The sequence below is a fragment of the Muntiacus reevesi genome, chromosome 6, assembly GCF_963930625.1.
Source record: "Muntiacus reevesi chromosome 6, mMunRee1.1, whole genome shotgun sequence".
NCBI lineage: Eukaryota > Metazoa > Chordata > Mammalia > Artiodactyla > Cervidae > Muntiacus > Muntiacus reevesi.
This window is the reverse complement of record NC_089254.1, coordinates 98852612-99329805: the sequence shown is the minus strand read 5'-3', so window position 1 is coordinate 99329805 and position 477194 is coordinate 98852612. Positions and strand designations below refer to the sequence as shown.

At 45.1% G+C, this 477194-nt stretch overlaps 1 protein-coding gene and 1 pseudogene across 1 annotated transcript; one reads left to right on the top strand and one right to left on the bottom strand.

Annotated features, from left to right (window-relative positions):
- Positions 1-26725: 26725 nt before the first annotated feature.
- Positions 26726-33246, top strand: LOC136170346 (myc-associated zinc finger protein-like; annotated as a pseudogene).
- A 37675-nt stretch (positions 33247-70921) lies between these two features.
- Positions 70922-464179, bottom strand: TMEM178B (transmembrane protein 178B). Its single transcript, XM_065939814.1, has 4 exons — positions 463128-464179; positions 336903-337016; positions 104544-104681; positions 70922-71261 (listed from the first exon to the last, which is right to left on the bottom strand). Exons 1-4 carry the CDS (start codon positions 463507-463509, stop codon positions 71011-71013), a joined length of 885 nt encoding a protein of 294 aa, XP_065795886.1. The 5' UTR covers positions 463510-464179; the 3' UTR covers positions 70922-71010.
- Positions 464180-477194: the final 13015 nt, after the last annotated feature.

Genomic DNA, 477194 nt, shown 5'->3' with positions numbered 1-477194 from the left:
GATGCCATCCAACATCTCATCCTCTATTGTCCCCTTCTTCTCCTGCCTTCAATCTTTCCCAGCATCAGGGTCTTTTCCAATGAGTCAGCTCTTCGAATCAGGTAGCCAAAGTATTGGAGTTTCAGCTTCAGCATCAGTCCTTCCAATGAATATTCAGGACTGATCTCCTTTAGGATGAACTGGTTGGATCTCCTTGCAGACCATGGGACTCTCAAGAGTCTTCCCCAGCACCACAGTTCAAACCACAGTTCAGTGCTCAGCTTTCTTTACAGTCCAAATCTCACACCCACACATGACTACTGGAAAAACCATAGCTTTGACTAGATGGACTTTTGTTGGCAAAGTAATGTCTCTGCTTTTTAATAAGGTGTCTAGGTTGGTCACAACTTTTCTTCCAAGGAACAATCGTCTTTTAATTTCATGGCTGCACTCACCATCTGCAGTGATTTTGGAGCCCAAAAGAATAAAGTCTGTCACTGTTTCCATTGTTTCCCCAACTATTTGCCATGAAGTGATGGGACCGGGTGCCATGATCTTCATTTTCTGAATGTTGAGTTTTAAGCCAACATTTTCACTCTTCTCTTTCACTTTCATCAAGTGTTCTTTTTCATTTTCTGCCTTGAGGGTGGTGTCATCTGCATATTTGAGGTTATTGATATGTCTCCTGGAAATCTTGATTCTAGCTTGTGCTTCATCCACTTCAGCATTTCTCATGATGTACTCTGCATATAAGTTAAATAAGCACGGCAACAATATACAGCCTTGATTTGGAACCAGTCTGTTGTTCCATGTCCGGTTCTAACTGTTGCTTCCTGACCTGCATACAGACTCCTCAGGAGGCAGGTCAGGTGGTCTGGTATTCCTATCTCTTGAAGAATTTTCCACAGTTTGTTGTGATCCACACAGTCAAAGGCTTTGGCATAGTCAATAAAGCAGAAGTAGATGTTTTTCTGGAACTTTCTTGCTTTTTTGATGATCCAGCAGATGTTGGCAATTTGATCTCTGGTCAAATTCAACCCCAAATAAGAGGCCTCTGATGGTTATTCTAGCCTCAGGGCTCCTCGCAGGGTCAGCTGAGGCGGTCAGATTGTGTCACAGCTCAGCTACTCCCTCTGCCTTATCCTGCTTCTTTCTCCCCCCCCCCTTCCCCCCACCCCTTTTCTTTTCTTTTGCAGGTATTGATTCCATTAGTCAAGGACTGGAGACTGGTCCTCTCTCATAGGGAGAGTCCTGGAACATCTCCTCTGCTGGACCATGATGAGAATTTCAGGTTCCAGAGAGGGACGCTCAGGTCTGACACCACAGCCCTTAGATGTGGGGCCTGTGGTGTCCTGAGGTTCGATGGCACTTTCACGCCTTAGATGAGGCCAAAGAACTCCCCGGAGGTGCACAGTCAGAGACAAGGACATGGCTTATACTCTTCTGCTGCTGCCTTCTTTGTTCAGTATGGCTAAAGTTGAGTGAGGTTCCCAAAGAGCAGAAAATCAATTCCCAGTTGCCAGGTGGAGTTTTCCTGGGCCTCCAACTCATGCCTGGAGAACATTCTGCATGGCCAAAGATAGGGATTTGTGTCTTCTTCACACAACATGCTGCCATATTTGGTACTTGTTACAAATTGAAACTGGGCTTCCCTGGCAGCTCAGCGGTGAAGAATCTACCTGCCAATGCTGGAGACATAGGAGACATGAGTTTCGATCCCTGGGTTGGGAAGATTCCCTGGAGAAAGAAATGGCAACCCACTCCAGTATTCTTGCCTGGAGAATCCCATGGACAGAGGGTTCATGGGCTGCAGTCCGGGGTCGCAAAGGGTCAGACATGACTGAGCATATATTGAAATAAACTACACATTGAAAGTGTGAATTCAGTTGCCTATAAAATGAAGTTGTGTTTCCCTGAGAGCATTAGAAGTATGTACTGTCGTTTTTGTTCAGTCGCTCGGTTGTGTCTGACTCTTTGCCTGGAATTCAGCATGCCAGGCTTCCCCATCCTTCACTATCTCCCAAAGTTTGCTCAAACTCACGTTCACTGAATTGATTATGCCATCCAACCGTCTTATCCTCTGTTGCCCCCTTATCCTTCTGCCCTCAAACTTTCCCATCATCAGGGTGATTTCCAATGAGTCAGCACTTAGCATCTGGTGGCCAAAGTATTGGAGCTTCAGCTTCAGCATCAGTCCTTCCAGTGAATATTCACAGTTGATTTCCTTTAGGATTGACTGGTCTGACCTCCTTGCAGTCCAAGGGACTCTCAAGAGTCTTCTCCAATATCACAGTTTGAAAGCATCAGTTCTTCTGCACTCAGCCTTCTTTCTGGTCCAACTCTCACATCCACACATGACTAATGGAAAAACCATAAGTTTGACTATACGGACCTTTGTTGGCAAAGTGATGTCTCTGCTTTTTAGTACACTGTCTAGGTTTCTCATAGCCTTTTCTCCAAGAAGCAAGCATCTGTTAAATTCATGGCTGCAGCCACTATCCATAGTGATTTTGGAACCCAAGAAAATATAAAGTCTGTCACTGTTTCCATTTTTTCCCCATCTACCTGCCATGGTGTGATGGGACTGGATGCCATGATCTTTGTTTTTTCAATGTTGAGTTTTAAGTCAGCTTTTTCACTCTTCTCCTAGACCTTCATCAAAAGACTCTTCAGTTCCTCTTCACTTTCTGCCATTAGGGTGGTGTCACCTGCATATCTGAGGTTGTTGATATTTCTCCCAGAAATTTTAATTCTAGCTTGTGCTTCATCCAGCCAGGGAATTTCACATGTTGTACTCTGCATGTAAGTTACATAAGCAGCGTGTCAATATACAGCCTTGAAGTATTCCTTTCCCAATTTGAATCAGTCCAATGTTCCATGTCTGGTTCTACCTGTTGCTTCTTGACCTGAATACATGTTTCTCAGGAGGCAGGTAAGGTGGTCTGGTATTCCTATCTTTTCCCTGAGAGGATAGAAGTATGCACAGACTGATAGCCAACAGCCCTTAGTATTGGAAGAGTCTTACTCATGTTTCAGTATCTGTAGTATTTAAGAAACTAAAAACAGCTACCATATGATCTAGCAATCCCACTCTCGGGCATACATCCAGAGAAAAACATGGTTTGAAAGGATAATCCACCCCAATGTTCATTGCTGCGCTAGCCAATACATGGAAGCAATTTAAATGTCCACTGACAGAGGAATGAATAAAAAAGATGTGATACACATAGACAATAGAATATTACTCAGCCATAAAAAGAATGAAATAATGCCATTTGCAGCAACACGGATGCTAGGGATCATCATACTAAGTCAGACCAAGAAACATAAATATCTCTTACATGCAGAATCTAAAAGAATGACGCAAATGAACTTATTTGCAAAACACAAACTTAGAGAACAAAGTTGTGGTTACCAAGGGGAAGGGTGCATGGGGAGAGATAGTTAGGGAGTTTTGCCTGGACATGTACATGTGTGTACGTGTTTAAAATAGATAGCAAGAACCTACTATATAGCACAGGGAACTCTGCTCAGTATTCCCTAACAACCTAAACGGGAAAAGGATTTGGAAAAAGAATAGATACAAGTATGTGTATAACTGAAGCACTTTGCTGTACATCTGAACCTAACATTGTTAATCAACTAACAATAAGAAAAATACATTTAAAAAAAAAACAACTTGTTTTCCTAACACAATGACAGACCATTCGGAAACCCACTAGCTTCCCATTAGTCCAAAACCAAGCCTGAGATGACTTTCTCTTGGTGCAAAATCTGTTATTAAGAATGTTTGAGGGAGATGACCTCTGTTCAGATGTAGCGTTAAGAGGAAGCAGGAAAGCCTTGCTTACTCACAAATCCCCGGGGATTTAAGAAGTGCTTACGTGCCCAGTCGGATCGCTCCCTACAGTGGAAAAGAGTGAGAGAACATGAGACTCAATCAAGGGGGAGAGACTCACGGTTTAAGGTGGCTTCACGTTTTAACTCTCGCTGACAAGATATACAGATATACACGCATGTGCATATACAGAATGTTCTCATACTTTCAACCTCTTTCCCGGTTGTATACGTTAACCGCATAAAGCTGGAACAACAAGGGTGGGATGTTAAACTCTGTTGATGACCTAGAGAGGGGACTCTGTGGCCTCACCTCTCACTACCTCTGTGGCTTCCCTGTCCTTGGGTCAGCATGGCTAAACCTGATGGTAGGCCCTGTGGCAGGCGTGGTATGTGGAGTGGCACGGGCAGCGGCCATGGTAAGCCTACAGGAATAGGACGTTCGTGGTGTCCGAGCGTCTGAAACTTACAGATGCAGAAGAAACAACAGGAAGAAAAGAACACCAGTAGAATAAATATAGCCAAGATAAGTGCAGCCTTTTTCACCACTGATTCTTGGCTCCATTTGGAATTACGTTGTACTGTCTAATGCAGTGTAGACTTTCTTTCTTTATCTGTCATCCATTTCCCCGTTTGTCTTTCCTAAGAAGAACCAATTTTTGCTCAGGTACCCACCTCTCACACTCTCAGTCCCTGCCAGCCTATGACAACTTTGCAGGTGACTAGATAACTCCATCCCTGTTGCTGGGAGTTGCTTTACATCACTTCAAGGTACTCATCGTAATTCCTCTTCCATTGCTAGTGCTTCAGTTAGAAATCAATCATGTAACTCAATTTAGACCAGAGAGTCTAAGGAGTCTGCTGAGAGATCTCAGGAAAGGCTTCATTCTCCTTTAAAGGGGACATTCAAGAAAGCCATGGTGATGACCCTTAAAAATATTATGCTAAGTGAAATAAGCCAGTGGCAGAAGACCATGTATTGTATGGTTTTACTTCTATGAAACAAGCAGAATTGGCAAATACATAGAGATAGAAAGTGCATTAGAGGTTGCCTGAGGCTAGGGTTGGAGATGATTAGGGAGAAATAGAAAATGACTGTTAATGAGTATGAGATGCCTTTTGGGGGTAGGGATGAACTGTTCTAGAATTGGCTGTGGTGATAGTTGCACAATTTTATGCATATAACTAGAAACTTTAGATAAAAGAATGGCATGAGGTGCGAATTACAGCACAGTAATGCTGTTTCCAAAAATGAAAGGGACAGTCCGTCCCTCTTTTCCCCATAGACAGGGTCATGTGTGTGCATGCGCACTTAGTCACTTCAGTCGTGTCTGACCGCTTGCAACCCTATGGACCGTAGCCCACCAGGCTCCTCTGTGCAAGGGATTTTCCAGGCAAGAATACTAGAGTGGGTTGCCATGCCCTCCTTGAGGGCACCTTCCCAATCCAGGGATCAAACCCCCATCTCTTATGTCTCCTGCATTGGCAGGCAGGTTCTTTAACACCAGCACCACCTGGGAAACCCCAGATAGGGTCATATGTGTACATAATACCTGAAGTTGCTACAACTATTGTTCAGTCATGAAGGGAGCCAGCCCCAGGGCAAAGCCAACTCACAGAGGATGAACAGGAAGTGATGGAAAGAACTTGGATACTTGGTGACATCATTGAGGTAAATGGTTGAACTATGCCTGGAGTTTGCTCAAACCTGGATATTCTATAATGTGAAATAATAAATTCCATTATTGTCTAAGTCAGAGTCAGTGTTTTCTGTTCCTTGAAGCCAAGAGCACTGACCTGATAAAGTGCAAGTCATTGGATCTTGGTGAGTAGCAGACACAGTGAGGGCATTTTTAAAAAGATAATGTTGAAATTTTAAGGGGAAAGCAGATGAAAATAGATGGCAGAAAGGAGCTAGTTGACATCGGTTGGTGTGTTTAACCTTTTCGTGTTCCTAAAATAATTCTCCAGGGGACTTCCCTGGAGGTTCAGTGGCTAAAACTCCACGCTCCCAATGCAGGGGGCCCGGGTTCGATCCCTGGTCAGGGAACCAGATCCCACATGCCACAACTAAGAGTTTGAATGCTGCAACTAAAGATCCCTCGTATTGCAACCTGGTGCACCCAAAATAAACAAAGACTTAAAAAAAAATCAAATCATTCTCTAACTATTCTCCTGGATCTGAGTCATACTCATTGGCTACAGATTCATTAACATGAAAATAGAGTTAAAGGTTAGAAAATTGATCGCCATGAATAGTCTTATATGAAGCCTCTCAGATGGAATCTGCTTGTGGGAATAGATGCTCCTCCACCAGAATTTCTATTATAGAAAATTATGTACAGATTCTTTCAACATTCATTTGGGTTTATTTACATATTTTATGCACACAGATTCTTCTTTAGACTGCTTTGTTTCCACTAAGGAAAGTATGAGGTGGAGTTCTCCTGGTATTTAGGCTTAAAATCTCTTCCTTGTTGTGACCTTTAATATCCACTGTTAGTAGTAACTAACAGATTGGAAACATGTAAATGAGGCCTTTCAGGAAACCAGCAGGTTCCTAGGAGAGAGACTATTTTCCACATTTAACATGGGTTTTACAAGCACCCTCTGCCATGAGCATACTCACCCATGAGCTCTACGGGCCTTGTCTTTTCCTGAGTGTGACTTCTCTGGTGAATGTGTCTCCTTGTCCTTGGCCATGTCCTCCTCCTGCAACATCTGGGCCCTGGCTGGCACTTTCCAGTTGCTTGTTTAATATAGGAGTAACAGGGAGAAGGCAATAGCCACCCCCTCCAGTATTCTTGCCTGGAAAATCCCATGGACAGAGGGGCCCGGCGGGCTATAGTCTATGGAGTTGCAAAGAGTCAGACATGATTGAGCAACTAATACACACACACACACACACACACACACACACAATAGGGAATGAAGATAGGGTTCACATTGATTACATCAAGCAAGGCCTCCAATACTGTTTTGCAAACCCCAGTTTCCCAGAGGAACCCAATTCTAAGTGTTCTGGAACAAGAAATTTGGGATGTTCCTGGTGGTCCAGTGACTAAGACTCCAAGCTCCTGATGCAGGGAGCCCTGGTTCGATCCTGGGTCAGGGAACTAGACCTCATGTGCGGCAACTAAGAGTTTACATGCCACAGCTAAAGATCCCACATGCCACAACAAGGTCAGAAGATCCTGAGGGCCACAACTAAGAAAGGCCTGGTGCAGCCAAATAAATAAATAAACAAACCACAAAAAACCTCTTGTATGACATATAGTTGAATCTCAGTCATAGTCTTGAAAACCCTCTGTCAAATGGTCAGAAAATGACCTCTATTTATTTCCCAGGAATTTTCTGTGGTTTCATTTTTATGTTAATCTTTTAAAATTCACCCATAATCAAATAAATAAATTATTTTTCTCTATCAGAATGTGCCAAGATCTTTCCAACTTCAAGGTCTTACTGAGGCTGGCACATTCACTTATCATCTAATTCACTCATCTTTCTCCTCTTGACTAAGTGGTCACTTCACCCCAGACACCTTCCCTGGGTCATTCATTTAGGTTAGGTTCCTCCCATTACACTCACCCAGAGCTCCCTTGTCCTTCATGGAATTCATAGTAATCTGAGTGTTTTACAATTGTATCTGTAATACAATACAATTTTGTAATTGTATTAGTGCCAGGCCCCTCCCCCACCTGATATTCTAAATTCTATGAGAACAGTGACAATGTTACTATTTTTCCTACAGAATACCCATACCTTCCTCTTGGGCTACAAAATCACCGTGGATGGTGACTGCAGCCATGAAATTAAAAGACACTTGCTCCTCGGAAGAAAAGCTATGACAAAACTAGACAGCGTATTAAAAAGTAGAGGCATCACTTTACCAAAAAAGGTTCATATAGTCAAAGTTATAGCTTTTCCAGTAGTCATGTATAGATACGAAGTTGGACCATAAAGAAAGCTGAGCACCAAAGAATTGATAGTTTGGAACTCTGGTGCTGGAGAAAACTCTTGAGAGTCCCTTGGACAGCAAGGAGATCCAACCAGTCAATCCTAAAGGAAACCAATCCTGAATATTCATTGGAAGGACTGATGTCGAAGTTGAAGCTCCAATACTTTGACCACCTGATGTTACAAGCTGACTCATTGGAAAAGACCCTGATGCTGGGAAAGATTGAGGGCAAGAGGGGAAGGGGGCAATAGAGGATGAGATGGTTGGATGGCATCACTGACTCAATGGACATGAGTCTAAGCAAACTCAGGGAGATAGTGAAGGACAGGGAAGCCTGGTGTGCTGCTTCCATGGAGTCAGATGTCCATGGAGTCACAAAGAGTCTGACATGACTTAGCAACCAAATGACAGCAATTGTATACAATACTATACATGTCTTAGACACATTTTGTTAAATGTATCTTTATTTTTTCATGTTTTTAGTACTCTCGTAAATGATACTGTTTAAATTTCAATATCGAATTATTTTTTCTAATATATAGAATATATAGAAATACATTTTTTAAATATTCAGCTTAGATGCATCAACTCTTTTCTCCAAATCTCTTCAAAGCTAATTGAAACGTTCCAGTTACAGAATTATTTATTCCAGTTACAAATGCTCCTGAAGCACAAAGCCCTGATAATACAGTGAATATTAATTTGATCAGATTGTTTTGCTAACATCAAACTGATTAGCACTGAGGAAACCAGAATAGGTGTGAGTGGTAACTTTGAAACCCACTGTACGCTGAGATGGACGGGTTAAAATGGGCTACCAGACTATGAGTCAGTTGTTTCTCAATGAAACTGGGAAACAAAAAAGTGAAAGGTGAAAAAGAGAGTAAGAGAAAAGATGGGTAGCTAGAGTGGGAAAAGGAAACAGCACTTCCTCTGCCTGGGGGGAGGGGCTGGATCAGATTCTCTCTTCGGCTTCTGAGTTCTATACTTCTTTGCGCAATTTTAACTCTTGATCTCAGCCTCACTGTCCAAAATTGCTCAGTACCCCCAAGCTGCAGGGCGATAAGCATGAATACAAAACCCTGCTACTAATTGTGCATGTAATTGCTGAGATTAAGTTCTGGGACTTAAAATCCTCTGACGTTAAGTCCAAAGCTCTGAATTTATGCATGATTTCCGCATGGTCTCTTATCTTGAACCTTAAGAAGGATGCTTTAATCCTTCCAGCTTTAAGCCAGGGCGTGAAGTTTTTTTCCCTAGTCCGTTGCTTTGGTAGGGCAGTCAGCCTGAATGGTACACCACTAGGTGGCGCTGAAGATCTGGCTGTAGCAGGAGAATCGGGCTCCCCAAGGCACACAAGTTACTATTTTCCTCTGGGTGTACTGGCTGGCAGGAGGCTGCTATTTTCTTTATTGTCAGAGATCTTAGGGATGTCTTGACTTGAAGCTGACGCACACAGTGGCCCTGCAGTGCTCAGCAGTTTGTAAAGGGGATCTTGGTCTTGACGGTAGTATTTCCAGAACTTTATCACAGATCATAATGCCTGGATCTTTCTGCCTCTTCCTTGCACTTCCATTAGTTCCCAAGTCTGGGATCAATCCTGTGTTTCCTCTACCGTTCCTTCAAGCATTTATTGCATGCTCTTGTGTGTCATCCCTATAGCTAGGAGTGATGTGGTGTGAGATACAAGACTTGAGCTTTTTTTTTCCCCTTAGTCTGCTATCAGCACCAAGCCCAGGTACTGCGCTTGGGCTTACACTTTAGGTCCTACACTTACGGGACTGAGTTGCTAGGTGTGTTTCCAGGAGGCAGAAGAAGGGTAATATCGTGGTTCTTATATTTACATACAGCCCATAAATCCCTGCCTCCTCCAACACACACCATCTGCATGAAAACAAGGAAAGAAGACGTATCACTTCTCTGTCCACCCTGCCCCCCCACCCTGCCCCCACACCAAGCTGCCCTTTGCACCTTCTTTTTCTCTTTCCTGGAGCTCTTGATATTTAATTAACTCTCATACAATGCAGTCTTTGGGCTTTCAATTTTAAATAAAATGCCAGCTGGGAATACATCCATAATGGAATATTTTTCAACAATAAAAAAGAGCTATCAATGAAAAGCCAGTGGAGCAACTTTAAATACAATACTAAGTGAAAAAAGCCAATCTAAAAGGCTACACGCTGTATGAGTCCTACTCTGACATCTGGAAAGGCAAAGCTAGAGAGACACTGAAAAGATCAGTGGTTGCTGCAGCTGAGGGGAGATAGGAGATGAATGGGGGTGCGCAGGGGACTTGTAGGGCAGTGAAACCATTCTGTACAACACTGGATATATGTCACTAAGCGTTTGTCAAAGCCCATGCAATGCATAAAGAGTGAACCCTAACAAAAACTATGGGTTTAGCTCATAATAATCTACTAATATTGGCTCATCAATTGTAACAAATGACTGCAAGAATTTAATAATAGTGGAAACTGCAGAGGTGGTTGAGGGCTTCTAGGGGAACTCTGTACTTTCTGTTCAATTTTTCTATAAACCTGAAACTGCTTAAAAATAAAATCAGTTAATTAAAAAAAAAAAAAAAAAAAACTGTTGGGAAAGACTTCATATTTACATAGGGCTTTAAAGTTTCTGAATCAACCCATTTGATTTTCACAAGAGCATCACCCCAAGATGAAAGGGACTGGTACTGTCCTGAGTTTACAGATTTAGGTGTTGGGGTCAAAGAAACTGAGTGACTTCTCAAGTTCATACTACAGGACAAGGACTGGAATTCAGGTCCTCTTATCCATCCAGTACTCTTTATTCTAGACATTTGCAAATAAGGAATTTGGTGACAGTCCTCTGCACTCTCTAATGATTATTCTTTTTTCTCCCAAGGTTCTCACTGAGCCCTATTTTATAGATATACACTATAAATTATAACTCAAGCCTTCACCCTATGGCTATATGACACTATTTAATACATTTTCAGGTATAAAAGAGCATCTTTAATGCACTTTTTTTCTCCCAGCTCTACCATCAACTCTCTCCTCCAGAGTCTTAGAAACTGCTTCCTTTCCACTTTTAGGATAAGTCGTTAGAGCAAGAATGAAAGCAGAGAGACCAGCTAGAAAGGTCTGGTGTTTTTATAGAATATTGCACTGAGGGTGTGGGTTTGTCCTTCATACAGACACACAACAGCTTGGGACGGGATCTCAGCCTTTCTAGGAGGCTCAGTCTAGCATGAGATGGCTCAGAGCAAGTCCTCAACAGCGACACCTTGTGGTAAAGAGCGTCAACTGCAGCAGAAATCAGATGAGATGACTTCTCTCCTCCTGGGTATGGAGATCTTACTGGCTCTTCTTGAGTCTATATAAGCCTCCAGAATCCCTGAGAGGGGAGTGAAAATGCTCAAGAGTCACCCGCGTTCAGCTAAGTCATCCTTTAGACACTTGACCAATGAATTAGTAAAACAAGAGAGACGTGACCACGTTTGTACCCCCAAGGTTGCACAGCCATTGCACTAAGGAATGAAATCTGGAAGGACCCCTTTTCAAAATGACCGAACTAGACTAGGACTGTCCATAAAATGACCGGGGCAAAGACGATAAAACAGAGGCATCACATTCGTGATTCTTACGTGATGGCTGTCCCTGGCTCACTACGCACTGTCCGGCCTCAGGAACATGCATGAAACCTGAATAAATATAGATGTGGTCAGAAAGGAGAAAGACCAGATTGGAAAGTCAAGAGATCATTGGTGAAATGTCTCTGGAAATTTTTTATAATTTTCCTATAAGAAATGAAGACTGTGGTTTGGGAAACTACAGTAAAAACGATTTAGTTCCCCATTTTCTACCCACAGACAGTTGGTTGGTGGAGGACTGTAGTGAGCAAGAGAGGTGCAGCCCCTGTCTTTATGGGTCTCACATTCTGAAGGGAAAGACAGACGTGTTAACAGGAACACAGAGCCAGCGGAAAAGACAGGCATTGTGCTGCTAATTTTTTTCACGCTTGTCCAGCCTGTCTGACCCCTGATGTTGCTATTCCTCGGAGCTTATCCCGGGGCCCTCGTTATGGGTTGAGCTGTGTCCCCAGAAGTTGCATTGAAGTCCTGATCTCCAGCTCCTCTGAATGGAAGCAGGTTTTGCAGATAGAATTAGTTAAGACGAGGTCATATTGGAACAGCAATGGCCCCTAGTCTAATGGCACTCATGTCCTTCTAAGAAGAGGAGAGAAAGACACACAGGAACTGGAGGGCCCCCTGAAGACACACACACATGTGAGCGGAGGGTGTCTTGTGACCACAGAAGCAGATAGATATTGGAGAGATGTATCTTAATGCTGAGGATTTCCAGCGAACACCGGAAGCTGCTGCTGCTGCCAAGTCACTTCAGTCGTGTCTGACTCTCTGTGACCCCATAGCCAGCAGCCCACCAGGCTCCCCCGTCCCTGGGATTCTCCAGGCAAGAACACTGGAGTGGGCTGCCATTTCCTTCTCCAAGGCATGAAAGTGAAAAGTGAAAGTGAAGTCGCTCAGTCGCGACCCACTCTCAGCAACCCCATGGACTGCAGCCCACCAGGCTCCTCCATCCATGGGATTCTCCAGGCAAGGGTACTGGAGTGGGCTGCCATACGAGAGGCAAAGAAGGGCTCTGCCCTGCAGGTTTCAGAGGCAGGACCTCAGATCACATCTTGATTTCTGACTTCTAGTCCCTAGAATTGTGAAGGAATAACTTTGTTGCTTTAATCCTCCCAGTTTGTGGAACTTGAAAACTAACACAGCCCCCAGGGACTTCCCTGATGGTCTAGTGGCTAAGACTCCAAGCTCCAAAGGCAGGAGACAAGGGTTTGATCCTTGGTCAGGGAACTAGATCCCGCATGCTGCAATTAAAGATCTTGCATGCCATGAATAAGACCCAGTGCAGCCAAATAAATCATTTTTTTAAAAAAGAAACTAATACAGCTCCCATTTTGCTTCATCCTTACCGCGAGTGTCCTTATTCATTTCCATAGTTTTAAATTTTTTTCATTAATTTTTATTTTATTGTGTTAGTTTCTACTACTGTACAGCAAAGTGAATCAAGTATACTTATTCATATATCCCCTCTTTTTTGGATTTCCTTCCCATTTAGATCACCATGGAGCACTAAATACGGTTCCCTGGGCTATACAGGATGTTCTCATTAGTCATCTATTTTATACATAGTATCAATAGTGCATATATGTCAATCCCAATCTCCCAATTCATCCCACTTCCCTTTTCTGTATTTTAAAAACCATCAGTTGCTGATGATTCCCAAGTTTATACACGAAAGCTGTATCACGGGAACAGTGATTTCAGCTCCATCCCCATGGCAAAGAATAAAAGTCTTATTTCTTCCATTTCCTCCATTTCCACAAATCAGATTTTGTTTTTCGTTAACCCAGAGAAGATATTGTTGGGAGAAAAGGGAAGTGGGAACAGTCGCCACAAGGCAAAGACAAAAAGCAGCAGACCCTGGCTCTTGAGTGTCCAAAGGCATAGGTTTAAGAAATGGAGTTTTGCAAAGGCAACTTCTGTTTATGCTTTGGCTTTCCACACTGACTTAACAAGTTAACCCTGAGGTCAAAGGAGACTCTATATAACCCCAGCCTCCCCTTTTAACTCCCAGCCTGAATCACTGTCCTCTGGACACATCTGCTTGAGTGTCTCACAAACGTCTCAAACAAGCAAGTTCAAAATGGAACTTTCCCCTCTAACCGGTTTCTCCCCATCTCCATGGGCACCCTGCTAATCTAAGCTCTTATAGTCCCATCGTGGGCTTCACTGGAAGTAGTCTGATGGCAAACCCTGCTTTTACAGCGGCCTCCATAGATTCTAATTCTCACATAGTGGGAATTGTGTCGTAGCTATTCTGGTTAAAATTAAAAAAAAAAAAAAAAAAAAAAAAAAAAAAAAAAACTTCCTAATGTCCTTACAGTAATCTAAATCCTTATGAGGGCCACAAGGCCCTGTGAAATCTTGCCCCTGCTTACTTTTCTAATTTTGCCCATATTCCTCTCCACACTGCTCTGAGCACTTCAGTCATCCTGACCTTGTTCATTCTCAAACACACCGAACTCTGTCCCACATGACTGCGTGCCCCGGTGAAGGGGATGGTGTACGTGAAGACACGGATGCAGCTAGCTATTTCTTAGCCTTTAGCTCTTAACTTACACCCATCTTCTCAAACGGCAGAATTCAAGAAAAACCACAACCCTCTTAGGTTCAGGGCTTTTCTGATTCCCTTATATTTTAACAGACTCAAACTATGGAAACCTTATGCCTTAGGAAAGTACTCTGTAAAATGCTTTGCCTATGTTCTATAGAATATTCTGCAATTGCCTTTTCATAAGCAGCAGAATAAATTATAACCTCCAGCCTTCAGTTAACAAGAATATACTAGACCAGTATTTCCTAGTAATCCTATGTCCTTTGTGCATGCGTGCTCAACTGTGTCTCTCTGTGACCCCCCATGGACTGCAGCCCACCAGGCTCCTCTGTCCATGGGATTCACCAGGCAAGAATGCTGGAGTGGGTTGCCATTCCCTTCTCCATGGGATTTCCTCGACCCAGGGATCAAACCTACATCTCCTGTGTCTCCTGCATCAGAAGACAAATTCTTTACCACAGAGTCACCTATATTCAGGGGTAGTTGTTTGATTCAGTAATTGTATTATTATTATCTAGAAAGGGAAATATATCAAAATGGTTTATGGGTAAAAGTTCCCATTTTTACTTAATATTTATCAAGTTTAACTAACTGTACTTAGTTGTTATTCAAAGGTTTACATTTACAGTATTAACAATTTTAGTTTTTAAAGATCAAAATCTGAATGAATTGCATACAAAAATAAATAAAAACATCTTCTCAAAGAGGCCTTTCCTAGTCCCCGAAGTCTACAATAGGTACTCACCCTTCTCTCTCATTATATCCTATTTTTTCCTTTGAGTACTTCCTATAACCTGTTATTATCTGTCACTCATTAGTTTTCTTGTTTATTGTCTATTCTACCTGTTCACTTCCTGCCCAGACCATAGGCTCCTTGAGGACAGGGACCCTCTGTCTTGTTCATCAGACTGTGTTCAGTGTGGGCACCGTTACAAACTGAACTGTGTTCTTCCAATTTCATATGCTGAAACCCTACCCCTCAGAGGTAACTGCATTTGGAGACAGGGACTTGTCTTGGCTCAGGCTGCTATAATAAAATGCTGCTGCTGCTAAGTCACTTCAGTCGTGTCTGACTCTGTGTGACCCCAAGGACTGCAGCCTACCAGGCTCCTCCGTCCATGGGATTTTCCAGGCAAGAGTACCGGAGTGGGGTGCCATTGCCTTCTCCGTGCTACAGACTTTGTGGCTCATAAACAACAGAAATTCATTTCTCAGCTCAGGATGCCAGCACGGTTGGGTTCTGATGAGAGCCCTTGTCAGGGTTGCAGATGGGTGACTCCCTGTTGCATCCTCACATGGCACAGAGAGAATTCTCTGGTCTCTTCTTATAAGGGCACCAATCCCATGGGGGCTCTATCAGAATGAGCCAGTGACCTCCCAAATGTTCCACCTCTAAGTAGCATCACAATGGGAGTTAGATCTCAACACATGAATTTCGGAGGGAACACAAACATTCAGTCCCTAACAGGTCTTGAAGGAAGCAATTAAGGCTAAGTGAGGCCATAAGGATGGGCTCCTAATCCAATACAACTAGAGTCCTTATAAGAAGAGATCAGGAGATACATACACACACAGAGGAAAGGCCATGTGACCACAAAGCAAGAAGGTGACCATCTGCAAGCCAAGGAGAGAGGCCTTAAGTGAAACCAAATCTGCCAGCATCTTGACTTCTGATTTCCAGCCTCCAGAACTGTGAGAAGATGTTTTCTGGTTAAGCCACACTTTATGGTATTCTGTTATGACAGCTCTAGCAAACTAATATAGACACATACTAAACACTCAAAGTTATGGGATAAGTGAATTAATGAGTAAAATTTCACAATTGTGGTTAACTACTAGGAAGGACAAATAAAGGTTGCCGAGAACAAACAGTAACATCCCTGACCTAGTCTGGGATTACCTGGAGGGCTGGTCTGAGGAAGCGGTGCTGAGATGGGGACCTGAAGGACTGGTGGCTGTTAGCCAGGCAGATGGAAACAGCATGTGCAAAGGCCCTGGGGTCCAGAGGAGCACAAGGTGCTTTAGAATCTGAAAGGTGAAGCTTAGAGAGCAAGGAGAGCAGTTCTAGAAGAGGCTGGTAAAACAGGACAGAACCAGATAGGCAGAGCCTTTCAGGTGGCATGAAGGAGTTTGGAGTGAGGGTAAAAATCACGTTAAGGAGAGAAACGACAGGATCAGATTTGTGTAGCAACCAGATCAGTCTGGCTGCTCTGTGGAGACTTAGTAAGATGGGGTGGGGTGGGGTGGGGTCGGGGATGGATGCAGAGAGACCAGGAGTCCACAGGAGGCAAAGTGGAAACAGTGGCATGAACTAGGGTGATGGAAGCAGAGGTGAGCAGGCAATTCCAAAAGATACTGAGAAAGATGTGCAGAAAACAAAAAGACCAGGTGCTTGCTCTCAAAAACCTTACTTTTTCTGAGGACAGAAAGCCATGTAGAAGGTAGGAATGGTAGTAATAAAGGAGGGAATAAATAAGAGGAGGAAGGAATAGAACCTGGTCTAATGGGATCCTAAAAGTATTAAAAATGGAGTTCCGAGAGGAGATATTGTAAGAAGGGGGAAATCAAGATTGTCCTGCCTAACAATGCTGGTCTGATTATCTCACAAGATCCCCCTTGTAACACAGAAGCCCCAACATGCATCAGTTCATTACTGGAAATAATCATATTTTGCATTAATACTTTTGGCTTTTAGCCCATCTTCATGCCATTTTAGATCTGATTTTTTACACTTGGCAGATTGCACTCTTGGTTGCCTTTTAATTATTGGCTTCCTGTTCTTTATCTCCAGCCTCTGACTAGCAACCTTATTATAATAACTGCCCAAGACACAGAACTGAACAGGGCACAATAAAAATCTGCCATAATGAAAATGCTTAAATTAAATAAAAACCTCCTAACAAATAGCAGAGCATGCTGGAATGGATTGTATGAGTCACTAGCTGTATGAATGATTTATTTTAGAAGTTATATCAGCTGAAAAAGATCATATTTTGATCTCAACATTCAATACTTAGGCTTGTCCTAATACACCCATCACAGAGCCTCTGAATGAAATAGCCACATGCAGAGATTATTAATCTATAAATAACACTTTAATGGTCCATTGGTATTTATGACTACTGTTTTTAAAAATATTTGCTAGTGGCTTTCATGGTTGTTGCATATTTCTTTTCAGTGTCCCATATCTGTTTGTAACTCTGTGTGTGTGTGTGTGTGTGTGTTGTGTGTGTGTGTTGCAAACTCACAAAAATAGCCATATTGTGGTATAGATGCCAGAATCTGCTTCTCTTTCTTAAAGAAGAATAAGAAAAAATTCTTAGAAAACATTGAAGAAAATCCCGATTTTGTGACTTGAGAACGCAGAATGGTTTTATGAATAGAAAACTAGAGTGTTCAGTCATATCTGACTCTTTATGGCCCCATGGACTGGAGCACGCAAATCTCCCCTGTCCGTGGAACTTCCAAGGCAAGGATACTGGCCTGGGTTGCCACTTCCCCTCCTCCAGGGGCTCTTTTCAACTTAAAGATTGAACCCAGGAACCCACGTCTCTTGCATCTCCTGCATGGGCGGGTAGATTCTTTACCGCTAGTGCTACTTGGTAAGCTGTGTTTTAAATTCGATTCCTCCTTTACCACATAGTACAAAGCAATCACATATCATCAGGTGCTTCACAAAAGAGGAGATCTGAATGGCTAATAAAAACATTAAAGTCATATCCGACCTCCTCAGTAATCAGAGAAACGCAAATGGAAGTAAAAATGAGATGCCTTAACAAAATGGCTATAATTGATGGACTGATTGGCGAAGTGCTAACAAAGACCTGGAGCGATGGGAGCACTCATACATCCCTGGTGGGAGGACAATGCGCACAAGCATATTGGAAAACTGTTTGACCGTGTCTAGAAACGATGAACATGGACATACACCATGACTCTGCTTATACGAACGAACATCATCGTATTAATTTTCCATTGCTGCTGTAATGAATGGCCACAAGCATCATGGAACAAAACAACATTTTCTATCTTGTGGTTCTGCTGTTTAGAAGTTCAAAATGAAGGCTCCTAGGTTAAAATCAAGTTGTTGGCAAGGCTGTGTTCTTCCTGGGGATTCTAGGGAAGAATCCTTTTCCTTGATCATTTCAGAGGCCTTCAAGAGGCCACCCACAGGCTTTGGCTAATGGTCAAAGAGCCAGCAAGAGTGGGTGGGTCTCACAATGAATCACTCTGATCGCCTTTTCTGCCCCTGCCCATTTCCACATCTTAAGGACACTCGTGATTACACTGGACCCAGCCAAATCATCCAGGATAATCTTCCTATCTTAAGGTCAGTTGTACTTCCTAATTCCATTTGCTACCCTAACTCCACTTTGCCATAAGATGGAACATTTCCGTAGGTTCTGGGGATCAGGATGGATGACCGAGTCACTTGGCTGTAAGGCAGAGGTGGGTACGACACTGCACATCAACTACACTTCAGCCAAAAATAAGTGAAAATAAAGAGTATATCTTGGAGGTATTATTTTATAAAAGGACATAGATATCATTATAGACCATTAATCTGTCTACCACAAGGACTAACGTAAATGCATGCACACATGTATAAGAAGGCTTAGAGCAGTAGTGTCTTTATTGGTCAAAAGGTGGTAACAACCCAATGTCTATCAGTGGTAGACTAGATTGTTATATATTATATATTGTAGTATATTCATAAAACAGAATCCTTTACAGTAATGAACTACATGAGCTGCAGCTTCATACTACAGCTTAAATGGACCTCACACATATGTTGAGCCAGAAGCCAGACGCAAAGCACGTATGGCAGGATTTTATTTATACAAAGTTTAAAAACAGGCAAACGTGTCAATTATACCTCAGTAAAGCCGTGGTTGCAGAAAACTCAGGCAAATGTGGTGCTGGAATCTAGGTAATGGCTACTTTTAGGGAGGAAGAAGAGAGGTGATGGGGGCTTCCCAGGTGGCACTAGAGGGAAAGAACCTGCCTGCCAATGCAGGAGACTTAAGAGATGCGAGTTTGATCCCTGGGTCAGGAAGATCCCCTGGACGAGGAAATGGCAACCCACTCCAGTGTTCTTGTTGAAGAATCCCATGGACAGGGGAGCCTGGTGGGCTATGATCCATTGGGTTGCAAAGAGTCAGACAAGACTGAAGCAACTTACCACGCATGCACAAGAGAGGTGATGACAGGAGGAGAACTAGGGCTTCTGCATGCGTCTCGGTCATGTTCTATCTCTTGACCTGAGTGGTTACATGGATGTGTTCATTTTATGAAACTTCAGTGAGCTATGTGTGTTAGATTTGGACACTTTTCATATCTGTGACACGCTTCAATAAAGAGGATTTTACAATGACATGCCTATGTTACCCTTCCTTATTAAATCTTTTATACCTACTGGTCTCACGTCACTGTGGAGAAGCCCACACGGCTGAAGTTAGAGGCATAGCTTCCGAGGCCCATGAACAGCCACACAAGTGAGCTTTGAAGAGACCCTTTGAGCCTTCGGATGAGGCTGTAGCCCAGAATGACACCTTGAGCACAGCCTGTGAGACCCTGAGCCAGAGACACCAGCTAAACCACTCCCAGATGCCTGACCCACAGGAATCGTGAGACAACAGATGTTTGCTCTTTTAAATCACAAAGTATTGGGGGTGATTTGTTACCCAGCAATAGGTCACTAACATGGGAACCACCTACTGCTGCTTCGCATCAGCAGAGATTGGTAGGAGAGGCTTGGCCAGTGCAGGAAAGCATTGAGGGTAGCTCTGATTGGAAAGTCAGCTCGTAAAAGCAGTGCCTCCCCATGGAATACAGGGACAGGCACAGTGTTTTAACCCAGGTTAACAGGTTAACAGTTAACAGTTAACCCAGGTTAACTGAGTGGAGAGCATACAGAGGACAGAAAACAAAGATGGTGTGTCCTAATGGTTGAAACATCCATAACAAACACGTGGTAGAGAGACCGAACTTCTGTTAGCTGATATTCCTACATGCTCCAGATGTGTGGTCCAGGGCATAGATTCCCTTCCTGCAAGACTTCAGATGAGCCCTTCTTTTCCTCCAAGTATGGCAACCACTGGTTCCCAGATCCTTCTCAGCCCCTAGGATGGTTACCTGAGCAGTTGTGCTGAGAAATGCTTCCAGGCAATGGAAACAAGGGAGTCCTGTGAAGTCACATCTCCCTGACCTGCTCCAGGCCTGGCCACTCAGTCAAGTGACCCAGCTCTGCCACTGGCTGCCTGTCTTCTCAGCTGCCTCCTCCACGACCCAGCGCGCAGGAGCGTGCCTCCTCCTCCAGGCAGCCTTGCTGAGAGATTCTGTGGTCATCCTTCTCCAAGTGCGGTCACACGCTTTCCCAAGGGTGTCTCCAAACTCTCTACTACGTATCACAGCGCCCCAGCGAGCTCACGAACTTTCAAAGAAACAGAACTTGTCTCACACATCCTCTGTAGCATCACACACGAAGGCAGGTTGGTCATACATGCCCTTGAACTCGTGTGGGGAGCCACAGAGATACATGTGTGCAGAGATATGCATATTTCTACACTCACAGAGATGTGCCAAGAACATGTAGCATTCTTATTTCCTATAACTGATCTGCTCTTTATCATCAGCCTCCATCCCACTGGGTAACTATGAAGAGGAACAAAATTAAAACTTGATCCACCTACAGTTTCACAGTTTATTCTGCATACAATGGTCTGGGTTGTTTGTTTCTTTGATTCAATCACTCAGGCTGTTTGTAGAGTGAAGCTCTGTGGTTCAGAATTCCTTCAATCCTAGTTCCTTTCAGGGATGCGGTGTGGAAAGGTAGAGAGTCTTTTCAGGGCCATATGGTAGCAGAGATGGGGGAGGCTTCAATGCATTGTTTACTCAGAAATATTTATCAAGTGTCCTACTATGTCCCAAGACTATGTTCCAGGTGCTACATAGACAGTGCTGGACAAAGTCCCTGCCCCCTGGCCTCATGGACCTTACAATCTGTGGGATGTACAACAGACAATAAATAGACTCATGATACGTAATATGTCAGGGGCAATAGCTGATATGGAGGCTGGAGAGGCAGGTTAAGGGTTTCCCTTAACCTGAGAGTGATCGGCAGGCTCTTCTTTCCCATGGAGTGGCCAAGGGAGGCCCGACTAAGAGGAAGACATTTGAAGCTAAGTCCTAAAGAAGGTGCAGGACCGATTCCTGCAAGGAAGGGGTGGGGCCTTCCAGGTAGGCAGAATGACGAGGGCAAAGCCTGGAGGCATGAGCAGGCATGACATGGGGGAAGAAGAGGAGGGACTAGAGGAAGCGAGGGCCAGAGGCAGCCAGATTGTGGAGGACCTGGTAGACCGTGGGGAGTTTTGCTCTTACTGTGAGATGAGAAGCCTTTGGAGGATTTTGAGCAGAGAAGCAACATGCATTTTAAAAGTCCCATTACAGCTGCTGGTGGGGAAGACACTATAGGAGAGCAAGAATGGGCGAAGAGAGCTGGGTTGGGAGGCAACTGCAGAAATCCTGGTGAACGATGGCAGGCACCAATGGCATTAGAGATAAACAAGTCAAGAATGCTGTTGGGTGAGCAACTGGCAAACTGGCATTTCCATTGGAAGAAGAGAAGCCTGAAGGGGAGGTTTCCAGAGGGGAGAGGAAAGCATGGACTTCAATTTGGAGATCTTTATTGTTCCAGTCATCATGTATGGATGTGAGAGTTGGACTACAAAGAAAGCTGAGCACCCAAGAATTGATGCTTTTGAATTGTGGTGTTGGAGAAGACTCTTGAGAGTCCCTTGAACTGCAAGGAGATCCAACCAGTCCATCCTAAAGGAAATCAGTCCTGAATATTCATTGGAAGCACTGATGCTGAAGCTGAAGCTCCAATACTTTGGCTACCTCATGCAAAGAGTTGACTCATTGGGAAAGATCCTGATGCTGGGAAAGATTGAAGGCAGGAGGAGAAGGGGAAGACAGAGGATGAGATGGTTGGATGGCATCACCGACTCAATGGACATGAGTTTGGGTGGACTCCGGGAGTTGGTGATGCACAGGGAGGCCTGGCGTGCTGCAGTCCATGGGGACGCAAAGAGTGAGACACGACTGACTGAACTGAACTGACTGTTCAAGGGCAAGTGCTGAGGAAAGAGCTGGCTTTGAAGGTCTGAGTTCAGGGGAAAGCTAGGCCTGGAGACATATGACGGAGATTTGTGGTGCATGGATATGCTGTGACACTGGAAGATATCAGTAGGGGAGCTGAGTATGGAAAGGAATGTTAGAGCTTGAAGATAAGCAGGATCTGCAAAGGGGGCTGAGAATGAGGACAGGTCCCGGCTGCTTGCCCTGGTTTCAACGTCTCTGCCCAGGGCAGTGTCTTCTGGCCACCCCAAGCTTCCAGGTGCTCCCAGCACTGTCTGCATCCTGCCCCGCACCCCCCACCCCCACCCCCAGACAGGGAGGAACTTTCAGATCCTCCACTCTTACTGAGCTGGCCAAGGGGACCCAGAAGTGCTGCCTCAGGGTCCTTCATCACAGCCACTCCCTCGGCCAGGACCTTCTGACTGCTATTCTGTCATCTCGGACAGGTGGGCCTTCAACTGGGAACAGGTGATCTCCTCCAAGGTGTTTCCAGAGACTTGGTGGCGCAAGACCACCCTTCACTTTAATCTTCTCAGCTCGCCCATAACTACACATTTCCTTCCTCAGACACTTGGACACACACACCTTCTGCTCTTTCCACAAATCCTAGCTTTTAAGACCAAGCTCTTGACTAAGGAGCCAAGGTGGTGAGATTTGATACCCAAAGGTAATCACTGCCTCTGAGTTCCACCCACCTCCTCCTTTCCTGGGGCAGTACATCCCCTGACTCAGACTGGGAGGGAGACTGCTGCAAGTAATACGATTTAAAAGAAAAACAAAAACAAGTCATTTTAATATTTTAAAAAGAGGATTCTGTTCTCAACCCAACCGTCTACCTGCAGATAACAATTCTCCCTCTCCCTTTCACTCCCTACGCACCAGAAGGAGGAGGATCTATTTTTAAATTTCTCTTTTTTTCTTTTTACTTTTTGGCCATGCCATGCTGCATGTGGGATCCTAGTTCCCCAATCAGGGATCGAACCCATGCCCCTTGCATTGGAAGCACAGAGTCGTCATCACTGGACCTCCAGGGAAGTCCTGAGGGAGATCTAAATGTGAATGAAAGCTTTTGATGAGGCAGGGCTGAATCAGCGAGCAGAGACTCCGAGCTGGGAAGTCAGGGTGGTCCACCTCCCTGGTCCTCTCCAGGCTGGGAATGATTTGGGAGGGGGAGGGGCATGCTTTTAACAGGCAAGTTCCCTGCCCCTGGGGTCAAGTTCGGAGGCCTGCAGAGCTTAGTTCTGTGGCCAGTGAGGGAAGCTACAGGAGGAGTTGCTATTGAACCCAGGGAAGATTTAGCACATTGATTTCCCCCCCCCCTTTTATTTTTTTCTAGACACTATGGTTTGTGATTGAGTGGGGAGGTTGGGGAGGACAGCCAAGGCTTTTAAAGGTGCCAATACTCCAGCAGGAAATAAGGAATAGTGGCTGCTAAAAGAGCCTGGATTCTCCGTTCGGCAATCCTGTGCCTCATTTTTCTTCTCCTCTTTCTGCTTTCATGGGTGACCCTGCCTGTCAGCAAAGTGATTAAAAGCTTTGGTGAAGCGCAGAGCAGGCTGGGAGGAGGACGTAGAGGGGAAGTCAGGGGGCCGGTCCTGAGTCTGGCTGATGATCCCTCACTTAGCCCCCCACCATCCGGCCCCCGGGGCCTGTCTCCCTTCCTTCTGCTCTTTCTCGCTGACACCCGGCAAACATTAACGGAGCGTCTGTTGTATACCAGGCACTCTGCATGCAGTTGTGGCAGCACAGATACGGTCCTGCCCTCAGGAGGCTTACACACTAGGAAGGCAGATAACAGTAAAGAAATGGGAAGAAATAAATACTCGCCTACAGGTAATGATAAACACCAGCAGGGAAAACAATGGCACTCTATGGAAGAGAATCACCACACAGATGGCAGTCAGGGAAGGTTTCTCTGGGAGGTGACATTTAAGTGAGGACCGGGAAAAGGACATAGAATGGAGGTGAGCCGCAGGTCATGCCCACAAGGACAGTGTACCAGGGAAACCAAGAAGTGATGAGGAAAAGAGCTCAGGCTGACCCCTCAGGTCTGGGACAGATTTAGGAGCTGCTTTCTACATTTTTTGTTTAAGCTTATTCACTTAGTAGCATCAGCCTATAAGCTTTCTTCTATCGAAGAAAATACAGTGCCTGAATGTTTCCTGCCCTGGACAGAACCATGTGAAGCTGCATACTGGTACAAGTCCTCTATTTTTGGAAAAAAGAATAAATCTTTCTAAATTAAAAGAGAGACTTCCCCAGTGGTTAAGTGGCTCAGGTTCCATGTTCCCAACACAGACAGTCTGGGCTCAATCCCTGGTCAGAGAACTAGACCTCAAGTGCTGCAACTAAACGATCCCATGTACTGCAACTGAGACCTGGGACAGCCAAATAAATATATATTTTTGATTAATTAATTAAAAGAATTTGTGAATGATACTATAATTAGGATCTAAAATATTTCTTAAAAGAAGCAGAGATAGTTATGAAATTAACTCTCTACATTTTTACTCAGGGAAAGCCTCAGATCCTTTGATGGAAAATTGGAAATCAAGCATGCCTCCAAATCTTTCTTATACAGTAGTAATATTCCCACTGGTTACCAATGAAGATCATTAAAGGCAAGCTGTATGTTGGTGACTATGGTTACAAATACTCTTTCCTGTGTTTTCTCCCTATTATCCATCCTCCATGCCCATTTACTCGGCAAACATTTACTAAACACCTACTAAATGCTGGGGACCATTTTTGATGCCGCTTGGGAGAAGAGTACAAAACAAAGTCCCTCTTCTCATGAAGTTTATATTTTACTAGGGAAAGTGAAAATGTTAGTCACTCAGTCGTGTCCAACTCTTTGCTACCCCATGGACCGTAACCTGCCAGGCTCTTTTGTCCATGGGCTTCTCCAGGCAAGAATACTGGAGTGGGTAGCCATTCCCTTCTCCAGGGGATTTTCCTGACCCAGGGATCAAACCCAGGTGTCCTGCATTGCAGGCAGATTCTTTACCATCTGAGCCGGGGTAAGCCCCTTTTGCTGGGGGGAGACAATTAATACATAAACAAATTAACATGCAAGGAGCCTGTTAGCCGCTGATGATAAAAAGACAAAGCAAGCACACAAAGGTGATAGTGATTCCTGGGGGTCAGAGTTCCTACTTTGTTGTATGTTAGAGATGATATTTGAGCAGAAACGCGAAGGACTGGAGGGAGAGTATTTCAGGCAGAGGAAACAGAATATGCAAAGGTTCTGGGTGGTGGGACATCTGATGTGTTCTAAAGGCAAGAAGCTGGTGCAGCTGAAGTGGAGTAACAGATATCTTAGTTTGCATATTCCCTGAGACAAGGACTTGGGCGGAAGCAGTCTCTTCTGGAAATGGTCTGAGGAGGCACTAGAGAGTGCCAGGGAGAGAGAGAAGGAAGGAAAGCTAACACTGAGGCATTATAATGGTCCAGTGGCTAAGACTCTGAGCTCCCAATGCAGGGGGCCCAGGTTCCATCCCTAGTCAGGAAACTAGATCCCTCAAGAAAAGATCCTGCATATTGCAACGAAGATCAAAGATCCCACGTGCCTCAACTAAGACCTGGTGCAGCCAAATAGGTAAAAATAAATATTTTTTAAAAAATAAGTAGGTTACCATTGTGAGCTACTGAGGCTCAGTCCTGCTAGGGACCTCTGAGAGAAGACATGAAACATGCCTCAGAACTGCCCCAGTGACCAGTCCGGAAGCTGAGTATTCTCCAACTCCTGCCTCACTGCTGAAGATGGCTTCTGGAAACTTCCCTGGAGGCCACAGAATACATCCAGGTGGGTGCGCAAAGGCCACTGGGGTGCAGAGCAGGGTCTATGGGTGACCCTGGGGACAAACCAGGGGTGTGGGCAGGGTTCAGGCCCTGTCTGCTGGTGGGAGCGTGGGAGGAGGCGAGATCAGAGAGGAGGTGTGGCCCAGATTAGGTGGGCCAGTAAGGCCTTGCTAAGAACTTTGGACTTCATTTTCAGCAAGACGGCAAGCATTTGGAGAATTTAAGCAAGATGATCTGTTTCCATTTCTAAATAAAAATATGATGATGGCTGTGGGGAGAGCAGACAGTAGAGGAGTAAGGCTGGAAGCAAGGAGACCAATTAGGAGATCTTTGCAATAACATAGGCAAAGAATCATGGCAGTGTGACCCAGGCTGGTAGCAGTCAGATGGCAAGAGGCAGCTGACTTCTCGATGTATTTAGAAGGAAGAGCACACAGAATTTTCCAAACGATCAGATACGGGGCAGAAGAGGAAGAGACAAGTTAGGACTAACTCTAAAAACGGGAGAAGAGAGGAGAGGTTTGTTGAGATGGGGTGGGTTAGGGAGGAGCCCTCTGGGACCTGCTCTATTTGGAATGTCTCCAAGTGGAGAGGTGGGCCAGACAGCAGGATATGTACACCCAGAACTTAACTCCTGCCCACCTGACCCACAGTTCTGGCCACTGCCCCCTGGCCAGCCCAGTGTCTTCACTGTCTTGGCATGACACTGCCGGACGTCTTTACATCTGAGCATTGCCTTCCTTACTCCACACGTCTGAGTAAGTTCAATGTCTCCTTGGTTCTCGTTACTACTCCCCTCCCTACTCCTAAATCAAAGGATGATCAGGCGATTAGAATGTGTCCTGTGGACCAGGCGGCCGTCCTTCCCTCCCTCCCCACCGTGGCCAATGCCATGTTCTGCGTGTTCCCCGGGCATGCTGCTTGCGCCCCGCCCCCCCCCCGCCCCGGGCTGAGCCTGGACTCCCGAAGGGGAGGGGAGGGGTGGGGGGAAGGGGGGAGGGGGTAGGGGAGGGGGGGAGGGGGGGAGGGGGGGAGGGGTGGGGGGAGGGGGGACGGTGGGGGAGGGGTGGGGGGAGGGGGGGACGGTGGGGGAGGGGGAAGAGTGGGTGGCTTCAAGAACTCCTTCCCACCAGCTCAGGGGCACGCCCAGAACCCCCGCTGCAGGTCGGAGCTGAGCTCAAGTCCTGCTTCTTTGCCTCCCAGGGCTGCGCCCGGAGCCCAATCCAGGCCGCGCTGGTGCCCTCACCCAGGCCCCAGGCCCCAGGCCCCGGCGGCCGAGCCCCTCCAGGTGGACTTGCTCCCAGTCCTCGCCGCGGCCCAGCAGTCCGCCGCGGCCGCGCCCCCGGCGCCCCCCACCCCCCCACTGTGGACACAGCGGCTCTGAAGCAGCCCCCACGCCCTCCCTGGCGCCCCCTCCACCGCCCCCCAACGGTGTTGGCGCCTGTCTCTGCCGCCACCATCGCCACAGCCGCGGTCGCCACCGCCCTCCTTGCCCCAACCTCGACAGTCGCGGGTCACTGTGGCCCCGATCACATGTGCCAAGAAGACGACGACGACGAAAGAGCCAGGGGTCCTCCATCCGCGCCCTGGGCGCCAAGGACTTCAAGAATGGCTACACCCTCCGAATTCACAAGGCCACACACACCAGAGCCAAAGCCGGCCGGGTCCCCCTCGGGTGCTATGAAGAGGCCCATCACCGTGGTGCTTCTGGGGCTTCCCTGGTGCCTCAGAGGGTAAAGCGTCTGCCTGCAGTGCTGGAGACCCGGGTTCCATCCCTGGGTTGGGAAGATCCCCTGGAGAAGGGAATGGCTGCCCACTCCAGTACTCTTGCCTGGAAAATACCATGGTCGGAGGAGCCTGGTGGGCTGTACAGTTCATGGGGTTGCAAAGAGTTGGACGCGACTTTAGTTTCCCTTTTTTTCATGGTGGCCCTGAGCCTCTTGAGCGTGCCCCAACCGAGCAGAGCTGGTGGGAGAGCAGGGGGAGGCGGGTGCCGGCGGTGGCGCAGCAAAAAGGAGAAGCCCTCACCACTGCCCCGTGTGCCCGCAGCGCTCCAGGTGCCAAGGGCCACAGGAGCTACCACGCGCGCTCACATGACGACGCAGTGCACCAGCCCGCCAACTGCTGGCACTGTGGCAAGAGCTTCTCCCGGCCGGATCACCTCCACGGTCACATCAGATAAGTGCACTTGCTAGAACTGCCCTTCGAACGTGAGAAACATGAGACGGCTTTTGCTATGAAGGATCCTCTGCGGGCCCACACAGTAGGCCGTGAGCAGAAGGTCCCATGTCATGCGTGTGGCAAGATGTTGAGCTCGCCTTATATTTTGGACCACCTGAAGATGCACAGCCAGGGCCCTCACCCTGTCTGTGAGCTCTGCCACAAAGGCTTCCCCCACTGCAGCAAACCTGCACATCCATGCGGTGCAGGACCCTGGACTCTGGGCCCCGCGGGCTGACCGCATCCTGTGCAAGCTTGCAGCGTGCCCTGCAAGACCCCTGCCCAGCTGGCTGGCCACATGCAGACCCATCTTGGGGGTGGGGGGGGGTGGGGGCTGTCCTGGGAGATGCCCCTCCCAGCTACAGCCCATCTGTTGAGCGGGACCCCGGGCACCCACTAGGTACAGGTGAGGTCTGTCCAATGGCCACGGCAGCAGCAGTGGCAGCCCCACCCACAGCCGTGGGCTCCCTCTTGGGGGTCCTGGGGGTGCCTGTGAGCTCTCAGCCACTTCCCTCCCAGCCCTGGTGAGCTCCAAGTTGGTGGGGCGGGGAGTATGGTGAAAAGTCCCTCCATACCATCTCCTCCTCCCCTCTCTTTCTCCCCCAACTCCTCTCTACTTCCCCTACCAACCAAGGAGCCTCCCGAAGGAAAGGAGGAAGACATGTTTTCTTAGGGGAATTCTCTAGGTTTTCACCATTTGTTTCTTCTGCTCCTCTCTCCTCCCTATCAGATCTGACCCCACACACACCTGTTCCCTTGGTTGTGTTGAAGCCCCTGGATGGTGGGCAGGGGGGAACAGAGGACAGGAGTGGCCACTGCCCTCACCCCCTCTCCTCTCTGTGACCCCCTCCCCCTGTGATCCCCCTTCCAGGGATCTGTGAGCCTTCTCCCTTGATGGTCCTTCTTGCTCTCCCTCCCAGGGGAGTTGGTGCTGTTTTTTTTTTTTTTTTTTCTTCCAGGGGGAGGGAGGAGAGGAAGGGGGAAATCAATTCTGTCCCAGAGATGGGGAAAGGTGAGACTTGAGAAGGGGCAGAAGCAGGGAAGCAAAGGTTGTACCTTCATCGAGTGGGGTTGTTTGGGGTCAGGCCCTGAACATCATCCTGCTTAAGAATCTGTCGGGAAACAAGTCAAGGGGAGCAAAAGGAGGAGCCACTAGAGCCAGAGGCAGGACAAGAGACGGGATCCTAGGGGCCAGGGTAAATGGAGGTATCCAGGGACAAGAGGTGCTTTCTGGGGGTGGGGGAATGCAGCCAGTGTCTCCCCCTTCCCTCTTCCACCCCAGCTCCAGTCCTGGCCTTTTCTTTTCATCCCTCTCCCCCACAACAGAAGCTGTGGCCCTGGCCATGTCATCGTTTTCTGGTGTCCCCTGCATATTCCTCACCCTTCACCCCCTCCTTTTGTGTGGACCCCATTGCAATAAATTTTAAATAAAAACCTGGAGAAAAAAATGTGTTCTATGCTTGCAGAATGACCATTTGAATGCCTTCTCCATCTTTTGCTGTTGTTCAGTTGCTTAGTTGTGTCTGACTCTTTGTGACCCTATGGACAGTTACACACCAGCCTTCCCTGTCCTTCACCATCTCCTGGAGTTTGCTGAGACCTATGTACATTGAGTCAGTGATGCCATCCAACCATCTCATCCTCTGTCACCCCTTTCTCCTTATCAATTTCTTTCTAGCACCTCCTAATTGAAGGCAGAAATGCTTAAGCTGAAACACAGTGTAAAAAAAACCCACCCCTGGACTTCCTTGGTGTTCCAGAGGCTAAGACTCTGAGCTCCCAATGTAGGGGGCCCAGGTTCCATCCCTGCTCAGGGAGCTAGATCCTGAGACCCCCACATGCCACAATAAAAGACCCCACATGCCCCAGTAGAGACTGATGATCCTGTGTGCAGCAACTAAGACCTGGCACAGCCAAATGAATAAATAAAAATAACTATTAAAAAAAAAAAGAGTTGGTAAAAACTGATGTTGGAGAAAACTCTTGAGAGTCCCTTGGACTAAAGGAGATCAGTCCTGCCTGAGTGTTCATTGGAAGGACTGATGTTGAAGCTTGAACTCCAATACTTTGGCCACCTGATGCGAAGAGCTGACTCATCTGAAAAGACCCTGATGCTGGGAAAGGTTGGGGGCAGGAGGAGAAGGGCACAACAGAGGGTGAGATGGTTAGATGGCATCACCGACTCAGTGGACATGGGTTTGGGTGGACTCCAGGAGGCGGTGATGGACAGGGAGGCCTGGCGTGCTGCGGTCCATGGGGTCGCAAAGAGTTGGACATGACTGAGCGACTGAACTGAACTGATGTGCTCTTTAAAAAAAACCCAAAAACAACAACAGCAAAAAACCCTACCTCCAAGGCCTTTGTTTGCTCCTTGTCCTGCTCACCAAGCAAGCCCCTGAGGATTGAGTGTCTCACGTGCCCTGTGATGGGGAAGAGAGATTTGGGATCAGTGCAAACAAGTTACTTTCCCCCTAGAAAGACATACCAATGCTAGCTTGTGAAGTAAATCTCTAAATCTCAGTATCTCAACACACTGCAAGTTAACTTCTCACCCACATCGCAGTCCATGCTGAGTCTGGCATCTCTGCTGATGGCCCTATTCCACATGGTGACTTAGGCTCCCAGATCGTGTACTGCAGAGTCCCTCCCTTCCAGCACTTGGGACACTCTATAGCCAGGTCTGGAAGTGGCAGATGTCACTTATGTCCACAATCCATTGGCTGGAACTCAATCTCATGGTTCCACCTAAGAGCAAGTGAGGAGGCTGGGGCATCCAGTCTCCCACGTGCCCAGGAAGAAGCAACAGGATTGGCGAGCCTCTCTCCAGTCCCTGACACAAAAGGCTTATCCCTCCTAGTGATGAATACTGGTACTTTGGTTTTGTCCTTGCTTTTGTTTATTCACTGTCATGTCCGACTCTTTGCAACCCTATGAACTATAGCCTGTCAGGCTCCTTTGTTCTTGGGATTTCCCAGGTAAGAATACTGGAGTGGGTTGCCATTTCCTTCTCCAGGGGATCTTCCCAACCCAGGGATCGAACCCCCGTTGCAGGTGGATTCTTTACCACCAAGCCACTGGGGAAGCCCTATTCTCTCATGACGGTTACAGTGGGAGTCAACTCTGCCACACGTGATTGCTCCCAAAAGACTGAGTTTCTGAATCAGCAAAGTTGAGGACGCAAAGCACAGTCAACCCTGGAAGTGCCTTCAGCCACATCTCGTTTGGAACAACACTCTCCACCTGAGTCATCACAAAAGCCCAAGTATGTTACCTATGCTCTGTTTAACTTGTCAATGAAGTATGTCCTCAATTTACTTATTTCTAGGATCTCTGCCTTATTCCCTAATAGGCCCCGGAATGCTACCCATGGTGAGAGAAGGAGCTGAGAAAAGTGATTCAAAAGGAAAGAGGCAGGGACTTCCCTGGTGGTCCAGTGGTTAAGAATCCACCCGTCCATTCAGGCGACATGAGTTTGATCCTTAGTCTGGGAAGATTCCACATTCTGTGAGCAACTAAGCCCGAGCACCACAACTACTGAGCCCACATGCCATGAGTACTGAAGCAGGCATACCTAGAGGCTGTGCTCCGCAACAAGAGAAGCCTGAACACCCCAACTAGAGAGTAGCCCCGGCTCACCACAGCTAAAGGGCGGGGCACAGCAGTGAGGACCCAGCACAGCCAAAAATAAATAGTTAATTGGGAGGAAGAGGAAAGAGGCCTCAGAGAAAGGTCCATCTAGTCAAGGCTATGTTCTTTCCAGTAGTCATGTATGGATGTGAGAGTTGGACCATAAAGATAGCTTAGCGCAGAAGAATTGATGCTTTTGAACTGCGGTGTTGGAGAAGACTCTTGATAGTCCCTTGGACTGCAAGGAGATCCAACCAGTCCATCTGAAAGGAAATCAGTTCTGAGTGTTCATTGGAAGGACTGATGTTGAAGCTGAAGCTCCAGTACTTTGGCCACCTGATGCAAAGAGCTGACTCATTGGAAAAGACCCTGATGCTGGGAAAGATTGAAGGCAGAAGGAGAAGGGGATGACAGGGGATGAGATGGTTGGATGGCATCATTGACTCAATGGGCATGAGTCTGAGTAAACTCTGGGAGTTGGTGATGGACAGGGAGGTCTGGCTGCTGCAGTCCATGGGGTCACAAAGAGTTGGACACAACTAAGCAACTGAACTGGACTGAACTCAGAGAAAGGGTGGAAAGGTGAAGGCAGGAAGGAAACTAAACAGTGAAGATAAAAACCTGTACTGAGAAAGAGGAAGGGAAGTCAGAGGGGAAAGTCAGCTCTGGAGAAAAGGGGCGGCAGCAGGGACGGCGGAGGGGTGTTGTGAATCACTAAAAGGATGAGAACTCCACAGAGGGTAGAGGTGTGGGAGCTGGGAAATGCAGGCAGAAGGAGGGAAGGGCGCCTTTAAGAACCCCCAGAGGCCAGCAGTCAAGGAACAGAGCTGAGCTCTTACTACAGTGCAGTTTGGCTCATTGGGCTCCAGGGAGCCTGGGCACCCCCACTGGGAGCAGAAGCGGGAGCAGGAAGGTGGGGGGCAGGGGGTGGTGCAGGGACGGGAAGAAAGGACCAGAGGAAAGGCAGAGACACGCGCGAAAGAGGGAGGGGTAAAGCTGCCACTGCAGCAAAGAAGTCAGCCCCCTTTGTGCTTGGCCTGCTAGGTTTTTACCTCCTGCAGACACACTCAAAGTTCCCACCTCTCAGTTGCAGATTGAAATAAGCACACTTGCCCACCAAGAGGCCAAGGGAATGGGCGCCTTCCACCCATCCGAGCTGCCGCGCCGGGGGTGGGGGTGGGGGTGGGGGGGATGGGGGGCCCTTACCTGGAGCACGTGGTCGCACCTGGTCTCTTCTCGCCAGGAGTGCAGGCTGACCTCCTGGACTTCCTCCTGCTCTGCGGGAGAATTTCAGATCTGGGGCCTGAGGCCAAGAAGTGTGGAGCTGTGACGAGGGTGTGGGGTTGCAGGGGGCGGGTAATTAGGGTAGTCAAGGGGGCTACCACCCCAGGCGCAGCAACAGCCACGGAATCAGCCACAAAGGATCAAACTGGCCCCTCTTTCTGAGATTCTTTGAACGCTGGCCTCTGTCTTCTGATCTGTAATACCTTACAGACGGCTGACTTTTAGCTGCTAGAGCATGCACAGAAGAGGTGGGGATCAACGCCAGGTGCAGGTGGGCAGGGCAGGTCGTGGACACTCAGGACAATTTCTTACAGCTGGGCCTTCCCTCATCTGGCCAGTTCACTATCTCACTCCATCAGATCTGCTGCTGCTTTTTTTCCTCTCTTTCTCCTTTTGTTTTTTCTTTTATGTTTCCTCTCTCTTCCTTTTCTTCGTTCTAGGCCACACCTGAGATTTCTGGTGGATGTTACTGAATCTACAGGGCACATCCTTGGAGAGCACCCCAAGGCCACCTCAAATGAAGGTTTCTTTCCTCAGGCACCTTGGGGAACTTTCTTCCATTTCCACTAAGCTGCTTCACTGCCAAACTCCACCCAGGCCTGCCAGTTAAAACGCACCAGTGACTTTACGGCCATTTAAGTAATGGAAAGGAACAACTGAGATACACACCGTAGTCTTAAAGTAATAGAGTTGAGGCTACAAGCAGCATAGAAATCCCACCTCATCACTTCAGTTACATCTGAACAGTATTTGAAAGGGTGCCATCTTATTTCAATTACCTCCACACGGATTAATGCCCTTTCTAGGAATCCTTTATCATCTCTTGGGTCCTTTTGGTGAGATTCACTGGATCTGGGAGGGCTTCCCCCGTGGCTCAGTAGTAAAGGATCCACCTGCAATGCAGAAGATGCAGGAGACTCGGGTTCAATCCCTGGGTTGGGAAGATCCCCTGGAGGAGGGCGTGGCAACCCACTCCAGTATTCTTGCCTGGAGAATCCCATGGACAGAGGAGCCTGGCGGGCCATAGTCCATAGGATCGCAAAAGAGTCAGATTTGACTGAAGCGACTGAGCACACACCCATTGGCTCTGGGAAAGGAGATTACTGGTTGCTCTTTCTCCTGCCTGCCTCTCCAAGGCTTCAAAACCAAGGCCTGTATGTTCTCCAGGCTGCCTGGGACTACCAAACACGCTTGTGTCCCATTCTTACAGCTCTGTTCTGTTTAGTTCTCCCTCTCTTTCCTCGGGTCCTTGCTCCTAGCATCCCTAGTCCTCCCTTCGCTCTGATTCAGCTCACATAAGTGACTCTTTAGCCTGCACTCTGGAACACCTGCACTAGAAAATCCCCTCACTTTGCCAGAGCTCCAGCCCCAGTCTTGGCAATCATAGCCTACCCTGGATATTCCACTTTATCCTGACCGATACCGATCAGCAGGCTCCAGAGCTGACAAGTCTCAGCTGGATTCTGGCTTAGAAATAAACAATCTTTTTTCTTCCGTTTGAATTTTTTATTTTGTGTTGGGGTATAGCCGATTAGGGCCTCTCAGGTGGCGCTAGTGCTAAAGAACCTGCCTGCTAATGCAGGAGACATAAAGAGACCCGGGTTCAATCCCTGGGTTGGGAAGATCCTCTGGAGGAGGGCGTGGCAACCCACTCCAGTCTTCTTGCCTGGAGAATCCCATGGACAGAGGAGCCCGGTGGGCTACAATCCAGGGGGTCCCAAGAGTTGGCCACAACTTAACGACTTACACTACTATACCTTCGGTGCTTTTCTCCTCCGTCTTCACTCTATTTCCTAAGATCCCCTGCTTTCCTACCCACCAGTTTGTATCCCACACAAACACCACAGACACGCATGGATATTCTCATCACTTTATATTTACCACTTGCCTTCATATCTATTCCATATCATATTAGTTTCTCCTGAAGAAGACACCACCCTGATCAGTTCACCTTCCATCGTGTGTCTAGTTGGCAAACACAGACACGTACAAATATACACATAACAAGATGTTTAATCCTGCTCTTCCTGGGGCCTGCTTGTTCAATGGAATCCCCAAAGATGGGGAGCAATGAGAGAGGTGCCATGCCTCTTACATCCTCACAGGCATCAGATCACTTGCAAGACACCTTGTGAGATTAAGAAGCCAGTGCTGACTTAGTCCATTACCTGCCTCCATCCTATGAAAGAGAACTGAGGAGTGACCATTCCTTTGGAGAAATTTTTGATGTTTTGCTCTCTTTTCAAATCAGGCCTTGCTAGGGTTCCTCGGAGAGCCTGGCATATTTCGGGGACATATTGGGAATTAGTATGTAATGTGTGCCAAAAATACAAAGGCAGAACTTCCCTGGTGGTCCAGCAGTTAAGACTCTATGCTTCCACTGTAAAGGGTGCAGGTTGGATCTCTGGTCAGGAAACTAAGATCCCATGTGCTGCACAGTGCAGCCAAAAAATAATAAAAAATAAATACAAGGCAAAAGGCTTGAGGTGGTGAGGAAAGAGAAGTGCCTTAGAAGCAACGTGAAAAAGTGAAAGTTGCTCAGTCGTGTCCAACTCTTTGCAACTCCATGGATTGTAACCTGCAAGGCTCCTCTCTCCATGGGATTCTCCAGACAAGTATATTAGAGTGGGTAGCCATTCACTTCGGAGAAGGCAATGGCAACCCACTCCAGTGTTCTTGCCTGGAGAATCCAAGGGATGGGGGAGCCTGGTGGGCTGCCATCTATGGGGTCGCACAGAGTCGGACACGACTGAAGTGACTTAGCAGCAGCAGCAGCAGCAACCATTCATTTCTCCAGGGAATTTTCCTGACCCAGAGATTGAACCTGGGTCTCCCGCATTGCAGGCAGATTCTTTACCATCTGAGCCACCAGGGAAGCCCTAGAAGCAATGTGCATTTGCACAAGTAACTATGGAGCAGTGACTTTCCTGGCCTACCGAATGTGTCACAGGCTGGAAGGACGTGACCTGGTGCCATCTTCCTAGGGACCTGGCTCATGAGGTCTCTACCTGGGAGGAAGAACTGACCCAGCAGAGGGGCAGATCCTTGAAGTTGAGAGCCTGAGTGCTGGAGGATTAAGTGGCCATGGGGCAACCCATGGCCAGATTCATTGGAACGGCATTGAGAGGTTTTAGTGGGGGATGTCAGAGAAACCAGGAAACAAAACCTTGAGTACAGTCAGCTTTCTAATCCAGAAACTCATGTGTGCATAGGAACCATTTTAGGGCTTTGTTAAAATGCAGGTTCCCAGGCCTTGTCCTGCCAGGGCAGGACCAGAGATTCATTTAAAAAAGCCTTCCTAGCGACTCTGATGCCTATCAATATTTAAGACATTGTTTTAAATTATTAGCGATCATATTGCCACTCATTACTTAACCTCATCTTTTGTTTTACCCTAGACTTGAGTGGAACTAGTTTATCCTGAATCTTTTAAAGTTTTAACATTGGAAGGCCTTGGGTTTTAGCAACTTCACCAAATGTCAAACCTGCTAATATTTCTCTTGTATGGAAATTACCTGCCTCTAATTACTGGTCTCCTAGTTTACCTCCTAGAATACAAATTTGTCCTTTTTTGTGTGTGTGTGTGGCCCTTCTCTTTGGTGACAGAAACCAGCAACATGACCAGTTAGATTGTAGATTCCCAGTGATTTTTTCCCCCATCAGAACCACTGCCCCAGTCAATCTCAAACACCTCTGACATTTATTTGCTCAACTCTTTACAAGCCAAGATCATACTCTCAGAACTAGAGACAAGTCTGCTTCTGATACCTCTGCTTTAAGAGCTTGGGGCTTAAAAAGCTAAGCCAACCCAGCCCATTTAATTGGAATTTAACAAAATTTTTGAATAGATACAGTGATTTCTTCACACCTCCAGAGCTGATCAGGTAGAAACAGGTGTGACTAGAACAGTAGAAAACCAGGATGGAGGGAATTCAGGGAGACAAGGATTTAATCAGGGGCTCCGGTCAGTGACCTTTCAGATCGTTTTCCTCTTGAGATTCTGCCATTTGTTTTTCTCTATTAAATGCATTCTTGGTTTTGGCTTACTCTTTCAGCCTGTTGAGAATGTTGTGGAATCCAGAGTCACAAAACACACCTCGGAGGACCTTCAAGACAGTGGAGTATAGTTTATTATGCCAGCGGGTTCAAGGGGAATCATTTCCCAACAAGGACTCTGATGTTTCTGAGAGGCCCAGTTTTGTACCCCCGCTATGTGACTGGTTATATGTTAGCAACCTCTTTGTTGTATGTGACTGAGTTTTACAGCAAATAGGTGCTAGAAGGACAAACAATTAAGGTTAAAGTGGGGGTGGGGGGGGGCGGGACAATGATTATACATCAAGGAGAGATGTCTCCATGGTTAATCTAACAGGGGCAGCCTGACCTCAACTACAATCTCTGTCAGTCATCTGTAGGGAGGGAAGTCTCCAGGAGACCTGGTTTTCATTAGCAAAAATTTCCTCACTCTTGAGCAAGGTTCAGGCCCAGTTCACATCCTGTCTTTACGATGGATGACAGGCCTCAAGATGGAGTCTCTCTTGCTTTTCTCACACTGGCTCCAACAAGGACATTTAGGGGCTTGGTTTTGTCTTCTAGCATCTCGGTAATTCTCCCAGCGTTGATTCCTCCTCCAGTTTGCTTCACGTACCTGTCACGAGGTTCTTTCAAGCTGGTGAGAAAAACCTGGACCAGGGCAGACCGTAAGTTGGCGGTATTGCCATCAGACTCATTCCACAGACAACTTGTACACTGCCGCAGCTTACAATAGACACCTGTAACTGCACCAAAAAAAGAGGGCAGAAAGGGAGCAAGTACATTTGTTTGACATTGTCAGAGACCCATAGAGGATGTGAATTGGGGTCAGCATGGGATGGAGCAACAGGAGGGTAGCAGGGTGGGATCTAACTGAAAAGAGGAAAAGGGTCAACTTTTCTTAGTTTGAGGGTAGGAGGTGAGGACATATCCACGCCCAGAAAATTTCTTGGGTATACGAGTGGAAAGTTGGAGGATTTCATATCTGGGATGAGGTTATTTCAGGGGTCAAGAGGAAAAGTGAGCATAGGCTTGAACAACTGGTTCTCCAGTGCAAAGAGTGTGTTAGAGTTCTCCAGAGAACCAGAACCAACAAGATGTACATATATCCTAGAGTGAGAGTTATTTTAAAGAATTGACTCATGATTATAGAGGCAGGCAAGTCCAAACTCTTCAGGGCAAGCTGGTAGGCGAAAGACCTGGGGAAGGGTTGATGCTGCTGCTCAAGTCAAAAGGTGGTATAAGGAAGAATTCCCTCTTCTTTCTCTTAAAACCTTCAACTGATTGGACGAGGCCCACCTATATCAGAGAGGGTAATTTGCTTCACGCAGAGTCTACTGATTTCAGTGTTAATCTCATGTAAAAAAAAAAAAAAAATGCCTTCATAGCAACATCCAGACTGATGTTTGACCAAATATCTGGATCCTGTGACAGTTCTATCCAACTCGACACATAAAATGAACCATCACAAATAGTATTAATGATCTCATTTATAGCCATAGCAAAAACATGAGGAAATGTAGATAAAGAGAAGACTATCAAATGTGGAGGGAATCCTCTGGATTCTAGGAGGCTCCTATTTTTAGTAGGTGTTCTGTGGACCCTGGGGTTTCTGATGGAGCCAGAGCTGATGATGACAGCATGGAAGAGTTATGGGGGAAACATCCACCCACACCACCTTCAAGGAGAGCCACCATCAGCATAGAAACATAGATCCTGTGAAAGCAAACCTATATGCAAATTCTGATCTCAAAGCCCCAGTCAGTAACTGCTGGGGACCCACACTGGCCACAGGGCACAGATGCTTTCAAGATAATAAATTATAGGGCTTGCCTTTTCATTCTTTCTCCTTTCTCGATGGGTCAAAGGCATATATACTTATTTCACTGAGATCAGTGTGGTTATTTATTTTCAAGGCTGCCATTTCTCAACAGAATTTTCAGCTGAACTTCTTTTACCCACTCACAAGCGTGAGGTCTTTTCACATCCATCCTGTCTTTGGCAAGAATCCTTGGAAAGTAGCCTTGGAGATATACCTAGTGGTAAGCCACCTGCTCTGGATTGAGGGTAGAGCTATTCTGGTCATAGGCTTTGTGATCTGGACAAAGGAATTGAGTGCATGCCTGTCAGATTGTCAGGCGATACTAAATTTGGTGAACCAGCTGAATTCTAGCAGAAAATCATGCAAAATAAGGTCGAGCAATTGGAGAGAAACTGGCCCACAGGAAAGACAATTGGATGAAATTCCGAAGGACTACATGGGCCTAGAATTCTAACTCTAGGAATGTGACTGGCTATGGGACCTTGTAATACAGAGACCAAGCCTCAGATATAAGAGCTGTGCAACACTCAAGAGTTTCGGAGACAAAGGGACCTTTAGAATAAGCCATCCACCCCCTCTCCACCACCACTTTATATGCATCAGATAAAAAGGTTTCTTCCAACTCTAAAAGGTTATGGTCCTCCAAGTTGATATCCTCTGAGCTTCCAGATCCACTTTCTCATCCTCTCCATCAGAACTCCTTGCCCCTGCCACTCTAATTCGCAGGACCATGCTCAGCATCCTACTTCCTCCATATGCCTCCAGTTGCTTGTTGTTATTCGGTCACCAAGTCATGTCCAACTCCCTCAACCTCATGGACTGCAGGACTCTAGGCTTCTCTGTCCTTCACCATGTCCTGGAGTTTCCCAGGTTCATGTCCATTGCATCAGTGATGCCATCCAACAATCGCATCCTCTGCCGCCCTCTTCTCCTTCTGCCTCCAATCTTTCCCAGCATCAGGGTCTTTTCCAGTGAGTCAGCTGTTTGTATCAGAGGGCCAAAGTGTTGCTTACCTTCCTGATTCCCAGGATAGATTATCAGCACCTTGACAGTGGGATAATGTCTTGTGTATCTTTGCATTTCCAAGGTCTGTCATAGTGCCTGGCACTTAATTAATGATCAATAAATCTTGGCTGAATAATAATAAAAAGAAACTCCACATTTGCTCACGCATCATGGTCATCATATATTCTTACCCCCAATGTTCTTTATACAGCCAAATTCAGTGTCTCTCTTAATATTGCAAAGGTCAAAAATTGAATACAGTTCCCCACATTTTTGACCAGCAAAAAATATAGGGAGAAAAACATACCAATGTACCTGGAATTTTCCTTCTGATAAGAGAAATTGAAGAATGCACTGGCTTATTCTTAAAGCTACATCACATTAAGCTGAAATACCAAGACATTTTCACGTGGATTTCTGCCATGCTGAGGCTCTCACATTCTGCATATGTGCAATTGATCTTGAACCCCAAATGGAGGACTTTATGTTTTGCTGGTTTGGACTTAAGGTTAAATCTAACCAAAATCACTTTAAATTTGATGCTATCAGTGACTATATTAGCAGTCTTTCCTGACTTCAGGTCACTGGTAGATCTGACATGCAGATCTTTTCTGTTTTTATCTCCCAGTGTGACAAAAATGTTGAAAGGGTTGGGACTCGACAAAAGCTCCCATGGTAACCACCCCGTTCCATGCTAATCCAGAATCACTCATAAAATTCATGAGTAATCAACCATAAGCTGATAAATACACTCCAAAATACTGCAAGGCATCTCCTATTTCTCTGTCTTATCCACAAAGATCTTAAGGATAACATTTTAAGATTTTCTAAAGTACATACACACTTTATCAGCAGTAACTCCTGAAATTTGCCAGCCAAGTAATCCATTAAAATAAATATAACATGGCTTGTATGGTACAACTTCCGAGCATGGGCATGCTGGCTCTGGTGCTAAGTCTCCCCACCCCTGCCCCTTGTAAGTATATCTAATTTAGAGTGGCTCGGTGGTAAAGAATCTGCCTACCAATGCAGGAGATGCAGGTTTGTTCCCTGTGTCGAGAAGATCCCTTGGAGAAGGAAATGGCACCCCACTCCAGCATTCTTCCCTGGGAAATCCCATGGACAGAGGAGCCTGGTAGGCTACAGAACATGGGGTCACAAAAGAGTCGGACACGACTTGGTGACTAAACAACAACAATTTAGACTGTGGCCTGGCGTTAATATTGAGCGGACTTCCCATGGTTGGGCTCCCATCTCAAGGCACATCCAGGCTTCCATGATTCCTCACAAATTACCCACTGTGGCTACCAGATCAGAGGACAAGTTCTTTACACATCCTATGAAACAAATTTAGACTTGAAACCAAACTGTGGAGTGTGCAGCTTTAACAAGTGTGGGGAACTAGTCTTCACGTTTAAGAGGCAAAGGTCTTCAGACAAAGAGATTGATTTTTATTCCTTCTGATTGTCGCCTGAGTGGCAGGATGAGGCATTGGGACAGGTTTCTCTCACCCTGAACTCCTTCAACTATTACACCCACCCACCTGGTAAGAAGCAGCTCTTCCTCATCCTAGGACACATCTTATGTTTTCCCCAGTGAATATGAAGAATCTACACGTGTTGGTATTTTTCTGGTCTTTTCTTTTTAACTATAACTGATTTACAACACTGTGTTAGTTTTAGGCTTCTGATATCATGATGCTGAACATCTGAAGGCCATGAATGGTACCACAGTATCAAGAGTCCAGGAATTTAGAAGATCTTCCAGGAAAAACGATGTCAGAATTTGAGATGGAGGCCACAGGGCAGGCTCACTCCTCCCCCAGTGAGACCTCAGGCTGCTCTGTTACCTCTTGGTTCAAGATGCCCGAACCAAGAGGTAACAGGAAACCATCTTGATGGGAGAATGAGTTTTCCTCTTACCCCTACCATCCTTGTTCAGATTATAAGCTTTGAAATGAGGTGGGTGACGTCCATGTTTTTGTTTCCATAATATGTCAAAGAATGAGATCAATAAAATACCCTTAGCTTTAGGATAGGCCAGGCTTTTTTTTCCACCTGACTGGAACTCCAGAAAACTATAAACTTTCAAAAAGGGACCCAGTAACAAACTCTTATGGTACAATATTAAAGCTTAGGTTTTTAAAAGGTAGCTTAGAGATAGAGCAGTCAAATTGCCTTCTTTATAGATAAGGAAACTGAAGTCCAGAGAGGTTCAATGACTCGATGAAGGTCATGTGGTTACAAAGGATGGAGTTGGCCCTTGAACCCAGAGCTTTGCAGTTTAGGGCTCCCTTTAGGTTAACTGGCTATTGCCCTCATTGCCACACAAGTTGTGGTTTCTCTATTACTCTTTATTTGTGCTCTTTCAATTTGAGGATGTTTATCTTCCTAGACAAGAGTGGAAGAGACCAGAGTTTGAATAGTTCTGGCTTCTGTTAATATCATGCTGCATTTTCTGAGAATGGGAATGTGGAAGATGGTAAATTTAGAGACAGAGAAGCCAGTAATGGGAAAACAGGGTTGGCGAGGACTGGTTAGGTACAGGTGTAACACCCAGAGACCAGGGAGGTCGCAGCTGACCACAGATGGAGGGAGGCAGCAATGGAGCTGAAAAGCACACCAAAGTGATCCTGGGATCTATTTATAGAAGGGTGACATGCAACACCCAGGAAGCAATCATTAGGCTACAATCTATATTAGTCAGAGCTCTATTGAAAATGATGCCCATTTTGTCACGCTTTGAATGTGAGAGCCCTGGAGGAGGGGGGCATATAAAGGGACAGGAAATCATTACTTAGGGTAGAAGTGAAGGAATCCGGGCTGCTGAAAGCAACCACTGCTCCCATCCAACCTACCGCCTGATGGCTCTAGCAAGTAGGAGGAAAGAGAGGGAAGCGGGAGGGGAGTCATCCCAGCCAGAAATTTCCCTCCCAACTGCTGGCCTCTCAGCATGGAATTTTAGAGGCTGATTCTGTCTCCTCTCCTTCCAGTCAAGGTTAAGATCCCCTGCCGGAGGTCTCTCTCTGCACACTTGAAGGCCTAGCATCATCCGCTCTTATTGACTTCTTTATCCACACAGAGCTCGTACGGTGTTAAGTTACCATTTCCACATGCTGGTTGGAGGGACTTCGAGAGCAAAGTGGTTGAGGAGATTCAGGCTCATTACTGGAACCTCACACCGACCACAGCAGCCTGTGGCCTCTGCCTGATTTCTGACTTGTTCTCCACCGGCATGTAAAAGATTTTCTTTTTTAAAAAAATTTCTTTTAAAGTTTTTCTTTTTTAATAGAAGTAGAGTTGATCTACAATGGTGTGTTAGTTTGGTGTACAGCAAAGCAATTCAGTTACACACATACATTCTTTTTCAGTCTTTTCCATTATAGGTTATCAAAAGATGTTGAATATAACTCCCTGGGCTCTACAGTAGATCATTGTTGTTTATCTATTTTATATACAGTAGTGTGTATTCCTTCTCAGTCTTCAGCAAATCATTGTGGACATCTATATCACTACTAACTTTCCTGCCTACATGAACTGCTTTACATAACGGCACATTGAGTGTGATGATACAGACATCAACCTCAAAGCTTCAGCGTTAACTTCCTGAAGTTAATGACATAGGATTCATCTGATTTCAGACATACCTTATGCCGTAATCCCATATTTTAGAGAAAGGTGGTGATGTCTTTAAAACAATTCTCTGTCATGTCTTCTTTGCCCTTCTACGAAGATGTTAAGCTTCATTTAATCTCTCCTGAAAAATAAGGGAGAAAAGAAAAAGAAAGGCACACACAGGAGAAAGACCCTTGTCGGTATCATGAACTAGGTTCCTGCAGGCCAAAGACTGCAAGTAGAAAGTCCTTGTGCTGGCTTTCCTCATCTCTTCCCAAAAGAAATTTCCAGAAAAATAAATAAATAAAAGGAGAGTGTATCCCACCTGCGGCCGGAAAACTCGAGAAGCCAAGTCCCCAGAGGCTGATGCCGTGGGCCAGATGGTCCTTGCTTCCCCACAGGAGCATGGGCTCTGCTTGCTCTTTCTGGGCCCAGGGCTCAGGTGCCCTCTCTTTAAAAAAGTGACAGGGGCCAAGGAAGTGGGGAGTGTAGCAGAAAGCGGCCCAGTCCTCGGGCACACAGAGGACCCGGTGTGTCAACAGACAGAGGTCCTGAACGGTTGGGGACACCGGCCTTGTGGTCAGACTGACCTGGGATTGCATACCAACTCTGTCAATCCCTTCTCCCAGCACAGGGTGAGCCTCAACTGTTTCCAAGGACAAACCCACACACCTTCCAGAAACTGCTGCTCTCCTATAGGATTAAACCTCGTCTGGTGTTTTTCACTTAATGCTCGTACACCTTTCTATACCTACACGCTGAGATTGACCTTGATTGCTTTCCTGGCTATGTGGCATTCCACTCTATGGCCCTGTTCACGATTGCCACTTCCCAAGAATGAATGTCAATGTGTTTGTGATTTTTGCTATGGAAAAATAATAATGTAGTGAATATCCTTCTATGAATATCTATACATGAATACAGCTGGAGGAAAATTCCCAGAAAGTGAATAGCTGCAAACGCCTTTATAATTTTGATGTTGTCAAACTGGCCTTTAGAAGTGCTTCCACTTATGTACCCACCCACTGGGTGATGTGCCCACTCAATGATGCCCAAGGAGGCTTCTTTCTGAAGGTGGAACAATGGGCATGAGGGTGAAAGAACTAACAATGTCCTTTATTATTCTTTGACTCTCTAACAAAGCATCACTGGTACTATGTCTGGGGTCCTTGGGCGCTGACTCCACTGAAGACGGGAGCCCAGTTGTGCTTTTCCATCTGCCAGAATCCCGACTTATTTTTGGCAACTTGGTGACACTCTCCCTCCATGTCCAGGGGATTCTCAGCTTCCCTCCACAATGACCTATTTGTGGCTGAATATTTAGCTGTTCCTTCAGTTCTGATGTCTGGTCTACAACCTATTTTGAGATTTGATAGGTTGTTTTCCAGCAAAAACTGTGGGTGCAAACACCAAAATATAATCTTACACCCTGTTATCTGTCTGGGAAGTGTTTGTGGATAAAACATGTTTTTATTTTTATTATTTAACTTTCAAACTTTTACTATGGGAAATTGCAGTTATATACAAAGGTAGAGAAGTAGTGTGATGAGCCCCTATATACCTACCGCTCAGCTACAATGATTAATTCATGACCCATCTTGTTTATCCAAACCCCTACCAATTCCCCACCTCCTACATTATTTTGAAGCAAATCTCAGACATCTTATCATTTCATTCTTAATTGTTTAAGTGTCCACCCCTAAAATGTAAGAACTTTAAAAATATCCGTATAACCATTACACCTAAAATAATTAACAAGATACTTTTAAAATATACACAGATAACTCAGTCAGTGTTCAGATTTCCGAATGACTCATAAGAAGATTTAAACAGAAGTTTTCAATGTTAGAAAAGCAAATATTGAGGACCAGGAGATCTGAGTTCAAGTCTTAGCTCTGTCCCTGTCTCCTTGGGAGACTTTAGATAATTCTCCTGACTCCCTTTGCCTCTGTTTCTTGGACTTTGAAGAGCTGGAAAAGACCAATCTGAGCACTTTCAGATGATGCTAGTGATTTGAGGAAACAGAAAAAAATGACAATAATTAAAAGCAGAGTCAAGTTTGAATTTCCATGTAATAGTGACCAGATCAATAAATGTCTGCTAAATTCAATAAAATTTACAAAATCTGTCTCCTTTTATCCCTGTAAAAAAGATATGTTAGGGTCAGGGGAGCTCTATCTTTTCCTCTTGGCAGACAAGTGCTTTTCAAAATGAAGTAGATGTAAGAGGTTCCTTTCATTTTAAAGCACATAATCTTAATATAGTGTTTGTTTAAAACCCACAGATACCCTTTAAAATGTCATGTTCTTAGGAGCCTGGAAACAGGTCAAGAAGGAAAGGAAGAAAGAAGATAGACTTGTCATTGGTTCTGGGAGTCAAGCGATGCCTTTGGGAACTCTATTATCCAGTGAGATAATACATGCATGAATAAATTATAAAGTGCCATAAATCTGTGATTAGAAAAATGAGGGTCTCCAGATGGTCTTAAATCACTCCTAGCATTTTCCCCCTTGAATATCTACAACCAGCAATCAGGTTTCTCTTCTAGAGAAAAACTCTCTTTAAAACCCAAGGCGATAAAGGAGAAGGAAAGGCAAAGAGACAAAGACACATATTAACAGGGAACTGAAAATGGTGCTAAAAACTCCTGAAAATCTTTTTTTAAAAAAGACCATTGCACACACCTCTTCCTCACTCTGTGTATGTGCGGGGGCACAGGAGGTGATGGTGATCATGGTGTGAAAGGAGGGAAGGAGAAAGGAAGAATCTGCATTTCTCATCGTGGTTTGAAGGCAGAATGGAGAACTTCCTGAGCAGGTGGCATGCAGCTGTCAGGAAACCTGTGTGTCTCTATCTTCTCAACAAGAGGGATCCTTTAGCAGCAAAACAGCTTGGGAAGGCTGAGGGGCGGGCACCTTTTCTCTCTTTTGAAGACAGCAGTGCTTAGGGTTTGCAGAGGCTGGATTTCTGCTATTTGAACGTCTACAGGGCACGCACAGTCTCTGCCTTTCATCTGAACAGCCAGCGCCTACACCTGGAGTTGTGATACCTGTTTCCCCTAAGCGTAGAGAAGACCCTGACCAGCTATCCTGCTGTTGGAGGGTGAAGAGTCTGCCACTCCCTGTCGGGTCAGGGAGGGAGAGAGAGATTACATATGGGTGGGGTGGTGGTGGTGGGGAACTGGAGAGCTGAGCTTTGGAGAACCCAGCTGGATTCAGTGTCTAGCTGCAGGACCACCTTGGCTGCCCAGGACTGGTCAGAGCAACACGATGAAGATGCACAGTCACCTTGGCAACCAGCTCACAGGCAAAGCTGTTACTTGGCAATCCCCCTAAGCCTCCCCCCCTCCCCACCCTGCCAGCTACACTCTGTTTCTCCCACTGCAGCTCACACACCACTCTTTCTCCATTTTGTTATGCCTCAAACGTCACAGGACTCTTGGTGTGTGAGGAAGTGAGGGAAGAGATCCAAGACATAGGGAAAGAGAAATAATTTTCTAAGCATAGGTGGGAAGGACCCCTGTGGTTTGAATGACCTCCTCTTGCCAGTGACTGGAGATAGAGGGATGGAGATCGAGGTCAGGGAGAAGGGAGGGGGCAATGAGTAGAAAAGTGGGACGATCGGCAGTTTATTTGCTCATTGTTCCCAGAAACCATGAAAACTGAGCAAAGTTAGAGGCGAGAGTTTATTCCCACTTCTATTTTCCTTTCTTCCCCCGCCCTGCCTCTTTTCTAAGGGCCTATTTTGGAAACTAAGACTTCCCTGGTGATTCAGTGGTAAAGACTCTACCTGCCAATGCAAGAGATGTGGGTTCAGTTCCTATGTTGGGAAGATCCCCTGGAGAAGGAAATGGCAACGCACTCCAGGATTCTTGCCTGGGAAATCCCATGGACAGAGGAGCCTGGAGGGCTACAGTCCATGGGGTCGCAAAGAGTTGGACGGGACTTACCAGCTAAACAACAACATCGTGGACACTTGCAGTAAGGACTTGTGCCCATATGGCTCCTATCCAGTGGGCGCTGGCCTCTTCTCTTTCATTCATTCATTCAACACATATTAAGCACCTGACTATGGGCCAGCATCATGCTGGGCTCTGGGGCTGCAGAATTAAAGATAGATATTATCTCTGTTCTCTTAGAATTCACAGTGTTTAGCAGAGGGGGCTGACTGAGGAAAAAACAAACAGGCAGACTAATAAAAGAACTGAAAATTAGAATAAAAGTCTGGTGATGGAAAACAAGAACCAACATAAATCAAGGGCTTGTGGTTAAGGCTAAGAGGAAAGGGCTTACTTTTAGCTCCACTGTCTTTATTTTTCAAATATTTTATTTGAGCCTGGTATTTTTTTTTTTTTTTTTGGCCTGCTTCACATAGCCTGTGGGATCTTAGTTTCCTGACAAGGGATCAAACCCACAGCCCCTGCAGCAGAAGTGCGGAGTCTTAACCACTGGACTGCCAGAGAAGTCCCTTTCAAATATTTCATTTTTGAAATATTTTTAGGCAGAAGAGTTGAGCTCTTATACACACATACACACACTGGGCTTCCCTGATAGCTCAGTTGGTAAAGAATCTGCCTGCAGTGCAGGAGACCCCAGTTTGATTTCTGAGTCAGGAAGATCCACTGGAGAAGGGATAGGCTACACACTCCAGTATTCTGGCCTGGAGAATTCCATGGACTATATAGGCCATGGGATTGCAAAGAATTGGACACGACTGAGTGACTTTCACTTCACTTTGGACATCTACAAACACCTGATACCATCACCCCAAATAAGATAACAGATGTATTCACCACCTTCCAGAATTTCCTTGTGTCCCTTTTGTGTGTGTGGTAAGAATACTTATTGTGAACTCTGTCCTCTTAATAGCTGTATTTTGAAGTGCACAATTCTGCATCATTAACCACAGGTACTTTGTCCTAGAGCAGATCTCTAGAAGTGATTCATCCAGAAAAACTGAAACTTTGTACCCACTGAACAACTCATCTCCCCCACCCTCCAGGCCCCGGCAACCACTATGGTATCACCTCCTTCTATGGCTTGATTTTCAATAAAGTGGAATCATGCAACATTTGTCCTGTGATTGTGTAGATGTGTGCTCAGTCATGTCTGACTCTTTGTGACCCCATGGACTGTAGCCCGCCAGGCTCCTCTGCCCATGGAATTCTCCAGGCAAGAATACTGGAGTGGGTTGTCACTTCCTACTCCAGGGGATCTTCCCAACCCAGGGATTGAACCCATGTCTCTTGTGTCTCCTGCATTGGCAGTAGGATTCTTTACCACTAGTACCACTTGGGAAGCCCGTCCTGTGACTGCTTGTTCATTTAACACAGTATCCTCCAGGCCCATCCCTGCTATTGCAAATGGTAAGATTTCTTTTTCTTTCTTTTTTCTTTTTTTAAGACTGAATAATGTTCCTTAGTAAACACATATCACATTTACTTTAATCCATTCATCTGTCGATGGACTCTGAGTTGGTTTCCACATTGTGGCTGTTGTGAAGTGCTGCGGTGAACATGGGAGTATAGACATTAAATCTTTGCGGAAGCAGCAAAAGCAGTGCTAAGATTAGATGGTCAGGGAAGGCCTTTATGAAAAAGCGTCTTGTAAGCCAAGATCCTAAAGGTGATTGGGAGTGAGGGAAAGAGGTAGAGATCGTGCCCAGCAGGGGAACTCCATGGGGGGCTGGAGAGACAGGGCCGCCTGGGCATTGCTGGAGGAACAGGAATTAGATGGGCATGGCTTCAGATAAGTCTGTAACTTAGGCAGATGGGGATCAATTAGAAAGGTCAGATGAATCAGGGCCTCAGAGGCCATGGAAGGTGTTTGAATATTACATTCTTACCTCTACAGCAGGCCACTGAATGGGTTTCAGCTTGAGAGTGGTCTAATCAGATGTACATTTTCATTTCAGTAGGACTTCCAGGTACAGACCAGACAGATGGGCATCAGAGAGGAGGGACATGAACTCCTAGGTAGGTTATTGTGATCATCCAGGTGAGAGATGATGGGGGCCAGGTGAAAGAATACATGATGCATTCATGAAACAAGACTCAGGTTTTAAGTCCTTTTGAGCTTTGTTTGTTTATCCTTTTAGAAGGAAAAATACAGTACACGAGAAAACAAAGCAGTGAAGAGGCAGGCTCTGTAGTCATATGCTGACACCCACTTCCTGTGCAACCTTTGCAAGTTACCCAAACTCATGTACAGAAAAAAAGAGTGCTTATAAAGACTGCATGAGACAATTAATCTAAAGCAATTAGTATGATGCAAGATATACAGAGGGTTTCCTTTGTGGCTCAGCTGGTAAAGAATCTGCCTGCAATGTGGGAGACCTGGGTTCGATCCCTGGGTTGTTGGGAAGATCCCCCAGAGAAAGGAAAGTCTACCCACTTCAGTATTCTGGCCTGGAGAATTCCATGGACTATATAGTCCATGGACTCACAAAGAGCTGGACGTGACTGAACGACTTTCACTTTCAAAATATACAGAAAATGCTCAAAAATTGGAAGCTAATGTGATTGATCATTGAGAACGCCAAAGCAAGCAGCCTAGTTTCTGATCAGGTAAAATTATCAGGGGGTGAGCATAGGGAGTGCTTTCTTTTGACTCAATTAAAATTTGAATCTGCAATAAAATAGGAAGACAATCTGTACTTATGGGAAGAATCCAAAGGGAGTTAATAATGCAGGATGTTTTAGGAATTTGGAGATACAAGCCACATGGCAGAGAAAGTACATAATGGTCACCAAGAACATAAGTTTTGGCTGAGCAATATTCCACTGTGCATATATGTCACATCTTCTTTATTACTCAGCCATGAAAAGAATGAAATAATGCCATCTGCAGCAACATGAATGGACCTAGAGATGATCACATTAAGTGAAATAAGTCAGAGAAAGATAAATATCATATGATATCGCTTATATGTGGAATCTAAAGAAATGAAAAAAATGAATTTATTTACAAAATAGAAATGTATTTCTCACAGATACAGAAAATAAACATATGAAAAGGAGATAGTGATAGGGAAGGGGAAGGGAGAGGAGAGATAAATTTAGAGTTGGGGTTAACAGATACACACTGCTATATATAAAATAGATAAATAACAAGGACTTATTGCATAGCATAGGAAACTATATTCAATATCTTACATCTTATATCTATCTTATATCTTATATCTACAACGGGCTTTCCAGGTGGCACCAGTGGTAAAGAACCCACTTGCCAGTGCAGGAGACACAAGAGACTCAGGTTCAATCCCTGGGTTGGGAAGATCCCCTGGAGGAGGGCTTGACAACCCACTCTAGTGTTCTTGCCTGGAGACTCCCATGGGCAGAGGAGACTGGTGGGCTATAGTTCACAGGGTCACAATGAGTTGGAATTGGAAACAACTGAAGCGACTTAGCACGCAAAAAGAATCTGAGAAAGAAAGTTTATGTGTATGAGTGCATCTCTGTACTATACACCTAAAACTAACATAACATCATCAGTTAATGACACTTTATTTAAAAAATAGTTTGAAAGAAGAATTTAGATAGGGAGCCAATACCAGGAAGAGAGCATCACCACAGAAAATTTTATTTTATATAAGAAAGACTTCTCAGACTGGCAAGGCAAACATTCACCAAACATTTGCTCAGCCCATCTCCCTGTGAACCATCTTCCTCCCCTTTGAAATCCCAGACCACTACCACCTTCTCCTTAGCTCAGAAGAACATTAAAAGAGAGAGAGAGAGAAACAAGTTTTGAATCTGGATGTTGAGTCCCAGCTGTGTGAATCCATTGTCTCATCTACAGAAATGGTGAATGGCCATGCTGTCCCCCTAGGGTCATGGTGAGGCTGTGCAGGTCATGGTGAGGTCACATATTAAAGGCTTGCTTGGCATGATGCCTAGGACCTAACGAGGACTCGACCATCAGAAGCTGCTGCAGAAATGTATGCTGATGTGCTGGGGGTTAGAAGATCCATCTCCAAGGATGGTAATGCTTTGCTGCAGTGACAAGAATGTCACTGAAAAATAAGAGTCCATTTCCGCTGTGCTTCTCTGACCCTCAGTAGGACTATTACTTTGCTAGGGCTGTTGTAACAGAGTTTCACAAATTAGGTGGTTTAGGGAACAGACAGGTATCTTCTCATGGTTCTTGAGGCTAGGAGGCTGAGATCAGGTGTTGGTGGAGTTGGTTCTGTCCGAGGCTACGAGGGAGAAGCTGTCCTCGCCTCTCTCCTAGCTCTGATGGTCTGCTGGCCATCTTTGTTGGTCCTTGGCTTGTAGATGAATAACCTTCCTTGTTTTGCACCTTTATCTTCACATGTCGGTGTTTCTGCATCCAAATTTCTTCTTTTTATAAGGATATCTGTCAAACTGGATTAGGGGAGGGGACTTCCCTGGCGGTCCAGCGGTTAGGCCTTTGCACTTTCACTGGTAAGGGTGTGGGTTCAGTCCCTGGTTGGGGAACTAAAATCCTGGCATGTGGCACGGTCAAAAATATAAATGAACTGGATTAGGGGACCAGCCTAATGACCTCATCTTAACGTGATCATCTGAAAAGATTGTTTCCAAATAAGGTCACATTCCTGGGCGGTAAGGAATCTGCCTGCCAATGCAGGAGACTTGAGAGACATTGATTTGGTCCCTGGGTCAGGAAGATCCCCTGGAGAAGGAAATGGCAATCCACTCCAGTACTCTTGCCTGGAGAATCCTATGGACAGAGGAGCCTGGTTGGCTACAGGCCATAGGGTCACAGAATCAGGAGCACCCTGGGTCTTAGGACTACACTATCATTTTGTGGGGGACACAATTCAAATCGTAACAGTCATATACCAACACTGTTTTCTTGTCAGATTAAGAGACTAGTCTAAGCCTCCACAGCTAGTGGGAAGATTGGGAAGGCAGGAGGGGACCTGAGTTGATTTTTCAGAGACGAGCTCTACAAATCATGCTACCTGAGAGAGGCCCATCCTCACTAAATCAAATGCTTCCAAACAGGCAGCAGCAGTTTGCTTATAGGCAAACAACAGTCATATCCATGTCTCCACTATAACAATTGTAGCAGCCCCTATACCAACGAGCAAGCATCCACCTGCTTTCTATATGCTATGTCTCAACTTTTGTTGGGATTCAGTTTTGATGTTACGCCACTGGGCCGCTGTGAATGTTGCCCAGGTTGTGCACCGCACAACTCTGGAGGATGTCATTTACATGATAGTCATTTCTGGACAAAAATATGCAGCAACCCTGAGACCACATCCAGTCCCCACACTCTACTTCTCAACTGTGTTTCTCCATCTCGCAGCTTTGTATTCGGGCTTATTAGTGGGACTCAGCAATGTGTGTGTGTGCATATGTAAAGAAGGGGAGAAGAAGAAGAAGAGGGAGAGAAGAGGAGAAAGACAGACAGACTGGAGGGAGGAAGGGAAGAGAAACAAGTGATGTAACAGATCCCAATAGAATAGTCTGTATACAACCCTTGAAAAGGCTAACAACAGGAAAAATAACATTAAGTTCTGATAGTTCTTAGAAGAAAATCCATTAAATTATGGAGAAGAAGTCAACCAGCCGCTTAGCCTTGGGCAGAATGCCTGTGCTAATTATAAAGGGATAAAAGAGAGACACAGCGAAAAGCAAAGCTTCACTAACATGAACTTGAAGGCCATGTACAGGACATAAAACTGAGACAGACTTTCAGATCAAGTCTGGAGCTGATGCTTGGAGTCTGGCCTCATTTCAAGCTGAAACATTTCGATGTTGAAGCAGGAAGATGATGAAGGATTGAAGGATGAAGTTTCAGTGCAAGGAAGAGCATATTCTTGATTTTTACAAGCTGGTATGTCACTTGTAGGGCTTCCCAGGTGGCACAGTGGCAAAGAACTCACCTGCCAGTGCAGGAGACACAGGAGATGTGGGTTCGATCCCTGGGTCAGAAATGGCAACCCACTCCAGTATTCTTGCCTGGGAAATCCAATGGACAGAGGAACCTGGTGGGCTACAGGCCCTGGGGTTGCAAAGAGCTGGACACAACTGAGGGACTGAGAATGCATGCATGTTACTTATGCTATATAACCGGTATGCTTACAGTGATTTGAGCAAATCATAACTAGAGAGAAACTATGCCAATTGCAATTAATTGGTGTTTATCTTCTTTGGGTGGTAGGGTACAATAGATCCCCTCTTTATTTTTTCCTCCTCTTCCTCCTTCTTGTTTTCCTCTTTTTTCTCTTTTTTGCATTTTCCTCAATGAAAGTAATTTCTTAAAGCAAAGAATCCCTTTTTTTAATTGAAGTTCTTTATGTAGATAAGGCAGCCTACCAAATTTTTTTCCTCTAAAATGGCTAAAATCTATTGTGTGATTTAGTTTCAAAAAAGTGTTCAGCATCAGAGGAACTGGGTTATTCTAGAAGGAAATGTACATGCTGGAATATGTAATATTCAGGAAGATGAATCCACACTTGGCCCCCAAAACAGCTGAGGATAGATTTTATTTTTGCTTAGTCCTAATTTTAGTGTAGATGAAGCTCAGTCTTAGGGGCTAGAAACCAAATTCTCAAGCTTGGATAGCCAGAGTACATTCTGAAGGCCATTTTATTTTTATGACCATTTGGTTCAGAATTAATGAGAACTACTTTGCATAGATATCATTTTATATTCTAAACAGTACCTTTTGGGGATTCTTCCACTCACCTTGTAGATATAGATTATCAAAGTTGATTTTTTTGTGTGTTCCCAACTCATTACTGTTCTAGTCTGTGAACCTCAGAGATAATTATCTTTTAAGGTCCACAATTTTAGAACACTTATCAGGTTATTAAAGTCACCAATTATGGTATAAAACACCCAAGGAATTTCGAGACTGATGGAGGGATTAAGAAAACCAACTTCAAAGATTCCATTGGGGAGGAAGGAACACATGGGACAAGAAAAGCTTCTTTGTCCTGGTTGAATCCTCATAGTTTTACATCTTTTTAAATGTTCCTTTTTTCTTCTAAAAGAAGAGATAACTCTTCTTGTGAACAAGATCCTCAGAAGTCAACTGATGACTCTAAAATTTCAGAGAGATCTTCATGTCCCCAAAGTCTATTAAACCACTAAAATGACTTTTGATCCCTCCAGGTGATGCAGTGGTAAAGAATCTGCCTGCCGAGGCAGGAGACGCAGGAGATGAGGGTTCAATCCCGGGGTCGGGAAGATCCCCTGGAGATGGAAATGGCAACCCACTCCAGTATTCTTACCTGGGAAATCCCATGGACAGAGGAGCCTGATGGGCTACAGTCCATGGGATTGCAAAGAGTTGGATACAACTGAGTGAGCATACACACAAAAAGTACACAGTAGTGGAAATATATTGTCATAGATGGAGAACCTTATGCTGTAATACAGATGGTGAAGATCTTTATTGGTCTGGGAACCACAGCGCCAGATACATTAACTGCACTCAAAAATATCTCTGAACGGCCATCTCGGTGGTTGATTCTCAGGGCTGAAGGGAGCCAAAAGAATTTCCACTTCACTTGGTAGACTGAGTGACTTTCACCTTCAAACATGTTCTAAAAATACAGTGTCTATTTTAAAACAGAAAAAAACAGGTCTTATATGGCACACTGCCAAAATTCAAAGAGTAATTTAGGGAAATAAGGGAGGAAGAGCTAAGGAGGACCCTCCCCTCCCAAGGTAAACCCCCTGTTACAAACCTCAGTGATAAGAGTGTGTGTTAGTTGCTCAGTCGTGTCAGACTCTTTGCGACCCCATGGACTGTAGCCCTCCAGGCTCTTCCGTCCATGTGATTTTCCAGGCAAGAGTACTGGAGTGGGTTGCCATTTGCTCTTTTCACATTATTTCCACCTCATTTGCAGGAGGAATGAGGTTCCTGAGGCAGGACTTTGTTTCCGCCTCCTAGACAGTAAAGAGATGGAGGCACAGAAAAAATAGAGAGGGGTGGTTGCAATCCCAGCCATCGGGCAGGAGGCAGAACTGTGGGCATCACTGCTGTAGGGGCCGCAGCCCAGTCGGTGGTGCAACACCCTTGACGCAGGAAGTGTCAGCCTGCAGTCAGCGACGCCAACAGATGCTCATGGAGACAGGTCTTCTGCTGCCTCCAGACAGCTGGAACCACCATCAACGTCATGGTGACGCCCTGCAGAACATCCTTTTCCATGGCCATTCTTTATTTATATTTTGTTTCTTAAATTTTATTTATTTCTGGCTGCACAGGGTCTTCACTGTTGCTAGGGCTTTCTCTGGGTGAGACGAGCAGGGACTACTCTCTAGTTGCGGTGCTCAGGCTTCTCACTGTGGTGGCTCCTCTTGTTGCAGAGCATGGGTTCTAGGCGCACGGGCTTCAGTAGCAATGGTGCACAGGCTTAACTGCTCTGCAACTAAGCGGGTTTGATCCTTGGGTTGGGAAGGTCCCCCTGGAGAAGGAAATGGCAGCCTGCTCTACTGCTCTTGCCTAGGAAATCCCATGGACGGAGGAGCCCGGTGGGACACAGCAGGGCATGCACACGCGAACCAAGGCAGGTGGACTCTCATCCACTGCGCCATCAGGGAAGTCCTCCTCTGCCTTTCTCTTTGAAGGCTCTGTTCTGAGATATAGTCCCAGACTCACACCTTCTGACCACGTCTCTCTAGTCAGTGGGCCTTCACATAGGCCGCTGAATTCTTTTTTACAATTCAATGAATTGTAATATGTGTATAGCATCTAGTACATGCCAGGCACTGTTTTAAGTACGTATGGACAATATGAGCCCATTTTATCTTCACAGCAGCCCCACAAGGTGGATATTACTAGTAACATCCTTATTCGCTGAGGGGGAAAGTGAGGCTTAGAACGGATAAGTATCTTGCCCAAGGTTATACCCCTGGTAGATGGTGCCAAATTTGAGCTCAAGCCATCTCAATACAGAGTCCTTGCTTATAACCACTAAGTTATGCTGTCATCAAATAAAGCTTGGCATCTCGCTCACAAAAAAAGCATGAAAGGAGGGATAAGGGTGAAGGGCCTCCAAGTCCCCTCACTCCAGATGGACTCTGTCTTGCGGTCCAGACTTTTTCAGCAAGAGGTGAATTCCTCCCCCCAGAGTCACCCCACACCTGGTTTCCCTCCGGGGTCAAAACCTCAAAGTGTTACACACACCTGCTCCTGGGGCAGCTGCTGCAGAGTTCAAACCTGCTCACCGGGAGAAACAAAACCTACTTAACTTGGCTTTGTTCTCCAGTGGTGACCCTGAAACCCAGCCTTAGACACAGCAGAAGGTATTGTTCTTGGCACGTTAGTTAAAAAAATACCTGTTATGAGTCACACACAGAGAACAGACTTGTGGCTGCCGAGGGGGAGGCGGAGGGGTGGGTTGGGGGTTTGGGATTAGCAGGTGCAAACTATTATACATAGATTGGGTAAGCAGCAAGTCCTACTGTGTAGCACAGGGAACTATATTCAATATCCTGTAATAAACCACAATGGAAGAGAATATGAAAAAGGACATATATAGAGAGAGATGTATAATTGAATCACTTTGCTCTACAGCAGAAACTAGCATAGCCTTGTAAATCAGCGAGACTTCAATAAAATAAATTAAAAAAAAAAATGATACCTGTTCTGATTGGCGTTCAGACCTCAGACTGGGACAATGTTTTTCATTGTCCTTTGAAATCATCCTGTGATCTTGATCTAGATAAAAGACATCAGCAGAAGTGTTGAGACAGATGATCAAATCACATAGCTAGGTGAGTGAATCTTCAGATCAGGGCATACACATCACCTGGAGATCATGTTAAAATGCAGATTCTGATTCGGTGGCTCCTGAGAGATAATCTCTGAGCCCTTGGAACGTCTGTCTGGTCAGTGTCTTTGTTTACTGGTTTACCTTGGTCTGTGATGGATAATTTATGCCAACAGTGTGATGAATGGTGGAGACCTTCCCTGACCTCTGGAGGCTGGGTAACTCAGGTTAGCCATGCCCACTTGACTGACCTCTCTCAAGTCAAGTCCCTGGACACTAAGGCTCCAGTCAGCTCCCCTGGTTAGCAATACTTCTATTGTTACACAGATTTGCTGGGAGAATTAAGCACTGTTGGTATGAATCCACGAGAGGAGGACCACTGGAGACTATCTCATCTCTCCTGAACTCTGTCCTACCTGCCTTTTAGTTTTGTTGATTTTTGTTGTTGTTATAGTTCAGTTGCTAAGTCATGTCCAACTCTCTGCCACCCCATGGACTGCAGCATGGCTCCTCTGTCCTGCACTATCTCCTGGAGTTTTCTCAAATTCATGTCCATAGAGTCGGTGATGCTATCTAACCATCTCATCCTCTGCTGCCTCTTTCTCCTTTTGCCTTCAGTCTTTCCCAGCATCAGGGTCTTTTCTAGGTCAGAATACTGCAGCTCAAAGCAAACTCATAGGACCTTCCGGTCACATCCTCCCAGTCCTCCTCACCAGCTTTTCTCCTTGAAGGTAGCTGGACTGAAAGGCCCTGCTGTTTCTCTTCTCTCTTCCAGGTGGCATTACTAACAAGGAGGGCAGGGGACCCTTAGGATTCTGGTCTCCCATTTCTTCAAGTTAAACTTGCCCTCACTCATTCTGAAAGGCACTTACCTTTAACCCGTACTTACTTTTGAAACGTTTTAACTATTTATTTCCATTGTTTCTCTTCTCTCTTCCAGGTGGCATTACTAACAAGGAGGGCAGGGGACCCTTAGGATTCTGGTCTCCCATTTCTTCAAGTTAAACTTGCCCTCACTCATTCTGAAAGGCACTTACCTTTAACCCGTACTTACTTTTGAAACGTTTTAATTGTTTATTTCCATTACTTCCAGGATATGTCTCCTTTAAAAACAAATTACACTTGTGATATTGTTATTTATAGTAAGAAACATACATTAGGTCTCCATCCCTGTTGCTGGCACACAGCTACTAAAGCCCTGAGGATTTCCTAAGAAAAAAGAGTAACAGGAGCATCTTTGGTTCTACTATTTGCTCCTTTGTCATCAGTTTCTGAAATTCTGAAAGACCTCCAATTCCATAAAGGTGGAAGAAGTATCTTATTATTCATAACAAGCCCTTTTCAACCACACTAGACTTTATGTTAATGAGGTAGTTTTGGAAAGTCATTAAGGATGGGGGGCTGGTTGTTAAGGGAATCAGCCAGGTGATTGGAGGGTTGGAACTTTCAGTCTCATGCCCCAATCTTCTGCGGAGGGTGGAGGGAATGGCTAGTAATATAATCATATGTATGTAATGAAGCCTCCATAAAAACCCAAAAGGACATGGTTTGGAGACATTCAGGGTTGATGACTTCCCACGTGGTGCAGTGGTAAAGACCTGTCTGCCAGTGCAGGAGACCTGGGTTTCATCCCTGGGTTGGGAAGATCCCCTGGAGAAGGAAATGGCAACCTATTCCAGTATTATTGCCTGGAAAATCCCGTGAACAGTGGAGCCTGAGGGCAGGCTATAGTCTATGAGGTCGCAAAAGAGTCAGATCGAACTTAGTGACTAAACAACAAGGGTTGGTGAACACAGAGATTCTGGGAGGTTCTGCTGGCTGCAGAGGACACAGAAGCTCTGCACCTCGATCCCCATCCCGGGCCCTCTGTGTCTCTCCCACCTGTCTGTTCCTGAGTTAAATTCTTTCCTAATAAACCCTTCATCTAGTAAGTAAATTATTTTCCTGAGTCCCATGAGCTGCTCTAGCAAATTAATTGAACTCAAGGAGGAAACCTCCCATTTAAAGCCAGTCAATCAAAAGCACAGGTGACAACCTGGACTTCTGACTGGTGTCCAAAGCAGGGACAATCTTGTGGGACTGAGCCCTTAACCTGTGGGATGTGACACTGTCTCTAGGTAGATGGTGTCAGAACTGAGTCAAATCATAGGGCATCTGATCAGTACCCTCGGAGACGTGGAGAACTGCTTGGGAATGTTGGATGACACTCACCAGACACTGATTATATTAGTGCCTAAATCTAGGCAGGTCTTTTTGTACAATGCTTGTGCATATTTGCTTAGTCACTTGGTCATGTCTGATTCTGTGTGACCCCATGGACTGTAGCCTGCCAGCCTCCTCTGTCCATGGAATTCTCCAGGCAAGAATACTGGAGTGGATTGCTGTGCCCTCCTCTAGGGGATCTTACTGACCCAGGGATCCAACCCACCTCTCTTACATCTTCTGCATTGGGAGGCAGGTTCTTTACCACTAGCGCCACCTGGGACACCCCATGCCATGCCTAACACTGTGCATGTCTATCAGCAGAGGCTGCCAGCCATGGTGCTCATCACGTCATGAAGATTATACACAGAGTCACTGGACACTATTCAGACGCACCATACAGAGACACAGCAACATGCCTCTTATTCACGGATCCTTCCTCTTGCTCAGATATCCCTCCTTTAATGGACATTTCCCTTTTTGATGCTCAGCATCTACACCTCTTCCTGGGGCTGGGGAACTGTCTCCTCTATGACTCTTGCTGGAAGGCAGGGCTCATCAACCAAGAGGGAAGCTAAGGGCTCTAGAACCTGTTTTCCTGGTCCCCTCAGATGCTGCCTCCACCTGGGATTCTGACACTGAGGGTACCGACTGGAAGAAGCGGGTACCTGGGGATTCACCCCGGTGACAGAGGCAGCCCAGCCATTTCCAGTCTCCAGGGTAATAGCAGCAATCAGCCAGCTGTGGTGTTGAGTTCAGATTGGAATGGGTATGATTATGGCCAACCAGCTGCTCATCTCTTCCTGCCTGTGCTGTGGGCTTCCAGCTACTCATGTCTTTTCAGTAAATGGCTTTTCCACTTGTACCGGACAGAGCTAGTTACTCTGGCTTAAAACTCAAGATACTGACTGACATTATTCTTAAAAAGAGCCTGCCTCCCATCACCTTCGGCCGCCCAGCACCTAGGGAAGATTTCCTCCCCAGGAGTGAACTAGAAACATTTAAAAGGCACATGGGTGGAAAAGAACTGGAATTCTAAGGTGGGGATAGGGATGATGAAGACTGTTAAGAGAAATTTCTCTCCTTACTAAGCTAAGAAATAGGATGGCAAGTTAGAATGTAACCAGTAATTTAAGCATCTTATAAAGCCTTTAAAAAAAATGTTATGAATGTCAACACTAGGAGAAAAAGAACAATAGTTTCCTGGTTTTTCTCTGAATCCCTCCCCATGCCCCAAACCCCAATGTGAAAATCATGTGCCTTTGGCTTACACGTGCTTGAAATGTTCACTGTCTATTTCCTTCAGGATTACAGTTTTCAGTCTGTTACCTACATGAATCATTCAATTTTTTTTCCCCCGTACAATGCCTGAGGGAGAACCATCATATACCATCTAAGAGCACGGGGATCGACCCCTCTTCCCCAAGCAGACACAATCACTTAAAACACACAACATGATCTTCTTTATTTAATTGTTTAATCAGTTTACATTCCACAACTGACAGATTATTTATTTTTATTTTTTCCATGAACAAGTCATTTAATTAATTACCAGACACTTTTTTTTCTTCGACCGATGGAAATACAGTATTTCTGCCAAATTCGAAAAAGAAAATTGCAAGATGCAGTCAGTGTCAGAAGTCCCCAAATGCTCTCTGCTTCCTCAGTTCTTGCAAAGTCACAGGAACCTGGCAATTTCCCTTTTCATCCCGCCCCTCCCACGTCCCTGTTAAATTCACCTCTCAGAATAGCACAATAGTTTTGAGATCTGGTTTGGATCACCTTTCCTGTAATTAATTAACTATGAGAAGGAACAGACAGTACAATAGATCTGATAAGATGTAGCATTCTTGTTAAGATTAAACAACACGTATTCACATCGTATCAGAACAAATGAACATAATATTTAATCTTATTTTAGCACCAATAACCACAGGAATTGCTACCTCCAAGGGCAGAGGTGATGTTGGAATCCTGCAGACCACATCACACCTTGTCTAACCAATCAGAAAGCACTATGCAAATTAAAGGTAAATCAATGTCTATTGACTGAGCAATAATCTGGTGGACCATAAACACTCCAGGTGTTTTGAGAGTTTTGTCGGCTATGGTCCCTGTCTAATGACCATATATAAAACATACTCACCGAATCAGCTCATTCTCTTTTGCTCAGTAACACAGGGTTCAGAACATGGTATTTTAAATGAACCCAGCCATGTCATATTGACTCTTCAAAATGCTTTGAGAACGCCCAGGGGTTGTTTGCTTGCATTTTATTCTGTACTCAGCACAAAGATCTCACTTCTTGTCTCCACCCCCAAAGAGGTTTCTTCAAATCTAAGGAAGGCCTCCAGGCAGGGAAGAGAGGTGGGCAACAGTGGACCCCGAGTCCCAGTGTAAGGGACAGAGCCTGTCATTGCCACCTCATAGGAGACCCAGCCTGCTTGTGGCCACTGCTCTTTTCACTGCTTTTTTAGCATTTGAGGAAAGTTAAGGGTTGAGAAAACAGCTCTGAATGTTGGTGAGATGCTATTGGCAGGTGACTGGACCAGGTGACAAGAGGTTGTGGAGACCTCTGATCCCTGACAAAGACAAGGTCCATCTGGCCCTCTCTCCACCCTCAGATAAAGGGTGTCTAGATAAAGCATAAGCTAGAGTTCCTATAGCTGAAAAAAGTGACTTGCTTGGTGGCTTCTAGAACTCTGATGGGTCACCTGGGGCTGTGTCCAGGGGCAGCACCGACCCTCTGGGCCAGATGTGACGTGTTTGACAAGCAGTGGTCCTCTCCTCGGCCAGGATGGCAGCCTGGACATTGCTCCTGGGCTTTTTTTTTTTTTTTTTTTCCCATCCCGGTCCCCCATCCCACCTCCCTCTCCACCCGATTCCTCTGGGTCTTCCCAGGCTCCTGGGCTTTCTATTCAGGGCCAACACGGATCTCCAGCCTACTAGCCATGAGATCTGAGTGACTCACAGGTGAGGGGGGATTCCAACTCCTAACCAAGAGTCTAAATCTTTGCTGTCTTATATATGGTAGCCGGTGGCCTCGTAGGGTTACTGAGCCCTGGAAATGTAGCTGATCCGAACTGATGTGTTTTCTAACAGCAAAATTCACATTGAATTTTGAAGACTTCATTTGGGAAAAAATAAAAAATAAAGAACATCAAATAGCTCAGTAATTTTTATACTGAGTCCATGTTGAAATGATACTTTTTGATTCCATGCTGAAATGATACTTTTTTTTGATATGTTGGGTTAAAACAGGTACTAAAATTAATCGCACCTGTTTCTTCAGATTTAAAAATGGGGCCACTAGGATATTTAAGATGGCGTATGGTGCTTGCATTGTATTTTATCTGCTGGACAGCACTGCCCCCAGAGATGGTCACTGTGGACCATCAGAGAGCAGAAAGGTTTGGATTGATAGTATCACGGAGGAGGAAGGGTTAGGTCACTGGCCAAGCTTGGTGTGAATCCCACCCCTGGGGCAGCGAGTCTTCTCAGTCCTAGGGGAAGGCAGCTCTTTGTATTACAGGATTACCTGCCCATGTTCCTCTTTCCTACTTCTTCTTCGGGGTGCCCAGCCTTCTGGGGATCCTTCTCTGCAGCCATGCTGAGGATGCCCTGTGATTCTGCCATCTACTCCTCCAAAAGTTTTCTTTATCTTACCTCTACCGCCACGCCAACTCTGCTGCCCACCACCTCTCCCCTCCCCTCCCACCAAGGCTTTCATCATTCTGATTCGATCGCATCCTTAGCCAGACCCCCTGCTTCCAACAGTACCCGCTAGGTTGGTAGAGTAAGTCATAGATTACAAAGCAATTCACACACATCATCTCCTTTGAGACTCTTTCTCCTACTGACAGTGCTCTGTCAGTAATGATAGTAAAATGAGATCGTCAAAGTGGGCGGAAAGGCATCTGAGAATGAAAAGGTAGATAAAAGGCTTTGGACTCTGAGCACAAACTGGCTGTTAGCTTGAGGTTACTTTCCGAGGAGCGAAAGCGTGGGGTGAGAGCAGCAAGGAGGGACTCTCGAATGTACCTCCCACAGTAAGCGCGTTCCAGCACGGGTTCGAAGCCTCTCCCAAGATAGCAGCAGGACGGCCAAGGTGACTGAGCGCCCCAGGAGCCCTGGAAGCCCCCCTGTTTGGCTGAGAGGACGCAGAGACAACGGTGAGGTAACAAGATTCGCCCAAGGCCCCGAGCGAGCCAGTGACAAAGCGATTAATACCACCCCCGGATCGGGTCTCTGTGTTGACCTTCGCAATAACCTTCACCTTCACACTTGGATGACTTGCTTTTACTTTTCAGAAAATACATTTCACTTGAAAGGCCAAAACCTTTCAAACAGAGAGTTCCAAGCAGACACTTGTGACTGTCAGAGCAACAACCAGGAAACAAAAACAACCTCCTAGGCCAGTGGCTTCCCTGCCTTGGAACCCCACCCAGAGTCGGGGCTTCCGGCAGTCCACGGAAGTCCTCAGAAAACTGAGGGCTACAGCAACGCATCTGTCTGGTCTCAATTCCCTCCCCACTATTTTCAGTTTCCATTTTTATTTGTACATTTTTACAGATAGTCTGGAATAGAGAAACAGTCACACCATGGGTGGAGATGGGGAAAGAGGAGGAAGAGTTATGAAAGCTCTGTATGTGAAAGGCAGATTTATAGTCACAGCGATACAGACACACTGATACACTCAGGCCAGAAAAGGTCTACGGTGACCCAGAGAGGAAGGCAAACGTGTAGCCAGGAGAGGACAGAGGGACACAGGTCCCCGAGGCGTGAACACCCAGTCCTGGGAAGTGAAGGGCAGGGGTTGCAATTGCTGAGGTTGGTGTCTAGCAGAGGGAGGCCAGGTTTGAGTTACAGCTGTGGGACCCCCGTGCTGATACCCAGTTTTCTGTTTCTCAGTGGTGAACACACACCCCCTGTGGTTGGGTGGTTCCTCCATCCCTGGCTGGGCTCCAACCATACTGGGAGCAATGAACGACTCAGCTTTCCCTTAGAGCAGGTCTCATCGTAACACTGTAAACTGATCCCCTGCAAAGCAGAAAACATGCTGACCCTTTGGGAAATGCAATCTTTCCTTGTTTAGAACCTAGGATTGAGTTTTCCCCCAACAGGATCGCGCCCAGAACAACTTCCAGTAAATGCATCATAAGAACCTATAAGAACCCATGTGCTTCTGACAAAATCATCTTCTTCACCAACTGACCAGAGAAAGAAGATCCCAGTGGCTTAGCACTCATTCCCATCTTCAACTTAAAAGACCGTTAGAATGTTTCAGAAATCTGATGTGTTCCCAACCCCTTGGGAAAGAACAGTGAGAATTATTAATGCTAGGAGAATGGTAAAATAAAATAAAATAAATAAGGCATTGAATATGTGTCTTGGTTAACAGTTAGGTGTTTTAGCTCATTTATGCTATTTTCTACGTACGGTTTACTTATTTCATCTCCTCTGGGAATAACAAAGAGGGAGTAAGAGTGCTCTTGGCAAAATTGACTTTGGATAAAAGGAAGGAAGCCTGAGAGTGGGTAAATTAAGGAGCTGACTTCTCTGAGGAACCTGGATGACGGAATAAAATCCGCATGCTTAAGTGGGGTAGTACGGCCTGTTCAGCAGCGGGTCCTCTCATTCTAGGTTATCCTTTCTGCAGTGAAGCTCAGAAAACACATGGGAGAATCCCATTCAGTGGGGGCTTGACTGCTGCAGGAGAATCTGAACAGTGTATAATTTATATGACACTTCTGGTTTGCAAATCACTTTGCAGTTTCTTGGTTACCCTTAATATACCATGAGGTAAAGTGTTATCACTATCCTCATTTTGTGGATGAGGAAGTTCAAGTATGGAGAATACACAGTGCCCAGAATCACCAATCATTTCAGCACGGAACTGAAATGAGATGGACAGTAACTGCGTTATACAACTATAGCTGAATTAGCGAGTTACTCTGGCTTCAGTACTCTTAGATCTATCATTAGATTGAGATGGCACTCCAAAAGAAAAGAAATAGAAAAAAAAAAAAAAAGCAGCAGCAGAAGGAAATCACAAAGTAGGAATGTTTTAGCTCTGTTCTACAGTGCCCCTAAGCTCTGGCACTGAGCCACTTCTAAGGCCTATTTGCTACCTCTGAGGGCTCAGAGCCCTGTGCATTCACTGCCTTGAACACAGGCTCAACTCCACACGACCCCACGGACTGTATCCCACCAGGCTCTCTGTCCATGGAAGTCTCCAGGCAAGAATACTGGAGTGGGTTGCCATTCCCTTCTCCAGGGGAACTTCCAGACCCAGGGATCAAACCTGGGTCTCCTGCATTGTAGGCAGATTCCTGACCTTCTGAGCCACTAGGGAAGCCCTCAACTCCACACATACCAGTATGGTTCTGTACTCCCGGGCTGCACCCCAGGCCCCAGTTGCCAACCCAGAGACACCACCAATGAGGCGGGTATCGGGGCTACAGCCATTATGATGTCTCACAGACATAGAATTATGAACAACCTTCTAGGACTTTTTCTTTTGTATTTTATTTTTCTAATTTTCTACAATGGGTAAGTGTTATTCAGGAAGAAAAAAAAGTCAAAGAGCCAATAACAATGGAGTCTAAGGACTAACAATGTTTAAGAACATTTTGCCCCATGGAGACGTTGATGGAAAGAGGGCAAACCCAGCCCACCACGCTGGCTGTGCTGAGGGACACCCGGAGCTTCTGTGACCATCAGTTGAGGGGGGCTGGTTTAAAACTCTGTCCCCTTACTGTTACTGTGCTGGAAGACAGCACAGAAGCCAACCCAGCTGTTATGCACCAACTACTTCTGTCTGTGGTCAAATCACCCCATGACTCATCATTCCACCCTGGAAAGGGCTGGACGAGTCCCTGGGAAAGACTGGTCCCTGGAGCAGAGGGAACATACTTTGAAGAATGGCTTCTCTTTAGTTAGGAGAAGCAAGCACATATCCCTCACAAATCACACCAAAGATGACCAGAGTGTACCTCTTCCCACTCCTTCCCTCCCAGATACTTGATAATCAGTTCACTAATGCTCTCATCACCGACTTGATGGACATGAGTTTGAGCAAGCTCCGGGAGCTGGTGATGGACAGGGAAGCCTGGCGTGCTGCAGTTCATGGAGTCACAAAGAGTCAGACACTACCGAATGACTGAACTGAACTGAATGCTCTCATCCAGGTGAAGAGTCCATCTTAAACACCTCTGACTGATGTACTTGATTTCATGTCCCTGAATCTGACTCAGGTGGGCAGCTTTGGAGCCCTAAGCAGCCTATCCTCCCACTAAATCAGGACAACTACATGAAGTTCTTTCATCTTGGACCTCTCACCGTGATTGTGGATGAATACTAAGATGTACAGCCCAGACTCAGAGTCTCAGGGCACCTTCTTCCCTCATCAAAGGAAAGGCAGGCATTGCTAGGAGGAACTGCTCACTCCCAACCAGAGAATATACCCAAAAGGCACCAAGGCCCAGGGTGCCACATATGGACATGTGAAGCAGGAAGGCTTTGTCTTGATATGGTGGAGTCATTGAATCTTTGTGACTTTGTGATCCCTGAAATGAAAAAAGTCTGGTTCTTAAAAGGCTGGGGCTTGTAGGAGGATTGAAGCTGGAACAGGTACACTTGAAATTTTCTTACACTCTGATGCCAGGGAAACACAGAACTCATGAAACCTACAGCCCCAGCAAACAAGGAATGAGGGGGTGCTGTCTGGAGCATATGAGCCTGTCTGAAGACAAATTCCTTAATTATTTTAGTTGACTGAAGTTGATGTAGAGGGACAGTGGAAGTGAGTAGAGAGAAAGGAATAGCAAACAGAAGAAACCAAAACTCTCAAGATGGGGAGAGAAACAAATAGAACCTCTTTCCAGGCAGGCACCCCACTTTCCTGAATCCCAAGGGTCATAGGGCAAGGAATAAAAGCAGAAATAGGCCCTGGGCTCAAGGTCTACTTGCATGGAGCTCAGAACACATAAACAGTATAGGCTTTGTCTACGTATCTGTAGGGAATTTGACCTTGACCTGGGGTGTGGGCTGCTGGGTAAGGCTGCTGACCGTGAATCCCACCAGAGGATTGGGTCCTACTCTGACCTGGCGTGAGCAGGGTCTGAGCTAAAGAGGCTCACAGACTGAGCCTCCTCCTTCCTCTCTTCCTGGTCTTCTTCCTCAGCCCTCACAGCACGACAGCTTCAGTACGAGCTTGGGGTGGCACGTCTTTATCTGGGATCAAGTCCCAGTGCTGGAAGGATCGAGGTCACCAGAGCGGTTCTCCCACAGTCAGGACTGGCCATCTGCCCAGAGCTTCCATCCTGTCTGTGTGGCCAGGCCTTACCTGGCCCTGAGCAGACCCAGACCCAGAGTGTGTGCGTCTATACCTTTCTGACCAAAAAGGCAGGTCCAAGCTCCTGCTCTGCTAATGGTGAGCTGAGCCCAGGTGGTTTCCTTCTTTCCTAGGAGTTCTCCTAACATTTTAGGGACACTTCAAAGGGATGCAGAAGACTGTGTTAAAGGTCTGTTATAGAGATGACCTGATGCGAAGAACTGACTCTGGAAAAGACCCTGATGCTGGGAAAGATTGAGGGCAGGAGGAGAAGGGGACGACAGAGGCTGAGATGGTTGGATGGCATCACCGACTCAATGGACATGAGTTTGAGCAGGCTCTGGGAGATAGTGAAGGACGGGGAGCCTGGCGTGCTGCAGTCCATGGGGTCACAAAGAGTCAGACACCACTTAGCGATTCAACAGCAACAACAATAAAGATGAGCAGTTGGAGAGAGTGGATGATCTATTTATGACAAGCATGGGATTTTTTAAAAAAGGGTATAAATCACAGGTTGGTGAACAGTACTGGTTCCTTAAGAAAAGTTACTTAAGAAGAATTTAAGTGACTGATTACACATTGCCCTGTTTGGAATTTCTTTCTCCATTTTCCCACAACTAGAAACTAGCTGAAATTTGGATCTGATCACAGACAAGCCCTCTGCCCCAAACAGATGCTGGTGGACATCCACCTCTCCCTGCCAGGTGGAGCCCAGTCCAGATGCCTGGAAGCGAGGCACAGGTCTCTCAATCTGAGATACTTCCCCTTACTTTTCCTCAAGCCCAAGTATGCCTTTCCCCTGAAGCAGGAAATTGAACTTTTCAAAGAAAATTATTTTTAAAAAATTTCCTAAACAATTGAAACACTGGGTTCTCCTGAAAATTCTCTCCTTTCTCATAGAATAAATCCTCTGTTTTAAAAGTCATCCTTAGAAGTACAATTGGGAGCTAACAGCATTTCCTGCCTGGTCATCTCCCAGCACCCCACGCACAGGGCACTCACACGTGAGCCTTTGTGCAGAAGCTGACCCGTGTCGCTAGCAAGGAAGTCTTGAGTAGTACACCCAGATCTGCATCCAGGTGTGCATTGACACAAATGTACACAAAATGCACCAGAGATACAGACACACAGAGACCCACACTCACATCCATCCACGCACATCAGATGCCCTATTTGGACATGAATTGCACACACACACATACACACACAGTCAAAAAGAGCAGATGAGGAGAGAGGCAGGACTTGGAGCCTGGTGGGTGGAAGAGTGAGAAGGGCAATAGTTTCATAGGTGGGGAAAGGGGGTAGCCGGAAGGGAGATGGGGCAGAAGACAGGGAAATGAAACAGAGGGCATGGCTAGGGGAGAAGGCTGCTGAGTGGGAGGCAAAGTGCCCAGAGCACATTCAGTTATGAAGCAACTGAATCCTCGGCTACGTGGTGGACCCATGGCTGGACAGCTCGGGGAATTCACTCTGCCTCCCAGGGCTGCTCGGCCCCTGCGAGGTCACTGACATGACCTCTGGCCGCTGTTGCCCACTCCTGCCAGCAGATCCCGTCCCCACAGCTTTCACAACCCTCTGGCCGACATCACAGCTCGCCAACACCTGCAGTGCCAACATGCTCAACCGAGCCTGGGACACCGGGCTGGATCGAGGCCACCTCTGCTTGGATGCTAGCCACCACAATGGCGATTTTGGGATTCATGGCCTTGAATATCAAGAGGGAAAGGACGAAGATGGCAAGAGTCAAGAGTTCTCCGTGAATTTACACAATATCATACAAATTGGAGCCCATGGGACATGGTGGCTCTCTCTGCATGGGACCCATTTTCTCTCGTCTGTACAGAGGTCGCCCCTAGGAAAGGGGTGGATGTCCAGTGACAAAGGACAGCTTCCGTGACGGGAAGGGAAAGGTCTCGTTTGGTGTACGGACTTTATCCAGCGGTAACTGAGGCCACGCGCCTTCTCCCTCTTGATCCGCGCTCCCTTCTTCGCTCATGGCTTGTGTGCCCAGATGTGTCATGGACTCCCAAAGTTAGGGCACCGAGTCCCGTGGCATCCCAGGCCTGGGATGTGCAGCACCACGGTCCTCTGCCCAGGGCTTATGTTCTTGGTTCTGCCCTCAGGGAATTTCAGCCGCACTAAAAATAATAGAAAAATGCAACACAAATGACCAAAACCCCACACTCAGCAAACACAGACGCACACACACACAGCAGGGATGTCAAGCTGCAGAACTGGCACCCACAGAGGCCCACCCTCGTGATGCTTCCTAGTTCCTGAGGCCTCCATCCTGGGCCATGAAACTACCGCAAATGATAGACAACAGTCATGATCCAGTAGTATTTTTAAAAGGTGAAAAGAAAAAAAAGGAAACCATCCACAGTTGTTGCACACATACATGCACGCGCGCGTGCACACACACACACACACACACACACACACACACACACACACACACACACACCAGAGGGTTACTCCAAGACTCCGATCTGCCCAGGGAGTGCAGGTTGGGCTTGGGGCAGGGCGGCCTCTTGTTTAACTGGGTGTAAGGCAGCTGGAAGGTGAGACTGGGCTTTCTGAGCATCCACAGAAGTGTCCTTTCATTGACGTGGGTCTTGCGTCTCAGCACGGCATTCTCTCCCCCTTCCCACCTCTGGAACTTCATCCAAAAGTCTGGCAGCAGAGAGAAAACTTCCTTCTCGGTGGGTTTTCTCGTCCACTTTCTGGTGTGTCGCTGGTCGGCCAGGAAGGAAATCAGAACGGGAAGAGCAGGAGAAGAAAATGGTTCTGGAAATGGCCTCGAAGATCTGGTTACATTCTATGAACTAAGGGCGCTGTTTCTCTGCGATATGATCGGGGTTGGGGTGGTATCCCCTCCTGTCGGCTCAGGGGATGGCATTTTCTTGTCTACACCTGTGCCACCCTCGACCACAGGCACCGTCTCTTCCCAGCCCCCCCTCCATGCCCCCATCCTTGTGAGTGGTGGGAAGTGGGACCCTGTCTTTGAGGGGTGATGCTCACGCTGTCCTCAAGAAACCACGGAGTCAGAAGTTACAAATCGATGGAAGAGCCACGTGAGGGGAACGCCGTCCCCCATCTCGGTGATGAGGTGACACAGAGTCCGGCGAGATGTGGGTGCCTGAGCCGCCCCCCACTCTGCCTTGGCACTGGCATTGTCTTGATTGAGTTTTGTCATATATATGTATATTATATATATATTTATATATATATATGTGTGTGTGTGTGAGTATGGGCTTGTTGTTTTAGCACACTGTCCCGTTCTCGGGTCTGGATTTGGGGCAGTTGGTCCTCGGGACAGGTTGGACAGAAGGGGCCAAGGTACAGAAGAATCCCGAGATCAGTGTGAGGCCCAGGCCCCCCCATGCACAGAACATGGACCATCCGTAGCCATGGCTGATGTCGTCGGGGAGTCCGTACAGGTAGCGGGGGTAACGTGACAGCTCAAAGTTGATCCCGGCCACACAGGTGCACAGTGAGATGATGCAGAAAGTTCCTGGAGGGGGACGGGAGACACGGGGCGGGGTGGGGGGGGGGGGGAGCGGAGAAGGTGAGGGGAAGGAGAGGAAGAGAGAGAGAAGGGAGGTTTATTACACTTTTTTAGTTTCTTGAATAAGAAAAATGAAAAGATGCAGGTTAAGGGTAACCTGCCAATGAGATCAACATTTGGAAACATTCACAGAGAGGGGAATAGTATCAAGGCTGCCTCATGCTCCAATAACTGCCCAGTCTTGGACAAACTCAGGATGTTTCTCCTTTGGGAAAATCCTAACTATAAATCAAAGGCCAGTTTCTGTAGGGTGAAGCAGAGCAGAAAAGCATTCAGCTCATTTTTCGAAAGCATTTAAAATTCACTGTCTTTCTTTGGAGACGCAGAAAACACCCCCTTCGCTACCTCTTTAAAGAGAAAAACATCTTTATTCCTTTCTTTTCCACATACAACATCTTACACGATATTGGGTTTTCCTTTAATCCGTTTACCAACCAGTCGTCCAAATCCTGGAAGCCTTTTCCCATAAGACAACATTGACCAGAGTGTTTTCCGTGGAACACCAAGCTTAGGAGAAAACTTCTTTACGACAAAGCAGAGGCAGTAACTCTGGGAAACTTTGCACGTGACTTCTCACCCATGAAGATGCATAATCCAGAGTCAGGTAAGTTAACCTGTCTGGCCTAGGGGTATTTCAGAAACTTATTACACGGTGCTCCTTAAAACAAAAACAAAAATAAAAACAAAACATATTGCTTAGGAACCTTCCTGGTGGTCCAGTGGCTAAGACTCCACACTCCCAATGCAGGGGGCCTGGGTTCAATCTCTGGTCAGGGAACTAGATCCCACAAGCCCCAACTAAAGACCCCACATGCCGCAACTAAGACTCGACACAGCCAAACAGAAAACAAAACAAACAAACCAAAAAAACTCAAGAAAAACAAAAACAAACAAAGAAAACCACTGCTCATATTAAGCTCCAGCGAGAAAGCTGCTACAAGAGACAGAACGCTATCAAATAGAATCCTAAGCCCACTTTTAGCCAACAGAGATGTGATGTGCCTAAAATGAGTTTAAGAGCTTTTCTTGATTTTCCCTGCGTCTTGTTTGCTCTGTCGCCGCAGACGGGACAGTAACAGCCTGAAGAAATACACAACGTTTGGGAAGGCTGGGTGGGGTTGATAGTGCTGCAGGGGCCCAAGCACTGTGGGGGCTGTGATCTGTGTTTCCAAAGTCACCAAGTCAGGAGCAGAGCAGAGGGCCGTGTATAGGCAGCGGGTCTAGAGGGGACCCTGCAGTGTCAAGAGGAGAAGGGAGCAGGGGGCAGGGCTGGACTGAGGGACGGTTGGTAGAGGCAGCTGCAAGCAATGGTCGGAGGGACTGGGCATAAATGAAATCGTGTGTGTGGGAAGCATGTAGGTGTGTTTGTGTGTGTAGCGACAGCCATTGTGTACAAACACGTATGGAACCATCACTCCTTGGGAGAGCAGTGGTCCCAAACTTGGGGGGTTACAAAGCACCCAGGGTCCCTCCTGCTCTGCCCTGGGGTTCAGACAGAATTCTAAGTGGGTGCCCAGAGTGGATTACGTCTCACCCCAGACCCTGTGAATCGGAATCTTGGGGGACAGGATGGGGCGCTTTCCTTTTCAAAAGTCCCTTGGGTGATTTCTGTTGGTCAGCCTAGCGAGACCCTATGTGAGGGCAGAGGTTCTGTGTCTAACCTTGAGACAGGAATCCAGGTGAGGCAAGAAGCAGGGGGGATGAGGGAAGGAGACGGTGACGGGCTGGGAGAGCCAGAGCTGGAGAATGCTCCATTTTGACACCAGTTTTCAAGAATCCAAATTCCAACAAAACCTGGAGGCCTCCTTGGGTTTAGAAACCTGGTGTGCATGATATTGTTTACTAAAGTTTAGATTTAGGACAGGAAGCGGGGGAGAGAGAGAGACAGCGTGCGTGCATGTGTGTGCGTGCACGTGCATGCGGAGTTCAAATCTGAGCTGCCCTTGGGATGTTGAGGCACTTGGGACCACAGGTTTGGAGCCTGGTAGAAATTTCTGAGCTAGAGATGTGGACTGAGTCAACATCTTGTAAATCGAAGCTCTGGATGTGACTGAAGTCACCCAAGAGCTCTCTATGAACTGTACCTACACAGGATACTTTACAAAAGGGAGACAGTTCCTCTCATCAAACAGGGCACAGTCCTCCTGATTAAGTCCAGTGATCTGTTCTGGGAGAGAAGGTCGACCTCAAGAAAATTGATCTTGACCTTATAATCTTCGCAAGTTGCCAATAGCTGATAAAACTTGAGGGACACTATTTTAAGGGTGTTTTGCAAGCAGAAATGGGAATACCAGACCACCTTACCTGCCTCCTGAGAAATCTGTATGCAGATCAAGCAACAGTTAGAACTGGAAATGAAACAACAGACTGGTTCAAAATTGGGAAAGGAGTATGTCAATGCTATATATTGTCACCCTGGTTATTTAACATATATGCGGGGTACATCATTCAAAATGTTGGGCTGGATGTATCACAAGCTGGAATCAGGATTGCTGGGAGAAATATCAGCAACCTCAGAGTTGCAGATGATACCACTCTAATGGCAAAGAGGAACTAAAGAGTCTCTTGAAGAAGGTGAAAGGAGAGTGAACAGCTGGCTTAAAACTCAACATTCAAAAAGTTAAGATCATGACATCTAGTTCCATTACTTCATGGCAAATACATGGAGGGAAAAGTGGAAACTATGGCAGATTTTGTTTTCTTGGGCTCCAAAATCACTGTAGATTGTAACCACAGACATGAAATTAAAAGATGCCAGTTCCTTGGAAGAAAAGCTATGACAAACCTAGACAGCATATTAAAAAGCAGAGACATTACTTTGCCAACAAAGGTCTGTATAGTCAAAGCTATGGTTTTTCCAGTAGTCATGTATGGATGTGAGAGTTGGACTATAAAGAAAGCTGAGCACCAAAGAATTGATGCTTTTTAATTGTGGTGCTGAAAAAGACTCTTGAGAGTCCTTTGGCTTGCAAGGAGATCAAACCAGTCCATCCTAAAGGAAATCAGCCCTGAATATTCATTGGAAGGACCAATGCTGAAGCTCCAAAACTTTGCTCACCTCATGTGAAGAGCCAACTCATTGGAAAAGACCCTGATGCTGGGAAAGATTGAAGGCAGGAGGATAAGAGGATGACAGAGGATGAGATGGTTGGATGGCATCACCAACTCAATGGATATGAGTTTGAGCAAGCTCCAGGAGATACAGGAGAACAGAGAAGCCTGGCGTGTTGCAGTCCATAGAATTGCAAAGAGACAGACACGACTTAGCAACTTAACAACAACAACTGCAAGCAGAGTGGGCAGGACAGAAAGAATGTGGTTGATAAATCAAAACCTAATCACTTAATTACCACATGGACCTAATTACCTACCAATTGGACATGGCCCATCTTGTTGATAACATACATCTTACTGTTGTGTTAATAGTATTAGTTGGGGTATCTTCCTACCTTCACATCATTTCAGTTGTTCTGTGACTTGGCAACCTTTAAAAATTTCTGTGGTTTGCTAGCTCTTGTCAATATTCCCATAGGTGGGAAAAAATTCTGCGGGCTCTCACTCAAGATGGCCCATTATGCAGGTCATCTGTGCAACCTTTGGAGAAGTCCTGTGTGACAAAATGGGAAGAGGCAGGGAAGCATCTGTCAGTCCCCAGACATGGGTGAGGATTTCATTCTGGGTGAGGATTTATATTTTTATATGCTTCTGTACTTCTAAATTCAAGTTTTGAAAAATGTGCATTAGTAACTGGAAATACACCCATGTAAGCACCTGGTGGGTCCTCAGTTAACAAACTCAATGCAGGACATGTTGCCACTGCTATTCTGACAGCTGAGCTAATGATGTACTTTGATGGAGTTCCAGAGTGTGTGGGGGTTAACAGGCCCAGATGGGCAAGGACCTGCGTGACCCAGTGTCCTAAGGTGATGAGTCCAACTTTCAGACCTGTGGACTGGCAACCCACTGGGGAGGGTGGGGCACAGAATTCCCTCCTCCTCCTGCCGCCACCACCACCAACTCCCTGGGGTTCTCTGGGGAACTCACAGAGATTCTAAATGTCTCTGTTAGGAAACACCTCAAATAAAGGGCGAGTGCTTCCCTGGTGGCTCAGATGGTAAAGAATGTGCCTGCAATGCTGGAGACCCAGGTTTGATCACTGGGTGGGCAAGATCCCCTGGAGAAGAGAATGGCAACCCATGCCAGTGTTCTTGCCTGGAGAATATCATGGACAAAGGAGCCTGGCGGGCTGCAGTCTATGGGGTTGCAAAGAGCTGCACATGACTGAGCGATTCACACACACACACACACACACACACACACACACACACACACACACACACACAGATATTACAGCATTGGGGATCACAGCCTCTTTCCATTCACCCCAAGTACAGTGCTGCTTTGGGTAAGTAATGAGACCTTCCTTGCTTCACAAGAAGCAGACTATAGCCTGGGTTATCTTATTTCTCGGGAGCACTTACTGATGGATTAGTGAGGATCCAAGAAAGGCAAACGGTCTAATGCGTGGTCATATCTTCTCAATAATGTCCCCCATGTCTTGGGGTTTGAGCCTAATTCCAATCAGACTTTAAGACTAATTATAGTCACAGTTACCAATTAAGTGAAAAGAACTAGCCAAGTCCTTCCCTTGGGAGCAAGGCTCCACTGTGTGCCCAGAGCTGGCTGCGACACTGGCCAGGCAAGGAGGGACAGCAGAAACACGGCTGCCAGACCTCAGAGACGTCAAGCCCGGGCGAGGCAGGTTAGCTGCGATGGGGCAGAAGGAGGGGAACATTCCTGTGACTGCGGGCCCCACAGTGTGCCCGACAGCCGATCAGCAAACATCTGTTGAACTTCTCTGTTTGTACTAAGCATTATGCTAGATGTTAGAGGGATAAAAGGGAGAATAAGATAGGATCGCTGTTCTTGAGAATTTTTAATTAAATCTACAATAAAAAGATGGAAAAAAACACCTTATAATCTCATTGGGGATAGGAGGCAGACAAATGAAAAGCTGAGGATGAAGTGGAAATAGCGCCAGACGGGGGATTAAAGGGCCTGAGTTTAGCATCCGCTCTGAACAGTTGGTACCCTCATTGGTAAATCAGGGAGTTGGAGCAGATAGCTAGAAGGTCCCTCATATATCGAGTCATCTTTAGGAAAAGAAGGAATAATACCCAGAAGTAAATGGTAATAGACAACTATGTGGGGCCAGGAGAGGTTTCCCAGAGGAAGCAGGGTCTTGAAAAAGGAGCAGGGTGTCTGCAGGCAATAAACAGAAGGGGGTTCTCACCTGGCCTGGAGAGCATGCTTCCTTCAGTCCCAGCGCCCCAGGGACCTGGTCTCTAAGCCTGAGCTGAGAAGACATGTCTGCACCCCATTCCCATCATACCTCTGACTTCTGAAATGCTCACTGCCGTCACCCTGGACAGGCTTTCATCACTTCCCACAGAACCTCTGTAGCAGATCAGTGATGCCTCACCTTCTTCTTCCAGCTATATGTTAAAAAAATTTAAAGCCCACCTCTTTAACCTGCCTGTATGGCCTCACCTGGGTGGATGCTTCCTACCTACTTGACCTCATCTCTCAGCTTGACCCCCAGACACCATGTACGCCAGTCACACGAGAGAACATTCTGTGGCTCAAACAGGCTAACCTGTCGTCACCCCAGGGCCTTTGCACTTGCTGTTCTCTCACTAAAATGGCCTTCTTCTTGAGATCTTCTGGGATCTCAACTCCAGTGCCATCCTCTCAGAGACCCTCCCTGGTCCTCTCCTAAAGCAGTTCCTCCTCCAGGGATGTTCAAACCATGTGCCACGGTGGTACCACTGGAGCTGCCCCTGGGAAGGAAGAGGGAGTAAAGAAGACTCCTAGCCCTCTCTCCTCCCTTTGGCCAGGACAAGTCCTGCTCTGATCTGTTTCCATGTGACGTTTCATTTGATCTAAACATTTTTTAAAAGCACTAGCCTTGTCCACTCACAAGCGGCCCGTAAGTTCTGTCATTTTAGGAACTGTGCTTTGGACAGCAAAGTTCAATGGCCCTTCTATTAGTTTCAAGTCCTGCCTTTGGCAGAAATAGCTAATCAATCTCAACCCTCACTCCTGCTGGTTCTGGAAGGGGCCTCAGACTCCCACTCAGCCGTGCCCTCCGGGCAGCCGACCCTAACTGGCCAGTTGTAGCTACTCAGAAGAAGAAGTGAAATCTACTTACCCTTTTGGCAGCAAGACTCCCACTCGCTTGGACTCAGAGTTCAGGGAACCCAGTTAGATGAGAACACCACCACCCCAGATTCCCACAGCCTGGGAGTTGGTGCTAACAAGACCCACTGACAGATGGGTCCTCCAGACCCCTCTAGAGTCCCTCCTTGCAAACTCCACCTGCGAACGGGAAGGCAGGGCCAAGGGGTGTTAACGGTGACCTCTGTAAACATAAATGTTTGCTCGTGATTCACACACAGCATCTGCTTCCCTGGATGACCAGCTCTACCTGAAGTGTAGTCAGGAATCACACCCATGATGTCACCTGGCAACCTATGGCCCGGCCCCGGTCACTCTTGTCTGCCTGTCCCGGCAGTACTTGGCTGGAAGAGGAGAGGGTGGGATCACTGCATCACGCCTCCACTCCCCCTAGCATCCCGACTCTAGACACAGCTGATGCTTAGTGAGGGTGAGACAGAGGAAACAGCTTTCATGTCCAGACGGCCAACTCCTTGTTTCAACACCAAGTACAGCGTTCTCACCCACCCCCTTATCTGTGCAGCCATCTCTAATGGCTCTCTGGTTGTCAGATACCAGATTCTAGCTTTCTCCCTACTTTTAGTTTCCTGATTGTTTGACAGCTTTTTCCTGCTAGGCTGTCTCTTCTCTGAGTTTTCAAGCTGCCCCTCGATCCAGGCTTGGTCCCCTCTCCCTTGAGGTCCCTCTCTATTTCCTCCTTTGTTTTTTTATGCTTGGGGCTACCCCAGTTCTCTTTGGACCCCGCATCCTTTCCGACCACTTCACCCTCTCCTCCAGCTTGAACCACGACCAGAACATGACTGGGTCGTAGGATTATGTGACAGTCTGTGGTATCACATATTATGCAATAATGTGTCCTAACCCCCAGGGGACATGTATGTTCCAGGTCCTTGCTTGGCTATACATAGATTCCCAGCACTTCCTCCATAATCCTTAAGTTTCCGACTTTTTTTCTTTCAAAGTCCTTCTTCCTTACTGCTACTGCTGCTGCTGCTAAGTCACTTCAGTCGTATCCAACTCTGTGCGACCCCATAGATGGCAGCCCACTAAGCTCCCCCATCCCTGGGATTCTCCAGGCAAGAATACTGGAGTGGGTTGCCATTTCCTTCTCCAATGCATGAAAGCGAAAAATGAAAGTGAAGTCATTCAGTCATGTCCAACTCTTAGCGACCCCATGGACTGCAGCCTACCAGGCTCCTCCATCCATGGGATGTTCCAGACAAGAGTACTGGAGTGGGGTGCCATTGCCTTCTCTGCCTTCTTCTTTAGCAGGGTGATAAACCATCCCAGCTTGTCTGGGAGTTGGTGGGATAGAGAGTGTGTCCCTGGGAAGTGTGACTTCTGGTCCTAAAATGAGAAAGACCTGGGCTAAGTGGGACACACTGATCACCCTTCCGACAGGTTCCTGCCTGCCCTGCACCCTGGGGCCATCGGTGATACGGCACCGACTACAAACATGAATCCTCGCTTGTAAGTTGCATGTGTGTGCTAAGTCGCTTCAGACATGCCCAATTCCTTGGGACCCTATGGACTGTAGCCCACCAGGCTCCTCTGTCCATGGAATTCTCTAGGCAAGAACACTGGAGTGGGCATCTTCCTGACCCAGGGATTGAACCTGTGTCTCTTAAGTCTCCTACATTGGCAAGCGGGTTCTTTACCACTAGCGCCACCTGGGACTCCTCACTTGTAAGTTACAGAAAACCTAATGCCTGAAGCACAGAAACTTGGATCTCTGGATGAGTTGCCACGTTAAGAAATGCCAGACTGGCTAACAAACACATGAAAAGATGCTCAACATCACTCATTATCAGAGAAATGCAAATCAAAACCACAATGAGGTACCATTACACGCCAGTCAGGATGGCTGCTATCCAAAAGTCTACAAGCAATAAATGCTGGAGAGGGTGTGGAGAAAAGGGAACCCTTTTACACTGTTGGTGGGAATGCAAACTAGTACAGCCACTATGGAAAACAGTGTGGAGATTTCTTAAAAAACTGGAAATAGAACTACCATATGACCCAGCAATACCACTTCTGGGCATACACACCGAGGAAACCAGATCTGAAAGAGACACGTGCACCCCAATGTTCATCGCGGCACTGTTTATAATAGCCAGGACATGGAAGCAACCTAGATGCCCATCAGCAGATGAATGGATAAGGAAGCTGTGGTACATATACACCATGGAATATTACTCAGCCATTAAAAAGAATTCATTTGAATCAGTTCTAATGAGATGGATGAAACTGGAGCCCATTATACAGAGTGAAGTAAGCCAGAAAGATAAAGACCAGTACAGTATACTAACGCATATATATGGAATTTAAAAAGATGGTAATGATAGCCCTATATGCAAAATATTAAAAGAGACACAGATGTACAGAACAGACTTCTGAACTCTGTGGGAGAAGGTGAGGGTGGGATGTTTCGAAAGAACAGCATGTATATTATCTATGGTGAAACAGATCACCAGCCCAGGTGGGATGCATGAGGCAAGTGCTTGGGCCTGGTGCACTGGGAAGACCCAGAGGAATCGGGTGGAGAGGGAGGTGGGAGGGGGGATCGGGATGGGGAATACGTGTAACTCTATGGCTGATTCATATCAATGTATGACAAAACCCACTGAAAAAAAAATTAAAAAAAAAAAAAAAAGAAGAAATGCCAGACTGGGAGAGCATTATTTTGGGGCACTTAATTCTCTTGCAACTGTGGAATGTCACGAGGGAGCACTTGTTCTGCAGCCCCCAAATGGTTTGAACCCAGTACCAGCTGGAAGGTTGATTACTAGGGTATTTTTAAGCTGATATTCAGAGTTCTGGCATCAACCCCTGTTCAGAGCACTTCGGAGCAGTGGCTGCAGGTATGTAAGGCGGGTGGGATGGGGCCTCCTGTGCGTCTGCTGCTTTAGCATCCACAGGAGGAGACAGGAGAACACGTGTTTCCACTCCCTTCAGGGATTGTCAGAGAAGCCTCAGCAGGAACCCCAGAGCCACGAACCCTGTGGAGAAATAGCACTGAAATTGCAGTCTCGGGCCGGGCGGCGGAAGTGCTCTTACTAATTCAAGAAGCCATTGCCTAGGAAACCGAGGGCCTGGCGAAGGTTCTCGCAGGAATGCAGGGTGGTCTCATACTGTGTGCACAGGCATTTTTCCCGAATAGCTATTCCTTCTGTGACCAAGTTGCACCCAAAACTTCACTGGAGTGGAATTTCTGCAGCTTTCCAGGGCCAGAAATCCATCTGGGCGACATCTGCTCTTGGGAGTACGGAGTGACGTCTATCCCTGACTCCCGCGGGGCGCCTTGTTGCTATGGCAATCAGAGGGCCTCTGTCCTGACCCCGTCTGTGCCAATGTGCCCTCGTGGGCGTGTGTCAGGGAGGTCGGGGAGCAGCCGGAGCCCTCCCCAAGGCCCTCCCCCTTCCACCCTTCTCTGATCTGGAAATCCGTAAAGAAGCAAATCAGCAAACAGAAGAAGGCTCCCTCCTCCTCTCACAGTGCTCTGCATCCGGGGAAGCTGATGTACACAAACCCTTCCTCTGCTTAGATGAAACGCCTCAGCAGCATTTGGCTCTCGAGAGCGCTTTATAGCTTTGCTCAGATCTGCATGGAATATAAATCACTGCTGAATTATATACCATTGCGTCAGCAGCAGCCGGCAGGCAGGTCACATGGGGCTTTACAGCCAAGGTGCCTCAGGGGTTTGCTGGGATGAGGCAGGGGGTGGTGACAGGCTCCGAGGGAGAACAGGCTGCAGGGGATGGGGCCCCGAGTTAGGACAGAACCATCCATCATTCTCCACACTCTGCAGCTGCTCTGGGCAGAGTCGCTGCGTGAATGCCACCACACCCCCAGGGCAAGCAGTGCTTGTATCCCTGAGGCTGTGTCTGCACGCTGCAAGGCTGGTCTCTGTCCGGGCATGATGGTGCCACAGGCATGCCACATCCCCGACTCGAGGGACGAAAGGGCCTGGCTGGTTCAGCTGGGTTGCCATTGGCTGTAAAGAAAAGCTTCCACATTCCTATAATACTGCTTGGAGCTTCATCCTTGGTTTTTCCATATCCCCAGGGTGGCCACCAAATCTGGAAACACAGGAGTCATAGACTGAATTGTGTCCTCATAAATTACTGAAGGCTTAATCCCTCAATATTTCAGAATGTGACTGTATTTGGAGATAGGGCTGTTGAAGAGCTAATGAAGTTAAAATGAGGCTCTTAGGGTGGGCCCTAAGCCAATCTGAGGCTTCCCAGGCGGCACTAGTAGTAAAGAATCCTCATGCCAATGCAGGAGCTGCAGGAGACAGGGGTTCGATCCCTGGGTTGAAGGAAATGGCAACCCACTCCAGTCTTCTGGCCTGGGAAATCCCAGTCCATGGGGTCAAAAGAGTTGGACACAACTGAGCACCATCTCCAGGTGTAAGTCAGTGTGACTGGAAACTTCGTAAGAAGAGATTAGGACATACAAAGAGACACAAGACAGCCACATGCCCAAAGGGAAGGAAGACCATGGGAAGAGGTGGCAAGAGGGAGGCCATCCGCAGGCTAGGAGAGAGGCCTCAGAAACCTTGCTCTTGGACTTCCAGCTTGTGTGAAAATGAATTTCTCTTGTTTAAGCTACCCACTGTGTGGTTTTTTGTTTTGGCAGCACGTGTGATCTGATACAACATGCCTGCTAAGTCACTTCAGTTATGTCCCACTCTTTGCGACCCTATGGACTCTAGCCCACCAGGCTCCTCTGTCTCTGATACAACAGGTGAGTATATAATAATTGGCTTATTAACAGAACGTGTACCATATGCGATAAAATAAGGCTATGTTACCAGACTTGATGGCCAGCCGGTAGCTGAAACAGGCATCTAAAGCCAGCCATACAAAATGATAGCTGCTGGGCATCAGGTGGATTCTTCTCCATCTCATCTCCCTCATGTATGCATTGACATTTACTCCCACTCCATCCCATCAAAACACTTATTCTTCTGGGTGTATGTTAGATTTGATCACAAGTTCACTGGCCCTGGTGACCTCTACACCCAAGACCGAGCCCTTTCTTTCTTGGGAAAAGAGCGTCAGTGGGTTCAGCTGCCATGATGGGAACTGACTAAGGTCAGAGCACCACTGTCGCGTCTCCTAGACTGGACTCTGCCATTCCCACCCTCTGACCAGTCTGCACAGAGTCCTGGCAGCCGTCCTGGCCCTTTTCCTTCAGGGCCCAGTCTAAGTCCCGAATCTCCCAAGAAGTCTTCTCTGAGTATGCCCGGCATGAGACAGTCCACATTTGTTTCAGAATCCTTAAAACATTTTCCGTCTGGAACAGGCAGTCTGACAATTAGCTGTAGGAACCTTCTCTTATTCCCGGTTCTAGCCTCTGTCCAGTTACGTTATAACTGCCTCCAGAGCTGGCATGGCAGCGATGTCTCCGTTTGTATTACACACAGCTCTGTGCAGTAAATCCATATCACTGGAGGAGACGGATTTCTGGGCTCCGGAACTTTTAAGTGAAAATATGGACTTGGAAAGACAGAAGGGAATAAAAGAGATGCCACAGCTGGCCCTCCCACTCTCCTTTCTCCTAAATCATTTTGTGGCTGGTGAAGTGTGTGTGTGTGTGTGTGTGTGTGTGTGTGTGTGTGTGTGTGTGTGTGCATGTGTGTGTGTGTGTGTGTGTGTGTGTGTGTGTGTGTGTGCATGCCCACACATGTCCGTGCCTACCTACCTTGTGTTTCAATGGGTACCTTGGATTTCAGGAAGCATTTTTGTTTCTATAGAAATTCAGCATCAGAATAATACCCTCTTTGCAGGATTATTTTGCAGAGCTATAATAATAAATGTGGAAAAGCTTAGAGAAGTTAAAATTGCTTTCTATAGGTAAGGTATAATATTAGAAAGGGGAAGCTTTAAGTGAGGACGAAGAAAAATTGTTCTGGAGGACAAGAAAAATTGTGCTCGCCGCTTTTCATCTCCATCACCCACTCCATTCTCTCCCGGCCTCATCGAAGGGCAAGTGCCAAATTGGGAAGCACTTGTTCTCAGCAGAGACCAGACAAAGTGCTCACTCAGGACCCTCAGTTCTGTGTGCTTTGTTGGAACTCAAACCATGGGATCTGGAAGATCTCAGAAAACAGTCCTGAGACCCATCTTGGTAAAAGAACCTATCTTGGGGCTCAGGGCAGTTTCACCATCTACCAGGGGTTACATCCTGACATTGGTGGGTTTGCAACGAAGCTTGTGCTCAACCAGGAGGGGTAAAAGGAAGCAGCCCTCAGAGAAGGGTTGGAAATCGCTAGGTGACATGAGCTGGGGACCTTTTTTGAGTGCTATAGAAGCTCTGACCTTGGTTTTTCTGGAATGCAGAGGCCGCATTTACAGCTATCCCATTTACTAAATTATAAAATTCATTTATTAAATGCCTATTGCCTATGGGACTGAGAGAGCTATATTCTTACTGTTTTTAGTCTACACAGAACACTTTTCCTTCTTTCTTCTTTTTGTAAAAATAAATGTATTTATTTATTTGTCTGCGCCAGGTCTTAGTTGCACCATGTGGGATCTAGTTCCCTGACCAGGGATTGAACTCAGGCCCCCTGCACTGGGAGCATAGGGTCTTAGCCACTGGACCACCAGAGAAGTGCCCCCTTCTTTCTTCTTTTGTTTAAACATCACCACCATTCTTTCTCCCAAGGAAGCCATTCTGTGATCACAATGGTTAAATTCAGGCAGATGCACTTGACTCAAGCCAAGTCTCAGGTTTTGTATCCTCTGTATCTCTTGAAGTTGCTGTGAGGTTACATATATTTATGCAAATCATATATGTACATGCAAATCCCATAAATTATATAATTCGTATAATAATTCAAAATTAAATAATCTGCTGAAGGTTCCAAGGTATAAGGAACAGAGCAAATACCTGATTTTGTTGTAAAGCCTCAAACTATTTGATTGTGGAAATACCCGAGAGCTACTCATCACAATGGCTTCCATTGGCCCCATTAAGAAACAGCATCCTCCGGGAGACGCAACCACTGGCCCCCTTCACTCTTGCCCACTGGCCTTGGATATTCCACACCTCAAGGAGTGAAAAGCTGGGAAGATCTGAGTCTGGTGGTCTGTGGTGAGCTGTGAGCTTTCCAAACAGGACAGGAAAGAGAGTTCTAGAGGGCAAATGAAGCAACAGAACAGCATCACCTTTTTCTCAGTGTGAATCTTTGCAGCTTCCTATCCATCTGGGCCTTGGTTCAGAGCTGAGAGTTAGTGGATCCAACTGGCTTCTTAACTAGGCTGAGACTGGCGTCCACAGCTGTGCAGAAAGGAACATTCTCAAGCTGTGAATAGTGAGCTTCCAAGCGGAAGGCCACTTAGAACATGCCATCTTCCTGCTCCTGCTTCTCTTTCCTCTTCTTCTCTTTCTAAACCAATGCCTTCTGGTAAACAACAATGGTCCATAGAGCAAACTCTGAGAATCTCTAGAGCAGAGGGCAACCTTGCCCTGGATTTCTTTCTGGGGACAATGCTTGAAGGCATACGAAACCTCCTGCAGGCCATCTCTGACACTATATACTTCTCTGGTCACTGTACCAGTCATCTTCCTAAGTAGATACAAGAGAAAGCCTCATCTCCACACCCCCATCCCACCTCACCACCCCCTCCCACCCACCGAGCCAGCATGAAGCCCAGTACAAACTGATCTTTCATTATGTTTGAGTCACTGTCTTGGTCATCATGAGACTCTCCAGGGCCACCCAGAGGTCCCCCAGGGTCAGCCCGCACCAGCTTCCCGGGAGAAGACCTGCTACTGACCAGGATTTAGCTCCGTGGAAAGACAACTCCATCAAGAATTAGAAAACCCAGGTTCTGGTTCCATTCTTTCTGAAGAAGTGGATTAAATCACCTCATCTCTCTTGGCTATGATCTCCTTGAACACAGAATACAGGGGGTAGACCAAATCTCTAAGATTCTTCTGATTAAGTGATTCTATGACTCTAGGTATTGGGACAAAAAGGTACCATTCTCTTTAAATTGTTCTAGGACTTGCTGTCACTTATTTTGTCAGACATGAGTCACCTGGAGAGAAGATGCTGGTTCTCACATGCACAGAAGGGCTGGTGAATGACACCATTAGATGTCATTATTCGCCATCAGTGTGCATATGAGGCTCAGCTCGAAATGGCCTTGATTTGAAACGTAGAAGGATAGGGACCCAGCTGTTTAAGTGTCTGGAAGAAATTGGCTCTCTGGCTTCTGCCCTATCTGATCCAAGCCAATGGATCACTAGTAGAAGAGAGAGGCTTGGGGTGGTAGCCAGAAGATCAGGAGAGCCTGCCACCTAGTTTGGTTTATGTTTCCACATGCATGGCACATCTGTCGGCTTTGCTTGGCCCTCCCTTGAGATGAAAACCTGTACCCAAGTGATTTGGGCATGCTGTAACCCCACCACTGGGCCACTGAACACATATATAGCCTTATATGAATCCAACACTTATTTGTACTATTTATAATACGATGGGATTCCCTGGCAGCGCAACTGGTAAAGAATCTGCCTGCAATGTGGGAGACCTTGATCTGATCCCTGGGTTGGGAAGATACCCTGGAGAAGGGAAAGGCTACCCACTCCAGTATTCTGGCCTGGAGAATTCCATAGTCAATGAGGTTCGCAAAGAGTTGGACACGGCTGAGCAACTTTCACTGTTCACTTTCCACTTTCACATAATATGATAGGCCTTGTTCCAAAAGCTTTAGAAATGGTAGTTTTTGAATCCTCAAAGCAAAACCTTATGAGGTTTAGAAAAGGAAAGTAAGACACAGAGAGGTTAAGTAAATTGCCCAAGATCACACAGCTGCTAGGTACTGGAGCCAGGATTCAAATCCATGCTTTTGCCACTTGTTTTCTCTCATTCCAGCTCTTTCATGTCCTTGGGTATTGTCTCTGGCACTGGACTGTAAGCAGTGTAAGCAGAGAAGCTCTTCTCTTCCCCAACAAGATTCTATACATGGTGATTTTTAAGTAAGATTTATCTACTAGATGGTGAGATTGGGAGAAGAGGGCCTATCATTATCAATGGCCATAAGGAGTCTGAGGTGACCCTCAGACTCATGGCTTAGCTAATAAAAATCTCATGGCTGACTTCTCCAGATAGCTAGGAAAACCGATCACAGTCCACACATAACTTCACTCTGGTCTATGTTGGGTCGAAGGGTGACTTCCTCTAGAGGGACGTGAGTTTTCCATGAGGTTCAGGATGTTTTGGTTGAGAAAGGAAAGGAATCAAGATCTAGAACATCAACTCTCTTTCAATAAGACTTTTGGTAGCTTCCCAGGAAGCCAGAAACCAAACCCAATGGGCAGAGCGACCTGTGGTCAGAAGCCCCAGGGGAGCTCAGTGTGGACCCCCACGCATCAGCGGGCTCCTCCCCACAGAGCTGCTGGCTTGTGAGTGGGCATGTACCTCCACTCATGTCTGGGAGATTTAGGGAATAGTCCTTATTTACCCCTCTTCATTTCCTGAATTCAAACTTGGATGAGAAGAAAGTCCCAGAAAGAAGGCAGAGAGGACAGAAGGTATCAGCTTTTTCACTGTTACGGCAAGTATGGTGACTGTGGCTTGGCTCCTGGCCACCACCAAGCTCAGTAATCCTCTCCCCCACTAGGCTGACATTTTAGGACAGTTTCCCTAGGGAATGTTTGGTTCTGCAGAGAGATACACTCACCCAGAAGTGACTCACACTGGTGGGCCAGAAAAAGAAAGACAAATAGGCCTCCAATGTGGCCTCCTGATGCTGGCCTGGGTGGTGGGCCTTGATCCCGGGAATGCTGGCCACTAAAGAGGCCAAGCAAAAGCAGACAACCCAGATGCTGCTGGGCCCAGGAGCTCAGCCTCCTCTGGCAACCTCACTGACCGGCAATCAGTTACCTCTTCTCCTTTAGGAAGCAGGGCCTTAACAGGTAGAGTTGGGGAGATTTCCCTGGTGGTCCAGTGGTTAAAACTCTGTGCTCTCAATGCAGGGGGCCCAGGCTTGATCCCTGGTCAGGGAACTAGATCCCACATGTCAGAACTCAGAGTCTGCATGCCACAACTAAAGATTTCACATGCCATAACTAAGACCCAGCACAGCCAAATAGAAAAACCAATATATATATATATAGATTTTATATACATATATACACACACATATATGTGTATATATATACATAAACATATATATATTTTTTTTTCTTTAAAGGTAGAGTTGGTATCCTTCTAGAGAGAGGAGAGAAGTTTCCTACTTTACGGGCCCAGATGGGAATGCTGAGAAAAAGAGAGAATGCCATCTCACCGCCCTTGGCTGTACTAACTCAAAGACCCTAGGAATCTGTGACCCAGAGGCTTCTGGGAAATGTGATTTCAGTTGAAAACGTTAAGAGCTAAATGGGAGAGGATATTTTAATTTATTATTTAGAATAAATTGTAGCCCATGAGGGTGGTAGAATCTTTAAGGTATTCCTGGATTTTGTTGGCAGGGGTGGGGGGTAGTATAGTAGGAAGGACACAGCTACCAGATCCCTTCCTCCCCAGGGCCAAAATTATGGGTTCAAATAACATATTAAATTTACATTTAACTTGACACAAAGCTGCTTAAGCATTTTTTTTTTTAATGATGAAAGTTTTTTTCGTTTTTGCTTCATTCACAATAGAGTTTAGTTACATAGAGATATGGAAGAACGGAAATGTATTAATGACATGTGAAATCCTAAACCAGAATGAATAAATAAAGACTTGGTGGACTGCTTCTGAAGAGTGGCCAACTCCAAGCCTAGGAGCAGTTTCATTTGATAAATGGATATGAAAAGCCCTTGAAGGGGCGAGTTTACTGAAGTCCTCCCGCAGCCTCAATCCTGAGCCTCCTTGTGAGGCTGCCCCTGAATCCCCAGGAGAGAGAGGCTCCCTTTCTCCGGGCACCCACAGTCCCCACTGATCACTCTGCTTGGGTGGCCCTTAAGGTCTTCTCTACCCATTTTCCTCCTGTCCTACTGAAAGGGACATTTACCTGCCCCTTGCAAGTGGGGGAGAGGAGGACCCCTCTGGCCTTCATACACTAATGAAAGCTGGTGGGGGAGCCTGAGCCTGCCTTCTGCTTCACTTCTTAGGCCTCCTTCATCCCAGGTGGCCTTGTCTGGTACCCATTTCTTTTCTCCCACATGTTCCAGGAACAGATAAGAAAGAGGGGGTATCGATCTGAAGACTTAAATTAAGGCTCCACCATTACTTAATTGCATGACTCTAAGTTCGTTTCTTGGCTCTCTGGGTCAAGTTCATTATGTACAAAATCAGCATAGTAATGCTGACCTTAAGGACTGCCAGAAAGATGAAAGGTAAATAACGTTTGGACAGCATCTGCCATGGACACAGCATTGATGCGCCAACAAGTAAGCTCTTCCCTTCCTCACTGCCTCTTCCACCTGTTCTCTTGGGGTGGTGGTGTGGGGGATGTTGAAGGTCAAATGGGAACTTCCCCTCCCTCTGGAGCTCTGTGAACTAAAAGTTGTCACCTGACTCATAATGAACTGGTAATTCAGATAGTAAAGAATCTGCCTGCGATGCAGGAGACTGCAGTTTGATCCCTGGGTCGGGAAGATCCTCTGGAGGAAGAAACGTCTAATCACTCCAGTGTTCTTGCCTGGGGAAACCCAGACAGAGGAGCCTGGCAGGCTACAGTCCATGGGGTCTCAAAGAGTCAGACATGACTGAGCAACTTTCACTTTCATTCTGGGTGACCAGCACCTTCCTTCCCCAAGAACGGTAGACAGGTAGATCAAAGAGGTCCTCATCCTCCTTATTGCTGAAATGACACAGAATTCTATGGTTTTTAATATTTTGCATTGTAAAGTTGTCAGTCCTGAAAAGGGAAACAGCCCATTTATCAGACTAACTGGTCTAGATGTCTGACTCTCCTCTAAGATTGTGGGCAACTCTCAGGCAGGCAGGAGTTTTATTTTATTTTTTATCCTCAAGTACTCAGCAGGTACTTAAGGGGTTGTTTATTTAATGACTTATGAACATTTGGCAGATTCCAATGGTTCACTAAAGTGGGGAATGGGCTCTCCTCTCTCACAACCACATCTTGGACATTCTTGATGCTCTGATGGCTCCCATAGATGGGGTGAGGGTATTTTCCAAACCCCAAATCACAACACATGGTATGAGACATGATCTGATAAGACCAAAGCATATTTGAAATCAGGAGACTTCTAGAACATCAGGGAGAGAAACGCTCTACACTGGCCCTCATTCTCTAATTAATTTTCTGTTTGTTTGTTTAGTTGTTCAATCATGTCTGACTCTTTGCGACCCCATGGACTGTAGCCTGCCAGGCTCCTCTGTCCATGGGATTTCCCAGGCAAGGTTACTGGAGTGGGTTGCCATGTTCTTCTCCAGGGGATCTTTCTGAGCCAGGGATGGAACCCACATCTCCTATATCTTATGTACTGCCGGTGATTCCTTTACCCCTGAGCCACCAAATATTATATACCTGGAGACAAAAAGTGAGTCAGTCCCCATCTGTCCCAAAAGCCCTAGTTCTGTTGGATGAAGAAGCATGTCCAGGAGAGCAGAGTTGACTGACACCTCTGGGTCTGTCTTCACAAAGCTTCTCCAGTATCATGCTTTCAGGTCTCCTGAGAATCACTCCCCCACCATCACCTCCTAGACCTTCAAGGCCATCACCAGCAGATCGTGGGACAATGTAGACAGCAACTGGTTTGGGCTTCCTAAGCTCCTCCCCACCTATACCCACAGGGGTCATCATTCACAGTGAGGTGAAGGGTGGTGGAGGGGGTGCAGCCCTGGGCCCAAGGTGTGCCTGACTCTGCATTGTGGGGGCTGCCTGGCCCTGCCCCCAGCTCTCTGACCTGGGCTGCTTCTCCAGATCACCCCTCTGGTCCCCAGAGGGAGCTGGGGTCCTACTGTGCACGCACCCAAGCTCACCTGTTGGTGACATCCTCAGGGTGCCCCTGAGTCTGGTCTGGGATGTTTTCCCTATGTCTGGTACCCTGAGCAATTCTGCACATGTGTGTGTACATGCTAATTTGCCTCAGTCGTGTCCAACTCTTTGTGACCCCATGGGCTGTAGCCCGCCAGGCTCCTCTGTCCATGGGATTCTCCAGGCAAGAATACTGGAATGGGTTGCCATTCCCTTCTACAGGGGATCTTCCTGACTCAGGGATAGAACCCACTCTACTCTCTATCGAAGGTATAGAAAATAAGCTTCCTTAAAATAAGACCTATGTTTACTCAATTTTTAAAGCATTGTGTATGTTCACAGAAACATTTTTTGAACTGAGTTAGAATTTGTTACGGAAATATTTCAAATATGGCTTAATATGTCTGATTACATTATGATTCTTGGTATGGTGTGCATGCGTGCTCAGTCGTATCCAACTCTGCGACCCCAGGGACTGTATAGCCCACTGTATAGGCTCCTCTGTCCATGGGATTCTCCAGGCAAGTACACTGGAGTGGGTTGCCATAGCTTCCTCCAGGGGATTTTCCTGACCCAGGAAGATTGAACCCATGTCTCTTATGCCTCCTGCACTGGCAGGCAGGTTCTTTACCACTAGCACCACCTGGGAAGCCCTCCAACCCTGTACACATCATGCATCATAGACATCCAAGCAGTAGGGGCGAAGGAGCCTCTTGAGGGTGGAACCCCCTACCCCCTTCCCTGGGTGTGGCTATTTCTGATGCCACCTTTCCAGGTCCTCATTCTTCTCTCTGTACCCAGGACTGGAGAGAGGCCATTCGTCACTTCCACCAGCGCCTCCCTCGTCACTGTTTCTGGGGAGCAGCTTTTAAGGCCGACAGGAGGGGTCTGTGCATTTACTCCAGGAATGAGCATTTTTCTTTGATTGATGCCTAGTTTCAAGAGGCAGGAGCTTGGCAGCCACGTTCCCTTTCTCTGAAGTTTGCACAACTCTGTAAGAACATCCTAGAAGAACCACAGGGAGGAAGGCTTTTGAGGCTGCTTTAGAAATTACCTCAGTTTCCATGGCAATCAAGCTCTGTGGTGTTGCCACCACCTTCTGGGTCTTTCTGCTCCCACTGGAAAGGCTATTGGAGAAATCTCTTATTTCTTGACAATGATTCCAGGAAAGAGATGGTTTTCCAGCTTACCTGTGCCAACCCCCCACTCTTCTTGGTTGCACTTCCCCAACCCATTCATGCTGATGGCGCATTGTCTGGAAGCAAGAGACCCCAATTTGGGGCAGTCCTGTTAATATTTCTAATCCAGGAAAGACAGGCTGTCAGGGTCCCAGCCTGAGTCTGGGCTATATCTGTGCAAGTCTGTGTTGGTGAAGGCATGACAGCCAGGTAGGCACCAGGGTTGTGGAGAAATCACTCATCCTGAGTGGGACCCCAAATCATCCACCCAGACTCAGCCTAGACGCTGCACCACAACCACACTTTACCATCTGTAGTAACCAACCCTGTCATTCCCTTCCTTAGACCTTGACAATTCTGGGTCTGCCCTGCCCATGCAAGGGGTTGAACTGCATTATAGGAACTTCCCAAGAGATCCTTCAGTTGGATGGATCCATCCATCCTTGATGGCTCAGCAGGTAAAGAATCTGCCTGCAATGCAGGAGACACACAGGAGACATGGGTTTGATCCCTGGCTTGGGAAGATCCCCTGGAGGAGGGAAGGCATGACAACCCACTCCAGTATTCATGCCTGGAGAACCCCATGGACAGAGAAGCCTAGTGGGCTATAGCACATGGGGTTGCAAAGAATCAGACACAACTGAAGTGACTTAGCAAGCACACATGGGAGATCCATCGACTCTTTCATTTAAAGCATCAACAGACAGCATGAGTGCTAAGGCTTTTTCAATCCTGCTGTTTCCACCGATCTGGGATGTTATCAATATTCTCACCCAATCTTAATCAAAGGCCTCCACAGAAATGTAAAGGTCTTACACGAAGGTTCCAAGTCTCAATAAATTCCAACCTCACCTCCCCAGTCTGAGACCCTGTCAGTTTTGGAAGATGCTCCTCTCCCTGTTGGCAGTAGGCAAAACACTCCACTGTGTCTTATTAGCAGCTTGTGTCGGCAATGTTTGGAGAGCCAGCTTTTGATGTGAGGGAAGGGGGAACACTTGTTCTGCATGATTATCCAGTCATCAAAGGGCAAGGGGTGATTTTCAGCCCAGCAGACTTGGCCTCAGTTAGGGAGGAGGGCAGCTACATGCAGAACAGGGAGGTGACCTGTTCTGTTTTCAAGTTCTCTGGGAGCCTCTGTAGCAAAAGGCTGCGGTGTCTTGGGATCGGGGAGTCTGGGTGTGGGGCAATGCTGGAGGCGGAGATGGCTTGAGGGCCTGCAACATGAGCAGCTGTGTGCTGGCTTTAATATTCTGCTGTTGCCATCTTGAAATTCTTAATAATGTTTGAATAAGGGGACCACAAAGAAGGCTGAGCGCTGAAGAATTGATGCTTTTGAACTGTGGTGTTGGAGAAGACTCTTGAGAGTCCCTTGGACTGCAAGGAGACCAACCAGTCCATCCTAAAGGAAATAAGTCTTGAAAATTCATTGGAAGGACTGATGCTGAAGCTGAAACTCCAATACTTTGGCCACTGGAAAAGACCCTGATGCTGGGAAAGATTGAAGGCGGGAGGAGAAAGGGATGACAGAAGATGAGATGGTTGGATGGCATCACCGACTCGAGGGACATGAGTTTGAGCAGGCTCCAAGAGACGGTGAAGGACAGGAAAGCCTCGTGTGCTACAGTCCATGAGGTCATACAGAGTCAGCCACAACTGAACGACTGATCAATGAACAACAAAGGGGTCCAAGTTTTCATTTTACCCTGCTCCTCACAAATTATGGAGCTGGTCCCAGTTGGAGGGGAAAGATGTTACCAGGTGTGTGGCAATGCAGCACCTTTGGGGGGTACACGACAGTTGTCCTACCCTAACCTGGCCATCCCAGGTGTAGACATCATGCCCTCACTCACTGCAACTGGGCATGGCAGGCTGAAGAAGCCCCGGCTGCAGGGACCCCCAAAGGAGGCCAGACCACTGATAAATGTCACACCATATCCAATGATCGCCCAGGGGAGAAGTCCAGAGCAATCTATGAAACAGACAGAGGGTAAGGCAGAATCAATCAAGCCCAGACCATGGCCTCCAAGGCCCTACACCATCCACCCAGCTTTGGGAGTATGTCCATCTCATTCTGCTCCTGACACAACCCTCTCCTCTAGCTCAGCTTTTTCAGACCCAAGAAGCTCATCCCCATCCCAGGATGTCCTCTACACCTGCTGTTTGTTCTTGTAGGGACTAATCTTTCCCGAGTCTTCCCAGGGCTCAACATCCTCCCTTCACTCACATCCCTGTTCACCATAACCGTCCCTGAGGGGCCTCCATCCCCACCCACTGGCCCTTCACCTACAATGATGGCCCCCCAGAACTCTCTATCTCCCTCCCAGCTTAATTTTTCTCCATTGTTCTCACCCCCTGATATCAGATCATGTATTTACTTTATGGGATTTGCTTCTTGTCTGTTTCTCTAGCTAGAATGCAAGCTTCATGAAGACTTGATCCTATTTCCTACCACAGCCCGAGGGCTTAATCAGTGTCTGGCACATAGTACAGGCAATCAATATTGAATGAATGCATGAGTAGGGTGGTGATTAGCCAGAGAAATAATATCTGTTCAACAATTTCATCTTCACCACCCTGTGGTGTGTATGTCTTTGCATGCTGTTGGTGGTGCTGGTGACATGGGGCTGCTTAAAGCAAAGCGTCCCTGAAGGCAGTCATTTAAAAAAAAAAAAAAAAAAAGGAGCATCTCAGTAGTAAAAATAATAAGCTCTAGAAATTTATTGAGAACAATGGCAACTTTTTATATGAGTTAACTCTGTAATAGTCACAACTATGCCTCAAATGGGTACTATTATTAGCCTTGTGTTACAGGTGAGAAAATTGAAGCAATGCATGAATGAGCATCTGCCCTGGATGATGTGTAGTGGTGTGGCTGTGTTGAGTGCTTGATGGGCAGGTGACAGGCCATTCTGGCAAGGCCTCCACTGACCAGATTAGGGTTTATAGAGCCAGGGCTGCTTACTTACCATTCTCCTCCAAAATGCAAATCTGTAACAGAGGAGGTCCCACTGGGTGGTAAGGGTGCACGTGCTTTGGGGTCTATTTCAACTCTTAAGGCAAAAATGAAGCCCCAGCCACACTGGGGCACACAATGTTATTTCCTAATCTTCCTGACAATGTGCCTCCTCTCCCCAATGGTCTTGGTTTTGAATGCAATCATCAAATGCTAAAATATATTCAAATATGCACCTTCCAAAGGGCAAGATATATCCCAGGGTATGAAGTAGTCTGTGAATCTCTGCTGAGGACTGCGAGAGAAAGGCTGTAAGATAGAAAGTCAAGAGAAGAGTTGTGACGTTGTAGTGAAATCTCACCTGAAGTTATAGACGCTGTTCAGCAAGGGAGGTAGGTGGGCTTTACGCCCTTGTTGGTCATGACAGATTATAGACTCTCTTCTGCCGATTAGAAGGGAATTCACTTGGGGTACGTGTGTAATATTCACTACCACTTTAGTACCATTTACACAGAAGAGTAACAGCTATTGTTTGCTGAAGGTTTCTTATAAGATTGCATCATGTTAAGTCATTGGCTTATCGATTGTATCCTCCCTCCCCAGAATAGTATCTAACTTACGGGGTCACGCTTCTCTTAACCATGAGTCACAAATGTTGAGACACAGTTCCTACTGAACTTGTAGAAACTCAGTCCTAGCCACATTTCCGAGCAGTGCTGGTGGTTGGGAGGACAGTAGGGAGAGGCTGATGGGGAAGGTTGGATGTTGTCCTACTTAACAGCATCCCTAAAACCACTCCACTCACTGCCTGGAAGACACATTCACCCAGTCAAGACACCCATACCTTGGGTTCTGCATTTTAGGCTTGTGAGTATGCTTAGTCACTCAGTCATGTCTGACTGTTTGTGACCCCATGGACTGCAGTCTGCCAGGCTCCTCTGCCCATGGAGATTCTCCAGGCCAAGAATACTGGAGTGGGTTGCAATGCCCTCCTGCAGGGGATCTTTCCAACCCAGGGATTGAACCTGAGTCTCCCACATTGCAGGTGGATTCTTTACCATCTGAGTCACCAGGGAAGCCCAAGAACACTGGAGTGGGTAGCCTATTCCTTCTCCAGGGGATCATCCCGACCCAGGAATTGAATTGGGGTCTCCTACATTGCAGGCAGATTCTTCACCGGCTGAGCTACCAGGGACATTTTCAGAATTGCTGGACCTTTATCAAGGTACCACACAGCTGCTCTCTGGTGGGCTTGGTGGAGGGGTGTCATTGAGCATCACTGGCTTGCAGATGACTGCAGTCACTCAAAGTGGATAGCTGGAGCTTCTCTGGGAGCATCCTCTTTGCTCTTCTGACTGACCGCGGAGTTAGACAAGGTTATGCTGACCATAGGTGGGAGGAAAAGGACCTTTAAATTAGACTTCCTCTTCCCATGAGCACTTGTGCCCTCAATTCTGGCCACCTCCATGCACCCCGTTGTGCTTTGAGAAGGGAGGAACAGAAAGGGAATGGAGACAGATTCTGAGACTGGCATTTGCTTAGAAGTACAGAATCAGAACAATGTCACTGTGGGCAGACGTGTATGGCACAGGGGGTCATGGGGATCTCCCACACGGGGAACTGGAAGCAGAGACAGCAGGATGGGCCATAAGAAGCCAGGCTGGCATCCCCGACTGGGCCCTGGTTCCATTTCTGCCACCAGACACCCATGCCTCACCCTTTTCATTCTAGGCTTGTAAGTTTTCAGAACTGCTGGACCTTTATCAAGGTCCTTGTGACCTAGGACGGCCGACATAACTCCTCTTATCTGGAAATACAAGAAGGTCGAACTGGATGGTCTCTAAGGCCCCCTTCCATTTCTAACTTTCTAGGAGACCAAATTGAAGACAGAAAGTTCTTTCTGAGGTCATGTATAATTCATACCCTCCATCCAAAAGGAATTTGAGACAGACTCCAGGACTGTTCAAATAAAGATAAAAGGAGAATAAGAAACCCCATGGAAGAGGAGAAGGTCAGACCAGGAACAGAAGATAAGACAGGCTAATTTCTTGAAGGACTGCTGGCTCTAATCAAGAAAAAACAAAACACTTTCTCTGTTGTACATAATTCCCTCTTTTGATACATGCATTCAACAGATATTGGAGGCTCCAGACACTTTTCAGACTCAGGGGGTACCTTGGAGAACAAAGCAGATAAGCTTTTGGGGCTCATGGAACTGACGTCTATGTTGGTGGTGGGAAGGGGGGTCAGTTGGGGAATGTTAAAAAACACTGCAGACACCCATTATCCAGGTCTTGATTTCCAATAGCATTCTCCAACAGAAGGAACCAGGCTCCTTGGAGAAATGGCCAGTTCTAAGATGAGGGCAGGAAATAACACTAGATGAGCCTGGAGCACCTTGAAGTGCCCAAAACTAAGGAAACGCTCACAAAAAGCAAAATCAAAAGCCTACAGTGATGAGTATACCAAAGGGCATGGGGCCAACTGAACGTGCTCCCAGCGGCCAAAACTGGGACAGCTGGACAACAAAGTAAACAGTACTGAATTATGACTCAGACTATAAAGTCAACATTCATGAGTCCACATTAAAATGAATGAATAAAGAATCTGCCTGCAAAGAAGGAGATCCAGGTTCAATCCCTGGGTCAGGAAGATCCCCTGGAGAAGGGAATGGCAACCCACTCCAGTATTCTTGCCTGGAGAATCCCATGGACAGAGGAGCCTGGCAGGCTGCAGTCCATAGAGTGGCAAAGAGCTGGATACGACTGAATGACTAACGCTTTTACTTTCAATAAACAGGGAATAAGAGATGCATCTCCCATGCAGAAGAATTCCAAATAGTTTATGTAGCTATTCCACCTAAAGGCGGAGAAACAGCCCCCAACTCCTTAGGTGTGGGCTGTGCCTACTGACTTCCTTCCAAAGAGGGCAGCATGGAAACAGAGAAAACAGAAGGGTAACTTTACAGTGGAGAAGCCTGACACATACTCCTTTCTCCAGGGGATGAAGGGTAATCTCAACCATCATAAATCATGGGGATAGCACGTACCCTTGAAATGACGTGATGAAAATGGCACCTTACCTGTGTGATCTTCTTCCCCAAACCCATAACCCAGTCTAATCACTAGAAGAAAACTAGATAAGGTCCAACAGAGGAGCATCCCACACTATGCATGACCGGTACTCCTCAAGTACTCAACCAGCAAGGTCATTAAAAACAAGGGAAGTTTGAGAGACGGTCACAGTCAAGAGGAGCCCAAAGAGACATGACAACATAATGTGGATTTCTGGAAGGGACTTAGAAACAGAAAAAGGGCATCAGGTAACAACAGAAAAAGGAACCAAAACAACTAACTATGGACATTAATGAATAACAACATTTATTAAGTGTAATAAATGTACCGTACTAAAATAAGATGTTAATAACAGGGAAATCTGTGTTCTAGGGCAAAGGGGAATATGCGAGTTCTCTGTTCTATTTACTCAATTTTTCTGTAAACCTAAACTGTTCTAAAAACGAAAGTCTATTTAAAAAAAAGAATCTGAAAGTCAGAGATGGAAGGAGTCACAGACTCTCTCTGCTCCTGGCTTTGCACAAGCAAGCTTCCATGAGTCTTACAACTGTAGGAAATGAATTTTGCCAACAGCATCATGATCTTGGATGAAGATCCCAGTCTCAGATGAGACCCTGGGTTGGGTGGATACCTGAACTGTAGACTGGGGAGACCCTGAGCAGAAAATCCAGGCAGTTAAGCCTACCTGGAATTCTGATTCAGGGAAACTGTGCAAGAAAACAAGGGTTTCTGCTTAAAAAAAAAAAAGCAACCCAAACCAAAATGCAGTGACAATAAACATGTCATAGGGTAGTGGGCGTGCTGTAGAAAAATTAATTAAAATGTAGAGAGTGACTGGGCAGCTTTGTAAACCGGATGGTTGAGGCAGCCCTCTCTGAGGGGGTGGCTCTTCATTTGGGATCCCAATCCTAAGCGGAGCCGGTCACGAGGCACTGGTGGGGAAAGCACTGTGTGCAGAGATCGGGCTGCTCCAGGACCTTGCGGTGAAACTGTGAGATCCAGCAGAGAGGTGGGTGATGTGGCCAGAGTAATGTGAGCATGGTGGAAGGGACAGGATGGGAGTCGAGGGAGGGAGAAAGAGCCAGATTAAAGGGGGTCTCCACCATGGACTGAATGCTGTGTGCTCCCAAATTCACATGGTGAAACACTAACCCCTAAGATGATGCTGCTAAATGGAGGGGCCTTTGGGAAGTGATTCGGTCATGAGGATGGGACCCTCGTGAATGGCATTAGTGACCTTTCAAAAGAGGCCCCAGAGAGCTCTCTTGACCCTGCCATCACACGAGAAGACACAATGACGTACCACCTATGACGTTTATAAACCAGAAGGAAGGTTCTTCCCAGACACTGGATCTGCCAGTGCCTTGATCTTGGACTTCCTGGCCTCCAGAAGAGCAAGAAACAAATTTCTGCTCTTTTTTTTTTTTTTTTTTTTACCTTTCTGAATCATTTTATTTTATTTTATTTTTTTATTAGTTGGAGGCTAATTACTTCACAAGGAAACAAATTTCTGCTCTTTATAAGTCACCCATTCTCTGGTATTTTGTAATATGACCCCAAGCTAACTGAGATAGCCTCGGAAGAAGGGTAAGAAATTTGGATTTTAAATTCAAGAGTAAGTTTTTGGCACACTGGTAGTAGATGAGTGGACATCTGATTTATAGTTTCAAAAATATTATGCCAACCGCCCTGTGAAGGACTGATTGCCGGGTACCAGTCTACACAGGAGGCTCCAGCGTCAACCTCGATGAAACCTCACGGCAAATGATGGATGTCTTCCAGGAGTGTGGGAGGACGTGGGAGAGGAGTGCTGAGGGGGTGGAGCACAGGCTTTCGACATTCCCACCCGTTTGTAGACCCGTGTCCATGAGGCGGCTCTAGATGCACCCGGTGAGTCAATGACAAGTGGTCCTAGTAGTCATCTGCTTCCTCGCCAGGCTGTGCTTCCCCCGTGCCATCCTGTCGCTGCACATCTGAATCCCACTGGTGATTCAACCAGACACTCGTGTCTGGCAGTTGCGCCCAAATGCTGCCATGCCAGTCTGAGCTAGATTCTCCCCAGAGGCCTTGCCAAAGGGAAACTGGATCCCACCCACCACCCCCAGCCTCCTGGCCCGACAGAGCTGCCATACGTAACTAATTGCCTCCTCTAGGTTGAGCGTTAATGAAACAATCTGTTGCTAGTCATCTTCTGAGGCGCCCTCTCTTTAAGCCTGGAAATAGTTAAATCCTGGAAAAGAGAAGCACCCAGTGTGGGCCACCCCCATTCATGTGTGAACAGATAAGAAGTTGTGGATAGAACCTCTTATTTTGGCCCCAGCTGGGTCATCTAAAGTCAACTGCAATTCCATCTTTGGGCTCTTCACTTTCAATTTACCTTTTTTGCTCTTACTGACCCCTTCTTTCCACCTGCTCACCACACCACCCCCACACCCACACCTGGCCAGCTTGGGAGCCCTGTGGTGGTCGGTCGGGTCCCCAGTAGCTGTTCTCACTGACTGTCCAATCAAACCCCTTGGGCACTAGTCTGTGCTCAGCTATAGACTGAGCCAATCTGGGTGGTCTGTCTAGCCAAAGCTATGATTTTTCCAGTGGTCATGTATGGATGTGACAGTTGGACTATAAAGAAAGCTGAGCACTGAAGAATTGATGCTTTTGAACTGTGGTGTTGGGAAGACTCTTGAGAGTTCCTTGGATTGCAAGGAGATCCAAACAGGCCATCCTAAAGCAGATCAGTCCTGGGTGTTCATTGGAAGGACTGATGTTGAAGCTGAAACTCCAATCTTTGGCCACCTGATGCGAATAGCTGACTCATTTGAAAAGACCCTGATGCTGGGTAAGATTGAAGATGGGAGGAGAAGGGGATGACAGAGGATGAGATGGTTGGATGGCATCACTGACTCAACAGACATGAGTTTGAGTAAACTCTGGGAGTTGGTGATGGACAGGGAGGCCTGGCATGCTGTGGTCCATGGGGTCGCAAAGAGTTGGACATGACTGAGTGACTGAACTGAACTGAACTGAATCTGGATGAGAGCTAAAGCTGTGGGACATTTTGGTCACAAATATCTACAGTCTGAGGGACAGCTTTGCCATGTTTGTAAGCTAGCTGTCAGAGGGAGCTGACTCTCCAAGCCTTTCCATGGGTCACCCCTAGAAGAGGAACTCCTGGAGGACAGGCACCAGTCCAGTTCTGGCTCCGGGAGTAGTTGGTGCTGAGATGGCTCTTCATGACACACAGAGTCTTCATGACAAGGCTTTGTCTCTGGGTGGACACCTCCCCTCTCAGCAACTCTGTGCTGGGCAGGGACAGGGAAGCACAGCTTCTACTCTGAGTCTGCTCCCTGCCAGGCTCTGAACTGAACCAGACTCCTGGGGTCAGCAGGCAGCAGCTGCTCTGGGCATCAGGACCACCACCCTCCTCCCACTCCTCTCATCGTGACCGTGTCTGGCTTTCTTGGCATGCATGCCTACTAAGTCCCTCAGTCGTGTCCGACTCTTTTCGACCCTATGGACTGTAGCCTGCCAAGCTCCTCTGTCCATGGGGATTCTCCAGACAAGAATACTGGAGGGGGTTGCCGTGCCCTCCTTCAGGGGATCATTCCAACCCAGGGATCGAACTCATGTCTCTTACATCTCCTGTGTTGGCAGGCATGTTCTTTACCACCAGCGCCACCTGGGAAGGCCTCCTTGGATGGGGCACTCATTTGAAAAGGGAGAGGGTACCCTCCCCCACCTAGAGCTTCAATTTCCCCCAAAGACCAGGGATCAAGGGATCAGTTGTTAGTGGCTTTGTCCTTCTTTCTCACCTCTTTGGGCCCGACTGCTGGTCAACATGAGATGTGTGGACATCCCTCCCCTCCCCAGTGTCTTGGTACCTGTGGATACAGGTAACAAGGTGGACAAGATGGCTCCGCTCCAACAGGACAACCCTCCCGTCAGCGCTAAGCAGCTCTTGGGACAGCAGCTTCTGGATGTTGCCATTTTATCATAAGCTATGGTTTTTCCATTGAAAAGGCCAGCGGGGTGTCCATGTGTGGGGAAAGCTGGTTTAGCTGGGACCCTTGGTGACCAGGGCTCCAAGGTAATAACCCATGCCCTGTGACAGCGCTACCCTGTCTGATGCAGCCTAAGAGCTGGAGAAGCAGTCATAAAATGGGGCGGGGGAGCTGGGAAGGAAGACAAGTTCTGAGAGGCCTTCCCGACTGGTTCATCCCCAGACAGTTCAGAGATGGAGGACTCTTAAAGGTCACCGGTTCCCCCAGCTCTCCCCCCGCCCCAGTTACCGCACATTAGGGTCACCTCAACTGTTCAGCTTGGATGAGTCTGCCCCAGCATCAGTACTTTAAAAAGCCCTGCAGGCGATTTGACTGTGCAGTGATTCCAAACCACTAGCCAGGGCTTCCCTGGTGGCACGGTGGTAAAGAATCTGCCTGCCAATGCAGGGGACACAAGTTGGATCCCTGAGCCAGGAAGATACCACATGTCTCGGAGCAAGGGAGTCCCCGCACCACAGAGCTACTGCGCTCAGTAGCTGTGGCTCCTGGACCCGGGGGCCCTAGAGCCCGAGCTCCACCACAAGAGAGCCACCGCAAGGAGAAGCCTGAGAACTGCAACTAGAGAGTAGCCCATGCTCTCTGCAACTAGAGAAGAACCCAACCAGCGATGAAGACCCAGCAGAGCCAAAAGCAAAAAAAAAAAAAGAAATAGAACCACTAACCAGGAGGAAGGTGATCAACACCGTCACTCACTCTCCTGTGGGGAGGGGTCTCGGGTCCCTAGTCCAGCCTGAGGGCTTTCATCTGGCATCCCAGTGCCCTAGGCTTCTGGCGGTGCCCCAGCAAATGGGGGGTGGGAGGGGCAGGGCCCCAGGCACCCTCCTGTCCCCTACCCTCTTCTGGGAGAGAGTTCCCACCCAGGTCTCAGGTGAGTGGGGAGTGTCCTGGGGTGTGGTGTGTGGCCGGCCTGCAAAGATCAGCAGGGCCCTCACTGTCTCTGTCTGGAAGCTGTCAGAGCTGGAAGGCTCAGCACCTGGTGGGAGGTGAGGAGGGCTGGCCTGGAGGGATGGGGGAGGAGGCAGCGTGCGGGGAGGTGGGAGCACCTTGGAAGAGCAGAGATGAAAGAGTGTCAGCTCCCAGGGCTCCTGGATTCCTGCTATGCCTGAGGCCTGTTTGCTCAGCTTTTCTCAGATTCCTGGGAGGCCTCTCTAGAGCCTTAGAAAAGCCCCGTTTTACTGGAGCCTGTCTTTGTACAACCACAAGAGCCTTAAGAGAGAACACGCGCTACAAACAGAGCCACTCCGCTTTGATCTTTTCACGTTTCGGGGTCCATGGAAGATTTTTGACTGGAAGGTGGAAACGAAAAAGATTCCATGCGGCTAAAACCAAGCATGGCCATCCCAGGCTGAGTGTGACCCTTGCTTCAGTGAGGAGGACACCCGGGGCACAGAGAAGGTGGTAGGGCTGGTTTTGTGGGGGCCAGGGGGGGGGTCCTGTCCCAGCAGGGGATGGAAGGAAGAAGCAGGGAGCCGCCCATGCCTCTCTCTCCCCTGGCTTCTGCCTCACTCTGTTTGGGACCCACAGGGAAGGTGGTGCTGGGCAGGGATGGCTGACTCTGGTGACAGAGAATTTGAGATTTGGGACATCTGTCCTTCAGGGGGATAAGGATAAAAAGTCTAGCGCCAAGTTGAACCCAACAATTCTCCTTCTTCTCTCCCAACTCACAGTTCACTAGCCCCCAGATCTCTCTGTCCATCCAGGATAGCCACCTCCAATCTCCAGCAGGACACCACGCCCCTCCCCACCTCCAGGACCTGATCAGAGATCCCAAGTCAGGCGGTTCGTGTGGTGTCTGCCATCTAACTAACGCTGGCTTCCATGGATGGGACTCATTATTGCTGTTGTTCAGTCCCTCAGTCATGTCCGACTCTCTGAGACCCCATGGACTGCAGCACGCCAGGTTTCCCTGTCCTTCGCCAACTCCTGGAGCTTGCTCAAACTCACATCCATTGAGTTGGCGATGCCATCCAACCAGCTTATCCTCTGTCGTCCCCTTCTCCTCCTGCCCTTACACATTTCCCTGTATACATTTTCAATTGCTTCTGCATAAGCCCAATTCCCCTTCTTCCTAACTGCATGCAATTTGTCCATCCACCTCTCTCCAAGGAATGCCCTGTGAAGGGCACACTCACGGTTAGCTTTCACTTTGGACTGACGCTCAAACCAGGAGACCAAAAAGCACACTTGAACTCTTCAGGGAGAAAAGAGGCCGTACAGACTGTGAATGCACTTTTACTTCCCATGGACGAGAACCTGTTCCCTCACAGCTACACAGCTCTGCTCATCGACCACCTGTCAAAGGGCTGGACTGGTCCTATGGCCACGGCAGTGACAGAGGGTGAGAGAGACACATGACAGAAGGTTGAGTCTTGTCCCACCAGCTTAGAGCCTCGTTGGAAATGGGAGCAACAGCCGTAGGACCCAGGAATCAGGGTGGAGGTAGGCTTTTGAAGAGGAAACTGTCCAGACAGCAGTTGCCCCCCGCCCCACAGTATATGTCAGGTACACGCTACGTGCTCAAAATACCCAAGTACCTCCTGGGTTCACACTTGCTCCACATCTGACACCTGTTTCCATGCCATCACCACCGTCTCTCGCACACCAGGTGGGAGACCCCAGGGGGCAATGACCAGCAGTCACCAGGAACTCAAAACACAGTCAGAATGAGTGAAGGAAAGGGGCCCCCCCAACGGAGTCTGGGCCTCCATCCTCATGTCCACCAGCTGTTCTCTCAGAATGCCAGTAACCAGGACCTCCTGGCCTGCCGCCCCTGAGCCTTACCTCCCATGAGGAAGAGCAGCCCGGCCACATACTGCATAAGGCCTCGGTCCCAGCAGCAGCCCAGCACGCCGATGATCCAGCCGAAGAGGATGATGGCCACCGCCATGCCCATGAAGCCAGCTGTCATCCTGCGCAGGTCTGCAGGGAAGCAGGTGGGTACCAGTTAGCATCAGAGCCTAGAACGCAGGGTCCGGTGCACCCCAACCCTAGGCCGGGGGGAGGGGGCAGGGCACCACAGGGGCCCTTTGCAGACAGGCTGGTGCAACTGAGCTTTCTTTGCAGAGGACAGAGCCCCCGATGGCAACCATATTTGTTGTTTAGTTGCTCAGTCATGTCTGACTGTGCGACCCCATGGACTGTATAGCCCACGAGGCTCCTCTGTCCAGGGATTCTCCAGGCAAGAATACTGGAGTGGGTAGCCATTCCCTTCTCCAGGGGATCTTCTGGACCCAGGGACTGAACCTCAGTCTCCTGCATTGCAGGCAGATTCTTCACCCCTGAGCCAGCTGGGAAACACCAGTGACCATATCCTCAAGTGCAAACACAGCTAGGACAGCCTGGTCCATACGCTGAAGGAGAGATCACCACCATAATAGCTGCCATTTCCTCTGCATTCCCTTGTTTGTGCTGGGGGCAGTACTGTTCTTTGCAAGCATCTCTCCCAACCTCCTAGGACAGCTATTGTCTTTACCCCTATCTGGAAAATGGAGCAACCCACAGAAAGCCTACAGAGAGTGGAGAACATAGCATCAAGCCCAGATCTGTGTGGCTCCCAGGTCCTAACCCAGGATCACTCACCCTTCAGGGAGGTGAGACCCAGACAAATGGGCCTTTAGAGCTAGGTTGAGTCTTGATACTTGCCAAGGACTCTATCCCTCCTATGCAGGGTTTGCTGGTTTCTCAGGAGGTCAGGGGTGAAGAGGAAGCTGTATGACATTCCTCATCCTCCAGCCTGACTCCGGGGGGCTCAGCTTCCCCTGCACTTATGGTTGCAGGGTGGGAGCCATGCTTCCTGCTCTCAGGTTGAACCCTGAGGAGGCCCCCTCAGCCTTCCTGATCAGGCCCTTCTCTGTACATGCTCTGCCAACCCGCCAGACAAAGCCTGGCATGCAGGGGGATGAGGGCTGTCTGGAAAAGTGATTTTTTTTATTAGTTTTTATTGGAGCATTGCTGCTTTACAGGGCTTCCCTGATGGCTCAGTGGTAAAGAACCATCTGCCAAGGTAGAAGACATGAGGCGTGGGTTTGATCCCTGGCACGGGAAGATCACCTGGAGGAGGGCATGGCAACCCACTCCAATATTCTTGCCTGGAGAATCCTATGGACGGAGGAACCTGGAAGGTTCTAGTCCACAGGGTCGAAAAGAGTTGGACCTGAGTGAAGTGACTTAGCTGTGTTAGTTTCTGCTGTAGGCAAAGTGAATCAACTATATGTTTACATGTATCCACTCTTTTTTTGTACTTCCTTCCCATTTAGGTCTGGGAAGGTGGAATTTTTAGCAGAAGGGAGACGGCAGAGCTGCTGATATATCTGTCAGCCTCACTCAGCATCTTGCTAAGCTTCCTCCCAGCTCTGGCCCTACACCCCTGTGTATCCCCCCACCCCGCTGTACACTCCTTCCCTGGAATCTGGCTTTCTTCCTTCTGGGTAACACTCCCAATCAGGCTCCACAGAGGAGCCGTTTGTCTGGCCTCTGCCCTGGGCGATGGGGACTGCAGAGTAGCCTGGAGACCCCGTGGGCATTCCCTTCTCTTGAAGGAAGGGAAGGAGGATGAGGAGGTGGGGAGGGGGTGCTCCGGACAGCAAAGTACATGAGTCCCCCATCCAAGCGAGCACGGATGGTCTCCTCTCATGCCCGGGGAAACAAACACCCAGGTTTCTGTGGGGAGCACCTCTGTGCCTCTCTCGCACTCCAGGCCCCCGGTCGGCAGAGTAAAGCAGAGGATCCCAGGTACAGTCTGGCTTGAGACCTCCCGCCCCTCCCCCACCTCCAGAGCTGGCTGTGGTCCATGCCCCTTGGCCTGACACTGAAGATCAGACCCTGGCAGCTCCCTCCTCAACGCCTGGGGAGGAAGTTGGCTGGGGGGTGGGGAGGAGAACAGCAGGAGAGCCTCCCCATGATGAAGGGGGCCTAACAGGGCCCTGCCACAGAGGCGGACATTCCCAGAGAGCCAGGAGCAGGTTCCTGCTCTACTGAGTTCTCCTGGGTCCTTCCCACCCGCGCTGACCCCAGAGTGCCAGCCCAGCAAGAAAGCAGCCACACCTGTTACAGTCACTCCCATGCACACCAAGGAGGCCTAATTATCAGGCTGCACTGACCGCTCAGATCGCTAAACACGCCAGAGGGAACTTTGTTGAGAATGCGTTAGATCCCGGCACGCAGATGTGTGCCAGGCTTCCTGAGCGGCTCCATGCTCAGGCATCCACGGCTGGCTGGAAAGAAGGCAGGACCTCCCTGCAGTTGGGCTGCACCCCTTTCTCTTTCAACTGCCTGTGGTCACCCCGGCCCCTTCATCTCCCCACGGCCACGAGCCTTAGTCCCTTGGCCCCTTCTTCCTTTGTCATCGCAAAAGACTCTAGGCAGCCAGCTCTGGGCTGCCTCCTTGGTGGAAAAAGGTCCCCTCTTGACTCCACTGGGACTGATTCCTGGCCATGGGATACTCTGCCACGGGGGGCTCATCCACTCTCCACTGCAGTCAAGGGCAAGGAGGTGATGGGAATGGGAGACGAGAGGCCAGGGTATTTTTAGTCTAAAGGAGACTAAACAGCTCAGGAAATTTCTCTTCTATGCCCCTGTGAAACTACTGGCTTCCTTTTCAGTAACAGGGGGGTTTCTAGGAAGACGCCCCTAGAATTTCTAGGAAGAATCCCTAGTGGCACTAGAGAGGACAACCCTGCAGAAGCCACAGAGCCCCTTCCTGCCAGACCTGGTGGGTACTGGCCCCTGGGCTATGCAGACCCCAGGGAGCAAAGGTGCTGCCCGGGGGACTGAAAGGGTAATGGGTCCCTGTGAGCCATGTGTACTTGGGCTGGGGATGGAGAAGAGGGCTGGACAGGAAAGCAAATAATGCAAATCATTACAAGACAGAAAGGTATTGCTGTTGGAGGAGGAAAGCCAAGTGCTTCACTTAGGAGAAAACAGAGCAAAAGGCAGAAACAGAAATGGAGAGAGTAATTCCTCTTCCCAAAGCCCTGGGACAGACAACCTGTGTTCCCAGGTCAGGGAAGGCTGTGCCTCCAACACAGACTCTGTGCATTCTGCTGTCTCCCAAAGGCTTTGTCAACAAAAACTGAGGGTCAGGCTAAGTTGTTGTTCTAGAAAGATGATGAAAACCAGCGGTCAGGCCTGAGCATTTTCACTGACCCGAGAGGATATTCCCCATCACCCGGTGAACCATGTATGTACAGCTGTTTATTCTGTCCTCAGACCCACATGGTAACTCAGGGCAGCTGCAGCAACAACTTAAAGGTAGGCAGGACAAGTAACATTCCTATTTTACAGGGTTTAGAGAAGTTAAATAATTTATTGATCAACAGTCTCAAACCAGTGAACTAAAAAGGAATGAGCTGGGTTACCGAGTTGTGTAGGAAAATAAAATTAATAATCTAATTAAAGACCTACAGGATCATCATCACAGATGGAAAAAATATAACTAGCATTTTTCCTCCCAAATTAAGCCAGGATTAGAGTTCCAAGATTTTTTTAAAAGACAGAAATTCACATGGAAGGGGAAACCAGAAAAGAAGATGGCAACAACAGAAGACTGGAAGCTGCAAAACTGAGGGCAGTATAATTTATCAACAGACCTAACAAGCCAAGACCAGAGCCAGCGGAGGGGTGGGGGGAAGCTGAAAACCATCCTGCCAAACCCCCAAAGGCTCAGAAATTGGCATTAATCACTATGCATCAGGAAGTCAAGCAGAGGGGAGGGAGATAAAACAAGGATTTCAAACAAGTTGTTTAGGATGGAATGAGAACCTTAGCTCCCCTCAGCCACTCCACACCTCTGGGGAATAAGCCCTTTCCTCCACCCCCAGGGTGGAGAGGGAGTACTTAGGACTGGGAGTCAACAAGCTCAGGTGACGACTCGTCAGCACAACTGAGGGTCATTGCACACAGGGCAAGTAAGTGTCCGTGCACCTACAGAATGCTGAATGCTGAGACCCCAGACCTCTTCTGCCTGGTCCCCAGAAGCGGACCGCCGTGCCTTTGCCCTATAGCCTGGAAGCTGGGAGAGACCTTTCTGGTGATGACCAGCACACGAGAAAATATCTAGACACATTACTATTTGTGTGTGTGGCAGGAGGCAGGGAGGCATAAGCAGTCCTTCCAACTATCTACAGCAAAGCTTCCCATTGACAAGCCCACTGCCTACTCAGGGCTTTCAGGCAGCCCCAAATATTAAGAAAAATCTATAAGCTGGAAGAAAAAGAACTTGAGGAAACAAACTGCAGGGAGGAGAAATTAAAGATTATTATTGGAAATATAAATCAAAATCATAATGAGATATCACATCACATCTGTCAGAACGGCCATCATCAAAAGACCACAAATAACAAATGTTGGTGAGGATGAACAGAAAAGGGAATCCTTGTACACTGTTGGTGGGAATGTAAATTGGTGCAGCCACTGTAGAAAACAGCATGGAGTTTTCTTAAAAAAACCAAAAACAGAATTACCCTATGACCTAGCAATTCCACTCCTGGGTATATAGCTGAAAAAACCAAAACACTAAATTTGAAAAGATAAATGCACAAGGCTCATAGCAGCATCATTTACAATTGCCAAGATATGGAAGCAACCTAAGTATCCATCAACAGATGAAAGGATAAAGAAAATGTGATGTGTGTGTGTGTGTGTATACATACACACATATATATGCACACACACAATGAAATACTATTCAGTATTCCATAAAAAATAACAGAAGTTTGCCATTTGCAGCAACATGGATGGACTTGGAGGGCATTATGCTTCAAGTGAAACAAGTCAGAAAGAGAACAAGAAACACTGTATATCACTTATAAGTGGAATCTGAAAAATACAACAAACTAGTGAATATAACAAAAAGAAACAGATACATAGAATAAACTAGTGCCTATCAGTGGGGGGATAGGAGGGGGAATATAGGGTTGAGGGGTGGGGAAACAAACTACTGAGTGTAGATACAATGTATTTACAACAAGAAGAATGAAGTAGTCAATATTTCATAATAACTGTAAACGGAAAATAACCTTTAAAAATTGTATTAAAAGAGAAGAGACATAGTTTGCTTCCACGAAATAAGAACAAGAGACTATTGAAAAGGATTCTCTGAAGAACAAGAATAACACCTTATAATAATGGAATCAAAATCATTGAAATTTATATTATAAAATCAATTCTAACTTACGGAGTAAGAGTCCGATCTTGTTTCAAAATATTTAGGAGTCTTACAAAATGCACACAGTACAAGGAAATGAAGGAAAGAGAAAATAGAGAAATAAAAGAAGATGAAGCCAGATATCACATTCTCACACAAAATCTGGACCCTAATGTCCTTAGAAAGGTTATTATAGTCACCATATTTGTATTTAAGGCATTAGATATTATTTTCATTATTTTTAAATCTTTGTTGCCTTTTATTTGTATTTGAGAAAATCCCAAAGGTCACTCTGCCTATGGAATGACTTACACATAGATGGCCCCATTCTACCCATCTGTGTTATCCTATGTGTTAATTTTATTTCTTTAGGAGTGATAAATTGCCTTTTTAATTCTTTGTGATTGTGCACTGTGCTCACAGCGGTACTTTGTACCTGGGAATTTACACAGCTTGCACAGTTAACCATTGAATGATGAGGGGGTTAAGAGGTGCCAACCCTCCGCACAGTGGAAAATCCACTTATAACTTGTAGTCAGCCCTCTGTACACTTACAGAAGATAGAAGGTTCTACATCCAGGGATTCAGTCAACCACTCATCTTGTACTACTGTTGTATGTACTCTTGAAAGTGAAAGTGAAGTGAAAGTTGCTCAGTCGTGTCTGACTCTTTTCAATCCCATGGACTATACAGTCCATGGACTTCTCCAGGCCAGAATACTGGAGTGGGTAGCCTTTCAAAATACCTGCAAATAAGTGGATCCATAGAGTTCAAACCTGTGTTGTTCAAGGGTCAACTGTTATTTCTTTCCCCATCTCTTCCTGCTTTTTTGTAGAAAGAAGGGGAGAGGGAAGGGGAAGCGGAAAACCAAACTCATCCATCTGAAGCCTTGGAAAAATACTATGCAGGGTCGGACAAAGAATAATCCCGTTAGAAAGAATTTGGAATGTTGAGCTTGACTCTTTAGGGAAAAGTTGAAATAAAGAAAAATCTTCACATGAATCCTGTTGGGTTTGAGTCTAATATCTGTCTTCCATGATCCTAATGTTTGAGAGTCTAGTGTTCAAAATGACAAAGGTGCATTCTAATCTTTTTAGAAAAAGAACGCTGACAGCACAGTGAAAACGAGTGGGCGGGGGTGGGGGGATGGATGATGAGGGTGGTGGAGGAAGAATGGCCAGGAGAACCATCAAATACAACCAGAAAAAACAGTTGTCCCTTGTGGAAAAAATTTGATTTTGAAGTTTACACTCCTATTAACATTTAAATTGAAAGGTATTGCTTGCAACTCTACATGGGGAAACCAGGACATCTGCATTTAAATAAACACTACTCAGAGAAGGAAAATATATGTGGGCTATGAATCTCTTTCTATTTGCTCTTTAAAGACCTTGTACAAAAAAACTGATGAGGATTGGAATTTTTTTCTCATTCAAAAAACAGAAATGGTGAGGGTAGGTCTCAGTTAGAACTTGCTGTGTCAGTGAAGACAGGAGATGGGAGGGCGGACATTGTGTTTAATGGTCCAGGGTCAAGAGCCTGCGAAATCAACAAGGTCATGGTCCTCCTCTGCTGGCCACAAGGGGCACCTCTGGGTGACAGAGGTGCTGTCGTGGCTACAAAGGTGGAAGAGCATCAGCTGCCCTGGGAGCTAGACATTCATTTGCAAATCAATCAGTCCCTTTGGGGTTCAAGGCAACAACTGAAGGGCAGAGGATGGTGGTGAAGACAGAATTCGGTGTTCATGCCCCAGGGGGTCAATCTAGAAAGTAAGAAGTGGAGAGAAAGGGTGGGCAATGAGCATGTTAGCTGTGGTATCAACTCAGGACAAGCTGATTCACAGGGGAAGGAATGTTCCAAGAACCAATCACTGCAGAGCATCCATCTCTAAAGGAAGAGAGGGTGTTGGTGCTGGGTAATCACACAGAGAGCTTCCCTGGTGGCTCAGTGGTGAAGCATCCACCTGCCAATGCAGGAGACACGGATTTGATTCTTGGGTCAGGAAGATCCCCTGGAGAAGGAAATGGCAATCCACTCTAGTATTCTTGCCTGGGACATCCCATGGACAGGGGAGCCTGGAGGGCTATAGTCCGTGGGACCAAAAAAAAAAAAAAAAAAGAAAACAGAATTAGATACAACTTAGTGACTAGACAACAACAACAAAACCACACAGAGATTCAACAGATGGGGATGGAAGCATGGATTCTTGGAAACAGGCTGCCTCGGTTCAAATCCTGGCTCTGCCACATACTGGCTGTGCAAATGTGAGCAACTTGGTCCCTCTCTCTAGATCTCAATGTCTGCATCTTTAAGTGGAAGTTATGACACTACCTACTTCAAAGGGTTTTTCAGAGGATTAAACAAGATAATACGTATAAACTGCTTAGAATAGTACCTGACACAAAGCTAGAGTGATACAAGAAGTGGAATCACCTAAATTAAGGCAGTTTTCTCTTTTTCTTGCACTACATCTCTTGCACATGCTGTATACGAGCATACAAGAGTTGAGCAGCACGTTGGGGTGAGCCCCTAATTAAGGATTTGTACCCAGAGGGAACAGCCTTCTGAGATCTGTTCTTGTGCTTCTCAGGTACCAGGAGAGGCTGAGGTGCAGGCTTTATATTTCTGTTTTTTAATAATAAGAAGTATCAAATCTAGAGTGTGGATGCCTCTTATCCTCGGGGGACCAAAACAGCTAGAGGCCACAGCAGCTAATAGCAGAGGTGCCAGGGGCCAAAAAGACTGCTCAAAACCTGGGCTCTTGCAGTGAGCACTGAACTGATCTAGAAGGAAGAAGGATGCACAAGACCATCACTCTTGAGTGATCTAGTCAATTAACACTGAAGCAGAGAAGTGGTTCACAAATTTGGACCAGGAACCTATGTGGATGTCTTCTTGGTATTTATGATTGAAAGGTTTTGTCTATGGCTTTCTTCCAGGGTGTAAGTTGCTTTGGCATCGTAATGAAGTTATATTTAAGAAACCATTATTATGTGAAAACAAAATAGTTCTTAAGAAAGATAGCATTAAGATGTACCTGACTCTTGCAACACTATGGACTATAGCCTGCCAGGCTCCTCTGTCCATGGGATTCTCCAGGCAAGAATACTGGAGTGGGTTGCCATTTCCTACTCCAGGAGATCTTCCTGACCCAGGAATCAAACCCAGGTTTCCAGCATTGCAGACAGATTCTTTACTGACTGAGCTACGTGGGAAGCCCAAAATAGTTCTTGGGTTTCCATAATAAGTGCCCTCTGCCCATCTATGAGCTTCCATCTTTCTCCAAGCCCCCCACATGCTCCGGTCATGACAAATTGCAGTTTTCTGAAAGGCTTGGCACATTCTCCCCATTTCCTTGATGGCACTGAGCTCTCTGCCAACATGGCTGCCCACACATCTCACCTGGTGAGCTTCTCAGCATCCTTGAAATCTCCCAAGAAAGTGAAAGTCTGGGAGGCTTCCAGGGTGCTTCTTTAGCCGACACTGGCATCCAGTGCTTGAGGCTCCTATAACACTTGGTTGATAGTCACCATCTTACTGTGATTACTTATGTGTCCTTTCCTCCAACAGTGCGAGCTTATTCAGGGCTGTGGTTGTGCTTGGTTTATTTGTTTTTCCAGTTCCCAGCGCATTGCCTGGCATAAGCAAGTGCTCAAAAAATGTTTGCTAAATGAGATCACCAACCCCCAACCCTGTAAAAACCTCTAAAACTGGATGCACCATGGACTAAAGTAGGGTGAGGAGGATGTGACTCAAATGTCACTGTGACTTGAAGCCAACCTCTCCCTCCTCCAATCTTATTTTTAAAAGCCAGCATCAACTTTTGCTTAACAGTTCAACATAGTTTTTTTTTTTTAAATCACATACACAAAGAAAACATCAAAATAAGTTCAGATTCCAGATCGCAAAGAGCCATGTAACGTGGGGGATCCTTATGGACTGGGTTGCCATGTCCTCTTCCAGGAGATCTTCCCAACCCAAGGATCGAATTCAGGTCTCTTAAGTCTCCTGCATTGGCAGGTGGGTTCTTTACCACTAGCACCAACTGGGAAGCCTGATAAAGTTTAACAAGCCCATATGATACCTCACAGATTACAATCCCAACAGACCTTTCTTTCCTCCTCCACGACCCCAAGTCAGGAAGAGATCACGGGGGGAGGTAGATGCTATAGAAATGAGGAGTGGTTTCTGGGTCAGAGATGGGCTTGCAGCTTCCTGCTCTCCAACCCTACCTCCGGATTAGAGAGCTGCCATAAATAGGGACATTATGTGATGGTGCCATATACAAATCACATCCATTGTCAAGACAAGGGAAGGCAAATTGCAAAATGTGTACTTGTCTGATGAAGGAAAGCTTAGTCAGCAGCTAAAGCAAGTGCCTGGAGAGAAAAGAGGGAAAAAACCTAGAACTGAAAGAGGCAGAGTCCCAAACCAAAACCCCTCAAGAATGACTCCCTCCTTCCCACTGCCACACTGCTGAGCCAAAAGCAGAAACTGTAGACAGGAACGATGAGAAGGAAGCTCAGCCAACCAGATACACCTGCTTGCTGCCTAGGTCTCTGTCCTTGGGGTGGGGGTACAGGTGGGTCTTCTCACTGGGAGAGAGACCAGTACAATCACTGTGCCACCCCAGAGAAGCTCCCACCTCTCCTCTGTGGAGCCTTATATCGAGGTCACAGGACAAACATTTCTGGAGTAAACCAAGCCCCAGAACAACTGTTGCCGTAGGCCTCCTGATCTAAACAGGCCAGTTCCCTGACCCGTATTATGTAAAATACCCATCCTGTTACCGCCCCTATAGCATCCTAAGCAATCATCCTAATGCCACCCTTCCAGTAGGAATTTTCTGTCTTGAGGCTGTGAAAATTGGCTTCTAGCCTACAAAAGGAGTTGGACTTTCCCTCGAGCCTGCCCACTGTTCCAACAGCATCTCCTGCTCTTATAAACCTTATTCTCCTCTCATTCTGCCTCATGTCTGGAAATGCTTTTCCAACCAGCACACGGAACACATCTTCCTCTGGATCACATGTCACTGACAGCTGCTCTAAAGTGGAGGACAGAAATCAGGGTGGCAAGAACGTGCCCCTCGAGAGTTCCCACAATGCAATCAGGAGATGGGAGCTTAGACACAGGGGCAGGACTTCCCTGGTCGTCCAGTGGCTAGACTCCTCACTCCCAGTGCAGGGGGCAAGCGTTTGATCCCTGGTCAGGGAACTATGTCCTGCACTCAGCAACTAAGAGCTGGTGCAGCCAAATTAGTAAATAAATACAAATAAATATAAAGAAAAGACACATGCGCACCTTAGAGAGTGCTATGATTTCCAGAAACATGTTGCAGGCACCTGAGAGTTGGTTAATAGCAAAGAATCTGAAAGGCCTAGGAAAGGGGAAGATAAATAGGAATGAACATTTATTGTGCACGTTACTATGCACAGGCGCTGTGTTGGACAATTTACGTAGGACACACCCATTAGCCTCCCAGTGGCTCTACACAGGAGATCTTCTTTCATTTTGTAAACTTGGAAATGGAGACAGTGGAATTTCAGCAGATTAAGGTCACACAGCCAATCAGGCCTGGAAAAGGGCCCCCGTCTGCCCATACCCTTTCCATCCCTCAGTCATTTCCAGGTTCCACGCCGCTTCAAACCCCAGAAGGGAGCTTCACATTCAATAAAATATAATGGAATATGATTCAGCTATTAAAATTACTCTTCTGAAGAATGTCAGTGACATGGAGGAAAGTTCATAACAGACCATTAAATGAAAAATAATGCACAGGTGGAATATATGGAATATCAATTATCAATTCCATATGACCCCTAGGCTATGGGTATACAGGTGTACATCCCTGCATGTCCACCCATGCAGGAGAAGCAAGGGAGAAGGACCCCAAATGCTAACAGGGAGTCTTTCTGGGTTGTGGCATTTGGGGTTTTGTTTGTTCTTCTCTACAAGGAGAATGTGTTACTTTCACAAGCAAACTTCGAGTTCTATGGGAGATGTGAGCTTTACTGTTTCTCAAAGTCTTAAGCACAAACAATGAGGCAAACTGAACAGATAGAAGGTGCTGATCTCAGGCCTGGCCACAGATTCCTTTCATGAGTACCCTCTTCTTAAAGACACACTGCCGCTAACTAGTTTCTTTAGTCTTTTTAAACAATGAATCCAAAAGACTTGTCATGCTCTTCTTTGGCCAACAGCATGGACTGTGGAAATACCGGGTTGGCCAAAAAGTTCATTCTGGATTTGTCCATAGCATTGTATGGAAAAACCCAAAGGAACTTTTTGGCCGACCCAATACTTGCCATTGGAGGGCAGCGCTTCCTTCATCTGGCAGCTCCAGCTCAGACCAGCATGCGAATGGACCTCGAAGATGTCACTGCCCCGGCTGCTAATCTTTCTGTAAGTGATGCTTTCAGTGAGGTGTGCAGGCCCTCTCAGGACGCTCTGACTACGTCCCATGTTTTAGGGGCTAGGCACTTCGAGGACACCCGAGGACCTCAGGAGACTCGCATGAATGTCTCTGTAGGCATCTTCTCACCCCCACATGTCCCTTCAATGTGAGATTCTCAAGCTCAAGCACCACAATTTCTGTTTGAGCAGCATGATGCTGCAGAAACACATAAAACGCTGACTGTGGTGTCAGGTGACCTGCATTTATGAGTCCCAGTTTTCCACGTGTTGGCTGGGATGTATCACACAGGTCACACCAAACTCTCAGTTCTGCAGCCTCAGAACAATACGGAGAGCACAACAATGAAGCCGAGAACATTGGATGGTGAGCGCCCGCTCCTTCCATATTCCAAAGCTGTGTGGGGGCCGCTGGCCACACGTGCAGGCTGAGCACTTGAAATCACCATCAAGCACCTGAGCTGTGTACACGCAAAATACGTAGCCAGCTGTCAAAGACCTGGTATGAGTTTTCATCTAATATCACAATAATTTCTATACTGATTACATATTGATATGATAGTATTTTTAATATACTGGATTAGATAATTTTTAATTGAAATTAATTTTATTGTTTCTTTTTGCATAGTCAATGGGGCTAGTAAAACATTTTAAACCGGGTTATGGTTTGCATTATATTTCAATGGACAGCACTTTTAAAGAGAAGGGTAAGAACTTGCTGGGCTTCCCTGGTGTGTTAGATGGTAAAGAATCTGCCTGCAATGCAGAAGACCCAGGTTCGATCCCTGGGTTGGGAAGATCCCCTGGAGAAGGGAATGGTTACCCACTCCAGTATTCTTGCCTGGAGAATTCAATGGACAGAGAAGCCTGAAGGGGTCATAGAGTCAGGTACGGCTGAGCAACTAATACTTTAAGAGCTTTCTATGAGGGTTTTGCGACTTATTGTGTGTTCACCACTTTCAGTTTACACATAGAAGAAGATTAGGGGCAGAGACTGCTGAGGAAGGTTTCTTAGAAGAGAGTCAGCAGAGTGATCTGTGTGTGCCCTTCTTCGTATGGGGGCATTCCCGCTCTCACCACCAGCACCATCTCCTCAAACCAAGAGAAGAAACTTGAGAGGACCATTTGGAGAGGAGCACACAGGTACCCCAGAGTTTAGAAGATGCAGGGGTTGTTCCTACACGTGGACCCCAAAATGAGGTGAGAAGCTGGTTAGAGCTTCCTATGGAAGCGGAGACAAAGCTACACACCCAGAGCCTGGGTGGGAAAGGGTCCTGGGCTTTCTCCGTGGGCCACATGAATGCCAGCGAAGACTAGCGGTTCCTAGAAAAGATCTAAGAGCTTCGGCTGGTAGGGTGTGTTTACTACACCAGAGTCCCTATGGGGGCACCAAACCTGGGGGCTGAGGAGGGAGTGGGACCAGGTCGGCTGGAAGAGAGAGATGAGACAATGTTGCCCACATCAGGAGACAGTGATGGATGTCCGTCACTGAGAAGCTTTTCCAAAGGAATCACAAAGGTGCCCTGCAAGACAGAGCAGCTCTGGGGCTTTGCTACACACGGGGCGCCAACAGAAGCAACGCCACCAGGAAAACTAGAACCCAGGGCCCTAATTTTACTCATTCTTCTCGCGGCCACGCCCCCCAGCCCCGCACCCCCAACAGGAAGCGGAAGTGGTAGAGCTGAAGGGGAGCAGGTGGCCACACCCCGCCAACCCTAAGAGGAAGCAGAAGTAGTAGAGCTGAAGGGGAGCAGGTGGCCACGCCCCGCCAACCCTAAGAGGAAGCGGAAGTAGTAGAGCTGAAGGGGAGCAGGTGGCCACGCCCCCTCAACCCTAAGAGGAAGCGGAAGTAGTAGAGCTGAAGGGGAGCGGGTGGAACAACGCTGACGAAGCAGCGGAAGTGCACGTCTCTCTTCCTGTAGGCTTCCTGCAGGGGGTCAAGGCCACGCACTGGGGAAGCGAGGAGACTTAGACCAGATAGAAGGCTGACCTTCTGACACTAGATCCGACTCAAACGTTAATATCTACAAATGACACTTTACGGCCACCTGAAGGTTACCCGAGAAACCTTTAGGTCAGCTGCCAGAGATTAAACTGGGAACAGGAGACCAGAAAGACCAGGCTAAGAAGTTTGTATTGGGGGAAAAAATAAAGTTGTAGATACAAGTTGTTCAATAAATTGGTTAAAAATGATCTTATAAAAAGTCATATTGGAAACCAGAATGATAATAATGATGATGATAATACAGCTAGCATTTTTTATGTGCCAGGCGTGTCCTAAGCACTTCCTATATATTATCCCATGTAATCTTCTCAATAAATTGATGAGATTATAATGTTCCTTTTATGGATGAGATAATAAGTAACTTGCCCCAAGTCAGGCAGCTTGGAAGAAGGTGCCTTTGGAGATTCCAAAACCCAGGCTTTTCATCACTGTGATCCACAGTCTCCTTGAGTCATTGACCAAATAAGATCTGTGACACTAGCCCTTTGTAAATTGTAAAGCAGTACCACAAATGCCAGTGAGCATTTATGCTCACTGGCAGGCTACAAGGCAGAGAAACAAACACAATGGACCCAGTGGGCGTTATTGGTATCATCTAATGTGTATTTAGCAGTTTCAGGACACACCGGTCATTACATATAACATGAGAAATAAAAGATCAATAGCCTCTCCCCCTCCTTGACCCTTCTTTAATTTGCAATTCTGGTAGATTTTGTTTTCTCATTTAGAAGCGTGATGATGAAGGGCCTAAGAAGTATGTGTTTGCCTCGGTCTTAAGTGTGCTAAGTTGCTTCAGCTGTGTCTAACTCTTTGCAACCCTAGGGACTGTGGTCCACCAGGATCCTCTCCACATATCAGCAAACAGGTTTTCCAAAGCCATGTGCATGGGATGGCAGGAACAGGCAATATGGCAGAAATAAAAGGTGTTTTGGAGTCCTAAGGACCATGGAATAGTGGGCTACCACTACCCTGGGAAATAGGAGACCTGACCTCTGACCTTGGTCACTAATTCTATTACCTTAGGTAAGTCCTTTAATTTCAGGGTTCCTCTAGTTTCTGAAATGGGGATAAAAGTACCTTTCCTGCCTAGAGGTCTGAGGGTAGACCAGATGATTCTACTCTAGTAATTGTGATTCTCAGCCCTGTTTTTGCCATATGCCAGCCTGTCTTTAGCTCAAGAGATGGAGTACAATTTGAAAATAATGAGTGTGTTACTAAAACACTAACACTGCATCCTGGAGCTATTTTTGAGGAGTGCCGAACAATCATAAATCAAGCAGATAACATAAATCAAGGAGGTTGCCCGCCTTCCACAGGGCTGGGAGCCTCATGCATGAGACAGCAGAACCGCCTCCTCCCGGTGGTCAGCGCTTCCTTCTCCCACTCTGGATGTCTCCCCCAGTAAGGAGATGCTTAGGAATGACCAGCAGTGAACGACTGGACTTGGATGTCCTCTCCTTTCCCCTTGTGCCTTCCTCTGTGGCTCTCGTGGCTTGTTTTTTAGAGGCCATCAGTGACCCAGGCTTCTTTGGCAGAGAGGTAAAGCTTAATCAAATAAAGATCTTGCCAAGAAAAGGGCCCCTGTAAGGAAACTAAAATTATATTGTAGCCTCTACTTGAAAACAATTCATCAACAGAAATTCCCTCTTTGCAGTCAACTTATACTCATTTATTCATTCATTTCATGTTTAGCAAGCCACAGCTATGTCCAACAACAGAACTGGGCCCCTGGCTTCCTAAAATGTAATTTCCAAGGAAAGAGACAAATGGTTTCCATATATGCCTATCTATCACACCATGATGGGTGGTGGTGGTGCTATGAAGAAAAATAAGGTAGGTAAAAGGGATGAAATGTAATGGGGCAGAAGTGGGGGAGTTGCTAATTAATAGAGGGAGGTTAGAAATGCTCTTAATAAAGGGACATTTAAGCAGATACCTGAGGAAGAGAGGGAACAGACGGGTGGATATCTGAGGGAAAAGCATTCCAGGAAGAAGAAACAACAGAAGCAAAAGCACCGAAGCAGGAATCTGCTTAGCATGCTTGAGGAATAATAGGAAGACTGCAGAGTTTACCCAATCCTGTTAGCATATTTGAGGAATAACAGGAAGGCTGCAGAGTTTACCCAATCCTGTATGATGATAATCTTTTCTCTTGGGCTTCCCGGGAGGCTCAGTGGTAAAGGATCCACCTGCCAATGCCAGAGACACAGGTTTGATCCCTGGCCTGGGAAGATCCCATATGCCATGGAGCAACTAGGCCTGTGTGCCACAACAATTGAGTCTGTGCTCTAGAGCCCGGGAGCCCCAGCTACCGAGTCCATGTGCCTAGAGCCCATGCTTCACAATAAGAGCGCAATGAGAAGCCTGTGCGTCTCAAAAGAGTAGCCCCCACTTACAGTAACTAGAGAAAAGCCCAAGCGGCAGCAAAGACCCAGCACAACCATAACTAAATAAATAAATATATTTTTTAAAGGTAGCTCTCTCTTCACAATTATTAATGTAACATGTTGACTTAGAGCCACATGATAAATCTTAGTGATAAGGTTTGGAACCAAAGAAGTACTTGGTATAACCAGCTAAATTCTTTTAGAACTTAGTGGGGGGACAGGCAGTAGAATTGATAGGAATCCATGACTGATGGAATTCGAGAGAAGGAGGAGGACACCTCACTGCTGATTCCCAGGTCTCTGGCTTGGATAAGGGGAAATGTGGTGATGTCACTGACCCAGATACACAGTAGAAGAAGAGGCAGAGAATGTTGCTTCTCTGTTTGAATCTAGTTTTATTTTTATTTTTTTGGAGAGGGGAAAGGAGGGAGGATAGGAAGGGCAGATCTTGTAAGAGAAGGGAGGATGCTAAGTTGAGCTTGTTAAGTGTTTAACAGACATCTCATTGGAGATGTCCATTATGGCACTGGCTATATGGATCTCGTGGGAAAGAGATCAGTGCTTGACATATTGATATCACAACCACAGAGTTAAAACTGTAGGACTGAATGCCTACTCTCCCAGGGTAGGTGTATAAAAGAGAAGAAAAGAAGGCTGAAGACAGAACATGAACACCAATAATTAAGGGATGAGAGGAGGGAGAGAAGAAAAATGAGAATGGATAGCTAAGAAGGGCAGGGCAAAATCCAGTGTGAGGACCATCATGGGAGGGACAGGAAAAAGATTTCAGTGATGGCTGAGGATGCTGAGGTCAAATAAGACCTAACGTCATAAAAGAGTCAGCAAAGGCTTGCTGAGCACTGAATGTTTGCTTGGCATTGTGCCAGCCACAGGGAACACTGCAATTCATAGGCTAGGTATGGTCTCTTCCACACAGAGCTTACTAGATTCACAACTAGAGGGTCCCTCGTGACCTTATCACAGATTCCTTGCATGGAAGTCAACCTCACTGACTTACTAGGAATGAATGAGAGGTAAGGAAGTAAAACTTACTCTTCAATCCTCTGTTTGCAAGTAGCCTGACTCTAGTGAAGAGAAAGGAAACAGAGTCACTGAGGGAGACTTTTCTTTCTCCAAAGTTTGCAAGACTTGAGTGTATTTCTATGCAGAGGAGAAAGAATTAGCAGAGGAGATGAACCCAAAGATACCAGAGGTGACACCCTTTCTCATGCACTGACTCATATCCAAATCAAAAGAGTAGACCCGCACACGAACAAGGCAAGTCCCTGGTTCCCCTTGACAAACGAAGGGGGCAGAGCCTGGTGATGAAAAACAGAGTCTGGGGGTCAAACTACCTTGGCTTGAATTCCAGATCGACCACTTACTAGCCATGTGACCTTCCCACCTCTGTGCCTCAGTTTTCCCACCTGTGAGCAGGGATAATAATAATCCCTACATCAGAGATTATTATGAAGATTATATTTTTATATCTCTTCGAGTAGGGCTGGCATAGAGTAAGGGCCGAGGAAGTGCTGGGAGAGTAAGGCCTAGAAATAGACACGCATGTGCACACATGCCTACAAGTGCACACCCAGTGGATGGAGGGGTCTGAGAGGGAAGCAAGAGAGGACAGAGCCTGGCAGATGGGGGGAGGGTTAGGAAGTGGGTGAGCACACAGGTGAGTTTACACCATTCCTCTTTCAAAGCCATGCATGGTTCAGACTCCAGTCCTCTCTGAAACTCTCTTGAGCAGTTCTATCCAGAAGCACATTCCACAGGATGTAGGACGAACCCGGCATGGAGCATACCTGCCCGCCAATCTCTTATCTCAGGGCACGTTCGTCCATTCGCTGACTCATTCATATGTTCACCACCTGCAGGGCTCCATCCCTCACCCAGGTATTGTTCGGCAAAGACAGGTAAGGCACCAGCCCTCCCCTGGAGAAGGCTGCTGCTCCAGAAAGCCTTGGGTCTCCGAGCCTGCTGTCCACTGTGTCTGGTGTGCACATCCAATCACATAGAAACTGCGGCAGTGTCGTTTCTTCTCTGCATCTCTCACAGCATCTAATACTTAGCAGAAGTTCTAAAGTCTCACAGGATGAAGGAATGAATGAGTCTCTTCCATTCTGTAGGTACCCAAATGAGTAGGGGCCTACAGTGTCTCCCAGAAGATCAGTTATCGCGGAGAAAGATGCTGATGCTTATTCGTCACTTACTACGTGCCAGGCACTGTTGACAGTACACAGTTCACTTAGAGTCAGTCGATGAGAAAGCCTTTTCTACTCCTTTTGTTGAAAAGTGATGCCTAATGGCTTCATTTTTATGTTTTCAAATGTTTTCCATTATGTATGGTTTGCTTTCTATGCTTGAAGTGTCTCACGTGACTGGAAACCTTTTTCATGCTTCATGTGCAGTCATTCACTTTTAGATTTTGCCAGGGTTTGGCTGTTGGGTCTTTTGTTAAGTAAATGCTTGCTATGTACTTTGTGTCCGGCTCTGCGAGAGAAGAGCAAGCCCATCCCTCTGGCCCTGGGTATACCCCTCTCTCCCTCTGTCCTGGACGTTACCTTTGTTCTGTGGCAGCCCATCAAATCTGGTTCTATCAACGTGCATATGAATGAGGCCAAGGTCAGTACAGATTAGTAAAAACTCATTGGGCAACATTGGGCAAAAACTTTTTTTTCAGTTCTTCCAAGGGAACCAGTGTGTTTGATTTACTTCCGAGTTAGAAAAAAAGAAATAGATCATGGATTTTTTTAAGCATGATGGAGATAAAGGCAAGATGTTTATATATTCATAGCTGATCTTTTCTACCCCTCAAATGACTTCTAAAGAAACAGTACTCAAGCTGTGTAGCCACCAGCTCATCAGGTCTTTATACTTCCTGTGTCCTCCAGCCCAATATCACAGAGCAATTCTTAAGTTCAAGATTCACTTCTCCCATTTAGGGTCACTATCCTTGGTATTAGAAAAGGGGGGAAGAGCCAGAGCCTGCTGGATTTGAGGGACTTGGGTGCAGAAGTTTGGCAGGGGGCATTCCCCTGGACCCTGTACTGTAACTCAGGGATCTGTGGGTAGAATGAACTCTACTGGCAGAATCGTCTAAATGTTTTTGAATAGGTTATAAACAAAGAACTTATTGTCTTGCTGCTTAGAAGGTTCCAGAGAACGCAGGGCAAGAAAATTTAAGGTTTTAGAATCGAAAGGAGGTTGAAATCTGGCTCCTTCATGCTCTGGAACCTTGCTATTGTTGCTCAGTTGCTCAGTCGTGTCCAACTCTTTGTGACCGCATGGACTGCAGCACACCAGGTTTCCTGGTCTTTCACTTTCTCCTGGAGTTTGCTCAAATTCACGTCTATTGAGGCCATGATGCCATCCAACCATCTCATCCTCTGTCCCCTCCCCGCTTCTGGGAACTTATGATGCACAAAAGAATTTAAAGAGAGTATTCCTCTTTATTGTAGAGTTAGAGTTTATTTGAACTTATATTAAACTGTAGTCAGGCTGCATTGCAATATATTTGTTGCCTGCATAAATGAGAACGAAATGTCCCCTACTCCGATGTTTATTAATGCTACGTGGGGGCGCAGACCTTTCCCCTGGGTGTTCTGGACACCTCGGCAAGAGCAGTCTGCTTCCACTTCTAATTCTGAACCTCTAACACCCAATTTCTCATCTTCGCCATCAAAGGGCTCCTCCTCTACTTATGCTAATGGCATCACCATGGGCATGACTGTCGGCCACACCCCAGCGGCATTTTGAATCCTCCTTGTTTTTTAACACCTTCATTTCTGATCAGTCACCAAGTTCCCCCAATTTTGCTTCCATGATAATTAACCCACATATTCCCCTCTCTCCTGCCTCTGCCTGGCCCTCCTGCACTCGCCCCTGGGACAGTCAAATGAGCCTGAACTGTGTTATTAGGGTTAATATCTGGCTCCATAACTTCTAGCCCCACGACCTTCAGCAAGTCTCAAGTTCCTCATCTCTAAGGACACGTGATAAAATTAGAGAATTTACATGAAACGCACACACAGCATCCAGCCCCTAGTAGGAGCTCAGTGAGCACCAGTTCTTTTCCTACTTGCTGACCTGCTCCCCAGAGGCCTTCCTCTCAGGATTTCTCTGCTCCAACTCATTGCATGCTCTGCTGCTAGATTAACTCTCTTAAAGCAAATCTCACTCTCTCCCTCTGTGCTCAAAACCTTGAATTGCTCCACACTGACTCTTGGAGTAAGGTCCACACCGAGAGTCTAGTTTAAGGGTCTTCCCAGCTGACCCTCATTACCACCACAATCTCTTTTCTGTCTTCTCTCCTTCACAGGCTCTGTGCTGTGGCTGTCTGGATGGCTTATGCCTCTCTGAGATCACTCCCTGCCCTCCCTGCTTTCCTGATGCTGGAGAGACAGCCCCTGCTCTGTGTCTATGCATCCAGTTCCGACCCACTCGGCTCAGCTCCACTCTGAACCTTTCGCAAAGTCTTCCTGATACTTGACTGTAGCGAAAACCAAACTACGTAATAACACACACATGTAATTTACCCAACTTTTAGCACCCTGTAGGGATCATTTAATTGTCAAAGTTAAATAATGTTTATGTTAAGGAGATGCCATTACTAAGTACATAAACATAAATTTACGTAGCTTAGTGTGTTTGTGGGTGTGGGGGATAAATAGAGATAAAAGCCAGACACTAGTTTTTCTACATTGCAATTTCCATATTTCTAGATAGTAAATTAGTTTGAGAAATAAAAGTCATTTGCAGATATTCTCTAGTGAAGTATTAATTTCCAAATGTTATAAGCTAGCCAAATATGTCCTTCTATGTAAGAAGTGTATCACAGACATTAAAAACCCCACTGTGAAAAGTGAAAACAATGACCTAAACTATTCCAATAATTGGGAAACAGTTAAATAAATTATGATATACTCACATTAGGGGCTATTATACAGCCATAAAAATGATGTTTTTAAAGAAATTAAGTGATGTTGAAAAGAGCAAGATATGAAATTGTATATTCTGTCTGCTCCCAGACATATAATAACAATGATTATAATCACAAATGATAATAATAAGAAGCAAGAAGAAAAGACCATAAGAAAATATACTGAAAGGTTAATCATGCAGGAAGAAGCTTATGGTGGATTTTTACATTCTTCTTTATCCTTTTCTGTGGCTTCCAAATTCTCAATAATAAGCATGTATTGCATTTACAATGAAAGAGGAAAATATTCAAAGAGTGATTCAAAAACAAATACAGCAACAAACTGATAGTCCTCGGGCTTAGGTGAGGCATATAAGGATGGAGGAAGTTCAAGCAGCTCTTTGAGCATCCTCTGGCCTCTGCAGCCTGATCACAAAGGTTTCCTCATCAACAGGCTCTGAACAAAATCCTCTGAGCAGCTACACACTAAATACTCCTGATGACTTTCCCTATAGGCAGGATGACTGAGGATGCCCAGGCAAAGGAACCAAGATCTTACCAAAGAACAGACTTTTTTTTTTCCCTCTTGTAACATCTCTGCCCAGTGAACAATGCATATTAATAGAAGTCATTACATTTTTTGTGGAGTTTTCAAACTCTTAACACTATTATGTATCTGTGTACTAAGCAATCTGGGGCTTCTCAGGTGGCTCAATGGTAAAGAATCTTCCTGCCAATGCACAAAACTTGGATGTGGGTTCAATCCTTGGGCTGAGAAGATATCCCGGAGAAGGAAATGGCAACCCACTCCTGTATCATTGCCTGGGAAATCCCATAGTCAGAGGGGCCTAGTGGCTTACAGTCCATGGGGTCACAAAAGAGTTGGACACGATTTAGCGACTAAACAACAACTAAGCAATCTCGCTGTAGGTCACTTTCAAAATCAGAACATACACAAGAATCTATGAAAGAAGTGCCAGTGTGACTTGACATGATTACAGATTGAGGGACATGTGCTGTGACTGGGGTGGAAAAACACCATGAAATGAAATGAAATCAGCTTTCTACAGACAAATAGAAATAAGACATGTATATGTGCCCTGAAGATGTGTACGCATATGTATCAGCTGTAAAATCCTGAATGTTAGAGGATGCAGAACAGTAGAAAATTGCTTTACACTTGGCACCATTCTTGACACATAGAAAGTGCTCAAGAAATGTTCTTGGTTGACCCACTGACAATTTTTGTAATGTAAAAGACCATCATGACATGGCAACAGAGTGCTACTATCTGTGCTTCTTTGTGACATGGTGAAGCTGTGTTCTTCCAAAGGTCTAAAAAGAGCAAAAGAGTTCAGCAGTCATGGTGGTGTGTTTTCATCAATGTTGAATCTTGAGACTCAGAAAAGTCTGGGGTCAGACTGCCTGGGTTTAAGCATTGGCTCCTGCCAGCCGTGCAGTTTTGGTCATCTCTCAGCCTCAGTTTCTTCACCTGTAAAATGGGCTTAATAACAGGGTCTCCCTCAAAACATGAGTGTTAGAGGGGATCACACATGACATATTAGACATTCCATGAAAATGAGCTATTTGGGACACTGGCTGAGCTTGGTTCTGAGTTCTCCAGAACACTCCACATTTCTGGCAAAGTGGTTTCTTTTCACTTTCTTATCTGAATCTCTCCACATGCTCTTTTGCAAATGGCTGTGATCAAATAAAACCCAACATCTTCCAGAAGCTCAATGCAGAAGTTAAGTTAAAGTTTGTGGTTTTTTTTTGGTCAATAAACAGCATGAATCTTATTGTCAACCAACTCACGCTGCTGTAAATCTCTTGGGCCCCTGGTTCAAAAGCAGATATATAAGAGACGATCCAGCACTGGCCTCAATTTGAAAGCCCAGGGCACATTTAGAGCAGGTTGATGGACAATTTCTACCTGAATGAGGTTGATTCAGAGCATCCAAACATTGGTCAGATTTTATAGCTAGTCTGTGCCTTCCACACTTTCATCCATAGGGTCTGACACCGTGCCTTGCCTTATAATAAGGACAGCGTATTTCTGGCACTTGCCATGTGCTGAATACAGCCTTGTCCTAAAAACTCTGCATTTATTAAGTCATTATAATTGTCATAACAGTGATGCTTTGGAGATCACTCAGAGGGACACTCTGCCCAATGGGGGTCACTTTTCACTGAAAAAATAACAAGCTGGCTCAAGCAGATCCTCTTCGGTGATCCTGGGATGTGAGGGGCATACAGAAAGGACAGGTTACTCAAGTTCAGCCTGAAACCCCAAATTGTGAAGTCGTTGTTGCCACAGAGCTCAGTCTTGGAAGCGCTGGGACCCAGGGAAGGGGCTGGAGCCAAGGGCACGGCTCTCCTCCACCACTTCATTTCCTTGTTTCTTTGCAACAAAAGCCTGGCAGCAAAGACCACCTGGACTTGCCTCTTTGCAGCAGACCTGAAGAGAGTCACCAATAAAATCCACAAGAGCCAAGAGAGGCTAGATTCTGAAAGTTCAGCAGCTTGTTCAGCTATGTGTAAGAAAAACGTCGACCATTTTACACTAAATTCAATTACTGACTTTGCACTGATTGTTTTCTCCAGTGCTGAGACTGTGCCTCCCACATAGGCTCCATAAATACGCTGGATAAATGGGCGAGTTGTCTTAGTTAAACTTTTACATTGAATACACAAAACACGATAATTTTGTGAACAACCTAAATTACACATAATACAATTTTACATCCCAAAGCTAGGAAAGTGTCTTTGAATCAATAAGTGGGGTTTTCAAAAAAGTTACTTTTATCTTTTTGTTTTTCCACACATGTTCATTTGGTGCTTTGAAAGTGTTTTCATTTTCAAAACACCAAACTCTGGCCTGGGACCAGTCATCAGAGACCTAGAAATAGCCATCTCAGGAGGTGAAGTGAACTGTGAAGTTCTTGGCGGAATCAGGTTCTAATCCAGACCTCCAGACCTCTTTTTTTATATCAGTTCTGAAGGAAACTGATATCTGGTTTCCTTCTGGTGCCCCTTCGCAGCCTCTTAAAACTGTGCCTCTGCATAACATAGTATCCATGTTAAACTACTTTTAAGGGTAGAGTTTGCTGACATTAAATATATTCACTTTGTTGTACAACCTTCACCACTGTCCATCTCCAGAACTCATTCAATCCGCCTACAGTGCAGGAGACGCAAGAGACGAAGGTTTGATCCCTGGGTCGGGAAGATCCCCTGGAGGAGGACATGGCAACCTACTGCAGTATTCTTGCCTGAAGAATCCCATGGACAGAGGAGCCTGGCGAGCTAAGTACATGGGTCACAAAGAGAAAGAAACGACTGAAGTGCGTAAGCACACATGCACACGCACACATAATAAAACCTTTACCACTGTGGCCGATTTTAAGGACACAGTTCAGTGGCCATGGTGCTTCATTTTTAATATGACAGTGTGGCAATGGTGACAATACATTGCACAGTCTAGCCCTCCTCACTTTTCACACAAGCTCCTTCAGAACTGATATCAAAAAAGAGGTTGGGAGGTCTGGATTAGAACCTGATTCCGCGGAGAACTTCACAAGTCGCCTCACCTCCTGAGCCAGCCATTTCTAGGTCTCTGATGACCAGGCCCAGGCCAGAGGTGCGTGTAGGAGGGATTACAACCCATTACTAGCTCTGGTTTATATACTGAAAGTGAAAGGTTAGTCTCTAAGTCACCTCCGACTCTGGGACCCCATGGACTGTAGCCCTCCAGGCTCCTCTGTCCACAGGATTCTCCAGGCCACAATACTGGAGAGGGTAGCCTTTGCCTCCTCCAGGGGATCTTCCCCACCCAGGGATTGAACCCAGGTCTCCTGTATTGCAGGTAGATTCTTTACTGTCTGAGCCTGTATTGGGTGGACCAAATTTGGGTTTTTCCTGACCAAGCCAGTATATTAAACAAACAAACAAAAAATGCCTGAGGATACAGTCTCAAGGGAAGTAAGAGAGCGAGAACCACCAGAGCTGGAGAGCTGACTCTCGAGCGCATCTGTGAAGGGGTTTCATCTGGGGGAATTGGCTCCATCTGCATCCGCACAGCAGGGCTACATGGGGCTTCAGCTGCAGGGCAGAGAGAGGCTCATTATACAGCCCAGGCACCTTGCCGAAGACCAGGGAGGCACGCCAAGTCAAAGCAAAGTGCTCAGAATAGAAATGCAAGTCTCCTTTTACACCGGGGAGAAATCAGGAAATTTTCCAGAAAGCAGGGGATGGGGATATTGGGGTAAAAGGAAAAAAAAAAAAAAGAACAGGATGCACAGGACAGGTGAGTGTGTGGGAGGCACCTGGCCTTGTCCTGCCAGCCGCTGAGCCCAGGATGAGCAAGGACAAAGGGGGTGGCCCAGAGACACACGTGTCCCCAGAGATCAGACAAGGAGAGAGGCCACAGCGCAAACCCCAAGCGAGAAAAGGCAAGTTTGAGAGAAGCAGAGAGCTCCAATCCCACATTGTGTTAATTAACAAAGCTGTGTTTTGCCAATGAGTGCCCAGCAGGGGCGATCGTCTGCCTGATAGCGAAGGCCTCCTCTCCTGCTTTCCTGATGGATTCTCAAGTGCACGAGCCATGAAATTACTTCTTAAAAAAAAAAAAAGACAAAGACAGTCAAAGAGGACAAGCACTTACAATTGTGTACTGGGAGAGACTTTTGTTCTCTTTCTTAAAGAAAACAGGCTAATTACGGAGACCAGAGACAAAACAGAAATATCCAGCCTTATCATCTCCTAGGAAAGCAGAAAATACTAACTCAAATAAATTAATAAAGACACCAAACCCGTGGGGGGTACTTACAATGTGCCTGTGTACCTGAAGGCATTTTACTTAAACACTGTCCTAGATACTCCTCATAAAAACCCAACATCCTCATTTCACAGATGTGGAAACAGCCGCACAGAGAGGTTAAGTAAGTGGCCCAAGGTCACACAGCAAAACGGAATCAAAACATTTCATCTTCCTTCTCGAGACCCTCAATAGCTAGTTTATATATATATTTTTCCAATGGCCTAGAAAGGAGTTAGCAAGGGTCCCAAATATAAAGCAGCTGAGAGTAATTTCTCGCCCCTTTTCTCTGCAGTGATGTGCCCTCATCTCTCATGGGTTTTCGCTATTGCTCCTGGGAGGGTTATGTGGTGGACCAACTCCAGCCTGGGAGTGACTGCAACTTTCTCCAACGCACATCTGATCTTGCCGTTCCACAGCTGAAGATCCAGCAGTGGCTCCCCCACTGCCTTTAGGATGAAATCCCAGGCCTTGTGTGGTCTGGCTCCTGCTTCCCTCTGCAGCCTCATCTCCTCCATTCCCAAGCCCCAGCCCCAGCATCCCTAGCTCACAAGTGCACCTTTCATGCTGATGAACGAGAAACCCCCAATTCATCCTGACTTTCCGGCCTCTTGCTCTCCTAACTCTGGGCCTTTTCACCTGCGGCTCCTGGGGCGTAAACTCACTCCCTCCTTCTGCCTGAATGACGTGTCCTGCCCCTTCGATCCCCCCCAGGCCACCTCCTCCACGAAGCCTTCTCCAGATTGAGATGGCTTCTTTCCTCTGCTCCCGGCACCTCCCACCCTGACCCCAGCCATAGCTCTTCCCACACGACACTGAGATGGTATCTTTCCTCATTCCCCCTTCTCCCCCACAAGTCATTCATTCCTTCCTTCATTCATCCACCCACACGTGTAAGCTCCATGGAGGGAAGGAACTACAGCCGCCTCTGGTTCAATCGCTGCATCTCCAGACTTGAGTTCAGGGGTTCTCTAAGTGCGGTTGTAAGTGGGGCACTTACAACATAACCTCTGTACCTGGGGGCGTTTTACTTAAACACTGTCCTAGATGCTCCTCACAAAAACGCAACATCCTCCTCATTTCACGGATGTGGAAACAGCCGCACAGAGAGGTTAAGTAAGTGGTCCAAGGTCACACAGCAAAACAGAATCAAAAGGAACATTTCATCTTCCTTCTCGAGACCCTCAATAGCTGGCTTATAATTTTTTTTTTTTAATGGCCTAAAAAGGAGTTAGCAAGGGTCCCAGATAAAACACAGCTGAGAAGAGTTTCTTGCCCCTCTTCTCCGCAGTGCTTTACCCTCATCTCTCTCACAGCAAGCCTCGCCAGCCTGGGAACTTGTTAGAGATGCAAATTCTCAGGTCCCAACACAGACTTACTCATGGAGATTCTGTTCCAACAAGCCGTCTAGTTTGGGAAGCCCTGCTCTAATTCAATGCTTGGCACACCATATTCAATCAACATGATGTTCCCAAGTGTGTGACATGGAAACATTACTCTTTCTGTACTGAAGTTTCCTCATCTGTAAAATGGGTCACTGGTCCGCTCACCTCCCGGAGTTGTTTGAGTATATAAGTTGCTGAAAGTGTACTGTAATTGTTCAACAATGTTGGGGACTCTTGCCACTAAGGTACTACTTGCTGCTGTTAATGATGCCATTTTCATTCCTGAGAACAGCACAAAATAAGAGACCTGGCGGTACACAATCTACAAAGAACAGTCTTAATACAACCTTCTGATTATTTGACACTGAACTGTATTTGTGTGTGTGTGTGTGTGTGTGTGTGTGTGTGCGTGCACTCCAGACTAGAGAGTACTGATTCTTTGGCCTAGGTTTGCTTTGGTTTTATGTGGTTGGTTCAGACATCAAACAAGGCAGCCTTTCAAAGCCTTCCGATTGAATTTTTCAGGGACCATTCCTGCCAAGAAGTCCACCTATGGATGCTAAACCCACTCATGGAACCTAAACCCACCCATGGATGCTAAGCTCACCTGTGGATGCTAAACTCACCCATGGATGCTAAGCTCACCTGTGGATGCTGAACTCACCCATGGATACTAAACTGCACAGAGTGTACAACAGCTTAAGGCAAAGTTCAGCCAACTTTTTCTTTAAAGGGCCAGTCGGTAAATAGTTTAGGCTTTGCGGGCCATAGGGTCTTTGTTGCCACTGCCACTCAGCTCTGCCACTGAAGTCCAGCAGACAACATGCAAACCAATCGGGTGGGCTGAATTTGGCCCACAAGCCACAGTTTGCCAAACTCTGGCTTACAGAACCAAAAAACTGAACATGAGAGAATCGTGGTCCTTCCTTTCCTCAGCTCCATTCAAAACACTTCATTTTCTTTGTTAATTCATTGTAGAGAAATTGGTTATCCACTTCATTATATCTCTAGTTCTTGCAGCCAGGGGGTATGAATTCTAGAAGTGTATAGATTGGAGCAAAATCCCACTTCCACTTTAGAATTTGAGTGACATGGATTTTTATCTTATGACACTGAAGGTACAGAATTATTCAAACCAAAAACCTGTTGCCATGTATGCCCACACAAACTGCTTCTTTTTCATCCTAATTAGAATATGATGCATTTTATTAAGTGAAAACTTTAGCATCCTACATACACTGCAGCTAATCTGTTTTTCTAGGAGTTGATAAAAGTTATGGAAAAACAGTACATCATTTTGATTTAGGATATATGTACAATAATTGTGTAGGAACATGTCAAGATAAATAATCTTAATACACTCAGACATCACTCTATAAGTGATGTGGGGTTGAATTAGTAGTTGTTTTGCTTTGTTAAGAGTCCTTAGGATTCATGAGTGGTGGGGGAAGTTCTCATTTTCACATTCCACTCTGGTATAATGTGGGAGTAGGATTATGGACTGGGTCAAGTAGAGGGTCAAGACAGAAGGTGGGGGCAAGGCAATGAATAGAGAGTGGTAGAAACTTCCTGATGGTTTAGAGCAGGGGCCTCCCGGGGTACAAGATGGAGAAGAAGAGGCCAGAACGCAGAGAGATGGAAACCAGAGCCAGGGACCTTGCAGGAAAAGGAAGGAGTGGAAATAACCCCTATAAGTTGCCAGGAAGTAGACAAATGAAATTTCAGAGGGTACCGCTCGGGGCTTCTGACACCCTGGTAATGTAACATTTAACATACAATGTGCAGTGAAGAGATGTGAGCTGGAAAATGACAGGGTGGAGGTAAGTGGGTGGCAATTTTATCTGCTATTTGAACCCGAACAGCCCAGTTTTAGGAAAACAGATAAAAAAACAATAAATAATGCAGCATACCTCCTCTGTACCCAGTGGCAATGGGCTTCCATTTTAATGAGGATTGAATGCAACATAGACATTTTGACGCCCTGACACAGCCATTAAAATGGAAATCTATCTGTACAGCCTGTCACAGCTGCTTCACAACACCAGGCTCAACCCCCACTCCAAAGAGGCCCAGAGGTTTCCATGGCAGTGGGAGGCACATGCCTCCTCCTTTAAAGTAAGCTGGACCCCAGGCCCCAGGAGGGCAGGCCCTGAAAGGTCTGGGTTGCTGGCCCTACCTCGGGGCAGAGGGGTGGGTACGCATGCTCTGGAGTCTGGGTTTGAATTTGTGGATGGGGTAAGGGGGAGTGGAAGGGTAATATCATGGTTAATCCTCACCACTTGCATTAAAGCACTTTCATATACCTTAGCTCATTTCTTCTCAGCCTGCGAGGCTGACCAGGAGTGTATTTTTCTCATTCTACAGTTGGGGAAATGGGTCCCATGGTCAAGGTTAGGTAAAGTCAAGAAAGTTGTACAGAGAGACCGTGACCTTGTCTCTCAGCTTGAGGAAAGGCCTCCAGGATGAGGATGTCCCTCCTCTGTCCCAGGGACATGAGGTCATCGGCGCTAGCTGCGCCTGGCCTGCTGGGGACACCAGAGTCCAGTTGCCATGGTACACTGCACGGCACCCAAAGGCCCAGTTCCCACATGGCACCAGGCTATCCGACAAACTGCAATTCCTGTGTCCAAATTCCCTCCATGTGGTTAGGATTCCAGGCCTGCAGATCTGGCTGTGTTCAAGTGCCCCAGCAGGGCTGGGGAGGGTCACAGAAACATGTTAGCTTCCACTGTAAGGAGTTAGCAAGCAGCAGCTGCCCAGGGTGGCCTTAAAGAATCTGCCTCCCAAGCAGGAGAGCCAAGTTCAATCCCTGGGTTGGGAAGATCCCCTGGAGAGGTAATAGCAGTCCATTCCAGTAGTCTTGCCTGGGGAATCCCACCGAGAGAGGAGCCTGGCGGGCTACAGGCCATCGGGTCACAAAGAGTCAGGCAGACTAAGTGCAGCTGAGCACACACGCACACAGGTGCCCGGGACGGGCCATGTAGAAAAGCCTGTGCTGATGTGGGAGGAGAGAAGGGTGCCTGGCAAGGCCCAAAGCAGCATGTGCCCACATGCACAGCAGAGGCCGCGAAGGGGACGTCATCAGTAGCCTTGCCCGCGGGGTGCTGGCTGTGGTCGGAGGGCCACTCAGTGTAGTGGACAGGACCCCGGACCAGACACAGAAGGGTTAGGTCCTCGCCCCAGCTGTGTTGCTAAGCAGCCACATAACCCCGGAAGAGAAGGAGCCCCAACATCCTTATATGTATGATGGGTGTAATGGGGTGTATTGTGTCCCCCCAAAAGCCACAATGTCCAAGTCCTAACCCCTAGCACCTGTGAATATGACTTATTTTGAAACAGGGTCTCTGCAGATGAAATAACTTAAGGATCTCAAAGACAGATCATCCTGGATTTAGGTGGGGCCCAAAATTCAATGACAGGTGTCCTTAGAAGAGAAAGGACTGGAAGACTTGACACATGAGACACAGGGAGAAGGTCATGATCGAGGCAGAGGTCACAGGGGCCTGCCACGGTCAAAGGTCGCCTGAAGCCACCAGGGGCTGAAGAGGCAGAAGGCAATCTCTCGGAGAGACTGCGGACACCCTGATCTTGGACTTCCGGGCTGGAGAACTGAGACAAGAAGTTCCTGCTGTGTTAAGCAACCTAGCCCATGGTGTATTGTCACGGCAGCCCTGGAACTAACACAGCAGGGATAAACAGCTCAGCCGCTTACCACCTGTTACTGTTGTCAGTCACCCAGTCATGTCTAGCTCTTTGCAACCTCATGGACTGCAGCATGCCAGAGTTTGCTCAAACTCATGTCCCAGAGTGTGCTCAGACTGATGTCTATTGAGTCGGTGATGCTATCTAACCACTCATCTTCCATCACCCCCTTCTCCTCCTGCCCTTAATCTTTCCCAGCATCAGGGTCTTTTCCAATGAGTCTGCTCTTCGAATCAGGTGGCCAAAGTATTGGAGCTTCAGCTTCAGCATTAGTCCTTTCAATGAATAATAAGGACTGATTTCCTTTAGGATTGACCTAGGGCTCACCATAGAGACTAGCTGAACCACGGTCCTGATGTCACAGGATATAAGCTCCTGGTTGTCCTGCCCAGGAAAGTTGACATGAGCTCTGTGTGGTTACTGAGCACCAGAACTTGACTAGTCCAAGTGGACATGTGCCACAAAGTAGAAAGAAAAAAGTATAAATCATCACTAATATTTCTTATTTTGATTCCATGTTGAAATGGTATTTTGGACCTACTGAGCTAAATAATATCTATCTATCTATCTATCTCTCACCTGTTTGATTTTAGACTTTATTTTTAATGTGGCAACTAGAAGAGGAAGAACTATCTGTGCAGCTCCTACTCTATGTCTATTGGTCCAGGCTGGCCTAGACAATGCCCTGGGTGGCACCTGAATGAGGGTTCGGGCAGATCTTTCAAATGACCACAAGCCGAGGCAAAAGCAGTTCACACCAGCCACACTGCATAAAGGGAAGGACGCCTGTGCTCCGGTATGGGGCCTGCCCCTGTCTGATGGCAGAAAACGGCACTCGACAGAGCTCTGCCCAAGGTAGCAGGCTCCCGCTTGAAGTACAGAAGTGAAGTCTTTTTAGCCGTGTCTGACTCTTGGTGACCCCATGGACTGTAGCCCACCAGACTACTCTGACCATGGGATTCCCCAGGCGAGAATACTAGAGTGGGTTACCATTCTCTTCTCCAGGGGATCTTCCCAACCCAGGGCTCGAACCCAGGCCTCCTGCATTGCAGGTGAATTCTTTACTGTCTGAGCCACTAGGGAAGTCCTCCTCCTTAAGGGGGTAGGGGGTTCAGTGATGAACAATGAAAAGTAAGTATCTTTGTTTCGCAGTTCTACTCCTTCAGCTTCTAACCCAGAGTCCACCCCAGATCTGCATTCACTGTTAACACTCAGGCATCTGAGTGCCTGGCACCTCGGGCCTCTCCCAGGCTCAGCTAAGTGCCTATAATAATAGGCTGGTGGGAGCTCAGACAATTACAGCCACAAACCGGCCAAGCTTGTAACCTCTGTCTCCTTCAGTCTGTCCATCTTGCCCAGTCCACGTCTGTCCACCCATCTCCAGGCCACTGCTCAGACACTGACTCTGCCATGGCTCCTGCAATTCTCACTCCTGTCCTCCCCCACTCGGTTCTGTCTGAACACTGAGCATCCACTAGCTTGATCCTGGGCTGGCAGCGCGAGTAGACAAAAGGGAGCGTTTGATCCACCACGATGCAGCTCCAACGGGAGAAACACTGGCAGTAATGACAGGCACTGGTGGGAGGGAGGAGATGAATCGCTGGGGAGCCCCGAGTTCCCACCCTGCAGAACACACAAAGACAGGCACCCACACCCACCGGGGCAGACAGGCAGACTCCCACACTCCAGAGAGGGGAAGCCAGGTTAGCTCAACTCGCAGGCACTACGCGATTTCCTTCAGAAGCCCTCCTGCCCTTCCATGCCAGAAGGGAGCTGCTTCTTCCCAGAACTTTAATAATATCTATGGCCTGTGCTAGACCTTCCCTAGTGGTTCAGATGGTAAAGAATCTGCCCGCAATGCAGGAGACCCAGGTCCTAACCCTGGGTCAGGAAGATCTCCTGGAGAAGGGAATGGCTACCCACTCCAGTATTCTTGCCTGGAGAATCCCATGGATAGAGGAGACTGGTGGACTCAGCCCACAGGGTCACAAAGAGTGGGACCCAACTGAGCGACTAACGCTAATGGCCTGTGCTGCTTCTCTTTGTAACCCTTCTTTGTAGCAGCTGTGAGTGTAGAGAAGTTCTGAAGGGCAGGACTCACCTCCCTAAGCTTCACCATGATGACCATGACGTTTGTGAGGTAGTAGAATACCTAGCATATTGAAGATGTTCAATACGTGTTTGCTATTGCTATTAACAAAGAAAAAAAGAGAGCAAAGCTACTATGAGTTTATTTCTAAGGCCACATTTCCTGGGATTAGGAAAAATTGCCCAAGATTTGGAAATGGAACAAAGGGTTTACCGTAGGTTCCTTTACTGAGTGAGCAGGAGGTGTGCAACTGGCTGCCTGGGGCTGTCTGATTCTGCCTCAGCTTGATTTGCTATTTACTATTGATTAGGATATTTACAACTCTATCCAAGTAGATGTCAACTTTTAGAAAACTGATAGCAAACCAATGATTCCAACCAAGACTAATGCAAATGAATATTACGCCTCTACAGGACAAATGATTTCCAGCCTGAAGAAAAGATAAGTCTAGTCAGTGCTTACTGTTTATTGCCCTGTGGTTCATAACCAGTTTGGCATCTAACCTAACAATCTTATTTCCTTTTCTAGGATATCTTAACTGTCTTTCCCTTGGCCACCTGATGCAGAGAACTGACTCATTTGAAAAGATCTTGATACTCAGAATGATTGAAGGTGGAAGGAGAAGGGGAAGAGAGAGGATGAGATGGTTGGATGGCATCACTGACTCAATGGACATGAGCTTGAGTAAGCTCCTGGAGTTGGTGATGGATGGGGAAGCCTGGCGTGTTGCAGTCCATGGGGTCACAAAGAGTCAGACATGACTGAGCGATGGAACTGAACTGAACTGATGGAACACACAGGGCTTCCCAGGTGGCACAGTGGTAAAGAATTGACCTGCCAATGCAGGAGACAGAAGAGATGTGAGTTTGATCCCTGGGTCTGGAGGATCCCCTGGAGGAGGAAATGCAACTCACTCCAGTATTCTTGCCTGGGAAATCCCATGGACAGAGGAACCCGGTGGGCTACAGCCCACGGGGTCACAAAGAGTCGTACACAACTGAGCAACTGAACACACAACACTTCAAACACAAAAGCCACTGCTCTTCAATGATCTTCAAACCAGCTTTTCCATCTTACTGGTTCCCTCATCAGTGAATAAGTTGGATAAATTTTTGATCCCAGACCATTCTATTTGGCATGGGAGGCATGTCTTTAAGCTTCTGAACATGATTCCTCGGCACTGCGGAGATTCAGAAGCACTGGGCTATCAGGCTATACCTTCCCTAGCTAATCAGTTAGCTATCTCAGTCTTAGACTGTTTAATGGTCATGAGCTTACTCTCAGGCTGCCTAATAGTGCTTCTAGCAGGAAGCACTTTCAGGAGGAAGTGATCCTCAAGCCTTTGGAGATTTTAGAGAATAAATGTAGGACATTGGGACAACTGGTCACCATCTAATCTGGGGGCAGAGAAGACAGGCCAGAGCAAAGACACACCATGTCCTACCATAGATTTCATGCTATCCACCAGTGACTGTCTGTACAAAGAACACCTTCCCTGCTCTAGCCCCAGCTCAAAGGCTACTTTCTCCTGAAGCCCTCCTTGACCACCTCTCACCCTAGCACCCAGGAAGAGTAGGCTGCAGTCTTTTTCATGAGTGTTATGCAGGCCCTCACTTTACAACAGAACTTAAATATATTTTCTCAGAATTGCATGCAACTTAGCTCCCATGTAAAGTTGCCAGCTGCCTTAAACAAGAGTATGGGTAAAAGACACTATTCTGGGAATGGGGTGGGTGTATTCCCAGCTTGGAACAAAGAAGAGGAGAAAGGAGGTTCTAGGAAAGATGAAACAGACTTGCAAGAGGCAGGGCAAAAGTAATCCAAGCTAAAGTGACATGTACATCTCAGGGCCTGTGTCAAAGCTGTGGGATTAGGTAGAAAAATGCAGGTGTGTTTGAGAAGTCAGGAGTAAAGGTTTCTGGGAATTCAGGGCAGATAGAACTGGAAAAAGGAGAGGGAGGGGTCTGTGCTTCTGAAATTCGATCTGAGTTAATCTGCACAGATCTTGGTTCCTATCATCTGGTGACTAGATGCACAAATGATAAAAAATAAACAAAAAGCAGTGAACTCAATCAGTCTTGGCCCAAAACTATAGAATTCCCAGGGTGTCAGAGTGCCTGCTACCAGGATAACCCCTATAGTGGGTGTATGATGACCTATAGCACTTGGAGATAATGTTATAATTATTTCCTTCTACATCTGTAACTTCCACTTGACCATCAACTCCATGGGAAAAGACTCCAGCTTAAGTTCATCTTTGTGTTCCCAGATCCCAAAAGAATTTGCTGTATCGGAGATTGTTTTAAAAGTTCCTGAATATGTATTTTGTTGCCCATTGAACTTTTTTTACCTGTGCAGCTATTTTCAAAAATAGCGAGGCAAGAAGAGACAGTGAAAATCCCAAGACCCAAAGTAACACACCACTTTAAAAAATGAGAGTGAAACAGAAAATCTCTGGGACCAGCAGAAGAAAAGAATTCATAGCAATGTAGATCTGCCCCTGACGAGTTAGCAGTCTGGAAGTCATCTGATTCTCCCTTGAATGCCGGTAAATATGCAGGCAAAGAAAGCTAACAAATGACCTCCAGAAATCACCTTCTGAGAAACTGTAGACACGTACGCGGAAGGCAGGTGTGAAACTGATCTCTTGGGCAGAGACTCTGGGGTGTCCAGCATACCCAGATAAGTACCAGTTATCTTCCTAGGACATTTATGATTGTAGGGAACATTTTATTTTTTCCATTTATTTTTATCAGTTGGAGGCTAATTACTTTACAATATTGTAGTAGTTTTTGCCATACATTGACATGAATCAGCCATGGATTTACATGGGTTCCCCATCCCGATCCCCCCTCCCGCCTCCCTCTCCATCCCATCCCTCTAGGTCTTCCCAGTGCACCAGCCCTGAGCACTTGTCTCATGCATCCAACCTGGGCTGGTGATCTGTTTCACCCTTGATAGTATACTTGTTTCAATGCTGTTCTCTCTGAACACCCCACCCTCGCCTTTTCCCACAGTGTCTAAAAGTCTGTTCTGTACATCTGTGTCTCTTTTTCTGTTTTGCATAGAGGGTTATTGTTACCATCTTTCTAAATTCCATATATATGCGTTAGTATACTGTACTGGTCTTTATCTTTCTGGCTTACTTACTTCACTCTGTATAGTGGGCTCCAGTTTCATCCATCTCATTAGAACTAATTCAAATGAATTCTTTTTAATGTCTGAGTAATATTCCATTGTGTATATGTACCACAGCTTCCTTATCCATTCGTCTGCTGATGGGCATCTAGGTTGCTTCCATGTCCTGGCTATTATAAACAGTGCTGCGATGAACATTGGGGTGCACGTGTCTCTTTCAGATCTGGTTTCCTTGATGTGTATGCCCAGGAGTGGTATTGCTGGGTCATATGGCAGTTCTATTTCCAGTTTTTTAAGGAATTTCCACACTGTTTTCCATAGTGGCTGTACTAGTTTGCATTCCCACCAACAGTGTAAGAGGGTTCCCTTTTCTCCACACCCTCTCCAGCATTTATTGCTTGTAGACTTTTGGATAGCAGCCATTCTGACTGGCGTGTAATGGTACCTCATTGAGGTTTTATAGGGAACATTTTAAAAAGCTTTCTTAAAGAATATATATTTAAAATTTTTAATTTATTTATTTGGCTGCACTGGGTGAAATAGTTGCAGCATACAGGATCTTCAATCTTCAGTTACGGCATGTGGTTCCCAGACTAGGGATCAAACTAGGTCCCCCTGCATTGGGAGCTTAGAGTCTTAGCTCCTGAGCCACCAGGGAAATCCATAGTGGGAACATTTTATTACCGTAACCTGGAAAGAGGAATCAGAAGGCCTGAGTTCTTATGATTCTGCCTTGACCATCTATCAGCTAATATGCTAAAATGTGACCCACCACAACCCATGTTTCCCACGACCTTCCCCCAGTGCTCATCCTGTCAGTCCTGTGGGGTGCCTCCTGAATCAGGGACCAACTGAGGTCCAGGGATCCAGCGAGACGCCTGCAGTCAAAATCCAGGAGTAATTAGCAAACACTTCAACTGGCCAGGGCTGGCTGTGAGATAAAGGCAAAGCCCATGTGGTGCTGCTGGTAGGCCCCTGAAGATAAGAAGAAAATGGGAGGGGAGCCAGGATGGGGGAGATAAATCTGGTCTGAATTTGCATCGATAGGAAACCTTTCCAAAATTAAGAGAGAAAAGCAAAGACAGCACACAGGTGCGGAAGCTGGGCTGCCCGTGTCCTCACCCAACACTGATTGCAGCTTGATGCTTGCTAATTTGGGATGACTGGGGAGCTGCTGATGAAAACGCCCTTCAGAGCCTCTCTCCTTAATGCCCCTTCTCAGGGAAGGCAAGGAGGAGCTTCAACAATGAAATCGGTGGAGCCGTTCCCTGACTCTGTTGCCTCCTAGCTTTGTGATCTTGGAGAAGTCAGCTCACCTTTCTGGGGCTCAGATTCCACATCTGTACACAGAGGGCAGAGGGGGATGGACAAGAGCCTGCCTCAACTGCCAGCTCCGGGAGCCCCTGCCCAAGGCTATGAGTGAACAAGCTCGCTAGAGAACCTCTGCAGCCCCTCCTGCTGCTTCCAGAAAACACAGGATTCTCCATCAAACCATTCTAGCGAAGAATATCTTCTGCTCCCTGCCTAACAGTCTAATTTGCCTCCCATGTGCTCCTGCAGATGGCCCGGAGAAAAGCCCACACTGGTGTCTGAGGCGCCAAGCTCTGGGGAGAAAAGAAATCCCGCAGTGGTGGGGAAGAGGAGTTGTGGGGGGGGTGCATTTAGAGAAGGCAGGAGTCAAGCAGGAGGGGTGCCGGTCAGGCCAGCTCCCCATGGGTTAGCTCCCGCGCCTTCTTGGGGTGTTCCCAGGCTCCAAGACAAGAGGCTGGGTCACAGCATCAGTGTAGCAAAACCAGGGATCAAGCATCAGCCTCAGTGTACTGTATCTAGATGACAGAGACTTTCAGAAGAAACAGGCATAAAGCAGTCTCCTCCTTTTCAATCAGAGTCAAGAATTTAAATTTACCCTCTAGTTAGACTCCAAGAGGTGCTACAAAGTATTAGCAAAGGTCCTTAGACCAGAGTCAAGCAAAGGTCTCAATAGCCTACAGCTGGTCTTTGATACCCCCCTTCCTTAGTGGTGGTGGTGGTTTAGTTGCTAAGTCCAGTCTGACTCTTTGGGACACCACGGACTGTAGCCCATCAGGCTCCCTAGTCCATGGGATTTCCCAGGCAAGAATACTAGAATGGGTTGCTGTCTCCATCTCCAGGGGATCTTCCTGACGCAGGGATCGAACCCTCATCTCCTGTCTTGCAGGCAAATTCTTTACTGCTGAGCCAGCAGGGAAGCCCCCTTGATACCACCTTTAGTCCTAGTAAAGGCTCCTCACTGAGTTCTCAAAATGTTAGCCCATCTCTATATGCTGTGGCACCTCCCCTGCAGGCTTGCCTTAGTGACCTCCTACCTATCCACCACTGCTGACCTTGACTCAGCCCCCAGTACAACCAGAGCTGGGCCCCTTCCCATCAGAGTTCCACTTGCCCAGGAGCTGCTGAAAGGCTCAGCGGTAGGACAGCTCTGCTTCTGCCCCTCATTGAGCAGATTCATTCCCTGCATTGCAAATTAGAAACGAATCTAACTTCTCAGAGAAGGATTTATCATGGTGATTAAATTCTATATAAATCAATATAGAAAGATAAGCAGTATTCAGGACTTCATGGTGGTCTAGTGGTTAAGAATCAGCCTTCCAATGCAGGGGACGGGAGTTCAATCCCTGGTTGGGAAACTAAGATCCCTCAGGCTAAGCCTGTGCACTTCAACTAGAGAAGCGAGCGCACTGCAATGAAAGATTCTGCAATCCGCAATGAAGAGCCCGTGTACCTCAACTAAGACCCAACACAGTCAAATAAATAAGTATTTTTTAAAAAAAGAAAAGAAAGAAAGAAAAGCAGTATTCCAGTGCGAAAATGAGGAGCAGTGACTAAACGACTCACCCATGGTCACAGAGGCAGATAGGTGACAGAGCTGAACCCAGGGCTCCTAACTCCCAGCCCAGTTACAGATGGGCTTTTACTCACTGGCTTGGCAACCTGCCTACTTTCTACCAGAATCTGTGTTCTGAGTTCCCAATCACCATATTGCAGGGAAAAATTCGGAACAGGCTCTTTCTAAGTTGGAGACCAATAATTCCATGCAAAGTCTGTCTGTATTAGGGCTGGCAGGAGGGGCCGGATCCAAGGAAGTGACGATCTTCCTGAACTGAGCGGCCTCACAGAAGGATCCTCACGGTGCTAGGGCTCTCAGGACTCAATGTGAAAGGTCATCTAGGAACTACTGGGGAGAAGAAACTTTCCTAGTCTCATGCTTACTTAATTTCTTTCCTCACTGTGCTGTTTCTAAGTGAAAGAAATGAATGAAATAGTTAATTACTACTAATATGATTTGGGGGAGAAAAACTCCACGATCTCATTACTTCAAGCACCAATCAAAGTACATACTTTCTTACAACCATCAACCTTCACTAACGGGAAGCTGACACATGATCCCCTTCTGATGGTGCTGATACAATGCCCATGCTCAACGCTCAGTGATATTCGTGAGACAAAAAAAGTGTTCAGTCTGGATGATGTTTTGTCCTCTTGGGGCTCTCTTTTTCTCCCGTGAACGACAACAATCACAAACATCTTAGGGTGCTATTGTCCCCACACTGAATGCTAGAGGGCTTTCAACGCCCCCTAAGTATCAGGGATGATTGAAGTGCTTTTTCACCCTGTGACAGTGACCTTCTTTATGATATTTCTCTTAATATCATGTGGACTTCCAGGAGACTGCTAAGTGACTTCTAGGAGACATGCCAACCCTCACTGTTAAAGAGAGCCTGAAGATACCCTGAGCCTTGCCCATCATCTTTTTTTAAATTTTTTAATTAAATTTTTTAGCTGCACCAGGTCTCAGTTGCAGCACACAGGATTTTTGTTGCCGAGTGTGGGAGCTTAGTCACAGCATGTGGGAGCTAGTTCCCTGACCAGGGATTGAACCCAGGCCTCCTGCATCGGGAGCGGGGAGTCTTAACCACTGGACTATCAGGGAAGTCTCCCAGCTTCTCTTCTTTAAGGTCCCATCTGGCATGGCTTCTTGACTCCGAACAGATACAGGTAGAGGAAGAGGACAGGAAGGCAGTGATCAGCCTGAGCATTGGTGAAACCGTGAATGGCCACACCCTGTCGCTTCACCTTTCTGATACTCTTTTCTTCTCTGTCATGTGACAGGCCCAGGCTAGGCAAGCCCTGAAGATCCTTCCGGCTCCCAAGACCATTGAGTCCCCAAAGGGCAGCAGGACCAAGGTTTTCCAGGAAGGGAGGGCAACTGAATGGTCAAGGGATGACCTGGGAAACAGGCTGGAGGGTGGCGTGCGGGAGGGAGATGAGGTAGCGCATTTGCCTCTTTGGACCTTTGGAAAAAGACTCTGTTTTCTTCCTCTCGACCTTGGACATCACACTCTGGGGCAACAAGGCACCCAAGGCAACGATGAGCAGCTTGGGATGAGGAGCAGCTGAGGGGTGCTGGCAGAGCAGTTCCTCCCTGGTGTCATGACCCACCCCTCCTCCACCCTCACCACTGCCTAGTTCTCTGCACTCCCCCACCTCCTGGGGGGTGGGGAAGGGTATCAAGACCCCCGAGCCTCTTGCCTCATCCTCTTGCACAAGGAACAGCCAGACGCCTGGCTGGGAGGAGCCCTGGTCTCAGTGATGATTAGGAGGGTGAAGATAATTCCATTACCAGTAATAGGATGTTGTAAACATTTCGTCTCCACCTGTTAATTAGCACCGCCCCCTCTTTGCTCCCGAATATGAAGCAGTGCTGCGTAATCATGGCATTTTGTTGGTGATGCTGTTTCTCATATGTGGTATTTCAGTGGTTTGTGTGGGAGAAGGAATTAATTATAGCTCTCCGGTTCCAACCCATTCTCAACCCCACCCCCGTCCTCTTCTCCCATTCCCCTGATATAAAAAGCCATATGTGTATAAATAAGCAGAGTAAACACATCAGACTGTTTCCTGTTTACTGAGGCAGGGGGAGGGGAGAGCACTGTGGACCAAACACCCAACTAAGCCCCAGGTCTGCCTCTGGTACCACCACAAACCAACACAGAAGCCGTGGGGACCTCTGTCTCTGGGCCTCAGCTTCCTGGTCCTAAAACAGGGATAACAAAGCAGCCCTGCTCATGCTGAGCTCACTCTGAGGACCAGAACAATGAAACCCGGGAAGCTGTGTGATTTAGCTGTATACATTAAGAACTAAATTCTTAGCAACTGTTCCATGTGTCCATGGAACTCCTTCTATAGAGTCTTCTGCAGCTTATCTACAGCCAGGTTTCTTTGGAAACCTAACCAAACTAAAGAACTAGAATCAAAATTATTAGATACAAATAAGTCAATAGCTGATGCTGGGAAAGATTGAGGGCAGGAGGAGTAGGGGACGACAGAAGATGAAATGGTTGGATGGCATCACCGACTCAATGGACATGGGTTTGGGTGGACTCCGGGAGTTGGTGATGGACAGGGAGGCCTGGCGTGCTGCGGTTCATGGGGTCACAAAGAGTCAGACACGAAGTCGGAGCAACTGAATTGAACTGAACTGAAGTCAATAGAGGTGGGGGCGGCTTAGATGTCAGGAGGCTGGAGAGAGGGGGATGCAGTGGGTGTGAGAAGCAGCAAGGGATTGTGGGTAGTCAAAGAGATGATGATGAAAGGTTAGGGGATCGCAGATGAGTCCAGACTTTACATATGTGGGGAGCACATATTTAAAACATGGAATGAGAACCTTAAAACAGGCTGGCACACTGGGGGAAATTCAGAGTGGAGAGGTGGAGGAGGACTAGGGCTAAGAATACATATAAATATATATGCTATGCAATTTGCTTTATCTGTATCTTAGAATCTGAGAATCTATAAACGAACCAGGCATAGATGAAAAATGGAAAAGGATAGAATTTGCTCAAAATACCATAGATCTATATTAACAATGGTGGTGGGAAAAAATAGCAGCTGTATCATGGGTTGTACCCCTGGGGTGGAGGAGCTGTGGACACTATTATTCTATACAGGGGCCATGATTTGGCTTCTGTTGTCAGAAACTGTGAAGGGTGAGGCATTTTATAATTTATAATCCCCTGAACAACTCTTGAAGCAGGTATTATAACTGATCAGGAGGCAGAGGCTCAGAAAAACAGATGTCTTGCCCAACGCCACACAGCCAGTTAAGTCGCAGAACTGGGATTCAAACCATATCTGACTCCTGAGCTGCCTCTCTTGGTAGACAGGAGGGTCCCTACTTTGCTTTAAGCCCCCATAACTAGGACGAGAGGAGACCACATCTAAACCAACCAAACTCTCTTATGCTTAAAGCCTAAGTTCTTGTCATGGAAGATGGAGAAAAATGTACCAAAACCATGTCAGGCTGTGGGCCAATTACCATGGAGCTGCTTTTGGTCCAGTCTTTGCAGGGTCTTGTGCAAGCCACAGAGGCGCTTCTGTGGTCAGAGAGAGAAAACATTGACTAAACTGGATGGAATCTATCTTCAAACAAAATCCCCCAGAAATGCAACTGCAAGTCAAGGAGAGGTCAGGTAACACAGCATGCCCATGATTTACTGAGACAAGCAGAGGAGTTTCCTTCAACCTGTCCAGTCTTTAGAAAGGAAAAAAAGAAAATATAAATAAGTAATTCAGGGTAAACACCAAAGAAATGAAGCCATCCTTTTGTCTAAAGAATAAAAGAAAAAATTTTAGCCTAATAAATTCCTCCTAAATTAAGGTGAAAAGTATGTTTTGTTTTGTTTTGTTTTTTCACTAATTCCCCCAAATGGAGTGTTGCACAGCCAAAGAGTCACTTGTCTAGTTAGCCTTCTCCAAACCCACACACAGCGCCCACAAGAGAAGCACGTGTGTGGCCTGTGAGAACCACAAAACATGAAACGCAATGGAAAGAAAGAAGGTCTTGAGAGCGTGAGAGCATCTTTGCAGCAGATGATTGCCATTTTGGCCCAGGGACCCTGCTCCTGGGAGTACCAGCTACTGGCATACACAGGCTGAAGCAGGGCTACAGCTGAGCCCTGACCCCACAATTCTGATGGGATGAACCCTTTCCCCTTCTCCTGGCCTCTGAGCCACACCCCCAAATCCTCCAAGTCTCTTCAACTCCCATGTCTACTTGGAAGTCCTCCGATTCCTTCGTTCCTCCTTGATCCAAGCATCTACCACACTCTGGGCTGAAAGCACCGTTCCTGTACTTATTATGCCCCTATTAGTTCTCATTCTCCTGGTATCAAGTGGTTTCTATTTCCTTTGACTCTTCCTCACTGCTGAGTAAAGAACTGTCACTCAGTAAATATCGCACTGATTCAGTAACAGATGAAGGATTTAGGAATTCTTGGTTTCATAGTTACCTAAAGATGGAGGGAGGGACAGAAGGATAAAGACCATGGTACTCTGGGGAAGAGGAACCCCTTGGAGCACCCAGGACAGCATTCTTCCCTGGCTAACAAGCTCTCTTTACAAGGAGGAAAAAATGAATTATCACACTTTTTGTGAATTCCCAGAGTCTAAACATACCACAGAAGCACAGGCTCAAAGTGCTGGAACTGGCAAGTTATTTGCCTTAAATAACAGGGCTTGGAGATGGTAAATGCAGAACTTTGGGTAACTTGCTAATGACTCACTCTAAGTCTTTTTTTTTTTTTCAGAAGTGTTGAAAGTTTAGTGAGACTAAATGCCAGATGCAAGCCCCATTAGAACTTGTATCTGGTTTGCTCTGGAGCAGGGAATTCACACTTCAATCTCTTCGATCCATTCCCAAGAGTTAGATTATGGCCCAGAGGGGCGCCAGAAAAATGCTGCTGTCCACAACACCAGATTTCAGCTTTGATCTCCTCTCTCCCTGCTCAAAACCTTCAGGCTCTCCCTTCCATCTGCTGGACAGAGTCAACGACTGCTGCAGACGGCCCTTGCCTACTGGATTCTAGTTTGGATAAAAAGAAATCCAACCACAAAAGACATTTGAGGGACAACCGTGGACATGAGACTATGAACTAGGCAAGGGTAATATTAGGAAATTATTATTCATTTTGCTGAATGTGGTAATGACAATGTGGATATGTAAGTCCTCTGGGGTATTTACGACCATGAAGTCTGCAATTTACATTGGAGCAGTTCATTAGGAATCAAACACTTTTTGACAGGTAGAGAAGAGAGGAAGATGAAGTAAATATGGAAAAATGTCAGCATTTGTTAGACTTGGATGGTGGACCTATGAATGTCACCCATTCCTTTCAGAAGGACAAGAGTGTAAATTTTCTTTCAAAGAGATAAGTGTTAGAAGTTTATGTCTGGTATGGGATTGAGAACTAAAGGCTAGACTAGACAATTATCTTTGCCTCTTAGTCCCAAACTCTTAAGTGACATCTCTAATCAAATGGCATTTGAGGACCAGGTGGTTTGAGACTTCTGTTTTGAATCTGAGGGGTTAATACATGCCTTTTCTTTCAATTTTTGTTAATGCCTAAATTTTTTGTAATAAAAATGGTATGCTGGTTCCTTAAAACATTAAACAAGGGACTACCTTGTGATCCAGATTTCCCTTCTGGGTATATACCCAAAGGAAGTAAGAGTAGGGATCTGAATAGATATTTGCACACCCATGTTCACAGCAGTGTTATTCACAATAGCCAAAGGGTCGAAGCAACCCAGACGTGCATAGACAGATGAGCAGATAAACGGATGTGGTATGTTCACACAGTGGGACGTTCATTTATTCTGACACATGCTTCAACATAAATGAACCTTGAGGATGTCGCGCTGAAATAAGCTGGCCACAGAACAACAAATACTGCATGATTCCTCTTATCTGGGATACCTAGAGTAGACAATTCATAGCAATGGAAAGTAGCACAGTGGTTACCTGCTAGGGGAGGAGGAAACGGGGAAGTGTTTAATGGCTGGAGAGTTTCAGTTGGGGCTGATGTAAAAGTTCTGGAGATGGATGGGGGGGTGACAGTTGAATTAATAGAATGAGACAAAGCCTTCCATTTAAAAACAGTTAAATGCATGAGACAAGTGCTTGGGGCGGTGCCCTGGGATGACCCTGAGGGATGGGACGGGGAGGGAAGTGGGTGGGGGGTTCGGGAGGGGGAACACATGTATACCCATGGCTGATTCATTTCAATGTTTGGCAAAAACCACTACAATATTGTAAAGTAATTAGCAAAGTACTAGTCACCCAGTCATGTCCGACTCTTTGTGACCCCATGAACTGTAGCCCTCCAGGCTCCCCTGTCCATAGGATTGTCCAGGCAAGAATACTGGAGTAGCATTATCAGAGAAATGCAAATCAAAACCACAATGAGGTACCATTACACGCCAGTCAGGATGGCTGCTATCCAAAAGTCTACAAGCAATAAATGCTGGAGAGGGTGTGGAGAAAAGGGAACCCTCTTACACTGTTGGTGGGAATGCAAACTAGTACAGCCACTATGGAAAACAGTGTGGAGATTTCTTAAAAAACTGGAAATAGAACTACCATATGACCCAGCAATACCACTTCTGGGCATACACACCGAGGAAACCAGATCTGAAAGAGACACGTGCACCCCAATGTTCATCGCAGCACTGTTTATAATAGCCAGGACATGGAAGCAACCTAGATGCCCATCAGCAGACGAATGGATAAGGAAGCTGTGGTACATATACACCATGGAATATTACTCAGCCATTAAAAAGAATTCATTTGAATCAGTTCTAATGAGATGGATGAAACTGGAGCCCATTATACAGAGTGAAGTAAGCCAGAAAGATAACGAACATTACAGCATACTAACACATATATATGGAATTTAGAAAGATGGTAATGATAACCCTAAATGCAAAACAGAAAAAGAGACACAGAAGCACAGAACAGACTTTTGAACTCTGTGGGAGAAGGTGAGGGTGGGATGTTTTGAAAGAACAGCATGTATATTATCTGTGGTGAAACAGACCACCAGCCCAGGTGGGATGCATGAGTCAAGTGCTTGGGCCTGGTGGGCTGGGAAGACCCAGAGGAATCGGGTGGAGAGGGAGGTGGGATGGGGGACCGGGATGGGGAATACATGTAACTCTATGGCTGATTCATATCAATGTATGACAAAACCCACTGAAAAATAAAAAAAATAAAAAAGTGACGTAGTAGAAAAAAAAAAAAAAGAATACTGGAGTGGGTTGCCATTTCCTTCTCCAGGGGATCTTCTTGACCCAGGGATCAAACCTGGGTTTCCTGCAATGAAGGCAGATTGTTTACTATCTGAAACACCAGGGAAGCCCTCTAGTTTGGCCACAATTAGACAGCCTTCATAATAAAGAGTTGAAAGAAGAAGCTAAGCAGGCTGGCAGTAAGCCTCCCCAGCCTGGCCTTCGTGGCCCTCAGGTTTTGCTGAGCGCTTCCTGCTCCGCTGGGCCCTGCACACAGCCCACCATGCCCGGCCTCTTTGCGCCTTTCCTCCTGCTAGTCCTGCCATGTGAATTCTCTCTCTCCTTTTCCATCTGTCAAACCCCATCTAATCTGGAAGTCAAGTGCCCGTCCTTAGCAAAAAAGATATCCTCTTTTTAAAACTCTTCCCAAGTCTGACCACAATGATCCTGTCTTTCTCTCATTTCTGCTGCATCTTGTCAGTATTCTCCATAAACATCTGTTTACTCTTAATATACAAAATCTATGCTCAGAATCTGGCCAAGGCTGAATATGCTGTGTGTACAGTTCACTTGAGAGGCCCGGCAGAGGTACAAGAAGCATAAATTTTCTTTCAAGGGGATATGTGCGTTAGAAAGGTCATGGGTAACGGGATTGAGAGTTAAAGATCATAGCTGGGAAATTACGATCTCCACCCTTGATCTCCAGCTCAACATAAAATTTCCCACCAAATGGCATTTCGGGATGCGCCAGGCAGTTTGAGGAATTTCTGACTTTGCAAACCCCACTAGGAGATCCACCAGCCCCCATCAGAGATGGGGGTGAGGTGAGATCCCTCTGGAGGTGGAGAGAAAAGGCAGAAAGCTCTGATTTCCCCAAAGAGTAAAAATCACTTGATGCTGAGAGGAAGCTGAAGCTCCCACCCCAAGCCACAGTAAAGTATTTTTGTGGACTAGGATGCGGTACATAAAAACACACATAAACAAGCAAAAATTTGTCACTTGAGGACAGAAACCATCAAAGCTTGTTCATAACAGGAAAGTGGGCAGCTGGGGCTTAAAGCCCACGGTGCATGTGATAAAGAATAACATGTGACTGCTTCTTGACACCAAAGGAGGAGTGTTGCCCCAAAAGCCCGGAAAGAAAGGAGGAAGGTGGAGGAGACAGAAATGATTTACCCTTTCATTCTGTTTGGGTTTGTCCTCTCCCACTCTCTCCTCAAAGCCTAAACGATTCTCTCTTCTTTGTTTGAAGGGAATCTTAACTTGAAAAGAAATGGATCTGAGTGCTTGAAGTATTTCTCAGTGAGAAGCTGAAATGTCCCTTAGGAGTAATTGCCTGGGACCCGGACAAGACGTGTCCAGCCACTCGCTTGGTCCCTGAAGGCACCGCTCAGCTCCCAAAGCAGCTGTATTTTTAAAAGAAAAAAAAAAAGAGACTCGCAATTTTCTAAAGACCCCAGGCAGATCATCGAGGGGCTCATGCCAGGCATTCCACTGAGAGATGGAGATCTCTGGAAATGTCCTCGCTCCCCCAAGTCTCTGAACGACTCCTTGTTCAGGCCCAGAGGTTTCGTGTAAAACCGCAGACCCCACACAATCATTTCCATTCAGATTCATGCAGACAACTCTCAACAGTGAATGTCTTTGCCACCGATCAAGGACAGTCTCGGAAGTAAATAGGATTGTCACTCTATTGGTGACTTCGGCAGCGGTGCTGCAACCCACAGCCGATATAATCGCTGTTGTTGTTGTTTGGTCACTAAGCGATGTCCAACTCTTTGCGGTCCCATGGACTGTTGCCCACCAGGATCCTCTGTCTAAGGGATTTCCCAGGCATGAATACTGGAGTGGGTTGCCATTTCCTTCTCCAGGGGATCTTCCCAACTCAGGGATTGAACCCACATCTCCTGCATCGGCAGCTGGATTCTTTACCACTGAGCCACTTGTGTTGGTACGCTATTACTGGCTAATCAGAGATCTTAAGATGGATGGAGGCCCTCCCGAACTCACCAACCACCCTCTGAGTGGTGCATACGTTAACAGCTCTCACCACTGTTTTTTCTACTCCACCCTATGAAGCCGTGTACACACGCATCCTCTTTTCCCCATTAGGCTGTATATATGGAAGTCCAGGCCTGGATATGACCCAGTTTCAAAACCAAATTACTGGAGAGACCACTCCATGGATCCAGAAGGAGTTATTAGGAGAGCAGATATGACTTACTCGTTATGAGAAGTTGTAGAGAAAGAGACCCTTTCCCTTTTATGTTAGACATTATCCATGCAATTGACAGAGGAGAGCCCAGAAAAGTTACATATTTTTTACTACGAATTTTCTACTTATACCTCCTGGACCCAATAAGAGTAGTTGGTATCGTGAAAAAGTGATAAACTTGCTGGCAAGTTCCTGCTGACTGGAGTTCAGGGGAAAGAGTTGATTTCTGCCAGAGACTGTCATATGGAGTGAAGTAAATCAGAAAGAGAAAAATACTGTAATATTAACACATATATGTGGAACCTAGAAAAACACTACAGATGATCTGCTATGCAAAGCAGACAGAGACACAGATGTAGGGAACAAATGTATGGACACCCAAGTGGGGAAGGGGTGGTGGGATGAATTGGGAGATTAGAGTTGACGTATATACACTACCCGGTATAAAAAGATAACTAATAAGAACCTACTGCAGAGCACATGGAACTCTACTTGGCTCTGAGATGACCTAAACAGGAAGGAAGTCCAGACCCCATGGACTGTAGCCCGCCAGGCTCCTGTGTCCATGGGATTCAGCAGGCAAGAATCCTGGGGTGGGTGGCCATTCCCTTCTCCAGGGGATCTTCCCAACCCAGGGATCGAACCAGGGTCTCCTGCATTGTAGGCAGATTCTTTATCATCTGAGCCCCCAGGGAAGCCCACACAAGGAAGAGGGGATATATGTAAACATATAGCTGACTCATTTTGCTGTGCAGCAGAAACTGACAGCAGGGTAAAGCAACTGTATTCCAATAAAAAGATTAAAAAAGAAAAGCACAAGAAACCCAGACAGACCCAGTTTCTGGATCCTGCTGATCCAGGTATGATGATACTACCTAGAATCAAATGAACTTTGCCGCCCAGGGTGATCTATTAAATCCTTACTGCTGTCAGGAGTAAGGTACCACCAGGCAGTTTTAGGACTGCCCCAGGACAGTAAATTAATGTAGCTGCAACTGCAGAAATGGTATATTCAAAACATTTGCAAACCTGTTTATCTGTTTGTTTTGGAAAGGAAAGATTTCATGTATATAAAATATGCAATAATCAATATACGAATTAGAAACCAGCAAATTCATAGGCTGCTATGCTAATTACTATCTCAACTTTTAAAAAATCTTCCCAATTTTATTGAGTAATAGTTGACAAAGATTATAAACACTTAAAATGTGTGTATGTGCTAAGTCGCTTCAGTCATGTCCAGCTCTGTGTGACCCTATGAACTGTAGCCTGCCAGGCTCCTCAGTCCATGGGATTTTCCAGGCAAGAATACGAGAGTAGGTTGCCATGCCCTCCTCCAGGGGAATCTTCCCAACCCAGGGAACAAACCCACGTCTCTTATGTCTTTTGCATTGGCAGGTGAATTCTTTATCACTGGTGCCACCTGGGAAGCCCATACACTTAAGGTATACAATTTGATCATTTGTGCAATATTCACCACAATCAAGCTAAGGAGCATATCCATCACCTCACAGTTGTCACCCTTTTCATTTGTGGTAAGAACATTTAAGGTCAACCATTTCAGCAAATTTCAGGTCCACAATACAATAGTCATTAGAGTCACATGGTTGTACGTTAGGTTTCTAAAACCTATTTATCTTGCATACAAATAAAAGTTCATATCACTTGACCACCAGCTCCTCATGGTTCCCTTCCCCCAGGCCCCAGTAACTGCCATTATACTGTTTCTATTTTTAGATTCCACAAGTAAGTTGTCATGGAGTATTTGTTTTCCTGCCTCTAGCTTATTTCACTTAGCCTAATATCTTAACAGTTTATCCATGTTGTCACAAACATAGCAGAATTTCCTTCTTTTTTGAGGCTGAATAACAGCCCATTGAACACTTCCTTCATCCACTCATCTTTCAATGAAGGTTTAGGTTGTCTCTGTATCTTGGCTATCATAAATAATGCTGCAATGAACAGATATCTCTCTGAGAAAATGCTGATTTTATTTTCCTTGGGTATGTATACCCAGAAGTGAGATTGCCGGATCACAAGATAGTTCTCTTTTTAAGTTTTTTGAGGAACCTCCATACTGTTTTCCATAATAGCTGTACCAGTTAAGGGGCTTCCCAGGTGATGCTAATAGTAAAGAATCACCTGCCATTGCAGCAGGCACAAGAGATTCGGGTTCGATCCCTGGGTTGGGAAGATCCCCTGGAGGAGGAAATGGTAACCCACTCCAGTATTCTTCCCTGGAGAAGAATAAAGAATCCCATGGACAGAGGAGCCTGGTGGGCTACAGTCCATGGGGTCTCAAAGAGTCGGACACAACTGAGCAGAGAGTGAGGAAGGAAGGACCTCTTTAAAAGTCTGAGCAATCAAGCACCAGTTAAATGTTTGCAGTTCTTAATAGAACTTCCAAGAAACTGTAGAGTTTGACTTTTACCTACTGTTTTTTTTGTGTGTGTACATCCTTGGAAATGAGTGGAAGCCTTGCTGACTCCTACCTAAATCAGTCCCAAACTGTATATTAAATGTCCAGCATTGTGAAACTTCAGAATTGCAATGGAGTTAGACCCTTGAAAACTACTGTTCATTACTCAGGCTGCCACGACAGGAAAAGTTAATGCCAACTGGAAGGATTTACTATTCTAATCCTTTTAAACTAATTCCTTGGCTGTTCCTCGAATTAGGTTTTGGATACCACAGCAGGATCCTTCTGATGGGTAAGAAGAGGCTTAGTGGGGAGGAAGCATAATCACCTCAGGAGGAAGAAATAAAGAATTTGCTCCCTTGCTGGTTAGAAGAATTTAGACTGAATAAATTTAGGTGATAAGAATGTTTTTCACCTAAAAAATGTGGCTCCATCTTCAGTGAGTTCCCAGTTGCACTCATAGCAAACCAGGTGGTTGTAACACTGATACCTGCTTTAACATAGAAAGGCATGCCTGCCATTCATCTTAGAAAAGCATCTCCACCTGAAGCCTGATATGATGGAGGCAATTCAGGATGTTGTTCAGTCGCTCAGTCACGTCTGACTCTTTGCAACTCCGTGGACTGTAGCCCGCCAGGCTTCCCTGTCCATGGGATTTCCCAGGCAAGAATACTGGAATGGGTTGCCATTTCCTCCTCTAGGGATTTTCCCGACCCAGGGATCGAACCTGTGCCTCCTGCATTGGCAGGCATATTCTTTACTACTGAGCCAACAGGGAAGCCCGAGGCAATTCAGAGAAGTTCTTACCGAGTGCCTGCCATGAGCTTGGCATTGTACTGGGTCCAGAGGAGCCAGAGATACATCTGGGCTATTTCCTGCTGCTCTCCAGGAACTTCCATGATACCTGACAGATACTCAAGCTGTAATGAGACTCTGTGAGTAAAGCCAGCTGCTTCAGTAGCAGAAACGTCCTATCGAGTCCCCTAGAGATCCCCAAACACTTCAGTGGACACAGCCTTAGAGCCGTGAGAGCACAAACCTCAGAGTCGGTCAATGAAAAGCTAAAGGGGTGTGCGGCTTGGCACCTTCGGCAAGTGACTACAGGTGAGTGGAAGAAGGCAGGTGGGGATTGGGTGAGAAAACAGGCTTCTATAGCATGGAGTGGCCGGCATGATGGCCGTGGAGGGCTGGGTGGAGAATATGCATGAGTGTTGGGTTGTGTGACAGAATAACAGAGCAAGAGTGGGTGGTGAGAGGCCCAGAAACGGAATGGTTGTGGGTGAGCCATGTGGTGATGGGAGACCAGGGTCCAGCCACAGGGAAGCACAGCAGGTGGTGGTGGGTGGGCAGCGGGAGTCCATGCCACCGGGAGGCAGAAGTGGGTGAATACGTGCAGGCTTCACGTTTTCCCTTTATTAAAACGGGGTCTGCTAAATAGAGCTGCTCTCCATGAAAACCTTTGCTAAGTCCTAGCTGGTGGTGGGCCAAGATAAGACGGGCATGGCAAGGGAGTCATCAGCCGCCAAAGCCATTTTAGGCAGGGACCAACGTCATCCTGTGCTTTACCTCTGATCTACCTAGGTTGCCCAGAAATAAAATTTGGATCTTGAGGAACTCAGAACTAGGAGTAGAACTTCTTTCTCTGAAGGTAAGAAGTTATGAGGACCAGGGATGAGACGGGATTTCGAGCTATCTTTTTCTAGGTTGAGTGTCTCAGCCCCTTATCTGTAGGATAAAATGTAATATGTACTTGTCTAAAGGAGTTATGGTAGAAATAAAAGGAGACGGTGCATGTAAAGTATTTAGTGCAATGTCTGACACATGGATGAGTGCGTGCTCAGTCACGTCTGACTCTTTCTGACCCCATGGACTTGTAGCCCGCAGGTTCCTCTGTCCAGGAGATTTCCCAGACAAGAATATTGGAGTTGGTTGCCATTTCCTTCTTCAGGGGAATCTTCCTGACCCAGGGATGTGTCTCCTACATTGGTAGGTGGATTCTTTACCACTGAGCCACGTGGGAAGCCCAATCTTTGGCACATAGTAAATGCTCAATAAAAGGATATATTATCTAAAATTCCTTCCACTCTAATATTCTGAGGTTCTATGAATTCTTTCAAAACTGGTTTTATCTTCCTCCAAAGCGAGAGGTTCTGAATGCCTTGAAGTTGTGTGCAAAGTTAGTTCAGAGGAAAGATGCTTGCACAACTCATAGTGATTTCTCCAATCATTGGGAATACCCTCATGTTACATTAAAAAAAAAGTCGCTCAATCATGTCTGACTCTTTTGCGACCCCATGGACTGTATGTAGCCTGCCAGGCTCCTCTGTCCATGAAATTCTCCAGGCAAGAATACTGGAGAGGGTATCCATTCCCTTTTCCAGGGGATCTTCCTGACCCAGGGCTCAAATCCAGGACTCCTGCATTACAGGCAGATTCTTTACCATCTGAGCCATCAGTGAAGCCCCTCATGCTACATAAAGTGGATCCAAAGGAACATCCCACCCTCCTGGTACAGCTGGTTGATCTGACTCAAGTTAGGACAAATTACCTCTCCTGGGATTTTGAAATGTGGACAGATACAGACGTTAGGAGTTATTGGAACTGAGTCAGAAAGATCCCCAAACCCTGGGACAGCTCAGGTTCTTTTCCTCCTTTGATCTAGGCTGCTTCTCTCTTACTCAGCGCCATGAGCTAGCCTAGCATCCTTTATTATTTCCATTGGCCAGAGCTGATGTCCATTCATTGCAAACAAAGGACACGGTAATGATGCATACAGGTAGTGCATAATCAGATCACTTAGAAGATCCATAGTTTTCATAATAGTTTGAAAGTATTCTTGACTTTCCCCCTCAAAATGATTAAACTTCAAAATACAAGACCTTCATCTAATAAAGTGATAGAGAAGTAGCTCCACAGAGAACAAAAGTAGCATGTTATTTATTCATTGGAGAGCCAAGTTCCTGAGAGTGGATTTTAATATTTTTAACTTCTCCCATATTTCAGAGTCCATAGTGATGCTTCCTAAGGTCCACTTGACTTTACACTCCAGGATGTCTTGCTGTAGGTGAGTGATCACACCATCATGGTTATCTGGGTCATTAAGACTTTTTTGTACACTTTGCTGACAAAGGTCTATATAGTCAAAGCTATGGTTTTTCCAGTAGTTCATGTATGGATGTGAGAGTTGGACCATAAAGAAGGCTGAGCGCCAAAGAATTGACGGTTTCAAACTGTGGTGCTGGAGAAGACTCTTGAGAGTCGCTTGGGGAACCCAAGGAGATCAAACCAGTCAATCCTAAAAGAAATCAACCCTGAATATTCATTGGAAGGACTGATGCTGAAGCTCCAATACTCTGGCCACCTGAGGAAAGAGCCAACTGATCGGAAAAGACCCTGATACTGGGAAAGATTGAGGGCAGGAGGAGAAGGGGGTGACAGAGGATGAGATGGTTGGATGGCATCACTAATTCAATGGACTTGAGTTTGAGCAAACTCTGGGAGATAGTGAAGGACAGGGAATCCTGGTGTGTTGCAGTCCATGGGGTCGCAGAGTCAGACATGACTGAGCAACTGAACAAAAACAACAATACTTCAGAGTCCAGGGAATGGTGCTAAAGTTTCTGCAAAGTTCTCAAATGACCCTTTGTACTAGAATCCCACCAATAAGGAAATAAGATTTTTAATCAAGTCATCACCCAGGAGAAAAAGGAGTTGAAGACACAGACAGAACTGATTATATCCATGACAACTCAAAGCCTAGAAGAGGGGAACAAAATTTCAAAACCCCTTCAGCCCCTCAAAACCCCTGTCCAAGTCTTTTAGAGGCCACCTGCCCATGAGGCCCAAGGTGGTGCTTATGAGTATGACGAATGGATGCTGGAAGGGAGAGGAATGTAAGAAGTTCACAGACTCAAGTAAAATCTTGTCATCACCAGGTAATGAGTTCAGAAAGAATCCTAAGAGGAAGAGTCTGATCTCTTTGTAAAATAACAAAGCTCAGGAGTTGGAAGATTTTTTTTTTTTGCTTTTGTTTTGTGTTTGCCTTAAGCAGAGGATGGAGTAGAAGGAAGAGGCTAGCTTCTGTTTTGTCAGAGAGTTGTACTTGTGAAGACAGGAATGGGGCTGAGGAGCTGATAACATTTGTCCCTAGACTCACCTAGGTTGGGGATAATTAAGACCAATGGGTGGCCAGGGAATAAGATTAAAAGTTCTAATGATGTAAGTAGGATTTATGCCTTTATATATATGGCTGAAAATAAGCAAGACAGACAGGGCTGGATAACAATGTGGGGTTGATCTCATAACAGAAATGATTATTTGCACTATTCTCTAACAGGTAAGTCATCACTAATGGTAGGCTTTTGGAACTTAGATGTCTTTTTTCCCCTACTTACTATAAGGTGTGAGTTACATATAGAGTTCAAGATTCTATGTAATGTGTTTCTAATTTTTTAAATGTAAATCTTTATATTAAAAGTACAAATGACTGGGTTGAGTTGAATATCTCTGCTAATGCCAAAGTTTGATAATACAAATTCAGCCCACCTTCAAGGATGCTCCTAGAAAGAAAATCGGATGGTAGGGACCATAATGACGCATACAGAACTCCAGGGATCTTATATGGCACTAAGGGCTGGTCCTGTAACAGATTCTTCTTTTTCAGTGATGGACATGTTGCATGTGCTAAAAAAAAATGGAATAACTAATGACACTGAAATGTCAGAAAAAGGGTCATGAGATTTATATTGAAAAACACGAAAAGAATGGAAAGGAATCTCTTTTGCTGGGAAAAAAGCTGGGGGACATTTTTGAAGACTCACATAAATTTGTCAGGACAGTCAACCGGATTAAAGAAATGATTTGGGTTTAATTTTGAATTCAGGGATTCATAACAGAAAGAAGACTGGTTTATCTGAAAACAAAGAAATGGGGGAAAAAAATGTTAGCGTGTCAGCATGCTCCATAAGGGACAATAAGTAGACTAATTTCATAAGACGGATTTTCACACTACATAGATTATTAAAATACTAACATTACTGAGATCTCAAGTAAACCTGACCTACAGAAAGCGGTGAGAAGATATTTCAAAACATATAAGCATACAACTCAATAGAAAATAAATATAACCCAATTTAAAAATGGGCAAAGGACCTAAATAGACATTTTTCCAAAGAAGACATACAAATGCCTACCAGTTAACATGAAAGGATGCACAACATCACTAGTCATCAGAGAAATGCAAATCAGAGACACAATGAGATATCACCTCACAACTGTTAGGATGTCTGTTATCAAAGAGATAACGATAACAAATGCTGATGAGGATCTGTGGGTGGAAAGATAAATTCGTGCAGCCACTACGGAGAACAGTGTGGAGGGGCCTCAAGAAATTTAAAAAAGAACTATCATGTCATCTAGCAATTCCATTCCTGAAAATACATCCAAGGAAAATGGAATCATTATATCAAAGAAATGTCTATGTTCACCTAAGTGTCCGATGAGGGATAAATGAGTAAAGAAGTAATACATATACATCCCTGTAAAAAGAAGAAAACTTGCCATTTGCAATAACATGGATGAACCTGGAGGATATTGAGCTATGTGAAATAAGCCATGTACCACATGGCATCACTTACAGAAAACAAGATATTCACAAATTGGTGGGGGAAATTGTCAGAGGTTAGTAAAAGGGTACAAGCTTTCAGTTATAAGCTGAATGATGTCTGAGAATCTAATGAACATCATGACGACTCAAGTTGATGACACTATCATATAATTGAAATTTGCCAAGAGATTAGAACTTAAATGTTCACACATACAAAACAGCTAAATATGTGAGGTGACAGATACGTTAATTAACTCAATGGAGGGAACTCCTTTCACAACATATATGTATTACCATCTTGTACACTTTAAATATCTTACAATTTTATTTGTTAATTCTATCTCAGTAAAGCTGGGGGAAATTACCAAAAAACAAAACAAAACAACAGCAGAGAAACAACACACCACCCCACATATATAGGAAGATGAGTAATGCTACCAGTGAACAGTCTCCTCCACATATTAAAAATATAAGTCATTCCATTTGGGATGGACATGTACACACTCTATATTTAAAATGGATAAACAACAAATAGCACATGGCACTCTGCTCAATGTTACGTAACAACCTGGATGGGAAGGGAGTTTGGGGGAGAATGGATACGTGTGTATGTATAGCCAAGCCGCCGAGTCCCTTCGCTGTTCATCTGAAACTATCACAACATTCTTTGTTAATTGGCTATGCTGCTGCTTAATCGCTTCAGTCATGTCCAACTCTATGTGATCCTATGGACTGCGGCCTGCCCACCAGGCTCCTCTGTCCATGGAATTTTCCAGGCAAGAGCACTGGAGTGGGTTGCCATGCCCTCCTCCAGGGGATCTTCCCAACCCAAGGATCAAACCCACATCTCCTGAATTGCAGGCAGATTCTTTACCACTGAGCCACCAGGGAAGCCCTAATTAGCTATACCTCTATACCAAATAAAAGTTAAATAAAAATAAATAAAAGCCATTCCAAGAGCAATGGTTCAGTGCCAGTGTGAAGTCCGGCCAAGTGAGGGAATCAGCAGTAAGGAAGGAATCAAGGCGGGACTGCAGCCTCCTATCACAGCCAAGCAATGACATGAGCTTGGGGCAGAAAGATGAGGTTCCCAAGTTTCTAAAGGGAATGGGGCTGGGAAGACAGGACCATGATGATAAAGGTGCCAGAAATACAGGGAAGGTAAGTAAGGGTGTTTCTGTGGATTCCCACTGGGAGATCTTCTGCATATCCCAGGAGACTTTTCCTCTGAGACACAGAGGAGCTCACTACTTTGCTGAATTTTGGACTGTGTGCGTCATAAGGTTTGTTGGTGGGGCTGAGTCTGTTAGCTCAGTGAGAAAGGCTAGTCCACTACCTGGCATTCCCAAATCAATGTATTAGTGCTGTTTTCCCTTTGTGGTTACACAGGCATTAACACTCATAAAGTGTTTATTTTTTAAAAATGTCTTTTTTGTGAAAAAAATTTTAATAAAGTAAGCCATTGGCAAATGCTGGTAACAGGTGAGATCGATGAGGAGAGATCTCAGCAAGTGGTATTTTGTATAAAATAAAAAGTGGAATGTTAAATTTGGCAGATCAGGCACATGAAACAAATTCACTTACAGGGACCAGGGAAATCAGAAAACAGAATTTATGAGTGTTTCAGCCAGCACAAAAGCTATAATTTATGGGGGGGGGGGTTTGTAATAATGTAGTAATATTCATAAATTGGTAGTTTCTCAAATATCTTGAGACCCATCTCTTAAGAATCCCACCGGATTGTCAGTTTCAGGAGGGCAGACATTCTCTGGTTCTTCCTAGAATCCCAATGCCTAGGATGGTGCCTGGTGTACCGGAGTTTAAAAGGCAGCAATGAAGGCATGCAGTGTCTTGTGGTTCATAATGAAGGATTTGGATATGGATCTAAGTGAATAGGAAGACTTCAGACATTATTACATGAGGAAGTGACATGATTTCAGTTTTAAATGTCTCTCTGGCTGCTACGCAGAGAACAGATGATAGAAAAAGCATTGGTAGGAGGTAGACCAGGTGTCCCTATGGAGAGGGCTATTGGAATATATCAAACAAAGGATCATGGTGGCCTGAATTTGGGGGTTGACAATTGGTTCAAGATAAACTAGAGATTAGAGTCAATAGATTTCTGATGGACTGGGTATGGGATTGGGGAGAGAGGAATCAAGCACAATTTGAGCAAATTTAGTAGATGCTGGTGCCATTATTGAGATGGGCAAGACAGAGGAAGGGACTGGTTTAGGGGAGGAGAATTCAATTCTTTTGGGCCATGTGAAGTTTGAGAAAAGTCTTAGACATTGTGTGGAGATGCCAATTAGACATCAATTAGATAGCGGGAGGTATCTGATCCTCGAACTCAGGGAAAGAGGGCTGGAGATTTAAATCTAGGGTGAATAAACGAATGCTGGAGACCTACTCTCTGTATTAAAAATGTAAAAGGTTCTAGCCAAGACAGAATAGAAGAGTATAAATGCATTCAGTTCCTCTCAGTTACAAGAGAAAATGTATTATTTATGTGGACAAAAAGGAGGGGACTGAATTGTCAATGTCCTAAGACATGAAAGCCCCTCCCACACATTTTTTTCAATAGGGAATGTTTGCTACTAAGGCCCTCATTTTCTAGATTCATTTAAATATATTCGAGGCCTATATGTCTCTAATAAGGCAAGGTTTGAGGGATATATGGAAAGAAGTAAGGGAATATTTAGAAATAGCTTTTTAAAATAATAATTTATAGACAGAAATATTTGAAGCTCAGGAAAAAAAAGGAAGAAATACGAAAAAAGAAAGTTGCTCCTTCTTGGGAAGGAAAAATTTCACACAACACTTAGTTCTCTGACAAACCAAGTGTGGCCCAGGAAAATCAAATGGAAATTACGTCCCCAGCAACTTCAGGGAAAGAATCTACGTCTCTATTCAGAATTTATTGCTGTTTTTCAGTCGCTCAGTCATGTCCAGCTCTCTGTGACTTCATGAAGGTAGCCCTTCATGGGATACCTCTGTCCATGGGTATTTCCCAGGCAAGAATACTGGAATAGGTTGCCATTTCCTTCTTCTGTCCTCTGTCCATGGATTTCTGTCCTCTGTCCATGGGATTTCCCAGGCAAGAATACTGGAATAGGTTGCCATTTCCTTCTTCAGGGGATCTTCCTGACCCAGGGACTGAATCTGAATCTCCTGCATTGGCAGGTGGGTTCTTTAACACTGAGCCACCAGGGAAGCCCTCCTACTCAGAATGGAGGGCTGGAATTGTCTATTATGTGGATTAAGGATCTAGAAGAATTTAAGAGGTATGAACAAGGCCACAGAGGAAAATCAGGAGAAGCCACATACAAGACCCTGATGGGGTGCAGTGGGAGTGCCAGGGCACATCACTGAATTACATGAAAAGATCACAGTCACGTGGATGCTACCCTTGCCTTGACTTCTGGGGTCCAGAACACTTCCGTTCACCTTACCACACTCGCTGTACTATTATGAGACAGTGAAGCAAGCATATAAAAGAAGTATGCTGTGCACACAGATAAGGAGTGGACCATATTGTGCTACAGGGGATAAGAGTAAGGAGACAGTGATGCACCTGTCACTGGGGTCTCAGCATCCACAGTAGTATCCTCTAAAATATTCAGTTACAGGTCTGATTTCTTCTAGGTCCAAAACTTTTCAGACAGACAGGAAGGTATAAGTCTCTTTTCAGAGATGATATCCTGCCTCTAAAATGCAATGAGATTAGCACACTGAGACAACTTCACTTACAATGCAATGATTGAATATAGCTGTGGATGATTACAATTTATGTGAATAATTATCTGAGGGAGCGGGATGATAAATGCTATCAATTAATATTTGCTTGTAGAAGGGCATAGAATCCTTCCCTAAATAAACACACACATGTGCACACACGACAGCCACAACAAATAGCTGGATTTTTTACTAGAAGCGATGGGCGTATATGAATAGGACATTTGGTAAATGTGTATTCCAGATAGGAAGGTGAAAACACTAACAACCTACAAAATTTGATATGAAACCCACCAATTTTAGACACGACAAAGAAAAGAGTGTGGAGTATCATTTTCTAAAGGGGTAGAAAGGTTCCTACAATTGAGTATCAGGAAAGTGAAGTCTCTGCTTCAACTTCCTTAGAAAGGTCTTTACACACACACACACACACACACACACACACACACACAAAGAATATAATTGGGAAATTCAGTTATTCCAAGTGTTTTGCTATCAATCCAAAACATTCAGATACTTTGTATGTACAGATTTTTGTGCACAGCCAACAGATATTGACATCATTCACTTTCCGATGTCCAACCTCACTAACCATTACAGAACTATGATCAATTTTAGGCTGTGGAGGTGACCAACACAAATGTATGAAGACTTCAATCAGTTTCCAAAATATACATCTAGGCCTAAAAATTTTGTCACTGAAATATGCACTTTTTTAAATGCAACTAACTTTGTTTTCAAATTTACATCTATGGGCAGGGGGCAGAGTGCTAAGTAACTTCTTAGTCTATATCTAGAGTAGTAAGAATTCATGGGTAGAAGAAGATTGCTGCTGCTGTTGTCCAGTTGTTAAGTCATGTCCGACTCTTTGCAACCCTATGGACTGTAGCCCTCCAGGCTCCTCTGTCCATGGGATTCTCCAGGCAGGAATACTGGAGTGGGTTGCCATTTCCTTCTCTAGGGGATCTTCCCAGCCTAGGGATCGAACCCACATCTCCTGCATTGGCAGGCTCTTTACCACTGAGTCCCTAGGGAAGCCCCAGAAAAAGATAACCAATGTAAAATCCTGTAAATACACATCCTTTCCCAAATTCTCCAAAGGTAAAAGGATTTTCAGGTAGAAACATAATACACCTAGACAATCCCCCAATTTGATAAAACAAAAACCAAAAAACTCCCGAGAACATATTCACTGTTAGCCTGAACAGAAACCATCACTTCTTATAGTGACACTCATAATCAAGAAGGTGTACAAATTTCCAGCTATAAGAAATGTACAGCAGAATGTACATGATGGCTTAAAGCTCAATGTACAGTGGCTTAAACGTACAATGTACAATGACTTAAATGTACAATGGCTTAAAGCTCAACATTCAGAAAACAAAGATCATGGCATCCGATTCTATCACTTCATGGCAAATAGATGCGGAAACAGTGGAAACAGTGGCAGACTTTATTTTAGGGGGCTCCAAAATCACTGCAGACGGTGACTGCACCCATAAAATTAAAAGACGCTTGCTCCTTGGAAGAAAAGTTATGACCAACCTAGACAGCATATTAAAAAGCAGAGACAATACTTTGCCAAAAAAAGCTCCATCTAGTCAAGGCTATGGTTTTTCCATTGGTCATGTATGGACGTGAAGAGTTGGACTATAAAGAAAGCTGAGCACTGAAGAACTGATGCTTTTGCACTGTGGTGCTGGAGAAGATTCTTGAGAGTCCCTTGGACTGCAAGGAGATCCAACCACTCCATCCTAAAGGAAATCAGTCCTGAATGTTCATTGGAAGGACTGATGTTGAAGTTGAAACTCCAATACTTTGGCCACCTGATGTGAAGAGCTGACTCATTGGAAAAGACCCTGATCCTGGGAAAGATTGAAGGCAGGAGGGGAAGGGGACGACAGAGGATGAGATGGTTGGATGGCATCACTGACTCAATGGACATGAGTTTGAGTAAACTCCGGGAGTTGGTGATGGACAGGGAGGCCTGGTGTGCTGCAATTCATGGGGTCACAAAGAGTCGGACATGACTGTGCGACTGAACTGAACTGAACCCTCTGATCATTTGAAGCCCAGATTTTTTTCCAGTTGAGTGTGAGAAGAAGAGGTTGGCCAAATGTGGACCAAGGGACCCTATCTTTGCCCCTGAGGATCACTTTCCGTTAGCGTTCCCACATTTCATTACCAGTTCCACTCATGCCATGCCCCTAGTGTATGTTATTATCTGACAATGCTGTTTCAAAAGGGGACAACAATAGCACAGTTAAAGTTAATTAGTGCCCTCGGTTATTTGGCGGTGGGGGCGGGGTGGGGGTGAACGGAGGAAGGCGGGGGTCAATACAGAGCAGCATTTTGTGAAAATCAAAAACATGTGAGCTGAATTCAGTGATTCACTTCCGGAGGATAGAGTATTTACTTTTTAAATTTAGTTTTAAGAAAAGTAAGAAACAGTGGCAAGACCAAGTGATCAAAGTTAACTTCACCAGTGATTAAGTCATGTTGATGGCAGGCAGCCCCTCGTATTAACATAGACACTAAGGCAGGCACCTCATCTCTGTGGAATCCTTCCCCCAAAGCCCATGACCCTGGTCTAACTACTGGAAACACATCAGACAAAACCAGAATGAGGGACATGGTACAAAACACCTGAGCAATATTCTTCACAACTGTCAAAGTCATGAAAAGCAAGGAAAAACTGAAAAACTGGCCCAGACCAGAAGAGAGCAAATAGATACGATGACTAAATGCAATGTCACTCCTGGACCAAAAAAGTGCATTGGTGGAAGAAATGGTAAAATCCGAATCTAGTCTAGAGTTTAGTTAATACAATGTACCACTGCCCACTTTTTAGTTTTGACAAACAAACCACAGTCATATATGATGATGACGGTAGGGGAAACCAGAAAGGATATACAGGAATGCTCAGTACTATCTCTGTAATTCTTCTCTAAGTTGAAAACTACTCCAAAATAAAAAATTTAAAATATATTTGAGCTCCAAAAGAATCAACAGATCTTAACACAAAATGAAATCTTAATTTCTTTTTGATATGTTTTATTTATGGTGATCTCTTAAAATAGCAAAAACAGTTTCCAAGCATTATGGAAAATTACAAAGTATATACAAGTAAAAACTAAAAATCAAAATATCACACATGGAGTATTCTCTTTCTGAGTCTTGTTCTAATATATATGTGTACATCACATCTATAGTTGCCAGTGTGAGATTTTTTACAGTACTTGTTGTCCTGAAGCCTTTTTTTTTTTCAGCCAATAATTTCTTCTTTTTCATTTCAGTAAGTTTTTGTTATCAACTAATACTTTTTACCATATTCCAATTTCCTCCTAAATTTTCTTACAACTTCTTTCTTCAAACCAGACCAGATAATCCAATCTAGGATGACAACATCTGATTGCTGTGTCCTTTAACTATTTTTAAACTTGGTAAGTTTCCCTGATAGACTCATACTAGGCCAGTGGTCCTACAAAATGTCTCAGCCTCTGGATTTGTGTAATTACTTCCTTCTGCTGATGCTTAACTTGTTCCTCTATCCCCTGGATTTCCTAGAAACTGACATTTCCATCTCAGGCTTGATGGGTTAATGTTAAACTCATTTTTCTAGAAAACACTGTGAGTGGTATGTAATTGTGTTCAATTACATCAAAAGACACCAAACATCAGGCTGTTACACCATTAATGCTGTTATGATTGGTCACCAGATGAAGGTGGTGATCATCTTTTCCTTATATAATTATGCTTTCCTCTTGAGGTCAGAAAGTAATCCGTGAGTCAGTGTAATTTTGGTAGTATACAAAATATCCTTTTCCCTAATAGCTACCTATCCAGTGATTTTGGTACTAATTAATGACACTTGCCTAAATCAATAATTTCATTGGGATTCACGAAAATATTTTTAAGATTCTTTCTTCTTCTCATTGGCTGGCTTTCTATCCGAAAGGGTAACATTCCCTAATCATCTGGGTCTATATGGTTACCCTTAAATACACTTCCTATAGAAAAGAAAGGAGAAATACTGGCAGAAGCGTTTAAAAGGTTTTACCAAGCATTAAGGAAGTACAAGAGGAGATAAATGCTGAGAGTATTACAAATATAAAATAGAAAATGCTTCGGCTGACAAAGATTAAGATAGGTTTCCAGAGGACTGGCACAATTTCAAGGTGACCTTGCCTTTGTCCCTGGGCTGTCAGCTCCCGGCTACTTCCACATGGCTGCTCCCATCTGAACTCCTCCAGGCTCGAAGCCTAGAGGTATGTCTCCTTCTGTGGCTCACCTGAGGCTTGGCATCTCTGTTTTACGTCTAAGAGTCTGCTCTCTTCCCCAAGAACGATATCTCCCTGTAAGTGAGACCACCTCCTACCTCCTAATTAGTATGGCAGCCTATATTAAATTCTCCCAGACTCATCGCCATTTCTAAATAAACTACAATAACCATGGATTCCTAAATATACTCCAAGAACCACAGCCTCCAACAACCAAGACTTATACCGAGTAACAGGAGGTTCATTTCCTGTGGCTTCCTTAAGAGAAACTAGCAGACAGACCCCTGGAGTCAGATTCTTTCCCCCTGGAACAGAACTATTATCTACTGCAATAAGAAATAGGATGCAGTACAGTCTGCTTCTAACATAGAGGTTAGTCCTGTCGGCTAAAATCAGCATCACAAAAGGTTTCTACTGTATTTTTAACTCCTTGTCTTTTTCATTTAAAAATAAGGGTCTGACTTTGACAACCCCTATGCAGGTGCAATCAAGATGGATGTAATGGACGGATTTACTTTTTGCAATTCACATGACACATGACAATGACCCTGAAATGACGGGGCCGGGGTTTCCGGCTGCAAGCAGTTGCAAATATGGGCCACACCAAGACCTTGTCATCCTGTCAGAATCCATCAAGGTTATACACTCACAGGCATAATTTACTCATGTTAATTATTAAAATCACAAAGAGATGGAATAACATTTAAAGGGTAGAAAGGAGCAAATGAAAGCAAATAGTAATTCTCATCACCCAATAAAGTGGGGTGGTGACCTGTCCATCAAATATGCAGAATCCAGAAGGGAAAACATCTGCTGGTATCCAAGGAGACATTAAATTATGAAAAAGAAACATATGGAAATAGCAAGACAAATTCTCAAACCCCAGATCTGGGACGTGGGGACATGTATCTGAAGACACGTACAAAGCGAATACTGGGGAGGATGCAGAAGGTGTGAGGCACCCTGGGACTGTTTCAGGGCAGCCGGTACCCTATCCCGTTACACCGGGCATACGTGGAATCTTCGGCGTAGAAGGTCTCTGGTAATGATCTAGTCTATCAGATTAAATTTTCGCAAATTCAGTTCAAATTCCAGAGATGTACATACATAGTCACTCAGAGAAAATGGAAGAGTAAACACCAGCGTGAAATCAAGCGACAGGTTGCCAGGTAGGGCAAGGAGGTCCCAGGAATTGTCACGTGAGCTGACACATCCAAGAGCACTTTGGATGTGGAGGTTGCCCAAGTGGGAGGGACTCTTCCACTAGAGGCATGTGAGGGTTTCTGAGCTGCACCATGGGAGTCATTCTACGACCACCCGTCAGCCCACCCCCTCCCTGGAACACTTATTCTGTCTCACCCAGCTATATGCTCCTCTCTCCACTACGATGCAGACAGCAAAGAAGGTGCAAGGAGACTGCGCCGGGGAGACTTCAGGAGTACTGTCTGCACTGCAGACCTGCATCTTTGAGGCTGTAAAGGTAATAACTTAAATAGTGGTTAGCCACTCGGCTGTCTGGCACCCCAGGGCACCGGGGATGATGCTAAGAGATGTGATGGTGCTCTCCCCTTAGAGTCACGTGCATGCTAAGTCGCTTTAGTCGTATCCAACTCTTTGCGACTCCATGGACTGTAGCCCACCAGGCTCCTCTGTCCATGGGATTCTCCAGGATTGGAGGATTGCCATTTTCTCCTCCAGGGGATCTTCCCGACCCAGGGATCAAACCCACATCTCTTTCATCTTCTGCATTGGCAGGCAAGTTCTTTATCACTAGCACCACCTGGGAAGCCCCGTTAGAGCCACAGAAGTCCCATTTAAATGCTGCTTTTCAGTCAAGAATTGTGAATTAAGCATCATTTTCAATGCTGTGAGGCTGTGATGGAAGTACCGCTCCTGAGTGTTCACAGTCCTGGGCTTCCCTTCGAAAACACTAGAAAGGAGCGAAGCTCACCATGGGGACCCCACTCCAGGTTTCCCATGAGCTGCGGTGTGGACCTGAGCTGTCCCTCATAGCCACTCAATAAGGAATAAAATGGGAGGAGGGCGGGTCCTTTACACATCACAGCTGTTTTCTTCCCTGCGTGTTCAAGCCCCCCATAGAGGTGGGTTTATGCATAACTACATGTTGGCCCACGGGAGGAATTTGGTGGCACAGCTGGAGGTTCCCAGTCTCTCTGCTGAGCAGAGGGGTCAATCCCCCACCTCTGAAGTCAGGTGGAAAACAGGAAGCAGTCCTGTGATAGGCTGAGAGGTGTGCCGTCCAGCTCACCTTTAGGACCAAGCCTGCATTTCCCCAATTTGCAGGGGTGCTGGGTGCTGAGAGCTCCCAGCTGGGCACTCTCCTGGAGGTGACAGGAACAGCCATCTCGCTGGAGCTTCGCTCTCTTGCCCAGGGGCAGCCTGCATCCAATGACCTTGGTCCCCTGGATTTTAGCTGGGATTTCTCCAAAGGGTCACCTAAGTTCTAGAGCACCTCACAGGTGGTGAAAGCCAGATTAGAGTGAGTTGGAGAGACAGAGGAAGGAGAGGAAGAGGACAGCTCTTCCGAGTGTAGATGCTAGAGGGAGAAAAAATATGAAGGACCCATCGGCAGGAAGAAAATGGGGTCAAAAGGAGACATTTTTGTTTGTTTGGTTTTAACAACTGCCTTTGTTGCTATTCAGTCACTCAGTCATGCCTGACTCTTTGTGACCCCATGGACTGCAGCACACCGGGCTTCCCTGTCCTTCACTATCTCCGGGACAAGGGAATGGCCACTCGCTCCAGTGTTCTTGCCTAGAGAATTCCATGGACAGAGGAGACTGGCGGACTACAGCCTATGAGGTTGCAAAGAGTCAGATAAGACTGAGTGACTGACAATTTGCCTAGTCATTTATTTTACCTTGGCCACACCATGTGACAGGTGGGATCTGAGTTCCCTGACCAGGGATTGAACCTGCGCCCCCCCTGTCGTGAAAGCACAGAGTCTTAACCACTGGACTTCCAGGGAAGCTCCGAGGAGACAATTTGAAAACGAGGAGAGCAACAGATACTTGTAGGCTGCTGAGATGGATGGAAAAGAGAAGAAAAAAGATGAAAGAAGTGGCGATCTGGCAGGGAAATGTCATGAGGAGTCAAGAAGAGATGGGATCTGGTGGGTAGGGGGACCGGCTTTAGCAGGGAGGTGGGTGGGGGGACGTTGGTTGGGCGAATGGGCTGAGGTGGCTTCAGTCAGTGGACACTGGGTGTTCTGGTCCCATTGGCAAGACTACCTCTAATGTGGAGACGCGCGCCGGGGGCCGCCGCCTTCAGACCTGGAGAATTCTGGTCTCCTGCACCCTGGTAGTCCAGTGGTTAAGACTTTGCCTTCTAGTTCAGGGGTGCGGGTTTGATTCCTGGGTGGGGAGCTAAGTTCCCATATGCCTTGTAGCCAAAAAACCAAATATTAACCAGAAGCAATATTGTAACAAATTCCATAAAGGCTTTAAAAATGGTTTACAATCTTTTAAAAGCCTCTTTTATATTTTATATATATATATGGCTTCTCGAATGGCTCAGATGGTAAAGAATTCACCTGCAATGCAGGAGACCCGGGTTTGATTCCTGGGTCGGAAAGATCTCCTAGAGAAAGAAAAGGCAACCCACTCCAGTATTCTTGCCTGGAGAATTTCACGGACAGAGAAGCCTGGAGGGCTACAGTCCATGGGGATCACAAAGACTCAGACATGACTGAGCGACTATCACTTTCCCACAAATCAACTCCCTAGCAAATGTTGCTGAGTGCAATCTGAAACACCTTGCCCTTCCTTCGTCTCCAAATCTCATTCACCCTCCAAGACTCAGCATACATTCTCTTTCCAGGAAATCCTCTGCTATTTTAGCCTGAGCTAGTTTCTCCTTGTGCTGAGCACAAAAGGAACTTCCCGCCCATTACCCACCCCAGGAGACCTTATCACACGCTATTTTCCGTGAACACTTGTATTTACCAGTCTCCTTAGCTGGATTAAAAGTTCCTTGAGGGCAGAGGCCATGTGCTGTACCTTTCTGTCCCATTTCTCAAAGTTTCAGAGTCGCTCACCTGGAACACAAGCCCGGTTGAGTCACACCCAGTTTCCGGTGCCTCTCGAGCTGCCCCCACGGAGTTCGGGTGCATATCCGTCACTCTGTGGCATCACACTGTGGGCTGCCGGCCAGTGGAAGTCCTGGGTCCTCGCTCCCTCTTCTTGGGGTCTTTTTTTTAATTGAAATATAGTTGACTTACTGACTCAATATGGTGCTAATTTTGCAATCGATGGGACTGACAAGGGCTTAATCTCCATAATATACAAACGGCTCATACAACTCAAGAACAACCACAAAAAAACAAACAACCCAATCAAAAAATGGGCAGAAGAACTTAACAGACATACAGATGACATACAAATGGCCAGCATGCATGTGAAAAGATGCTCAGCAACACTAATTATTAGAGAAATGCAAATCAAAACTACCATGTGATAACCACCTCACAGGGGTCAGAACGGCCAACCTCAAAAAGTTTACAAATAACAAATACCAGACAGAGTGTATTTCTCTACAGATGGGCTTCCCTGGTGGCTCAGATGGTAAAGAATCTGCCTGCAATGTGGGGGACATGGGCTCAACCCCTGGGTTGGGAAGATCCCCTGGAGGAGGGTGTGGCAATCCACTCCAGTGTTCTGGCCTGGAGAATTCCATGGACAGAGGAGCCTGGCGGGCTACAGTCCATGGGGTCACGAAGAGTCGGACATGACTGAGCGACTGAGCACATACAGAGAGAGTATGGAGCAAAGGGAACCATCCTACGTTTTGGTGAGGATGTAAGGTGGTGCAGCTACCATGGAAAACCGCATGAGCAGAGGTAGAGAACCGGCTTGTGGACCCAGTGAGGGATGGACAGGGCAGAATGGATTGAGAGCGTAGCACTGAGACATACACGTTACCATACGTGAAACACAGCCGGCGGGCCACCCCTGTATAGCACAGGGGGCTCCACTCTGTGTTCCGTGATGACCTAGGGGGTGGGATGGGGGTGGGGGGTGGGGTGGTGTCTTGCGCCACCTCTTGGGAGGGGACATATGTCTACTTATGGCTGATACACATTGTCACTCGGCAGAAACCAACACAACACTGTAAAGCAATTATCCTCCAGTTAAAAATAAATTTTCAAGAAAGAAAACAGCACGGAAGCTCCGCAGAAAACTCAAAATAGTTACCATATGATCCAGCCATCCCACTCTTGGGCATATACCTGGACAAAACTATAATTCTTGGTCTTCCATGGCCACCACTCTTGATATCCTAAGACTGGATCTTCCCTCTGAATGAACCTCTCTGCAAGTTTCCTCTTCTTTCTGCGGCCACTCCTGTTGCTACTCCCTCTGTCTCTGAGGTTCAGTGATACACCGGGCGCTCCCTCAAAGCTCCATGTCGTCCCGGACCCCCCTCCCTGGGGCAGACCTCTGACTCATCCCTCAGGCCTGGGAGCAGAAATCCTACATAGAGTCCACTCTTATTCGGGATGACTGAGGTTTGGGCCTGCCTTGTGCTGGGAGAAAGAAGGAAATGTGGCGCTAGTGGTAAAGAACCCGCCTGCCAATGCAGGAGATTGAAGAGACACAGGTTCGATCCCTGGGTTGGGAAGATCCCCTGGAGGAAGGCATGGCAGCCCACTTCCATATTCTCGCCTGGAGGATCCCGTGGACAGAGGAGCCTAGCGGGCTACAGTCCATGAGGTCATAGAGTCGGACATGACTGAAGCGACCGAGCACAAGGATTGGTCTGCCTTGTGCTGGGAGAAAGAGACACAAAATAAATGGAAATTTGTTCTTTTTTTCTTTTTTTGGCTTTTATATTGTTTTCTTTGTTTTTCTCCAAGCTTTATGATTCCATGAGCCTGTTCAACCAGTAGTGTCCTTCTCCACTTGCTGGCATATTTTTATTTTATGGTTTATTTAAAAGTCCTGTGGAAAAAGCTGTAGTGGAATGAGGTAGGAAGTAATCCTGGCTCCGGGGGACAGATGGAGTGACCCACTGGGATTCTGCCATGTCTGTTCCCAAGAGAGAAAGTGGCAGAATGTATTTGTCTGAAGTGAATTTCCATAAACCTGGGCTTGGAGCCAGTCTGCAGAGGGCGAGCGCCATTAGTAAAGCGGGTGGAAGTGCTTCCCTGCTCAGCATTCTAGTTCAGGGAGAGAGCAAAACACCTCCCTTTGAATTTTCGCTTTTGCTCAGACACACAAATAAGGAAGTAAACAGGAGGTCAGCCATTTTAAACAGTTGGAGAAGCCCAGAAACCCTGCAAGGAGCTGCTGCTATGAGAGAAAGTCGGTGCAGAGAGGACAACAGTATTTCATCTTCTCTGTGGTGACCAAGTTATCCTCTGTCCCCTATACACACTCAGATGTGTGCACACACATTGCTAGACAGTACCACTTTAAGAAACATCTTTCTTCATTGATTCAAGAAACAAATCCTGAATAGCTATACCTTATGGGGAATGAGAAGATCCAATGGGGATGAAAAGCCAAGTTGAGGCTAATGGGAGGTTTACCCTTTCCTAGAGCTTAGAAACCTCTTAGAGGGACCAGGCAGAGGGGGTGGGGAGCAAGTGGGGTCTCCCCACATTATTCCTGGGATCAGTCTCATCTCCACGTGGGGCCCATGGCCTTGGGGGGTCAGGGTTTCCCACCTCAAAGGAAATGAGGGTCCTCTCTGTCACGTCAAACACGCCCCCGTGTTCCCTGACTTGAGGATTTTTCTTTGTTCAGACTCAGATGTAGGGGGAACAAAGCACGAGCAGCCGGATCCTCTTGTGAGAGATCGAGACGGGGGAGAAGATGGTCATGTGGAGGGGACTCAAGGATGCCACCCACTCTGCTGGGAATCCTGGGGTCAGAATTCAACTTTCTGCCATCTTGCACTATGTTTCAAGAGCTTCAGCTATGTTCATACCCTTTTTACCTGTAGCATCGTTATGAAGATAGCCAAATACATGCCACCAGTTACATACAGGAACGTTTGCTGCGTGGTCCACGAGGCAAACACTGCCGAGAGACACACAGACAAATGGAGGAAGTGCAAAGCAGCTGATGAGAGCGGGATTTCATCTTTAGCATCAAATTTTTGACACACTAGTAACAGTGTACAATGTTTGTGGTACGAGGTTTCATTCAAAATAGCATCACAAGTTTGTAAGCCCAGTCCATCCATGGAAAAATTCAATGAGATACACACTTAGGTACCCTTTATGCATCTCACTGTGTGTATATTCCAGCTCAAAAAAGTTTCAAATGTGTAAAGGTAGGATGGCGCGGATCACTTTGCCTTTCTTTATATTTTCCAACATTCCTCTTTTTCCAGAATGAAGATGGCCTCCGTCCCCACCTCTCGACTGATACAGGCCAGCTGGCCCTCGTGTGTGCCTGCTCCCTGGACCCCTGGTCTTCAGATCTTTGAAAGCTCCAAGGTCTACCTGCCCTAAAGGCCTTTTCATTGATGGTTTCCTCAGCCTGGAGCCCCGTGCCCTCTGCCCCTCACTCTATTTCTTCCATAGCTTCCAACAGCTAAGCCCTTCGAATATCCACTCAAGGAGGTGGCCTCACAGGAGAGCCTTCCGTCCACCTCCTACCATGGATGTCAGGTGAGAGTCCAGGCTGGTGCTCAGCACTAGCTGCGCTTCCCTGGCGGCTCAGAGGGTAAAGCATCTCCCTGCAATGCCAGAGATCTGGGTTCGATCCCTGGGGTGGGAAGATCCCCTGGAGAAGGAAATGGCAACCCACTCCGGCACTCTTGCCTGGAAAATCCCATGGATGGATGGAGAAGCCTGGGGGGCTACAGTCCATGGGGTCACAAAGAGTCAGACACGACAGAGCAATTTCACCTCACTTCAGTGCTCATCACAGCCTCTCATCACATACTGTTTCTCCACCTATCTGTGTCTTTTTTTAAAATGCTTTTTAAAATTTGTTTTTAATTTGATCATAGTTACTTTACAATACCGTATTGGTTTCTGCCATACAACATGAATCAACTATAGGTATACATATGTCCCTTCTCTCTTGAACCTCCCTCCCACTTCCTACCCCATCCGACCCCCCTAGGTTGTCACAGAGCACTGGGTTTGAGCTCCTTACATCATGCAGCAAATTCCCACTGGCTATCTGTTTTACATATGGTAATGTGTATGTTTCAGTGCTACGCTCTCAATTCGTCCCATTCTCCTTCACCCACTGTGTCCTGACCACTAAGATCTTCTGGTTTTAACAGATGGCTTTACCTAACACTAGACTCCTAGCACTCAACACAATGCCTGGCCCCTAAGGGGAGCTCAAAAATGAATTGTTGGATGAATGAATGGAGAACCTTCTCATCCTTTTATAAATAATTGGTTTGTAAAAGCAGTTCAAATTTTCAAAGACACCACATGACAGTGTCTTCTCCCTTCTCTCTCCTGTCCACAGGGCTGTGTTGGGGGCCCTGCGGTTGTCTAGGGGCTGGAAGCCTTTGCTCGGACCTCTTCTCCAGTGTGTGGCCCAGAATCACAGCAGCACAAACCAACTTACAAGCCAAAACCAAAAGGGGCATCAAGAAGCTGTTGTCCATGCAGGAGCAGCCCCACCTGTGAACTCCTGTGGATTCAATTCAGCATCAGCCAGCATCTTTCGGGAGTAAGAAAGTGGAACAGTTTTAAGGCTCATAAAACTGATTATAAACTGTCACGGGAGAGTGACAGAGTGTATTATGGGCAACTGGAGGGGTCTCTAGAAGGCAAATGAACTTCCCAGATGGCTCAGTGGGTAAAGAATCTGCCTGCAATGCAGGATCTGCCAGAGGTGCAGGTTCCAACCCTGGGTCAGGAAGATCCCCTGGAGAAGGAAATAGCAACCCACTCCAGTATTCTTGCCTGGAGAATCTTCCTGACAGAGGAGCCTGGTGCTCCATAGGGTTGCGAAGAGTTGGACACAGCTGACGAGACTGAGCTTCAGTCGTGTCTGACTCTGTGCGACCCCACACACGCCAGAAGGAAAATAAAGCCGAGGTTAGCCAAGGATCACATCCAACCTGATAAACACAAGGATTGAATGGGAGTAGGGAAGAGAATGCTTTGGAAAGGAAGTGGAAGCAAAGAAGGAAAAAAGAGAAATGGGGGAGAAATATGGAGATGGATGAGAGGGTTAAAGAAAAGCAGGGGAAACTGAATGAAATGGTGTTAGATAGAATAAACAAAAACCTAAGGGAGCTGAGGAGGGTGCAGTCAAGAGAGTGGGATAGTGGGGCTTGAAACACCAAGAAATCTGGGCTCTCTTGTGAATCAAACCATCTCTGAGTTCACATGGGTGTGTAGCTTGTTAAATCCTCAGCAACAAATAGGTCTTAAACACAAGGAAACAGATCCCTCTGGTATTTTTTTTGTGGGGGGGCCAGGGGAGGTCATGTAGCGGGGGAAGAAAGGGAAACTAAATAATCATTTGCCATTTAGGATGGAACTCGTGGGCATGCTTTCAGTATGGACAGGAACTGGAGCAGGTGGTCAGAAGTCAAAATGAGAAGCATGTCAAAGGATTCCAGCACACAGGTTATTAATAATAAATACTACAAGCTTTATTTTTATGATAGCTCCGGAGGAATGCACATGCTTGACAATCATCCTCTCTGACCTTATCACATCCCTTCCAGGCTGATGACAAAATACCGGGCAGTTATCAAGTGCCTCTGCTTTACAGAAGGGTCCCCCCAGCATGTACGTGACCTCCCAAACAGCCCTGAGAGACAGGTGAGGCGGACATGTCTCTGTTTGATAAAAGAAGGAAGAGACACCCCGAGGGTTAAAGGAATTGCTATGGGTCACTGCTGTGGGATAATTTGTGTCTGCAAAAAAGATATGAAATCCTAAAGCCTGGTTCCCATGAAAGTGTTAGTCGCTCAGTCGTGTCCTAGTCTTGGTGACCCCATGGACTGTAGCCCACCAGGCTCCTCTGCCCACAGAATTCTCCAGGCCAAAATACTGGTGTGGGGAGCTATCCCCTTCTCCAGGAAGATCCTCTGGAGAAGGTTCCTGTGAACGTGACCTTGTTTGGAAATAGGGTCTTTGCAGGTGTAATTAAGACGTAAGCTGAGGTTCTACTGGAGTAGAATGGCCCTTTCATCCAATATGATTGATAGCCTTATAAAAGGAGGAGACACAGAGACAGACACACCCAAAAGGGAGAATGCCATCTGAATACACAGACACAAGAAGACGGCCATGTGACAAGGGAAGCGGCGTGCAGCGGGGGTTGCAGCCGTGGCCCCAGGAGCCCCAGTCAACCACCAGAAGGTGGAGAAAGAACTCAGCCCTGCCAACACCTGGATTTCAGACTGCTACCCCCTAGAGCTGTTAGCAAGTCAACCCCTTGTCTTAGCCCACCTGTGTGGGACTCCTGCAGCCCTAGCAGACTCACCCAGTCACTCAGGCACGGCTGTGGGGTGTGGCAGTGCTCCAGGCCCCAGGCTGCATGTCTGGGTTTCCTAATGCTCTTCCCAGAGGCATACCTTCCAGCGGTCATCCTTCCCTGGCCATACTGGCTGGACCACTCCATGTTCCTCCCTGGCCACCAAGCTACCCCACCCAGCTCACTCATTCATCACACAGTGCTAGTATCATCCTCGGACCCAAACCGCTTCCCATCTCTCTTATCCTTTTCCTCAATAAATTCCACTTCATTGGTCAGTAATCTCCGTCATCAGTGAGGAAAAAAAAATCTGCCATTATATTTACCTTTGGAGTAAAACAGAAACATGGTGACATTTATTTAGCACTGTGTCCAGAACTCAAGGGCTTCCCAGGTGGCGCTTAGTGGTCAAGAATCTGCCCGCCAATGTAGGAGATATAAGAGACGAGGGTTCGATCCCTGGGTAGGGAAGATCCCCTGGAGGAGGGCATGGCAACCCATTCCAATCTTCTTGCCTGGAGAATCCAATGGACAGAAGAGTCCAGCAGGTTACAGACCAAAGGGTTGCAAAGAGTTGGACACAACTGAAGCAACTTTATCTATCCAGAACTTTATACACATTTCCTCTAACCCCAAACATCCTTACAAGTCCAAGGATGGTCATTATCCCCATTTAAAAGTAGAATTCATGAAGTTAAGGAAATCTGCCTGACTAATATGACTGTGAAGCAGGCAGTATCTGAATAAATTCAGGAGCCTTAATCCAAAAAGCCTCAATACCCTTCCACCAGCTCAGAGCTCCAATGGGGGCCTGCAAGTTTTACTGCCTCTGTTTACAGATGAAGAAACTGTCCTTCCTCTTTGCCAAGGTTAGAGGGCCAAGTGGAACCCAGAATGTCTATGGCAGGGATTTGAAGCCAACAATCTGGGGGGAAAGAGTGAGTGTTCTCAAAGCTGCACTGACGCAGGGTTTTACTGAGAAAATGCAGAATGTCCGTATCAAAGAAGGAAGCAGTGTTGGGCATTCTGAGAGGGGGGCTCTAGTCTCCCCAAGTTGGTTCTTAGCACCATCCCTGGGTCACAGATGTGTTTTGTTTAGTCCACAGGTGAAAAAAGATTTTTTAATGAGTTATGACATGCAAATGTCAGGAGACATTACCTTCAAATCTTTATTCCCAGCTTCTTTGGAAAAACCAGAACAACACATCTGGCAACACATATCCCACATCCTCGCATGGCATCATGGGGCTGAGGCTAAAGAGGGCAGAGTATATTACCCTCAGTCTCCCAGGATCACCACACAGGCACCAAATGCCAGCTGCCTGTTACATCTCTCTAGCGGTACCACGTTTCCTGCATCCCGCCCAGTTCCCTCTCTTAGGTTACCTGCCTGCTCTGTAAAGTAGACATTGTAGGATATGATCCCAGGCCCAATTATTTAGTTTTTAAGATTTTACGTGAGTAAAAATTGATTCAAAGTGAGCAGGATCCAGTCTAGCAGATAGGAAAGCGCTCTGAGGAGCTTCACAAAATGAAAATCTTGAATAGGCACAAGGGAAGAGGAGCAAGGAAGCTATAGTAGGCAAAAAAGCTGGTTAGCGATTGCTAAACTACTTTCTTTTAGATCTGGGCCCAGTTTCTTAATGGGTGCTTACACCGGAGAGGTATTTGCTTTTCAAGTGGGCACAGCCCAGAAATACAGCAAAAATGAATGACTCCCTAACTGTACAGAGGGGCTTGTCTCTTGAAAATTATTTTAGGAAAGGAAAGGGGGTTTGTTCACCCGGCAGAGTAAGATTTGAAAGAATTAGTTAGAAGACAAATCAAAGCAGTCACATTTGTTACATGCAGAAAGCATAAAATCCATTAACTCCTTAAGACATAAAGCTATAACTAGACCCAAAAATGGTTGGGATCTATTCACGGATGATGAAAACATAAATAGACATTCAGAGGGTGTGAAGGCAGTTCATGGAGCCTCTTTATCCTTTAAAGGCCACAGGGAAATTGACCACTGCTGAGACCGCTCCTTACCCTGGGCTTATCTTTATTCAGAAGAGCACAAAAGAAATCCAATTCCCACAGAAATCTCTTTTGCCCACCCCTGCACATAAAGGAAAGAGAGGAGAGAAAATTGACAGGTAAAGAAGCTCATCTTGGGAAAACATGCAACCTTGAACCGAGGAGGCAGTCCTGCCATCAGAGTTGGGTGCAAGTCCTGGACTCCTGCTTATCGGCCTGACCTCGGCTAATCACTCTGCTGGTCTTCAGTTTCCCTCCCTTCAAAATTGAAACCCTCCTGTCACCTCCCAGGGGTTGCTTGGCGGGTCATCTGAGGCCTTGCATGGAGGCTCTTTGTGGACTGGATCACTGTATCTTGAGTAACTGACCAGCCAAAAGAAGTCACAGCAGACATAGAGAGGAGAATCATGAGTGATGCACATTACTCTAAATAATCTGGTTCTTCATGTCAAGATGAAAGGAATTCCTAGCTGTTTACTAAGCCTGCAAAGGCAACCCCCGAGGGTGTCACAGTAGCCCCATTCATGAGTCACCCTAGTCTGAGCCACATTAAGACTTGCTCACTCTTCTAGCATTAATGAGCTACTCTGTTTTAGGCCCTGGAGACTTCTGCCATGGTTTTGCCTCCTCTACATGTTCTGCCCTGCCAGTTGCCCAGAGCCCACCAGCATGAGGCCTCACGGTCTGCTCTGTCCCCAGAGCACAGGCTGGGTTTTTGCCTTCCCGGGCCCTTGCTCTGTCTATCCAAAAAGCGTCTCTTTGTCTGCTATGGGTCTGACTTCACCAGGGTTTCTCCAGATGGCCAGCCAGCTAGCTGCCTGCTCTGATGGCAAGAGCTGTCCGCTGAGCATTTGCTGGTGGCTCAGGGAGGGAAGGGTACAGCGTGGGTGATTTCCTGCCCACCTCCTGTAACTTTCAAACTGCTCAAAGCGGCTCTGCCCAGCGGAGGTGGGGAACGCACAGATGCCGCCCCAATTACTCACTGAGGTCCAGAAGCCAGACCCTCAGCCAGTCCTTTAGCCAGAAAGTCAACAAAGCTATGAGACTGACCTCAAAGCACCAAACCTCCAGCGGAGCACTCCCTGATCCTGAGAGCCAACTGCCCGTGTGCAGGGTCCTGGTGGGTTCTTAGGTGGACACTTTGATCATAAAATAACCTAGACCTCCCTGTTCTGTGGAGCTCTTTTAGTGGACAAGTTAATAGTCTGGCAAATTAACAGGACTTTTAAAATACGGTACACGTGTTAAGCTTTCACATTTAGGAAACAATCAAAGAGGGAACCAGCAGTTTCACAGATGCCAAGGGGGCAGCATCTTATCCTGGAGCCCAAGAGACAATCAGCTACAGGCAACTTGCCTGTACATTTCAAAGCCAGAAAACGTCCGTTTTAGCATGACTACCATATCCTATGTTTATTACTTGCACCAGAGTTGAGATTTTTGTCCCAGCAAATGGCCCTAGTGGGAATGCCTCCCTCCATGGCAAAATAAAGGTCCCACCGCTGCCACCCAGGCTAAGGTTGCATGTTATGTCTTCATTTGCAGGGCCTATTGAAGAGCACTATTGTGATCGCCAGATAGCAGGTTCCCTCCTGCGACTGGGCACACTAATTAGCCATGGCATTTGTCAGACTAGCTGTCTTGAAGCAAAGGGGTCTAGAAAGCTGAATTAATTTAGCCATTGCCATGCACTAAAGATGCTTCGTCTTGTAAGAATAATCAACCTCCTCACCTCCCTTTTTCCAAGAAGGATGAGTGTGAAAGTGTCACAGAGACAAGTTTCCATTTGTGGTCTGCACTACAGTTATAGTCGGTTTGCAAATTCAAAGGCCTACAGGTGTTAGTAGGCTGCTAATTTTAATGATGAAGTAGGCTGGGTGTGAGAAACATGCAGCCTACTCCCTCTATTCTTTTGTTTCCCCACTCTTGAGAGAGACAGTCTCTATTATGAGAAAAGCGTTGGGAGGGGGATGAGTAAGTAACCCTCAGCCTCGGTGTCATGTAGACAATTAAGAGAAGGTGACAATCTCAAACGGGGAAACATGCAATGGGACAAAGGTACTCTGCTCCCACCTGAATGGCATGCAGAAATGGAGGCCTCATGTTGCCAAGATGTCTACTTGTTTCGAGATAAGAAACGTGAGTTCTTATGCAAAGTCTCTCGATTATTAAATGTTAACAACTATTTTTTTTTAAAACACCTGAAGTGGGTAGGTCAAATAACATACATCTAATCTAATCAAGACCTCTGAGACAGTCTTGAAAGATCAATTCCAACTGTTCTTGTTCACCTCTCCCCCAAATGTAGCATGGACATAGAGAAATGGAAGATTCTTTCATTTCAAATACAGAACTGGTTTTCCAGTACAGTTAGCCCTTGCTATCCATGGGTCCTGCATCTGCAGATCCAACCAACTATAGACTGGGTTGGTGGAACCCATGGACACAGAATCCACAGGTTCAGTGGGCAGACTAAGGGACATGAATGCCCATCAGTTTGTGATATCTGCAGGAGGTCCTGGAACCAGCCTCTGCAGATACCAAGGGAGGGTTGTGCCTTCTCTGAGTCACTTGGCGCTGTGATGGGTTGTTCCTCTGTTCCCTCCTTCCTTATCTTAAAACCTAGGCAGTTGGTGGAGACAAATGACCTCATGGTGCCAAACTCTGTCACAACCCAGGAAGAGCAGTGAGAGGCAGAGGGGATGCCAGGTCATGTGATCAGCCAGTGGCAGGGCAGTGCCGTGGACCTAGGTGGTGTCAAGACCCCTATTCTGTATTCTCTCCCTTCAAAGGGACTCCTATTTTGGCACACTACCTGGGAACGTGTCCACAGCAGGCATCACGTCCCTCCTGGTTTAATGCCTCTTTAACCCTGTCTTCTCTTCTCTCTGCCTAGAGAAGCTCCACTCATTGTTCCCCTTCTTTGACGTCTTTTTTTGGGGGGGCCAAATTGCCCACAGTGATTAATGTTTTCCTTGCTGTCTTTCCCTTGGAACTCAAGGCATTACCAAATTGTCCTTTTTTTTTCCTTTCACCAAGGAGGATTAGATGATGTTCTGCTTCCAAATGTCCTCTAAAATGTTTGACTCTTACTTATAACTACACCTAAAACCCAGAACCTAACCTACATCCTGGATGGAAAAAGCAGTCAAAATACTGTGTTTTCAGCCCAAATTAGTTAAGAATGCATTTGGCTGCAAGCAACAGATATATCTGAATGATTAGAAGTTAAAGTCGTTCAATTATTCTACACAACACTAGTTCTGGAAGTGAGCCATGACAGAGTTTAGTGCAAGGAGCTCAAAAATGTTAGGATGCTGGGTCAGCATTTTGTGTTTTTCTTGACTGTTCCATCATGCTTGCAAGACAGTTACAGCCACTGCAGACATTATGCCTGAGTGCTTGCGTGCCAAGCAAAAAGGAAGGGGCAGAGTAAAAAAGGCTTGCCTCTCACAAGGATCTTATGTTTTATCTGGACTCAAAATCCTTGCCAGAAGCCCCCAGAAGACTTCCCCTTTCCTCTTATTAGCTATAACGGTCCCATAGACACCCCTAGATACAGGAGAACCTGTCAAGGTAGCATCTGTCAGAGCAGAATGAGGCTGTCATGACTGGCTGTTATCAGTCAAGATCCACCCTCCAAGGCTGTCAGAGGAAATACCTTCCCCTCCTTATCCTTATGTGAACAGAGTCTGGGTTCTGTGAGCAGGTAAGAGATGGTCACAAGGCTCTTCTATGAGAAAAGGATGTCACAACCTAAATTTACAAGATAAATACGTTAACTGTATGAGGTGGCATGGACCTGAGAATTCTGAGGGAATTCAAGAATAAAATTGGCCACAATATGTAGCCCACTCATATAAATGGCCACCAGTTCTAAAGGCTGCTTTCCTAAAAACGCACCCCCCTCTTCATAAGAACTCCACCCTGGATCTGAAGAAACAGCTGATGGAGTCTATAATAAGAAGATGTGAGCCACTGGGAGCTAAATTGTTTTTGTAGCCCTCCTAAGAATAGGTTATCATCACAATTGTTTATAGTCATTACGGATAGAATAAGCTAACAATCGAGTTAATGATAATGGGTCAATTAGGAGAGACTGGAGTGCAGGTTGGAACAGAGAGAATCTTGAGAGGCTGGGTATGAGCATGGCAGTTACTACAAGAAAATGATAAACAGAAGCTCAATACAGAATTCTGCCAATACCAGCAAGTGTGTTAATTATGCCAGAGTCAGCTACAAGGACACCAAGCTGGTGGGCTGTACCCTGAGGCAGAACTGGTATGTACATCTCACTAAGACCAGATGTGCCTTGGAAAGGCAGAAAGAAAACAGAGCATCAATAAAAGCTGAGTGAGAAAGCTTTTTAAAAAGATACTAGTGCAAGATTCCTAGATTTTACATGAAAGAGTCCTCCAAATAGAATTTCTTGGGACCAATCCATTTAACGTCAAATGTAGCATCTATTTTATGAAAAACAGCTGGTCAGTCTGAGTCAGTTAAAGTAACTATTAAATATGAACTGTGTATGCAGGAGGACATAAAGAGGTGAGTCTGTGTGTGTGTGAAAGAGAGAGAAAGACTGAACCTCTGAGAAAGACTTAATGACTAATAGAGCTCTTGAAAATCACAGTTCCACATTCATAGATGATTCAACTCCATTTCCCAGATATCTAATATTTATTAAAATATTCATTTTTAATAGTTGACTAGAAAATCTAAGCATCCTTATTAATAAGAAAGCAACATGGTTCAAACAAGAGAAAACATGCCTGCCTACTTGTAGAATTTTTGAAATAGGAAGAAAGAATCTAAAGAGGAGCAGAATTTCTTGATAATCAATAAAAGTTTCTCCACTCAATGCCTTTCCAGGTTATTGAATGAATTGTGATGGAACTGAAAAGACAGGGTAGGGATGGGTTTCATAGATAAAGGGTTGTTTAGGAAACAAAGTATTTAAAAAATATCTGTGAGTAGAGAAGCAAAATATGAAGAGCCTGGTTTCTCAAAGATAAGCACCAGGCCAGTGCACTTTAACATCTTTAAAGACAATATTTAGCAGAAAGGACATAAGTATGTCTCAAAGATGACACCAAACTGGTATGGGGAGAAAAGATATAAGCTTACTGCAAAAAGATGCAGGAAACTCTTACAAACCTGTGCATAATATAAAAATATCTATGATAGTTATTAGTGGTATTTGTAATGGAATAAAATTCTGAATTTCAATTAGATGTTAGTAGAAATAAAGATGCAATTTTCCCCATACAAGTTCACAAACCCCTTGGATTTCTCCCAAACGCCCCTTGGGGCTTTGGAAACCCAAAGCTAAGGACCTTGTCATAACAGCAAGGGCTGAAATAATATGACCAAAGCTTACCATGAGATGAATAGTGGAGATAAACAAACTTACAACACATGTCTACATACATGAAGATGGGTGGGATGGAAGCAGAAGAAACATGAGTACAGTGAGTTTAGGACCAAAAAAGGCAAGTTTACAACAAGTCTTATAAAGATGTGTACCTCGTTATTTCAGTAGATTGTACTGACTGGAAATACGAAAGGATTCAAAAAGGGTTTGAATAAACTTGTCAATTTTAGCCATAAGCGGCTCCTAAGAGAGGAGAGCTGGAGGCACTTAACCTTTAAGGCTGACATTAGGGAAGACAATAGAACTTTCATTTGAAGACATCATTGGATGCAGAAGATAAAGCTGGAGACAGCTGGGTATGAGCCAATACTGTATTATTTCTCCCCTTCTTTAAGAATCCACCCTTGTTTTAATGAATCAGGTTTTTTGCTTTCCTCTGCGCACAATTAACACAAATTACAATATAATCCACAATGATTGCATATCTCTATTTCACTATAGATCCCAGTGTCAGAGACAGAGCCCTAAAAACTCCTGCTCTAGTTGTTGATTTAAGGTGTATTTTATGAATTACAAAATGTCATATTTGCAGGGAAGCAGGTAGAGGGTGATTTTAGGACCCAGAGACAAAGTTGAAAGGAGCAAAGGGGTACGGTCATAAGGCCATGAGTAGCAAAATTCAAAGTAGTTAAGTTCTTAGGCAGACTCTCTGGAAGGTGAGATCAAGGTCCAGCAGTTACCCAGCACAGAGGCAAGTCAGCACCTTGGACAGCTCAGTCCAGTGTGCGCCTCCCCCACAGCCTCGATTCTACGGTGACTGCAAGCCCAAGTAGAAAGTCTATCTAGCTCTGCTTGTCTCCACCGTGCCCTTCCTATCCAGTACATACTCACTCTGCCCCACTCAAGAATAAAAAGATCCTAAAATATTTACCATAGTTTCTTTCCCTCTTTAAGAGAATCAGTGGTCTTCATCTGCTCAATTCTCTCAATTCATGTCAGATGCATAACTGATGAAGAGAATGTCAGGGGTCCCTAGGGGTCCCAATCCTTAAGGCTCACCGTCTGTTTGGCAGTGGTTATGTTTTTGTCCTCAGACTGTCCATCTCTTTGACTCTCTTTATTTCCTGAGTTAGTCACTGAGTCTGAACAGCAGCCAAATCCCTGACAATAATTAGCAAGACCATTTGATTCCCTCCAATAAAACTGGAGATAGCCCTGAAAAATGATCAGTATTCACCCTGGTGCTCTCTCTGCCTTCCCAAGGGATGATCCTTCAACCCTCCCACCCTTTCATCACAGCAGCAGAGTTTCGTTGAGGAGGCTGTTTACTTGGTCTGGCTGCTTTTAATGAATTTATTTTCATTAACATGAATAAATTTGTTTTTCTCTAAGCAAAACAACAACTTAAACAGTAAAAAAAAATCATCTTAAATAGAGAGCAGCTAAAATCTCTTAAACTATTAAGGATATTAATGATCAGTTTACAGGAAGATTGAAGAAGGAAGAAGACCTGAAATCCCAAAGAGGTGAAAGAGGGAGAAACTCAGAGAAATGTTTCAGAAGGAGGTGGGGCAAATGGCAATGGCTCAGAAATAAATAAAGGATATAGAAATGTAATGGAAGGGGGTGCCCAAGTGAGAACCATAGAAACCATTTAAGTGAAACTAGGTGGAGAGAGTGGGACATACAGATGACTTGCCACAATAAGCCCCTTAAGGCTTAAAAAAAAATTGGTTTTGGAGGTCAATAATGGAGAGAAGTGGATGAATAGGTAGGTAGGGGATACAAAAAATATTTTTTAAAAACCCATAAATGAAAATAATTTAACTCTCAAGCACTTATGTAATGCACTTATGGATTCCCTCTCCCCTTATTTACACACACACACACACACACACACACACTCTCTCTCTCTCTCTCTCCCCTAAACATCTCATTTTCCTGGACTATATAGGGATTAGAAGTTTGTTTTGTTATTTTGCCAGAACTGAATGGCATAGCAAACCTGAGGTTCTAAGGTCATGGCAGAAAGTGGACAAGGACTGACTATATATAACATAAATATCATGGCTGATATTCCCACTGAACGTAGCCTACTTCTGTGATACCATGAACTCTTTAATGCTCTTTGAGGATAGCTTATTATAAAACAAGGAAACAAAAACTACAGTTTAGCATATAGTATTAAATCCAACGTATAAGATATATTAATACTCAAAGCATATGTACTGCTATTGCCTACTAGAGATTTACAAGTCATGGGTCATAAACTGTGGAGCAAAGCCATGGGGAAAGACTCCTCAAAACCGGCTTAAGGATTAGGGCTAGTTCTCAGTTTTGCTTGCTAACAACTCTATGTTCACATTTCATTCTCTCACTTGATGGTCTTAAGACCATGAGGTAAACGGTAGGTTTATTCTTACTTAGCTAATGAGGAAATGGAGACATCTGAGAAGGAATCAGACTTCTTCAAGGTCAACTGATTGTGAAGTAACATAGCAACAACTTCTGGCAGCAAGTCCAGGGAGTAGTATACAATACCATGCTGCCTGTCCATTGATAAAATTTAAATGAACTTAATATTTTCACCCCTTTCTGTCCTGACTTCATTTGTTTAATTAATATTTATTAATTGCTAATTGCTAGATTTTAAAAAGGTGAAAAGATGGGGTGAAAAATGGGGTGCTGCCTTAAATGTTTCAGATAGTAAACAAAACAGTAGTAATGAGAAGAGACGAAACCACACAGTATGATTCCAATGGGGAGGAGCAATGGAGCATACAGTTGAAGGAGGAATAGAAGTCTGAAGTCAGAGACAGCAGCAATAGCATACGCTTTGAATTTCTTACACAGCTTCTAAAAAATGTAGGTATCTTGCTAAGAATAACCTGCCTTCAAAGAAAGTCAAAATCTTTAGGCAGTCAAGCAGGAGAGAGGTTGTTCTTGTCATAGGAACAGCATATGTCAGGCAAAAGATTTGAGAAAGACTAGTATATTCACATGGAGAAGGCAATGGCACCCCACTCCAGTACTCTTGCCTGGAAAATCCCATGGACGGAGGAGCCTGGTAGGCTGTAGTCCATGGGGTCACGAAGAGTCGGACATGACTGAGTGTCTTCACTTTCACTTTTCACTTTCATGCATTGGAGAAGAAAATGGCAACCCACTCCAGTGTTCTTGCCTGGAGAATCCCAAGGATGGTGAAGCCTGGTGGGCTGCCATCTATGGTCACAGAGTTGGACACGACTGAAGCGACTTAGCAGCAGCAGCAGTGTATTCACAAAAGTAACGATAGTTTGGCTTTGCTCAAGAATAAAATGTGAGATGGTGGAGTGATGGAATGCCAGCTCAAAAAGGGTCTTGCATGGTAAAGAAGACTCTTTAACTGCAAGTCTTTAGGCTGGGGGCCATCCACAAAAGACTATTTACAGGGGAGTGACATGACCAAATGTACATGTTAGAAGACATTCTGGCAGTAGTGTAGACTTAGCCAAGACTGGCAGAGAAGGAGGAATTGAGGCAGGGAGACTAGTGAGAAGGTTGTGTTGTAGTCATGGCAACAGATGAAGAGAACTGAATTGAGGTGGTGGTGGAAGAGATGCCTCCAGGAGGCAAATCACAGTGAAATCCGCAGGACTTTGCATTTAAATCCACAGGAAGAGTGAGATACAGGAAACAATGCTAAGTGAGTTGGAAACAACTGTGCATGCCTTAAGAACAAGGTTGCATCATATTCATCCTTGGTTCTTTTTTCTCATATCCAGCCTGGTGCATGTCCATGAAATTGTGTTGTTCTCAAGTTTATTTGCCTCTGAAGTAGCACCTCAAAGGTGGGACATATCAGCTGAATGCCTAGTTCAGGGATCTAAAGGTAGGAGGTATTCAAAAAGGTCATGAAATCAGGAACATTTTCAGATTTTAAAAAAATGACATCTAGGAGAGAAGTTTGTTTCCACATCCACCTTTCAATCTAGACTGGATCTTTGTGACTTATTTTGAGCAAGAGAATCCAGCAGAAGTGACCTTGTACTTGTACACTGCTGCTTTCTCTCAGAACCCTGCATGGCCACCACTTGAACAAGCATAGGCTGGCCTGTTGGAGGGTGGGAAATCAACAGGAACAGAGACCAGCTACTCCATTTGAGGCCATGCTGGAGCAGCCATTCAAGTGGAGGTCATCAGTCAACCTCAGCCACCGCAGATACCTGAGTGAGCTCCTGGAGACCAGAAGAACTGGCCAGCTGAGCCCAGCCCACATTGCCAACTCAAAAACTTGTGAGTTAAATAAATAACTGTTGCTTTAAGCCACTTGAGTTTGGGAATTACTTATAGCAAAAGGTATGGATAGACTATTTTTGTAAAAGGAAAGAGACAATCTTCCTTGGCTCACTACTTTGAAGGAAACTGGTGCTCCGACTGCTCCGGAGACCACTTCCAGAGATGCAGAGTCATGGCTGTTAGTCAGCCACTAACATCAACTGCAGTGCATACCACACCATCCATTGTCCATGTCTTATAACATGTTTATAAGATTTGCTCAAAAGGACTCCAGAGGGTACACAGCTCATATGTTGTAGGGGTACCTGGGGATGGTTTCACCACTGTTGGAGGTAAAGAAAGTTCTTTGAGGGATGGACAAGACCTTTATAGTTCTCAAGTGACCAGCGGTATTTGTTACCAACCAATGCTATTTTGAATCTTAGACCTGAAGCATTATAAAACCTTCAAGGACATATAAGGGTGTATGCATGTGCATGTGTGTGTGTCAGAAAATAAAACAAAACCCCATGGAAATGATGTATATGGATATTTTATGCACTTTTCTGTTTGTCTGAAATATTTCATAATTTAAAATTTTTTAACCTGGTAAGAAATATCTTACATTTTCTTACTATAATAACATCATTCCTTATACTGTTTCCAGGGGATCTTATGTTAATATTGCTTTTTCTACTCACTACTTTATTAGGAGATACAGGGTCAGCAACTCCATACTTAATGTATCCCTCTTCAATAGGACTTTATTTATTTATTCATTCATTCAACAAATCTTATTAAGCATCTTCTATCAGGAATTAAGTTGGGCAAAGACTGACACTGAAGCTAAAGCTACAATACTTTGGCCACCTGATGCAAAGAGCCGACTCATTGGAAAAGACCCTAATGCTGAGAAAGACTGAGGGCAAGAGGATAAGGGGACAAAAGAGGATGAGATGGTTGGATGGCATCACCGACTCAATGGACATGAGTTTGAGCAAACTCTGGGAGATGGTGAAGGACAGGTAAGCCTGGCGTGCCTTAGTTCATGGGGTCACAAAGAATCAGACATGACTTAGTGATCGAACAACAACAACAATAAGGATACAGCAATGAACAAACCAACATGTCTCCTTTCAGAGCCTGCATTCTAGTGGGGAGAGACTAAAACACAAATAATAACAATGCCAGGAGTTAAATGCACCATAAAGTAAAATAATGCACAGTCAGGGAATAGAAAGGCATTTTAGGTGAGATGACCAAAAAAGGCCTCACTAATGAAGGATCCCAACAGAGCCTGAATGAAGGTACTCAGAGGCAGAGCATAGTTGTGTAATCACCGGTCTTCCGGTCTTAGTTGTTTTTTCACTGTGACATCTTGAAGTAGTAACCATGTCTTATTCATCTCTGTATCTTCATGCCCAAAACAGTGCCAGGTATCCAATTAGTCTTACTGCATGGATGGACAAATGGATGGGCGGATGGTAGATTAATTCTTTCTCATGGATCGGAGAATAGAGGCTACTGACTCAGGCCATGAGCAAGGCTGCACACCACTTTCTGCCCCACCCCGACGCCCAGCACTCCTAACTCTCACCCTGCTATATTTTACCTCTGCTTCACAGCAATGTACACCTTCTGGCACAGCAGATAATTGACCTACTTGTTTTGTTTATTGCTTGCCTGTCTCTCATCACTGGGATTTAAGCCCCACAAGGGCAGGACCTTTGCCTGTTTTGTTCATTATCATAACCCAATGCCTCATGCAATGCCGAGAACACAGTAAGAGTTTGAAACATGTATGTTCCATGTTTGAATGTGACCTTGCCCATCTCAGTTTTTCTGGAGCCTGATCTGATGTGTGTCTCGGTCCCTTTCCTGTTCAGCTTCTCCTGTGAGAGGTCTGCTTTTAGGAAAATCCATCCCTCATGGCTCAGACAGCAAAGAATCCACCAGCAATGCAGGAGACCCGAGTTCGATCCCTGGATCTGGAAGATCCTCTGGAGAAGGCAATGGCAACCCACTCCAGCTTTCTTGCCTGAAGAATTCCACAGACAGAGGAGACTGGTGGGCTACAGTCCACGGGATCACCAAGAGTTAGACACAACTGAGCAACTAACACTATCAGTTATTTGTTCTAGCCAGAGATAGGTGGGTTCATCAAACAGAAGGTGAGACACGCCCCATGAATATTCTTAAGAATATGTATTTTTGGCAATCTAAAAATTTGAGCAAGATAGATAAAGAGAAAATACAAATCAGACATACTTAAAAAATACAAAACACTTCCAGTTTATAAATAAAAACTAAATTGCCTATTATCTATGAACCAATAACAACATTAACTATGAAATAAAGTGAAGAAGAATCTGATGGGAAAATACACAAAGTATATTCAAATAAACCATCTGTAGACCTTTCTCCTTTGCCCACGTGTCAGTCGTGTGGGAACGAGGCGTGGTCCATCCGTCAGCGGTACCCTGTCCCAGTCCCCTGTCGTGAACTCCGCCTGTCACTCTTTTAACAGGATTCTGACAAGTCCCTAGGTGTCAGTTCTGCTCATGCATGCTCTGATGGCTTTGTAACCCAGTTAATGTTTCATTCTCTTAACTAGGCTAAAGCTATTCTTTTCCAGACAAAAATCAGTCTTCCATCCAGAGTAAGACACTTTATCTGAAATTGCTCCTTTTCTTCCCAGGTCCATTTCAAACTCTCATCTTCTGATTTCATTGTAACCTAGTTAAGGTTTCATTAGCTTAACTAGGCTGGAGATATTCTTGTCAGTTAAAATTTGCTTTCAGCCTGAAATTATCCACACTTTCTCTGAAATGGCTGCATTTTTCTCAGAGTCTAAATTAGATTAACTAATTTCAGGCTGCTCCCTCCCGAAATGACAGTTTGCTAAGATGGCCCAGGGACCCTTTCCGAAGTTCCAGAAATCTGTCTTTCTTCTAATACCTGACTCCCCAGTCAGAAAGCCATTCCTTTACAACCTCCTCACCGTCCTGCCTGTCCCCAGAAAAGACAACACCCATTTGACAGACACGACAAATGTAATGTACACCCGCCCTTCAGATGTGCTTTTAGAAAACCCTTACATAATTTGGGTTTATTTCAGAAGTTTTGATTCTGTGATCTTATTCTTTTTTTTTTCCCATCCTTTTTTTTTCCATTTATTTTTATTAGTTGGAGGCAAATTACTTTACAATATTGTAGTGGGTTTTGTCATACACTGACATGACACAGACGTACAGAACAGACTGTGATCTTATTCTTATGTGAAACAAAACAACTTCAAAATCTAGAGGGCTTCCCTGGTGGCTCACCCAGGGATCGAACCCAGGTCTCCCACATTGCAGGCAGATTTTTTACCAGCTGAGCCACAAGGGAAGCTGGTGGCTCAGTGGGAAAGAATCCTCCTAAGGAAGGAGACACGGGTTTGAGTCCTGATCCGGGAAAGGTCCCACATGCTTTGGAGCAACTAAGCCTGTGTGCTACAACTGCTGAGGCTGTGCTCTCGAGCCCGGGAACTGCAACAACTAAAGCCCATTAAGACAGGTTTCTATCCTAGAGCCCGTGCTCCGCAACTAGAGAGAAGCCCCTGCCCTCTGCAACTAGAGAAAAGCCCTCGCAGCAACGAAGACCCGGCATAGCCCAAAATAAACAAATAAAAGTCTTAGACGTTTAGAAACAAATTTCAAAACTAAAAAAATAAAACAACTCACTAGAGCAAAAGCCAAAACTTTAGCAAAGACTGAGAGCAAAACAAAACAAAATGAAAAGACCTGGTTAGTATAATAAAAATTTCAGAGCATGCAACAGAATATGTGGCTTATTGCTAAATGTGGCTAGGTCTCTTAAAAAATCCTTTTCTCTTCCAACTCGTGTAAATATTGTTTTTGAACCTTCTGCGGTTAATTAGATGGGGACCTTTGGAAATTACATTTTGAAAGGTTTTATGACAGAGGCTGTTTGTGAAATCGTCTTTCCTGGGTAACAACAGTGACAAAGCAAGACTGTCAGGGCATTCTGCCTTGGGGTTATACACACACTTCGCTGCTGGCGGGGGTGGGTGATGGAGTAGGGGAGGGGACGGGAACAAGAAACGGGGAGAGGAGAAGGCAGAGGAGTGATGGAGAGTGAGAAAGAGCTGGTGCATGTGCCAAGACTCCACGCAAAGGGCAGGAGGGGTGAGCTGGACCAGAGCGGGAAGCCTGCTGGCCCCAGAGCCGCATCCCGTCACCACGGCTCTCTCAGACAAGAGCATCTCGCTGCGCGGACTGTGTGATGCTGGTCCTTAATGAGGAGTGTTTTTGCGCAGTGTGGCTTCTCAACACAAACCAACTGTGGCATCTGATGTTCGGCTGAGCAAACAGCTGTCTCTTTCTGGGCTAAAGGGAATCCAGGCTCTGCTGGACACCTGGGAGACTGCGTGCTGACCTGCCACATGGCATCACCCAAAGTAGTTTCCACGGAGGGGTTTTTACTTGACATCCTAACTTTAGAATTTACTCAGAAGAGCATGATTCTCTGCCACCCTATATTTAAATTTCATGGAAAACCTAGGCAGACCTGGTCTAGAAGATTCCTAATGGAGCAAGAAACACCTCCCTTTTCCTTCTGAGGAATCTACTTTCTAATGGAAATCTATTTTCTAACTTTAAAAATGTGATTCTATCCGTGTATGTGTACACAGAGACATTCACAGCCTATGTCTGGGGTGGTTGGAGTGAGGACAGGGAGGAGATGCAGAGAGTCACAAGGGATTTCCACTCATAAGGTGCTAATTAACAAGCAGACTTACATAAAGCTGGTATGAAGTCCTGGAGATGGGTACTGTCCCAAGAAGAATTGCTCTTCCAGGTGACATTCTAGATAAATTAGGAAAGGAGAAACTATGGTGATAATTCCAGGGCTGAAGGATAACACCCAAGAATTGTTTTTGGTTTTTTTTAATCTGTACATTATTTTCGTTTTTAATTTTTACAACATTGCATTGGTTTTCACCGTATGGTTGGAATCAGCCATAATTATACACATACCCTACATCCTGAGACTCCCTCCTCTCCCCCATTCCACCCTCTGGGTCATCACAGGGCACCAGACTGTGATGTTGCCTGTGTTATAAGCAACCTCTCACCAGCCATCCACTTTACACACGCCAGGGTATATATGCTGATGCTACTTTCTCCATTCGTCCCACTCTCTCCCTCCCTCACTGGGTCCACAAGTGCATCTCCATTCTTACCCTGCAAATAGGTTCATCAGTACCATTTTTCTAGATTCCATATATATGCATTAATATATGATATTTGTTTTTATTTTTTCTGACTTATTTCACTCTGTTTAATTGGCTCTAGGTTCATCCACTCACTAGAACTGACTCAAATCCCTCCTTTTTATGACTGAGTAATATTCCATTGTATATATATGTACCACATCTTCTTTACCCATTCATCTGTCGATGGACATCGAGGTTGCTTCCATGTCCTATCTATTGTAAATAGTGCTACAGTGAACACCAGGGTGCATGTGCCTTTTAGAATTATAACCAAAGAATTGTTCAAAAGGATGTTCAAAATTATCCTAAGCCTATATATTTTAGTATTTTTCTACCTGATTTTCTACAGCATGATTTACTGTTTTGTATATCACCTATTAACTCTTCACCTATTCTGAAGAGTTACTTTTGACTAAACTAAAGAAGTGGGTAAGATCTGGACCACATGTAACAAACCAAAGTGAGCTTACCATCACCCACCACCTGGTGATAAGATGCCCAAATTCCAAGCCTCATTTGGCTAACAGTCCTCTTAAGGTTTCAAAAGGCCTATTCTCATGGTAAAAGTGGTAGTAACTATAAAATAATCAATAAAGGTATTTTAAATAATCCTTTATAATTTGATTTAATATTTAATTAAATCAATCTCTTCAGCTTTTTTCTTTACAAGATAAATATTAATTTCCTGGCCACACTGGGTCACCATTTTCTATGCAACACTAACCGTCTGTACCAAACCATTACCTAGTATGGATTTGGACAAGATCTCCTAAAACTTAACTATACAAGGCTGACAGGACCCTTATGCCTGCACCATAGCTTGCACTGAGACAACTCTATCATTCACTGTAACAGTGCCATCTCGTAGTTTGTCAAAGAAAGAGGCCACGCACTGCAAAAGTAAGGACAGGAAACAGAATTAAGGTGAAAGGCAATATCCTACTTCTCCATAATCTCTGAAAAATCTTTACTACTCAAACCATTGACATTCAGGTTCAAAGATTTTTATCGTGGAATTATCAACCTCTGCTGTAAATGTATTTATAAAAGTGGGGGCTTTTAATAAGTAACTTGCTATTCATTCAGGTACTACTGATAATGAATTTGTGCCAATTTGACCATGGTTAGGTTAAAATATAGCCGTCTTCTATCTATAAATGAGAAAAGCATGGGGAAAGGGGACCCTAAAATAGTACTAATATCAGTCAGTGTGTTTGAGACCTTTTACTTTAGGACATAATTTCTCCCCAAACTCTTTTTCATAACACAGTTGTATGGAACATACTAGCTCCCTCATGGCTCAGCTGGTAAAGAATCCGCCTGCAACATGGGAGACCTGAGTTCGATCCCTGGATTGGGAAGATCCCCTGGAGAAGGAAACGCTACCCACTCTAGTATCCTGGCCTGGAGAATTCCATGGACTGTATAGTCCATGGGGTCGCAAAGAGTTGGACACGACTAAGCGACTTTCACACTAGATCACTTCATAAAACTGATATCTATTTTTAATTATTTTTAGCCATTAGCTCAAGTTTGTTAATCAAGATCACAGTCACAGACGTGGGAGGGCTCTTGTCCATTGCTGTGATTTTATAACCAAGGCAACTGAGTCCTGTCCTGAAGACCTTGCTACCTTGCACCAGGTCTCACAGCAGGTGGCAGAGCCACTGGCTAAAACCAGGCCTTCTCTTGTCCCACGTTTGGCCATTTTCATTCTGTCCAGTGGTTTTCAAACTCATCTGTGAATCTCTAGAGAACTGAGAGGATGGAGTTCTGGGCATTCCAAGTATTGGGTTGGCCAAAAAGTTCATTTGGTTAATAAACGTTATTCAATACAGTTCTTGGTGAAAATGAAAAAAAAGAAAAAAGGATTTTATATTTTTGTTTAAAGCCAGATGAGCATTTTAGTCAACCCAATACATCTTGGCTGGTTTTATACTTCAGCCTACCTTCTAAGGCTAAGACTTAAAAATCCAGGACTTAAAAAAGTTTTAAAATCACATTAAATTTTTTTTTCAAAATCAAAAACAATTTCTAAAATGAAACTTCATAACTCTTCATTACAGAGTGGAATTCGATAGAAGCTGGATCCCTTAAAACGCCATCTGAAGCTTGGTGGCCAAGCTCTGCACTGGGTCGTGAAGTCAAAGACACCTGAGACCAGTGAGTGCCTCCAACTCTGTGACCACAGAGAAGTGACTCAACCACCCTGGCCTCAGTGTCCTGGTCTGTGAAATGGGATTTATAGGACTTTACAGCACAGAAGATCAGCGAGATAATCCAACTGCGGTAGCTGTTGATATGTTCATTATTAGGCAATGTCACCTACACATTAACATCAGAGAACAGAACTTTAGATCAGCACACAGTGAGGGGCAAATTTACACAGTAGTTTCAGACTTGGTGTGGTGGTGGTAGGGGTTTAAATGCTAACTCTACTTTTTCCTACTGCTGAGGATGAGACAGTCTGAATTGTAGTAAGTTGGGAAGATCCCCCTGGAGAAGGAAATGATGACCTACTCCAGCCTGAAGAATTCCATGGGCAGAGGAGCCTGGCAGGCTACAGTCCATGGGATCGCAAAGAATCAGACTAACACTTTCACTTTCATTGATTGACTTCCAGAGAGGTTTAGGAGTCCCAGGCCCAGACCACAGACACTCAGAGGATGAGACAGGAGTCCAGAGCTTGGGCAGCTGACCCCACAGTTGTCTCTGAAGGACAAGCTGGAGCACAAAAGCTTAAGGAAGTCTTCCCATCGCAGCTGCGAACTGTAACAAACCTGCGTCTGAGCCGGGCAGCTGCGGGAAGGTCAGCAGCCCTGGCACCAATCTGGCCCTAGATTCTGTGGCTGCCAATGAGTCCAACAATAGGCCCCAGCTGGATGTGGGGAATGCCAGCTAGGACTCTCTGGGGGGCCATCTGGCTTTGGAAGCTCACAGTCAGAATCCAAGGACTAGTCTGAGGTCAGAGAGGTGTCTCGTTTCATTTGTCCAATTCACCATCACACACATTTATCGTGTGTGGCCTGGTCAGAGGCAATGCATGGGACAGAGATGGATCAGACTCCTTAAGGGGCCTACATGGTCCAACCATGAAGTGTAAAACACTGGACAGCAGTTCTCAAAGTGAGGTCCCTGGACCAGCAGTAGCAGCATCAGCAAGCATCACTCTTAGAGATGCACGTTCTCAGGCCTCATCTCAATCAGAAACCCTCTGATTCAGAAGCCCCTGGGGGCAGGCCCAGCAGCCCATGTTTTAACAAGACTCCAGGTGATTCTGATGCAGCTAAAGTTTGCAAACCAATAATACAGAATGTCTAAGAGGGACAGCCACATGTGATGGACAGCCACATGTGATCACTGACAGACAGATGGTAGGAAGCTGGCCTTCCATCAGGATAGAGTGTGTATAACAGACCCCACGGTGTGAAGAACCTACCAGGCTGGGCATAAGAGTCAATCAAGCTGAGAGAAACTGGAGACGGACACAACATGAGGTAGGTAGGGGCATTTTCACACATCACTGCCCACAGAAATTCAAATGGAAAAAAACGGGAATGATTGAGTTGTCCATCTGTGAGAAGAGTCTTGTTTAAAGTGGACTCTGCGCTTGCTCTTCTCTCTGCCCAAGAGACAGAATTGCTTCAGCTTACCCAAAAGAGATTCCTTATCAGCCAACGGACCAGCTTAATGAGTACCATCTCAGACTCTGGCCGACCTGAAGGTTGCCAGGAAGACCTAGGTTGGTAGGTGGAACTTGATCAGAAGGATAAAATGGGAGTCAAATGAGCAGATTCCTTAGGCCCATCCCAAGAGATTCCTCACTTCAGGAGGTCTGAGAAGGGGCTCCAGGAAAATGAATTTTCTGAACTATAATTTTAACATGGGGCTACACTTGTTCTGATTTAGGGCAACAGAGAAATACTTCATGGTTCATTCATCCAGCAACAAAAAGCCTGGAACCAATGACATCTCTAGATCCATTATTCCTCTTTTCTTCAACTATTGTTAACTTTTTGGTTGTATTTTTTTTAAAATGTAAGTTGTAAGTTTTTCCTAAAAGACACTGGAGAAGTCAAGACTAATTTCCAAAAGTGGGGAAAAGTCACTGAACCCCAAAGTGAAGGAAATTCCCCAGATCAAGTAGAATGGGGCTAGCGAAAAGGCAGAGGGAATGTTAGGGCTTCCCAGGATAGGAGCCTTACAATCAAGTTTCAGGGTTTTTTTTTTCCTAGATAAAAAGAGATGCATTTGAAACTCAGTCCCATTTTCCCTAAATCAAATGACTGAAATGACTAATTCCTGAATCACTAGACAGGAGAAGTGCCTGGGACCTTTGGGTCATTCTGTCATGCCTTGACCTCTAGAGATGAAAATATCCCAGAGAGAAGGCAGACAGGCAGTCCACTGGTTAAAAAAAGCATCTTCATACTGAGCTGAAATAGTCACACGTCCCTCCCTAGAGAGAAAGGAAAGCTTTGCCTTCCAACATATGGGTAGATTCTTTGCGTTTGTAGGAGAGGAAAGTGATGGGCAACAAAAGAGAAAAATCCTGAACTGGATTATGCAGTTGAATCAAGTGACAAGAGAGAAGGCAAACCCTTGACCGTTGTCCATCTTCCTGTTTTCCTTCCTACATTCCTCGCTGCTCTAATCATAGCATTTAGTACATTCATGTAGCAAAATGGGGAGAAAAGAAGAAAGAAAACCCCATTTTGTTTTGTTTTTTAGTCCTTAGATGTCATCATCTTCCTTCATTTGCCTGGCCTTTTGTCTCTGCCAGTTTCCATAGCAACAACAACCAGCAAGCCGTGTGCACCTCTCTTTCCAGCTTGCGTACAGATAACTCCAAACAGGGTCAAAACCTGCTCTGGGTTGAGAAAGAAAGTGGATTCATTTCCTTCTCATCGATGTTTACATGTGGATTTGTTGCGATGGCTGCTTGTATGTGTTTCTCTGCTTTGATCTCACACAGTACTTTTGACTGACTGATTTTTTGAGAGCTTGTCTTTGTTTCTGATCTGGAGAGAGCAATGAATTTCATATTTAGCCACATATTTGTGAATATATAGTACATAATCATATAATATTTGTGGGGACAGGAGTATTCAATGACTGTGCAGAAAAAATAGCCTACGGTATGCTATATGCACTGAGGAAAGAAACTATTTTTCTCAAAGTGCTCCAGATTCATGCAATACTTACAAAACCCATCAATGATCTACCAATCTGTTAGGTACAGTTTCGTGTCAAGGCAGGATATTTCTTGTGTTTTCCTTAGATAGTTCTCCTGAAGGGAACACTGTACTGCCAACAGGTGGTGGTATGGCTACAATTAGGGCCCTGAAAAGCACACATCTTTTGATGTTTTAACTAAGATTGAAATAAGCTTGATTTTACTCCTTTTGCAAACACAAATCCATATTGCAATGTTATCAACACAGCTATACACGCCAAATTATAATAACAGAAATTACAGATGAAGATTCTAGAGCAAACTTTGGCAAGAAATATCTCAAAAGAAATTGGTAGGTGTATTAATTTCCAACTGCTATTATAACAAGTTGCCACAAATTCAGAGGCATAAAATAAATCAATTATCACTGTGTAGGTCGGAAGTCCAAAATGGTTTTCACCAGACCAAATTCAAAGTGTCAACAGGACTGTGCTGTCTCTCGAGGCTCTAGGGGAAAACTGTTACCTTCTTTTCCAGCTTCTAGAAGTCACCTGCATTCCTTGGTTCATGGCCTTTTCCTCTAGCTTCAAAGCCAAGAGTGTAGCACCTTCAAATCTCTGACTCCAGTCCCCCTGCCTCCCTTTACTAAGGATCCATGTGTTTATATTGGGCCCACCTGAATAATCTAGTCTAGCCCCTGTCTCAAGATCCTGAACTAAATCACAGCGGCCAAGTCCCTTTGCCATGGAAGGGAACACAGGTTTCAGAAATGAAGATGTAGACATCTCACAGGCAATTATTCTGTCTAGCACAGCACCGTTCTTAACAAACCATGCCTACCCATCACCACATTTTCATCTGATCCTGGTCTGACTCCAAGACTTTGACAAAATGACCTTTTCCAACTTGCCCTAAATCCTCTTGTGCAGTCACTTGTCTGACTGTTTGACTTCAAGCCAGGATGCCACAAATGTTTGCAGAGCAGACCATCCACTCAAGGCCAGGCTGGCTGCAGCAGGTTCTACCTGTTCCTATCTTTCTGATCCATCTTTCCCCACCTTCAGACAGGTGCTTTCTAGCAGGTGCCTGACCTCCCATTTACAGTATCGAGGACTAGTTTCTGCTCCCAAGGGTGAGATGTGGCAAGATGGGAAAAGAACCTGCTTTCATGTTCAGATTTTCCTGTATGATGCACGTGAATGGCCTCACTTTTCTATTTGACTTTATATTTGACCTTCAACTTTACAAACTATTTATTTTAAAAAATCACCTTTGCGAATTTGAACCCCTTTTTATAGATCTCTTGCTGAAGTGCCGTCTTGGTTTTCTAATCTCCTACTTGGCCTGACTTTTTTTTAATTAATTTTTATTGGAGTACAGTTACTTTACAATGTTATATTAGTTTCTACTGAAACTAATACAAAATACTGCAAAATGGATCAGCCAAATATATATATATATTTTGTATATGTCTATATCTATTTTAGTATGTATCTATATCTATACCTATACCCATATCTATATCTATATCTCCCCTCTCTTTTGAATTTCCTTTCCCTTCAGGCCACCCTAGAGCATTAATAGAGTTCCCTGGGCTGAACAGTATGTCCTCATTAGTTATCTATTTTATTGTTGTCTCAGTCGCTCAGTCATGTCCAACTCTTTGCGCCCCATGCAGCACTGCAGCACACCAGGCTACCCTGTCTTTCACTATCTCCTGAAGTTTGCTTAAACTCATGTCCATTGAGTCAGTGATGACATCCAACCGTCTCATCCTCTATTGCCACCTTTTCCTCTTGCCCTCAGTCTTTCCCAGCACCATAGCATCAATAGTGTATATGTGTCGATCTCCATCTCCCATCCATACTTCCCCTGTGGCTGGTTCCTGAGCCATCACTGACTCCCACCCCACCTGCCCGCATGGCTCTGGGGGCCCCACTGCAGCCTGGCTCTCTGCAGCATGTAGCTTATTCTCCAGGTCTGTCTACTGAGCTTTACCAAAGACTGATAACTTACCCATCCTGACAGTGTGAGGCTGTTTGATGCTGAAATGGTTCCTCACTGGTTTCAGACCCCTTCCCTTGGTAGGGCAATAGAACCATCTGTCCACTCTCCAGGGCAAAGAGCCAGAGAAAAGGAAGGTGGCCCCAAGGGAGTTGCTAGAGCCTTCCCCAACCTGGGTCTGAAGAAACTAGCCCTCTTAGGGATTTGCAATGTGTGTCTACGTGTTAAAGTCACAACCCATGCCCCTACTCCAACACACGCACACACACCTTCTTTCCCTGACACCTGCCAAGTCCCTGTATTTTTCTGAAGTAACTATTTCCATTTTAATAGACGGCTCCAGCCTCCTACCAGTAAGATAAATCCCCCAAGACATAACTGTCTGTGACGGGAACAAAGTGTACCCAAAGCAAACATCCTTCCAAGCACCTGCTTCTAAAACAGAAAATAAAGTGACTTCTTATGCAGAGGTGTCATGCGGACCAGCCAGGACAGGAGGGGATTGGACAGCTGTGAGAGGTGGAGGGGGTCCCCTCACCCTCAGCAGACCGAAGCCACCAGGCTAGCAGCGGCCAGGGTGACAGCTCGGCCACTGCTCCCCTGACAACTCCAGGCCACATCAAATGTCACAAACCCGCTCACAAGGCTGAGTGGTCCAGACCTCAGGGGCAACATGGTGCTGGCGCCTAGAATCACTAACAAGGGGGAGTTCTACTTTTTGTTTGTTCTAAACTATGTAAGAAAGCAGACATTACCCTTGCCTTCCTCCCATCACCACTCAAGGTCAAATAGAGGGCAGGTGCACTAGGGTTCCAGGTATTCCATTATTGATTGTCTTAATGAGATGTTTCATGTCTTAATGAGATGTTTCTGGCCAGAATAAGAGTGCCCTCCAATCTGAACCCCAAATACTATTTTTACATGCTTCTTTGATTTCCAGGGAAGAAAACAAAGTTGAGAGATAATAAAAGGAAGGGCTGAGAGAAAGCTCAATTATATAATTGACTAATTTACAGCATTTCTCCACTGATTATAATCAGTTTCAAATAAAGTTATTATTGAAGATTTTAACTGCATTATGATAGAAATTCTGTTTTCCTTCCCCTTCCTTACACCTTTATTACTCTAATTTCTGTCACAGAACTTCAAAAATCACGCTGCATTATTTTATCTGTGCGATATCTTGCGAATATTTTCTACCTCTGTTATTTGTAATGGACTTAGAGTCTTTAATAAGGCCACCATGGCCTCCTCAATGTCAAAACAACAAAGTATGTACCGACCTGTGTAGAAACACGTATGCCATGGACACACAGACAGACACAAAAGCACATGTGTAAATAACCTGAACAATGTAGCCAAAAGTGTAGACAGAGGCTCCATCACCACTTACTAACTCTATGACCTTGGGCAAATTACTGAACATCTCTGAGACAGATTTGTCATCTATCAGGAAGGTAATAATACTGAAAATGAGGCTAATGATATTTGAAAACCTCTTCTGAGTTTTCATAGGAATTGAGTGAGTAGATACATGCAAAACACTTACAACAATGCTTGGCAAGTGAGTCCAGCGGGAGTTCCCTACTGCTGATTTTAGTCACGGTGGTGACAGTGATGACGGAGGTAACAGCAGGTGGTGGTGGGGTGATGGTGGGGCAGCAGTGACGGCAGTGATGGTAGAGGCAATGGCTGTTGTTGTTTGATCACTAAATCATGTCTTACTCTGCAACCCCATGGTCAGTAGTCTGCCAGGCTCCTCTGTTCATGGGATTTCGGTTGCCATTTTCTTCTCCAGGGGATCTTCCCAACCCAGGGATGGAACCCACATCTCTTGCATTGGCAGGCAGATTCTTTACTGCTGAGCCACCTGGGAAACCCCAGAAGCAGTGGTAGTACACTTTTTATAATATCCAGTTTATTGAGCCAGGGAACATGAATAGTAAAACCACACATTTACACAATTTACGTTACTTTTGAAACACACTGTCCTACAGATATCATCCTCATGATAAAACTGAGCCAATCCCTGTGTCAGGACCTTTCTAACATTGGCTCTAAGACTCACAAGAGTCTAAACAGGGAGGCATTACTAGTCTCATGTGACACATGAAAAAACAGAGATCTACAACAGGTAAACAAGTGCTGCCCAAGGTCACAGAGTGGATAGTGGTGGACTCAGCATTCTGTCATTCAAGACACATCCTCCTCCCCACCAGTCTCTCTGCAAAGCTCAGCTCTTCCCACTGCCTGTTTCTTCCACTGAAACCTGTGGCCCAGGATTCCGAGCCCCAGTTTTTAATAGACGAGGAGATGGAGGCAGACATGGGGATCTAGGAACAGAAGGCAAGTTGTGTATGGGTGGTGGTGATGGTGATGGTGATGATGATGGTGGTGGTGATGGTGACAGCAGTGAGACTCGGAGGCAGAGAGCAGCTGAGGCGATGGAAAGACAGTGAGGGTGAGGAAGAGGAGCAAATGAAGAAGTGCAAGCCCCAGGGAGGACTAGATTCATCCAGAAGGAGTCAGCAAGACACTCCCAATTGGCTCGGAAATGGCGACTCTCCAAGTCTGCCCATGGCGAGTGATGATCACTCTTTTTCAGTTGAAAAGACCGTCAAACATTGTAAATTACAATTGTCAGTAGTGAGATGGTTTCATCATGTGAAATGATCTAAAGCCGCAAAGCATAAAGCCTTCTTTAAACAGCAAAGTAACGGCTCCCTGCAGAGCACAAAACTTCAATCACAGAGTGGGGGCTCGCTGCACCCGGAGACACGGGAAGGAAAATTAGCACATTTCCTCGAATGCAAGAAAAAGAACATGGTCTCAGAACCATCGAGCACACACATGCACACAGGCATCATCCTTTCAGATCTAATGCACTGCTCAGCCTGTCACCTGACATGCTGAACCAATCTGACGGAACCACCGTGTGTCTCTGCGCCAAACCCACCCACAAGGTGGACAAGTCCCCACCACCTTGTTCGGATGGAGAGAGGTGAAGCGATGGGAAGTTCAAAGGAAGAAAAAGTAGCAATCCCAAATCACACGTGGTATTACTACGTAGTTCGGCTTTTCTCATCTGACAGAAGTTACCAACAAACAGCAAAACTGTCTATTTGTGGGTTCCGTTCTACCCTTCCTCCATAACCACTAAAGGTGCAAATAAGCCTGCAAAATGCCAGGCAGTGGGAAGAAAGAGAGTCAAAGCAGCCCCCAGATCCGCATCAGCCCTGGAGACATGACAAGATCCCTGGAGAGAGGAACCCAGAGGAGAGGGGAAGGCGGAGGTAGGAGCTGCTGGACACACAGGGCCCAAAGCTGGGGCAGGAGAGACGGAAAGTGTCAATTGCAAACACCAAGTATGATGTGTTCCCACTGTCTCACCTTTCCTTGACTACCTGTCTCTTGGCTTCTAGTCACTCCTCTGCCCAGCGGCCCAGCTGCCAGGAGTTCCCTGGGGACAGAAAGCCCTGGACTCAGTCCCTGGAATGGTCCCCACCACAAGGCTCAGCATACGGGGTCAAGAGGACTTCCCCAAACCTCCCAGCCCTAGAAGAGCCCTTGCTCCTCCCCACCCTCTGCTCCAGCCCTGGGAACCTTCACAGGAGAACTAAATCAAGACAAAGAAGGAACCATCATGCACTGACTCATTCAATAAACATTTACTGATCACCTACTATGTGCTGGAAAGTGTTCTAAGCACTGGACATATTGACATGGGGAAGACAAGGAAGGAGAAAGACACCATAAAACAGGAAACTAGTAGTTCAAGTTTAGCTAGCAGGAGTTCTAGAAGTGCTGGACATTTGGGCAGCCCTCTCAGCTGTCAGCCTTGGCTCCTCCTCAGGGTGCTTGCCCAACTCACACAGGACCAAAACCACGAGGAAAGAGCTCCTGGCCATGCCAGGCATTCCCTTCCCATCTCTGCATCTCTGTTCTCAAGACCCAGCTGACTACACATGTCAGTTGGCTAACACCATTTCCAGCATCCTCAGGGCAGAGCCAAGGGCTGGGGTAGGAAAGAGGAGGAAGGCAGACATGGACCTCAGTGGGTGGGGTCAGTGGTGCTGAGGAGCTCTTGGAGGACAGGACTGAGCCGAGGATCTGGGCAGCATCGTCCCCTCCAGCCACCTCCCATCGGTGCCCCCTGTCCCCTCCAGCTGGATCAGACTCCCATCCCCTGACATCGATTTCCCCTCCCTTATCCAGGCCGCCCCTCTGGGCAGCCAAGCCAATACGGCTCATATGAGACTCCCTGAGGCTGCACTAACCAAGCAGTTCATGTCATTGTCTGCTATTGATTCATCCGCCCTGGGAGAACCTGCAGGCTCCTCGCGGGAGGCGAAGATAAAGGTGAAACAAAAGAGTCTCCAGACTGTTTGCGTTCCCACCCCTCCTAGGGCCTGCCTTGGATTGAGAACAACTTTCCCAATCTTTACCAGCTGCCTGGCAGCTTGCCACAGATCAATAAGTCTTCTTCAGAGTTCCAACTTGCAAAAATATTTACATAATTTAATAGAACCCTCTCCTGGATAAGGAGCTGACACTTTTAATTACCTGGATCAAGTGCTCACCTTCTATAGGACATGGCACACACGTGGCTGGAATGCCAACTACACGCATTTCCCAGGGCTTCTCCCCCTTGATCTGTAAAGAGGAGGGTCCTGAGATGGTGACCTCCCCATGGGGCAGCAGGAGAGAAGGGGGAACCTCAGGTGCAACTAGTGGCCTTTTCCTAATGGAAATTTCACAACACTCTTCCCATTGTCCATTGCTTTCTTCTCTACTCCCATCAACAGATGTTTACATGTTCAAATACAACAAATCTTTCTCCCATTTCTAAGGAATTAGGTTGTGTATCTTCCTTAGGATTCTGCCTAGGGTAGGTGGCTCCCAGGTTTTCATCTTCAGGTCCCAAGGACACACAACAAAGCATACAGTCTAGAGCTGACCATGGTAACAACCACGAGGATCATAGTAACTCACATGAGCAAAACACCGTCGTCACGGGACAAGCTCGACACCAACCTCTTAATGTACTTTACTTTTAAAGCATAAGAATCAACCTGCATGGAGGCATTATTATGTCCATTTTTCAGATCAGAAAAGAGAGGCTCAGAGATTTCATACAACTTACCCCCAGTCACCTACCAATAAGTTGCCTTTGATGCTGTTGTTTAGTCACTACGTCATATCCCACTCTTTGCAACCCATGGACTGTAGCCCACCAGACTCCTCTGTCCATGAGATTTCCCTGGCAAGAACACTGGAGTGGGTTGCCATTTCCTTCTCCAGGGGATCTTCCCCACCCCAGGATCAAACCCATGTCTTCTGTATTGGCGGATTCTTTATCCCTGAGCCACCATGGAAGTCCAATGAGTTGCTGAGCCAGAACTCAAACGCCCATCAGTCTGAGTCAAATCCTGTGTTGCATGTCAAGCCAGGACTGAGGAAGACCCCCACATTCCCAGAAGAACTCCAGAAATCTGTCCTCGATTCTGTCCTAGGGCTGTGTGGAGTTAAGATGAATAACTGCCATACAGTTTTGGAGATTGGCCTCCCTGCCTCTGGGCCTCCTCTGCCTGGGCCTGGATCCTCCCCCAGCTCACCTCTTTCCAGGTCCTCGGAGGTGCCCACCCCCACCAAGGACAGCCGCCGAGGTTTAGGCCCAGCTCCATCCAGCCCTGGCCCAGTGTGGTCAAGAAGCCCGTCTGTATTGCATGCATTTCTCTCAATGCTAATGAATTTCCGTTTGGCATCTCAGACAAAAGCCATCCCCTGCCAATCGTATTCTGCACAGCACCTAAAAATCGGTGGGTGTGCAGCAAATATGCAGCTCCTAACAACAATTTCCACACTTGCTAATGATTGTGTGGGCACATTTGGTTTCCCAGGCAGGAAAGCCAAATAAGAAATTGCTGAGAAAGAATCTGCCTGCAATGCAGGAGACCCAGGTTAGATCCCTGGGTTGGGAAGATCCCCTGGAGAAGGAAATGGCAACCCACTCCAGTATTCTTGCCTGAAGAATTCCATGGACAGAGGAACCTCGTGGGCTACAGTCCATGGGGTTGCAAAGAATCAGATAGAACTGAGCAACTAACACTTTTCAGAGACCAGAAAGGGAATGATGAACCCAAAGTAGCTGTACCTGACTGTGACCAGGGGCTGGGATAGGGAAGCAGAGTGTAGAAAATGGACACCCCACATCTACACGAATCATAAGGGGTCTCAGCCTGGCTAAGGTCCACCCATCAACATGTGATGGAGACACACAAATGTCTGTGTTCAGTGGTGTTTTCAAGACCACAGAATTTTGGAGCTGAGTGTTTAGTGAGATGCCACTGGGCCTTGTAAAAGGTAGATGTTGCTTCTGGGCCACCCTAGGGACTGCTGACCCTCTAGGAGAGGTGGAGGGGCAGGGAAGAGTGGATACAATAAAGAAATAGGCTTTTCAGCAGTTGTTAAGTCAGGGTGATCCCTGCATAGGCCAAGGACATCAAATCTCATTATTCTCCAGGCCCTTCAACCTTCCCCTGCAAGTCCCTCAATAAAGTGGTTTGATCCATGGGGGAAAAAAAATAAAGACACTTGCAATCTAAAATGGTAGATTCAAAATGGGTAGGGACACTTTTCAGCCACATGCTCTATGGTGCTCACCAAGGAAAACCCCTGAAACCTACAAAAGCTTGGAGGAAGTAAGCAAGAAAACACCAAAATATACCCGTTCTCAAAACGGTCACTGAAGCACTTGGGGTGGGTAGTGTGGAATTTAATCTGCAACACACATGACAAGCTAAGGAAGCACTAGAGAAGGCTCACATGTTTTACATGTTCCAGGTGAGATGGATGGTGGCATAGATGGATAGATAGATACAGCAGTGGAGAGCTTCCCCTGCGGGAAGGACAGCATTGCAGGCAGGAGACAAACTCATCTGGATTTCATGCTTCCATTTCTCTGGGCAAACTCAACCATCACCCTCCTGTCCCACATGCACACACTGTTGGCTTCTGTAATTTGAAAAGTATGTCCAGAGATGCTTGAAAACTTCATGGACAATCACGTGACAGGCACGTGCATCTCTAAACTGATGATTCTGTCCTGAGAGGAGATCCAACCAGTCCATCCTAAAGGATATCAACCCTGAATATTCACTGGAAGGACTGAGGCTGAAGCTGAAGCTTCAATACTTTGACCACCTGATGCAAAGAGCCGACTCAATGGAAAAGACCCTGATGCTAGCAAAGACTGAAGGCAGGAGAAGGGGACAACAGAGGACAAGATGGTTGGATGGAATCACTGAATCAACAGACATGAGTCTGAGCAAACTCTGGGAGATGGTGAAGGACAGGGAAGCCCGGCGTGCTGCAGTCCATGGGGTCACAAAGAGTCAGACATGACTGAGCGACTGAACAATAACCCTGAGAGGAGCGAGGGGTGGAGGAGGCAGGAATTGTGTGAAGAGAAGAAAATCAAATCCAGGGAGGGGAAGGACCACCATTCCCACAGCTCCTGGGGGTCATGCCAATCGCTGGTCTGAGTGAAGAGATCACGCTAATGGAATGTGTGTGTTTATAAGTGTATCAGTCTGTGCGTAACCCATATGAGGGGAACAGGAACCAGATGAGGGTGGTAGGCCTATGAGGGATTTTTTTTTCTTTTTGTTCATGGGTATTTTCTAGTTTTTTCAGTCCATCTTCTCTTTGCTGTGCAGTGGTGGTCCTGGTGTATTTCCTGGCCACGTGCCTGGATGAGCCCACTTGGCTACCACTGATGCTCTGTACACTGTACTAGCAACCTGTCATTAGAATACTTTCTAAAGACTTGCTGTCTTTGTGTGAGCTTTGATTTCCCTGACCAGATTGGTTTTTAACTCGTTGTGAGCTAGGGTGGCATCTCCTGTTTTATTTTCTGTCCCTTCATTGGCTTCCTGATGATAGCAGGTCCCTTGATACTTGTTTAATTAATGGGGAAGAACAGACAGTGTAACTTGTATAAAGGGGTGCTTGTTAAGGGTTTCTGGGCCATGGGTTCATTTCCTTCCCCTAACACAACTGCAGTAGCTATCATAGAATGTTCTGTAGAACGGTCGATGTACTAGCAGCTCGGTACAACTCGTTTTTCAGCTCCTTAGAACGAAAACACCAAGAACAAATGTCTTTACCTGAATATGTTGCAATGACAGAAAAGCTTTATCCCCAGGGACAAGAAATAAAAGGCGGCTCTGCTGACCTGATAAGGATCAGGACAAAAGGATGATGATTTGAGACAGTGGTTCCACAGGCTGTCTGCCAGCTGGTAGAATCTGCTCCCCAGTCTCGGGAGGAAATTGGCAGTGAGGACAGGCCAGCCAGAGCCCCAGCTTTCTTCCTCCTGCCTTACACGGGGTGGGTGTCTGAGACTGCCCACACAAACACTGTTCCATGTCCCAGCCCCTGGTGGAAGATGGAGTGACAGCTTGAGGGGTGCAGTTATTTCTTTCCGTTTACCACGGCAAGTTCCAACAGAACTCCATACAGTCTCTTGGTGGACATCGGGGTTAACTGGTGGGAGGGCAGTAACAGAAGCTGCACAGTTTTAGGACATCCAGTATCAATCAAGTGTCCAACCTTCCCATTCTAAGACTCGGGGGTTGACTCCAAGGACTTGAAAGCAGTAATACCTGGGAGGGTATACTATGCAAAAGCTTCCCCAGTGACTCAGCAGTAAAAATCTTTTCGCAGTGCAGGAGAAATAGGAGACGTGAGTTCGATCCCTAGGTCGGAAAGATCCCCTGGAGGAGGGCATGACAACCCACTCCAGTATTCTTGCCAGGAAAATCCCATGGACAGAGGAGCCTGGCAGGCTACAGCCCATAGGATCACAAAGACTGGGACATGACTGAAGTGACAGCAATGCATGCACACATCATATATAAACAGGATCAACCAGGGAAGAAGCACAACTTATCAAAATGAACTGAGAGTCCTGAGACCTGATTCTAACCACTAATTTTCTAGGTCACCTTGAGCAGGGTCCTGAAACTTTCTGAGCCTCATCTGTAGGAAGGAGTTAGAAACAAAGCTGATCTGAGGCCAGCTGGTCTTCCAAGACCCTCTGGAGGTCAACGAGCCTAGGATACATTTCAGGAAGACAAAATGAAAAGCATCTTTGGCCTGGATCATTCAACCCTGGGGATGGTAAATGACCACGGCCAGGGTCCTTGGCCCACATCAGAGAAGATTCAAAGAACAGCTTCGACCTCTTTTTATACAGAATAAAAACTGTATGCTGGGTGTTGCAGTGGGACACAGGGAAGGGTGAAGACAGTGCAGTTTCTAAGCCAGAATGTGTCACAGGATGCAGGAACAGCTCTCCTCTCATAACTGGTCTAGACCCTGAGACCCCGAGTGACCAATTCCACGCTCAGTGGCCCATGGGTCGCATCTCCCAGGCCGGAGCTCTTCCCACAACATCATGGTGGCTTTTATGGGCTCGGAACTCCCGCAGCCCCCGCCTGCGCCAGGGGAAGAGGAGAGGTGGGAAGAACTCCATTTGCTTCTTTTCCTCTGAGCAGATGCTGTGTCTCACAGCCCCTTCTCAGATTCCTCCCATCAAAAAAGGTATGAGATACAAGATACCACTTGTGTGAAGTTTGGACAGAATCCCAAACGGGCATCTCTCTCCACCACTACGGTAACAGTGCCTCCAGAAGAAAAGCAATGACCAGAAAGGAAAATACAATACACACCTTCTCCCTCAGTCAGCCTCCCTCCTTCTTCCTCCACTTGTGGGACAGAAATGAGCGTGCAACCCAAGGTCTTATGACACACATGAATGATGTGAGTCCAAAGTTAGGATGCAAAGTTACCTGGTCATCCTTGAAGGTGTCAGCCTTCCACTTCCCAAGCTGTCTCAGCACCCTCAGTGGAGAACGCAGGGTCTGGGGCCCGGAGTGCATGAGGAAGCCAGACAGAGATGATGACTCAGTGTTTCTCTAAAGAGTCACTTACATTTACCCCATGGACTGTAGCCTACGAGGCTTCTCCGTCCATGAGATTTTCAAGGCAAGAGTGGGTTGCCAGTTCCTTCTCCAGGGGATCTTCCTGACCCAGGGAATGAACCTGGGTCTCCCGCATTATGGGTAGACGCTTTACCTTCTGCGCCACCAGGGAAGTAGTGGGAAAGGTGGGGAGGGATAAATTAGGAGTTTAGGATCAACAGACACACTCTACTATATATAAAATCAATAAACAACAAGGACCTACTGTACAGCACAGGGAACTATATTCAATATCTTGTAATAACCTATAATGGGAAAGAATCTGAAAAAGAAGTATATATGTACATATATATGTGTGTGTATGTATATATATGCTGAATCACTTTGCTTTGAAAATAACACAACATTGTAAATCAACTATACTTCAATAAAAAAATTTTAAATAAAAAAAAAAGCATTCACTTAGTGACCATTCTGAGTTACACAGACCCTAAACGGGTGTGGTGCAGGTTTAGAAACGGCAAAGAAGATACCCCTGAAATTACTAACAGTATGCCCCAGTTATGCCATAATTTAGGATATATAAACCTCATAAAACTCCACGATGTTCACTGCAGTTTAACATCCCCATTTTACAGACCACATCTTACATATCCCATGCCAGTCTCATCTTCTCTATTCCTCATTTCAACTGCAAAATGCATTAAAGACTGAGTAATAAACCGCCAGGATCCATAGTGGTGCTAAAATATAATTTAAGAGCACTCCCTGAAAGACACTGAGATTCTTAAAATGCCCTTCCAGCACGTGCATTAATAAAGTTAGACACCAGAGGCGGAGGAGGAGTTGGAAGTTCAGGGTATCAGATCATCACCCAAATCTGAGTCTTTGAATAAAATAAATATGACTTTCCTTGAAAGACCAAGATATCAAAGTGTGTTGCCTAAAAAAGCAATTTCATCCTGTAGCCACATTATACATTCATGGCAAAAGGCAGATCTTAATCTTGGGCTACACATGACTATCTGAAAGAGGCCAAGTTCAAAGAGCAAAGTTCACAGATCTTATAGCAAGCATGTTTTAGGGTCAGTTACATTGAGAGTTGTACTGTAAAGAAAGCTGAGCGCTGAAGAATTGATGCTTTTGAATTGTGGTGTTGGAGAAAACTCTTGAGAGTCCCTTGGACTGCAAGGAGATCCAACCAGTCCATCAAAAGGAGATCAGTCCCGGGTCTTCATTGGAAGGACTGATGTTGAAGCTGAAACTCCAATACTTTGGCCACTTGATGTGAAGAGCTGACTCATTTGAAAAGACCCTGATGCCGGGAAAGATTGAGGGCAGGAGGAGAAGGGGACGACAGAGGATGAGATGGTTGGATGGCATCACCAACTCAATGGACATGAGTTTGGGTATATTCAGGGAGTTGGTGATGGACAGGGAGGCCTGGTGTGCTGCAGTCCATGGGTCGCATAGAGTCGGACATGACTGAGCAACTGAACTGAACTGAACTGACATTGAACACTATCAGTATGGAAATAAGAGCGTTATAAGCTGCCATTAGACCATCCCTGGGAACACGTGTCTCCTGAGGAAAATTAGGCTGGCCGTCTGCACCAACAGCACTGCTCACCAGCAGGTCCAGGTGTTTCTGGGAATCACCTGAAATGAGCTGGAAACTGAGATCGCATCCTTTCTGATCATGGCTGGACATGATGGAGAGAGGATGCCTGGGTGTATGAATTCACATTCACATATGCCTACCTGCCCACCGCCACTTCCAGCAGGGAAAGAGAATGTGCCAAATGGTAAAGCAAACACAGTTTTCTTTATCCTCCTCCCTCTCCTTTCAGCACCTCTTCCACCATCCTCAACCTGCCTTTCCAGCTCCATCCCCAAAGCTGTGCTTTCATTTAGAATCTTATAGGTGCTCATGAGCTTCATCTAGAAATTAAAGGCTAACAGCTCGGTTAGACACCATGTCTTTCTTTTCTGCCCCCATAAGGGATTTGAACCTGTACAATATACATTGGTAAAAACCCATGGAATATACACCACCAACAGCAAACCCTCACCTAAAGTATGGACCTCACTGTTTGGACTAGAGTTGTGTTGCTCAATTCAGTAGTCCAGGGCATGTGTGACTACTTAAATTCAAATGTAAGTTCAATTCACTTCCTCAGTCACATTCACCACATCCCAAGGGCTCAGCAGACCCATGTGGCTAGTGGCTACTGTATTGGACAGGACCACACTGACACAGAACACTATTATTGCAGAAAGAACCAGTAAGTGTGGAGAAGGCAATGGCAACCCACTCCAGTATTCTTGCCTGGACAATCCCATGGATGGAGGAGCCTGGCGGGCTATGACTCGCTAGAGTCGGACACGACTGAGTGACTGAGCATGCTCGCATATATAAAAGAGGACACATCAGCAGCACTTAGATAGACAGAGAAATATTGAAAGAGCACTTCCAGCCCTCCTAGAAGATCTCTGTGCTCCTTTCCACTCACTGGCCCACAAAGGGAATCACTATCCTGACTTCTAAAACTATAGGTTGATTTTGCAAGTTCTAGAATGTCATATAATTGAAAGTACACAATATGTAATCTTTTATTTAGGACTTGATTCACTCCGTGTTTGCATCCATGTTGTTGCATGTATTTAGAAGTTCATTTATATTATTACTGAGTAGTATTCCATTATATGAATGAACCAGAGTTTGTCTATTCACCTGTTGATGGACATTTACTTGGACTATTTCTAGGTTTTCCAGGTTTTGATTGTTATGAATAAAGCTGCTGTGAGCAAAAAAAAAAAAAAAAAAAAAAAAAAGAACCACTAAGTGATGGTTAGCCTAAAGCAAGGACCCGCAACCTTTTTATGGAAAGGGCTATAAAGAGTTTTAGGTTTTGTAAGCCAACCAAATTACCCATTATAACTACTTAGCACTGCCTTACAGTGTGAGAACAACCATAGACAATATGCAAATGAATGGGCACCGTTGTGTTCCAACAAAACTTTATTTATAACAATGAAATTTGGTTCCTAGAGGAACCATTCCTGATCCAGGGACATTTGACTCCCAGGAGGTCTTAAATTACCACAAGGCATCTATCCACAGGCACCACAAGTAGTAGCTGTAGACTGACTAAATAAATAATATCTCTAGCATATACCTGGACCTTTATTTATCAGACTATCTCTATATTATCATGATGGATAAAATACAAATCTATTTAAAGCCATTACCGCTTTCAAGGAGCATATGTCATTGTATATTATTCTCAAGAAATGAACCATGAAGTTTATCTCTTTTATTATGTTTCCCTAATACAAGTAATGCATCTTTGGTTTAGAAAAATGAGAAAGCAGAGTTTAAAAAATAGGAAAGGAAAGGGGGATTATCTGAGTTCCTACTTAGGAGATTTTTAGCCACTGTTAATAAACACAAATATGATTCCTTTGTTTACAGCTATATCCTTCGTACCTAGAACAGTGCTGAATGCATGATAGGTGCTCAATAAATACTTGTCAAATAAAAAAAAAAAGACTGAATATTACAAAAATAGGAGTGTTCATAAACAGGTTTTAGGAATTCTACGACTTAACTACATTTGTAATGCTGGGTGGATGTAAGAGTTTCTGGCATGATCTATGGTTTTTTGATAGACTATCAAAGGGATCTGTGACCTAAGAAGGTAGAGAAACCCTGCAGTAATTCCCAGGCGTGAACCCACAGGCCTGTACATTTCTGACCATCGATGACTGAACTCCCTAGAGAAGCAGGCATTTTTCCCAGGGCAGTCTACTGTAACTAACTGAAGTCATCCGTCTGAGTTCAAACCATCCCAGGTGGAAGAGCTGCTGGGTTTAAACAGAATTCACTCGAGAAAAATGGGGAAGGAGGTTTTTATGTCTTTTTCTAAGTCTGGAGACAAGGATCCAGCATACAGAAAAACATTTTCTGTAGTCTTCCCAAGAAGTTCAAGCTTGTTTCACCTTCTTGGAGCCCTGTCAGTTCAGGAGGCTCAAGTGTGATCTTAATGAGGTCAGACCATAAGCCGATCCCTGTAAGGATGAGTGAAGACAGAGGCCCGTCTGAGGACCAGCAGTGAACATGGTTCTTTTATCTCTGGAAAACCTTCCTAGGGATGTTCTCCCAGTGGGTAGGCAGTGAGGACAAAGGCAGAGCATTGTGTTAGCTACTGTCAACAATGAAGAGTTAACACACAGAGAGAGGGAAAGTTACCTTCCTCAAAACACTTTGATAATCTGGGAAAATGACTTGAGATTTATAGAAACCCATTTAGAGTTCTCTCAGGCATTTTACCTGCATCTGTTTCATAAGGAAGCAAATTGAGGTTTCTTCTCTGAATCTTCACAATATAGCACCATCAAATCAGTGCCATTAATTGCTAAGAGTAAAGGGCTTTCCGATGCCTAATGAGACCTTTAGGAAAGCAGCCTCTTTAGAAGCAGTTCTATTTATAGACCATGCATTTTCCCGGCCTCCCTCTCTGATCACCGAGAGCCTGGGGAGGAGGTAGGAATTTTTTGCGTCTCAGAAAATGATCACCTGCCCCTCTCGCTTATTCCCCACCTGGAATCCTAAACCAATTATGATATCCTAATCATTTCTAAGAGCAACCACTATGCTGTCACAAAGAGAGGATTACGACTTCAAACCCAGATCCAGCTAAGAGCTAATCATCTGGTTCAGAAACAAAAGGCCCTGTTTGTATGCAAATGGACACAGTTATCAAGAATCTGCAGAAAAATGACAACTGAAATCTACGATAAACAGATTTACGGCTAAAACGAGATGTGTGCTTCCAAATTTGCACACCAAAAAGTGGTGGATGATTCTTTAAAGGGACATTATACCCTGACTCAAAACGACGATGACAAAACTCCCCTAAAATCTAACAGCTGCATTGATCAACAGTGTTAGGAAGCCAACCGCACCTTAAATGAGACACTGCTGTAAAAAGAATTGGTTCAAGGCAGACTGCTTCTCACACAACATTAAGTCTGCAACTCAGCTCCTGACCCACACCCTACCCACTGTCCTTGTGGACAGAGCATTTATCCTGATCATTCTCCGTTCACAGCAAGGCTGATCTTCATTACTCAGGACACAAACCCTGAAATCATCTCCTTCTCTTGCTCTCACATTTCACATCTGAGCTGTCAGTAAATGTGCCTGGGTCAGAGTACAAAGTCCTCCCCTTCCTGCTCCCCGCTATGCTGCTAACCCAAGCTATTACCATCTGCATCCTGGAATATTGAAATACCTACAGCTGCCTCTGATTTTGCTCTGCCTTCAGGCTGTATCCTATTAAATATAAGTCATATTATATCACTTTGATCAACTCTCCAATGGCTTCCCTTCCAGGAACCAATGGCCCCAAATAATCTGCCTCCTTCCTGCTTCTCTCATCATCTCCCATTAAGCTCTCCCTCACTCACTCTCCTCCAAGTTCATGACCTCCATGGAGTGTCTTGAACATGCCTGTGTGCAGACCTCAGGGCCTTTGCACTTGCCAGTCCTTCTGTCTGGAATGCCCTTCCTCTCATATTCCCATGACTGGCTCTCTCATGCCTCTATTTTCAAAAGCCCCTGCTCAACCAAGGCCTTTCCTCACAACCCTTCTCAAAAATCTCCATTTCTGCTCCCATCACAGTATTTCTTATCTCTTGCCACATTATTTTTTTCTACTTAGCACTTATAACCCAGCATACTTCATCATGTATTTATCTTGTTCATCATCTCTGTCTCACAACAAAATGTAAGCTCCAAAAGAGCAAGGATTTTTGTCCCTTCTGTTCATGAATGAATCACTGATCTAGTGCCTGGTACAGTGCATGGCACTCAATGAATACTTGTTGAATGTATTAACTCTGAAAATATAGTAATCAGCACTCCAAGTGTTAATTATAAGTTATAAACAAAACGGAAATGGAAAAAATTAGAAATAATCTAAATGCCTCTGAACATGAAATTGGTCAGATAGTGATGCAGCCATAAAACAATGCACTACGCAGCCCTTAAAATAATGATGTAGGGTTTACTCACTAATGTGAAAGGATTCCCCCAACAGATTAAGTCAAAACAGGAAGACTGCAAAACAGAAGTACAGTATTATCACAGTGTAAAGTATTATATAAGTATCATGTATATGCATCACCTCTATTTACTACAAAACTCCATTTGTGCATGTGTTTGTGTGGATAGATTGATGGTTGACAGAGATGAGAAAAGAGAGAGAAAGAGATCAAACAATAATGGTAGAAAAATTTAAGGAGATTTTTCTTGCTTTCTTTATTCTTTTTGCATTGGATTTTCTACACGGAGCAGCTTCTAAACAGAATTTGGTAAGGAGTTTTCTCTTTTAACATTTACCAAGGGTTACCTACCTGTGAAGAGCTGACTAGACTTAATACCTCACAATGGCCTTCAAACCATTTCAGTCCAATCTTCCAGAAGCAGATAGCAGACTCTTCAGAATTCCAAAGGAAAACCTATGCCCTTCCCTGACAGTGAAATCACATGTAAGGAAATGATAAAAGATAAATAGTCAAGCTCATTACTGTTTTGTGAGGAAAGGGGGTCCTCAGAACAAAAATCTCTTGCCTATCCGGCCATGCAATCTCCCCTGCCGGTCTCACTCCTGCAAGATCAGGTAACTGAGTTTGCTGACCGCCCCAGGCACACCCCACCACCATGCCTCGTTGCTAGTTATGGCCATGCCTTAAATGCCCTGTCCTTCTGCACTTGCTAGAGTCCCCTTCCTCCTTGAAGCTTTTTGACCCTCTCAAATACCACCAACTCATGCTTCCAGTATTTCTAATTGACACCGAGGACATATTCTTTGATCTTATTGGTTGTCATGATGATGATTATTATTAATAATAATATAAACAGCAATGTGTATCATGCGCCCAGGACAGGGCGGATAGGGAGGATACAGAAGATGAATGGCACAGGCTGGTCCTGGGCCTTGGATCACTTTCAGATTTCCAGCCAGTCTGCATGCTTTGAATTTGATTTCAACCTCGCTGTTTCCCAGCACAAAGCAGAGGGTGTCTGCACAATTTAGGAACTCCACAAATAGATGCCAGCAATAATAATGATGAACCCAGGCTGCCTCCAGTCAGTGGGAAACAGCTTTTGCATCTGTTTAAATCCAAGCCCCTTGGATTCTGGGGCGAGGGTTAAGACTGGGGCCCAAGCTTCTCCATTCCTGTTTGCACATGAGACCCACCTGGGGAGCAATCTTTTTAATGCTGACAATTAGGGCCCAGACAAGTACATCAGAAACCCCACTGGGACCTGGGCATCAGTCCTCTTTGAAGCTCTCCAGATGACCCAGTGGCCAGCAGGGCTGAGAACTATAACTCTGGCCTGAAGGCTATTCAGCCACACATTCCTCCTTTGTGTCCTACTCAGGCCTGGAGCAAAATCACAAGGAGCAGAACCACCCATTGAGTACTTAAAGCCATTTTCAAGGAATCATGGCCCACTGAGGAGGAAAGGAAGCCTGAGCAGACCACAAGTGATGACCAGTGACTGTCTGTGCTCCCCTCTCTGGTGTGGCTTCCTATTGAAGCCTGATCTTGGTCCTCAGGGCCTCTGACCAGTGCAGTGGAGGTGTGCATGCCACCCAATAAATGTCACTTGCTACGGGGGTTAGTGAGGCTTCACTGTTCACACAGGTGGCAACTTCAACACACGAGGGCAGAGATGCTCAAGATCATGGGGCCACCTGCTTCAGGACAGGCGTCATGAAGTGTCTGACCTCCTGGACAGGATGGACGAGAACCACCAGCCCCATACCAGAGGTGACTCTGTAGCTGGTCTGGAGATGCTCAGGGCTATAGATCTGGTCTTGGCCTGCCCCCTGGATACTGAGCCTCACACAGCCAAGGGGACAGGCTTTCAGCATGTCCTTAGTAGCCAGAAATTCCTTCCTCTGGAGAGACGAGTCATATTCCAACAGACTTCACTTTCTCAAGAATTATGTGCATGGGATGATGTTTCACCACCGACTTTGATGAGGCTTATTCTCAACCAAGGACTCTGAAGGAATCCAAGTGAGCTAAAATGGGAAGCAAATTTAAAGAAGCTTCTTAGACTCTGGAAGCCTTCCCCTGCAGGAAAGGCTAGTAGTTCTTCAGCCAACTCATGGACAGGGTGCTGCAACTCAGAGATTAACAGCAGGAGCTGGACTCAGACCTCCCAGGTCCAAATCCCTTGCTACTTACTAGCTGTGTGACCTCGAGCAAGTTACTTAACCTCTCTGTCCCTTAGTTTCTTTTTCGGCAAAATGGGATGATCCTGGGAATATCTCCATTGTAGATTTGTTTGTGGATTAAATTCAGGGTAAGAGTCGAAGTATTTAACAAATGTAAGAGCAATGACATGCTGAATGAGTGAATGAATGCATACATACATGGCTGGATGACTGAATAAGGAAAGGATTCCAGGACTCACTCAAGGTGGAGAAGGGTCTGAGGCTCCAGGTATGCGGGCTGCGGGAGACAGGAGTTCAAGGAACCAGAGTGGGATCAGCTGGCTTCCAAGAACTGAGGAGAGGGATCACCTTTTGGGCTCTCACAAGGCTCAGAAACTGTAAGTCACGCTACTTCTCTTCCAGAGCCCACTCCAGCCACAGAAGTCATCTGAACTTCTCCAGCTCAAACGCACATGCCTGATAGAGGTCCCTTAACCAACGTAAGAGCCAACGTGTGGTAAACGCATATGCTGTACTGAGCCCCTAATTCCTTCAGTCCTCATATCATTCTTCTAAGTCAGGTTTGCTAGATCCCCAGTGGATGGGTGGGGGGAAAACTGAGGCACTAGGATGCTAAGAAACTTGCCTAAGATCTCATAGCTAGTGAATGGAAAAGCATAGAACTCATTCCAAGTGGACTTTTTTTTTTTTTAAGTTTTTTATTTTAGTATGGATCATTTTGAAAGTCTCTATTGAATTTGTTGCAACATTGCTTCTGTTTTACATTTTGGTTTTTTGGCCTCAATACATGTGCAATATTAGCTCCCTAACCAGGGATCGAGCCCACACCCCCCTCATTGGAAGGCGAAGTCTTAACCATGGACCACCAGGGAAGTCCCCCAAGTGGTCTTTCAATGGGCGTTAAACTCCATTGTTGTCAACCCTGATGGTCAGAAGAGAAACACATGGACACAATCAGAAAGACAGTTCTTCCATCCCATTCTTTAGAAGATGGCCCCTCTATGAGATCTTTTCACCATCAAAAAAAAAAAAAAAAATGTCTAGTTCTCCCTTTTCTTGACAAGATACTAAGCTAAAGTTCAAACTACTTTGGGGACCAAAGGCTAACCAAATGGGCATGAATACTGCCATTGCCTAGTCTTTAGAGGAACACGAGTCTTCAGTCTGTGGGATCAAGCTCAGAGCTACAAAAGACCAGAAGCTTCAGAGGAAAGGCTTTCAGTCTGTCAATGAGGGTCTCTGTTCCTAAAGAAAACCTTATGGGAACTACTGCACTGGTGGCCAAGTGCTCAAAAGTCAATTTATTTCTAGAGTGACTCTTCTGTGCTCTTGTTCTAAATACAGTAGTCCACTTGGGTCACCATCTCTCTTGATTTTATGCTATTCTTAAACTTTCTGCTTTGCATTTTATCTTCTGTAGATCAGAAAGAATCCCATTTTTCAGTCTTTGACAATTCTCTCTAACCATTACAGTCACCAATTTTTTTTTGCAGTTGCTTAAAACTTGGTAAAAATTGTTCATTTTTTTGGCACAGTATATCATATTCAAACTTGGATCCAAGGTAAGCATTTCTGGCACATATGGTTAAAAAAAAAAGATCTCCTTAACTGAATTAAGACAGCATGGGAAATACACATTCATTTAGCCCATTTTCAAACGTTGATTTCTAGCAGTTTAACAATATTTGACAGTATTATTCTTAGCACATGTGGTGGAGCTGGTGTGTTGCTCTCTATAAGGTAACAGATACTGCAAAATCAAGATGAGCTGTGAATCAGATAGACTTAAAGTAGCAAAGTTCCAGATGTCTTCTACAGGCTTCTGAAGGGTAGGCTCAGGTTTGGTTGTAAAACAGTCTGGCAACATGGAACAGGTCTGAAGAGAGGAGACACATTTTAGTCCCTAATACATTTCTATTTCCCCTTGAGGGACAATCAGTAGTGCCCTGCTACTACTTGTAATAATAGTGATGGAGTAGTGCCCTACTCCGAGTGAAAACATTTTAAGCTCAGACAAAGCATTTATTCAAATAAATGAAAGCAAGAGAAAGACTTGAATGGTTTAATGAATCGACACACTTGGGTTTTTCCCTCCACTAAATTAATTCAAGCCAACTTGGATATATGGAAACCCAAGCTTCTTAGTATTAAAATACCCAACTATTGATTTTTCAACCCCATTCCCATCCTCAAAATGGGTTGTAAGAAAGGATGACCAGCCATCATCGTATTTTGTTCATAGACTCAACATCCAGTACACTTGTATGTCACTCACATAGTGGATGCCGCATTGTAGGCTCAATGAATCGTCATTGTATGGATGAATGGACAGATCAAGAGACAGACAGACAGATGGACATCCTATACCATCAACAATCATATCACATACAATCTACTACATACTACATACAATCATACTACATACAATCAAACAAACATACAAACCTACATACTATGTAGGATCATAATACAATCCTGACCAGGTCTGATAAAGCTTATTCAATAAGAGATGCTTTAACTAAAATTAAAAATAAATCTACATCCCTCTCAAGTACATAACTTATTTTTAAAAGCCAAAATCTAATAAGAAAATCTTTTGAAAATATGGATGATAGATAAATGCTACTGACACCATGTACCTGCAGATACTAGCACTTTTGACTAGCAACTTTTGATGATCCTATGCAACCATCACAGTTACTGTTTTGTTAGTGGCTCAAAATATACCAAGTGAGAGTTAATACTTATTAACTGAAAACAAAGAAGCATAACCTCAAAGTTAAGAATTATATTCTATTCAGTGAACAAACTGAGGACTTAAGCCCAGAAAGTACGCTTTCAGATAGCTCGGAGGGAATGTTTAGAAGGGTTAAGGGAGAAGCCAGGATATAAAGGAGTTTTTGCAGAAAAATCTCCAGGTAGTTGGAACATCAAAAGATTACTGTTAAAGAAAACCAGATACTTCAGGTTAATGAAGTTAGCACTTTTCTAACTATAGGAAGATGCAAGAGTCTGGGCTCACTGAAATCATTCCTTTGATATGCACCTCAACTGTGTAGGGCCAGTATCCTCTTTTTCTCCATCCTGAATCCCCGGGGTGGGGGGGGCGAGGGGTACCATCAGAGGGTGGCTGCAGTGGCTGATGGCTGCAGCATCCTTTGATTGCTGACATGGAAGGCAACATTCTTTGTCCATATAGTTTGTCACCAATCCTTCACTGCTGGCACCCATGGACAACTTTTGACTGATCCCTAGACTCTGGTAAAATGCTCTTTTCTACCTCACTTCAAATCAGATCATGAAATGAAACCACTTCTGGGACTGGGTTATGACTCTGGATTTCCAATCCGTTTTGTGCCAAAAGTCTGATTAAAACACATCATCCAAAGACCACACTAGAGACTCTCGATCTTGGCATCTGACCATTCCTGCAGACATCCCGGGAATTTCTGCTCCAGGACTAAAGGTCATCTTGGCATTAAAAATTCCCCCATGTCTCACAGGTACCAGCAGTTTGTCTCCAGTTCCAGGGCTCTTGCCACCTGCTCTTAGTTGTTCACACTAATTAAAAGCACAGCCTCAGCCTGCCCTTCTTGCCTCCTCGTCGGCTGGAAAAGGTCTGCCATTCTCCCTAACATACCTGCAGCCAGGTGGGCAGAGTGGAAAAGGTACCATTACATCCATCCAGGGCTTCTCTCTACAATAGCAGGACAGCCTGTCATCTCTCATCCCCCATTCAGAAGAAGGCAACCTCCTACCACTCCTTAAGAGGAAAGAAAAGTCCCCTCCCTGTAGGCAGCTCCAGTAATAGCTGGGCTACTAGACACTGCTTTTAAATACAATGGCACTTTCCAAAGCAGCCAAGTCAGCAAGCTAAAACTTCCTCTGTGTGCCTTGGCCACCGACTGCTTTAACAAGAACTTCCGAAGACCAACTTCCACCAGGACATTTCAGTTAATCCTGAGAGAGGGGGTCTCCAGCACCAGGGAGAGAGGAGGAAAAGTGGCGAATGCCCACCCATAGCTCCCCGTTCCTGTTCCTGGGAGGTTTGGACATGCATGTGTCCACGCACCCCGAGAAGACTGTCAGCTAGAACTGGAGGAAACTTTAGAAGATGTCACTTCCAAAAATAAAGTGAAATTGATCGTATCAGCCAGTTTCATAAACACACCAACTTCAGAAATGAGTTTTAAGACCCAAAAGAAATGGTCATCCAGAGAGAGTTAGGGAAAAAGAGCTGATGAACGAGACTGATGCTATTTACACAGTACTGGCCAAAGGCTAGAGCCCTGTCTACGAACTTCAAATGTGTAGGATTAGCATTTTTGTCTTCAGCACAGGGCAGCAAGTACTAAGTAGGTGCTCAATAAATACTTGCAAGTAGCAAGTGTGAATATCCAGGATGCGGGGGAGGAAAGTGTATAAGTTCGGACACACACATACATGCACATGCAGCTGTCCAGAAGAAATTCTCCAGGTCTTCCCAGAGCTCAAGACTCCTCCAAAACCACCCTTCTGATTTTCTCACAATCATTAGTCAACTTTCTGATTTAGAATTAGGTGGCTTAAGTCTTCCTACCTTCCAAGTCACCCTAGAAAAATGATTAGATACCTCAGTCCTTTCAATGCTTAATTGAATGCTGACTTTATAACCAGTGTTTAAAGTCTGGTTAACACCAATTTCTTCCTCAGAGAATGCAGTGAGCCATTACATCAAATTTCTGGATTTGCCAAGCTGAGACCCAGGCTCAGTCTCACTTGCTAGCCAGCCAGTCTCTTTGCTTTAATATCCTTCAGTACAAAAGGCATCAAGGCCAAGTGGTGCCTGAATTAGGTCTGGCAGCCTCTGCAGTGTTGCTATTTCTTCCTCTCTCTGGAGTTCAACCACGTGACCACAGGCAAGATTCCACCCTGAGCATCACTCGCACAGCCTCATCAGGGACAATGAGCCAACAACCTGTCGTGGAAAACATGGAGCGTATTCATACGTCTCAGCTGTCAATCAGACATAATCAAGCTCACAAACAAGAAACAAGACACTTTTTTGATGAGTAAAATTTTCTTTTTACATACTGATGGCAAGATGGGAGGGAAGAACGGGTCAATAAATAATCTTGTAGAGGAAAAAAACTGTTATTTTTAAAATAGATTACCATGATTGAAATAAAGTAAAAGTCCCAGATGACCTTAAATCTCATTCTGCTTTCAAGTGCCACGCAACTCCTACCTGCCAAGCTCTGTATCAGTTAATAAGGGAAACACAAGGAAAAAATTGTATAGCTCAGGCCTTCAAGAAGCTTATAATTATGTTTGTGTCATAAAACAGGTGCACAAAAAGAAGCACATTAATCCACAAATAATAATATCAATAAAAGAAAACAATGTCAAAGATAGCAAAGAGCAATAAGTGATTAAATGTAAATGTTGGATATCATGGGCTTCCCAGGTGGTTCAGTGGGTGAAGAATCTGCCTGCCAATGCAGCAGATATAAGTGATGCAGGTTTGATCCCTGGGTTGGGAAGATGCCCTGGAGGAGGGCATGGCAGCCCACTCCAGTACTCTTGCCTGGAGAATCCCATGGACAGAGGAGCTTGGCAGTGCACAGGGTTGTGGAGTTCAACATGACTGAAGTGACTGAGCATGCGTGCTGGCTATCATCACTGAGATGTTTGAGGGTCAAGATCCTTAAAAAGGCTCAAATATATATAGGAAGTTTCATGAGAAAAGCAGATTCTAAACTAGACCTTGATGAAGGGGTAAGATATGCAAATGGGAGTGAAAGGCCTCCTGGATGAGGAAACCAGCACCAGCATGGGTGTGCAGCGGGGGGCCCTTGGCATGTTCTGGGTACACCTTTGGAGGTGTGGATTCACATTGGCCGGAGCCAGGAGTTCCTCAGTGACAACCTATGCGTTGCAGACTTTAAGCTGTTCATAAGATAAATTGTTTGCCAAAAGGATGTGGAAACAGTGGCTGACTTTATTTTCTGGGGCTCCAAAACCACTGCAGATGGTAACTGTAGCCATGAAAATTAAAAGACGCTTACTCCTTGGAAGAAAAGTTATGACCAACCTAGACAGCATATTAAAAAGCAGAGACATTACTTTGTCAACAAAGGTCCATCTAGTCAAGGCTATGGTTTTTCCAGTGGTCATGTATGGATGTGAGAGTTGGACTATAAAGAAAGCTGATCGTTGAAGAACTGATGCTTTTGAACTGTGGTGTTGGAGAAGACTCTTGAGAGTCCCTTGGACTGTGAGGAGATCCAACCAGTCCATCCTAAAGGAGATCAGTCCTAGGTGTTCATTGGAAGGACTGATGCTGAAGCTGAAACTCCAATACTTTGGTCACCTGATGCAAAAGGCTGACTCATTTGAAAAGACCTGATGCTGGGAAACGTTGAGGGCAGGAGGAGAAGGGGACGACAGAGGATGAGATGGTTGGATGGCATCACCAACTCAATGGACATGAGTTTGGGTAAACTCCGGGAGTTGGTGATGGACAGGGAGGCCTGGTGTGCTGCGGTTCACAGGGTCGCAAAGAGTCGGACACGACTGAGCGACTGAACTGAACTGAAAGGATGGGGTGCGGGAAAGCAGTATTTCCAGGAGATTCATCAGGTAGAGGTGTACAGAAGCAACTGGACAGTGATCAGGGTGGCAAGTAGATCAGCACCCAAGAAAAGCAACATTTCAGGAGTAACTGGACTGGAAGGGATTGATTAGAGGGACATTCCAAAAAAAAAACTCAGACCTTGGCAACTGACCGCATGCGTGTGTGTGTCTGTGCTAAGTCATTTCAGTCCTATCTGACTCTTTGCAACCCCATGAACTGTATAGCCCATAACTCTTTGCAACCCTATGGACTCTAGCCCACCAGCCTGCTCTGTCCATGGAATTCTCCAGACAAGAATACTGGAGTGGGTAGCCATGCCCACCTCCAGAGGATCTTCCTGACCCAGGGATCAAACCCATGTCTCTTACATCTCCTGCATTGGTAGGCAGGTTCTTTACCACTGAGCCACCTGGGAAGCCCCAGCTGACCGGATACGTGCCCCTAAAACAGAAACAACTATCAAGCATAGCCCTTGGCTTTCATGGATGAGGAATATCAGGAAGAAGACTCAAGTGTGGCTAGAGAATGACTCGATGAGCTTGCAGCAGGCTGAGTCTGAAATAATAACATGATAAGGGAATAGAAACAGCCAGTGAGCACCCGGTTCGCCTTCTGCTGCAACTCCACGAGACGACAGTGCAGCCTGGAAATGTCTGAATACAGCCGGCAGCTTGGCCATCAGGGTGACTGAGACCTCAGAGGGAGGACGGCGAGCACTAAGGATCAGAGGGAGTATGCGGGAAGAGTGGGGAGAGACGAGAGCCACTGATGCAGACAGTGCAGAAGCACCTGCCAAGGCAGAAGGGAAAGCAAGACCAGAGTGGGGCATGGAGGCCACAGGAGCAGCACCAACCATCGCTGAGAAGGAGAGGAGGAGGAGGATACCCAAGAAAAGGACACTGGACCTGCACCAACTGCTCCTCCGAGAGCATCATCTCAGTAGACTGCTGAGGACAGAAGCTAGGTCCCAAGGAGCCAGGGAGACACAAGATATGGGGACAGGTATGTAGTGGAAGCAGACAGCTCATACGAGTAAACACAGGGTTGCTCATATGATCACACACAGCAGTGAATGCAAGACAGTAGTGAAGGCAGACACAGCCCCCTGGGAGTCCCATGCCTGCCCCGTCAGAAGGAAAGCTGCTCCATCTTCAAGAGTAGGACATCCTGAGAGCCAGAGGCCAGCCTCCTCTCTGACAAGAAAACCAAGAAAACACAAAGAGAAATCCTGCAGGAGAAAACCACCCCACGAGGCCAACAGCGTGTAAGGCACAGCCCGGAAAGTTGTCAATCTGAGGACGGAAGCCACACGGCTGCTCTTTCTTCCCTATAAAATTGATTCCAGCTGGCAGGGGTTAAACATTTCCAAGAAGAGATGAGAGAAGAATCTCCTGGGTTTCCAGGGGAGAAGCTCCAGCTGTTGCTACTAAATGAGAGAAAAATCAGGTGGCGGTGATCCCGCACTGAAACGGCTGAACCACGGCAACCAAAACTTTTGGCGTGGTCTGTTTCCACCTCATTGCCCTCAGCTCTCGCTGGCATCATCGTTTGGTGGAAGCTCGAACTGCTTCCTGTCGGCTCCCTGTCAGGAACTGGATTTAAATCAGAGATTTCTGCACTTGCCGATTTCCTTGTCTCATTGGAGGGGCTCTGACACAACAGGTGCCTCTATGGCTTTCTGAAATTAGACCCTCTTTGCAAAGACACCGGGCTTTCCCAGTGGCGCTAGTGGTAAAGAATCCGCCTGCCAATGCAGGAGGTGTAAGTGATGTGGGTTTGATCCCTGGGTCAGGAAGATTCCCCTGGAGAAGGATACGGCAACCCACTCCAGTATTCTTGCCTAGAGAATCCCCTGGACAGAGGAGCCTGGTGGGCTAGAGTACACAGGGTCGCAAAGAGTTGGACACACCTGAAGCAATTTAGCATGCACACATCGGTACCCAAAGACTCATATCAATAATTCAGAAGATACACATGCAGACTTTTCTAAAGAAAAGTATAAAAATAAGTCCAGAAGGCCTGTACTTGGCCACCAAAAGCCACGCTGATATTCCTCTTTCAGACTGCCAACTTGCAAAGGGAACTTGTATAATAGCAACATTTTTATCTCTGGAAGGCAGCTGAAGACCCCAGAGGGAAGGCATTTCAGCAGAGGTCAAGGAGCAATGGGCACCCCAACCATTTGGGGGCATAGAACTTTTTCAAGCAATTGTGTGTGAAATAATCTACTAGTTCTACTAAAGATCCATACTAAAGTCTCCCTGAAAGAAAATGTCTGTGGTTCTTACGTTAGCAGGTGGTGTGGGGCATTTTCAGGAAAGCTGATAATGAAACTTCTAATGCCAATGCCCTGAGCAGGATTCCATTCTATCAGGTGGAAGGAGACATACAACTCCGGGGAAAGGCATGGGGCACATGGGCAAGAGGAAACCTGAGTTTCAAGGTGAGCCTGGAGCATGAATGACCTCAGCATCCAGTAGCCGGGAGAGCAGTGAAAAGGAAGCTTCTCTTTTTGGTGAGCTTGGTGGTTGCCAGAAAGAGCACCGTGAGGATAGGGAAAGAAGACATTGTGGTAAGGTCTTCTCTTATCCTCTTAGCAAACTGGAAACCTTTTCCACTCACTCAAATGCTTGCTGCTGCTTCACTTCTTCTGATGATTTTTCTAATGGCTCTGATGCCTCCAAATGGATGAAAAAATAATGCTTTACGTCTTCTCCTTCAAAGATTTAATTTGTTGCTGTTCAGTTGCCAAGTCATGTCTGACTCTTTGTGACCCCATGAACTACACTATGCCAGGCTTCCCTGTCCTTCACCAACTCCCAGAGTCTGTTCAGACTCATGTCCATTGAGTCGGTGATGCCATCCAACCATCTCATCTTCTGCCACCCCCTTCTTTTGCCCTCAATCTTTCCCAGGATCTCTTTCCCAATGAGTCAGCTCTTCAAATCAGGTGGCCAAAGTATTGGAGCTTCAGTTTCAGCATCAATCCTTCCAATGAATATTCGGTATTGATTTCCTTTAACATTTAATAACTAGCCCAAATTTGGATAGCTCTTGCTTGAAGCTTTATAAAGTTTATCTAAGAAGAACTGATACCGCCCCCGCCTTCTGATCAATCCGTTGTGTCTTTCATTAATAAAAACAAAAATATGATAAAGAATTAGCTCTTCCCAATTGAGATCTTTGGGAAGATTTTCTTTAAAAGGTTTCCACCTGCTTTAGGAACTGCGTCTGCCATCCTGTCTGGACCACCAGCGGAGGACTGAAACTCTACGACTTAGATGTGACTCTACAGGGTCTGCAGGTGCATCTTCTTACGAATGCAAATCGGAGAGGCAAATTTAGAAACTGTTTTGGAATATGTGACCTTTGGAGACTGAACCTGCAAGCCAAAGACTGGGGTGGTTTACTTTAAGAGTCTTTATACTGGAGAAATGTTTGGAAACTTTTGCCTCCCAAATGACTCCTCAGGGCCTGGAAAATATTGAGGGGTTAGGGCTTTATTTCCCAACTTGAAGGACAATGGATTGTCTCTCCTAATTTAGCTTCCCTTGGGAAACTAGTATCGACTCATTCTCAGCCACAGGAACATCTTCATGTTGACTCCAAGTTTCGTACAGAAATGTGAGTCCCTTTCTTCTGAAAGCAGAGCTCAGGAGGAGCTTGCTAACAGAAACCCCTTCACTAAGACAGGGAATTCTGGAAGAAAGTAAGTTGGGTTTGGGAAGGGAACAGAGTGAGAAAGGAAGATGAGTGAAGTTTTGATATTTCCAGATTTGCAATAAAGCATCGACCGTTGAGTAAATATACTCACCCTGATTCAAAAGAGAGGTCTAAGTTGGAAATACACAGTGAGGAGTAGGGTGGTTGGCACACGGATGGTAAGTGCAAGTGTGGGGGTTGATAAAGTCACTGAGGAAGAGTTTATCAAGCAAAGCAAGAAGAGCTCAACCTTAAGGCAGGGATGGCAGAAGAGCAGAGAAGCCCACAGTTCAGAAGGGAGAAAGAAAATCAGTAGAGGATGGTGACATGGAATCTAAGGGGATCTGGTGCTTTGAAAACCAGGAAAATCAAAAGCTGCAGAAGAGGTTAATAAAGGGAAAGTGATTTAACACCTGGAAAGTCCTTGGTGACCTTGGCTAGGGTAATGATAGCTTTTAAACTTACTAATTCCTAATCAAAGTCATGCTAGCCCCACCATCAAGAATAAGCATGTACTGGGGAATTTTCTGGTGATCCAGTGGTTAGAACTCTGTGCTTTCCCTGCTGAGGGCCCCAGTTTGATCCCTGGTCAGGGAACTAAGATCCCAGAAGCTGTGTGGCATAACCAAAATATAAATAAACAAACAACAAAAGATGTTTGCTCCGTGGAAGAAAAGCTATGACAAACCGAGACAGCGTGTTAAAAAGCAGAGACATTACTTTGCCTACAAAGGTCTGTCTAGTCAAGGCTATGGTTTTTCCAGTAGCTGTGTATATGAGAACTGAACCAAAAAAAAAAAAAAAAAAAAAAAGGCTGAGTGCCAAAGAATTGATGCCTTCAAACCGTGGTACTAGAGAAGACTCTTGAGAGTCCCCTGGACTGCAAGGAGATCAAACCAGTCAATACTAAAGGAAATCAACCCTGAATATTCATTAGAAGGACTGATGCTGAAGCTGAAGCTCCAATACTTTGGCCACCTGATGCGAAGAGCAGACTTGTTGGAAAAGACCCTGATGCCAGGAAAAATTGAAGGCAGGAGGAGAAGGGGACGCCAGAAGAGGAGATGGTTGGATGGCATCACCGACTCAGTGGACATGAGTATGAGCAGACTCTGGGAGATGGTGAAGGACACGGAAGCCTGGCATGCTGCAGTCCATGGGGTCACAAAGAGTCAGACACAACTGAGTGACTGCTGCTGCTAAGTCGCTTCAGTCGTGTCCGACTCTGTGCGACCCCATAGACGGCAGCCCACCAGGCTCCTCCATCCATGGGATTCTCCAGGCAAGAACACTGGAGTGGGTTGCCATTTCCTTCTCCAATGCATGAAAGTGAAAAGTGAAAGTAAAGTCACTCAGTCGTGTCCCACTCTTAGCGAGCCCATGGACTGCAGCCCACCAGGCTCCTCCATCCACGGGATTTTCCAGGCAAGAGTACTGGAGTGGGTTGCCATTGCCTTCTCCTGAACAACAACAAATAACAAAGAATAAGCGTATCTGCTCTTTGTGGTTCTCTTTCTCAACCTCAGCTGTGGGTTGTACTTCAACTGTAAGGACCTCTACATCTTTTGAGGACTTGTAACCTGAACTTGAAGGTCCAGCATCACAGGCTCTCTTCTTCCTCTGAAATTTTAGCTCCACATGCAGTCACCTGATGACTGCTCAAACCTGGTCCTCATTCTCCCTTAGAGTCTTGTCAAAACTGTCCCACCTCAGACAGTGACACATGAAAATATACTAATGATGGATGTTGAAGCTAAATGAACAAATCAAACCAGAAAAAAAAATCAGAAGACTTCGCTAAATGTAATACAAATGGTAAAAAATCACAAAGAAAAGCATGGAATAGATTTGACTATATAATCTAAAATAATCTAAAACATCAAATCAGTTATAAAAATAAAAATTTATGAAAAAAATTTATGGAACAAAGTGAGAAGCAAATTTGTAGCAAATAGCATAAGGTTAATGTCCTTAATTTGTATTTTTAAAAACATAAAAAAATCAGGAAACTAATAACAGCCCTACTGGGCAAAGAATAATAGCCAAGACACAGAGCATTCAGATACAAACAGGTAATAAAATATGAAGAAAAGACTTTCTAATAATTGAATAATTTAAAAATGAAAGTCTTTTTTTTTTTTTGCTTATTAAATTTGACAGCTCCTTAAAGATAAGTGAAAGTCACTCAGTCATGTCCAACTCTTTGCAACCCCATGGAATATAGCCTTCCAGGTTCTTCTGCTCATGGAATTCTCCAGGCCAGAATACTGGAGTGTGTAGCCGTTCCCTTCTCCAGCAGACCTTCCCAACCCAGGGATCGAACCCAGGTCTCCCGCACTGCTGGTGGATTCTTTACCATCTGAGCCACCAGGGAAGCCCAAGAATCCTGGAGTGGGTAGCCTGTCCCTTCTCCAGAAGATCTTCCTGACCCAAGAATTGAAACAGGGTCTCCTACATTGCAGGCGGATTCTTTACCAGCAGAGCTACCAGGGAAGAGTTTAGAGAAATAGATATTTGCCTATACTTCTTGTGGGCAGTGGCCCAATAATTCCATTTCTCTGAATCAGTCCCAAAGAAATGATACAAATAAGATCTATATGTAACTATATTAAGTGTATTATTATTTATAGTAGCTAAAACCTGTAAATTTCATATAACTTCATATATTGATACTTTAGAGGACTAATAAAACATAGATTTTTAATTACATACTCAATATTTTCACATATATGCAAAAAGAGGAAAGATAAATATCTTTAATCTATAAAGAGCATTTATAAATCAACAATAATTCCATTTTAAAAAGACAAGACATGGATAGGCAATTCACATAAAAATAATAATAAATATTTTAAGTTTACCACAAAGCAGTCCAAGAAGATAAAATTAATATCTATCCCTAATTTATCATATTGGAAAATACTTAAGTATTGTAATATAACCAGGAGTATATTAAGGATTATATATGTGTGTGTGTGTGTGTGTGTGTGTGTGTGTCTGTGTGTAAATGTAATAGAAAGACTAGAAAAATATACACCAAAATACTAAGAAATAGTCAGTTTGGGGTAATGAGATTATCAGTGATTTTTATATTCTTCTTAGTGCTTATCTATTTATTTCCAAACATCTACAATAAATATATATTATGTGTGTAACAAGAAAGATGTTTTAAATTGTTTTCAATAACATACTGGTGAGAATAGAAAATGTACATCCTATAATGTTAAAGAGCAAAAAGTGGAAATTAAATATATAAAAAATTTTATCTTCTTAGGTATAGATGTATTATATGCAGGAAAAACAGTGGGAGAAATATACTATGCAAACCTTTGAGTAGATATCTCAGTTGTAGGTATAAATTATAAGTGATTTTTATTTCATTTTTTCTGAATTTTTATTCTATAATTAAAACATATTATTGTTAAAATCATAAAAAATAAAATATGTGAGTTGAATTGTTTTACTCTTCCTGACAGTAAAAATAAGGCTTCTCCCATTTCAAGCTCGAATTCTGGGTGCCTCTCCCCTGTAGGATTAACTTCATCCACTTTCTCGGTCCTGCCCCAGAGCACTTGACAGTCAGGATGTCTTTGTACCATCTTGTTTTACTTTGGCACTTTGGGTTGATCTGTAATGCCACATCATGGGATGGATATATGACAGATGCAGCCAATTACAGTGGAGGCTGGGCATTTAGGAGCCACGGTCCTTACGCCTCTCTGCCCCTAGCTCATCACTGTGTTCTTGGGAGACTGCTGTGGGGCGATGGAGCTTCCCTATGGCTCAGAAGGAAAGAAACCACCTGCCAATGCAGGAGACATGAAAGCTTCAGGTTCGATCCCTGGAAAGGGAAGATGCCCTGGAGGAGGAAGTGGCAGCCCACCCCAGTATTCTTGCCTGAAAAAATCCCATGGACAGAGGAGCCTGGCAGGCTACAGTCCATGGGGCCTCAAAGAACTGAACACAACTGAGCAACTGAGCATGTAGGGTGATGGAGAGGCTAAGTGGTGGGGTGTGAGGCCCTGAGCCCCTCCTTCAACTAGAGCAGCTTCATATTCCTCTGTGTTTTTATCTTGGGGTTCACCACAAAATCACATTGAAAAACGGGCTCTGCTTGTTTAAAACAATGGTTTAAAAAATACATCCCGACTCTCTCCCGACCTCTCCCAAGCCCACCTGTTATCAGTCTGTCTCATCTGACAGTCTGGTCTGAAGTCTTGGAAGACAGAATGATTTTTTCAAGCTTGAGTTCTATTTCTTAATAAGTAGGTGGAAAAGAAGAGGATTTCAAAACCGGAGAATCTGAATTTGCATCTTGGTCCTGCCCTTGTCTTACATTTACCTGATGTGTGACCTGGAGAAAGTTATTCACCCTCTTGTTCCCAGTTTCTTCATCTTCAAACGAGGATAAAAACCATATTCCCACCACAGAACGTTATAAAGACTCAGATACCACAAGTGAAAAGTGCTTTATACAAAACATCTGCTCTAAAAGTAAGTTGTTCACAGCAAACATAATCATAGCCTCCACACTTGTATTCATCCATTCAACAAAGACTCATTGATCATCCATTATATGCAGGTCTCATGTTCTCATCAATATGCCCAAACCACAAGACCCTCCTAGGCTGACATTTAACATGTGGATTAAGTGAGGAAAGTGTGGAAAGCCATTAGTCATGTGCCCAGAATATAGGAAGTTCATTTCTCCCCCAACAACATGTACAGAAAATGAGGTGGCTTCCTGGATAATAAAGAAGGGGCTGACAGCACGTGTTTCTTAGTCCCTACTTATTCCATCTTCTAGAAAGGCTAATCTGTGTCCTCATGAGGAGGGTCAAGAAAGAACACCCCCAGCTGGTGCACTCCCCCACCCAATCACATTCATTAGCTCAGGGACCCTGTGACCAAGAACTGCCCTTGAAATGCTGGATTCTGGCACATGTGTGTGCTAATACCATCTGCCTGATGGGAACTTCTGTTGGGCTGGTGGCAGGGGCTACAGAGGGGGGTACCACTGAGGACTGAGGAGGAAGGGATCTGAGGGGTCCCAGGACTGACTGAGACCCCAGGGTCAGAACCCCCCTTCTAGGGTGCCTCTGCTACCTAGGATACCTGGGTTACATGCATGGATCAGCACCTTTGATAAACTGCCTACGGGATAAACCCTAACAAGAATTACTTATTACGTAAGTAGTACTTAATACTTGCTAAACCAATCCATCTTATCCTTTTAAAATTAAAAAAATGTTTTCCTCTTTAATGGAGGAAAATATTATTTCAATACTTAGCTAGGCTGCAGACCAATCATTATTTATAGAACCAAGTAAATATGAAATGGGCTTCCCTGGTGACTAAGATGGCAAAGAATCTACCTGCAAGGCAGGAGACCCAGGTTCTAACCCTGGGTCAGGAAGATTCCCTGGGGAAGGGAATGGCTACCCACTCCAGGATTCTTTCCTTGAGAATTCCAAGGACAGAGGAGCCTGGTGGGCTGCAGTCCATGGGATTGCAAAGAGCTGGACACGACTGAGTGAATACCACTACTAGATATAAAATGGTACCAACATCCTCAACCAATCAGTAACTAAAAGGAATGAGATCTGTATTTTGTATGTTTAACATGTTGTGAAGAGTTGCTGGGTCCAAGAAGCAAAATAAAATGAGGCCACTATGCTTAAGAAGATGCTAACTCATCTGGGAGATGACAAGCAATCAGCACCGACACTCAGGAATATAACTGAGTGAACAGTGTGGTACAGGCCATATATTCTGTAGAAGTTTGGGGAGAAAAACAACAACAACAGGAGGCATCAGTGTGAACTGAAGAAGTCAAGAAAAGCTTCCAGAAAGAAGTAGAAATTGATCTATGGCTTGAAGGCTAAACAGTAGGATGCAGGCATGAACGCAGTTTACTTTGGGAAGACCAGAACCTGGAGTCACTGGTTTTTTAAAGAGAGGGATGGCACGAAGATAGTAAGAAAAGATGAGGCTTGTGGAGGAAGACAAGGTGGACTGGGACAGGCTGAATTAAGGAGACCAGAAGGAGCAGAAATAAAACAAGCCCTCAGGGTTCTAAATACCCCATGAACTTCTGCCTCTAAGCTCTTCCTAGTTAAAGCTGGCCATGTTGATAAACTTGAAGGAATGAATTATATTAATAATATTTGATTTTTTTAAGCTAATTAAGAAAGATGTACTCATATCATATTGGGATACCTCTTCAAAATACAGAACTTCCTTCCTGCTGCTCATAGCAGGAACCTGGATTATTAACACAGCCTCAAAGGTGTATCCAACCTCTCCTTCCCCTCATGCAAAGGGCATTCCCTCCATAAAGTCCCTGCCATTGATCTCTTCTAAGGAGTGCAGATAATTACTAAATGTGACTCAGTGGTAAAGAATGCACCTGCCAATGCAGGAGACTCAAGTTCGATCCCTGGGTTGGGAAGATCTCCTGGAGAAGTGAATGACAACCCACTCCAGTATTCTTGCCTGGGAAATCCCATGGCCAGAGGAGTCTGGCAGGCTACAGTCCATGGGATCACAAGAGTCGGACGTGACGGAGCACACCCGCATGCACCCTTGACATCTTTATTCTTCCTAATTTGGTTGGGCTTATCTAGCCATTCAGCTAGAAGGGGTACACAACATGAAAGACATCAATCTTTCAATGAATCCAGAATGTGAATTCAAGTCCATTAACTTCTGCTCAATATACCAAATACAGCCAGCATCTACTATGTATAAGGTACTTGCTGGATGCTATAGAGGAGCAGCTGTGAACTGGCAAATAGATAGGAAAACAATGGAAACAGTGACAGACTTTACTTTCTTAGGCTCCAAAATCTCTGCAGATGGTGACTGCAGTCATGAAATTAAAAGATGTCTGCTCCTTGGAAGAAAAGCTATGAAAAACCTAGACAGCATATTAAAAAGCAGAGACTGCTTTTTACTTTACTGACAAACTTTACTTTACTGACAAACATCCATATAGTCAAAGCTATGGTTTTTCCAGTAGTCATGTACAGATGTGAGAGTTGGACCATAAAGAAAGCTGAGCGCCAAAGAATTGATGCTTTTGAACTGTGGTGTTGGAGAAGACTCTTTTTTTTTTTTTTTTAATTTTATTTTATTAGTTGGAGGCCAATTACTTCACAACATTTCAGTGGGTTTTGTCATACATTGACACGAATCAGCCATTGAGTTACACGTATTCCCCATCCCGATCCCCCCTCCCACCTCCCCCTCCACCCGACTCCTCTGGGTCCTCCCAGTGCACCAGGCCCGAGCACTCGTCTCATGCATCCCACCTGGGCTAGTGACCTGATTCACCATAGATAATATACATGCTGTTCTTTTGAAACATCTCACCCTCACCTTCTCCCACGGAGTTCAAAAGTCTGTTCTGTACTTCTGTGTTTCTTTTTCTGTTTTGCATATAGGGTTATCGTTACCATCTTTCTAAATTCCATATATATGTGTTAGTATGCTGTAATGTTCTTTATCTTTCTGGCTTACTTCACTCTGTATAATGGGTTCCAGTTTCGTCCATCTCATTAGAACTGATTCAAATGAATTCTTTTTAACAGCTGAGTAATATTCCATGGTGTATATGTACCACAGCTTCCTTATCCATTCATCTGCGGATGGGCATCTAGGCTGCTTCCATGTTCTGGCTATTATAAACAGTGCTTCGATGAACATTGGGGTGCACGTGTCTCTTTCAGATCTGGTTTCCTCGGTGTGTATGCCCAGAAGTGGTATTGCTGGGTCATATGGCAGTTCTATTTCCAGTTTTTTAAGAAATCTCCACACTGTTTTCCATAGTGGCTGTACTAGTTTGCATTCCCACCAACAGTGTAAGAGGGTTCCCTTTTCTCCACACCCTCTCCAGCATTTATTGCTTGTAGACTTTTGGATAGCAGCCATCCTGACTGGCGTGTAATGGTATCTCATTGTGGTTTTGATTTGCATTTCTCTGATAATGAGTGATGTTGAGCATCTTTTCATGTGTTTGTTAGCCATCTGTATGTCTTCTTTGGAGAAATGTCTGTTTAGTTCTTTGGCCCATTTTTTGATTGGGTCATTTATTTTTCTGGAATTGAGCTTCAGGAGTTGCTTGTATATTTTTGAGATTAATCCTTTGTCTGTTTCTTCATTTGCTATTATTTTCTCCCAATCTGAGGGCTGTCTTTTCACCTTACTTATAGTTTCCTTTGTAGTGCAAAAGCTTTTAAGTTTTATTAGGTCCCATTTGTTTAGTTTTGCTTTTATTTCCAGTATTCTGGGAGGTGGGTCATAGAGGATCCTGCTGAGATTTATGTCAGAGAGTGTTCTGCCTATGTTCTCCTCTAGGAGTTTTATAGTTTCTGGTCTTACATTTAGATCTTTAATCCATTTTGAGTTTATTTTTGTGTATGGTGTTAGAAAGTGTTCTAGTTTCATTCTTTTACAAGTGGTTGACCAGTTTTCCCAGCACCACTTGTTAAAGAGGTTGTCTTTTTTCCATTGTATATCCTTGCCTCCTTTGTCAAAGATAAGGTGTCCATACGTTCGTGGATTTATCTCTGGGCTTTCTATTCTGTTCCATTGATCTATATTTCTGTCTTTGTGCCAGTACCATACTGTCTTGATGACTGTGGCTTTGTGGTAGAGTCTGAAGTCAGGGAGGGTGATTCCTCCAGTTCCATTCTTCTTTCTCAAGATTACTTTGGCTATTCGTGGTTTTCTGTATTTCCATACAAATTGTGAAATTATTTGTTCTAGTTCTGTGAAAAATACCGTTGGTAGCTTGATAGGGATTGCATTGAATCTATAGATTGCTTTGGGTAGAATAGCCATTTTGACAATATTGATTCTTCCAATCCATGAACACGGTATGTTTCTCCATCTGTTTGTGTCCTCTTTGATTTCTTTCATCAGTGTTTTATAGTTTTCTATGTACAGGTCTTTTGTTTCTTTAGGTAGATATACTCCTAAGTATTTTATTCTTTTTGTTGCAATGGTGAATGGTATTGTTTCCTTAATTTCTCTTTCTGTTTTCTCATTGTTAGTGTATAGAAATGCAAGGGATTTCTGTGTATTAATTTTATATCCTGCAACTTTACTATATTCGTTGATTAGCTCTAGTAATTTTCTGGTAGAGTCTTTAGGGTTTGCTATGTAGAGGATCATGTCATCTGCAAACAGCGAGAGTTTCACTTCTTCTTTTCCTATCTGGATTCCTTTTACTTCTTTTCCTGCTCTGATTGCTGTGGCCAAAACTTCCAAGACTATGTTGAATAGTAGTGGTGAGAGTGGGCACCCTTGTCTTGTTCCTGATTTCAGGGGAAATGCTTTCAATTTTTCACCATTGAGGGTGATGCTTGCTGTGGGTTTGTCATATATAGCTTTTATTATGTTGAGGTATGTTCCTTCTATTCCTGCTTTCTGGAGAGTTTTAATCATAAATGGGTGTTGAATTTTGTCAAAGGCTGTCTCTGCATCTATTGAGATAATCATATGGTTTTTAGCTTTAAATTTGTTAATGTGGTGTATTACATTGATTGACTTGCGGATATTAAAGAATCCTTGCATTCCTGGGATAAAGCCCACTTGGTCATGGTGTATGATTTTTTTAATATGTTGTTGGATTCTGTTTGCTAGAATTTTGTTAAGGATTTTTGCATCTATGTTCATCAGTGATATTGGCCTGTAGTTTTCTTTTTTTGTGGCATCTTTGTCTGGTTTTGGAATTAGGGTGATGGTGGCCTCATAGAATGAGTTTGGAAGCTTAACTTCTTCTGCAATTTTCTGGAAGAGTTTGAGTAAGATAGGTGTTAGCTCTTCTCTAAATTTTTGGTAGAATTCAGCTGTGAAGCCATCTGGTCCTGGGCTTTTGTTTCCTGGAAGATTTTTGATTACAGTTTCGATTTCCTTGCTTGTGATCCTTCTGTTAAGATCTTCTATTTCTTCCTGGTTCAGTTTTGGAAAGTTATACTTTTCTAAGAATTTGTCCATTTCATCCAAGTTGTCCATTTTATTGGCATAGAGCTGCTGGTAGTAGTCTCTTATGATCCTTTGGATTTCAGCGTTGTCTGTTGTGATCTCACCCTTTTCATTTCTTATTTTGTTAATTTGGTTCTTCTCTCTTTGTTTCTTAATGAGTCTTGCTAATGGTTTGTCAATTTTGTTTATTTTTTCAAAAAACCAGCTTTTAGCTTTGTTGATTTTTGCTATGGTCTCTTTAGTTTCTTTTGCATTTATTTCTGCCCTAATTTTTAAGATTTCTTTCCTTCTGCTGACCCTGGGGTTCTTCATTTCTTCCTTCTCTAACTGCTTTAGGTGTAGAGTTAGGTTATTTATTTGGCTTTTTTCTTGTTTCTTGATGTAAGCCTGTAATGCTATGAACCTTCCCCTTAGCACTGCTTTTACAGTGTCCCATAGGTTTTGGGTTGTTGTGTTTTCATGTTCATTCATTTCTATACATATTTTGATTTCTTTTTTGATTTCTTCTATGATTTGTTGGTTATTCAGAAGCGTGTTATTTAGCCTCCATATGTTTGAATTTTTAACAATTTTTTTCCTGGAATTGAGATCTAATCTTACTGCACTGTGATCAGAAAAGATGACTGGAATGATTTCAATTTTTCTGAATTTTCCAAGACCAGATTTATGGCCCAGGATGTGATCTATTCTGGAGAAGGTTCCGTGTGCACTTGAGAAAAAGGTGAAGTTGATTGTTTTGGGGTGAAATGTCCTATAGATATCAATTAGGTCTAGCTGGTCCATTGTATCTTTTAAGGTTTGTGTTTCCTTGTTGATTTTCTGTTTAGTTGATCTATCCATAGTTGTGAGTGGGGTGTTAAAGTCTCCCACTATTATTGTGTTGCTATTAATTTCCTCTTTCATACTCATTAGCGTTTGCCGTACATATTGCGGTGCTCCTATGTTGGGTGCATATATGTTTATAATTGTTATATCTTCTTCTTGGATTGATCCTTTGATCATTATGTAGTGTCCTTCTTTGTCTCTCTTCACATCCTTTATTTGAAAGTCTATTTTATCTGATATGAGTATTGCGACTCCTGCTTTCTTTTGGTCTCCATTTGCGTGAAATATTTTTTTCCAGCCCTTCACTTTTAGTCTGTATGTGTCTCTGGTTTTGAGGTGGGTCTCTTGTAGGCAGCATATATAGGGGTCTTGTTTTTGTATCCATTCAGCCAATCTTTGTCTTTTGGTTGGGGCATTCAACCCATTTACATTTAAGGTAATTATTGATAGGTGTGGTCCCGTTGCCATTTACTTTGTTGTTTTGGGTTCACGTTTATACAACCTTTCTGCATTTCCTGTCTAGAGAAGATCTTTTAGCATTTGTTGAAGAGCTGGTTTGGTGGTGCTGAATTCTCTCAGCTTTTGCTTGTCTGTAAAGCTTTTGAATTCTCCTTCATATCTGAATGAGATCCTTGCTGGGTACAGTAATCTAGGTTGTAGATTATTCTCTTTCATTACTTTCATTAAGTCCTGCCATTCCCTTCTGGCCTGGAGGGTTTCTATTGATAGATCAGCTGTTATCCTTATGGGAATCCCTTTGTGTGTTATTTGTTGTTTCTCCCTTGCTGCTTTTAGTATTTGTTCTTTGTGTTTGATCTTTGTTAATTTGATTACTATGTGTCTTGGAGTGTTTCGCCTTGGGTTTATCCTGTTTGGGACTCTCTGGGTTTCTTGGACTTGGGTGGCTATTTCCTTCCCCATTTTAGGGAAGTTTTCAGCTATTATCTCCTCGAGTATTTTCTCGTGGCCTTTCTTTTTGTCTTCTTCTTCTGGGACTCCTATGATTCGAATGTTGGGGCGTTTCACATTGTCCCAGAGGTCCCTGAGGTTGTCCTCATTTCTTTTGATCCTTTTTTCTTTTTTCCTCTCTGCTTCATTTATTTCCACCATTCTATCTTCTACCTCACTTATCCTATCTTCTGTCTCCGTTATTCTACTCTTGGTTCCCTCCAAAGTGTTTTTGATCTCATTCATTGCATTATTCATTTTTAATTGACTCTCTTTTATTTATTCTAGGTCTTTATTAAACATTTCTTGCATCTTTTCAATCTTTGTCTCCAGGCTATTTATCTGTAACTCCATTTTGTTTTCAAGATTTTGGATCATTTTTATTATCATTATTCTAAATTCTTTTTCAGATAGATTCCCTATCTCCTCCTCTTTTGTTTGACTTGGTGGGCACTTGTCATGTTCCTTTACCTGTTGGGTATTTCTCTGCCTTTTCATCTTGTTTAGATTGCTGTGTCTGGAGTGGGTTTTCTGTATTCTGGAGGTCTGTGATTTCTTTTTATTGTGGAGTTTTTACCCAGTGGGTGGGGTTGGACGGTTGACTTGTCAAGGTTTCCTGGTTAGGGAAGCTTGTTTCAGTGTTCTGGAGCGTGGAACTTGATTTCTTCTCTTTGAAGAGCAATGGTGTGCCCAGTAATGAGTTTTGAGATGGGTCTATGTGTTAGGTGTGACTTTGGGCAGTCTGTATGTTGACTTTCAGGGCTATGTTCCTGTGTTGCTGGGGAATTTGTGTGATATGTCTTGCTCTAAAACTTGTTGGCTCCTGGGTGGTGGTTGGTTTCAGTGTAGGTATCAAGGCTTTTGGACGGTCTCTTATTACTTAAAGTTCCAAGTAGTCAGGAGTTTTCTGGTGTTCTCAGATTTTGGGCTTAAATCTCCTGCCTCTGGATTTCAGTTTTTTTCTTCCTGTAGTCTCAGGACTTCTCCAACTATACAGCACTGATAATAAAACTTCTAGGTTAATGGCAAAAAGATTCTCCCCCGTTAGGGACTCCCAGAGAGGTTCACAGAGTTACATGAAGAAGAGGACAGGGAAGAGGGAAATAGAGATGAGCAGGAGGAGAAAAAGGGGGACTCAAGAGGAGAGAGACAGATCTATGCAGTCGTCTGTTCCTAGAGTGTTCTCCGTAGCCCAGACACCAGCAAAGATTCACAGAATTGAATTGGGAAGAGAAGGGGAAAGGAGGAAATAGAGGTGTTCTGAGGTAGAAAACAGAGAGTCAAGATTGGGAGAGAATAATCACCACACTCCTGAATAAAAATGGAAACTGAATATTGGATTCTTAAATGTTTACAGTTTATATCATATACTGAAGAACAAAAATTAAAAATCTAGAGTATAGGTTAGACTCGTAAAAATACTATATTAAAAACAAAAACAAAAACACCTCCCAAAAAATTTTAGAAATATATATGAGGTTCGGTTTAAAAATAAGGCTTCTCTTCTTTTTTTTTCCTTTTTTCCTCTCCTCTTTGTAAGGTTATAGTGTATTGAAAATGAATAATTAAGGAGTAGTAGAGGAGTACTAGAGGACTTTAAAAGAAATAAGAGAAGAAGAAAAATAAAAAATAGAGGAGGAGAAGGGAAAAAAAAAAAAAGAAGAAGAAGAAGAGAAAAAAAAAAGAGGAAAAAAAAAAATTTTCCTAACTACAAAAATCGTAAGAATTTATGAAAATGAATGTTAAGGAGTAATGGGGGAGTAATAGGGAATTTTAAAGGAAAATAAAAGAGAAAAAATTAAAAAGAAAAAATAAAACTAAAAAAAAAAAAAATTTTCTTTCTTTTTTTTTTTTTTTTTCCCCTGCTTAAAAAAAAAAAGAAAGAAAGAAAAAAAAAAAAAAGTAAAAATATATGTAGGAAGTTCTCTGGAGCTGTTGCGGTCAGTGTGGGTTCGGCTCAGTTTCAGATATCTCCTCGTTCCAGCTTACACTTCTTGATATCTTACAGGACCCTTGTGGTGTGGTCAGTGTTTCCTACAGGGATTTTAATCTGTTGCACCAGTTCCTTCTGAAGCGGTTTGGCTTCTGTTTGCCAGGCTCTTCAGGGCCTCATTTCCGCCCTGACCCAAGCGGGCGGAGTGGACTCTTATTCAGGTAGCTAGTTCCGTCGCGCTGCAGGGAGGGGCTAGAGTTGCTCGGGCTCCAGAGCTGCTCAGGCTCCCAGCTGTTATATGGAGCGGCGCTGCGCGCAGTTCCAGCCCTCGGGTGTTCCGCCAAGGGTCGGAACTGAGATCTGCGCCTGCTCCCTGTGCCCTCCCCGTCAGAGCGGTCCAGGCAGCCAGGGGCTTGACGCTTGACGGGCGCACTCTCCCCGGGTGCGCGCGCCCACTCCTTTCCGCAGTCCCAGTCTCAGATTCCGCCGGCGCCAGTCCGGTGCGTGCGCCTTCTGCCCGCCGCGTCCCTAGCCCCAGTCCCCGCCTGCGCCGGTCGGGTGCCTGTGCCCTTTGTCTCGCCGCGACCCTCCCGGCGGATGTCGACCATCCAGAATCTCGGTCCCTTTGCTCTGCGAACCGCAGGCAGCGTGTTCTGGCCGGTTAATTTTCTCTCTCTTGCTCTCCCACAGTTCAAGCTGGGAACTCACAAAAGCTCCCTCCGATTGTCCACAGGGCGCTCAGGTCCGGATCCAGCCCCAAATAATGCCGCTCGCTCCTCTCCGTTCCGCTCCCACTTGCTGGTGGCGGATGCGGGTGTCTGGGGTACTTTCCTGCTCGGAGTTGCTTTTAGGCTCGTAATCTGTGGGTTTTATTATTGTTTCTCTCCCAGTCAGGTTGCCCTCTGAGATTCAAACACTTCCCCCAGGCCCGCCAGGTCGAGGGTTCCCCGGTGTCTGGGAACGTCCTCTATTAAGACCCTTCCCGGGACGGATCTCCGTCCTTAGCTGTTTTGTCTCACTTTTTATCTTTTATATTTTGTCCTACCTCCTTTCGAAGACAATGGGCTGCTTTTCTGGGCGCCTGGTGACCTCTGCAAGCGATCAGAAGTTGTTTTGTGAAGTTTGCTCTGCGTTCAGTTATTCTTTTGATGAATTTCTAGGAGAGAAAGTGGTCTCCCCGTCCTACTCCTCCGCCATCTTGGCTCCTCCGATGGAGAAGACTCTTGAGAGTCCCTTGGACTGCAAGGAGATCAAACCAGTCCATCCTAAAGGAAATCAGTCCTGAATATTCATTGGAAGGACTGATGTTGAAACTGAAGCTCCAATACTTTGGCCACCTGATGCAAAGAACTGACTAATTGGAAAAGACCTTGATGCTGGGAAAGATTGAAGTCAGGAAGAAAAGGGGACAACAGGGGATGAGATGGTTGGATGACATCATTGACTCAATGGACATGAGTTTGAGCAAGCTCTGGGAGTTCATGATTGACAGGGAAGCCTGGCATGCTGCATTCCATGGGGTTGCAAAGAGTCAGACACGACTGAGCAACTGAACTGAACAGAGGATATGGGCTTCCCCAGTGGCTCAGGGTAAAGAATCTACCTGCAATGCAGGAGTCACAGGAGACGAAGATTCGATCCCTGGGTTAGGAAGATTCCCCTGGAGGAGGGCATGGCAACCCACTCCAATATTCTTGCCTGGAGAATCCCATGAACAGAGGAGCCTGGTGAGCTACAATCCTTGGGGTCGAAAAGTGTCCGACTTGACTGAAGCAACTTGGCATGCACAGAGGATATAGACCTGGAGGAGACAGTCCATGGACTCAAGGTTCTTCCATGAAACCAGGGAGGATAACCCAAGCACACACACGTCTACAGTCCCTGGCAGAATATGAGGAGTGGGATGAGAGAGAAGCAGAAACAAAAGAACCCATTTAACGGGAGAGCACCCTGGAACACAGCAAGGAGGACAGGGCACCTATGATAAACCCCAGGATATGAGCAGAACTCAGACCTGGAGAGGTGGAAAGGGAGAAGAGTCTTGTCAGACATAAGAGAAGGAGAAAAGGCACAGAAGAGGGGAAGCCCAGGGCGTGACCTGCAATAGCAAGTGATGCATTTACTAGAATAAAGGAGCTACTCCCTGGGTGGTTATGAGAACTGAAGGACTTAATATATATAAAGAAAAGAAGGCACCTAGAACAGTGTTCTGTGGCCCCTGGCTGCTACTATATTGCTGCTGCTTTACTACTAAGAGTAGTATTAGGACTACTAGCAGTATTCCTACTATGGTTACTGCTCTCCCTGTTTTCGGTGTAGGGAAGGGATAGCAGAGCACAAGACCAGAAAGTGATTTGGGGTCATGCCACGGAAAGCTCCAAATGCCACAGACCATAAAATATTTTTGACCCAGCTGATGCGATCTGATTTTTACTTTGGGAATAGTAATCTGGCAGTAGTACAGGACTGAGTGAAGTGGAAAGAAACATTTTGCGAGAGGGGGGGACAAAAGGAGAGAGGAGGCATGGGGGTGGGGGAAGCACAGGAAGCCAGTGGAGCAAATTCACTGCTATTTTCTCAAAAGAACACAGGACTGGTTACAAAAGAAGGAGTCCTTCCATCCTGTGACAACTCTGCCTGCCCACCTCCAGTCGCCACTTTCCATTCTCCTCTACCTCCATCTTGAATCACCAATACACAAAGTATGAAAGATATGCAAAGGCGGGAAGAGAAAGAGGAGAAGCATGTGGCGCTCTTAGAAACTGAATCAATTAACAAACCCATAATGTTGCTCACTGGTATTCTGAACGTTGGTTACCTTAAACCCTGAACATTCACCTCCTGCAGTGAACACTAGTCCCTCAGCAGCTATGAGTTGCCAAAAGAATGTGGACATTTGAATCAAAAAACCTGATTGGAATCCTGCTTCTACTAACTTACTGGCTTTGTGATCAGAGACAAACCACCCAACCTCCCTGAGCCTCTCTTCTATAACCTGTAAACTGGAGACCATGATACCCATGACCTCTTAGGGTTACTGTAAAGATCAGATAAAGAAATACATTCAGCACGCTCAGTATGAAGCCTGGCATACGAAAAGCAATAGCCTTTGTCTATTATTATTAAAAGAGATCTTGTTAATAAACACTCGTTGCTTTTCTTCCTGCTGTTTTGGGAAGAACATCACATTTTTTCACTGTCACGCTTTCAGAGTCTTTGCCTGCTTTAGGTGATTCAGTTCAGTTGCTCAGCTGTATCCAACTCTTTGCAACCCCATGGACTGAAGCACAACACGCTTCTCTGTCCATCACCAACTCCCTGAGCTTTCTCAAACTCACATCCATCGAGTGGGTGATGCCATCCAACCATCTCATCCTCTGTTGTCTCCTTCTCCTCCCACCTTGAATCTTTCCCAGCATCAGGGTCTTTTCCAACGATTCAGCTCTTCACATCAGGTGGCCAAAGTATTGGAGCCTCAGCTTCAGCATCAGTCCTCCCAATGAACACCCAGGACTGATCTCCTTTAGGCTGGACTGGTTGGATCTCCTTGCAGTCCAAGGGTCTCTCAAGAGTCTTCTCCAACACCACAATTCAAAAGCCTCAATTCTTAGGCACTCAGCTTTCTTTATAGTCCAACTCTCACATCCATACATGACCACTGGAAAAACCACAGCTTTGACTATACGCATCTTTGTCAGTAAAGTAATGTCTCTGCTTTTTAATATGCTGTCTAGGTTTGTCATAGCTTTTCTTCCGAGGAGCAAGCGCCTTTTAATTTCATGGCTGTAGTTACCATCTGCATTGATTTTGGAGTCCAAGAAAATAAAGGCGGTAAGGATTGGTGGAAGCAAAAACCATAGTCATTGATCCAGAAGCTCTCTCTCCACCAAAGCCTGGAGGCATGTCTGGCATCCTGGGAGAAACATCAGCAAAGTCACTTGCAGCCTATCAATCAATCACGATTGAGGGTGATGTTCACGGCAAGGTCCAGATACTCAGCTCACTGGTTATAAGAAGGCCATCTCTGGAGGATGCGTCCTTGCTGGAGAACACGGCACTGGGTTTTCCTATGTACCAAGCTTCTCCAGCAGGCATCTCACCAGAACGGGACCTGGATGGGTTCTGAATCTCCCCTTAATTGAATGACAAAGCTGATCCTCACCCATCACAGCTATTCACGGAAGATGCTACAAACATGGTATCTGGCCCTGTATCTTCCGGAGGCTACAAGAATTCTGCTAACGTAGGTGATAACTCCAGCGAGACACATTTCCAATCGCACAGAAGAGCTACAAGGTCACATGATTGCAGAGGAGGTGGGGTAGCAATCAGCCAAGACAAGCTAACATCTCCACAACGTTGTATATATCAGAAGAGCAGCCTGGCCCCGGGTGGGAAGGGACAGTACTGAATAAAGATGTGATACCTCGAGGAGGAACCAAGCTGCAAATTGGTTAGCCATTTAAATGGCCAAATTACCCAAGACATAATTAGGGCAACATCTTCCCCCCTGGAACTCCTATATGTGAATTAATGGACCCTTCTCAGTGAGCCAAGCTAGCACTAATAGCATTTTCTTTCCCTCAGACCATTTACATCATTAATCCCTTTTCCAAGCTGGCATTTGTGTTTGCGTTTTCCACACCCAGAGGTCAAGTCTCTATCAGGCAGCCTTTTGCTCTCTGGCACATAGTAATGGTGGGCATGTGTCAGGACACAGAGGAACTTGTCTGGTTTTATTTACACGATGTTGCCAGAGAGATAGCAGGGACTAAGTGAAGGGATGCTGGGCTAGGACAGTAAGGGAGACTCCTTGGTGCATTGCAGCCTGCCAGGACTGTATGTGTGTCTCTGTGTTGTAAAATATACACAAACTGAACTATTTTAATCCTTTTTAAGTACACATATCACTTTGGCTACCTGAGGCAAAGAGCCAACTCATTGGAAAAGACCCTGATGCTAAGAAAGACTGAAGGCAAAAGGAGAAGGGGCGGCAGAGGCTGAAATGATTAGATTGCATCACCGACTCAATGGACGTGAGTTTGAGCAAACTCAGGGAGATAGTGAAGGACAGGGGAGCCTGGCGTGTGCTACAGTCCATGGAGTCACAAAGAGTCGGACACGACTTAGCGGCTGAAGAGCAGCAACAACAACAGTTCAGTGGCATTAGGTACACTCCCGTGGTTATGCAACCATCACCACCACCCATCTACAGAATTTTTGCATCTTTCCAAACTGAGACGCTACAACCATTAAATACTAACTCCCCATTCCCCACTCCCCTAGGCCCTGGCAACTGCAATTATCCTTTCTGTCTGTGAAATGTGATTCCTCTAAGTACCTCACATAAGTGGAATCACACAAGGCTTGACCTTTTGTGTCACTATGTTTTCAAGATTCATCCGTGCTATTGCATGTGTCAGAACTTCCTTCCTCTTGAAGGCTAAATATTTCATTGTCTGTATAGACCACATTCAAAAAATCTAGTCATCTGAATTTTTGCATCTTTAAACTACTGACTAACAATCATGAAACTTGGTTTTCATTATGATAAAATACATGTAAACATTCAACCATTTGAAAGTATACAGTTCACTGGCATTAAGTGCATTCACATTGGTGGGCGGCCGTCCCATCCATCCCCAGAACTTTCTCATCTTCCCAAATTGGAACTCCATACCCATTAAACAACAACTCCCCAAGTCCCCCTCCTCTCAGGGTCCAGCAAGCACACTGCTATGACTCTTGACCATACCCAGCTTTGGCTTCTTCTTCTGAAAAATGGGCACTGTGATCACAGCCTTGGACCTGCAAACTATTTCAGTGCCAACTGAGTATTTCCTATTTGGCACAGGCCCCTCCATCACCCCCTCAAGTCAGTTCTCTCTCTGGGCTGGTGCTTACAGCCAACTCTGGGGCAGCTGGATTGGGGAGACTTCTGGGAACACACACAGGTCCTGCCTGCGAAGGGAGAAGGGGGCCAACGCTTCCCACATGGCAAGGAGAGGAGCTGTTCTAACCTTAATCAGTCGATCAGCTCAGTCGCTCAGTCGTGTCCGACTCTTTGTGACCCCATGAACCGCAGCACGCCAGGCCTCCCTGTCCATCACCAACTCTCGGAGTTTACTCAAACTCATGTCCATTGAGTCGGTGATGCCATCCAGCCATCTCATCCTCTGTCCCCTTCTCCTCCTGCCCCCAATCCCCCCCAGCATCAGGGTCTTTTCCAATGAGTCAGCTCTTCGCATGAGGTGGCCAAAGTATTGGAGTTTCAGCTTCAGCATCAGTCCCTCCAATGAACACCCAGGACTGATCTTGAGGATGGACTGGTTGGATCTCCTTGCAGTCCAAGGGACTCTCAAGAGCCTTCTCCAACACCACAGTTCAAAACATTTCTCTTGGTATAATTAACCACATTGAGCTGGAGGTTGGAAAAGCAAGCACAATACTGACAATCTAAATGGAAGTGCCCGTTTGTTATTGTTTTTTTCTTTCATTGCAACCTTTCTGGGCATAAACAAAAGAAGAGAAAGTGTTGCTGATTCAGGTTACTCATTGCTATCGCCTATATGAGAAAAAGAATGACAATCATCACCCACCCATCTGTGAAACACGAATATGTGAAACTACCATCTCCTTGAAGAACAGAGAAATAAATCTCTATTCAAATGAAAAAAATCTCACTTTTGGCAACAGAGCCAGTTTCAACGTTATATATATTGTGCGTGTTTATTAGAATTTAACAAATAAGAGAAATTTCACGTAATTAGTCACCGGAGGATACCCACACAACCCCATAAATGTAACAGAGGCATATTGACAGTGGCATAAAAGGAAACGCTAATTAAATTCCAATTTCCTCCAAATACTGCCAGATCGTTCAGGTATAAGCTCACTTCCTGGGCTGTAGAGCACTTACTCCAATGAGCCCAGGTTCCAGATTCATGGTGCTGCGAAACACAGAGGAATCTGGAGCAAAGCCTCACGTGAGCTCAGTGAGGTGTCCTCCAGGCGGGCTGCGCTGTGCACAGCCTACGGGAGTACGATGGAGTCAAAGAGAGATGGGGAAGGAGGTTTAGTCAAGGGAAGTGATAGGAACTGCTGAGGAATCTTCTAGAAACACAGAAATGTAAGTCAGGTTAGGAGCTGTGGGTTGGGCAAGACATAAAATGACGGAGAAGGGTAAAAGGAGATGGAGAGAGGAAGAGAAAAGAAGAAAGAATGGCCATGGGGGCTGGTGGGGGTTGGACGGGGCAGGGGGAGTGGGGAATGCTCGCAGGGACAGAGCACTGGGCTCTGCCATCCCGGGATCAAAAACCCAGTCAATGTTGGGGATAATAGCTTCTCCCCACCATGCTCAGGTTGTCACTAAGCATCTGGCCTTGGAAGTGAAAGTGTTAGTCGTTCAGTCACGTCCAACTCTTTGTGACCCCATGAACTGAGTCAAAAATGGTGAGGGATCCAAGAAGCTAAGAGATAGTAGAAAAAAGAGAAGAAGGTGTCCAAGTTCCTGGAGAGAAGGAACACAAATTCTCACTCTCCTGATGTTTCAGAGGCGAGGTGCAGGTGGGGCATGAAGGCATCCGGACTGTTGCTTCCAGTGGACCAGGTGGGAGGCCCTTCCTCCCTCAGCGTTTCTCATCCATCACTCCCATGCTGAGCTCTGCCAAATGAAATGCCTTTCTTCCGGCAGCCCACCATCGCTGCATGAGGATATATGAAACCCCTGAGGATGTGCCCTGAGAGTAGCTGAACAGAACCAGAGGGGACCATGTGCCATTCCATGGGTTTACGACACGGGCAGCAGCCTCCCACTCTGCCAGGTGAGGCGGACGAGGGCAGAAACAGAAGCCCAGGTCCTGAGACCCTGATCAACAAGAGAAAGGACATCCGAGAGGGAGCGGCCACCATATGGATCCTCCTCCCCGAGGAATTACAGTCTGATCTTCATGTGATATCTGCCCAATAGTGACAGTGAATTTAAAAACAAACAAAAGAAACCACTATCTCAGACCACCCAGAACTGTCGCCAGGATCCCAGATTTTGGATCTCCAAGTGCGTGACCAGGAAAAGGGACAGAAGAGAGGACAACTCCACCTCCCACCATCAGCAGAGAATCAAAGGGAGACCAGGTGGGGTCTTCCAATCCTGCTTAGAACAGGGAGTCAGGGAGCTCAGAGGAGAGAGGACCCAGGGAGCTCAGAAGGAAGGACTCAGGCCTGGCCTGGCCTGGCCAGGGGAGCCTGGGAGAAGGGGAGCCTCGGAGAAGGGAACCCCTGAAGACCCCTGAGGGGAGCCTGGGCTCCTGGAAGGTATCACTTCAGCTCTGCCTCAGGAGCTGCCTTGGGTGCCAACAGGAACATTCTGGAAGATAGAGCAGGAAATGTCAAAGACCCAGTAAGGAAACCAACTTTCTCTCTCAGAGGAAAGAGCCATTGATGAGCCTTCTTCTCTCAAACACCATCCTCGCCTCTCTATCCCAAACAGGCAGCTCTCCTTTTCCCAAAACATGTCTGTTGTCTGTTCCAGTAATCTCTCTCTTACCCATTCCTCCCCTAAAGAGGTTCCTACTCCTGCAGACAAAACTCCACATATTCCTACAAGACTCAGGTAAGCATGCAAGCCAGGTGGCCTAGCAGGTGGGGGAAGGAACGGCAGAGGGGTCAGCATCCCAGCAGCACAGTGAGCTCTCTCTCCATTTCTTTCTCATCTGTACTCTTATAACCAACCAGAGTCACTGAGCCAGTAGTATTGACTTTTGGGGGAAAATGAGACTTCTAAAACTGGTACATGGGTTACACATCTGCAAATGGACACTGCCCAAGAGCTTCTAAGGACTTGATTCTCTTTTCACCGTATCTACTTCCTAGAACCTTTTCCTCCAATAGTACGAGAAAAGCATACTTCACCCCGGCTCCTAGTCTGAGGACATAACCCCAATGGATTTATGGAATAAATGGAATAAGAACTATTGTGGGAAGGGGTGGGGGTGGGGGGCCTTCCCCGAGGCTCAGTGGTAAAGAATCTGGCTGCCGATGCAGGAGGCACAGGTTCAATCCCGGATCTGACAAGATCCCACATGCAGCAGAGCAACTAAGTCCATGCACCACAATGCAGAGAAAAGCCCACACAGCAACAAAGACCCGCACACCCGAAAACAAATTAAAAAAATTATTTTAAAAAAGAACTACTGCAGGTTGGGCTTCCCTGGTGGCTGGGACAGTAGAGAATCTGCCTACAATGCAAGAGACCCAGGTTCGATCCCTGGGTTGGTCAGATCCCCTGGAGAAGGGAATGGCTACCCACTCCAGTATTCTTACCTGAAATTCAAGAAGCTTAAAAAACAAAATCCCAGAAAATTCTACCCAAATTTAGTCTGTATATATTATGACCCGGAATCTCTCTTTACTGCTTTGATGCTCTCTTAGTTTAGTATTAGTCGTTCAGTCGTGTCCAACTCTTTGCGACCTCATGGACTGTAGCCCACCAGGCTCCTCTGCCCATGGGGTTTTCCAAACAAGAAAACTGGAGTGGGTTGCATTCCCTTCTCCAGACAGAATGCTCTCTTAGAGTTCTTAGTAAAGTGACATTTCATAAAGACAGGCAGGCCCAACCTTGGTTTTCAAAGACATGAAGAGGAGGGTGCCATGTGCTATGGGGAGCATCACAGACTCCTTGTCCCCTGACCTCACTCCACATTCCCTGGCTCATCACAGTCCACCGGTGTGGACTCATTCCTTTATCAAGGGGAAGTTAAGAGTGGGGGGCTTCAGGAGTGGATCATCTGGGCTCTGCTTCTCAGCAGCTACCTCACTTAAACTCTCAACTTCTTGGGAAAGGTCCCGGGTCCTACTCCACAGTCTTGTTCTGCAGATAAGACACAACAATGTATGAAGCCCATGGCAAAGGTCATTGTAACAATGCCAATTACCATTCATTTTTTTAAGCCAGTAATTCTTGACTCCCCTAGTGATATACTGTGCTGGACATGTAGACGGTGAGAACTGGATCAGGCTGAGAACTGCCACTGTCTGCTTTCTCTCTCCAGAACAATGCAAGCCACCAGCACAATACGAATGCATCAACTAATGAAATGACTTTGCTTCATGACTGGAGAGACCCTGCAGCATCATGACAAGGTTGGAGGGGTGAGATAAGCAAAACCCACTTAGAAGAAAAAAAGAAAACAGAGGGTAGGAGGGAGCCCAGAGGAAACACACTTTTAAGTCTGCCAGATTGCCCTATATTGATACAAAATGTTACCACTCAGTGTAGGGCATCAGGATCTTTCTGTGAATTGAAAATTATCTCATAATAATAAGGTTTTTTTTTTAAAGAAGAAGAATAAGTCAGTCAGAAGCCCAGGTCCCCAAGACTCCATGGAAATGAATCTGGTGCCATCAGTAAGCTACTCCCACGCCATCCCCACTCTGGGCCAGGCTTCCCAACAAGCAGGAACCTTTTTTTTTTTCATCTCTGCATCCCCAGCAGATTAGGGCTTTGCCTGGCATGCCGCAGACTCACAGTAAATGTTACATCAACACATAAAAGGATTAATCCTCTTTCCCAAGCCCCTCACCCCTGAAGGCTAGCTGAAAGCACTCCTTCCCCTTTGGCTCCAGCACTAATGCTTAGGGTTTTGCTGCATTTCCTTTTTTTCTGTGTCTTTAGAAACCTCAACAAGAAGAGACACGTGTGCACTGTTGGCAGCTGCAGACGCCAGCCAGCAAAGATTAACGGGAATGCAAATCAGCTGCCATTAGCATCAGGAGGTTAATGGCAACAGGGCTGCAACTGGACCACCTCCAGGTCTCTAGAAATGTGGGACAAAGGTGAGCCACTCTTCCGGGCTGGTATTACCTCTCTGCTCTTCCACCCGCCTCCGGGTTGCCAGCCAAAATACCCACTCTAATTTCATTCCCTGCTCTTGGCCATGTGCTTTGTGAATTTCCTCTTTTGACAAAAGATAAAGTGAATGAGCAGAGGAATTGGCCCCCTGCAGAAACCAAAGGCGAGGCCAAGTCTGTTTGCTAAAACACTCCCCGCTCACCAACCTCAGCTTGACAGTCACCTCCTTCCTCTGCCTTATAATAATGGTACCGCGTAATCATCCTCAGGCATCTGGGACTTGCCAGACCCGGAGCTAAATGTAGTCACGAATAAAGAGACAAGAGATCCCCTCTGGGGGCATCCAGCAGGCCCAGCCACAGCGGCTGCCCAGACCAGCCTGCAGAAATGAAATCACGGATGGCACCTGCTAGATCCAAGGTTCTGGGCGGCACGTGCAGTCTGCTCACATTGCTGTTCTAGATGGCCTCTTTATCTCTGCACATTTCCAAGCTGCATGTGTGTGCGTGTATGCATGTGTGTCTGTGTGTGTATGTTCAGTCACTCAGTCATGTTGGACTCTTTGCAATCCCATGGACTGTAGCCCACTAGGCTCCTCTGTCCATGGCATTTCCCAGGCAAGAATACTGGACAGGGTTGCCATTTCCTGCTCCAAGGGATCTTCCCAACCCAGGGATCGAACCTACCTCTTCATTTGCAGGTGGATTTTTTTAACCACTGAGTCACCTGGGAAGCCCCCAGGCTGCATACCTACACTCTAATTCCCCTAACCATGCTAGGGGCTACCCGAGATTCACTCCGCAAAGCCCAAGATCTCCCCACCCCCATCTCCCTCTGGAATCTGGATGCTCTCATTCACATCCAATAGCAAAACAAGCATGCACGTGTAGACACCCATCATATCTGAAGCTGACTCCCAGGGAGGCAGCTCTCTCGGCCCTGGGTGGGACTCCACTAAAGGTAAGGACACTTCTCAGCACATCATCCCATCCTATGTCAGGGACAGCAGGCCCCAAACAATCCCTCTCTCTAGAGGGATGTGCATGCCAGCTAAGTCACTTCAGTCTAAGGGATAAAAACTGCCAAATTCTATGGGCAAGCAGAGTGCCACTGAGTTATATTTGATTGAAAAGGGCCCATGTCTGAGCGATGTCTGTTCACAGGTGGCTGGCCGGCAGCCCGGCAAAGGCAGGCTCACCAGGATTTTGCAGGAGATTCTAATTCTCTCCAGAAGAAAAATGAGGGTAAAATGCACAAAGTTCAGGACTTATTTTCTTTGTTTTCTTCTCCATATTCTGCAAAGGAATCTGCTTCCCCAGTGGGCAAGAGGTTTGAAAGTCTCTGTCCTCTCAGAAACCAAGCAAGTCCCTTCTGGGCCAGGCTGGGAGCCGAGAGTGCTGGGCCTACAGAGAAGGAATGCCCATCTCAGCTCCTCTCCCCACTTACAGGGTGTTTAACTGAAGGTCTTTATTGATGTTTTTTGAAAAATAACAGGAGAGAAGGGGATGCACATTCTGAATCTGAGTTGGTCTCTTTCTTTCTTTTTGTTTTAGCTTTATTTTTTATTGAGATAACATTGGTTTATAACAATATGTAAGTTTCACCATGACATTTCTACTTCTATATAGCGTACAGCCAGCTCACCACCAAAAATTTAGCTTCCATCCATCACCGAAACACTTCACCCTTCTTCTGTGGTAACTACCACTCTGTATCTCTGTGTTTGTTTTTGCTCAGTGCTTGTTTCATTTTTCAACTGCCTCTTCTCTTTCTCTCTGTTACACATATCTATGCACAAGGACGTGTAATTACGTGCCAGACAGGCCTGTGAGCACCAGAGGCTGATAGAGATGGGTTCCTGCTGCCTCTGGCCTTGGTGCTGAGATCCTGCACCTTGGAACAAGCCAAGGTCCCCTTCAGAAGGACCATGTTCCCTTTCATGGGTTCAAGTAACTGAGGTCAGCAGGTGTGGGAGGGGGCCTGAGGGACTGGAAACTATACCTGTATTACTATTAATCACTGCAATTAATTTTGTAAAGCACTCGAGCAGTTTCCCAATTATTCCCCTCTATAGCAACTTCTTTGATCTTTATAGCACCCTGGGGGTGGGCAAGAACCATCACTCACGGACAGAGAGAAACAAACTCTCTCAGGGCCACTCAACTATCAAGCGGCAAGCTTGGGACTCAGCCACAGGGTGTCTGATCCCAGTTTTCTGTCACATCACCACCCCAGCCTCCTTCTATTGACCTCAGAAGTTCAGAGGGCAGAAATGTCAAACAGAAGAACATGAGGTGCTTTCCTCTACTTCTTTCCAAATCAAAAAGATCAAGAAGGAAGTAACCACGTGATGACCTCATACCTTCTTGGATTTCTTACAGTCGTGATGGAAAAAAATGAGATCTATTATTGTCATTCATAAAGACTCTCTGTTCGCTCTCTGTATGCCAGGCATGGTGCCAGCTACAGGTAGGTAACCTTGACAAGTGTTATACAGGAAACCTCTCTGCTGTTAATAAATAAAGCTCCCCCTTCTCCTCTCCAAAGGCAAATTAAAGAGATGCAAAGAGAACCTTTGCTGTTCATTACACCAAACAACATCAAGCAGGTCACAGGAAATGTTTAGCAGGACTGAGTCCAGTAAAGGCAGCCTGCTGGTCTCTCCCACAGTCCCACCTTTTTCCCTTCCTTCCCATTTCCACCACTGGCACTCACCCTCTTTGCCACTTCACCCTCATAATTATGGGGTTGCAGATGCACTTGTGGTAGATAAGCTCATTAGTACTTCCATCTCCAAAGCTTAATTTTTTTGCGGGTGTGGGGGGTGGGGGTGGGAGGAATCCAAGATAGTCAGCAGTCTCAGAGGCAAAGGAGATTGTTCTGAATGTAAGGACTGACAGAGACCTTGACTCCTAGTGAGTTTTGGGCCTCCTGGGAGGGCAACAGGGAAACACCTGGCAAATGCTCACAGGCCATGCCTAAGGACTGCCCAGGAGTCCAGCCGGATCCCCAGTCAGATGGGTTGAGGTGTAGCCTGCTGAGGATTCAGACTCCAGTTTGGGATCTCTGAGGCCATTTCAAGTTTAAGTCTCCCCCAAATCCTATATGAGTCCTTCTCTCCAGATCAGAGTGATTTGGATTGTCCCCAGACCTGTCTCTAAAAATAGAATGATTTCCAGGACAGAGGTGGGTCCACAGACCCCAGTCGTGTTTTGATTTCACAGGACCCTTTTTGCCATGACCCTGACAAGCTCAGTGCTTCTGGCTCAGTTTTCCCCAGAGCAGTGGCCAGTGCACTCAATAAAAAGATCTGGAAGCAAACTTGAAGGGGCAGGGGAATATTTAAAGGCAGAATACAGAGAAGATGCCAGGAAGGATATTGGTTCATTAGTGATGCAAGAACATGGACACCCAGTCAGTGACTTGCAGGGTACGTGCGGGGATCCAAACTTGTTTTCCTGCCCGAGGATAAAAACTTGCAAGGGCAAGTTCCTTCCTCGGCTAACAAGATGAAAGGCGCTTGTGGAATGATACTTTACAGTCTGGTTTATTAGACAAGATAAAGGCCTCCTAGACAAGATGGCAAGATGACAGTGAAAAGATATTTCTGAGAAATTAGAATAAAACCAAAGATAAGAGGAAATAATGTCAAAGAAGATGACACAGGAGATCAAGAGGAGGAGGAGAAATCCAATCACTTTGCAACTACGATCCACATGAATGAATATTCTGAATCGTCCAAATAAGAACAGTGTTCTCTCTGCAGAACATTGAGGAAAATGTCTGCATAGGCGGAAGGAAACTCATTAGTGCCCCAGGGCGGGGTGGGGGAGGGACAGGTACAGCATGGCTCTTGGAGGCTTCCTACTGAGAGATACAGGGTGGTTCTTTGTACCTGACAAAACAAGCAGAGATGTGCTATCTTTCTAAAATGTGTATCCAAGATGAAATGACAAAGAGCCAATAATGGGAGAAAAATGAGCAGGCAGGGTTTTGATATTGAAATTTGATATTTGAAAAAACTGTACGTCTAGGACATAACACAAACCAGAGTGTAGAATTCCTAGGGAGGACATTTAGAGGAAGAGCTGGAATCAAGGAGAAATATCAATAACCTCAAATATGCAGATGGTACCATTTTAATGGCAGAAAGTGAAGAGGAACTAAAGAGCCTCTTGATGAGGGTAAAAGAGGAGAGTGAAAAAGCTGACTTAAAACTGAACATTCAAAAAACTATGGATCATGGCATCTAGTTCCATCCCTCCATGGCAAATAGATGGGGGGAAAAGTGGAAACAGTGGCAGATTTTATTTTCTTAGGCTCAAAAATCACTGTGAATGGTGACTGCAGCCACAAAATTAACAGATGCTTGCTCCTTGGAAGAAAAGTTATGACAAACCTAGACAGTATACTAAAAAGCAGAGACATTACTTTGCCAACAAAGGTCCAAATAGTCAAAGCTTTGGTTTTTCCAGTAGTCATGTATGGATGTGAGAGTTTGACCAGAAAGAAGGCTGAGCACCAAAGAGGTGATGCTTTCAAATTATGATACTGGAGAAGACTCTTGAGAGTCCTTTGGACTGCAAGGAAAACAAACCAGTCAATCCTAAAGGAAATCAACCCTGAATATTCATTAGAAGGACTGATGCTAAAGCTTCAATACTTTGGCCACCTGAAGCTAAGAGCTGACTCATTGGAAAAGACACTGATGCTGAGAAAGATTGAGGGCAGGAGGAAAAGGGGGCAACAGAGGATGAAATGGTTGAATGATATCACTGACTCAAAGGACATGAGTTTGAGCAAATTCCTGGAGACAGTGAAGGACAGGGAAGCCTGGTGGGCTGCATTCCATGGGGTCACAAAGAGTCGGACATGACTTAGTGACCAAAACAACAAAAGGAGGTGACGGGTGAGTTGCTAAGATGGCGACTTCGCCACTGTGGGTTGAACAAGACTGATGTTTCATCACTGTCATTAGTGGAAATTTTAGCACCCCGAAGAGGAAGCTTGGCCCCGAAGTAATACTGTCCCTAAATTTCCCACTACCTGAAGAATGAGATTCTTCAATTCACAATCCTGGGTTGCCATCTTGGGGGTGGGCAGCAAAGTGAATTAAGATGCTCTCACCTCTTATCACCTCCCTTGATGTCAATTTTCTTACCTCATTCTAGACAGTGAGTGGTACAATTTCTGTGTTCTCTAGCAGAAACAAAGAAAGGAAGTCACTGTGATTACTCAGCAGAGAGAGTTTTATAGGGACTCTGGCAGCCACTATGGATGCTTACTCCTGGGCCACTGCCCAGGTTCTCCTCCAGTAAAGGGAGCACCCATCCCAGTTTAACCTAGTTAAGAATGACAGGCAACAGGCACTGTTTGTTAATTCCAGCTGCTTCTTATAAGACAGAAAAGTCAGTCATAGGGTGATGTCAGAAGGCCTCAAGATCCTCAAAAGATTTCCCACAGGGTCTCCTAAAAGAGGAGGAATGACCAGAAGTCATTTTGGTGGAGGTAATTGGGTACAGAGCACTCCTCCAGCTGCAGGAGATAAATAACACATTCCCAATAGAGATGACGAGACTGTCTCAGAATCCTGACACAGCAGTGCTATCAAGGATGCCGGTATCTCTGGTAGCTCAACTCTATTACATACAGGACATCAAAAAGATTCCTCCCTTGTCCTGTTGACAATATTATCTCTACAAAGGTAGAGAAAGCAATTAAGAAAACTGCTCTTCGTGACACAATTCTGACCATCAGGGAAGAACCTCCTGACAATGCACGAGTGGTAGGGGTCTCCTGCTGCTGCTAAGTCGCTTCAGTCGTGTCCGACTCTGTGCAACCCCATAGACGGCAGCCCACCAGGCTCTGCCGTCCCTGGGGTTCTCCAGGCAAGAACACTGGAGTGGGTTGCCATTGCCTTCTCTAAGGGATCTCCTAGGTGACCGCTTTATCTCAGGATTTGGAGTAGCTATGGAAGGCACAGGTAGAAATGGTCATCACTCACACCCAGCATCTAAGAGCAGAAATTGGGTTTGGCTCCTGGCTTTTGAGAGCTTCCACTTTATACAGAATATAAATAACTTGCAGGGCATTTTGTCAGTGACAGAGGAGAAGCAGAAGGACCAAGTTCCTGGAAGGAAGAGTATCTGGCAGGGAGGACAAGGGGGTCAGGAAATGTCTGCTGCAGGAATCTGACTGGAGCTGACTTACGGAAGGTGATGGGATTAGATAAAGGGTGCAAGGTAGGTGTGTGAAGGAGGAACCTAGGATCCATGTCTGGGCAGTCAGTTGAGAACTAGAATGTGAACATAAATGTGTTTGGCCTTGAGTCTGGCCCAATGAATTCCTTTAATGATGTAGTGAGTGACGTGACGGATGACACAAGGTAGCCCGTGCCTTTTAGGCGTTCAATAAGCCACACCTATCGTCTTGGAGCACTGCCCCAGCCCTTAGGGTAGGCCCTCCCTCACCCCTGCACCACAAGCATCTTTGTTCCAAGTTACCATTCACACCATTGAGCCACAACTGTTTCGACTGGGGTGAACACATGACAAAAGCTGAGCCAAGCAGATGCTTTCTCCCAGGAATTTGGAACTTGGATTCTCTGCTGGTCGGCTGCTTTTTGGGTACAGAAATTCAGGAGCTCTGGGGAAACCATCTGCTCCTAAGAGCAAGAGAAAAAGAAAGATGGGAAGGCAGTCTGCAGAAGGAGAGTGAAGCAGACAAAGAGAGAAAAGCAGAGATGAGCCTTGCCGTGTTCAGTGCCATCCTGGTCCCTCCCAGGGCAGGCTGGCCTCCTTGTGTTGGGGTCCATGAAAGCTCTGTACTCTGATGCACTTGTTCAACTCAAACCAGATTGCTGAGTTCTGGGACTGCATCCCAGAAGAATTGATGCTTTCAAACTGTGGTGCTGGAGAGAGGACTCTTAAGAGTCCCTTGGACAGCAAAGAGATCAAACCAGTCCATCTTAAAGGAAGTCAATCCTGAATATTCACTGGAAGGACTGATGCTGAAGCTCCAATACTTTGGCCACATGATGTGAAGAGCCGACTCACTGGAAAAGATTCTGGTGCTGGGAAAGATTGAAGGCAAAAAGAGAAGAGGGCAGCAGAGGATGAGATGGTTGGATAGCATTACCAACTCAATGGACATGAATCTGAGCAAACTCCAGGAGATAGGGAAAGACGGGGAAGCCTGGCATGCTGCAGTCCATGGTGTGAATAGTGGGACACGGCTTAGCAACTGAACAACATTTTATGAGACCGCATCCCAAAGGCTGTGAGGATGACCATGGCTAACACTTTGCTATGTGCCAAGCACTGAGCTGATCACTTCTACACTTCCACAAACCTGCAGGTAGATACTATGGGCTCCAAGTAACCCGCACAGAGTCACTGGGCTCCTAGGATGATGGCAGGGCCAGGGCCAGCACCCACATGGTCTGTCTTGGGGCCTGTGCTCTCAGCCCCATTGCTCTTCTCCCCCATGCCTTGGAAAGGCATGTGAGTTGCGCATAGAGCTTATGATTGAAGACTCAGCTCAGTCCTTAAAACAAGTAATGGAAGAGTTTTGAGCACGGACAGGACGGTCATGGGGGAGAAGATCCGGAGGGTCAAGCCCAGCCAGAAGACAGTTTCGGAGTTGTCTGTAGATGCACGGAGCCTTACTGGGAAGGAGAGGAAAATAAAGAAGGACAGATGAGGTTGTTAGCCAGGAAAGACAAGAGCCTGGAGGTCAGTTGCGGGAGGAAGGGAGAGAAAGGATGGAGCACAGGAAAGTCAGTGGCCAGGTCGGAAGTGTGGGTGAGGTGGGAGGCAGGGTAAGGAATGGAGGAAGCAGAAGGCACCAAGGAAGCAGGTCGCCCAGTACACAGCTCGGGTCGGCGCTTTTATGTCTGCTGCCTGGATGGACGGAGCAGCTCTTGGCAGAATCGCCCTGGAGCGCACAGCTTCAAAGGCACCAGGGGGCCAGAAGTCAGTCTGCAAAGGACGGTGGAAGGAGTGGATGGGGAGCCCCGTGAGGCTGAGGTAAGACTGTCAAGGAACATGGGCATGAACTTGAAAGGAAGGAGAAAAGTATGACAGTTATTGGAGGGGGACAGTAAAATCAAAGATGGTTCCTCTCTTATCTTTTTCTTTTTGCTTTCATTTTTGGTCTTTTTTTTTTTTCTCCTTTTTTTCTGGATAAGGAAACCCTGCTTATCTTTGTAGGCGGGAGGTAAGGAGCCAGCAGGCAAAACTGAAGCTGCAACAGACAAAGAATAAAAGATGAGGCAGGGTCCAGGCCTAGAGAGGCACCTGGACTTCAGAAAAAAGTGAAATAGAAATAGTAGTGGTGAGAAAAATGGATAGAATTTCATGGCGAGGTGTCCAAGTCAAACCTTTGTGTCAGAAAGATTCTGAAAGGTGAAACTGCAGCTGAAAAATGACAAAAGATCCCAAAGATGAAAAGGAGTGAGACACATCTAAAGGAGGCCACAAGGGCACCCAGACCAGATGGCTGTCCATTGGAGCCCATGCATTGAAGAGGCAGGTACAAACATGCGGGGAGGCCTCCGATCCTGGGGTGCACACACTCCATGGCAGGGGTTTGGGGTGTCTGCTATTTCCAAAAGTGCAAGATAATTTTTAAAAGTACTTATGAGCTATGTCTGAGAACACAACCAGAAAAAGATGAACTCGCTGTTTGGGGAAGACAACTTAGTGCTCACAGATGGCAAAAAAGACTCCTATTATGTTTGCCTTTCCTTAAGGAAATGATCTGGGAAGTGAGGAAGGTAAACATCATAAAGAAATAAGTGAAGCGAGAAAGAGAGAGTGAAAAGATACCGAGAGAACAGTTGGTCTCCTTAAATGAGTTCAACTATTCAAGCCCAGAACTGAAGGTATGGCTCATGGGTCTGTATTTGGGAAAGTTTTCAGAGATGACAGTTGACGGGCAAGGAACAAATGCTGTCCATCTCAGCAAAAGGAAGAAGGCACTCTCTTAGGAGCCCCAAGCTGATCCCCAAAGTGGAACAAATTACTAAACTCGTGGCTTGTATTTAGAAGAGAATATGTTAATTACAAAAGCCAAGTGGGTCCATCAAGTGGGCGAGGTAATCTCAGTTTCATATTGTGAGAGAGAGGGGTGACTAGGTTTGAACTCATTTACTTATACCTAGTCCCATTCAAAAAAGAACTGAAGGCTGATTAAAGAGACACTAACTGAAAAATCTACTGAGACACTGCAAGTTACAGAGATATGAGAAAGAAAAACAGAAAAAAACAAAGGACAGAAGAGACCTAAAAATGGAGCCATGAGTAAACACTAATATTAAAATATGTGGTAGAGAGCGCTACTCATTTGTTAACGCGAACTCTATTCCCTTATTAAAGACTGACAGTCATTTGGCTTTCTGCGTTTTAACAGGAAACAGCAAAGGAGAAACCTGATGGATCATTCACTTCACACCAACTAGGAAATTGACAAAGAAGTAGGAAAAAGAGAGAAAGGAAGGCAGATGTGGAGGCAGGGAGCAAGATATAAAGACTGAAATCTAAGCACAATAAATAACATTTTAGCACTTATACACACTCGTGGATGGGGGAGGGAAAAGGCTGTGCAGGACATGGAAAAATATCTTAAGAACTGAGGCCAGGAGAATAACTCTCTTGAGATACTCAAAATGATAGCAAGAGAAATGCTAAAAGGCCAGATATTAGAGGTTATAGAAGCCACACCCTCATGGCTTGTATTTCTTCACTAAGGAGGTCAGAGTTTTGTAGTAGGAACTCTAAGTTTGAAGAGTTTTGAAGTTTCACAGACTTCAGTTAAACCTTACTTTTTCTACTTACAGATTTGTTTGCTTAGTCAAATCTATTAAACAATTTGAGTTTTTGTTCATTCAACTCTAAAACTAGTATAATTTTATCTACCTTAAAGAAAAATTTTGAAAAGTAAATGGGGTGGGGGTAGAAAAAGCAATATTATTCCTCAGACTAGACCCCAAGGAAACTTCACCTGAGAGTCCCCATGAAAGGGACAGTGAGTGATGATAAAAAATACTTCGAGGAATTTCCTGCAGTTAGATGTAAGATAATCTAACTTGCAATACCTCCAAGAATCCCTTTAATTCTATCTTCCATGATTATTTGTAACTCAAACTAAACTTTGTTTAAACACACTCCCAATACCATCAAAGTATTCTCAGTCCCCAAATATTGACCTGATTATTTTAAGCAACATTCAGTACAGGTGAATTTCAGAACAAGCTGAATACTAATTAAAGAAGGAGGGGGGGAAAAAAAACCTTTGAAGAACTTTCCACATTCTTCTGAATGGGTTCCCCCAACCTCTATGCTGGTCTGTCCAGAGTTTGGCTTTAAAAAGACTGAGGGTCTGTTCACTCATGGGACCAGCAACAAGCATGATTCTCCCTGAGATTGGGCAGGCCCAAGTGGATGACTAGTGACCCTCACTGGGGGAGGGGTTGGGAAGCGAAAGGTCCCTGTCTTCAGGTAAGACTCTACTGAGGCCATACCAACCCCATCAATGATTATCTTCAGCTGCCTCCTCTAAGTTACCATCTCTAAGGAAAGAGGTTTCACATGTACCTGGCCAATCTTGAAGAACTCATCATTTATTTCACAGCCAGTCCCCCCAAAATATGAGCCCTGTAACCTTGACCTCAGTTGTGATCCATTATCCTCAACTGATCCTAGACTCTACTCTCTCAACTACTCCAAACCCACTCGACTCCCAGCTGAATCCCCACGTGGGGTCACGGAATCCCTTTGATCCCACTGTTTCCAACTGCCTTTGACATCCTTGATATAAAACTGACCAGTTCAGGTCCTTAGGGCCAATGGCCCATCTGACTCACCCTTCATACTGTATCTGAGCAGACGGTGGGATGTGGTGGTCATTCCTATGTCTAATACACTTAGCAAAGTTGTTCATGATATGACCCCGTATTATGCCTTATATTGCTCTGTCCTCAGACAATTTGGAATAAGACCATGGCATTCTATGATAAATGTCACTTTCATTTTCAATTCTTGGTAAAGATCTAATGGAATCAGAAAAGGTCTGGAGGAGGGCAGCTAAAATCATCAAAAACAAAAAAGCCTCCTTCATAAGGATGAATTAAATAAATTAGGAGTCTGCAAGACAAATAAAAATGTTAGGAGAGGACAAATGTCAAAGTTTTCCAAATGTCTTAGAATAAAAATGCAGTCATAAACCAAATTCCACAATGCCACACTGAAGCATCATCCCTTGAATCTTAAAGCAGACAAATGTAGGCAGTTAGAAATTACGAATAACAACAACAAAACCGGTGACATCGAGAGGTGGTAAAGACTAAAATTATAAATTGAAGGAGGGTTTGGATAAAGTTATGGAAAAAATCTATGTAAGAGCAGTAGGAGAAAATTGAACATCTGTAACCTCCAGAGGAAAGCTCAACTCTCAAATCACATGGCATGTTGTCCACCAAAGTTGAATTTTACAAGCCACAGGCAGTAAGCCTTTGTGTTGTTCTTCTATTGTGATGATTAAATGGGACCATCCCTGATTAAGTATTGATATTCACACAGTGCCTCACACACCAAGACCCAATAAATAGCAACAGCAGCCATCGTATTACAGCAATTCATATACAATTCAGCTGAATGAAGTGGAGCCCAGCTCAATATAGCAGTTCTTCCACTGAGCTATTCTGTCTTCAACGGATCAACAACCACCATCTCTCCACCTCTCAGCTCAAATCCTTGGGATCACCCTTGGGCATTCCAGCCCTTCCACATTTAAAAAGAGGATCCAGCACTACAAATTTTCCAATACTAAGATCATCTGGTCTCAGAAAAAAACTTTTTATAAAAAATAAATACACATTATTCCATTACCAAATAATTCTTCACCCCAGCGATATTTGCCAAAAAAACCTTGTGTTCTGAGAAGTAACAAGGCAAAGAGCTGATGTGGTAGTGATCTCAGGAAGAACGTGGGGGATTTTAACAAATGCTTCAGACATTTGTCTCTGCAATAAGTGATGTCAAATGTGAAAGATAAAGAGTTAAAATGTGAATGGTAAGAAAAAGATTTCTAGACACATATGAAATTAATAGCAGCTCAGAGTCCATCAAGGGAAAATGGTACCCTTGACCACAGGAGACAGGATGGGAAATCTTTATGAAAAGGGAGACTGCAGCTGGGACGCCCACAGCCCTCTGGTGCATCTCATGGGGTCAGGCCGAAAGTTTCCAGGATGCCGACATTCCTGCTCTGAAATTCACCTGTTGCTTCTCCGAGGAATTACATCCTTTCCCATTGGTCCCTCTTACTTTGAGCACAGGCACATTTGCAACCTCAGGTGGAAGGAGTTGGATTTTTCAGGCAAAGAGCATTTTAGGGGTATTTCCACCTTCTGCTGATAAAGCAGCGGACCCCCAAAGCTTTATAATGGGGAGGAGCCGATACAGTTGGTCTGCCCATCATCAGAGATCACAACACCCACTTTGCCAGCCATGATCACTTGGCCTCCAAGTTCAAGGACAAAATGGGGGACAGTAAGAGTCCCTCCCTGATTACCTGTAGGAAATTCTATCGAATAAATGAGATCATCTAAAGACAATAGTGCATGAACTATACTCAGCACAGTATCTGGCACCACCTGAACATTTAATAAATTATCCCCATTATTAGAGTTCTTCATGACGCTTCCCTTTCCTCTTTTCTCATCCCCATGCAGTTGGGAAGAAAGAACGAGCAACAAGAACATTTTTGGATCACCTGCTGTCAGCCGTGCCTGGATCTTCAAGTGTTCGTTTATTTAATAGGATGTGCCGTGACTACCGTCCTGTATGGGTTTGAATTTACATTCCCAAGTATGTTTGAATTTCACTCGCATTCCTCTCCAGGGAGTCATGCTATGTCAATACCTCTTATCCAATAAGGCTTAAATTGGTGTCGTAAACTACCATTTGGACTCTGTAACAGAATTGTAAATAGAGTGATAATTAACGAATTTCCCGATTATTCTCCCCAATTCCACATTTAACAGGCATCTCATCTTCAGAACTGTCTTTCACCCTCAGAAATTTGGAACGAAAATAATGAGCAAATGGGACTTTTAAAAAAGGAAAGCTCTACGAATTACAAGCAGGTGGCTTAATTTTACGACTTATCCTGCACAGTTGAATACTATCTTTCTTCTCCCCTTCTAGCCTCTCTTCCCCCACTCCCTTCCTCCTCTCCCCTAGCTGACACTTTTAAACTGCAGTTTTAAGGTCAGGGTTACAGAAACCTCATGATGGCCAAACCCAAGGGCATTCTTTAAGCCTAACTACTATTTCCATCTCTAGATTGTCTCTATCTCTGACACCTGGCTTCACTCCTTTGGTCAGAGCATCTATTGCTCTGTTGTATCTTCTGATTTTTTTTTTTTTTTTTTTTTTGGTCAGTTCTTCATTGCAGTGCCCTGGCCTAACTCAAACCTTTCTCATTGCTCACCTGGATCACTGCCAAGGCTCCCAAATAGGTTTCTTTGTCTCCGGGATCAACTCCACACACCCTCCAACCCCATCTCTGGTCCGCTGGCAAAATGGTCATTCAAAAAAGCAAAGTCAATGGGGGAAAAGGATAGTTAGGGAGTTTGGGATCAACATGTACACACTGCTATATTTAAAACGGATAACCAACAAGGACCTACTGTATAGCAAGGAAACTCTGCTCAATGTTACGTGGCAGCCTGGATGGGAGGGGGGTCTGGGGGAGGATGGATGCATGTTTATGTATGGCTGAGTCCCTTCGGTGTTCCACCTGAAACTCCCACAATATTGTTACCAGCTATACCCCAAGACAAAATAAAAAGTTAAAAAATAAGAAGCAAACTCTACCACATCACTCTCCTACTTGATTTTTTTCATCTACAAAATCACATCCAGACAATTCCCTACAGCGCACAAGTCCCTTCTCGATCTGGCCCTGCCTGCCTCCCCTGCCACAACCTCCAGCATTTCTCTACGCTTCCCACTGGCCTCTCCCTCTGGGCCCATGCTGTTCCCTCGCTGCAAACACTGTTCACCCGTCTCCCCACACAGGAACCCGCACGTTAGCGGGGTGCATTTGCACTTCTGCCTTCACATCCTCTAGAAAGTTCCTTAAGGACCTCACCTTACTGGACTGTGGTCCCTGGTCCCTCTTGGGCAGATGGTACCACTGGTCAGCCACTTGGTACCCAAGCTGATAAACAACTAAAGAAGATAGAGAAGCCTTCCTTCAAAATGATATTTTTAAACCCCAAAGAAGAAAAGATGACAAAAGCCCTGTGTCTGCTCACGTGAGTGGCATTCTGGGAAGCTTTTGGAAAGGGAAAAAAAAAAAATCTTGTGGGTTTAACTGATGGTACCAGAAGAACAAGCCTATCCCTGGGGCGCTATTTAAATTCCACTCAGTGATTTTCTTTTTAATTCATTTTTATTCCAGGTGCAGGCCTGCAGCTATTTTAAAACTGAGACTTAAAGTAATACTAATAGCTGGAGTTATCACAGGCTCCTGCAGTAACAGGGCGCCTTGAATCCAGAAAAAAAAAGAAAAAGCCCTTCATGGAGCCTTGACAAACCTCAATATCCTGTGCCTGGGAGACGGAGGAGAAGGAATGAAACAGTGGGCTCCATCATCAAAAGATTATGCTTCCCTTTGCAAAAGCTTTCATTCCTCCAGGCTCTGAAAGAGTTCACGTTGTACAGTTAACCATCTGTTTGCAAAATACTAACAGTCTGAAGGGGAGACTAGGACGCTGGGCAGAGAAGCAGACAGACACCAAGGGTAGCTTCCTCCAAGTGCGGCCACCAGCCATCTGCATCAGCCACGTGAGACCCTGTATTCGGAGGACCAGTTCCAGACCCCACCCCAGACTGTGGGGTCAGCATCTCTGCTAGGAAACAAAACGAAGTATAATTTAAATGCATGTTTTCTGGACAGCAACACTCTAGGCGAGAGAAAGCTGCCCCAGGAAATAGGGTTTTGTGAGTGGTGCCCAGAGACTCAGCCCTGCCTTGACCTGCTTGTGTCAGCAAGAACCGGGGCTGTTTCCTCTCAACTCGTTAATGAACAAACTCAGGCTTTAATCACTGGCCTGAGCCAGCAGGGAGTCCACAGAATGACCGCAGCCCAGCCAGGGCACTCCCCCAGGCATCGACTCATGGACACTTCTCGGTCAGTCAGCCCAAGCCTTCCCTTGTTCTGAGATTGGCACTGACCCTCCAACATGGGAAAGTCCTATCTCTTCATCCCCCACCTGGATGTATGGCACAGATCTGAGAAGAGCTGGCACCACCTCCATCATCAGGGTTACAGGTGGAAGGACGGGCATCTGATACAGGCCAGGCCACCTGGAGTCCCTCATTGAGCACGAGCCCAGGAAGGTGGGCTCCTGGTACGGCCTGGCACCCCCAGCCCCCCTCCATCCCACGGGAAATGGACTGGTGACCAAGTTTACCCGGGGTGGGTTGTGTGACTCTTTTGGACAACCATAGAGCCCTGCGTGTGACCCAAGGTTATTAAATGGAAAATGAACTCTGAGGGTTTCGACTGCTAGAATCCCAGAAGGTATCAGATGAGAACTTGCAGTTCCGTGGAGCTTTGCAATGGGAAGCCTCCAACAGCCACAAAGAGGGTGATCTAAGAGGTACCCAAGCTATTTGCTCACAGACGGCTTCCCCAGGGGCACCCCGGTTTGGTTCAGTGTGTTGGGTCACATCAGTCAGACAGGATTCACGGGTGGGACCCGCCCTGGCCGTCACTGCATTCCTTTCCAGCCAGTCCCCTGTTCGAGGCCGCCCGCCCATCCACCCATCAACCTCAGAGACCCAGAGCATAGTCTTTCCCATCCAGGAGTGTGCGCTAGAGTCCAGCTCCTAAATTAGATATTTTCTTTTTTAAGGAAACGTCCCCTGCTGCCTGGGAGGAAAGTGGCCATCTCTGCCTTCTATCAATTTTCACAGCATCTGTGGTGCCTACCACGAATTTAGCACTTATTATTACAATTCATGACAGTCTTTGAGCCAGAAAGAGAATTGGACAGTGTTTCCCAATTTTTTTAATTTGGCAGACCTGTAAAATCTTCCCATAAAAAGAGTGCCAACTTACCAGTCACCCACTCCAATGGTTACCGAGCCTTTTTCTTACTTGGGGTTCAGTTCTGCCTCCCTCTCACGCCCATTCTTTGGCCCTTGTCTTACCCTTCAGAACCCTCCTTCTACATAGTGGTGTCTAAATATCACCACGAAGTCCTTTCTTCTCCAGAACAAGGAGGCCTCGTGTAGCATTTTCAAGGATGACGAGCTTCCGTCGGAATCCCTAGCACCTGTCATGGTTAGGTGGCAGACATTCCATAACTGTTTGTTGCAGAATGAAAGGATGAACTGTTCCTCATTTGATGTGTTTTCTAGCCCCTTCACTCTCTGGGCTATGTCCCACAAGAGGCAACGCCACATTTCCAAGTGCTTCTCGAAATGTCATGCCCAGAACTGTGTGCCATGCACCAGATGGGCTCATCTGTGGAGAGTGCCAAGGCCCCATGGCCCTCCTGCCCTGGGCACCAAGCCTTTATTCCCGAAGCTCGAGACTGTACTTCCTTTCTGGCAGCCACTTCGTACTGCTGACTCCTATGAAACTGGAGTTCACGAAAACCCTTAGATATTCCCAATTCTGAATTTAATATTCCTTTTTTTTTAATTTTTAAAAATTTTATTTTTAATTGAAGGGTAGTTACAATATTGTGTTGGTTTCTGCCATACATCAACATGAATCAGCCATAGGTATACATATGTCCCCTCCCTCTTAAGCCTACCTCCCACCCCCAACCCACCTCTCTAGGTTGTCACGGAGCCCCAGAATGGAGAGAGCAGCATGGGAACACGTATACTAACATATGTAAAATAGACGGTGGGAATTTGCTATATGACTCAGGGAATCCAATTCTGAATTTCTTAACTGGATTTTCAATCCAAGAACAGAGCTTTTCCACTTAGGCCAACTGTGTTTATTTTTTGTGGGTCAGCATCTTTGATTCTTATCTGACTCTTTGCATCTTCTCCCTCCAACTAGAGGTTAGGGTTCTGGAAATGGTATCTTACACACTTTGATGTAAGGAATAAGTATAAGTATTTAGCATGGTGGCACTCAGCAGATATTTGACAAGTATGTGTTGGTTCATTAGGCTCCACCCATATCCTAAATTCCCCCAGGACTCTCAGCTCCTGATGAATCACACGGAAGGCCCAAGGGCAGCACCTGAGGACTTCTTCCAGCGGCCCCTTCCTACATACATGCTTCCAGCTCTGAGTTGTGCTTGTCTCCATCGGACCCATTGGATGCACCCACAGGGGGCTGCTTGCACCCCAACACACTTCTCTCCATAAATGTCCAGCCCCCTCCCCAGTACTCATCACTGCCTTCTGCCTTCTCAAAACTCAATGCATCCACCAGCACCGATTCATTGCATTTCCCCCACGGTCCCTCAGCATTCCTGGTACAAGCCATCATGCAGGAAAAAGGTTTGGAGCAAATCTGGAATCATTCAAATGAACCAAAACAGAGAATCATCACCTACTTTAAAAATGAGATTCTCTCTACAAAGCAGCTTGTCATAGACACTTATAAAAGCCCCCTTTCAGTTCAGTCGCTCAGTCATGTCCGACTCTTTGTGACCCCATGGACTGCAGCATGCCAGGGTTCCCTGTCCATCACCAACTCCTAGAGTTTACTCAAACTCATGTCCATTGAGTTGGTGATGCCATCCAACCGTCTCATCCTCTGCCGTCCCCTTCTCCTCTGGCCCTCAATCTTTCCCAGCATCAGGGTCTTTTCCAATGAGTCAGCTCTTCGCATCGGGGGGCCAAAGTATTGGAGCCTCAGCTTCAACATCAGTCCTTCCAATGAACAACTAGGACTGATTTTCTTTAGGATGGACTGGTTGGATCAACTTGCAGTCCAAGGGACTCTCAAGAATCTCCTCCAACACCACAGTTCCAAAGCATCAATTCTTCAGTGCTCAGCTTTCTTTATAGTACAAGTCTCACATCCATACATGACTACTGGAAAAGCCATTGCTTTGACTAGATGGACCTTTGTTGGCAAAGTAATGTCTCCGTTTTTTAATATGCTGTCTCGGGAGTCATAACTTTTCTTTGAAGGAGGAAGTATCTTTTAATTTCATGTCTGCAGTCACCATCTGCAGTGATTTTGGAGTCCAAAAGAATAAAGTGTCACTGTTTCATTGTTTCCCCATCTATTTGCCATGAAATAATGGGACTGGATGCCATGAACATTGGAACAAGATGTTATTCTTGTTCCCATCATAACAAGACCCAGTTGCCCCCTCAGTCAGTCTCTCCCATCGGGAAGCTTCCATAAGCCTCTTATCCTTCTCCATCAGAGGGCAGACAGACTGAAAACCACAATCACAGAAAACTAACCAATCTGATCACATGGACCACAGCCTTGTGTCACTCAATGAAACTATGAGCCATGCCATATAGGGCCACCCAAGACAGATGGGTCATGATGGAGAATTCTGACAAAACGTGGTCCACTGGAGAAGGGAATGGCAAACTGCTTCAGTATTCTTGCCTTGAGAACCCCATGAACAGTATGAAAAGGCAAAAAGATAGGACACTGAAAGATGAACTCCCCAGGTTGGTAGGTACCCAACATGCTACTGGAGATCAATGGAGAAATACTCCAGATGGAATGAAGAGACGGAGCCAAAGCAAAAACAACACCCAGTTGTGGATGTGACTGGTGATGGAAGTAAAGTCTGATGCTGTAAGGAGCAATACTGCATAGGAACCTGGAATGTTAGGTCCATGAATCAAGGCAAATTGGAAGTGGTCAAACAGGAGATGGCAAGAGTGAACATCAACATTTTAGGAATCAGTGAACTAAAATGGACTGGAATGGGTGAATTTAACTCTGTGGGCAAGAATCCCTTAGAAGAAATGGAGTAGCTATCATAGTCAACAAAAGAGTCTGAAATGCAGTACCTGGGTGCAGTTTCAAAAACAACAGAATGATCTCTGTTAGTTTCCAAGGCAAACCATTCAATACCACAGTAATCCAAGTCTATGTCCTGACTAGTAATGCTGAAGAAGCTGAAGTTGAACAGTTCTATGAAGACCTACAAGACCTTCTAGAACCTACACCCAAAAAAGATGTCCTTTTCATTATAGAGGACTGGAATGCAAGGAAGTAGGAAGTCAAGAAATACCTGGAGTAACAGGTGAATTTGGCTTTGGAGTACAGAATGAGGCAGGGCAAAGGCTAATAACGCTTTGCCAAGAGAACACACTGGTAATAGCAAACCCCCTCTTCCAACAACACAAGAGAAGACTCTACACATGAACATCGCCAGATGGTCAATACTGAAAACAGACTGATTATATTCTTTGCAGCCAAAGATGAGAAGCTCTATACAGTCAGCAAAAACAAGACTGGGAGCTGACTGTGGCTCAGATCATGAACTCCTTATTGCCAAATTCAGACTTAAACTGAAGAAAGTAGGGAAATAGACCATTCAGGTATGACCTAAATCAAATGATTATACACTGGAAGTGAGAAATAGATTTAAGGGATTAGATCTGATAGACAGAGTACCTGAAGAACTATGGATAGAGGTTCATGACATTGTACAGGAGGCAGGGATCAAGACCATCCCCAAGAAAAAGAAGGCAAAAAGGGCAAAATGGTTGCTTGAGGAGGCCCTACAAATAGCTGTAAAGAGAAGAGAAGTGAAAGGCAAAGGAGAAGAGGAAAGATATATCCATTATATAAAGATATATATAAAGATATATCCATTAGAATGCAGAGTTCCAAAGAATAGCAAGGAGAGATAAGAAAGCCTTCCTCAGTGATCAATGCAAAGAAATAGAGGAAAACAATAGACTGGGAAAGACTAGAGATCTCTTCAAGAACATAAGAGATAACAAGGGAACATTTCATGCAAAGATGGGCACAGTAAAGGACAGAAATGGTATGGACCTAAAAGAAGCAGAAGATATTAAGAAGAGGTGGCAAGAATACACAGAACTATACAAAAAAAAAAAAGATCTTCATGACCCAGATGATCATGATGGTGTGATCACTTACCTAGAGCCAGACAACCTGGAATGTGAAGTCAAGTGGGCCTTAGGAAGCATCACTATGAACAAAGCTAGTGGAGGTGATGGAATTCCAGGTGTGCTATTTCAAATCCTAAAAGATGATGCTGTGAAAGTGCTGCACTCAATATGCCAGCAAATTTGGAAAACTCAACAGTGGCCACAGGACTGGAAAAGGTCAGTTTTCATTCCAATCCCAAAGAAAGGCAACGCCAAAGAATGCTCAAACTGTCACACAATTGCACTCATCTCACACGCTAGCAAAGAAATGCTCAAAATTCTCCAAGCTAGGCTTCAACAGTATGTGAACCGTGAACTTCCAGATGTTCAAGCTGGTTTTAGAAAAGGCAGAGGAACCAGAGATCAAATTGCCAACATCCGCTGGACCATCAAAAAAGAAAGTTCCAGAAAAACATCTACTTCTGCTTTATTGACTATGCCAAAGCCTTTGACTGTGTGGATCACAACAAACTGTGGAAAATTCTGAAAGAGATGGAAATACCAGACCCCTTGACCTGCCCCCTGAGAAATCTGTATGCAGGTCAGGAAGCAGCAGTTAGAACTGGACATGGCACAACAGACTGGTTCCAAATCAGGAAAGGAGTGCTTCAAGGCTGTATATTGTCACCCTGCTTACTTAACTTAAATGCAGAGTACATCATGAGAAAAGCTGGACTGGAGGAAGCACAAGCTGGAATCAAGATTGCCGGGAGAAATTATCAATAACTTCAGATACGCAGATGACACCACCCTTATGGCAGAAAGTGAAAAAGAACTAAAGAGGCTCTTGATGAAAGTGAAAGAGGAGAGTGAAAAGGTTGGCTTAAAACTCAACATTCAGAAAACTATGATCATGGCATCCGGTCCCATCACTTCAAAGGCCCCTTTAGTGTATTTAAATATGACTTGATGTGCCCATAGGTGGTTACCAGGCAACTTTCCATAAACACATCTATTGTACAGGGCAACGCCTCTGGACCTTCACAAAGAATTGTTCTCTGCATCAATGCTGTCTCCACACACCAAACAAAAGCCTAGACACACACTCGGTTCCTGCTGGAACAATAATGAATTCTTCTAAGTATGTATATAAGAAGGCCTTTCTCTATACTCTCTATACACCACAGTTTTTCTGGGCTTCCCTTGTGGCTCAGCTGGTAAAGAATCTGCCTGCAATGCAGGATATCTGGGTTCAATCCCCGGGTTGGGAAGATCCTCTGGAGAAGGGAAAGGCTACCCACTCCAGTATTCTGGCCTGGAGATATCTATGGACTGTATAGTCCATGGGGTCACAAAGAGTCAGACGCTACTGAGCAACTTTCACTTCACTTCACTTCCAATGGAATTAAAGAAACTGTAGAGTCTTATATGCGGAAAGGACTTTGGTGGAGCAACTCACATTGAGGGCAAGGAAATGAAGCTAAGCAGAAAGGTTTACAATTCCTTTACCCTGCTTTCGAGTACCAACAATCCTTCAGTGAAACCCACCTCCTCTGGGAGCTGAAGATGGGGCCCCCATCCTTCCTTTCCAGGGTCTCAAGGACCAGTGATCTCCAACTATTTTATTGGAGACACTGAACATCAGCCTCCTTTCATCTGAAGCTCCTAAAGACTAGTGGAGAGACTCATGACAAACTATTCAATCTTGTGTTACAACGGTCATCTGGATACCCCACGGCAGCTATGAGTAAAATGAAGCCATGTGTATCTTCACTTATTCAGATGCTGCTTTTGATTTGTCTGCTCTTGGGAGAGGCCTAACTTGGACAGGGACTTGCAGGGACCCTTCCCAGTTCCTGCGACAGCACTGGGCTCAGAAACCTTTGGCAGACCTGCTTGATGCTTATGCCCAGAGTACATAAGAGCATTATAGCAAAGGCACAGTCTCTCTCCAGCTGTAGCTAATGGTCACTGGGATACAATGGATGGGGCTTCTCTGGTGGCTCAGTCAGTAAAGAACCTGCCCGCAATGCGGGAGACCTGCGTTTGATGCCTGGGTCGGGAAGATCCCCTGGAGGAGCAAATGGTTCCCCCTTCCAGTATCCCTCCCTGGAGAATCCCATGGATACAGGAGCCTGGTGGGCTACAGTCCAGGGGGTCCAAAGAGTTGGACACGATTGAGCACTAACACCTTGTTGAAATAGTATCTGTGTAGATGGCTAATCATTATCAGTTTGTAGAATGCTGTGTTTGGTTGTGGTTTTTTAATCACGTCTTAGATCAGTCTTGTGCCCTAATGTACTCTACAAAAATGTCTCAATTTCTCGTTCACTATATCCCTTGTGCATTTGACTTGTGCTCAGTTGATCAATCATGCCCATGAAATTTCCCAGGCAAGAATGCTGGAGTGGGGTACCGTTTACTACCCCAGGGGATCTTCCTGACCTAGGGAACAAACCCGAGTCTCTTGTGCCTCCTGTATGGGCAGATGGATTCTTTACCACTGAGCCCCCAGGAAGCCCCATTCATTCTATCCCAGGGACTGTGCAAGTTGGAGAACGCTGTTTCTGCAGATTTTCTCTTTCAGCACAAGCCACTGCTGTGTCCACAAGTCACATCCCAGAAAAGGAGGTAAATATGCTGCTCTGGGTAACTTCTAAGAAAATTAAATGTGCATTAATTTTTTTAACACCATCCTTGTAGAGAAGGGGGACAAAGAGAAGCAAACGTAGAAAAATATGGGAAATCTATTGAAAATGTGTCCATTTCCCCAGTACCCCTCAACTCCCCCATCCCGCAACACAAAATAAGTGCAGCTCACATTTTCACCGAAATTCCACTGTAACTCAAAAAGCAATATGGCTGGAAGTCTCCTGGTCCCTACATGGGAGTGTAGTTTTTATAGATATTAAACAAAAATCTCTAAATTAAATTTGCCTTTACATATTCTTTTAAAATATAGAAGCCACGGGCCCCAGGCAGCTGCCCTCCAAGGCCTCCCAGTGAGGGAAACCTGCTGGCAGGTGACTGGAAGGGAGCTATCAGAACCCCTGACTTTTGGAGCAGAAAAGAGGTTGTGCCTGGTGACATAATCCCCAGCACAGGGGCCCTCAGGACTCTGGTGGAGTGACCCCAAATTAGGTTTCAAATGGGAATGCTGTTTTTTCTCCAGTGAGACAGCAGAGTTGATACTGAATGTTATTTATAGATTTGACTATAGCTGCCTAAATCATTTTTCTTGTTTGTAATAAATCATTTCAGAGAAATAGCTACGGATGATTCCTTCTTTGTTTTAGAAGTAAATGACATTAAATAAGTAAAACCCTCCAATTGTGCTACACAACGTCAATTCAGCAAAATGCATTCCTCCCTTCATAGGTAAATGAAAGTCGCTCAGTTGTGTCTGACTCTTTGCGACCCCATGAACTATACAGTCCATGGAATTCTCCAGGCCAGAATGCTGGAGTGGGTAGCTGTTCCCTTCCCCAGGGGACCTTCCCAACTCAGGGACTGAACCCAGATCTCCCACATTGCAGGCAGATTCTTTACCAGATGAGCCAGCAGGGAAGCTCACCTTCATAGGTAAGGGCTCAAATTTAAAGTAACATCAATGACCAGGATTTGTTGAACATGGACTATATGGGAACATATAACCATCACTTCAGAAGAAACGAAAGGCACTAGGATCTGCCTTCTGAAACATGTGCCACCCAATTAGAAATCAGAAGCATGAACAAGGTGGTGAATGGTAAGTAGTGGTAAGTAGGTGAGCTCCATGAACTACAGGAGGCCATAAAGAGCTCCCTCCTGTCTGGAGGGTCCACACAGGGGCCGGGTATTGAGCTGGACGCTGAAATACGGGATCAAGGAGACCTGAGAAAGGGGACAGTGTGTCCAAGGATATTGCAGTGAGTAGGGCTGTCCTGCCCGATGGGAGAGCAAGTAAATCCTGACACTTGCGAGCTGTGTGACCGTGAGCAAGTTGCTTGGCCTCTCTGAGCCTCCATTTTCTAACTGTGAAACAGGGGTACTAGAGGAACTTAGCTCTGAGGACTGTTATGAAGGATAAAGGAGATCATGCAAAGGATGCACTTAGCAGAACCACCCAGAACAAAGGCTAAACCCTCAGTACACTATCAAGTATACACTATTAACAGTACATGGTTAACTACTGTTATACTTTCAAGGTTATAGAAGAACACAGATGACCACTGGGTTGAGCTCTATGTTGGAGCCAAGATCAGCGATGAAGGGACCTTGTTTTGTGACAGCAACTTATGGGTCCCAACTTACGGAAATGGGTCATGGAGCTCCATGGTGAGTGTCATGAAAATGAACGTGAGGGAGTGACAGGAAGAGGGTCATGGCCCCTTCCAGTGTGGCTACTACAAGTGGAATCCACTCGCCCTTGCTCAGCTCCTAAACCACTTACCTCTTTAAAAGCCTCATAAAGAGAACTTTGGAAAGTAACTAGTGCAGGGAAGTACCTGAGGAAGGTGCCTTGTGACCCTCCCACTCAGGAAACCACAGGAAACCAGAAGCCCTAAAGGCAGAGACAACCAGCAGTCATTGCTGGAAGGCTGGAGAGCATGGAGAAATTTTGAAGCATACCTTCTTCCCAACCCCAGCTTCTCAGCAGACTGAGTGATGCAGAAACAATGCTTACTGGAAGGTGGATACAGCCATCTATGGAGCGGGTGGGATTTGCCTCATCCAGGAACCGATGTGGGAGTTAAAAAAATAAAATAAAACTCCTCTGTTACCAGGGCAACAGGCAAACTGAGGACAAAATCAACTGTCCCTTCAAAGTCCCAGGAGATAATTTGATAGTCCATGTCAGACAGACCTGGCTTAGAGCACTCAGGAACAAGCAAACCTTCAAAGTGGCTGGCGGTGGGCTATACTGAGACCCACTACAGTGGTGGTCTAGGAGAAACATATAGAAGCAGAACCAGGATGTTCTGGAAGGCATTGGAGGTGCTGGCAAGGATGATCATGGAAGCATTCCTTCTGAATATCTGGGCTGCCCGGCTGACCGAGTGGCCAAGAACAGTGGCATTTTCTTCTCGGTACTAGCGTCAGAACGGCATGGCACAAAGGACATGATTAACACTCAGCAGCAGAGGCCAGCATGAGCTGTGGCTTCGGTTTTTAGGAGGTTTAGAAAGAAAGTTTCTCTTTCTTTGCATCATTTTGATTAAGCTTCAGCTGGAATTAAACAGTGTTTTTTTAAACCCATATTTTACTTAGACATGGTGCTTTCAGGGAGAATGGTAAAAACAGCAACAATGAAAACAATGAAACTAACAAAAATACTTTTGGTGAACATATGTGACAGACAAGAACGATGTTAAATGGTGGTTGAATATGTATGTTGTTTAATTACAGGTGGCGCTAGTGGTAAAGAACCCACCGGCAATGCAGGAGACGTAAGAGATGCGGGTTCAATCCGTGGGTCGGGAAGATCCCCTGGAGAAGGGAATGGCAACCCACTCCAGTATTCTTGCCTGGAAAATCCCATGGACAGAGGAGCCTGGCCGGCTACTGTCCACAGGTTGCAGAGTCAGACACGACTGAAGCGACTTAGCACACAGCACACAAATGCATGAAATTTTAGTATCAAAAGACAATGCACTCAAAGAAATTTCCTGAATGTCAGTTTCTTATCATCCTGGGGTCTCCTCTTTCCAAGACTATAGACTGCCCACCTGAGCGACCCAGCTCAAACCAGGGACTCCCCCGGGCTGACTGGCCCACGTGAACTTCTGAGCCTAAAACAGACACTCTCCACCTGAGCATCTCAGCTTGAACCAGAGCTGAGATTGACCACACAAAAAATCAGAAGCTCAACCAGGTGTTTCCCCAAGAGTCCTTACTTCTGCTACCAGATTCTAAAGCTGCACAATTCTTAGAGTACTTCAGGGACCACAGCTCTTTAATCAAAAGACATAAATACACCCTATCTGGGGGAATCCATCCTATCGTGAATGTCTAGACAGTCACTGCATTTCTTATTGATGGCCAGTGAGAAATATGGGCCTCTGTGTAATTCTGTAGCGCTCCATAAACAGAGTGGCCCAGGACACAGTGCCCACCCAGCCCCCCTTGCCAAGCTGGGCAAAACAAGCTTCATACTCCCTTAAGAGCTCCAACGTCGACTTTCAGGAGAAGCTTTGAGAATATTTATTAAGTACATGCAAGTGCAGGCACCAGCCAGTTTCTACGGGTGAAATGGTTGTCCGCCCAGCTCCTCCCTCCCCCAGTTACAGGAGGAGGACTAGAGAATCAGGCCAGCACAGCCCTGAAGAGGCTGTTAAAGAAAAGCGTGACCCAGACAAGAACACAGTATGAATTAACTACAAGGCTCAGCCAGATGCTGGAGAAAGAAATGCAGCAAAGCCCAGAGAACAGTGTGGCTCCACGGTGGCTGAAGCCAGCTGAGCGGCAGCACAGAAGGCCTGCCTCGGGGCTCTGTAAGCACTCCAGTCTCTGCAGACGTGACCTGCCTTTCAGCCTGATGCTTGATGTCAGCACATTAACCAGGTTTGCCCACATCTACGCCTGTGCCTTGGAGGATGTCGGCTTGAAGCCAAGGCCAACCCATCATGGAAGAAGAGGAGGCCAAAGGTAGCTGAGTCCTGAACAAGTTATATCAGAAAAGAGGCTGCTCAAAGCTATAGCGCCATCTAGGGCTCCAAGTTTCAGTATTTTTCTCGAGAAACTCAAGACCGTCTTTAAGAGACATTATCTCCTTTAGTTCCTCAAACAGCTACTCTGGTTAAGGTCTCTGCCATCAGAACATCAGTTTCATCACTGAGGTCTTGAAACCCACCATCTTTGTTTTGAGCTATGTGAGACTGTCTCTTCTCAGTTAGAAAGGAAAGCCCATACTTTGGGTAGGAATAACTCCTCAAGCCCCTATTATGACAGTGTGAAGTAAATTAACAAATTATTGAGCTCCTCATTAGGAGGGACAGGAAAAAACTTTAAACAGAGAAATTTAAAGCAAGTAGGAGGACCAGACATCTGGGGAAAGGACCAAGGAAGGCTGGAGGGTTTCCCTCCTCCTCTACCTTGCCCGAGTCAACGATGCTTTTAGCTCAAGATCAGCTGCGGAGGAAGGAGCCTTCCTGATGTCACGTTCTTGTTCCCCTCTACCCACCTTCTTAGGCATCAAGAAGATACAGGCAGCACCCCTCAGGCCCTACTGCTCTCCACCTGGCCAAACACAAAGCCTCTGGGAGCATCGCCTGATTTCAGGGGAATGAGAGGCAGGTCACAGGGGCTCTTGAGCAGTTTTAGGAAAAGAATCTGGGCAAGTCACACCTTCGAAAAACTCTCAATTGCAGCAAAAACAATGAACATAAACCATAACTTGGGTCTCAGTCTTCTTTCTTATTTCAGTTTATAAACACATTTCTTCAAGTAACTGACACCTTCTCGATGAACTAGCGACAAAACTGCAGTGTTTGTGAACAATCTTCTAAAAACAACGACCACCTTTTGATGACTTGGTGCTGTACAGGTCTGAGACTAAAGGCAGCAATGACTTGTCATGAGCATAACAAGAGGTGTCAAGATTTGCTCAGAACCTTGAGGCAGCCCCCTGAGCCCACTAGGGGGTCTGCACAGCCTTCCTTAAGACAAAAGTCAGCAGGAATATCCACTCAGTTACCTTCCCTGAGATAGAAAGGATGGTGAGCTGAATCCACCAGGAACACTGTTGATACAAGGTTCTCAAGAACTAATAGTTCCATGTGTACACCATTTGCTGAGAAAGCAGCTGCAACTAGAATTCCGAGTTATTAACAGAAGATTGATGGACAGCAGAAACTAGGTTTATCTCTCTACTCAGGGTTCCAGGGTCATTAGGCTGAGGGCTTCACTCTCAGCCACACCTTCTGCCAACAAGGAGATCAGTTACTGATCATGGCTCCAGGCTGTCTCAGAAGGAAAATGAATGGCATGATTCTCCCTCAAAGTATTATCCCAGAATAAATCTTATCAGAAGAGTGGCTGTTCCACTACGAAGAACAGTGTTAAATGGGAATATGGGACAGTGTTAAAAAACTAAAAATAGAGCAATCATATGATTCTGCAATCCCACTCCTGGGCATATACCCATAGAAAAACATGATCTGAAAGGAAACATGCTCCCCAATGTTCACCGAAACACTGTTCACAATAGCCAAGACAGAGAAGCAACCTAAACGTCCAGCATCCATGAATGGATAAAGAAGATATAGTATATATACACAATGGAATACTACTCAGTCATTAAAAAGAATGAAATATTGCCATTTGCAGCAGCATGGATAAACCTAGAGATTACCATACTAAGTGAAGGAAGTCAGAGAAAGATAAATATGATGTCACTTATACGCAAAAATTTTAAAAAATGACACAAATGAACTTCTTTACAAAGCAGAAGTAGATTCGCAGACATAGAAAACAAACTTATGGTTTTCAAAGGGGAAAGGAAGGGAGGGATGGATAAACTAAAAGTTTGAGGCTAACAGATACATACTATTCTACATAAAACAGATAAACAATAAGGATTTCCTGTGTGGCACGGGGAACTATATTCACTATCTTGTAATAACCTGTAATGAAAAAGAATCTAAAAAAGAATACATATATATGTAAGTGAATCACCTGAAACTAATACAACCTTGTAACTCAACTATGCCTCCAAAAAAAGTTGCTTCTTTTGGGGAGAAAAAGGGAAAGAAGAGGGGCTGCTATAAGCTATAGCACCATTTGGGATTCCAAGTTTCAATATTTTTCTCAAGAAACCTAAGAGAAACATTATCTCATTTAGTCTCTAAGCAACCACTTTGGTTAAGGTCTCTGCCATGAGAAGCCCTGACCATGTTCCAAAATGGGCCAGTTCATGAAGCAGGAAGACATCAAAGAGGGGGAACCTCAGGCTCCCCAAGGTCATGGGGACCCCAGTCCCCCAGCTAAGTCATATCCAGGGCCAGTGCTAGAGAGCTTTAGTCCAGTAAGCAAAGAATCATCAGCTGGAGAAACCCGACCTGTTGTCACAATAATGCACTTAAAAATCAAACTCTGTCGGGAAGGCAGAGTTGTTAACCATCATGACCACATTATCAGTCAGGGGGCTGGAGGAACACCATTATAACCTGTGCCCGCCATCATCTCTGGGGTCCTAGAAAGAGTACTGGATTTGGGTGTCACAATTTCTTTGTCCTTTATGAACTATATAGCCTTCAGCAAGTCATTTAATCTCAGTGAACCTCAAGTGTCCCCTCCATTTATATCAAATGAACACTATAAAACTTAAGGATAAAAAAAAAAACAATTTAAGGATCTTGTAAGGATCGAGAAGACTCTTGAGAGTCCCTTGGACTGCAAGAAGATCCAACCAGTCCATCCTAAGGGAAATCAGTCCTGAATACTCATTGGAAGGATTGATGCTGAAGCTGAAACTCTAATACTTTGGCCACCTAATGCAAAGAACTGACTCGTTTGAAAAGACCCCGAAGCTGGGAAAGATTGAAGGCAGGAGGAAAAGGGGACAACAGAGGATGAGATGGTTGGATGGCATCACCAACTCAATGGACAGGAGTTTGAGTAAACTCCGGAGTTGGTGATGGACAGGGAGGCCTGGTGTACTGCAGTCCATGGGTTCGCAAAGAGTCAGACACAACTAAGTGACAGAAGGAACAAATGAAATAATGTACATAAAAATATCTTAAAACGACAAAGGGCCACATCAATATCAAGTATTATTTTGAAAGTACCTGGGAAACTTTTGGAGAACACATAAAATGGCAACAACAACAAAAAAAAGCTGATCATGCTCCTTCATCTGACCCCAATCCCAGAAGAGATACATCCCACCTAACCACTTCACAGATTACCCATTCATTCATTCATTCAAGATTCATCAAACTTCCCCAGGGTGCCCTTCACTGTGCTAGATGCTGGAGAAAGAACAATAAATGAGACACTCTTCTTGGTCTCGGGGAACATGAATCTAGAGAATTCCAACACTATTCCCACCTCTGTTTTATTATCTTAATCGGTGAATCCCATCCTAGCAAGATGCCTACACCTCCCTCCTGGTGTGGATTGAACCTGCCACCTCTGGCTGTGAGCTAAGTTTGAGATTAAGTGTGTATCACTGTCATGAAGCCATAAAAATCAGTTGTCTCCCAATCCCCCCTCCTATCTCATCACCTTGGCCCTTCCAAAGCCTTTTATGTAGAAACCTGAGTTTCTCGTAGACCTAGCCTCAGTGTTAGCAGATACAACATCTTTTTTCTTTCTTTCTTTTTTGGCTTTCAGGGTCTTAGTTCCCCAACCAGAGATCAAACCCGGGCCCCTGGCAGTGAGAACACCAAGTCTTAACCACTGAATGGCCAGGAAATTCCCACATAGTCTTTTGAAGTCATTATTAAAATAAGCACATTTAACACCAAAGCAGTAAACCAGAGGTTTACCTCTACCCTGTAGACCATGTTAATCATGTCCATCTAAGGACCTGTAGCAGGTTAAGTCTAGACAGCCAATGTCAGAAAGCCTTGGGTTTGAGTCTTAACTCTATCACTCATGAGCCTTTAAGCTATTATTGACTTAGCTTAAAGTACCACACTAAGTTCCAATTTTCACATTTATAAAATTCAGATAATAATACCTATCCCGTAGAGAGGTTCAAATAATTAAATGTTATAATGTTGCTAAATAATCTAACAGTACTTGGCACTTAGAAGCATCTATAAATGGTAGTCATTATTGTTTATAATTATGATAGTTATTACTATTGACATGCTTACAAAACACAGCCCATTTCATCCTATGCCCCTTGATTTCTCTACTGCCTGAATGGATATACAGAGAAAGCAATGCTTCTATTGACTCTAGAGCAAATTGTTTCTACCTATGGACCCCAATTCATCTTGCTTTTTTGCAAAAACTAGCTCTCAACCTTGAAGGTTAAGATATATTTATCCTTGGTTTAACACACACCTTGTGGACAAAATCAAAGAATAAATCACTACCTAAAACAGTATTTCACAAACCCTTTGGGTTTCATGTCTCCCGCTCTATTCATACATAATATTGCAGTTCATATTGTCAGAGCAGCCCCTCTTTCTTTCCAGTACAGTTTTTTTCTCTTCCCAGTCACTCACTTGGGGTTCTTTCACTTTCGTCTTCACAATGGCCAACTGTCTCATACAGATCAGGTACACTCAGCCTTAACTGAACAGATTTTGAAGCTGGTTCAGCAGTATAGACAGGCTGCATAGTAAGGAATCAACCTTGCCCAAAGAGAAGGCTGGCCTTTGTCATGGGCTTCTGGGAGGCAATTCTCTAAGCTCATGGAATATAACACCAAATACAGGCCTGTCTGTCTGGGGTCTATGGTCATGTAGTATAGTGTGATGAGGTGACTTAGACTTCAGGTTTTGGGCCATGTGGTATCAGCTCAGCGTCAGGAAGGGCTGGAGACTGAGGTCAACCATGAGGTCAGTCAACTCTGCCTAGATGACGGAGCCCGAATAAAAACTCCAGACACCAAGACTCAATGGGCGGCCGGGGTTGGCAGTACTCCATGCACATGATCATACATTGATGCCAAGAAAGTGGTGCTTCCCATGACTCCACATGGAGAAGACCACTGGAAGCCTCACATTTGGAACTCTCCTGGACTCTGGCCCTTGTGCTTTTTCCCTTGGCTGATTTTATTCTGTATCCTCTCACTGTAATAAACCATAACCATGAGTATAATGGTTTTCAGAACATCCTGTGAGACTTTCTAGTGAATTGCTGATGCTAAGAGAGACCTTGAAAAAAGTGTTTAATCACTCAGTAGTGTCTCCATGGACTGTAACCCACCAGGTTCCTCTGTCCATGGAATTCTCCAGGCAAGAATACTGGAATGGGAAGCCATTCCCTTCCCAACCCAGGGATCTAGAGGATCTTCCCGACCCAGGGATCAAACCTGGGTCTCCTGCATTGCAGGTGGATCCTTTACCATCTGAGCCGCCAGGGAGACTGTGGGTGTTCATAAACTTCCAACTAGTGTTGGAGGTGAGAATAGTTTTGGGAGCTGTTCCTCTAACATTGCAGAGACCACTGGGAAAATTCCTATGGAGGGGCAGCCAGGTTCTGTGTTCATCTCTAACAAACTGAAAACCCACATCCTTGGATCATTCCCTGTCATGAATAGGTAAGCCTCAAAGCCTAAAATTATTATTTTGTGTCCACTTGCAAGACTTCCTGGGGCTAGGGTCTCCATGATCTACACTCTCTGAGTCTGTATGCACAGAGGACTCCCTCCCTCCCATCCCTCCCACCATCCTCGGATCTGCATTCACAACATGGGTGGGGTCCTGCCTCTGGGGCATCTAGGACTTCTAAGTCTGGCATCAGTTATCACAGAGGTGGCAGACTGAGGGAGATTAGAAGGGGTATCAACTGGAAGACCGAACCTGGGAAACCACCACCTGCGTCCGTGTGTCTCATCTGCCTGGAAAATGTCAGACACCATTCCACGGAGCCTGATCCTCCACTCAAGGGAGGAAATTATACAGACAGAAGAAGAGAAAAGAGGAGCCAGAGGAATGCTGGGGAAGCCAGAGGTCAGTAAGAGTGCCATCCAGGACAACCTCTGAATTCTCAGGAATCACACCCATTGGGATGTCTTCCCCAGGCTCGCTGGGTTCTCCTGCAGAGAAACAAAACCCTTTTCAAGGTTGTGCTGCTATCGGCAGTGGCTTGGTGTCCAGATAATAGAAGAGCAAAGAGATACATTCTCGTGTCAAGGCTCACAGGGAAGATACAGGAAGGAAAATGTCAGCATTTGGATATCAATGGAAATGGAAAATCTCAAAAAAAAAAAAAATCAAGAAAGAAAATGTACTTTGGTGCTAACAGGGCTGGAGTGAGCTGAGGCTAGCTGAATGCTATATTGCATCTCAGCTGGCCACAGTATCTCTCTTTGTTAACCTTGAATTCCAGCCATTTGCCCCAAGAATGGGGAATCAAATGAGGAAACAAACTGGACCACATATGCTTAAAATGAAGAGGTTTCAGGGCTGTATCAGTCACTTAAGCCTAATATTTGGATTTCCTTTAAATTGCATTGTCAAAAAAAAAAAAAATAAAAAAAAAAAAAAAAAAAAAAATAAATTGCATTGTCGTCAACGGCTGTTCAGGCTGAGTTGCTTAGACAGTAAATTCTGGTTCTAGCTGCCATTTCACATTATGCTAATGTATGTGAGAAGCTGTCTCCCTGGATACCGTAGCAAATTGCCAGCTGAATCATAGAAATGCTGTCAACTTTGTTTTTTTTTTTTTTAAGTTTTCCATTTTTGCTTTGCCATTGTGTGCAGCCAAGAGAAACCAGGAGGTGGGGGGTGGGGAGTGGTGGAGGAGTTGGAAATATAATTTATATGTATGCATATATATATTTAAGCTTCCATTGGATTGGCTTTGCCTATTTGAGAAAAAAAAAATGTAGCTTTCTGCTTTGTTTCTAAAGCAACCCACATGCGTGCCTCCATTTTATTTTAAGTCATTTCATGGCCCAAGTGTCTATGTCAATTTCAGGGAATCAGCCTTGAGGGCCAGCAGAGGGAGCAAGAGAGCACCAAACCTGATTTTCTATAGATTCCAATCAGAGCCTGAACAAGTGGACATTTGCTGAACCCAAAAAGAAACGTGCAACTCAAAAGGATTCACCAGGTGAGGCTACTTCTTTTTTTTTTTTTTTTTTTTTTGAGGCTACTTCTTAAAAGACGCCTCAAGGTCCCTGGTGTGGTACAAATAACCTGGGCTTGCAATATGAGTGCATTCGTGTTCAGTCGTGTCTGACCCTGTGACCCCGTGGACTGCAGTTCGCCAGGCTCCTCTGTCCGTGGAATTCTCCAGGCAAGAATGCTGAAGTGGGTTACCATTTCCTCCTCCAGGGGAATCTTCCCAACCCAGAGATGGAATACACTTCTCCTGCATTGTAGGCAGATTCTTTACCTTCTGAGCCACCAGCAAACAGGTTCTAATTTTACCTTCTCTCCTTGAAGACCCTCCAGAAACAGTTCCTTTGTCTGAAAATTAGGAGTAGGAACTGAAAAACCTCTAAGGTCCTTTTCACCCTAACACTCTCAAGTGTCTAAGCCATTTTTCTGGCCTGAGCTACCTTGGTGGCCATGGATAATGACTCCCCAAAATTTCTTATTTTCTTGGAGTTGGGGGGCTGGACCTGACAACCTAGTAAGATTCTTCCAGGTCTAAGAGATAAGATTCCACGATGCTTGCAATACAAAATCGTAATTTCTCCTATTACCAGACAGTAGAAGAGACTGATACACGCAAGGTTGAAAGATGGCAGCAACAGAGATGGAATGGTGGCTGCCGGGGGCTGAGGCAGGGAAAATAGGGAGGTTTTTTTTTTTGTTTTTTTTAATTTTATTTTATTAGTTGGAGGCCAATTACTTCACAACATTTCAGTGGGTTTTGTCATACATTGACACGAATCAGCCATAGAGTTACACGTATTCCCCATCCCGATCCCCCCTCCCACCTCCCTCTCCACCCGACTCCTCTGGGTCCTCCCAATGCACCAGGCCCGAGCACTCGTCTCATGCATCCCACCTGGGCTGGTGATCTGTTTCACCACAGATAATATACATGCTGTTCTTTTGAAACATCCCACCCTCACCTTCTCCCACAGAGTTCAAAAGTCTGTTCTGTACTTCTGTGTCTCTTTTTCTGTTTTGCATATAGGGTTATCGTTACCATCTTTATAAATTCCATATATATGTGTTAGTATGCTGTAATGTTCTTTATCTTTCTGGCTTACTTCACTCTGTATAATGGGCTCCAGTTTCATCCATCTCATTAGAACTGATTCAAATGAATTCTTTTTAATGGCTGAGTAATATTCCATGGTGTATATGTACCACAGCTTCCTTATCCATTCGTCTGCTGATGGGCATCTAGGCTGCTTCCATGTCCTGGCTATTATAAACAGTGCTTCGATGAACATTGGGGTGCACGTGTCTCTTTCAGATCTGGTTTCTTTAGTGTGCATGCCCAGAAGTGATATTGCTGGGTCATATGGCAGTTCTATTTCCAGTTTTTTAAGAAATCTCCACACTGTTTTCCATAGTGGCTGTACTAGTTTGCATTCCCACCAACAGTGTAAGAGGGTTCCCTTTTCTCCACACCCTCTCCAGCATTTATTGCTTGTAGACTTTTGGATAGCAGTCATCCTGACTGGCGTGAGATGGTACCTCATTGTGGTTTTGATTTGCATTTCTCTAATAATGAGTGATGTTGAGCATCTTTTAATGTGTAAAAGATGCACAAACACAATAGGGAGGTATTAAAGACAGCAAAGTTTCAATTACACAAGTGAATATATCCTAGAGATCTACCGTACAGCACAGCTCCTACAGTTAACAGTAATGTACTATAATAAATAACCAACAAAGAGCTACTGTATAGCACAGGAAACTATACTTAATATCTTATAATAACCTATAATGGAAAAGAATGCAAAAAAGAATATATATATACACACGCAAAACTGAATCACTTTGCTTTACACCTGAAACTAACACAACTTTGTTAATCAACTATACTTCAATAAAAAAATTTCTAAAATCAAATGACAAAAAATGTATACTTACAAACGTGGTAAGAGACCACTTATACCAAGTGCCTTTATCAGAAGAAGATGATGATGATGATGATAAATAAGAAGGCGGGAAGAAACTGTTAGAGATGATGGATAGGTTTATGGCATGAATCATGGTAACAGTTTCACAGGTGTAAGCTGTGCTGTGCTGAGTCACTCAGTCGCGGCTGACTCTTTGTGACCCCATGGAGTGTAGCCCATGGAGTTCATGTAGGAGGGTAGGCTCCTCTGTCCATGGGGATTCTCCAGGCAAGAACAGTGGAGTGGGTTGCCATGCCCTCCTCCAGGGGATCTTCCCAACTCAGGGATCGAGCCCAGGTCTCCTGCATTGCAGGTGGATTCTTTACTGTCTGAGCCACCAGGGGACCCCAAGAATACTGGAGTGGGGAGTCTATCCCTTCTCCAAGGGAACTTCCCACCCCAGGAACTGAACTGGGGTCTCCTGCGTTGTGGGAGGATTCTTTACCAGCTGAGCTACCATGGAAGCCCTTCATAGTGTATACTTATCTCCAAATCCCTCAAATTGTAAGCATCAAAAATATACAGCTTTTTGCATGTCTATCATAACTCAATAAAGTGACTTTTAAAGAAAGAAAACAACAACCAAAAACACAGCTGTGACAGGTGGAGCACATGGTCCCTGTCTCTCCCACATTTTCACTTTGGGAACTCCAGCGCTGGACTCCACTTTCCCATCCCCTGGTCCTTGTTCCATCCCCTGGAATCGTGATAAGGGTGGAAACAGATAACTGAGGGCCTGGAGCACAGCAGGTGCTCTGACTCTGGGAGATGATGATCATGGTTACTCATCACTGCTCTCAACTACTTGCTGAGTTTAGATTTCCCACCCTCATGTCTGGTTAGCCTTGGACCACAGATGATTGACAGTGACTGTTCTTGAGCCCCTCCTCTACATCCACAATTTCTGTGCCTGCTCTGTCCCATTCCCCACTATCCAAAAGTTCCACCCATAGTCCAAGGCTCTCTTTTCTTGCAGACAAAGATTCTAACTCCGACCCCTGCTTCATCCTAGTCATCCAAGAGCATTAGTCATTCAGTCATCTCCTACTCTTTGTGACCACATGGGCTATAGCGCACCAGGCTCTTCTGTCCATGGAATTCTCCAGGTAAGAATCCTGGAGTGGGCAGCCATTTCCTTCTCCAGGGGATCTTCCCAATCCAGGGATGGAACCCAGATCTCCAGCATTGCAGGCAGATTCTTTACCATCTGAGCCACCAGGGAAGCCAGCTTTAGCTTAGAATTTGATCATTTCAAGGGTAGCCCAGGGGAATGCCTCTACAACATAAAGGCAAGGAGGAGGAGGAGACCACATCCACTCCCTCCCCCTCACAAACTGGCATGCAAATTGTATTTCAAAAACTCTGTACCCCAAACAAAACAATTATGCAGAAATCAGGCTGCACTCTACCAGTTTTTGACTGCAAGGAATGTGTTCATTAAGTTTGGGTTCCTTTTTAATTATAGAATTAAATTCTCAATTCTTTTCAATGACTAAGGCTGAACTTGGATTACCACTTACATTATGACAAATGATCTTCTTTTCAATTTAATAAATCTTAAAGCTTTCTTACCAGAAAGTCTATATTATCTTTCATTAAACATTTTAAGCCTCATCTCTATAGAATTTCACCCTGGAGAAGGCAATGGCTACCCACTCCAGTATTCTTGCCTGGAGAATCCCATGGAGAGGGGAACCTGGCAGGCTACAGTTCATGGGGTCACAGAGTTGGACACAACTGAGTGATTAAGCATGCTATAGCATTTCTGTAATTTTTTAATGAAAACACTCCCAAGAATGAAGACATACCTCTCGGGATACCCCAAAGTGGGCAGAGTAAGTGTAGGATTTCTCTGAGGTCTCATGGTTTTATCTAAACATATACAGGATTGCTTTCTGAATTTTGCACTCTACTTTATATCGTGTTTATTCATTTGAAAATAATGTTTTGTTTTGGTGGTTCTGAGTCTTTGCTGCTGTGTGGGCTTTCTGTCATTGCGGTAAGCGGGCGCTACTCTCTACTTGCAATGCATGGGCTGCTCATGTGGTCGTTTCCCCTGTTGCAGAGCTCAGCCTCTAGGGCATGTAGGCTCCGTAATTGCAGCTCAAGGGCTCTAGAGCACGGGCTTAGTGGCTCAAGGCACGTGGGATCTTTCCAGACCAAGGATGAAACCTGCGTCGCCTGTACTGGCAGGTGGATTCTTTACCATTGAGCCGCCAGGGAACCCCCCCAAATAAAGTTTTTTTTAATGACTTATCACCTACTTAACTCTTAATTCCAAATCTTCAAGTGAAAGGGACCCTTCTGCATGAGACAACACTTTTATTCCACCATACTGCAGGTGGCACCTGGGCTTCCCTGGGCCGCATAAATGATACGACTGGTTAGGGATCCAATGCTGCCCTTTTAAGGGGGAAGGATTTTGTTCATGAAACCAAAAGGTTTGAAAACCACTGTTTCTGGTCTCTGCTTTTCAGCCTTTTTCTTTCCTGTGACCCAACTCTTCAACAATCCCAAAGTCTTAGCAAAATCAACAACAAGCAAGGTACCCCAGTTTCTTCGAGGCTGGGTCTGACCTGGCACTAAGTAGCTTCTCACACACCCCCGCTCTTCTTCCAGGATGAAGAGGACTCAGCCACAGTACCCCAGCCCTGCCTCTGGGGCCCGGATCTCACTGGCAAGAGACCCTGCTAGGAGCAGAGAAAAATGAAAAAGACACAGGCAGAGGCTGACATTATGCTCCTGAAATCACAAGCAAAGTCAGCCTTCGTATATGAAACCCTCTCCGCCGGTTGACCCCACAGTTACTTCTCCACTTCAGTGGTAGCTTTTCTAGAGACAGTGGATGGGAACACATGAAGTTTCCCTGATGTCTATTGGGTAGAGTCAGTGATTTGAAATACTCATGGAATATAAATAATTTTTCATACTGTGAAGCAAAAAAGTGTGCGAAAGGTGTATGTCAAGGCTGTATACTGTCACCCTGCTTATTTAACTTCTATGCAGAATATATCATGCGAAGTGCAGGGCTGGCTGAAATCGCAAGTGAAATCAAGATTGCCAGGAGAAATATCAACAACCTCAGATATGCAGATGATACCACTCTAATGGCATGAAGTGAAGAGGAACTAAAGTACCTCTTGATGAGGGTGAAAGAGGAAGAGTGAAAAAGCTGGCTTAAAACTCAGCATTCAAAAAACTAAGATCATGGTTTCCACTCCCATCACTTCATAGCAAATAGAAGGGGAAGAAGTGAAAGCAGCGACAGATTTTATTTTCTTGGGCTCCAAAATCACTGTGAATGGTGACTGTAACCAAGAAATTAAAAGGTGCTTGCTCCTTGGTAGGAAAGCTATCACAAACCTAGAAAGCATATTAAAAAACAGAGACATCACTTTGCTGACAAAGGTCTATATAGTCAAAGATGGTTTTTCCAGCGGTCATGTAGGAATGTGAGAACTAGACCAGAAAGAGGGCTGAGTGCTGAAGAATTGATGCTTTAGAACTGTGGTGCTGGAGAAGGCTCTTGAGTGTCCCTTGGACAGCAAGGAGATCAAACCAGTCCATCCTAAAAGAAACCAACACTGAATATTCATTGGAAGGACTGATGCTGAAGCTAAAGCTCCAATACTTTGGTCACCTGATGTGAAGAGGCGACTCATTGGATAAGACCTTGGTTGAAGGCAAAAGTAGAAGAGGGCAGCAGAGAATGAGATGGTTGGATGGCATCACCAACTCAATGGACATGAGTCTGAGCAAATTCCAGGAGATAGCGAAGGACAGTGAAGCCTGTTGTGCTGCACTCCATAGGGTTGCAAGGAGTCAGACATGATATAATGACTAAACACCAACAACAATGGAGAAAGACTGCCCCTTGATTCATGTATTTTATAAGTCCAGATTTTGACTTTTCAGCTGCTGTTAAAATTGGGTCACCTTTATTTAGATACTGGAATCTAAGCACTGTGAAAATTAGGACTCGGTTCTCTCAATCATCCCTTTTGAATTCTACTTACAATAAGCAAGCTTCTAATTTCAAGTGAGAAAGAGAGCAGTGAAGAAGTCGAGGGGAGTGGAGCCATCTCTCGCAGGAAGCTCAAGTCAGCACTGGTGGGCACTTGGCCTCATGGGCATCACCTGTTAGGGTTCACCTCTGCACGCTCCTTCCCCACCCCCATTTCCTCTCCACTTTGCCTGAAATGCCCAAGCTCCCATGCTCAGATGCCACTCACACAAGAGAGGTCACTGCCCTCTTAAGAAAGAAAGCACTGCTACCTGTTTTTTTTTAACTGACTTGCTTGGTTTTTTGTCATTGAGTTGCATGAGTCCTTCAGATTTTTTGGATATTAACACTTTATCAGATGTATCATTTCTCCCATTTGGTTGTTTACTTTTCATTTTTCTAATGGTTTCCCTTTGCTGCACAGAAGCATTTTAGCTTAGTATATTCCCCCTCACTCACTTTTGTTTTTGTTTCACTTGCCTGAGACAGATCTATAAAGACATCATTAAGAACAGTGTGTGGATCACAACAAACTGTGGAAAATTCTTCAAGAGACTGGGATACCAGATCACTTTACCTGCTCCTGAGAAATCTGTATGCAGGTCAAGAAGCAACAGTTAGAACTGGACATGGTACAACAGACTGGTTCCAGATAGGAAAAGGAGTACGTCAAGGCTGTATATTGTCACCCTACTTATTTAACTTACATGCAGAGTACATCATGAGAAACGCTGGACTGGAGGAAGCACAAGCTGGAATCAAGATTGCCGGGAGAAATATCAATAACCTCAGATATGCAGATGACACCACCCTTATGGCAGAAAGCAAAGAAAAACTAAAGAGCCTCTTGATGAAAGTTAAAGAGAAGAGTGAAAAAGTTGGCTTAAAACTCAACGTTCAGAAAATTAAGGTTATGGCATCCAGTTCCATCACTTCATGGCAAATAGATGGGAAAACAATGAAAACAGTGACAGACTTTATTTTGGGGGGCTCCAAAATCACTGCAGATGGTGATTGCAGCCATGAAATTAAAAGACGCTTACTCCTTGGAAGGAAAGTTATGACCAATCTAGACAGCTATTAAAAAGCAGAGACATTACTTTGTCAACAAAGGTCTGTCTAGTCAAAGCTATGGTTTTTCCAGTAGTTATGTATGGATGTGAGAGTTGGACTATAAAGAAAACTGAGCACTGAAGAATTAACGCTTTTGAACTGTGGTGTTGGAGAAGACTCTTGAGAGTCCCTTGGACTGCAAGGAGATCCAACCACTCCATCCTAAAGGAGATCAGTCCTGAGTGTTCATTGGAAGGACTGATGCTGAAGGTGAAATTCCAGTACTTTGGCCACCTCATGCGAAGAACTGACTCACTAGAAAAGACCCTGATACTGAGAACGATTGAAGGCAGGAGGAGAAGGGGACGACAAAGGATGAGATGGTTGGATGGCATCACCGACTTGATGGATGTGAGACTGAGCAAACTCCAGAAGCTACTGATGGACAGTGAAGCCTGGCGTGCTGCGGTCCATGGGGTCGCAGAGTGGGACATGACTGAGCAACTGAACTGAACTGAAGACCAATGTCAAATATACTAGTGTGTGTGTGTGTGTGTGTGTGTGTACACACACATGCACATACATATATGTGTGTCTATGTATGTGCACACACAATGGAGTATTACTCAGCCATGAAAAGAATGAAATCTTGCCATTTGCAGCAACAGGGATGCACTTGGAGGGTATTGTGCTAAATGAAATGTTAGATTTACCACATGATTTCACTCATATGAAACATTTTAAAATGAACAGAAACAAACATGTAGATACAGAGAACATAATAGCGGTTATCAGAGAGGAAGGGGTGGTGGGGGAAGGAACATGGGTCAAGGGGACCAGCTAAACAGTGACAAATGGAAAATAAATTTTTGGTCGTGAGCACATTGTAGGTATACAGATATAGAAATACAATGTACACAAGAAACTTACATAACGTTATAAATCAATGTTGCCTCAATAAAAATAAGCAAAGTCAAAAAATACAACAAGATAATTATCCTTCCTCCCCATCAGGAATGTTCTTTTCTACTTTACTAGTAGAGTCCAGATGAGCCCCACTTTTGGAACCATTTTGAAAAGCAAAAAGTCAAACTCACCAATAAGCAAAAAGTTGGAAGGCAGAAAAGAATAAGGAGACAGGGTGATGGAAGTCCTTTTCCCAAGAGGCTTCTGTCTTTGCCTGGGACCCAAGTGCAGGCTTTAGTAAGACCCAAGTACTCCGTTTGTGGTGGGATTATAGGTCCCTAGTCTCAGGAGCTACTACTCATTATAAAAGCATTCAAAACTGAAGGGAAATGTATATCTGAAATGAAAAATAGTATAGAAAAATAGGAGCTCAACTTAATACATGTGTAAGTTAATGCATTTTCTAGAGCACAGCTATTGTGTAAAACAAGATACACCTACTACAGAGGATTAGAAAGAGCAGAAGCCTGAAGCTGGTGAGGCTGCTGACTTAAGATCCAACATCCCAGGGAGGAGGGAAGCACCTAGAACTGTAGGGACCTAGCAGGGTATGGAGAACATACTCAAAAGGACTTGACTGAAGGGAGTCTTAGGAAGGGCATTAACAGTTCTATGCAGAATTTAAGGGACAGTGAAGCACTGAGGGACTGGCAGTGAGGGGGACGCTATCACTGCCCCTGATGGGCAAGAGGAGGGAACTGTGAGGCTGGGAAGAGCCAGAGCAGCAGAAAAGGGCTCCCTGGCAGGACCCGCGCCTAGAAGAATCCAACAGCACTGCGCTGGAGGATGCAGAAGGTGGGGTGCAGTGTCGGTGGAGACCACCCCCTCTTTCCTCTGGCCTCCTCCATTTTTGGCCATGCTTCCCATTGGCCAAACCCAGATGGAAAGCTGAGAGTTAGTGAGTGGAGGTAATGCAGCCCATCAAGGTCAGCCTCCCAGGGCCTGGAGAATAAAGTTGGGCAGGTGGACACAACCAGCAAAGAGCCCTAGACGGAGGGTCAGGACGCTAGGTTCCATCTGTACCACTACTGACTCTGGACACCCTTTAACGTGGTCAGACTTCCAGGAAAGAGACCGAACTAAACAGTCTCCATGGTCTCTCAGTTTTTACATCCTGCATCTCTAATCCAAAAATTATACAGATGCAAAAGCTAAACAGCTCCAGGAGACGTGTAGACTTAGTAGATAACACATGAGCAACTAAGATGATCACAAAGCTTTAAACCTCTATCTTCAATCTATGGAACAGTCTACTTTCTACCTCCAAGGTCCAGATAGAGATCAAGTCCACGGGAACAGAAACACAGGCCCAAGGAATTCTCATCTCAATTCTCCACTTTACTGCTAGAGCTACTCTCACATCTTGACCGATTCTCCTTTGGATTATTGAAAAGATCACAGTTTCACAAAGCTGCCGTGTTCCTTTTGAGAACAGCAAACATGTTCAATATTAGAAGATGAAGCAGTTTGGGTTTCAGAGCTGCTATGCAGGAGAGAGGGCTCAGACACCCAGATGGGGAAGGAGATGGAAGTCCAGACTTCACATGGAAGTGCAGGCCAGCCGCTCCCACTGCAAAAGTCCCCATTCCTCAGCATCTTTCCCATCCTGACCTAGTGCCTGCCCCCAGGGCAGCCCAGCAGGGAGAGGGGCCTACAGACCAACAGGCTCACAGTGGAGCCCTCTTTTCGTCTCACCAGCTGCCTCTCATCAAGTCAGTTCTCTAGCTTAACAAAATCTGTCTCTTGTTATCTCACAGCAGCTTGAAAAAGAACACTAATAAAGAAGAGCATCCCATTTCTTAAGCCTTAAGCAAATAGAAACCGTGGAGAAATGTGTTTCTCCTAAGCGAAAAGTAAAAGAACTCAATGATAAAGAGAAGCATCAAGTTGATTGAAATTTCAAAGAGAAGTGACTTCCCTTGACCCCTGGGAGCAGTCAACTGTGCTGCCCCTCATGTGAGTTCCGGGGTGCAGCCGCTGACATCCTCAGGTGAAAAACCCAGAGGGAAGCAGCCTGAGAAAAAAAATGTCACTTTAAGGTCAATCTACTAATAAGTTAAAGAAATGAGGGTGTATTAACCTTGGCTGTGGGTTGGGACTCACTGTAACAAACAGTTAATTACAATTTGGGGTCGATAAATTAAATTAGACCTGGGGTAATAAATGCTCTAATTTTGTTTTATAAGTATGCTCTGGAGTTATTACTGTCATTATTTTACTTAATAATTATGGTTTCATGAGTTAATAATTTTTACTTATACAGGAATCTTGCAGGCTAAGTAGTTACCTGGGAACTCTACATCATGCACCTAGTAGGTCCTGTCAATAAATGTTCATTGAAATGTCTCCAGCTGTAGAACTTCAGGAGCCATGAGAACGTTGCACTTGCTTCACCCTCTCACGCTACCCTCATCCTGTCCAGTAACATTCTGCATCCCAGCCCATTCCCAGCTACACAGATCGTGTGTTTCCCTGAACATCTGTCCACATGCACTGGCCAGACCACTTTGTCATTTTTCTTAAGTCTTAATTGCATCTATTACAATACTGCTTCTATTTTATAAGTCTTAATTGCATCTATTACAATACTACTTCTATTTTATGTTTTGATTCTTTGGCAGCGAGGTATGAAGGATCTTTGTTCCCTGAGCAGGGATCAAACCCACACTCCCTGCATCGCATGACGAAGTCTTAACCACTGGACCACCAGGGAAGTTCCTGCCGGCTATATTTGCTGCAAATAGAGGAAAACAAAAGAATGGGAAAGACTAGAGATCTCTTCAAGAAAATTAGAGATACCAAGGGAACATTTCATGCAAAGATGGGCCAATAAAGGACAGAAATGGAATGGACCTAACAGAGGCAGACAATATTAAGAAGAGGTGGCAAGAATACACAGAGGAACTGTACAAAAGGGATCTTCATGACCCAGATAATCATGATGGTGTGATCACTCACCTAGAGCCAGACATCCTAGAATGTGAAGTCAAGTGGGCCTTAGGAAGCATCACTATGAACAAAGCCAGTGGAGGTGATGGAATTCCAGTTGAGCTATTTCAAATCCTAAAAGATGATGCTGTGAAAGTGCTGCACTCAATATGCCAGCAAATTTGGAAAACTCAGCAGTGGCCCCAGGACTGGAAAAGGTCAATTTTCATTACAATCCTGAAGAAAGGCAATGACAAAAATGCTCAAACTACTGCACAATTGCACTCATCTCACCTGCTAGTAAAGTAAAGCTCAAAATTCTCCAAGCCAGGCTTCAACAATACGTGAACTGTGAACTTCCAGATGTTCAAGCTGGATTTAGAAAAGGCAGAGAAACCAGAGATCAAATTTTCAACATCCACTGGATCATAAAAAAAAGCAAGAGAGTTCCAGAAAAACATCTATTTCTGTTTTCTTGACTATGCCAAAGCCTTTGACTGTGTGGATCACAATAAACTGTGGAAAATTCTTCAAGAGATGGGAATACCAGACCACCTGACCTGCCTCTTGAGAAATCTGTATGCAGGTCAGGAAACAACAGTTAGAACTGGACATGGAACAACAGACTGGTTCCAAATAGGAAAAGGAGTACGTCCAGGCTGTATATTGTCACCCTGCTTATTTAACTTATATGCAGAGTACATCATGAGAAACGCTGGGCTGGAGGAAGCACAAGCTGGAATCAAGATTGCCGGGAGAAATATCAATAACCTCAGATATGCAGCTGACACCACCCTTATGGCAGAAAGTGAAGAACTAAAGAGCCTCTTGATGAAAGTTAAAGAGGAGAGTGAAAAAGTTGGCTTAAAATTCAGCATTCAGGAAACTAAGGTCATGGCATCCGGTCCCATCACTCCATGGCAAATAGATGGGGAAACAGCAGAAACAGTGGCTGACTTTACTTTTGGGGGCTCCTAAATCACTGCAGATGGTGACTGCAGCCATGAAATTAAAAGATGCTTACTCTTTTGCAGGGAAGTTTGACCAGCCTAGACAGCATATTAAAAAGCAGAGACATTACTTTGTCAACAAAGGTCTGTCTGGTCAAGGCTATGGTTTTTCCAGTAGTCACATTTGGATGCGAGAGTTGGACTATAAAGAAACCTGAGCACCGAAGAATTGATGCTTTTGAACTGTGGTGTTGGAGAAGACTCTTGAGAGTCCCCTGGACTGCAAGGAGATCCAACCAGTCCATCCTAAAGGAGATCAGTCCTGAGTGTTCATTGGAAGGACTGATGCTGACGCTGAAACTCCAATACTTTGACCACCTGACGGGAAGAGCTGACTCATTTGAAAAGACCCTGATGCTGGGAAAGATTGAGGGCAGGAGAAGAAGGGGACAACAGAGGATAAGATGGTTGGATGGCATCACCGACTCTGTGGACATGAGTTTGGGTAAACGCCAGGAATAGGTGACAGACAGGAAGGCCTGGCGTGCTGCAATCCATGGGGTCACAAAGAGTCGGACACAACTGAGCAACTAAACTGAACTGAACTGAACTCTGATTCCTGTGTTTGTTTGTTTTTGTCTCTGGCATAGAATTTTCTGGCAAAGACAGTGCTCCCTCCTTGGGGATGGAGGGAGTCTCATCCCACTTAGACTAAGAGTCTCTTACCCATCACTGTATCTTCAGGGCCGAACTCGGCAGCATGGCCAGCAGAAGATACCTAAGGGAACCTGTTAAAGCTGACCCTTTAGGGAAATACCAAAAGTAAAGGTCTGTGAAGGTAGATCTTCCTTTCCCATGAACTGGAGTTTGGAGAAATGTCCCCCATAAATGGAGATCGTAGTGAGATTAGACCCACTGGGTCCTGTCCTGTGGGAAAAAGGTTTGTTGGAAACCCTGAGGTTCGCTGGTCACGGCTCCACTTGATGAAGACGGTTAAAGCACTGTAAGAGGCGTAAGAGACACAGGTTCGATCCCTGGGTTGGGAAGATCCCCTGGAGAGGGCATGGCAACCCACTCTGGTACTCTTGCCTGGAGAATCGCATGGACAGAGGAGCCCAGCGCGCTACAGTCCATAGGGTTGCAAGGAGTCAAACATGACTGAAGCAACTTAGCACACACACACTCAAAGGATTAGGATGAAGAGCCAATAAATTAATGCAGGAGTGCTGTAACAGTGGCCTGAACCTCTACTAATCTGCCTAACAGACGGGACTCAGGTGCAAGAGAAGAAGCAAGCAGGCCATAAAACTGTCCTCAAAGAAGGCAGGAGCCTGGGTCAGAGATACCGGGAATAACAAACAAAGAGACAGCATGCCCAGTTACAGTCAAATTTCAGATGAACAGTAAGTTTAGCATCAAGATGTCTTGGACACTGTAGGGGACATACTTAGACTAAAAACACATTTGTTGTTTATCCAAAACTCAGATGTAACCGAGCGTCCTGCATGTAACCTGGCAGCCTTAGCCTGGGCAGTGGGCGGTGATAAGGACCAGGAAGGCTGGCCCCGTAGGTTCGCTGTGCTCCTATTTCACACGGATGATGTACTGGGTTCCAGCAGAAGGCTGAGGTGGTGGTAGCCAGGCCCCTCCACCTGAGGCCTGGGAGTGGTTCCACGGGACCCTCAGACCTCTGAAGCACCTTCCAAACTCAGATTTCTTCTCCAATTATTCCACCACCCTGTGCCCTTATTCAAATCAGAATTCCTCCCTTGCTTGAGTGCTTCTGAACTCAACATTCACATTTCCTAGGACACAGTTTGCTCCTCCCAGGAGCATTCCCAGAACTGCACACGTGGGCACCCCTGCTGGTGAGGTGACCCCTGAAGGAGTGCCAGCTCTCAAGTCAGCAACAGCTGGGTTCAAACCCTGGGCACACCATTCACTGGCCGTGTGGTTCATCCAGTCCACCACTTGACCCCTCCAACCAGCTGTCTCTGGTGACCTGCATCACTTAATATTACTTAACTTACTTTTAATTCCTAAGCACACAGGCTATACTATAACATGTTTTATATATTTAGCCAGATTGTTTTTAAATCCTTTTATTTGAGTTATTCTCGTCTCTCCATATAGGCTAAAAGCTCCTGGAGAATGGACACCACCCCCAGATAGCCTTCTGTGGTCCCCACAACACTGTGCCTGATAAATTGGACCTGAAAGATACTTGCTGAAATCATGAATGAAAAACTCACCACTTCCATCAATGTAAGGAAAGGGGTCACTCACCTATAAGTATTTTTCAATTCCATTTTACTCAGGGAATAATAAATATTTGATGATATGATTTGAGTTGAACTAAAATAAGCATGGCTCCAGTAGAATGAGCATCAACAAAAACAGACAGAAGTTGCTGCCATTCTTTCACTGGTATCTAGGACCTGCAAGAATCTGATTCTTACTCAGAATCAACCCCTTCAGAAACATATTTGAATAAACTGTAGGCTGGGCTAAACCAAAGCTAGATGGACACTAGTTGAGTTGATAGAAATCTCCAGAAGTTACAGGTTTAATCAGATTTCAGGGAAAAAAAAAAAAAAAAACCCTAAAACATCATTTCCCAAAATGTATTATTTCCATCTCTACCTACTAACCCTTTTCCAGTCTGATGGTGGTTCTGGAATGACATCAAAATGGTGCTTGTTTACATAATGGAACTGGATTTACATCTAATTCCACGTGACATTTCAGTCATGCGCCATAATGAAATTCATTGGACACAGTGAATATGGATCTGGGGAAGGTGTGGAAGCAGATCGGCTCATAGCATACTGATTCTCTTGCCTCTATTTCAGCTGGCAAATCTAGACACTCCCAAACAATGCAGAGCTCTGTCGGGGCACTGGCTGATGAGCTCAGTGTGGCTGCATCTGAGCTTGGGAACAAGTGAAAACATATGTACATTATTTGCAGAAATGAGAGTATTTGCAGAAGAAGATGCTCAGAAGGCAAGGGGAAGAGTTCTGAGACCTCAGTGATTCTTCTCCATGCTGTAAACTCAATAGGCTCTCAGAGCCTTTTTTGTTGTGTTTTCCTATTTTATAAAATGTACTCGAAAGTTCAGCCCTTGGTAGCAATCATGTAACACCCAGGTCTCTGAGTGAAATTACCAGCAAGCATAACAAAGAACAGACCCCTTTCCACAAAGTCCTTTGTTCGTCCTCATCCAGAAGGACCGTGGGCTCTGCCTCTGGCTTTTCTGTGCACCTCTCGCCATCAGGAGGCACAGGTGGCGGCCACACCAGAAAACCTGACTCCTTGATCCCTCCACGTGATGCTTTTCTCTGCTTTCCTTCCACGTGTCCATTTATCCCTTCTCTGTGCCCTTTGCCAACTCCTTCTTCCCCCAAGCGCAAGCCCTGTGCACTTCGCATGATTCCAGGTATCACGCTCCTCTTTCATTTAGGAAACAAAATCCTATCTTATGACTTTATGATCACCTCTATTCCATGACTCTCAAGTCTGGATTCTTCCCTCAGTTTCTCAACTACACTGCAGTTCACGTGTCCACAAGCATCTCCAAGTAGCCATGTCATCATCACAAACACTACCTCCCCCAAAACAGAAACCACAATCACCATTCTTCTTGTGCCAACGGCCTGACTAGGTTCGGTCACCCAACCTGAAACCTGAAGTCATGGATCTGTTCATTCAACAACGTATCTATGTATCTTTTACTTGCCATATACCTACCAGTTAATCATAACGAAAACTTTAACCCATATTATTCCTACTCAAAAAACTATCTTCCTTCCTCTCCACGTGTGAGAAATACCTTCATGACTTGATTTTAGTCCTAAATAATCTCTCTCCTCCCTGAATGTCTGAAGCACTTACTGACTATATTATCATTTATGCACTTAAAAAAAAAATACCTTGAACTTTTAATTGTTTCCTGCAGACATATTATACAACGCAAAGTATTCTATGAGTTTCTGGATGATAAGAACTGTGTTTGTGACATTTTCTTAAAAGGATCTGTTTATCTTAACATATAAGTCAATGAGCTGATCTTTATAAAAGGCTTATTTTAAAAAAAAAAAAAGCTTATTTCAGGACCTGGCACAAAATATGAGCTTAAAAACATAGGTTTAAAGATAAGTAGGTAGATAACTCAATAAATACTTGGCAAACTGAGTAAGATGAACTATGCAAAATGCTCCCAAGACATCCATATCCCAAGAGGCCCCAGTCTGCCTCTCCTGCCAGTTGCAGAGGAAAGCTCAGAGTGCCAGGCCATAACTGGGCCAGACATCTGGATGATGTGGGTGTGCGGGTATCTGATGGTGAATACACGTTTAGGTCATGACAGGTCAAGCAAAAACGACTCACGCAGACGTGAATTATTTGGGGAGTGAAAATGGAACATGGAGATGCATTAGCTATTTTCTCCCTTCTCCTCATTGCGTTTAATAATGGAACTGCTTGATTTAACCTCTTCTCAGTCCTGTAACTGGGTGCCGCCCGGTGGTAGGAATGAGTGCTCTGAGAAGTGGATCTGGTCTCACAGGCCAATCTGGTAGAGGAAGCACACACAGTACAGCTCAATTTGATGATGAGGAAGGAAGCTGAGGCCCAAGGAGGAGACCGACTTGCTCAAGGTCACACATCTACTGGCCCAAGTTAACTTGAGGGCCCTGCCTCAGGTCCCTCTCCCCCAGGGTCTTGTCCAGTGACATCACCCAGTCCCAGCTGACCTGTCCCTCAGCCTCATAAACATCTCACATCCTTGGCTAGGATGCTGATTATCACTTTCCATGGCAACCATCACCCCACAAAGCAGAGCTGACCTCCCTCTGCCCTGTACCAGGACAGAAGATCTGAGAGATTTCTGTATTCTTTTTCATCTCAAAACAGAAGTCAATGGTTGGGGTCAGAGCGAAAAAACAAATGACCATCCCAGCAGTCTTCTCAGCAAAACCCAACACCGACTGCCCAGCAGATCTCAGATGGATTCAGTAGCAGGGATGTTTTCCCCCTTTGTTAGTCCATGACCTTCAAGAAAAGGAAATCAATCAAGGGCTCCAAGGGTTTAGTTGTTTAAGTTTGCTTACATTTTACTTTAGAGTGAGGGAAAAAATCTACACTACCTTTTTATTTTTATTTTTTTTACTACTGGGAATTCAAAATTATTCAATACAAAAAATAATTATTTAACAAGGTGAACACAAAAATGCTTTAGGACAGTGAAAATGCTCTGTATGATAACACAGTGACGGATACATTCATTAGACATTTGTCCAAAACCACTGAACGCACAACATCAAGAGTGAACTCTTAAGGTGAACTACAGACTTTGGGTGATAAGGATGTATCAGTGTAGGCTGACCAAGTAAGAACAAGTACACTGCTCTGGTGGGAGACGTTGATGATGGGGGTGGATACAAATGTGTGGGGGGAGGAAGGACATGGAAAATCTCCATACATGCTACTCAGTGTTGCTGTGATCCTAAAACTTGCCCTAAAAAAAATTCTATTCTCTTAAAATTACACTTTGTGACCCATTCATGATGGAAAGTCAGATAGGAAAGCAGGAGAGAGGGGAAATAAAAAAAGTTGGATGGAGCATGAGATGAAAAACGGTATCACAAAGGAAGGAAATAAAACCCACTGCGGTTAAAAGGTCGGAGAAGACAATGGCACCCCACTCCAGTCCTCTTGCCTGAAAAATCCCATGGACGGAGGAGCCTGGTGGGCTGCAGTCCATGGGGTCGCGAAGATTCGGACAGGACTGAGCAACTTCACTTTCACTTTTCACTTTCATGCATTGGAGAAGGAAATGGCAACCTGCTTCAGTGTTCTTGCCTGGAGAATCCCAGGGACGGGGGAGCCTGGTGGGCTGCCATCTATGGGGTCACATAGAGTCGGACACGACTGAAGTGATTTAGCAGCAGCAGTTAAAAGGTAGGGACACGGCAGTGATAATCCCAAAGAGTCAGAGATGGAGTTAATGAAGACATACACACATGCAGACATGCACACACAGACACACGTGTGCGCCTTTAAAACAAAACCCTTGAAAATAGCCACACAAAGAGGTATCGTGGAAAAAAATCACTATAATTTTGTTCTTTTCAACTTGACGGGGATTTAAATATTCTAAAGTGGCCCCACATGATTGAACTGAGCATCTGAATTGTGGTCACTGTGATTGAGAAGGCGAATTTTAAATTTGACACAATTTTTTTTTTTTAAGATTTAGTTAGCTTATTTTGGGTTTTTTGGCCATGCCATACAGCACATGGGCTCTTAGTTCCCCAAACAGGGATGGAACTCGTGTCCTCCACAGTGGAAGAGGGGAGCCTCAATCACTGGACCACCACGGAAGTCCTAATTTGATGTAACTTTCACCAAACCTAAGTTAAATTTGAAAATGAAAGTAACATGAAATCTTTTTTCATTAAACACAGCCTTATTTGGTAGGACTACTTTTCACTTTGCTCCAAAATCACATCAGTTCATTCTTCACTGATAAACCAGTTTTATTACTATGGATATACAAAGAAAATTGACTTGAGAAGGGTACTCAATTTAGTTCTTAAAAAGTTTTAAGTATGTTTCAAACAAGTTGGATATGTGAATCCACATTTTCCATTGTAAATTTTTTGAACTCTAAATAAGATCAAGTATTTCTGATGAAAATTTAGTACACAAATTCACATGTGTCCTAAGTGTCAAGTACCCAACAGATTTTGAAGACTTGGTATGAAAATCAAGAATGTAAAATACCTCACTAATATTTTTTTATGTTGGTAGGATATTAAAATGAGATTATTTGGGATATATCCGGTTAAACAAAATGCAGTATTAAATCTAATGTCACCTGTTTCATTTATTAAGGCAGTTACTGGTAAATTAAAAATTAAGTATATGGTTCACATCATGGTTCTATTGGATGGCACTACTCTGAAGGAAGCAAGGCAAAGCTATTTTAAAAGAGATCTGATGAAGAGGCTCACAGACTTAGGGAATGAACTCACGGGTGCCTGGGGGAAGGGATAGTTAGGGACTTCAGGGAGGTCACGTACACACTGCTATATTTAAAATGGATAACCAACAAGGGCCTATTGTATAGCACAAAGAACTCTGCCCAATGTTATGTGCCAGCCTGGATGGCAGGGGGGCTGGGGGGAGACAAATACAGGTACGTGTATAGCTGAGTCCCTTAGTGAAGGGACTCACCTGAAACTACCACAACATTGTTAACTGGCTCTACCCCAATACAAAATGGTTTTGGTGTCAAAAAGTTAAAATTTTTAAAAAGAGATCTGATGGAAACCAGCATCACCATGTGCACCCAAATCTTGCTGGAGCTTGATAGCCGAGAAGTCAAATAAATTCCAAATAGACTGCCATGTTGCTCTCCGGGGTGAGAAGACTCAGGGGAAGCAGGAACCCACTTTGTATCAAAAAGGAATCTGAGAAGAAGTGAAAATGTTCTGACCTCACAAAGAAGGTTTTCCACCCAGAGGAGATGCAGGGCAGGAAGTCCAAGAGCAACCTCGCCAGTCCCCGCCTCTCAGAGAACTTTTCAAAAGCTGGCAAAAAACCCAATCACCAGGAGGAAGAGAAAAACAGAGACATGAATAAACAAAAAGAACACAGCAACCCAGTGCAGTGGAGGGTAAGAAGGCAATCTGCTTGATATAATGATCACAGAAGGCGCTTACAGCTGGAAAACCCATGTGGTGCTTGCCAAAGACAGAGAAATGTACCTTGAACTCACTTCTGATGGTTATTCTCTTCGGGGTGAAAATGCAATTCAATCAATTTAAATGTTTTGCTCCCAAATATTCTTAAAAGTAAAACTTCTACTCACCAAAATTCTTGTCCTCCTTTGCTCAGAGAAAATCATTAACTTTCTACTTTGGGAAAGGAGAAGGTATCACAACCCACAGAAGACAGAAGGGTATCTTCTACTTTTATGGCTTAATATCCCAGCATCTTGGGACTTTTTAAGGTACTGCTGCTCATGTTACTAGCTTCACGTTGTTATTGGTTTATTGTTATTTTCAGTTCATCATAAATTATATCATCTCTTGAAACTTGTCCCAGAGTCTAGATGACCCTGAAGACGGGTTGTGTAGATTTAGAAGCTTAATCAGGAAACACTCTAACAGAAGCTTTAGAGGCTTCTAGAAGGAAGGTATACCTTCTTAGTACTGCACACACAAAGCAGATCCAATCCTATGCTTTGTGGATTTTAATATTAATGGTGATGAATTTGAATTACCGGCTTCCCCCCTCCCTCTCCCAAAATACTTCCATTTTATTAACTAGGGGGGTAGAATTCACAGCAGAAAAAAAAAAAGGCATTCTAAGCAATTTCTAATACAGTAGCCACTAGTCACATGTGCCTACTGAGCACTTGAAGTCTCACTGGTCCAAAAGGAGACTATAAAACTTACCCGGAATTTCAAAGACCTAGTACCAAAAAAAATTTTTTAGCTTATTAAAATGTTTTAAAAAATAGACTATATGGTGAAATAAAATTTGATTATTTTAGGTTAAATAAACTCTATTATTAAGGTTAACTTGACCTTTTTCTTTTTTTGAAAAATGGCTATTAAGTTTCAATCTATGGCTCATACTATATTTACTGGACAGTGCTGTTTCAAAGTGACCAACATCAGCTCCCTAAAAGCAGGAGGAGTGGCCTATACTCACTCACACAGGTGATGAGGTCGGTGATACACTGGAGTGGGACCATCAAGTCCTGTGGACCAGCCCTGACTTCCTACCTCCCTAAGCCCTCCCTGATGGAGTGGCTAGAACCATCAAGAAAGCTATTCTGCAGTTGGAAACCACCCAGGTGGGCCCAGAGTGGTGGACAGTGGTCAGGATGGAGGTGAGGTGCTCTGAGCCTCTCACTGTCCTGTGTAGTGGATGCTGTCATACACCACCAAGTCCCCTGCGGCACAGGGGCTCACGGCTGAGACTCTCCCTAGCCACTGCCCTTGGCCAAAGGGAGCTGCCTTGCCCAAGGCTAGACCCTTCCCAAGCAGCAGCCTGCACCCAGCGACAGGTCAATGTGGAGGTCAATTCCTTGCCTCATCTCAGAACTCTCTGAAGGGCCAGCCCAACTCCAGAGCCCTCTGTGCAATCGGCCAAAGCCTCTGTCATAGCTCCATCATTTCTTCTGCCCAATCCTGCTTCCCATTCTCCCTCTCTCCCTCCCTCACAGGTTATTTCCCAATAAATTCTCTGTATGCAAAGCTCAGTCTCAAGCTCTTTGCTATGGACTGAACAATTGCGTGCCCCCCAAACTCATAGCCTGAAACCCTCACCCCCAATGTCACAGGTTTTGGAGACAGGACTTCTGGGAGGTAATCATGCCATGTCATGAAGGTGGAACCTTCATGATGACCTTCGCACTTACAAGAAAAGAGAACCATTCCCTCTCTCTGCCCCCCACTATGTGAAGACGTTCGTAGCAAGAAGACAGCCATCTGCAAATCAGGATATGGGCCCTCACCAGACCACATCTGTAAGCAACTTGATCTTGGACTTCCAACCTCCAAAACTGAGAAAATAAACATCAGTTGTTTAAGCTTCCCAGTTATCATGTTTTTGTTATAGCAGCCTGAACTAAGACAGCCTTTTTTCCAGTGAACCCTCAGATGTGAAGAAAACATTAGAGAAAAAGGGGTATTGTGTGCACACACAAGCACAAGCATTTGGATCCAGAAATGAAGCCAGGATATTTAGGTCAGCTACACACACATATTAAAAAAAAAAAAAAAAATGAAGCTTCTATCAGCTCCCACTGGCTCTTCTCAGTTGTGATTATTGTGAAGCATCCATCCATCTCTGCTTTTTTAGGCGAAGAAAAGACATCCTGACACCCAAGAGCTAAGCTGCACATATAGCTGGTGATGTCACCTAGTTAAAGCCCTTTGTTAAGAAGTCCAGAGACAGGTGCAGCTATTCCCAGGGGACATATCAATTTCCTGCGTTCCCTGACCACCAGCGGCGCCCCTTGCCACCCAGACTCCTGGCAGCACGCACGCACTGTTGGTCTCGGGGAAGGGCGGGGAACACTGGCCTCTGTTGGTGCTAAGGGTGACCAGGTCAAGTCACGTGCAAAGGCACACGCAGGCCGGGGACTGCCCAGTCACCCTCTGCTGTGACCTGCCCGGGCTCGCCCACTACCGCCATCACAAAGAGGAGTGCCTTCTCCCACCGATGGCTCTTCACACACCTGGTCTGCACATTTTTTTTCTCTTGATACTTCAATAGTTCAGGTATTGTTCCCACAGTCCAGAGAATCTTGGGGTGCAGGTTTTACACAGTCGAGACACAGCAGGGGATGGCCTTTTTGCCATCCAAGCTGCCTGCAATCCAGGAGACCTGGGCTCAATCCCTGGGTCGGGAAGAGCCTCTGGAGAAGGGAATGGTTACCCACTCCAGTATTTTTGCCTGGAAAAGTCTATAGATTGAGGAGCCTGGAGGGCTACAGTCCATAGGGTGGCAGAGAGTCAGGCACGACTGAAAGGCTACCACCTTCACTTTCAAGTCAGACCAGGTGGGGACGGGCAGCAGTCTTCCATGGACAGCCTGGTGGCCTTTTTTCCCAAGTCTTGGAGGTTCTAACATGGATCACCCTGCACTGAGTCCTTTGCCTCCATAGAGAAGTAGGGCCTTTCCAATCTGGACTCAGATCTGTTCCTGGACTTCCAGACTTACTGCATCTACAACTTGCCCTACTGGGCTCCGACCCTGGGGACCAGCTACACGACTTGCTGACTCAGCTCTCCGGCTATGTGTCTCCACTGACATCACCCTGTCCCCAGCTTATGGTACTCTATTTACCCCTCCTCTTCTTACTTTCAAGTAAAGTATTTGGTTTTCTTGCTGTTATTACTATTTTAGTTTGCTGAATCATGCATGGTTATAGGAACAAATTTTTTTTTAAGTCTTTAAAAAGTCACTCATAATCTCACCATGTGGAAATAACCACTGTTAACATTTTTGGTTTAGCCCTTTGTAGCCTTTTCCTTGCATATGTGTATATAGTTCCTTGTAACATTCTAATTGGAAAGAATCTACTTATAATTTAGCATTTTGCTTTTTTCAATTAACATTCAATATATAAGCATTTCTTCACAGTTTTAAAAATTCTGCAGAACCATCCCACTTGCTGGTTACAGCATCATTTACCATATGACTAAGCCATAATTTAACTCTTACCCCATTTTTGAGCATTATGATCATTATTGGTTTTCAGTGATGAACAACTTGAATATAGAACTTTATGTGTATTTCAGACTATTCCCTTAAGATAGCAGCCCTTCAGTGAAATTACTTAGTCCAAGGATATGAACATGCTGTCTTTTGAAAAATACAGCCAAATATATTTTGAGTAATATTGCACGTGTGTGCCCAGTCACTCAGTCCTGTCAGATTCTTTTTGACGCCCTAGATGGTAGGCCGCCAGGCTCCTCTGTCCATGGGATTTCCCAGGCAAGAATACTGGCGTGATTGCCATTTCCTTCTCCAGAGGGTCTTCCCAACCCAGGGATCAAACCCATGCCTCCTGCATTGCAAGCGAGTTCTTTACCAGTGAGCCAACAGGGAAGCCCCTCAAGCAACCTTATATCAGTTTAATCTCCTTCTAACACACCAACAATGAATGAGCATCCTCTTAACCTTGTTAGGCCAAAAATAAAAAATACGATATTACTATATTAATTGACATTTCAGATTACGTGGTTAAATTGAACACTTTTCATGTATATTAGAATTTCGACTTCCCTTGGGCCACCTCGTCAAAGCCTTTATGCATTTATTTATTGGCCTCTGAATCTATATGCATGCCTTCTTACCATATTAAAAAAGCTAATGTTTTGTCTATTGTGTTTGTTGCAGGTATTTGCTCAGGTTTCTCTGCTTTTAATTTTTCATTAATTTGGGGACTGTGCAGTTTTTGATTTGAATGTAGACAAGCCTATCAATCTTTCCTTTGTGATTTCCCTTAAGCTTAGAAAATCTTTCCCCATCAGAGCATCAGATAAATATTTACCTGTTTTTCCTTTCTACTTTAATAGTTTTCTCATGGATTATTTCTGCTCTCAAGGTGTGTCTCACCAGCTTTTTTCCCAGGCCTTCCCTTACTCTGGGTTACTTTATTCTAGCTCCTCACCCATCCCATATGCTGCAGTTAGAGGAATAGAGACAACCCCTTTGAAATAACTTGTATTGTGGGGGAAAGGCAGGCCCCAGGCAGCTGGCTTGGCTCCGTTATGTTCTTCCAGCACGTGCGCAGGGCACTGATGTGATGGCCCAGTGCCTGCCTCCCCTCCGCAGGGAGTGTCTATTTGTGTCCAGGGGAGAGACACGCTCTGCTCAGGACTTCCGGAACTCCTCTCGGGGGCTCTGGGAACCCCACCACCACTCACACATCTGCGTCCCCTCGCTCTTACCCATCTCCCCCTTTGTCTAGCTCCCTTCACCTGACCTCTGCAACTTCTCAAACTTGGGAGAGGTTTAATCAGAGATGCTGGCGAGGGGGCTTCCCAGCTGGCCCTGGTGGTAAAGTACCCGCATGCCAAAGCAGGAGATGCTGGGGAACCTTCCGTTTCCTCTCCGCCTCATTACAAACCCTCCCTGAGCTCCCAGCTCCCTCCATCCAGCCCCTCCCAACCCTCGCGGGGGCCTGGGGGCGTTTGCTTGGCTGGCCTCCCAGAGAACATTTAGGAGCTGGAACTGGAGGCATCACTGCTCTGTTTCTCGCTCTCACCCAGCTCAGCTCTTGCTGGTGATTACACAGAGCGGGGAAAATCCCTCTTGTGCTCTTCGCTTTGCTCTCATTAAAAAACCAAACAGCAGGCAAGCTTAAGGAACATCACACACCCAGGATCTGGAAGGCTGAGCTGGGTCTAGGACAGGCCTGAAGCCAGCAGAAAGCGCCGTGTGTCTGGGGGAAATACGAAATGCAAGCGGCAAAGGACTAAGCCCACCTTGTCCATCAGTTATCCAAAGATCTTGAAGGGTGCCCGGCAATTTCTTGGGGCTCAATGGACAATTGTTAAGGAGCAAATAGGAGTACCCTCTCCATCATGGATCTGTGGGAAGTATAGTGACTAAAATATACATAGACGATCAACCTGGCATGATCCTCAGAGGGTTTTCAGGGTTCCAATCCACTTTTCTTTTTATCCTTGGCTAGCCGGTACCCCACAACACACATTTAGTACTACAGACTCCAGATTCTTAACTTTCTCTCGGCTTCATCACTAAAATGATAAAGTTTGATTAGCTGATCTCCAAACTTGCTTCTAGCTATAAAATTCCATGATGAGACTCATAAGTGAAAGATGAATGCTATTACTGATGGTTATAAATTCTGTCCTGTCTACATATGGGCTTAGAATACATCCCATCGTTCACATCTGACTGTACTTTATTGGAAACTAAAGTTCAAAAGGGAATTAGACCCACGAATGCCTTTCCCATGCTACTGTGTACGCTGCAACACAGAGAAATCTGCCTCTGAGCAAGAATTCTACACCAAACAGGAAACTATTATCAATGTAACAACACATCCCTTACCACAACAAATCAGAAGCCTTGATTCAATGATTCTAAGTGTGGTAGAGATTATTCCCAGCTTCATAAAAAAAAATCAATCACAAATGGAGATGTCCAGCTGGGAGCCCATTGGCCATACAAGCCAGGCTGATGGGAGATCTCTTAATGCTAATGCTCCAGAGTACTCTAACTAGTATGAACGTAAATAATTAATATTAACATGAAGATGGATATGGTTTCTTTGACAGGGCCTTGCAATTTGGTGGCATGCGTTCAGGGAGTGCCAACTCATTTGAATATCTGCCTAATTAGGAGGGTAAATTAGCTGCTCCTGCTGCCAGCAATCACCACGCACTGCAAAGCCAAGCATACGTGCCTCTGGTAACACACACTGTCGTGGATTTTTCACCTCCCACACCTATCCTCCAGGAGTGCAGTGGACAATGCAGAAATGACCAAACTGTTTCTCTTGTCGGTCCGTCCTTTCCTCTCTCACCGAGGCTTGGCTCTATCACATGAACTAGAGTACAGATGGTTTAGAATTCTCAGGGATTGAGGGGGTGGATGACACAAAGGGAATAAAGGACTTCATTAACTCTGTCGACTTAAAAGAATACACAACCTGAGAGCTATGAGTTAAGTTTTATTTGGGGCACAATGAGGACTGCAGCCCGGAAGACAGCACCTCAGATAGCTCTGAGAAACTGCTCCAAAGAGGCAGCGGGGGAGGACACTATATAGGTGATTCTGGTGAAGGGGGAATACATGCAATCAAGCACATGTTTTTCCAGAAGGTTTCTACTAGTCTTGTGAGGGTTTGCTAGGCACGAGGAACAGTTGTCACCATGAAGGATTTTAGTGCTTTTCTAGACGGGAGGAGATACAAGAATTAGGCTTTGAAAATCATCTCCTGAAAATACCTAGCTATCTGAAGACCTGTCCAACCAGTTCCCCCGCCCCCCGCCCCGGCCTGGAGCACAGTGCCTCATTTCTGCTCTCCACCCTGAACTCCTTACAGTGGTGCTGAAGATCAGCAGCTCATGATTTAATCCTTATTGCGGTAGATGGCAAATAGCCATGGCAAGTGCCAATTTTCAGGTGACCACTCAAATGTGGTGACCACCCCCATAGGTGGCTCAGACGGTAAAGAAAGAGCCTGCAGTGTGGGAGACCTGGGTTCAATCCCTGGGCCAGGAATATCCCCTGGAGAAGGGAATGGCTACCCACTCCAGTATTCTTGTCTGGAGAATTCCATGGACAGAGGAGCCTGGCGGGTTATAATCCAAAGCATCGCAAAGAGTCAGACATGATTGAGCGACTAACACTTTCACTCAAATGTGGGGAAATAGATGGTCGTGCAAACCCCTGGACCAGGTTTTGTTCCCAGAGGATGTGATCATATCTGATCCTACTAGAAAATGTTTCAAGTGCTCTCCTGGCCAACAGAGGAGAGTCCTAAAGTATGAGAGTTTTACTCCTCCTTCAGTCTCTTCTCCCATCATTCAGCCTTGCACATTCCAGCCACACGGGACTCCTTCCACTGCTCAGATATCCTAGTATTCTCCCTGCCTCCAGAAGTTTGCTCACACGACTCCATCAGTCTAGAAAGTTTTCATTTCCCACATGTCCCTGGGAAGTCCCAGCTACTCTTCAAGGGCCAGTTTGAATCCTACCTCCATTAAACTTTCACCAGGTCATCCTAACCTCCTAAAATGCTCCCTTCTTCTCCCTGTCTTTTATGGCATTTGAATTGTCCTAATGTATCATGTCTTAAAGTGACTCATGTATAATTACAGATATCTTATTTTAAACAACACAGGACAGAGGCATCATCTTATTCATACTTTAACCCCAACAATGCATATCACCAGCTTTATATATAACTAACTGTGGATCAGCAAGAAGCAGACTGTGGAAAGGAAGCAGTGACTATCCCTTGGCCCCACCTGGACCAGACATCTTTTAGGACCACTGCCCCCCAGGAGACCAGCTCCCCCACGCCCTAGGGCAGGAGTTAGCCAACTCTTAGCTGGCACTTAGGAATGATCATCAGAGTTTGCTAAAATGCAGATTCCTGGGCCCTGCTTACAACTTTGATTCAGCTGTTTGAACGGGCAGGACCAGAATCGGATATTTTGCAAGCCCAGCCAGGTGATTCTGGTGCTGGTGGTGCTGGGACCACAATTTGGAAATTCTGTGCGGGGGCCACTTCATGAGACAGGGACAGAGGAACAGTGAAGTCAAAGAAGTTGAACTAGGTGCTGCCTATTTTTCAAAAGAGAGAAGTCTATTTGGTGGAGAACCCAGGTGGCACTAAGTGGTAAAAAAAAACCAGCTTGTCAATGTGCAAGACGTAAGAGATGCAGGTTCTATCCCTGGGCTAAGAAGATCCCCTGGAGGAGGACATGGCAACCCACTCCAGTATTCTTGCCTGGAGAATCCCATGGACAGAGGAGCCTGGTGGGCTACGGCCCATAGGGTCTCAGAGTCAGATACAACTGACACACTCAGTACCCACGCACACACACACTTCAGGGACACACAGAATCCTCAACATCCTTTCAACCAGCAGAGGTACAAGTCAAAGTGCTCTGGACCTTCCAAACACCGAGTACCCTGGAAGCATCTGCGTGACCAGAGGCCCAGACTCCTCCCCAGCAGAACACATACCCCAGAGGGATGCAGAAGTTATAACACCCCACAGTCTAGCTCCCAGCGTCTGTCTGTGCTGAGATGCATAGGAACCCGCGAGAAGGATGAGCCCGAAATGGAGGAAGAGTTACAGTGCGGCCGTCTCTTGGAGAAACGTTTCCAGAATTAATATGGAAAATGGAGAAATTTCTTCCTCAAAACAGAGCTTGCCCAGTTGAGAGCAATATCAATTCTACTTTCAACAATTGAGTCAGCACCATGATGTTTTGCTCTATCCCTGCATCCAACAACTCCACCCTCACACTCTGCAACTTTTTTAAAGAAATGTTTTCATGCCTACTACGTGCCAAATATCATACTCGACTCTGGGACTAGAAGGTGTATAAGACATCTCCCTCGCCTTCGGGAAGACAAGCTCAACAGTCAGTGACTGTGATGTGAAGTGAACAGAGCGCTGAGAGCGACCTGCAGGCGGGGCTTCCTTGGAGAGAGGAGAATGGAGACCTAACCTCAGAATTGACAGGTTCCTCTGGGATCACCATGTGCAAATCACCACGCTCTCTCTCCATCTGCTCCAAGTCACTCACAAGAACTTTCCAATGCAGGAACTGACATCATCCACTTTCCCCTGGTTATTGGAGACGGCAGTCACAGCTGTGCTCAGATGACCTCCTCACGCTTTTCTCAACTGGGGAGGGTTGGGGGGAGGGTGATGTCTCCATCACTAACCTCTGGCTCCCGGGTTTAGGGCCCAACTGATATACCCCCACAAGTCTCCGAGGGGAGGCTCAGGGTCCCCGACGGGCCTGAGCCTGCCTGCAGTTAAAGGCAGGACAATTGGAGACCCAGGACACCCCAAGGCTTCCTGGCAGGAGAAGGAAGAAACAAGATGAAAGAAGAAGGAAGGAAGTGGCTCCCCTAAGTCTACACGAGTTTAACTGGTGCTGAATTCATACACACTTACATGTCTGTTAAAAAATAAAATAAAAGAGTTAAGTTGCATGGCAATAGCAGTGCTGGCTGGATCACATGGTCAGCCATGGGAAGCACCAGCTAGCCAACGCAGGAGAACTAGCTGATGGGAAGAGCCATGCAACCCCACGCCTCCCACCAGCAGCAACAGCCCTCCACTTCACAGGTGTGAGGACTGAGGGGCCCTTCCGGCCTCCAAGGGAGCAGGCCTAGCTGCTGTCTCTAAGTGGGCCTGCTGCAGAGGAGATACCATGTCTCATGCAAAAAGAAAACAGATCAATGGCTAATCCTGGGCAGAGAATTTTACTAGGCAAGTGTTTGTTTTTATGAGGCATCAGCAATTTTTTAAGGCTACATACTGAGTAACTACCATCATCGATTACATTAATGGATTACCTCTGGAGAAGGAATCTAATTATATTCTTGTACAAATTGCAAAATGTAGGTTAATTTCAAACTTGCTTGGCAGCCCCTCTTGTTCTTTTCCTGAGATCAGGCACAGAGCTGTGGGTCAGGAGAGTCAAATCACTGCGAAGAAGCTGGAAACGTGAAAAGGCTTTGCCCTTTCACTCAACAAATAGGCACCGAGCGTCTTGCCTTCTGCCTGTGTCGGCTCTGTTCTAGGCGCTGGTCATGCAGATGCGAGCAACACAAGGTCTCATTTCTCGTGGCAACTCCAAGACCACAAAATCCAAAGTGTTCTGAACCCATTTAAGTAACTACTGGGATTCATTTTCTGAACACTGCTTAGGGCTTGGTACCTGTAATCCAGGAGTTGTCAACCTCTTAGCCCCGAAAGCAGAAATCTTTAGAGGTGGCAAAGGATTAAGGGGGAGTTGATGGGGGGATTAGAGGAGGAGTCAAGTGACACATATCCTGAAGATGGGCTAATTCATCTGAGGTGGAGACGTAAGGCAATAGGAAAGTAAAGACAATTGAAGAGAGAATTTGAAAAAGGAGAAACACAATGGCTAATAACCATTTCTTTCAGCTCAAGCCTGTCTCATAGTAATGACAATTTCAAAAATGAGTTACTATTTCTCATCAATCAAATTAGTATAAGCTTGAGTGAAAAAAGAATTTTCAGTGTAGGTAAATTTAGGTAAGATGAAACTGGCCCAAGTTTTCTGAAAGAAAATTTGGCATTGTTCATGAAGAACCTAAAAAAAAATATGTATCTTCTGAGCCAATAATCCCTGTTCCAGGAATTAATCCTCGACACATTATCAAAAAGATGGTTAAAGATTTACATACAAGGGTTATCATTAGAACATTATCATAACAGCCTAAAACTAGAACTACATAAACATTTAATTTTAAAGGAAAGGTTAACCAAATTGTGACTATCCATATGGTTGAGTATTATGATGCCATTAAAATTGTAATTAAGAAGAGTTTTGATGCCAAGGGGAAATGCTTATGATGCAATTATAAATAAAACTTGGGGTAAAAAATTATATGAAAAGTATGATTTATACTATAGAAAGAAATGCAAGAGGATATATGCCATAAAGGTAACTTGCCTATTGGTAGTAGAATTTTAGATGATTTGATGTTCTTCTGATGTTTTACACTTTCCTATCAAGTTTTTTTTTTAATAATCATGCTTTATTTTGAGCATCAGGAGAAGCAAAATAAACTGATGGAAAAAAAGAGATAAGATAGGAGGAGGGGAAAACATCAATCTAGGAAGAACAGGAACCAGAGTTGGGATGAGTGGTAAAAGGGAAGGATTACAACCAGAGACTTAAAGAAGGATTCAGGTGGTGGGCAAAAGCTTGCTGCCCAGAATAGCACTCGGTGGCGATGTCTGTCTCAGATTCCCTCCCTCCTTTCAAGATTAATCAGATTTAACATTCAGTTTCAATCTTCCTGACAATGCTTAAATAAATCTGACCTGGCTCCATAGGATTTAAAAATCTCATTGGGTTCCCACTGCTTTCAGCCTCCAAGTTGAATCCTAGCTAGTTCAAGGAACTTATATATACTGACCCATAAAAAATGCTCCAAAAGAACCATAGCATTTTCAAAAACTCTTTTTGTCATCGGATTCCCCCTTACTCCAATAAACATAGCACTGACTGTAATCAATTGGCTCTTCAGTTTAGATGCTTTCTCTAGAGAGTTCACCTCACTCAAGGAGATGAATTAGATAGTCTTGGAAAGCTTCTAAAAGGGTGCCCTGACTGTTCATCACTTACCTAGAGCACAGTGAACTCTAAAGAATTCTAAATACTTAATGAGGCGGCCAGCAATGATGACTAAGTTAATCAATAGTGAACATGGAGATAGCATCCCACTTCCATGCACTACCAGGATGGCTGCCAAGAGAATGGATGAAAACCACGGCATGGAGGAGACGCCTGGCTCTTCCTCCCTCACTTTCTTCACTCACCCACGCGCCATCCCCAGATGATGGCAGCCCAGTGTCCCAGAGACAGCTGAGATTGCTATGAGACCAGGTTGGGGCCTCTGGCAGCCGAGATGGAGGGAGCCAGTCAATTCCTCACCAGTGTCCTTGGGCCATGCAATTTTAATAAGCTCAACCTCAAGAAAGGAAAAAGGAGCCCAGGATTGTGTTGAATTATTCACAGCTCCACTCGGGTAAAGCAGAAGAACCCCTCTTTGGAGAGTAAGTAATAGCTCCTCATTGATTTTTTTTCCCCCTTCGTGATCCCTAGATAAGAATCCAGTTTAAATACCCAAAGACAGATGAAAATCTAACTATCCCCTTAAATCTGAGTTCATGAGTAATAGGTGTATTTGCCAACTATGTTACAGTTGACAATTCCATTTGCAAGAACAGTTTCAGTGAGCTTGGTATATTTTAGTTTATTTAAATATAACATACATATAAAAACTAATTTTTACAGATTAATGACCATGATCAAATAGGTCTTATTTAATGACAGAATGAAAACTGTTGTTAGCCTTGAGACTTGAAGGCCAAAGAGATGTATGATTCATGCATTTATTGCATGCCAAGGTTGAATTATCTTTGGATGTAATGAATATACCTTATTTCTGCCCACAAAAAGAGAAATGAAAGTTCAACAAAAAATAGTTAATTCTTCCCTCCACTTCAAGGAAAGCTTACTTTTCATATTCTGAGTCCATAGTTAGTGCTAATAAAGTTGTTCTCAAGATAAAGACAGTTGCCATACCCCTGTAGGGAGTGAGTTAGAGACACACTCATTCAGACTTTGCCTACACATGTCAGAATCTCAACCCTCCTCCACAGAGCACTTATACAAGCACACCCATCTACACCTCCTTATTTCATCAAGTCTCACATAATCCGTTGCTGAGAGTCCAATCCAGATCACCATGATCTCAGGCCTGGGATATCACAGGAGGCCCCTCAGAGTTCAGACTCCACTCCCCTCCACCCCTCCCAGACAGAGTTGATGGATGCATTTCCTATGGCTTCCCTGGGGGCTCAGACAGTAAAGAATCTGCCTGCAGTGCAGGAGAGCCAGGTTCAACCCCTGGGTCGGGAAGACGCCCTGGAGAAGGGAATGGCAACCCACTCCAGTATTCTTGCCTGGAGAATTCCATGGACAGAGGAACCTGGTGGGCTACAGTCCATGGGGTCACAAAGAGCCTGACACAACTGAGCAACTAACACTTTTAAGACATCATAAAGTCATAACACTCAGGCCACATGGCTCTCAGGTTACCTATATTCTGTAAGCCTCAGTTTTGTCATCATTAAGCTACAATAACAATAATAATAACAACATGTTCCTCATAAGACAATTGAGGTTTAAGTGAAATGAGGCATATTGGGGATGTAATATAGCCACTGACCCAAGTTAAGCTTCATCAATAAATGGTAGTTATGATCCCACGAGAATGCAACTCCATGAGAGCAGGAATTGCTGGCTCTTTCATCTGATACTTACAGTTTCTGGTAAATGGTAGGAACTCAATAAACTTAACAAGCTAACTATTTTAAGCCTATTTCAATGCCACTATTCCTGCCCCTTTATCCTGGGCTGAGGTGGTCTTTTCCTCCCATGGACACTACTAATAGCATTTGGCTTGTCCACATCCTGGAGTGCCAGCCCCTGCTGTCTCAAGCTGAAATCACTGCCCTGTGTCCTCTGGGAAACTGTGGGCCCCCTGAAGACCCCTCTCTCACTGCCTGGTTCAGATCCTGTGCACACCACAGGCCCTCAACCCGGCATGAAGGAACTTAGGTCATTCCAAGGATGACCAAAGATGGATCTTCATTAACCAGAGCCGCAAAGCTCTGATGGGGAATTGCAAGCACTTAGGATCCCAGCCCCTTTCCTTCAATTGAAAGAGGAGATGGAGCTCAGTTAATCATTCTTTTAATGGCACATTCCTGCTAGTTCTGCCAAACTAAACAGCAGCTAGATTTCAAACCTTAACCACAAGCCAGAGATCCCTACTCTTGATGAAGTGGAGAAGTCATCTTGACTTCCAGGAAATGAAAAGATCGCTTGGGGCGGGAGCTGATGGCACTGTGAATAGGAGAGAGCGACCAGCAGAACACAATGCTCAGGTGACACATGATGACAATGACAACAACGCACGACAACAACAACGCAAGGAGAAAGCCAGCCCGGGGAAGGCGGGCGTACTGGCTCGGCGTCAGCACTGCCCAACTACCCATCCCAGCCAGGGAGAACTCCCTTCCTTCTCCCCTACTGCACCCTCAAGAGGGCATGCCTGGGAGCTTAGGGAGGAGATGGCTTTCCTACAGTTCCTTTCCCTGGTTTCCCTGGCAACTGTGCAGCATCTCGAGGCCTCATGAGTGAGTCAGTGGGATGTGGTGGTGTGAGGAATATGAACACTGTGTGGGTCCCACGTGGTGTCACCTCCACACCCATGTTTAGCAGCTTCTGTTTCAGGAGGACACACACACACACACACACACACACACACACATGCACACCACTCTGACTGCTCATTTCCAATTTGGTGCCGGGTACCCAAGCAAAGAGCCTCTAGGAAACAATACACAAATAGCCTCATTTTACCAGAATGAATTGAGCTGGGGGTTGGGGGCTGCTGAGACTGAGCAATACCTCACGCCAAGGATGCTCAGGGTCTCATGGTTGGTTTCTGTATTTCAGCCAAGCCTACATAGGACATATTACAGAGTGTGAATTAACATTAATTAAATGTATCAGTAGCTGGTTATGGGCTGAGAACAAGGGACAGAACAGTCTGAGCTCTCACCCCATTGAGGGTACCTAATTTGGGAGAATCCAACCTAAGAACAACAGATGTAGAAAGAGGGGAGACAGCAAGACCACTCAGAAGAAAACTGCCTAGAAAGTAGAAGACACAGTCTCCAGCTTTGAAATGAGCTCCATTCTAAAACCTAATTTGTAAGTCAGTTATTTGGAATTCAGAACCCATTTCCAGAGAAGTCATATCTGTTATAAATGATGATTGGGTTTCTAGGCTGGCCCACAAAAGCCTATTTAACTCATAATGTAGATGAAATACTATACATTTGCAATGAAAAGCAACAGGAAAAAAAAATCCTGTTGTGATACCAGTAATTAAATGAAAAAGACAAAGAGAGAAGGGGGAAATAAATAGCTTTCTTTCGTTTCTTTCGAATACCAGAACTCTTGGACGGAGTGGGTGGGGAGTCTGGTTGCTCAAGGGGTGAGGAGCCTCATTCACTTTGGATAACGGAGGGGAAGTAGCCGATCGTGGGGGTGGGGAGCTGGGGGATGAATTAGAGTTGTTCTTTGGGATAATGGCGGGGCGGGGGGGGGGGGGGGATAAAGCTTATTCGGGAAAACAGGCAGAGAGGGGAAAAGAGAAAGTGAGTCAGCTTATCTTGTAAGACATAGGGACCCTTGGAGCAAGGACAGAGCATGAATTTTGCATTAACAAAGACCGGGTTCTAGTTCTTCCTCCCAAAGGGACGTGGGCTGGGCAGGGCTGTAGCCCCCTCTCTTCCAACTGGCAAGTTACCAGCTAATCTCCAAGGTTAACCAATCTGCCTGCAATTCTTAGTCCTCCTTATCTGGTAACAAGGAATGACAGAGGCCATGACCAACCACAGCCAGTACCACCCCCTGGCCCACTGTGGGCACTGAGTTGAAAATAAGGAGTTCCCTGAGACTATTTCAGTATCTTTTTAAATCTTTTTTTTTTCTTAACAGGAGAAAATAAAATTTAATTTTGCATGTGTGGGGGCTCCCTAAGAATATGAGGCCCTAAATCTTTTTAATATGAACTTTTACCACAATTTTTGTCTTTGTTTTGGGAGTACATGCAATGATGCATCCAGACCACCATTCTTTAATTGGTTCTTATATTTAAAACATGTAGAAAAAGTCAATATAACAGCAAAATATAAAATATAAAAAGATATAGTTTCTGAGTACCTATCATAAGCAAGACTCTTAATAGGTGACTAAGAATTTGCTATTAAATTTTTAATAAATGTGTGTTGTACTACCAAAAAAAAAAAGAGAGAGAGAGAGAGAGAAGAAAAGGAGTTCCCTTTCCCCCAGGACAAGAATATTGCCTCCAGCATCACCTGTTCTCTTTCCGGACACTCTCTTGCCTCTACTTCCAACACACTCTCCGCATCCTCTTTGGGGAAGTGTCTTTTCACCTCAGGAATAAGAGAGGCTCTGATCATAGCACATACTGGAAACTACAGCGTCCCTTCAAGGCAAGGCTAGGCTCCAACAGTTAAGCAAGAATCATTTTCATATTCCCCTTGACAATTTCAACACAAATGTACTCACAGTATATTTATCTTCAAAGCTCTGAAGATGTTACTTTTTAGACACTTAGCATGTAAATCTTCTTTTAGAGGCTCCTGTTATTGTCTAAACTGCATTGCTATTGGACACAACTGATAAATTAGAGACTACTTCTGTTGTGCTATCCCACTGAGGATCCCAAACACTGAGGATTCTCTGCTTTTAAACTCCTTTCACAATATGCCACATTGTTGCCACTCGGCACATAATATACTAAACCACTTCCTACTCCCACAGGAGAAATACCAGATGCCAGCTCCCATCACTTACACACACACACACACACACACACACACACCCCTCTGTGCAGACGGCAAACCCAAAGCAGACCCAGCAACATCACTTACACACACACACACACACACACACACACCCTCTGTGCAGACGGCAAACCCAAAGCAGACCCAGCAACATTTACAGCCATATACGAGGCACGCTGACCCACACAAAGCCCTTGAGCCCACAAAGCACCATTTCAGAGCCTTTCCCCCATTTCCTCTGGGGGACCCAGAGCCAGGCACAGCTCTGTGTTCTGGCAATAACAGCACCTAATGCTGCCTGGCAGGGCTTCCCGGGTGGCTCAGTGGGAAAGAATCCACCTGCCAATGTAGGAGACATGGGTTTGATCGCTGGGTCGAGAAGATCCAGGGCAACCCACTGCAGCATTCTGGCCTGGGAAATCCCATGGACAGAGGAGCCTGGCGGGCTAGAGTCCATGGGGTTGCCAAAGAGTCGAACATAGCTTACGACTGAAACAACAGCAACACAGCTTGGGATCAGCCTTTACTGATTTCACATGAACCATCTTATTTAACTTAAATTTTATAATAACTGTCAAGACAGTATTATTACCGCCAGTTTACTGATGGCTGTACTGGGCTTAAAACACTCACACAGCTTGCCCAGGGTGGTATGCCTTGATAGCAACAGAGCATGAACTCAATGCAATGTCCCCTACCTTAAGCGAAACTTGCAGTCTGTTTCTGAAAGGAGAACACTGCAGATACAAGACAGAGATTTCAAGCTAGATAACAGGAGGATGCCCCATAATAGGGGGGAGAAAAGAAAATAAAGGGAAAAATGGAAACCTCACGTCTCCCATGCCATTTTGTACAATTAACAGAAAAGAAAGAAAGTGAAGTCATGTCCGACTTTTTGCGACCCCATGGACTGTAGCCTACTAGGCTCCACCATCCATGGAATATTCCAGGCAAGAGTACTGGAGTGGGTTACCATTTCCTTCTCCAGGGGATCTTCCCAACCTAGAGATCGAACTCAGGTCTCCCGCACTGCAGGCAGACGCTTTACCATCTGAGCCACCAGGGAAGCCCACTATTAACAGAAAGAGATATGGAAAATGTTAAATTGCCAAAGCTATAACCAAATAGAAACAGACAACACAAGTGTGCAAGTCCTGGTTTCACGTGGGAGGTACAAAACGCAGCATTCTGTCTCCCAGCTCTCATCCAAAGCCCACCCACACTCTTTCCTCCCAGGAGCCTCCTCTGACCACTGCAGCCCCCACAACACCCTCCAGGCCAAGAGTTCTCAAACGTGAATGTGTTAGGAGTCACGGATTCCTGGGCCCCACTCATAAAGGTTTAGACTCAGTAGGTTTGGGCTGAGGCCCAAAAATCTGCATTTCTAACAAGTTCCCAGATGCTGCTGATGCTGCTGATCCATGAACCACAATTGAGCAGAGCTGCTCTAGACTCTGATGGGACCTTTACCACACCAGGGAGAACCTGATTACCTTTTCTGTTAAGTGATATTGGTTCCCAGATGCCTCTGCCCTACCCTCTCCATAGTCCTACCATCTTCAGAAGCAGCCTCATCCCCAAATCCCAGGACCAATCCTGATCACAGGCTGAGATGGCTGCCCTGACTGAAGTGGTCTCCCATCATGTTCAAGGCGTAGTCGTTGTTCAGTCACTACAATGTCCGACTCTTTGCAACCCCATGAACTGTAGCCTGCCAGCTCCTCTGTCCATGGGATTTCCTAGGCAGAAATACTGAAGTCGGTTGGCATTTCCTTCTCCATCAAGGTAAGGGAACATTGACCTTAAAATTGGCTTTTCTCATCATCACTTTTCTCTGTTTCTTACTCTAATCCCCTAATGCTCCAGATTTCTTGACAATGGGTGCCTGCCTTCTGCTGGCCAAGCTTCTTCCCTATTGGATCATGTAGTCTTAAACCCCCAAAGTAGCACTTACTGTATTTGTACCTGCTGACCCATTGTCTTGATGACAAGTGTCTGCTGCCCAAACGTCCTTGTCTCATCCAACCCAGATTCCCTATCTCTGAGCTGTCCCTGCCTGCTAGAACATCAGCTCCTGGTCCCGTTTCTCCCCCTCACTGCTGCAGCTCACGTGGACAGAGAGCTCCGTTGTCTTAACTATTGGAAAGATGAGTCACCTGCCATGCTGAGCTTCCTTTTTAGCACCTAGAGCTGGGACAGCTCCCCTGGAGGGCCACGAAGCAGCAGATCCTAAACCATCCCCACTTTTCCCTGGCTTGGGAGAAACAGGCCAAGCCTCTGAGATACGGTAGTTTTGTCTTATGCTTTGCTTTTATTTCCCCTGCAATGAGTTCTTGCCCATTTAAGTGTGGAGGTCAGGACCCACGATGTGTGTGCGTGCCTGCTGCATTAGCCTGCACTCCGTGGGTAGTCAATAAACGTAAAGCAACAAGCAGTTTGATCCCTGGCCTAGCTGATACCTGGAAATACATCATCCAATTTGGAAAGCAGGATACCTTTTAATATCCCTCCCAGTACCCAACACAGGGCTTCTCACAGAACAGGCACTCCATGAATATTGAATGAGTGAAAGAACAAATGGATGAGGGAGGGCAGTGGGGTTGCACCCAGGTCTCCTTTGTGGTGTCTGGATCAGGATGCTCAGCCAAAAGAGAACACCTTCCAATCTGCAGAAGCTGAGGGAATGCCTCTAGGCCAGACTCCAGACTAATTCCCAGCACAAAACCGGACCTGCACATTCAGATGAATTGTGGCTTGAAGACTGCAATTACACCACCACAGTGGTTCTCAGGTTTGTTTCAGCACATGGCTATCCTTAACAGAAAAGGTCAGTCTAGTCCACACTCCTTCTCCTTACTCCAGGCCTTCTCCCTTTCCTATTCCTAGTTGTTGCTGTTTATTGCTTAGTTGTATCCGATTCTTTGCGACCCCATGGACTGTACCCCCACCCCCCCCGGGATCCTCTGTCCATGGGATTCTCCAGGCAAGAATACTGGAGTGGGTTGCCATTTCCTACTCCAGGGGATCTCCCAACCCAAGAATCAAACCCTCGTCTCTTGCGTTGGCAGGTGGATTCTTTACCAGTGAGCCACCAGGGAAGCCTTACTTGTAAAGCAAAAGTTAAAGTGCTAGTCGCTCAGCCATGTCTGACTCTTTTGCGATCCCCTGGACTGTAGCCCACCAGGCTCCTCTGTCCATGGAATTCTCCAGGCAATAATACTGGAGTGGGTTGCCATTCCCTTCTCCAGGGGATCTTCCCAACCCAGAGATCGAATTGGCGTCTCTTCTATTGACAGGTGGATTCTTTACCACTGAACCACCAGGGAAATCTTACTCCTCAGGCCACCTCAGAAATAAACTCTCCCTTTTGTCCACTCCATCTCCACCACTGGTCCCAGGTCAGGCCACCATCTAAGTAGGTGGGATCAATAGCTGCGCTTGTGTCATGATTTTAGAGCGTCTCCACACGACCTTTAAACACTTCCTAGTCATTTGGGTGAGGTCTCCTGAAAACACCACCACCATCAGGACAGGTAACCCAAGGCATTAACACCTTAACTCAAACAGGTTCACCCACTTAGTAAACCCGCTGTCTGGCAGAAGCCTGAGGGAGTGGGACAGAGGAGGGGAGGTTTTGAGGGGCAGGGAAAGCTGTGACAGAAAGGAGTCCTGGCCTGAGCTACAGCTGCCAGAGCAGGTGTAGGTGTGGTATCACATGAAGGGGTACACGTTCTCTGCCTAGCCTGTCACAAAAATGCCACGGGAGCTCTGGAAAGATAGGCATAGGGCAGCCTCTGGGCTGCAAGCTGTGGGTATCCTGAAAGGTTGCCAACGTTCCCTGCAAGATTGGGGGGGTGGGGGACAGAGAGATGTGTGATGGATTACAAAAGGCCAAGACTTCAGAACACCAAGCGACCTATGGGGATGCTCTGTTGGCTGAGTTCCTCTGCTACCAAGCTTCCAGAATTCTGGGGAGGGCGTCTGGCCAGAGATGACCCCCATGGATGCCAGGCTTGCAAGCAGGAGGCAGCTCACAACAGATTGCCCGTGCTGAGAACTCACACTGGCCGGGCGCAGATGCAGGAGGAGGGAAATGGCTGACACTGCAGGAGACGTAAGCTTCCCATGTCTGGGATGTTTACCTCATTAGGATGTTTTACGTAACATCAGCCAAAAACAGAAAGGGAAAACAGCTGGAGGGAGTCCGCTGGAGCTCAGACCTGGCTCATGAGTCTCGGATTCTTCCAAGGCCAAGAGGGAACCTCTACGCAGCCCCTTCCTCCCTGGCTTGGTTATTCCATCGGCAAAGAAGTCAGCACAACGTGGACTGGGTTCCTAGGAGGAAAACTCTTGAGCCACCCTCCAAAGAGCATTACAGCTGATATGAACAAAGAGGCAGTTATTGTTGTCATAATTACTGTTATCATCACCCCAATCTCTTGTGTCTACACATTCATTTTATCATGACCAGGGATGGCTGGAAATGAGGGGCCAGAAACCTAGGCAACTCCTGGGCTCTGAGTCCAGAGGTCTGAATAGGAGTAAAGTTCAGAGGGCTTGCAATGTGGGAGACCTGGGTTCGATCCCTGGGTTGGGAAGATCCCCTGGAGAAGGGAAAGGATACCCACTCCAATATTCTGACCTGGAGAATTCTGTAGACTGTATAGTCCATGGTATCACACAGAGTCGGACATGACTGAGCGACTTTCACTTTCGGAGGGCAGATGAGCAGGCTTGGGACCCAAGAGGTGGGCGATACCTGGGGGTGGCTGGAGCTGGAGTCTTAGCACCAGGGAGGGCTCAGGGGCAGAAGGGATTAATTCTGGAAAGAGGGGAGGGTGTGGAAGAGACTATGGAAGAGGCTGGAGGAGGAACCAGGTAGGGCTTGATCAAGCAGAGTAAGAGGAGAGTGAGGCACGGAGATCCACAGCAGGGCAGCAGACAGCCTGAGCTTCCTGCGGTACACAGCCTGGAAGGGGCTGGTCCCCCACCAGACTAAACTAAAAACTACAGGCCCCCAGCATAGACAGCCAGGGGCCTCGGGGTCAGGGATCCAAGTGTGCCATCCAAGGGGCACGCATGAGACAAGACACTTTTGGATTTCATTTCTCCTCCTTCTTTGCATCATGTTCACTGAAATGTCTTTGTTCCTCCACGAAGACTTCATCTCTGTCTGTTTCCCTCCCTCCCCCAATACCTTTTCCCTCCTCTTCCCCTCCCTCTTGAACCACATACATATTGCTTCTGATTCGACTTTGCAAGGCTACCATGTGAGTGTGTGTTTGTGTCACTGGGGGATGGCGGGGAGGGGGGTAGGAGGCGGTGGTGAGCCCTCAGGAGGACAGCAAGGGGTGAGGAAGGATGTCAGGGGGTGGAGATCCTCTCTCCTTCCTGGCCAGCTGGAAATGTGCTATGTGACCATCCAATTTAATTAGCTGAACTTCCTTGATACTCTTGATAGAAGGAAGCTTAGGAAAAAAAAAAACGCACTTTTTCGGCTCTCGGGCTCTTGAAAGATAATGGAGAGGATCTGATTGCATGAACGTGGAGCCCCGGCTCCATGATTTCCTACTGCCAGGGGCAATCAACTATGAGCCGAAACCTCCATCTTGAAAACGCCAAGCCGAATGAGAGGATGTGAGCTCACAGGCACAGGGCTCCAGAGTCTCAGGGCTCGAACCCCCGGGGGAGCCTCAGCGGCAGCTGCCCAGAGTCCCTGACAAGCAGAGTGGGGACCAGGGGGAGCAAGGGCTGACCTCCCCACACCCTCCAGCGGTCCCTGCTCCGCAGCCCTCAGGCAGGCCGCCTGCCACCGCCCCCCACCCCAGGGTCACTGGCGTTGCCCCAAGCACAGCTCCACTCCACGCCAGCTTCTCGTTGCAGAAGTACCCACATCTCAGCATCACCCCCTCCCCAGACCCAGCTTTCTCAGCCCCCCTTGGCTTCCCCAGGTCCTATCAGAGGCCCCCCCAGACCCCTCCTTCCCACCCACCCATCTTTGTCCTGCTACTGGCCGCCTCCAGGCCCCCCACCCCCATGCTGAAGGGGCATTCCAAAGCGACACCAGTGACAGAGAAAGCAAAGGCAGAGCCACTGGGGATGGCCTCGGGGGCTCCTGGAGGTGGCACGGGGACACAGAATCGTCCAAACCAGCACGCAACCCGAGCCTGAGCTGCAGAGCTGTGAAGCCCATAGGGATGCGTTCTAGCAAGAGGAGGAAGTGTCACCATTTAAGATGAAACTGTACTGCCAGCCTGGGTCCCCAGACCACTGCCAATTTTGCCCTGACACACATCTCCTGCAGCCACCCGCCCCTCCGGGCTGACCAGGCCACACGTGCCCATCCTGCTGCAGCCCTGGAGGTGGTGGGAGAATCCGGCAGGAGTGCAGTGCCCCCTCAGAGCCCACCAAGGCTGGACCAATGCCACTCAGGGTGGCAGACAGGCAGGAAGATAGGGTGGACTGCTCCCAGCAGACAGTCAGGTCTGGGCGGGTTGAGGGCACACTCTCTACTATTGAAGGAGTTCTACCTTCTCTGGGGGAGCTCTTGCCGGGGTGGGAAGGAGAAACGGGCACATCCATCTCTTCATCAGCAATTACCATCTCAGAGAGGTTCAGAACCTTCTCACCAAATCACTCAGGCAACTCAGCATTAAAACCTCCATTGCAGAGACCACCCTACACACACACACACACACACACACACACACACAGGTCTGACTCTGACCTTCACACACACACACACACACACACACACACACACACACACACACACACACACACACACGTCTGACTCTGACCTTTACTCCCCAGAGTGATGGTTATTATCTCCTTACACTTGGATTTGTAAACCTAGCAACCTACAAATTAATTTTATTCTTTCACCTGCTAGTCACGGTACCATAAGGTGAATGAGCTCTCAAACAGTTAAGCCTCTCATTGGTGGAATTAACTATTCAAAAATCACAGCATAGTTTTAAACCAAATAGTGCTTTTCTTACTTGAAAAAAAAAAAAATTCACAAGAGTGTTTGATGATCACATGCAAATTCTTTTGTTTAAATTTAAAATTTTTATTCACTATTGGGGTACAGCTGATTAATAACACTGTGATAGTTTCAGACAAACAGTGAAGGGACTCAGCCATACATATACATGCGTCCATCCTCCTCCAAACTCCCCTCCCATCCAGGCTCACGTGCAAATTCTTGAAGAAAATATATGTAATCAATATAACATAAGCTTCATCAAAGTCTGAAATATTTGCCCAGAATTATTTCAGCAGAAAAAAAAATCAAATTTTTTGCTTTAACAGAACATCATTTACTGAGAAAAACTATTGAATATAAAATATTATGGTAAAATTATAAAACAATAACCAACCTAGCATTAAATGAATTTATTTGATCCCACTAACAATCTTAAAGAATACAGGACTCTCAAGTAAAGAAATCAGAGTCTGATTTTCTTTTTTTAATTTCTAAAGCTCCATCATAGGGGTTTGCTAATCTTTGACCATTTCTATTTTATTTCAAAGGGGGTTTATACGCCCGCTTCCTATCTAACGTCATCAATATCTGACCTCTGAAAACTAAAATTGACATTTACTATGCTTCCCCATGGGCTTCCCTGGTGGCTCAGCTGGTCAAGAACCTGCCCACCATGCAGGAGCCCGCCTGCAATACAGGACACCTGGGTTTGATCCCTGGGTTAGGAAGATCCTCTGGAGAAGCAAACAGTAACCCACTCCAGTATTCTTGCTTGAAAACTCCATAGACAGAAGAGCCTCGCAGGCTACAGGCAAGGGGTCGCAGAGTTGGACACGACTGAGCACAATGCGCTTTCTTTTTTCTTTCTGTCTATGGTTCCCCATTGTGTCAACATTGCCAATTACACTTAGCAGCAGCTTCAGATACGACCGATGCTCACCTGCCCTCTGATAAAAATAGCTGCCGTGGATGTCGGGAACAGCAGACGCTCTCTGCTGGTTTCACAGCCCATCAGGCCGCTTTGTGCAACCGGCAGATGAATCCCACACTAAAGGAGAGCCTCGACTCCACCCAACATGGGGTGCCCAAACTTCTGCATGCATCAGTCACTGAGACGGCTTTTATCAGTTAAAAATAGATCTGTTCGCAACCCCATTCACCACAGCAGAGGCTCACGCTGGATTCTGCAGAAGTTAAGGGCACTCCAGTTTTAGAACAAGAACCCCGGAGACACAGGGCTCAGAGAAGGTCCATAAAGCTGAGCATCAGCCTCTTCCCGATCGTTGCTAACACCATGTAACACACTTTCAATGATGTCGCCACGGGTCGTCCATCTGAATTCCAGATTCTCTGCTGTGTGCACAGCCAAAAACGCTCTACCAGGTCTCCCATGAAGTGCATCTGTGCCATTTACACTAGAATAACTCTCCTTCTTGCTGAAAAACTTCCACAAGCTATCTTAATTGCTTGAAGCAATTACACTATATTGTAATTAGCGCATTGCCTTATAATTATTTGCTTTGAGAGTGTCTCTCTCCACTCCTCCCCGCCCTCCTCCACCTCCAGACGTGAGCTCTTTGAAAGCGTTCTCTGTGGCCTGGGTGTCCACCATGTGCCCTAATACACAGAAAAACTTGGTAACTGGAACTGAATTGAGTGGAATTGAATGGAAGCTGCAATACCAACAACTTCTTCAATTCAATGATGACTCCCCCTCCAGTTATATTTAAGCGGTTATTCAACCAAGCTTGCCACGTATCTTGAACATCCATTGTAAGTGTCTATTAAGTGACTATCCCAGACCAATGCAATGTGACAAATAAGCAGTCAGGGTCAAGGATTTATATACTTGGCTTCTGGTATGTCTACCTCCAAAAAGGAAATTAATAACCCTTACTGGTGTCCCTAAGGCAAACCTCACATTAAAGTTAAGTATGTGGGAAGCTTAGCTCAACATCTAGCACACGAGGATGCCCATTGGACATTCGCTCTTTGTTCTCGGGGTCTGGTTTGTGTCCACCAGTGATAAAGCTTGTAGGGGGAACCATTTGGTTGATGCCTTCCCATCTACTCACACCTGCCCCTACATTATTTGGGGCCAGTGGCTCTAAGTAATACTCATCCAGACACCTAGTCACAATATTTTTCCTGAAACCAACAGATCATTGCTCTGTTTGTTTAATTTTACTTGTTTCTCACCCCACCCATCAACAGCCAACCCAAAAAGTGGAACAGACCCAGTGGGCTCCATGCACACCAAAGATAACTAGGCAACAATAAAGAGAAGAAAGATGGTTTTGGCCTTCATCAAAGCTTACCCACAACAGGATCCTTGTTTTCAGTAAAGAGCCTCCTGCATGTATACATGGAAACTGAAACTTAACCTTGTGGCATTATGTGAAAAAAACTGGAATCGGGAAGAAATGATAAGTGCACCAGAGGTGGCGTGGAGCTTACTTACAGGAAGGATGTGTTCTCATGAACCATGCCTGCGACAAGGAGAGTTATCCTTACACAGACAAGCAGGTGGATCCCGTGGAGCAGAAAGGTAAAAATAGTCAACCAACTCTGTTTGCTCATTAAGTCATCATCTTATCATATTAACAATTTAAGTCTCTGAGAATCCCTGACCAAAATCTTCCTTAACCAATGAAGGCACATATTCTGATCTTCGCTGAGCCATCACAGGAGAACCCAGGTCCCAGAGCCTTTCATTCTCCCGGAGATAAACTTGTCAGTGGAGGACCAGGCCCTCCCGCTCAGGTGCCCTGCCCAACTGCAAATTTCCAGTGCGATACTGTCTGCAACCACCAGCAGGTCTTAACCTACACAGAGGATGACACAAGGGATTAGCAGGTTGCCACAATAATGCCCCAAGCAACTTGGAGACAAGCTAGACTTGAATCCCAGGAGCTGGTTCAGTCAGGTAGGTGAAATCTGAAATGCCTACCAGGGTAGCAAAGCAAGACCACAGATCATTGTCTAGCTGCTAATCGTTTTCTGTGTCAATTATAGAAGCAAACTCCTCAAAACTGCAATACAGTCAAAACCAACTGGGGCAGTTCTGACCCACAGATATTCAGACTTTAAGAATTGCCACCATGTTCTGAGACGGTCCACAGGTCTCTGATAGAGGTCCATCTCTCCGTCCAGACCGAGCTGCTGATGGGCATCCAACCTCCATGCCCTCCAAAGGAAACAGCCAAGGAAAGAGACTCAGGGGTACTTACGCAGAGCGTGCCACTCATCCTGGCGGATGGTCTTCGTGATGTTGAAGGTGAGGTTCCTGGGGATGGTGGCTGAGGAGTAGTGGTACTTGATGTATGTGCACCGCTCAATTTCTCCTGGAAGAGAGACAGGAGGCCAAATGTTAATGAGGCAGCAACCATGTCTGGGGCAATTTCCAGGATCTGTTTTTCTATCCTGGGGAGAGAGACTTGTTTCATATTGGGTGGGCCTGGTGACACTGACATTTTGTAAATACAAGGTAGTAACCTCAGCTCCAAAAGAACAAGAGAGTCGAACAAAATCAAACACCATCAATCTGGATGGCACTAGTGGTAAACAATCCACCTGTCAGTGCAGGATTTGCAAGAGACTTGGGTTCGATCCCTGGAGAAGGAAATGGCAACCCACTCCAGTATTCTTGCCTGGGAAATCTTATGGACAGAGGAGCCTGGTGGACTACACTTCATGGGGTCACAAACAGTCAGACATGACTGGGCATGCGCGTGCGCGCGCACACACACACACACACACACACACACACACACACACACACACACACACACACACACACACAGCCCCCCGCCTCTGGCATCATGCATATAGGAAGAGTCCAAGCTGAGGCTGATGGCAGCTTGTTAAGAAAGTAGTACCCATGTGTTTAACCTTAAGAAAATCAACTTATACGTCAAGGGAGGATGTTTGGTATCTAAAAACATTTACAGTCTGCACCCACGGAACAGCAGCAAGCAGGCTTTGGCCTTAATCACGTAGCACACGCTGTCTTGTGGAAAGGTGAGCTAGAGGGGCCTCTTCCCTCTTCTCTATCCCATGGCCCCCACCAGCCTCACCTCTAAACACAAAGCACTCAGTTCCATGTGTACCTCCTTGAATCAGTCTCCTCTCAGATTTCTTGGACAAAGTCGAAGTCCCTTGACATACTCAACTGCCTGGTCCAATTAGGACTTTTTCTGAGATGCTGTTATCAATCAACGCAAGCTTTGCTAGTCAGATTATCAAGAGTCCTGTATTTCAGAGCCAGAGGTTCTCAAATGGTAGCCCTGGGACCACAGCATCAGCATTCCCTGGGAACCTGCTAGAAATGCCACTTCCCAGGCCTAACCCCACACCTGCTGAATCAAAACCCCCGAGGAAGAGTCTGCAATATGAAGTTTACTAGGCCCTCCGGGTAATTCTGTTGCACACTTGAGTTTGAAAACTGCCGCCTTCGAGAATCTAATAGAATTGCCAATGAGTGAGTTGATAAATCCGCCGGGTTGGCCAAATTCAAAAGGTAAGCAAGATTAGGAGTTCTTGGTCTCCTGCAGGCTCTTCTATTGGCACTTACTTATCCAGGGGATATTAAAACTCAAGTGTCAGGGCATCATGAAGAATCAGGAAAGGAGTGATTTTTAAAGGTTAGGGGTTTTAAATTTTGGTATTGCACCTGAATGGACTTTGATGGTAATCCATTTTGCACCCCACTGATTTTCAATTTATAAGTAGTGGCACCTGATTGAATTGTCTGACCCCTGGCTCACTGTCAGCAGGGAACCTGGCAATAGGTGGAATGCAGTAATTTAGACAGTGCCTTATTGTAAATCACATCTGGACGACCGCCCACTGTTAGTTACTGGCAGACACTCCTGCAATGGGACAGACCCTGTCCAGAGGCAAAGTTTTGAGGAAAGCATTAGGTACTCTTTTTTTTTTTTTTTTTAATTTCTCAGCTCCTCTGCCTCTGACCTCTTAGCCCACAAACATCCTGAAGTCTCTCATGGGCTCCCCCCATGCCCCCCACGACATCCCCCCACCTCTGTCTTCCTTCTTCCCTCACCTGCTACACTTCTAGAAAAAATAGTCTTCCCTACAGTCTCTGCTTCCAGAACCCACATTCACACCTCATTTCTATAACAATTTCCATTGACAGCATCAGTTCCCATCCAGTCTACATCACAAAGCCCACGGCCATCGCCAAGGCTTTCCAGGGCTCTAATGGTGCCCCTCCTCCCTGGCATCCAACTGGTCACCGAATTCCAATCGTTTTATGTCAGAAATGTCCCTGGAATCCAGCCTTCCTGCCTTCTGTCCCCACTGCCTCCATCATAGCTGTGAGAACACAATGACCGATCTCAACAAACAGCCACACTGAGGACTTTCGAAGCAGGAGAGACTTGCCAAGTGCCTAGTGGACCAGTGGTTTCCAACTTAGGTCTTGGAGCACATAGAAAAGATGTGTGCAAGGCACCGGGTGGGCTGCTGGGCCTTGTCCAGCCTCGCCAAGGGCCAAAGGAGCCACATCCCCATAACCCATTTGTGGTTTCTATGCATGTCATCATCCCTGGGTCAGGAAGATCCCCTGGAGAAGAAAGTGGATATCCACTCCAGTATTCTTGCCTGGAGAATCCCATGGAAAGAGGAGTCTGGTGGGCTACAGTCCATGGGGTCACCAAGAGTCAGACACGACTGAGCGATTCACACTCACTCACACTTACACACGTGTCCCACTGGTGGCACACTCTATTACGAACAATGCCTTACTAATCTTTTTATGACCCAATTAAGTAGGTGCTATTATACTCCTCACCCCTATTTTACAAATAAAAAAAATGGAGGCTCAAAAAGATTAAGTGACTTGCCCAAGGGAGGAGCAGGGCCAGGCTCAGAACCCAGGATCGCCTTATTGGAGTATCTCTCCTGTCAGGCCACCCTTCATACTGCCGCTCAGACTGTACCATAGAAAGAAAATGCAGTCTATCATGCAGGGGATACACCCCACACTCCTGGCAGAAAGTCCCAGCCCCCATGTAGCCCCAACCAGGACACAACCGAGGCTCCAGCCAGGTGCCCTCCCCACCCTGCCCCATCGAGGTTGGATCCGCTCACAACTCTGTCCCTCCTCTCCTCCCCACCTTTCCTTCACCAGCTACACACCTCCAGCTCCTCAGGGAAGCCCCACTCACATCTAGGACAGCACCCAGGAGTAGGCATCCAACGGCCCCTCCCGCTCCCCCTCCTTGATCGGGTCGTCCTGCTGCAGCCAGCACGCCAATGGGCTGTGATTTATCTATTTACACGCCTCACTCCTCCACTGAATTACTAGTTTCTGGAGGGCAGGGACTTGTCTTATTCATTCATCTTTATGTCCCTGGCCCCCAGCACAGGGTGAGCACCAAGAACCTATGCTTTGAAGAAAGTGATGAATAATACAAGGCGCCCTTTATAAGATCACAGTGGGTAAGGAATCCAACTGCTTCTATTGTATGCAAGGGATTAAAATAATGGAGGCAAATTAGAATGTCATTAATAAACGGAGGCGACTGTTGCAGAACTCTGGGAGCCTATGGCAAATACCTCTTCCCTGTCTGGACCACGTAAGGAGAGGCTTGTCAGTCACATATGAACACAGAATAGCCTCTTACCACACTTCGTAAATGTAATCCAAGGGACAACTAGGTCAATGGTTTCAGGGTAGAAAAAAGACAGAGAAAAGAAAAAGAGGGAGATATTAGAGAGAAAGGATTTTTACATGAATATCATGAGCAACCATGTGGGACATACACAGTTGAGCAGGTTGTGCACTGCACAAGGATGCCTCTCTGGGGGTACCTGCGTGCTGAAGTACAGCCGCTGCTCTGCCTGCGAAGACCTGAACCATGGTGGGGTATGCAGGGGATGTCTCAGTCAGAGAGGCTGCCTTCATCTAATTTGCACAAAGATGGCATGAGAACTAGGAGCCACCCTACACTCCATAATTTCAAGATCAAACAAAATACTCCCTGGGCCCAGCTTGGAAGACACAAGATGGAATCCCACTGGTAACAGCTAGATGATGCCTGTCACGCACATCTGAGAGACGTACCTGATTTTCTGGCTGAGACCAGGTTCTCTCAGCCTCAAAACATATTCAACAAGTGGCCACAGGTTCCAGGCTTCCTGAACCTCCCTCAGCCCCAGCCTACCAGGCCAGCCAGGGAAGAGGCCACCTGACACTCAACAAGAGAAAGGAGCTGACGGACAGGCGCGGTGGGCAGCCGGCCAGGGAGCTTGGCTGGAGAACTTCCCAACAGCCCCGCTGGAGGCCCTCACTATTTGCTTTGCCTCAGGGATGCAAGCATCCTGCCTTGACAGCAATTAAATTTGAAAGACTCAAATATTGCCTAAGAAGAAAGGCAAAATATTTACCCATGTGTCTGCAGGTCCTGTCAGTGTGCTGGGCTTTTGTCAATACAGGCGCCATCTGGGCACCAAATTCGTGTGCCCAGAATGTGGGCTTCCCAACACAAACAGGTTTTCCTGCAAAGGACGGTGGAAGGTAACAGAGAAGCCTGTGACCTTCCCCGACTCCTGCATTCCAGCCCAGAGAGGCGAGCTTCCCCCTCCTGAAGCCTCAGCTGAGGGGCCAAAAGGGGTCAGTGAGGCATCAGGGACAGGAGGGAGTGCCTCCTGTGGGTACCTGGGACTTGATACCTTCAGCCATGCCTTGCCTTCTGAGCTGAGGACCCTCCAAGCTGCGTGTCAGAGTCCCAAAGTGTTAAGTTGCTCAGTCATGTCTGACTCTTTGCGACCCCATGAACTGTATAGCCAGCCAGGTTCCTCCATCCATGGAATTCTCTAGGCAAGAATACTGGAGTGGGTGGCCATTCCCTTCTCCAGGAGGATCTTCCTGACCCAGGGATTGAACCAGGGTCTCCCACATTGCAGGCAGATTCTTTACCATCTGAGCCACCATCAGAGTCCCAGGGAGACAGGATAGCCAAACAGGTAACTGAGGAGGGTTTCCAAAGCTGAGCATGGGGTGTGAAGGGGGCCAGGGCCCTGGGGCTGGCAACACGAGGAGGTGGGGCAACCCCAAGGCTGGGCAAGGCAGAGCAGGGACCATCACGGGAATCTGGAGAAGAGGGCCCTGGGAGGGAGGTGATGCAGGCTCAGGAGCGGGTACAGCCCATCTGAGCGAGGGGCAGGGTATAAACCTGCCAATCTCTCGCTCCTCCCACCCACACCTCCCGCCAAGTCCTCCCAGAGCTGAACCCACCGAGAAGTCAAAGCACAATGCAGCCTCTGAGTCCAGAGCAGGTAAAGACGGAACTGGACTCAAAGGACAAATGCAAGCATCCAGCCCTCTCCCCTTCTACATCATCACTCCAGCTCCCTCTAGTCCAACAGGAGCGCCACCCTCCTCCCTTCCACCTCTCAAAGTCCTCAGTGGCAAAGGGAGACCCAGGAACAAGGAACAGGGGGACACACGGTTCTCATCCTTTCTCTCCATTTCAAATGCTCTAAGACCCAAGGCATGAGTCTGGTAATTCACGTCAAGTCCTGATGTGGTCCCTGCAAACAGTAAGTGCTCAACAAATACTATTGGGTTGGTCAAGAAGTTCACTGGGGCTTTTTCTTAACGTCTTATGGAAAAACCCAAACTCTCTAGCCAATCCCACAGTCATGATGAAGAAAGACCACAGGAAATCAGAAATAATATCAGCAATGTTTGCATCACATTACATACACACAGAGGCAGGAGGTGGGGTATGGGGGTGGGAAGAGGAAGAGAGAGAAATTTCATATGCAGTAACCCTAGGAGACTTGTAGCTTGAGAGCCGACATATGCTAGGCATATGAGAAAACGTAGAAAACAGAGGGGAGCAGAAGAGACTGCCCACATGGTGAACTCTGGATTCTCACCCCACCCTACAAGGAAACCACAGGTGAGGCTCCTTTCACATGCATCTACTATCAGCAAGGTGTGGTTTCCAGGAGTCTACTGCTCCAGAGTTATGCATGGTAAGTGGAAATCTTAGGCAGGGAAATTTTAGAGGCAGTGCTAGGACTCCGCCCCATGCCATCTAGAATCACCTCCCATAAACAGGTGCCACTTAGGTTCATGCATTAGTAAGTCATTCCTTTGGGTCAGACACTATTTTCGTGGGCCCCTATTTTTAAAACTCTTTTAAGTCAGTCCAAATGGGATCGTCCCTAGTCACCAGTGCCTAGGTATGGATGAGATCCTGAAATCCCTCTCCTCTAGACTAGAGAGCTTCCCTCATAGCTCTGCTGGAAAAGAATCCACCTGCAATGCAGGAGACCTTGGTTTGATTCCTGGGTTGGGAAGATCCACTGGAGAAGGGATAGGCCACCCACTCCAGTTCTTGGGCTTCAATTGTGGCTCAGCTGGTAAAGAATCCACCTGTAATGCAGGAGACCTGGGTTCAATCCTTGGGTTGGGAAGATCCCCTGGAGAGAGGGAAATGCTACCACATTTCAGTATTCTGGCCTCGAGAATTCCATGGACTGTATAGTCCATGGGGTCACAAAGAGTCGGACACGACTAGGCAACTTTCACTAGACGAGAGGGACCCTCAGCAGCAGGGCACCCCTAGAGAAGACAGGCTAAGAAAGGCACAAGGATCCCGGCAGCTCATGGGGGTGGGGGAACGTGCTAGGAAGGCAAACCCACAACTTCACAACCATATCTGGCTCTGACCAGGGTGGGCCTGAGAAAGAACCAGAACATGGAAACCCCCTCTCCAGCCCCCAGTTAAAAAGTGGAGTGATGCATGCTGTGCATGGGATGGTCAAACGCATTGATGTTTAGGAAGACTTGGGTTTAACAATCTATAAAAGGTTTACTTACTGCGGGACTTTAATAAGAGTTTTTCACATACACCGTGATTCCCAAGAAGAGAAGGGATAGGTGTGGCATGCAGGCTTCCCCAGACTCCTTTGACCCCCAAAGCCTTTTTTTATTCAAAGAGTAGTTTCTACCACTCAACTGTTGAGTTCCTCAGAACCAGAACGCAGGTCTTTTGTTTGCATTTCTACCCCCAGGGCCAGGCAAGGGTTGACACAAAGCCCTCACTACATCTATGGATAAAAGAGGAATAGACACCAGGGTCTGTTCTTTGATCAAATGGTCTACATGATGAAGTAAGTAGTTGGCTTCAAGTTCATGCTGGCCTCCTCCCTGTAGGCACACCTGGGAGCCACCTACAAAGCAGCATCAGGGGCAAATGCCCGCTCAGGTGTGTGCATGAGGCCCTGAAGTTGGTCTGGGGTCTCTGTGGGCAGGACTAGAGCCTTGGCTGAGAATCAAGTGGTTCTCAGCCCACTCGGATTCCCAGGCACACGAACAGCACCCACACCAGGTCCATAGCAAGCTTTCCGCCTCATCACAGCTCATGGTCCACTTAGCCCTCCTGGGTGCAGGAGAGTCAATACTCATGAGAGACCCTCAACCAAGGATGTGAGAGCCAGAGAGCAAGCGCCCTGCCCCCTGCAGGATGACCACGAGGTGATCTCGGCACAGCTACCCTGAGGGCGGCCCCAGGATCCACGCTGAAACTCACAGCAGGAGCCAGTTCAGTGCTGCACCCTCCATTGGCTTCCCCTCTTTCCTCCCTTCTTGGGAACTTCCCCTAAAGTCCCTGACTTGAGTTCTGCTTTAGGGGCACCCAAACTCTGAATCCCAATCCCAAATAAATCCAGTCCCAAAGAAAGGCAATGCCAGAGAATGTTCAAACTACCCCACAATTGCACTCATCTCACACACTAGCAAAGTGAAGTCGCTCAGTCATGTCCGACTCTTTGTGACTTCATGGACTGTAGCCTACCAGGTTCCTCCATCCATGGGATTTTCCAGGCAAGAATACTGGAGTGGGTTGCCATTTCCTTCTCACACACTAGCAAAGTAATGCTCAAAATTCTCCAAGCCAGGCTTCAACAGTATGTGAACCGTGAACTTCTAGATGTTCAAGCTGGATTTAGAAAAGGCAGAGGAGCCAGAGGTCAAATTGCAAACATCTGCTGGATCATCAAAAAAGCAATAAAGATCCAGAAGAACATCTACTTTTGCTTTATTGACTACACCAAAGCCTTTGACTGTGTGGATCACAATAAACTATGGAAAATTCTTCAAGAGATGGGACTATCAGACCACTGGACCTGTCTCCTAAGAAATCTGTATGCAGGTCAGGAAGCAACAGTTAGAACTGGACATGGAACAAGAGACTGGTTCCAAATCAGGAAAGGAGTACGTCAAGACTGTATATTGTCACCCTGTTTATTTAACTTATATGCAGAGTACATCTGGAGAAGGCAATGGCACCCCACTCCAGTCCTCTTGCCTGGAAAATCCCATGGATGGAGGAGCCTGGTAGGCTGCAGTTCATGGGGTCATTAAGAGTCGGACACGACTGAGTGACTTCACTTTCATTTTTCACTTCCACGCATTGGAGAAGGAAATGGCAACCCACTCCAGTGTTCTTGCCTGGAGAATACCAGGGATGGGGGAGCCTGGTGGACTGACGTCTATGGGGTCGCACAGAGTTGGACACAACTGAAGTGACTTAGCAGCAGCAGAGTACATCATGAGAAATGCCAGGTTGGATGAAGCAAAAGCTGGAATCAAGATTCCCAGGAGAAATATCAATAACCTCAGATATGCAAATGACACCACCCTTATGGCAGAAAGGGAAAAAGAACTAAAGAACCTATTGATGAAAGTGAAAGAGGAGAGTGAAAAAGTTGACTTAAAACTCAACATTCAGAAAACTAAGATCATGGCATCTGGTCCCATCACTTCATGGCAAATAGATGGGGAAACAATGGAAACAGTGAGAGACTTTATTTTTGGGGGCTCCAAAATCACTGCAGATGGTGATTGAAGCCATGAAATAAAAAGAAGCTTGCTCCTTGGAAGAAAAGCTATGACCAACTTAGTTAGCATATTAAAAAGCAGAGACATTACTTTGCCAACAAAAGTCCGTCTAGTCAAAGCTATGGTTTTTCCAGTAGTCACATATGGATGTGAGAGTTGAACTATAAAGAAAGCTAAGCACCAAAGAATTGATGCTTTTGAACTATGGTTTTGGAGAAGACTCTTGAGAGTCCCTTGGACTGCAGGGAGATCCAATGAGTCCATCCTAAAGGAAATCAGTCCTGAATATTCATTGGAAGGACTGATGCTGAAGCTGAAATTCCAATACTTTGGCCACCTGATGCAAAGAGATGACTCACTGGAAAAGACCTTGATGCTGGGAAAGATTGAAGGCAGGAGGAGAAGGGGACAACAGAGGATGATATGGTTGAATGGCATCACCAACATAATGGACATGAGTTTGTAAACTCTGGGAGTTGGTGATGGACAGGGAGGCCTGGCGTGCTGCAGTCCACGGGGTCACAAACAGTTGGACACGACTGAGTGACTGAACTGAACTGAATTGAAACTCTGAAATGCTATTCTTGACATTCCAGCATCCCACTGGACTACTGGACCACTGCTGAGAGTCCACGGGCTTCCTTCATCCCAGAGCTCCTTCTTTAAAAAAATTAAATCTATTCAATGCCTTCCAGACAGTGAGGGCTTTGGACACTCACTTTACCCCCACATCATGGTCATAACAACCTTGAGAGGCAGATATTCTCTCTCTATGTGTTCTCAGCCCATGTTCAGTAGTATTCTCATATGGCTGGAGGAAGGGAGACTTTAAGGGAGATGACGGCCTTCCCTGGAGCCAGCCAGCCAGCCAGCCATGAGAACAGGCAGAGTCCAGGTGTCAGCACAGTGGTTTCAGACACCACAGCTATAACAATTCCATGGCCTGGCAGGAGGTTTATGGAGAACAAGGATTATCTTGCAGCCACCGAGCCTTGTATGTGCAAAAATTTTACATCCACTGATAAGGAAGAAGGGGGGACATCACTCATGTCTTGTCTGGTACTCTTCCTCCCTTGATGCCAGTGGCGAGCGCGCCCAGGACGCTGACCGGTCCTGGCTCCAGGCCGGTCATAGGTCCTACCCTGCTGACCGGTCCTGGCTCCAGGCCGCCACGGCAAGAGCCCTCACTCACTCTGACATCTGTCTCACCCATCGAGCTGGCGGTTCTCAATCATTGGTCAGCCCTAATAAATGGAAAGATTAAGTCAAAAGTAGAAAGAACACACTGGAAAAAAACTGAAAGCCAATGTTCAAAAAAAAAAAAAAGAAATTGGTTGAAGCTTTAAATCTTGGACTTCGTCCCTTCTATAAAGGGCATTTCCTCAAAAAAGAAAAAACGGGGCGGGGGGGGATAAAATTACACCTTAGAAGTGAGAGGAGACAGGGAGATTCTCCTTTGACCAATTAGGAAAGACATTATCAATTAATCAGCACTGTCAACGTCAAATTCTTTAGCCAGCTATAAGAGCAGAGATAGAGTTTAGGGGGTGAAAGGTTTGAGATTAGAAGCAAAACCATGTCCCTGATGAAAAAGGAGGGAAGAAACCAGGAAAGTTCCAGGGGTTCAAGGAGGGCAGACAGAGCTGGAGTTTGCACATCCCGCAAGACCACATCCCCAGGCGGGGCCGGAAGGGGAGAGTGCTGGGGAGGGCAGCGATATTTACAAGTGATTTCAGACAGCTCTTCACAAAACCTTCCTGCAACAAACCTCCCCACCCCACCTCCCCTGGCTCCTTTTCAGCACCTCCTGCTCCTCCCAGATGTTATGAGCTGAAGGATTTTCAAGGCTTAGAGCTGCTGCTGGCCCAGCAAGAAAGAATGTTTTATTTTCTTCCTACTGAGGGAAAGCGTTACCTACTTTTTTATTTTTAAAGCTGTCAAATGCATTCCACTTGGTGTATTTTGTTTTTTGTGTTTGTGGTATCGGCGTGGCCTTTTAATGTTGTTTTGTATGCAACTCATGGGCAGACTCCTAAATATTTAATTCCTTTCCATTCAGTGTTTCATAAATGTTTGTTAGGAGTCGTGTTCTGGGGGGCCTCTGGACTCACACGCATGGATTGCATTCTTAAAAATCCTACTTCCAAAGGGCAGCCCTCCACCCACCCCATTTCTGACTCTGTCTCCCAACACTTCTGCCAGCTACTGTTGTAACAGTTACTTGTATATTAACCATGTATTTCCCTATATATATAGTAAATGCTTCAGGGTAGGGGAGCTTGTAGTTTTCATCTTTGGCCAAGGGGGTGCTTTGAGTGTTGTACAGTTGACCCTTGAACAACGTGGGTTTGAGCTACACGGGTCCACTTGTTCAGATTTTCTTTTTCAGCAGGAAGACTACAGTACCACACAGTCCGCAGCTGGTTGAAATAATGATACAGAGGAGTTGCACATACGGATGCGCCGACTCTAAGTTATATTTGATTTTCAACTACACAGAGGGGCCATCCCAAACCCCTCATTGTTCAAGGGTCAAGAGTAATTCATTTTAACAATAGCTAATGTTCAACGAATGCATTCTCCATGTTAAGTACTGTACAGAGGATTTTATTCCACATTATCTCATTTAGTTGTAAAGTTAAGGCCTGCTGCTGTCCCCATTGCACAGATGAGAACACTGAGGCCCAGAGCGGTCTCCTGCCTGAGAACGCAGACCTATGACTGGCACAGGTGGCATGCAAACCCACCTACCACACTTCCTAAGCACCACACTATGCATGCTCACGAAGAGAAACTGGGAAAAGTCACTCTTCAACAAGAAAGAGACCCTCCAAGGTTTTCCATCAGAAATAAAGCAAAACTTTTCCACGTGCAGGATTCCCAACTTCTACAGACTTTGCCGCTCTTATCAGAACAAGACAGAAGGTTTGCTTCCAGTGCTCCTGTAACGAGCTGGCCAGAAGACAGCTTCTAGACACAGTGAAGGAGAACTAAGAATGCGTCTGGGGGCCCCTGCACTCGGCCACAGCCCTACCCCACTCCCAGGACAAGCCACCCACCAGCAGGGACTGGGGGCAACTCACTGAGCCTCTCAGAACCTCATTTCTTCATCTGCAAATGCATATAATGATAGCGCTCAGCTCCTAAGATGGATGAGGAAGAAATGAGATAACTTATATAAAACCTGTTCCGGAGTAAGCATATGAGAAATGTTCACTTATCAGTTCTACCTCTGGGACACACCTACTCCCATACAACAGCGCATCCATATCTGGTAGCTCAGCTGGTAAAGAATCGGCCCTGAGATGTAGGAGACTTCGGTTCAATTCCTGGGACTGGAGAAGCGATAGGTTACCCACTTTCGTATTCAGGCGCTTCCCTGGTGTGAGAGACCTGGGTTTGATCCCTGGGTTTGGAAGATCCCCTGGAGGAGGGCATGGCAACCCACTTCAGTATTCTTGCCTGGAGAATCCCATGGACAGAGGGGCCTGGCGGGCTACAGAACGTGGGGTTACAAAGAGTCAGACACGACTGAGCGATGAAGTACAGCGCAGCATCGTATCTCAAGGCGGCTCTCACGCCTCTCCCACCCACGGCTCCTTTTCTTCCAGCTGAGGCCATTCAGGTCCTGTGCCCACGGTCCCAGAACCCAGCACACGCTGGTCTTCCGCAAGGCCCGGGCACGTGTCAGAATCTCTCCCAGGGTGACGCTGACCTCGATCGCACCTGCAGGGGTGGAGCCCGCAGCCCGGCTCCCTGTGAGCGCTGCGGGCAGCCGTGACACAGGCTGGTCACGTGCAGGGGACGAGGCCCACGTGCTTCCTCCAGAGAAGCTGCTCAGCCAGCATGAGCTTGGGCAGCTGGTGGTTTTTCTCATCTGGGGCTGTTCTATGTCATTTGGTTTGTTACCTCTTGCGGGGTCTCCTGTTTGCTCCAGGCCCCTGAAGAATCGTTTGGGTGGTGAGCCTGTCCTTCCATACATTAGACATCAGTCCACAAGCTCCATCAGCAGGGCCACTCCTGGCCTCGTCCAAACCATCACTAAAATCTCTCAACAGGATGGGTGTTGAGGGCAGAACTGTGCACCCACACGCACACCACGAATTTCCTTGTAATCAGAAGTGAAAAAGTGAGGAAGTATTAGTTGCCCGGCGTATCTGACTCTTTGCGACCCCATGTAGTGTGTCTCGCCAGGCTCCTCTGTTTATGGAATTCACCAGGCAAGAATACTGGAGTGGGTTGCCACTTCCTTCTCCAAGGGATCTTCCTGACCCAAGGATCAAACTTGAGTCTCCTGTATTGCAGGTGGATTCTTTACCATCTGAGTCACCAGGGAAGTTTGCAATCAGAAATCAATCCGTTAAGAGCTCTTGGGTGGGACCCTACAGCCTGCCATGAATTCACATTCCCGATCTGCCCCCATCCCCTGGCCCCAGACCCACTTCTGCATTTAGTGCACCTGGATGTCATGAGACCCCGTCTGCACCATTCACCCCATTAACTCATCTAGGAACTATACCCACAAAGGGGATGAGGTCAGCTCAGCACCACATGCTGGTCCCTAGGCATCACCGCCTCCTGGCCAAGCGCTCTCCCTATGTCTGCTTTGTAGGCCCTTGGACAGTTGTCCAGGCCTCTCACTAGTCTGGCTGCTTATCTGTGTCCACAGAATCCCCAGGGTCTCCTTTACTGAAAAATTGACACAGCACCCCTACCTCTAGGTCACAGCTCCTCTGACCATCTGGTGCCCCTTCACAAACAGGGTGGCCCCACAGAAGAAATGATCTCCCACGCTGCCCACCATCCTTCTGCATCCTCTAGCAGCCAACACTCCCATCAAGGAATAGAAATGAGGCCTCCCTGCTGGGTGTCCACCACGCACCTGCCGAGTTTACAACCCGTGTCCACATCCCCCAGTTGCCCTGCAAAACACGGTCTCCACGCCCCTGACTCCTGCTCACCCACTCCATTCTTCTCATCACCTTACCATGTAACTCCCTTGACTCAACATCATAGCCTCTAACATTTCACCATCCTCTGCACTAAAGGTCACCTCATCTTCTGTGGGATCCACAACCTTTTTATCCTCACTTCCTCGTTCCTAGATTCAGGATGTCTTCCCCCACCCCCCGCCCCCGAGTCTTTTCACATGCTTTAAACAAGACATTCTTAAATGTCATTACATCGTAACGTCCTCACGAAAGGAAAATAAAAAACGAGGCGTCATCGTGCTGACCCCACATCACCCACCTTCCTGGTAAGGTATCAGCCGCCCTTTTTCCCAGTTTGCTCATGTATTTTTCCAGCATGAAACAGGCTGCTTAGGAAAGTATAAGCAGGTGAGGCATGGCTTTAAATCACCCTTTGGGGTGTAGTAAATAATCTGCTCCCTTAGTCCTATCACAGCCCTAACGGCCTTCTGGAGAGTTCAGAGCCCCAAGTTGTCACTGCCTTCCCCAAGGCCGCCTCCCACCCTGGTGTGCCGACACCCCGAGCACAAGCCTGTGGCTCCTCTGGGCACAGTTTCTGCGGGTGGAAGCACCATCCATCTCCAGGCCCTGACAAACGAGGCGAGAAGGAAGACCAAATCTGGTTTTTCACTGGAAAACAGTGAGCTCATGCTTTCTCTCCAGAGACCCAGGAAGTGGAGACAGATCTGGAGATGGGGAGATAGTGATGGAGACAGGCAGGGGTGATGAGGGATGAGCAGGAAAGAGGGAGGAAGCCAGTCTGGCACTTTTGTAATGTCACTTTTGATAAGAATCCCCAGCTCTCAGGCCAGAGGGAAACATCCATATTCTTTAAATCTAGGATCCAGCATGAGGCGGTTGTCCTAACGGGGAGGAACAGGGAGAAGATGAACACAGCTGGAAATTCTTCATTCCCGCTCCTTCAGAGAAAAGGGAGATAAGGGTTCCTGAGTTGCCAGCACTGCAGACGCCAGGGCAAGGCTGGCACTGCTGCTCCCGGTGGGCTCCAGATCGGATGGTGGACACTGCCAGCTTCTCTGATGGAGGGTTGTACCCTCAGACATGCATCTCCATGAGGCCAGCCATTCCCGACGGACACACCAGATAGAAGTCAGAGAATTCAGATGGCTGCCCAGGTATTTCCAAATAGCTGAATGTTTCAGTTAGGGGGAAAAAAAATCCAGATTACTGAGTTTTCTACTTTGTATTTGAAAAAAGGAGTTAGATAATGCTTTCCTTTTAACCAGTTAATTCAGGGAGGGGGGCAGAGACACTGTGTGTGTGCAGGTGTGGGGGGGGGGCAGACTGGGGGAAAAGCTGGCTGTCCTGTATGAGAAAGCAAACCCTGATAGCTGTTCATTATTTCATTCCTAAACTTGCCGTGTGCCTTTGCTAAAAACTGAATGCAAACCAAAGATCACAGAATTAAAGTAGAAAGCCCAAACAGATGAATTATGCTTTTCTTTACACGTTGCTGTTCAATCGCTAAGTCGTGTCCAATTCTTCGCAACCCCATGGACTGCAGCACGCCAGGCCTCCCTGTCGTTCACCGTCTCCCAGAGTTCACCCAAGTTCATGTCCACTGAACCAGTGATGCCATCCAACCATCTCACCTCTGACAACCTCTTATCCTTTTGCCTTCAATCTTTTCTACCATCATCTCTACTCACAAAATGGACTATTTTCTTAAGTTAAATGGCTTAGCTAGATGTTAATTAAAGTGTTAACTCAGCTTGACTCACTAGTTGAAGTAAAATTCAAAACCAGACATGAAAATACAAATAATGAATGATTCACTGTTTCCCACTGTGTCCAGCAGCACTGCTGTGGTTGAGAGCCCAGTCATCGGAACCAGCTTGCCTGGGGTCAAACTCCAGCTTTTGAGACTCTCTGGATCAGTGATCTGGGCCAAATGGATGAAGTCCTCTGTGCTTCCATGCCTTCACTTTAAAGGGACGTGATACAAATACCCACTCCCTCAGGGGTACAGTGAGAAATCAGTGAATTAGTTTCAGTAAAGTACTCAGCACCTGTATCTTGTAAGTGCTACATACTTATTACTGTTAATTATGTCATCACCATATAGGATGCAGATTTACTGTGTATGCCAGACATCACTTAAGTCCTTTAAGACATGCAGCAAGCACGTATCTGACAGGTTTCAGCAAAAGAAATGAATTTCCCACAAGACAGGTCTCTAGCATCCCATCCTTGCCTACCTCAGGCTTCCTCGGCTATGACTCTGGAGTCCCCTCAGCCCCAGCTCAGGGCATTTACCCTTAGTGGTGACTACATCCCACCAACCTGCTCCTGCCTCAAGGGCTGAGACCACCCCCCCAAATCCAAACCCCTCTAATAATGGTAATACCATCGAACTTCTGTTAATAGAATGTGACTCCATGCCCACCTATAAGACCCACAAAGACTCAACAGCACAGGCATCACTGCCACTACACAGCATTGAGGACGCTGACCACCGACACCCAGGAAAGCAACAATTTAGGGGAACATGTAACCTGTGAAGATGCGGGAAGGGTGTCCCCTAGCCCTCGCCTGGTAGATCACTCACTGGTCCATGCTAAGATGGAATTTCTCACTTTTCAACATTGTGGAAATGTGGCCCCACATTCCACCTCCCAGTCAAAATAGCAAAACCTAACAGTCAGATAACATCAAGGTTTAGTAAAGATGGGGAGAAGAAAGCTCGAGACACTATTCTTGAGAGTATAAATTGTTACAAACACTTGATAAATATCAAGTAAATTGGAAACGAATACACCTTATGACCCCCAAGTCATACCCTTAGACAAAATCCTACATATATATACAAGCAGAGAAGTACAAGAATGTTCTACATAGCATTACTTTTAAAAAAATAATAATAATAGTGAAGACCTAAAGGTCCATCGATTAGGAAAAAGAAAATATTAGGTGGTTATATTCACATATTATACAATACTTTAAATGAATGTACTGTACACATTAGTACAGAGATAAACCTCAAAATATTACATGGAGTGAAAACAGAACTGTAGATTTATACCTACAGTAGTTTTTCACTTTTCAGTATTCTAGATTTTTATCCTCCTACCAAACATAGTCCCTTGGGATCCAATGAGCAAGAACACCGTAACTTCTGGAGGAAAAGTAACCTTAACAAAATCAAAGCCACATTATCCGAGTTTTTATAGTGGGAGAACCTCCGGGGGCTCTGGCTCATCTCCCACTGATCTCCTCCTGGTAGCTTCCCTCTAACAATCTATGAGCCTCACCCTCACGTCCACCGAGTGCACGGGAGATGCTCAGAAGACCGCCTGATACAGAGAGGCAGAAAGCACCAGAGAACAGAGGGCGTGGTGACCGCGCGCTGTGCTGGGGGGCGGGGCGGGGCGGTCACAGATGAGGACATCGGGGAGGCTGCTGGAGGAAGGAGAAGGAATCACGCTGTTCAGTTTGGGGGATGTAGCATACAAGGGAAGGGGTAACCTAGGACCAGCCCACACCTGAGGCGTCCACAGTGAACTCAACAGGAAACAGACTATGCCTCAGCCAGAGTCTGGTGAATCCCGCAGGGAGGGGTGAGTCTGGGCGAGTAGCAGAGCGCTGAGGGGAGGACCTGAGCAGGGGGCTGCCGTGGTTGTCCAGACCTCAGAGCAGGGCCCAAGTACAGCTGGAGGTGCAGGCAAGGAAGATATCTGTGGAGACTTCTGGTCTACCCCAGCTTCCTGGCCCCTTGACTTTTGACCTGCTGCCTGCAGGGGTGGCCTAGCAGCATCCTCCTTGCTCACTGGACCAGCATCCCTGCTGCAGCCAAGTCAAACAGCTGCCTAACGTCCAGATCCCAGGGGCACAAAGGTGGTGAGTGTGTGCCCTCTGGGACCCCAGGCATCCAGACTGAATGAGTGGAAAGGTGCGGATAGCCTACTGGAGTAACCTGCTCCTTATAAGGCTGCCAACCTCTCCCTAAGGACCCTGACCATCACTCCCACGGAAATGAAATCATGGAAATCAGCAGCCAGCACACAGAAGTAGGACAAGATAAGTTGGACAGACAGCTGTCTTTAATCTAGTTTTGCAAGGACTCAGGGAGTCACTGCATTCACCACAGTAAAACAGAACTGGTGCAGACTCCGCCTGGCAAGACGACTTTCTGGACAGGATCCAGGAGGCAGAGCCAAGAGATGGAGCTCTCCAAAGTCAGGGCTGGAGACAGAGGACCCAGGCAAACGCCCACCAGTGGAGAGGCAGGGCGTATGGAGTCGGGTGGTTAAAGGAGGACGGGGCAGTTAGTATTAGAGAAATGTCCACTTGCTGATATTTTTCCTGCTTACAAAAGATGGAACACATTGAGATTCATTGAAATAAATATAAACATCAACTAGTGAGCTGCCACCCTCCCGAGCATTAGTACTCCAAGTGGCCACTGTGGAATGTCTTTGGAATTAAGAGAAACTAACCAGTCCATCCCGGTGTTCTTGCCTGGAGAATCCCAGGGATGGGGGAGACTGGTGGGCTGCCATCTACAGGGTCGCACAGAGTTGGATATGACTGAAGTGACTTAGCAGCAGCAGCAACCAGTCCATCCTAAAGGAGATCAGTCCTGGGTGTTCATTGGAAGGACTGATGCTGAAGCTGAAACTCCAATACATTGGCCACCTCATGCAAAGAGTTGACTCATTGGAAAATATGCTGATGCCAGGAGGGATTGGGGGCAGGAGGAGAAGGGGACGACAGAGGATGAGATGGCTGGATGGTATCACTGACTCGATGGACATGAGTTTGAGTAAACTCCAGGAGTTGGTGATGGACAGGGAGGCCTGGAGTGCTGCGATTCATGGGGTCGCAAAGAGTCGGACACAACTGAGCGACTGAACTGAACTGAACTGAAAGAGACTAGGGTTTGAGGGCAGGTATGAAGCCAGCAAAGCAACTGGAGTCTGAACTACTGAGATAGACACTGAAATAAACACCTGAGACAAAGAGTACCACTCAGACAGTCCCCATTCTCTCCTCCCTCACATACAAGTTGCAGCAGCTCCCAGCTGGCTCAGATGATATCTGCCCTGGTGCTTCCTTCTACTGGGCCAGCCACTCCCATCTCTCCCTTACACAATCGTGTGATCTGTTTCCCCTCCACGCTTGGTAGTCCTTCTCCAGCCTCTACTGTCTCTGCAGATCCCAGTCCCTCTTTGCATCCTCTTTCCACTCACCACTGGATGCTTCCCTTCCCCAGCATGTCCTTCTGTTCCCCCACCCCCAGTTTTGGGAGCCCTGACTCTCCCTGCTCCTAGGTAGTGGGCAATGTCATGCAATAAAAGGACTGGACCAGAATTCAGAAAACCTGAGGTCAACCCAAAAGACATGGTAATTTACTACATAGTATGTATTAGTCTGCTCGAGCTGTCACAACGCCAGAGACTGGGTGGATTAAATGATAGTCACTAATTTTCTCATAATATGGAGACTAGAAGTCCAAGATTAAGGTGCCAGGGTTGGTTTCTGATGAGACCCCTCATCCATGGCTTACAGGAGGCTGCCTCCTCACTATGTCCTCACATGGCATTTCCTCTGTGATGCAAGGGGAAAGGGCGCTCTGGGGTCGCTTTCTCTTCTTATAAGGACACCAGTTCTATCCAGTCTGGGCCCGATCCTTAGACGCTCATTCAACCTAACCATCTCCAAACACAATCACACTGGGGGCTAGTGCTTCAACATCTGAATTTTGATGGAACACAATTTAATCCTTAGCCTAGTAATTGTAGCATCTTAAGTCATAGGGGAAAGAGAGTTTATTCAATTAATTATATTAGGAAAACTGGGTAACCTTCTGGGGAAAAATTAAATTAAAGGTATACTTTGCATCTTAAGCCAGGATAAATTCCAAATAGATCAAATATTTGTTTGGAAAAAAGTTAAATCATAAAAGTACTAGAGGAAACCTTGGAAAACCTTTGGTAGTCTTAGGGGGGAAAGCCTTTATAACTATGACACAGAATCCATAAAAGAAAATACTGATAAATCTGACTACAAAAAAAATAAAAAAATTTCCACATAGCAAAACACACTGTAAAAAAAAAGCAAAAGACAAACTGAGGGAAATATTTGCAACTCGCATTACAAAGAACTAATTTCCGTCCCACATAAAATGCACCTAGACATAAAGAGCAACAATCCAATTTTAACATGAGCAAAAGATATGAACAGACAGTTGATGAAAATGCAATCTATCTTAAACATATGAAAAGATGCTCAAGAACACTCAACATGAGAGAATGACAGGACTTCCATGGTGGTCCAGCGGTTAAGAATCTCCCTACCAATGCAGGGGACATGGGTTCGATTGCCAGTCCAGGAAGATTCCACATGCTGCAAAGCAACTTAGCCCATGAGCTGCAACTACTGAGCCCATGCTCTAGCGCCCTCAAGCTGCACCAAAAGAAGTCACTGAAATGAGAAGCAAGTGTACTGCAGCTAGAGAGGAGCCTGTTCACAGCAATGAAGACCCAGCACAGCCAAAAAGAAATAATTTTCTTTAAAAAGAAGAGAGAGAGATAACTAAAAAGAGAGAGAGAATTACACTGAGGGGCCATTTTCATTCTGGCAGAGATCCGCAAGTTTGATGATGCCCCGTGGTGAGGTATGAGAAAGCAGACACCCTCACAGGCTGCTGTTGGAATGTAAATTTTATAAATTCGTACAACCTCTCTGGAGGGCAATTCATCAATATCTCTTAAAATTACAAAGACTCAATTTGACCCAGAAATTCTTCTTTTAGTAATTTATCTGAGAGACGCAGTATCACAAGTGTAAAAAGATGTACGTACAAGATTATTCATTGCCACTTTGCTTACAGGAGCAACCCAAATTTTCATCAATTGGAGCCTGGTTAGATAAAGTACAGTGTATTCACATAATAGAACACAATACAGCACTTTGAAAAAGACAAAACTGTTTAGAAACTGATGTGGAAAACCTTACAAGATGAATTAAGTGAAAGTAAGCAAGGTGCAGGACAGCAGGTAATATATATCACTTTTATGTAAGGCCAGGGACAGAGATGATAGACATAGATATAGATGTATTGGTACATGCTGGCAAATGCATAAAATAACTCTAGTGGGAAAATAGGCTTCCTCGGTGACTCAGCTGGTAAAGAATCTGCCTGCCAATGCAGGAGACATGAGACACACATCTCTCATGCTTCGATCCCTGGATTGGGAAGATCCCGTGGAAAAGGAAATGGCAACCCACTCTAGTATTCCTGCCAAGACAATCCCATGGGCAGAGGAGACTGGCCAGCTACAGTCCATGGGGTTGCAAAGAGTTGGAGAGGAACAAGCATGCAAGCACAGGAGGAAAACAGTACTATTTCCTTCTACAGAAAGAATTGGGAGGTTGGGAAAATGAAAGGGAAAGAGACATTCTCCATTTTATATTTTATATAACCCTTTTGTATTTTTAAAACAGTGAACCATGTCAATGTTTCACCTATACAAAAAAAGTAAATGATGATGCAAAAAACAAAACAAGGGTAGAGATCACAAAAAAGAAAATCCAGCTCTGCCCAGGATGGTTTTGAGGCAGTCACCTCCCCCATCTGAACCACAGATTCTGATCCCTGCCCTTCTGGCTTCCACTTCACTGTTGCATGGCACTCAGCATCTGTGATGGTCCTCAACAGACACTTTTCTGTTCTCCGCCCTCCAAGACTTCCTCTCCCCCACAATTTGAGTCACCCCTCTCTTAACCTCAAAAGCAGGGCTAAGCCTTTGCAGAGAGACTTAACCATGGCTGACACAGCCAGTGGGTGAGCTGGTGGCCACCAGGGCCAGTCCCAGGCTGGGACAAGGTTATAACCGCCACCTCACCACTCACTCTGCCCTCACCTATTCACCAGTTCTGCCTTGTCCTCTCAGGACCAGGGCTCACAGGCAGGCCACTTACATCACCAGTTCCTCCAGGCTGAGGACTCCACCTGCCCCATGCCAGGGTGGATGGCTGCATTCCTATCCCTGGATGAGCTGGAGGCAACCCAGCCACAGGCTGCCAGGCTCTTGTGCATCGACCCAACGCACACAGCCTGCCCCTAAGTTCCTACTGCTTTGCCTGTCTTCTGCCAGGATGCCCAAGGCGCTGGGCTTCCTCCACTCCTTGTGTTAGTGGCTGCCCCCGGGTACCCCTACCCACTGCCGGGAGAGCCCTGTTTTCACTCCCACACCCACCACAGCCAACTTGGTGAAGCTTTGCTCCCAGAAACAGCCCTTCAAGTCTTGCCCTTGGCTGTGTTCTAGTACATTCTAGTGAGGGAGTCTCTCTCATCATTTGATGTTCATTCTAGGCTACTTTAAAACAGCTCAGAAAACCTCTCATGATGTCCTCGGCCAGTTCGGGCATCACGGCTATCTGGAAGATGAACTGTCACTGCAGTGTGACCCTTCAGAGCTATGCTGGCTCCACTACCCTCTTCCCAAAGAATACAGTGACCTCCCTGGTTTGGACTTCAGTTGTTGTTTAGTCTCTCAGTTGTGTCCAACTCTGTGACCCTGTGGACTGCAGCACGCCAGGCTTCCCTGTCCTTCACTATCACCCTGAGTTTGCTCAAACTCATGTCCATTGAGTCGATGATACCATCCAACCATCTCATCCTCTGTCACCCCCTTCTCCTCCTGCCCTCAATCTTTCCCAGCATCAAGGCCTTTTCAAATGGACTTCAGATTCCTTGTCAATTCCATCACCACCAGTCCTGGACCTCCTCAGGCAGCAGGACTCAGGAATGCCCTCCAGCTTACTTTCTCCACCAAATATCTCACTGTTGGCAGGGTTCCCCGGGTTTGGGCAAGTACGTGACCTTGATTCTCTCCAGGCTTATCTTCAATCCACAGCACATCCCAGACTCTCAAAGCAGCCTGTAATTTCTGTGTGTCCTCTCATGCGAGTACTTCAAGGTCACAATCACCGGCAAAGAGCAATCAGCTCTCAAATGACTGTCTTAATGGATGTTGTTTGCAGCTTCTCTTTACTAGAAGGTAAGCTTATTTCTTTTTTATCTCCTCGTAACGCCTAGGGAAGTACAAGGCTCTGCATACAGATGTGTGACGTATGGAAAGAAAGAGGTACAAGGCTAGAAGTCACAAAGCTTAGTCCAAACTCTTCCACTTACTCATCGTGCAAGTCTCGCAAGTTCCCAGACTCAGTTTCCTCCCATGTAAAATGAAAGCCACAGCACCTGCTCCACAAGGCTGCTGTGAAGACTTGAGGAGTTCTGGTATATGATGGCACCATTCTGGACATTACCATGAGTGTACTGAGAGTCATTTTATAAACATTTTATCAAAGGCATACACGTAGACGATAATGGGCTCAAGACTATCCAAGTGGACTTGTGATGCCGCCACGTGTCAGATACTCAGGGACTCCTTAAAGATGTTGCAGAGGCAAGAGCCCTGACATCAGGGCAGCCCACGCTATTGGTAGGCCAGGTGACCTTACTCGCTCTCCGGAGGGGATCAAGAGAACCTCCTTTCTGGGAACCAGAGAAATCCTGCCCCACCCAAACTTCCTTCTAAGAGAGTATGCATCACCAGTTTTTCCTGATGTTTAAACAGCTGAACACTGAAACATGTGACTCTCAACCCAAAACTGGGCCAGGGGTTGGCGCCAGCCACCCACAGCAAGGGTCCAGCATAAGATCCAAAACTCAGCCAATCTTCCCGCGAGTGACATGAGGGCAGAAACACCGAGGGAAAGCAGCGGAAGTTACAGGAAAGCTGCGGAAGTTCAAGGGGTACCATCAAGTTAAACTGGTACCAAGAAAAGCAAACAGAATAATATACCAAATAAAATGCAGGTTAAAGTTACAAGGGAGGCAGGGAAGTAGGAAGCTGGGCAGAAAGAGGAGAAGTGGGAGAAGCAGAGGCCCAGAAAGAATCTTTCTTTCCGGTAGGATCCGAGGCTGCCTGGCTGGGTTCTTTATCTTCCCAGCTGTGGTCCATCCTCCCAATGGCCTTCCTCCACTTGAGTACCTGTGTTCCTTGAAGTCAAGCCAGTCAGACTAGAAAAAGTCCTGGTTCACTGAAAAGGCATCCAGTTTCAAAAATGCAGCTGGAAACTGCATTTTGGTCCCTTTTTGGACCACAGTTGTTGGCACCACCCTCTCAGTTCTTGGTATCTACCCGGACCCTGTAAGATCAGCTCTGATTTCCTACCCATGACCTTGACTCTTACCATGAACTCAATGAACTGTCAACTGTCACCCTGACTCAGTGATCATAGGTCACCCCCAACTTTTTTTTTTTCAGTAGTATCAAGTCACTGTGGACAGGAAAGAAGATCAAGTTATTAAGGATCTAAAAGGTTAAGAAGGTGAAGTTTCAAAAGGAAAGAATTCTCAGGAGAAGCTGATCTAGGACCAAAGTTCACATTTAATGACATAACTAAGACCATCTCTGGATGGGGCTCACGAATGAGGCACTAACTAAACATCAGCACCCCAGAAAAGCACTGAGAGTGTGGTAACAGCCTAAGCCGTCCGTGACTGCTTGGGGCGTTAGACATGTCTGGGCACGTCTGGAGGGTTGGTAAGACAGCTGCCCTGCAGAGCAGAAGTGCTAATTGGATTTCAGAATATGTGGTCTAGTCCCAGGATTACCCTCTCTGGACTTTCCAGAAGTTTATTTGCACCAGGGACCCAGGAGATCGCTGGAAAAATATTCATCCTAAGATAAGGGTCACTGAACACAACCCTGGTCCAAGGACCACAGCTCGGGGTAGGGGAGGGCAATTCCAAATGCGGCAGGATGTGTCATTCCAGAGTCCCCAGGCTCCTGGGACCTGCGCCAGAGCCCTAGGAAAGACAGATTTAACAAAATAGATGGACGAGCCAAGTGACGGAAGTCCCTGTAAAAAAGTCACAGCCACACACACACACAGGCAGCACGTGCTGGTGACCCACGGAACAGGGGTGGGGAGGGGGGAACGGAGTTTCTTCCTCTCCAGTGAAATGACAACCAAGAGGCAGGCTCCGGGCAGTCAGGACGGTAGAGCTGGGCCAGCCCGTGTCTGGGACAGACTAGGAGGGCGGAGGCTCCCGCTCGTCACGTGAGCAGCAGTGGGACAGCCTAGTAGTGGGAACGGAAGAGGCTGTAGGACAGGAGTCTCTGGGAGAGAGCAGAGATCTTGACTCCTATGAGTCAATCACGAGAACCCTCTGGGGAGCCAAGAACATGTGGACATAAACAGATACCTCTAGGATTTCCTGAATCTCCTGGGAGGAATCGGAGGGTCCCTAAAGAACAATATGGACATGAATCTGAGCAAACTCTGGGAAATAGTGAAGGACAGGGAAGCCTGGAGTGCTGCAGTCCATGGGGTTGCAAAGAGTTGGACACGACTGAGTGAACGACAACAACAAAGAACAATAGTGGGGGAAAGAGGACCTTGAAGATCAGGATGAGCTAACCCATGCCTAAAACATAAACCAAAGCAGTAAAGCAATTGTAGGTCTAGCACTCACTCCATTTAGGTACAAGTCCGTCAACAAATGCTCCCTACACAACTGTGGAAGACGATGGAGGAGACACGGCCTCCAAGATCTCACTCTATAACCTATGTCCCCACAAGTGATGCTCTCACTGGTCTGTGCTGTTCAGACCCTGTGAGGGAGCGGAACCGCCCAGAAGAAATCCATGAAGAATGTCTGTCCTTGGTTAAAAAAAAAAAAAAGAACTCTCCTGAAGGAAAGAGTTCCAAGGAAGCATGGATACCAAGAGCCCAGTGGGGAGAGCCACCCAGAAGGAGGCCAAGCCCAGAGGGCTCTGATTCCATCATTTCTGAAGATGATATTCCTTTGCTGAGGCCAAACAGAGCTTCTCTGTGCCCCAAGGAGGCCAGCATGTGGTGATTGAACTTGGCCACAGCCAGCACTCAGACAACCCCACGACCCTCTGCTCAAAACCTGCCCCTTCCAGGAAAGAACTGAAAGTGAAGGTCACTCAGTCATGTCCAGTTCTTTGCAACTTCATGGACTATACAGTCCATGTTATTCTCCAGGTCAGAATACTGGAGTGGGTAGCCTTTCCCTTCTCCAGGGGATCTTCCCAACCCAGGGATCGAACGCAGGTCTCTTGAATTGCAGGAGGATTCTTTACCAGCTGAGCCACAAGGGAAGCCCAGGAAACATACTTGCTTATCAAAGGTCAAAACCTTATTTTGTTGTTGTTTAGTCCCTCAGTCATGTCTGACCCTTTGCAACCCCATGGACTGTAGCCTACCAGGCTCCTCTGTCCATGGGGTTTTCCAGGCAAGAATACTGGAGTGGGTTGTCATTTCCTTCTCCAGGGGATCTTCCCAACCCAAGGATCGAACCTGAATCTTCTATGTCTCCAGCATTGGCAGGCAGGTTCTTTACCACTCAGCCGCCAGGGAAGCCCATACCCTTATACAGGTTCAAAATTATCCACGCTCCTGACATTAGGTATTGGGCACTGAACTAGGGGTTAGGGTAAGAAAATTAGCAAAATACTTCCTCATCTTCAACATTTTAAATCTAATTTGGACAGGGGAGCAGAAAGGAGGAAGAGGAGGAAGGAAGCTAGAAATAATGTCCAGGGAAACATCACATGAGTAGGCAGAAACAATTGTTTGGTGATTAACACATCAATGGTCAAGGTATAAAGAGGTACTTCTAAATTGTTTGAAATCAAACAATTATACTTACATGTCTAATATGCTCAATCAACTATTGTTTCCTAGGTAACACAAAGAAAAATGCCAACCCCAAACCTGTTTGAAGAATGCAAAGTTCTAATTTGAATGAAGCGCTAATTTTTACCTCTGACGTCCATGTGCATTTCTAACAATTAAGGGCAAAACAAAGGACCCGGAATTTGAGAGTGAACATGTGGATGACAGGCTGAGCTGTGAAGGCTGCCAAAGCTATGTCCTCCCTCCCTTGGTTCACTTAACCCCAGATTTCAGATCTGGGAAGGGATCAGCAAGGACACAGCCTTTATGCTGAGGCTCTCTGACTTACAATCTGTTATGACTTAGTGTCAATGTTGTTTTTATAATGAAGAATTTTAGCTAGTTAGGGTACTTTACACCTCATTCAAACACATGTTACTCTCCATTTTAAAACTCTGAAAAGGTGACAAGTTTCAGGACTTTGATATCATTTAGGACTCTTGTTTCACTAACTTATTGATGCTTCCACATCCTGATGAACATCATTCCTTCTATATGTTTCCCCCATTAACTCTTTCCAGCCAGGTAACCCAATTCTCTTCTCTTCTCTGGGTGATTCCAAATGAAACATGGCTTATAACTGTACCCAAACCCAGTAGGAAGATGCTAAAAAGGTTCTTGGCTACAAATGTGTTCTTCGTTACAACAGTTCTCAATCATGGTGTCCTGAGGCCAAGGTGCAGCAGGCATGCATGGGCCTCCCCTGGTGCCCAGGACACATGCCTGATATAAAGAAAGAAAGAAAGTGAAGTCGCTCAGTCCTGTCCAACTCTTTGCGACTCCATGGACTGTAACCCATCAGGCTCCTCCGTCCATGGGATTCTCCAAGCAACAATACTGGAGTGAGTTGCCATCTCCTTCTCCAGGGGATCTTCCCAACCCAGGGACTGAACCCAGGTCTCCCACATTGCAGGCAGATGCTTTTACCGTCTGAGCCACCAGGGATAAGCCAAGAGGGAAATGTGCAAAGGTGGGAATAAGCAGGCCTAGAAAACTACCCAATTCAAGGTCCAGCCCTGGATGTGAACCATCAACAATCCAAATACCCACACCTCTATTTAACAGCCAAGGGGTCCAAGATGGTGGTGGACTCTGGATGTGGGACACTTTGGGTTGAGATGAGTCTCCTAGTTGGGCAGCTGGTAGCACCATGATTCTAAGGAATGGGGTGACAAAAAGCCTTAACACCCAGGAAGGAAGACATGCCAAGAGTTTGAGAAAATGAAGGATGCTATATAGCACAATGACATTCAAGGATCAGACTCCAGGATCTGTATAGAAGAAGGGTACATGTGGCTGGTCCCAGCTCCTGGCTGTGAACCCGAACTCACTCTCACTACAGACTCAAAGTGGCAAAGGCACATCACATGCAAAGAAAAACCATGTTAATGGGTATCACCCTTCCAGAACTACAGCTCAGGCTACACTCACTCCACCCACTTGTTAAAAATCCTTCCTCCTCTTGGTAGCCAGTCTACACTGGGCTCCTCCTCACTCATCCAACCTACAGCAACCATCCCCCAGTCAGCCCCTCTACCTCAGTCACTTCTGTATTGTATATTTCCACTGTATATATCTCATCATGATATACACAACATGTATATATCAACAAACATGTATTAAAAATTTACCATGTGTTAAGGCTCAAAGGGCTTACAATCTAACTATACATTTAAGGGTGTATTTATGAATACACTGCTGTGGTGATAGAAACTGACAGTTTTTTCTGGTCTCTGGCTATTTCCTATACCCTAATTTTGTCCCTCAAACTAAAATGTAAATTCCCCAGAGAAAGGATCACATCTTATATGGCTTTTGAATTCTCATCATCCTACCGTATACAGCTCCCTATCAAACTTGGCACATGATGGATGCATGGATGACTGAAAGGATGTTGGAACTTTTCTTCATGTAGAGCCTTTTGGAATTGAGTTTAGAAGTAACAGAGGGCAAGGAATAATAAAACCTAGAATTTTATAGTTAGAAGTGATCTTGGAGGTATCTGGCCACATTTTCTAATTTCATAGATAAGGAAACTAAAGACCAGAGGAATGAAATGACAAGTTAAATAACTAGAAATTAGTAATTATGCAATTTGGGAACTAATGAAAATGTCACTGTCTTCTGTCAGGTGATCCTGAAAAGTAAAAGGATAGAATGGAACACATCAGTTGAATCTGGATATAACAAGGTGAAGTAACTCCTAAAAGAATGACCAACATTGACACAAGGTCCAAAGGGGTAAAAATATTGCTCTTGTGAATGTGACTAAGGAAAGAAGAAAGGGTGACCACCAGCGCAGGGTGGAGGGTACAGGACAGGGCTGGAACGAGTGCCATGTTTTTGGATATATTTGTATTTTATTTAAATTCTTAATGTGTTAAGCCACATCCACCAAATCTCTCCCTCTACCATTTTGACCCATTGATAAGCACAAAGGAGAAAAACCTGTCTGTATACTATTTCAAAGGCTTTATTTAGTTCTTGGGGAGTGCAGGACCACTAGCCAGGCACATCTTGTTAGTTTCATTAGATCGCTTTCCTCTTAAAAATGGGCAGAGATGGGACGACTCCTGGAGGTGGCATGGGCGCCCAGGGCATGGAGGGTGCGCAGGCCTGGGTTAGATGTACAGTGGAGGGCTTTGGACAACGCGCGTGAGACCAGAGACAGAGCAGATTACAGAAGGAAGAGTCAAGTGCATTAAAGAGTAAACGGGACAAAATTCAAACTTCATCTCCTTCACAACAAAGCCAAGGGTCAACCTGGCCCTGGGCCCTCTCGTGGTCCTAAGGACAGAGGACACTTATCCAGGATAGCCTGTCCTGACACCAGCATTAAAAAAGCATTCCCTTCTACCTCACCCTTAATACGGCCCTGTCCCTAACCACTTAAATCCCTCTCGGGCAGCCCTCTCTCTTTTAAGGGTCACTTTAGATTCTAAATATTGTCAAACAGAACCTGAACTGCAACTATTTCTCTAGACCTAATCTTTTGCTGTCAGCAAATTCAGAGGGAAAAAAAAAATCAATAAAGGGATTAGCTTGGAGTGACATCGCATATTACAGCAGCGGTACATCGTGTCCACAATGAAGGACTGTCGGCTAATATTATGCAACCATTTCAAATGATGACTTTTTATCAGAAAGTCTCTCCTCACCTTCTGCCTCTCAAAGGGAAAAGAAATTAATCAAAACACCTTTTTTCAGAATTTTTTCCATTGGGCAGATTCTGCCACTACTTTGACTAAATGACTATTAGCCCTTCAGAGCAAGTATTTACACTGATCTTGATGCAGCCCTTTATCCAAAAAACTAAATTCTTTAATTATTGGGCTTTAAGCTGAAGGAGAGCATTTTCTTCAAAATTTCAGAGAAGCTAAGCAAATTCTACCAAGTCAGTCTAGATCTTCAGCTATCCAGTCTGCAGTCTGAGTCTCTAGACCAGCAGTTTCAAGTCTGACCTTGAAGGCTCGTCCATAAAATCAGGAGAATTTCTTGCAGCATAGTTACACCTCAATTTACCCAAGGACCACTTACGCAGCAACTTTGACTAAGTAAAAGTAATGCCCAATTGCCTCCAATGAAGAGGTCCAGAATCATCACTGACAACGTGGCTGCTGCCTGTCATCAAAGAATAATCTTTATAGTAAAGGACTTCCAGAATGACAAAGGAGAAATTATACACTAAACAACTTTAACAAATATTCTGTAAAAAAAAAATTTTTTTTAAGTGAAATAAGTGAGTGAAAAAAAGTGAAAAGAGGTATCAATCCAAGCCCAAACACCACGCATGGGAAGTGTGTGGTCTTTTTCATTGGAACGTCCCTCAGGCCTTCATCAGAGTCCTGCTGTGGCTTCCTTTAGATAAAATTCTAACAGACTTAATTACATGATTTTAGAGAAAATCACAGAACAGTAACACAAAACGTCGCCCTGCTAAGAAAGCGGGCAAACTGACAGCAGCCAAGAGGTTGACAGCCAATGTCAAAGTAAGGCACAGAAAAAACAAATGAAGACAAAATCTCAAAAGCCAGGGCAACCTAGGACTGTTTAGTGCAGGAGCAAGCAGCCCAATAACCCTTGAGGATATAACTACATGACAGCAGAATGCTTGACCTGATGATGATGGCAATGTATTACCAAAATATCTTTAATAATAACCCTTGCAAGTGAGCCACTTAAGCAGTAAATTCGACAATCAATTCTATAGTTATTCCCATTTAAATTGTTCTAAGCTGTGTTTAAATTTGTAACACAAAACCTAAGTGATCTGGAAATTTAACCTCTGTGGTTCAATTCATACCTCAACAACTCAGAAGAAACAATTAGACATTATTAAAGTGAACAGTGCAAAAATGCCTATGCCTCTATGATGCATAATTCCTTTCTGATTATTAATGTTTTTCTAGAGAACACCTTTACTAGAATCTCTTCAAAGCCTAATCCATCCACTGAGCCTCAGAAGAAATTTTTTTTTTTGATGGAAGACTCGACTAATGAAAAAGCAGAGAACCACTTCTTGTTCCTGTATGGTCCCTTCCTCTGGCATGAGTTGTTACCAACGGCAATGCCAGGCCCTGTTACCCAGGGATCTGCTTTCCCCCTATGGAAGGGGCTGAGGCCAAAGAAAGGAGTAGGGGTATATTTTTAAATTGTAGGATAATTACAATATTGTGATAGATTTTGCCATACATCAACATAAATTGGCCATAAATATGCATATGTCGCCTCCTTCTTGTACCCACCTCCCATCTTCCTCCCCCCTCACCCCTCTAAGTTGTCACAGAGCACTGGGTTTGAGCTTCCTGCATCACACAGCAAACTCCCACTGGCTATTTTACATATGGTAATGTATATGTTTCAGTGTTATTCTCTCAAATCATCCCACCCTCTCCTTCCAGAGTGGGGTTGTTTTAAAAGCCCAGAGAATTAACATTGCACAAATACCACCAACACCTCTCCCACCCCATGGCAAACATGGCTAATCAATCCAGCCTCAGAAAGAGACTTCCAAATCCTTCCCTCAACACAAATGCAGGCCGCCGTTTGGATCGACTGGGTTGACATTTGGAAGGAAACAATTTCAGGCCTACATCATTGTTACACAGCCTCAAATTAGATCTAAAAATTGTCCAAGGTTGTACAATTTTTCATGTGGGATGGGTTATCTTCTTTGGTATCTTCACATCCTCACCATGACAACAGTCCAGTCTTAAAGATCTGACTCAAATACCCCTCCCTCAAGGAACATTCCTTAAACACCCAATGGAAAGGGATGGGGAAGAGGTGGTCAGGTAGTAAGTAATTGGTTCCATTCTTCCCTTAAAAATTTGTCTGTCATTCACTCAACTCAATCAGGAAATGTTTATTGAGTACCTCTGAGTTCCTTAAAGGGAAGGACTGTGCTGTATTCACAACAAAGGGTTGCACCTAGAATCCTCTGGATTCCAGAGCCAAGCGCAACATCTAGCAGACTTTGAGACACTTAGCTGGCCACCCATTCCAACTCAAAGCCTTACAGTCTGGACTTCAAGAGCTATTTTCAGGCACCCGCACATACTCGTAAGCTAATACGTTTGCATAGATCTCATCTATAACAATACCTCAAGGAGTATTTTAAGTAGGATTTAATGAGGAGAACAAAAGAATTAATTGCGAATGACTGTTTTTGCTTTGGGACAGAACGTACACATAATTATGTACAGCAATCTAGAAGTACTACACACCTTCAATGTCTAATAATCTAATAATGTCTAATTCCTCCTCCCCTGGCTGATGTGGCTGGAATTGTTTCCATTCATGTTCATTCCTGCCAGCCCTTCTCAGGTCCTCCTCTGTGGCATCAGGCACTGCTGGGAGGCCACGGAGTCCTGGTCAATTACTCCCGAGGCAGCGCTGCAGACAAGCTTGCATCTGTGCTGGGCACCTTCTCTGGTGAGAGCAAGGATCCGCCATCCACTCTTGCTCTCTGGACCAGGGCCCAAGTTCTCTGGCCAGACCTGCTCAGCCTGTACTCTCTGCTCCACTGCAGCATCTAAGAGGGGTTTGGTGGCTTCCTTTCTGGTGTGAAAAATACCTCTCAGCTTAAATTCAAGCTGAAAAAGATCCCAATCGAGGACAGAGACACGGAGTCTTGAACTTCCTATGGAACACTGTTCACATTCTCCCCAGCAGCAAATCTGAGACTTCACCCTTTAATCCAATACCTTACGCTGTGATTGGCACCTGGCAAGCTTTCAGTAAACATGTGCAAATGAATGGTTGAAATTAAATGAAATTAGGAAATAAACTGCTCACGCTCACAGTCCTGAGTCACAATCCTGGTTCCAACTTCATAACCGTATTGCAAATATTTAATCTCTATGTGCCTCCATTTCCTTGTGTGTTAAAGAATATAGAACATAGAGCATCATTGGGAGGAATGGAGAAAATAGATATAAAGTACCCGTCGCAGTGAGTGGAGCACAGTCAGCATGCAACAGATGGTTAGAACCATATGACACTAGCACATAGTAGGTGCTCAACAAATATTTGTTGAAAATCAACAGCAGAGACTCCAACAAGAATTGCAGGCATGTAACTCCCTTGCCCCTGCCCCTGGTCCACACTCATGTGTTCACACAGCCCTGTTCCACTTTCTTCGCTCCCCCAACCTCCACCCAAAGCACCGTCCCCATCACTGATCTCCCCTGTGACACCAGCCACCTCCCTCTGTATGGGATTTGTAGCATTCCTCAGAAGGCAGTGGGGCTTCCCAGGTGGCTCAATGGTAAAAATATGTCTGCAATGCAGGAGATGCAGGTTCAATCCCTGGGTTGGGAAGATCCCCTGGAGGAGGAAACAGCAACCCACTCCAATATTCTTGCCTGGGGAATCCCATGGACAAAGGAGCCTGGTTGGCTATAAAAAGGGTTGCAGAAGAGCTGGACATGACTTAGTGACTAAAAAACAATAGAGGAAGTATCATTAGGGACTCTGGTTGCCAAGTACATTGTGGGTACAGGTACGGCCAAGCCAGAGCCCCGAGACACCAGTAAGCAGAATATCTTTAAAGTCCTGAGTTCTAACCCGAGCTCTACCATTTAGTAACCAAGTGACTAAGGTCAAATTAAGTTCCCAGACAGTTTCCCAATCAGTAAACTGGATTTAACATTAGTACCTATAATGCAGCATCATTACCAGGATAAAATAAGATAATGACAGTAAAACACTCAGTTTCTATCATGTAGTAAAACCTCTAAAATATTTGTTATTTTTGAAATAGATGATAGATCTACATTAAGGCACTAAGAATAGTCTAGAAGACTAAAAAGTGAGGTGCTATACCTCAAGCATATTCTAAATATGGGGTGTTTATATATCTGTGTGAAATCAAATCTGCAGTAACTGATTTTTCTAAAACTTTTTATTTTGTATTGGGATGTAGCCAATTAACAATGTTGTGATAGTTTCAGGTGAACAGTGAAGGGACTCAGCCATATATAAGCATGTATCCATTCTCCCCCAAACTCCCTCCCCATCCAGGCTGCCACATAACACTGAGCGGAGTCCATGTGCTATACCATCGGTCCTTGTTGGTTACCTATTTTAAACATAGCAGTGTGTACATGTCCATCAACAGGGCCTATGCTTCTAGTTGACAGAGGAGCACCGATATTGCTTGGTAGTTTGGCATGTGTGGTCCACCAGGCTCACCACCCCCAGGAAGAACTGTTCCACAGCCTTTAGCATCTTCTCTGGTGTCAACCAATGTGTTGGGCCAGGCGAGAAGGATGCCTCGGGTGAGGGGCCCACACAGGGTCTATGAGAGCCCAGTTAGGAAGGAAGGGACCCCTGTTAACTGAAGGCCTGACAAACAGGGACTGGTTCTGCGATCATTAGTTCTATCTTAGCTCTTTCAGATCTTTCTCGATTAGCACATATGCTTGTCCCCCATCTCATCGTCTCCTCCCTGGTACAGCCATGCACTGAAAGAGTCCTTGCAGTTGGTGGGAAATTTGTCAGCCATCCTTCCTATTCAGGGGAGCCTCATTCAATGCAGAGAAAAGGGGTTTAAGAGGCAATCAGTTACATCATCAGTAACAACTTACTTGTGAATCATTTACAGAGAAATTCCATAAATTATACTGCTTGATCCTCACAACCACCAGAAATAATGGATGGTCCCCACTCTAGTGATGACCAAGCAGGAGGCTAGGTCACTCATCCGTGATCTTACCACTGGTCACATCACAATTGAGAAAGAAGTGAGAATAACTGCAATGAAAGAAATAAGATTCAATCACAAGATTATTACTCCAAGAGACCTCAAGGATTACTGTTACAGTGGAAAAGAACCCATCCAGAGACAATCTGAGCCAAGATCTCACACTTTGTCGATGATGGGATAAATTAATATAACCACCATTTAAATGATCAGTATGACAATACTCATCAAGAACCATGCAAATGTTCAATCTTCGACCAAGTAATCATACTTCAAAGGAAGTAACCCAAAATGATTGTAAAATTACAGGCAAAAGTTTACTAGAGCTCTATAATGGCAAAAACCCGGAAACCTAAATATCCAGTGGTAAACAAAAGACTAAGTACATAAAACACATACTTGAGTAGTAAATAAAGCAACATGGGAAAACACTTGTGCAATATTGAAGAAAAGTCATAATTCACATTCATGGAAGTGAAACACAGACGTTGAGACTAGCTTGATTTGGGGGGTATGGTGAAACTGTGGGTGAAATTTTTTAAATTTGGAGTTTTACAAATATTGTTAAACATTTTTGGTATACTACATACAAGTTTAAAAAAATAAAATGAAAGAAATAGTGCTGGAATCTCTGAGGTCTCTAATAGCTCCAGCCATCTCTGTGAGTTTGTTGAAACCAAGACCAGTGTCTTTTTCATCTTTGGGTCTCTAGAGTTTTCTGCAAGTAACCTGACCTCAATAAATATTGAAAGAAGATTACAAACAACGACGTGGATGATCCTCTGCTAAACCTAGGACCATTTGATCATTCAGAGTCATGTATCTAGGTATTAATTAGATGAATTAGAGGTTCAAGAAAATATCCAGGAGGAAACTTTTTATAAAAATAAGAGATGAGAGCAAGCTCTGAGAAAAAGAAAGAGTGTACTTGGTTGAAATTTTCTAAATTTCGCCCCTTTGATGTAATTCCACAAATTTCACTCCCCAAAAACATAAGCCCAGGAGAGCTCCAGTTCTCCAGAGTCTGGGGAGCTTCCCCAAGGCGGAGTTCATCTGTGGAAGGAGAAGCCATGAAGCATGCGTTAACTTCAACACAACCAGAAGACAGACTTGAATCCAGAAGTTAACCGAATGACACCGAGTCAAAATCACAAAAGACCAGAGATCCTGGATTAGCAGAGACAGAAGACCCAGCTAAGGACGCTGTTCATTTCACCAGCTTAAGCAAATCATTCACCCTTTCTGAGACTCAGACTTCTGGTCTCTGTCTTGGCTTCTCACGTGGATGTCATGAAAACTGAACATGTTATGAAAACATACATGAAATAGATGGAATAAATTGTAAAGGGCTACATAAGAACCTGGTCACAATCACAAGAAATGTTGGAGCACGTGAGTGCATAAAAGGGTGGAAAGGAGCCAAAGGATGGTGTGACTTTCAAATAAATGTAGAGGCAATTTTTTAATACTTGTTTGTTTATTTGGCTGTGTCGAGTCTTAATTGCAGCACACAGGATCTTTCGTTCTAGCGTGCAGACTCTTCACTATGGGCTCAGCAGTTGTGGTACGTGGGCTCACCCTACCGTACATGGGATCTCAGTTCCCCAACCAGGAAATATCCAACTTGCATCCCCTGCATTGGAAGGTGAACTCTTAACCCCTGAACCACCTGGGAAGTCCCGGGTCAAATTTAAGGTGGGGAGCAGACCTAGACCTACATTCCAAGTAGCAGGAAATCTGTTTCCCTGGACCTCATGGGAAGGAGCAAGCAAGCTGCAGGCAAACTGGCCCCTGGGGTCGACGGCCCTCCGTGGAGGGGCCTGCACACCGCACGGTCCGGCCAGGACTGAATTCTTTCACCAGCCCTTGAAGAGGCAGCAGGCTCGGAAACCATAATTACCTTCCTAATTATGCATTTGGGGGCAGTGTAGGAAGCAGCATTTTTGCAAAAATGTTTTCAGTTTAAGGGATTGGAAGGAAGCCCGGCGTGAGACAGCACATCAGGCACTGTCTCTGATCAAAAGGATGAAAAAGAGCGAGGGATGTCAGTGACACAGATCCAGGCCCGTGTACATGGCAAAGTGATGAAAGTCACGAATCTGCTGCAGAGTCGTCATTCCTAATAGAACCTGACCAGAGGGAGGAGTGGCGGGCTGGCAGAACAATGCGATTCCCACACACTCACAGTGCCACCTTGTGCAGGCCTGGGCTGCTGCCACGGGAGGATGGAGTGCTCTGTACCGGAGCTGCCTGGAGTCAGAGAAGCAAATGACACCAAGGGACACTCTGTATAACACGTGGACGAAGAGGTGAGTTCTTAAGCCTGCATCAAAGGATAAGATGTAGTCCTAGTGGGCAGCTCTGGACAGTGTGGCCTCTGATCAGGGCAGAGCCCAGAGCAGTTTTGCTGGAAGAGATCTTAGATCACATAGATTCAACATCTTCACTTTACAGAAAAGAAGACTAGAGCCCAGAGAGGTTAAAAGACTAGCTCTAGGCCACACAGCAAGCTCCGGCTATGACTTTGAACACTATCCTTCTCTGAACAAATTATGCGAAAAGCACAAATTCAGCAGGGCAAACATTAGACCAGAAGGAAAGTGTCTCCAGACACCTGACATCATAGGGCTTGGAGTGGATGCTTGTTAGGAACCACCTGTCAGGACCTGGCTTCAGGAGGTAGGCTGGCGGTCAGACGCAGCACACTGGGCTCCAGCTAGAATCAGTGTTTCGATCCCATTGGCAGAGCAGAGCCATTCCTGGTCCTTCCTCTTTGTGTTCTCCTTTCAAACCTGAAAACCCAAAGGCACAACTTGGCAATGACCCAGGCCTTGGTTCCTGCTGACCAGAAGGAATGCCTGGTTTGAAAGATGGGGCTGGGCAGGTTCTGGGTCATTCCGGATTTCAATCCTCCCATACCAGGGATGTTCCTTCTCACCCCTTTTGTTGACAGGAGAAGGTGGCTCTGATCTTCACCAAGACATCTAGACTAGCCCAGTCTCTTCCCTTTTTGAGGAATATATTTTCAAAACATATAAAAAATGTTTTCAAGAAAGCAAACACTTTCAGATGTACGCACCATTCCTTCCACTATGCTCATCCTGGGTGTCCTCAGTTGGGAATGTGATGCAGAGAGAGAACTGATTCTTCCCCAAAGATCAAGTGAACCCAACAGGACCTTGATTCCTAATGACCTCCTAGCTCCTTTCTGGTGACAACCTATATTTTTCAATGTCCTGGGGCCCCAAAATGACCACTTCAAGAGCACATGGGACCTTGTTCAAGGGAGACTTTGTAACAGGAAAGATGCCCAGTTTATCATTCCACCTACTTGCAGTCCAGATCTTGGTGACAATTACAGTAGACACTGCTGGCTGTCTCTGAATATCCTGCCCCCCTTTCCTTCCTTAGTAGGAGCATCCCAAGTTTTAGCTTAGGTATGTGGCTTCATGAGAAAAAGACTGTATTTCCCAGCCTCACTCATAGCTGGGTGTAGCTTTCTAATGTCAATAGCTAACAATGACGGCACCTCATTAGGTGCCAGGCACAATTCTAAGCAACTTTACAAGTAGAAACTCACTTAACCCTCACAATGACCGTATGAGCAGACACAGTTATTATTCCCTTTTTGACCAAGGAGACAGACAGAGAAGTTAAGCACTTGCCCAATTCATACTGTTAATGAGTGCCAGAGATACAATTTGAACTCCAGCAGCCTGACGTCAGTTAAAGCTCCTCACCACCCATTATACTCCACTAAATTCCAGCCAATAGAAGTCGAAGGTCTGTGTGGAACTTGCAAGAATGTGCCTTAAAGGAGGCAGACCCAAGAGGTAGAGCTCAATTCTCCTTTCCTTGTGTGTGAGCTGAAGTTAGAAACTGAGTTCTACCCAAGAGAGTCTGAAAGTGGAAACAGGATAACTTGACAGTGGAAAGGCCTGGCAGACACCAGTTTAACCAGGTGATCAAGGTTAACATCGCCAGTAATAAGCCATGCTGATATCATAAACCCTGATATAATGCAACAGGAAAGGGACATCACCTCTGAGAATTCCCCCAAATCCCATAACTGCTGTCTAATCATAAAAGAACAACCCACCCCAGGTTGAGGAACTTTCTACAAAATGCCTGACCAGTAATCTTTAAAATTGTCAAGGTCATGAAAAACAAGGAAAGACAGAGAAACTGTCACAGACTGAAAGGGCTACGACAACTAAATGCAATGTGGTATAGAGAATGGAGCCCTAGAAACCAAAAGAAACATTAGCTTAAAAACTGGTAAAATCTAAACACAGATTGTAGTTAGACTCACAGTATTGTACCAATGTTAATTTCTTGGTTTTCATAAATATATCATGACTATATATGATATGTAATTAGGAAAAGTTGAATAAAAGATATATGGTAATTATCTTTGCAACTTTTCAGTAAATCTAAAACAATTTCAAAATAAAACAATTTTCAAAAAAGCAAGAGCAAGTGCTCTTGCCCTTTCCTCCATTTCTTTCTACTGCTGACATGTTAAATGATGATGACTGCTGGAGCTCCAGCACCCATTTAGATCCATGAGGCAACCTTGAAGGTCAACTTTAGGATGGGAGTCCTGTCCTGAGGATGGCAGGGCAGCAAGATAGAATTGGGAATCTGGATTCCCAATGATGCTCAGTGCTATCTTACAAGCCCTGAACACCTAACTCCAAGCCTTTTTTTTTGGGGGGGGGGCAGTTATTAATAAGAAATAAGCCACTCATTGGGGGAATTTTTTGTCAAGTATGGGCTTCCCTTGTGGCTCAGCTGATAAAGAATCTGCCTGCAATGCAGGAGACCTGGGTTTGATCCTTGGGTTTGGAAGATTCCCTGGAGAAGAGAAAGGCTACCCACTCTAGTATTCTGCCCTGGAGAATTCCATGGACTATATAGGCCATGGGGTCGCAAAGAGTTAGACACGACTGAGCAACTTTCATTTTCACTTCACTTTCTGTCAAGTACAGCTGAACCTAATCCTTATTAACAGCAACATAGAGAAATCCTGCATAATTTCCAGCACTGATACAAAATTTAGAATTTTAGCCTTGGTATGGGCCTTAGATTTCATCTAATCCAACCTGTTATTTTTCACACGAATAAAAGAAGAACCAAAGAGGTGAGTCATGGGCCCAGGTCCTGTCACCAGCAACAAAGTAAATGCAAAGTAAATCCAGCCTGGTCCTGTCCCAGTCCCATTTCCTCCACCTGTATCACTGCTTGGTGACAATTCCAAACACCAGCACTGCAGTATTAACGCCATCATATACACGAGAGTCAGGGCGAAGTGCTGCAACACAGGCTTCTTCTGGTTGTCGCCCTGACTCGCCCACCTCTAATGAAAACATCCTTACATTTTTTCATTTAAGAATCAATTACTGAATACAGTAACACATCTGCAAATTAGAATTCCATGACTTTCCTATTAGGAGTTTTGTGAACAAAAAGCTCAAATATTAAAAATAATGCTGCTATTGTATCTACTTGGTTTTTATTCAAAAGAGCATGCAGAAAAAAAAAAAAAAAAGAGCATGCAGAAAGGAAATTGTGTACTATTATACCTACCAAACAGTGCTATATTCAGAAAATATATTTAGTTTCAATAGTTCGGGTCTCTGATGACTAAAAACCATAAGAAAAATCACCTCACCAATCCGGGTTAAAAATTTCTTAGTCCGTAAAATTAGAGGTTTAGTTGGGATTTAATTTCCTCTGAGTTTCCTTAATAATCCATAATTTCAGAATTCCAAAACACTAAACAATCATTCAGTTTTCAATACCTATGGATAAATGACCTATTCAAATATATATATATACATTATATATATACATACACACACACACCCCTTTGTTTTCTTCATCAAATCTGCTTAAAAACATTTTGTTTATTAGACAGAAAACACAATCTGTGGTAAACTGCATTTTGTCCCAATTCTTCAGTCCTCCCAGCACCCTCACCTTTCTCCATCTAACTGCAGTTCTTCCAATGAATCAAAGCCTATGCCCCCACCCCTAGAATCTGGGTTCAGCCGTGTGAATTGTTTTGGTCGCTATCTGGTGGTAGGCGTGACAGGATGCCAGCTCCATGGCTTCAATGCTTCCATGCACACTCATGTCACTTCCACCACTACAGTGAGAATGACATGCTGAAACTAGCCTGCTGGTCCTGAGAGAAGAATGAGAAGCCCAGAAAGAACTGGCCCAGCTAAGGTCCCCTAGACAAATCCCCGTCAACCTCCAGAGGCATGAAGGAGCCCCGACAACCAACAGAGCCCCACTGCAGAGACCAGAACAGATCACCATACCCAAAATATAAGCCACTGAGTTTGTGTGGTCGTTTGTTACACAGCAAAAGCTGGCTGATATACCACCTTAAAGCCTCAAGTTTGGAGGAAATCTATTTTTGACAAGAATGGGGTTTTTTAACTTGCTATAAAATATATTGCAAGAAATGGCTTTGGTTTGCTTGTGAACTGATGGATTCAGATGCCTTTAGCATCATACTCACAATCAACCCTTTGTGCACAGATGGTTAAAAAGTCTGCCTACCCCGCATGCACACACTTTTGAGTTTTATTCTCCACTCCCATAAAAATATATGCAAATGCTGATTTACCTACACAATACCACCTTTTGAAATCATGATTAAAAAACTATTTATATCAGTCCCCATGTTTCCCAGTGCCTGTATTCAACAAAACATTGCCCATTTTGATTAATGAAATGAAATGTTGGCATTGGTACCACGGGAATGATACGATTCTTTTTCTAACTATGCATTGGTAAGAAACGAAATTAGATGTCAACATCCTATAATGAGCTGAATATTCCTTTTGTCCCCTTAGGCAGTTGTGCTAAAAGGCAAATGTATTTAGTTGGGCCCATTTTGCTTATGTTTAAATCACTCCATGAACACTTATTAAGCATCAAGTTGCTCTATGCAAACTCTGCTCGGGAGTCCGCCCCAGGGTATGGGCAGCAGCCAGCAACAAGAAGAGCCCAGTGTGCATCTCATGCCAGCAACACAGCAGACACGGTGCCAAGAGGCCCGGCGGGGGTCAAAGGAGGACACTCGGCCACAGAGCCTGGGGACAGCAGCGGGATGTGAACATGAGCGGAACAAGGCGAGATGCAGTGGCTGCAGAGGAGGAGGCTGGGGGCTCCGGGGTTTGCAGAAGCCAAAGGGCGTCCAGCCCCACACCAGAGTCAGCTTCCTGCTTCTGAAATGGGCTTCTCCGTGGCTCCTGCGGGGAAAGGGAATCCTAAGGGAGCCAGCCAAGCCCCGCAGATGGCACCTGACCGAGGGCCGTCTGGAGGACGAGCTCAGCACAGGGAGGAACTCATCCCTTTCTGCCAACAAACGCACACACTCACAAATGCATGCTCACATATGCTCTCAGGCTGGCACACACAGAGTGGTCCACCTTGTAGTCACCTATTCTCAGACCTGCGCTGCCTTCTACCTGTTCAACAGGAAGAACCTCTAGTCTAACGGGCCCCTGCTGTCAACCTCTCAACCCATCCAGGCCAACCTGCCCGTGGTTATGAAATGATCTACATGACACTCAGCTCTGAGCTCCTCACTCTTGTGCTCAAGGAAGGCACTGATTCCCTCAGTTTTACAGAACAATACCCACACCGCAAACACGCACACAGACACCATGGCTGCCTGCCCTCACTCACCCACATCTCTGGTTCTGCTCCTGCATCGTGCCCCAGGCCTATTCTCCACTTAGAGTCCCCCTACCTTTCCAGACCTGCCCCCAACAGAACCTCTCCATGGAGGCTTTCTGGAGCCCTCTGGCTAAAAGTAACATCCCCCCACACACACCACTCGTATCCTCCTGACATTCACCATGGCCCTGATCATGCCCATCTTCTCTATCTCGTCAGACTGGGAGCTCTTCGAGACACATCCTGCATCTCATTCATCTCTACAGCTCTCCCTTCCCTAATGCCTTAATCATAAAAGAAATCCAATAAAAATGTGTTAACTTCGAGGTTAATAATTTAATTCTTATGAGGACCAATTAATTTTGTTAATCCTATATCTGGCCAGTTTCCATCACTGGACCCAAGTGGCCTGGCCCAGGGATCATGACTGATTCAGTGTAACTCAGGCCCATGATAAGGAAAATGGTTTAGAGCATATGACCTCTTAATAGCCAACCAGAAACATGCATCAGCAAATACCACTCAGCCAGCAGTTAACTGAGCATCCTTCCTGTGGCATGCACTCTGCTGGCCACGCGGGTAGACAAGTCAAACAACAGGTTAGCAAGGCCGCTGGACAAAATCCATCCTAGAGAACAATGAGCACCATAAGGGTCCAGAAAGGGTTATAAAGAGTAATTGGGAGAAGGTGAGGTAGGGCAGACATTAGAGGTGACATTAGAGTGACTCACCCAGGAGAAGGCACCAGCCATGCAAATTTCCTTCAAGGAGAAGAGAAGATGTAGAGAAGAGAAGCTGGTACCCAGATAGTGTGTATGAGGGGCCCAGCGCCATAAGGCTGGAGACTCAGAGGGAGGCAGATCAAGTGAAGACTCACAGGTCATGAGAAGCTTGGACTCCTTTTTTTTTTCTTAATTTCTTTTTAACTGATGGAAAATTACAATATTGTGTTGGTTTCTGCCACACATCAACATGGATCAGTCACAGGTATACACATGTACTCTACCTCTTGAGCCTCCCTCCCATCTCCCACTCCATCACACCCCTCTGGATGAGATCAAAACCAGATGTCACAGAGCTCCGGTTTGAGATTTCTGAGTCACAGGGCAGAGACCAGAAGGAAGAAGGAATACAACCTTAAAGCCCGGGAAAAGGAGACCTCAACCACAGAAAGTTAGAGAAAAATGAAAAGGCAGGGAAATATTGCATAAAAGAAGGAATAAGACCAAATAAACTCTTGTGTAGAAACTCACAAGACCAAATAAGCAAAGAGGAAACAGGCAAACCACCTGAAAAGGAATTCAGAGCAATGATAGTAAAGATGATCCAAAACCTCGAAAATAGAATGAACTCCTTTATAATTGGCAAGTCACATGTTTACCATCTTAACCATTTTTAAATGCACAATTCAGCAGTGTTACATTCACATTGTACAACCACAACTCCATCTCCAGAACATTTTTTATTTTGCAAACTTGAAATTCTATGCCCATTAAACAAGTCCCCTTTTCCCCTCCACCATGCCACCACCATTTTTTTCACATCTGTCTCTCTGAATTAGACTCCAAACTTCATATACGTGGAACCACAATGTATTTGTCTTTTTGTGACTGGTTGATTACACAGAGCATAATGTCTACAAGATTTATCCATATTGTAGCCAATTTCTTTCCTTTTTGAGGCTGAATAATATTCCATTGTCTGTATGTATCACATTTTGTTTATCCGTTCATCTGTGATGGACACTTGGATTGCTGCTACCTTTTGGCTACTGTGAATAACACTGCTATGCACATGGGTATGCAAATCTGTCCTTCAAACTTTACTTCAATTCTTTGAGGCTGTAAAATTAATGAAACAAGGAGGCCATTAGACTGAGGTGGCTTCAATGCCTTAGTAGCCTATGTAAGGAAACCCCAACCAAAGCCTTCAATGTCTCAGGGTTAAGGGATCAAAGTGGACAGGAACCCACCTGCCAGTGCAGGGGACACAGGTTCAATCCCTGGTCTGGGAAGATTCCACATGCGGTGGAGCAGCTAAACCCACAAAGCCCAGCTACTGAGCCTGCATGCTGCAACGGCTGAAGCCCATGTCCTGGAACCTGTCCCCCAAGAAAAGAAAAGTCATTGCAATGAACGAGAAAAGCTACCACAATGAGAAGTTCATGCACCACAATCAACAGTAGATCCCACTCACCCCAACTACAGAAAGCTCAAGCGCAGCAACGAAGACCCAGTGCAACCAAAATTAAATCTTTTAAAAAGAAATCAAAACCTAAGGACAACCAATCACAGACAGCAGCTTTCCTTCTCAAATTACATAACCACTTAAGCTACAGCCAATCACATAACTTCCTCACTTTCACTACTTCTCTATAAAAGTTCCTCCCCTCAACTCCTGACAGTCGAGTCCCCCTAACCATTCCTGATTTGGCACTGCCAGATCCAAGCCAATTTTGGCTCAGATAAAGTCCTAAAGTTTTTAATATGCTTATTCAGTTTATCTTTTAATAGTTCAAATACTCCAAGGTGGAATCGCTGGATTACATGGTGATACTATGTTTCATTTTTGAGGAAATTATGCTACATAGCAAAAAAAGTTGGAGTTTAATTTTAAGTGAAATTGGAGATCATAATTGGGTTTTGAACGGAAGAGTGTCACGATTTTATGGAGATCTTGAAGCCACCAATCTGGCTGTGATGGAAGGTAGGTTGTAAAAGGCAAGACTGGCTCCAGAAAGACAGTGAGAGGACCTCATGGGAGCCCGAGAGAGGTGATGAAGGGGCAGAGAGGTGAGCGATTGTCAGACGAGGGTTAGAACATGGGGGAAAGGTGGGACAGACCACAGGTGGGACAGATGGGGAAGGAAGTAAAGAACACTTGGGTTTCTGGCCTGAGCCCCTGAGTGTATGGTGACATCATTTCCTCGAGATGAAGAAGAGCAAGGGACACAGGAATCTAAATAGTTCACAAAAGGGACAAAAACACTGCCAAACTTTCCCTCCTTTCCCTTGCCCTCCCAAGCACCCCATCACCCCACCCCATTCCTTTCTTTAAACACTCATAAATCTCCATTTAACCTTCATTCTCTCTGGCCTCTCTGTCAAATTACCCAAGGACAGAAAATGACTCATCTAGAGGTCATGCCGAGAATCGAGTTCTATGTAGGCAGAAAGCAACTGGTACCCTCAGAAGACAGAAGCAGGCATCCCAGCGCCACACCCAGACACCAGGGGATGCTGAAGGCTTGTGCCTTGGGCATGCAAGCCAGCAGGGGGTCAGACCACATCTCCAAATGGCAACCGGAGAGTTGGCCAATCAGTAGCTCATCAGTGGGCCCCTCGCTCAAGAGGAGCTCCTGAGACCACGTGGTCCAGGGCCAGCTCCAGGCAGAATAGCCCTGTACACAGACCTGGCCTCATCTCAGAGGACCTCCTGAGTCCTGTTCTTCCTGCTGGTCTCCTTGTCCTGGTCACACCCCACAGATAAAGGTGACTGCTCTGGGGGCCTGAGATTTTTTTTTTTTTTTTTAATCATTCAACAAATATTTAGTAAGCACCTACCATGGTCTTTGCGATGTGCTGGTATAAGAGATACAGAGATGGATCAGACATGGATTTTTGCCCTTGAAGAGCTTTCGGCAGAGACATCAATTGGCAGCACGGGGCCACACAAGGTTAAATACCAATAGGAAAAAGAGAATCTGTTGTAAGCTGATGTCTGTCAGCAAAAAGAAAGTGGGGCTCGTGCTGGCCTTAAAAGAAAAAAGCTATTTTTATAGACAGGGGAAGAAAGGGTACACCAAGCAGGGCAAAGCGCTCCATCAAAGGCACCAACACAGGAAAAGGCAGAGCCATCAGGAGGGAAGCTGAAGGTGGGAAGGGACACAGAGGAGGATGAGATAACCATCCAGCCACCGTGAGATAAGGGTTCAGAGAGAAGGAGAAACGAAGGTCTTAACACCCACTATGTGCTAGGCATCGGCTTCACGGCCATTACTTAACTCAAATCTCAGAGCCATCCTATGCAGAGGGAGGCTGAAGTTATCATCCCCATTCCCTAGATGTGAGACTGAGGCTTAGTATTTACAAGCCTGAGTATTTCCTGACCTGGCTTCCAGCCACTCAGATAAGTAAGTGGCATTTACTACATGACTCCATAAACCTTCTCTCTGTGTCTAGCGGTCACTGCTGCTGTTTGTTGCTTGGTGTCTTGTGTTCCTGTCTCTGTGTGTGTGTGTATTGTGTAAGGGCAAGGAAGTGAAGATCTGCCTTGCTTTCCTTTGTTCCTGGTCTGCAAGCTTCTATAAAATGAAAAGGGCTCCTCTCCCAGGACTGCAGGAGGAAGAGTCCTTTCTGATGGGCTGCATACTGTTTCCACTCTTCACCCTTTCCTGTTTCCCGAGTCACCATTGGACTGTCCCATGAGACCAACTGAGCGAGCAGCACTGAAACATACACACTGCCACATGTAAAGTAGGTAGCCGGTGGGAAATGTGCTGTCTGGTGCAGGGAGCTCAACCCAGTGCTCTGTGACACCCAACAGGGGCAGGAGAGGGTGGGAGGGGGAAGGGAGCTCCAAGAGGGAGAGGATTTAACAGCTGATTCATGTTGACGTACACAGAGACCAACACTGCATTGTAAAGCAATTATCCTCCAAATAAAAATAGTTTAAAAAGTCTGTCCCATGAGACATGAAACGTACATCCCTGCACGAGGATGTTCAGCTTGGCCATGTGACTCGCCTTGGCCCGTGGGTTATAGGCAGAAGTGACCATGAGCCTCAACTCGGCCTAAACACAGAAGCATCCCAGATTTGCACTTGAACCACTGCTAAGAGAAGAACATGCTCCACTGGTCTCAGAACGCTGACAGCCAGGCCAAGCCGACCTGAACTCCACCTGCGGCTGGGAGCCAAAGCCATATCAGCAATATTCAGAAATAGCCCCTGGTTGCAAATCTCTGATCTATCCCAAATCCCTCATTTTTCAATAAACACATCTGAGACCCAGACTGGAAAAATAATCGGCTGGAGTCTTATCATTAGAAACAGTTAGAAATTGGGTCTCCTGATTGCTAATCCACCGTTTTCTGACTACACCATCCTATCTCATCAAAGGGATTCCCTGCAGGCTGCAAGAAAACAGAGGAAATCTGAGATGCCAACCAAGTAAGTAATTAAGCAGAATAGATGCAGTCAAAATGCATGAAAGCAAGATTGAACCTGGATAATCCCTCCATAATTTAGAGTTGATCTGTCTAAAAGAGTTCCTGTTGATTTCCCAGGGGGGTCTTTCTTTCCTGAACCGGAGCCACCGGGAGCATCACAGCTGAATCTATTAACCCCATCATCTTTCAAGGTGTCCGTCTTTTATACCTGAGAAATGTGGCCCGGTTTCTTTCATTTTTGAGTTTGTGTTTTATTACTAGGGTCTTACAGCACTCAAAAATAACTTTCTTCCCAAATGATTTTGCATGTTCTTCTCTGACTCACACAGACTATGAACCAGTCTAAACATTCTCTAGTCATATCATTTCTATAAATATTGCCATCATCCAAAGGTTCTTATAACCAGAGCACGTTAGAGTTGAAGAGAGATCTTAGAGGTCAATAGTTCCAGTCCCATCATTTTAGAGATAAGGATAGCAAGGCCCAATGAGGGTAAGTGATATTCCTGAGACCTGGGTTCAATCCCTGGGTTGGGAAGATCCCCTGGAGAAGGGCATGGGTGCCCATTTCAGTATTCTTGCCTGGAGAATCCCCATGGACAGAGGAGCCTGGTGGGTTACAGTCCATGGCATCACAAAGAGTTGGACACAACTGAGCGACGAAGCACAGCACACCACAGATCACAGTCCAAGGGGCACTGATCTTGGCGATGTGTCTTCCACTGAGGCAGAAAGCCATTCAAGTTCAAGCCTTAAGATTTTGACCTTAGCTAAAGCATTTTCCTCTTTACTTTTTCCTCCTAAGGAAGGCAGGGCCACCACAGAGGAGTTCAACCAAGCTCCAGTTGATCTCGTCAAGAAAGACCATATTCTTACAACCTGTTCTCCCACCATACTTAAAAATTAATTTCAGATGGATGGAAAAGGTCAAAGAAGTGGAAAACTTGCCTGTCTTGCTTATGTACCCTCAATGTCTAGAAAGGGTCAGGTATAACACAGGCAAGCAATAGATATTTGTGAAGTTGATGACTTAAAAATGAGTAACAGAATAACATTTTTAAGTGGAGACAGCTATATCTTCTTGCATAGGACCAAAAGTAAAAATACAAAAGGCAAAGATAGGTATATTTGATTCTGAGAAATTTAAAACTTCTTCCCATAAAAAAACTTCATATAAAATATAAAAATACATGACAAATAGAAAAAGTATCTATAACATATATGACAGAAGGTTCAAAATTCTCCAAGCCAGGCTTCAATAGTACGTGAACCAAGAATCTCCAGATATTCAAGCTGAATTTAGAAAATGCAGAGGAACCAGAGATCGAATTGCCAACATCCATTGGCTCACAAAAAAAGCAAGAGAATTCCAAAAAACATCTACTTCTGCACTTCACTGACTACACGAAAGCCTCTGACTGTGTGGGTTACAACAAATTTTGGAAAATTCTGAAAGAGATGGGAATATCAGACCATTTTACCAGTCTCCTGAGAAATCTGTATGCAGGTCAAGAAGCAACAGTTAGAACCGGTCATGGAACAACAGACAGGTTCCAAATTGGGAAAGGAGTACATGAAGGCTGTAGATTGTCACTCAGCTTATTTAACTTATATGCAGAGTACATCATGAGACACGCTGGGATGGAGGAAGCACAAGCTGGAATCAAGATTGCCAGGAGAAATATCAATAACCTCAGATATGCAGATGACACCACCTTTATGCCAGAAAGTTAAAAGGAACTATAGAGCCTCTTGATGTGGATGAAAGAGGAAAGTGAAAAAGCTGGCTTAAAAGTCAACATTCAGAAAACTAAGATCATGGCCTCCGGTCCTATCAGTTCATGGCAAATAGACGGGAAAACAACAGAAACAGTGAAAGACTATTTTCTTGGGCTCCAAAATCACTACAATGTGGTGACTGAAGCCATGAAATTAAAAGATGCTCCTTGAAAGGAAAGCTATGACAAACCTAGACAGCATATTAAAAAGCAGAGACATTATTTTGCTGACAAAGGTCCGTATAGTCAAAGCTATGGTTTTCCCAGTAGTCATGTATGGAAGTGAGAGTTGGACCATAAAGAAGGCTGAGCACTGAAGAACTGTGGTATTGGAGAAGACTCGAGAGTCCCTTGGACTTCAAGGAGATCGAATCAGTCTATCCTAAAGGAAATCATGTTCAGTCGCTTCAGTCATGTCTGACTTCTTGCAATCCCATGGACTGTAGCCCGCCAGGTGCCTCTGTCCATGGGATTCTCCAGGCAAGAATACTGGAGTGGGTTGCTATCTCCTTCTCCAGGGGATCTTCCCCACCCAGGGATCGAACTTGCATCTCTCACGTCTCCTGCATTGGTAGGCAGGTTCTTTACCACTAGGGCCACCTGGGAAGACCTTAAAGGAAATCAGTCCTGAATATTCATTGGAAGGACTGATGCTGATGCTCAAACTCCAATACTTTGACCACCTGGTGCAAAGAGCTGACTCACTGGAAAAGACCCTGATGCTGGGAAAGATTGAGGGCAGGAGGAGAAGGGGGTGACAAAGGATGAAACGGTCACTGACTCAATGAAACAGATCACTGACTCAATGGATATGATTTTGAGCAAGCTCCAGGAGATGGTGAAGGACAGGGAAGCCTGGTGTGTTGGAGTCCTTGGGATCGCAAATAGTCGGACACAACTGATGGACTGAACAACAATATATTTTGTAACATATAGAAATTTCAAATCACTATCCTGTGCATCAAAAACAAACATAGTTTTATAAGTAAATTATACTTCAAAAACAACCAAACAAAGAGAAAAAGATCAGATTTGTAGTTATCAGAGTGGGAGAAGAAATTGAAGGTGGTCAAAATGCACAAACTTCCAGTTATAAGATAAATAAGTTCTAGGGATGTAATGTATGACAAGATTTATACAACTAACACTGATATATGATACATGTGAAAGTTGCTAAAAGTCAATCCTAAGAATTCTCATTACAAGTAAAAAGTGTTTTTTTCTTTTTTTAATTTTGTACCTAATATGAAATGATGGATGTTCACCAAACTTACTGTAGTCATTACTTTGTATGGAAGTATGTTTGAAAATCCAATCATTATGCTGTGTACCATAAACTTATGCAGTGCTATATGTCAGTTTTATCTCAGTAACAATAGAAGAAAAAGTTAAAAAAAACAAAAAATAAAAGCAAGACACCTACATGTGGCTGATAAACATATAGTGTTCAATGTCATTAGTAATCGAAGAAAGGTATCGCTTTTCACTAGGCACTTTTACAAAGCTTAAAAGTAATGAAATATCCAGTGTTAGCAGTTGTTGTTGTTCAGTTGCTACATCATGTCCGATTCTTTGCGACCCCATGGACTGCAACACGCCAGGCTCCGTCTACGACTGTCTCCTGGAGTTTGCTCAAATTCATATCCATTGAGTCCATGATGCTGTCTAACCATCTCATCCTCTGTCACCCTCTTCTCCTTTTGCCTTCAAATCTTTTCCAGCATGAGGGTCTTTTCCAATGAATCGGCTCTTTGCATCAGGTGGCCAAAGTATTGGAGCTTCAGCATCAGTTCTTCCAATGAATATTCTGGGTTGACTTCCTTTAGGATTGACTAGTTTGATTTCTTTGTGGTCCAAGGAACTCTCAAGAGTCTTCTTCAGCACCACAATCCAAATGCATCAGTTCTTCAGCACTCAGCCTTTTTTATGGGCCAACACTCACAAGCGTACATGACTATTGGAAAAAACCGTAGCTTTGACTATAGGGACTTTGGTCAGCAAATTGACGTCTCTGCTTTTTAATATATTGTCTAGGTTTGTCATAGATTTTCTCCCAAGGAGCAAGTGTCTTTTAATTAGGAATAAGTAGGTACTTTGATAGTGAGAGTTGGACATGACTTAGCAAGTAAACAACAACAACAACCAATAGAAAGGAAATTAGTACAAACCTTCTGGAAAGTGTTTTTTCCATAATACCAGCAACCTCTAAAATGTACATGCCTCTTAGTGCAGAAACACCTCTAAGAATTTATTCTCAAGCAGACACTCTTCTGTGATATATGCAAAGATGCATAAACAAAGTTGCCAGCCATAGCATTATTTATACCAATAGAACTTATAAACAACCTGAAGTTCCAATAATAGGGAGATGTTTTAAAATTAAATTATAGGTTCCTATATAATAAAATGCTTTGTAGCTTGGGTTGGGAAGATCCCCTGGAGTAGAAAATGGCAACTCGCTCCTGTATTCTTACCTGGAAAATTGCATGGACAGAGGAGCCTAGTGGGTTACAGTCCATGGGGTCACAGAGAGTCAAACATAACTGAGTATACAGCACCCAGCCATTAAAAAATCAAGGTGCTGAAAATATTTAACATTGGAAAATGTTCAAAATATACTGTAGAATTTTTAAAAAGCAGACTAAAGTCAGTAACTATGGTAACTTTTTTTTAAATTACATGTTCATGGAAAAAGACATTAAGAGAGGTTATCTATGGAGAGGGAGCCTACAGATGATTTGTTTTTCTCTCATGTTTTGCAAATCTTCTACCTAAGATTGCTCTTTCTTTGCCTGTTGGAAGCAGCACAGGTAAGTGCTCAGGCTTTAGTTAATTCCTGGGTCCACAGCTTACTATCCACATGATTTAGAACAAATAATCTACTTTCTCTGCACTTCCATTCCATCTGTACAAAAGGGGTTCTGCTAGTCTCTGTCTCAGAGTGTTATGAGAATCAGTATAACATAATCTCTGTGAAGTACCTAGCACCATTCCTGGCACCTAATAAATGTCTGGTAAATATCACTACTGCTGTTATTATCTATGGTGAAACAGATCACCAGCCCAGGCGGGATGCATGAGACAAGTGCTCGGGCCTGGTGCACTGGGAAGACCCAGAGGAGTCGGGTGGAGAGGGAGGTGGGAGGGGGGATCGGGATGGGGAATACGTGTAACTCTATGGCTGATTCATGTATGACAAAACCCACTGAGATGTTGTGATTAGCCTCCAACTAATAAGAAATAAATAAATAAATAAATAAAACTGAAAAGAAAAAAAATAATAATAATAAATAAATAAAAAAGAGAGGGACCTCCCTGGTGGTCCAGTTGTTAAGACCCAATGCAGGTGGCCTGGGTTCAATCCCTAGTCAGGGAACTAAATCCCACATGCCTTCACATGCCACATGGCAGGGCCAAAAATAAATAAACAAATAGAAATTTTGCAAAAGATTCCAACAAAAATAAATAAATGAGCAATATTTTAAGAAAGAGGAAAGAACACATTCGGAGGCTCGGCTTCAGCCTTCACTGGGGTCTAACAGAATCTGCCTGTCCAGTTAAAAAGGCCAGCTCTGTCCAGGAAGAGACAGCCCCTCTGGTTGGTGGTCCTGCATAGAGCCTCTGGATGGGAGGGACTCCCATCACCGCTCACCCACTGCTGATGCCCTAGCTCCTATGGCCACAAAGCCCGCAGCCACCATGGAGCAAGGTTACTTCGAGATTTTTTTTCCCCAAACTCCAAAACCCTCCTAAGTGGCAGAATCAGGACAAAGGCTGGTCCGGTGACGTAGAAGTGACTCGTGGTCACACTCCGCCCTCAGGACTCGGAGACCCCAGAGTCGGTAAGTGCTCACCAAAAAGCAAAAGGACACCCCGGTCTTTGAGGCGACCCCCACTGTGAGATCTGCAAGCTGAGGCAGCTTGCCCTGCGACCCCCAAGGCCCTCCCAGAGGTGGGGCCTGAATGCAGTCCCAGCCCCCACGAGGGGTCTCACTGCAGAGTGGCCCACTCGAGCGCAGGGGCTCCAGGACAGGGAGTCAGGCCCTGCCTTGCAGGATGCGGCCTATCTCCCATATCCTATCCTGAGATGCTGACTTCTGCATCCCTGCGCGGAGCCCTTCTCTGCCTGTGACCTCTTATCACTCTGACTCTTGGGACACTAGCTGCCCTGGGCTCCCTCTGAGTCCACACAATGCCAGTCCTCTCAGCACGGGATCACACCCTAGCAATGATTCCCTCCGCCCCTGAGTCCAGTGATATGCAAGCCTTCCTTTGAACTTAGCACACACACGCCAAAGCACACTGTCCCACAACTGTGACACCACATGCCAGCTCTGCTGATGGAACCCAGCTGCCACACCCGAGCTGTGGAGCTCACAGAACTCTGCCCAAGCACCAGGAGGGACCTGCGCGGTGAGGGGTGTTGACTCCGACAGTGGTCCTCCCCTCCCGGCTAAGCCCCCGCCACCCACGTGGCTGTGCCATGCACGAACCCAGTACAATGAGAATATACCCTGGAGGGGCCACCCTCCTTGTTAAAGTCTACTTGGGGAGAGAGGGGGTGTCTCTCAAGATTTCACAGGTTGAATTTGTGATGGTATGGGTTCATTCTGCCTTCCCCTCCCACCAAGATCCTGATTTTTCTTGTGCAGAGACTGGAGGGCTATATCTCCAGTGGTTTTCACCATTCAGCATCTATCTCTCCTCCCAATGTCAGTTGCCAACCCAGAGAGGAACTGCATCTGATGGCAGGGCCCCCCCAAACTCAAACTAGAACCCTGTAACCTGCCTTCTTAGGAGTGGGATTAGTGGGAAATTAAGACAGTCTGACAGAAAAGAGTATATAATAAGTCTCCTACATATGAACCTTCAAGTTGCAAATTTTCAAAGATGCAAACGTGTGTGCACATGTCCAATCACGTGACTTAGCTCACATGTCTGGCATACATCATCATGTGTGTGCATTCTCTACAAATGATTGTCCCTTTGTGTAGTTTACTTACAGTAGTACAGTATCTTTATTGCAAACTCAGGATGTCCAGAAGTAAGTGTAAAAGCAGTGGTGACATAGCTATACTTTTCAAGGTACCGTATTGTGAGATTAAAAATGTTTTATTTTTTGCATTTGTTTTTTATGCATTACTTGTGTGAAAAGTATTATAAACCTACTGCAGCACTGTGCTGTGTAGTTGCTTGTGTCACTTGGGTACCTAGGGCTAACTTTGTTGGATTTAAGAACAAATTGGAGGTGAGAAAGTGCTCTTGGAATGAAACTCGTTCGTAGGTAGGGGATTAACTCTATAAACTTGAGAGTCAGACACAACTGGTGGTATAGCCACCCCTTGCCAGCTGTGTGATCTTGGCTGAGCTACTTGCTCTTTACAAGAGCTAGTCCGTTCATCTGCAGAATGGAAACAAACAAGCCCCACCCCACAGGGTTGCAGTGAGATCTCAGTAAGATAACAAAGGGCACAGGACTTGGGGGGAGGTCCATCGCTGACAGTCATTGCTATCGCCAACCCCATTCTGTATCACCGTGGCCACTCCGAGTGCACAGTCACGCTACGCCCTCAACAATAAACTCCACACAGGGACAGTATTCTGAATGCTCATCCCCCGTGCCCCTCACCTACCACCCTGCAGGCATACTGTAGACGGAGACCCTTAAATGTTTGCTGAAGGAATGATTTGATGAATGCCATGTGGTCTCTGAAATGTGCCTTCTGTGCTTCATCATTTTATGAAAGATGTATTATTCCATGACCTTTTAGATTTCCATTTAATCATGCATCTAGATTAAAACCTGATTCATTTTCCTGACCCTGAATAGCATACAGCTCTTTCCTTTGATATTATCCTGCCTGCATGGATGCAAGCTCTACACCAAGTGTATCCCTTTATGGGACCAACCAATTTGAAACCCTGTGGCTTAAAACAACCATCATGTGTCATTTCCCCCGGTTCTGTAGGCTGACCAGGCAGTTCCACTACTGGTCTCACTTGGACTCACTCCCTGGGCTGCAGTCAGGCGATTCTCCCATCATCCATGGTAGAACCCAATCGTCCTTCCATGGAGGCAACAGTGGTCCAAGAGGGCAGAGTCAGAACCGCAAGACCTCTGGAGTCCAGGCTCTGAGACCAAACTCGACATCACTTCTACCACATTCATCATTCAAAGGCAATCCCGTGACCAATACAATTATTTTTAGTGGGGAGGAATTGGGCGGGGCAGGGAATAGACTCTACCTCATGATAGGAGGATTGAATGATAGGAGGATGATAGGATTGAAAGGACCTTCAAAATATTTTGGCCAGGGTTTCAAAGCAAACCAAGTAAAAGAAATACACATTTCATTTAACCCATGTATTAATAGATGTGGAGGAATAGCACTCATCCCCCACCAGAACCCTTAAAAAGTGAGGAGTATCTGACATTGGAAAATCCTTTTTCTCCACATGAGGAATTTTCAAGGCCACTTAGAGTTGCCTGAAACTTCTTCTCCCTGGGTGACTTCATTTACTCTCATCACTTCAATGCCATCTATATGCTAATGACCCTCAAATTTATACTTCCAACTCAGTCTGTGACTCACACATTTAAGTCTTGCTTTTGCTCCCCAAACTTGCTCCATCCATGGTCTTTCCAGCCTCTGCAGAGAAAATCACCAGTTACCCCAGCTGCTTGGGTCATACATTTAGTTGGTCCTCAACTACTCCCTCTCCTTCACAACTCTAATGTTGAATCCATCAGCAAACCTCATCAGCTCTACCTCCAAGCTACCCCGGCCCATCTCCACCACTGTCCTCATTTCCTAGGACTTGCCATACCAAACTGACACGAAGTGGGTAGCTTAAAGCAACAGATGTGTTGTCTTATGGTTTCAGAGGTGAGATGTCTGAAATCAAGGTGTTGGTAGAGTCATGCTCCATCTGTAACCCGGAGGGGAGACTCCTTCCTTGCCTCTGAGCTTCTCCTGGTGGCGCTGGTGTTTCCTAGCTTGCAGCTTCATCACTCCAGTATCTGCCTCTGTCATCACAAGATTCTCTCTGTTTTGTTTCTGTCCAAGTTTCCTTCTTTTTATAAAGATATCAGTCATTTGGACTAGGGCTCAGCCTAATCCAGTATGGTCTCATTTTAACTTGATTACAGATGTAAAGCCACATTCACCAGTGCCTGGGGTTAGGACTTCAACGTATCTCTGAGGGGTAGCAGGGGGGCATACGGGCTTCTCAGGGGTCTCAGTAATAAAGAATTCACCTGCCAATGCAGGAGATACAGGAGATGGGGGTTCGTTATTGGTGAGGGAGAGATCCCCTGGAGTAGGAAATACCAATCCACTCCAGTATTCTTACCTGGAGAATCCCATGGACAGAGGAGCCTGGTGGGCTACAGTCCACAGGGTTGCAAAGAGTCAGACATGACTGAGCGCAGCACATGGAAGGCGTAATTCAACCATAACTACTGTAATCCCAGTCTGGGCCACCATCACCTCTTACTGCCATCACCTTTTTTTTTTTAAGATTTTTTTCTTGATGTGGTCAGTTTTTCAAATCTTTATAGAATTTGTTACAATATTGCTTCTATTTATGTTTTGGTTTTTTGGCTTTCTGGCATCTGGGATCTAGTTCCCCAACCAGGCATTGAACCCAAGCCCCCTGCATTAGATGGCAGAGTCTTAACCACTGGACCTCCAGGGAAGTCCCAGCAATCACCTCTTTTCCTAGTCTCTGTTTCAATCTTGACCACCAAAAGCAAAATCCTGGAACATAACCTGGCATTCAAAGCCCAAGATCAAGATCTGCACCCACCTCATGCCCCCCACACCCCTCCTCATCCTCAAGCTATAGCCACACAGAGCACCTCTCTGTTCTTGCTAAACAAGGACCCACCCCAGCAAGGGCCTTCTCACTGGCTGTTTCCAGTGTCTGGAGCACCGGCCCCAGGATTCAATGACTCACTCTTCTTGTCGATCAGATAGAGGTTTTGACGTCACCTCTTCACAGGTCTTCCCAGTCATTCTCGTTCACATCTCCTAACTCAACTCCTTACATGGCACTTACTATGTAATTTGCTTTCTTGTTGATTCACTGCCTGTCTTTCCCATGAGGATGTAAGCAAGGACTGTACGTCATCTCTGCTATATTTGCCACACCTGTGAGTGCCTGGTACAAAAGAGATGCTCAATAAGTACTTGTTGCAAGAATGAATTTCTTCCTTTGACATATCCAATGGACAATTTTCTATCTTTATCCTGTAGAACCTAGTGTATGTGATAGAATCAATCGTTTCCTCTTGGCATAATTCTCTACTATCTCCTCCTAAACCCAGTCAATCTCAGGCTACAGTCTCCTCATTCTAACTCCTCTCTGCCTCCTTTGCACCATCCTCTTGCTCTATGTCTTTAAAGTTGGTAAACCTCGGGGTTCTGTTTTAGATCCTTGTGGCAGACAGGATAATGGCTCCCCTGAAGATGCCCACATCCTAATGCTTGGAACCTGTGAATAGGTTACCTTCTGCAGCAAAAGAGACTTTGCAGATACAATTACAATCTGCAGGGCTTCCCTGATGGCTCAGTGGTGAAGGGTCTGTCTGCCAGTAGGGGAGACATGGATTCAATCCCTGGTCTGGAAAGATCCCATATGCCTCAGAGCAACTGAGTCCATGCACCACAACTACTGAGCCTGTGCTCTAGAGCCCACATGCTGCAACTACTGAGGCCCACATGCTCTAGAGACCATGCTCTACAACAAGAGAAGCCACCGCAATAAGAAGCCCGTGCACCGCAACTAGAGAGTAGCCCACACAGCAATGAAGACCCAGCACAGCCAAAAATAAGTTTAAAAAAAAAAGAGAAAGAAAAAGTTAAGAATCTGCAAAGGGGAGATTATCCTGTATTATCCAGGTGGGCCTGATGTAATTATAGGGATCTTTATGAAAGGGAAGTAGGAGGAACTGAGCCAGAGAGAAAACTATGATGAGTAAAGCAGAGGTGACAGTGATGTGGCCATGAGCCAAGGAATGTGGGCAGCCTTTAGAGGCTGGGAAGACTCCCCAAGAGTTTCCAAAAGGAATACAGGTCTGCTGACACCTTGCTTTTAGTCCCCTAAGACCCATGTCTGACTTCTGACCTCTAACACCATAAGGTAATACATTTCTATTGTTTAAGCCACCAAGTTTGTAGTAATTTGTTACAGCAGCCTTAGAAAACTAATACAGTTCTCTTCTCTTCCATTCTTTTATGTCCTCTTGAGTCAACTTCATCTTTACCCATGACTTCAGTGACCACCTATAAGCAGATGTTTTGCTTCTAAAATTCAGACTCACATATTCGACAGCTTACTTGACATCTTTCATTGGATGTCCAATGGATACCCCAAACTCCATATGCCCTCAGCTCAGTCCCTCTGCCACACCATCCCAACCTGTTCTTCTACCTGTATTCTCTGTCTCAGCTGATGGCAGCATCATACACCCACTGTTCCAAGAAGGGACCTGGAGGACTCCCTATTCTTCATCCCAGTGTCTAACTCATCTCTAAGTCTTGCAAATTTCACCTCATAAACTTGTCCCTTCCTCTCCATTGTCTCTTCTTGGTTTCTACAACAGTCTGCCAACCATCTCCCTCAAATCCATCCTTCATGCTGCACTTTTCTTTTTGAAATTCAAGTATCTTTCCACATCTCTCCTTTCTAGGTTCCTCTGGGATAAAAGTCAAGTTGCTGAATGTGACTTACAGGGCTTCCCTGTCTGCCTCCCAACCCATCACCCCAACCTTACCTCCTCTGAACCACAGCCCAGCTTCCCACACCACCAAACACATTCCTCTATTAGAAGATGGGAAGGAGAGAGGTAGGGAAAGAGGAAGAGAGGTGAGGAAAAAGCTTGATCTCACGCCCATGTCTTTCCTTCACTGAGTTTACCTCTCCAAAACCCCAATCAGATGGACTCTCAACACAGTGGGAGTAAAAACACCTCCTCCATACAAGACACTTTAAACGTACATATCAGCAATTATACATTCTCATTACTTAAGACACACCCCCAAAAATGCAAAATCACACCCCAACTTGCAAATTCATGCAAATATTCATTCCCTTACAGATATGCCCACACACAAAAAGACGAACACAGATGATCCAGACAGATGCTCATCCAACCGCACGTGTTTTTCCATAACCACCCCTGAGGTCCTCTCACACAGACACAGCCTGAAGACACGAACATCCAAAGTGAAGCAGATAACTTCTGTGGCTTAAAGAATGTGAGAATAAAGAAACAGGAAAGGTGGGAAAGGATGGTAGAAGGTTGAGGGTCAATGGAAGAAAAGAGGAATGACCACAGAAGAACATGTGTATGTGTGTTAGTCACTCAGTACCATCCAACTCTTTGCGACCCATGGACTGTACCTGCCAGGCAAAAGTACTGAAGTGGGTTGCCAATTCCTTCTCCAGGGCGTCTTCCTGACCCAGGGATCGAACCCGGGTCTCCTGCATTGCACGCAGATTCTTTACCATCTGAGCCTCCAGGGAAGCCCACAGAAGAGTCAACTGAGATATATTCATACACCAACATTCCCTTAGTTCCAACAATAAGCCAAATGCCACGCTGGTAACAGAAGAATACAATGATCCATGGTAGCAGCAGTTGTTATCATCATCACCATCAAATAGCAGCTAACATTCCAACTGTGGTCACTATACCCCAGGCACTAAGGGTTATACTTATATTACCTCATTTAATCCCCAGAGAAATTTCATGAGGTTGATATTATTATCCTCAACTTAAAGATGTTGTAATGGGGTCCCAGGAAGTTAAGTGACATGCCTGGCATCATCCAGCTGAGACGTGGAAAGACCTGGATTCCTAGCCAGGCCATCAGATCCAGAGTCTTGTGTTCTTACCCACGTCCCAATTCAAGACTCTGCCTGTGAGTAGCTCATAGACCACCAAGAGCTACATGTTAGAATTGGGGCTGTGTGCTTTCTTTCCTTGGAAATAAAACATGGAATAAAGCATGGAATAGAAGGCAGCGACAGGTGCCAGTGGGATGGACACTGGTTTTGAAGTCAGGCTGACCTAGATCCAAACCCTAGCTCTGCCACCCAAGAGCTGTGGAAACGGCAGCAGGGTACCTTATGAAACTCCCTGAAGATCAGTTTCCTCCTGCATAAATGAAGATATTAATATCTACTTCAATGAACTTTATTAGAATTAAATAAGACACTACATATAAAAGTGCTAAGTGCAGTACTCAGTATTTGGTGAGCACACAATAAATAAACCCCTTCCTCTTGTTGCCTCTTGGGGTTTTCCTGGTGGCTGAGCTGGTAAGGAATCTGCCTGCAAGGCAGGAGACCCAGGTTCGATCCCTGGGTTGGGAAGATTCCCTGGAGAAGGGAATGGCTACCCAGTCCAGTATCCTTGCCTAAAGAATCCCATGGACAAAGGACCCTGGTGGGCTACAGACCATGGGGTTGCAAAGAGTCAGAGATGACTGAGCAACTAACACTTTCTTATTGCTTCAACAGACAATTACTCTCCAACACTCCCTAAACCAAATGCTTTCCAGAAACATTAGAAGGCCAATTGCAAATTACGACCCTTGGGTATATATTAGTTAGGCCAGCAATGTGTTTGAAAAGTCCCAGGAACTGGGCAGGAGCTATTGCTACCACAAGAAAAGCAGCTCAGCACGTTGTAGCCTTTGCAATGACAATCACCGCCCTCCCCTGAGACATCAGAGTTCTAACTCTTGCTCAGAATCAAGGTGGCCTACATCTGCTTCAGACCTACAGAATCCGACTTGCCCAGAGCAGGGCCCGGGACTCTACTGTTTAAATTCTTGTACACCCTCCACTTTGAGAGCCACTAAATTAAAAAGTAAAGAGACACTCTGCAATTTCTAAATAAACGCATGACCCAAGGGTGAATGAGTCCACCTGTAATGCTGCCAACTTTGAATATCTCTTTTATACAAGACAGGATATAAAGGCCATTTCTGTCACTGCAAAGAAGTGGCCCCTTAATCTAGGATTTTCAGAAAATCTTCCAGGGGAAACCACAGTACCTCCTTCACCCAGATTTCACAAGTCAGAAAAGTTAGGCGCAACAGGGAACATGAAGGGTTAACTCTACCAGGTCTGCCCTTGGTGGGGGGAAGAGCAGGCTCTGAGGTTAGGGAGAAAATTCCTGGGGGATAGAACATAGAAGATGAGGACAACAGTCCCCATTTGCCCTCTCCTCAAAGGAGCCAGGAAGGGAACTCTGGAGGGCAGCAACGTGGCCCCAGCCAGGCACAAGAGAGCTGAGCCAGGGGCAGCCCAGTGTCTGCCGGGGCTGGTGGAACACAGTCTTTTGGAGGGGGTAGGTACTGAAGTACAGTTGACTTACAGTGTTGTATCAATCTCTGCTGTGCAGTAAAGTGACTCAGTTACATACATGGTGTCGCTTAGATGGGGAATCTGGGCTTCCCTGGTGGCTTAGACGGTAAAGAATCTACCTGCAGTGAGGAAGACCCAGGCTCAATTCTTGGGTCAGGAAGATCCCCTGGAGAAGGAAATGGCAACCCACTCCAATATTCTTGCCTGGAGAATCCCATGGACAGAGGAACCTGGCAGGCTACACAGTCCATGGGGTCGCAAAGAGTGGGACACGACTGAGCAACTAACACTGACGTACGTGCAATCTAAAACATGGCACAAATGAACACATCTACAAAACAGAGACTCACAGACATAGAGAACAGACTGCGGTTGCCAAGGGGCTGGGCGGGGTGGGGAAGAGGGATGGACTGGGGGTTTGGGGTGAGTAGCTGTGGTGTTTTTATTTTTAATTGGAGGATAATTGCTTCATAATGTTATACTGGTTTCTGCTGCACAACAATGTACGTCAGCTATAAGCACATATATATCCCCTCCCTCTGGAGCCTCCCTCCCACCCCCCCATCCTGCCCTTCTATGTCACCCACAGAGCACCGAGCTGAGCTTCCCACTAGCCATCTATTTCACACATGGTAGTGTATATCTGTCAATGCTGCTCTCTCAATTCGTCCCATCCTCGCAACATCGTGATAATGCTACACAGGATACAGACCAAGGGTAAGCCCTGCTGGCTGCCTCAGTAAGCAGCCAAAAGTGACCTTCGAATAATTCCCTCCCAAAAGTAATTACACCAGAGCTAAAGGTCAAACAGTAACCAAAGACCCTCCAAGTCAGGCCTAGCATTTCCTCTCTACCTAAGGCTGTAGTTGCATGACCAACCGCCCCAACCCCAGACCCTGAGCCCTGCAGCCTCAACCTGCCCTGAGCCCGGTTAAGGGCAGGAGCCAACGAAGGGGCACCAGCTCATATCAGAGTTGAGCCTCGAGTCCGCCCTGCAGCTGCCCGGTCCTGGCATCATGCTTTGCTCCCCTGTTCCCACCGTGGGCTCCAGTTCCGGCAAATGAGCCCCCAGCTCCCTTGTGTCCACATCTCTGAGCCCAAGATGCTCCCTCTCCCCTTCCTTTCAAAGAAGGGCTTTCCCTGAGCTCCCTGGATGAACTGGGGCCCTGCTCTTTGCAAGCACCCCCAGAATGTTCCCACACCGAGTGCTCAGACACCCAGCATTGTTTGTGTCTGGGTTCCGCATGGTAAGCTCACTGTGGTCTCCCAAGGGTGCACTCTCCCAGGCTGACTACCAGAAACTTAAGATCTCTCCAGTGCTGACCACTGCATCCAGAGTCCCTGAGCAACCACCCCCTCTGAGCATTCGCCCCAGGCCCCGGCCCCTCCCAGCCTATCCCAGCTCTCTGGGCTTTACTATGTCTTTGTTCCAAAGTGTTGCTTTTGACAGAGAAAAGGTAATGAGCATATTTATTGTGCCTCTACTTGCATTTCTTTGCCCACAGCTATTGGGGATGGAGGGGAGGGGGGCATTAAAAAAACAAAAAAAAACTGTCTTTACTGTAACTACTAGCAAATAAACATGAGCTTTCACTATCTAGCTATCTCACCTACACTAAGCAATACTTAGCTAGAAATCATACATACTTTTTCTGATTGTAAAGCTAATAAACAAGTTACTAGAGAATTAGAATGCAAACCTCAACACAATTAATACATTTTTAAGTAGTGCCTATATAAAAGAAATCCTTAACATCACACGTCCAGCTTTGGACTAGCCTAGCCTTTCCCTAATACTTTGCATACTGAAACACAGTAAGTCTGAACACCACTTATATATTAAATTGCAGCTTTAAATGGCTCTTAGATAAACATTCAAGCTCTCTGTTTAAAGTCCTGCTTTCCAGCCAGCATTCATTTATTCATTCATCCTTCAGCACATGTTTCTTGAGGGCCAACTGTGCATCAGGTACTGTAAGTGAAGTATGGTGTTCAACCTCAGGGAACAGCCAATATAGGTGACAGACAGGAGACAGACAGAAGGTGAGGAGGCAGACAATAAATAATGCAAACAGCATAAAGCAATTATACTTCAATAATAAAAGAAAAAATAAACAAAGGCCTACTGTGTAGCACAGGGAAATATATTCAATATCTTGTAACTACCTATCCTGGGGGGAAAAAAATACATATATATCCATGCGCATGTATACGGATATATATATATATATCACTGAATCACTTTGCTATACATCTGAAACTAATACAATATTGTAAATCAATTATACTCAAATTTTTTTAAGTACATACAAATAAAATAAACTATTTTAATACCATTTTGTAAAAAAAAAATCCTTGTCAGGAAGAACTGCTTTGCATTATGGTAAAGAGTAATGTCTTTTTAGAGTCTATCCTGTTCCCAAAGAGACTTGAACAATTTTTAAAAATATTTACATGAATAATTAATTGTTAGTGTGTCTCTAATTGACGGAAATGATTATTCTATAACAGAATTAAAGCAAGTTCTAAAAAAAAAAGTAAACACACTATCTCATTTATGCTATGAATGAAAGAAACAGCATACTCTAATAAAAATAAATGGGGAGCACCCAGTAGCCATGAGCACACCTAGCACCTAGATCTTGATCTCTAATGTCATTCTCCAGCAAAAGGAACCTAGGCTCCTTAGACACATAGCTGATTCTAGGGGTGGGGCAGGAAACATACAAGATAATCCTTGAAATGGCAGAAAGAAAGGTGTTGAAAAATAAATACCTAATTAATGAAGCAAGATCAAAGAGACACAGGAACCAACCGAAAGAGCTCCCAACAGACAACACTGGAACAACTAGAGCAACAAAATATATAAAATAGTATCAGCTTATAATCCAAAGTATAAAATTAATATTCATGAATCCATACTGCTATGAGTAAATGGTTGAATATATTAATAAATGGAGAAGAAAACTCTCCCATGCAGAGAAATTCCAAATGACTTATGTAAATACTCCACCTTAAAGGACTAAGGAGTTATGTTCCCACTTCTTAGCTATGAAGCAGTTCCTTCCTTCCAAAGAAGGCAGTAAAAAGAAGAACTTTAGAGAAATCTGACAAATACTACTTCAGCTAGGTGATCAAGGACAATATCAACAGTCACAAATCATGTTGATAGGATGTACCCTTAATATGATGTGATGCAAATGACACTTTACCTGTATTGTTTTCCTCCCAGATCCATTACCCAGTCTAATCATGAGGGAAAAAAAAAAATCAGACAAGTTCCAATAGAACAGCGTCCTACAAAACCTCTAACCAGCATGCAACTCTGTGGAAATCATCAAAAACAAGGAGAGTCTGAAAAAACTGTCACAAGCCAAGAGGAGCCTAAGGAGACACGACAACTTAACATAATGTGGGGTCCTGATTGAGGTCCTGGAACAGAAAAAGGACAGAGAAAAACTAAGGAAGTCTGAATAAAATAGACTTAAGTTAATATCATCAATATTGGTTCATTAATCTCCATCAATGAACCCCACTAGATGTTAATCATAGAGGGAATTGTGCAGAGGCTATCTAGGAACTCCGTACTATCTAGCTCAAGTTTTCCTTAAATCTAGAACTCTCTTAAAACTCAAAGTCTATGAATAAAAATACACAGAAAAATAAATAGGAAAGTCTGAGAAAGACTCACTGGAAAGTTCACTTTAAGCATGGACTTGAAGGTCTAGGTCACGTGAAAAAAACGGAGCGTGTTCAGAGCTTAGGAAACAGTATGTGCAAAACCCTCTAGCAGGAAAGAAGCCAATCCATCTGAGGAACGGAGAGAGCATTAGCATGCCTGAAGTGGTGTGAACAAGAGGAGGAGTGGTGAGAAATAAGGGTGATGGGGTGGGTAGGAGACCACTCAAGGTCTCAGTTCTTGTAAAGAGAAGGATCTTGCTCTAAGTGTGGAGAGAAGCAATGAAAGGAGGGCAGCGTCTTCAGTACAGTCATCTTATTTAGCAGAGCAATGTCTGCTCAACTATGGAATATTTTATTATATTCATCACTTTATAAAAAAGGGAAAGGAAATGCTGAAGATAAAAATCAGGGGTCTCAAACACATCTGGGCAAAGACGGCAACTTTTACACAGACTGAAAAGGAAAAGCGAAGGTGAAACTAAGCACATCTTTGGATTGTCAACGGATTTAAGCTGGCTGTGGGATTAATTGTGAAAGAAGAGGACAGTATTAAACAGCATCTAGATTGTTTCATGGAAGATGATGTCTAAAAGGTAACTAACTTAAGTGTTCATAATGTACTGTATCTGAGAACAAAACTGTCATTAAAACACATAAGTCATCTTTTGTATTTGATTTTAGAACTGAAAGAAAGTATGGCATAGCTTTTATAGTCTCTACACATCAGTCTCATGTTTAACAGCTTGACTGATGTTACCTAAAATTTGACAGAGGTTATACTTCCTTCCAACACCTTCCCCATTGCACTGTGTTTCTCAAATTCAGCATTAACCCACCTGCACACCCCAAAGTGCACACACATGTACACGCGCGCGCGCGCACACACACACACACACACGCCTCCAGGAGAGAAAGCCCTGAGTTGAACCCCCTGGTCCCGCCTTCTCCCTTCCTATGTATCCCTAAGCCATGTGAATTGGTGAAGAAGTCTATTAAATTAATTCCCTACAAGGATGCCTATGAGACTTCCTTAAAATTTTGAATTTTAAAAAAGATCTCATGAAAATAAAAATACTGAATACCTTAAGCCAAGAAACAAATTTCTAACATACATTTTAGGAGTTCTGCCAACCTGGTGGGAAAGATATTTTGCAGAATGAAAACTTTTAGCAGCCCCCTTCTCTTGTACCATATGGACAGCCAATACTGTGCCAGCATAGAAATCTATCATTAATAACTTCAGTCTATTTTCTGTAGTTATCTCTATACCCTTCTCACTAATCATACTCTTAATAAATTGCTATATGCTGACTAATGTATAACATGTTTACTACATTCATAGTCTTAAAATGTCTTTATTAAATAAATATTTATTATGTACCAGCACTGTTCTGGAAGCTAGGCATATAATGATGATCATATCAGATAAATTCCCCACTCTTGAAAAGATTAATTTCTAGCTCAACTCAGCTAAAGCCAAAAATCCAATAGAAAATGGTAGTTAGGCCTTAGATGCTCAATAGGAACTTAACACCTGACAAACAAGGACAGGAAAGCTGAGATGAGTTAAAAATTTCCTCTTCTAAAGCAGAAACCACCAAACATGCAGCAAGAGTTCAAGCTGGGAAGAGCTAAGGAAATTCTCAGACTTGTCACTCAAATATAAAAAAAAAAAAAGCCAGGGCTGTAAATAGAGGCTTGAGGTACACATTAAGAGAGAAAAAAGTGTGCAAAAAGACAAGATTTGCAAAAAGACAAATGTTGGGGAAAATCAGAGCTTGTTAAAAATAGAGCTCCATGATAATACCAAATGTTGATAAAGATATGGAGCAACTGGAAAGTTCATACATACTGATAGGAGTGTAAAATAATTCAACTACTTTCAAGGTTCTTATAAGTTGAATAAACACATTTACCAAATTATTCCACCTCTATATAATTACCCAAGAGAAATTAATTTATGTCCACAAAAGACTTGCACAAAAATGTATGTGAAAGATGTACTCAAAACAGCCCAAACCTGGAAATGACTCAAAATGTCCAACAAGAAAGTAGATCCGTTGTGAGATACTCATACAATGGAATAATACTCAGTGGCTCAGTGATAAAGAATCCACCTGCCAATGCAGGAGATGAGGGTTCAATTCCTGGGTCAGGAAGATCCCCTGGAGAAGGAAATGGCAACCCACTCCAACATTCTTGTCTGGGAAATCCCCTCAACAGATGAGCCTGGAGGGTTACTGTCCATAGGGCCACAAAAGAGTCAGACACAACGTAGTGACTAAACAAAAACAATAAAAATATATAGAATGAGGGTAAATTTCAAAACACCATGATAAGAAAAAAACAGTTGGTCACCAAAGAGTACAGACTGTATTTCCTGTGTATATGTAGTCCAAAACGGGCAGAACTAATTCATACTGAAAGAAGTCAGATCTGTGGTTGCCTGGGAAATGGTAGAGGGTTGAGGAGGGCCTCTCCCCCTTCTCTATGGGGGCCTAGAGAAATTCCGCATCTCATTTGGAGTGATGGCTATACTCAACTATCAACACCTATCAAGTAGGACACTCAAGATCTAGGCATTTTATTATATGTTAACTAAGACTCAAGTTGGCTTTTTAAAAAAATTTTTAGGCTGCTTAATGAGGCTAACGGTGAAAAATGGCACAAAAATACCAGCAAACACCTGAGTTGAAGAGCTGTTCTCTTCGAAATTAAGAGGGTAGGAGGTCCTGGTGACCATCACTGGCACTCCAATTAACAGGTTGCATTAGACCAGTTCAAGACAATTTTGTGACGAAGTGTGTCTGAGACTCGAAAACCACCTGCTCACAAATGTTCTTTTTAAAGAATCAGCTCTCCTGTAAGTAAGTCTATTGATTCAGATTTATCAGTGCCAGGCACAGAACTGCTTACTGGGGATTCAGCCCCAAATCTTCGGGGCTCCCATTCTAGTGAAGAAAGCCAAGGTAGCAGGCGAAGCGCTTAGTTGCTTCAGTTGTGTCCAACTCCTTTTGTGACTCCATAGCCTGCCAGGCTCCTCTGCCCACAGAATTCTCCAGGGAAGGACACTGGAGAGGGTTGCCATTTCCTATGCCAGGGGATCTTTCTGACCCAGAGATCGAACCATTTCTCGTGCTTGGGCCTCCTGCATTAGCGGGCAGATTCTTTACCACTAGTGCCACATGGGAAGCCCTAGCAGGGGACGGGGGCTGCTTTAAAACAAACAAAAAAGCCAATTAGATAATTTCAGATGCTGACTAATCATGTACACAATGTACACTAAAAGGTTATCTTGCTTTTAAGGGTTTTTTCTCCTAATTAAGGCAAAAAGTGGGAAGACAGAATAGTATGGCAATAAAAAGCATGCAAAGACTAGGCTACAGATATTTGCATAATCGCTTACTGTACTTCCTGGCATTTAGTTACCTTTCAGTAGCATCGGTTATTATTATCACTATTATTTCCTTCCTCTCCTTCCCTTTTTAGTAAAACATGAAATTTTAGGACATATGTGCAATTGAAGACATGTACAAAGACATTCATAATAGCCCAAACTGGAAACAGCCCAAACACTAAAGTGTATAAATAAATTGTGGTATATTCATATAATGGAATACCTCCTCCCAATAAAAAGAACAAACTGCTGCTACATAGCGATTAACAACTTGAATGAATCTCACAGACATAATATTGAGTGAAAGAAGCCAAACACAAGGGACCACACACTATAAAATTTCATATATAAGAAGTACATGGGCAGACAAAACTAACCTATGATAACAGAAGACAGAGTGGTTATGTTGACAGAAAACTGTTAACTGAAGGGGGCACAGGGAGCTTTCTTATGTGTTAGACACGTTCTTGATTCTTGATCTGAGTGGTGGTGACATAAGTGTGTACACGTACAAAACTGGAGCTGGTCACTATAGACCTGAGCATTTCACGTATGTTAGTCCCCATACCATAGTGCAATCAAGCTAAATAAAGAAGCACATTTGGGGGTATGAGTATTTCTTACACAGTACCTCGAATTTTTAGCCACTGATAGGACTTCAGCGGATAGAAATGCTGGGCCTTTCCTAGCATCACTCATTCATTCAGTACACATCTCCTGAGCATCTCCCAGCTGCCTAGCGCCATGCAGGGTGTGCAGGACACATGAATGAACATGGCAACATAATCCCTACCCTTAAGGGCATCCTTGAAATGGGCAGTCAAACAAGTGACCTACTACCCTGGGGCAACTGGCAGTAGCTCCTCAAATGTGGCTACAGGGTCCTGCAGAAGTTCACGGTCTTCCAAAAGAGATCTCTTGGACTCTCATTCCAATCTAGTAACTGAAACATTATGCATGGCCATTCATTTCTCTGGAGGAGCAATATGGCTAATATATCTCAGAGCATGGTACTTAATTGTAACTGACATTTCTAGGTCATTGGTGGTGATGGCAAATTCCCTCCTGGAAGGCTCCTCATTTGCAACAACAGCAGAGGAAAAGAGGCTAATTTTAGAGAACGTGGCCCAGCTTCCACCCCGCAGAGGAACATCCAACAGACGACGCTTTGTTCTCTCAGCAGTGGCAGTGGTGTGGGAATCATGAAACAACTTCAGTGACTGCCTACGGCCCCTATCATGGGCCCCAGGATTCTGTGCTCCAGATGGTGTCAGAGCCCCATGCAGTATTAATGTATGAAACATGACAAACTCTTTGCTCCTGTTTCTGGTGTGAATTAATAATTTAACATATTTTAAGACTTACTTTAAAGGATTCAAGTTAATTGATGGTCCACCCAAAGGAGTCCCAATCTTCTTACTCACAACAAAGAAGCATACTGAGAGGCAAAAATGAGAATGAGGAAGAGGTCAAGGGGCTGTGTTACCTTACAAAAGAGCTCTGAGGACAAAACAGGGTTATCAGACATGAAGCTAAAAAGGAAAAAGAGAAATCAAGCCTCTGGAGAGAACACTAGAGCAAGAGAAAAGAGGCTAGGAAGGCCAGCGACTCTGAACTCCCTGCATTTCTCACTCCCAAGGCTGAGCCAGCAATTATACCGACAAGACCAGAAAGGATGCCCAACAAGTCTAGTATTTAGAATCTAGAAAAGACCAATAAGAAGAATGACCAGATGTCCTGGTTCACCTAAGACCGTCTCAGCTTACATTTGTTATAAATATCAGTAGTACCCCCTTTCCCTGCTGGCTCAGACGGTAAAGAATCTGCCTGCAAGGCAGGAGACCCAGGTTCGATCCCTGGGTCGGTAAGATCCCCTGGAGGAGGAAATGGCAACCCACTCCAGTATTCTTGCCTGGAGCATTCTGTGGACAGAGGAGCCTGGCAGGCTGCAGTCCCTGGGGTCACAAAGAGCCGGACACAACTGAGTGACTTAACACTTTCACTTTCTTTCAGTGTTCCTTTTAACTCTCACAAGTATCTTAGTTTTAACAACATACTATATAGACACCTTAGTAAAAGAAACAGGAGCAATGAACTGAAATTGACAGCTTTTGGAGGAAAGAGACCAGGTCCTCTGATATCCTAGGACTCATTCATCAGGTGCAGACTCCAAGACCAATAGACCCCGGAGAAAATACAGTGCAAAGGAATTGGACCTAAAACAGGAACTTTTAACTCTAACTCGAAGAGAAATATAAGTGAAAAAATTCTAAAGAAGCAAATTGCTCAGGGAGCTTAAAAGGGCTTGAACCACAAAGCGGAGATGGAGTCTTCCCACATAGGTGCTATGTGAGTTTCTTGGGGCCACCAAAACAAATTACCCTAAAATGCATGGCTTAAAACAGAATTTACTCTCTTCTGGAGCCCAGGAGTCCAAAATCAGAGTGTGAGCAGGGATGGCTCCTGCTAGGAGGGTGCACTGTCTGCCTCTCTCCTAGCTTCTGGAAGTTTCCCAGCAGTTCTTAACAATCCACCATTCCCATCTCTGCCTCCATCTTCACCAGGCCACCACTCCATGTGTTTCTGTATCTCTGAGTCCTCTCCTTTTCTCACAGGGACACCTGTCATTGGATTTGTTACCCTAAATCTGGGATGATCCCATCATGAGATCTTTAATTACATCTGCAAAGATCTTTTTCCAAATACACAGACTCCAGGGGTGAGGACTTGGGCGTATCTCTTTGGGAGCCACCATTCAACCCATTACACGTGTGTACAAAGTAGTGCCCAGGTGAGTCACAGTTCACCAAATAGTCTAAAAAAAGGATTAAAAAGTCTTTCTAAGCTAAATCTGGAGGAAGAAGAAGAAACAGGATTAGACCCTCTGCAGGAGAGAAGATGCAAGAAAACCAAATGCCCAAGCAGCAGAGACCCTCCTCTCTGTCTCCGTTTGTGGCCACTGTGTCCAACAAGAGGCTGGACCCCCTGTCAGTCATTCCCTACCCCATCTCTGGCCGGTGGGGCTTCCCCTGGTGGTTGCTGCTGCTGGCCTATACACTCCAACACAAACCACAGAGCTCAAAGGAGCAGACCTGCATCTGATGCAAATCTGCCTAGGCCTCAACCTAAATGTCCATTGACAGAGGAATGGATAAAGACGATGTGCTGCAAATACACAACGGAATACTATTTAGCCATAAAAAAGAATTAAATAATGCCATTTGCGACATATTATCACACTCAGTAAGCCAGTTAGAGAAAGATAAATACATCATATCACTTATACGTGAAATCTTAAAAAAAAAATGATACAGGGACTTCTCTGGCCATCCAGTGGTTAAGACTGTACTTCCAATGCAGGGGCACCAGTTCAATCCCTGGTCAGGGAACTAAGATCCCATATGCTGTGCAGTGTAGCCAAAAAATTAAATAAGAAAAAAAAATGATACAAATGAACTTATTTACAAAACAGAAATAGACATAGACATAGAAACCAGACATAGAAAACAAATTTATGGTTACCAAAGAGGAAAGGTGAAGAGAGACAAAACAGGAGTTTGGGATTAATGTGTACATATACATATTACAACAAAGAAGATAGATAATCAACAAAGACCTATTGTATAGCACAGGGAACTATACTTGATATTTCCTAATAACCCATAATGGAAAAGAATCTGAAAAAGAATTTATATATATATATATATTTACATATATATATATACACACTCACATATATAAGGGAGAAGGAAATGGCAACCCACACCAGTATTCTTGCCTGGAGAATCCTGTGGACAGAGGAGCCTGGTGGACTGCTGTCCGTAGGGTTGCACAGAGTCTGACATGACTGAAGCGACTTACCATGCATGCATTGAAGGACATGGCAACCCACTCCAGTGTTCTTGCCTGGAGAATCCCAGGGACAGAGGAGCCTGGTGGGCTGCCGTCTATGGGGTCGCACAAAGTCGGACATGACTGAAGCGACTTAGCAGCAGCAGCAGCAGCATGTACGTATAAATTTCTATATATATATATATAAAAAACTAAATCACTTTGTTGTACACTTGAAACTACCACAACATTGTAATTAACTATACTTCAACTTTATCTGCCTCGTCCCAAAGCCGCTGTACCTTCCACTTTGCGGTCACCAAATATATTGACGAGTGCATGTGCACTCCCACACACACTTTGGAGGGATACCAAAGAGGAGGTCATCTCAGGCCACAACCATCAGGCATAATGGGCGGCTGCAATCTCAAAACTTCCCAGGGTATTTCTAGACCAAGATCCCTCCTGACTGGGTGAATTAAACAGCAAACAATGAACCCATTTAGCATATCTACTGTCCATCAGTAGATATGCTAAATATCTAAATAGCCGCAGCTATAAACAAGACATGAAACAATTAAAACTTTATTAAAAAATAAGTTCTTACATAATCCTCTTCTGAGACATGCCGTCCTCTGATCAAAGCACCGTTGACCACTCACTGTTTATATAGCAGCATCTCCCAACCAGCTTCTGTGTGCTCCCAAACAGGGGGAAGGGTGTGGAGGGCAAAGGATGGAGGAGACTTAGTTGAGGGGAAGACATTCCAGACTCAAACGGCACCATCTTCAACACATTTCACACATCAGCCCCTACTCAGCGTCCCTGCCTCACCTCTCATTAATCACCTCCACGTACACGACCCCTCTGCCCAGGATGCCAATACACTGCCTGTCTTCCAGCTCTGGCTCATGCTATTCCTCAGTTTTGAACGCTCTTCCGAGTCCTCTCTGCTCACCGGCAAACCAGGCACCCCATCAGGCACCACCGGCCAGCCATGGGATCTCTTTTCTGGACTCCAGTCTCTCCTTCCTCTGACCTCCCAGCACACTGAGGATCGGATCCATCACGCCACTAACTCTGGATCTTTCTCAAGTTGTCTTGTTCCCTTCCTACTCCCAGCACACCCAGAGTCCTTTAGAGAAGGGAGCTCTCTGAACCAGGACAGCGCTCTCTGCTTAGCAATCGCTCAGTGTCTACAAACCAAAGGTTACTTGAGGGTTCGTGAGAAATTCCAGAAGTGTGCTTTAATCGGTAAGTACCACTTTGTCCTCGGTTCTTTCTTATTAATTTCCTGAGCTTCTAATGCCAAAAGAAATGTTCCAGCAAGCTGACTTCCTTCACCTGGAGAGTTGCAAATGCCAACTGCAATTAAAACAACAACTCTATTTTCCAGTCAGTTTCAGACGGTACAGGGCACCAGACTTCCTTCCGAGCAGTGAGGGAGCTAAGTTCTTTTTGTAAATTGTTTTCCAGATTTTATAATAGCTTTCTTCCTCCTGAAGGGATATATGGCATGTATGTTTTAAACCAAAGCAAACTAAAGTTAATTTTCACTTTTTTTTTTAATGGTGAAACACCTCTTGAACTAACTGGAGACACCTGGGGATATCACGTAAAACTGGGGTGAGACAAAAGTTCTCTTCCAAATCAAACATAGACATTCTCTCAGACACATCTTTTTAATTCCTTTGACAAGAAAACAACTAATTAGCATCCCGATATGGGGCCCCAGATATTTCTTTACTCTTTGGTTAATTTCTACCAAACCAAAGCACAAAAGGGACACACACTCAACAAGGAGGGCGTACAAAGCCTAGGTAATTCTGGAAGGTTCTTACATGTTTCTCTTTTCACTGTTTGGTGAGACAATAGGACTTGGAATTCTGGGGAGGAGGAAAGTGATGAGTAATGAGAAAGAAAACAGCTTTGTAATCTTCTTTAAAAGGTTTTATTCTGCACTGTTATTTTTTTCTTAGGAAAATAAAATACAATACCCATACCCTCAACTTGCTTATGTTGCAATTTCCACCATTCACAATACTTAGACTACCACCATATGTTAGGCATCAATTCAACAAATATTTATTACATGCCTGGCACTGTGCTAGGTGGTAAAGAAACAAAGCAAATAAAATATGACCAACTTCAAGTCATGTGAACAAGCAGAACTCTGAGAGTTCCCTTTAAATAAGACAAACAGGAGTCCTGCCCTCATGGAGATTACAGTCTAGGGGACAATGCTTGTCACTCCTAAAAAGGGAACTGGCTGGAGGATCAAAAAAGCTCATTACTTTATTTTTTTCATTTTTTTCCCATTTATTTTTACTAGTTGGAGGCTAATTACTCAACAACATTGTAGTGGTTTTTGCCATACATTGACATGAATCAGCCATGGACTCACATGTATTCCCCATCCTGATCCCTCCTCCCACCTCCCTCTCCACCCGATCCCTCTGGGTCTTCCCAGTGCACCAGGCCCGAGCACTTGTCTCATGCATCCAACCTGGGTTGGTGATCTGTTTCACCCTTGATAATATACATGTTTCGATGCTATTCTCTCAGAACACCCCACCCTCGCCTTCTCCCACAGAGTCCCAAAGTCTGTTCTCTACATCTGTGTCTCTTTTTCTGTTTTGCATATAGGGTTATCGTTACCATCTTCCTAAATTCCATATATATGTGTTAGTATGCTGTAACGTTCTTTATATTTCTGGCTTACTTCACTCTGTATAATGGACTCCAGTTTCATCCATCTCATTAGAACTGATTCAAATGAATTCTTTTTAATGGCTGAGTAATATTCTATAGCTTCCTTATCCATTCGTCTGCTGATGGACCCAATCAAAAAATGGGCCAAAGAACTAAACAGACACTTCTCCAAAGAAGACATACAGATGGCTAACAAACACATGAAAAGATGCTCAACATCACTCATTATCAGAGAAATGCAAATCATTGCTTTTTAATGTTTGGTAGTCCCTGTCAGAAAAAACTAAAACGGGTCCACATGAAGAAGATGTTCATTCCTTTCAAACTTTTAAAAGGCGAATGTTTAATGTCACTCTAAGAAAGGAGATGTAACCAGTACAGGCATACATCACTTTATTGTGCTTCTCAGGTACTGTATTTTTTAAAAAAATAAGTTGAAGGTTTATGGCAACCCTGCACCAAACCAGTTTATCAGTGCCATGCATCCAACAGCATTTGCTAACTTCAAGTCTCTGTCACATTTTGGTAATTCTTATACTATTTCAAACTTTTCTATTAATAGTACTATATTTGTTATGGTGATCTGTGACCAGTAATCTTTCCTATTGCTTTTGCAAAAACATTGACTCCCTGAAGCCTCAGATGATGGTTAGCATCTTTCGCCAGTAGTTAAAGAAGGTGTGTTTTTTTAGACATCATACTATTACGGACTTAAGACTACAGTATGGTGTACACACAACTTTTACGTGCACTGGGAAGCCCAACGTTTGTGCAACTCACTTGACTGCAAAATTCTAGAATGTCTAGATCAGAACCCACAGGATCCCCAAGGTATTCCTGCACACAATTCTAGAATATGTATCTGCCACTAACTTCACAGAATGTTCTAGTTCAAAGGATTGCCGAGAGTTCTAGTTTCCTCATTATACAACCTAGGAAGCCAAGGTCCATGAGGTCAGTGTCTGAGCACACAGTGGCCACTTGTCACAGTGTAGACAAGGGGACTGGACCCCATGTCCTGGGTCTGAAACAGGTGCACTGCCACAAGCACCTCCCGTCCTCTCTGCAGGATGCTGACCTTCCTCCCTGGACTCGAGGAATTCAAGGGGATGATGTGCAGGAGCCAAGAGGAGAAACTGGTGGTGGTGGTGGTGGTGTTCAGTCGCTCAGTCATGTCCGATTCTCTGTGACTCCATGGACTGCAGAGTGCCAGGCTTCCCTGTGCTTCTCTATCTCCAGGAGAAGAGGAAAGACCATTCTTTTTTTTCTTTAGACTTCTTATTTTATATTGGAGTATGCCATGGACAGAGGAACCTGGCGGGCTACAGTCCATGGGATCACAAAGAGTTGGACACAGCTGAGCAACTAACACACTCAAATAGCCAATTAACCATGCTGCGATAGGTAGGTGAACAGAGAAGGGATTCAGCCATACATACACATGAATCCACTCTCCCTCAATCCCCGCTCCCATCCAGGCTGCCACATAGCACTGAGCCGAGTTCCCTGTGCTGTCCGACAGAGGAAGGACCATTCTTGTTCTGTTTCCCTACATTCGCTGCTGAAGGACACAGAGAGCAGTGTACACCGCGGGGGACCCGTGAAACAGCAGCCACACCACTGACCCTGGCAAAAATCACAAAATGAGGAAGGAGGGAGCCTCCCAATCACCTGAACACCCACCAAACACTGAATATCCGGGAAGGCTTACGGCTGTTCTTCCTGCCCTGTCAATTCTGAAAATCACTCTTCCCGCAATTCAGGCATCAGTCTCAGTGCTGCGGTTCATGGGGTCGCAAAGATTCGGACGCGACTGAGCAACTGAACTGAACTGATAGCACATCAGGAGGCAGAGAAGAGAAGCCAAGACAGATGGGGCAGCATTCAGGACGCTAAAAACCTTAAAACAAAGGGGCAATAAGAAAACAATTAAAGGAAAAGGACCAGGGGAATCATCAGTGTTGGACATCGCACATGAAACTGGCCTGGAATTCAGTCCTGAATTTCCTTCTTAAGTCTCTATGAAGTCCTTCACTGAAGCATCATTTTTTCTACTGACCCCTCTCCCTTCCTTCTTGCCTTTTTCTTTTTTCTTCCTTTGCCCTATCTTGCCTCTCTCTTTGGTCCCGGCTGAGTTAGATTTTCCTTCATATTCTGACAACTGGCCTTGAATCACCTGCAAGTGGGCAAGAAATACAGTATCTGGCTATGGGAACAAACTAGCTATAATGGTTGTCTTTATGGCTACATAAACAAGCTATTATCATTATCTTTCATTCAGAGCCTTCAGAGTCACAAAGAAAAGTGGTTTCTAAAAAAAAAAAAAGAAGAAGAAAAACAAGATGAAAAAGGAAAAAGTCCTTATCAGTAATTTTCTCCCTCACCATGATATATTACATTTGTGTAATCACATTTAAGGTTGAGTCTGCAGTCTCCATGCAGTACTAGAGGATGGGGTTTGTTTTGCATAATCGATGCCCTTTGCCCTCTGAAGCTGACAAGCATAAAATTCTTAAATGCAACACTCTCATGGCCCAATGATAAATCCATTATCAATAACAATTCCTTGATCCACAGTGGACAAAGAACCTGCATTAGACAGGACAGACCTGGGTTTCAACTTTCTTTCCTTCTTGATATGTTGCTAGAGAGTTCTTCACTGAGGCAGACAGAAAAGGCAACACTGACAAGTGAAAGATGGCAACAAATTTTTGGTTTGGGGAAGGGTTTTTTGCTTTTTTTAACTGAAGTATAGCTGATTTACAACATTTCAGGTATACAGTAAAGCGACTTTGTTACACATATTTTTCTTCAGATTCTTTTCCTATAGTGGTTATTATAGGATATTGACTAGTTCCCTGTGTTATACAGTAGGTCCTTGTTATTTATTTTATATATAGTAGTGTGTGTATCTATTAATCCCAAACTCCTAATTTATCCCTCTCCCTTTATACCCCTTCGGTAACCATAAGTCTTTTCTATGTCTGTGACTCTGTTTTTGTTTTATAAAGTTCCTTTGTAGCCACGTAAGTGATATCATATATTTGTCTTTGACTTCATTTAGTATGATAATCTCTAGGTCTATCCATGTAGCTGCAGATAGCATTATTCCATTCTCTTTTTATGACTAATACTCCATTATGTGTGTTTGTACACACACACACACACATATACCACATCTTTATCCATTCATTTTTCAATAGACACAGGTTGTTTTCATGTCTTGACTACTACAAATAGTCCTGCTATGAACACTAGGGTACATGTATCTTTTCAAATTGTGTTTTTCTCTGGACATATGCCCAGGAGTGGGATGGCTAGATCATACAATAACTTTTTAGTTTAAGGAACTTCCATACGGTTCACCCTAGCGGTTACATCAATGTACATTCCCACCAAAAGTGTAGGAGGGTTCCCTTTCCTCACACCCTCTCCAGCATTTATTACTTCTATGTTGCTATAGAGTACTTCACTTTTAAAAAAGTTTTTTTAAATTTTCAATTGGCGGACGATTACTTTACAATATTGTAGACTTTTTGATGACGGCCATTCTGATCAGTGTGAGGGGGTGCCTCACTGTAGTTTTGATTTGCATTTCTCTAATAATTAACAATACTGAGCACATTTTCATGTGCCTGTTGGCCATCTGTATATCTTTAGAAAAATGTCTATATCTTCTGCCCATTTTTATTGTGTTTTTTTTTAATATTGAGCTGTATAAGCTGTTTGTATATTTTGGCAATTAAGCCCTTGATGGTTGCCTCATTTGTGAATATTTTCTCCCATTCTGTAGGTTGTATTTGTTTTGTTTATGGTTTCCTTTGCTGTGCAAAAGCTTTTAGGTTTAATTAGGTTCCACTTGTTTATTTTTGCTTTTGTTTCCACTACTCTAGGAGCTGGATCTAAAAAATATTGCTGCATTTATGTCAAAGGGTTCAACAAATTTTGCAAGATAGAGAGCAGGGTGGAGGAGGAGAACATAAAGGAAGTTATAATCTCAGCAAGTTGAAAGTGGGGATGCTAACCAAAACAGAGTGATTCTCTACCACAGAGCCCTGGAGAGGCTCCCAGCTTCAGGTCCAGGTACACAAGGAGAAAAAAAACAAAAACCAAGTCTCAAAGAGAAACAATCTAAGCAGCATCACACCTTTCATTACCGACGGATTCATTCTTTCAAATTTTAGATACAGTTCATTTCAACTTAGTTTGACCAGGTAGAGGATTCTATCAACCAAGAATAAAAGCATTTTCAAATAAACATGGACTCAAAAAATTACCTTTTTTTTTTTAATTACCCTTTTTAAAGAAAGGGTTTTTAAAAAGTAACTTCTTTTTTAAAAAGTAACTTCTTTTAAGTTACTACTGGATGTGCTACAGCAAAAAGAGGAACTAAACTAAGAAAAATAAAAAGACAGGATGTTAATGAAAAGGGGATTTTAACCATGAGAGTGGTCAAAGTCCTCGGATCACTGGGTTTGCACTACCAGTCTAAAGAAACAGCCTCCAGAGCAGAACCAAAGAGAGATGTGAGAAGGGCAAAGAGAACTTGCAGATTCTCTCTCCTGGTGAGGTGTTTGGAAAACAGGATTGATAGATATTTGACAGCTCTATTAGAATCTCAGGGGGAGGGAGGCTGGGGGTGCGGTTCAGGATGGGAGGGACATATGTATACCTGTGGCCGATTCAAGTTGATGTGTGGCAAAAACCATCACAATATTGTAAAGTAATTATCCTCCAATTTAATTAATTAAAAAAAGAATCTCAGGGAGAAATTAGCTAAAGATACATAAAACACTGAGCAATTTTTTAAAAGGCAGTTTTATTACCTCTAGGAAAATAAAATGCATGAGAAATAAATAGAATCAGAGTGCACTATCTGACTCAGAAGTATTAATAAATTATATTTACACAGTCATAATAATGTAAATATTGATAAGGAATTTTAACCAAAAATTGTGATATAATTATATTGAGAAAAAGAAGTGAATGAAGCAGCAAAGGATATAAGGACTAAAATTCAATCGATGATATCAAAGTTTAAATGTAATATCTAACACATCATGACATAAGTATATCACTTTAAATGAGGAAACAATTAAAAAACATCCAAAGTAACTAAAAAGTTGACTAGGAAAATAAGAGGCAAAGGATGGTCTTTTTTCTTTAGGACACTTTTAGTTGTATTTTATTACCACTTTTACTTTGATTAAAAAGTATTAATAAAAATAAAAATAAATTTAAATTCTGCATCCATTAATATATACTTTGAATTAACATTTTTATAAAACCTGAAATTATCTTGTAAATAGAATAATTGCATTAGGATGTATTATTTTATTAAAATATTTAATTAAATGTAAACATTTAAAATATTCTATGCACAAGAAAAGAACATGACTGCTTTAATTTTTTTTTGTTTGCTTTCCCCCCATGTTAAGTATATGTTTAATTTTATTAGAAACTTTCAAAATCTTTTCCAAAGTGGCTGTACTAATTTTTGCATCAGTTTTTTTAATTGAGGTATAGTTGATTTACAATGTTGTGTTAATTTCTGCAATGTTCTGTTAATTTCAGCAAAATGATTCAGTTATACATTTTTTTTTATTCTTTTCCATTATGGTTTATCACAGGAGACTGAACATAGTTCCCTGTGCTGTACAGTAGGACCTTGTTTATCTATTCTATCTATAAAAGCTTGCATCTGCTAACTTCAAGCTCCCATTCCATCCCTCCCCCAGCCACGTCCCCACCAGTCTGGAGAACATGACCGCTTTGTAACAGACACATCTGCTGACCTGATCATAACCTGGTAAACCGCATATTACCATTTCCTCCTTCGGATGAAGAAGCAGAAGTCATCCCGCCCAAAGTCACCAGTCTCAGAGCAGTCTGAACCTCCCCCTAGTCGCTGCCTCCAATCATTGATGCCACCTCCGTGCTAAGCCAGATCCCTCAATGCTAATACCCCCAAATTTTGAAGAAAGACCTTGCCCATCTCAAAGCTACAGTCGCAAGCTCCATCTTCACCCCAAGCCACTCTCCTGCCCTTATCTAAAATCTGCCCCTTTATCATTACAGAGCCTCCAGAAGGCGGTTCGGACAGTAAAGAGCCTGTCTGCAATGCAGGAGACCTGGGTTTGATCTCTGGGTTGGGAAGATCCCCTGAGAAGCGAATGGCAACTCACTCCAGTATTCTTGCCTGGAGAATTCCATGGACAGAGAAGCCTGGCGGTCTACACAGTCCATGGGGTTGCAAAGAATTGGACATGACTGAGTGACTAACACTTTCACTTTTTTTTTTTAACCATTACAATTGAACTCTTTAGCACAAGCAGACCACGTCCTGCTGACCCTTTTGATTCCATGGCAAAGGCAGAGGCCTGCCTTGATCCACGTCCACGATGGCTGCACCTGCAGGAAGGGAGCACCCAGCCCCTTCACTTCCAGGTACCTCCATCAACCTCTCCCCACCTGCAGGGCCCTGGCTGGCTCCCTTCACCAGCCCCTGCCTCCCTTTATCTGAGATGGGGCCAAACAGGGGGATTCCCCACAGAGGATACTTAGCAAATACATCTGCAAATGGCATCAAAGCATGTTAATAACGCTTAACATGTGTCTGTTGAGTGCCAGCCCAAGATGTTAGTGTAGCACAGAGCACAGAAGGTGGAAAGAACTTCGCCAACGCCCCAGCCCACATCATCCGGGGCACCTCGGTATCTGCGGGCAATTCTAGTCTTCCACCTGCCAGGACCTGACAGTCTATGTCTGAAGAACCACTCTGGCCACCTCTCTGGTCCCTCTGGGACCCTGTGAGAGACCGAAGTGCTGGATAGCTAACCCCCCACCCGGCCTGAGCAGGCCTCCACACAGGGGCTTGGAGAAATCAGTGGGTGAGATGCACAGCAACCTCACGGGTCAGCCTGAGTAACTGGAAGCGCTTTCTGCACTGTTTCTCAGAGCTCTGCAAAAATTGAGCCCTGGTTGCCCACAGCAAGAGCCCACCCACCAGCCAATCATTGTCCCACTCCCTCCCCATACCTACTGCCGTGACCCCCAACCCCCTACTGGCCATCTCCCTGTCTCGGGGTGCACTTCTTGGGGACCCTGACTAACACAGGACCTGACTCAGCAAAATGTCTTCAGAGACCCAAGTGTGCCAAATAATTTTCCCTGGGGACCTGTTATAATTAATAAGACTGACAGCACATTATTAGCATATCTGTTTTTTAATGCAGGATAAATATTGTTAGAAAGTAAGGTTTTCTGAAGCTCCTCAGACAAGGCCCTTTCAGTTCCGTTCTCACTGTTTCTTCATACCCTTCCTTCATCACCCTTTCTTTGCAAAGTTAGACTTCAACTGACCACAAATGAACGAGGGCTAAAATAACCAAGGTTCGTGATTCCTAATATATTTTTATATCCTGCTGTTGCCTCTTTAGCAAAGAGACCTCACAATTGTCAGCCAATCATCTCTCCCGTAGAACCTGTTTAAAAAAAAAAAAAAACCCTTCAAACAGCAGGCCCAGTGCTTCCCTGTGGGGTCAAACATCACAGATTTAACCAACACCGTCACCATCACCGTCATACACTGTTACCCGGCACTTACTATCCACCGAGTGTCCTGAACACTTCACGTATGTTAACTTGTTCATCCCGCAAAGTAGCCATTACTATGAAGAGACTGGGTCTAAAGTCACACAGGAAACGGAGAAGCTGAAATTGAAACCCAGGCCCCCTTACCTCCAGGCCGTGATTCGAAGAGAGAAGACTTCCAAACAGCATCCAGTCAGTGCCGGTGGCATCCTCAGGTCTGGAGTCAGCCCCAGGTGAGAGGCCCTTAAATAACTGAGGTGGAGGCCGGCCCATGAACAAGCCACAGGTGAAACATTTGCATGCCCTCCTCCAGGGGATCTTCCTAACCCAGGGATTGAACCCGCATCTCTGGCATTGGCAGGCAGGTTCTTTACCTCTAGCACCACCTGGGAAGCCCCAAACTGTATGGGAGACAGTAAATAATGTAATATTCCACAAATATTCTACTCTATCCACAGATGCCATGGCGGTGGCAGGGGCAGGGGTGTCCCTTAATCCAGAAAAATCTCTCTGAAATCCCCACTTCGCTGGAATTTAATAGTTGAAGAAAGCAACATCAGCGTCCCAGCTGAACTTAATATTGGATATTCCATCATCCTTCTCGGTCTTATGAGATGCTGACCATTTTCTCCCAATTCTCTACTGACCTCTGACCTCCATCACTCAGCTTCCCTCCAGGGCCCCCTTCCCACCCCCCACACCCAGAGCTCAGCGCCACTTCTGCTTCCTGCTTAGGGCCCAGCTGGCACAAAGGATGCCACTTTCATTGTCTCTAGCTAATGAGAAATGAACAGAGGCGGCCTCCATGGGTAAATAATGCATTCACTCGTGGCCAGCTGTTCAAACAAAGGTTTTTCAGTGGTTCGAACACAAACTGGCAGCAGGATAGTGTCTTGGCGGGGCACGCAGCAGCCTGAACCCAGAGTCTAAGCTGAGGCCACCAGGACCATGCACATTCATCCACAGCAATTTCGTTTTAGCCAAAAACATCATCCATCATGTTAAATTAATGGTGGTAGTTTGAATTTTATTGATTTTGTCATTTGATTGGTTTTTAATGTGTAAATCTCTTTTGGGTTTATGGAAATATAAGTACTAAGGGTTTACACCTCGCCTTTTTTTATAGATATTTAAATAAAATTATAGTAAAAATGGGCTTCCCAGGTGGTGCTAGTGGTAAAGAACCTGCCTGCCAATGCAGGAGACATAAGAGAAGCAGGTTTGATCCCTGGGTTGGGAAGATCCCCTGGAGGAGGGCATGGCAACCCACTCTAGTATTCTTGCCTGGAGAATCCCATAGACAGAGGAGCCCAGTGGACTGCAGTTCATGGGGTCACAAAGAATCAGACACAAGTGAACATGCATACACAACAAAAATAATAACAAAAATAACTGAAGTCAACTCTGGAGGTCCATGAGAAATTTTTCCTTTTTTTTTTTTTTTTGTGCAATAAAGTTTTATTAAAGTATAAGGGAGATAGTGAAAGCTTCTGACATAGACATCAGAAGGGGGTAGAAAGAGTACCCCCTTGCTAGCCTTAGCACTGGAATTATATACTGTCAAATTAGTTATTACAGTGAATCAAAAGAATATCTAGAGGTTGTAAAGACCTCACCAGACCTACTCCCATGATTTACATTTCTTTTTCTTTTTCTTTTTATTCCCCATCCCGATCCCCGCTCCCACCTCCCTCTCCACCCGACTCCTCTGGGTCCTCCCAGTTCACCAGGCCCGAGCACTTGTCTCATGCATCCCACCTGGGCTGGTGATCTGTTTCACCATAGATAATATACATGATGTTCTTTCGAAACATCCCACCCTCACCTTCTCCCACAGAGTTCAAAAGTCTGTTCTGTATTTCTGTGTCTCTTTTTCTGTTTTGCATATAGGGTTATCATTACCATCTTTCTAAATTCCGTATATATGTGTTAGTATGCTGTAATGTTCTTTATCTTTCTGGCTTACTTCACTCTGTATAATGGGCTGCAGTTTCATCCATCTCATTAGAACTGATTCAAATGAATTCCTTTTCACGGCTGAGTAATATTCCAAATTTTTCCTTTTAAACACCACTCTACTCCTTACACATGGGCCTTTTCCTCAGATGTGAACACCCCTTGTGGGGTTTTAGTTTGTTTTTATCTTTTTAAGGATGGGGAAACATTTTTTATACAATTTTAAGGGCTAATTGCCATTCACAGGTATTACAAAATATCAGCTATATTCCCCCTGTTGTACAATACATTCATGAGCCTACCTTAAACCCAGAAGTTTGTGACCCCCCACTGACCCACCCACACACTGGTAAACACTGGTTTGTTCTACCTGTGAGTCTGTTTCTTTTGCATTTTATTCACTAGTTTGTTGTATTTTTTAGATTCCACATATAAGCAATGCCACACAGTATTTGTCTTTCTCTGTCTGACTTGTTTCACTCAGCATAACACCCTCCAGCGAATGTACCTTGTTGAGGTTAATCTCTGTATTCCCCCTGGAATCTCGCTTCTAGCAGAATCTCAACAGAGTTTGTAATTGATTGGGTCACTGAACTTTGACCCTCATTCACCTGATTCCACTTCAGTGTCTCGACAGTTTCTCGTCCCTTTCTCTTCCTTCTCCAGACTATACCCCCCAAGTTTTCAAATTTGCAGAATGCCTTCTCATCAAAGGAAAATGGGGAATCCTACGCCTGGCATCCATGACTGCACACAACCAGATAATTCTAAGTGTACTTTTCACTCTCTCCCTACAGTAACCTCAACCCAGCTTTTCTGCTCACACCTCCCCTTTCACGACGCCAGAGCGTACTCTGCCTTCCTCCTGGCCCACTCAGCTCCTTCTCGGGACCTGCCTAGTGCACAAGTTACACACACACCAAACTTCCCTTTTGCTTTCTGCAGCAGCACCCACTCTGTCTGAACCACCCGTTTTGGCCTTCTAAAGTAACCAAATGTTCCACGAGACTCCCCAAGCTAATAAGCTTTTGGAGGACAAGGAAAAGATCTCACTACACTCTTTAATCCCTTAACTTGGCCTGAATTCCCCACTGAAAGCAGAGTCTTTACTAACAGCTTATGTGCAGTAGGTTATTTGGGATGGATCCCAGGAGCGGGAGTGAGGAACTAGGGGAGAGAGAAACAGCAGGGGACAGAGCCAACGCAAGTGTGCGTGAATGACTGGTCGCTGTTGGGCCCCTGCATGGCTCACTCCATCGCACTGGACTCTCTGAGGATGAACAGAACACGGCTCAGACTCCCCCATCCAAAGGACAAAGAGGGGAGCAATTCACCAGTAGCTGCCACCCCTCAGTGGGAAGGGTTGACCCAGGGATGTTGACTCCACACTCCATTGGGCCTTCCAGTGATGGTCCCCAGAAACCCGTGGGGAGAATGGGACAGCTATGTGGTACAAACGAAGCAAGATGCTGTCCTGCAACACTCTGTGAGGCTCCATGCCCAGCAATGGCTGGAGTAAAAGACGAGTTGCTAGGATGTAAGGCGAGACACAGAGATGTCTGATATAGCTCCTCGGCACCTAGCGCAACACTATACTTAATATAGACGTGCTGTCCTTAATGGTGTTAGGTTCAGTCGCTCAGTCGTGTCTGACTCTTTGCGACCCCATTGACTGCAGCACGCAAGGCCTCCCTGTCCATCACCAACTCTCGGAGCTTGCTCAAACTCATGTCCATAGAGTCAGTGATGCCATCCAACCACCTCATCCTCTGTTGCCCCCTTCTCCTCCTTGCCTTCAATCTTTCCCAGCATCAGCGTTGTTTCCAACGAGTCACCTTAATGGTGAAATCAACTCACACACTGCCTCCTTGAGGACCTTGCCCACCAATCAATGATATTCTGTGGCCATTCACTTTCAGCCCTGAAAAATTCAAGGCTTCCTCTTTACATCGATTATAAACGATCTTTGATCCCCATACTAAAATGGCCTTAACTGTGAAAACAGCAAGACAATCTAATCGTTAGATTTTTACATAACATTTCTGAACAATTATCTAAATAACCTTCTCCCCCTGCCTAAGGTGGCAAAATTAGCATACCCAGAAATCAGAAGTTATCCAGCTCAAATGGTGGTTAAGTAGATATCAAATAAAATGGTCTCTTCAATTCCACAAACATTTGCTGAGTCCTCATTATTTGCAATATACCACCTTAGGTGCCAGGGCTTCCCTGATAGCTCAGCAGTAAAGAATCTGTCTGCCAGTGCAGGAGACACAGGTTCAATCCCTGCATCAAGAAGGTCCCCTAGAGATGGAAATGGCAACCCACTCCAGTATTCTTACCTGGAGAATCCCATGGACAGAGGCACCTGACAGGCTACAGTTCATCAGGTCGCAAAGAGTCGGACACAACTGAGCGACTAAACAGCAACAGCAACATTGTAGGTACCAAAGAGATGCAATGAGTATTCCATGGTCCCTGGCCTTGGGAGGCTCACCCTCAGACTGAAGACGGTCCGACTCATCAACAAGATAGACGACAGGAGGAGCCCCCAAGAAACAGATGCCCTGGATTCAGAGGCAGGGGGTTCCCATTCCGATGGAGGGACAGGGACTGGCTTCCTGCAGAAGAAGATGTTAGATGGGCACTGACTGGTTGTTCCACCTGGAAGGATGCTCCCAGAGAGAAGCGTGAAAATAGGAAGAAGAAGACGGACTCCACAGACTCATTTAGCTGGGAGGTGCCCTCGCCTGAGCCCTCCTATGCCCTTCTAGTCCCATGGTTATCAAGTCTCCTAGTTTTCATGCTGTGTTATGTAGAGTCCCCGGAACTTGGGAACAGACGGACAGCAATGGGACAGATGGGACAGAGCCCAGGATTCAGAGGTCCCCTTCCCACTTACAGTAAAAACTGCTCTTGGAGTGGAAGCACCGGTGTAGGAGGCAGGGACCCACTTGATATCACCAGCCAGCCACAGAAGCAGGGCCTGGGGCCTCGAGGGACCTGGGTTTCCTCATGCGCCACCTCAGCACTTCTCGAAACATCTCCAGCTATTCTGCCATCACAGTTTTGTTGGACAGTTTCAGAGGAAACTACTTCACCCTTGGAGGCTGGTAGGGTATGCACTGATAGCCAGTGGTCTGCCTCAGGCTGAAATGCAGAGCAAGCTCCCAAGTCACCATATATGTCACCCCCTTTTCCTTCTCTTCCCCAGAAGAGGCTCGAGCAGTAAGATAAATGAAACGCATTTCTTGGCCACTCACCTGGCAAAAGTCATTTATCACTCAGGCCAGGTGGGTGAATGGGTACTTGCAGAACAGATCGCAGGACTTTGAGGGGCGTCCTCACTTCTCTGATAAACAAGAGAAAGACCTTTGATGTTACCTCCCTGGAGCCCCTTAGGACGTCTCCATGAAGACTGGAAACCATGGAGAGAGGTTCTTGCTAAAAGGGTAGGAACAGAGAAGCAGGAAAGAGGGGAGATTACTGATACCTTGACCCAGAACAATTAGGAAATTTTTACATTCTAATCCAGGAACTGGACAGAGTTAGTGAGGTGATTTCTGAAGATAAATTGCTTTGAGACAAATAAATCTTCCAGAATAGAATGAGCCCAAAAACCAGATGAAAACATCCTGCATGAGTTAATTCATCCTGATGACCTACTACACACATGGGCAAAAAGGAAAGATCAAATACCAATAAACGGCAGGAAAAAACAATTATTGACTTTGTAAATTATGCATCCTTAATACTTCTAATCTAAAGACTAATGTTTCTGGCTTTGTCATGAAATGCCAAAATTGTTAACTTCATTCAACTACTTCTATAAATTAGTATACACACTTTAGTTTACTGATGGATGTAATCAGAATGAAAATATTGATAAAAGCAAACACTCATTTCTGGCAATAGAAAAATAAATAGAAACACAATGCATGACAGCAGTCATTTGTCCTACTCTTTTTTTCTCCCAGGAAAAAGTTATTATAAAGTAAGATGATGGAGAGCCACTTAGGTTCTGACCTTTTCTCCTTCTCTTTATATTTTTTATTCGCGAATTAACATCAGAAAATACCCTGAACCTTTCAACATTTGTCTTCTCAGATTCTATGCAAGCTGGTTTCTTCACAGCTGAGGGGAGAAGCAATTCATATTTGAGGAACGTTCCCTAGGCCAGGGAATTGTCAGCAAAGACACTATTTTTGAGGCAATCCTGTATCACACAAACGGAAAATTAATGTATTAGATAAACAGAGGATGGGAGATGCCATATTCTTCAAGTTGTAGGCAGCTTCATGTGTCTGTCTTACTCAGCAAAGTACCACAGACAGGATGCCTCAAAAAACAGACACTTCTTTTCTCCAAGTTCTGGAGGGTAGAAAGCCCGGGACCAAGGTCCCACAGGGTTCAGTCTCTGGTGGGCTTTCCTTCCCCACTTGCAGGCGGCCACCTTCTCGCGAGGTCTTCACGTGGCCTGTCTTCCCTGTGTGCACATGGGCCGAGAGCAAGAGAGCTCTTCATATCTCTTCTCATAATGACACTAATCCTTTCAGATCAGGGTCCCACCCTTATGATCTCATTTAACCATAAGTACTTCCTTACCACAAAGATAGTTATACTAGGGGTTAGGGCTCCCACATAGGAACTGAGGGGAACAGGGGAGATCATATACATTCAGTCCATAACAACACCTATGGAGAAATTTGCTATTCTCTGGAACTTAGGTAAATTATTTACTCGGTCACTCAGTTGTGTCCGACTCTTTGCGACCCCATGGACTGCAACACACCAGGCTTCCCTGTCCGTCACCAAATCCCGGAGTTTACTCAGACTCGTGTCCATCGAGTCGGTGATGCCATCCAACCATCTCATCTTCTGTCGGCCCTTTCTCCTCCTGCCTTCAATCTTTCCCAGCATCAGGGTCTTTTCCAATGAGTCAGTTCTTCACATCAGGTGGCCAAAATATTGGAGCTTCAGCTTCAGCATCAGTCCTTCCAATGAATATTCAGGACTGATTTCTTTTAGGTTAGGACTGACTGGTTACAGCACCTTGCAATCTAAGGGACTCTCAAGAGTCTTCTCCAACACCACAGTTCAAAAGCATCAATTCTTCAGCATTCAGCTTTCTTTACAGTCCAACTCTCACATCCATATCTGACTACTGGAAAAGCCATAGCTTTGACTAGATGGACTTTTGTTGGCAAAGTAATGTCTCTGCTTTTTAATATGCTGTCTAGGTTGGTCATAGCTTTTCTTCCAAGGAGCAAGCATCTTTGAATTTCATGACTTCAGTCACCATCTGCAGTGATTTTGGAGCCCCCCAAAATAAAGTCTGTCACTGTTTCCATTGTTTCCCCATCTATTTGCCATGAAGTGATGGGACTGGATGCCAGATAATTTACTCAGTCAGTCAATATTTATTCAGTTCCTACTATGTGCCAGGCATTTCCTTCATGTCAAAAGGAAAAGAGGAAAAAGGAGAAGGAAGGAAAAGAAAGAGGGAACATACATCCATGTCGTAACAATGCCTGCCTCACTTCTTTAGATCTTCAGTTTTGCATATTCACCTTTAAATTGAGCTTACTGACTCTCAAAATGCTGTTTCTACATGTTAAGTATGATGCCTCAGGAGGGAGTAGTATACTTCAAATCACTATTTGTGTGTTCTTCCCAAGTTTTGATGCAACTATATATTCTGAATTGTATCATTGAATTTCCACTACTCATTTATACAAAAAAAATCTTTCTTCAGTCAGTTCTTAATTCTGTAAGACCTTGGGGACCTAGACCTTGCCTTGTTCCAATGAAATTCACAACTACATAGTGTCTGATACACAGGGACATTCATACAATTGTTGAATGAATAAAGACACAATAACCTCACTCAAAAGTTTAAAACATTGTTTTAATAAGACTGTTAAAGAAATAAGCTCCTAAAATCCAATCCTGATCTTTCCTACCATGTGTCTTCTTTTTCCTATAAGTTAGCTTTCAAAAACGATGCAGAATTTTGTCTTTTAATCAATAGAACAGAGGTTTTGTCAAATCCTATTTGATTTTTTCTTTGGAGTCAGTGTTTTGATTCCTGTGCTGGAATCATCAAAATCCACAGGGCCCAAGTGGACATCATCATCCCAACTTGGGTCACATTACTACCATCAGCGTGGGTCTTACCTTTCATTCAACAATTATTTATGAAGCTCCTACAATTTGCCAAGCACTGAACTAGACACACAGTGAAGTAATGGTGTGAAACAGACAAGAAACAGACACAGTCACAGTCCCTGCCCTTATGATGCTCAAGTTTAGTGAAGAAAACTCTCACAATAATAAATGCATAATTACTAGCTGGATTAAGGGTACTGAAGGACAGGAATCCAGGTCTGTAAAATCGAAGAACAGAAAGTCAGCTAAGAATTCAAACGCCTTGTCCTACCAATAATGCACAATTTCAGGGGTCACATTCTTTGTACACCACCTCCTGAGTTTCCAGTTTACTGCTTCTAGTAACCCATCTCCAAAAATCCTTTGATCCCACCAGGACTTACAATCCATCCATCCTATCACTTTTTCACTGTCCCTCATCTGCTCCTGTCCTTTCTCTCCACATTTTCCAGTTCAGATGCCATAGCCAATCATTCCTTTCCTCTCCATCTCTAGGACCCACTTTCACTTCTTCATATTCTATTTTAGCAAACTCTTGATTAACTCTAATTCTTTGCTGGGACTTCCCTGGTGTTCCAGTGGTTAAGAATCTGCCTTGCAAAGCGGAAGATGCAGGTTCAATCCCTGGTCAGGAAACTAAGACCCCATATGCTGAGGAGCAACTAAGCCTGTGCAACGCAGATCCATGTGCCACAATTGATGTGGCCAAATAAATAAATTAAAAAAAAAAAAAAACCTGCTCTCTCCATGTGTTTGCCCATGCAGCAAAACACCCTGGAGAAAAACACACAATCATGTCACACTAATCTCATATTAAATATGAGACCACAAGCCACAACTGAATCCTTAAGGCTGCTTGCAAGGATATCTTATTTCCAAGTCCACCCCTTCATCACCTGCTCCCCATCCTCACAGGTGATGATCTTACATCCTGTACCGCTGAGATTTGAAGCAATTGATAGAATTTCCACTGACTCCCACGACCGCATCTGTCTACCTACCAGCATGTGCCTAACTACCACACATTCTTGCCTCCCGTTACTATAAATGAGCTGCTCGTACACCTGTCTGATGCACACCTGTGCACTAGATCCCATCCCTGGGTGCCTAGTTAACGACATCACTGTAAGGATTCCCCCCCCCCCCCAACATCGGTAAATTTCCCTTCCCTATTGGACTGTTCCCATTATCATGCAAATCTGCTGTTACTTCTCCCACCTTTAAAAATCCTTCTCCCAGGGCCACTTCTCACTCCAACTAATCTTCCATTTCTCTACTACCTTTATGACAAACCATCTTTGAGAAGTTCTTTATACTCAAAGTCTCCAATATCTCCTCTTCTATCCTCTCGTGAACCTAGCCCAACTTGACTTTTGCTACTCTACCAAAACAACCACCAACGACCTCCAAATGGTCAAACCCAGTGGACAAATCTAATTCTTCATTTCATTTGCTCAACCAGCAATATGTGACACAGACTGCTTCCTTCTCCTGGAAACATTTTCTTTCACTTAATTTCCACTGACCACTCCTCCTTGGTTTTCTTTCTCCTGGACCTCTTTACGGTGCAGTGCCCCAAGCCTCAGTGTTTAATCTTCTCTCACCCATTCCCTTGGGGTCTCATCTAATAGTTTTAAACACCACCTATGCCAACAACTCTCAAGTTTATATCCCCAGCCCAGATCACTCTGCTGAACTCCAGACACATATACCCACGTGCCTCCTCTGCAATGGTTACCAGACATCTCTTACTTAATACACCCCAAACCAAGGCTCTTATCTCCCCAAAGTCCGCTGGATCATTGAGGTCTCCATCTTGGTTGACAGCAACTCCATCCCTGGTCAAGCGAAAACTCTGGAGCCTTCCCTGAGTCCTCTCTTTCTCTCACATCCAATCCATAATCCTCTTCACTCTACCTTTAAAATAACTCCAGAATCCACTTTTCACCACTTCTACCGCTAACACTCTGCCCCAAGCCACCATCACCTGTCTGCGCTGTGAACTGCCTCCTAACCGATCTTCTTGCTTCTCTCGTTGTCCCCTACAATCTACTGTCAGCACAACAACCAGAACGACCCCAGTGGCTGTGACCCCTCCTCAGATTGGAAGCAAAGACCTAACGATGGCCCTACATGAATACACCTCCTACTGTTCTGCCCCTCACTCACTCACTCACTCACTCTATTCTGCTGGGCTCTGACTATTTCTCAGGCAGGCCAGGCATATGCCAGCCTTAGCAATTTAACATGGCTGCTTCCTCACTCTTCCTCCTCTTTCCCCAAAATCTCTATGTCTTGGTCCTTTATCTCCTTCAAAGTCATCTATTTGGTGAGTCCTTCCCTGTCCCGCCTCCTTGAAATCCCAAGCCAGTACCCTCCTCCACATTCCCTATGCTCCCTACCTTGTTCCACTTTCTTCCGCAAACACTCATCAGCTTCAAACACAATATCAGTGCGGTTGTTGTTCAGTTGCCAAGCTGTGTCTGACTCTTTGCAACCCCATGGACTGCAGCACACAAGACTTTCCTATCCTTCACTATCTCCTGGAGTTTGTTCAAACTCACAATATTATCATCTACTTATTCTGATGACTGCCTCCCTGCTAGAATGTAGACTCAGCCATGGCAGGTATTTTGCTTCTTTTTCACTCCTCTATCTCAGGTGCTTAGACCAGTGCCAGGCACATTGTCAGGGCCCAGTGATGTATTAATATGCTGAGTGAATATACATGAAACAAGAGGCAGAGACGTGGCCACTCAATGGCCACAAGTGAAATACTCAAAGCTTATCCAGGCGTGAAGAGGGTGATGAGTACAAGGACCACTGTGTTCCCATTAATGAGCTGGCATTTACTAGAGTATTTACACATATATTTTCACCAAACTATCTGGTAGTTACTTTGGAAAGTGGCCTGAGGTCAAAAGAAGGCTTGAGACACCTGGTAAAGGCAGAAATTAAGAATTTCTAAAACTTTGTTACAACCTAGTCACTCAGTCGTGTCTGACTCTTTGCCACCCCCACAGACTGTAGCCCACCAGGCTCCTCTGTCCAAGGAATTCTCCAGGCAAGAATACTGGAATGGGTTTCCACTTCCTCCTCCAAGGTATTTTCCCTACCCAAGGATCAAACTTGAATTCCCCACATCTCCCTGCATTGGCAGGTGGATTCTTTACCACCAATCCACCTGGGAGCTTACTCCAAAGAGTAAATGACTATGAACTTCTATTCCTAGGGTAAATAAAGAGTCAACATGACCTGTCAAAGCCCTAAGTGCCTTTAAAGTGTCAAGTTTTAGCTTTAAAAGTCATGTACATTTTGTGCTTCTCTCTGTAATATATCCATTTGTTTAAATATAAAAATAATGCTAAATTATTTAATAGTTTAATTACTTGATTTTCCAAACAATCGTAGAGTAAAATTCACAAATGACACAGGGGTGCCATGTTTTTCCTGGGCATCACATCCTCCTAGGAAGTATAGGAACCCCACTTTGAGAATCACAGGAATAGATGCAAACAACAACCAGGAGGGTTGCAAAGCTGAATGGAAGCACAAAAACAAACCGGCATATTTCAGTTTTGCCTTGTCAAACCCTAACTGACCCTTCCTAAAGGTCCTATTGAGAAGTTCTTTTGAGTTAAACAGACTCTGTATAAATTTCTGTCTTTGCTTTCACAGTCTTCTAACGACCACATACTTTGTTTCAGAGCTATTTGAGAAGCTGCATGTCGCATTTTATGTTTTCCCTCTAACATCCTTTAGCATTCTAACTTGGAAGAGGTCATTACAACTGATGAAGGAAATTAAGGAGGAGAATAATTTTAATGAAAATGACATTAACATGCATTTCCATTTGTGGCTAAGTAAAGCAAAAGAAATAAAATGTTCCATCTTTCAGGTTGCAATCTTGGGATGGAGGCTGAATTCAGACACTACAGCTCAGCCAGCTAGCCCTTCCCTGGCCGCATTCTGATTTCTACTGTTCTCCCCTCTTTTTCTCCTCCATTCCTCCTCCATCACGCCCTAACATTTAGACAAAAGGCCACATAGAGATTGGGGTCCTACCCACTGAAATGGATTTAAGTCCAGCTTCTGACTCTTTTGGGGCTTCCTGGTGGCTCAGATGGTAAAGAACCTACCTGCAATGTAGGAAACCCTGGTTTGATCCCTGGGTCAAGAAGATCCCTTGGAGAAGGGAATGGCTACATTCTCCAGTGTTCTTGCCTGGAGAATCCCATGGACAGAGGAGCTGGCAGAATATGTCCATGGGGTCTCAAACAGTAGGACACGACCCAGTGACCAACACTTCCACTTTCTGACTCTTTCAGTGCAACTGTTCCTGAAGTTCACGAAGAGTTGACTTTCAGCCCATGTTATAAACTGAATTGTGTCCTCTCAAATTTATGTGTTATAGTCCTAACCACAGGTACCTCAGCATGGCCCAGGACTAGGGCAGGCCCTAATCCAGTATGGCTGACAACACTGGAAGAAGAGGAGACGAGGACACCGACACCCAGAGAGGGCAGACCCTGCGAAAACACAGGGCAAAGACAGTCATCTACAAGCCAAGGAGAGAGACCTCAGAAGAAACCAACTCTGCTGGTACCTTGATCCCAGAGTTCTAGCCTCCAGAATTGTGAGAAAATAAACTTCTGTCGTCATACTACCCAGTCTACTTTCCCATAGCAGCCCCAGCAAATGAATACAACCCATAAATACTGAATAATAGATGCAACTCAGTAATGATGAAAGCAAGGGTAAAAGAAGGAGTGGAGATAACTGATGATGGTACTCAGATGGCAGAAATAGAGCAACGGACAGAGGAAGAATAAAAGTCTGTAAATCAGAGTGTGTTTTCAGACCTAGAAAAGACCTTGGTTTTGTTAGACAGCAGTTCTTCCCCGACACCCACCAATACATCCGTGCCTCTGCAAAGGACCTTCACCTCTTTCACTGGCAGCGGAAGACATTCGTGAGCCCCACTGGAGGCCAAGGTTGGCCATCCTGGGTTCACTGTGCAAAAAAATATGGGCTGAAAATGAAGGCACCTTTGTCCCCACAGCAGGAACCAAGACAGCCCATTTCCTGTGAGCCTCCAGGTAAGAAAACAAAGGCTAAGCCACCTGCCCGGATGCGATTCCTGCATCTCAGGAGGCTGGAGGAACATGAATTCTGTTTGTTTTACACTCAAATCTGGTCAATATCTGACCTCACTCAGATTCAACTAAAACACTGGTAGCAAGAGCTTGAAAAATGCATGAATAAGCTCCCAGTTGTGCATTACAGGGGGCAGGGATGCATGGAAAAAAACAAAGACAATTGTTTCTATTCTGATACCCAGGTAAGGAAGACTCTCTCCTCTCAACAGTGATTATGCAGACAACCTGTGAAGGATCTGAATCCAATCACCTCTTCTTCCCTTGCTATGATGAGGTTTACAAAGGAAAATCCATAATTCCAGCACTAATACAGTTAGTAAAATCTGCCAATAAATCTTCAAAGGAAATCTGTCAGCAATGCTGTTATTAAATAAACGGAACAACATATTGCATGGTACAAATTCAAACAACACACCTCATTACTGTACGAATTCAGATTTCTTCCAAGTCAAATTCTGTCCCCTGAAGCTGCGTGAAAGCCAACACCACTAATCCTCAAATTGAGCCCAGCGCTGAAAGTTCACTCAGTCATTCAACCAACATTCAGAGAAAGCCTACTACATACTGGGCAGGGTGACAGAAATGGAGATAGACAGAGGAGATACAGTCCCTGCCTTCAAAGAATTCATTATCAGGTCAGGTAGACAGACAAATCAATAGATTATAATGTGTAGACGCTACAGTAGAGGCAAAGTGAAAGAAAGATGGAAACTGAACAAAAGGTGATCCTTGTATTCAGGATTCTGGAGGCAGCCGATTTGTGACTTCGGAGACAAGAGGATGAAAACTACAGAGCACACTGGTTTTAGCGCTTTATAATGTCAACCCAGTCTGACCAGCTATGTCCACCACCCACTGCTCCTCTCTTTCCTGCCCCCAGGATCCATGTCACGTGATTCAGCAGGTCTAGACTGGTCACTGCCTTCCCAAGTCCACAGAAAAGATGAGCTGGCACCACCTGGAGAGTGATCATTTTTTTCTCTCTCCATTTGAAAGAAAACTAGGTAGCAGGGGAACGACAAATATAACATAGAGGAAACTCACAAATGGCATGAAGGCTATTCTGGGTATCTTTGGGCTCCTGGATTTAGCTGTCCCTGGGGATAGCAGTAAAGGTGGCGGGCTGTGATGGACAGAGTTCCAGATGGAGACTCCAGAGTCCAGGCTCCACCTACTTAACTGGACACATTTTCTTTAATGCCATCAGCTTTAACTTTCTCTTCTATAAAATGGGGTCATACCACCTACCCTGCCTACCACCCAGAAAGCTCAGAAAATCAAAGGAACTGTGATAAGTAGAAATGTTCTTAAGCCTGAAAAACACTGTACAAATAGAAGAGAGGGTTATAATTAACCTAGCCACAGAGCTGCCTTAGGGCTTGATTAAAATACACTGTACCTCTCTGGATCGACAAAGTGTGAAGATGGTTAAAAAATAGGGATAGCTACTCCTAAACAGAGACAGTTGGTGTGTGGGCAAACCCCCATCAGTTTTTTCCATGCCAGGAACCCTGCATATGCTTAGAAACTAGCACGTTTCTGTTGGCCTTATAGCAGCAGTGTAGGAGAGCTCACAAAACGAAATCTGCAACAGGCAAACACCGCTGCCAAACACAACCATCCCAACTCCCAAGAAATGTGCTAACCTCTATCAGTGGAATAAAATGTGCCCTGCACTGTTAGGTAAAGAAACCCCACTCAGAGGACATGACGCAGGATCAACGCAAACAGAGCCCTAGCAAAGTAACCATGTTTTGAACACTGAATGTTATGGACTAAATGTTTGTGCCTCTCCCACCCCAAATGCATATACAGAATCCTAACCCTCAATGAGATGGTACTGGGAAGTGATTAGGTATGATGATGGAGCCTTCATGAAAGGGATTAGTGCCCTTATGAAAGAGATCTTGGTACCATGTGAGGACACAGTGAGAAGACAGCTGTCTGAACCAGGAAGCAGGCTCTCACCAGACCTCAAAGCTTCCAGTGCCTCGATCTTGGACTTCCCAGCCTCTAGAACTGTGAAAAATAAGTGTCTGATGGGTAACACATCCCATCCATGGTATGGCTGCTACAGCTGCCCAAAGGGACTAAGACATTGACCTGTATACATTTCAAAGACTATGAGGGAAAAAAACCTTTTAATAAGAGAAGATTTTCAAATAGTGAAACGATTTCTTCAACCTGACAAATGATTCCCTAAAACAGTACTTTTTCTATCTGATTACAGTAAATTTTCCAATACAATGAATGCTTTGTTTGCCTGAACCATTTAATAGTCATGCACACTCTCTAATGAAACTACTAATTACAAAATCTCCGCATTGCAGGCAATAAAAAGGGGTTGCTAACCTCTTCACAGTGCTTTAGCTCTGCCATCAAGCAGCAATTACTCTTCAACGGCCCTCGCTCTTCTTCACTGATTCTCACCTCAAAGATCCCCAAAAAGTCTACTGAAAAACTAAAACTCACTCAGACATATAGGGAGGCATGAGGCACATGTGTGCACATGCACACGCACACGCAACATGCACACAAATATACACACTCCTACATACACGATCTAGAAACCAGAAGAAGAAAAACAGAGGTGATGACAAGGATGCTAGGGAGACCCTCATATTCACATTACTCCTTTGCACTGCATGATTCAGAAAGAGTGGGGCTTCAGCTCTGCATGCTGGAAGTATAATTTTTAGTAATATGGTCATTAAAACTAAACTCCACAACAAAAATATTGATCCCTAATAGAGTCAGTTGTATCAAAACATGCTAAATATATTTTTATTTCTAGATGGTTGTCTGTCATCCATCAGTCTCTCAAAACAAAACATCAGTCACCAAACAAAACATGAGGAAACACTAAGACATCAGGAGACATGTTTGTTTCAGGCTTGTTACCATTGCAGCAGCTTCCAAGTCACAAGAACCACCTCAGAGAACTAAGACACCATAGGCCCCAAGCTCTGGGGCTTCCCTGATGGCTCAGATGGCAAAGAATCTGCCTGCAATGCAGGAGACCCAGGTTCGATCCATGGGTCAGGAAGAGCCCCTGGAGAAGGGAATGGCAACCGCCTCCAGCATTCTTGCCTGGAGAATCCCATGGACAGAGGAGCCTGGTGGGCTACAGTCCACGAGGTCACAAAGAGTCGGACATGACTGAGTAACTAACACACCCTAGGCCTCAAGCTCCAAGGACATCTCCACCCTACCAGGGAAAACACAAGTTAATAACTTCAACCATTTCCACAAAGGTTCTTTAAACATCAGTGAGATCCATAGCTAAAGAAATCATTGCTTACTACCTAAACACAGGCAAAAAGATAAGAAGAGGTAAAAATCTATTATTCTAGCTTTTAGAAGTTAAAAGGAAAAACAGAAAGATTGCATGAAACATTTTATTGTAGTTCATTAATTAATTAATCAAGAGTTAGACAACAGGCAACAGATTTGGAGTAACTTTTGCCAAACCCAGATTAGGTTCAAAGGAGCCAAAATAATTTTCCCCAGATTTGCAGGTTACGGACTTAGAATTTGATGCTTTATCTAATGTTCCAAGGAATGTCTCTCAAATGATTATTTGATAACCTAGAAACTACCTAAATCAAGCCTATTGAAATCAATTTTTTCTCCCTTCCAAACATCTGTGAAAAGGATCTTTGAGGGCACTAAGTCAGAACCTGTCTACTTATAAAGTAGCCAGACTATTTAAAGATATATGTTTGTTTAAACAAACACAAATGTACTCGTTCAGTTTACTGTCCTATAGAGCCCTTTGCAGTAAATATAATTATTCCACTGCTCAAAACACTTTTGGACTGCTTCTTTTGAAACAATTTTGAAATAAGCTTACCAGCCATGCAAGGAAATCAGTTTATTGCCATGCACTATGCATGCACACAGATGCAGTCAACCTTCATTTATGTCTACAAGAACTTCAGAGTGAATGGTCTAAAAATAATTTCAATTTGGTTGAGCATGTTTATTGTATTTTCATGTTAGAATGTAGATGTTTTGGAACTTCTATAAATTTATGTCAACTGAAATAACAAACCACATAATGATGAGGGAGTTGGGTTAAATCAGGAATATCTAGGAGGCTGACCACTTCTCCTGTACTCCCCACAAAATCTGGCTATTATCCACTTGAAGCAGGTTTTCAAAGATGCTAGCATCTCTCACACTTTACAAGAAGAAGGTATGTGTATAAGTGTTTGCACTTAAAGAGAAGACAGACTAAGAGCTTTCAGAGAAAAAATAACTGCTCACTCAAAAGACCCAAAGGACCTTAAAAATGGACCCATCCAGTAATTCCCAACCCAGTCTTATTAGAGACCACCTAGCCCACTCAAACATACTAAATTAGCAGTTTGATAGTCGAGGTCTGAGAATCTGCATGCTGCCCAGGTGATTCTGAGTGCAGCCTGAATTAAGAGACACCATTTTCTTTATACAGACAGAAGATGTAAAGCTAAGGAGCCAGTGACCTCAAGTAAATGGCAGAGACAGAAGAAGGAGCCCATGCTTTGACTCAACCTAGCACGGTGGTCTTTCAACTAAATGTCATCAGTAGCTGTGACTAAGGACAATAACAGGTGATACATATGGAACCGAAGTTTGCTACAGATCTGGAATAGGGAGCCTGGTAGGCTGCAGTCCATGGGGTTGCTAAGAGTCGGACACAACTGAGCAACCTCACTTTCATTTTTCACTTTCATGCATTGGAGAAGGAAATGGCAACCCACTCCCATATTCTTGCCTGGAGAATCCCAGGGACGGGGGAGCCTAGTGGGCTGCCATCTATGGGGTCGCACAGAGTCGGACACGACTGAAGCAACTTAGCAGCAGCAGCAGCAGAATAGGGCAAATCAAGCGCCCATGCCCAGTGAGGAGTATGGGCGCTGTATTCTGATCTGCCACCTTCTTTGAAGGCCTCCACTTACAGTTCTTTAACAGTAAATTACTAGCCACATATAAGTCCATTCAGGGGTTGACAATTCAATTCAGAATGAATTAATGTATAAACCTTTAAGAAAGAGGAAAAGGATAGCAATTTATAAGGATGTTAGGAAGGGATGTAGGACCACAAAATACTCATCCCATCTAGTTGCTATTAGTAAAATTTCATGTTAGACATGTATTCCTTTAGCTTAAGGCTTCATCTCCATATCTGCAGCACATTCCTCTGGGAAGGACAAGGCATTGAACTTGATTGGTCATTTACAACTGATATAATAGTAAAGAACCTACTCAGATGCTTTCCTCAGTTGAAGAGCTATGATGAGAAGGGAGGTAGATTTATGCTTTAATTGATAAAAAACGGGATTCTATCAAGGGAGGAAAAGATTCTGAAAGGGGAAATAAGGGTCTCCAAAGACAAATTTCATAGCTGCGTCTAGTTCCAGTTCGGCTGTGGATGGTATACTCAAAGTGGCTTTAGCAAAGTTGAAGAGTTTTGTTCCAGGGTATTTTTAAATAGGAATTTATTTTTAAATAGGTATTTTTGTTTATTTTATTTTGGTTTTGCTTTTGTAAATAAAGATGACCAGCACTGGGATCAAAGATGGGTTAGTAAAAGAGCAAACATCATCTGCTCTTGAAAGAGAAAGAAAAAGCCCCAAAGAAATTAAAAACTGGAGATCCAGATATGTGCTTGCCCATAAGGCACTTCTGGCAACAGAGATCATTTTGGCAATTATCTAATACAGAAACCTACATATGATTTATCTTATTTAATCCATTCTATTATTTCTGCAAGTTTGAAATATAGTCAACGCTCATTATGTGCCAGGAACTGTCCTCAGATCTTTGCTTATATAACCTCGCTGAATCCTTATAATTGCTCTATGAGGTAGATTAAAAATAAAGTCTCCACTTTACAGATGAGGAAACTGAGATCTAGAAAAGTTAAGCAATTTGCTCTGAGTCACATAGTGAAGTTGGACCTTGGAGGCAGTATAACTCCAGGCCATACACTGTTACTACTCACTCTAAAAAAGATATTTACAACAGAAGCCTAGATAAACCACTTTACATGTAAAGTATAAAACAGAAGCTTAGATAAACCACTTTACCTGTTTTTAAATGAGGTTGATATAAAAAATTATTTTTTAAACTGTGCTACGACAAACCTGATAAGCTTTGGATTTAAAACTTCAATCTGATGAGCATGATAAGGGTTAGAAGAACATTCTCACCTGCACCGGGAAAGGTTTTCAATACTAAAAGTTTCAAGTGGCATAGACTCTAACTTCAAGTGAATAAAAGATGCAATAAATGGGAGAGATGCCTCCTCCTGACTGGGGAAAAGTCACAGAGACTCACATTGTTGAGAAGGGCGCTGGCAGTAAGGAGGTCTTTGGTAATGTCAATGAATCAGAACAGAAAATCACAAGCAGAAAAGTTTGGCAAGCTGACACAAAAGGAAAACCTAGTTGTTTAAGAAAAATAACTGTCTAATGGATACATTCTATAAGAAGAAGTATTGCACACATTAAGAATGATGAGATTTGAAGGAGACAATTGCAAATTTAACATGATGACAATGCTAAATTTTTCAGGACCATGGACAGACTCTCATGGAGCTCCATTGGCCAAAAAGACTCGAGGTGGGTTGGTTCTCTTCAATTTTGAAATAATAATAATAAAAAATCGAAGTCAAGCAATCTTTGACAATACTTAAAAATTAGGAGAAAAAAGTAATGAAAAATACTCAATCTTTTATTTCTACAAATCCTGTTATAAACATATATGTGAAAGTCGCTCAGTCATGTCTGACACTTTTGCAATCCCATGTAATTCTCCAGGCCAGAATACTGGAGTGGGTAGCCTTTCCCTTCTTCAGGGGATCTTCCCAACCCAGGGATCAAACCCAGGTCTCCCGTATTGCAGGCGGATTCTTTACCAGCTGAGCCACAAGGAAAGCCCAAGAATACTGGATTGGGTAGCCTATCCCTTCTCCAGCAGATCTTCCCAACTCAGGAATCGAACTGGGGCCTCCTGCATTGCAGGCAGATTCTTTACCAACTGAGCTATCAGGGAACAGAAGAATATATAAATGAGTGAAATTCTACTATACATATGATTTGGTAGAAGGATCTTGAATTTATTGTGTTAACCTGGATGTAGATATGTAGATGTAGTTTATACATTGTCTTAATAGTAGCTTCAATACAGTTTTCATATTGGAACTGAAAATGGATGCATTAAGTTATTATGTGTTTGTGTATTCATAGCTGAGTCATGTCCAACTCTTTGTGACCCCATGGACTATAGCCCACCAGGGTTCTCTGTCCATGGAATTCTTCAGGCAAGAATACTGGAGTGGGTAGTCATTTCCTTCTCCACGGGATCTTCCCAACCCAGGGATTGAACCTGGGTCTCCTGCATTGCAGGCACATCCTTTACCATCTGAGCTACCAGGGAAGCCCTAAGTTATTACATACATAAGTAAATAATGAAATACTAGCCACTTTAACATATAAATTCTAGAATTTCAATGGCTTAACTAAGAAATTTATTTCTTGCTCACGAAAATTCAACTGGCCAGCAAAACAGGAAAGACTACTATTTCCAGTTATTCTTCCTGAGGTTTTACCATCTTCATCCTCGAATTTCAACATAATCCAAATAGTCAGAATCCAAACAGAAATGTAGGAGAAAGTAGGGGATCACACAAGAGGATTTCATAGGACAGACATAGAGGTGAAATTTATCACTTACATCCACATATCATTGGTCAGAACTCAGTCAAATGGCCACACCCAGATGCAGAAATCTGGTGGGAGGGGAAGAGTCTGGCTGTGCACCCACAAGGAAAGAGATAAATCTGATGAACAGCCACTTTTTGTTGGATGGGCAATCATTTGACCTACAGTACAATTGAAAGCATAGTGTAACAAAATATTTAAGCTGGAATACTACTCTACAAACTACTCTCCCCTCAAGTCTGGGGAAATGGCAATCATAAAAAGGCAGAGCAAGAATCTGGCCAAGAGGTTAATCATGTTGTATAGACTGTAGTTCTGAGTTTCTTCATCTCTAGGTACCAAGTCTGAGGCTGTCAGAGCAAGTGGAGAGATGTGGTTTGCTTGCCCAGAGCTACCATCGGCACTGGCACCTCCCTTCACACATCTGGTCTCTCTGATGGATGCAATGATGAAGGAGAACAAAACAGGAGAATACACAGGCACATCCCCAGTTCAACCCAGTGCTATGCGGCAGTATTCTGGTGTAGCGGTTGAATGAATATGGAAAAAAGCAATAGCCCAGGTATGCTCTCACTCCTTACTAGTCAGGCAACAGATGATAAGCTTTTTTGTCTCCAGTGCCTCGTATGCAAAATGATTAAAATAATCACATGCCCTATATATTGGTGACAGTTCAGTGAAAAAACAAAAGTCCTGATGAAAAGATATATATAAGAGAATAAGCAGCTACTGAGAAAGGAAAAGTAGGTGACAGAAGATTAGGGAGGAGAACATCCTTCAAATAAACCTATTACTGTGATAGTTGTGAAAGAAAGTGGCAATAACCAAATAGAAAAATGTGATAAGCTTAGAAATTTCTAAGAGCTTGAAAAAATAAAATTGGTCATGGCATACACCCTGAAAGACATTTTGTGGAAATTCAGAACCTACTTGCTTCCAGATGGAACCAAACATGCTCCCAGCCACAAGCCAGAAGGGTAAAGAAAAAAAAAGAAAAAAGTTATGTGCAATTTTAGGTAGCAATGAATGACATTTCTCACATGGTTTCCAAATTGGGACCTGATTTCCCCTCTATTTCTGAGTAGGAGGCAAAGGTGAAATTGTACACCACCTGCTCCCCTAACTTGCACCTGTTACTCTTTGTTTCTAGAACTTTTATAGTTTTTCTTAGATTTTTGAGTCTTTACAATCTCCAAAGAAGAAATCAAAGAGACTAATGATATCTATGTATGTTTTTATGCTAAGTCGCTTCAGTCCTGTCTGACTGTTTACGACCCTATGGACTGTAGCCCGCCAGGTTCCTCTGTCCATTGGGATTCTCCAGGCAAGAATACTGGAGTGGGTTGCCACACCCTCCTCCAGGGGATCTTCCTGACCCAGGGATTTAACCCATGTCTCTTATATCTCCTGCATTGGCAGGCAGGTTCTTTACCACTAGCGCCACCTGGAAAGCTCAATATATTCATACCTTCTCAAAAAACATGCAGACATATAAATTCAATGTATTCTTTTTCCCCCAAGAAAGGAAGATTTTGTGACTTAAATTCCTACACTAGTCATAGAAAATATTTGTAACTGAGAGGTTCCCAGAAGTTCTTGGGCTTTGTTTCCCAGAGAAACTTACAGTATAATAGACAAAGAAGACTAATTCCACACCACCATAGGTCTTCACTCATTTAATCAGTGGCTCTGAAATGCAGACACAGTGCAGCATTTTTAGGATGACAAGGCAAGAATGTGTCTATTCAGCCTGAAAATAAAGCAGTTTTATCTCAAAAATGACTTGAATGTCATCAGCACCAAAGCACCCTAAGATCCTAATTAAAGTGATGCTATTAAATGAAAATACTGCAGAAACTGTTCATTAAAGATCACTACAGCAGCTAGTAGAAGAGGTTCCAGAATGGGCTGTGCTAGCTTTCAAAACTGAAACCTTTTGAACTTTTCAGAGTAGCATACTTCAAGACACAACACAACACATTTCAACTAACACCTAAGTGCAATATGTATCAAAGGGTCCTACCCATCACCAACCAGCCTAAAACAGGCTACCCTGACCAGTTCCTTTTTATAAAGCAAAAAGCAAAACCAACATGCATTACCAGAGTGAAGTCCACTCTCCAAGCCTGCTTTCTTCAGAGAAAACTTCCATTAAATGCTCAATGTCAACAAGATGCTAACGTGCTACAGAAATTCTCTTCTAAGAAGCTTAAAGCTCTTGGCTCAAATTATCTCACAAGTAGTGTGAGCAAGAAGATAGATAACTTGCATCAAGAAAGACAGTCTCACAGATGCATGTAAATCAATGAAGTCAGAACACTCTCTCACACCAGACACAAAAATAAACTCAAAATGGCTTAAAGACTTAAACATAAGACATGACATCATGAAACTCTTAGAAGAGAACAGAGGCAAAACCTTCTCTGACATAAATTGTACCAGCGTTTTCTTAGGTCAGTCTCCCAAGGCAAAAGAAATAAAACCAAAACTAAACAAATAAGACCTAATCAAACTTATAAGCTTTTGCACAGCGAAGGAACCATAAAACAAAAAAATAACCTAGAGACTGGAAAAAAAATTTGCAAATGATGCAACCAACAAAGGCTTAATTTCCAAAGTATACAAATAATTCATACAACTCAATAACAAAAAAAATCCAATCAAAAAATGGGCAGATAATCTAAATAGACAGTACTCCAAAGAAGACGTACAGATGACCAACAGCCACATGAAAAGATATTCAACATCACTAATTATTAGAGAAATGAAAATAAAAACTACAATGGAGGTATCACCTCACACTGATCAAAATGGTCATCATCAAAAAGCCTACAAATAATAAATGCTGGAGAGAGTATAGAAAAGGAAATCCTCATACACTGTTGTTGAGGATGTAAATTGGTGGAACCGCCATGAGAACAGTATGGAGTTTCCCTTAAAAAACTAAAAATAGAGTTACCATATAATCCAGCAATCCCACTCCAAAGCACACATCCAGAAAAGACAAGACCTCTTATTCAAAAAGACACATGCAGCCCAATGTTCATAGCAGCGCTAGTTAGTATAGTTAAGACATGGAAGCAACCTAAATGTCCATTATCAGATGACAGATAAGAAGATATGGTGTGCATAAACAGTTATGTTATTCATAAACATAATGCTATTCAGCTATAAAAATAGAATGAAATAATGCCATTTGCAGCAACATGAATGGACCTAGAGATTATCATACTAAGTGAAGGAAGTCAGACAAAGACAAATACTACATGGTATCACTTATATGTGTGTGCTAAGTCACTTCAGTTGTATCCGACTCCGTGTGGCCCTATGGACTATAGCCCACCAGGCTCCTGTGTCCATGGGATTCTCCAGGCAAGGATACTGGAGTGGGTTGCCATGCCCTCCTCCAGGGGATCTTCCAACCCAGGGATCAAACCCAAGTCTTTTATGCCTCCTGCTTTGGTAGGCAGGTTCTTTACCACTAGCGCCACCTATCACTGATACGTGCAATCTAAAAAACAGTACAAATGAACTTATTTGAAAAAGAGAAACAGACTCACAGACATAGAAAACAAACTTATGTTTACCAAAGGGGAAAGGGGTGGGGGGAGAGGAATAAACTTGCCATAGGGGATTAACGAAGCACGGTAGTATATACACAACAGAAAACAGCAAGGATTGACTGCATAATATATTATATTATACTATATGCAATTCCCTATGGAATTATATTCAATATCTTCTAACAAACTATAATGGAAAGAATCCGAAAGAATCCAAAAAAGGAACATACATATGTATATATACACACACATATGTATATATGATCACTTTGCTGTATACCTGAAACTAACACAAGATTATAAATCAACTATAATTTAACAAAAAAAAGTAATAAATAAATGATAGTTTCAGATTTTTACTTACTCCCCTAAAACATTATAAATCAACTATACTTTAACAAAAAAAAGTAATAAATAAATGATAGCTTCAGATTTTTACTTACTCCCCTAAAACATGTGTTTCTCCCTGGCTCCATCCCTTCCTCTCGCTCTTTTCTCTGCCTTCCTTTCTGCCTCAACCTTCTCCAGCAATTTCTCCAGCAATCCGTCCTTCTTCTTTCCCTGTACCATCGGTTTTGTCCCTATCTATTGAGTCCCCATCAGCCTACAATTATGCTAATATTTCTCTAATTGAAAAAAGAAGTTTTAAGTCTCTCAGTCTAAATTTCTCAGTCCAGCTACCATTTCTCTCCTTACTTTTACATGGAAAACCCTTTTAAAAGTTGTCTAAACTCAGTCTTCAATTCCTCCCCTCCTCTCATTCACTCTTGAATCCACCACCAGAATCAATGAACTTCCACTTTGTGAAAGCCAAAGTTCAAGTCTCAGCCTCATCTTACTGGACTCACGGGCAGCCTTGCCCACCGTTTACCACTTCCTCCTCCTCCTTAAACCACTTCCTTTATCTGGCTTCCAGGACGCCACACTGTCCTCATTTTTCTCTCACTACACTAGCTGTTCCTTCTTGGTGTCTTTTGCCAATTCCTCCTCATCTCCCTAAGGTTTATAACGCCCCAGGATTCAATCCTTAGACCTCCTCTCTTCTCTACTTACACTCACTCTCTAAGTGATCTCATTCAGTCTCATGACTTTAAAAATACTATAAGCTAGCTGATGACTCCTAAATTTACATCCCAAGTGAGATTTCTCCCCTGAACCCAGGCCCATATATTCAATTAGCTATAAACATTTCCACTTGAACATTCAAAAGGTATCTCAAATGTCATCATTTCCAAAAGAGTGGATTCCCAAACCAAGATCCTCCTCCAGTCCTGACCATCATATTTAATGGCAACTCCATGCTTCCCAGTGGTACTAGTTGTAAAGAACCCATCTGCCAATGCAGGAGACATAAGACATGCAGGTTCAATCCCTGGGTTGGGAAGATCCTCTGGAGGAAGGCATGGCAACTGACTCCAGTATTCTCGCCTGGAGAATCCCATGGACAGAGAAGCCTGGCGGGCTACAGCCCATGGGGTCACAAAGAGTCGGACATGACTGAAACAACTCAGCATGCATGCATGCCAAACACTACCAGCTCCTCAAGCCAAAAACACTGATGCCATCCTTGACTTCTCTTCTTCTCACTCAGGTTGCATTGGATCCCTGAGCCAATCCTGATACAGTTTTTCATTCTAAATATACCCAGAACCCAATCTCTTCTCCCATCGCTCTGGCTCCAGCCACCCTCCATGTGGGCTAGTCTCCCTGATTCCATATGCGCCCCCACTGTCATGTTATTAACTTTGCAACTCAAGTGATCCTTTCAAACCATAAGTCTAGCCTAATTATGCCAATCCGCTTCTCAGAGGCTTCCCATCTCATGCCGTCCTATGTCTTCAAACCCTACGGGAGGTGGCTATTTACTTCGCTGACATCGGATCCTATGACAATGCCCCCCTTCCTACCTTCCCCCAACCCCAGCCATTCTTCCAACATTGCAATTTCTGCAACATGCTAGCTGTTTTTCCCACATCAGGGCTGGTGCCCTATTTGGTTCACTACAGTACCCTAGGGCTTCCCTGGTGGCTCAGATGGTAAAGAATCCACCAGTAAAGTGGGAGATCTGGGTTCGATCCCTGGGTTGGGAAGATTCCCTGGAGGAAGACACAGCAACGCACTCTAGTATCCTTGCCTGGAGAATCCCCATGGACAGAGGAGCCGGGTGGGCTACAGCCCATGGGGTCACAAAGACTCAGACACTACTGAGCGACTAAGCGCACTGCACCCTAAGCTCCTAATACAAACCCTGATATGTAAGTATTCACCAGATACGTGTTGAATAAATGAATATACAATCCTGTAATTTATTCGTGGCATCATAAAGGAGAACCATTATTACACACACACCCTAGAAAAAGTCACCATCCTCTCTGACACCATACCCTAGGAACCCACCTGCACATAAGTACACTGAGCTCAAACAAAACCTTGACTCCATGTGTCCACAGCCTTCAAGTCAAGAACTTTAGCCAAGGAGCTCTGTACCATCTTCTGGAAGTCTCCGCCGCTCTCAAACCACACTCATCTCACTTTGTGTTTAGGGTCACTAATCTTCCCAACATCTCACGGATGCTGTACCCAAGCCCACCCCAAGTATCTTAAAAATCAGTGTTCAAGTCATAAAGAAGACTTTTAAAAATTAACAGGACAACTAAACTGCAGAATAACTACAATCAAGTCATGTTTGAGGCCAAGAGAATCAATTCTGTATTTCGCCACCTAGGAATTCTTCTACTTAAACAAACTGAATCCATTTGGAACAGAAACTCTCTTGGAGTGTATGTTTAGCATGTTAAGGTCTGCATCATAGGAATCATCACCTTGAGAAAGTCCGTTTCTCTCTTCCAAATAATAAGGAGCTCAGTACAGGGATGTCGCTGTTGTTCCTGAGTGCACTTCACTACCTGGAGACGATCTATCTTCTGTGAAGGAGCCATTATGGTCTCTGATGCATCCCCCTTTTTAGCAGCTTTTATTGATCTGCAAGCACCCAGCCAGCCACCACACCACTACGGATATGTGTAATAAAAGCTGATACAGGCGTGCTGCCGGCACAGGAGATAAACGTCCTTTTCTGAAATGGTAACAACTCTGCTGACCCCAAAAGATGAGATGCCACCTTACAGTTTGAAATAAACCTCTGGATTCCTATAGGTTTTAAAATAAGTGTTTATGGCAAGAGACGGTTTACTAGGGTAAGGGCGACCCTCCATTTAATTAGACTCGCATTGCTGCATAGATCACTTATACTTTCTATAATCACTTTTTACAATTAATCTAGCTCTTCAAAACACAAGTTCAGTCTTCAGTTGGGATGCCTACCCAATGGTTACTACTGAATGTACAATCTGAATTTTGGTCTATAGTGCTTTATGCAATTTAGGCAGAGGGTTCTGAAAATCATTTTCCTAGTTTAAACTCAGCATAGACTTAACCAATATAACTCCAGGAGATACAGTGGTCATAGAAAATGTTTCCTTGGTAAGAATCATTTATTCAGCTTAGTTAGAGAACCAAGCAAGGTAGCCAGATGTATATTCATATGCTGAAAAACAAAAGAATTATTCTGCTATCCAAATGACAGCAATAGTCTGCCCTTAGTAGATCACATAGCTAAAGGAGACGTTCCCAAAACCTCCCCTGTGAGATGACCAGCCTGAACAACAGTCGCTGCTGTTTTGGAAGAAAATTCACTTCCCAGTGACATGGACAGTAAATGCATCTCTCATCCATTGTTGAGCTGGGACGCGGTGGTCTTCACAAGCAAAGATGGGTTGGTTGGCCATGATGTCTTTGTGTCCCCAAATCCTTCTGTAGGGGATGGATGTTTTCCATGAGCAATGTTGCTCACCAACCACAGTGGGGCCAGATGCACCAGAGGCTTGGAAATAGATGTGGACCCTGTTTATGCAGCATCACTGACCCACGCCAGCTGGACGTCATGAAAAGTAAACTGAGGGATGAACCAGAGAGGCAGTCACAAAGACACAATCTCCATCTTCTGGCTGTTATCTGACCAAACTCTCTATGAGAAGAAATTTGAAGACGCTGCCCTTAGTAAACAGTGGAGAGGGAAGCTTGATAAGACAGCCTGAAGACAAGCCTCATGATTAACACTGAGAAACTTGAGGGGATAATCACATATGCCAGACCCAGAGGTAAATATGGAAATTCCAGCATCCACAATGGGGACAAGAAATGGAGAGATGGGACTTCCCTGGTGGTCCAGTGGCTAAGACTCCATGCTCCCAATTCAGGGGGCCTGGGTTCAGTCCCTGGTCAGGGAACTAGACCCTGTATTCTGTAATGAAGACCCCATGCAGCCAAATAAATAAATACATACATATTTTTTAAAAGAAAAAAAAAATGAAATGGGCCTAGCTTTCTCTTTACCCAATATGCTGCAGGTGGGAGGACCAGTCTAAGAAAAGCATGCCAAGAAGAGAAAGTAGGCAAGATCATAACGAAGAGGCCCAGTCCAGGATACATGGAACAATCTCCACTTGAAATTCTCCTCATGTGAATCAGAGATATGGGCGCTTTAAGAAAATACAAACCTTAACAAAAGAAATAAATCAAAGTTTATTGTATGCATTACAGAGCAACTCACAGCAGGTTTCCTTTTAATAGTGAGTTTCCCTAGTCCAGTGAAATTATGGCTCTTTGTTAAATAAGACTTCCAGATTGACTGCATTAACGGAAATAAACCTTCATTCATCCAATAACTATGTATTAAATACCTATTATGGACCATGCATTATGCAAAACACTGCAGATAAAAAGATGAATAATAAGTAGCTCAAAAATAGTCTTAAAAAGGAGGGAAACATATGGGGAAACAAAATGTCACTGGTGCTAGGAAGATGTCTGTTGTGTGACAGAGAGCTAAGGAGGAAGAAGGCAATTCTCCCTTGGAGACAGAGGTGATGGAACCCAAGTAAGACTAGGAGGAGGGGCCCATGGCTGATCCCCAAACGATAAGCAGGTGCTGGCCAGGCTGAGTTGGGGGTGGGTATAAGCAGGGACAGAGGCTTCTAGGCAAAGGAAGAAGCTTCATCACCAAAGGCTCCCAAGTCTCAAACAGTTTAGCCTGTTTGGGGACCCAGGAGTTCTTCATCAGAGCTGGAGGACAGCATGCTGGAGAGAAGTAGGCAAAAGGATGAGATGGGCAGATTGCAGAGAGGGGGCGGGGAATGTTGCCAGGCCTGTGAGTCCTCACAAGCCAAGAGGACTTTATCATGGATCTTTCATGACCGACAGGTTGGGAGGGGCCACTGAAGAATTTTGAGCAGAGTGATAACATGATTAGACTTACATTTAAGAAAAATCACTCTGAATGGAAAGCACTGACGGGAGATGAGATTAGAGAACAGGGAAACCAAGCAGAGAATGCCACAAGAACTCAGGTGATGTGGACCTCACCACGGCAGCAATATCAGAACAGCGTGGGGAGATGAGCAGAAGAGTATCAGGAGGAAAAGTGACTTTACTGCTCGGATGAGTAGGGCAAGAATGAAGCGATCTCTAAGCATGACTCCCAAGTTTCTGGTCTGGGCAAGCAGGGAGGCAGTGAGATCATTTCCCGAGATGGAGGAAAGTGAAAGAGCAATGACTGGGAGAAAAAGAAAACAGGTTCTTTGGGACCTATGGAACCTCCAAGCGGAGATATTCGACAGGTGAGGTGTTTGGGTGGAGGGTCTGATTGAGAGATTCCCAGTGCAATAGGTTGGGAACATCAAGGCCAAAATCGGTCATGGACTTGAAATGGCTCAAGGGGAGAGTGAGGGAAAGAAAAAGAAGTGGTACCCTGGAGAACACTCACATGGGCTGAGAAAGAAGAGCTAGTGTTGGGGAGGAGGTAAGAACCAAGACAGAAGCAGCCCAGGAGAGGATGGTGCCCCCAAAGCCAGGGGAGGTGACATTTTCAAAGAGAAGGAGAGGAGTCGGGGAGGAAATCCAGTCGCAGGGGCCTCAAAGTGCACTAAAGGTGAAAAAGACAAGAAAGCCCAGTGAGGAGACAGGCCACGCCTGAAAAGAACAAGGGCGGAGCAAGATGAACTTCTGTTTCGTGTTAACACATTCATGGAGGAGGGAGAAAGAGGAAGAGGTTGAAGACACAGAGGCCAGCCCTTCCCAAAGTCACTCATCTCAGGAAGGGCAGGAAGAGCATCCTTGCATAGCACGATGAATAAAGCAGCTCATCCACATGGGACCTGGAGATGCAGGCCTGCCCAGAGCTTCACATGGGCATCTCTTCAGCCCCGTGGTTGCTGAAATATGAGCATGAAAGTTATTCTGCTTCAACGCCCCTGAAATCCCCTAAGACTTTCATGACCCCTAGTAACTTCAGGTCCAGCTCTGGTGCTTGAAAAGCATTATCAGGTGAAAATGGGACCCCTGCTGTAATTCTGATGGGCCTGGAGCTTGTATTCCAGCTGGAGCTTGTATGGCGTGGGAACATACCATTGCTCCTGGCTGAAGTCACCCTCAAAATTCTAAGAATATAATTCTGACTCCTTCCTACCAATTCTCAGCTTTTCCTTTGCTAGGTCATCTGAGGTCCTCCCGGAGGGTCCATGGGCCTTCCCAAAAGCTCGTGCTCAATCTCTGGTGGGCTGTACTCTCCCTGTCTCCGTGCCTTAGCTACTAATGTTCAGTGTCTGATTAAGTTCACTGGAGGGAGGGCTTTGGCTTAACTCTCTGGCCCTCGGAATGCTGGGTTTTTCTCCACAAGCTGCAGGAAACCTATAAAGCAAGGAGCGAGGTCCACATTCATCTCTATCTCAGAAATAGGTCATTTTAAAGCCCTGGCTTCCTCTTCTTACACCACATCAGAAGTGGGGAAAACATGACTTTATCCTTTCTAAACCCTTCCCCCCGGGAGCAACTCTCAGTGCAAACTGTTGGTTAAGGGTTACCTGATTCTCCTCTTTGTTACTACTTACAAAAGTCAGTCATAGGCTTATTCAAAGTTTTCCAAGAATTTTCTTTAAAAGAATCTGCCTCCTGAACACTGAACAGAAGAGTCTGAAAAAAATGTTAACTTTTTTTGGTCAGAATAGCAATAATCTTTCAAACAGCTTCAGTGTGCATGCATACGTGTGTCCCATTGGCTTCATATCTGTTTTTGTTGCTGTTGTTTTAATAAATAAAATATTAATATCACAGATAATTTGAAAGCTCCATCCCAATTCCGTTTCCTTTCTTGTCCTGAGAAAGATAAACATCATCCTTCATTTTGGGTTTATTAGTCACATGCATATTTTTATAAACACAAATAAACCATATCTCATGCTATCTGATCTGTTTTTGAGTTGCATATAAAGGGCATCATACTCCTCATTTCATTCTGCACCCTGATCCTTTCACTCCAATTTTATCTTTCTCCACTTGGAAACACGCAGGTCTAGTAGATGTCTTTTAAATGTACAGTGGTAGTTTCCACCATATGAACAAACCATACCTATTATCCATGGTCCTATTAATGATGTACACAAGTTTTTCATTTTTGTTTACTTGTTTATTTTATTATTATAAGACAGTGGTGCCGTGGTGATTCCTGGATGTGTTCCATGAACGCGTAAGTGTATATAGCCTGGGGCAAAACTGTCAGGAGACAAGGCACGCGTGTCCTCAGCCTCACAAGGTGGTATCTAATGCTGTGTTAATCAGCATACAGAGGCACAGGAGCTCGGAGCTTCTTTAAGGTAAAGATGAGCCTATCCCATCCAGGTCTACAAAACACTCCAGAGCCTTGGGGAGTAAGAGTTGTGTCTGCCTAAATAGAACTGCTATTACAAAGATGAAGAGACATGGAGGGCAAATCTGAATGAGAGATTGCTCTAGAGCAAATAAAGTGTCCAACAGAGTGAGCTTCAGAATATAGAACAGCAGGGCATTTTCAAATGCAGGAAATGATATAAATTTATGAAGATGACCTAATATAAAGTAAATTGCCTTTTCTTGGCAAAATACTTGGACGCCAAAAAAAAATCAATTGAAATAATTCAGATACTGCAGTCCCCCATAAAAGCAGCAAATCTGTCAAACTTCTCTGAATGCCAACAGCAACCTCCGCTCAGAATAAACATCACCTGTAGAAGATTCCTAGTGACTCCTAGAATAGGGCTTTAAAAATCATCTCTGTGTATACAGATTTACAAAAAATAAACTTTTTTCATCCTTAAATTACCTGTGCGTTGCTTGACATATTTATACTTGCTGGTATTTTTAAATATTGCTGAACAGACTTTCTCTGATATGATTTTTAAAATCTGGGAGCAATAGCTGCTTCTTGGGAGAAGGACTGGGTGTCTGGGGGACAAATGTGGGTGGAACGCAGACCCGACAAGTATTACCTTGTCGTTATTAATTAATCACTTTTAACTAAGGCTCAGATTTCATTTTATCAACCCACAGATAACCTAAGTACATCTTAGGACCAGCTGTCCCCTTTTTGGCAAAGCTTCCTCTAATTGCTCCAGAACTCAAGAATCACTCAGGACCTCAGTACATAAATCTCTCAAAGAACCAAACCTGGATCTCCAAAACATACAAACGGCCCATCCAGCTACGTCAAAAGAACAAACACCCAATCCAAAAATGGGAAGAAGATCTAAATAGGCATTTCTCCAAAGAAGACACATAGATGGCCAAAAAGCACATGAATAGATGCTCAACATCACTAATTATCAGAGAAATGCAAATCAAAACTACAATGAGGTTACCACCTCACACTGGTTAGAACAGCCATCATCAAAAAAAAAAAAAAAAAAAAAAGAAAGAAAGAAAGAAAATCTACAAACAAATGCTAAGAGAGGGTGTGGAGAAAAGGAAATCCTCCTACACTGTTGGTGGGAATGTAAATTGGTATGGAGAACAGTATGAAGGTCCCTTTAAAAACTTAAAATAGAGTTACCATATGATCCAGTAATCCCACTCCTGAGCACATATCTGTACAAAATCATAATCTGAAATGATACATGTATCCCAATGTCCACTGCAGCACCTTTTACAATGACTAAGACATGGAAGCAATCTAAATGTCCAACAACAGAGGAATGGATAAAGAAGCCATGGTACATATATACAATGGAATATTATGCAGTCATAAAAAATGAAATAATGCCATTTGCAGCAACATGGAAGGACCTAGAGATTATCATACAAAGAGAAGTCAAAGACCAATATCATATAATATTACTCATGTGTAAAATCTAATTTTTTTTAAGTTACAAATGAACTTTTTTACAAAACAGAAGCAGACTCATAGACAGCAAAAGCAAACTTATGGTTACCAAAGAGAAAACATGGAGGAGGGGGATAAATCAGGAGCTCGAGATGAACACATACACACCGTTACATACAAGATAGAAGAGCAACGTGTTGTGTAGAACAGGGAACTCTAGTCAGTATTCTGTAATAACCTCTAGGAGAAAAGATGAGAGGAAAAGAATCTAAGAAAGTATAAATATATTTGTATACACATGTATCAGTTCAGTTCAGTCGCTCAGTCGTGTCTGACTCTTTGCGACCCCATGGACTGTAGCACGCCAGGCCTCGCTGTCCATCACCAACTCCAAGAACTTACTCAAACTCATGTCCATTGAGTCAGTGATGCCATCCAACCATCTCATCCTCTGTTGTCCCCTTCTCCTCCCGCCTTCAATCTTTCCCAGCATCAGGGTCTTTTCAAATGAGTCAGCTCTACGCATCAGGTGGCCAAAGTATTGGAGCTTCAGCTGCAGCATCAGTCCTTCCAATGAATATTCAGGACTGATTCCCTTTAGGATGGACTGGTTGGATCTCCTTGCAGTCCAAGGGACTCTCAAGAGTCTTCTGCAACACCACCGTTCAAAAGCATCAATTCTTCGGCACTCAGCTTTCTTTATAGTCCAACTCTCACATCCATACATGACCACTGGAAAAACCATCGCCTTGACCAGACGGATACATATTTATATGTGGGACTTCCCTGGTGGGTCAGTGGAAAAGAATCTGCCTGCCAATGCAGGAGACACAGGTACCATCCCTGGGTTGGGAAGATCCCTTGGAGGAGGAAATGGCACCCCACTCCAGTATTCTTGACTGGAAAATCCCATGGACAGAGGAGCCTGGCAGGCTACAGTCCATGGAGTCATAAAGAGTCGGACACAACTTAGTGACTAAACAGCAATAATAAGTATAACCGAATCACTTTGCTGCACACTTGAAACCAACACAACACTGTAAATTAACTATACTCTAACAAAATTAAAATATTTTTTTAAAAAAGAACTAAACTTGGGGTTTTTATTTGTCAGTCTTCTGTATACTGCCTTTTTTCTCTTTGAGGACAGGAGCTATTAATACCTATCTCACTCAGGATCCTCCAGCCCCAAGTAATGTGCCTGAAATAGCCGGAACTTAAAAGGCATTTTTAGAATAAACACAGAGAAGTGTTCTTTACCATACGATGGTTTTTAAATGACCCAAGGAACATATTCATTATTTTTACTTGTTTTATATACTGGTATTCTTGAAAAGTTTTGTTTAGAAAAAAGATACAATCCTCAAAGGTGTTTCAATGGAAGGCCTATGAAGGCAGATATTTTGTCTGTTTCATTAACTTCTAATGTCCAAAACATACCAGAGTTAGTGCCTTGCACATAGTAGCTGCTCAAAAAATGTGTTGAATAAATGAACATCCTTGGTTATGAAGGATTCTACACACCAGGAATCCGGAATCCAGTTCCTTTCTCTATTAAGTTTCTTAATTCTTTTAATTAATTTCTTTGTTTTAATTGTGGTGAAACAGAGTTAGTGATGGACAGGGAAGCCCAGTGAGGTGCAGACCACGGGGTCCCAAAGAGTCAGACACGACTGAGTGACTGAACTGATACGTAACATAAAATTGATCATATGGGGAGGGAGGCAGGAGGGGGGATCAGGATGGGGAACACATGTAAATCCATGGCTGATTCATGTCAATGTATGGCAAAAACCACTACAATATTGTAAAGTAGTTAGCCTCCAACTAATAAAAATAAATGAAAAAAATGGATCATATGAAGCATTTTTAAGAATACAGTTCTGCAAACTATGGACACCAAGGGGGAAGGGAAGATCGGGGTGAATTGGGAGACTGGGATTGACATATATACACTACTGATACTATCTATAAAACAGGTAACTAATGAGAACCCGCTATATAGCACAGGAAACTGTATTCAATACTCTGTGGTGACCCAAATGGGAAGGAAATCCAAAACAGAGCATACACAGAGCTGATTCACTTTGCCGAACAGCAGAAATTGATACAACATTGTAAAGCAACTATGCTCCAGTACAAATTAATAATAAAAAGAATACAGTTCTGTACTTTTAGTACATGAAGTACATCCATATTGTCATGCAACCAGCACAACCTTTCTCCATCAAGTTTTTAGATTTTTTAACCTCAATCTGCAACATGGCATTTTAAATGATTAGTAAGAGAGATGGTGAGTTTTTATTACACAGTCCTACACTGGAACAAAATTAGCTGCTTTGTTTTCCACCTCTTCCTTTTACAAACTCCCACCCTGCCATGATCCTTTCTGCAACATCTCCATCTCTTTCAATTTGCTCTTTCTTTCCCTCTCTTTCACCTTCTCTCAACCATTTGCCCATTATTTACCCCCTGTCACCTACATTTAACTTTCTCATCAAATGTGAAAGGGTTTGACGTTCATACAATCCAAACCTACTCTTTTATACATGAGGAAACAAAGTCCTTTAAAAGAATGTATGTGAAGATCATGGCATCCGGTCCTATCACTTCATGGCAAATAGATGGGGAAACCATGGAAACACTAGTGAAAGACTTTATTTTCTTGGGCTCCAAAATCACTGCAGATGGTGACTGCAGCCATGAAATTAAAGACACTTGCTCCTTAGAAGAAAAGCTATGACCAATCTAGACAGCATATTAAAAAGCAAAGACATTACTTTGCTGACAAAGGTCCATATAGTCAAAGCTATGGTTTTTCCAGTAGTCATGTATGCATATGAGAGTTGGACTATAAAGAAAGCTGAGCACCAAAGAATTGATGCTTTTGAACTGTGGTGTTGGAGAAGACTCGAGAGTCCCTTGGACTGCAAGAAGATCAAATCAGTCCATCCTAAAAGAAATCAGTCCTGAATAGTCATTGGAAGGACTGATGCTGAAGCTGAAGCTCCAATACTTTGGCCACCTGATGTGAAGAACTGACTCATTAGAAAAGATCCTGATGCTGGGATAGATTGAGGGCGGGAGGAGAAGGAGATGACAGAGAATGAGATGGTTGGATGGCATCACCGACTCGACTGACATGAGTTTGAGCAAGCTTCAGGAGTTGGTGATCGACAGGGAAGCCTGGTATGCTTCAGTCCACAGGGTCTCAAAGAGTTGGATACAACTGAGCAACTGAACTGACTGGACTGACTGACTGATGCATTGTCTCAAAAACAGCAGATGTCCAATCAAGACGTTAGAATAAATGCCCTGTCCACTCATCCATCAACTCATGCACAGCCTTCTCTCTATGTGTATTTTTGGGGGTAAGGAGTTATAAAAGTATCTGCATCTGAATGAACACTTGTGACTCTACTATCCAATGTCTAGATGTATACGTGTGTGTGTGATAGGTGTGTGTATGTGTGCGTGTGTGTGTGATGAGTCTGATCCAGAGTGTGTTTAGGATTCTGCCTGAAGGCCTAGGATTACCTACTAATAGCAAAGAGGGAGAAAATATTTTTAACTGACAATCCAAAGTGGAATATAGAATCGATCCTCTAATTGATCCTTACCAACCCTACAGTAAAAGAATAAATAAACTGACCTCTGCAACAGAAATAAGGCTCTTGACTTCATTGGCTCAATAAGATGAGCTCACCCCTGAGCTCCCTGACCAGATGATTCCTGATCCAGCTGAAACAGACGTGACCTCCTGCAAAAGAGCCTGGTCCACTCACATATGACAATGAACTTGGGAAACCGTGAGCTGGAGTATAAGCTCCCTCAGGACAAGAACCACATGATGACTTTGCTCTCCCCCAACACACATGTAACATACACGCATGGAGATGCACGCCTTATACAGAGATCATGGGTTTTGTATGTATCTGCCTGTGAGCAGGTAAAGCCTCCAGATATTATGAAACCAAAACTAATAGAACTATTTATTCTTTTGGCTTAATGTTTCATCTTCCCCTTTGTGCGTATCAAGGGTGAAGACATTTCACAGCATTCACTACTGCATGTTATATTCTACGCTGATTAGCTCGTTAGATGTTATTTTTATTTCATCTGTATTTATTTATTGTATCTCTCCACCGCCCACCCCACCAGGGAATGTAAGCTTCTCCACAATGCCCAGCCTCTAGACCCTCAATAAGTATTTGTGGAATGAATGTGTATGTCATTCATTTCTATAAGCTCAGCATCTACCACAGTGAACAAAAAGAAAAAAAAAAAAACTCAAAAATTACAGGACAAAAGGTGGATGAAATTCTGTTGGCGGGTCTCAAGGCAAGGTGAAATGTTTTTCTTTGAAATGACCTTCCTCTCAGTGCTAACCTGAAGACTTCCAGCAGGTCTCACCTTTGTGGACTCTAAATTACTTCCTGTTTTTCTACATCTTTGAAAGAGCAAGCTTATTTTTATTGAAGAATAGTTGATTTACAAAGTTGTGTTACTTTCAGGTAAACAGCAAAATAACCCTACTTTTTTTTTTTAATTTGGGGAATCAATACACCAGCCTCTTCTCTACCCACCCCCGCCCCAACAGATTCTCTGGCGACAGTAGAGTGGGGTGGGGAAGTCTCCAAACCCAGAGCCAGAATTCAAAGCCTGACACCTTCATTTTCTTATCATGAGAATGTGACAAGTTAAGAGAGCTTTGTGTGTCAGTTTCCTCAACTGTAGAATAGAGATAAATAATAAAAATACCCACCTCAGCGCAGTATCATGAAGAATAAGTTACCTAATAAACACAAAACTCTTAGAAGAGTACCTGACCATCAAGTTTGATCACTATTAATCAAATAGTAATACTATTAATAAATAGTAATACTAACAGTAATACTAATAATAAATAGTAACACTCTTACTCTGGCTGAGCGGTGAAGAATTGATGTTTTTGAACTGTGGTGTTGGAGAAGACTCTTGAGAGCCCCTTGGACTGCAAGGAGATCCAACCAGTCCATCCTAAAGGAAATCAGTCCTGAATATTCATTGGAAGGACTGATGTTGAAGCTGAAACTCCAATACTTTGGCCACCTGATGCAAAGAGCTGACTCATTTGAAAAGACCCTGATGCTGCGAAAGACTGAAGGCGGGAGGAGAAGGGGATGACAGAGGATGAGATGGTTGGATGGCATCACTGACTCAATGGACATGAGTTTGAGTAAACTCCGGGAGCTAGTGATGGACAAGGGAGGCCTGGTGTGCTGCAGTCCATGGGGTCGCAAAGAGCCGGACACAACTGAGCAACTGAAATGAAATGAACTGAAATACTATTACTATCTGAAGTGATGGCCATTAGCCACATATGGCTGTTGAGCATCTGTAATGTGACCAAGGGAGTGATTTTTAAATTTATTTCAGTATGACTATTTTAAGTTTAAACAGACACCTGTGGCTGGTGGCCGCCCTGTGGGCAGCACTGCTACAGGGGATCTCAGTCCACAAGCTCCGTAACGCCGTCCCTGCCTGCTCTCCAACTCCTGGTCTGCTCCTCTCCCTCGCCCCAGAAATCAACACTCACAAGGCCAAACAGCAGGTTCACACCTCCAAGGCTGTGCCTGTGCTGGCCTCTTTGCCTGAAATGCCCTTCCTCCCCATCCACCCCCAAACGTCCTTAAGATCTTGTTCAAATTTCATTTCCTCAGGGCAACTCTCCCTAACTCCCTCCCACCTGACCTCATCCCACTGCGGACACAATGGAGCGTCACCTCCTCTGTGTTTCTCTGCATCTGTTTCTGTCACTCTGGTTATCCCAGACTCAGCACTTACTCTGTGTGATACTAACAGAATGATGGAAATTCTAAGGACCAGTCTTTGTTCCAGTGATACAGGCCCATTCGCTAATACCTGTGCAGCAAACACTAGATGAGTCCATTATTAATCTGTGAATGTGTACAAGGTTTTATTAACACAAACTTTAGAACATTGACTACCACTCCATAATTATTTAGGTCAAGTTCTCTATAAGGCCTATTTTCAAATAATAAAGAAGTTCTTAGCATGTCAGTTGAAGGTCTACTGATTTCAAGCCGTATCAACATAACATTTCAGTACTAACCAAAGAATCTGAATCTTCCCTGGAACAAACTCCTCCCTGTGTTTGCTCCTTCTAACAGTTTGAAAGTCTCTAGGATTTCAGAAACTGATCCTGCCATTTATCTGTCCCCAGTGCTCACAGTGACTTACCGGGAAGACACAGATGAGATTGAAAAGAAAGAAAACGAGAGGACCTGATTATAGACACAGATGGGAATTCAAGGATGAGTGATCTTTGCTACATCTTCTACTCAAATTCTGCCCTCAAGAAGGAAAAAATTAAAATTTTGTCTAACGTGAAAAATAACGATTGTGGGTGATATGTGTCTATTCATTGACATGTGTTATCCAAAACTGTATTGTGTTGCTCTTACTCCTTAGCAAAGCTTTTGCTCAAGAAATCTCCCCTGTTAAATTATGAAGCCTCTGTTGCAATATTAAGCTGCCCTGAGAATCACACTGGTCCTTTTTTTCTATCACAATTTTCTGACTAATCCTTTATTTGGATTCCCACACAGTGTTCCAGCAATTAGAATAAGCTTTTGATGGATACATTTCTGAGAACCTAATTTGTATGAGTTACTTCCCAAGTACCAAGCATCGGGTGGATGTATTTTACAAATGATTATCTTTCCTGCCCTCCAGGAACTTATGGTTCAATAAGACAAACAAATAAACACACAGTGATCAGAAACGTCTTCTTGTGGGCACAGTCATGTCAGCAGGGCAAGAAACGGATTTCAGAAAGCATATGAATCCAAAGGACTTTGTCTTCAAATCAGATATAGATTTGATTTTTTTCCTTATTAATTATGTGGTATTATTGTAAAATGCATAAACAGCATTTTCTAAGGTAATGAACATTGACTTAATAAACGATTGAGTTCTTTAGGACTCTAGGATAAATCTCTAATTTTCACATAATATTGACAGATTTTACATATTTTTTTTTCTGATTTCCCTTTCCCCCCTGCCCAACACATATCTCCAGAATTTTAATCTAAGATGTTTCCCAAAAAACCAAAGGTCTAAGATAGGTTTTGAGACTGCTAATAAACACTGTGAGGTAAATATTTTTCTCTAAGATGTCTTAAACTTAAAAGATATCAATTTATTTTTTTATTTTTTAACTTCCTTCTAAAATCTGCACATCTAGGAAGAACATTCTGCATGCTACTAGAATTGCTTGTGAATTCTCCTAACATAAGATGCACTTATTTCCACAGTGTGTCCATCACTGCTGAGAAAAAACAGATCTGGCTTTCAAAGATTATGTTTTGAGATTAAAAATGAAGATAGTGACCTTAAGTCTTTCAAGATTTGTAAGTCTGGCATGCTATCTATCTCAATAATACCTAACAAGAATGTCAAATGGACAGAAATGGCCATGGTAAGCAGGTGCTTGCAGCTGACAGTGATTGCTGTATTTTGGGTGATGGGAAACAGTGTTTCCATTAGTTCAAGTGAAATACAATGCCCTGCCAACTCAAGGTATCAGTGTATTCAATCCCACTGCTGTGCCCTGTCCATTTTCTGTTGCTTCAATTCAAAATCAGCCCATACAAAGTCAAAATGTTGTACATTCTTCCCCTATCCCTTTCCCTGTCGCTGTGCTTCCAGCTTCACCGGAAGAACATGTCACTATGGTAACCAATCCCTCTGGTGCACAGACCAAGTCAACCTTTCTCGTCCGACTGCCAAGCAGAGCAACATGGAATCAAAGCTCTCAATGGAACTACCAGAAGTCATGAATTCCAGTCCCCGTTTTCTCAGTGGGGTTAACCAATATCAGGCAGAAGGATACCAGTCTTGTTCCACAAGATGTTCAAGAAAGGAAATTCAAGAATGTCCTTCAGCTAGTCCTACCAGTGTTTATCAGTCGTTAGTAACATGAATCCTTCCTCACATTTCAGCTAACTTCCTATCATTCCAATTTTAATGAAAGCAGAAAATGACACATAAAGTAACATTTTCCTGAATCTGAGAATTTGAAAACTGTTACAAAGCCAACCATTGTCAAAATCTATTTTGCTTCCTCTTCTTTCCCAAACCCAAGATTCTCTCTTCTGCAAATCTCTAATATCCTGTACAGTTTGACAAAGTTGTAGAGCTCCAAGCGGGTCACCCTACTTTACTAAGAGTCTAACCATGAAGCAGATGTGATGCTTGTAATAGTAACACATTCTTAACAAAATCATCTAAAATCCCTAGTAATTCTACAGAAGATGCAGAACAAATACTAAGATGGATTCTCTTTCTGAACCTACCCACCTAAATTTGAGTGGCCACCCAAACTATACCCACTGTTTGTCTTTCTTAAACAACTGACTTTTTTTTTCAAATTAACAATTTTTTTTCTGATCCACTTCAACATTTTAACAAATCAAAGAACATCAGTTGTCAAACACAAGATTTTAAAATAGCAGCAACCCTGTAGTGTAATTATTGACATTAGGAAAAACTACCTCATATGGTAGCCACAAAGACCTTTCAGACAACAGCATTGTTTTCACCTTGGTATTACCATTTAACAGATGAAGAAAATGAAGGGGGTGGGAGGAACTCATGAAATTGCACCACAACTTCCAGGGTGCAGCTATCATTAATGCATATTCCAGCATGCATATTCCCTTCTTCAGAGCAATATTAATATACACACAAACAATATTTCAGTGGACTAATGGAACAGGATGCTCCCCAAAGTATAAATCATGCAAGATCTACAAACTGCATCAGATGAGCAGACTTTTAAAAATTTTTGTGATCATATTAAAGAATCAAGTACATTTTTATCACTAGCAAATGCAGTTTGCTTTCTGCTTTCGTATACTCTGGATATTTTTTCTACAAATCTTCTGAAACTAGCATTTTTCCTCTTAAGTACCCACTCTGGTGTTACTGGGAGAAAAAAAAAAACTACTTTCCTGTGCTTATTAGATGCTGCTAATATTCAATGTGCAGGAGACATTTTTGTCAACCACTCAAAAAGACAAATCAAGAACTGTGGTGTGCTGCTACAGGTCAACAGGCTTTGGGCTGAAACAGGGCCAGGGCTCTGATTTATTAATGTTTTCATGACTAGTGCCTGCATTATGCCAGGCAGGGTATATAGCACTTCAACATTTCTGGCATGAATAAGGCCTTCCCTGTGAGATGTTTCCCCAGTTGCCTTTGATGAATCAGTTCAACACGCAAAACAAAGATTAAAACTAGGAGTCTGTCTACCCCGACATAACACTCTTGAAGGGTTTCATTCCTCTGTTAACCGCACAAGATTACAGATTCCCTTCCTCTTCAGAGATTACTGAAGCATCTTCCTGAGTAAAACCCCTGGACCATGAGATTCTATCGGAATCCCGTCAGACAAACGCAAGACCAGAGGCTGAGCAGGGAGAGGTAAGCGTCATTACGAGCTGTTGGGAGGCAAGATGTGGCCACTTCAAGGCTCAGCCGAGCCTGGATAACCCGACCTCCTGGTACCAAGAGATCTGAGAGGCTGCGGCCAGGCGAAGGCAGGCGAGGGCAGCCGGGCCTAGAGGCGCGCGGCTCTCCGCAGCGCCACGCCTCGCCTCCAAGCGCTTACCTTTCCGGATCAGGGCCGCGATCTCGGGGTCGAAGCCTTGTCGGTGGCACTTCCTCCAGAGGCCCATGTTGGTGGAGTTGTACTGCCGGCTGCACTCGTCGGCGGGGCTCATGGCGAACAGCTGCCGGCGATTCCGGGCCCGGAGGAGCTTGCCCTCCCAGCGGTCCAGGCGCGAGCGGCTGGCCCGGAGTGGCAAGTTGTTGTTGTTGTTGTAAATGAAGCCGGGGTCGATCCGGCGAGTGTTGAAGGCCTTGCATCTGTCCCTGTGCTTCCTGGCGTCCGTCTCGTACCAGTGGTCTGAGCAGATGGCCACGGCCAGCATGCCGAGGGCGCAGAGCGCTAGCGAGAGGCCGGTGTAGAGCAGTAACCTTCCGGCAGCCATGCCTCCGCTTCGCGGCTACACCTTGGGCATGATCCGCCGCAGCCTCGCCTTCCCTCCGCGCGCCCGGAACAAAGCTGCGGGCGGCCGAGCCGAGGAGGGGACGGCAAGGGGACTCCGCAGCGGCGCCCCTCGGCCCCTGCCTGCTGGTGCGCAGCCCAGGGACTGCAGGGGATGGGGGCGGGAAGCGTAAAAAGTTCTGATCGGGAGAGGCTCCGGCGATCCCCTGGGCGTCCTCCCGAGCAGGCACAGCCTCGGGCGGCGGCGCGCCCGGCCAGGCCGCCTCCCGCCCCCTCCCTGCCCCGCAAGAAGCGGCTGCTTGGACCCTGCCGCGTCCGCAGCACTCAGCCGGGTTTCGGGCGACGCTGTCCTCGGGCCGGAAACTAAATACCAAGTGCTCTCCGCTGCGGTGGGACTCCTGAGCTTTCTTTGTGCAGGGTGGCGGGACCCACTCGCTTGGCTTTCTTGGGGGAGGGGGTCTATCAGGAGGAGATGCTAGGCGACGGGATAAATTGGATCACCCCGGATGCGGCCGGCCAGCGCAGGAAACCTCCAGATGCCAGGGTAGGCTGCCCTGAGTCCCGCCTGGGTCGCCCTCTCAGCGACTCTACCCTTCCTGGCCTGCAAGAGAAGAAATATTCTTCTTCTCTGGATCGGGTCTTTTACCAAACAAAAATTTTTTTTAATTATCTGTCCTCTGGTCACCAGCAGGTCCTTTGCTCCTTCTTGCCAGCGCGCAGCGCTCAGAGGCGGGCTCCCAGTCGGTGCACGGTCTCGGCTGACCTTTCCCCGCGAGCTCCCGGGTCGTCTGCCTCTTGCTTCGCCATTCAGGCGGCCCCTCGGGCCGACGGTGCGGTCACCCAGACGGCGTTACCGGACGAGCCTCGGTCGGGGCTTTGCGGAGACTGGGCTGCAGTCCGCGGGCGCGAGAGGCTGGCTGCGCCGAGGAGGGTGCACCCGGCGGGGCGCACAGCGCGGGGTGCGCGGAGCTCGACACACGGTGCCTTCAACACCATGGACAGGTCGCGCGATCGCGGCGCCCGGCCCGCCCAGCAGCCGGCCTCCAGGGCGTCATGCCGCCCCCACCACTGCCGTCTTCTTCCCGAAGTGTCCACCCGGCCACCTTCAAACCCGCCTCTCCCGCGACGCCTCCGCCTCACTTCATCGGGCTCCCGTGTAGCCCCGGGAACGTGCTGCCCGGGTGCTGCAGGTACCCAGAAAAACCACGGCTCCGGCCCTTCGACGCAATCCGCCCCCTTCTCCCGCCACCTGAGCCCCGGCACTCCAGCACTCCGTCTGCTCGGTCCAGCTGGGGTCAGCCGCTCTCAGACTGCACCATTTTCTTCGCAGCCCACCCAGGGGGTGAGATGCCGGCTCACTCGGCAGCGCGCAGAGAGTCGCGTCCGGCCTCGGCGTTCCACGATCCGGCTCCAGGCGCGGTGGTCGCCGAGGTGAATGGGGCGAGGGTGGGGGAGGGAGGCTGGGACTCTCAGCTCCCCGTCCCTGCCTCCTCCTCTAGCCGCGGCGGCTCCGGGACCTCGCGGTCTCGTCCGGTGCCAGGGAGCGAGAGCCCAGGCTGCGCCGGGGAGGCTCGGGAAATCGCATCGCCCGGCTGCGGGGCGCTGGAGGAAGCCGCGGCTTTGCTCGCTTGCTCGGGCGCCGGGCGCTGCAGCCTTGGCTGAAACCCACAGACGAGAACACGGAGCGCGCAGCCAAAAGCTAGTGATGTCATCCGTGCAACGTGAGCCTCATCTCTTATTTTTCTAGCATCCTTAAAGATAAAGTGCACCGTTTCCCAGGCACAGGATGTCTAAGCCTTATTCTGTGACCAGGCAAGTCAATGGTGTCTGGCTAGGTGTGTGCACAACCACGTCCATATTGATGCACATATACATATATGTGATATGTAGCGTGTTTACGGGCGTTAGTATAAATGTAAGGATGTTGCCTCCATCTCCGTTTATCTCTTTTCAGTAGTACAAAATTCCCTTAAATAGACCAGAGTTCTTGAAAGAAAAGACTGCTTATTGCGGAGTGGGCCTTCAGAGGGACTGAGGGAGTTCCCCTGCGTCCCCGGATTCGGTCGCCTATGTCCTGGATTGTATTTGATCTTTGTTTTCCCCCAGAAAGCCACAGGCGCTGCCCTAACCCGCCACAGGCGTTTCCACCCGGGGCCGAGTGCGTCCGCGGGGTTGTCGGCACCAACCCCGGTCCAGCCCCAAGCCAGCGCTAGACACTCCGACACACACCCACCTCCACCTCCCTCCTCAGCGGGAAGAGAAAATTGGCTAATGCTTTCTAGGCAAGAGGGAAAGAATTTTCTGGGGGCGGGGGCCGAAGGGTGCTTAATAGATTTTGGAAAGGCCTGGGGGGTTCACGCTTTGAGGTGGGGAAGTGGGGTTAAATGACACCTCGGTTTGGGGTTTGTCTTTATCCGGGTGGCGACTGGATTTAGGCTCTCCGAGGACTCTGGGAGGTGGCGCGGAGAGACCCCAGACCTTAAGCGAGCGGGCCCCAAACGAGCCAGCTTCATCCTCCCAACACACACCGCCCGGCTCACGTGAGACGCCGCCGCAGGGCTGGGTGCCTCCCTCCCAGGTCGAAACCTTAGGTTCTCCGCTCTAAGGCTCCCTCCTCGTTTTCACTCTCTTTCCAAAGCCGAAGGCCCGCAGTGCCGAGTGAAGGGCTGCCCTGGGGAAACAGAGGGTCTGGCACCCTGCTTTGCACAACTGGGCCGGCGAGCCAAAATGAGCGCACCTCCACCATATTCTTTTTGTCTTTTTTTTCTAGGCTCCTGCATTCTGAGTATCTCGAACGAGGCGTTTCAGTGCCATCTAGTGGGGGAGGGGCGCGCCTCGCTTTTGGTCCCTGATGCAGCAATGGGACCTGCTGAAGCGCCCGCAGAGCCCGAGGATGTCCGCTCAGCTCCTTGGGTGTCCGGCTGCCTGCGGGCTGCAGCATGCCCCCGCCCCAGCCCGCTCCGGCCACATCCCGGCCCCGGGCTTCCTGGGACGGTGCGGGGGAGCTACCGACTTCGGCCACAATGTTTTCTCACCTTTCTCTCCACCCTCCACTTACCTGCTCTCCGTCTCTCAACCGTGAAAAAACAGAAACAAGTGTAGACACTTCCTACCCAGGCAGACAATGTCTTAAATTTCTGGACCTCTTTTCTCTGGTAAAGCTCAGAGTACTTTTAGGTTAGCAGTATGCCTGCCCTTGACAACAAGGAGGAGGCAGCAAGATGAAATGACATCCACAAGGTCACTCAGGAACTTGGGGCACGCCAGCAGCACAGCCTCAGTCTCTATTGAGTCTGGTACCCACCTCACCTGCCCCCTGAGAACCAGCTCCAAGAGGAGCCCCTGAGACCTCTGCAAGCCCAGGCAGCTGCTTTTTGTAGTAAATGTACCTGTCCACTGTGTCCTATCCTTCCTCCCGCTGCCATTTTCCCACTCCTCTCTTACTCTTGCTTTTTAACTTTTTCTCCTGGCCAGTGCCTTAGGCCTGCTAGTGATATGCCATGCCCCTCCCAGTGGTCCTCAATGGGACTGTGATGATGAACTGTGTCATCATCTTTTCTGACCACCATTAAAATTGTATTTTGAAACGTCTGTCCTTCATCACATCCCAGAAACCCTATAAAAGATACTGATTTGAGGCCTCTTTTAAAGTGGCCTTGGATACTTGCTCGTGCACAACTCTAAACAATTTGAGGATGATCCTGGTCCTTACGGTTAAAATAGACAGTGGATTCTTCCTCTAGACTATATGACTGTATGATTTTCTTTTCTTAAGTAAGTGATCTACATGTCTTCCCACTGTGTTCTTCCAGTTCCTTCCACCCCATTAGGTACAGCTTCAAGGTCTCTGTATTTCCAACCTAATCCTTCCCATTTGCACCTACGCCGGTCTAGAATCAGAGAAGCTCAAAATTGGAAGGGACTTTGGGCTTTGGGGCTTCCCTGATAGCTCAGTTGATAAAGAATCTGCCTACAATGCAGAAGACCCTGGTTCAATTCCTGGGTCAGGAAGATCCACTGGAGAAGGGATAGGCTACCCACTCCAGTGTTCTTGGGCTTCCCTTGGGGCTCAGCTGGTAAAGAATCTGCCTGCAATGCGGGAGACCTGAGTTTGATCCCAGAATTGGGAAGATCCCCTGGAGAAGGGAAAGGCTCCCCACTCCAGTATTCTGGCCTGGAGACTTCCATGGACTGCAGAGTCCATGGGGTCGCAAAGAGTCAGACACGACTGAGCGACTTTCACTTCCTTTGGGCTTCCCTAGTGGTTGAGACAGTAAAGAATCTGCCTGCAACGCAAGAGACCCGGGTTCAGCCCCTGGGTCAGGAAGATCTCCTGAAGAAGGGAATAAATGGCTACCCACTCCAATATTCTTACCTGGAAAATCCCGTGCACAGAGGAGCCTGGTAGGCTACAGTCCATGGGGTTGTAGAGTCAGACCCAACTAAGCTTAGAGTTATCCACACAATAACACATGAATCTCTTCTAGAACATTTCCCAAAAAGTGACTGACCAGCTTCTGCTAGCACACTTGCAGTGATGGGGAAACCACTGGCTTGGAAGGCACTCTGTTCCACGGCTGGATGGTATGCATGGCTGAACAGGTCTTCCTTATACTGAGTCTCATCCTAGGTCCCTGGAATCCTACCCACTGGCCTTAGAGAAATCCACAGATACCTGACCCCTCTTCCATATAATGATTCTTCTCATATTTAACGTCAGCCATCATGTTCTCGCTATATTTTCTTCCTCCCAGGCTAAACATTCTATATTCATTTCCTCCTTGTGCTTGCTCCTACTGGGTTTCTGGTACCTCCTCATTGTTTGTGCTTCTTGCAACCAACAGTGATCCTTGATCTAACAGTCATGGCAACTGATGAAGAAGAAAACATGATCAGCCAGTTTTTTACACGACCCATGTAGAGTTCTAATGATCCTCGCCTCCTCTTCTACGAGTTCACATGCCATCCCTTTGGAATGCTGTCCTAGGATCTTGCCCTGAAATGACATTAAGATTACTGTGGATTTGCAGTTTGTGAAATCTATGTTTTTGAAATTTGGAATTCCATTTGCAGACATGCACACAAGCACATACACATCTACTTTTCAGTTCAGTTCAGTTCATTTGCTTAGTCGTGTCCAACTCTTTGTGACTCCATGGACTGCAGCACGCCAGGCCTCCCTGTCTATCACCAACTCCCGAAGTTTACTCAAACTCATGTCTGCTGAGTCAGTGATGCCATCCAACCATCTCATCCTCTGTCATCCCCTTTTTCTCTCACCTTCAATCTTCCCCAGCGTCAGGGTCTTTTCAAATGAGTCAACTCTTCACATCAGGTGGACAAAGTATTGGAGTTTCAGCTTCAGCATCAGTCCTTCCAATGAATATTCAGGACTGATCTCCTTTAGGATGGACTAGTTGGATCTCCTTGCAGTCCAAGGGACTCTCAAGAGTCTTCTCCAACACCACATTTCTAAAGCATCAATTCTTCGGCACTTAGCTTTCCTTATAGTCCAACTCTCACATCCATACATGACTACTGGAAAAACCATAACCTTCTAAGTTCACATTTTTCAGGCTTTCTCAAAGCTCAACATCAGAGATTCAGAGATATCATTAAAGTTAAAACATAAAGATACCATTAAAAGTTCTCTCAGTTTCCTGGGGTACACTTTACACAGAGCAGATAGATGCTCTTCTACAATTTCTCACCCTCTGAACTATTTTCAGTTATCATATTTGTTCTACCCTACACTCTGCCTTCAGTCTGAAAATCACTCTCTTTGACATTGTCAATTGGAAATAAAAGTTGATGAGGTGTGCTTTCTCTTAGCCTTCCATCAGTATTACATCACTGCCCAGAGAAAAGGCCCTCTACATATTCTGATTTCTATTTTCCTAAATAACTTTGTGCAACTTGGACATCATCTGAAACCCAAAAGTTATCTTCTACTTTAGCCTTCCTGACAAAGTCCCCCAAGTCTGTGACATGCTAGTTCTTATGCTTGAATAGGTACACTTCTTTCCCTATAAAGACCTTCTCCCTAAATCTCTCTCATCAGAGTTACATTGGTGTACTTACCTACCTTCGGTCTTGTCTTCCTTTTTAGGCTATTTTCATCTTACCACTGAGTATCTAAGTCTTCTCTTTGCTTTGATTTTCTTCTTCCTCCACCGCAGCGTCATATTAGTCTTCTTAAATCCTTCAGTCCTTTACTCCAAACACTGCAGTGATTTCATCTCACCTCTGCAGTAAAGCTCAAACTCTGTACTCCACCCCACAAAGGCTTCAACTTGTTTTCTAGAGTTGATCATCATATTCCCTTAGACACACTCTCTGTTCTAACTAGGTAGCTTTCTAAACATGTTTTGAAAAGCCCCACATTGGCATCATTCCTCTTGCCCATAAAATATTTAACTGGTCTGCTTTTTAAGGTTCTTACAGTTACAGGTGCCTCATATCAATAGGTCAAATAAATATCATTTGTTCATCTCACTAGAAGCTGAAAAGACAACCAATTAAACCAAAAAAACATTCTCAATATTTGAAAGCTCTTCCTATACTAGAAATGGTTTTAAATGAATAAGATCATCTCCTGTGTAAAGAAATATTCATGATTGGTAGGAATAAGACAACACAACAGGAAATCAGGCAGAGCTTATAAAGACAATTTACAGAATAAGAAATTCAAACGAAAAATTAACATATCGGAAAAAAAAACTCAATCTCACTAGTAATCAGAGAAAACAAATTTTTTTTTTAAATACTGCTTTTTACCCATCAGATGGGGAAAAAATTACATGGCTGTTAATGTCAAGTGTTGGCCAGGGCAAAGGAAACGTGCTCTCAGGCACAGCTGGCAGCAGCATAAACTGACACCACCACGGTGGAGGGCAATCTGGAGTACCTGTTAAGATGAAAAATACAGGTTTGTTATGACCCCGAGGATGTGCTTCTAGGTACTTAACCTGCAGAGCACTTGTACAACAGGCAAAGAGTATCTCTAATGTACTACCCATATTAGTTTCCTAGTGTTTCCATGAGAAGTATCACAAACTAGGTGTCTGAAAACATCGGCGATTCATTGTCACAGAGTCCTAGAGGCTAGAAGTTCAAAATCAAGGTGTTAATGGGACCAGGATCTCTCTGAAACCTGTAGCAGAGAATCCTTCCTGGTTTCTTCTAACCTCCAGTGTCTGCTGGCAATTCTTGACATGTCTCAGCTCATAGAAGCTTCACTCCAATCTCTGCCTGTGTCAGCACATGACCATCTTCTCTCACATCATCCTTACCTCTGTTTCCAAGTTTCTCTCTTTTTATAAGGACACTAGTCATATTGAATTAAGAGGTTACCCTGCTCCAGCATAACCTCATCTTAACTAATTACATCTGCAATGACACTATTTCTAAATAAGGCCATATTTTGAGGGCATGAGGATAAGGATTCAACATTCATTCCGGGAGGACACTCTTCAACCCATAACTTTACCTTTCATGTAAAAAAGAAAGGGACATTTAAGAAAATATTCATGTGGTTGCTTATCTGTGCAAAATGAAAGGATAATGGAAGAACCAAGAAGCCAAGCAGGCAACAGAAAGTTGATAGCGGAGTGTCACTACCAGCCCTCAACAAAGAGGCTCAGCCCTAACAAAGAGTCCAGGGCAAGCATACAAATGGAGGCCCACATACCATATGTCTAAATGTTAGGGTTTCCCAGGTGGCCTTGTGGTAAAGAACCCACCTGCCAATGCTGGAGACACAAGAAACATGGGTTTAATTCCTGGGCTGGGAAGATCTCCTGAAATGGGAAATGGCAACCCACTCCAGTATTCTTGCCTGGAAAATTCCATGGACGGTGGAGCCTGGCAGGTTACAATGACTGTTAACTAAAAATATTCTTTCTACCTGACAAATATCTCTATGACAATAAAATTTTCAAATAGGCATAAAATCATGATTTTTATATGAAAAAAAGTTTTTTGTATGGCAAAATATCAAATACAACCAAATTAATTACTATTGTACATGCATTGATGGACCAACAATGTGTAGATAAATAATAAAATAAAGATATTAAGAACTGATTTGTAACATGTGTATCATAAGGCTTATTCTTCTTGATTTTTGTTTCAGAAAAATCACTATTGTTATAATCAGGACTTTCACATAACATTATATAGCATTGATGGTAATGCCAAATGTTTTCGATAACTGTTTTTGATTCACTGTAGTTCCTAGTTTTTTAAATAATTTTAATTTGGAGAAACTTTACTGAAGCACTAGCACTTCTATTGAAAGTGTCAATAAAATTCTTAAATCAATGCTTACATTTGGAATTTTATATGGTATGGTCAAGAATTGTAACAATCACATATGACAAATTATTGTTAATGCAAAAAATGCTGTATTATATCTACCATATAAATCATTATCACATACAGCATGATATTTACTAGCTCTTAAGATAACTCCTAGATTCACACAATATTTATTAAGTTCTTCTTTCAAATGCCAGAATGAAGAAAACCAAAAATCACAGCACATTGCTTAATTGATTCAAATCTCTCTGCAAGACCATAACTTGATCAGTAATGATTGGAAATAGTTACTACAAACATTACTTTGGGATTAATCATATGTAAATTTTCTTTAAAGTCATAAAAACATTTGCATTTCCTTGTTTTAATTTCCTTTTATTTTGTTAGAATATCACTTTTGGTTATAAATAGTTTAATTCCATTTTCTTTACAATTTTATAATATTTTTAATCCCTCTGAGAAATTGCCAAACTTAGATATGCTTTTGGTTATATTATAAATAACAAACAACAGTTCATATCAAAAAACTGTGGATAGCACAAATCCAAAATTTATTTAATTATTCACCAAAGACCATACTTTGTTCTGTATTTAAGGATCTTCTATTATTTCATTTAGCTCTCCTAGTATATCTTATATCCTTTCTAAATTAAATTTAATGGCTTTAACAACATTTAATCGACATCTCCATTACGTGTCTTAAGTGGCTATAAAGTCAAATTTAAATGTATTTCATCTACAGATAGATCCAAGACATATCATAAATAATCTCTGAGTTTCCCTAAAGAACTTCATGACTATTGGCTCAGTTGAGGCCACATCACTAGAAACAAATTCAAATCATGTTCCACACAAGTTATCAAGAATGTTTCTGGATTTTAGGCCAAAATGCAGGTTGGATCTAGAGAAATATACTTGTAGTTTAAGAGCAATATGACCAGCAGGTTAAGAACCTGTCTGCCAATGCAGCAGACATAGGTTCAATCCCTAGTCCCGGAAGATCCCACATGCCCCAGAACAACTAAGCCCATAAACAACTACTGAGCCCTCATGCTGCAACTACTGAAGCCCGCACACTCCCTAGGACCCATGATCTGCAACAAGAGAATCCACCACAATGAGAAGCCTGTGCACTGCAACTAGAGAGTAGCCCCTTCTTGCTACGTCTAGAGAAAGGCTGTGCACAGCAAGGAAGAGCCAGCGCATTCAAGATAAACAAAAATAAATAAACTTTAAAAACAGCAATATGAACTGCAAGAGCATAAAATTACAAAACATTCTTTAGCTACTGTGTGCTACTGTTCAAAACACTGCCCTAATTCATGTGTAACTCTGAACCGCGAATTGGAACACAAAGGGAAGCAAGAAAATGGATGCGCATCACTGCTGGGAAAAGATACTTCCTTATTCAAAAATCTACCTGGTAGGAAGGATTTGACAAGTTAATCATTTCATCTTTTCTTTTATCAGAGTGCCTCCACCCTCGGATCCTCTCAACAACTCAAAGCAGTATCTATCACCAACAGTATCTATCACCAGCAACTCAACCCACGCAACTGAAAGGATCTCAGGTGCAGGTCTTTTGCTTTGAGGACACAGAGCAAAAGATATATGAAAGCATCTCCTTGGAGCTTGTTCTGTGTTAACCAGAAAAACAGATGTTTAAGGTTGCAAGCCATCCTGTGTCAGTACTGATACTGGATCCCAACACATAGAAGCAACCATGAGGTCTTCAACCATTATTTTGAGTGTTTGTGATATGTGGGCCCTCTAAAACAAGGGGTCTAGGGACTTCCCTGGTAGTCCAGTGGTGAAGAATCGGCCTTCTAATGCAACAGGTGCAGGTTCAATACCTGGTCAGGGAACTAAGATCCCATATGCCAGGGGGTAACTAAGCCCATATACCACAACTGGAGAAGCCCAAGTGACACAAAAAAGTAAAAATAAAACAAGGGATCTATAGGGCAGGGGCCCTCTTGCTGGGAACAGAGGGCAGCCTAGCTGGAGGAACAAAAAAGGAAAGATATTTCCTGAACTTAAGGACCAGATTCACCTAACAGAAGCGGGACCATGGAGACAGCTGTCCAGTAGAGCCAGAACCATGAAATTGAGGCAGCAGCAACTGCAGTTATTACCTGTGGAAGAAAACAGGGGATAGACGCTCTGCCTTTCTCCCTACCTTCTGTTCATTAATCCTTCCCAGGGCCTCCTGTTTGCTGAACCCTGATAGACACCAGTTGACTTGAGAGCATTGGGACCTGCAACCCACAAATGTCAGCCCCCTGCAGCAGAACTGAGCAAGGAAAGTCAAGGAACAAATATGAAGGAAAACGGACTATGATGGACTGGCACAAGATGGATATTTCCATAAAATCAAGACCAAGAAAAATATGCATGCTCTACCATCACTATTTAATGGGGGCAGGGGGCGGTGTGGAACATCAAGAACAGGGCAGGCAACAGAAATAAGACTTACAACGATTAGAAAGAAGAGTGTAAAACTATTATATGTGGCGAGTATGACTAAAAGCTCAAAAGAAAAAACTTTACAATGGTTAATACTAATAGGAGAATTCAATAAGGTGGCCTAATATAAGAAAAATACATAGGAATCAATACATTATAATAGCAATTGTTAGAACAAATACTGGACAACTATCCCATGCATAGTAACAACAACAAACAAATAAACAAAAAACACTCTAGAAATTCCCTGGAAGTCCTGTAATTAGGATTTTGAACTTCCATTGCAGAGGGCCTGGGTTCAATCCCTGGACAGGGAACTAAGATCCTACATGCCATGAGAAATAGCCAAAACAAAAATAAAAATTTTTTAAAAGATAGCATACTGAAGTGTAACATTTACAAAGAAAGTGAAGACTTTATATGAAGAAAACAATTTTACTGATAGACATGAATGACCCAAAAAAGATGTAGAAACCTACCATGTTCCTGAATGAAACAGTTCAATACTGTTAAAATGTCCAGGCTTTATGAAATCATTCATAGATTTAACACAATTCCAATCAAAATCTCAAGAGATTTTATTGGAACCTAGATATTTATTGGAAAATAATTCTAAAGTTCATCTGCAAAAATCTACTAGTGAGAATAGATAAGATGTTTTTGTGTGATAATTTCTCTCTCAGAAGTATTTTAGAAAGTCAAAATATTTTAAACAGTGTGATAAATACTTCTCAGACCCTGTACTTCCTCCCCAGAAGTCCTGGGATTTTCTTTTTTATAAATAAAAAGAATAGGAAACCTGATCTAATCATTCATCAAAAATCATGGCACACTTGATTTGTGTGAGATCAGACCTCCTGGGGACAACAATTCCACAAGATCTGGAATTGGGACAAATGGGACAAATAAGACACACTTCTCCCAGGCAGCCTTTGACCAATACAGGCAGACTCTGATGTCATCTGGTCAATGCAATATCCTGATGGTATCCAGGCATTTACCTCCTGACTAAGGAGTCATGACAGTGTCCTATTCTCCTCCCTGACCTGATATCTCAGAGTCCAGAATCTGCAAGTCCTTGATCATTTGCTACTTTATCAGTTTTGGACTGAACGTTTGTATCCCCGGAAAATTGCTATGTTGAAGTCCTAACCCTCAATGTGATAGTATTTGGAGATGAGGCCTTGGGAAGTCATAAGGGTGTGGCCCCCATGTTGGGATTAGACACTAGATAGCTTGCTTCCTCTCTCTCTGGCCACGTGAGGACACAGAGAGAAAGCAGCCATCTGCAAGCCAGGAAGAGAGCCCTCATCTGAACCCAATGCTGCCAGCACTCTGATCTTAGACCTCCAACCTCCAGAATGGTGAGAAGTTCAAGTTCTGTTGTTTAAGCCTCCCAAGGTAATGGCATTTTGTTTTGGCAGACCAAACAGACTAAGACACCATAGTTTCCACAGCAACTCAAAGGAACTCATAACCCTCAATGTGACTGTATCTTGAGATAAAGTCTTTAGGAAGTAACTAGGTTTAAATAAAGACATAAGGATGGGGCCCTAACCCAAAAGGACTGGAAAAGAAGGAAGCCCTATCTCACTCTCTCTCTCTCTTCCTTTGACCACAGAGAAAAGGCCATTTAAGGAGACAGAGAGAGGACAGTCATCCACAATCCAGGCAGAGAGAACTCACCAGGAACCTAACTGACCAGCACTTTGATCTGAGACTTCCTGGGCTCCAGAATTGCGAGGAAATAAATATCTGTTGTTTAAGTCAAGCAGTCTATAGTGCTTTGTTATGGCAGCTCAAGACTAACACGAAGAGGAATCACGTCATAAAAGAGAGGAATTTGTATCATCTCTGGAGGGTGCCAGACACCCAAACACAACCTGGCTCACTACAGCTCGGCCAGGGCTTATCCAGGCAAACCCAGACTCCAGCTTGTTGGCAGAGGCTTGTCTTACCACGGAGAGCCTGGGGTATAGGAGTCTGCATTCCTCCACCGCCTCCAACAGATGCTGGCCTTGCTAGCAAGCACTCCGTTCAGGAAAAGCAATCACTGGCCAACTAATGCCTGTGCAAGACGTGAAGGTAGGGACCTCCCTGGTGGTCCAATGGTTAAGACTCTGCCTGCCAATGCAGGGGACACGGGTTCGATCCCTACTTCAGGAGGATTCCACACGCCATGGAGCAACTAAGTCTGTGCACCACAAGAGAAGTCACCGCAGTGATAAGCCTGCGTGCCACAACTACAGAGTAGCCCCTGCTGGCCACAATGACAACTCAGCACAACAATAAATAAATAAACTTTAAAAAATAAAAATTAAGAGAAGAAAAAAAGATTTGAAGGTACTGCCCAGGATATTGCATTACATGGCTGCAGCCTGTAGCTGATCACACAGATGTAGAAAGCTATTCCTTTAGAAAAAGTCTTTTCAAGTTTACCATTTCATATGCACAAGCAGCTAAGCTCACTGGGAAGAGGTCCCTCCTAGAAGGTAATAAAAATCATCCTAGCAGAGAGAATCCTCTACCGAGAACGTCTTTTGTCATTTCGCAGTTGATCTCAGTGGTACTCCATGGACAGCAACCAGAGGACCTTGGAAGTGTAAAGTGCTCACAAAAAATCTACTTTAAAGGTATCACTGGATACGCACTCAAAAATGAGAGTTCAAATATTTACACTGAAGTATTATCTGCAACAAGATTAATTCCTATTGCAGGTAGGCTTCCCTAGGTTCCAAAATGAACAAATTCATTCAAAAAGTACAAAGCCAATCAAAGAGTCATCGACATCCAAAATTAAGAGTATTCTCTTTAGAGATAATTCTGTTTCTCAGTGTTTTGAACTATATATTTTTGCTTTACACTTTTTGACAGTGAAGATTC

Coding starts and splice junctions, on each gene's coding strand:
- TMEM178B (XM_065939814.1), bottom strand. CDS start 463,509: ATGGCTGCCGGAAGGTTACTGCTCTACACCGGCCTCTCGCTAGCGCTC. Junction 337,017..463,127: donor CGCGGCCCTGATCCGGAAAG/GTAAGCGCTTGG, acceptor TCTCTCTTCCAG/GAGAAATTGAGCGGTGCACA. Junction 104,682..336,902: donor GGATGAGTGGCACGCTCTGC/GTAAGTACCCCT, acceptor GCTTCCCTGCAG/ACCTGCGCAGGATGACAGCT.